Source organism: Tachypleus tridentatus, chromosome 3, assembly GCF_004210375.1.
Source record: "Tachypleus tridentatus isolate NWPU-2018 chromosome 3, ASM421037v1, whole genome shotgun sequence".
NCBI classification, from domain to species: domain Eukaryota; kingdom Metazoa; phylum Arthropoda; class Merostomata; order Xiphosura; family Limulidae; genus Tachypleus; species Tachypleus tridentatus.
The window spans coordinates 18,690,139-19,230,712 of record NC_134827.1 but is presented as its reverse complement, the minus strand read 5'-3'; the positions used below and the strand labels follow the sequence as shown (position 1 = coordinate 19,230,712).

The 540,574-nt window shown below is 34.2% G+C and overlaps 8 protein-coding genes across 37 annotated transcripts; 4 read left to right on the top strand and 4 right to left on the bottom strand.

The window, feature by feature from the left end:
* Positions 1–16,100: 16,100 nt before the first annotated feature.
* On the bottom strand, positions 16,101–38,736 carry LOC143246022 (glutamate receptor ionotropic, delta-2-like). The gene is made up of 8 exons (XM_076492266.1): positions 38,491–38,736; positions 35,680–35,780; positions 33,326–33,416; positions 29,935–30,093; positions 29,125–29,272; positions 25,289–25,506; positions 22,941–23,230; positions 16,101–16,742 (listed from the first exon to the last, which is right to left on the bottom strand). The coding sequence occupies exons 1-8, from the start codon at positions 38,581–38,583 to the stop codon at positions 16,520–16,522; spliced, it is 1,323 nt and encodes a 440-aa protein (XP_076348381.1). The 5' UTR covers positions 38,584–38,736; the 3' UTR covers positions 16,101–16,519.
* Positions 38,737–50,353: 11,617 nt separating this feature from the next.
* Positions 50,354–60,324, top strand: LOC143246021 (uncharacterized). Its single transcript, XM_076492264.1, has 4 exons — positions 50,354–50,808; positions 55,105–55,225; positions 56,929–57,072; positions 59,301–60,324. The coding sequence occupies exons 1-4, from the start codon at positions 50,731–50,733 to the stop codon at positions 59,507–59,509; spliced, it is 552 nt and encodes a 183-aa protein (XP_076348379.1). The 5' UTR covers positions 50,354–50,730; the 3' UTR covers positions 59,510–60,324.
* Positions 60,325–62,112: 1,788 nt separating this feature from the next.
* On the bottom strand, positions 62,113–78,642 carry LOC143246479 (UPF0047 protein YjbQ-like). The gene is made up of 7 exons (XM_076493282.1): positions 78,245–78,642; positions 75,386–75,420; positions 74,740–74,759; positions 68,159–68,198; positions 66,481–66,522; positions 65,527–65,644; positions 62,113–65,122 (listed from the first exon to the last, which is right to left on the bottom strand). The coding sequence occupies exons 1-7, from the start codon at positions 78,408–78,410 to the stop codon at positions 65,076–65,078; spliced, it is 468 nt and encodes a 155-aa protein (XP_076349397.1). The 5' UTR covers positions 78,411–78,642; the 3' UTR covers positions 62,113–65,075.
* Positions 78,643–88,080: 9,438 nt separating this feature from the next.
* Positions 88,081–105,242, top strand: LOC143246478 (ATP synthase subunit beta, mitochondrial-like). Its single transcript, XM_076493281.1, has 9 exons — positions 88,081–88,329; positions 92,492–92,674; positions 93,745–94,041; positions 97,027–97,211; positions 100,091–100,249; positions 100,794–100,916; positions 102,510–102,722; positions 103,249–103,450; positions 104,880–105,242. The coding sequence occupies exons 1-9, from the start codon at positions 88,212–88,214 to the stop codon at positions 104,972–104,974; spliced, it is 1,575 nt and encodes a 524-aa protein (XP_076349396.1). The 5' UTR covers positions 88,081–88,211; the 3' UTR covers positions 104,975–105,242.
* An 8,445-nt stretch (positions 105,243–113,687) lies between these two features.
* Positions 113,688–226,055, top strand: LOC143246476 (uncharacterized). Of its 13 annotated transcripts, none has more exons than XM_076493258.1 (13): positions 113,718–113,839; positions 131,609–131,682; positions 151,202–151,331; positions 210,485–210,593; positions 211,767–212,218; positions 213,353–213,427; positions 213,725–213,884; positions 214,907–215,028; positions 215,722–215,796; positions 216,702–216,845; positions 217,960–218,070; positions 218,540–218,641; positions 221,273–226,055. In XM_076493258.1, the coding sequence occupies exons 2-13, from the start codon at positions 131,672–131,674 to the stop codon at positions 223,184–223,186; spliced, it is 3,405 nt and encodes a 1,134-aa protein (XP_076349373.1). In that variant the 5' UTR covers positions 113,718–113,839; positions 131,609–131,671; the 3' UTR covers positions 223,187–226,055. The 13 variants fall into 13 exon arrangements, with proteins under 13 accessions (XP_076349375.1, XP_076349373.1, XP_076349376.1 ...); XM_076493261.1 differs by lacking the exon at positions 131,609–131,682 and adding an exon at positions 137,751–137,902 and having other exon boundaries at positions 113,721–113,839; XM_076493260.1 differs by lacking the exon at positions 131,609–131,682 and having other exon boundaries at positions 113,688–113,839.
* Positions 226,056–228,800: 2,745 nt separating this feature from the next.
* Positions 228,801–419,739, bottom strand: LOC143246477 (5'-AMP-activated protein kinase subunit gamma-1-like). 11 transcript variants are annotated; one of them, XM_076493273.1, is made up of 19 exons: positions 419,491–419,739; positions 408,006–408,258; positions 299,027–299,590; positions 263,371–263,404; positions 246,975–247,093; positions 245,136–245,181; positions 244,658–244,761; positions 244,183–244,216; positions 242,809–242,856; positions 239,690–239,748; positions 238,763–238,808; positions 237,267–237,318; positions 236,795–236,921; positions 236,039–236,119; positions 235,684–235,806; positions 235,230–235,301; positions 232,722–232,796; positions 232,163–232,256; positions 228,801–231,846 (listed from the first exon to the last, which is right to left on the bottom strand). In XM_076493273.1, the coding sequence occupies exons 3-19, from the start codon at positions 299,537–299,539 to the stop codon at positions 231,698–231,700; spliced, it is 1,776 nt and encodes a 591-aa protein (XP_076349388.1). In that variant the 5' UTR covers positions 299,540–299,590; positions 408,006–408,258; positions 419,491–419,739; the 3' UTR covers positions 228,801–231,697. The 11 variants fall into 11 exon arrangements, with proteins under 11 accessions (XP_076349388.1, XP_076349387.1, XP_076349389.1 ...); XM_076493272.1 differs by lacking the exon at positions 419,491–419,739 and adding an exon at positions 408,410–408,519; XM_076493274.1 differs by lacking the exon at positions 419,491–419,739 and adding an exon at positions 385,231–385,363 and having other exon boundaries at positions 408,006–408,454.
* Positions 419,740–424,175: 4,436 nt separating this feature from the next.
* Rif1 (Rap1 interacting factor 1) lies at positions 424,176–517,115 on the bottom strand. Of its 5 annotated transcripts, none has more exons than XM_076493249.1 (33): positions 516,976–517,115; positions 504,205–504,316; positions 490,143–490,301; positions 489,541–489,578; positions 484,060–484,163; positions 475,680–475,768; positions 474,461–474,650; positions 473,488–473,580; positions 472,233–472,371; positions 469,902–470,053; positions 467,540–467,624; positions 463,926–464,081; positions 463,555–463,662; positions 462,458–462,612; positions 459,973–460,056; positions 458,760–458,833; positions 458,093–458,276; positions 453,008–453,112; positions 451,769–451,918; positions 450,835–450,922; positions 450,380–450,504; positions 449,493–449,699; positions 447,118–447,323; positions 444,479–444,572; positions 441,900–442,076; positions 439,137–439,216; positions 437,897–437,968; positions 437,610–437,706; positions 430,995–436,148; positions 430,262–430,459; positions 429,703–429,875; positions 425,858–426,414; positions 424,176–425,543 (listed from the first exon to the last, which is right to left on the bottom strand). In XM_076493249.1, the coding sequence occupies exons 2-33, from the start codon at positions 504,282–504,284 to the stop codon at positions 425,005–425,007; spliced, it is 9,912 nt and encodes a 3,303-aa protein (XP_076349364.1). In that variant the 5' UTR covers positions 504,285–504,316; positions 516,976–517,115; the 3' UTR covers positions 424,176–425,004. The 5 variants fall into 5 exon arrangements, with proteins under 5 accessions (XP_076349364.1, XP_076349365.1, XP_076349366.1 ...); XM_076493250.1 differs by having other exon boundaries at positions 517,082–517,110; XM_076493251.1 differs by lacking the exon at positions 516,976–517,115 and adding an exon at positions 505,990–506,095.
* A 1,322-nt stretch (positions 517,116–518,437) lies between these two features.
* On the top strand, positions 518,438–538,632 carry LOC143246474 (cobalamin trafficking protein CblD-like). 4 transcript variants are annotated; one of them, XM_076493245.1, is made up of 8 exons: positions 518,438–518,516; positions 522,472–522,607; positions 525,716–525,822; positions 526,742–526,864; positions 527,815–527,914; positions 530,263–530,399; positions 534,284–534,370; positions 537,153–538,632. In XM_076493245.1, the coding sequence occupies exons 2-8, from the start codon at positions 522,472–522,474 to the stop codon at positions 537,369–537,371; spliced, it is 909 nt and encodes a 302-aa protein (XP_076349360.1). In that variant the 5' UTR covers positions 518,438–518,516; the 3' UTR covers positions 537,372–538,632. The 4 variants fall into 4 exon arrangements, with proteins under 4 accessions (XP_076349360.1, XP_076349363.1, XP_076349362.1 ...); XM_076493247.1 differs by lacking the exon at positions 518,438–518,516 and adding an exon at positions 518,562–518,795 and having other exon boundaries at positions 527,842–527,914; XM_076493244.1 differs by lacking the exon at positions 518,438–518,516 and adding an exon at positions 518,562–518,795.
* The last annotated feature ends 1,942 nt before the right edge of the window (positions 538,633–540,574 follow it).

Below are 540,574 nucleotides of genomic sequence, written 5' to 3'. Positions count from 1 at the left end.
CCATCTGGAAAGGGAAAAAAAAATTGTATTATTTCAAAATATCTCGTTCTTTCAAAAATATACAAATACAATTCACAAATCCTAAATGCATTGTTTCTAAAAATTTATACATAATCATTTATGAACAGGCTTTCAAAAGTAACAAGAAATGACCTTAACAAATTTGTAATCACTGATTTATCGTGTGATGAGACTGTCTCAAAAAGTATTTAATCACTGATCCGTCGGGTGGTGGGGCTTGCCTTAACAAGCTTGTAAACACTGATCCATCGGGTGGTAAGGTCTGCCTTAACAAGCTTGTAATCACTGATCCATCGGGTGGTGGGGCTTGCCTTAACAAGCTTGTAAACACTGATCCATCGGGTGGTAAGGTCTGCCTTAACAAGCTTGTAATCACTGAGTGGAGGCCTCTCTTAACACCTGCCTTAACAAGCTTGTAATCACTGATCCATCGGGTGGTGGGGCTTGCCTTAACAAGCTTGTAAACACTGATCCATCGGGTGGTAAGGTCTGCCTTAACAAGCTTGTAATCACTGATCCATCGGGTAGTGGGGCCTGTCTTAACAAGCTTGTAATCACTGATCCATCGGGTGTTGAGGTCTGCCTTAACAAGCTTGTAATCACTGATCCATCGGGAAGTGGGGCCTGCCTTAACAAGCTTGTAATCACTGATCCATCGGGAAGTGGGGCCTGCCTTAACAAGCTTGTAATCACTGATCCATCGGGTAGTGGGGCCTGCCTTAACAAGCTTGTAATCACTGATCCATCGGGTAGTGGGGCCTGCCTTAACAAGCTTGTAATCACTGATCCATCGGGTGGTGAGGTCTGCCTTAACAAGCTTGTAATCACTGATCCATCGAGTAGTAGGGCCTGCCTTAACAAGCTTGTAATCACTGATCCATCGGGTAGTGGGGCCTGCCTTAACAAGCTTGTAATCACTGATCCATCGGGTGGTGAGGTCTGCCTTAACAAGCTTGTAATCACTGATCCATCGGGAAGTGGGGCCTGCCTTAACAAGCTTGTAATCACTGATCCATCGGGAAGTGGGGCCTGCCTTAACAAGCTTGTAATCACTGATCCATCGGGTAGTGGGGCCTGCCTTAACAAGCTTGTAATAACTGATCCATCGGGTAGTGGGGCCTGCCTTAACAAGCTTGTAATCACTGATCCATCGGGTAGTGGGGTCTGTCTTAACAAGCTTGTAATCACTGATCCATCGGGTGGTGAGGTCTGCCTTAACAAGCTTGTAATCACTGATCCATCGAGTAGTAGGGCCTGCCTTAACAAGCTTGTAATCACTGATCCATCGGGTAGTGGGGCCTGCCTTAACAAGCTTGTAATCACTGATCCGTCGGGTAGTGGGGCCTGTCTTAACAAATTAGCCCATTCAGTAAAAACGCACGAGTTGTGATATTATACTTTGTGATTTTTAAATATTTTTCCATTGCTCTGCTTTGGATGAGTCTTCCATTTCTTCATCTACTTGCAGAAGACCGCCGCACATTTTACTGGTACACTTCTTCCACCCCAATTCTCTCCCGTCTCTTTCACGTTACAGGTTAAAATGGGACTCAGGAAGAAAATAACTATTCCCATGAGTAAAATTTATATACTCAGTAAATGTTGCAGAACTTCTGTAATTTCCTAACAGGTTATAAATTTTTGTAACTGAAAATTATACTTAAGAATGGAAAGACGCCAATGTTAATGTTGATATTTGAACTCATTGAAGTCACTTTAAAGGTTTCTATTCGTTCTTAGGTTTGACCTTCAGCCAGAAGAAATCAATCGTTAACGTTTAACAGATAAAAGAAAATAACTTAACCTTTGTAATATGCACGTTTAATAACAAGACACATTTATAATACGTAAAAAACCCTGTAATCGTGATGTCAGGATATACGTGTAACAGATTTACTGTCTAAGTTTTTCTCAGTTTAATATGTATTTTGAAATTCATGTAACTTGTATTGTTAAATTATATTGCGAATGTCCCACCTGTTCTCTAAATATATAGAAGATTCTTGAGTATGGGAATCAATAGTGTACTATGTGTGCATTTCTTAAATACCAGTATTTTTGCCAACTTAACTTTCGAGAACCTCGCTTCAAAGTTTATAAATCGCAAAACTCTGAGAGACAATCTAATATTGTTGGTTTGCTATAGTTGGTATACTGTAAGCCTTGGAAGCTATAATTGTGTTTAACGCTTATTAATCGGAAAACTACAAGATTTTTACCAAGAACGTTTATAGATTTCAAACATTATAAAACTCCTTAGCTTCATTTGTTAACTTCGGACGCTAGTATTTCTACGAAGACGTTATGTGTCTTTGTCTGTGAAAAACTAACGTATAAGAAGCGAGGGAGAGTTTATCCGTTAAGTGCACTGTACCGATATCAACAAAGAATTATCCATTCCTCGAGAAAACATTCGCTTCCAAACCGGATAAAAGGCTCAGTATTGTCTGTAAGTTTGTAAAACTTGTATATAAATCATTATTTGTAATAACAGTTATTATAAATTGAACTGTTGTTTGTAGATCAAAATATATTTGTATTAAGAAAGTTTGTTTGTTTGTTTGTTTGTTTTGAAATTTCGCACAAAGCTACTCGAGGGCTATCTGTGCTAGCCGTCCCTAATTTAGCAGTGTAAGACTAGAGGGAAGGCAGCTAGTCATCACCACCCACCGCCAACTCTTGGGCTACTCTTTTACCAACGAATAGTGGGATTGACCGTAACATTATAACGCCCTCACGGCTGGAAGGGCGAGCATGTTTGGCGCGACTCGGGCGCGAACCCTCGACCCTCAGAATACGAAGCGCACGCCTTAACGCGCTAGGCCATGCCAGGCCCGTATTAAGAAAGAAAATTGTGTGTGTCAATGTTGTGGACAAACGTTATAAATTGGATAAATATGGGAATTCGATTAACTTCTAAATTAAAATGTCCAACTAATTGAAATCGTGATACGCGACATAATAGACCGGAGACTCGTCCGAGATAAACTGTGATACGTAGCATACGAACACTTTGATAAAAAACGTGATATGTTTATTTTTCTCTGTATTTCATCCAAATTTATTTTAGTTTAGGATGAAGTATCCTTTGTTCTATTGGTGGATTTCTAAATGGGACTAACATAGGCAGGAAACAAAGAAAAAATAAACTTTGAGATACTTATGAATGAGAAAATCTTTGTTCTAGTAAAAACTGGCCCGGCATGGCCAGGTGGTTAAGGCTTTTGACTCGTAATCTGAGGGTCGTTGGTTCGAATCCCCTCACACCAAACATGCTCACCCCTTCAGCAGTGAGAGCGTTATAAAATTCGATCAATCTCACTACTCGTTGGTAAAAGAATAGACCAAGATTTTGCGTTGGGTGGTCTTGATTTCCTGTCTTCCCTCTAGTCTTACACTGCTAAATTAAGGACTGCTAGAGCAGATAGCCCTCGTAAAGCATTGCGCAAAATTCAAACCAAATCTGAGAGAAACACCTAAACATTTTAAAAGTTTCAAAGACTTAGTTGGTAATAAGAACTTAAAACTGTCTGCGATAGAAGGATTGTTTGTTTGTTTTGAATTTTCGCGCAAAGATACGCAAGGGGATATCTGCGCTAGCCGTCCCCGTTTAATAGTGTAAGATTAGAGAGAACGCAGCTAGTCATCACCACCGACCGCCAACTCTTGGGATACTCTTTTACAAACGAATAAAGTGACTAACCGTAAGACCATAACTCCCCCACGACTGAAAGGACAGGCATTTTTGGTGAGACGGGAATTCGAAACTGCGACCGTCAGATTAGGAGTCGATTACCCTAACGACCTGGCCATGCCGCGCCATGCGTTATACGGAAGGACTTATATTTATGCAATGACATATATAAGAGAACTTGTATTTGTAGAACATTTATGATAGAGAAGCTCGTGTTTACGTTTTTTTGGTTTGGTTTTTGGAATTTCGCGCAAAGCTACTCGAAGGCTATCTGCGCTAGTGGTCCCTAATTTAGCAGTGTAAGATTAGAGGGAAGGCAGCTAGTCATCACCACCCACCGCCAACTCTTGGGCTACTCTTTTACCAACGAATATTGGGATTGACCGTCACATTATAATGCCCCCCCCGGCTGAAAGGGCGAGCATGTTTGTTGTGACGGGAATTCGAACCCGCGGGCCACGTTTTTTTTTGGGAATTAAGCACAAAGCTACACAATGGGCTATCTATGCTCTGCCCACCACGGGTGTCGAAACCCAGTTTATAGCGATATGATCTCATAAACATACCGCTGTGCCATTAGGGTTTCTTGTTTGCGTATTATCTTCTCTTGGTTTGTGTCTTTTAAAACAAAACCACATCGGGCTATCTGCTCAGCCAAACAAGGGGAATCGAACCTCTGATTTTAAGATTTCTGAACGTATATTTTACTTCTGCCGGTGGGTCTTGGGAAAGTCTAGAGACATACAAAGCTAAATTGTGGGGTTCGAGTCCCAGGTTTGAACAGAGAGCAGATAACCATTGCGCTAAAAATAAAAGTGAACTTTATTTCCTGGACCAAAGTGCAATTACAATATTCGTGGCCGAAAAGGCCATAAATTAATCAATAAAAAATTAAAATTTTAATTTCAAACGTTTATTTCTTGGAGTGGTAAAAACATAATCCTATTACGTCATCACCTCAATATGGATAATTTAACTTACATAAATAAAGCACTGCTGTACAAAAAAAAAAAAAAAACACGTTATCATGATTGCCATGAATATTAAAACACGTTTCAGTTTCTCACGCATGTTATGTAATGAACCATAATGACAGCTTTTCATTTCGACAAGGCGAAAAGTTGTAGTTTAACATTTCTTATTTTGTATCACAAAATACGTTTCCAAGACTTTAAGAGTTGTGCTTGTTTCCAAAAGTTTTATTAATATGTTTCAAGGTAATAACATATTTTTGTCCGCGCAGAAAAAAAATAATTCTGGTTTATATTTACTTCCTAAAGTCAGTATATATATTTTCACTACTGTTATATTGTTTCGCTATATTCAGATAACTCTTTCAACAGCTTCAATAAAGCCTATCAAATCCAGTTCCTGTCGTAGGTAATTTAACAGTTCCGTTACTGTCTATGTTTGTGCAGACTAATAATAAGTTCACAACTTTAGGCGTTTGTTTTTAATATAAAATATTGATTATAAAGTATTTTAAAACCTTTCCTACCCTGTGGTATGAGGACTTACTGCCTTTCAATTCAACCTTCTGTCCCTTAAAGATGTTTAAAAATCAAAGTCTGATACGAAAATCTGTGTTTAACAATACATAAAATAACTCTAAAACCTATTTATGAAACGTTTTTTTAGCCAGTCGAATTAATTAAAATCACCTAGAACAACAGTTTTATGGGTTGAATTGTAACACCTATAAAACTTTAGCACGCACCACATCGATAAATTTAAATTAGACTTTTTAAGAAATAATTTTGTTGAGAGTAAGTTTACTCAACGTTCATGTCTTGAAATCGGAGGTTTGCAGACTCATTATGCTAAAAACAGATAGAAAGCAAACTTAAAGCGTACATTTCTTTCATTAGTTAGAGCGCACTTAGTTAATATCATCGATACGAAGTTTACCTTTTTCATTTATCTTAAGTACGTGATATTTTTAAGTGTCATGAAAATAAATTCAAAATTTTATCACATTAATAGAAAAAAGCTCAATTACTAAAGAGTATGAGAAATATTCTCTCTCTTCCAAAATGGGTTTCCTGTTAGTTAAACAACAAAAACTTTAAACGTGCATCCATAAACAGAAAAGGCTTAATTTCAGAGCAATATTTCAGGCAATTCCCTGTATTAAGTTTAAAACATTTATTTACCAACGTATTTAAATAAAGCCTTAAAATCACGCAAGTCGTGGAAAAAGAAAAGTGAATGTTTACATATTTAGACACAAAATGAAAGTGTGTTGAATTTTCCAAAATACCTAGTGCTTGCTGAGCAATCACATAATTAATTTTTAAACTGTAATAAAAACTTTACTCACTGTTTTTCGACGTCACCAAAAGTTTCAGTTTCAAAACTTCTCTTATACTTCGAGAAGCAGTGTTAATAAAATTATGGTATGCTTAAGAAATATCTCGACATGAGAGTATAAAAACCTTCAGTTCTCGCAATTTATACTTTACGCTGTGCCTATTTACTACCTAAAAACTATCGTTAACGAACAGGTTGCATAAAATATAACAACACATAACGACCGGATAGACAAATAAGCTTTAAAAGATTAAAACTATTCCGCAATAGACAACAGAAATCGGTATAAAAATAAGCATTATTACAATATAATAAAATCTTTGTAAATAGAATGGGATGACTTTTTTTTTCGACACATTACCTGGAGATTTGTGAAAGTGAATAATCTAAGAGTAAAAAACGTTCAAATAACAAACAATGACAACGTATTTGAAGACATTTAGTCACCAGTTTGTTCATTTTCCATCTCATGTAAGGCCCGGCATGGCCAAGCGTGTTAGGGCGTTCGACTCGTAATCTAAGGGTCGCGGGTTCGAATCCCGGTCGCACCAAACATGCTCGCCCTTTCAGCCGTAGGGGCGTTACAATGTTACGGCCAATCCCACTATTCGTGGGTAAAAGAGTAGCCCAAGAGTTGACGGTGGGTGGCGATGACTAGCTGCCTTCCCTCTAGTCTTGCACTGCTAAATTAGGGGCGGCTAGCGCAGATAGCCCTCGAGTAGCTTTGCGCAAAATTCAAAACTAAAACCAAACCATCTCATGTATAATTATTGCTCAGAAAATGGAATAGGATCGTAATAAAGTAAAAGGTAGCATCGTCCAAAGCAGGTCATCCGAAATCCAAACGATATCGTTGTGAGTAGCATACATGGCTAAATGAAATCCTGGAATATCCTTTATCACCGAAAATCACACAGGATTGCCCCTTTCCCTTAAGTACATTATAAGATAGATTATTCTATACTTGGAAACAACGAGACCACTAAATTAAACATCTCTCACAACCTTCTGTTGTTACTTTAATTCTCTAGTCGTAACTTTTATAGTAGCATCATAGCAATACATAGAATAGCTCTGAGTTTTCCAAGTACAAACCTTTTACCTCATAGTTCCGTCATCTCTCGACTAATTTGAAATCTGATAACCGTTTTGGACTCAGTAGGTCGAACTCTTTCAGATAACGTATTTTTGACCACATCCATGGTTTCATAGATTAATTTACTCTAATCTTGCCTAAACGAATTTCAGGTTTAGGGTAGATTGGTAGAGATCCTGATGAGTAATAATATTGAATCGGTACAAATGTGCCCCACATTTGGTATTGCTGGTGCACAAAAACATAGCTAATAAAAAGGAAAAGAACAAAATTTTTATGGATTAGTTTACTCTAACCTGCCTAAAAGAATTTCACGTGCCGCGGCTATTGATAATTCCATTCGTATTTAACTTAACATTTGTCTTTCTAACATATTTAGCATTGCTTCAGAACTGGATCACAGAAACTAATCACTGTTGTGGTAACTATTCTATGGATTCATTTATTCCTTGTTTTCCACACACACTATATGAATTAAGTATTGAAAAACAATATAAGTCTACAAGAGTGTAACACTTTCAGTAAGAAGAAGGCGTCAGAGGAGTACTGAGAACTGCTCCTGAAGAGATAGTGTTATCTTAATATAGCTTTATATTGAATTACTTTTAATTTAGAATAGAAAATTATTTCCACAAGGTTTGTGATAGTGTGTTCAGATGTAAAACGAAGTAATGGATGTTAAAACTTTTAAACTATATTTTTACAACTTTATAAACTATGCTACATTATTAACTGATGCTTTAGTTTTGTTGTTTGTTTGTTTTTGTTAGAAATGTACAATCACCCTTGAGATATATACGTGGGGGTGGGCAAAAAAGTGTCCCCTTGAATGTTGTTAATTTGTTATATCTTTTATTAGATAACAAAAAATATACATATATGTTCAACTATATGTTTGTAGAACCACTTTACAAATTCTGTTCAAATTTATTTTTAACATTGGGTTTCATAAACTCCACAACTTTTCATGATTTTAGTTACATTTTCTCATAAAAAATGTTGTGCACCTGGTGTGGTTTATTAAATTTTCTAATTCTAATTAGTCTATAAAATGATCAAACAAGTTTCTCTGCAACTGTGGAGTCGTTTAAAGATATCTTAGAAATAAGAGAATTGGTGTTATTTGAATGGTCAGGTCAATCACTTGATGTCACTCTGACTGAAAATTTATGGGCTGAGCTTAACCGATTAATGAACGATCACAAGCCATATATTAACTTGTGTTTGTTTGTTTTGAATTTCGCACAAAGCTACTCGAGGGCTATCTGTGCTAGCCTTCCCTAATTTAGCAGTGTGAGACTAGAGGGAAGGCAGCTAGTCATCACCACCCACCGCCAACTCTTGGGCTACTCTTTTACCAACGAATAGTGGGATTGACCGTCGCATTATAACGCCCCCACGGCTGAAAGAGCAAGCATGTTTGGCGCGACGGGCATGCGAACCCGCGATCCTCAGATTATGAGTCGCACGCCTTAACACGCTTGGCCATGCCGGGCCATTATAACTTGTGAAACTGGTTTGTATTATTATGAGTTTCAATGTTATGCTCTATTATTGTAGAGAAACTTGTATGATAATTTTGTGGGCTAACTGGATTAAGAAGATATAAGAACCTACAGCAGATGCACAACACACTTTATGAGAAAATGTAACTAAAATCGTGAAAAGTTCAGGTAGTTATGAAAATCAATGTTAAAGTTATGATTTGAAATAATACTTGAGCAGATCTCGTTGAGTGCGTTCTACGTATTTCAGTGTTATCCAATAAAAGATATAACAAATTAACATTTTCAAGGGGGCCACATTTTCTGCTCACTGCCTGTATATACATTATACAGTATTGTTTGTTTGTTTGTTTTGGAATTTCGCACAAAGCTACTCGAGGGCTATCTGTGCTAGCCGTCCCTAATTTAGCAGTGTAAGACTAGAGGGAAGGCAGCTAGTCATCACCACCCACCGCCAACTCTTGGGCTACTCTTTTACCAACGAAAAGCGGGATTGACCGTCACATTATACGCCCCCACGGTTGGGAGGGCGAGCACGTTTAGCGCGACGCGGGCACGAACCCGTGACCCTCGGATTACGAGTCGCACGCCTTACGCGCTTGGCCATGCCAGGCCCCCATTATACAGTAGCATAATTTGATATAAATTGAAGCAGGGCCATAGTAATTAGCCTGCGTTGCAATTTGCTTTGGAAACAAATTTGTAAAATTTGCTGTGATTGCTTACAAGCAATCTGCCAATCAGGGTTACAATGAGGAGACTCCACCCTCAACCGAGATGATACGCCTTAGAGACCTGTAAAAATGTCATATTCATCGTAGCCAATCAGAGATTTTAATTTAGCTCATTTTTTTTTTACTGGTAAGACATAAATAAACATTTCAAAACTGCATATGGGGTAACCAGGACTTTATTTCATACTATTAGTCATAGAATATATGGTAAGCTAGCTACGCATAAATGAAAAATAAATAAAGTCATGATTGTTAAGAGTTTGTTTAGAGACGAGTGTGTTAAATAAAAAACCCTATTTTACTGAGAACTGTCGTATTTACAATTTCACACTAATGCAGTCATATTTATGACACAATAGCTGGTTAAATAAAAACTCTTTTTCAACAAGGGATATGAAAATGTGCTTTTATTTTTTCTTAATATAATAAACATTAAAAATTGCAATAAAAATAAGCAAATATATCAATACTGAAAAAAAAATGTGTTCTGTTTTCAAGGATTCTATCAATACGGAATTAGATGGGGTAGTCTCACAATATAGCCTGTGCCCCAATAACTTTAATTTGATTGTACAGGCTTACTTAAATCTTATTAAATGAATTATTATTATAGAAAGTAGACGATATAAATTAGAAAACACAAAACTGTGATGAACCACGTTAGTGGTTCCTTATAGAGATCTCAGGAAATCGTACAAAATCCTAGTAGAAAGTTCGAGCAAAAAGCACTTTAAACAGTAAAAATTTAATTCAAACAACACTTTAAAACCTTCACTAATGACTGCCAAGGCTGTACGCTTGTAAAAATGCACAAAAAAGCACGCACGTTAGGCTTACAAAGAAAATAAAATCCGTTCAAAACGGCCTCTTTGTGATTTTTATTCCTGTTATTATTATCTTGCCAACCTCCAACTCAAAAGGTTTGATATATTTTTCCAAACCTTTTGTTGAATGCTAAATAAAGTGCTGCAATGGTCTTAGTGGTATTGAAAAGCTGATTTGTTTCCTCTATAATTTACGTAAGCTGATGTAAAGATGTTATCATTGTTTGGCTTTTGAATTTCGCACAAAGCTACACAAGGGCTATCTGCGCTAGCCGTCCCTTATTTAGCAGTGTCAGACTAGAGGGAAGTTAGCTAGTCATTACCACCCTCCGCCAACTCTTGGGCTACTCTTTTACCAACAAATAGTGAGATTGACCGTCACATTATAACGACCACACGGCTGACAGGGCGATTACCATTGTACCTTTGAAGTTATCTTTCTTACACACGTATAATGCTCTTTTAAATAGCTTAAGCACAGGGTGAAACAGAAATTACCAGCCAATAACAGATGAGAATGAAATGACGGTGACATGAAGACACTCAAGGTTTCCAAATAATTCAAGTTCCGAAAAACCACCCTGTTGAATTTCTCAGCGAAAAATTGACTTTTTGAAGTACTCGTTAAGATATATTTTGCTCATATATATATTAATAATACGCTTAAACTGTCGTTTAAATTTCTAGTGTAGCAATTCAAAATTTTCTGAAACTAACTTTTTCGTCTGTTACCTACCCACTTGATCATGTCAGCGGGGAGAGTCCCTAGACGTCTCTGATTATCACTATAACATTGTTCCAGCTTACTTGACTGTTTTGTGGGTATCTGCTTTTGATATTTCTATAAATATGTACATATTTTTTTATAAATGTTAAAAGTATTATGCATGTACTTAAATATATTTTGAACCCAATTCATTCCAACAAATGACGCCAGGTATTGATTAATATACATGCGACAGTTTTTAAAGGTAAAGTACATAGTACAGGCATAATGTAAAAAGGAAAACAACAGAAGTATTAAAAATATTAATTTTAAAATGAAGTGGGGATTATGTTACAAAAAGTAGTGAAACGGAAATTAAAACCACAATCACAAATTTATAAAATGTAATCCTTTCTTTGGCAAATTTATTCAGTTATCTGTACGCCAAAAGAAGGATTACGTTTATAAATTTGTGATTGTGGTTTTAATTCTTGTAAAAAATACAGCTATCAGGGTTATGGCTATACCGAGCTTATAGATGTTGTATCCATTGCACAGAAATAAAAGCAATAAACAAATAAGTAGGGAAAAAATATAATTTTATCATTAAGTGGGATCGTTGATTGTTCGTGGAATTTCTGTAAGAAATGTCCAAAACAAAATAAATGTTGTAATAAAAAGTACACAAACAAGTAAGTTGATACTAGTTGGATAGATTTTAAAACAATTTTCAATCCAAACTCAGGTTAGCATAATGATATGTTTAACTTAATTTACTTATACATTCCGTTACGTTTTCTTATTTATTACTCATAAGACATGAAGGTTATTTAATTTGAAATTAAATTTAATTTAATTTCTACTGTCGAAATCTTATATACAATTAGTGTGTTTGTTTGTTTGTTTTTTAAATTTCTCGCAAAGCTACACGAGGGCTATCTGCGCTCGCCATCCCTAATTTAGCAGTGTAAAACTTGAGGGAAGGCAGCTAGTCATCACTCCCCACCGCCAACTCTTGGGCTACCAACGAATAGTGGGATTGACCGTTACAATATAACGCCCCCAGGGCTGACAGGGCGAGCATGTTTGGTGCAACCGGGATTCGAACCTGCGACCCTCGGATTACGAATCGAACACCTTAACATACTTAGCCATACCGAGCCCTCACTTAATGGGAGTTGTATCTTTGTCTACCGTTATGCATTATATAGAGAGAATTTGGTTATCCAAAAATTACAATTCTCACTGTATTCTAAGACAATCCATGACAGCTGCAGCTCATATGAAGTCTCATAGGAGGCTTCCCTCTATCGACAAGAATTGAAAACTTTATTGAAAGATGGTCATTAACGGAGACTACGTAACTGCTGAAAAATAGATACTCACCTTTACAGAGCTGTTTTACCGTGTAAGGAAACAAAAAACACTACATTACCTTCCAGTAACCCTAATATTTGTTTCACGCATTATCGCCAATTCCCAGACCGATCCTTTCGAAAAGCTTGACACGAACATTCAATGTAAAAATCGTTATATAATACTCCGTAATAACATCTAATGCGTGATCAATAAAACGGCTCTTAGTGTGACTTTACAGTGACTTAACATGTAAGACAAACTGCTACAAAACATTATACGTATGGCCATAAAGTTGGATATCAGGATTTTACAGCAAAACAAGCCTATGTTTATGATTTTTGTTTGTTACTAAGCACAAAGTTACACAAAAGACTATCTGTGCTCTGCCCACCAATAGTACTGAAACCCGATTTCTAGCAGTGAAAGTCCGCAGACATACGTTGAGCCACTGGGGGCTCTGTACTTATGAAAATAAAAATTATCAAAACTAAATAAATTATAATAAAATAGCTAAATAAATATTAAAACATATTTGCACTATAAATACAATAACTAAGATAAATCTAGTAAAAAATAAGGACAACTTACTAAACATACTATGAGCTTTTTCTAACACAAATATAGGACCGGCTTTGACCATCCAATAGACACTCAGCCAATTTTTGAAAATAACACACAAGTCTGAGCTTTAATATGTTTGTTTGTGAAAATTCCATCAACAGTTCATGGATTTTTATCACAAGCTTTAGGCTCATCAGAAACTAGGGTAGCAAAACTAACGGCATAATACTATAGTTTAAAAGGAGTTGTACATAGTTTGAATTAGTTATTAATTGTTATTTTATTAGAAATAAGTTAATACGTAGCTGTGACAATTTTGAAAAGGTCTTAATATTCTCTAAATGTTTATTAACAAAATCCGCAGAGAGAAAGTTGTTGAAATTGTTAAGTAAAGTTGAATAAATTTGGTGTTCAGAATGAGAAGTTTCCTTTCTGAAAGGCCCGGTATGGCCAAGCGCGTTAAGGCGTGCGACTCGTAATCTGAGGGTCGCGGGTTCGCATCCGCGTCGCGCCAAACATGCTCGCCCTCCCAGCCGTGGGGGCGTTATAATGTCCACCGAGGAATATCGAACCGCTGATTTTTGCGTTGTAAATCCGTAGACTTACCGCAGTGCTAAAAAATGAATTTGCATTTTAGAATTGTATCTCACTCTCATAGGTCTGCATGATAAGGTGGTTAGGGCGCTCGACTCGCAGTCTGAGAGTCGCAGGCTCGAATCTCTGTCCCACCAAATGTTTTCGAAATTTCAGCCGTGGGAGCATTATAACGTGACGATCAACCTCACTATTCGTTGTTAAATGAATGGCTCAAGAGTTGGCTGTGGGTAGTAATGAGTAGCTGCCTTTCACCTAGTCTTACACTGCTAAATTAGGGATAGTTAGCATAGATATCCCTCGTATAGCTTTGCTCAAAATCAGTGGTTCAGCGGTAAGAGGCACATGTTGACCGAATATCTTGTCAAATAAAAACATGTCTTACTAAAATTTGGTTATTTTAAAAATAATTTTTACTTGTAACATTTTTATTCAAATATCGTGATTACTACTGCAAATCACTAATTTACCTTAATTCTTAAAGGATCTTGAAATTAGTGATAAAAAAAACTCGTCAATAAGATTGGTTTGATTTGAATTTCGCGCAAAGCTACTCGAGGGCTATCTGCGCTAGCCGCCCCTAATTTAGCAGTGTAAGACTAGAAGAAAGGCAGCTAGTCATCACCACCCACCGCCAACTCTTTGGCTACTCTTTTACCAAAAATAGTGGAATTGACCGTCACATTATAACTCCCCGACGACTGAAAGGGCGAGCATGTTTGGTGTGACGGGAATTCGACCCCTTGATCCTCAGATTACTAGTAGAGGGCCTTAATCACCTGACTATGCCGGGCCTCATCAATAGGAAAACTGCTGTAAAAATTACTAAAATATTAAAAGTACATCCAAATCTCTAAGTTTTGCTTTACCATCAATGGAATAGCTGATCGTAACGAAGTGATTAACAATGATTCTTACTAACAATGTGTTAAAGAACTTGCTTAAACGTCTTGTAATGTATTTTATGCCTTTACCAACTTATTAATTCTCTAGTCATAGATTTTTAGCAGCATCATGCTGACTCATAGAATGTCTGAGTTTTCAAATACAAACGTTTTAGCTCATATATTCGTCATCTCTTAACTGATTTGAGATCAGATTACGGTTTTGGACTCAGTAGGTCAAACAATTTCGATTGACTTATTTTTGTCCACATTTAAGGTATCATAGATTAATTTACTCTAATCCTGCATGAAATTATTTCAATTTCAGGGTAGATTTGTAGAGGTCCTGATGAGTAGTAAAATTAAATCGGGTATCCGCGCGCCCGACGCTTTATATTGTTGGTGCACAAACATTCAGCTAATAAAAAAGGAAAATAAGGTCTCAAATTAATTTGCTCTTATCCTGCATGAAAGGATTTCAAGTGTCGCGGCTATTGAGGATTCTCCTACTGTTTCTGTTTATTTGTCTTTTTACCATCAACAACAAACCTGTATTTGTATGTGTTTAACATAGTTTCTAAAACCAAAATATTTTAACCCTTAAACAGTGGTAATGCTGATAATGGCCGCCATTTAAGGGTTAATCATTAGAAGACTTTTCAGAATGGGTACCAAGATTTGTTATAGTAGTAATATGTGTTAACGTTTACATACGTCTCGTCACTTGAAGATTCTAGTTGCTTTCTGTAGCGGTTTTTGACGTATAGGAGACATATAAATGATTGTTATAAACGACCTTATAACACCAAAATGTTTTCATTTAATTAAACATTCAATGTTTTAAGTTCTATCGTTTTTCAGAAGCGTTCACTAAAACAGAAATCGAACCTGCAGTAAAAAGCTTTAAATAGTTTGAATAATAAATTTTATTTGAAGTTTGTACTGTCATTTTGGTGTTACAAAGTCGTTTATTTATAATGTTAAACTGAATGTTTAAGGCGGGGGACCCTCTTTTAAAAATAGCTGATAGTTTATATAATGGGTAGTAACTAACCCTTTTACGGAAGAGTCTGATTATAAGGTAACTCTGTGGAGTCAGCAGATAGCCCAATGTGGCTTCGCTATAAGACCCTATAAGGTCAACTAGTCCTACTGTCAATAGATGAAACTATAGAAGGTAAACCTTATCTTCACGTTCATTGTGGCAATTGTTGTTTCATATTTGAGTGATAAGAAGTGGCACGCAACAACTAGTCAACATTATTAAATTTAATGACACTTGTGTAAAGGTTCGACTATATAAAGATAATATTGTTAACCGATAACCCTTGTAAGGAAAATACGAATCTCTAAAACCTCTAGTTTCACAAACTTTTAGGAGATCTCGTAGTAAACTATATCGTCGTTTAATCTTGTTTGTTCTGTATTTACGTTCATGATGTACGGATCCGACGAGCCATTGGTTAATAAAAATACGGGTTAACAACGCTAACGTTGTTTCAATACCTCTGGTACAAATTTTCTGTTGTGTAGCTTTGAGGCAAATAAAGCGATAGAAATAAGTTTAAAATAGTTTTTTTCATCCGTTAATTTTAACGTTTCACGTTTAGCGGGTAAATCGTTGCATTACATGAACTCGGTAGATTGTGTATGAAATCTGGATTAACATAAAATTATTATTCAATATGTTCAAACGTTCGACAGAAATCGCAACATGAAAATAAATGAAAATATTAGTTAAATGTTAACAGTTTAGAATGCAAAATTAAGAATTATTCTAATGTTATGGATTCACATTATGGAGTTTTATTTCGCTATTAACATTGAAACACAGTTTTGACATACACAAATATAATTACCTTACTTTAACATACAAGTGTTATCAGTACGATTTGGGGTTCAGCTGTCAAGTATTTTAAAATTTAGTTTGTAACTATTTAGTTGAGACATAACTAAGCCAAAAAAGTACTTGATTAAAACTGGAAAACATACAATGTTGAATTTATTGTTTACAATGAAGTGCAAATAGCATGCTTGTTAAAACAATTCCAATACAACATTATCGAATATTTATAGTTGTGTTGCTAAGTGACATTATGCAACAAATAATATTAATTTAAATTGTTGCGAAATAGCGTACAGTCACTCATCTATATTTTATCAGAATAACATAATAACATTTTCAGGATTGACTGATAAAGCAGTAATGGACTTCACTAATGTTTAGAAAATTATGGAATATGTCCCTGTCTTTGGCGATAATGTAGTCTCTCACATATGCAGGAAAATGCCGAGACCAAGTAGCCACCAAAGAGGAATAAGATGACTCCTGCGAGATCTTGCAACTTAAGTGGTTTCACGCCGCCATCTTGTGGACTCAAGCAGAACGTGTAATTCCACACCATTTCTTCAATCCACTTTCCCAAAAGACCGTTCTCCACTACTAACGATATTCTGTTAAGAAAGTAAAAGATAACCATACGGGTATTGAAAATTGTAAGGAGTTCCAGAAACATTTGGAGTTTCAATTACTTTCATCAACATTGTATATGGTTACTTTCATCAACATTGTATATGGTTACTCTCACCACCATTAATGATTTCAACACTAATATCACTTTTTTCCTCAATCCACTGTATAAATCTAGAAATAACTTGATACCGAAGACTTTTACAATAATACAGTCAAATGTTTCAAGATCGGACTTAATCCGTGTTTCAAAACGATTCCATAAACCCCGTATTCTACACAATCATTTTGAGTAGACAACAATACGCTGTTACGTAGCAGACGTTTAAAATCATTTTACCATAGGTTTTTAGGCATAAAGTCTCTTTATACAAGGGTGTATGAAAAAAAAAAATTGTTTTTATTTTATCCACTTCTGCTAGGTATTCCATTAATATACATATTACTGTAATTTTTTGTTAGTTCAGAGAAATGGGCTTTAACGCACTTATTTTTAAACATCCTGGTATCCTAATATTTGAATTTTATTTTTAATTTAGAAAATGTAGTTTATTCTAATTAAGATCATGAAAAATATTTTTAGTTAGATGTTTTCCGATATCAAAACAATAAATTTTGGATTTTATTTTTTACCAGGAATACATTCAAGCGCAGCTCGAATCTCAAGATTTATTACCAGTCAAGTACATGTTTGCAAGGCTCTCTGTATACAAACATCCTCATATATACCTGGCATGGAAGAAGCTCTTTTATGACATATGTGCGTTGGTTGAGCTGTTTAAGCAAATAACACCTGTTTGTGTTGCAAGGGTTTCTTAAGTAAACGCTGCCAAAAGAAATCGGTTTATGTTGTGGAAAGACTACAAACAAACACTGTGCGTGTGTTATTATGGTTCTTTTGGAACACGTTTTCAAACAAACTTTACTGGAGTTGGGTAGTTTTCATGAGCACTTACCGTAAAACTCATTCAAAAGAAACCTTTTAGAAACACCTTCTCCACGTGCAGTGTTTCCATTGTCTTGTTTCTAACGTGTACTATCGTGTATATAGTCACAAAACACGAACTGGAGTAGTTTTATTAAAGGTACCTATCCAGTGAGAATAACTTGTAAAAATCGCATATATAAACATGCTGAAAACGTTAAACAGACAGAAGATTAGAAAATTCATTTGTTATTGTCACTAACTCTTGATCAAACTAAGATATCCAAACGGACAATAATAAGTAAGTAACTCTGTGAATTATATGGGTAATTTAACGTACTGATCTAACTATTTGTCCACTACCGTTTTTAACATTGAAATAATATATCAGAGGTGGAATAGCTATTGAATAACTCCTACCCGATTCTTGGGCTACTCCTATATCCTGGATATCCACACGCTGGGCAATCTGGGAAGATTAGGTTCTCAGCAGACCTCTTCTATGAATACTATTAATATTCTGTGAAATGCTACAGATTTTACTCTCGGATCAAGTTTTGCGACTTATTACACTACGTAAACACAGATTTTGCTTCAAATGTTCAGGGCTATGTTCGTGAATGGTATTTTTGTAGTATTTGGTACATGTAATCTCACTATTTTTTATTCCATCTCACACACTCACGAACACCTCACATTAGAGAATTTCAATTCATTTGATTGTATATGTTAGAAAACAGTTCAGTACCAAAACATTGCTTGACTCACATGATACAACTACCAACACGTATTTAACATAAATACCCTTTTAAATACACAGACGGTGCGTGTGCGTATGTTTTCTTATCGCAAAGCCACATCGGTCTATCTGCTGAGCTCACCGAGGGGAATCGAACCTCTAATTTTAGCGTTGTAAGTGCATAGACTTACCGCTATACTAGCCGGGAGAAGCACTACACAGACGGTACATAAATCTAAGTGACAATTTTAAAGTCTAGTATAGGTGGTCTTGTTCGTATAATAGAAATTTACTGGGGAGAGATACTTAACTCTGTCGTCATAGTGTATTATAAAGTGATATATTTCTTTTAATAAATCATTTTTGTGTAAATTTATTTTATAAAATTAGCGGAACGAGCAATCTGTGAGTCTGTCTTTTATGGTTGTAATCTTTGTATATCTGTGCATGATTATACATCACATTATAACACCCCTCCAGCTGAAAGGGCGAGCATGTTTGGTGCGATGGGGATTCGAACCCGCGACCCTCAGAGTAGGAGGTGAGTGCCTTAACCACCTGGCCATGGCGGATCAAAGAAGTGGGTGTATGTATACATCTGAAACACTTCAGCTAATACTGTTAAACTAACTTTTAAAAACAGAATGAAAAAACGATTTGACTTCCAAGATACGTACAAATGAAACTGTGTCCAATTGTGTTAGAAGTCGAGAGTAATAATAAATGAACAACAACTATTGAATAGATTTATGATAACAATTAATGGCCACGTGTTAAAGTAAATGTATATATATATATATATGTCACCAAAATATATTAGTAGGTATAGCTGCGAATATATTCATAAAATTATTCATTATTTTGGTACTTTTCCGTTATGCCCCGGAATTTTAATAACCTTATAAATTGCATATTTATATATATATATAGAGAGAGACAAATATAAACATTAAAAAACATGTAAATGTGCATTTTATTCATATAGTAGATGTCGATAATAAACTGATTAAAATATATTAATAAGCATTGTATTCATACAGTAAAACCTGCCATATGTGGGAGCTTAATGGAAAAGTACTAATAAACTAGACACAGGAATACTCATGAAAAGATAGAATAAATTTGAGAAGTGAAACAGGTACTGAGATAAAATACCTAATTAACACTTAACTTTTCAACAAAACAATCAACTCATATAAAAGTAATTAGACGAAAAATAACAAGAAAATAATTTATGTACTTAGTTTTAAGATGTAAGTATTTATATTAGCTGTAGCCATAATGTGTTTTAATACTCTGATCATAACTATTCCCTTTTCACGTGAGTATGATGACGTTGAATGGTCTTCATTATTAGGTTTTTTTAAAGTTAATAAAGGGACATAACTCACTGTCATTCAACAGAAACTTCTGAAAGCTAAACGATTCTTGCTTTGAGAATGGATTTCAAAGACACTTTCCCGAGCACTGCTGACCGTTAAGTCAATGCTATCCCTTAAACATTGCAAGGAAAAATATGCGTATTAGTGCTTTACAAGCTGTTGTATTTTCTACTGTGAAACAGGTAATAAACTTAAATACTTATGATAAGGTTCTGGCAATTGGATATCAGTCAATGTTGTGCTGTTAGCTTATACGATCACCTTGTTTCTAATTAATATTTCATTATTTTAGTTTCAGTTTCTAACGTGATACCATCCTGAAGCCCTGATAAAAATTGTTTGTGGTGATCAAGACTGGAGATCATCCTGAGTCATATTGTTAGAAAGAATGGTGTCTTATCCATTCCTTCGAAATTTCATTCGTTGGCTTTAGTCGGCTACTTAAATGGTTTCGATAAGACTATTCTGGTCTTGCTTAGTTTTATATTAATTTGACAGTGTGTGTTTTCCTTAAGATGAATTTCGAAGACTTCTTTTATCTCGTTCTTACGATTTGATTTCTTATTATTTTACCTTCATTATATTTTATTGTATGGTCAACTCTACCATGATGATCAATTGCAAAAACTATTATATGTCTATTTTGTTCCTATACAAAGCTATACAAAGGGCTATCTGTGCTTTGCCCACCACGGATATCGAAACACGGTTTCTAGCAGTATAAGTCCACAGACACGCCGCTGTGCCACTGGTAGCCCCTGAATACTGAATTATTTATTTTGTTTTTTTGTTTCTTTTCTCCAGTGTTGGAGTCTACATTCACGAGAGACGTTGTAGCTGGTATTTTTCGATCTCCAATGTGTGTGTAGTTGTGACGAAGTGTGTTGTGTTTTATTAATGCTGTTTAACTTGACCTGTTTACAAATCCTTTGTATGTTTAGATAAAAAGCTCTGGTTTGGGTAATGGAACTGTATGTCTGTAGTTTTTACCCTTCAAATTTTTGGTGTTTGTCTTCCTTATCCAATATTCCAGGAAGCTATTGTTAAAGAAGGTCGTAGTGATAGGTTTTCATTCCATCTTCTAGGATCTCTCAATATGAAAGCCCTTGTTCATTCTGAAAGCTAAATAGCTTATAAAGATTTTTTTTTTTGCACTGATGCTATAATTTGGATTTACCCGTTACCGTGAGTCTCCTGCAAAATTATGTGGCATATGAAATGTGTCTAAATAACTATCTCTTCTTTTATTTCTTTCGTGAAGTTTATCGACACTCGCTGTACGTTCAAGTGGTTCGCGAGTCCTGAAATGTCATATTACGAATGTATCGTAAAATACCTCAGCAAGATTATGGGTCTTAAAGGAGCTGTTCTTATTGAAATGTTCGATATTGGGGCTGGTGAGTACTAGGAATAAGGGTGGTGAAAAATGGTAGTATTTATCATATTATTGGAGATAATTTATGTTCATTATGACATAAATTATCAGCTAAAAAATATGATAAAATTGATAAGCAATTAGTGCCTAGTAATAAAAACATTATAGCTTATTAAAAATTAAACTTGGGTTACATGACAAATGAGGTTATACACTTTTTATATTAAACTGACTTTTAACGTATAAAAACTGTGACAAAGGTCACTTCATGAGGTTAACTTGAAGACTTAGTAAATAACATTTTATTCTGTTCATGTTAATAATAGGTAAGCAAAAAACGATTTATAATAATAAGAACAAATTTTACTGTTGGCAATGCATACCGCTTGTTTCGGTAAAACTGCTTTGTTTGTTTAACTTTCCTTAATTTCGCACAAAGCTACACAAGGGTTATCTGCGCTAGCTGTTCCAAATTTGGCAATGAAAGACTAAAGGAAAGGCAGCTAGTCACCACCTACCGATAACTCTTGGGCTACGCTTTTACCAACTAATAGTGGGATTGACCGTCACATTATAACGCCACCACGGCTGAAAGGGCGAGCATGTTTGGTGTGACAGGGATTTAAACCCGCGATCCTCAGATTGCGAGTCGAGCAGCCTAATCACCTTGCCATATTAAGCTCAGAACACAGGTCTGTATTATTCAGAAGAAAATTTTTATTGAAGCATGTAGCATGTTCCACCGTCAAAATTCTTTTCCTTATGATTACAAATTATTGTTTGCTCTCTATTTTTTATCAATATAATTTACTTGCTTAATTAAGTAAGTTGTTATTAATGGTTATTTTCAGACATTACCTTTCGCAATCTTTTACTTTCGAGTCCAGTTTTTGTTACGGAGAATTATCTGACAAACTTATGGTTTAAATAGGTTTTTCTTTTGTTTTCTATAACTTTATTGTGTTTTTTCTTTTTTATTTGTTTAAGTCACCTAAATGTTTGTGATCGAGTAAACGTTCTCAGAACATTTTTTGTATTATATTCATCACCTATCCATGGAAATACTTTTATACACATGTAAAGAGACAAGAACTGTTTTTATTTTAAAAAGGTTCTAAAAATAGCGAATTTTCCAAAAGTGACGGCGCTAAACATAATCAGATTGCTTAGGGCCCTGAGTAGCTCCAAAGACACCCATGCCACGGGTATATATTTTTTCCTCAGTTTGTTTGTTTGATACTAAGCACAAAGCTACACAAATGGCTATCTGTGCTCTGCCCACCAGGAGTATCGAACCCTGTTTTCTATCCTCTCAAGTTCCCAGACATTTGCAAAAAAGGTGTCTTCAACAAAACGATCTAAAAATACACTTACACTTACTCAGTGACGAAAGTTCGTTTGAAAATTGCAGAAGCAAGATGCTAATTGGTTACTAAGTACAATACACGTACACACAGTGTGCATTATGAGGGGACAGTGTTGTTAATATGTGGTTAGAAATGACTTTGCAACAAGTGAGTTTGAATGTGTGTGGTGTTAGCTTATTTTGGGTTCATGAAAACATTACAATTAGTACTTTTATAGAGTGGTTGAGGCGTCCGAAAATATATCTCTTTATGGACCATTGTTGAAGCGTCAAAAATATGTCTGCTTAGGGCCCCAATTGGCTAGCGTCCCCTGTTTCTCAGAAATTAAACTGATTTGTTCAGTTCATCGAAGCATACGTAATCATTATCACTATAAAATACTTAAAGTAATTACAGTTTGTTGAATTTCTCCACCAGTGTTCTATTTAGCTGTTTTGAAAATGCTACTGAGTAGGCTTGGTTAAAAATCGTCTCGTCAACAACATAGGCACTGCAACTATTTTTTTTAGAGGCTCTTTGTGATAAACCAAAACGAATTGCATCTAGGTTCGTTATAACGGCGTGACTTCCTCTTTCAATTGAGTCAAAGACTGGATCTGAGAGCAGTTGGGAAAATGACTTAAGACCATGACCTTGTTCAGTTCTTGTCAGCAGCCTCTCATTCAAAGTACCCTCGTTGCTTTTCTAGAAAATAAAACAAAAAATGGTGTAATTTGTGTAGTTGTTATTTAGGGGAATACGTGTATGTCAGTTAAATATTTTACACGTAGAATAACAGTCCTTAGATATAAGGACTAAGGAGGACATTATACACTAATCTATTAGCTACAACAGCTACTAAAACATTGGTTCTCTCCAAACAAGTGTCAAATAGTCCCTGTTTGATTCTCGTTAATGTAATTTGTATGCGTTATTAAAGCAAAATGTTCCTGCTTTTTCAACCTTATGTTTCTTCTTAAACTATTATGAGTATTAAACTGAATGATGTAGCGAAGCGTTCGTGTAATTTTAACCTTATGTTTATTCTTAAACTATTAAGAGTTTTGAACTGAATGATGTAACAAAATTTTTATGTAATTTAACTTTATGATTATTCTTAAATTATTAAACTAAATGAAATTTGTTTCTTTATACATCGAGTTATCTGCTATTTCTACCGAGGGGAATCAACTCCTGGTTCTAACGTTGTAAATCCGAAGACGTATCGCTGTCTCATTGGAGGACAACTGAATGATGTAGCCAAATGTTTATGTAATTTCAACTTTATGTTTATTCTTATACTGTTAAGAATATTGGACTGAATGATACAGTTAAAATACTGGGAAAATTCAGACTTTTATCATTAGCGGAAGCCACGAACAACAGTTTCAAATAATTACATTTAAATACGATTTTTAAATAGTTCTAGTGCTGTTCACGACGCTAATTTCTTCACTCGCACTAGTAAACAGTGCTCGAAGTGAGGGTACGTTTGTTTGTTTTTTTAATTTCACACAAAGCTACACAAGGGCTATCTTCGCTAGCCGTCCCTAATTTAGCAGTGTAAGATTAGACGGAATGTAGTTAGTCATCACCACCCCCCGCCAACTCTTGGGCTACTCTTTTACCAACGAAGAGTGCGATTGACCGTCACATTATAACGCCCCCACGGATGAAAGGGCAAGCATGTTTGGTGTGACAGGAATTCGAACCCGCGACCCTCAGATTACGAATCAAGTGCCTTAACCACCGAGCCATGCCAAGTCCTTGAGGGTACATTCACGCATAAAAGGGTGATAGTTTCCCATTGTTTGGAATTGTAATCGAGATGCACAAGAAATGGGATAGAGAAAATGCCAAATTAGAGAAATGGAGGTTAGCGTATCCCCGCGTTACTCTCTAATTCGAGCACTACTAGCAGGGCAAAAACAACTTGTATTAATTCTGTACGGTTTGTAACCTTTTAATAGACTACCTTTGGTAATTCGAAATACAGTATTAAATGTTTGTAATACGAGTGCGGGAATAGCGCACACTTTAAAATTCAATTTGCATTGCGCATGTTTTTCGTGAGTTTCATGTTTTCAATATTGCTTTTTTTTGTTTTCACTTTTAGACAAATACTTTCCTAATTTTGAATTACCTTCTTCTAAGACATAATAACTCTCAAAAAAACAAGTATATATATATAAGTGTGAAAATAACATAGTTCTGTAGTTTTTTTCATAAAAAGATTCATCAAACAAAAAATAGATACTTTTTGGCAGTTTAAGTAACTGTCGTTAACAGAAAACTTATTACAACTGTCCTCATGCCTGGTTTACCTAAATTTGGTTTAATAGGTTGTGGATTCATTTGCAATCACGTCATAAACTATTAGTTTTCTATGATTTGCTAGGCCTTATCTGGTTTAATAACGATAGCTGTCCCTCAATGCTAGGCCTTATCTGCTTTAAAAACGGTAGCTTTCCTTCAATGCTAGGCCTTATCTGCTTTAAAACGATAGCTTTCCCTGAATGCTAGGTCTTATCCGGTTTAATAACGATAGTTTTCCCTTAGTGCTAGGTCTTATCTGATTTAAAAACGATAGCTTTCCCTCAATGCTAGGTCTTATCTGGTTTAATAACGATAGCTTTCCCTCAATGCTAGGTCTTATCTGGTTTAATGGTGACAACAGTAGTTTCCAATCTAAAGTGTGCACAAAATGGAGAGAATAAAACTCAACTCTTGTAATTATTTTCATCCTGCCTTATAACAAAATACCTGTAGAACGTCATGGAAAGATCCTCCGTTCAGAATCAATGGCTGTAGGTCACGGGTCTCCACTAGTTCTTCCAGGTTGTCAATCAAAAGATTGGAGCTCTTAATTAACAACAAAGCCCTCAGTTGCCCTCCGAAAGCTGAAAACACCACCATCACTACCAGCAACCAGACACCGTACAAACACCTGTTCCACGTCTTTCGTGGAGTGGACTCTGGCCCTTAATACAACAACACAGTAAGAATCAACTAACTTTATTGTTAAATGAATTTGTGTTTTAAATGGACAGACATGCTTTGTCCACTGGACACGAAACAGAAAGATGGAGAAAATGGTCTCACGGATTACAATAATTTTGTTAACTCTCTAACAAAGTAGTATTAGAAATATTTCCATATAATTATATAGTCATGTCTGTGAACGTTTGAATTTACCTGATGAAAAGATTTTTTTAAATATTATATCACTAAACCATAGCTTCAGAAACCCAATCGTTAAACCTTTAATAGCGCAAAATAACTGATGTTAATGGATAGAACAGTGTTTGCAGTTTCCATGTTAAATCACATTCAATGTGTTTTTTTCTTTTGTAGATAAAAATGTGATTTTTTTAAATTAATCACAGAACTATTTAGTGGGTTATCTGTTCTAAGCCCACCACTAGAATCTATGCCCGGTTTCTAGAGGTGTAAGTCTAAGACATACTGCTGCGCCCCTTGAGGGGCAACTTGAATTAAAATACACCATGTCAGTATAGTGATAATTATTTGTTGTCCAAAATATAAAGCTGGGCCCGGTATGGCCAGGTGGGTTAAGGCGTTCGGCTCGTAATCTGTGGATCGCAAGTTTGTATCGCGATCGCACCAAACATGCCCGCCCTTTCAGCGGTGGCGGCGTTATAGTGTATCGCTCAATTCCACTATCCGTTGGTAAAAGAGTACCCCAAGAGTTGGCGGTGAGTGGTGATGACTAGCTGCCTTCCCTCTAGTCGTACACTGCTAAATTAGGGACGGCTAGCGCAGATAGCCTTCGTGTAGCTTTGCGCGAAATTCAAAAACAAACAAACAATATAAAGCTGTGTCCAGACAAGATATTTACATATTTGGAGACAAGCAGCTGGAATGCTGGCGATGAGATATAAATAATAATAACAAAAATAAAAATTAACAAACACTCAAAACAATAAAATATGTTAGCACAGATGCCACGTCTACTGCAGGGTCAGCTATCTAGTGCTTAATTCATATACGATGTTCCCCTCCCCCGTGGGACACTAATAAGTCTTAAAATTTGCAATCTTAAAATCAGAGGTTCTGTTATCTTCGGAAGACACAGCAGATAGCCCGAAGTGGCTTTATGCTAAGAAAACACATACACGCTCATATACAATGCCGAAAGCTCCGAATTAAATCCGGAAAGTTCCCAGGACGAAAAAATAAACATTTTGAACTAATGTTACTGTTTTTCAATAGCTTTAATAAACAACAGATAAGCATCAGTAATCTAACATCTCAATAGAAACCAAAAAAACAATCCTTTATTGCAAAACATAGGTAAATGAAAGATATTCAGTGGTATTAATAAATACGTTAAACTTCGTGTTACTTTAACAACTACAGTAGAGTTTCAAGGAAGGAAGTATTATTAATCATACATATAATAGAAAATACAGGACTTCAGTTGAGAACCCTGGCCGTTTTTAGTATCTGTGTTATTTTACGAGCTATTCGTCAACTTATGGATTTTATTTAAACTAAATCCTTGCACTAAGCCAAAAAAAGGAATTAACTTATCCCATTCTATAAACATCTTGAATAGAATAAAATAATTTAAGTTACGTACTTCATCTAGGTCAATTGCTGTAAGGGTTTCGATCAAAATACAAAATACAAATTTGCCATTATACATTTATTTTAATACCTACATTTATTTCAGTATAGTTTTCGTTTTTGCATGTGAAGTATATTTTGACTGTATTTGTGCAACTGCTGCCTGTTCTCGAAATTTGTAGAAGATTCTTGAAAGTAAGGATCAACAATATTTGTTTAACGATAATGCTAAAGCGTTTTCGAACATTGTTCAAACTTCAACAATGTCGCGTGTTTCATATAAAAGCTTAGTAGCTGAGAGAAATAATAATAATATTGGGAAGCAATAGCTGTGATTAACGCCTATTAATCGGATCACTGCAGAACTGAACAAGGAACGTTTGTAGGTTTCGAACATAACTGTCCTTCACTGAATTAATCTCAGACGTTAATTTTCCAACGAGGACATAAGATATCTTCGCCGGAAAAGTCAACTTATGAGGCCAATCAAGTTAGCTTGCTTAAGGAAGATGTGTGACAATCAACTCAGAATTAATTTGCTTCTCGTGGACTTAGATCGTCAATAAAATATTCAGTTCTAGACCGACTATAAGACTCAGTATTGTTTGTAAGTTTGTAAAACTCTTGCATATAAACCATCATTTGTTACAACTGTTGGTAATAACCGTTATTATAAATTTTATTGTTTTTATTTTGTTTGTATATTATAACATATTTATGTTAAAAGAGAAAATTATTTTTAACAGTCCTGTTGGAAAATATTATAAATTTAATACATATTAACATTTAATTAACTTATAAGTCCAAATTCAAGTTTCCGGCTACTTGAAATATTAATACGTAACGTAATAAATCGGAGACTCGTCCGAAATAAATTATAATACGTAACAGTCATCCACAACTTACTAATAAATGGAACATGAATATTTCATTCTTGTATCAATCTGTTTGCAAGCACACATAAAACAACTCAAGAAAGTAGTTATTATACACGTTAAATAAAACGTAAATCCAAATACAACAGCCTGTTCTTACCACAAAGTACATGGTTTGTGTCGCTTTCCCCCCATTGGCACAACGATATGTCTGGAGACTTATAAAGCTAGAAACCAGGTTTCGATACCTATGATGGCAGACCACAGATAGTCCATTATGTAGCTTTGTGTTTAACTACAAACAAACGTTGTGGGTCTAACATCACAAAACACATTACCCAAACACCTAAATGCTTTGCAAGTGGATGTCTTTTGAACACACTCTTGTTAGCAGGTAATATCTTTAACGTTCTGCTATAAACATGTAATTTATAATATTTCATGTTTAGACGTTTGCGCCATATGCATTATCTAATATAAGTTAATACTCTAGCATTCTACTTCCAAGCCTGACAGCGATTTTCGTGGACTGCTAAAATAATTTTAAAAGTTAAAACCTTACACAAAAAATTATTTTTACATTTAATTTATTTGTAGTATTATCAACATATATTCAAATATGTTACACCCCATCTTCCTTTTCGGCTAATATTCGCCTATTTTATTTATTTGAAATGAAAATAAATTTTGAAAATTATTTATTCATAAGTGTCATAAAAATCTGTTTAAAACCAACCGTAAGTTAGTTTGAACAGTGTGTTTGTGTTAAAAGTTAAATATTCCTACACTTCAATCACTTTTCTGCTGTTTATCGCTTTATTTGCCATTATTGCTGTGCATCGTACACAGTAACACATCAAGACCAGTGCAATGAATTTTTCGGAATTCTATTACCACTGTTTAGCATGTACAATGTTGTGTTCACGATTTTAGATTCTGGTGCCATATAATTCATTGGAGGGCAATGTGTCTCAATGGGAAAAAAAAACCCACCTACAAATCCATTTTTACTAGACCAATACATAACTATTTCGTGTTACAATGCATAAATTTCCTGTGTGACGATTTAAATGCAAACTTCCCATCAGAAATAAAATAATTTTGAAAAGTTGTTGTAAGACCGTATTGTCGTACCTTGTTGAAGAAGACATGTTACAAAATTCCATAAGGAATTTGTTAGTTGGGTGTAAAACGAGGACGATTTTGATCGTTTCGTGATGACATTCAAGATGGTATCAGTAACAGCCATTAAAATCAGGGCAACAAAAAGAGCCATCCATACCTGGCGAGATTCAAAATTCAAATAGTTTCATTAGTTATTGATTAATTTTGTATAGCATTTCTGTGTGCTTACAATACAATCCTACGCAGATTTCCACAATGATGATGTCACAATATATTACGATAAGTTTTTTTTCCTTTTGTATTCCATGTAATAACAAACTGTAAATCACTGCTATCACTATTACCAAAATTTATAACTTGTTAATAGCACTAGAAGGTTTGTTGAACAGCATTAAAAAGCATCAACTGTTAGAACTGTTGTTCATTTAATATATCTTAAGATCGCTTAGTTATACATAATCATTCTACAGATTTTAACATACAACAATGTATTTTACAGATTTTAACATAGAACAATGTATTCTACAGATTTTAATACACAACAATGCATTTTCTATTTCAGATACATGGTATACATAACAAACAATTGTTTTATAATAATTACAACTGCTAAAACTTTTAACTTAAAATAACTTGAAATAATTTCCGTTAGAGAAAACACGAGGCCTGATTTTCCTTGCTTGTTTTTTTGTTCTTGTTGTTTTTCTTGTATGTTTTGTAAAAAATGTGCTTTGTAATAATGCAGTTGAATTTTATATAAATACATGCCTAAAACAACTGACAAAAACTATAAACAGCCTATACCTATTTACAACATACCTGCCAATCCAGTGCTAGAAAGTACTGAAAAATGAGATGTCTCTTTTCAAATCTGTTCGTAAGGATAACAACTGAATCCATCAACAAGGGAAAACTGAAGCTAACAATTTCATTCCGCTCATGCGTAACGGTAAAAGGACCGAGTGCTAGATCAACTTCCTAAAAAAGAACTTTAATTAATTGATAAAACAAAAATATTCTCAAAACTCTTAAAACGTTTCGCTGGAGTTTAATCACTTTTCAAACATTTTAATTAATATTTAAAGGTTTCAAAAGGTTTTAAATATTTAGGCGATTGAAAAGTCTTTCAAGACACATCATTGAAATTACTGGTACAAGGATTTATTTTGAATAACGGTCTTTTCAGTTACGCTTTTGGTCAAATATTTAGGTTCTTTTATTAAGAACCTATAAAGTACTTTAAGTACTCGTTACATGTGCAAGGTAAGGCTTAGCATGATTTGATGGTTAGTGCGTTCGACTCACTACCTGCGGGTTGCGACTACTCATTACTCGCCATTTCAGTTGTGATGGTGTTATAAACTTACGATCAGCTCCATTTTTCCTTGGTAAAAGTGTAGTCCAAGAGTTGGCAGTAGGTGGTGTTGACTAACTGCTTTCCTTCTAGTCTATCACTTCTAAATTGGGGACGGCTAGCGCAAGTAGCCTTCGACAAGCTTTGCGCAAAATTTCAAAAACAAAGAAACAAACTATGTGTATTTGGGTTCAAGAACTAACCACAATTAACTTGTCCAGTGAAAGTTCTGGTAGGTAAAAAAGTTTTGCTTTTTCACTCTTTGCCCTTTTCTTTAACTAGCAAGAAGTCACGTCAGTCTTCCCAATTTGGTAGTTTATTCTAAAACGCCTGCGGCGGTCACAAACTCAAACTAAATACAGCTATTAATATTAGGTTGTTTCTCAGCTTAAATGGAGTTTCATTTTGACTAATGTAAAATTTATAGTAAAATACAAGTTAACTATTAATTGAATAAAACTTTTCAAAAATACGTTATTTTTAAGCTCCAATATTGGATATTATTATGGAAACAATAATAAAATGGGACATAAAACCAAATGGGAAACGCAAACACTTTATCGTCTAAAAATGAATTCACCAGATTACAATCACGTGTTGATAATTTACATTGTGATTAATCAAATATCCAATCAGAAAGTGTCACAGCAGCAAAAAGCTTATCAGAATATAAACAGTCATACTATGCTCAGTAGTAGGAGTCCAGTCACAATATTGAAAAGGTTATTAAAATATAGAAAGTCACACTGTGCCTTATAGTAGTGATACAGTCGTGACCTGTGGGACTACCATACAGCAAGAAAGGCATGTGTAAGTCAGACTTTTAGGTGGTCACGTATATTCCATGAAAAATACCGAAGCAACAACTCTGTGTTCCAGCAAGAGTCGCACATGAAACTCTGAAACTGCACGTGAAACTGTTACTGTTACTGTTGACAGAAGTGGCCGATGTAGAAAAACAAAATTCTCCACAAGTGATTTGAAGTATTTCATTGTATTTTCTTTATGAAGCAGTCGAATAAAAATCTGGACAAAATTATTGTCGTAAATACAGGGATTAAAGTCATCTGGATAATAATAAGATATATGTGCTCACAAAGTAACTGTTCGAAAACCGTTACTGAGAAGAAGTAATCAAACTGAAAGGTTGAAATGAACATTGGACCATTCAAATTCAAATTAGCCCATCTGGAGACGTGCAATTTTATTTTTTTACAGATACATCTAAACTTAAGTTGTTCTATAAAAAACAAACAGTATAATAGTCGATCGACATTATCTGCATTGGTCATGGTGGAGGATCAAACTTGGAAATACATCTCAGCCAATAATATCGAATACCTTCACAACAGTGATGGCATAATGTATCACAATCTGCACGTGCTTGGACGCTGTCAGAATACTCGTCAAACTGGAACTCGTTTTCAATAAAAACCACGATTTCAAGCAGATGAAAAAATTGCATAAACGATATATTAGGCTAGTGAGACGATGTCTTTGGTCTGCACAGTATGAAGTTCTGATTAAAACGATTTAAAGTCCACATAAATTATGTAAAAACTTAGAAAGGTCAAAGAGAGACATTTTGCTGTATTGCTTGCAGTCCTGCACATTTGGAATTGTATTCGACGACGATACATCGATAAACTGTGTGGCAGCATGAATATAGTGTATATTATACAAGTACTGGGTGCCTTATCCTCTTGTAATATGTATTTAATAACTACAAAACTTCTGAATATTTCTAAACTCTTTACTTGATCATCCTGATTCTGGATGAGGTATAAATTGTAAGTGTTCGTACGTTGACCGACAGAGAAAGTTATCTACTGTTTCATGGAATAGTTGCATTTTAACCAGCCTAACCGTTGCGGACACTTCCAGTTGTCACGTGCAGCACAGGTATTTGCAGATTATTACTGTGCCCGTTTGATGATTGTCGAGAAATGTCCATTGTCACTGCTCTTTTGGCGATTTCACATCAAATTCGTTCCGACGTTTAAAGAAGACGGTTTGTTTCCTAATTTGGAAACAGTCAAGACTCGCTGTAAAAGACTAGCCAGTCCTTGTGGTGATTGTACATATTTTACTATAATTCATATCATTTTACTTTCAAAAGAACTTTGTCTTAATTTATCTTTCCACCTAGAGACAACAAATTTATTTTACCTTTATCACGATCCGGTATTCACCATTATCATTATCAGTTGTTCTTCCTGTTATTTTTGAATAAAGTATTCTATTTCCGCCAGACAACAGCTTTTATTCAATCAGTACAGCGGATTTTTTTGTTTCGAATGTTAAGTTACTTTAAAAGCCAAAATAACCAATAAACTAACAACAATCGTTATCGATTATTCTTCCCCAATATTTTTTAATAATGCATTCTGTTTCTTTCATACTTCAATGCCATGTCTTATCTGTTTCATTTCTTTTGTACCAAATTGCTACATGTGTATTTCCACATACATGATTCACGAACCACAAAATCAATTGCATTGTACGACTAGTTCACGAACCACAAAATACGTCTAGGTGCCATTAAGCTTTCTGTTATAACTCCTACATTTATATATCACTTTCCATAATTAGTTCCGTCACTGTACAAGCTTCAACCTGATTCTTTCCAAAATTTAAAAAGCTTGACCAGAAAATTACCGATTTTAATCTCCATGTAATTAGTGAAATTAATTACAATATTGAAGGCATGTTTGTTTAAGTATTATATGTGGCTCTTGCTATTACAGACCTTATAATTCACAAAATTATGGATTCAGTAAGAATTCGATATACATAAGCAGTTTAGGAAGAATTGACCCTATTATAGGGACAATACAATTTAATATATAATCTTACCTCACGTTGAAGCATCCCTACCATACCATTCCACGTTCCATTTTCCAAACGTATTCCCCACTTATGATCCGAAGGGATATAGATCGCATATCTGTACGAAATAGTAGAAGAAAAGTATATCCTTAGTGTGTATTCTCTTAAGCTTGTGTTTTAATGATATTACTATTGAAGGAAGCCGAGCGGTGTAATAACATTATTAATATATTAATTAAATATTTATTAACAATGTTTTGCTTTTCTTGTTTGTCTTTGAATGTCGCGCAAAGCCAAACGAGGGCTATCTGCACTAGCCGTCCCTAATTTAGCAGTGAAATACTAGAGGGAAGGCAGTTACTCATCACCACCCACCGCCAACTCTTGGGCTACTCTTACCAACGAATAGTTGAATTAACTGTAACTTTATAACGACCCCATGGCTGAAAGGCCGAGCATCTTTAGCGTGACGGGGATTCGAATCCGCGACCCTCAGATTACGAGTCGAACGCCTTAACCCATCTGGCCATGCTGGGCCTAGTATTAACAACGCATACGAATGGTTCTGGAAAGCTGTGTTCAACTTTGGCATTGTTACATCAGTAATTTTTGTACCGTTAAATGTAATATGTATCTGTAAAAATTAGTATAAATAGGGAAAATGTAAAGCCACTGTAAACCTGATCACAAATATTGATCGATTTGATGATAAAAAGCGCATGTGACAAAGCTACAAAGAGGAAAAAATCGTCTGCTAATTCATTCGTTCATGAACCTAACAGTCTTTTTATTATTAATTCCTTCTAATTAGCCCCTCCCTCCGATGGATCAGAAGTTCACGAACTAACAAGACTAAAATCCGGGATTCGATTTCCCGCGGTGAATACAATGCATATAGGTCAATGTGTATCTTTTCTCTACTCTAAACAGGCAATTTCTTTCGGTTAATTGAATTAACTTTGAATAAATGCTGAGGAAGAAATGTCATAAATCTGACTAGAATGAGGAAGATTCTGCATTTTACTGTGTCACTTCACACTTGAAATATAAAATATGTAAATACAGTATTTAGAATTTAAACCTCTGAATACAGGTAGGTCAAAGTGTGCATGACATGACCGTTTTAAATAGTTACATTAAAAATTTAATTTATTTATAACCAATTGACCGTCATATTATATCGCCCCCACTATTCGTTAGTAAAATAGTAGCCAAAGAGTTCGCGGTGGGTGGTAATAACTAGCTGCCTTCCCTGTAGTCTTACACTGCAAAATTAGGGACGACTAGCGCAGATAGCCCTCGTGTAGCTTTGCGCGAAATTCAGAACAAACCAAACCATACACAAGAGGTTATCTGTGCCTAACTTTAAGATAATAGACTAGAGGTGAAAAAGACAGATAACCAGAACCAGAACCAAATCTTATGTTCACTTTTGTCAACTCGAATAGACGGATTTAAAATACACTCGTAGCTCCTAAAACGTGACCTTTTTGTTGGAATTATTTCAGAACCATAAATCTTAAGCTCGCAGTTTGGACCAGAGGGCATGAGGTTACATCCGCCACTATCCTTGTAAGACCTAAGTATTGAAATTTATAATTTAAAGTAAGGAAGATTTTGAATAATTTGAAGTAAGACTCGTAGTAGTAGTCTGTTGGAGCCTATTGTACTTTGTGGAAGATGTTTCGGTGAGTAGGAATTTGTCTTTAAATGTAGTTCACAAAAACTATGTTAAATATAATTATTTGTTTTGACGAATTTTGGTATAATTATTAGTTTGTATTTTGTTTAGTTGTTGAATTTAACGCACAACTATTCGTCCCCAATTTTAATGATAGACTAGAGAGAATTCAACTTGTCAACATCACCCATCGACAACTCCATGGCTACACTTTAACAAAGAATATGGTATTAACTGTCACATTATAACATCCCTGTAGCATATTTAATTTTATTATCTTTTAGAAGAAAGTCACATTGAACTATCTGCTGTGTTCACCGCGAGGAATCGAGCTCTGAATTTTAGCGTGCAAGCTCGCAAACTTACCGCTGTCCCACCAAGGAACAGTATGTTCGGTGACAGGAGTCAAACTCGCGAGTCAAGTGCTCCTAACCACCAGGTCATGCGAGGTTGATAATTAGTAAATATAAAAACATCACCATAAATGAATATGTAGTGCAGCAATTTTATCATTTATCTTCTAAATAAATTTTCCTGTGTTAACTATTTCTCTAATTACGTTTCTCAGAACCACAATAGTTTTAGTCCAAATAACATGTTAACCTTTTGAACGAAAATAAAATGTCTATGATATATTATAACCTGTATACTCTCTGAGGCTAATAATTACTTAGAACTACGATAATGCGATTAGACGAACCGAAAGGGTACATATGTAGACAGCATTTCCAATAGATTAGCCATTGGTCCACACAGCTGAACGGTGTCCTCACTCTCGCTGACTCGAACATATGGCAAGTACTGTAAAGTAGATTAAAACTTAATCAACTAAAGCGAGTCTGCACAGATATCACTGGCAAAAATAGTACTCCAAAATTAGGTTCGAGAAATTAATTAATTTTTTATAGGTTAATGTATGTTAGCCTTTTAAAACTCAGTATTCATTTGTTTTGAAAGCAAGCCTCTTGAGATATAAGGGGGCCTTGTTGAACGTTAGACCAACAGCGTGCTTAAACTCGTCAAATACGAACTTTTAAATAGAAAGTGTATTGAAATTACAAGCAAAACGACAGAATATCTTCAACATTGTTGTGCTTTATTCTCAACATCTTTGGTCTATGATCCTTTCATTATTTCAATACATCTTAAATATTGTTGTGCTTTATTCTCAACATCTTTGGTCTATGATCCTTCAACAAACAGTTTTAATATTTCAATACATCTTAAATATTGTTGTGCTTTATTCTCAACGTCTTTGGTCTATGTTCCTCTAACAAACAGATATATTATTTCAATATACATCTCAAATACTATTTGCTTTATTCGCAACGTCTTTAGTCCATGATCCTCCAACAATTTCATTATTTCAATACATCTCAAATATTGTCGTGTTCTATTCTCGACGTCTTTGGTCTATGATCCTTCGACAAACAGTTTTAATATTTCAATACATCTTAAATATTGTTGTGCTTTATTCTCAACGTCTTTGGTCTATGTTCCTCTAACAAACAGATATATTATTTCAATATACATCTCAAATACTATTTGCTTTATTCGCAACGTCTTTAGTCCATGATCCTCCAACAATTTTATTATTTCAATAATCTCAAATATTGTCGTGTTGTATTCTCAACGTCTTTGGTCTATGATCCTTCGACAAACAGTTTTATTATTTCAATACATCTTAAATATTGTTGTGCTTTATTCTCAACGTCTTTGGTCTATGATCCTCCCTCCGTTTTATTATTTCAATACATCTTAAATATTGTTGTGCTTTATTCTTAACGTGTTTGGTCTATGATTCTTCAACAAAAAGTTTTATTATTTCAATACATATAAAATATTGTTCTGCTTTATTCTCGACGTCTTTGGTTTTCGATCCTTCAACCAAAAGTTTCATTATTTCAATACATCTTAAACATTGTTGTTCTTTATTCTTAACGTATTTCGTCTATGATCCTTCAAAACAGTTTTATTATTTCAATACATTTTATACAAGGCTTTACTGTTTTGTTTCTTGACACTGATCTGAAGCAAAGCGATACAATGAGTGCGTTATTTGTTCTTTCCCTCTTTATCTTGAAACTCCTGCAGTTCTACAAAAACATATCTACTGATCAGGATCTGTCCACGAGCCAGCAGTTGGAAGACACTAAATTCGAGATCACTTACTAACAGCCATGTTGCGATTATTATTGGTGAATTGCCTTGCGTGACCTCTGAAAATTACTGATTTCGATTGTTTGTTATTCCAATAAGATAGTGAAGCTTAATCCGTTATCTACGAGACACAAATTTTCTTGATTTCACTAAATATATATTACTAATTAACATTTTCATATTTCATATCCATTCCACTAAATATCTATCACTAGTTGATATTTTAAGATTTCATGTCTATTCCACTTAATGCTATTAGTAGTTAATATTTTTAGATTACAGATCATTCCACTAGATACCTTTTAGTGGCTAATATTTTCGCATTTCAGTTCAAAATTTCGAACAAGGTTACATAAGGGCCATCAGTAATACTAAAGGGAAAGCAGCTACCCAGTCAACAACACCCATCGCCAACACTTGTCTGTTACACTCTTACAGCGCAGTCATGGGCCCAATGTTTTTGATGCAACAATTCAAATACCGTTCATTCTTGGGTCTACACTCGGGGTACAATAATCACTAAACTACGTCTTCTTCAAAAATAATAATAACAAACTCAACTGTTTACAAAGAACATGACGACATGAGAAGCTAAGTTAAGTAAACAAAATAACAATAAACTAAAATAAAATGTTCGTTTGTTCTATCTCTCGTGCTATCTCTGCTCTGCCCACCACATGTATCGAGCCTGATATTTAGTGTTATAAGACCACATTTTTAGAGCTGAAGCACCATAGGACCTAAACTTAAGAATATTTAGTGTCATCATTCATGGGCTGAATATGCAGATTCCATAACATAAGTAAGTAAACATGTTACATAATTTTTGTAGTTCATGAAGTGTTTGTATGAAAACTAACTAGTTCAGTATTCCACTGAGTTACTGCTCAGTATGGCCAGATGGTTAAGGCACATGACTCGTAATCCGAGGGTCGCGGGCTCAAATCCCATTCACACAAAACATGGTCGCCCTTTCACCCGTGGGGGCATTATAATGTTATGGTCAATCCCACTATTCGTTAGTAAAAGAGAAGCCCAAGAGTTAGGGATGGGTGGCGATGACTAGCTGCCTACCCTCTAGTCTTGCACTGCTAAATTAGGGACTACCAGCGCAGATAGCCCTCGTGTAGCTTTGCGCGAAATTGAACAAACAAACAAACAGTTCAGTTAACAAACATCTCTGTTTGTTATATATATATATATATTTCATTACACAATGTTAGATCGCTAAAGTTAAATATGATTTAAATGTGCATATGAGAATGTATACATTTAGTCACTGCTTTACAATTTTCCTTACTTTATTTCGCCCGCTCCAGAGAAACATAAAAGCACAGTGTTACAAACCTACCTGTTCGGCGGCTATTTTTAGACCTGCTGGCTCTGGATTCCGAGACGAACGCCCGTTCGGAGCAGTTATGCAGTTATAAAAGTATGTTTGCATCTTTTCAATGATCAAAATATTTTGTTTTTTTTAAAGTTCCGCTCACACAGCTTTCGCTTCGTCATTTAAGATACTGTCAATAAATCGCTCAGTTCTTCATTTTATGCGGGTTCTACTTAAAGAAATCATATTTTTAAGATTAATAATTTCTTGTTTGCCAATACCTTTTGCCTTTTTGTGAAGCTTCCTCCCACGTCTGTAGTTCAAGCTCCGTCCTGATTCGTTAATATGATTTTATTCAGAGTCGTAATAAAATCAATATTTCGTTTGCTTGACTGTCTTCACCAGTTTCCACCAGGTGAGCTTGAAATTATATATTTGTGGTTATCAGGTTATTGTTGCACAAACGAACAATAATATTGTTTTTATACCTGTTTTGTCATCTCTATGCTTTTATATAAAACTTTTCTTGCAGACCTATTGAAATAGAGCTACTGAGGTAGCGCATATTTATTGAGTCTAATCATATATTATATTATTTATCATATACCTACGTATGTTATTTTGGAATATTTTTACCATTTTATGAATACAGAGAGGCCCATTAATAGGTTTGCTAGGCTGTGAAGATGCGGTTTCGTGTTTTGAGTCCAGTTAGCGTCGAAAAATAAACGCATTTTGTTCTTTAGGGACACCTACAGTGTCGGTCAAATCACTATAATAGAGTTGACAGTTGGTGTTGTTGTCTAGCCTCCTTTAGTTTTCACTTCGCTTCGAAATTAATTAAAGACGGCTAGTGCAGTCAGCCCATCGAGCAGTCTTGCTTGAAACCCACCATAGGGAAACACATTATTTTATATACCTTTTACTTTGAAGCTCTTCCATTCTTTCTCTTATGTCCCCCGCTAAGATTCGGGTCTTAATTCGTAGCAAAAGACAGTAAATAGTAGTGGTTTTCTGTTTTTGGTTTGGGTTTTGTTTTTTCTTATAAAACAAAACTTCTCTCTTTTATACAATCCTGATAACGTAAAAAATAATAGAATCATGAAAATAGTACAAAGACACAACGCTAGGCTATCCTGTTCGTTCGATTTAAACATTGGTTGTAACTGATGTGGTTAAACACATTGTGTCTGTTTCTTTTACACACGATGTGATTTTATTTTCAGATCTTGAAATTGTTTAAAACAATTAATGAAACTCCTTTCATTTAAAGACCTTCTCGCAATTTGCTTTTTATGATTTATTTTGAATTTCGCACAAAGCTACACAAGGGCTATCTGCGCTACCCATCCCTTATTTAGCAGTGTCAGACTAGAGGGAAGTTAACTAGTCATTACCACCCTCCGCCAACTCTTGGGCTAGTCTTTTACCAACAAATAGTGAGATTGACCGTCACATTATAACGTCTCTACGGCTGAAAGGGCGAGCATGTTTGATGCGACGAGGATTCGAACCCGTGATCCTCAGATTACGAGTCGAGCGCCGTAACTACCTGGCCATGCCGGGTACCCTCACGCAGTTAATTAAGGTAAAATAACTGAAATTTTCAGACGTGAAAATTTTCGAGGAATCAAAATTGAAAATAAAATTTAGTTTTATCTCTGGCATCAACACTGCTTCGACTACACCTTCTGCATCTATCACCTCAACCGATAAAACGGCTCATTTATGTCCTTTGTGAGAACTTGTTTTATTGTTCTATTTTTATTTTTGTCAAAAAAATAGCTTTCTTCAAGACACTAACACAATTATGTTGTTTCTATCCACATTAATAACAGAATATATATACATCTCTCGGGCCCTGCATGGCCAGGTGGTTAAGGCACTCGACTCGTAATCCGAGGGTCGTTGGTTTGAATCCCTGTCACACAAAAACATGCTCGTCCTTTTAGCCGTGGGGCTTCATGATGTAACGGTCAATCCCACTATTCGTTGGTAAAAGAGTAGCCCAAGAGTTGGCGGTGTGTGGTGATAACTTGTTGTCTCCTCTCTCGTCTTAAACTCCTAAATTAGGGACGGCTAGCGCAGGTAGCCCTCGTGTAGCATGGGGCGAAATTCAAACCAAACGAAACCAGTATACATCTGCCACCGAAATAGTGTTAATAAATTTAACCAATGGCTTCTCAAGCGCATTTCTGGACACATTTTTCTTATGTTATATCTCGGTAGTTTATATGTTATACATTCTGAATAAGATTGTTGATTTCAGTCGTCTAGGAAATTATGTGTTAAGCCTTTAAAAGGCGTAATGCAACAGGCATCAAATTACGTTTTTAGAGCTCTGTCGGTGTAATATCTAATTGATGTAATATATTCATTTACTGAATTAATTAATAATCTTGGCACGTGCTATCACAAAGGTCCAACTGTGACTCGGCAGTAAGTCTAAGGACTTATAATGCTAAAAACAGGGTTTTGACAGTGGATAACTCAATTTTGTTATTATCTTATTGTTATAGTGCTTTTTGTTTTCAGTTGTTTATTGTAATCGCTTACAAAACAACTTTCCTGTGCGTTAAAGTGTATTTTATTAACATGGCCAGTGGTTAGGGCGCTCGACTCGTAACATGAAGGTCGCGTGTTCAAATCTCTGTCATGCAAAACATGCTGGCCCTTTCAGCCATGGGGGCGTTATAACGTAACGGCCAATCCCACTATTCATTGGTAAAAGAATAGTCCAAGAGCTGGCGATGGGTGGTAATAACTATTTGCCTTCCCTGTAGTCTTACACTGCTAAATTAGGGACGTCTAACGCAGATAACCCTTGTGTAACTTTGCGCGAAATTACAAAAACAAACAAAACAAATATTAAATAAAAAATGAAGATACAGTCAAGCGTATTAAAATAGTATTTTCATAAATAAATACAGCTTTAAAACTATGCACTTTATTTAGATAATTCCAAAAGATTATTATGGATAAAGATCAAATAATAAATTGTCTGTAGAAACCTAACAACGCTCTCTGTTGTATGTTCATGTAGCTACTTGTCTATATAAATATAACAGTAGTGTCTGTTGTATGTCCATGTAACTACTTATCTATATAAATATAACAGTAGTGTCTGTTGTATGTCCATGTAACTACTTGTATATATAAATATAACAGTAGTGTCTGTTGTATGCCCATGTAACTACTTATCTATATAAATATAACAGTAGTGTCTGTTGTATGCCCATGTAACTACTTGTATATATAAATATAACAGTAGTGTCTGTTGTATGCCCATGTAACTACTTATCTATATAAATATAACAGTGCTGTCTGTTGTATGTACTTCTCATGGTATGGATATATCTACATCAAAGTTCGTATGGATGCTCATTAGATCCGTGCGGGGACATATAAAAATTTTCATTTTGTCTTTTTCCGTTTTCTAGGCGTTTTTACCACTACCTCACCCCTGTGGATGGAGTTTCACTAAATTTGGCATGAAGGTTTATTGGGTCCACGAAAATATAGCTGCAAATTTGTGATTTTATGGTTGTTTTGTGTTGTTTTCTTTTTGTTTGTTGTTGTTTTTTACAATTATGTATGAGGGAGGAAACTTTTCATATCCTAAGATAATCTTTCGTTAATCATAAATTTACATAGCGTCCTTCCAAGGAACGGGTACTCTAGCTAGTAATATAGAAAGTTTTTAAGAACAAAACATAAGAAAAGGAATGCAACATGACGTATTTAAGTATATTAGAACAATTATTCTGCAATCTTTTAGGCATATTTTGATTTTGAGATGCTGAAATTGAAGAAGATATGGGAACATATCCCACAATTTTTAACCGTAAAGATACGGTAACTGGCTGACTGGTCACGTAATTCTTACCGACCCCTTATTACGAACTTCGTAACGTATAATAACATATTTTCAAATTTATTTATCTTTGGTCTGTCTCGTCAAATTTCAAATAGGCTTTTAGTACAATGACGTTTTTTAACATTAGATTTGAAAATACGTTTGTCTCACTGAATTTAAGGCTACGATCCATGTGTGTGATTCATCCATGCAATCTCCAAATTAAAAACGCCATACAAATTCACTAAAAAAACAGACTGCCGAAAACAGCATAACGTATATAATATTCACTGACATTATTAGTCCTAAGATACAGACGTTTCTTGAAAAGTTACAGATGTGTGCATAATAACAATAATTCCCTCTGTCCTCTACGAAGTTCGTGTAGCACATTATTTAGTTAGCATATTAAAAACAAAAGTATTATCGATTTTTTTCTGAAATTTTGTTTTCTAATAGCAAAGCCACATCGAACTATCTGCTGTGTCCACGGAGGGTAATCGAACCCCTGATTTTAACGTTCTAAATCTGTAGGCTTACCGCTGTCCCAATGGAGGACATAAAAAAAAAAAAAATATATATATATTAAATTTATTCTTTCCGTAATTTAGTAATTATAAACCCAATTTATTCGCCGTATTTGATCATTGACAAATCTGAAATACAACAGTTGTCCAGGGGTAAATATAACAATTGAAATGTTTATTACAATAATCGTGTGGAGATAATGCTTAGACAACACAAGATTAAGGACAGTCATGCAATAATACAATCCCTTTTGTATCTCTGAGCAAAATATCTAAAAACGAACAAGCTAATCTGTTCAGAATTTTAATAAATACTCGTTTCTAATGTAAACTATTGTTAGCATTTTTCATACCTTTTAAACCATCCACAACTGTCAGTTATACAGAACAACTTACAGTAGCTATATAAATGATGTTATAGTGAAAAAATACAGCGAACATGCACGTGAGGTGATAAATAAGGAACGAGGTTTAGTTTTGTGGATACACATCGAACTAACCCTACTCATAATTTATTTACTGACATTAATTTCTAGCGTTGTAATTCTACATACATGCTGCTGTGCCACTGGGAGACTTATAAACAGAAAAAAAATAAGAGGTAACTCGAACAAAGAAGAATATATTACTTTGAACAGCGTATCTTTGTGAAGAAAACATTTCAATACTCTATTGTAATTTGTTTATTTCATATTCAGGTTACTATAAAACAAAAAATATTAGCTATTACTTGAGTTGGAGTATCTTATGTAGTCAGAAAAAATCAACAAAAATAGTGTGTAGAAAACTTATCTTTTATAGTGTAGAATAGGTAGTTCAGTAGAGAGAAAACAAATGTTTACTTTCCACGTGAAATAAAGAAAGTTTTCAACAGTTTACGTGCTCGATAATGTATAACATTATAGCTACGGGGAGGAAGTAATGTCGAGGAGGTATGAATAGAAACTTGCTGACAAGAAATGTTAGTTCTAACATGCAACTACGTTATAATAAACGTGATGAATAATGGGTATTGTAAATGTCGAACGTAACGTTTTCAATGCTTTCACCAGTATTTTCTTAGCAGCAGGAAGTAAGAGTTTTCTGAAAAGTTATAATTGATCAAAAATCTTTTGTAATTTGACAACCATGCAGTAATTATTCTGATGGCATTGTCTGCTGAAAGCACTCGCTACTTGCACAGTTACCAATATAATCCATTGATAAATACGCTAAGTGCTGAAAACGTCTCGAGGTACAAATTAATTTTCAACAGTTTCAACCCTAAAGACATGTGCAATATTCAAGTACGTATTATCATTGGTTATCAACTAGTTTGTACGTTCAAATGCTTTTCATTTTTCTATCTAAGTGCTAAAATCTATTCGTTAGATTGTGCATACAAAATGTTCATAGTTTGTGCTGTAGTAGTCACGCTTTAAAATATCTTTGTTTTGATGAAAATGTTATTTTTTAATCCATATGGTTGTCTCAAAAGGTCTGATGTTCCATTCTGATGGATGAAATGCAAGTTATAGAGACGTTTGTTGTAGCGTTGAAACTGTTTCATCTAAATGTTTTATCTCATTCTCCCTGTCTGGTGATGCTTGTGGAAGTATTAGAGTTTGTTTTCTATCTAAATGTACGAAATCATTTGACTTGTAGTAAGCTAGCGAGAAACGACGTCGATACTCACATAATAATTTTGCTTGACTTATATGTTGGCCTGGCATGGCCTAACGCGTTAAGGCGTGCGCTTCGTAATCTGAAGGTCGCGGGTTCGCGCCCGAGTCGCGCCAAACATGCTCGCCCTCACAGCCGTGGGGGCGTTATAATGTGACGGTCAATCCCACTATTCGTTGGTAAAAGAGTAGCCCAAGAGTTGGCGGTGGGTGGTGATGACTAGCTGCCTTCCCTCTAGTCTTACACTGCTAAATTAGGGACGGCTAGCCCTCGAGTAGCTTTGTGCGAAATTCAGAAAACAAACAGACTTATATGTTTATCTGTTCTAATGGTTGTTATTTAGAATGAGTTAGAAATACGTTTCTCTAGTGTAACTGGCGTATCACTCCGCTACAATTTACGAACAGTTACAAAAGTTTATTAAATAAACTAAATGTGTATTTAATAATGTAATTTACAGAATTTATTATAGATTGAAATTATTGTAAAAGTATTACGTATGCAGTAAAGTTAATGAGCTTACTTAGGTTTTAAGAAAAAACGGTTTATGTAAAAGAGGCGAGTTTGAAATCACTTGTTGCATTTTGGTGCAATGAGGCATAAAAATTTTTGTCAAGTTAATGTTTAATACAAATTTAAATTTTGTAACCGTTTATCCTTTTTAAACTTATGAACAATATGGTAGTTACATATTTGTTTTAACCTTATGAACAATATGGTAGTTACAGATTTGTTTTAACCTTATGTTTTTAGTTGTTTTCATGATGTCATTAAACAAAGATGCACTTTTCACATCCGTTCCTTTTGAGGCTTCAGAGGTGAATATTAAACATAACTTAATTTTCAAAAGTAATTCTTAACGTTCGCTTTACAATCTGTTTAGTATTGTTTGTTAAATCCAAGTAGTATCAGTCTAAATGTTAAAGTTTATATAAGTTTCTATTTCGAAATCTTTTGTAATGATTTGGTAATGAGCTCACTACTTCGATTAATGAAAAGCTCCAACTTTAAATAATTTCTATGATCAACGTATTGGTCAACTGATGATCTACGTTTTAAAGTTTTTTACTTCCAAGTATCATAGTTATTGTTATAACGCGACCATAAAGTTGATAAATGAATGATATGTCTTTACAGCACTGTAAGATACAATAAAAGGTTAAATAATGCTCTTTCAAGAGTAAACGTTACTGCATTTTGATTACTTTAGGACTCTCCATGTTTCAGACCCAAGTAACAATCTTCACTCCCGCGATCTGTTTTTACCGTCGTTAGTCGAAATCAGTTAATGTGTATTTTGATAACAGGTTTTGTGATTATATTCAGTACAATGAGCACAGTATCTTTATTGGTCATAAATAATATACTAACTTCATGGTCGGCAAATACAATGATTATTACTTTTTTCTTACTTTCTATGTACATGTGTGTATTAGTTCACGTTTCACGAGTAATATACATAATATATACGTTTAGAAACGAAACCATTTTTAAACATTGGTTAATAGATCCTTACAGCACGTGTGTTGAATACGAAGATTGTTTGTTCCTATTTGTTTTGTTTTTTAATATCGCGCAGAGCTACACGAGGGCTATCTACGCTAGCCGTCCCTAATTTAGCAATGTAAGTCTAGAGGGGAGGCAACTAGTCATCACCACCCGCCGCCAACTCTTGGGATACTCTTTTACCAACGAACAGTGGGATTGACCGTTACATTACAACGCCCCCACGGCTGAAAGGGCAAGTATGTTTAGTGTGACGGAAGTTCGAACTCGCGACCCTCGGATTGCTAATTACGAAGAAGTGACTATTTTTGTTTTATTAAATTCCTCATGTAAACAAATGGTTGAAATGTTATAATTTTGTCTCATTTTTCCACTGAAATTTTCATTTTGCTTTTAATTGATATATATTACATTAATACATTTTAAAGTGTTTTATATTTTACTGTTGAAATAACAGTACTCTCCCCCCAAAAAAAAATATTCGTTGAGGTTCTGATTGACAATAGATTTTGTGTTATCATTAAATTACTAATTTACGTTAGTGTTCCAGTAACAAGTACAACTACATTACAGTTTTAGAACTATTTTAGTCCACGTTTTCCACTGAAGTAAGTTCCAACAAAACAGCGAACAATAAGATTAATTGCTTGACTGGAAGATCTACAAGGTAATCTATTGATAATTAGGAACGGGTGTAGCCTATTGATTAGAGTGCCCTGACTCTGAGCTCGAGATTTCATGGCTTTCGATTCATTGTTGCAAAATGTGTGCAACTTGGGAACATGAGTGTGTCGTTATAGTGATGGTCAAGCCCTTATATTCTGTCAGATAATAGTATACCAAGATACTGTTGATAAATTACGCTTCCTCTATTCTATCATTTCAAAATTAGGATAGATAGTTCTCGTGTAACATTGTGTTAAATTTTTTAATAGACAAATTTACTATTCTAATATAAATATAAATATATATACATATAAACAACTATTTGCTAATTGAAATAACTATGGCAGTAGCCTCTTGCAAAGGTGATAATCAAAACTATCTAAAACAATAAGCCTAAATTGTTAACTGTTCTTTAACAATGAGCAATTGACTATTTCATAGTCAGCTTACCTAAGCTAAATAATCTGTACATTTTACCAAAAAAATCACAGAACTGACTCTACAACTTGTTATATACAATAAAGTAGACATAATTTAATAATATCATCTTTTATTTTTCTTATGGCAAAATGACTTTCATACATAACTATCTATAATATTTTAACAAACGTTTCAAACACATTTTATTTCTTTTGAAAGAGTTTTTGGATAAAAAAAAATCACAAAGTGATTATCAAAATAATTCCATCTTAAGTATAGTTTAAAATTATTCAAGGAACAGAGAAGGGTTTAATCTGACAGAGAAATCCAATTTACAACCACTTCAAGAAAGACATGTTGGTTTAAGCACCAATTAAGTAAATTTGTAATTTGTGCAGTTGAAACAAAAAGTTAAAAATCAAATATTCGACGGTGGTTCACAATTTCTGGATCTAACTTTTAAACACAATAGGTCATTACGTACCTGTGTAAAAATTGGTGAAAATGCCTAGTTTTCAATTAATCAAAAAGCATTAATAGAAAATTTATTAGAATTTAATATCCTTCATGAACATTAAATCCTTACCCTAAGCCTATGTACAAGATACAACCTTAAGTTTGTAATTATTGGTTATGAGTATCATGTAATGGATTGTATTTGCTGTCTTGCTTGCCTGAAGGCTGCTTCTGAGTCACGAGAACGAACGCGATCGTTAAGCCCTCGAGGTAGCCACGACAACGCGACTTCCTTCCACTCTGACTGCCGTTGTATCACGCAGATAAAGTTAATATTAATTTCATTACGTTAATGCAAGTAATTTAAAATAATTATATAATGAAATTTTAAGTGCGTTTTGAAAATATTTGCTGCTAATAGTAATTGTTAGAAGTACTTACTTTGCTATTCATTTATTGATTAATTTGTAATGGGTGTGATGTTGTAGTTAGAGCTTGAATAAACCATGTGGGAAAATATTACTGGAATCATTCATATTTACCTTTGGTCAGCCATGTTTATACAATTTTTTTCTAAGGCGGTGACGTTTGTTACCCCAAACTTATAACTAATAATTTATATGACTATTAAAAAAAATCCTTCTTTAGAGAAGTCTAACCAACCCTACGACATTAACTCAGATACGTTATTTTAATATGAAGCCAACGTTTTTGTTTACGTGTTTGTTTAATTCAGGATTAAAGTTGCCCAATGGACTTTATTTGTTGTGTCTTCTCTTATGAGCCCTCATGTTTGCCCAGCATGGTTAGGTGGTTTGAGGCTATCGACTCGTAATCTGAAGGTCGCGGGGTCGAACCTCACTGCACCAAACATGTTTGACCTTTCAGCCGTGGAGGCGTTATAATGTCACGATCAATTCCAATGTTCATTAATAAAAATTAACTCAAGAGCTGGCGGTAGGTAGTGATGACTAGATGCCTTCTCTCTGGTTTTACACTGTTAAATTAGGGACGGCCAGCGAAGATAGCCCTCGTGTAGCTTTGTTACGAAATTCAAAACCAAACTTTTACTTTTTTATTGTTTTTACGGCTAAGATTTATAATTTAAATCACATTAAGCCTAACCTATATTCGCTAATATTGCACATCCATACACTAATATGTACTTCTTATTGAACACTTGAAGTGCCCGGCATGGCCGAGCGTGTTAGGCGTGCGACTCGTAATCCGAGGGTCTCGGGTTCGCATCCCAGTCGCGCTAAACATGCTCGCCCTTTCAGCCGTGGGGGCGTTATAATGTAACGATCAATCCCACTATTCGTTGGTAAAAGAGTTGCCCAAGAGTTGGCGGTGGGTTGTGATGACTAGCTGCCTTCCCTCTAGTCTTACACTGCTAAATTAGGGACGAGTCAGGTTTCTCCTCCTGGTTGGGAGTTGTGCAGTAGGCTAACAATTTATTCACTTAAAAAACCAGCCTGTTAGTGAATCCGCAAGCGATTGCGGCCCTATGTTCCTTCATGGAATCGAGAGGCTTAATAATGAATGATGATGATGATTGAACACTTGAATACGGATGTATAATCTAAGCATTTTGTAAGTATGATAATACTATTAGAAACCACAGTGTCTTTTGTGAGTTAAACCATATATACTTTCTGTTGTTATTTTTCGCCTATTAATATCTCTTTTGTCAAAATTCTAATTTATCTGAACTCTTAAGTTATAAATATAAAGTTATAACACACTTAATAAATAATTATTCACATACTTTTTTCTATGATTACGAATATCCACCCCCACAAGACTTATAACGCTAAAAAAAACAGGTTTCGGCATCAGTAGTGAGCACGGCACAAATAGCTCATTGCTTTGTGCTTAACTACAAACAAAACAGAGTATGGATGTTTTAAAATTAGAGCTAAGTATTGTTATTTTAGGCATTAGGTATTTAATGACTTAGCTAAATAGGTGTGTTTCAAAATGCGTTAAGCTTTCATTACACCTACGTTTGAGAGTGTACTTGTCTGAGCAATCGATTCGTCGCAATTAGTGAAATTGAGAAAGTGAGAAAGGTAGTCATTGTTACTTAATCAGCTTTGGCTGAAAATTATTTATTCTGTGATAATGATTTTAGTTACTTTTTAATACACGTTAGAAGCAAACTGTAAAAATACAATAATGCTTCTGTATAGATTTATAAATAAAACAAGGTATAAAAGTTAGCCATTTAACTTCATAGACGTTTCGCATCACTTATAAATACTGGTAGATGTTCAGCTATATAAACAGGAGACATAGATTGTATTTTATGATTGATTGTTTGGGATTAAGACAAAGCTACACAATGGTCTATCGGTGTTCTGCTCACTACGGGCACGGAAACCAGGTTTTTAGCAATGTGAGTCCGGAGACAAACCGCTGTATCACTGAGGGTCATTTTTTTGTCATGTCTGAGCACTTTGGTTTAAGTACTTGTCTCTATTGCGCACGTTATAATTATTGAGTTACAATTTTATTCGAACATATTCAGGGGAGACGTTTCATAATTCTGTTACAACAGACATAATATAAATAATAGGAAAGAAAACCAGTAAAACTTTGGAATAATATTTTTATCGTATTTCAGTTTCTTACACTTTCTAAGCGTTCGTTTATTTCCCCTCATTTAAAATTGCCGTGTTCTATTTCTGCTTCGCTTCCTTGATTTAGTTGCAAACGCAACAGACAATTTTTCACTGGGGACAGTAACTTCTAAAAAAAAAAAACGGGGTGTAACTGCGGATCTCTGTAATATTCAAAGTACATTAAAAACTAGTTCGCTAGATTTGTTTCATTATATTTGCTGCGGAAAGCTCCACGCGTAGCATTTGTCTTTATCCAATAGCCGAAGGGCGAGGCAGAACTGTTTGACCACTTCATCACTGAATATCAGTAGGGTGATCGGGGCGACACGTACATTAGAATACTCCCGCCTTGGACAGGTTCTGGGTAATGGGAATTACTCAGTGCAATGTCTCGTGTAGGCCGTGAAAGTAGGCAGCGGGTGGGGCTACTCCTGGCATATAGCGCCTGCGTTGAGTAGCTCTTTCATCCTGCAAGAGGAACCGACCCATCTGACGGACGACCGTAGTTTAGGAAACGACCTACTTGACTCTGGAACCAAAGACCCGGATGACATCGTGCAGTTTTGTTATATACATGTTCATGTTTTTGTCTTGGGTTGAAGCGCACCCGACATTGAGTCTCATTGTAAGTACAGAAACAAAATCGTTGTGATTTTCATAATGAATTATTTGAGTTTTTATATATATATATATATATGTATATAGAAGCATACAATTGGGAGTGTATCAAGAATAGAGTTAAATAGTCACATAGAAGTTGTAAGTTTTACATTAAAACTCTGAACGTATTAAACCTGGTTGTTGAATTTGTTCAAAATTATCTTTATTTAATTCAACTAAAAACATGTATAGCAAAATGTGCTTTCTTTGTTTGTAAACATATTGGTTAAAAAAATACGAGAAACACATTAAATCTCAGTGATGGCAGATTTCTGTAATTGTTTAATTTGCAACTAACTAACCACAAAATACTAACTTAATATTATAAATTGTATAATGACATCCTATATTCATCAAATTGTATAACGAATTCCCGTAGTCACCTTTGAGCTAATATCTTTTCTTATATTACTAAATAATAGAAATTTCCAACAGTTTATGAATACAAGAGAGCTAAACATCAACGTAATCCGAGGGTAGCGGGTTCGAATCCCGTCGCGCCTAACATGCTTGCTCTTTCAGCCGTGGGAACGTTATAATTTTACGGTCAATCCAACTATTCGTTGCCAGCTATCTGTGCTAGCCGTCTCTAATTTAGCAGTGTAAGACTAGGGGGAAGGCAACTTGTCATCACCACCCACCGCCTACTCTTGGGCTACTCTTTTACTAACGAATAGTGGAATTGACCGTCACATTATAACACCCCCACGGCTGAAAGGGCGAGCATGTTTAGTGCGAACGGGATTCGAACCCGCGACCCTCGGATTACGAGTCAAACGCCTTAACACACTTGGCCATGCCGGGCCATCACAAACAGTCAAAACACTACTAAGTCATATCCGACCTTAAATCACGAAAATAAAGTAGGATATACAAACAAAAAGTTAACGTTTTTTAGAGAACAGACATGAACACGCACTACTTTAATACAATAAATGAATATATTGAACAAAATAAACACATATACACACCAAATTTCCCAGTAAATACAACAAATTCACAAAACGACAGCACCATTGGTTATGTAGTTAAAATAATGCAGACAATAAGAAAAATAAAAGTACTTATATATATATATAAAACAAACCAAAAATAAAGTTTGAGGTGAGGGTGGGATACAACCCAGTATCCGTAAAAAGGGTACTCAGAAATTGTTTTACCATTTAACAGTATTGTTTATCTCTCGACTCCCAGCCTGTTGGAAGCAAAAATATTATGTTTCTAAATAAAAGTAAACTAGTGAATAAGCCAAGTAATTGCCACCAGCAGTACAGAGGTATGTATGCGGAGTCACACTGCTAAAGCCCGGGTTTCGATACACATGGTGAGTAGAGCACAGACAGCCCATTGTGTGGGTTTTTGCTCAATTCTAAACAAAGGAACAAAACAGGAAGCTACCGACCGATTAGTCTGACTAATTGTGTAGGAATATTTTAGAAATAATTATTAGTAATAGAATCTCCAATTTTCTGAACATCACATCAAAATTATTCAAAGCTCAGAATGATTTTAGAACATTTGGGCAAGCAAAATACTGTTTAGTTAGGTTAACTGAAACCATAGTCAGACAGGCGATAGCACTGTTTATGCAGGAATAACAAATGTTATTCATAGAGACAGTCATCAAACTTTTACAGTGCTACACAGTGTTTTTTGTACACCAATATCTGTAAAGACTGAGTCAGGTTTTGATAATGTCTGTAAATATCATAGCAAAACCAATATATCTGTAAAGACTGAGTCAGGTTTTGATAATGTCTGTAAACATCATAGCAAAACCAATATATCTGTAAAGACTGAGTCAAGTTCTGGTAATGTCTGTAAATATTATAGCAAAACCAATATATCTGTAAAGACTGGTCAAGTTCTGGTAATGTCTGTAAACATCATAGCATAACCAACATATCTGTAAAGACTGAGTCAAGTTCTGGTAATGTCTGTAAACATCATAGCATAACCAACATATCTGTAAAGACTGAGTCAAGTTCTGATAATGTCTGTAAATATCATAGCATAACCAATATATCTGTAAAGACTGAGTCAAGTTCTGATAATGTCTGTAAACATCATAGCATAACCAATATATCTGTAAAGACTGAGTCAGGTTTTGATAATGTCTGTAAATATCATAGCAAAACCAATATATCTGTAAAGACTGAGTCAAGTTCTGATAATGTCTGTAAACATCATAGCAAAACCAATATATCTGTAAAGACTGAGTCAAGTTCTGATAATGTCTGTAAATATCATAGCATAACCAATATATCTGTAAAGACTGAGTCAAGTTCTGATAATGTCTGTAAACATCATAGCATAACCAACATATCTGTAAAGACTGAGTCAAGTTCTGATAATGTCTGTAAACATCATAGCATAATCAACATATCTGTAAAGACTGAGTCAAGTTCTGGTAATGTCTGTAAACATCATAGCATAACCAATATATCTGTAAAGACTGAGTCAAGTTCTGATAATGTCTGTAAATATCATAGCATAACCAATATATCTGTAAAGACTGAGTCAAGTTCTGATAATGTCTGTAAACATCATAGCAAAACCAATATATCTGTAAAGACTGAGTCAAGTTCTGATAATGTCTGTAAACATCATAGCATAACCAATACATCTGTAAAGACTGAGTCAAGTTTTGATAATGTCTGTAAATATCATAGCAAAACCAATATATCTGTAAAGACTGAGTCAAGTTCTGGTAATGTCTGTCAACATCATAGCATAACCAACATATCTGTAAAGACTGAGTCAAGTTCTGGTAATGTCTGTAAACATCATAGCATAACCAACATATCTGTAAAGACTGAGTCAAGTTCTGGTAATGTCTGTAAACATCATACAATAAACTTTGAATTCCTTGTTATTCTTTTTCTACTTCTTTCAAATTCATGATCACTAAACAGCCGAAACACATTTGTCATAGTTTCAAACGGAGTATCTGCTTTTATAAGTATTAATTATTAATAACTAGTAGCATATTTTTTAAATCTTTAATTCTTGTGTAAACGATGTTATTATTACCCTTTGAAGTTAGCGTTTGTGCAAAAATATATTTGTTTAAGTGTGAAGCTTATCTACAGGGTGACACAGCAATTACCAACCAGTAATAGTTAAACAATAATTATTAAAGTTGAAACCTAATTGTATGTAGAATGTGATTATACATACAACCTTATGTTTATTGAAACACTACATTAAAAAACAAATAACGAAAAACGTTTTCAAAAAAGGAAGTAAACAAGAATAGGTGATACCAATGCTTGAGAAACAATGCAAGTAAGATAGTATGAATGTCATATGCATAAATATGTACAAATATTTAATCATAATTGGGGTTCATTTATCCTATTTTCTCTGTTAACATTCTACCACGCTGTGTGTCTGTGCTGTTATGTAGGGTTCATACACGTGCCATCTTTACTATCTTGTTTAAATTGTTTTTGAAAGATTTATATTTGCTATCCGTACATTTTGACAGTTTAACAATAACCAAGGAGAGAGAAAGTGGTATGAATTGACCCTCGCCCTCCCAGGTCGCGCACAATGACCAATAAAATATCACCACAGACCAGATGAGAAGAGAGATACACAAACATAAAGTTGAATTAGGGTAACAAAAAGAACGCACACGCACACACACATGTGTATATATATGTTAATGTGGATTGAGTTATACAAGTATAATGTATCATTCTGAGAGATAGTAGTAATAAAACGTCTATATTATAAAAATCTGACGAAATGCTTTTGAACGCTAGAATATTCATTAAGTTTTAGATATCTCACTAAAGGTGGAAACACAAACTCAACATCTCAAAATCGGTTTTAAACATCCTGTCAAATTTTGTTGCTTCTTTCCTCGGGGAAATGCAATATTTTGTTCTAATCTACTAACAACCAAAGCCTAATCAGTTTGTTTCTGGATAAACGGCACTATTTAGATTCATATCATGTCCCTACTGAACGATATTCACATAAACAAATATGGGATAGAATATAGTGTCAGATACTTGGTGGGGATGGTTTTCATATATATGTATACCAGTCATTTAGAATTTGTTATTGTTCTTTTATTCTCAACTTGTAATTATCTCATTGTACAATTTACAGTACATTCATTGGTATTTAAAAATGATATAATTTTCTTAAAATGTCTAACCTGATTCTTCACGTGCTTAATGTAAACCTTACATTAATTCTTTGTTGGTTTGTTGTCTTTATATTTTGGAAGTCTTTCTTCGTTGAACAGGAATGTGACTGTTCGAGTACAGAGCCTTATTCAACTCCTGACTGGTTGGAAACTGATGTTGTCGCAGGGTTTAGAATATGGCAGCTGCTCTTTCTCAGCATTGGAGGGTTTATTGTTCTTGGTGAGTTTCAAAATTATGTATGATGTTAGTAACTACACACTTCAGGTTACATGCAAATACGTTCTTTTTATGGTTATCCGAAGACATATTATATGTATTTCAGTAAATAATAACAATAGGTCACCTCAACCACAATTTCGTGATAACATTATCGTAAAATTAAAGATACGATACTCTTTAATAATCCCATAAAATCAAAGTAACAATAACAGTGAGGTAAAATTAAATAGAAGATGCCATTTAACAGATGTCACTTCAGAGGATAATGATACTTGTAGTTCTGTAAAATCAAAGGACAAATGTCACTTGACTGTTCTGTAAACATCTAATGGATTCCATTACATAACTGTCCAGTGAAAACCAAAAGAACGATGGCAATTCATATTGATACAAAATAAAATGGCCAATGTTTCTTAATAGTCATGTAAAATCAATAGTACAATGATATCTAGCAGAGCTACAAAATTAAATCGACAACTTCACCTAATGTGACTGGAAAATGAAAAGTAAAGCGTTGCTTAAAAGTTCTATAAAACAGAGAGAGATTAATACTTAACAGTGCTTTGAAATAAAGTGACAATTACATCTAACAGAATGATAAAAATAAAACGAAAACTCTACCTAATAGTACTGTAAATAGTATGTCATGAGATAGCTCTTCATTAATCGTGTGTCCCACAGTGGCTCAGCGGTATGTCTACAGACTTACAACGCTAAAAACCAGGTTTCGATACCCGTGATGGGCAGAGCACAAAGAGCCCATTGAGTAGCTTTGTGCTTAATTCAAAACAACAACAACAACATCATTAATCGTGAGTTTACGTCACTTTCGTCCAGGCGATGAGCACTCTAGCTGGTTGAAAATATTTAACCGTCCATTCCATTACAAAATGTATTATTTAAAACTAAATAAATGTGTAGTATTACACATACACATATATATATACACATAGTTTGCTTGTTTGTTTTTGAATTTTGCACAAAGCTACTCGATGGCTATCTGTGCTAGCCGTCCCTAATTTAGTAGCGTAAGACTAGAGGGAAGGCAGCTAGTCATCACCACCCACCGCCAATTCTTGAGCTACACTTTTACCAACGAACAGTGGGATTGACTGTCACGTTATAACGCTCCTACGGCTGAAAGGACGAGCATGTTTGGTGTGACGGGGATTAGAACCCGCGACCCTAAGATTACGAGTCGAGTGTCCAAACCACCTGAGTTGTTAAATTAACCAACATGTTAGATAAGGATAGAATAAACAAACACTTTCAAAGCAATTTGCGATTATTGCGTGAAGAGTTACCAATTTGCAGGTGTTTTAAAAAACACACTACCTCATGAGGGACTGAAAACTAAGCCACGAGTTTTAACTTAAATTTACACTTACAAATCAGTCTCTAGTTTCTTTTCACTTTTAAGTAGCTCTATTTACTTTTCTAAATATTTCTTTTCTATGCCCACCCAATGGCTAAGCGGTATGCCTGAGGGCTCACACCGCTAAAATTTAGGTTTCGATACTTGTGATGGGCACAGAACAGATAGCCCATGCGTAGCTTTGTGCTTAAATGCAACTATATACTCTTCTCTTATTATTCAATGCTACTGGATGTTTAAAGAATACATTTATTGAATTACCTTTTCCTTATATTTTAAATGCCTCTATTTTAATCGTATCGTTATACATCCGTATTTTCTCTTTCAGTCGTACTTTTGTGCTGTGTGGTCAAGATCCGAATACCCCGTACTAAACAGGAAATTGAAATCGACTACCAACGTAAATGGTTAACTCGTAACTTCCGTGCACATCTGGACATGCTATCCATGGGTGAAGTGAATTTTGTTACAGGTTCGTGATAATTATAATGGATTTTCTTTTCCAGTTGTTTTCTATATTAAGTTTTAAACAAGAGTTCCAAGCGTAAGACTAATTAAAATTTACCTTGAAAGGTGAAGAGTAGAATCGTCTGTTAGTGTACCTTGTCCTCTGAGGAATGTATATATCAGTCTGTTCTGTCCTTTCAACCTCGTATAGATATTACATCCACTTATATCAAATCAGTAAAGGGTCATCAAACTTTTTTTTGGCCCTGCATATCCAGGTGGTTAAGGCATTCGACTCGTAATCCGAGGGTGGCCGGTTCGAAAACCCGTCCACACCAAACATGCTCGCCCTTTCAGCAGTGGGGGCGTTATAATGTGACGGTCAATCCCACTATTCTTCAGTAAAAGAGTCACCCAAAAGTTGGTGGAGGGTGGTAATGACTAGCTGCCTTCACTCTAATTTTACACTGCTAAATTAGGGACGGCTAGCACAGATAGCTCTCGTGAAGCTTTGCGCGAAATTCAAAAACAAACCTTTTTCAATGTGAAACATATTTGAAGATTAAACCAGAGCATCTTAGACCCATTAGTAGCAAAACTACAGCTATCAAAGCCCAGCATTTTATATATGCGATGGCTCAGTTCTAAAACTTTGAGTGTAAGTTATTATGTCAGTAGTGGTTTAAACCTACACTTTACATACACTGAGAATGGTGTTTTCAGTTTTAAAAGCTACACTTTGAACTGTGTCAGGGGTCGTTAAGACATTAGATTATTAAATACAACTATAAAACATGATTTAAACAAGAAATGGTGGTAAAGCTGACGTTTATTTGATACAGTTTTAAAACTAAATCTGCCAAGTTCTTGCGCCAAAAGACGGTTTATCCGCAGATGGTGGGTGACATTTTTATTAACCTTGTTGATGACGAGAAACCCACTTGAAATACAAGTGTATCTCAGAACGGATGGTATGGTTATTAACACTTTTATTGATAAGGAGAGAACAACGTTTCGACCTTCCTGGGTCATCTTCAGGTTAAGATGAAGATGGCTTAAAAAGGTCGAAACGTTGTTCTTTTCTTATCAATAAAAGTGTTAATAACCATACCATCCGTTTCGAGATACATTTTTATTAACCATTTCCTGTTAATGTTTATTGGCTACTTTGTGAAATGCTAACAGCAGTGAGAGTTAATTGCCCTTTGTAAGAGAGATGTCCTAGACCCCGTAAAGCAACTTTCTCCCTTTGATATTGTGCTTTATCTATATATAGCCTTGATTAAACACTCTTGCCCGATACTGTAGCTTCTATTTTAACAAGCTTCTGTAAAGAACAAAGACGTTAAACTTAAATTACACGTCTTCATGAACTTTCTACATTTTCCTCTACTGTACACGCACTTCAGCTTCTAAAACCATATTTAAGCAGATCAAAGGCATACGTATTCATTGGAGTTGCATTGAGCAGGGTTAATTTTGCTCCAGCTTCTTTGATTCTATTTCTCTTGAAACCAGCTACGTCTGTAGCTGAAAGATTGTAAACTTTTAACTTCTTAACCTTCATCAACTTGAAATTCATATTTATTATTCTGTTAGCGAAAACAGAAAATATGTCCAATTTCATCACAAAGGTTTGTTGGGTTGAAAGGTTCTCCTTCCAAACCAAATCCTTTTGTTTTGTCATTTAAATATTTAATTCTTGTTTTCCTGCTTATTCTTACAATTAATCTGAATATTTTAGTCACATCATTAACCTAAGTGAATTTTTATTTCTAAACAATAGTGTGAGTTTCTCATAAGTGGATTTTTATTTCTAAACAATAATATGAGTTTCTCATAAGTGGATTTTTATTTCTAAACAATAGTAATTATGATGCCAAGTTTAAGTTATCTTCTTATCATTAAGTGGCATCCGAATTTCTTTAATTGATAATATTAAGGTTCTCGAAAGTTTTTATATGCTCATAAAACAATGAAAACAAAGCTTTGCGTTCAAACAGTTCGTTCTGTTTGCCAGAGCATGAAGAATCCCTTTTGTACATGAGAAAGCCGTGGAATCAAAACTTTTAACAAATATATTTATTTTACAATATTTATTTTAAATAAAATACATTTCTTTAATTCGCGACTCAATTAAATAATTTTTTAAAGAAATTCGCTAAGTAAAGAAAGTTTCCCTTGTTTGTAGTTACTACACGTATAGTGGGAAAGACGTAAATAGCTCATACATAGTATTTATTTCTATTTTAGTATTAGATAAAGTCAAAGAAATATGTAATGAAGACAATATGTGTGAATCAGAATGCAGTGATATTATCAACACTGGTGCGGAACTGCCAGATGAAGAAATCCAAACCGACAAAGTGGCCGATAACACAGAGCTGGAAATCTACGAAAAACCATCCAGAACTATCCAGTTTGTCGAAGACAAGCAGCAGCTCACAGTTCCTTATGTTTGATGTACAGTTCAATTTAATAATAACTTACCTGTTGAAAGTCTCTGCTATTATAAACATTCTTTATGTTCGTTTGTTTGTGATTAAGTATAAAATGACACTGGTTTCTCACTGTGCCCACTGGTGAGTATCGAAACCGTTTTTTAGCGTTATAAGTCTTCAGACTTAACGCTGTGTTAAATAAGTTTGCCCCCAGTGAGAATCAATAACAAAGCGAGAGAAGGCAGGATCTCAACGTCTATTTATAAAAAAATGTCTATTTATGTTACTATGAATTTGTTATGTGTAAAATAGTGTTTGTTTTCTTTGTCGATTGTAGGGAAAATAGGGAATCGAGCCTTAATTTCTAAAATTTGTGAAATGAAGTATGGATATATTCACACAAGAATAATTAACAAATGTTAAAGAGTATTGGAGTAAAAACTCTATACATGTGTGTATATAGTAACGTAATATTTTAAGGTTTTATCACTATTAAAAATGTTCGCCAGACCATTGAAGAAGAACTCTTGATATCCTAAAACAATGTTTTACTTTTATTAATAACTTTATATTTCTTACAATTTAAAATTTTTACAAGGAATATTCAAAACGTATTTTTAATATATTAGGTAAAAACAAAAAACAGCTGACATTTCTCATTCATAGGAAAAGTTAAGCCTAAGGTGAACTATTTAAAACCAGGTTTTGCGTATGAATGAGTAATATGAGAGATAGATCGCAAAGAGAACCAATATTTGTGTTCAGAATTTCGAATATATTATTCAGAAAATAATTCAATTTCTTTAAACTTGATGTTTAACTTTTGAGGCTTATCAAATACTTCTCAATAAACTGCTTAACGGATAAACCTGGAATCTATTTACTGAGATTTCTCGACGTGTCGATTTTACATATTTTGTTTCTAAATTATCCCCCATAAGATAGCTCTCAACTTTAAAAAGTTTTATTAAACACATTGGAGCTCTAGAATAACACTAACTCATGTTTTGTAAGCAGCAGTGTTCAAGTAACTGTAAAATTTTTAATCACACTGAATTATAAAACTCTGTAACGTTAAGTTTTAATTTGTGCTGGTACACTAACTTATCTTTGTTAACAACCGTATTGTGTTCACGTAACCGTAAAATTTTAATCACACTGAATTATAAAACTCTGTAACGTTAATGTACGCTTTAATTTGTATTGCTTAAACCACATAACGAGTGTCGTCTTCTGTGGCAATTCGTAATATGGCTTAAAAATATGTCTCGTAAAAAAACTGCTTTTGTCTTTTTGGCTTCTTAACTAATTTCTCTTCGTACGGTAAGTCACGAACTGGATAAACAGAAATTTTATCAGTTCCTGTTTTAATATTGAAAACTGACAACAGATCTACTCATATACTTTATTTTAAAAGCTAATTTTACTGATATTCGTAATTTTTACTGCATGTGTTTACTTATTTGAACTGACAAACTAAGTTGGAAGGCAGCTAGTTTGGTTTGTTATGAATTTCGCGCAAAGCTACACGAGGACTATCTGCGCTAGCCGTCCCTAATTTAGCAGTGTAAGACTAGAAGGAAGGCAGCTAGTCATCGCCACCCATCGCCAACTCTTGGGCTACTCTTTTACCAACAAATAGTGGGATTGACCGTCCCAGTATAACGCCCCAATGGCTGAAAGGGCGAGCATGTTTGATGTGACGGGGATTCGAACCCGCAACCCTCGGATTACGATTCGAGTGCCTTATGCACCTGGCCATGCCGGGCTAGGCAGCTAGTTAACATCAGTCGCCTCAGAGTGCGGCGGAGCGCGTTTTTTTAGGAAACGGGTAGCAAACCGTGTGTATTCATGTTCATAGTTTGGGCACTCTAAAAATTTGGTTACTCCCGGATATTCTTCAAATGAATAATTCAGATTACTCGTAAGTAGCGCACATTAGCTTATTATGTCAATAAAATTCGTCAGGTTTCTCACAAACCAATATTTGAAACTAATACGACAGGGTGCTTATTTTCACCATGCAGCGTTGATCATGTTAGGATCTCAAAAAATGCAAAAATATGTCCGTATCTCCGTCGTTATCAACAAACATACAAACACGTTTTTGGGGTTGAGTATGTTTTCTTATACCAAAGCCACATCGGGCTATCTGCCGAGTCCATCGAGGGGAATCGAGCCTCTGATTTTAGCGTTGTAAATCCAGCGAGGGACCACGTTTTTGTAAGGACAATGAAGAATAATATCCTACATATGTCCATCAAGTTTTTGACTGAGTTATAGATCAAAAATAATTTGGAAAACCAGTCCCCATGTTAAAAAGTAGGAATTTTTTGGACCTTCTTAACCCTCACCTCCAAAAAATAACTAATATCCCAAATGTAAATCAATTTTCGTTCAAGTCCATTCAGCCGTTTTAAAAAAATATTGCTGACAAACACGCGGTGAAAACAATCTCCACTCACACCTTCGATGGCTGAAGTAATAAAATAACTTCGTTAACTAATTAAACAAATTTTTATGAAACTTGTGAAAGGTCAGTGACTGGTATGTTTTGTTTATTTTACACGTATTCTGTTAAAATATATACCTTTTACAAAAAAAAAAAAAGACAATCAACTCTATTACAAGAAAAGGTATGTTTATTTCGTATTTATCACAATATATGAAAAATCCCTCTCAAGAGATTCAATAACAATCTCTCTTGTTACAAACCAGAAAAAAAACATTTGTTTAAAAATAACTTATTACAAACATACAGAATACCCTAACAAAAACCTCTTGAGCTTTTTGTTTTCTGTTCAGATATGCTTATAAATAACTGTTGGATAAAAATATCCATTTTCTTTACTATTTCTTGCCATCGTTATTGCTTTAATAATGTAACAGTTTTCATAATATTAATAAAAAAAATAAGATGAAATTCTGTAAAGAAAATATTTCAGTATAACATTATTTTAGTAAGAAATATTTAAATAAGTAATTCTAACATTGGATTGCATTAATCACTATACAATTGGTATTTAGGAGTTCAAAACAAATCAGAATTGGCTGAAAAAACTAACAGTGAGAAAACATTCAAAGCTTAAGAGTTATTCCTAGTGGCTAATAAACACAACCGTTAAAAAAACAGTTCAAAACCTGATATAATTGTTGCTCGAGTTACATTTAATATCACTAAAAATGACCGAGGTTCAGGAAGTGATAAAAAATATAATTATTTGTTCACAATCCTTCAAGATCAAAATTATGTGGGAAGTACCCTAACTCCGATATGCAAATCTGAAAGGTGAAGTTATGAGGTGATCCAGTAAAATGTCTAATACTTGTGAACTTACTGAGTATAATTAACACAGAAACATCAGAAAATAAACTGGAACATGTACTTTTATAAATATAATATTGTAGTAAAACAGCAAAATATGGCAAAATGAGTAGATAGTTGTTAAATACAGAAGAATTTCAAATAAATAACAGACAATAACAGCTTGAAATTCCTGTCAACAAAAGAAAAAAAACAAATTTGTAAAATGAAGGTCTTAGAGTCAATTACATTTGAAGTTAAAACACCTACACTGATTGACAAATGCTTTGATATGTCAACACTAAAATAATACTAGCGTAAATCAAGTGACTATCCATTGTTGAAGTAACAGTCCAAAATAAAGCTATAAATTTAAACTACAAAAACAGAAAATTCATAATTATTTCACTTAACAAGGGCATTTGTAAAATGAACACTCAAAACAATAAAAATGCAAAGTAACAATTATTAAAATTATTAAATAATTAGAACTGTCACAGCTAACTATACCCAAGAATGAAAAACAAAAACTAAAACAATTTGTTAATTAAAAGTAATCAACTCGTAACTAATAGCCTGAAAACTACATCAAGTCATTCTGGGTAAGTTATACGAAAAATACTGCAAGACTTATTTAAAAATATATATAATTTCAACTCAAAAGATAGTTTAATAATACTTCAAAATTAATGCAGTTCTACTTTTAAGGAGGTAAAATAATGTCCAGGTCACAAATTTTCTTTCCCAATTACACATCATTCCAATTTATAATTAATTAAAACAGTTCTTTGATACACAATGGCTTAAATCATTATACTTCTTTCAAAACAGTACAAGTAATTTGTTTGTAGAGATCTGAATTTCAGAATTACTAAGACTTGTGCGTGTTTTCACTTAATACCTGGTTTTAATCCTTCGGTTCCGATAACCTTATTCAGAACCTCAGATTCAGAAATTAAATGAAGTTCTTTTAAACATAAGTTGTTAACTTAGCAATGCAAAGCATTTGACTTTAATTGTAGTGCGTAAATTAGTTAAAATAGCAGGCCGCACACACTGTTTACATAGTACTGTGTGTGTGTGTGTGTGTGTGTGTGTGTGTGTGTGTGTGTACATTAAATATGTCTTGAGGTTTCTCATCTCTGTCAATGAAAAATATTTCTATAGCATACTTGAAACATTAAGTTACTTTAACTTCTGAACTTTGTTTTTACACGTGGAATGCAAACACAGTACTTTAGTCACCACAAAAATAACCGATATTTTTAAATACACATAAATAAACAAATCATATTTAATATAGTGTTAATTACTTTCAATTTAACTTTACCACTAACCAGTGGCACATACCATACATATGATGCTATAATATTTAATTCAATTTATTTTACTTACACAATTTTACTCATGTTTTTGTTCATTCTATTAATTGTTTATACTGCAACTCCAATTTTATAAGCTTGATTTAATAACACTTGATATTCTATCAAATATAACAATACTTCTTCATGGTACCATGTAAAAGCTTCTTTTATCTCAAAAATAAGTTAAAATTTATAATAAAATCTTTTTTGTAATAAAGAATACTAAACAATTTTATAAATGTAATATTACTGAACATAACATTCAAGTTCATGTCTATTTTAATTACTGTTTGTATATATTCCTCCAACCTTATAAATATTTTTAATTAATAACACTTGATATTCATTCAATTATATTAATAAACTATTTTAAAGATTGTATACATAGATTTATTTTCATCTCAAAAGTATATATATATATATACATTTATAGTAAAATTACTTCTGTACTATATAGATAAATAGATTTTAGACATGTGAAACTGTAGACTATAACATGAAAAAATATAACAGTCCTAATTTTACAGTTTTTGACAATGAGAAAGTTTATATCCTAATTGCCACATCCATGTTACTAGAATGAAAGCTACAAAGAAACATGTATTTAAACAAGTAATCTTTGACTTAGCCAGATCATGTTCACTAAATCACTCCCTGATAATTGAACATGAACGTTATTTCTCCTGCAATTTCGTCCAACTACAGCTAGTTTTAAGATGACTCAAATGGTAACCCTACTCACTGAGTAAACTACTGTAAGTTTCTCTGGTTAAATCAGAGATTGTGTGTAAAATACAGTAAACTCATGAGAAATTAAAACAAAAAACACAACAACCCTTTTTTTGCAAACTGAAGCACCTTAAAAAAAATAAAATTCCTCCTCAAAACAGATTCAACAGTCACATAGAAACGTGTGTTTTCATTCACTTTCAGCTCCATGAATAGTTACCAAAAGTCTTCTGGAACCTTAAAAAAGTACAAAATATCAAGTGAGGTTAAGAGAAATAATAAAGAATTAGAACAAAACATGACAGGAAACAAGAATTACAACAAAACATCATCTAACTGCAAAAGAACAATAGAAAATCAAATTATACAAGAAAACCTGGCAAAAGTAAAATGAGAATTTACAAAAAACTAACACAAAATTCATGGATTTTATTTTTTATTGTTTTTCAATGTCAAGTTATTATGAAACTGCATGCTCTTCATATTTGATATCATAACTTAAGTTTACAGTTCCTTTTTGATATTATTCTCAGTGGCAACTTTGCCATATTTGTGTTTTTATATTATTTCTTCTTAAAGATTCCTTAAGAGTTTTTAAAATTTTATAACTGTCTTCAAAAGCTTATATATTAATAACTTACCCGCTCTATCTCGATGTTCACAGAGCCATATTCCTTGCCAAGTGCCAATATTCAATGATCCTTTAGTTATAGGAATGGTCAAGCTAGAGCCAATAAAACAGGATTTGATGTGAGCTGGCTAGAAAGTGAAGAAAAAATAAGCAAACTTGTTTCAAGAAATGGATACATTATAAAAATATTAATCAGAATGGATGATTCAATACACCAGATACTCTGAATGAAACTACAACTTCATTAATAATTACCTCTCCTCAATTCATTACACACAATGACCACACTTTCTGAAACATTTGCTTCTGAAGATCAAGTCCTGTATCAGATTCTCCTTGTTTAATAAGAAGAATGCAAAAAAAAGGAATTTTCTTGAATTTAAATGGAATGTGTTAAATCAATTGCTCTTACTAACTTTGCTATACACATTTTAAAATACAATTAAACTAAGAAATTATAAAATAAATTTTGTACCATTACATCCAGACTAATGAAAAATTAATCTCTGTTAACATTTTTGTATAGCTATAAACAAAGTGTAAAAAATTCATACAATTATGATGAAGGAACACCTATCCCACTCATATCCTTAAAGTTTCACAATTTCTTCAGTTGGATCACTATTTATATAGTTCAGATTTAAAAAAATAACTTTCACTTATCAGTCTTGAGTGTACTACTTAAGGTGTTACTATATTACTGAACTTTTATTATCAGTCTTGAATGTACTATTTTAGGTGTTACTGTATTATTTGGTAAAAAAAAAGCTGAAACTTTTTACCTTATGTTTAGCATTAACACATACATATGCACTTACCACTTATTTTAGTAATTAAATTCAATAACATATAATCTGAATTTCATATTATGCATTTTCATTAACTACAAACAATGGACAATTCAATGGCTTTCATTTGTCTTTATTGTTTGGTTCAACTGTCACCTAAAAATACAAATTCTTACCATGTCATCAGGACCTTCACAGGAATGCCTGAAAGGCATGCTCTGAAAAACAAAGAAATAGTAGTAACATGCATATATAAGGATATGCTACTGGAACACTACTGAAGGAACAAGTGTTTAAAACAGTTTCTCAAATTCTTTTAGATTTTGGACCTTTTAGCCAGAGAGTTGGGGAAGAAATTGGAAGCTGTTCTAAATAGAATAGAGGTTATGGATAAATAGAAGTGTTAGCTGTGGGTAATGGCAGCAGTATTTCAAGAAGAGCTTAAGCATTTACATGCAAAATATACGGTGGCTAATAGTGGCTTTCAAGAAGTCAAAATTGGTACTATTAGGGCTAGTGATAGTGAAATTAATTACAACAAGCATGTTCTAATAAGCGACATATTTGAGCCTTTAAAGATTGTGCAGCTGATGAACCTGAAGTAAGAATAACAACAACAATAGAAGGGGTGGAGGATATAACTGACAGAGAAAGTGATATAGTAAAGGATAGTCTTTGGAGAATACACAGCAGCTAATGATGTAGCAAAGAGTAGGTCAAAGGAGCTTACTGTTATACACAAACCATTAAAAAAAAAAGGCCATAACAGCTACGTCTGTCAGGAAAATGCTAAGACTTAAATGTAAGAATGAATTTATAAGTAGATCATTAGATTTGAATCCTTGGCTTAAAGAATAACATGTAAGGAAAAGCAAGTTGAAACCTTACTTAGTTGTTCAAGAGTGCAAATGAAACTGATAGTTTTAATGCACAATTTATTTTGTATTTACTGGTGATAAAGATATGACTAGGAGATGCAAGTATAACGTTTGGCAGGGTACATGTCATCTTCAGTTAAGACAGCTTTATTTTTTTTAACAGACTGGTTGGCCTTTGGAATGGGCTGGCTATAGGTGTTTTAGTGTTTAACTTAATTTAATAGATAGGACAGCCTAGATGGATCAAAAGGTTACTTTTTGTCTTTAACCCTTATATTAATAGTATTTACATACACATTTATATTTCAACTGAAAATATTTAACTTAAAGTTGTTTTGATAGAAATAAATAAGAAAATTATAACATGAGTACTATTGAAAGGTCTACTTATTAAAATTGTTTGGGTTTTCATACATTTCTATCAATACTTCTTGAACCTACGTGTTCTTCTAACATATGATTCCCAATTTGTCCCTGAAGAACAAAGGTCCACCTTTTGAAAATCCTCGGGTTAGAGGGTTTTTATTCTTCTTGAATAACTTAAAAGTTGTTATTGGATTACATTTGCTCATAAATCCTCAGTAAACTAAAGAATTATATTACTGGCAAACTTTTAAAGAAAGCCAAAAAAAGTCCATCCTTCACATGGCAAAATGCAATATATATAAACCTAATTTTGTGTTGATGAACTATATCAAATTATGACATTCAACATTTTTAGGTAATAAAACTACACAATATTTAATCTCAATTACTATAGTGTGATATAGTAAACAAGTACTGTCACTTTGCTCCACAAAATTCTGTTACATTCACCACTCTAAGAGGCATCGAATACATATATTTTACCCTAACAGATAGAAGTTTAAAAACAATATTTTTACAATGACAATTCTACCTTTTCTCTATTACAGCTAATTTTAATGGAAAAATTCATTTCAACTTTGACAATGAAAATTTTGCACATCTATCTTACCTCTGGAACTAACCTGGAAAGAAACATCTCAACATCTTTCCTGCAAATAAAACAAATTATCACATTCTTTGATAGATTGTTCAGGCAGAATATTCATGATGAAACTTTATAGAACGAACAGCAACAGCCTATTGTGGAGACACAAATGTAGAGGATGACGTTTCAAAAGTCTTCCGCCTTTTCGTCTTCAGGTCAGTGTGTGTGTGTGTGTGTGTGTGTGTGTGTGTGTGTGTGTGTGTGTGTGTGTGTGTGTGTGTGTGTCGGTCTTTTATAGTGTCCTGATGGATTGTGGAGTGTGTGTTATGATTGACTGGATTATCACCGTTTCTGATTGAAGGAGAGATTTCCTGTAGATTCAACCAATGGCAGCCACAGGTTACTCACCTCTAATCTGGTTGGTTGGTTGGTTTGGAGTTTTATGGCCCAAAGCAACTAGGCTATCTGCTCCAAACATTCCGTAAAAAGTTAAAAGTAAATTTAGTAAAATTCATAAAAGGAAATTAAGGGTAAAACAAAAAGTTTGAAAAAACAAATAGCATTAGAACCAATTTTTACATCTAGTCTACAGCAGTAAGAGAAAAACTGCAGTAATACAAATTATAAAGAACTTTCTGCAGCATAATTGTAATTATCATAACTTACCAAGAAGACTAACAGGTAAGTTCAAAAACCACTGTTAGTCACCTGAAGTTTGCCTTTCCAGTCCTGGTTGCAAATTATTTGATGTTATGGTCATTTTCTAATTTCAAACTGAACTAGATGAAATTTAATTCTTCAAAGAGAATCACATTAAAAAAGATCTAATGTATAAATAAAAAAATTTAAATAGCATTAAAAAAAATAATAGCCTTTAAAAAACTAAAAATATTTCCAAGGTGGACACCATCACCACAAACACTGTCTAATGTTATGGATAAACCTTGGGACAGAATATATTTAAAATGGTACCATTGTTGAGAGTCATAAGTCAGTAAAATGTGCTTATTGTGACCTGAGTGTCACACAGACAACACATTGTTGCATCAAGGGATTACCAACTGGCACGGAGCCAAGCCTTGAATTCACGACCATTGTCCATGTATGGAACAGGCACAGCAGTGATAGTGCCACAGCAGACACATTTCATTGCAGTGTCAGTGAGCTCATTCCCACAAATATCAATATGGCCCAGTATCCAGAAAAACTAGATAGAAGAAGATGTTAAAGAAAAATGGGCCAGTCAGTTTTGAATATCGGCAAGAACAGGGTGTGAACTAACATGAAGTGATTCCAGAACCAGTAGATAACTAGGTAAGTCAGTATAAATAGTGCAATTTGAGTACTGCTTAGCTTCTATGTGATCCAGGGCAAGAGAAATGGCAAAGTTCAGCAGTAAACACGGAAACTGTAGAGGGGATTCTGTGCACAACCACCGAACCACAACAGACCGTGGAAAAGCCCACACAGTCACCTAATTTTAAACCATTTGTATAAATAGAAATGGAAGGATGGTTCAAAAGATGTTCAGCAAATAGCAGACAGTATTTCCAATTGGGAGTGTGTGCTTTTCTCAGATAACTCAAAGATAGGTCACATTTGGGGACTGTGAGAAACCATGATGGGATGGGTTGACCAGTGGATACAGCAGTGTTATCCAAGGACAAACCCAATTCATCTAACTGCACCTGGATAGAAAGGCCAAAAGGAGCAATGGCAGATCATCTATTCTGAAAAAGTATGGCCCACCGAGAAAGGAAAACACAACCTTGGGTGTGATGCTTTGGTAAGAAACAAAGTTTTGAAGCATACAGTAAAGACAGTTACAAATGGCTGAGGTTCAAAGAAAGTCCATGAGACTCTGTGTATAAGCTTTAACTGGGGAAGTGTGAAAAGCCCCAGTACAAAACCAAAGTCCTTGATAATGAATGGTGTCCAGCATCTTTGAGGTCGAGGTCCTGGCAGAGCCATAGACCAGTGGTCAATAATCGAGTTTTGATCGAATAAGAGCACGATACATCTTTAGCATAGAACATCGATCTGCTCCCCAAGTGGTGGAGGAGAGGACATGGAGGATGTTCAGTGCTCTTGTACATTTGACCTGTAGCTGCTTGATGTGTGGTATAAAAGTCAGCTTACGGTCAAAGATAAGCCCCAAGAACTTTTCCTCGAGAACCACAGGCAGCACAACTTCACCAATGAATCTCCTGTCCATTAACAAATTTTTAATAAAAATGGGCAAATGGCTATGTAACCCGTATGTATGGAGGTCTCACAAAATGTCATACCTCCATGTTGTATCATAAGCCTTCTCAATGTCAAAGAATATTGATACAAGATGTTGGCATTTGAGAAAGGCTTCTCAGACTGACGTTTCAAGTCGAATCAGGTGGTCCATGGTGGAGTGCGGTCTTTAGAACACACACTGGGTGGATGAGACCAGATTGTTTGGTTCCTCGAATCATTAACCATCCTCTCTAAGGTCTAACAGAGTGTGGGATACCTATGAAAAGTATCCCAGGCCTGTTTTTGAAACGTCCATGCCACATGGCAGGAAGGATTCCACCACAGATGACGATATCATAGAAAACATGTCGAGGTTTAAAGAATACATTAAGCAGCTGCCTGTATAATACAGTCAGTTACTGCTGCCACACAGTCATCTATTGATGGCAGGATAAAGTTCTGCGAGGGCAGTGAAAGAGGGCCAGTTTGCTTGATCCAGCTTCAACCGGGGCACATGGGTCAAGTGACACTGACAACAGCCAGTCTCTCTCAAAATTATAGGAAAATTATCACTGCCTCGTGGATTATTGTCAACCCTCCATGAAAAGTGGGAGAATAGTGAAGGGGAGCAAACCGAGAGATTGATAGCAATAAAGGATTGACTAGGTGCATGAAAATAAGTATAAGAACTGCTTTTAAAAAGAGAAAGGTTGTGATCAGAGAGCATATGCTCTACAAAGCGACCCCTCCTATCAATATCAGCACTTTCCCAGAGAGGATGATGCCCATTCATGTCCCCCAGGATTAAAAAGGAAAACGACAACTGTTCAATGAAAGCATCAAGGTCTGATTGATCATACATCTCTCCAGATGACAGGTAGAGAGAACAAACAGTGATGGTATGACCCAAGGAGACACAGATGGCTACGGCCTCCAAGTGTGTGTCGAGTGTCAAAGACAGGGTGAGCACATGCTGATCAACCAACAGTGCCACCCCTCCATGCACTTGTCCATCACACAACCTGTCATTTCTGTACAAAGAAAACTGCTGAAAGGTGATTGTATTGGCAGGTTTCAAAAATGTTTCTTGTAAAGAGAGGCATACAGGATAAGAAGCAATTAGTGCTTTGATGTCATCCAGATTAGAACGTAAACCTTGATAGTTCTATTGTATCAAGGTGGCCATTTTTAATGACGCATAGGCGAAGTGACTGAAGAACCCTTCTGTTTATGACCACGTATTTTTTCTTAACTGTCTTTATTTGAGGGAGGTCCATCAACCTCCATGGATAGTGCCCTGAGTCAGTTAAACAGGTCTTTGCTGTTGGAAGAGGATTCCAGTGAATGAGGATGTGAACGAATAATCGTTTTGCATCTTGAGGTGGGAGAAGAAGATGTAATCCAAGGAAATGCCCATACCTAAAACCAAAGGAAGTGGATAATGGGATTTGCTGGAATGCACGTTAGGGACAGAGATGGGTGCTGAAGTTCATTCATCAACTTTTTTAACCATGGAAGTCAAAAAACTTTTTATTTAGTTTAAGAATGATTCTTTAGAAGGCACACAGAGAACTGTTTGCACTCCCACTGTAATAATGAAATGAAGTGCAGCAGCATATGTCTGAGATGAAGTGAGGAACAGCAACTTTCGAGCCTCAGGGTAGGTAATGTTGTGAATCATTTTCAAATGCTGCACCTCTTTTTCTTCCAACCATTTAGGGAACGAATGAAAGTAGAATGGATGTGAGCCATTGCAATTGATGCAATGAGGGTTTGTTTCCCACTCATATGCATCATGGTCCTTGCCACCACAAAGAGCACACATCGAGGAAACACGGCATTACGTCTTTGAGTGACTGAACCGCCAACACTGGAAACATCTGAGTGGGTTTAGAATGTATGACCATACCCTGCAATTAAGATAACCTGCCTTGATGATGGCAGGTGGACGTGGTGACATAAATGTTAGAATTAGGGCATTGGAATTCCACCTTTATGAGTGGATACACTCCTCACTGCAGAAACTCCTTGGATGGAGAAACCAGCAAGAATCTCTGACTCAGTATTGTTCTTCAAATCTCTCTCAATAATAACTCCTCATGATGAATTCAAAGTAGCATGAGGTGTAACCTCAATAGGTATATCCCCAATTGCCTTTGAATGCAAGAGAAGTTCACTGTGTTGAGATGTGGATATTTCCACCAATGTCACCATATCAAAGCTTCTTTTATGACTTAGGAGAGCCAGCAAGTCCCTCTACTCCCTTCTGAATAAAAAAGGGAGACATCTACCCTAAAAGTTTGTCTGAAAGGGAATGTAGTATTAGAAAATGAGATACAACAGGTGTTACAGATGTTGAAGATTGCTGCTCAGAATCTTCAAGACGTGGTCGTTTACCTATGGACTGTTTTTCACTATTTTAATTGGAGTATCCATAATAAAAAAGGAAATTTTGGTGAAGCCCTTCAAGGGGACACACTATAATGTCAAGCAAGGACACTGCAGCAATGCCAGGGTTTCGTGAGCACTATGCCCAAACATCAGCATCAGATATAATGTCCACAACACCTGTTGAAAACATCCAACACTCATACTTGGTTAATCCCAGCCAAGTAAACTAGCCGAATGACCCAAGGGAGGGGCCACCCCAAGGCTGCCCATCTACAGGAATTCAAGACCAAATTGGTGTGTTAGGGTTGGACCCCTCAACCACCAGGATCCTCTCCTCCCCTTCAGGGGTAACCATGCATGGCAAACATGGGTTAATGTTTAGATCCCAGAGGATATAAAATGAAAGAACAGAACCTTCCCTGGAAGGTCCCCTCACCATGTATAGGAATCCACACCAAGGGGCTCTAATCCGGAATCTCTACTTAGTGAAGGTTTAATAGTGTTAATATAAAATGATTCTTTAATTTTTCTTGTCTTCCAGAATATGTTTGTGTTGATGATTCTAGTTTTCTCCCAGTTTATTCTGTGTGCAGTTCATGTGGCATTCGCTGCAATGGCTAAATTTTGTGTTTTCATGAGTCTTATACAATATTTTATTCTTGTCATGAGTTTTATTCCCATTTCTCCAATGTGTGTATAAAAGAAAATAAATATGGGAAGACAAGATAAATCAAAGAATCATTTTCTATTAATACTATTAAACTTTCACTGAACAGAGATTCCAGATTAAAGGTGAGTAACCTGTGGCTGCCACTGGTTGAGTCTACAGGAAATCTCTCCTCCAATCAGAAACAGATAATACAACCAATCATAACACACTCTCAACAATCCATTAGGACACTATAAAAGACCAACAACGTCTACACACACACTGACCTGACCTGAAGACATAAGGGAGAAAACTTTTGAAAAATCGTTATCTACACTTGTGTCTCCACAACAGGCAACTGCCATCCATTCTACAAAATTTCAAAATTATCACATCTCAAAACATTTGTCTAAAACCTACTAAAACAAAAAAATGATATATATGTTAGTGTTGTGGAAATCTTTAGTTGTTATGGGAGTTTCAAAATAAAAAAATTTATTAAATATTTTTATTCACCCCTTTCATGAGTCAAATTCGTTTTTCTTTTTTTTTTCCTTTGTAGCAAACTGTTAAGTTAGCTGCTGCCATCTGTAGTGTAAAATTACCAAACACAGGAAAAATAATCAGTCAGCAGCATCCAAAACAAACTCTTGGGATCCACTGCAACAAATTACAGGACTGACCATCACGTTATAATGGTTTCAAAACTTAAGATCGAACATTTTCATTACTTTCTTTTGATGTTTCAAGTTGAATGTCCTAACACTAGGCCTACCTAGATACAAAAGGATTATGCTTGTTTCAGAGTTGAATATATTAGACTGCATTTTGAATGTAGGAGCTTTTTAATGTAATTTTGTTTGTCAATCATATATTTATGATGCACAAAAGGATTCATTAATTTGAATAAAAAATAATATGTAAAGATAATTTTTTACATCAAATATATAAATCATAATTTTACATCCACCCACACAAAGTAAATAAGGTACTTTATAATAAATTTGAATTGCAGAAGAGAATTGTTCCATGCAAAAAAACATACTAAAAGGTAATGTAACATTAAACAATATAATTCTAAAACTTTCTTTAAATGGTAAAATCTAAATTTACATAAATAAAAATAAAAAGCAATTAGATTTTGTTAGTAGCAGTAATCACTGCAGTGTCACCCACCACAGTAAGTCTGGACCAAATTGCAAAACAAAAGACCAACAACTCCAAAGATATTAATTACTCAAAAAAAAAAAAAAAAAAAAACTGTAGCTTGCTAAAAATTTTCACTAATATTATAATTTCAAAGAATATAATTACAGAGCTATAATATGGGTTAACATACCTCACATCAGGATCCCAGTTCTGAAAATAAAATACAAATAAATGTTACAATATGTTGAAACTTTTTTGTCTCTCTTAAAAATATTAAGTTATAACTATATCAAACTTATGGATTTTTGCTATGTACTGATTCAGCAGTGGGTTTAGAAGTTTTGGTTTTCAAAGAAAAAATACAGACAGTTTGTACATGTCATATTACTTAAAATTCTTCCAGACCATACAAGAGCAAAATGAACAGAGATTTGGGCAAGACAACAAATTATGATTACCTTCTGTTTAATAAATGACAGCTTTACATCTGCATACTTTTATATTACATTAATAAAATACTTGATTCTTATTGTTGTATTTTTGGAAAAATAATTCATAAATTGAATTTTTTTGCACTTAGTTTCATTATTTCATGTGAGAAATAATACATTTTATAATCTTAAAAGTTAACTCAATCAAAGTTATGATAAAGATAAAATTTTAATAAATACATTTGTAATATATGATCAACTGATCTTAAAATTTTAAATTCCAAATATTACATTATTCACTCATTATGTCCATGTAGCACTACATGTACGTGTATTATATGATTAATTCACTCAGGTAAAGATATTGCAGGAAGAGGTAAGTAGCAGATCAAATCAACAACTAACCTCATTGAGTGCTAGGCTTGCTGAAGTGTGCATAACTGTCAAAAGAACAACACTAATTTCAAGAAACAGATAAACAGCTTATTAATGAAATAAAAAACATACATTCTGCACATACCAATTCAGATTCAAATATCAAAACGAAAATCACAATTTTAGAAAAAGCAAGGGGTCACTTGAAATTACATCTACCTACCAAACATAAAAGTTTCATCTGGACTATTATACTGATAAGTTAACAACATGATACAAACCAAACGACACAGTAGTTGTTCACTGGGAATCTCTCCAGTATCAACACTTCTGAAGTACAATAGATACAACCAGAGTAACTCTTTACTAAGTTTCTGTAAACTTTCAAAATAATCCCTGTCAGTTATTTTGGTTAGGTAAGAATCATATTCAGCTAAGACAGTTTTATTATGTTAACAAGGTGGTTGGCCTCTGACACTGGTTGCTTGCAAAAGTTGTGGAGGCAGTAGATTTGTATGTTTAAGAGAAAGCTTCATAATTACATGAATAATAAAAGCTAGCTTTGTGATTTTTATTTTCTTTTACTGTCCATCTGATATAAATGAGAACCCATTCATTAGCATGATTGGAAAACAGGATCTTAGCACATCAGTGAACAAGTCACTAAAGCCATCATAGTGCACTGATACTAATACCAAATGTATTACAATTGCAGAACATAACCACATATCAGGTCATCCATGAAGTAATGTCCGATTTTAAGTTCAGAAAAAGAGAAAGGATTTCAAATGCTTTTAATGTTATTTAATCAATAATGTATGTTCCATTACTATTAATTACTTCCTGACAAACTTTCACAAGCTTCTGAATGTCACTTCTATAAAATTATTGGAGCTTGGAGGAAAAGAACGTAGAAAAGGTAGTTTTGACATCTTCATGTGTTTCAAGCTCTTTTCCATCAAGATAGTTTTGCAAGCTTCAGAATAGATGATAATCAGATGGGGCGAAGTCTGGAAAATAAGGAGGATGTGGAAGTTTTTCCCAGTCTAGCTCTTCAATCTTTGCAGATGTGATCCATGGTGTATGGGGCCGTGTATTATCCTGGTGTAACACAACACATATACGATTGATCAAAGCAGGCCTCTTTTCTTCCAGTGCAACATTCAAGCACTCTAACTGTTGACAGTAAATGTCTGATGTAATCATTACATCGAGTGACAGCAACTCAAAGTGAATCATACCAACAATATCCCACCAAACACTTAACAAGACTTTCCTAGGGTGGAGGTCCATTCTGGGCTGTGCTTTAGACAGTTTACCTGTCTGCAGCACTTAACATTTTTTATAATATATCCATTTTTAATTTCCAGTCATTAACCTGTCCAAAAAAGGTGAGTTACATTCACAATAGTGTAGAGAAATGTAAATGTCCACTCTTGCTCTAATGTTGGCTTCTGACAAATCATGGGGGATCCATTTTCCAAGTTTTGACACCTTTCCAAGCTGTTGCAGATGACAGTGAACTGTTGAATAGGGTTGAATTAAGCTTCTGTGCTAGTTCTTAAACTATTAAGTCATCGGTAAACTCAACAGGACGACCTGAATGTGGCACATCACTCAAGCTGTAGTCAACTGATCTGAACTTCTGAAACCACCTTCAACATTTTCTTTCATTGAGGCTCTGCACCATAAACATTTTGAACATTTCATTACTTTCTGCTACACTACTGCTTTTTTTAAACTCATAAAGCATTATATGCCTAATGTACTCCTCAGATATATCATTCTTCATAAGGGTTTATTTGATTAATAATCCAAAAAAGTGAAGTTGAGTTAGTTTCTTTTATTTATCTGTACATTTTTATACACATCCAACTACATATTTTATTCATTAAAGCCTTCTAAAAAGACAGAAATGGTGATGCACTTTCTGTATTAAATTTTTGACCTGATACATACTGATTATAAAAATAAAAGTATGTCTACATAAACATGTAAGCATATACAAATTATTAGGCTTCACTTCAATAACCAGACAGGCCAACTCTCCCAGAATTTCCAGGAGTCTTCTTGACCTACAAAACACCCTCTCCTCCCTCAAAAATGACTTAAAGCCTCCAAGAGGTACAAAGCTAAATACACCATCCCTTTAGAACCTTGATATGTTTACAAATATGGTATCAAACAGACTGATTTCAAGTGATGTATACATACACAATAAAATTGTTTTTTACACAACATTGATTGGTTGGTTGGTCAGTTAACAATCAATCAATTATATCAGGTTATGAAGTTAGCAATGGTCTCAAAGGCTTGGTATTATGTCTCAAAAACTGTCTCCCTGAAATAAATCTCATGAACTTGGGCTGTTCAAAATAGATGGAACAGTTTTGGTCTTATGCAAGAAAGATAAGTGAATTATTGAAAGAGTTCAGAGGCATCTAGGATTCTAAGAATGAAAGGATTACTTCAAAGGAATAGATTAATATATCATTATAAATTATAACAATATTCTCATTGGAAAAGGTATAGGTGATTTATTGTAGTTCACAAGATTACGTGAAGGATCAATAAGATAAAGACTCGATTTCTTACTGTATTCTAACAATAACATTACAAGAAGTTGATGACGATGTTTATTTACTATTTAAGATTTGAAAAGGCAGTTTTATTATACAGAGTACCTAACTTATGCAATATCAAAAACCGCATCTTAAAGGAACTAAATAAAAATAACGAGTTACTTTAAAATTCCTCAGGGTACTTAGGTGTGAAATAACAACCTTGAAAATTCAAGAACAAATGGTATCTTATTAGCCGTGTGACTATAAAGACGGTATATGTTATGACTTATGTTGTGGGTCTTACCTGATGTTAAGTAATACTTACTCTGAACATGAAGAAATCCTACAACAAACTGCGAAATTTCTGGTAACTGTTTAATAACTTCTTCTGTTATAAGATGGCAACCTCGCTGCAAAGGTCTCAAATTAATTTTTTTCTGAAACCACGAAGAACCACGTATAATTCCATCACCTTGAAAAGAAAATGCCATATTTATAATGTTCGTCTATTGACAAAACCCTTTGTTTGAGGCACCTGAAATGTGTTGTTATTGGCAAGACGACAGTATTTCAATTCAGAAGAAACATGAGGAGAACCTAATAAGTTAAAAGAGCAAAAAAGAAATAATCTTAAGTTTCATATTTTCTTTCTTCTGATGTTTATTTTACAGGTAACTTAATCATATATTATTTATTAATATCTATTGCTTTTCGCCCACTATTGTTTTGTTTGCTTTTATCGAACGCAAAACACTGGGTTAGTTAAAATATTAGGTGTATACTATGGCTGCATATGATGACTGCTTCAACTGGTTGGTAAAAGAGGGAGGCGCAGAGAACCAACAATCATTGGAAGTTATTGCCTTGGAAATGTGATGTTTTCGTCGTTGTTGTTTCTTAGATGTATAAATATCATAAAAGTTTAAATAGACAAAAAGGAATTTATTAGCATATTAAGAATGTCCCTTCCAGCTCTCAAATATAATCACCCTTTAATACTCATGTATTCGTCCAATTACTTGTTGAATTCAGTTAAATTTTCTGCCTCTACCACTCTTTAAGGCAGCTCATTCCACCAGCTAACCACGATTTTTGAAAAGTAATACTGTTTAAACTGCAGATATATCTTACGCTGTCAAAATTTGAATTTCTGACCTCTTATCCTATTGTTTTTACTGCTAAACATAAAAAAACGTTTGACATATCTATATTATCAATACCCTTAATAATCTTAAACACATCAATCAAATCCCCTCTGATCTTTTTTCCTTCCAAGGAAGACAAGTTTAGAGATTTTAGTCTCTCCTTATAGGAGAATCCCACTGTCCCAGGTCCCATCCTACTGGCTCTCCTCTGAACTTTTTTCTAACAGTTCAGTGTCCTTCGTCAGCCCAAAATCGTACACAGTTCTCTAAATGAGGCCTTAAAAGTGATCTATACAGCAAAACAACAATATCCCTTGTCTTGTATTTAATATTTCTGTAGATACTACACAAAATCTTATAAGTCCTACTGCTAGCTACAGTAGACTATTCGGGTGACTTGAGTGATTTTTTCGATCAGAACGCCGTCTTTTTCTTTAACCAAAGTACTTAATGTATTCCTACTTAAACTGTAACAATAAAGTGAACTTGAAACACCTACATGCACCATCTTATACTTTGGATAGTCAAACATCTGATATAAATCTCCCTGTAAATCTGCAGCATCTTTGACACAGATAGCCACCACAAAAATCATAATGTCATCTGCAAACTTCAAACCTTTGTTAATCCCTCAAGATCAGTATCATTAACATAATTCACAAATAGCAGAAGACTCAGCTCAAAGCCCTGAAACGCACTACTTTTTTACAGTGATCCAGTCAGATCTAACTCCATTTATTACTGTTCTCTGCTTTCTACTTCACAGCCACTTTTCTGTCCAATTTAATAACATTTCCTTCACACCCACATATTTAATTTTTGTAGCAAGCCTTTTGAGAATCATCTTATCAAACTCATTTTGAAAATTAAGATAAACGAAATATATCGTATTTTATTCATCAACTCTTGCATTAACATCCTCAAAGAATATATGTGTAAAAACGGCTGGTTTGGGTTGAGAACATTTTAATTTTTTCAACCCAAACTAGCCGTTTTTACATATATATTTCTCTGCAATAGGTTTTCTCGTCATCACTGATTATCTTCAAAGAATGTCAGAAAGTTTGTTAAACAAGACTTCCTCTAGTAAAACCATGCTGACTCTTTGCCACTGCACCAAACTGCTTTAAATGACTCTGCAATGCATCTTCAATCACATTCTCCAAAATCTTTCCAACTACTGCAGTAAGACTAACTGGATTATAATTGCCTGGACAATTTTATCACCTCCTTTAAATATTGGACTAACATTGCCCAAGTTTCAGTCTCCTAATACTCTTCCACTACTCAATGCCCTGTAAAAATATCAGTTAGCAGTTCAGAATAAAATCTTTAAGTTCCTTGAAAACTCTAAGATAAAAGTTGTTTGGTTCAAGGAATTCACCAATGTTTAGGTTTCTCAATTTTTCTATTACAATTTAAGAACTCAAAATTATGTCTTTTACAACAATATTTTACTCATGCATTAAGTGCTCTGGTTGAGGCATAATACTTGTATCTTCCTTCCTGAAAACTAAAGAGAATATATAATTGAATACGTTTACCATCTCATAATCTTCAGAAATCAGCTCCCCACTATTATTAAGATCCCTCCCGACATGGTTAAGTGGTTAAATCTGATGCTCTCGGGTTTGAAGTCCCATCACACCTTACCACGCTAAAATCAGGGTTCGATTCCCCTCGGTGGGCTGAGCAGATAGCCTTTGTGGCTTTGCTAAAAGAAAAACACACCCAAACATTCTCGCCCTTCCAGCTATGGAAGCGTTATAATGTGACTATCAATCCCACTATTCGTTGGTAAAAGAGTAGCTCAAAAGTTGGCAGTGGGTGGTGATGACCAGCTGCCTTTCATCTAGCCTTACACTGCTGAATTAGGGACAGCTAGAGCAGGTAGCCCTTGTGTAAATTTGAGCGAAATTCAAAAACAAATGAACAATTTAACTTGCTTTAAAAATGCTTGTTGTTAATTTTATCAGCAAGTTATTTCTCAGAAACAATTTATAATTTCTTAATTTTCATTTTAACTAGATTGTTAGTTTCATAAATCTTCCATCCCCTTTTGTTTGACTTAAATCTCTTTAATTTATGATATTCATCCTAGTTTTCTCCTTTAAGGCCTAATTACCATATTAACAATCTAGTTACCTTTGTGGTACTTGGGGAAATACGATATTTTCTTCATCTTTTAGATCAGAAGGACAGCCTATTTATTTTACCGAAATTTTTAAAATACGTCAGCCTAGCGCAAGTTTATCTTATTTATTTTGCTAGTTACATGTGATCAAGACATGTGTACCACTTAGATATTTTTAAACTTTTCTTGTAGATGATGCTTGTGGACATTTATTTTTAGATCTTTATTTATTAATGTCACCGTGCTTAAGTTTAGAAATGTCTGAAGGTTAAACTCTCCCTTCTTTCACTTGGAACAACCAATGGTGTGGGTTAGCACTTGTGCTCTGAAAAGGGTGGTGGTTATTGTTTGTTTTTGTATTTAATATCATATTATCTAAGTCTAGAAGAGATATACGGCCTTTATGTTGCCTATTTGGCCACAGCAAAGCTCTAACTCGTTACAGTGTTTTAATTTGTTCTTCAAAACTCTAACCTTTAAAATTGCTTCTTACCTCAACTATGTTCAGTTCTTTGTTAGATATTATCTAGCTATTTCTGGACAATGTCTTTCATTTTTTACAAAGTCTGTTATGTAATGATTTTTGATAAACTTCTAACGTTGTCTTTGCACAACGTTTTCCTTCGAAACTACTCATTACAGAAAGCTGATGAATATATATTAATACATGTCAAATATTAATTAAAATATTAATATGGTGTAATTATGGATTAATACAAATAATGCTGCGTAATAAGGGGATAAAAAAGACAAAATTGAAAAATATATAATCCTTTTTTAATCAGTTTGTTTCCTTTATTGCTGCTATTGGAAACTGTATTTCCAGGTAGCTGCTTCGAGTATGAAATTATACGATGGAATGAAAAAGTCATGTTACAGGTCTCATACAGTATTGTATAAACTTTGGTTGATTTCATACTTACGTACATATAGGTGATTTTATGTGGTTTCATTTCCTGCCAGTTTTCATCACAAAGTTCTTCCTTAGTGCTAAGAAACCAAGGCTTACAAAGTTTCACAAGGCTTTCCAGACGTATAAGAAATCCTAGAGATTGTATTTTGTTACACCAACTGTAAATGTTGTTGGTATGACATCATATAACAGCTAAATAGCAATAAACTGACCATCCAACAATTTGTTTTATGTATATTCCACTGTCAAATACTATTTGATAGATCAAAAAATAAGATCGCAATATCCTTTCAGCTTGCGAGTGTTTTTAAACCCCAACATCTGTTAACAGTCATGCAAATTTTTGATATTATAGCCCTTAAATCTACTAATATAAACTGTCCTAACTACATAATAACCAAGTATGTATCACATAGCATCCCACATCACTGCTCAATAATTTGTAATAAATAGGAAACCGAGTTTCTCAGCCAGCATCTTCTTCACTAGCATTTCCTCGTGTGAACCATCTCGGTCAGCCAGCATTTACTGATTACATTATTCACGCTCCATGGAAGACCAACTGTATCCAGGACTATTCTCTATCATAAATAACCAGCAATTCTTTGAGAGATTTTTCCGCGTTTCAATTATTATTTTTTCTTTGTGCAGTATACAAAGTACAGTGTTTGCCATGTAATTCAATGTATCGATCCAAATGCAGTCACAAAAATTATATTGCATATTAGTACATGTGCGAGTAACAACTTGATGGCCTCCAGTTCTTTTATAAAGTATGAAGTATCTCCTGACTAAATGATTTGAGAACAAACAACTACATCACACAGTGATAAACAAAGTCTCTATGATTTATATTAATGGTAATTACGTTTCACTATACTATTGATTGGCCCGGAAATGGCCAGGTGGGTTAAGACGTTCGACTCGTAATCTGAGGGTCGCGGGTTCGAATCCCCGTCACACCAAACATGCCGCCCTTTCAGCCGTGGGAGCATTATAAAATGATAGTCAATCCGACTATTCGATGGTAAAAGAGTAGCCCAAGAGTTGGCGGTGGGTGTGATGACTAGCTGTCTTCCCTCTAGTCTTACTCTGCTAAATTAGGGACGGCTAGCACAGATAGCCCTCGTGTAACTTTGCGCGAAATTCAAAACAAACAGACAAATTAAAGAATCAAATAATTTTTATCTTTAGCTCTTCATGTCATTTAAAGGTATCTGTTTTTCAGTTGTTTGTTTGTTTGTAGTTTAAGCACAGAGCTACACAATAAACTGCCTGGGCTTTGCTCATCGTGGGTATCAAAACCCGGTTTCTAGCGTTGTGACATCTGGGGTACTATAGTGATATAAATAAAATATAAATTAGCTAAAGTTAATTTTTCGTAGGTTTCTCCTGATATATGTTACTTTAAAAGCTGAATGGTGGTCATAAAGCCACGAAGTTTGCTACATAAATTATTAAGTTTATTCTTAAGTGCAAAGTTACATAAAAAGCTATCTGCGTTGATTATATTGCAGAGATCGAACCTCTGAGTTTTAGTATTATAATTTCTCAAGTTTCCCGTTGAACTACTGGGGAATGGAAATTAGAAAAAGAACAAAAAATCCAATTTAAATGAACAATTAGAACATCTTTTTAATGTGTGTGTTTTGGTATAAAAAACTATATCAGGTTGTCAACTGTGTCCACCGATTTTCGTGTTGCTAATCCAAAGTTTTACCATTGTCCCACTGGCGAACATATTTTAGGTAACATGTGACAGATAAATATATCTTATTTAATTCTTCAGTTTTTTGTTTGTTTCTTTTTTTGTTTTATCATTTTGATGTATAAAGGAGAGAGAAATATTCCAACAATATTTTTCACAACTTCTACAAAACCCTAGTTTGGATCAAATATTAAACCACATCTAAAGGGCTTTTTTTTATTTTCTTTTTGTAAACGACAGCCAAGCAGAAGATGTAAAAATTAAAACTGTAAATCAGTAGTCCCCAGTATGCGGCCCATAGGCCACATCAATCCTGCACTACGATCAGATATTAACCATTAAAACGTTGAAGAGTAAGTAGTTTTGTTTATATTGAATGATACATTCCCTAACAATCTTAGGTCCAGCCCTTCGCTTTATGGTGATCTGAAGTGTTTGTTTGTTTGTTTTTGGAATTTCGCACAAAGCTACTCGAGGTCTATCTGTGCTAGCCGTCCCTAATTTAGCAGTGTAAGACTAGAGGGAAGGCAGCTAGTCATCACCACCCACCGCCAACTCTTGGGCTACTCTTTTACCAACGAAAAGTGGGATTGACTGTCACATTGTAACGTCCCCAGGGCTGGGAGGGCGAGCATGTTTGGCGCGACCGGGATGCGAACCCGCGACCCTCAGATTACGAGTCGCACGCCTTAACACGCTTGGCCATGCCGGGCCGATCTGAAGTGACCCAGTGTGAAAAACAACTGGAAACTACTGCATAAAATATCCAACACAACTAAAATAACACTATTGATTAGATACCTAAACAAAAGTAACTGTTCTTTTGAATTAAGTACAAAGCTACATAAAGGGTTATCTATGATCTGTCCATCACGGGTATCGAAACCCAGTTTTTAACTGTGTGAGTCCGCAGACATGCCGCTATGCCAGTAGGGGGCTGTTGTTTTGAATAAAAATGAACAAAGAAGAACTTTTAATACATTTGGCTACTACTCAGATTTTATCAATAATCACGATATAAATATCTCCATCTGCTATCTGTTATTTTCTTTTGAACTGGTTTCACAACTTTCTCAGCATGTGTAATATTTTCCCATCTCTCTTAAATTTTATATCAGGTGATTATTTCTCAAACTGGTTATCTAGCTTATTTTTTCCATTGTAATCTGTTATTTGATATTTTCGACATCATGTGTGTAGGTTTATTTTAAATAGTTATTACCTGAGAATTGTCAAAAGCAAATACTTAACCTATAACGATGTGAATTTAACATTACACATTAATCGTTCTTTTTACTTGTAAAAAACCCCACATATCCAAACATACAATATATATACATAAACTATTTTGAATCTTTTTAAAATCTTTTTTAGTAAAGATATAGACATGCTCTGTGTTGGCCGTTTTTATAGTTGTTTGTTGAATTTTGCGCAAAATTGATTAGAGCTACGTGCGCTTGCTGTCCCCTGTTTTAAACTGATAGACTAAAGGAAAGGTACTAAACAATAATACTCACCCCTCACTTTTGGGCTACCCTAAACAACAAGTGTGATTTAACAACTGTCTTTAGAATGTACCAACAGTCACAAAGTGCGGATCGCAATTGTACTACTTTTGTTGTGTGTGACGGGGTAACGGGACGGAAATCATGAATTTTCTAATACACCATGTGCTAACCGATAGACCATACCCGAGCTATATATGATCAGAAACAAAACGTAACAAATATGTATTAATGTTTACACCTTATTGTTATACAGTTTTATATATTTAAAGTGAATTAATTTTGCAACACTTGAAATTTGAATTTTTTCCCCAGTTAACTTTTTATTATAAAACACGGAATTTGTTTTTCAAGTTATTTTATCAAAGACTGAGGAGCGTTATTAAACATTGTAACGAAACAGAAACAAATAGTGAACAAGGAAGGAAAACGCTTATTTTTCTCATTTATTGTATTTTTGTATCTATACCGTATTTTAATGAAATTAGATTTAATATTTTAATTGGTATTACTTTTTTTGTTTACTTTAATACGTATTGATCATTCGACTTCATATAAATGTTTATAGAAACTAGTTTTAACAACAATATCGTTTAGGTAATGACCAGTATCTATTTAAATACCAGGCACTATGTGTATATATATATATATATGTGTGTGTGTGTGTGTGTGTGTGTGTGTGTGTGTAATACTACACATTTATTTAGTTTTAAATAATACATTTTGTAATGGAATGGACGGTTAAATATTTTCAACCAGCTAGAGTGCCCGTCGCCTGGACGAAAGTAACGTAAACTCACGATTAATGATGTTGTTGTTGTTGTTTTGAATTAAGCACAAAGCTACTCAATGGGCTCTTTGTGCTCTGCCCACCACGGGTATCGAAACCCGGTTTTTAGCGTTGTAAGTCTGTAGACATACCGCTGAGCCACTGGGGGGCACACGATTAATGAAGGGCTATCTTATGACATAAAAAGTTGCTTTTCATACACGTAGTTGTAAAAGAAACCCCCATGAAAACTGCGAAACAAAAAATATGAAACCGCAAATTTGCACTTTTCTCAATATAGATCCAACAAATCTCCATATCAAGTTTGGTAAAGATCTATATAAGGGGGACGAAGGAGCGGTCAACAAAAAACCCAAAAACGTCTTACAAACTCTAAAACGCAAAATGCAAAACTAAAAATTTGTATGTATTCCAGCATGGAAATTACGAACTTCCATACCAGTTTTAATGAAGATCTATCTATCCACACCATGCGAAGTTGTTACATTGAGACATAACAAATAGTACTATTATATATATATATATATAAGAATAAATATCCTTTTGAATTGTATTATCTGCTTTTAGTAATCTACAAATTTCTACACATTTTTGTATCCTTTGCCTTGTTTGTATGCCGTTTAGAGCAAAGCTACATTATAGGTTATTTGTGCTATGTCCACCGTGACTATCGATAACCTGATTTTTAGAGAAATAAGTCTTCAGACATACCACTGAGCAACTGAGAGCTGTATCGTTTGGAAACTAGATTAGAATAATAATTTTGCCTCTTAAATTGTACTGTTTTGAAATTATCATTTAATAATTATTTTATTCTCATTGATATGAGTATTATCTTGCATAATATTACACAAAGAAACGCGTGTTTCATTATAGTTTGTTTTTTCAATGTATATTGCATTATAATTACAATGGTTGATGAAGGATATGTGCTGTGTGTTATATTCTCCTGAAATAACATGCACAAAAGGAGGAGACGATGTGTTTTGGTCTTGCCTTAGAGCTATAATTCCTTGCTTCGGCACTGCCAACCACCGCCAACCCTTGGGTTATTATCTTGTCAACGAATTGGGGCAATGACTATTGCATTACAGGTACACCACAGATGAAGGAGCGAGCGTTTTCGGCGACGGGGAGTCGAACCTACGATCACCAGAAGAACAATCGAAAGCCCTGACGACCAGCTTAATAAATGTTTTTACACCACTATAAATAATTTTGAGCTAATTTCCTGCACTGAATATTTACTGAAAATGGAGTGAGATTATTCTGAAATATCTAATTATAAAGTTTGCCCTCTTGTGTGTTCGGTTATAACAGGAAAATCGCTAGATCGATTGCATTTGACTTGTCATATTTCCTGAGGAGCTAAAGTCTCTCAGAAAGAGACAAAGGAAGTCAGCGTTTGGATGTAGCCCCTCATTTCATCTCTGAGAATCCCTATATCACGAATTGACAGAATACATAGGTAAGTAATAGAATAACAAACAAACAGAAAAAATTAAATTTGATGTAAATTGTAGTAAAATGCACAAATCAAATATAGTTAAAATATCTCAAATTTCTTAATTAATAAAACATGATAACTGGAAATTATCGAATAACTTTTAAAGACACAGGCGTTCTCAGCTCGGAATAAGTCCTAAATGAAAATAAAGCTAGAATTTCCAATAACACAAAATAGAAGCTTGCGCCATAACAAAAAAAAACATATATTTTTGTTAAATTAAAAAGAATATTTGCTAAACTTCTAAAAAGAACATATTTTAAATTTAATATTTGATACACGCTGTATTTCCCATTTGTTTCGATTCAGAAACAGTAATGATTTAATGAATGCAATACAAATCAGTTCTTGTTCCAAAGAGAGAACAAATATTATATTTACATCTAATTATTATTTTTATAAATAACGATTAATTTATCACTCTTTAATTAAATATTTGGTATATTCTTATAACAAAAAGAAAATGCTTGAAATATTTGAGAAGGTGTCTACGTTACGCCATCAAGCGCCGGTGTTCCGAAAGAACTAAAGGACACGATCAAATTTGTTTCTGCTACTTGTGTGGTGTGAGTGTTGCAGAAGGTGGAACCATGTTGAACGTATTGGGGAGGACTTGTTCTTGTATTTTAAAGACGGCTAAACCTGCCGTTCCTTTATCAAAAGTACAAGAAACTAGTTTTAAATTCATTCCAACTTTATGTTCCAAACGTAAGTATGAAACGTATTTGTTATAAAATTTTAAAAAGTGTGGATATTTGGTAAGCCTATTTTAACTCGAGTCAAAAATTCAAGTTGCCTGACTCTGCGTAGCATAATAAAATGATAAAAGCTCATATTGACTGGCTCGTAGTATAATTTAATAAAGTATAATTAACGATGCTATAAAAATAATGCAAGTCAAAAATAAGACTGCTTTTTTTACGAGTATTAACATTTTCTGGAACTTCGTAAATTAGATGTAGTAATAGTAATATGAGGTAACTTGCATAAGTATAATGTACAACTTATAACTACTTAGATTAGTGAACTGCTCGTTAATCAGAAAAAATTTGTCATTAAGTTTAAGTCTTATACTGCTAAACATAAAGTTTAGGGACAACAAGAAATGAGTTAGGCCATCCCATCCATGAAACTATTTCAGTCACTGTGGTTCAGGTATATATGAAGTATTTACTTCAATTTGTTACATACGTCATATCAGTGGTAATCTACTCTTAATACATACTGCTATGTTAGAAAAATTAAATTATTTTAATAAAAAATAACTCCTACACTGTCCATACAGATACTTGTGTACCCTAATTCTGTCATTCTCATCTTTTGATTATAAAAAAAGCTGATGCACCAGTGTTCCAGATGTTTTTAGAGTAATAACTTCCAGAATTTTGATAATGGGAGTAATTTTCGATTTTTGTCAAACTGCAGCAGCAGAAGTACTTTGATAATTATAATTTAACTAATAATGAATTATTTTATTACTTCCAAAGGTAAAACTTGGCACAGGATTAATTTAGCAATTTAAATTGCCAGATGTAGTCATAATAAATATATAGACATTTTTTTGCACAAAAATTGGATCATTCATAAGTGCACCAATAGGAACTTCTATTTATTAAGTAATGTTTTTTGCAGCTCTGTTATGTGAATTGTGCAGAATTAAAAAATATATACAAGAGTTCACTAATGAAATATTGTACTACCATTAAAGCAACCATATTCATTTTTCCATGGTAACAAAACAACTTTATCAATATGTTTAAGCCCATAAATGACTGATTTTTGTTTGGGAACTATGCCAGTGCATCACTTATTTGGAGCACTGATGCACTAACACTGTCAGTTCCCTTAACAACAACAGTCTTAAACATCTCAGTTGGAGCTCCTCTAACTCATCTTTTTTCAAGAGAAAACATTTTTATATATTTGTTCTTGTGACAACCTTATAATACCAGGTATCATCCTAGTAGCCCTTCTCTTGCTCCTTTCCAGTGATTTTTAATGCTGTAAACTTTCTTCATTTGAGTTAAAAGAAAGTTTGCTCTGAGATTGTTCAAGTGACATTATTGTATGAAGCAGTACAATACATAATTTTGTTATGCATTATTAATCGATAAGAAAACTACAGCAGCACGCTGTATTACCTGTAGCACACCAAATTACCTGTGTTTCATTATGTGTTATACATAACTTTAACTTCTAGAACAACTTTGACAAAAGTCTCCACCTCATTAGTCACAAAACTAAAATGGTGATCTGTTTTTAATTTACAATTAACTTCATTCTCAATTCTCACTAGTCATTAAATGTAAATTTTATTTTTTTTACATTACCTGCACAAGTTCAGGAGTACATTACTGATGCAGGTTGTTTTAAAATATGATTTTAATGTTTGTTGAGTGAGATCTGGGTGAAATAGTGTAATACTTAATACTAAGAATCAAGCTTCAAACCTCTTGTTTTGTGAAACAAATGTAATCCACAACATTCCAGATTTGTAAACTGTCATTTCCTGTTGTGTAAAGGTGGTTTGCTTTCAGTGAAAGAGAATTATAAAAATAAAATTATGGCCATACAAACTGTAACAAAAACAACTTGTACTGTAACCTCCACAGTCATTATGAACAGTATGTTGAAAATTACCATGTAAATTAAAAATTGAAATGTTACTAAATAAAACAGCAAAGGAAACCACTTTTTATATCTAATCCACTAAGAGAATGAAAGAGTGTGCCATTATTTTCATAAATTTCTCTTGATAGATTTTTATAAATTAACCTTTTGTTAAAATTAAACGTGGGAGGCCACACTCAGATCTGTTTCTTCACACCAGTTGTATAATTACCTCATATACCTCTGTTAAAATTTTTTTGTATTCTTGCTTGCTCATTAAGCTTGTCCTGACCCATTTAAAAGAATATTAATTGAAGTCAGTTAACATTTTACTGCTGAAAATTTAGAAATTCCTCAACCTCAGTAACTTGTTAACATGAATAATGAACAATGAAAGTCCAAATTTCTGGTCAGAGACCCACATAGTCATATTACTACTGTGAAATTAGAAATAAAACTTCATAATCTTCTGATTATTGGAGTTAAGTGTGAAATTGTGCATTAATATACTGAGTTTATATTGTTACTGAGATATAATTTATTGACATCTGTTGGATCAGATATTAGAGAACTAAGTTAAAAGCAATATATTGTATAGGTTAAGGTGTGGAAAAACAGTATTTGATCAATATAAAGGTTCTTGTTGATATATTGTAAGAAAGGACTGACAAATGTAGATTGTGAAATGAAGCAAATCTACATTCTTTTAGTTTAATTTGTCAAATGTACAAAAATTCTAATTTTGTACAATAAGATTAAAATATTGCACAATTTTTAAGTATTTCATTTTCTTTAAAACAATTTTGGGCAGTGAACAGTATAATTTGTTTTAATTTTATAATTTCAACAAGAACTTTAACTATTAAAATTGGTTGCATCTTGTTTGTCTTTTTAAAGATCATTTAACATGTATATTAAAACCTGAAAAATAGTCATTAATCAATTTCCTTCTTTTTTAATATTAATGAAGCAGGGCTCACGCTGTCGCTCACCACATTTGCCAATGGCTATTTTTGTTTTTTGGCGAAGAAAAATTGTAATTGGCAAATATACTGGAGAAACTTTGTTTACAAAATGCTACACTGGTTCACTACATCAACGTTTTTTTAATGCAAGTATGCGGTAAGCAGATAAAGGATCTACAAACGTGTGAAAATTGTTCAATTAACAGCTACCTAACGGCTTGACACGAATAACTCATTTATATGTGGTTGATTAGCGGCACTATATTTAAAGGACGACCACAAAGATTGTGATGGCTTTTACACGTGTAATTACATTATCTAATGGTGCAAGTTTAGTTGGTGATGTTTAAGCGATATATATTTTATTAAGCAGGGCTCTCACTAGAGAGACTTGGGAGAAGTCGTCTCCCAAAACAGACCAAACCTCACCCTTCGTAAGCTCAAGGAAAAGTCATCTTATACAGATTATATTATAGAAGAAAAGAATGCTATTGACTGTAAACTTTTCCATAATTATGTGAAATTAGAGCAAAACTTCTCCCTGGTTTGTAAGTCTAGAGACCCCTGTTTAGCAGCATGTAATAACAGTTGCTTTTAATTTAGTGACTCGTCTTCCCATGTCATTATTGTAATGATTTGTGTGTGAAGAACATTGAACTTTGTAACTGTAGTTTTATAATAAATTTGATAAATGATAAATTCATTGAAATAAAATGTATGATAAGAACTTAATTGTGATTTATTCTTTGACTGTCTTATCGTATGTGACTGCCTGGAGGGTTGGATACGGATCAAACCTATCTGGCTAAAATTGGCTACCAAAAAAATCATTTGGCTAATAGCCTGGATGCAAAAATATTTAGTCCAGGGTAAGCCCTGTGAAGGTGATGTTCATTTTGAGTATCACAAAATTTAAATTCAAGCTACATATTGTAACCTCTTTTCCTATAGTGTTTTGTGATTAGGGCAAAAATGAATTAAATTTAATTTCAGAAGTGCAAGATTGAAGTAATAAGTGGTATAAGTACAACTGATCAGTTAGATTTCTGTGGTGATGTGCATGTTCAAGTTTTTAATTAGTTGGGTTATAATATTGCTTTTCATAAATAAACCAAACAAAAGATAAACTTGTAATTTTAAATGCATTTACATTTGATAATATTTTGCTGCTTAACCCTAAGTTTTTATATTGTCTGATTTTACTTTAATTAATGGGCATGATGTAGTTGCTATTGAGTGATTTATCTATATATAACTGGACAAACACAAGGGTAATTCATTTTATTTTGTTCCAGATCAAAACTATGCAACAGAAGCAGCTACTTCAGCGAAACAAAGCCCAAACTATGGAAAGATAGTAGCAGTAATCGGTGCTGTTGTAGATGTTCAGTTCGAAGATAACTTGCCACCCATTCTTAATGCATTGGAGGTTAAAGGTCGAAAACCTAAATTAATTTTGGAAGTTGCCCAACATTTAGGTAGGTTTTTGAACATAGTTTATTAAAGGATAAAAGGAAATATCGCTTTTTTTTTTTTTTTAATGGGGCCCGGTTTTATCCGTTGAGGTTAACTGATTGAATTAACAAAAATCATGAAATATATATTTAGAAAATATATAGAAATTAATATATAAACCTTTAAACTTGTTGAATGAAACTTTTTGTGATAAATTAAAACTTGCATGCTTATATTTTTGGTATGTAGAACACAGAAATATGTATTTAAAATTACAACAAAGATAAACATATTTAATTTTGTAAAAATTTATTTTGGAAATCTTTTCAGATTTCCAAGGCTGAGAATTCATAGGAATATCAGATATTTTACAGATCCAAATAATCTGTAGAAAGTTTTTGAAGTTACAATACTAAGAAACAAAGAGATGAATATATATGCAAAATCTTCCAAAGATCCTTTTTATTATTATTATTAGTGATAAATTGCCAGAAATGTTCCTGTATATCAATAGCCTTTTGAATGAAAAAAAACATTTATTTATGTGAAGTTGAAAAAGTATCAGTTTATACTTAAAACCCAAGACAAAATGTGAGGAAAAAGAACAGTACAGATTATAAGAGCTAGAAAGTTAGTGTAATCTTGCTGTCATCATGGAATACATGGTATATCCAAATTAAAGGTGAGAAAGTTTATTACAATTACATTTGTTTTTTTTTCTAAGATTTTGAACTTTATTTAAAGTTTCTAGGCATTTAATTAAAATTGTATATTCATATAAGCTGTATTTTTAAATACAATCTTAGGTTGGAAATTCTTTAATACAGTCTTCTAGGTGACAGGGTATCCAAATGATTCTGAGCAAGTGGAGGGTTACATACCTGAGTATAATAGAGAATATATGTGTGTATAGAAATCTTAGTTGTAGGGTAGAGAAGCTTATGTAATTAATGGTACATTTTTGTGCATAAATACCTTTTAAAGAAATGAATTGAAAAGCTTCAAAATTGTGTTTGAAAGAAACTTGTTTTTGTTTTAGGCCTATTATTGTATAAGGCAGAAACCCTTAACAGTTAGCTAATTACTCTCACAGGTGAAAACACTGTTCGCACTATTGCAATGGATGGAACAGAAGGTTTAGTCCGAGGCAACGAAGTTCTTGACACCCAGTCTCCTATTAAGATCCCTGTTGGACCTGAGACTTTGGGTCGTATCATAAATGTCATAGGAGATCCCATTGACGAGCGAGGCCCAGTTAACACTGACAAATATTCTGCTATTCACCAGGAAGCTCCTGAGTTTGTGGAGATGAGTGTAGAACAAGAAATTCTAGTTACAGGGATTAAGGTGGTGGACTTGCTGGCTCCATACTCAAAGGGGGGGAAAATTGGTGAGATAGCATACATGTAAATATGTTGCTGTTAGTAGGTTCTAAAGATAAAAATACTTATTAACTTTTACTAGCTGTTGGACTGTTCTACATTTGGTGAAGTTTTTTATATACTTTGTATGTTTTTATTTTTATAACAGTATACATATTTCCAAAAATTTGTACAAGTTAAATCCTGTTGACAGTAATATAAATGCTCCAGATAATTTTTGTCTTTAAAGAGTATTCACTTCCAGAACGTTTGAGCAGGAGTAAGTTTACAGTTTTTCCAAAGTACAGCACAAACATTGTGATAAAAAGTAATTTTACGATTAATGAATTATTTCAAGAGGTGAAATTCAGCACAGAATTAATTTAGTAAATTAAATCATCAGGTGTAGTCATAATAAGCACAAGTAATGACATTAGTTTGTTTTGCTTTTTTTAACACAAGATTGGATCATTCACAAGTGCACAAATAAACTTCTGGCAGTTAAATGTTTATTTTTGTAACTCTACTATGTGAGCTTTTCAGAGTTGTGGAAAGAGTACATCATGAATTACTCTACTACTGTTAAGTGGCAAAACCTGTATTCATATTTTTCTGTTAGTAAAACAACTTCATAGTTTTTTAAGACCATAAATGTTTGGTTTCTGGTTGGAAATTGTTGGTATGCCCCTGTGTATATTTTTTAAATAATTAGGTAAGCTAATTATAAAACCAAATTGGCTCTTTGAATTACATATGCATACTTCTGCATTGAAATATAGGAAGTACAAACATTTGTATATTTGTCAGGTTTAATATGTTTATCAGTTTATTTTAGACTAAGAAAATCCCTAATGTTATTCTTAATGAATATAAATTTTAATATAGGTTATAGGATCATTCCATGCCAACTCGCCCAGAAAAAAGAACATTTTGCACTTCATGTTATACATTTCTTGAAAACATTCAGGCAAAAACTTCATTTTGATTTATTCAGCCATGCAAAATTCTAAAGCTGTACTCCAAGTAGTTTTAATGAATTTTTAAAGATCATTCTGAAATGAAAATCTGAGCATGTTTTTTATTGCAAATCTGTGCATTTCAAGCTTTTGTAAATCAATGACTGTTACCATCAAATCTATGAACACTGTTCTTTTGTAACGTGTCCCCAGAAATTTGCTCCATGCCTGTATTTCTGCAGGCAGTAGCTTGTAGTGAGTGCCTAAAAATGACTATGAAGCTGATTTTCCTTTGTTTTTCTAAAATTGCACATTAAATTTTGGATTTAACTGTTCACAGAATGCTGGAATCTGAATGTATTGAGCTGAAATTTTTACTGGTTATAAATGAAACCCTATAAATAATAGTTCAATTGCAATAAACTGTTTTATGACAATAAAACCATACAACAAGTTGATTCAATGGAGAGTATGAAATTTCTCATTTTTAAAATTCAACATCTTGGTCATTTTGATTACATATCATAGCTGTATAAAACCTGCAAGTTGTACCTTTCTGCATTTAATATTCAAAGCTGTAGTTCTCTTGATTTAAAATTGCTTCAGAAAAGAAACTTTTGTTTCTGAGGGGTTATTAACACTTAAGTTTCAACAGTGATTTGTGAATTTTTTCAGTTATCTTTCTTTTTATAAGAAACATTTGTTAACCCAAAGGTTCATGTTATACAACTGACAATATATGAATGTAAACCTACATTGAGCTTTTATTTATTTTCACTAAAATTCTTGTGTAAATTTATACTTTTGTATTTGTTTACTGCTATGTAGTAATACTCATTTAAAATTGTAGTATTCTAAATTGGAAATATTTCATTTAGAAATAAATTGCAAGTGTAACAGTAGACAAAAAACAAAATAAGTAAAGCAAATTTGATGAAAAGGAAAAGACTTTTTTTAGAAAAAGGTTGTAGATGGCTTGAACAGGTTATGAAAAAGAAACAAGTGCACAATGTTTGACAAGCTTATGCCATCTCCATTATTGAAAGTTTTACATTTGTGATAGTTTTTAACCACCCTTCCAAGTCATCTCAAACCTCATTTTCTGTAGCTATGTATGGTTTATCTATATGGAAGTTTCATGACGAAAAAATATATCAACTTTGAGAGCACAGTTCAAGACTATTTAAGAACTTAGATGATAATAAAGTTACTCTGTATTGAGTGAGATGAACAACTTATTTTAACATGTAAGTATTCAAATATAAAATGAAAAATATTTGTCTATTGCAAATGCAAATAAATTCTATATGCTTCACTAATTAAATCTTGGCTTAATATTGAGGACAAGTAAATTTGATATGGGTCATAACAATGGGTTTTGTTTCCACATTGAACAGGAAATGGTTAAATTAAGGTGATTATCTGTATTTTAATTGGTTATATTGCAAGTGGATCAGATTGAAACGTGTTTATTGTCAAAATGTTTAAATATATCTTATTAAACTCTATAGTGTTAGGTTATTTTACAGAACAGACACATCTTAACATTGTCACTTATTTTAAGACCTCAAAAACATTGCCGTTTGTGTTTCTAATTTACATATCTTACACCAGTGATACAGTGTGTGAATAATCTTCAAATTGAACTTCTACATTAAAAGCAACAATTGTTCATTTTCAGAAAATTCAAAGCCATTTATCAAACTAAAATCACGAGTTACCTGTTTTAAATCTGGTATAAAGTGATTCAGAGCTGTCAACTTTTCAAGGGGAACAAACTTAACTTTCTTTGAAGTGCACAGTTGAATTAAGTATTATTGTATAGACTCAAACTAAAGTTTTAGAATCCTCACAATTATTTAAGATTGATTCAGAATTTTAAAAAGAACAATTATTTTACTTGTAGTTTATTAACAGTTGGTTTATGCCATTAAATTTAAGTTATGGCATAAGTATTTAGAGCTGTTCTGACACTGTTCCTTTATGTGCAAAATAGTAAACTAGATTATAATTTGTTTAAACAGTGCTATAACCTTGATTATTTATTTCCTTTCCCAGGATTATTTGGTGGTGCTGGTGTAGGAAAAACAGTACTGATCATGGAACTAATCAACAATGTTGCTAAAGCCCATGGTGGCTATTCTGTATTTGCTGGTGTTGGTGAAAGAACACGAGAAGGAAATGACTTGTATCATGAAATGATTGAATCTGGTGTCATTAGTTTAAAAGACAAGACTTCTAAGGTTATTATAGTTGTCTGTTAATATTGATTTATTTTTTAAATCTACATGATAGTAATTTACAATCTATGCCATTTACACTTGCAATGTTTAAAATATGAACTTAGTATTGAAACTAAATGGCATATGCTGAAAAATGTGAAGAATTAGAACATGTTTCAAAATAAGAATTGTCCAAAGTTATAACTGAAAGAAAGTTTGAATAGTGAACCTACTAATTTTTAGAAATGCTTGCATTCATCATCATTAAAAGCTAGGAATAATTTGTGAAAGTTTTAGTTTTCTTGGATATTTGACTGTATTTCATGTTCAGAATTCAGTTTTAAAAGGGCCACTTTGTTACAGGACAAGTGACAGAAATTTTACTTGTTTGACAAATGTTTCAAGCAGTATTACCTTTCAGTGTGATAAAATAGGCTGTTAAAAATCTCAATGTTACTTTTTTTTCATTATGGTTAATTTAGCAAATTTTTTATTCCAGTTTAGCTCAAAATATTCATGTTTGGTACACTGAATATTTGCAATGTTTAGCATGAAATGTTGATTTTTGTTTCTAAAAACTAATATTCACCACTAAAGTCAATCCTTTTTGTGATATTGCTTGGTATTTGTGAAAAGCTTTATAAAATAACACCCTGGACTCAGTTAAAACTGACATTTTATCTCTGCTAACTTTTTATTATCAGAGATTCATACTCTTCCTGCTACTTCTACTAGCTTTTTTAGTTTCTCATCTTGAGTTTTTTTTTAGCCCAAACAATTGTCTGTTGTTGAGGAACCTTTGAATGTTTGTCATTCTCCAAGGTTATGAAAAACATGCTAAAATTTTATAATCAAACCTTTATTCTCAGCAGTAGTTTCTTAATCTTCTCAACTCATCCTGACTAAAAAATATTCAGTAAAAAAATCCAAGCAATTGCCCAATAAATGTATGAGTAGTAAGAACAGTAAAAAGGGGATGTATTGATATTTACTTGTTTGTTTTTAGGGTTGAAAATACATATGAACTGGCTAAAATATTGTACTAATTTGTAGGAACCACAAATGTTTATCATACGAGCTAGTAAAAACCAGACACCCTTTCCATTTTTGTAAATGATTGATTTAGAAAACTGCTATTAGATTCCTAATTTTATCAATGATTGCCTGTATAGTTTCTTAAAGTGTGAACTTTGATATAACACAATGTTACTTTTTAGATTTCCAATGAAGTTCTCTGTAACATTTGTTGCAGTTGTGCAGGTGCTGTTTTGATTTTCTTTCAATTCTTCCTTGCTATTTGGGTTTGTCATTCAACTTAAGATATCTGATGGCATGATAAGAAAAATGTGCCAATAAACCCTTATCCTATCAGAAAGAGTGATATTGCCTGACATCTGTTGTGCAGTGGGTAGTGCACCATTGTCCCAAAATTGTATGTCCAGGCCAAAATGTTCCTACAAAATAGCAAGATAGCTTTCTGCATTCATCATTCTGTCAAATCTGTTTGTTGGGACTAATACTGACAGTTGTAGTTCATTGCAATGTTGTCATAAAGTATTGCTTAATCATTCCACCCTTAATTCATCCATTCACTGCTGTTCCATGGACTATTAACACCTTCAGATGCTGACCTGAATCAATATCTGAGACAGTTGCATCTTGTAAGAATGAAATGATGCTGCTTCATAACCTGAAGAATTTTTTTTTCTAAGCTTATTCTTGGTTCCACTATAATTTTAAGAGTTGATCTCTTTGGGCTCACTGTAGTTTCTAAAAGGTTCTCATTTGTTGCTGTAAAAAGCCTGCAACTGTATTTACTTTATACAATCTTGCAAAGTTTATTACATCCAACTAATTGCTGTAACAAAAGAACAACAGTGAAACACAAATGACTAAAAATCATAGTGGGACTTAGCATTTCATGAATGGACACAACTTCTTCATTAACCCCGTGTACACGTTCAGGCAAAAATTAAAATTGGGCACCTCAAACCTGTTAGTTTTTCTAGCTTACTAATTAACCCCAAACAAAGGTCAAAACTATTTTGTTACTTACCAGAGTTCTTACTGTGGTCTATAACAAGTAATTTTTTATTAAGCAGTACCTTACTGAAATAAATGTGTGTGCTATAATCATGTAGTTCACAAAATGATCTTTGTTGATGATAAATGTGCTGTTGTCAAATAAGCATGATTAAAGAGAATTAGTAACATGAGTTGAAGATCTCTGATGGAGATAACAAAATTTTGGTGTCTTAGAAAATAGGTTTTTATTTTAAATTATAACTTGTCAATATCTGTAGTTTATTTGGTTTTTTTAAACGTAAGAGAGAAAATCAAATGGGGAATTCAGAGCATGGGAGGCTTCATGGAAAAGTGAAAATTGAGAACTTATTCAAATATTTTATTTTTAAATTAAGAAATTAAAACTTGCATGATGAGATTTGAATTGTAAACTGTTTTGATGCCAATTAAATAGATACTTTATATTTTGAAAGTAACACTTTGACCCTCCCCCTACACATTGGACCTGGACTTTTATTTTTAAGTTATAAAACCTAATAACAAGGATAAACCTTTCTTTAACAGGAATCTTGAAGTTAAGATTTTGCTACTCAATATTTATAAATTGTCTGCTTATTTATTTGCAGGAACTTCTCATGTACAAAAATAAAATGATCGAAATCAAAACTTAAAAATACTGTATGCAATATAAGTGGTATTGTTGAAGAATCCTTTTAAAGTTAAAACCTCAATATTGATTAGTGACAAAGTTAGGTTAACTGGGTTTTGTAACTAGTGGTTTAAACTAGCATTTAGATAGTGAAAGAAAAACATTTACAGAAAATTTCAGAAGATGTATTGATTTACAGAGTGCTGGGATTTTGTTTCTCTGTTAGGTGTCTCTGGTGTACGGTCAGATGAATGAACCACCTGGTGCTCGTGCCCGAGTAGCCCTAACTGGTTTGACAGTTGCAGAGTATTTCAGAGATGAAGAAGGCCAGGATGTATTGCTTTTTATTGACAACATTTTTAGGTTCACTCAAGCTGGATCAGAGGTATTCTTATTACCTTAATATAAACAAGTACATACTTATATCTTCTTGGAGTTTTTGTATAAAACTACTGTTTACATAGTGGATTGGAGAAAAAAAAGTCATTCTTTCAGTTTCACGTGGAGCTATATTTAAAAAAATGCTTATTCCATTTTACTACTTGAATGGTGTTAAATAGGAATTTAAAGAACAAGAAATATCTACAAACTGAATATTTTTCCTTATAAAAAATCTTATTTTCATTTGATATTTTTGTTGTGTAAAAGCTAGATTTCTCAACATTTTTCTCTGCTTACCTATAAGTGTTAATACCCATACCAGCTGTTCTGAGATACATTTTTATTTCGAGTGGATTTCCTGTCATCAAGAAGAAAAGCCAGGTTTATTTTGTATGCATGGTTGCAGAATCACATCAGTAATATTTTTACATTTTGAACTAATTCTTTTATGGGCTCGGGTGACTTGGGTGTTTCTGATTGAAGTGAAGAGAAAAGTTCAATACATCATTCAATCTGTAGTTATTCTAATGTTATTTCTACTGTTCCAGGTATCGGCTCTGTTGGGTCGTATTCCTTCTGCCGTGGGTTACCAACCCACTCTAGCAACTGACATGGGTACCATGCAGGAAAGAATTACCACAACCAGAAAAGGATCCATTACATCTGTGCAGGTTAGGTTTGGATAACTTAACACTAGAATATTTTATTTTCAAAGCCGGAAATCAGTTTTCTCCAGTTTTAGTATACAAATTGTTAGAATGAGTTACAATATTTTGACGTTGGTATTTCAGTTTTTAAATAAAATCTGAGATCCTTCTATCATGTCTGAAGTAATAATTTTGAATTAATATTCTCACTTGCATAGTAAAATTTAGCCAAAAGTTGTGAGAAACAGTGACAGATTGACTGCTGTGATATGGTGGGAGGGATGCATTTGATATTTAAGTATGCAAAAGAAGTGTCAAGCAAGTTACACCATTAGATTTTACAAGAATGGATTTCAAATAAGCAAATACCTTCACAGTGTTTGCATTATTCACTCAAAACTCACAACACATTGCACAAATTAGCTCTAATAAAGTATCAGGTTTAGTTTTAGTTGCTATTATAATACTGTATGTTCTAAACTTGAATGAGACTCCAACATCCATATGATTAAAAGCTGTTCTGTTGATAATGTGAGGGTGATATATCACTGTTTAGTTACTAGATAATATAGTTGTTTGAGAAAAAATTGCACAGTTCATTTAACCCTAATTACACCCACGTCTATAATTCCCAGAGCTAATAAAAACTTAGTTCTGTTAAAGGTTTGACTGAATGTTACAGCAATGAAAAGAATTATAATTTCAAAAGTAAAATCATACTTTATGGTATGCTTATAAGCTGCAAGGGGATTTGAAAAATGGTTTTAAAAGATGCAATAAACTAAATAGGAATTGAAAACTAAGTATTGATTTTTAAACTATTTTTAGATAAGAGATACTTCTGAACAGTTAGGTATTTTTTACATTAAGATAAAATTTTAAAGTGCTATTATGTTTGTATGCTTGTTCAGTGATTTTCTAATGTAGTACAGCCATATTCAGTACATAATTTGAAAATTATCTCATTATTTGAGAGATTTAAGTTGACATAGAATTTGTTCTTAGAATGGCAATATGTAAAGAAGTACCACTTGTGGTGACCCTGCTGCAGTGATTCACTGTTAAACTTCATGGTTCAGTACCCATATTTGGCTCAATGCAGATAGTCTACTGTTGTAGTTTTACACTTAAATAACAAACAAACCAGTTGAATTCGTCTTTAATTACAAGCTCAGATAGCAGTACAGGAAGTAAAGACTATTGATTGCTATTACATTGAACTTGCTCTATTGCTAACAAATGATTAAAGATTGTGATTACTTGTTGAATAATGTATTAATATTGTTAATTAAAAAAGACAGCTGTTTTTTGTTTGGTCTGAAGGTCAAAATTAGTTTCTAAAACTAATTTCTACAGTATATAATTTAAAATTTTAAATATATTATGAAATTTTGCTGAAGATTAAGTTGTGGTACATATTGTTAGGTATCTCAAGCAAAACCATTCTTCATTCATAAGTGAGTTTTGTACTTAATTAAATGTAATAAAGTTTTTAGAGGAGGCTTGAAAGGGTAACAAAGAAAACTGTTAGTGATACAGTAGTTTTTCCCATCTTTTAATTTGAAATTTAAAGCTGTTTTCATCAGTGTTTAAAGTACACTTTGTTTTACTTTTCAGGCTATCTATGTGCCGGCTGATGACTTGACTGATCCTGCTCCTGCCACCACTTTTGCTCACTTGGATGCTACCACTGTATTGTCACGTGGTATTGCCGAGCTGGGCATTTATCCTGCTGTTGATCCACTGGACTCCACTTCTCGTATTATGGACCCCAACGTTGTGGGTAGGGAGCATTATGATGTTGCCCGTGGTGTACAGAAAATTTTGCAGGTTAGGTTGACTCTTATTTTAACTTCCATAATATTTGCTTTGCTTTTAGAGCTATTGCTGTTATGCATAGTTTTTACTAGTTTTATTTTTAATAAATCTTTTCACCAAATTTGTATTTTGTAAAAATGTTTGCAATTTAGAACTTTTTATAAAGAAATATAATTTGTGAAAATGCAAACCCGAGATAAATTTACCATAAAATGTTTTGTAATCATTTCCTTAATGTAACCTAATTCAATGATATTTTATAAAGACTACAAAGAGATACTTTGAAAGTTTTTTTTATTTGCAAATCTTAGATATTACACACTTTGCTCGATGTATTGCATTATAGTTAACTGATGCATAGTTAATAGATAAAAGTTGGCTCGCCGTAATGGTGTGTCAGTGCTAAACTAAATAGCTTGTAAGTCTTGTTTATAAATTACACATCTTTAGCATAACACCTGCATCCAAGCAGTATTTTGAAAAATGTTAAATATTGTCTTCAATATTTGAAATAAATCTTTTTACTTTCCTGTTTTAGGATTATAAATCTCTTCAGGATATCATTGCCATCCTTGGTATGGATGAACTGTCAGAGGAAGACAAGTTAACAGTTTCACGTGCCAGAAAAATTCAAAGATTCCTATCACAACCTTTCCAGGTAGCAGAAGTGTTCACAGGCCAAGCTGGAAAATTTGTACCCCTTGCAGATACCATCAAGGGCTTCAAAATGATCTTGGAAGGTTTGTTAATTATTTTAGTATTTACATTAAAAATTTTTCTCTTAAATTTTTTAAATATTCTTAATTCATGCAGAATTCAGCTTCTGGAGTTACAAGTTTTATACAATATATCTGTCTGTGGTTTTGAACATAATGAATTACAAATTGAATGCTGAATTAAATGGCAGTGAACTAAAGAAAACTACATGTGTGTAAATACATCATTTTGCCATTTTACTGACATTTGATATGTTCAGATTGGTGCTTCCTGAATTATGTGAATAACAATTGAATATTACTACAAATCAGTTCAAAACCTGCAACTTTTTGCTATTAATAAGTAGGTAAAATGGCATGTAAAGTGTTAGGTAATATCAGTTTAACCCTCTGTATCACAGAGTGCCTTTTTAGGTGTTTAGTGCACACCTGCATACCAAAATTTGAAATTTAAATAAAAAATAATCATTCTGATTCTGTATTTGTTATTTTTAATAAGACTGTTTTGAAATTTATATTTGAGTCACTGTTTAATAATTGGTTCACACAGAAATCTGGGAAAATTTTCCCATTTCTTTTCTAGCTAACTCCAAAGATCTATGCATGTAAACAACAGTTTTACAAAGTAACTATCTGTCACTCACAAATGTAGATTTATTATTACTAGAAATTTATCTGAGAACACCGCTATCCATATTTTCTCATGAATTTTTTCTTCTCTTTTTAGTAGTTTGAGTTCAATAATCCTTTGTTCTAACCCTTTTAAGATGTCACAGTATATGATCTGAATAGTTACTAATGGAGTGCAGTTTTTAAAATAACTAAAACAGGCTATTAGCTCTTTATGTCAATAAAGAATAAATAGTCATTTAATTGTTAATTTATTTCTTAGGAAAGAAACTAACTTTAGTTACACTTTAGTAAGTTTATACTAAATTTCACAAATATTTCTGCTAAGAGTCAAAAAGTCAAGTGGTATTTGAGTCTTTCAACCTACAAATATCTACTGTTTGTGGATCTGAATTTGTCTCTTGGATGGTTAATCTTGAACTGAGTGATTCTTGATTAATTGATGAAACAAATTAGTTACGATTACTTCATTTTTAACAGTGTGATGTTTTTCAAAGGAACTTGTTTCAGCAATTCAAACATATCCTGAAATACATTGATTAAAAAAATGTTCTAGCTTAAAGGCCTTTTTTGTGTGTTTTTTATATTCTTGGATGACATTGATACTTGTTTAAAAAAAAAATAGTATTGTCATTTTCACACCATGGGAAGTAACTGGACACTTTCTGTAAACCCCATATGCCACTAAAATGGACTAGTCTTGCTTGTAAATTATAACTTTTACCTGTATGGACTAAATCTAAAGATAAAAATCAACATTTCAATAAAATTATATAAAATTTACTTATTGTTAATGTATCTTACACACTTATTTTTGTTTTAGGTGAAATGGACCACCTACCTGAAGTAGCCTTCTACATGGTTGGGCCTATTGGAGAGGTTATGAGCAAAGCTGAGAAGTTAGCAGAAGAAACTTAATTTCAAGTGTTTGTTTAGTGGTGTAGCTTTTGTTCAGTGTCTCAGTCTAAAACTATTAGGTATACAGTGATTAACCTCAATCCTGTGGTTGAGGAATTTAGATTAGCAAGTACAGTTTGATGAAAAAAAAAAAAAAAAATTGAGTAAATTGTGGTTAGTCTTGAATCAACATTTGTTTAAATTGTAACAAACTAGATCACTTTTTCTGAACTGTACAGGTGCTGCACACAGGTAGAAACTGGTAAATAAAAAAACCTTGTACAATTTCTTTTGGAGTGTTGTCTGTGAAGTCATCTGTTCTTATTTTAATTGTGCATTTTGACTTTATTCATGAGTTTATTACAGATTAATTTAATAATTTTCATCTGTTTTCATTACCTGTACAAGATGTATCAGAAGGAAGATTGTAGCTTAGAAAGACGCATAATACTAAATATCTATTCTTTATCCTGAACATTGTAAGTCTAAATTATATTAAACATGTATGTCATTCAACTTTTCACCAGTGCTGAAAGGGAGCACCTTCATACTTGCTTAAATAGACTAATGTAATTAGTAATATTAACAATTAAAAACTTGTAAGTGTAATAATGCTTGTTCTAATTATTAATATTTGATAACATTACAAATTTGTAACAGTATATAAAAATTGTTTAATGGCTGTTTTCATGGTACTTCATGTTCCTTCTACAAATCTCACTATTGAGTTTTTATTGTACTCTTTGTTTGCAGCAAAATTATTCCAAGATTTCATATATACATAAAGTAAATTCCACAAGTTTGTATTGTTTTATTAACAACTGTGTCAGACTGAGTACAAATAAAGAAATACTTAAAGATGTAGAGAATCGTTAAAGAAAATTGGAGTATGTTAAACAGTTTGTGGTTTGCCAATGATATTTCAGCACAACTTTAATGCAACAAACGAATTTGGTTGAAATTAATTAAAACAGCATCAGCAGGGTTAATTGAGAAATGTGCATAATTTTTAAACATCCTAATTATTTACTGTTCCCGACTATAAAGACCTGAGATTTTGGCACATTTTTGCAGATCAGGAAACACTAGTCTTAATTGTACTTGACCATGTAATCTTATGAAATTGGATAAGCTAGATGTTTCTTGTGCTTCATATAACTTGTTTACAATACAGACATTTTATAGTTTTGTGACAGTTGAAACAAGCAAGGATTATCTTCAGTATACAATGTACATGATTTGAATGATTAAAAGTGTGAAATTCTAATTTATCTCTATGGAGTAATAAGTGATATTGAATACAAGTAAATTCATTATGAGAATATGAAGCAAAACACTTAGAGGTATGGGTGCTGAAAGTAATTAAAAATTCTAAGTTAATACTTTAGAAAAAAAAATTAACCAAATGATCAAACAAAACCAGAATATAAAAGTGATATTTAAAATAAGGACAATGTTTTTAATATAAATGAGCTGTTGTGGAATGAACGAGAAAAGACAAACCCAGTTGTAATGCATGTTCTTCAAGGATGTATTTAATTTGAACGAGTGGTCACTAGGTTGTGAATCACCCATTAGTGCTTTGTAGGAGTTGCATTCGAGTCAAAACCCTTGTGGCAGTGAATGCCTTTTGTCTGATCCCAGTAGTTCAACATAAAGGATGGACATACCTGAAACCCAAGGATCTCTGGCCATGTAACAGTTTAGCCCATGTGCGGTACTTCATAATTTTAGGAAGTATATATACTAACCAAACTTGAGGTTCAAAATACAAATTATGTAATTTTACGCTGACGTTTGTTTGTACGTATCTCATCCTCGATCAAACTATAATTCTTGTATGGTAAGAAAGATCTTTGAGAAGTCAGGGTTGCATATTTTATCATTCAATTTAGTCTGATTTCTATAACTTTACGGTAACTTTACATTGCAATAATTTGGTTTTGATTCGTTTCTTACATTGATATAAACACTTTTAGCAATATTTTATTTCTTTAATATTGGTTTTGGTCTGCATTTTAGTAAGATTCTTTGTTTCAACTACATCGTAACAACTTGTCATACACTGAAAGATCTTAACTATTTCGTACTCTATAAATTTCAAATATCCTCAGTGAAACAGCTGTATATCTGCGAACCTCCAATGCTAAAAACCGCTTTTCAATACTCTTGATGGGCAGAATACACAGTCCATTGTGTAACTCTGTGCTTAACTTCAAATAAAACACAGATATCCCTCGAAATTCAAAACGTCCAAACAATTTCAAATAAACACTACGCCATTGTAAACACCATTACGATACGTGTAGTTTTATCAGATAAAGTTATGTCTACGTGAGTTTTTGTCTAACCGCGTCATTTCATTTTTAAATAACCCAGGAAAGTGTAGTATCATAAAATTCAAGCGAAAGACACGAAAACGGCCCAGCATGACCAGGTAGTTTCGGCGTTCGACTCGTATTCTAAGGATCGCTGGTTCGAATCCCTATAACACCAAACATGTCCTTTCAGCCGTGGGAGCGTTATAATGTTACATTCAATCCCACTATTCGTCGGTAAAAGAATAACCCAAGAGTTGGCGGTGGGTGGTGAGGACTAGCTGCTTTCCCTCTACTCTTACACTGTTAAATTAGGGATGGCTAGAGCAGATAGCCCTTGTGTAGTTTTACGCGAAATTCAAAAACAAACAAGACACGAAAACTACCGTAAATGTTTTTGCGTGTCGCGATTGATTTAAGAATTGGTGATTCGTACTGTGAATACAAATCAAATCCTCTTATACAAGTATTGAAACTTGTGATGAATTGGTATTACTTTTTATTAATTCTCTTTATTAAACTATAAAAATTTGTGCGTTGCATCTTAAATGGATAAATTTATTCTGTAAATACTATAGTAAGTACTGAACACACAAAGGTGATTAAATGAATGAATCCATATAATCGTGGCTAGTGAAATGCATTTAGATGGTTGTTTTTCTAAACGTAAGCCACGTATCGAAAAGTGAATGTTTGACGTTTTATGGCTTCCCATGACTATTTCATCTCGGGTGTAAAACATGGTGTAATGTTATGTTTTTAAACAAAAATATACATACGTTTTTAGTTTTAATAGTGCTTTCGACTTAGGTGTACAGTATTCTCCGGCTATTTGGAATTAACTGAGTGCTGAGGTTTGACAATTAGGCGTTGATTTATGAGTTACTGTTGTTACGCATCCGGAATCTTAATATAGCCTTGGACGTAACAGGAAGGCGTGCTTACTTTGGTATGTTTAAAAACGATCCTGCTTTTGTGATTGCCTTCCTAAACAGGAAATTTATCTCTTGTCATAACAGCTTAATGAATAGTTATTTTGTCGTCTAAGGAAAAAATGTGTATGTAGTGGTCTATTGGTAACGTTATTATGGCAACTGAAGCAATTACAATGATTTTAGAAAGTATCACTGGTTAGAAGTGCCAAATGTGCAGCAATATATATAATAAAAGTTTTGCAATTGACAGCAAACAAAACGCCCAGGGTGAGGCAGCTATTAGTTAACATATTTACAGCCATGAAAGCGCAGGATTTGATTCTCTACAGTGAACAGAACGCAGGGAAGCAATTGCGTAGTTTTGAATGAAAAAAGGGTGCTTTTGTGTGTTTTTTGAATTTCGCGCAAAGCTACACGAGGACTATATGCGCCAGCTGTCCCTAATTTAGCAATATAAGATTAGAGAGAAAACAGGTAGACATCACCACCCACCGTCAACTCTTGGGGTACTCTTTTTACCAACGAATAATGGGATTTACCGTCCATCACTTTATAATGATCCATCGGCTAAAAAGGCGGTCATGTTTGGTGCGACGGGTCTGCACTCACGATTCTCAGACCACTAACCACCTGGTCATGCCGGGCCAATAAAAAGAGAACAACATAAAAGGTCTTGTATCGGTTTTTCATCACAACATTTATTTTAAAAAAAAAAACTATGGTTTCGTAAAAGTAAACAATTCATAAGTAATCGAATTCCAATAGAAGACTTTTGGAATCTTTTCTGTTTCATGCAACGCGCTCAAATAGAAAAAAAAATTGAATGTATTTTTTTAAATGCTGACATCAGAAATATAATTAAAATAAATATACTTTATATTTTTTTAAATGCTAGGTTAAATTAAGTTAGACTAATTAGTAAATAACTGAATGTTTATTTAGATAAATAATTTAATTTAAAATATGCTTCTCCTTAAGAAATCAATTCTCCAAGTTATAATCTACAATCCTAGTATCTACAGCTAAATGAAAGAACTTGGATTGGATTGTGGTTAAGAAATGTAACAAGCAACATTGTGGAACCTTTCTCACTAGATACCTTACATTGTTTTGCAACTATTTTAAGTACGAAGCTATATAAGTAATGCTAAAAGTGCTTCGTTTGTTTTGTAAGTTTACAACGCTAAAATTAAGGATTCGATTCCACACGGTGGACTCAGCAGATAGCCTGATGTGGCTTTGCTGTAATAAAACACACACACAGTTTTGTAAGCAAAATAAAAAATGTATAAAAATACTTTTTCAAATTTCTAAAAATTTTAATTTATATCTCTGAAAATAGCATTAAAAAGCTAGATTCCTCATTACTTTTGTTGTTCTAGTTGAACACGGTGAATGAAACAGAAAAAATCGGATTTTTGTTCTATTTTCACAACTTCTCTTGTATTAAAAAAATATTTTTATGAGCTTAATCATTTTTTTTCATGTTGTTCATTATAATTTATGCAGTATCTACCCTTTAAACAATTTAATTTTAGAAAATCATGTATAGTTCACGTATTTTAAAATAGGCCTAAGAAACAAGATTTTCAAAACTGAACGTAAACCACCGGGGATGTAACGTGGGCTGCTAGACAACTACGCTTGTTTACAATAAAGATGTGTTTATGTTTGTAAACTGTATTCAGTTACAACATAGAAGTGTCAACTTAACATTTTTAAAAATTCTGTAATGAAGCAGTAACATTTACATTTATAAGAATGTTTAGGTTAAATTTCTCGTTACAATTATATTTGATAAAATAATGCATTTCCTAATATACCAATGGTTCCCAACCTTTTTTTATGTCCCGCACCCCTAAAATAATTAATGTGTTCTCGTACCCCTCACAGTAATTATTTATTTAAGAATAAAGGTAAGGTGGCCAAAACAAATGTTATCTCGTACCCTTAAGGGGTGCGAGCACTCCTGGTTGGAAACCACTGTATTATACGGTTGCATCATTGTATATGAATCAAGATTTACATGTATCTATACTAAAGTTATACAAAAATGTTTAGAAGTGAGTAGTTTTTCGAGATTTGCGACTGTAATGTAAATCACTTTCAGGTATCAGCCTCCAAATATAGTCTCCCCATCATATTTTCGTTATTTGCTCCAAGGTCACAAAAGCAAAGTTTGAAGAGAAAAATAAGTCTTTTTCATTTACTTTAGGCGTAAGCAACTGGGAAATAACAGTTTCTGCCCAGGGACAATAAAAAGTAAAAATTTTGTTATATAGTGTAATTAATAACAACACTTTTCAACTAATTGTAAATAAAGGTTTTATATTTTCAGATTTCGCCCATGATCGTTGTGTGCTTTCAAAATAAGTCTCTAGAAGTCTCTAAATTAATGTTCAATGCCTTTTTGTCACTATGCTCCATGACGACAAGTCTATAAATAGAGTTTCGATACTTAAAGTTGATAAAATGGAGATAGCCCATTATGACTTGTTTTCAATTTCACGCAAATCTTGGGCTATCTGCGCTAGTCGTCCCTAATTTAGCAGTGTAAGAATAGAAGGTAGGCAGTTTGTCTTCACCACCCACCGCCAACTCTTGGGCTATTCTTTTACTAACGAATAGTGGAATTTACCATCACATTATAATACCCCCACGGCTGGAAAGTCGCGCATGTTTGATGTGACGGAGATTGGAAACCACGATTCTCGAATTAGGAGTCGAGTGCCTTAACCACTTGACCATGCCGGGCCCAGCCTATTAAGAAACTATACGTTTAACAATAAACAAACACAAACACTATATGAAACAGTAAAACACAGTTGATTAATGGAAATTCTTATGGCTGGCAAGAAGTCCTAACTTAAATTTCGTAAAATATTTATGGAACTTCCTATAGCTCTTTGTTCGTCAGTGTCACGCGACCTTGAAAAGCTAAGAGTTGAACTGAGTGTAAAATAGGAAGAATCATTCATATAATTGACAACTAAAGGTTCGGTTCCATACCCGCAGGTTTAGAATTTCTACTAATGATAAATAAACCCGTACTTGCTGTTGAGTACGTATCTCGTTTTGCAAAATTTTACACTTTCAGTGAAATTAATCCATATAGTCCTAGCTAAACCGCTTTGAATCTAGAGATACTAATGTTCTGAGGATGTTAGCTGATTCACTGTACCCTATGGATAAATGTGATTTTGAAAGATATATGTTATAGTACTGTTATTAATTTACAATAGAACAAGTTTATTTTAATATATTACCCCTAGTTTTCAAGTAGTTTATTTTACTAAAATTTGACAAAGTTCTCATTTTTATTGTGTTAACTAATACCATTTTGTCGCATGCACAAATAGTAGGGATTTCTATCTTATTTATTTAATAAAAAAATCAAATTTTCAGGCATAAAAGTGCGTATAATTTTTAACTATAGGATGTTGGTCAAAGTAGTTGCGAAGTTCTTTTCGCTCAACACACTTCGTAAAAGTATATCTTTTTCATTCGCGGGTCAGGTTTACCTTAAGGTTGCATCATCTTTATTTTCGATAGGAATGAGCAATAGTGAATAATGTAGCACACTTACCCGAGAAGAGTAGCGGTATCATTCATCAGAGATCTTTCTGAGGGTTTTCAATTTTTAGTAAAGGTGCCATGCTTTATAAATACAATCATTTTTATTGTCTTGTTGAAAAATAAAGATTGTTTCAATTTGTTTTACACTGCATCTAGTCTTTTTCATTCTCTGCAATGAAAAGTCAGGGAATGGAATTTGATTCTACATAAAATGTTATTCTACATAAGCAAAGATGCTCAAATCTCCCGTTATTATGCAAGTCCCATGTTACGACTCTTAAAAGAAAATCAGTGTACCTGAGAATATTAAATAGATTGATAAAGACTTGGATGCTACTTTTAAATTTTGAAAATTGTGCTTTTCTTACATTTAATCCTAACCCTGACAATTCTTACTTGAACAATGAACAAAGAATTCAACTTATGATTTAATGAAAGATTTACACGATTCAAAAGAATTGGTCAAATTAGACTTAATTATATAATTTTTCCTTTTTTTTAGGTTCTACCTGAAGTACTAGACTATTTGGACAAAAATGGGTTTAAACTAACCCAAGTTTAGTGATTGATTACTCCCGAAAACATTACTTTCAAGTTAATTTGAAAAGAAACTAGTTGTCTTAAAAACGAATATCTAATTAAAAAAGTAGAAAAAAACTAGTTACGGAACTATTTTATTCCCTGAAAAAACAATTTTACTTGATGTTTGAATTTCACACAGAGCTACACGAGGACTATTTACGTTAGCAGTTCCTAATTTAGCAGTGTAGGACTAGCGAGAAGGCAACTAGTCATCACCAACTACCGCCAACCCTTGAGTCACTCTTTTATCTACGAATAGTGGGATTGACTGCCACATAATAACACCCCCATAGCCGGAAGAGCAAACATGTTTGGTGTGACGGAGAGTCGAACCCGCGACCCTCAGATTACGGGTCAAGCGGGCTTAACCGCCTGGACATGCCGGGCCTGTTTTACTTGCTATCAGAAGAACTCTAATAGACGTAACGCCAAGCCTGATGCCGTCACATATTGTTTACTTTATCACGAACAAAAACTAGTCAATCCTGCACGCAAAATAGAATCCTATTTCTCACCTTAGAATGGCCAATCATCTTTTAGCAGATAAGCTTATTTTCGAACACCGGTATTCAGATTAAGAAATCCTTGTTCAAGGAAATAAGTTATTGGAGTATCCATAAAAAATATTGACAATTTTAGATAAAATCTTAACATCATTCAGTACATTTATTTACAATCTTCAGTTAGTTTATATGCAAATAACTTTTTAGTTGTGGGAACAAAATTTTAGGTTATGATTTGGACCTTAAGTTGATTTGTTACTCTGGTAATGAATGACTTGTTTGTTGACTAAGCAAGATTACTTATGTTATAAGAACTGAGTCAAACTTTGAAGCTGCATTGTACACACTAAAGTATACAGAGTTAGAGCTAAATAAGTCCAATTAGTATCAATAAAATGGAGTATAATATTTTATAAACTGAGAATATGTTGTAAAAGTAATTTAAAATGAAATAAATAAAGAAGGTCTCGACTGTATAAGACATAGAACAAAGCTTCTTGTTAAAATATAAATACTAATTTAGAGACATCTAATGAAAGGTTGTTAGTCATATTAATCATGTTACCACGTTCAAATTTCTCTTTCTCCGAAATCCAGAAAGCCTTTATTTCTTTAACATAGACAGATGTATAATTAGTTGTGAAATATATCTCTTATTTTATGAATATAAATTTTGCTTTAAAACAAGAAAACTTCTCTGTCTCTACACATTTTAAAATCTCTTTACGTTAACTGGGATTAAACATTGAGTGTCATGTTTACAGTTCTATTGTTTAACAACAGATGTCGCATTGCACAGACGAGGTCGTTAGCATAAGAAACGCGACTGCAGTAAATGAGTAAGTTAGGTAATCACATGGTGAATAAGTGAGTGTGTGTATGTATGTATGTCTGTGTAAAGTTAGTCGGTATTCTTTTTCTTGGACTGTTGAAATCTTCTTGAGGCGTGGTATTTCTATGAAGAAGGAATATGTAAGCTGTTTTTATTTTATATTAACTAGTTTCTAACTAAAATTCTAAAAAAATTGTTAATCGTTCAACTTTGAACATCAAGCTCCAAGTCATTCACTTCAGAAGTTGAGTCAACTTACGTAGATGGTGACTGAAATAGTACCGTGTTTAAACGTAAAGCGTTGCCATGGCTGATTCCCGCAGATACTTCTTATTGCGATAAGTTAAATTTAGACTTTTAGGCTTAACATATTGCGCTCGTTCTGGTTATCAGTGATCTAATCCAAAATACTTTATTTATTATTATTTACGTTGAACTTGAAATAAATTGTATATACTACAATATTATTAGCTGTAGAAACCCACTTTCCGGATCAATACAAATTAATATTTCGAATATGAAATAACCACGCGACTAAATTGACAGAGAGATAAATATAGAACATGCTTAATACAAACACTGGTAGCACTTTTATTTCCGTTATTATTAATATATCAATACTGGGTTTGTTATATGTTATTTATGTTTAGTTGTTGAGGTTTAAACCTTATTTACTAATTACTAAATTAGTATTTAAAGAACATTTGATTTTGTTAGTCGTTTTTAATTTGTTATTTGTATACTTGTTAATGTTGTTATTGTAGCTTTTAATATTTTCGGTCTGTTGCCTGAGATATTGAGGCATAATAAGGCTTATGGCTAATGTAGCTATAGAAATAATTGTAAATGTCAATCACAAATATGGTATTAACAGTAGAGCTGGTAATTAGTAAACGTTTAAAGTTGGAGATTTTGTAAACTTTATGAATTTGCAGATTGTCTGTTTGCAGGAAAGTATTTCTAGTAGAAGTTCTTAAAATTTGTATAATCTTCATTCATACTTGAAAAACGTAATTCTTATATAATAGTAATAGTTTGATGAAAACATTTGCTATAGGAAGACTCCATATATTATGTCAAAATTTTATAAGAACAGCAATATCAGAAATGAACTTCTTTGTCAAATACGTTTAATAGATGAATGTTCTCTGTTCACTTCAACTGTTTATGAATAGTGTTAGTAAATGTTTTAATGAAGATACAAACGTTCTCATTAAGTTTATGGGAGGCATTTCTGTATTTTAATGAAATAAAAACTAAAGAATGTTGATTACAAACTGTCACAGGCATGTAGAAGTATTAAAATCTTACAGTCACAATGAATTACATGTGAAACCTGCAGAGTAGATGTATAGCTGGGTAAATGTTATTTATCTACAAGAATACAAGGGCTTCAGTGTAGCTTCTAACTTGTGCTAACTTGTAATATGATTTTATTGTATTCAGCAAAATTAGCAAATACTTGTTGGAACTGAAAGTTTTGTAATCTAATAATTTAAGTAATTAATTTCAAAATATTCACAGTGTGGCTTAACAAGGAAATGCAACATCATTAAAGAATATTGTTCTTACTCTTGTATCATGTTTAAAACACAAAATTAAGTTTTGTTGACACTCAAAAATAATTAAGTATAGATTTAAATAATTTCCTTTTTTGGCTTCACTAACATGTATTTTGATATTTGTGTTTAGTATACTGTTTGATTTGTTTTAGCTGTTTTGTTCCTCTCATAGTGGAACTTCAAAAGTTAACTGGTAACTAAAAGACAATTTACATTGGTTTATTTCCTTTTGGTAATGTAACTATTCAGTTTAGTACTAATGTAAGTAGCCCCAAATAATTTGTACTGCATATTCTTGATGACAAAAAACCCACTTAAAATAAAAATGTATCTTAGAATGGCTGGTTTGGATATTAACACTTTTACTAATAAAGCAGAGAACAACGTTTTGACCTTTCCAGGTCATCTTCAGGTTAATAAAGTGTTAATACCCATATCAGCTGTACTGCATATATTTTCTTTACTGGAAATGGACTCAGAAAAGTAGAAATTGGATTTTGAACATGAAATATTTACCCTGATGGTTCTGGCATTATAAAATTTAGCATTACCCCACTGCTTCTCACTAAATCTTTCATGCAAGAAAAGTTTGTTTTACATGGTTTGAACTATATGACTGGGAATTTAATTAATACAATCAAATAACAATGCATTCCAAAAATTTATAACTATCTCAATAGTTTGCTATTATTATGTGACTCTGTCAATATGTTTAGAAGTTTATTGGTTTGATAAAGGAAAAGTGAGACTACAGTTTACCTGATTATGCTCATTATAAAAAAAAAAAAATGTAGTGCTTTGATGTTGATGAATTGTTACAAGGGTGATATAGCCTCTTAAGTACAAAAAAAAGAAAGAAATCTTTTAGCACCACCTGGTGGTTTGTTAAAGGAATAGACAATATAGATTTACTGGTAGCAGTTAACTTCATTTATAACAATTTTGAACCAGCTCTGTCAGCTTAAGATTACAGATTATTTGCTGTTTGATGCCTCTGTTGTTCCCAAGTAACTTAATGCTTATGGTATTCAATGTGCACTTTACATAACCATTTGAAATGCATTGTTAAACCATTTTGATGTAAATTACATAATTTTACTGTCTATACTTAATAATGCCTTAATTCTTGATCAACACATATATTTAGAATATATACTGTGTTTGAAATTTCAACTAAACATTTATCTAGAAAATATTTTTAAAATCTTCCTAAAGTGAAAAAATCCTAGTATTATTTAGTAAAGCTGTTATAGAAGATACATGTTAAAGTCAGATTTTTATAGCTTGTTAGAATTTTATATAGTTTAAATAATGAATTAATATATGTACAGTGTTTCTGTGTTAGCTTTAAACAGATTGTGAAATTTCTTGTAATATCATTTATTGTTTTGGGAATTCATATTTATGAAATATCACTTTGATAAAAAAAACAATTGAACACAAAATGTTTATAAATTAAATGACTTCTAGATTACAAAGATTCTGTTTCCAGCAACCTGACTAAATATTAGGTAGCACAGTTAAAGTACAAAGGAGATTTAAAATGTGTAATAAGAAGGAATACTGTGTATATTTTGGGGACTAGAGAACTTGTGATAAACATGATTATTTCCAGTAGGAGTTCAATGTCACATATACAGCTTAGTGGACTTGTATATTTCTATGTACATATCACCAGATTAATAGCTGATCTTTGTAAGATGATAAAATCCAAGCATATCAAGAGTTTGAGAAAAAAACTATCTACAAATAATACCATATTGTAAGGTAATTTAGTTGGTTACTAGTTGTTTTGTTTTTTTTATTAAAACCAAGATATGGTATGCCAGTACATTAACACTTTAGGGAATTAGAATGCTGTAGCTGTTTTCTCTGAGTTAGTAAACTAGGAAAAAAAAGTTGCATCTGTCTTTCTCCATTAGATATTGAGTCCAGCTATTGTGCATGAATGTGGTTTTTCAGAGAGAAATCCTCAGAATGAGGTTTCAGAGAATTAAATTTAAAAACTTAAGTAAAAAGAGGTCAGCAAATGTACAAAAAACACAGAGTACGGTGAGAAAAATGTTTATAACAGCAAAAGAGAACAAAAATATCTAGATAAGCTTTGTTATTTTGAAGCAGGGGTTCCCAACCGGTGGGTCGCGACCCCCCAAGGGGTCGCAAAGCCTTGGCAGGGGAGTCGCGTAGCCTTGTTAGAAGTAGCTTGGGATAACATTAATTTTATTTCATCAATTACATTTTCATGTCGTGAGTGCCAAAAGGTTGGGAACCCCTGTTTTGAAGTAAAGACAATATTCTGTCTTGTGTAACCTGTATATTTATGTAGGGGGCATACTATTTATAGCAGTTTTATCTTTAGGAGGAGTGTCATTTTACAGTGCAAACATTTGAATATATAGTACTAATGGAAAAAAATCAAAGATTCAACTTTTTTTTTCTTTACCTTTCTGATTTTCTTTCCCTTATGGAATTTTAGAATAAAGTGAATGTACAGGATTATATTTAGCTCTACATTTTCAACCAGTAAGAATCTTAATATTGTCTACTGCCTGTACTTTTAAAGAAACCTAAAACAAAATAAACATATCTAATATTTTCAATACACTCTTTTATAAATAAACCACCTTGATATTTTTGTAGTTTCGGTATCTTATGCTTCTCTACATGTTGTATGTATCTTCTAGAAGTACTTAGTTCTAATCTGCTCTCTAAAAGGGAGATTGAATCTATGTACTTCTGTATCTTTCACATGAAGTATCTTTTGTGCTAACACCATCATTTTCTTTTCTTTGATGTGCAAGGTTAGTCATTGACTTGCTTGTATATCATTCTATATCTTCACAGCTTCGTGTTCATACTTAATAGACTGGCACACTGTTACATATTGCTAGTTACATTGCTAGTTGTTAGATGTACACCATTGCAGAATGAAAATGATTGCATTACAAACTGATGGCTAAAGTACAGTACTGTATGTACATGTTGGTATCTGTGAGTGCAATGCCATCTTCAAAGAATAATTACTTATATACAACATATCAGTTGTTAAAAAACATGCTAAATATTACTTATTTTAGAAATATTACATAAGTGATAGTGACCCAGATACTTTTAGTAAAACTATTGATGGTACTTATGTTATAAATAATAAGTATTTATTACACATAATGTATATCAGTTGTGTTTAGTAGAACTTATAACATTTGTTCTTATTTTTCTCTTTGCAATTAAATAATAGTTTTACACTTTTCTCTTAATAAAACCAAGTATCCTACATCTTTGAATTACCATTCATGATTCTTTGAATGGAAAATTTCATCCCATTAGTACTAATAAAGATACTGTGTGTAAATATCTCATGTATTTATGCCTTCCTCACTTAAGTAAACAAAGCTTAACTGTTAAAAAACTTTAGTTTTATGAAACTGAATAAAAACTACATTTTAATTCAAATGCCAACAGCAAGTTTAAAAAAAGAAAAAAGTTAAAACTGTTCACTATTCAATATAGTTGAATTTTTTTCCAAAAGAGATAATTTGCAGAAAAAAATAAAAGTTTAGAAGTGCTTTTATCTTGTAGGGTCTGTCACAAAAAAACAAAATGTTTTGTATTATTATCTTATCTCATATTTGTTTTACATGTATAGGTAAATATCAGTTTTAAATTAAACTCCAGCAGTAGCTGGGATAAAGCAGAAAAGCACATGAACTAACATGCATTAGTTTTTGAGAAAGAGTCAAAAACTAATACATGGTTGACAACAACACAAATAGATGTAGTAAAAAAATCTTTCAATGGAGCTGATGTTATAGAATAATAAACACACAATGAAAAGTTATTTTAAAATAAAATTATGTTAAATAGGTTAGATTTAATATGAAATATTACTACTTGTTTTTAAACTGAATTTGTGTTATGCTCAATGTTGTTGGAAGGTTGTGACATGTAGTAGAGTCACTAGGCTGTTTGTTTTTTGTTTTATATTACAACATGATAGTAAAACCAATTTGTAAGAATTAGAGGGGACATGATTATTAATTGTTGTATGTGAATGAGCAATTATCTGGTTCTGATAGTATTCAACTTTAATCAGAATAGTATATTTTGTTCTTTAGAGGTAAGTGTTTTTCCCCCATAAACTTGCATTTTATCTACTAGCCTCCCTATAAACCTAGTGTAATAACTCAGTATCTTTTTCTTTAGATAAGGAGACCCAAACTGTGTACAGTATTCTAATTGAGGTGTGGTACCTATTTGAGTATAATTATGTTATATATAAGGTTATCTTCCAATGAATGTTAGAGCTACAAAAATAATGTTAAATGTTAGACAGAATTTCAGCTATAGAATCTTGTTTACTTAGTGTCAATCAGAAGTTGATTTTGTTTATTAGTTTTCTTTCCTTTAATGCATATATGGTAATCTCTTTCAAGTTGTAGTTAAAAACTGCTGTTTATGAGTCATGATGGGTGGCATACATTTTGTGTTTGAAACAACACCTGACTTAAATCACCTGTATATGGTGCACTAGTTAAAACAACCCATATGTATATTTTGTCAATGTGTGAGAAATTTTTAATAGAACTTGTGTAAATTATAGACAGCAAGCTTCATGTTCAGTACAAACAAAGGTAATGTAAAATGCATCTCATTGATTTTAAATGAAACTGCTCTAAAGTATTGTCCTACTGCAGTCTCTAAAGGAAGAGGTGTTTTTCCATCTTCACACACACACCTACACCCACTTATATAGATTAAATATTCCTAAGGCATGCAACTGTAGTTCATTCTGTTGATCAGTAATAAGCTTGATGAAGCGCAGTAGCTCCATGTTTTACAACACATTCTCCCATATCACTAACTATTATTATTGTATCCATGTTTTACAACACATTCTTCCATATCACTAACTATTATTATTGTATACTTTTCCAATTCCAAATTATCAATTAGAAGAAAAATAATCTGAATCTATATGGATGGTATGTAGAGTGCAAAAAATGAAAGTAACTCATCACTTCATTGGATGAAGATTTGACTTCTTAAGTGTTTGTAAAAGTTTGGACAATTTTTGATTGTCCTGTATGTAATGCAATAGAGGACCTTCTAGTACCAATATCAAACTTTTAAAGACCATATCCTGTTCATATTCACTTTTTACAGTTATTTTATATCAAGCTGTGAAACATTGTACTTCAGTACTAAATTTAAAATGTATGTTTTTAAAATCATCCTGCATACTGGTTGAAGTCTTCTTGTCAGTCATCACTGGATTGTGGACTGATGGTTGGGAACCACTGGTATGGATTATATTGTGGAAGTTTTGTCAAAGGAGTTTATAGTAGTTACAGGTTGCAGCTGTATTGGTAAGTTATATACTGAAAAACGTTGAAAAAATTCTAAAAATAAATATTCTATACTGTCAGGCTAATTGAACGCCACTGCATCCATTCTTGTGTGGATTGCATGCTAATAAGATGTGGCTTTGTCAAGACATAGCATCCAGTTACATGTCTAAGTCAACATGCCAGTTCCTACACAAAATAGAAGTGCAAACACATTCCTGCTATACCATTTCTTTGAGTTTTTGAAACTGGTTCTCAGCGTTCATTGTTGCATATAGTTGATAATGGACTTCAGAAAGAAGGGAGCAAACATTGACATCAGTGTACTATGCAGAAACCTATTGTTGTGGAAACTGCTCTACTGAGCCAGGTTTATTATATAGGACACTATCATTGATGTAAGAAGGGTTTTTTTAAGGCCTAGATACTTATCCCCGTAATAGTAACACTGTAGTGTGGGAAAATGTATCTTTATGTTAGCCCTATAGATTCTGAGAAAATTAATATATAATCCGATTTTCAGTTCATGAATCATATAAAACTAAATTTCTGATCAGAATTACATAATTGTTTCCCGTGTAACTTCAACAGAATGTTTGTGAGAAAAACCATGAGAACGTGAAAATATTGTTATAGCAATTAGAAATTTTGAAACTTGGTCTACATACCAAACATTTAACCTTTGAATATGTTAGTCATGTTTGTAAATTAGCATACTTGTGTGGGTCATTTCACTATTTCTTATTTCGAGAAAACTAACGAAATCAAAGGTGCCCTTTGTGTGAGAGGAAAGCTGATCGTATCTAGTTCATATAAGCAGATGACAGCTGTTGAATTTTTTGAAGACATATGTAAACTGTTTCTCCTTAAAGACATCTCATTCTAATTAAATTGTTTTTGTTTCTGCTGCACAATGCGATATTGAATCTCGAAACTGTTTACTAAATTTACTCTTGCACGTACACGTTCGATGGTATTATGGGTATCGAGCGAGCTCGTTAACCTTGGCTTGTGCCTTGCAGTATTATTGTATTACATGATTTTCCAAACGTACGGTGTAAGCAGTTTTTATTACGATATTTTATTTCGGTGTCAGACGTCTACGTTTCACCCCAGCAACTGTACACAATATAGAAGCTAAGAACTCTTGTCATCATGCTTAGCAGCTGTATAGATTTTAAATATTTGTCAGCTATACATGCGATCATCATAAATGTATAGATTGTCGGATTTCTCATCAAGAATTTAAGGTGGATTTAAAAAAAAAAAAAAAATGATGACACTAGCAAGAAAGTTCTGTATTAAAAATTCCTCAAGCAAGCAAAACTCAAGTTTTTATTGGCTAAAGAAAACTTATGATTTTGTACAGATGTACGTTTATGAAATTTGTGTTAAAATTTCACAAGGTAAAAGAAAGTAAAAAACGTAATAAAGTATGTTAAATAAAACACGTTTTAGTAACTTGCATGTATAGATATTTCAGGTTTGACGCCATGCTCCGTTTTCGTTTTGATTTTCACTAACATTGCAAAGCGTAAAAATAAATAAAAATAAAATAAAAAAATTAAAGCATGAATTTAAACAAAATCATGAATCTTTATATATCATATAAATCATTGGAAATGCTATTTTAAAATCGTATATATTAAATGCTTGTGGTAATTTACAATTTTTTAATGAACATGTATAAAACACGCGCCAGAGACCTCCATGATCCGAACTTATGAAATGTGGGTTTGAGGTCTATGGTTTGCAGCTCGTTACCGAAAAACAAATTATGCTGTGAGTGCGTTCATAGATCGACAGCTAAAACCCACTATTCAGTTAGAGTATCTCAAACGTTAGCGGTGGGTGCTGTTGGTTGTTTAGTCTTCTTTCTTGTACTTTATCAGCTCAAAGTTAGGAACAAAAACTCTAAGGTTGCTTTGTGCGAATATACTCGAAAAGAAATCATACACGGTAGTCGAGGACTGAGAAAGCCTTAAGAGATTTTGTGTGATAATAAATAACACAATTTTTGTAGCTGGAAGCAGTTCACCAAGAGGAAATGTCTGTAAAAGATTCAGCGTAAACACTGTACCACATGAGAAAGTCAGACTATAAGATAAAACCGTACCACTGAGGCATACACTGAGACACCAATGTTGTGGATCATGCTTAATTAGAAAGTAGATGAACCTCTGTAGAAACTACAGACTGTCAGTGATGGTAGAATATCCTGATAACAAATTACTTTTTTTAATAATCCATGGATTGTTATCCACTATCTTAAGATACTTGATTCTGTAACATCTGGTTACTGGAATGCTGTATGCATGTGTGTGTGGGGGAGATAATGATAATAATTACAGACTTAAATGTCATATGCCCTACAAATACATTTATTGGATTAAATTGCGATTGCTAAGTTTACATCCGCCATTATAAAAGAAAATGTATATGGAAATAAAACCGAGTCGCAAATGTTTTGATTATGTAGGTTTTTAAACTGGTTCGGTTATCTAAAGAGTTTTAATGCTGGAAAGATTTACTGGTAATGTATTGTTTTTTGTTTTTTGTTGTTTTTCAGCTTCGAAGCCAAAGCTGTTCTTTACTGTCATGTGGTAATCACTTAAAATAGTTACTACGCCGTCTGCAAGAGCGCGTTTTATATAGGCTTCTGTCTAAATACTGTTTGTTTTTTATTACTGCTGCGTTATAGTGCAATTGGTAAGTTAGTCTGTAATGGAACAAAGTATATATTATTGCCGTTGGAATGGGAAGGGAATAATCCCCCATTACTGAAAAAGGAGGGGGGCTTACCCCTGTGAGAAGGTTGGCTCTGTGGTTGAGCTTTGAATTTTAGGTCTGGCGACCCGGATTCGAATCCATCTGATATAATACAATATTAGCCTGCGCGCGCGCACTCACACTTTAATCTGTGGATGCGTTATAAAAGTAACCGTCAATCCGTTAGATTAGATGATGATGATGGTAGGGTGCTGCTGGTGGCTGTTTTTCCACTGATCGTTAGTTCAAAATTAAGAAGGACAGTAGAATGAATTAGTAATATCATCATAAATACATTAGTTACCCTTACGTAAAATATGTCTACGAAACAAGAATATTCTTAACAGTTTTATTTTTTTCGTTACTGAACTATCTTTTTCGATTGTTTTTGTTTTACCACGTATATTAATTCAAGCGTTTAGTGATAATAAAACTACAGAAACTAAGTGATGTCGGATACTAAACAGAACTTACATCAACTCATACAAACGTTCAGTTTTATTTAGTAAAATCTTTTCAACTGAAGACCTTTAGTAGCTTTATTTATTTTAAACGAGTAACGACTCACAGAACAGACAGGTCTAGTCAATTTTGTATTTCTACCCTGTCATAGGATCTTTTTTTCCACAGGATATGGTCCTTTGTACAATCACCAGCAGTGAGTGAAATGTTAATTTCATTTGTAAAAGTGTTAAAACTAAAGGCATTATCCAACCTAGATAATTATGAGCGTTTCTGTCTAAATGTAGTTAGCGCATCTTGTAAAATGGCACATTTCCTTGTTCCTCCTGTCTCTTAAAGCAGTGAACCTTTCTGAGAGATTCGACACGTTAAAGGAAACTGATGACAATGCCAGCGTATTTATTTATTAACATTTCACGACAGCTGTTGTTACAGCAGCAAGCTCGATGGCTTATGACGCTAAAATTTAACACTATCCCACTGGAGGTACAGCACAGCTTTGCACTGAAGTCAGACAAACCCTATTAGACCTAATTTATTAAACAGGAGAACTTACGAGTTTTATGTGTAATACGTCTAGTACACGTCAATTAATTATACATCACCAGTAGCATTACTTGACGTAATACAACATGTATGAAAATAGAACAAGTAATTAGCAGGTAAGAGTTTAGAGGATTGTTTGGTAAACATACATTTAAGTTAAAGAGATGTTCTCTCTGCATACACATACGCATGGTTTGATAACAGTATAGATTTATCCCTGTTAGAATAATAATTTTGTAAAATAATAAACAATATGCCTGATTCAAGGAACAGAAGTCCAGTTTAAACAGCATAAATGTATTTAATTTTGTTATTTTTTGTTGCAAAAAGGTTTTTTTCGGCTTATTTTTTTGTTTTTACGCCCCTTTACAGAACTTACCACATATTCTGTTATCTTTACAACCAAGGGCCTAAAAAATTGTACGCTTGTATCCGTATTAATTGTTATGGTTAAACTAAGCACTTAATGAGTTAAGAATAACACCATTGTTCAAATAAAACTCTCGAAGAAGAAGAAAGATCTATCGATATGGATAAATGTTCTATGAGAATCAATGTGTGTGGGTGTACAGTAGACGTGTTGGGTCTACATTCAGATAGATACCTCTTACACTTGGATACTTCATTCCATGAACATACTGGAGTTTTAAAATACTTTTGATTGTTTGTCCTATGTGTGTGTGTGTGTGTGTGTGACGTTTTTGTTTTATCTGTTGTTATTTATTTAAAATTAAACTTGTAAGTTAAAGTTGTTATTTAAAAATGAACTAAGAGTTACCCATTAACAATGTGCAATAAACATAGTGTCCTTATCTGAACATGTAGTACAAACTAAAGCTATTCTGCTGTCACAACTTATGTTCCTGTTATTAAAAATACGGGTAATGATTTTACTACAGACTCTGACCTGTAGGGGACGTTGATATAACATCCATTAGTTATATGAATATAGGCTGTCAAAACGTTGAGGCATTATGTGAAATTTATGTATACTAGAGCTATAAACATTGGCTATATTGTGTTGCAGTATATATGCACACAAATGCATATGTGTGTTTGTAGGTATATATATAAACGTTCGTACATGCGCAGTGAAAAAGCACGAGCGAGCGAGCATTTATAGAAGAGAAAAGACGTGTATGGAAAGCAGAAATCCACTCTTCAATGAAAGTTATTTAAATTTAAAAGATAGCGATTTCGCAACTTTAAAAGTTTCCTCCGAGTTTTCAAGTAAGAGATTTTATAATTCCAGGAACCAGACCAATAATTTTATTAACTTCTGGCTCAGGATTTGGACAATTAAGCTAAAATAAAAGGTAACAATAATCTCCCGGATAATGAGTAAATTTAAACTTTTAACGTTTTATCACTTGTATCTAAAATATGAGCTGGATTTTATATGAATTTATTATGTTAATTTCATGCTTAAGTAGACGTAAAAGTACTTTTAAAATTATATATATATATATGCTTGAACCAGGTTGTTCATTTGTTTGTCTGTCAATTGCCATCAGTTGTTGTGAAGAGTTGGTTGAACCACTGCCGATGAAATGTGGTAGAGGAACTCTGGTACCTACCACCCTTTCTTAGATATCGAGTTTAAATGGATAATAGTCGGACGATCAGTTTAAGTACATTTTCAATTTTATCGACGTAATCCTGTAAATGGGAGCTCGACCAACACCGTCTATAAAAGTTGCCATGATAGGAACGGTTCGTGCCCCACAGCATAAAACTGTGGAAGGGGGTGTCTCACGCTTCCTTTACAGCATTACATTTTGTACCTGTCATTACAGTGTTACCTTTGCTAGTATATGTGTACGTGCGCTTACGTGTAAAATATTTTTCATAGGTAATTAACTAAATCCTGCATGTGGCAATGAAAAGAATAGGCCAACTTTGCTCCACATTTTGCTTTGTTTGATTGCGCCGTTTTAACATTACATCCGTACACATGTATACATCTTTATATAACGTGGTTGTTTTTGTATATTATGCTTTTATAAGGCTTAGCATTCCGTGTAACATTTTTATCCTAGCGTCTGTTTCTTCACTTACAGTTTCGTTTGGTTAGATATTTTCTATCAGGTGATTTTAACATTTGTTTCTCAAGAACACCTTAAAACAGGCGAAATGCTTTCAAAAGGGTGTGTATGTGTGTAGGACGGTCGTCTCATATCCGTTGAAAACGGGACACGATAGTAGTGGCGTGTAAGCCATCGTAATTCATTATCCGTGTGCACGTGCCTTCACTACCAGCACGTCTTCAAGATTATCTTATTCATTGACAATCTGGACGCTCGTGTTTTCCGCACCTGTAACTCGACAAGCCGGTTAGTCACTCATTTTCTGAGGTTTAATTTTAGCAATGATCAAACTTCATTACACACGATTTACGAGTCAGCGAGTGTAACATCCGGGTTAAAAGTGGTTATCATACAGAAGGCATATAGTTTGTTAATAATTAGATGTTTAAGGAGTTACATAATTTCCCAATTTTTCTTGCCACCTGTTCGAAAGGAACAAACAAAACAGATTTGTTAGTTTTGACCTGTTGCTATTATCACCCAAATAAAGATCATGCCAGCGAATTCTAGGCTACAACTCGCTTATTTATATTTCCATATCCACATCATTTTATACATTCCATTTGCGATAGGACAGATAACTTGCATAATATTAATTTTCAAAATCCTTAGTACACTAGCCGATTGTGTGCATCATGTTTGTCGTTTTATAAGTATTGTGAATTGTGGTTTCTGCGAAAAAAAAAAAAGCGAACTAGGCTATCTGTGCACTGCTCACTGTGGGGAATCGAATCTCACATTTTAGCGTTTTTAAATCCGCAAGCTTATGGGAGATTACATTGTTAGTCAATCTATTTATTTATCACTCTACATTTTATTAATCGGAATTCGTGCTGACCTTGACGATCTAATTGCGTAATTTGAGTTGAATTTCGTAAATGGTGAAAGTATCACGGGTGCTTTCCTTATTGTATGAGACAAATGCATATATAATGGCTTACAAATCATTGTATCTTCACCAGATTATGGATCCTACGGTATATTGTCCTGAATGCGTATTTATCTAACATTTTGGAAACAGCTTTCAGTACACCTGTAGTGGTTATTGTGTCGTATTATGGATTCGAGAGTCCATGATTCGCGTTTCATTACCACAGTAATAATAACAGTAATACAAAGGATCGCACACACTGGGGCCATGGATGTGTTATAAGAGACGTTCAAAGTCAGTTGTTCCGTTAGAGTAACGCAACGATTTGGCAACGCGTGCTGTTGACTTCCCGTTTTCATTGTTTTATTCAAGTTCAAAATTACGGGCTACTACAAAGAACCTTTGTGTAACTCAGTTTCGTTTCTAAGATTTGGGGAGGAGGCACAAAGGGATGAAGAGCTAGTTGAGAGGTTAAAGTGGTGTATTGGGAGGTCAAGTGTTATTAGATACAAAAGAAGGCTTTTTTTTGCCTTTTAAGAAACGTCTATCTATTATTTGTCGTTATAAAAAAACACACGAAATAACCCGTCATTCTCTCTTTACATAGCTTCCTGGCGGTCTGTTCCAAACTATTATCAAGCCCACACTCATAGTTCTTAGCTGATTGAAGATACTTCATTCGGCTCAACTTGTAAGGGCCCGGCATGGCCAAGCGTGTTAAGGCGGGCGACTCGTAATCTGAGGGTCGTTGGTAAAAGAGAAGCCCAAGAGTTGGCGGTGGGTGGTGATGACTAGCTGCCTTCCCTCTAGTCTTACACTGCTAAATTAGGGACGGCTAGCACAGATAACCCTCGAGTAGCTTTGTGCGAAATTCAAAAACAAACAAACAAACAATCAATTTACAAGATGGGATCCTCAACAAAAGCAAACAAACGCGTAATGTCAGCGGGAGTCACAATCTAGGGGGAACGTAAAAATCTTTAGTGGTTAGGAGCTCTCTATCTAATGAGGTCTGACCCTCACACTTTTGGTGTAACTTTGCGAAAATATCCGAAACAAACCACACCAAACTTATACTCTTTGCATGTTTGACTTCGACTTCGAGTAACGAAAGCGTTTTTTCCTATGAGATATTACAATATTTGCTGTTTTTACGTTGAATATAATTAGGAGTCAAACATGTTCAGTACAACACAGTTACTTTCCTTGTTGGCCCACGTGCTTTAGTTGTTATAACTTTATACTTGGACGTTTTGTTAGGCAAATTTCCTCTTAAAATAATGTTGGCGATGTAATTTGGTTGGGACTTGTATGATAACGTGAATAGGTAAAGTGAAATGTGATTGGTTAGTATGCTCTAATAATTCACTCCTCATTTATATCTTAATGTTTTGTTTCCGATACTTTTAGTATTTGTTCATGTTCATTCACGACTAGTATGAAAAAATAATGAGACTCTGGTTTCACGAGAACCATGTTAATTAGTGGTGTAGGAAGAAGTTGCAAAGTGTTTGGGGGTGGGGGAAGATGGCGCTTAGCTAGACCTACTGATTTTACAATGAGAGATTGAAAGTATAAGGAGCTACTAAAAGCAACTTCCGTGCTGCCAAAGGTAGGTAGAGCAGTTTAAGGGGGGGGGGGAGGTTCTGAGGAAGGCCCCCAGAAAATTAATATAATTAATTTACGGTTGCTAAACAAGTCAAATATGTGAAAGTATGGAACTATAGCGCCCCTAGTTCCGACGAATCTGTCGATATAGACGACACATTGTTAACAGCTGACTACTTGGCAGTAGTCACGAGGCACGTGCACAGTGCAACACAGGCAACTAATTGAGAATTATCTGTCGTTTAATGAGTACAAACATAACCATTATTTCGGACACTGCATTTTTACATACTTGTTACAACTGTCTGTTATTACAGTTAAAAATATATTATGTTAACCTTATCCAGCCCATGCATTCATTCAATAAGTGGATAAGAAAACACCGATTTTTAGTAATGTCTCAGGAAGGAAACCGTTCCCAAAATTGTGTCCGTTTACCAGTCCAAAGTTCAAGATTAACCCTTAAGCAGCGGGAATGTTGTAGGCAGCAGCGTCAGTTGATGATGGTCGCCGTTTAATGGTTAAAGCACTTATATTTACGCGTGCGTGTCAAGTTGTGCACGCTTTCTTACCTGTTGTAATTCGATTATAATTGAAGCTAACACCTTATAATTCTGTGATTTTCTCTTTTTCGCGTATCCGCGTGTCGTTTTTCGTGTATCACAACACACTGAAGTGAATCGCAAAGCCGACGCTGAGGTTGTTTTCTTTAGGATGCCACAGTTAGTTGGCTTTGTTTCTTGTCTTCTTCCGTTGCTGTCACTTGACATCAACTCACGAAGGTAAAATACTGTATTATATTGTTCTATAACGTGTATTAACTACTTTCGCGAGATTGAGTACACCTTCTGTTTGGACTTGGCGATATAAGCATCACTGCTGTATGTATTTGTGCTTATTTTGGTCACTTTGTTCCTGTCACTATTTCATCATTCTGCATACATATAAATACTGTGGTGTGGTCGGTATGTGTGTATGACGATAGAGTTGGTCTATCTGGATACAAGTATTCATTTTTGGTTCAGTATTAATGACGTAATTGGTAAAGTTTGTTTCATAATAAAGTCATACCTACACCTGAACACCACTTAGTGTAGAAGATGTGCCTAATAAATCGATTAAAACGAAACGTGTTTTTATTTTTTTTGTAGGAAATGAACGTAATTATCAACTCTTTACACTGTAGAAATATCACTGAGTGTTTGAGATACAGTGTCCTCCATTTTAAACAATTAGTTAATTGTATTTCATGTTCATTTCTGTTTATTAAACAGTAAATATAGAAATTTTATTCGAGGCTGGTAAAAAAAACAACAAAGCCACCTTTTGATTTAATAGTAAACTTAATAGCATATAATTGATAAACGCCCATTCCGTTTTTGTGAAAGTCGTGCTGTTTTATTGACAATTATGTAGGTGTTCTTGATTATATTGAACTGTTGGATGGAATAATGTTACCGTGGCAACTAATGTTATAACGCATAAGTGCCCTAATGGATAATGCTGCTGTTTCACGCATGGCTTTTTCACACAGTAATAGGCACAATGCACGAATAGACGCAGACAGATCGAACTTCGCATGGTTTGATAATGTGGTTGTTTGCAGGTAATCTCTTATTATTATTGATATCTTTAATGAGATGTAAATATATATATATATATATATATATTTTAAATGAATGTCTGGCTTTTGCAGCACCTTGTTTGAACAATGTCCTCACTGACCTTGGGATTATTGACGCTAGTTGGAAGTACAGAAACACGTACATCGATTCTCGTGTATTTAAATTTTTATGTATTTTGTATACACTCGAGAAACATATATCAGTTAAAGGCTGGAATATCTATGAAATTTAGAATCAGAAGTATTATTTTTAAAACTAGCATTTCATGAATTTTTAACGTATGTTCATGCTATCGGGTCGTGAGTAAATGAATTTTGACTCAATTCTTGCATGAAAAAAGAATTTGTTAAAATAGTGTAAAACTGGTTTCTTTCTTCATTTTGAACACTTTTTTTTTTTTTACAGTAGAGCTTTCTTATTTACTGCATAAGAGTAAGTAAACCACGTGTTGAGTCTGCTGACCTTCTAACCTTATTCTAATCTCTCCTGCCAGTATGGATAGTTGTGGCTCTGCGTATTGGACATCCATCTGTAACAGTGGTGTCCAACAGTTTTTTCATAATCGCTAAAATTATGGAGAATGTGTTAACATTTTCACCATATGACAAAAAATAAATTGTATTTTTATAGATGTAGAGGGGCCCAAAATACCTATTATTATTATTTCTTGATGTAATTAATTATATTTAAAAAAATAGTTGATAGAAGCCTTCACGACCCACCGTTTGAGAAACACTGGTCTATAGGTATCTGTATTCATTGGTGACATAATGGAGGGGCGCAAGGGGGAGCAATTACCCTCAACCTTTTCGTGGGATATTGCATTCACGCAACATACGCGATATTTAAGTCAGATTTTTTTATTATGCTCTCCTCCGAAAAAAAAATTTTTGGTCAGAAGTCCCACCCATATGTGTGTGTGTGTGTATACATATGTATATGTTAATGTGAATAAAATGTGAACTTTCCACATGTCGCCTCGGAAGATCGAGGCAGCAATGCTTCTTAAACCTTAAACTGCTGGAATGTTGTAGGTGGCAGCACCAGTTGATGACGGCAAGGGTTAAACAAATGTAACGAAAGAAGCTATAGATCTTATGTCAGCTTGGTAAGTTTCTTTATATTTATTCTTTAAAGTCATGGATTTTAAGTCTACAATATTTTGTGATTAAATCGTTCTTTAACGAAATATGCAAAAAAGTTAAAATTAAGCAGTTCGTTTTAGGAGTATAAGATAACGAATCAGTTTCATTAACAGTTTATCACTACTTAGACTGGCCTTTCTGGTACTTTGTGAGAGTTTCTTGTGCACAAATTACGTGTTATAATATTGAAATAATGCAACTAGCAGGAAATAAGGAAAGAAACTTTCCATCACTGTCATTTGCAGATGAAGTTATTCATGTCATAAACTGAAAAAATGGCTTAATTTGGTTCACACAGAAATATTTAGAAAATGCATTAGATTGTTTGTTTGTTTTGAATTTCGCGCAAAGCTACTCAAGGGCTATCTGCGCTAGCTGTCCTTAATTTAATAGCAGCTAGTCATCATCACCCACCGCCCAGCTCTTTGGCTACTCTTTTATCAACGAGTATTGGGATTAATCGTCACATTATAACGCTCCCACGGCTGAAAGGGCGAGCATGTTTGGTGCGACGGGGATTCGAACCCGCGACTCTCAGATTACCCCACCTGGCCATGCCGGGCCAAATGTATTCGAAAACGAAATACAGAACAAACATCACGAGTGATCTCTTCACAAGGTTAACCTTGTGATTTGCCAACTAACGAAATGAAGTAGTTAGTTACTTTTATTGGAGTCCCAGTGCATTGTACAAACTAACTTGATTGGTAATTTTTGTTAGCATAAATGTTATTACATCTAGCCAAACTTGAAAATGTTAGCAATCGTGTAGTTTCGTTGCTACACCCTCTACTGGTCATTGTTCATCCAGATGTTAGTAACTTCATATCATGTTACCTGGCGCGCACATACTTGAAAAAAAAGAAAAGAAAAAAAGTTTAATCGTATTTCAGCAATAGTTGTAATAATTATCACCATTTGTCAGCATAAAGAGGATGCTGTCATATATAGAAAAGTGTAAACATGTGAGTACAAATTTGGCTACCTGGTATTCGCTGGTTCATTTACATGGAAATGGGTCAGTAGCCTTCAGTTTCAGTAGGTCTTCGTCCTTTATCAGTTTATGATCCTGCTGTTGTAAATATCAATATTCTCGTTGCCAGTGCAGTTTTAATGACTCTTAATTGTCTGGCCTCATTAAGTCTAGGCCAGTAAATATATTGAACTTTTATATGTATATCATTCTCTAGGCATTTTGTGTGATGGGAAGTAGTTTCACAGATACATTGTGCCATATGTGATGCAGTCATTGTTTTTCTCGTTGTCTTTCACGTGGTGCCTTTAAAGAATGAGTAACACAGAGAATTTAGGAGATAATCCCTATGTAGAAAATATTTCTTAAAGAGTTAATTTAAGTTATGCAATTAGTCAACCAAAACTAACGAGTTCAGGTAACATAGTGTAATAAATCCAGGAAGTTACAGTGTGATCTACGAATCACGTAGTTTATAATGATATAATTAGTCATACCAAGAAACTTAAGGGAGTTTACGATTTTGGCCTCGAGGATAGAGGACATGGAAAGAAGCGAGAGCCTAGGGTAGAGTTCGAACTGATATTCTGTTGCTCAGAGTATTTCACAATACCCTGCTGACAAAGTATGTGCTGGTTAAAGTTGTGATAAATGTAGAAAGATCGCTACCGATGAATAAACTGTTGCGAGAAAATAATAAGTGTGCTTTCGGTAGTATTTAAAATTATATATATATATAAAATGGTTTCCTTGCTTTAAAGCCTTGTGCATTCGACATATGTAATTTAAAACAATAACCGTCAAAAGAAAAAAAAAAAAATTATAGTCCTTCTGAGAAACGTGCCGGCCAGTTATGGCAAGGTTGTTTGGGTGCTCGACTCGTAATCTAAGGGTTGCGGGTTCGAATACCCGTCACATCAGACGTGCTCGCCCTTTCAGTAGTGAGAGCGTTGTAGCGTGACAGTCACTCCCACTTTTCGTTGGTAAAAGAGTAGTAGCCCAGTAATTGGCGGTAGGTGGTGACGACTAGCTACCTTCCCTCTAGTCTTACACTTCTAAATTTTGGACGGCTAGAACAGACAGCCCTCGTGTAGCTGTGCGCGAAATTAAAAAACAAACAAAAAAACGTGTTCGTACTGAAAATTATTCAGGTGGAATTCGCTTGTAGGAAGCTTTTTGTACATGTATTTAGTGGTAGTACTGATGCATCGTGTTTTTTAACAGTGAGAAAAGTAGGACTACGGGTCGAAAGTATAAAGGTTGGCATGTTAAGAGTCATTTTCATCTTAGACAGTTTTATTTTTCTAACAGGGTGGTTGACCTTTTGGAATATGTTGCCTTCAGATGTTGTAGGGGTGGTAAATTTAAGTGACTTTAAGAAAAATCTCTAAGTATACGAGTGATAAGGACTGACTGAGTTTTTTTAATGTTTTATTGTAGTTTAGAAGATGGAACAACTGAGAGGGACCAATAGGTCCCATGTTGTTTCAAAAAGTTATGTTATACTTGGATGGCTGCTTTTTAAAATGCCTTTTATACGTTTTGAATACAAAAATGTTTTGCATTTATATTAAAGAACATTATATGGTATGTTAAAATCGTGATACTTGTCATAGTGAATTATACCTGAAACTGTCGGATATTAATATCGTATAAACATCTCTGTGACACTCGAACAGTAATAGTTTTCTGCCTCGGTAATTAGCATCTAAATTGAATTTAATCTTTGTAAGAAATCATATAATAAGTATAATTATGGAAATTATTACACAAATTAGCAAACAAATAGAAAGACTTAAATAAATGAAAATAAACTGCTTTGACTCTTGTACTTATTGGTGTATAAAGGTATATTGTCATGTATTTATGAATTTCGTTTACGTCCTAACATTTGGCAGTTTGACGTATTCGATAAGTTCACTTATTTTAATTTTTTAATTAGACAGTACAAAGTAAAATTTCAAAGTTGCTTAAATTGCGTATCGCAACATGGAACTTGATTTTACTCTCCATTACGATAACATAAAATGAACAGTAATTTGTGGTTAATAATATTAAGGTAAATATACGTAGTGTGCGAAACTTACTTTGTTTGTAGGAAAAACTTAAACCTGAAAAGATATTGTGTATTTTTATAGTTTCTTATTTGCAACTCTCACATGTAGTGTTTAATACTATGGCTATGTCGAGATCCTTGAGCAGAGAATAAACGGTGATACAAACTGAATTAGTCACACATTACCAAAGATAGTTTTCACCTAAGCAGGTTTTGTACTTACGTGCCCAAGAGGCTAAGTTAAAATAACAGAATTGTAATTTATTAGATATATATATATATCCAAGTAATAGAAAGAGAACAAAACTGCTGGCTACTGAAAACTAACCCATTGAAGTTTACTTTTAGGAATTAAAATAGGTTGTCTGAAATATTAAAACCTAACTTAAGTACCTGTTCAGTGCATAGAAATGATTTAAGGAGTCTGATCCGAATGCTGAACTCCTTGTGTTGTTCACCTGGATGGAGCTAAATATTTGTCAGTTATAAGTGCAAATATGCATAAAAACCTTTGTCAAATGATGGTTAATTTAGATACAACTTGCCTTTCAACAGTCTTCCAAAGTACTGCTGAAGGTTAAACAGATGCCAAAATTAACAATAACTCGCTCTGTTTCATGATACTTCTCTCTCTAGAACTGTAAACTGTAAAAGTTTTTGCAATTTCTTTCTAAACTTTTAATAGATTTCTCGATTAAAGAAGTGTTACTTTTGATTTTGAGAAGACTTCTATATGATCAATGTTTTAATGCACAATTAGAAATACGGCTGTGCTTCTACGACAATTTATTAGCACTGGTCAAAATCGGGAAGGACTGATCAACCTCTGCTGTAGCTGAAAAATACGGCTTTTAAATATTTTCATATTCTAAGCTCAAGGTTTATATAAACCTACGCTTCATTAAAACACTCTGTAGGCATTAATAACAGTACAATTAATGTTGGTTTTTATTTTAGAGTTCACACAAACCTTCTGACATGCTGCTGAACAACATTTGCTTCCAATTGACTTTGTGTGTCAGAAGCACGATCTCATGTTGGGGATTAGAACATGTGCTTAAAGTAGCTGTTGAAGGACACGTTTTTTTACAGTTGTTTGACCTTAGCTGTAAACATAACTTGTTAATTGTGGGAAATCATCATCATTAACAAAACTATTCGTGTTCATGGGAAGGCTGTGTCATAGCTTTGATTTTCCTGTGTGAATAGAGATGTACATTCGGGTGATGTGGATGTTCGAGAAGCCATTCGCTAGGAATTAGCATCCAACATTAATTTTTATGTGGAGTTTAATATTTAAAATTCGGTTGAAACAAACACGCAGCATTGCGTGTAGAACAATAGAGATAACATGTGGTATTCACGTAGGGTTTCTCTAGTTTTCGTCTCGCTACACAAAACTGGCTAAACCTGAACCCACACAATATCGATCAGCGGATCTTGTAATGTTAAAGCATACACACACAAACACATTTATTGTACTTTTCGAATATACGTTTGATTTTTAGCTTTAGATTTTGTGTGTGTGTGTGGCTTCGTTACCTCTGTATAACCAATGTAACTAAATCTGTAAAGGTTGTTGTTTATTATTAAGCACAAAGCTACACAAAGGGTACTCTGCCCATTACGGGTATTGAAACCCGCAGATATACCACTGTGCCACTGGGAGACATCTGTTAAGAAGTTTGAAGACAACTAGCTAAGTATTAAATTTAACACTATGAATTATATGATTGTATTGAACCTCGAATATTTCTCATCCATTCTGTTTGTTTATTTTACGTGGAATTTAAATACTAAAGTTGTGTATTCAAACACGAGTGCAAACTTTTTTTTAATTACTTAAACATGCTTTGTATTGTAGATTCTATATGTTATGGATTTGTTGTATTGTTTAATGATAGATAATAGCGTTCTTATAATAGTAACATAAATAACAATTGTTGGATCGCGGAAATTTAACATGTTAAAGCTCTATGACACAGTGTTTGTCCAATTTTTCTTCTTGGTCTAACACTCACAATATTTCTCTCTCTCTGAGCTGTGTATGCGTGTGTGATGTAATACGGCACTTGATAGGAACACTGTTCCAAGTCCTGTGTTGTCCATAGAACTACATCCTTCATTTTTGAACATGAATAGTCTGATCTCTTGGTTACTCAATATTTTCCGACATCGCCATCTGTAATGTAACAAGCTTTTAAAAATTACTGAAAACTTTCCTCATATCCTCCTCTGTAAGTGACCACGTTCAAAGAGACCAAAGACAAAGAAATTCATTAGGACTGATAGGATTCATGTGTTTCAGTTAAGTTTCTTCTATTATATTTTTCTTGAAAAACAACTATTTACTCTCGAGATGAGAGGAGACTTGAGTGAACGATTGTATCTTCTTTCCTTATTATCCAGAGGCCTGGCATGGCCAGGTGGTTCGGGTGCTTGACTCGCAATATGAGGGTCGCGGGTTCGAATCTCCGAAATATGCTCGCCCTTTTAGCCGTAGGAACGTTGTAATGTGACAGACAATGCTACTGTTCGTTGGAAAAAGAGTAGCCCAAGAGTTGGCGATGGGTGGTGATGACTAGCTGCCTTCCTTCTAATCTTACACTGCTAAATTAGGGACGGCTAGCGCAGATAGCCCTCGTGTAGCCTTTCGCGAAGTTCGAAACAAATAAAATCTTATAGACAGTCAAATATAAAACCCTAATGTCTTCATGGGCGAAAAAGAAAACAAAAATTCAAAAAACGAGGCATTTTGAATTTCTTATAATATTCAGTTTTTGTGCTTTGCTATCAAAGAACGTCTCTTCGATAATAGTTTGTTTGGAAATAGTTGTACATATTTTGTTCGATGCCATAATTACTTTCGTTTGTAACTAACATAACTAACATTTAAAACCTCTTGTTTGATTTTTCGATAAAAATAGTTTATTTGTAGTCTCTCAAACTCTTAAATGTTGACAGATGGTAAACTGATAACGTACATTTTAATCTGTCGCCAGATGCCATGACAACTTCGAAACATTGATTGATAAAGTCTGGATTGAACACGCCCATTGTGTGTTAACTCACATTCACGCAGACACAGAACCATCAATCTGTTTTTATCTTTCACCTAGAGGCAGTCATTTTGTTATCTCCGCCCACAAATTAGGTAAGGATATGTTCCACTCAGTTTTATCATTATAAACAAAGTTTAGAAGCTCTTGATGGACATGGTGAAATGTCACTCATCAAGAAGTTTGATGAGAAGTGAAAGTTGAAGGACTCAGTGAAAATTACTTCGGAAATTAATTAAAGTATGACCCTAATATGAGTAAACGGATTCTATTCATGGCCACATCATTACGAAGAATTCCTGATCGAAATTAAGATAACGAGAAGCAGACTTAATAATGTCATAAATGAATACACGAGAGAAAAGTCAGTAAGTATTCTAATGTATTGAATAGTCTTTAGAGTATGATGGTGTAGAAGGTTGTTCTGCAGGAAGAACACTTGTAGCATCCATTCTTCTGGAGTGCTCTCTGCAGTTTCTTTTAATTTGAAGGACTCTTTGTAGCATCAATTTTTCTGGAGTGCTTTCTGTAGTTTCTGTACATTTGGAGGACTCTTTGCAGCGTCAATTATTCTGGAGTGGTCTCTGTAGCTTCTTTTAATTTGGAGGACTCTTTGTAGAGTCCATTCGTCTTGAGTACTCTCTGTAGTTTCTGTACAGTTGGAGGATTCTTTTTAGCATCCATTCTTCTGGAGTGCTCTCTGTAGCTTCTTTTCATTTGGGTCACTCTTTGTGGTTTCTGTAATGTTAGGGTACTTTTTGTAGTTTTCTTTTTGAAAATGTGATGGTGCAGAAGTGTTGTTCCCTGTAGCTTCCATTATGTTTGAGTGCTCTCTATAATTTCATGAGTCCGGCATGGCGAGGTGGTTAGGACACTCGACTTGCAATCTGAGGGTCACGGGCTACAACCTCTCTCCCACCAAACATGCTCGCCTTTTATGCCGTGGGAGCGTAATAATGTGGCGTTTAGTTCCAATATTCTTTGGTTAAAGAGTAGCTCAGGAGTTGGTGGTGATGACTAGCTGCCTTCCCTCTGGTCTTATACAGCTAAACTGAGGAAGGCTAGCGGAATGCAAAACAAACACAACCTTTAGTTTCCATTGTAAAACAATGGAGCTTTGCTCTGATGGAGTGTTTTTTTATAGATTCCATTGTAAATAACATATGTAAGCATTGGTTACTGTGCAAATATTGTAGATAGATGAGTTGGATGGAATACACATTCGTGTTATTTTGCACACTTTTGTACTGTGAATAAACTAGCGACTGTTTTAATGGCACAGATAAGAGTTATGTTGCAGAAAATGTAACTAGATTTAACCCTTATAGATCCAATTAATGAAGAAATTTGAGTAACAACTAGTAGGTTAAAATCACCCCCTCAAATAATCAATAGGTTTCAAATTAGTTGTATTTTCAGTTGAAAGTCTAATTAAATTTTATTGTGATGAAACAGCTCGTTATGTGATTATCTGGTATTATATGATACTTTTCAGAGAAAATAAAAGCAAGAAAACCAAGTGCTCTTTAACTCAACTCCATGTCATTATCTCTCTGAAAAGGGAATGAGGTTTTGTTTTCCTAAAGCCAGTTCGATGATATTTATGTAGGTAATTAAATTACACATGACATCTATATGTATGTACCACGAATTGTGATAAGGGGAAGTATGTATTACAATACGTGATAAAAGTACAGCGTTCAACTTGATTAAAGCCCGTAAGCCAATCAAAAGACAATTATCTGTTTTGAACACGAACTTTTTGTGGATCTAAACTTAGTTTGGCTTATATAACTGCGAGTGACGGTCACCTTCTTTAGGAATCATTCTGTAAACATGTGAAACTATCAAATATCCCAAATTCTCGTGATTTTTGCGAGAACGCACACGAAATATTTCGTGAAGCGAAAGTTTTGACGGGGAGGAGGCACTGATAACAACTAGCCATCAACTTACAATTTTGAGAATACTTGGTACGCTTCATGCATGCATGTGTGTTTTTTGTGACTTGCAGGTTTTCGTGAAAGCTGGACAGCTTATCGCTAGTCATTCAGTGAAAGTTGATATGTAACTAAAGAAAGATGTGCATCTCCATATTGGATTTTATTTTATGACGTATTCAAAGATACAAGTCACGTGAACAGACGTCATGTTTCGTTTTCATTTTCTTTGGTCCTGGCAGGCTGGGAGTATTTGAGAAAGGTAAAGCATGCAACTTCAGTAAAACCCTTAAGCCAATCAAAAGACAGTTGTTAATCTTAAACACGAACGTTAAATCTTAAACTTTATTTAACGACTAAAAGTGAAATATAGCTAAGGTAAACAGAATTATAATTGGAAGATTTTTCTTGGATTTCGGTTGTCGTTATTAAATTTTGGAACAACGGAAAACAATAAATATTTTTTCCGTGTTGGTTTCGTTGAAACGTTGACATTTTAAAACCTTTGTTCTAGTTATATCTATTACACGTACAATGTTTTTATTAAAATACCCATAATAATAAGAAATCGTTCAAAGTGGGAGAGCGGTAAGCTTAAAGCCTTTGAACTTTACCGGTAAAATCCGGGTTTCGATTTCCTGTGCCAGACACAATGGATAGTCCAATATGGGTTTGGTCTGAAACAAACTCCCAATGAAAATATATTTAAATACATCTTGCTATATTAATTCATCATGCATCTTTGTATGGATAGATTTGTGTATGTTCAGCTAATTCCTTCCCATAGGTTTGGAGTTACCAGGAGCAAACATAATAGGCGACCTCAGAGTTGGGAAGCCTTTGAGAGTGTTCTTATCTTTATAGAAAAAACACACAATAGGAAAAACTGCCAGACATGGAAAAAAATAATGAAATAATGGGGAAAATGTGTATTCAAAATAAGAAAAAAAAACACGTCTATGACAAAACCTAACGATTTTGCAACGATTCTGATAAAAGCCTTTCGTCAGGCAGTTTTAAACTGTGTTAGAAAGAAAGAAAAAAAAGAACAGGTTTTCTTGGTCGCCTGACCTCGCACCAGCCTTTGTATTTTTGTTTTTCTACACCTCGATATTTCAATGATGCCATTTTACCCCCGCCACCAAAGGTAGACGAAGGTTATGTTTTCACCCCTGTGCATTTGTTTTTTTTTTCTCAGCAATATTTATAGGAAACTGCTGAATAGATTTGGACGAAAGCTGGTATACGTTTGGATTGTGACCCAACTTAGAAGTGATTAAGTTTTGGAAAGTCAAGGTCCTGAAAATCCGAAAAAAAAAATCCCTACCTGTTAACATTGGGGCCGATTTTTTACACTATATTGGCTACGTAACTCAGTCAAAAATAATCAGATTTGATGAAACTTGAACTTTTTGTGGAATATTTCTCATTGCCCTGACTAAAACGGTCCGTTCCCATTGATAACGATGGACATAAGGACACATCATTGTGTATTTTGAGAGCCGAATATGATCAACGCTGAGTGGTGGAGATATGTACCCTTCCGAGTTCTCCTCTAGTTGAAGTGTGTTCATACCCTCATCCATAAGTTAGTGAGATCTAACTTGGTTCACGTATGGAAGTGTCCTAACAGTTTTGTTTTTTTAGGGGCCAGAGAATACACCATTGGGGTACCTACAGTAATAATCAGAAATAATAGGAAGGGTTTGATCAGTACAGTTAGGTGTCTATGAATTAAGAAGAGGTCTTTTAACCTTGTTATGAGGTGTGTGTGTTTTATAAGTGTTTTTAATTCTTTATTTCAATAAGAAACTAGTTAATATAACACATCTGAGCGCTTATGATTTACGAATTTTTTTACGTAACTTGCGTTGATGCACTTATGTTCTAAGGCACAACATTCAGTTATTTATGGTGTTTGTGGATTAAATATTTTTAAACACACAATAATCGTATAAACGTTTTAACTCCCTAATAGCAAAAGAAAATTGTACAGAAATTAGACATCACATTGTTTGGTTTCGTAAATCTTTTGTAAAATTAGATAAGAATGACAAATATTATAAATAAATAAATAGAAAAGGTTTTAAGTCGATTGATGGAGGCTGTAAAATTAGTTAATAACTCGGTGTCATTTGATAGTTCAGTTGATTAGAGTATACTATTAACTATTGGATTATACATACCATTGGAATCCTGTCCTATCTTGGTATCTAAAGGTTGAGCATGGCTAGCATACCAGACTGTGGATGCGATTTTTTAAGTTTCACGTCCCTTTACCACAAAATAAAAAAAAAAGAAATCCCACACGTTTTGAGCCGTGTGTATGTTATAAGACTGACGGTCAAATCCTGCTATTCGATCCCCGTCTCACCAAACATGCTTGTCCTTTCAACCGTGGGGGCGTTATAATGTGCGGTCAATCCCACTATTCGTCGTTAAAAGAGTAGCCCAAGAGTTGGCGGTGGGTGGTGATGACTAGTTGCCTTTCCTCTAGTCTTACACTGCTAAATTAGGGACGGCTTGCGCAGGTAGCCCTAGTGTAGCTTTGCACGAAATTCAAAACAAAAGCAACACCTGCTTTTCGATTAAAGTAGCCCAAGAGTTATTGGTGGGTGTTGTTGACTGGTTGCTTCGCCTCTAGTCTGTTACCTCAAAATTATATACTGCTGGCGAAGACAGCTCTCGTTTAGTTATGCGCGAAATTGAATAAAAACGAACAATTAGTTAAAAATCAAGGGAAGCTGTTCAGATATCACTTGTGTGTAAAACTGTGCGAATATAATCCAGAACAAGCCTGAGGTAGTTTATGAATATTGTGAGAGCATGTTTTATTCAATGTTTGAGATATGAAAACATCGTCTTAGACTTCTGTATTCTGTACATAAAACGCTGAATCTCACTTAATGTCAAAAGGAAACAACATGCTTTAATGGGAATTGGCGCAATTTACATTTGTTTAGAATTAGTTCTGACACATAAAGTCTTGACATGGTCTGGTGGTAGGGCACTTGACTCGCAATTTGAAGGTAGCACCGAATGTGCTCGCTCTTTCAGCCATGGAGGCGTTATAATGTGACGAAAGTAGCGTAGCCCAATAGTAGGCGGAGGGTATTGTTGACAGCTGCATTCTCTCTACGGCCAGCGAAAATAACCTTCGTGTACCTTCGCGCAACGTTCAAACCAAAGTGGAACATAAATTCTTCAATACGGAATGATTGTAATGAAACTTCTGTGTACCCTTTCATTTTTATGTATGTTTGAGCACATTTATTCTCGGTGGGCGGACGCCCTCCTTTCTTATATGCATGCATTGACGCCTTTGGACGAATTTTTGTTTCTATAGCATTTATCCCAATTATGACAAAAAACAGTATTTCAAGAGACGTAGACATTAAACTGTGTATTTATTTCCAGAAAATGTCATAATTGGTGATAATGCAACCAGGGGCGTAGCCGAGGAAGGGAGGGGGCACCTCCCCCGAAAACTTTCGGCGTTTTGATGTATATTATTTTTCAGCTTTTCTATATAATAAACTCGTTTTGTATCATTTAATAAAAAGAAATAAAATTTCCATAAATACTTTTAGATTTGATTTCTTTTAATGACCATTTTATTAAAAATTAGATTAATTTCATATTTTTAATTTATTGGCCCCCTCTTAAAATTTGCAGTCGCTCTAGTGCAGTGGTTCCCAACATTTTTTATGCTCCACACCCCTAAATAATTTTAATATGTTCTCGCATCCCTCACAGTAATCATTTATTTCAGGATAAAGGTGAAGGTGGCCCAAACAAATGTTATCTCGCACCCCCTGAAACGCTATCTCGCACCTCTGGTTGGGAACCATTGTTCCAGTGGAACACCTGGCTACGCCACTTAAAGCAGAATAACAGTTGTTGTTGTTTTTATCTTATTGCGTCTTATAAGGAAACCTGTGGAAGTGCTTAAACTTTTGAAGTCGTATTTTTAATTTCTAATAATTTTGTACGTATATAAAGACTAATAAGTCGTAGGATTATTAATCGTTAGACGTATGTAATTGTAAACTGGACCAAGACTATAGTAACCTATTTTATGACATGTATCGGTGTAGAATGTCTAAATGCCATCGTTTAAGGTTCTAGGCTCTGTAAAGATTATCTACATGCGACTGATACTGATAACGTTTGAACTAAAACTAATTGGGCCTGATGCAACCTTGTATTAAGCTGAAGGCCTCTGTTTAGCAGTGATATACAAGAGATAAGATACAGCTGAAATGCTATTTCACTTTCTTCTTACTGGAAACCCATAGTGGGCCAGTAAAGAATAGTGTGGCTTATATTATCAGTGTTATTGTGATAAAACATTACTTCTACAGATACTCGTGAATGCTGACGTTCGAGATGTGTTTGTTTAAGTCACAGCACTTAGCACCCTTCTCTGTAATAAACGATTAGCTTGCCCGTACGTTGTGTTTAGAAAATGTATATACGAGATTTTTCTTTAGAACATAGAATGCAGAAGATATATTTATCTGGGATTCTCATAAGGGAAGATTTGTGAATCAATAACTGTTCTTGCAGATTAATTTAGACACTTCTGTATAACTTCATGGAATTTCAGTATATGTACGACACATTTGATATCACACGCTTTAAAAGAAACGTTAGTAATTTTATATGCTACTCCATTCCAGAATAAAATTATTTATCCAAAGTTAAGGGGTCGCCTTTAGATAGGCTAGGTGACTGATGCCTCCTGTATGGCCGTCCCAGTGGGACATAGGTATGCCTCCGGACTTGCAACGCTAGAAACCGGGTTTCGATACCCGTGATGGGCAGATCACATATAGCTCATTCTGTAGCATGTACTTTATCTCAAAACAAACCTCCTGTACATGTATGGTTTGGGGTAAACCTTGTTTTAAATTACTTCTCTGATAACGGCTGTGTGAAAACCTTCAGATTGTGTTGTTTTTTGTTCAAGTCGTCCTTTAACGTCACATGATGACGACGTCAGTGGTATGTGTACAACGCTGAGAACTGCGATTATACAGGTGTCAAAGGTTTTAAACTGTGTGAAATTCTTTCATACATGAAGTACAAAACAAGATTTTAAAGTATTATAGTCGTAATTCTGATTTAATCGTAAACCACAAACCACGTGTGTGAAAGTCCAGGTATTCACGTTGTTCTGTTTCACGTAATGAGCTACTTAAGTACGTAAGGTAACAACTTGCTATGTGTGGTTTCTTCTAGTTGTTTTCCTTACAGGTTGGGAAAACTGAGAATTTTTGAAGCAGCTACAACTTTAGCTGGAATTTTCATACCTCACATTTTTGCTTGTTTATTGTAGTAAACACATTCTGTAAGATTTGCTTTGAACGTGAGCTGGCGTCACATCACGCGTATATGAATTCACTTGAAAAAGACCAGTCCTTCTCATAAGTAAATAGTTTCAAACAAACTTTGATCTGGTGCAGTCGTGTTGTCACCGGATGTTTCAAGAGCAGGAAGTTAACGACGTAGAATTCCTTGGTGAGTAACATTTAGGACAAACTTGCTCCGTTCCAAAAAAAAAAAAAAAACGCGTTCTACAATTTTCAGCCTTGGATGCGTTATAAGAGTGACGGCCAATTCCCATTACTAGATTGGAATAGCCTACCACAAAAGAAAAAAAATTAAATAAACCGCGTTTTACAAGTTTGAGTCTTGGATGCATTATTAGAGAGAGGGTCGGTACCCACTACTAGGTTATTTTAGGCCGAAGTTGCCGGTGGACTGTCATTTTATATTTCGGGTCTGCTAGTACAAACAGCCCTCTTGTAGCTTTGCGGCAAAACGAGTAAACAAATAAAATAAATCTGTTTATTAAGAATAACAAAACGAAAAATTTATGTGACTAAATGATTTAGCATACCTTTAGTCACGAAATAAAACTCAAATATTACTACATCATTACATGATACTTGATGTTGTGTTTTAAAAGGTGTTAGATATTCTGGTATTGAAAACTTCAAGTTTAATATTCAAAAAGAAAATCTTCCAATTTTATAATAATGTAAAAAGACCCAAGGTTACACACAGACGTAGTGCTAAATAATAGGAAGTTATACGATGTAATCATGGAAGCAGTGTTTAATCGGGAAGCAAGTATAGCCAATAAACCAAGATAAAAGGAAGAGGGCGTGTCCTTCTATACGGAGTTTTTGTCTTTGCCCTCTTATTCTGACATGTGCTCGTCCAATAATAATTTGCTTCATCCTGGATGAGTATACACGTAACATAAAGCATAAACGTTGTTCCTTTTTTCCAATATGTGAAGAGCCGATATGAAACTCGCGCTCGACACGTGTGTTGATGCAACCTTCAATGCCAAAGAAAATAAATATTTAGATATATAAATTATATGTGCTTCAATAGAATATCCGAAACTGTTCTCTTTCAAGAGTAAATAAAACCAAAATTTAAAGTAACAAATATTTTTATAACTTGCTTTTGAAATTCGTACGTCGTGCAACGTTGTAGCCTACAAAGTGTGTAATTCTTCTCGTGATTTATTACATGCGCACGTTTTGCTTACGTCACGACAGCAAAAATTACAACGTTGAGCGTCCCTTATATAAACGTCATTTTGGTACCTACTGACTGACTGACAGATAGCACACTACTGTATAGTAATTAAAACGCGTGACCCTTCCAGGTCGCCTTCGACCTCCTTTAGGATAAATAAGGGTTTTGATTTTCGGTTTTAACTGGTAAAACACCCTTGATACAAAAAAAAAAAAAATGAAAATAAGTGTTTTCCAATAAACATCGGAAATAGTTATTCAGTTTTATGTACGTTAATGATACTGTTTTGTTATTGTTAAAACACACCACAGATTGTTACAGATACAACTGGTGCATAAGTTTAGTATCGTTTTTTTAACTGGAACTTAAACATGACATATACTAACTATTTTTTGAGGTATTTCATCGTCTGTTTGTCTCTTCTACCTACAGGCCTAACCATATCGTTGACATATCAATTTTGAACTACACACAAGAAGATCAGTACACTACATTTTCAATTGGTATTCAAGGACTTTTTGTACATAAGTTAAAAAAATAAAACATGAAACTTGATCAGAACTTGGTATAACGAACGAAGCCCAGAACAACGCTTGGCTTTTCTTTAGTATAAAGAGCTTAAAACGATCTTTCTTGCTGTTCCTTGTTGTAGTTTGAATATCAACAGCAATTGGCGTCTTGTCACTGATATATTTTGCAGTTGATTCAATCTCGATTTTAGAAATTGGAATCTTTTTATGACTGATGTGGTACTTGTCTACAAGGTATTCAACAACTGAATTGGTGCTATTCAAGTCAGTGGTGTCGTTAGAAAAATAACGTCTCATATACCTAACATTAGTGGAAAAGCAAATATTGCATTCCAGATGATGTACTAATATATTGTTCTTTTTATATGAGAATACGATTACCCATATTTAGTGTCGCGTCATACCTTGTAATACACCAACGGAAATTATAGCTGGTCATGTGGATGAGACATTACGGGTATTTTTTTTATTATTATTTCTCAGCACGGTACTTTATTTTCATATATTGAAAAAATAAATATTTATTGGTTTATTTAAATTACCTTTGTCCAGATATAACAATGTTCCGATTGTAATGTTTTTATACTACCTGTGTCCAGATATAACAATGTTCCGATTGTAATGTTTTTATACTACCTGTGTCCAGATATAACAATGTTCCGATTGTAATGTTTTTATACTACCTGTGTCCAGATATAACAATGTTCCGATTGTAATGTTTATATACTACCTGTGTCCAGATATATCAATGTTCCGATTGAAATGTTTTTATACTACCTGTGTCCAGATATAACAATGTTCCGATTGTAATGTTTTTATACTACCTGTGTCCAGATATATCAATGTTCCGATTGAAATGTTTTTATACTACCTGTGTCCAGATATATCAATGTTCCGATTGTAATGTTTTTATACTACCTGTGTCCAGATATAACAATGTTCCGATTGTAATGTTTTTATACTACCTGTGTCCAGATATAACAATGTTCCGATTGTAATGTTTTTATACTACCTGTGTCCAGATATAACAATGTTCCGATTGTAATGTTTTTATACTACCTGTGTCCAGATATAACAATGTTCCGATTGTAATGTTTTTATACTACCTGTGTCCAGATATATCAATGTTCCGATTGAAATGTTTTTATACTACCTGTGTCCAGATATATCAATGTTCCGATTGTAATGTTTTTATACTACCTGTGTCCAGATATAACAATGTTCCGATTGTAATGTTTTTATACTACCTGTGTCCAGATATAACAATGTTCCGATTGTAATGTTTTTATACTACCTGTGTCCAGATATATCAATGTTCCGATTGTAATGTTTTTATACTACCTGTGTCCAGATATATCAATGTTCCGATTGAAATGTTTTTATACTACCTGTGTCCAGATATAACAATGTTCCGATTGTAATGTTTTTATACTACCTGTGTCCAGATATAACAATGTTCCGATTGTAATGTTTTTATACTACCTGTGTCCAGATATATCAATGTTCCGATTGTAATGTTTTTATACTACCTGTGTCCAGATATAACAATGTTCCGATTGTAATGTTTTATACTACCTGTGTCCAGATATATCAATGTTCCGATTGTAATGTTTTTATACTACCTGTGTCCAGATATATCAATGTTCCGATTGTAATGTTTTTATACTACCTGTGTCCAGATATATCAATGTTCCGATTGAAATGTTTTTATACTACCTGTGTCCAGATATAACAATGTTCCGATTGAAATGTTTTTATACTACCTGTGTCCAGATATATCAATGTTCCGATTGTAATGTTTTTATACTACCTGTGTCCAGATATATCAATGTTCCGATTGAAATGTTTTTATACTACCTGTGTCCAGATATATCAATGTTCCGATTGTAATGTTTTTATACTACCTGTGTCCAGATATAACAATGTTCCGATTGTAATGTTTTTATACTACCTGTGTCCAGATATAACAATGTTCCGATTGTAATGTTTTTATACTACCTGTGTCCAGATATATCAATGTTCCGATTGTAATGTTTTTATACTACCTGTGTCCAGATATATCAATGTTCCGATTGAAATGTTTTTATACTACCTGTGTCCAGATATAACAATGTTCCGATTGTAATGTTTTTATACTACCTGTGTCCAGATATAACAATGTTCCGATTGTAATGTTTATATACTACCTGTGTCCAGATATATCAATGTTCCGATTGAAATGTTTTTATACTACCTGTGTCCAGATATAACAATGTTCCGATTGTAATGTTTTTATACTACCTGTGTCCAGATATAACAATGTTCCGATTGTAATGTTTTTATACTACCTGTGTCCAGATATATCAATGTTCCGATTGTAATGTTTTTATACTACCTGTGTCCAGATATATCAATGTTCCGATTGTAATGTTTTTATACTACCTGTGTCCAGGTATAACAATGTTCCGATTGTAATGTTTTTATACTACCTGTGTCCAGATATATCAATGTTCCGATTGTAATGTTTTTATACTACCTGTGTCCAGATATATCAATGTTCCGATTGTAATGTTTTTATACTACCTGTGTCCAGATATATCAATGTTCCGATTGAAATGTTTTTATACTACCTGTGTCCAGATATATCAATGTTCCGATTGTAATGTTTTTATACTACCTGTGTCCAGATATATCAATGTTCCGATTGTAATGTTTTTATACTACCTGTGTCCAGATATATCAATGTTCCGATTGTAATGTTTTTATACTACCTGTGTCCAGGTATAACAATGTTCCGATTGTAATGTTTTTATACTACCTGTGTCCAGATATATCAATGTTCCGATTGTAATGTTTTTATACTACCTGTGTCCAGTTTTTATACTATATATCAATGTTCCGATTGTAATGTTTTTATACTACCTGTGTCCAGATATAACAATGTTCCGATTGTAATGTTTTTATACTACCTGTGTCCAGATATAACAATGTTCCGATTGTAATGTTTTTATACTACCTGTGTCCAGATATAACAATGTTCCGATTGTAATGTTTTTATACTACCTGTGTCCAGGTATAACAATGTTCCGATTGTAATGTTTTTATACTACCTGTGTCCAGATATAACAATGTTCCGATTGTAATTTTTTATATTACCTGTGTCCAGATATAACAATGTTCCGATTGATATAACAAATGAAATTTTTATACTACCTGTGTCCAGATATAACAATGTTCCGATTGAAATGTTTTTATACTACCTGTGTCCAGATATATCAATGTTCCGATTGTAATGTTTTTATATTACCTGTGTCTATAACAATGTTCCGATTGTAATGTTTTTATATTACCTTTATCCAGATGTAATGATTTTTGGATTAGGATGTATCTATTTAGATTACTTTCGTCCAGATGTAGTGAAATTTTCGTTGTGATGTGTTTAGATTACCCTTGTTTAAATACAGTGACTTTTTGATTGTATTGTGTTGAATTTTAACATCAGTAATTTTAATCCTGTATTAATCTGTTTTTGTTTTATTCTTTCCGAAGTAAGAACTAGGGTGTTTTTCGGGGACGTCGATTTTTATCTTCACTTTTCAAATACTTATCATATAACATTTGTTAGTACCTTTAAAAGTACGTGAGAAATCCACCATTCGTGGTATCTTTCTTTTAAACATTTCTCATGTACCCATTAGAAACTGGCATAATTCTTGAACTCTCTCTTCGCCCATAAAAGCTATCAGAAAATTGTGTAACAATTAGAAACAGCTTAACTTTGGTAGATGTTTTTGGCAAAGACATTTGTGATAAATGACTCGTACAAAAGCACCTCTTTTGTTTTGTTAAAAGTCAGGTGAACAGTTTTCCACCTGAAGTGAGCTTACAAATATTTAGTTCAATATATTTCAAACGCATAAAATATAGTTTGAAATTTATCCTTAAAATGTAAGTCTTAAAAGATTTGAAAGGCGTTTTTACCATACCTTTTGTTACAGCTTATTTGAAATTCGAAACTTATTCTTGAATGTAATGCGCAAATAAAAGAGAACCTGTAAAGAAAATGTGTCTGACCATTTGAGGTTGAAGAACAAACAGGATGATTATCTGTTTCGTGAGCTTAAAACGATAGATTTAATGTATGTTTAATATTAAATAATTAAGTTAGTGGCGCCCTCTAATGACATGTTTAGCGGATATTGTGAATTTATGTTACAGTTTTGCGTTATCAATAAAACAAAAAGAGGTAAACGTAAAAAAATGAAAGATACTTTTCGTAACTGTTGGAAGTCGTTAAATAAATTTTAGAAAAAAAAGTCACTGACTAAAATATACTACTTAATTGTGGAGCGTAAAAATTAAAGCGCAAATTTTATGTTGATTACAGGTCAACCATGGAGTGTGAAGATAGTAATTATAGCAGTAACAGTGATGCAGAACCGGACAGTGATGATGACGCGAATGACCCCCAGAAACTTTTGGCAGCATGGATGACTGAACTTGATGATATCAGATTGGTAAGTTTACTTGTTCTGTGGGCTAGTAGAAAAGTAGTCTTTTTATTACTATTATTGAAAGAAATACAGTTTTACCTAAAATTTCTGTTCATAATTTTTATCCATATTAAGCAGATAAGTAAGATATTAAGTAAAAATATATTTATACATACTGCCCCACAAAATTTTATTATAATTTTACAGTTTGCAGGGTCGTCACTACTTGCAAATATTTGCATTTGTGTGAAAGATTAAAAAAGTTAATTTTTAAAATGAAAGAATCTTTCAGAAATAAAGTATAAACAACGTCGCTAGATGGCGGCACTTGGTAAACTATACTGTCAGTAATGAATAGGTTTCGTATCATTTTTTTTTATGTGGTACGTGGAATAACAAATTTTTAAATAAGACTTCACATTGTGTATTTCATCGAGATAAAATCAGATTAGAAATGAAATTTTATTTGAAAATCACAATGATTTATTTAAGTAGTTCTACTAGATTGGTAGGAGAAATAGTATTTTGTGTGAGTTTATTTTTAATCTTTGAGATATTTCACATGAAAGAAAGGAGTTTTACAAATGTAACTCTATATACGTATTATACATGCTTTCCTTCCTGAAGCGCTACAACAGTATTAATTACCACAGGAATTTCAGAACGTTTATAGGGGGCTATTTTATAAATTAAAGGATATCAACAACAGAAGGAACAGAATCCTTATTGTTGAAAGAAAAAATACATTGTTATTTATTTTTAAGACTAACAGTTGCTTGATATATTTCATGCGTTTGTTTTAGTGAATAATGAATGGTTTGAGTGGTGGAAATTGTAAGTATTCAGTTCTTTTCTAGGCCTGTAATATGACTTGTAAAAACTAGCCCAAGAGGTTGTCATATATCTTTTAAGTATATTACTGTCATTGTATGGTTGGTACTTTAACGGTGTAAAAGGTTGTGTCCGTACGCTAATATTTATATCCCTTCATGCATTTACCTGAAGTATTGGATATTTAGCATATTTATTAGTTACAGTAGATGGTAGAATGTAAATATTTATTTTCTGTTATCCAGAGATTCTGTTAGATATTTAGCATATTTATTAGTTACAGTAGATGGTAGAATGTAAATATTTATTTTCTGTTATCCAGAGATTCTGTTGGATATTTAGCATATTTATTAGTTACAGTAGATGGTAGAATGTAAATATTTATTCTTTTCTGTTATCCAAAAAACATTAAATGTAAATGGATTAGTTCTCACTAGGTGGAAACAGTTTTTAAAAAAATGAAATAGAATCGCTATAATCCGAGCGCTTTCGAAAATATATGATTGTTTGTTAGATATTACTTTTGTTATTTGTTTTATGTAACGGCTCATGTTCCATTGTCAAAGTTATGTTCATAATAGAAGCTAAAACACCCTAGGAACAATTTTGTCTTATGGACACGTGAAAAATAAAATGCTATATATAAATTCCATGTTCTTGTTTTTTCTTTGTGCGTGTATATGTTTCATTATAAATATATTAACTACATATTCATATTTAGCTAAACAATAACAACCTGGAACCCCTATTGAAAAAAGTTCAACTGACAGATGAAATCATAACTTGATTTTATGGTTCTATTTTTGAAGCATGATTTATTCAGTATTACGCAACAAAGAGCCTTGAGAACTTCCTACAATACGAATGTATAAATAGTGTATGAACTAATCCATTGGATGTTGTAATCCACATGATTTAATGAGCTAAACTTATTGGCTTGTATCACAGGTTTCTTTGAACTTTCACAGAGCTTGTCACGAATAAACTGTTTGAAAGTGTTTTTATGTTTTCCTTTGAATATTTTAAACCAACTTTGTAGTATACGTTAGGTTGCTTGGATAACTTATTTAGTAGTAGCCCTCCGACTGAAGTGTATATTATTTCAGTAGGATACAAATTTTTTCCAAAATCAACAAAGATGAAAAATGAGGTGCAAATAATGAGAACAAATTTTGATTATATTAAAACTGTCTTGATCATCACGAAGACTGAGGCAAAGCGATTGACCACATTGCAGTGTTGCCTCGAGAAGAAACGTTTTAATATCTGATTGAAACATATATTTCGAAGTATTTGGATTTTCATTTGCCCTGTGTTAAATGCTGGTATTTAACTGAGTCAGACTTTGGTCATAATAAACACAGTTTTTAAGAAACGTGTAGAAAACAATTTGCAATTGTTCAAATGCAAACCAAAATCGAAGATGACAGAATTCATCCCAAAAGTAAGTTGGTCAAATCCAAAAGTTTTGTGATTAAGGCACAAATACTGTGTAGGTGATAACAATAGTAATAAAAAACAAACTACATTTTTTAGTAATGCCTTTAAGGATAGAAAGACAACACTTAATCGTTTATATTTCATGATACCATTGAACACGTTTGAGGTTTAGGTTAACGTGTTTTTTATCAGTTGCTACTTGGTGTTTGGAGTACATTTTAATAGTGTCTTCTTGTACGCACTTGTCTTTCCAACTTATGTATGAATTATTTTGACCCTTTATTTCTGGTTCCATTGTCTGTGTTAATTTAAACAAATTAGTCTAATTAAAGGACGTTATCTCTGTTTTTCTCGCGATATTGCAGAGGTATAGCCTCGATGTTTTTAGCTGGTTTTTGATTCCTATTTTTGAATAATAATAAAAAAGAGGTGTGAGCCTTTCATGGTTAAAATGAAAATTCGTCCGGAACCAATTATTGTTCCAAGGGTCGTTCGTTAAAATCTTATCAGGTTTTCGCAAACAATGATAAGAAAAGTTATGCCATGTTAGGCCTTTGGTGACGCCTCATATTTTCAAACTTTTCGTATGGAGGGCGGTTCCTGGTAACAAGGGCGTTGTGTGCGAATTGAGTACATTTCCACACAAACTATGGTTTCTTTTGCGTGTGATGGTGCATATTTCAGTGTTATTCCACTTAATATAAAAATATTAAAAACCTTGGTGTTTGAATGTTAAACTTTTATTGCTAAAATATTGTTGATTGCCATATTAATATAAACAGGTTAGCTGTGTGTCGTGGATTTAACGGAACTTAGTATGTGTGTGTCTTACAGAATTGTTTGTTTTACGTTGTGCTTGATTTCTCAGTTTGATGAAAGTCTGGCGCTTAAAGACAACACCTGGCAAGCGTTTAAATTGCTCATGGAATATACTTCAGGAAATGAATAGTCTACAACAGCGTGCACGTACCCACGTCATTTTGAAGGTTTGGGTCACCTGCTGTTCTATTTCAGCCTCTTTGGTTTGTTAAATACACGCGCAAAAGAGATGAAGGTCCGATAGCTCCTGCTGAGTGCACCTGGCCATTACAGTAATGATAACTATAGTGCAAGCTGGTTGGCCACTGTAGTCACTTTTCCCAGTAGCACTAATGTTGCTGTTAGTAATGATAAAAACGAACGCAGCTTTAACTTTGACACTTTTAGGGAAATAATAACAGTGTGAAGAAACGTTATTTTTTGCGTTCTGTATTATCCGATGATGATCTATGTGGCATAGAATATTTGGATAATATAACAGCAACAAGTGATAAACAGTTTTGAAAAAGTACGTGTACATGGGTTGAAGTGAAAATGTTGAGGCTTCATCAAATTCCCTGGTGTTGGTTTCAGGTACTGTTTATAAATGGTGTTGTTGCTGTCTGTTTTTTTTTTTTAAGTTAATTTTTATTTTTTGTTTTAGCAATCTCACCTGTTCGTTCAAATACACACTTAATGTTGTATTCTGTTTCATGCATCTTACACCTGTCGGGAGACTTCTCAAGCTAGGAATGGCCTGTTTTAAAGGATTTGTACTTCGGAAGTCACCGCAAAACATTAATAAAATCAAATAAAAAATCTAAATGGTATTTAGCGAATGATAGTGAAATAAAACAGCTGTTTACCAGGTCTCACTTATAAGTTAAGATTTTTTATGTTTATTTCCTTTATTTGAGTGCGTGATTGTTGTGCTAAACAATTGTGTATCACTGATTAGTTTTGTGTCTTACACTGTGTGAACATTCGGGTGTCACTGACTGGTTTTGTGTGAACATTCTGTAAAAGATGGGGTGTATTTTAAATCTACTCAGTCTGCTTAATTTCAAATTTTTGACATGTTCATGTTGGACAATGTTTTCTGTCTTTACGTTAACTTGTTTAGTAGATGGGTGTAAACAAAACTACTGAAGATCACATGAAGATTAGTTTGTTTTGTACGTGTGTGGAGAGTATATACTGTAGATAATACCAGCTGTTATTTAATTTATTTAATATCTGCCATCTTGTGCTTGTATGGAGAGTACATACTGTAGGTCAGAAGTGGGAACTCCATGGCCACTAGCTACATGTGGCCAGTGGATAGCATAATTGTGGCCAGCTCTTGTTTAGGAATCAACTTTTTTCATCATTTATTTTTTATCGCAATTTTGGTAATTAGCAACTGCACTGCGTCACGTCATCGCTAAAGTAGCGCGCTTCATCACTGCCACAGACTCCGCCAATTTTGTAACGTCAGTCTGATTTAGTTGTTTGTTATCGAGTGTGCGTTGTTTTGCATGCGCTTGCAAACATATTTTTATTGCCCAATTTTCAAGTGTTTAAATATATTTTGTTTTTAATCTCATAACACGGATAAGTGAGTTATTCGAAAACAAAAGAATCCAGATGATGGTGAACACTAAGATAATTTAATTAATTCTAGCATTACTGACGAAAAGAGAATGGCACATGACTAGAAAAACGTGATCCGAGAATTTAATGAAAGATGGAAGTTGAAACTTGCAGTGATTGAAGCAAATAATAAGCCAGTGTGTCTTTTGTTTAACAAAGTTTTAGGAATAATAAAATATACAACCTCAAGCAACACTTTAACAATTTTCACAACGAATTTGATGTAAAATTTCCAGTTGATAACAAAAATCGTATGAATGAAATTAGCCATCTAAAAGAACAACTTCATGAACAAAAGGGAGGCCTAAAATATTTTTATCATCGATAGAACTAGTTACATTAGCTAACTATAAAGTAGCTGGAATTCTAGCTCAAAAATAAATAATTTTTTGATGCTGAACTAGTAAAAGAAATACTGATGGTGGTCATTGAAACTCTGTTGGAGAATTATGATTCAAAAATAAAAGATGATATTATTCAGAAGGTAAATAATTTGTAATTAAGTCGAAGAACAATTGTCCGCAGAATGCTAGAGTTAGCAAAAGACATAGTAAATTAGTTGCTTGAGGAACTAAAAGACTGTTTGTATTTTTCTTTAGCACTAGACGAGTCAACAAATGTTAGTGACCACACAGTTGATATTTTGTGTTCGATATGTAATTTCATATCTTCAAGTGAGGGAAGAAATGCTTGGCCTTTGTGGATTACAAGATCGAACATGTGGAAACAAAACATTGAAAATTTTCTTGAAATGTCATAAAAAATTAAATCTGAATTTTAAAAACTGGTTTCTGTCACAACAGACGGTGCTCCCACCATGACTGGGGCGAAATTAGGATTTGTTTCTCTTTTGAAGCAGCATCTAATTGAAAATAATATGAAGACCACGCTGCCATCTTTCCATTGCATTTTTCATCAGGAAAATTTATGTTCTCAGATGTCTTAAAGTGATGAATTGAAGAATTTAATGGACATTCTTGTAAAAATTGTGAATTATATTAGAAGTGGAAGCTTTCTCATCCATCGACAGTTTGTTGAGTCTTTGAAGAAAAACAGTGACTGTACTTTTGATGATCTTACTGATTTTGTAAATGTAAAATGGTTAAGTGGAGGAAAAGTCTTGGAACGATTTACTACCTTATTTCCTCAAATAAAAGTATCTTGTTGAAAAAGATAGGATTGAAAATTTTCCTGAAACTGAGACTTTGTCATGGCAGTGTGATTTGTACTTTCTGTGGGACTTGATGGCTCACTTGAATAATGTGAATACAAAGCTTCAAGGAAGAGGTGAAATAGTAAACGAACAATCAGTCTATTGGTGAATTTCAGTTAAAGCTAAACCTCCTTGTGGAACAATTACAAAAGAATGGTTTGACACATTTTGCCAAGTTTAATAGTTGTCTAGAAAATAATAAGGACCTATGTGTTCTCTGATGCTAAAGATGATCTCTATATAAACTACATCAAAAATTATCTTAAAAATTTGAAGTTTATATTTGAACTTTTGCATGATCCATTTCAATTTGATTTTGGAAATTTCAGTAAGGAAATTACATCTTTTTTGTCTTTGGATAAATGTGGATTTGAAGACGAGATGCTTACCCTACAAAGTGTAGAACACATAAAAGGTAAACAAAAATGTTCTATCAGAAAGGTGTGGCTCACTATTCTGATAAATGAGGGTCTTCCAAATTTAAAGATAGCATTTTCAAAATTATTTTCCATGTTTGTATCCAAATGGTTGTGTGAGTCAACATTTCCCACGTTAGATTTTCTCGAAGTCTCAATACAGGTCTCGGCTGACTGACAAATTTAGCAAATTTTCATGAAACTTGTTGATGAAAACCTCCATCAGTTTTCACATTGAAGATTAGTTGAAATGCAATTATATTATTTTGATTAAACTAACTTATTTCTTTTTTTATTTTTATTTTTGTAATAGTGTGGCCAACGCTGTGTTCATTAGTCACAGTTATGGCCACTATGAAAAATAATTTGCCCACCCCTGCTGTAGGTATACCAGTTGTTCTTTAATAGTTGCCATATTGTAAGTGTGTATAGAATAAATACTATATATATATATATATATATATATATATATACCAGTTATTTAATAGCTACCATTTTGTATTTGTATGGAGAGTACGTACCGTAGATATACCATTTGTTATTTAATAGCTGCCAGTTTGAACATATGTGCAGAGTACATACTGTAGGTATACTAGCTGTTATTTAATAGGTACCAGTTTGTACATGTATTGTTCTTGGTCAGAAACACGAGACCGGAACATCAAAACAAAGTTTTAGGTGATTACGGAAGTGAACGTGAGTCTGGGATATAAAAAGAAATTTAATGAACCAGGCCGTTACAGCATACGGTCAACTTCACTATTCGTTGGTAAAAACGTGGCCTAAGAGTTGGCGGTGAGTATTGATAACTAGCTGCTTTTTCTCTTGTCTTACACTACTAAATTTGGGACGGCTAGCGCAGATAGCCCTTGTGTATGTTAACGACAAATTAAATATCAACATAAGAAAACAAGCTGTTGCACATAATACACACACACACACACACACACACAAATTGTATCAACACACTAAGTTCAGTCATTTGCATTCAAATGAAAACATTACAATTACCAAAATGACCATGTTCATATGCACAGAGTTATCGGGGTCTGCTTGTTATATCCATATGCACAGAGTTATTGGGGACTGCTTGTTCCCGTTGTATCAGTCACTACTTACTTGTAACAAGGGTCTTGTATAGATTTATGCAGTTTAGAATCATGTTAAATTTATTTTTATCTCGGGACGGCTGGTATGGATATTAACACTTTTACTAATAAAGCAGAGAACAACGTTTGAACCTTCTTAATTAGTAAAAGTGTTAATGTTTATACCAGTTGTCCCGAGATACATTTTTACTTCAAGCGGGTTTCTCAACATTTTTTAATTGATCATGTTTTGTTCTTGCGTTCCCCCTAATCCCACCTACCGCTAAAATTGTTTTTACTGTCACTGCGTGATGTTTTGGATGTGAAATATTATCAAAAGACGAAACATAAATGATACTAGCTGTGATAAATCACCAAAGAGGGAACATGTGTAAATCGTTTACTGCAAGCAATTGAGATCATCACGCGCTGATCGGATGCATTGTTGGGCCCTGTTGTCGATAACCAAAAGAGTTGTAACATATTGACTCAATCCATTGTAAAGTTTGACTCTGCGTGGAACTTAGTCAGTCAGTATTTTATTATACCCCGTTAGCGAGCGATAAACAAGGGGATAACGCTTCACGTGAATGACAAGTACGTCAAGAGTGGCTTGTTTGGCAACGCGGTACGGCTTTAATAGCTTGCTGTACATGTTATCAGTTGGAAGATTAAAACCGACTGCAGCAAAACGAGTTGATCGATTCTTTCTTACCCACGCCACCTACATGCACGAGATAAATTCAAAAATTTACGCGAACAGAAACAAAATTACACCATCTGTTAGCCAGGCGCGATGAAGCGTGCAGGACTATGAACCCGATGGTTTCGGGTTCACGTCCCGCTACGCAAAATTGCGCTCACTGTTATAAGAGTGTATGTAAAGTTCTGTTATGCGATTAGAGTAACCCAAGAGTTGGCGTCTGATGCTGCTGAGTAGATGCTTTCCCTGTAGCGTATCAGTTCGAAATTAGAGACGGCTTTGTGTAGTTTTGCGTGAATATTCGAAACAAGCAAATATACCTTCCACATACATACACTTAGAGCATTTTTAACACCCTCTTCATTGATACTTGTTTTATTTTTTGTTGTATCTTTTGCTTCTTTCATTAAAAAAAAAAAAAACTCTTTCGGCACATTTTATACCAAGCTATGTAAGAGAAATAAGATGGCGCTAAAGCGTAGTATATTTTCGTTTTTCGTCAACTGGCAATTACTGGGTGCACGAATTACCATTGTGTAAGCAAACTTGACATAATGGATATAACCTTGAGAAAAATAAATATTGAAATCGGTAACAAAATAAAAAAGTAGCATGTTCCAAAAGTGTTCTGTTACAAAAGTTAAAATAAAGCAATATTCAAACTATAACCGGAATTTAGGTTTAATGACGTTGAATGTGTTTGTATTTCACGTACTGGCTATTGAGCAATGATAAAACTTCGTGTGTAAACGTGATTTTTTTAAATATGAAGTATTTCAGTCATTCATAAGTTAGAACTTAAAATACTTGATAATCGACTGCATTTTTTAGTACCAACAGTAATTTACTATATCTTTAAACGACATTACCTCGGAGGGACTTCGCGTTTGTCAATAAACAAGCTCTCTTTTATTAGGAGTCTCTGTTCGTCTTTGCGAAAGCCAAAAACGAACAGAGCCCCCCAAATAAAAATATACTGCGAATTCAACTCAGCCCTGAGATTAATGTAATTAGAACAGCATGCTAACTATTTTTGGTATTATAAGGATAATAATTTTCGAGTGAAAGTACACCATGTCAACTACCTTATAACTGCTATATCCAGTACCGAAGAGGTCTTTCGGTTAATATCATGGTTTAAGGCCGGATGAAAATACGACTTGTTTATCGAGACGGTAAATTGCTTCAACGCAAGTGTTAGAGGGTGAACTAAACTTATAAGTTGGCAGGACGTAATTTACGTATTTTTTTTCTTACAGCAATCATAATTCGGTTATTTTTTCGCTGTAAATATGTATCATATCTTTTTTTTTCTGACAATAAGACCGTGTTCTATGTTATTATTAGAAAAAAAATATGTTACCTCACTCTTACTCCCATTAACCCCCCGGTGATTCAGCGATACCTTTACGGACTTACAACGCTGAGATCGAGGGTTCGATTCCCCGCAATGTTAAGATTGCAAATAGTTTGTGTGGCTTTGCACTAAGAAAGTAATAATAAATTATTACGACCTCACTTCAAAATGTGTAGTTAGGCAGTAACGATATTCACTAAACTTCTGTCCATTTTGGTGTTCTCACACGCGCATTTCTAGTTACTGTGAAGTTAAACTGTTGGATATGAGATCACATCCGGTGATCATGGGACGACGTAGAAACCTGATAAACATGTAATTATCCCGACGTCATCTTCAGGGTATAGAACTTGTTTGTATATTGTAAAACAATAACGTAGCTTTATATATACATAAGCAGTTCGTGTAAGTTCATTGAGAAATATTCTCATGGTTTGAGGAACAAACGGGTGGAAAGTTAGCACACCTTTTTCCGTTTTTATATGGAATGACGTCATTTAGAAAAGCGTCCAAATTTTCATTCAGTTGGTCTTAAACGTTGTATCTCTCTGCGTGAAAGTCTTTATTTCTGATATTCACGCAAAGCTGTGTAAGAACTATTTATGTTGTCTTTGATTGTGAACTGAGAGATTGGAGAGAAGGCAGCTAGTTATGCTCACCCACCGCTAGTTCTTTGTCTACCTTTGTCTAACCGAATAGTAGGGTTTGGTCATCATTCTTATAACGTACATCACGGCACGAAAATACAGGAAACGATTTTTTTTTTTAATTTTACGATAACCATACCCCCTCTGATCCATAGCCCGACACGTTAACAGCGAGACATGTTCTCAGTGGCGGATTTAAGGTTGTGTGGGCCCTACATCCCATGTAATTTTACATAAAATAAAATTATCGATGGGCCCCTGATTATCCACCCATCCCTTGAGAAAAAAAGACTATTGTTGGCCATTTAGCGAATAGTTACGTGATAGGCCAGGTTATCTACTTTCTGTCTACTTCTGGGAATCTAACTCTGGATTTTTAGTATTGTAACTCTGAAAACTTATTGGGCGACAATAAACAATCGCAGTAATAGTTTTTGACCCACGACATGACCCCTGAACAATGAAAAAAAAATGCAACGTAATAGAAATAAAAATAGAGTTGATTAATGTTTGTAAGATACAAAATCAAGTTAACATCTCTTTGTGAGGCATGGCATATTGAGCTACGTTTTACTGTGTTTGAATAAAGTGCCCTCAAGACCTGAACACTCGTTTATAATATAATAAATGCTGCCGTTGTTGTTTTGTTACAAATATTATAAGAAATATATATGTAGAAACTTGGCTTATAGAAATAACACCATGTTCCTTTCACATGACACTTTTATTTTTTAAGTAAGTGTCATTGACTGGCCACTTAACAAACACACTATACTTGGGTATGTCAGAGAGGCTGATCACGTGGTATGTCAAGTGATAACTTGAGTCTTATTAATGTAGAAATTAAATGATATTTCAACTAAACTGCAAGACAGTGTGCAAATAATTGGGATCTGTAAGACTTGAGGGACATGATGGCGGATGTTCGTCTGTTTGGAGAACCGTTGTTAAATACCATTTCTATTAATGCCTGTTCGCAGTCATTGGTTATAGAAATCTATCATGAATGTCAGTGTTCTATTGGGTAAAGTTGTAGCTGTCATCTACTGGTAATAATTGTAGCCCAGTTAACTAATTCTGTCCAAGGTAATCAAAATTCAGCTATACCACGCAAGGAACGTTATAGCAAATGTCATATGACAATTGAAACTCAGTTCGAGTCCCCTACTTCACTAAAAGTGTTAAACAGGAAAACGTGTCTGTTGTTGTGGTTAGAATACAAACTGTAGACGATGATAACTATTGTGGTTTGATTCGGAGAGGGGTAGCTGTAAGGTGAGAACGTTCCTTGTGGCATGGGAGGGTTTTTTCAATTCCGTTAGAAGGGCGAATGACATCCTATCTAGCTGCCTTCCCTCTAGTCTTACACTGCTAAATTAGGGACGGCTAGCGCACACAGCCCTCGTGTAGCTTTGCACGAAATTCAAAACAAACAAACGAACAACCAAACAATCTACAGCGATCGAGTTAGGCCTGGCATGGCCAAGCGCGTAAGGCGTGCGACTCGTAATCCGAGGGTCGCGGGTTCGCGCCCGCGTCGCGCTAAACATGCTCGCCCTCCCAGCCGTGGGGGCGTATAATGTGACGGTCAATCCCAATTCGTTGGTAAAAGAGTAGTTCAAGAGTTGGCGGTGGGTGGTGATGACTAGCTGCCTTCCCTCTAGTCTTACACTGCTAAATTAGGGACGGCTAGCACAGATAGCCCTCGAGTAGCTTTGTGCGAAATTCCAAAAACAAACAAACAAGCGATCGAGTTATCCAACATTATTTCCAAGAACATACTTTATAACTTAACCAGCACAGTCACTGGATCTCAGTCGAGAAATGTTGGAATAATCTCGAATCTCTCTATTGTAATCTGCCCATGTATTGGACTAAACGGAATGCTATCAGATAAGATGCGTCCAATCATCTCCTTTCTTCCACGCTTAGTTCAAGCTGTTACATTAAACTATGTAACACAAATTTTGTTCTTGGATAGTATGTGTTATTTTTTAATTGCTTATGTTGTGAAAGTACAGAAAATGGCCATTATTCCCTTCAAACTTTGCTTTTGTGACCTGGATAATGAAATTTAGAAATTAACCTATTTTACATGTAAAAACGGTCAAATTTACACATTTTCATTTACATAAGGTCTGAATAAAACAACATGTGAATCAAGATTTACATGTATTTATACTAAAGTTATACAAAAATGTTTAGAAGTGAGTAGTTTTTCGAGATTTGTGACTGTTTTGTAAATCACTTTCACGTATCAGCCCCCAAATGTAGTTTCCCACCATGTTTTTGTTATATGCTCCCAGGTCACAAAAGTAAAGTTTGAAGAGAAAAATAGATCTTCTCCGTTTATTTTAGGCATAAGCAATTGGGAAGTAACACTTTCTGCCCAGGAACAAGAAAAGTAAAAATTTTGTTACATAGAGTTATTGCAGTGGGAACCCTAATAAAATGAACAATCTCTGTATATTCGATGTTTTATTTGATATTACATACAGTTTATTATGTATAATAATTTATTTCGGATGAGTATCCGATTTATTATGTTATATTAATGTATTATGATTTTAAATAGCCGGAATTTGTTATTTTAATTTAAAAGTTAATTGAATGTCAATAATATCAAATTTGTGACATTTGTCAACAAGATTGATACACACAATTTTCTGTGTTAACGCAAATATATTTTAATGTGCAAACACCAATAAAATTTATAATAAGTTACTACAAATAACTGTTTACATAAAAGAGCTTTACAAACATTACTGAGTCTTCTATTTTCTCTGGAACTGAATCTTTTATTGACGTTCACGGTGATTGAATTAATTCAATGTAGATGCACAGGTACACTTTTCTTGACAGGAAAGCTAACTGGTTCTATTCTTGGCTGGACTCAAGCGGTTTATAAGCTTATTTTTCACCGAGGAAGATTTCTAATGTCTTCACAATTACAGCTTCCGAGGTTTAACCAACAATATTATACTGTCTCCCCATGTGTTGTATGGCCTTGCATGGCCAGGTGGTTAAGGCACTCGACTCGTAATCTGAGGGTCGCGGGTTCGAATCCCCCGTCACGCCATTTCAGCCGTGGTGGCGTTATAATGTGACGGTTAATCCCATCGCCAACTCTTGAGCTACTCTTTTATCAATGTCTCTAATCTTGCAGTGTAAGACTACAGGGAAGGCAGCTAGTCAGCCCTCGTGTAACATTGCGCGAAATTCAAAACAAACCAACCCCAATGTGTTGCGATGGCTACCTTTTATACTCATTAGGCAAGATTTTCTAGAAATTTCAACTGAGGTAACAACACTGATATTTTACATTCACACATCGTGCATTGCTGATTCTTACGCGCGAGAATCTTCTAGAAATTTGTAGAACAGGCGGAACTTTAACAATATACATTTAACAATATAATATACATGCACTTCTAAGTATATATTAAAGTGAAACAAACATAGATATTAAATTAACAAATAATATTAAATCTGTTACAAGTTGGTTTGATATTTACATTTTCCAGAATATCAAATTCCGGCTACAGCCACGATGCACTCATGGACTAATCTGGAATATTCATATACACACATACATAAATTAAAGCTTTTTAAACCATCGTGTTTTCTATTTTTAAAACTATTGAATATTTACTATAGGCGCTATAATATTGAATAAAGACTTGCTGTAGGTGATATGTTATTAAATAAAGGCCTGATATGGGTGCTATATTTTTGTGAAAATTGACCTTGGTTTTTGTTTTTACGTATGATAAGCGTGTCTCATACTGTTTGAATACTATATTACCGAAGGTTTAATTATATCTTTCTTTACAAAATAGGATGTTTGTATATTCTGAATACTCCTTGTATTCCAGAGTCAGTATTCACTGGTATTTATAATTAGACAGTTGTTATGCTATAACAATGATAGTTTCGTATTTTCCTAAGCACAAATTTCCTTATCGACCGCTATTGACCTTGGTTTATGGAGCCTATCAGAAGCTGTGTTAGGACTTGTTTTGAATGTCATTAAAAGTAAATAACGTTGTCAAGAGGCTCGTGCCTGATCCAGTTCTTAACGAGGTGGGATCCAGGTGTAAGATTGAGAAAGTAATATGTTGTCATTACTTCAAAAGGCAAAAGACCATCTGCCGTTTCCTAGACAAGCGTCTTGTTTTCTTCTTGTTTTTGAACGACCAGGTGATATAGATAAGGCGCGAGTTACACGAGGAAGCCAGGTGTAAAGCTGGAACATCATGTGCACGTGTCTTGCACCTCGTTCTACCTGAGGCTGTAATGGTTGTAGTTCCTTTTATTTTTTCAATATATAAAATCAAATGATACTTAAATCGGCACATTTAGGCGTAACTTAATCTCCGCTAAATGTTGATTGGTCTAATGGGGGGGGGGAAGCAAACATTTTGATATATGCTCAAGTTTACCCGAGGCCTCAAAGTTGATATGCGTCGTTGTTAGTTGAATAGTTCTCACGCACATTGTCAATACGCGAAAAACCGACCTCCAGTATATGTCTGCGGACTAACACTGCCAGAAACCTGGTTTCAATACCCGTGGTTGGCAGAGCACAGATAGCCCATTGTGCAACTTTACGCTTAATTCCAAAAACAAACAAACGCGGAAAATCTAAAGTTTTATGTTAATAAAAAAAATCACAGACCTGTTATGGTTTTATTGTATCGACCTTTATAGAAATCCAACAATAATTATTTTACGCTGAATCCGAAATTGATATCGATGCATGTATATCATATACAGATTTTCCCACAAAACGTCATATGTACTTTTACATAAGTGAATCGTTTTCATTGAAATCGGGCCACATTTTGTTATGCTTAATATGTTGATAGCCACCTGTTCTAGGTTTCTTTAGACCAATTAAGACTCTAGAGTCTTATTTAAAACCCAAACACATTTTAGAAAATGTTCATTGTGGTAAACGAAATAAATATTTCATCTAAGTAAGCCGATTTGTAAAAACTATTTACGTGATAGACAGAAAAGAATATTATTTTCGAAATCTGTGTAGCTTAACTATAGAAAGTTCATTAATAAAACCAAAACAACTTTTATGAAGTTTAGATTTGCAGACCTGTGTAATCTAAGCACGTTATAATCAACAACCAGTTTTACCGGTGACTGATGTATTACACTGATTCATAATATGTGTTGTGGTTGTACTTGTTGGATGTCATGTAATAAAAAATGACTTTGTTTTGTTTCTGTACAGGAGCAATGATCAAATGTGTGATCTAAGAAGAAGGAAGAAACTTGCACAATATATAGAATACTCACGTTTTAACTGTGCACAAAAGTGAGACATAATTTATTGCTGTAGTAAGTAACAGAATTACTTAATATGAAGTAATTGTAGTAATGTTTTCCAGATTTGAACTGCATACAGAAATGAAGTAACTTTGAACTACAGACTTAGAATATTTTGGTAATTCTTCTCAGTTAATCACAGGTGTTGTATGGTTACTTTGTGGTAACTGTTACAGGTGTTGTATGGTTACTTTGTGGTAACTGTTTTGAAAGGATTTCACATCAGCAAACAATTCGTACCCCGCTTGAAACATTTTTGCAATTAATTGAAATATTGCGAACTTTGTTTTTATGTAACTAGTTGTTTGTTCGTTTTCCTGTGTGAATCGAGTTTAGAGTAAACAAATTTACCTTTTCTCTGTGTTGTTGTGTGCACTATTTGAAGATTTATATAAAGAAATGACATGATGATAACTTGGTGAATGCATTCTACCATTCTTGGGTGTGATTCGGAACGCGTCACAATTTATTTGTTATCGCATTATATTCTAAAGAAAATAAAACTTGACAGCTATTTGAAATGAAGCGTCAGTATATTACATATATATATACACACACACACGTGGTGTGTTATTTGTATCTACATAAATAAAACAAACCCAATATTTATATATATGAAAAGATAATCGTATTAAAAATATAACTAAATACCTTTTCTTTTTGTACTTCTCTAAAAAAAAAAAAAAGTATAGTTATAAAAGGAAAATGTCTGCACCAATAGCTCCCAAACTGGTGTTGTTGATTTTATGGCTGTATAATGTATTTCTAACGTCTTCTAAGGTATCTGAATTGTTTATAAAGTTTTATTATCCATTTTTGCATATGGAGTTGGCCCGGCGTGACCAGGTGGTTAAAACACTCGACTCGTAATCTGAGGGTCGCAGGTTCGAATCCCCGTCACACCAAACATGTTCGCCCTTTCAGCCGTGGGGGCGTTATCAAGTTACGATCAATCACACTATTCATTGGTTAAAAAAAAGTAGCCCAAGAGTTGACGGTGGGTAGTGATGATTAGCTGCCTTCCTTCTTTCCTTGCACTGCTGAATATGGAATAGCCAGCGCAAATAACCCTCGAGTAGCTTTGCGCGAAATTCGAAACAAAAAGCAAACCATATGGAGGAGCGCAAATCAGTAAAGAAATATTTATTTTTAGTATTATTATACTTTTAAAACACTTTTTAATGGGGACGAATAAGCATAACAGAAACGTTTGACTTTTTTTTTACGTTTCGAACTGATGCGACGTGACACCCATAACTTTTACGAAACGGTAAACGTTGAGTGGGATTTGATGTGACAGACGACCATATCGGGAGTCTTCAATTTCAGGAAACTCGTTTCCCACCAGTATACTGTGACGATAAGACAGCTTATCAGATGTTTCTACACTGAACGGAATCGAACAAAATGTACGTTAATAATGCTACACTGTGGTAAAATTTATTAAAACCCTTTAACTTTCTATTGCACACTGTAATGTGGAAGTAATAAATCAGTCTTTGTCACTTAATACACACAGAAATGTTTTAGGCCCGTATTTGAATCCTGGTAGTTCTAGGTGACTCTAAATACCATGAAAGTATTTTTGTTGGTTGTTCAATTGAACAGTTTTACTTCTCGGTAATATATTCATTTATAGTTTATTAAAGTATAATTTGGTGCACATTATTTGTTGTGCATTGTGGGCTCGTTTAAGTGAGAAATTCAACGAAAACATTTATTCTCAGTATTTTCATAAGTCGTGCAATAAAAAGTTAATAAATGGGTGTCCATTAAATGATCATTGTGGCAAAACGTACCGAATGTCTTCACAGACGTGCATTAGGAAAAATACTCTAAACAGGTATTGTAATATAGTGTACAGAAGAACCTTAAATTTACGCTCGGGTAACAGACACAACAATACACGGGTATTAGTACACTAGGCAGACGTTAGGATGGTGGAAGAGACGCAGGGTAATCGATACAACAGATCGAACTGGCACCTACATAAACTGAAACCGTTTCGGATTATAGCTAGCCGTCTGTAACAGTTTGGGCTCACTTGTTTCTTTATCTTTTATGTGTAACATAGCCCTTCTAGCTATTCGTGCTGTTTTTCGAAATTCGTTCTACAGGAAAAAAAAATAAAAAAAAAAACATTTTTGGGAAAACTTAATCAGAACAAGAGATACAAAAACTCTTTTCCTTTATTCAATTCAACGCTCCACCCCACCCCCTAGTGGCACTAGTCTGCGGACTTATACTGCTAGAAACCGGGTTTTGATAACTGTGATGGGTAGAACACAGCTAGCCCTTTTTGTAACTTTGTTCTTAATAACAAACAACGACATCAACTTGTAAAATAACGCATTTATCTACTTTTCAATTTTTTTTTCATAAGCTTCCGCTACACAGTAAAGTCCTGACCTTGACAAAATGGTGATGATGACTTAGTGCTATTTAGATTATCAAACTTCTTGGTCTGTTTTGTAGAAATTACGAAAGAACAACAAACACTGAAAAATATTGTACCATAAAGACGCACAAAATTATATACATCCACTTATGATTTATGTACATAATTTAGCTGTTGCAATTACAGTACGTTCCCCTTAGTTTGGATATACAGATTTCTTTTGTTCATCCTCTGGGATTTAAGTGAGCTGCTGATAATCGGGGCCACATGAACCAACACGTGGGAAATGTTTCGTTACAGGAAATTAACAAGGACAAACTAGAATGTGTACAATCTTTGTTTTTCAGCCCAAGTGCTTATGACACTTTTCTCATAATGTATGACAGTCACGATATATGTGGTGCATGTGTATCGCGAGAGGCCTTTTGTGGGAAATGTTTCATAAATGATGATCGTGAAAAATATGTTAGTAGAAACGTAACTAGAAAACAAACTTAATAGGAGTAAATTTATCTACTTTATTAGCTCGTATTTGACGTGACCTTGACCCACTGACCGCCTACAGGCTGTTCGGTGCACATGCTGTTTTTTACATAATATACAAGTATATTTCGTGCTTTATTTGTTAAAATCCACGTCAACCAATATTTTTCAACTTGGAATTAGATGCAGATCACATTTTGGTCGTTTGGAGGTACAAGTGGTTAACGTTTTGTTTGTTTTACATAATATTTTTAATATTTCCATTCTATGAAAAAAACCTATCGAAAATTGAGGGTGTTTCACCGTCTTAACATACATAATTCATATCGATATTTTTCCCACAAAAGCTGTGCAGTTCCTGAATATTAAAAAAAATGCATTTTTAAACTGAATTTTTCATTCCACAATTAGACTTACGTAATAATGAAGACTGGTAATGCACACGTTTAAAAATAAAACTATTTACATAATATGCAACTCTCTCAGAATGCAAACTTTCGTCCGCTAAATAATGATTGTTTCAATTGATGGCTGTATTTTTATTACTTAATAATTTATACACTTAGTTGTCCTACCCTATGTATCTGTTACCACAGCTATCAGTTTATGGAGTTCATAAAAAGCTACGGAAATAGATACCGTTAAGGTTTGGTTTGAATTTCGCGGAAAGCTACACGAGGGCTATCTGCGCTAATCGTCCCTAATTTAGCAGTGTAAGACAAGAGGGAAGGCAACTAGTTATCACCACCCACCGCCAACTATTAGGCTACTTTTTTACCAAAGAATAATGGGATTGACCGTCACATTATAACGCCCGTACGGCTGAAACGGCGAGCATGTTTGGTTAAACGGGGACTCGAACCCGGGACCCTCGGATTACGAGTCGAGCGCCTTAACCACTTGGCCATGCAGGGCCTACCGTTAAGCCGGAAAAATTTATTAAACGTCACTTTCAAGTTAATTCGAGCGTGCACGAGTTTAAGATCATGCTTTTTTAAGGTTGATGGTATATAGATTATTTTTTCTTAATAATGCTGTTGTATCGCTGTTCTTTTGTTGACCGATATTTCAGAAATTATCTGATGCTAATAATACAAAACCAAATTTATGTAAATGATATTAAGTTGGTTAATTATTTTTAACCTTTTTGAAAACTATTTTCACTTGGCGTAAAGTCTTTAAGAATTTTTCATGTGTTCTAGGCTTACCTAATTAATCTTTTAAATCTTAATGTCTTTAGTATGATTAACAGCACAGCTCCCTCTGGTAAACAAACAAATTACAACACTAAAAATATAGCTTATAACACTGCCTCTTCTTAATCGTGAAATCCCTTGTACAAGCATAATATCAAAAATAATAATATACTCCACTAAGTCGAACATTCACCAAGTCTCTTTTTCTTGGGGGGGGGGTGCGTTTCTCCTCCAAAAAGTATGGTATATCGATCGATTCGTGTCAGTAAATCATATAGTCTCTTTGGAGTTTCGCCCCCCGCTAGTACAGCGTATGTCTCCCGATTTACAACGCTAAAATCAGGGGTTCGATTCCCCTCGGTGGGCTCAGCAGATAGCCCGATGTGGCTTTGCTATAAGAAAACACAAACAAACCCTTTGGAGTTTATCATTTCTTGCGGTTAGGTTTTACCACCATATCATTGAAACCTAAATATTATCCAGTTTTATCAGCACTTGTATCATCGTTATCTTTTGTTCTATCGCCAGCTTTTATTACGACGTCTTTTATTCTTCACATTAACAAAAGCTCTTACAACCACCAACTCCTTAGGATATGTTAGAGTATTTGGTTCCATTGTGCCTCCGTCATTACGTGAAGAATAATTACTAACAATTACTGATATGAGTATTTAACTTCTTGGTGGTCCACAGGTCCAGTGACCACCTTACATAGTTGTCACTGAAAGTTTAAAAATTCAATTTCTAATTCCTTTTTCAAATGTTTTATTCTGTCATTAAAGTTATTTTGTACTTTGGTTATTTTCTTGTTGTCATCCTCCGCTAAAATCAGGGTTCGATTCCCCTCGGTGGACAGAGCAGATAGCCCAATGTGGCTTTATTATAAGAAAACACACACACCTTGTTGTTATCTTTCTTTAGTTGTTTTTTTTTACATATTTAATTTTATCATTACAGCCTTTCTGTGATTCTCTGATGCCCTTCCGCATTTCTTCAAAGTTGTTATTGTAGTCCCTCTGTACGTATCTTATAGTTTCACAAGTTTTGTCTTTAGTCACCTTTATTTTGACTGAAATTCTTCCATAAGTAGTGCGACACTTCCTTTTAACTCCTCCATAGAAATTTTCTCATATTTTCTACCATTCTTTCTGGTCTTTTTTTGTTTACGTTTGTGTCTCCTTGTCCTCCCCCCCGTGCCCTTGCGGATCAGCATTACGTCTGAAGACTTGCACCACTAAAAAGTAGATGTTTATACCCATGATGGGCATAACACAGTTAGACCATTGTGTAGCTTTGTATTTACAAATAAACAAAATCTCTCTTGATTTAATTTTAATTTTATGTGTTGTTCTTTCTAGTATTCTCTAAATGCTTTGTCTCTTCTTCTTTCCATTCTTTCATCATGTCTGTTAGATCCCCTGTATCATTCTAAGACCTTGTGAAAATATTGAATGAAAGTTGAAGTTTAACCAAAGTTCTGTTTTATTTAGACAAACTAATCCTACTTCTGACATCAGTGCTGAATCATTGCTCTTTTTTTCTTTGGCGGGTTCTTTTAAATTGTGTGGTGAAAAGTTATGTCCACGTGAACTATAATAAATTACTTTATTTCTTCCTCGACGTTTTAACAAATTGCCTTCATTGTGTACAAGTTTAGCCCACGTTTACAAATGACACTAACTGCATACGCTAATATAAGGGGTGAACTTACTTGTACCGCTTCATGCCTGAAACGGATAAAAAAACCCAAAAAAAAAACCTTTACTGCCAAGAAACAACTCTGTTATCTTGAAACAAGTACCTCGTATTTTTATCTGCTCTTGATTTTACTACAGTACTTGACTCTCAAATCTTTTAGAACCTTCTACATGTTTTAGACTTGTCTTGTTAAACGTTCCGACCTTAATGTGATTTGGGCCTGACATGGTTTGGTGATCAGAATGTTTTGACTGCAGTTTGTGCTTCGCTCTTTCGAATCTCCTTCACCGAACATACTCGTTCATTCAGCCATGAAAGTGTTTTAATATGACAGTTAATTTTACTGTTAGTTGGTCAAAGAACAGCGCAAGAGTTGGCGGTGGGTGGTGTTAACTGAAAATACAATTGGACAGGCGTTACAAAGCGTGCATGGCTCTCACATTTGAGCAATATTAAAGAGTTGTATCATTATTGTCTATTAATGTATTTCGCATTCCAGTTTCCTGTTGAGAACTGGAAGTTAATTTTATGAAGGCCTTGTCACTACTCATCAAATTTGACGGAAACTTTGGAAATTATCTTCTATGGCCCTAAGCAGTTTGACCAGTAAATATAGCATGTGTTCCTTTCGTACCTCTGTTGGCCCGGCATGGCCAAGCGTGTTAAGGCGTGCGACTTGTAATCTGAGGGTCGCGAGTTCGCATCCCCGTCGCGCCAAACATGCTTGCCCTTTCAGCCGTGGGAACGTTATAATGTGGTGGTCAATCCCACCATTCGTTTGTAAAAGAGTAGTCCAAGAGTTGGCGGTGTGTAGTGATGACTAGCTGCCTTCCCTCTAGTCTTACACTACTAAATTAGGGACGGCTAGCGCAAACAGCCCTCGTGTAGCTTTGCGCGAAATTTAAAACAAAGAAACCTGACGTTAATATTTGGTTTTCAAAAGTTTTGTTAGACCTCCTACCGGATTTTAATGGAAGGTTATGCACGTGCTTTATAAGAGAGAGAGGGGAAAAAGGGAGGCAGCAGAGCAGCTGGTTTACGAATGGAGACAGAAGCTTCAAGGTGCATTTGTAAAAAAGGAAAAAAAAACAACTGTATTCTTCTTAATAACAACGGTCACAGCGACGAGTGACTTAAGACATGTTTGTATTCATCTTGCCTCCTGCTGTCCATTGGCAAGAAGCCTGCAATGATGGGATGAAGAAAAAGAAAAGCTAGATGGAGCTTCTGTCGCCAGCTTGTCGTTTATGACTTTAACAACACGTGTGATACGCTCGAAGTAGGGAACAACGGTTCGACAACCCCTCTCCCCCGAACATTGCTGGCCCCGGCTGACACCAGCGCTTGGAGATAGGTCTCCTCTCTAGAAATGGTGGATCACAACTAAAAAGCCAGTGCACATGTGTCGCCGTTGCTGTGTCAGTTTCTTCAGAGTTATTTTATTAAAATGCTCTCTCCCCATTTCATATCCGTTTTACAGAGGTTGTGAAAGGTGGGAATAGAAGACACTTTCTAGTGGTTTGATATGAACGAATACGTGTGCATGAGTGATCGTATGGAACAGTTAATGATGTGCCATATGGAAACTATAAATTCTTTCTTTCTTTTCTTGTTTTTCATTCTTTACATGCTTCACGTGGTTTGACTGCCTAGTATATCTTGCAGCTTCCACGATGGGTAAGAATATCAATATTAACTGGTAGCAGGTTTTATTACGTTAAAGTCTGGACGCTGCTAATTTCGAGTTAACAAAAAAAACTTTACAGTTCCTTAAGGACGTGTCGAGTTTCTTTTCCAATAAAAGTATAATTTTAAGTATGTTATCTTTATGTTTTATTTAACAGTTACAGAGAAGCTTGGTGCGTGTAATTTAATTTCATTATATAAAAAAATGCTATAAAAAGCGTGGGATGTTATCCACAAATCGCTTTGTGCTGTGTATCAGGTGTTATATGCACTATTTTCTGATAAACGGGAGTCTAAATTATCATATCATACATGCGGTTCCCCTCGGTTCGTTTCCTGTCATTTAAAAATTATAAGATCGGTGTTTCGTTGAAAAACATAACACAAGACGTACAAAAATCATACGAAAGTGAAAAGGATATATGTGTGTGTGTGTGTGTTGTACATGCGCATATTCGCTCTTCAAGCAGTTTCCACGTGGTAGTCATTCGTCTGTAGAACACATCGCTACTGGAAGTTCAATGGACCAATCAGCTTTAGCTGCCTCACGTGTACGTATATAGACACACTGCTTGTCATGACTTAGTAGTTCGTCAGTTCACAGTGTAGAGAATTAACTTAAAATATAACATAGTTCGCGTTGAATTTGTTTTTCGTGTTTAAAAATTACAACATTAAAGTGGTAAATCAAGTGTAATTCTAAAGTTGAACTAATTATACTTTTGTTTAGTTCGTGTGTCGTCTAATAAAAAGAAAATAACTTCAGAGAATGTCGTCAAAACGTAAAATGAACTGTTTGATAGCATTAATTTATTTGTAGTAACACAATTTCAGTTTCGTTCTAAAGATTTAAATGTGCAAGAAGAACACCATCGTAATCGAATATTTAACTTTGGAAACTTGAAGGGGAAGCTTATAGTACGTGACTGAATATATCTGTTCACTTTATCCGATGAAAACACCTTGATCAGTGTATAAGGAAGTTCATCAGATTACACTGGTCTGTGTTTGTTAATGAGGCGCTGAAAAAAAAAGTGAGTCGCCTATCAGTGCTGAATTTTGTATCGCTTTGGCGCGTTTCTGATAAGCATAAGCGTCTATCTGGTTATGTTTCTTTTGCTTGATTGAATCACTCGTCTAGAACGTGTTGACCTGTGTCTACTTTGTTGAAGTCAGACATTTTTTGTGTGATTCAGTTTGACCTTGCACCCGATGTAGTCATACACGGTGAGCCAGTCTATAGCAAGCTGAAAATTCAATCTTCCCGGCGTCCAACGTCGTGGCCACTCTACACCAACTTCTTTGTCCGCCAATGAGAGAGAAAGTCAGCTCCACATGAGCTCGCCCTTGGCAGGCGCAGGAATACAAAAGTATTAACGTATAGGGATCCGAACGTGAAGACGAAAAGCCGCAGTCTTGCTAGCCTTGCCATGGCGGCAGTAACTGCGGCTTTTTCCCCGCTTTGTGAACGACGAACAGGTCAGTGGGTAGCCGAACCGTCTGACCTCAGAAACGACACCGATGACGAATTGCTCTCTGACCCCGGGATTGAAGTGGAGGATGACGCAGATACTGACGTAAGTTTTGGGGATTATGCATTCGTAATGTAATAACGTAACGAAATTAACGGTCCTTTACCACTGTGTAAATCTTATAACTGTAACACCAAAAAATCAAATATTGATTTGTTCTGTGAACTAACTTATACGTTACCAAAAAGTACAGATGTATGCGAACATACACATACAGTGATGTATTTACCAAGCTGTGCAAGTATACGCCATAAAACAAATTGTACTTTATAACGGTGCCTCTAATGTGCATCTCAGCGAAGTAATATCTAAATGTTTAACATTTAGATATCTAATAAAATATATTTAAATTCCCGCGTGAGCGACGTTCTAGTTAGACTGATGGTTAGATGCAGTGTTTTGCATAAATCAATTAGTCTTCTATTCAGTTTTTCCCTTGGAATCAGAAACTGGAGCATGAAGTCCCAAACATACCAACCATAAAAGGTTTTTTCCCCCCGTGATTAATATGTTTCGGTATTCCTAAATTACTTAATAACAGCACGAAAACAAATCCCTTTGTACTTACTAATAATTTTAAATCATTGCGGAGACTTCCATACTCTTCAAAACGAGACGTGAAACGTTGTAGCTGTATATCGTCGGTTATATTCGTACGTCAATGAAACTGAGCACCCACAGCCATAGGAGCATGTGCTTAGGATCCCTTCTCTTCCGTCCTCAGCTAACAGCGTGCTCCCGAAATAATTAGTCAGCAAGGCCAACTGAGTCATCACTTAAAAAGAGGTGAATCACCTGACTCCCTTGAACAGAGTTGTGGGGTGAGAGAATGTGTCAGAAAAATAGTAGTCGTGTACTACTTTTAAAGCGTTAGTCCCCCCGTGTCGCTCTGAACTAACCTTCTTATAACAGAACTTATGTTTTTGTGCTGTAGTCATATTTTTCTTAGACGTTTTCCCTGCACATGTAAACATGTTCATTCTATGCATGCGCCCCCCGCTAGTACAGCGGTATGTCTCCGGATTTACAACGCTAAAATCAGGGGTTCGATTCCCCTCGGTGGGCTGAGCAGATAGCCCGATGTGGCTTTGCTATAAGAAAAAAACACACACGCTATACATGCATTTAACAAAAGGCTAGGCCTGCAAAATTTTGGTTGTATTATGTACACTGTAAGAACATGTCTTACCTCTTAAGACATTTGTAATGTTGATTTTGTTATTGATAAGAACTCGTGAGCGAAAGCCATGACAAATTTACAATGATATGTCAACAGCATTATATCTGCTATATCCATTATCAAAGAGGCCAGACCTCTGTATTAGCAAATCACTTGAGAACTGTTACGTGCGTTACTGGTTTAAATTATGTTTATGTCATCACTGTTAAGTCTTATTTTGTCTTAATAGGAATATCTATTATGTTTTGTAGTCTGTTTCTTATTTTCATCAGTTTAGTTTAAGTTCCTAAAATACTTAAATTCACTAAAGTTTAGGAAACTTGTAACAGCTACACAGTGTTACACTTTATCAGAATATTTTTCACTTCTGAATGGAACCGAATTAACAAAGGTGTCGCTTTTTACAGATCTGTAAATATTGTTAAAGCACAGTCTTATCAGTTAATACTAGAATGAAAATTGGGGTATAAATTACCTTTATTCTGAAGTGTTGTGTCCAAGGGTACACAGATTTCTTAGTTTTAAATAAGTAAATTATCTATTAAACCACATAAGTACATATTGTAAAAGCACGAGTCCGTGTAGTTATATGTACAAACGTTTTACTGTAACATTTTCAAAGAAAGTTTAAAACGTTTTAGATGTTTGTTTTTGCTGTTATTATTTGCTTTATCTGAAGTTTCTTGTTTATCAGTCGGTGTTGCTTTTACTAGTTGGTAAACAGAATCAAACATGTGATGAAATAAAACGACCTGAGGTCTTTTTTTGTGTCGTACCATTTTAGTTTCCTAATGTAAAAGATGTTGGTACACTTTCATTCTCCGGGAAAACAAATAAGTTCCTTGTGGTACTCTGCAAAAATCGATTCCTCTGTTTAATAAAAAAAATAATAGCCAGAACCTGACTACCTCATATTAAATGTACGTTGATGAAGAGCATATGAAACATCACTCTGAACATTTTGTAGTTTAAAACTTTAACTCTGAAGTACTTTGTTAATATAAAAATCTCAGATTGCAGACAGAGTTTTTCTTGTAATCTGTGTCTATCTTCTAAGACATAAGTTCACTCTCCCTTTTTCTTGGTTGGAATTTAATCTTGTTATCGGATAAAGCCCTTCATAGCGGTAAATCTGAAGGTCTATAACACTTCACCATGTTTCGATACCATTGGTGGGCATAGTACAGACAGCCCATTGTATTGTTTTGCGCTTAACAACAAAATAAATAAACGTATTGAGTAATACTGTGTTTTCATGTTACTGACCAATGAAGTAGCCAACCAGTTTATGTTGTATTTTAAGCTGTGATTGTAAGATTAGTTTTTTGGCTAAACACGCCTTCACAACACGACAATTTTGAAACGTGTATGTCATAATGTACAATACGTTGTGGATAGCATGAAGGGAATATTTGGAATGTGATTTAGAAATGATGACTTGTGATTATTTCGGTTCCTGAACAATGAATAATTTTATCTCATATTTTTCGTTTTGTCTTTTATTCATTCTTCAAGTTCCAGAAATCAAGCCATCATGCATGCCATATATGTTATCTATAACCATACCTGATTTTGGACAAAACTAAACTTTCCTTGTGTAAAATAACTGAATTTAGCAAAATATAAGCCCGGCATGGCCAGGTGGGTTAAGGCGTGCGACTCGTAATCCGAGGGTTGCGGGTTCGCATCCCCGTCACCAAACCAAACATGCTCACCCTTTCAGCAATGGGGGCGTTATAATATAACGATCAATCCCACTATTCGTTGGTAAAAGAGTAGCCCAAGAGTTGGCGGTGGGTGTTGATGACCAGCTGCCTTCCCTCTGGTCTTACACTGCTAAATTACGGACGGCTAGCGCAGATAGCCCTCGAGTAGCTTTGCGCGAAATTCAAAAAACAAACAGCAAAATATATACGGGTACTTGGATACTAGACAAAGAGCGATTTAATGTATCTTTTAAATGAAACTAGCTTAAATTAGTCAAGAACTAAACATAAAAAAATACTTGAACACAAAAACAAAAGAACTGTCGAGATTTTAATGTAAGAATATCTCTATGAAAGCCTCTTTACTTTCGGAAATTAATTTCTAATTTGATTTTTTGCATATTTTTTCTGGTTTAGGTTTAGTCACTGAGTAAATCGTTACAATAATTCAAAACTGCATTGTTTATTTGTAAATAAAGATTAATGTGCGTAATGTTTTATGTACTGTTAAAACTTGTATATTGTGAAATTAATTTTACAATATCGTGTGACTATAGAAACTTCGAGGACTTACAAATGTATATAAATTTTTAAAAAATGTTTGAAAATCAAATGCTTAAGTTAAAATATCCGTAAAATGTTGTTGAATTATTTTATCTTAAAATATAATTTCATCTTCTCTCAGGAAGTAAACATGTAAAAGAGATTTTACTTTATCTTATGTGCTGGGAGTATTTAAAAACGTGTTGTGAAAATTGGATACGATGATTAAAGACTTTTTTGAGGAAAATAAGGCACTATAAATTTAGACATTTGCAGAACCTAGAGTAAGGCACTTGAAATTGATGCAAGATACTGTAGTACACCCATGGATTAGAATAAGTGATTTATACCTTCAAATAAAACAGATTTTGCGCAAGTTTCCCAGTTTAGTTGTTGAACAGATTTGACTATATGCTAGTGTGTGTTGATGGTTTCCGGTTAGAATAATATTGTTCGTGTTGGATGTTGTACGTGGCATATAAATGAACGACAGCACTTCGTGCAGGTACTTTTAAAGTAAAAACTCATTGATTGCTGACGTGATATTGTGTATGAAGTTGAAGTATAACAACTTGAACTCCAATTACGTACTGATTATTTCTAAAGGAGTTCTCGTCAGTGCCCCCTAGTGGCTGAGCAGTAATCTGGGGACTTTTCGACTATAAAAATCAAGTTTCGATCACAGGTAATCCTTTGTGTAGCTTTGCGCTTAATAACAACCAAACCAAAGCTTTCTTCAATACGCAGCGTTGTTTTTTATTAACAATCTCAAAACTTTTGAAACGCTTTTGTGAAGCATACGCACAACACACGTGTGATTGTATTATTTAGAGGATGAACCCTGACATCTTTCATTTTTAAACAATAGTCATTTATACCCATGTTACATAGAACAACAACAACAGTCATGTTTTTTGGTAGGGTCAATTTATTGATTCTTTATCACTGATTTTTGTTTATCAAATATCTTACATTGTTCTGAGCAAGATTGTTTAATGTTGTGTTTTACAGTGTAATACGGTGACAAACTGTTTTAATCGTTTCCAGAATATTCTGAGTGAAAGGTTCACGAACAAAATTCAGCTTAAAAATTGAGAAAAACATACATTGGTGTATGTGTATGATCTTCTTAAGCGTAATAATAAACTAAAAGTACTAAAAAGGAACACCAGAGTTCGGAATACTCCATTTTATAATATCGTCACACTGCCCTTTAGCCAACCTTAATAAAATACGATACACAATACTTTTTAACAGAACCAAAATGCTGATTCAACAAATACATTCCAATAAAAATATGTGAACTAAAATATACATGAAATAACAAAATATATTAAAAAATACAGTATTTGAAACCTGGTGGACCTTTCAAATGGCCGGCATGGCCAGGTGGTTAAGACACTCGACTCGTAATCTGAGGGTCGCTGGTTCACATCCCCGTTACTCCAAATGTACTCGTACCTTCAGCCGTGGGGTCGTTATAATGTGACGGTCAATTCCACTATTCGTTGGTAAAAGAGTAGCCAAAGAGTTGGCGGTGGTGGTGATGACTAGCTGCCTTCCCTCTAGTCTTACACTGCTAAATTAGGGATGGCAAGCGCAGGTAGCCCTCGTGTAGCTTTCCGCGAAATTCAAAACAAACCAAATCTTTTAATACTTCTGACTTATAAATAAATATGAATATGTATGTAAAACGTTTATATTAAATGTTAACATAATTAGGAAAGACAGTATAACACCATTGATTATCAATAACGCATATCATGATATTGAGTTTCAAGGTTAGTTTTATTTGTGTCGTGTGTATGAGATGTTACCATTGTTTCTAATATATACATGTGTGTGTATACATATAATATACATAACGAAAACTAACTGGGTTTTTCAAAAGTGTTTCTCTCTTTTTAGATGGCCCCCCGCTAGTACAGCGGTATGTTTCGGATTTACAACGCAAAAATCAGGGGTTCGATTCCCCTCGGTGGGCTGAGCAGATAGCCCTTTGTGGCTTTGCTATACGAAAAACACACACACACACACACTCTTTTTAGATATTTGCGCAAAACCACACAACCGTTATCTGTATTGGCCGTCCCTAAATTTGAACTGATGGGTTAGAGGGAAGGCAATTAGTCAACTTTTATAACTTACCTACGGCCTCAACGATTTTTGCGGTAGTAGGATGCGAACCTTATAACCTCAGATTTGTAGTGAGCTAACCTTCGGACAACGCCCGACTCCTTTTTGTTGGAACCGTTTCTATAGGTTGCAGCATTTTTTCTTCCGTGTTCAATTAATAATCACTTCCTGACCCAACTGTACTGTTGATAAAGTGTAAATTGTGTATGTGTGGTCGTTGCTCCTACGCTGAACAGAATACACTTTCGTTGTCTCACTTCTGTGAAGCGTGTAATATAATCCTTATTGTTTATCGTAGGAGTTTAATACGTTGTGTGCCCGCAAAATGCTTTCGCTGTCTTTCAACCGTACGTAATAAATGGCATTTCCTGACCACAATTACGTATTGAAAACAATTACTCCTCCTCTCTCCAGTACATTTAATAAAAGCTTATTTACCCGAGTGAATGACTCCTGTTTGTAACAGTCTCACGACCCCCACAATCGTGTTACAAGTTCTAGTTTCACTGATACTTAGAACTGAATAAATCAAGTAACAGATTTTTCAAGTGTCTTTGAACATGCTTGCTTAGGAAGGCGCGCTTCAGTCTTTGGGAAATTAACCTCGGATGGAAATAGTATATGTCGGTGGCTCCACCTTTTTCTTTACCACAGTTACATTTGGGTCTGTTCATGAGAATACTTTCAATAGATTTACAAAAACATATTTTTCTTTACCATAAACTTGTCTTAAACTAGAAACTAATAAAATGTGTAACGTTATCTTGCAAAAGGAAAGTAGTTTATTTTCATGCGAATGATATATGAGACTGAATATATACGTATTAAGAAACTATGGCATCATGCTATAATGGAACTCTTGCTTAAATGATACTAGAAAAACGTTTTATTTCGCGATGTACAACCCCCAAATTCGCAAAATTTGTATCCTGTGTACATGTAGATTTGCAATAGGGGTCACGATTTTACCGTTGCACTTCCATTTCCTGTTATGGAGAAGTTTATTTTTGTCCATTTTCAGGGTGCAGATATGACGTCAATGAATACATCACACGCAGATCTATGTAAATATAATATTACTGTGTGTTGTATGTCCATGTATGTTCACTAAAATTGGCATGGAGGGCATTAGATCCATGGGGAAATACAAATTTTGGTTTTGCGTTTCTTATAGGCCTTTTCTTTTTAACCGTTACTTCGCCCTTGTTGATGGATTTTCATCAAATTTGGCATGAAGGTTTGTTGGGTCTATGAGGAGATAAATTAGAACTACGGTTTCACATTTTGTGTTTTGCTGTTTTTATGGGTGTTTTGACTTGTGTTTTTTTTTAATTGTATATGAAGGAAACAACTTTTCATGTTCGAAAATAACCTTTCATTAATCATGAATTTACACGCACGCACGCGCACACACATATATAACTTTGTATTCGTAATTATTCAGCCTAGCTTAACTTATAGAATGAAGACATTGTGGTTTCATCTGTGAAGTACTTACTCCATTCCCGTGCACGAATTTATGAGTGTGGTATATTCCTCTAGAGGTCAGCTTATCCGTAACGTCAGATCTGCTGTGACAAAGTAGTCTGTTTATTTTGTATCTAGATACCTGCTAAATGTTTTACATTTTCAACCAATCTCGTCTATCTTTTTTTTTTTGTTGTTGTTGTTATTATTATTTGAGAAAAAAAATCAGTTTCAGTTAGTTTTTCATGGTTTAATCACTGTAATATTGTGAGTTTATTGTGGGTATATATATGTGTGTGTATTAATAAAGATAATTACATTTTAATGAAGTAAAATAAGTAAATCATAAGGAAGGACTGCGTTAAAAACAGCAAATCCAAACCTCTGACTGTTCATATAATTTGTAGTTTTAACTTAAAAAAGAAGCCAAATCAAAAACAAACAAAAAACGTTCCATCAACCGCTATGTGGGTCCTACTTGGAGACTGCGGAGTCACCTCCAAAACCTAGGACACATTTTATAATCTCACACTGTAGCTTGTACTGTGGGATCTTTTCAGCTAATGCAGATTTTTTTTAATTTGTTTTTGTTTCGGCTTGTTTTTCAGTTAAAATAACATTACTACATTTCTGTATATCACTTCCAAATGGATATGCATAACAAACGTAAAATTCGTTCGCATTTATTTTAAAAAGTTTAGATTTGGTGATTTTAATATCACATCAGAATAGCCAAGACTGATTAGAACGACTTTATCGCTTTAGTGTCGATGACCATTGTTTTATATAATACCAGTTGAGTCTCAAGTGAAGAAATAAACCGTAGAAGAAGACCTTCGACCTAAGCAAAAGCCAAGCCTTCACGTGCAACAAGTCTTCACCTTGAAATTATTGTGCGAGAAAAATAATAATGGCATGACCCATTGTGCCTGATTTTCATTGTCGAAAGTTCTCGTGCGTGAACGTGAAAATAAAAAGGCAAACGTAACATGTTATTTTCAACTTCTTTAACGTCAGGGCTATAATTAAGTGGTTGGGACATCGCGTGAAATTATACAACACAGAACAATCACCAACTCCAGTTTCAAAAAGGCCTAATATTTCCCTTCCTAAAAGTCATACAGAAAAAACTGAATTATAAGTAGCATGTTTAGACTATTATTAGAATAAAACTTCTAAGTATCAGTTGTAAAAATTTGTTTTTCTCAATTCTGCCACTAGTCACTTCTATTAATGTTAATTGCATTTCCAATGCTATGTTTCAATTTATTTAAAAAACACGAAAGAACACGAACATTTATGTGAGGAAACGAACAGTGGAAAATCTAGTAGCATTATTTTAATGAATCAGGTACGAAACTACGCGGAAAAACTACTGTTTCTCTCGTAAATGTGAGTGCATAAAGTATGGTAACTTAGAAGACCATTTCAATCTGACTAGTGCTATACGAGTCCTGAATGATTATCGTTTAAGAAAAGGATGGACGATAACCGTGAAGATGAACAGATTACATCAAAGAGTGGAGAGGATTGGCATTGGCCCAGTGCATCAACAGGGCAAGGAACAGAAACCTGTAGAAAGTTATGGTGTCACAAAGAATGGTCTCTAACCCTTAGCTATGAAAGAGGAAGGATATGAGACGAGTGGCATTCATAGTTTCTTCTGTTTCCTGTTCTATTATCTTAACAGTCAGTAGTGTTAGTTTATATTACATTTTGTACATCAAGTATATATATCTCTCAGGCTTGAAGATCAAAATTTCTCTCTATATCATCCGGTGGTTAGGACACTCGTTAGATTGAACCCCGTCACCGAATATGCCCACCATTTCAGCTTTGGGAACGTTATAACTTACAGTCAATCCTACTATGTCTGCTGGTAAATAGTAACCCAAGAATTGGGGCGGTTGGTGTTGACTAGCCGTATTCCCTCTGATGTACCACTTCAAAGTAAGGGACAGCCAGCACAGGCTGTCTTCGAGCAGTTTTGGGCGAAATTTCTCAAAGAAACAAACTTTCATGTAATTTAGCGCGTTTTGAACAGAAGTGATTTTCTGTACGTTTACTTAATTCGTACTGTGTATCTCGGCATTTTCATAGAACTGCAAACTTCACTGGTTAAGTGCATCGATTCTCAACCGGTGGGACGCGAACGTTGGAAAGGAGATGCAATAAATTACAACAATAATTCCGCAAATATTTATTACAAATTAATACTCTATTGATATTATTATTTTAACCGCGCTTTTAAAGTAGAGAACCAATTAGGCTGAATTTGCACATTTGTGGGGACAGAAAAAAAAAGTTCACTGTGGTTTGAACCCTTTACAGATGTGTTATCAGTTATTGAGTGGTATACAACTAGATTACTGACAATATTATCTGGTCTGAAACTTCATCACTTTGTTAACTTCGTAATTCATATAACGACTGGAAATTGTGTATAGTTATGTAACACCGTACTGTATGTTTTATACATTTACTAAATATTAGAATGTTTGTGTCAAATTGCCGGAAGCTAGTTTACGATTTTACTTTGACGTATTTACACAAGGGCCCTTTTGTTGATACTACGCTGTTTTCTGTCAAGATTTTTAACACACACTTCGCCTGTACTGACGAAATCCACAGAAAGTTATAGCATTCCTGTGAGTAGGGGTAGAGAACCGAAGGGGAAAGTTGAGTGACAAGGCCTCCTTTAGACTGGGGTTTACTGACTCATGCCCCCTCCAAATTCGTACTGGTGGCGCCACTTTGTTTTAATAGGAAGGGATTAAAAGCGGGACGCGCACGCGTAGTGTGACATAATACAATTTAATCAGAAAAGTGACGAAAGATGTGGTAGGAGAAACATGCTTCGGCTGGAGTGAATTAATAACATATTTTTTCAAATTAGTTGGACGAATTATTTTGAGGGCAGCTTTGTGGTGCTTTAATTTAGGTGCTCATAAAATATGACTGCACTCGCATTAACTTCAGTTTCTTTTTTTTTGTTTATAACCCTAAACATTGGTTATGATTTTAGAAATTAGGGAACAAAGGAATGTTTTTGCTTTTCTACCTTCAGTAATGTAGGAGGAAGTTGCAAAGTGGGGGTGCTTGTCTAAACATGAAGAATTTACAATGAGAGATTGAAAACATAAGGACCTGCTAAAAGCAGCCCCTGTGCTGCCAAAGGCAGCTTAATCTGGGGGTTTGGGGGTATGCCCTCTGGAAGATTAATATAACATAAACTTGCTATAGAAGTTAAATATGCGATAGCGGGAGTGCTACAACACCCCCAGTTCCGACGCCTCTGAACTCTATTCTTTACTATTAGAAGTAACAATTATTCATAAAGTTGCATTTTTTTGCAAAGTTGGCGCACACTTGCCACGTTTTGATATCAAGGTAAATGTGATAGGGTATTTTTATGTTGTTTGTTGTCGAAATAAATAGCTTTAATTGATAAAAAATACAAATATTTTTACTTGGAAGCTGCATGTACTGTGTACAGTTTTTATGGTAAGATTATTTCATTTGAATATTGTTCCATCAACTTATCTAACGCAAGACTTCACGGTTTCTTCTATTTCAGATTTCATTCATTTATTTACGATATTAAAACCATCATGTAAATCAGCGAAGATTAACGTGGATCATGTAGTACAAAGGGGGACTATTGTTAAGGTATCTTATTTTTAACCCCTGTCAAACCTAAGACTTAGCTTCAGATCTGATGAAAACAAACCCTGTTATGTAGGTCATGCCAGTGTAATGATATGTATTGGAAGCTGTTTAGTGTTAAGAAGTATTTCCATGTCGTGCATCATGCCAGTGTAATGATATGTATTGGAAGCTGTTTAGTGTTGGGGAATGAGAGAAATGCAAGATTTAGAGGTGGTGCTTCGAGCCCAAAAGAAGGGGCCACCAGCGTCGCTGTATTGTACGAAAGCCTCAAGGGGGTCTAAATCTGGACATAGTGTGTCCGTGTTTGTAAGGGGTAGTCGTGTTGGTAGACTTTGAATAGAATAGAACATCTGCAGTGTTAATCATACATATCTCAACACCACAACATACTGAAACAGCTATAAGCTTAGAGGTCAAAGTTTTGTAATTATCAAGTTTACTGTAAAGGACTTGGTTATATGAATATTTATATTGTCAGCTGGTTGGCTGGTGGAAGATATAAAGTACCTTTATGTTTATATGCTCTAAAGTTCCGTTGTGCTCTTAGTTTTTGTGGTGTCGTTAGTGTAATAAATAAGTTAATAATCTTATTATGTGTATTATTGTTTATATACTGTTTTTTATGTATCAGAAAATCAAAAGGACATATAACAAAATTATGATACACCAGTTATAAAAACAAAAACTAGTGAGGGGAATCGAACTCCTGATTTCACCGTTGTAAATCCGCAAATTTACTGTTCTCCCAACGGGAGACACGTACAAACATATAGGATGCTGTCATTTGTTCAGACACTAATTTTAAAATATTGTTAATGGACTTGCCCTTAATGTTATTAAGTTGTATTTAGTACTTAATGTGGTTTTTGTTGGAATTACATATATGTCTCGAACAGTGAACGTAACTACAAAAATACCCCTTCCTCTCATTAAAAGTCATTTGGCCCAAATTTAAAGTAAACCATTGCTACAATAGTGTGTCTTTCCCAACAGGTAACGAATTAACAATAGTGTTTTCCTATTTTTAGTTAAAATACAACGTTTTATTCAATTTTTTTTTTGTAAGAAACTTTCCATAGTTGTTTCACGTTATCTGCTGTTCACCCATCGGAGATACCGTTGAATGGCGTTACCACAACGATGATATTTTACATAAAATCAAAAGTTACAAATTAAAGCTAACGACACACAAGAAATGTAATCAGTCTTATCCGTCTAGCTTATGAAGTGGTCTTGTGATTAGCAGGTCAGGTTGCATATCAAACGGTCCAGTGTTCGAAACGTGATGCCACTGAGCACGCTTCACACCCAGTTATTTAGTTCAGAAATTCATGCAACTCCTTGTGGCGGCAGATTCCACTGAATGGCTATCTTTCTACTGGTCAGTACTTCAAAATCAGGAACAGTTTCACTTGACCTATATATATGTTCTTCATGATAAAAATTCCAGTTTCTCCAGTTAAGGGTTGTAACGCTTTTTGTTTCTAAGCCCCATATTTCTGTAGTTTATTGGCTTAAATCCCGGAATATTGGCTAGGAATCTAGAATTTTTTACCATTATATTTTGTCTTGAAAGTAATCAAACTATCGGAACTTTTTGTCCAATTTAAGTGATTAAAAATAATACGAACAGAAGAGATATGATAAAACTTTAAGCACTTGCATGAATAGATTTGTTGTTAAAGCTGTTATCTAATATTATGAATACTTGAATGGGATCCTTCTTGTATACACGCCACCACCATCTAGTAAACAAGGTAATACAGTAACCAGAAAGTAAACAATTCGCCTTGAGTACACACCGTTTCTGTTAGCTGTTAATGAAGCTTAATAAAGAAATTGCATTGATTAAAATCTATTTAATCCAAACAGATAAGCAAATGTCAAAGAAAGTGATTTTGATAGAGTTTACGTCACGGAAATAACAAAAAATGCATTCAGTGAATTAATTTTTGAACTGTCTAAACGTGAAGGCTTAAACTGTCGTTCAGTGTTTCTACTGTATTTTGCAAGAAAGCATTGAAAAACCACCCAAACAAAAATAAAAATGATAGAAATAATAAATTCCATTATGCAATTTTTAATGTAAAAATTAGATACTATTTAGTAAGTTTGTACAAAGTTTAATGAAATTATTGTATTGTCACTGTGAGAAAAAGGTCATGCTATAACAATGACACGTCTGCGGTCCTGAAAAGGTTCATTATTTAATATAATTCCAAGATGACAACCCTTACCCTTGGTCTGTTTTTTGTTCAATGCAAAGGTTACAAAAAATAATGGAGGTTGAGATGCAAAACCAAATCAGGTACTGTTTAAACTTTTCGTTTTATTATTTGTGGTTTGTTGATTGTTAAACAAATAATTTTGAAATTAACGTTTTGTACTTAACAACAAAAAGTTTATGTTCTCTTGTCAAAGAGTTTAATTGGAGAATGTTCCATTGTTTAAATTGGTTTATGCTGTCTTTCAGGTCCGAGCTATTTAACTCACAGATGTTTATGCAAACTCGTGAGAGAAAGAGATTTTCTTGTATTTAATATCTACATATATATGTGCGTGAACTTGTTGTTACAGATGTTCTTACCTCCGAGTGAATGCAAGAGGTTAACGAACGATCATCGGAAGTAACCATGGTAACCGCATCTGAGTTTGCGTGATCAATGTTACATGACTGCAAGGAGCGTGTTTTATAACTAAAAATGGTGAAGGAAAAACTTGCGTTGCTTAATTTAGCAATTCAGCCTAGTGCTTGTGTCTCTTAGAGTTTTAATTGTATTTGGAAAGCAAATTAAAATTAAAATTGAATTAAAGATGACAAAAAATAGTCAAATAAAAGGGTGGAAAGTATTTTAGGTAATGACGTGTTTCAGGAGTGAAAAGGAAAACGTATGAAATCGCATTGAAATCACGCATACCAGTATATGTGACAGTTGAATATTACTCTACATCAATTGGAAAACAGTTATTCACACGGCTTTTAGTAGAAAGTTTCGTTTTCACCTCAATCGCCTCTGCAGGAACTGGTCTTTTATGGATTACATTAAGGAAGCACCTTCAAACAAGGCCTGGAAAATAACAGTTTTATTTACACTTGTCTCTAATTTCTTTTATGTTAATATAGCATTAGTTAGGTTTAATTTCTAAAGACCTTGTTGTAAGACTGCGCGTCCGTTTCAGCGCGTTTTGCACGTGTCAGTCGTTGTGGAAAGACATTTCTCCCACTTGGTTGATCAGTCATTCTTTTAGTTATCATTTCTGTAAGACTGTGCGACAGTAATGCATTCTCATGGCGAGAGAAAAAAAAATTTAATGACAGAATCACCGGTTTTCGTAATTGCTTACTGTTGAAATCCGAATAGACAAAAAAAACAAAAAAACAGTTCATTTGGGTTGTCCTCGTACGCATAATGGGAAAGCTGTCGACACGCTATTAAATAATCCTTTTCACATTAGAAAGTCGTGACAAGATGATGTAATGATCATTATATCCATAACTTGACTATTAGAAATTTGTTGCTTGTTTTGAATTTCGCGCCAGGCTACACAAAGACTATTTGCACTCGTAGTCCCTAATATAGCAGTGCAAGGCAGCTAGTCAGTCATCACCACCTACCGCCAATTCATGGGTTACTCTTTTACCAACGAGATTGATTGCCACTTTATAACGGTCTCACGGCCAAAAGGGCGAGCCTGTTTGGTGGATCGGAGATTCGAACTCGCGAGCCACGCTCTCTGACCACTTAGCCATGTCAGGCCTTATTAGGAATTACCAATCTATTTTCAATGAATTCATTATGGACCTCATGAAAGCAACAGGAGTGACCGTCAGTGACGATACAGTCATAAAATAACATAGCAGTGTACTGTGTTAAGGCTTTCTTCAGTCTTGAAGTGGCTACACAGCACCACCCGGGTCATTTGTATATTTTGTGTATCATCAAGACATGATATTCTCACACTTGCGGTTCTGAAAATATCGTTCGTCTCTATGTGTGTGTGTGTGTGTGTGTGTGTGTGTGTGTGTGTGTGTGTGTAACTGGGTTAACCATCATACCAATATATAAATATTTTTTTTTATTTATTCACGTCATCCGGCACCCAGTTATTCACCCTTTCGTGGGTGTAATAACATCAATTCTCGACGTCACATTTCCGGAGCAATTATCGGAAGTATGTCCCCCAGACTTAGAGGCTATTAATTATGGGGGGGGGTATATTTCTTTGTAATATTAATTAGTCGAAATTTAATACTTTAAGGGTACTCGTATTCCACGTGGGTTATTCACTGTGGTCACTGAAGAAGCGGTTCTCCCACATTATATTATCCCTTCATCTCTGTGTGCATTGATGTGTACAATAATAATTTGGCTGTAAGGAGCTACCTCGTAAATATGTTGGACTTGTTTAAATCTTAATATGAATAAAAGAATGGATTAAACGTTGAACGTTCACATTTAGATCTCCAACATGTCATCGTCGATAGCTTCGTCATGGAGCATACAACGCCAAATTCCGGAACTCGTTTCCCAGCGATGGACACAGCAAATAGTCCAGTGTTGCTTTGCTTAACAAAACAAACAAACATAATCTAATTATAATCTCGTGTTATGAAGATGGAACACGAGTTCTTCCATACAAACGCACAATTACCGTGGTTACAATTAATGTTACAAATAAAAAATTACTGTTATGGGAACGAATAGCCATTGTTTGTAAAAGGATAACATTGGAGCACAGAAACCAAAAATTTAAAGAAAAATCTGGTGCTTTTTAAGGTCGAAACTGTCTTCCTGCTTTCAAAATTGTATCTTTGTGAATAAAAATCCAATATGGCCGTATCGCCAAGGTTTAACTAACAATTGTTTTAAATTATAAACTGTCATTTATTTTACATTTGTCAGATTTAGAGAAGTGTATATTTCGACTAACCTTGTTTAAGTCTTTCTTCTTTACTGATATTATTAATTTCGTAGGTAGTTAGCAGTAAAGTTTATTGGTTAATTGTCTTGTATTTACTTAACGCCATTCATTCATATAATCCCCATTGAACTTGTATTTACACATAAATAGTACGTAATTTTGTACATTCGTATATACTGTACTGAGTTTATATTTATATATGAATAGTACGCGTTTGTATAACATAGGCCCGGCATCGCCAGGTGGTTAAGGCACTTGACTCGTAATCCGAGGGTCGCGGGTTCGAATCTCCGTGACACCAAACATGCTCACCCTTTTAGCCATAGGGACGTTATACTGGGACGGTCAATCCCACTATTTGTTGGTAAAAGAGTAGCCTGAGAGTTGGCTGTAGGTAGTGATGACTAACTGCCTTCCCTCTAGTTTTACGCTGCTAAATTAGGGTCGGCTAGCGCAGATAGCCCTCGTGTAGCTTTGCGCGAAATTCAAAACAATTATATAACGTTGTATATACTGTACTGCACTTGTATGAACACCTTATAGGACTGTACATGTGAAGTTAGGTTAGAAATGTGGTGGAGGGGAGGCAGATGGTTTGTGTGTAAACTAGTATACAATTTAGTTGGAAGTCAGTGATTGTACAAAATTATATGATATTTTGACGTCAAGGATTTCATTTCAATAAGGATTCGTCGTTTTCTTTGTTGTTGTGTTTCAGTTGTTGATCATTCGTTTTCTCCTTTTATAACCGAACGTTTTCATATTGCTGCAATACCTTGTGTCTATTTTTTTTTTACAGCAATGTACGTCCAAACATGTTATAGTTACACGTTCAAAGGAAGAGAAGAACAAAAAATTAACATTTTGTACAACTACATCCAGAACTGTTGTTGTTTATGTCGCAGGTACAAGTAAATTGTCAATAACATTTAACCCCAGACACCATAATTGAATTCTAGACTCTCCTTTCCTCATTTATTCTTCAGGTAACGTAGTAATTTCACTAGTTTCGAATTCTGACAAATAGGATAAATATTGCGATAAACTGACATGTTTTTATTTTCCTCACCACAGCAGTATAGACCCACTTATAGGCTTAATATATGCTAAGCTGAACCTCTTGCACGGAACGTTGTAATTAGTTTGGCACAGGGGGAGAGAAGGAAAGTTTGGGTCTCTCCATCTGCCTCACCTTAAAAGACGTAAAACTATCACCGCACTGATGAAATATTAGGTATTGCTAAAGTAGCGCGTGCGCCGTTTGTAACGTGAATAAATCAAAGGCTAAGTATGTGTGTGCTTTAGAAGCATTATATAATAGTTCTAGTGTAGTAAATATTGTTAGACTTTTAAAATTCTAAAAGAACACATCTAAATTTACCATTAATTACTTTTTAACTATATAACAAATCAAGTTAGTAGGAGTAAACTATATATATATATATATATATACACTAAAACAGAATCGCACGGGACCAAGTGAAAATTCCGGCTTAGACAGTGAACATGTATTTCCTTAATTATATATAATTTAAATGGAACATTATACTTGCTTGACTCGAGGGAAGTAAGACGTTTGTGAATAAAGTTATTATACTGTTTATGCTATATTTATTAGAAAAAGAACAAAAATAGACATTCAAAATATACAGTACACAAAAACTTAAATTTATTTGAAAAAAGTGTTCAATTTCAACTGTTTCGTTTTTTTTTAATGGGCTTTCTCACGTGGTTAAAAGAGAACGCCAATTCTACGGCCTTCTCATGAAGTTAATTTTCCCCCTTCACATACAATTTGATAGAGTTAATATAACTTAAAACTTGCGGTGTTTTTTTTTTTTTTTGTTTTTTTTTTGTTTGGGAATTTCGCACAAAGCTACTCGAGGGCTATCTGTGCTAGCCGTCCCTAATTTAGCAGTGTAAGACTAGAGGGAAGGCAACTAGTCATCACCAACTCTTGGGCTACTCTTTACCAACGAATAGTGGGATTGACCGTCACATTATACACCCCACGGCTGGAGGGCGAGCATGTTTAGCGCGACGCGGGCGCGAACCCGCGACCCTCGGATTACGAGTCGCACGCCTTACGCGCTAGGCCATGCCGGGCCAACTTGCGATGAAGTAGGAATTTCTATTTCCTCACTGTCTTTTCTATTTTGTTCATCTTCTGTATCTCTCACACTGTTACCACCTTGTGATTCTATTATAGATTTTAAATCAATTTCATCAGTATTTGTTAAAACATTCTTGTCAACGTTCACAAAACTTTCCACGTTCACAGAATCATCTGCATCAATCTTCTCAATCAGAGTTTGAATTTCACTAGAATCGTCATAACAAACAACTTCTCCACAATCTCTGCCATTATCAAGAATAAATCCACAGTTTTGAAAGCTCTTTATTATGCATTCATCTTTTACGCATTTGATTGAATGACTTAAAAATGCAATTGCATCTAACACATCAATTTTCATGGTCATTTCAGATGCTCTCTTACAGTCGTCCATGTTTACAATAATATGCTGAAGCATCAATTTTCTGCATTTCAATTTTATACACTGTATAATTCCATTATCTAGTGGCTGTAGAACTGATGTTGTACATGGAGGTAGAAAAACTAAACGAACGTTTGAAAGTTGTACTTTTGGGTGACAAGTTGTATTATCTAGGAAAAGTAGAATATTCCTATTTTCTTGTTCTATTCTTTTGTTCAATTTGTTCAAAAATTCCTCGAATATAACATTTGTCATCTACGCTTTATTATTCGTTTTTCATTCCACAGGAAGTTGATTCTTCCTTAAATTTTTGAAACAACGCGGATTTTCACTTTTACCTGTTACGATGGTAAATTTTCCCTAAATTTTAAAATTAGGAAAGATAGGAATTTATTTTTTAATTTAATCAAAAGCATTTTTCGCCTTACTCAGCTTCTAATCCTACTTGTTGGTAGGTGAGGTAGGTGAAAGATAGTTTTCCGTCCGCGTTATGCAGATTCCGCCATATAGAGGGCCTTTTATTAGAGAAATCTTAAGATAATGCTACAAAATTTTGATGTTTTCGTCCTATGCAGTTTCCGACTTAGACAGATTTTACTGGTTGTTCTACACTATTATTTCAGACTTCTAAACGTCTTCATTTTCGACTTAAACATAACATCTGTTTATCATTCGTTTATCGTAACTATACAAATATCTTGACGCATCGGAAACTCATTAGTACGATGTTTTATCGTATTTTTGAAGTGTTTGTCAGCTTACTGTTCGCTCCTTATTGGCTCAGCGGTATGTCTGCGGACTTTCAGTGCTAAATATCGAGTTTTGATACTTGTCGTAGGCACAACAAAGATTGCCCATTTTGCAACTTTGTACTTAACTACAAACAGAAAAGCTTACTGTTTGTACGTTTTTAGCATATTTTCATGTCTTGTTTTGCCACAGTGACTGCTCGTCGTATTTACATTACGTTATGTTCTATTAGACACTACTCTTATTTTAGACTCTCCGTTTTTGTCCTGACTTAATAGGTTACTATCCATTTTTCCCTCCTTTTTTTTAGTTGTCAATGTCTTGATTTTGCATTTTTAGGTGTTTTAATAACATTGATTAATTAATGGTATCCATTCATTTTTGTATTGAATATTTTGTGTATGTCTAATTAATAATGGATTATTGTTCATTTTCTATCAGGACTAAACCCAACATTATTGTATGTGTTGTATTTCGTTTCAAGCATTTCCATCCTCGACCTTAGTATTTATTGTACATTGATCATTTCTTTAAAAAGTGTCATAATGGTTTTGTTATTTCATTATATTAAACTCTCAGAGTGAGTTAACGCATACTTGTAACGTGTTACTTTCTTCCCCATGTTAAACACTCAGAGTGAGTGTTAACACTTAATTCTGATGTGTTACTTTCTTCCTGCTTTTCCAAATGCTGTATTCTTGGTAGGTGGCAGGAAAGTCTTACTTCTAGAATTACTTAAATTAAGACCTGCCTCTGACTCAATCCACGATCCCTGGATAATGGAATTACTTCCACACGTTATGGCAAAGTTTGTATTATCCCAGTCAATTTATCTAACATCAACAATAAAAACAAATAGATAAACGTAACGTAGAAAAAAATATATAAAAAGGCCAAGGCTTAGAAATTTCGTGAGGCGCATATTTTTTGCACAGCTCTTTACGTCAGGATCGAAACACGCGATAGCTATTCGCTAGAAATTTAGTCTTGTTAGTTTTTTTAAATCACTCTTTCTTCTCTTCATAAAGGCCTAGATGATTATTATAATTTTCTCTTATTCTGTCCGTTGTTTTCCCAGTTGGCACTAACCGTGTTATTCTTGGGGCTTTCTCTCATACTTCTGAAAGAACGAGTGAAACGTCTTAAGGGATAAATGAAGATGGGCTGAAATTTCTCTTTTTTTTCTGCTTAACATTAAGTAAACGTTACGTTCTTATGTGGATCTTGCTCTGTTCCCATGGTAACTATCATTTAACAGCATTTAGTGGTCAGTTGTTCGTCTCGGTGTAACACGAGCAGTTCAGGTTTCTAAGACTTTGAACTATATTTTTTGTTCTATACTTTAAATCCCTGGGGTTAATAAGGGAGATACTTGAATCAAATAATTAGAATAATAACTCGGTGATTACTGAGCCTCTAGCGAAAAGTTGATTGCGTACGATAAGTGATGTAGCAGAAGTTCATTCTGTTTCCGCTAGGAATCGCTGTTCGTAACGCGGGAAACTTGTGGGTTAGCTAGGAACTAACGGTTGTAATGGAGTTTGAAGGACCTTCGTGTTTAAATCTGCTATGTTTTTAACTTTTGGTTTAATAATTCTTAAAATACTTCACACTGTATTTAGATTTTGTTGTGAATCGACAAATACTTCGAGCATTGATGTGAGGCACATGCGCAGTCAGTTCTTGTGAGACGGGTGATTCTGGTGCGCGCCATGGAGAGAATACAGCCGTTGTTTGTTTCGGCTTTCCCTCTATATACATCTCCCGAAATTTAAAGTAGATAATTTAGGGTTAAGAAGCAGGTAAGTTGATATATGGATACAAAACTGCAATTTTCATGTCTTCACGAACAAATAAGTGTTTATTTAAAGGCCTTATTCAATTTCGTGTTGTTATGTGCTTTTCGTGGACACGGTTTTCAAATTAGCATTGAAAGCTTTTTCCAAGCTCAATAGTTTGACGGTTAAACTGACAGTGTAGTAGTGAAAAGTACTGATAGAAAATATTGATTTTTAGTTGTTTTATGCTGTGGATCAAGTGAGTTATGTATACATTTAATTAATGAATTTTATTATTAATATAATTTGTGAAAATGCTCTCATAATGATATATTGGAATTTACTATATCAGACTTTTTAAGAAATGTTAATTGTAATTGGACATTTTATTGTCACTATTAGGATGTGGTACATCTACATAGTTGTTCTAATTGTCTTTATTTGTAAAATACGTGGCTGTTCTGGAAAAGCAGTGTTGGCTCTTGCAACTTTATGATTGATTGTACCGATATGGGTATCACCTAAGTTACGATTATATTTTTATGTTAGTACGAAACTATGCAGGCATCAATAACTGTATTATTCAACTGATGTCAGGATTGGGTATACACTTGAATATCGGTGTACTGATGTCAGGGCTGAGGATACACGTGATGAATATCGGTGTACTGATGTCAGTCAGGGCTGAGGATACACGTGATGAATATCGGTGTACTGATGTCAGTCAGGGCTGAGGATACACGTGATGAATATCGGTGTACTGATGTCAGTCAGGGCTGAGGATACACGTGATGAATATCGGTGTACTGATGTCAGTCAGGGCTGAGGATACACGTGATGAATATCGGTGTACTGATGTCAGTCAGGACTGAGAATACACGTGATGAAAATCGGTGTACTGATGTCTTAGGTTGAACAGTTGACTAACATCGTAATGACATTAAGCAGAATAATATATATTCTCACACTTATCCCACATCTGTTCAGCTGATGTATTTAATTGTAATAATTATTAAGTTTTAATGTGTGTCATTGCATTGATAACAAAAATGAAAGTTTTTAAGTGTGTGATGTGTTGTTACTTTAGCAAGAACTGATACATTATAGCTGATAATATTGTTCAACTTGTGTCAGTGAATGCTACACTATAATTGATATATGTTGTTAAGTGATGTTTCAGTGTATTGCTACGCCATAATTGTTACATTTATTAAAGTTATATTTCAATATACTAAAGCGTTATAATTGTTTTAGTTTGTTATTAAGCACAAAACTACATAAAGGTCTATCTGTACTCTGCTCATCACGGGTATCGAAACCCGGTTTCTAGCAGTATAATTCTATAGATATACCACTGTGCCACTGGAGAGCTTATAATTGTTATATTTCTAAAGCTATATTTCAATGTATTGCTACACTATAATTTATATATTGCTTTAAATTGGATTTCAGAATCGCTGCGTCAACTAAAGTTAGGACAGTTAATGCAAAATAATATTTAACAATTACGTGTATTATATTTGAAGTGCATTAAACACGTTAGATTTTCCTTTAAAATAATATCGTTATAATGGTTAACGATGCTGTGTTAGCCCTGCATCTCTACACGTTATCAAACATTGTTGAATCTTTGTATATATTGATATTCTAAAACTTGTTTCGGTACGGAAAAGCCTTTTTTCTTGGTCTAATTCGGTTACACAGTATATAGTAGAGAATAACTGAGCCATGTTTACTTTATTGTTTCTAAGTAATTAAGTTAGATAAACGTTTAAAGACCACAGTATTTGTGTATTGAATTACGTTGTTTAATACAGTAGATACGATTTCTAAAAATAAAAAAATGTTATTTGTATCTTTGTTGTTTTTCGTATATAATAACCGTAGGTCAATGTGCGCATGTCACGATATATATATTTACAGAGTTACTTTCTTTTAATCTTTATTTGTTGTCGTTTACTAATATTTAAAGCACAGTTGCACAACGGACTATCTGCACTCTAACAACAGGGTAAATCGAACCTCAGATTTTAGTATTGTAAGTCTGAAACTTGCCACTGACCTATCGGTGGACTCAAAGTTTAATTATAGTACTTACTATCAATGTATACTAAACTTGGCATTAAAATCTAGTTTGTAATACGAAGTTTAATATTATATGGATTTTGATTTCTTAATTTTAAAATAGAATATTTAAATAAAAATCTGTCTTCACTTTATGTATCACGTGACTCTTCTTTGCTCCGAATTGCCTATCTTAGAATCTCTTTTCACCCTTATATTACTTTATAAGTTTCCGAACCCTTACTTTCCAGTTAGATAGCTAAAAGGAAGACGTAAAGCATCTGTTTTTATTTAGAATTAAGCTGAAAAATAAGGTGAATTTTTATGGTTTCACCTCGAATTTTTATTTTTAAAAGTTTTGATCCATTCCAGTGTACTATGATGTTTATTTACGAAAGTTTTATGTAAGTTCTTCATAAAACATTTTTATTGAAAATCATTTAGGCTAGTCTTGTCACATAAATACAGTTAAAACGTGGTGAGGCTAAAAAATCTATTGAAAAAAAAGTTCCTAGTAATTTATTGTAAATTGTTAGGATGAAGAATACTGTAATACGTTTCAACATTTAACAATTTTAATGGCTTGAGTTCTTCCTAGTATGACTACGTTACTTTACAAAATGCTAATGATAATGTATTTATTCTGGAGTATATTGCATCATAAATGTTGGGTAGATAGTTTTAACTATCGTTTTTTTTTTAAGTGGGTTCAGCGAGGTCGGCGAATATTTCCATATCAATAAGGCCTAACAGGTTGTTCTCTTAGTGAGCAGTTAGAATGTAGCGTGAAAGAAATCAAGTGCCACTATTTCTATCACTTTGGCGCCACATAACTTTAGCCACAGTTCGTCTCAGCGCGTTCAACTAAAAGTTTTATGTTTGTCAGATTTTTTTGTTGTTGTTTGTACTGAAGACTATTCTTGTTTTCCGGGTTTTTATCTTCCTTGATTTCAGCGTTTGACTGTTTTCTCTTTATTTTCTGCGATGTTTATTTGTTTTGATTCTAACTCTGTCTAGTTTACCTTAATTTCCGAAATATTTTTGGTATTTTTAAACGGTGAAAACCACTTCTGTTGATTTTTTTTCAATTTTGTTTTTGTTATGAAACGTGTTAATAATTGTAGTTCTTACCAAATCATAAAATGTATGAAATTTCAGTATTATTTAAAAATTATTTGTCTATCAATTTAACTGGATGTATTAGATAAGAAATTAAAGATGCGAATAATATTTTCCGTTCTATTTTTTCCTTCTCCCATAAGTAAGAAACATTTTAGTTACAAGTTTATTTTTTACTTCTCTAAAGCTAAAATATTTTGAATATTAGTCTTCAACAGTGCCGTAGATACGACTCGTTTTAGGGTTTTTGAGGGGCTATAAGGCCTAGTAGCCCTCCCAGCTGTTGTTTTGAATTAAGCATAAAGTTACACAGTGGGCTATCTGTGCTCTGCCCACCACGGGTATCGAAACCCGGTTTTCCCTCTCAGCTATATCTGTTGTTCTGATACCTTTTCTCCTAGCTTGATCAAGCTGTCTTTAAGAGTTACTTGTAGTCCAGTGGATTTCATAATTAGAAGTTTATTCCAAGTTCTGCGTTTCTATAAATGTATTTTCTATCGGTATTTCGTTGCACTACTAGAGACTGAATCATACTCTCGTGCACAGTGATTTACATTTGTATACAGGAAATTAAAATCAAAATAAAGACTACAGTCTTTAGAAATGTATTTTTGTACAACAAATACGTTTTAGATCAAACTTTGATTTACCCTAAGTCTTGAACTTGGCAAACGTAACACTATTTATATACGGCCTGGTATGGCCAAGCGTGTTAAGGCGTGCGACTCGTAATCTGAGGGTCGCGGGTTCGCATCCCCGTCGCGCCAAACGTGCTCGCCCTTTCAGCCGTGGGGCCTTATAATGTGACGGTCAATCCCACTATTCGTTGGTAAAAGAGTTGGCGGTGGGTGGTGATGACTAGTTGCCTTCCCTCTGGTTTTACACTGCTAAATTAGGGACGGCTAGCGCAGATAGCCCTCGAGTAGCTTTGCGCGAAATTCAAAACAAACAAAGAAACACTTTATTTTTTCTTTGTTATTGAACGAGATGTGCCCAACGTTTAGAAAGATTCGTATTAGGATGTGAAACATATTGGCGAAGGATCCAGTTCGTCTCGCAACAAACGATATACTTTTTCTCACGCCTACTCTCGGTTTACACGATGTTTAATGGAAACCGTATGTGCATTCTCGTTAGACATTTTTACCTCTTTGTCTCGGATGTCTCTCGAGAGGACATACGGTTCATGACACTAATTAATCTAAATAAGTATACTACGGTTTTACATGGTCGGTTTCTAAACTAGTAGTGGAAGAAGAAGAAAGTGAGCATGGCAACCAGAAGAGAACAAGTGATTTACTGGTCGCGATTTGTTCAGTTTTATGACGAGTTAAATTAATTCAACTAATCGAAATTTGTTTCAAAAAGTACGTTGGAAAACTCAAAGTCCTTGTACATTCAGCTCTACTGAAAAATTGTTACTTGTTTTTGTAGTTAAGCCCAAAGCTGCAGAAAGGGTTATCTGTGCTCTGTCAACACAGATATCGAAACCTATTTTTTAGCATTATAAGTCTGGAGACGCCACTGGAGGACAAAAGCGTTACTAAACAAGTGGTTAAAACAAAATGACGCTGGGTAGCACATCTTAATTTGTTCCTGTATGTTTGTTTATTTTGAATTTAGCAAAAAGCTACACCAGGGTTATCGTAACCCAGCTTGTAGCGCTGTAAGCCCACAGAGAGTGGAACAGCAACATGAGGAGCGGGATGATGGTTCTTACATGTAAGTTTTTTGTTGATGTTTTTTGCTGTTACATAAAAAATAGATTTTCCAAATTCCGTAATTAGAAAGGAAAGTTTCGTATGTAGAAGAGAAAGTGAATCTCCTTGAACCTTTAAAAGCTAGAACTTCAACTGGGAATATTTGGAGAGACGTCTTATAGTAGATACGACATGGCCAGGTGGTTAAGGCGCTCGACTCGTAATACGAGGGTCGCGGGTTCGAATCCCCGTCACACCAAATAACTGGCCCTTTTAGCCGTGGGAGCGTTATAACGTTTCAGTCAATTCCACTATTCGTTGGTAAAAGAGTCGTTCAAGAATTGGCAGTGGGTGGTGATGACTAGCTGCCTTCCCTCTAGTCTAGTCTAAATTTGGGACGGCTAAAACAGATAGCCCTCGTGTAGCTTTGCACGAAATTTAAAAACAAACAAGTCCTATAATATTTTAGGCTCAAAATCTGTACGTGCGAAATAGATCTTGTGATGCTACGTGTGCAGAAATATTTTGCAAGACTAATTGTTTTCCTCTGAAAAATGTTGATTGAAAATACCATATATATGCACTTAATGGTTGTACCATGTGGAGTCTTGTAATTTCAACAAGGGCAAATTCTGAGTAGAAACCTTTCGCAATATAAACATGAATTCGCCAGAGATCCTCGTTTCAACGGCCCTTACAACGCTGAGAAAGCATTTGACGCTAATTATTTTTTTACCTTCAGATTTGTCCTTAACACAGTTTTACTTCTAATGAACTGGTTATACAAGAAAAAAATTAAGTTAGGCCACGTGCCGTATATGCTTAGAATATTTCTTTAAGTGAAGAGGAATATTTTGTTGAATATTGCCCATTGCCTAAAAGTAATACAGTATCGGGTTTCAGAATTTGTTAAACGTACCGTGAGTTTACAATATGTATACATAATCCATGAAATTAATGTTTTATACGTAAAGGACAACTGTTGTAATTTAAATATTAAAATTACTAAAACATATAGCACTGAGTACGTCTTAGGGTCCAGCCCTCATTTTTTTTATTTTTACAAAGTCAGGTGGGGCTTGGGAAGTTGTGAAGGGGCTAATGGTTTCCTTTATCCATGCGCGTGACAACACGTCTTTCAGCTTATTGGACAGACGCATAAGTCGCAGTATTTTTAAATTAACGGTTGCTTTTTATGTGGTGTAACAGGGAGGATGTTTATCTAATTACCGGATACTGTGACTGTAGAACAGAAATGTGTTTACTGAACATCTGTGATGTGGCTTGTATTTTCATCACACAATGCATGTTTAATGTATGCAAAGGAAACGAATTATCTCGTTAAACCCATCAGGACGCAGCGTTTACAGTACGTGATAAATTAAGTAATGAAGAATTATTTTCTACACATGTTGAGTGCACGTGTGTTTTGTTATTATTAATAATACAACAAATTAGTAAACGCGATAGACGATTGTTTAAAAACGTTTGTTTTTATTTGTTTTTTCATTTGGCACTGAATGAATGAAAATAGTATTTGTTTCGAATGTAAGTGACAGAAGTTGATACATTTGCCATCAGACGTGCCTAGTTTATCATATGCTGCTATTCCAGTGATAAGAGGTGTTAAAATATCCAAAGTTAGAGCCCAGACTGAGGCATTTTTTTATAAAATACGAACCGAACACGAAATAAGTACAAAAGAGAATTTTCGCAGAATTTTACTTGGATTATACGTTTGAAGTGACAGTGCCATTGAATGCCCACTTATAAACGTATTCTACTTATTACATGTACACGGCAGAATCAACACGTGGCCATATAAAGCTATAGATAAGTACAATCCGTGATGACGAGAAAACCCACTTGTAGAGAAAAATATATATGTAAAACGCTGGTATGGGTTGCGAATTTTTTTTTATGCAGAGGAGCAAACGACGTATCGACCTTTTTCAGTCATCGTCAGGTTCACAAAGAAAGAAAGAGGTGACTAACCGATAGCTGACCACATGTTTGAAGGGGGTTATGTAATTGAGTATAAGAATGTAGAGGGCGTGCTTAGATGTTTGATTATATTTATTAATATACACCCTTGTGCAAATTAATTGAAATAAGACAGAAAATTACGATTTTTCATTTTTTTTGCGTTTTATTTCTGAGAATCCAAATATTACTCACAAATTAATACATGATATGACCGCCTTTATTTTTCAGAAGATCATTAATCCGCTTTGGCATCGAGTCCACGAGTTGACTGCAAATTTTACTAATTTTTGGATCGCGGTACCACACCTCAATTATGGCTAATTAGCTTATTTTTCGGAGTACGGTCTTTTCCTGAAGTCTTTCTTTACAAATCGCCCAAAGATTTTCAATAGGATTTAAGACCAGAGAGTTTCCAGGCCAGTCCAGTACCTTTATTCGCGTTGTAGTCATAAAATTCTTCACAAGTTTCGATGTGTGGCATGGAACCAGATCTTGCTGAAAAATGCCAGATCCATCTCGAAATCTCTTTTTCAATTCTGGAACGACTCTTCTCTGCAAAACCTTGATGTAGTCTGGTCCTCGCATCATACCTTTTACGATATGTAAGTCTTCGACGCCATAGTAGTTGAAAAAGCCCCAAAACATCTTCAAGGGATGTTTTACGAACTGATTGATGTGAGTTTCTCGAAGTTTCTCTCCTGGAGATCTGCGAACATGCAGACTTCTTTGACCCTGTACGAAGAAATGTGTCTCGTCACTGAATAACACCTTTCTGCATTGTTATTACGTCCAGTTCTTGTATTTCAGACCCCATTGATACCGTTTTTTCTTCATTGAGTTGGTAAGAAGTTGTTTTTGACTGGTCTCCTTGCCCTTCTAACGCAATTTTGAATGACGTAATATTCCTCAAAATTTCGTCATATATCCCAAAAATAGATCGACCATACTGCAAAACACAGCTAATGACGCCGTCTGTGTGAAAAAATGACTATTAAAGGAAATCAGCGGGTCCAGCGAGCCTACACCGGCCGCCATACTGAAAATATTGTAAAATGACCATTTGTTTCAATTAATTTGCACAAGGGTGTAGGTGTAAATGTGTATCTTTGTATTGGTTTATTTTGGGCTTGAGTTGTTGTATAAGGTTAGTATAGTTTCTAGGAAGTTTAAGATACGTGCCGCCTGAGTATTGTCAGAGCATAGTTGTCACGGTTAAAATTTGTAAAGTTTGCATTATCTAGTAATAGTAGTTTCTTTAAAAAAAAATTATGGTGGAGGGACTAGTGATTATTTTTGTTTTTGTGAATTACGATAATTCTGTTAATTGTAATAATTAAAAAAAATTCACTGGCTTGGTTTGATTGTGCACATACATCATAATTTTAATTCCTTGCTCTGAAAGTTAAATTTTAAATGCAACATTTCCATTGATTAAGTTGTGTTCAAGTTTGTTCGTTATCACTTCTTGCACTATTTGATAATGTATTTGGGAAACAATATTGTAACTGTTTATAATATACAATACACTTTCAGACTTTTTAAGAAGGGGTCATCATATAAAATAGAGAAGTGTTTTATATCCTTTTTTTCCCCAGCCTTTTCTGGTAACAAACAGATAACATTAATCACAGATGTCTCACTGACAGTATGATGGGTCAGTAATAATAAAGCAAGCCTAAAGTTTTATAAACTATTTAAGTTTTAAAGAACATCTGCCTTAAAATTGAACTTGTTTATTGTTAGTGCTGAACTAAAGTCAATGAACTGTTGTTTTTTATCATACTGTGAATTTGTCTTCCAGTTAAAACTAGCTGTGTTTATTTTTAAAACAATTCACAGTGAGACCAGTTTGTGATTCAGTAGTTTTCTTTCATGCAGCTAACCAGTGTCTTCCTGTTAAACTAGCTGTGTTTATTTCTAAAAAACTCACAGTGAGACCAGTTTGTGTTTCAGTAGTTTCATTTCTTGCAGTTAATCAATGTCTTATATCAGTATGCACTGGCTGGAAATTATTTTTAGTATTACATATTTTTACTATCCATTTTAGAAGATATTTTTAATTGTAGTAAGGCTAGGTTAAAATCAATCTAATAAACTAGTGGATTGAATATAACATCTATCTTAGTAATTTTATTATAAATGTACCTAGTTACTTACTAGTTGTGTTAGTTTGTGAATGCCAGTTTTTGATTTCTTTAATATATATTCTAAGTCTGTGATTTTTCTTTCTAGATTTTAGATCTTTTTTATTAAATTTGAGACAACTGTAAATCTGTTATTATATGGAGCTTGAAGTACACCTATATTGAATGATGCATTGTTTGGGTTTGAAATATTAAATTGTGTTCTCAGTCGTTCGTCAATGGTATTGGGAAATCAAAATGAGTAAACCCGTAGGACTACAAACCTATATGACTGTGAATCGTAAATGAGTACAAGTTCCAAGAAATGGATGCTAGTTGAAAGCTATCTTGTTTTACATGGTTCATGCACCCATAATCTCATTACATATTAATTCAATAAACTGAACAAGCAAATGACTGGATGATTGCACAAAATATATTTTTAGTCCTTCTATTTTTAGTAATTTAACTTTCTGTGTTGTGATAGTTGCATCAACCATCCTGAATTATTAGTAACGTTGATACAACCAAAGTGATTTAAATAGGCATTTATTTCATGTCTGTCGTAATGTATTTAGTAAGTGTGTTACTATGTATTCATACAAACATGTTAATCAGCCTAATGTTAAAAGGTATTACTTTCGATGCACAATTAACAAAATAAAGAGTATTCATCCTATTAAACATGTTACATAGTCAAGCTATTACAGTATATTCTGTTGAAGCTGTGATTTACATTTTATATAAATATTTTAACTTTTTCAATCTTTTGTACATTTTAAGTTTTTCTACAAAATTTATGTATTCATGTAAGTCAGGGGTTCCCAGACTTTGCCAACTGGCAAACTCCCTTCAATTCTGTATTGGTGGACCACCTCCCGTTAATATGAGTTTTATTGTGTGTATTATACTACTTTTACAGTTTGATTGTAGTTTTTAGAAAAGAACAATAAAAAAGAGATTTAATTATGGAAAATTGTTTTTAATTTTATGAGTTATTTTAATTTAAAGAATAGTTCTGTTTTGCTGAGACAATCTTGTGAACTTTTGGGTCAATGTCTGTCAGTTTCAAGTGAAGATTCAGATTCACATTTATCTTACTTCTATACTTCAGTTTTGTATGTCAGTCCAACTACAAATCAACTGTCTTGTTTTTTTGTAATTGACAGGTAATGGTGCCAGACACATAATGAATTTAAATAATTGAATTTATGTTCATTTCAATTAGTAATTTGGATTTGATATATAGTACTATATTAGGTTTATAATGTCTTACCATTTTATTGTATTTGTTACTTTTTCAGTAAATAGTAGTTTCATAAATTTGATGTATTACTGTGGACCCTCCTAAGTACCATTGTGAAACTCCAGAAAGTCATGGACCACAGTTTGTCACATTCTGTTGTAAGCCACAAACACCCATTTCAAATATTAAAATGGTTTCAATGTTAAGTGAATAACTCCAGGTTATGACACATTTGTAAAAACATAATACACCTAGTTGGAACTTCTAACAACTGTTAATAAATGCACATTGGTACAAAATGCATTATTATTTGAACTGATGAAACAACACTTCATACTAAATATATCGATAACCACATTCCAGTTCAAAATCAAAGTTTGATGTGGGACATCAAACTTTACAGTCTTTCTCTCCAACTTTACCTTTTATAACCTGTTATTTGAATATTAGCATTTTGTTTTGATTGTAAGTACTTTCTCAGTAAGTAATTACTGAAGGACATAGTGTATATCAAATAAATTGCTGGAAAGTGCTACCAGAATCTGAACTATGGTGAAAAACTAAGTAATAACTTAAATGCTTTCCAAGAAATAGGTTTAAATTAATAATACAGTATTCTTCTATAAACTTATTTTAGTATTTGTGCTCATATGCTAAAGTACAAATTACATATGAACTTAGTTGGACTATTTTAATGCATTTTTCACTTTTACCAGCTAAACTTATTTGTAACCAACAGATCATTTTAGGACAATATTTAGACATAATCCTGTTTGTTTAGTGTAATAAAATTTTCAAAATCACATTACTGTACAAATTATAAAATTTTGTCTACAGAACTTGAATAATAGTTTATTTATTGTAATTTCCAGCATCATAACCATCAAATGAAAAGATGCAGTCAGTGTTAACATTGTACTGCACAGCTATCTTGAGAATGACAGCATTAAGCCTATTTTCACAGGAAATATTGCATCTTAAGCATAAGATTCAATATTGATGATGATATAAAACTAATGGTAGTTGAAAAATCGAATGTTGGCAAAATATAATTAGACATAGGACATGAAAAATTACAAAAATCCTTATTGTAAAACAGGCAGTGAAACTGTTGCCCTTCAAAGAAAATGTTAAAAGTAATAAAAAAGGATAAATAAACATATTTAATGATAGTTAATGCAATTAGTACTGTATGGTAATTAAAATTCCTGTAAAATTTTTGTTTTTATTAATTCCCAGTATAATTAATTGTTCAATTGTATGAAAAACTGAAAAAAATGTGCAATATAGTTTTTTCTTTTTCATGTTGGTATAATACATACCATAGACTGATAATTATTAGGTTTTCTTCACTGATCCTATATGGGTTTCCGATAAGAAGAGTATAGAATAGTTTTTAAACTGCACAGTGACTGCAGTCTATTTTATTACAATGTGAATATAAGCTGTAAAGAATAAAAAGAAATGTCAAATTCTGATGCAGAATGAAGGTGCTGGGAATACAGTTTAAGAGTGAGAGTGTGTGAATTTGTTCTTGTATGCATATTAAATTAAGAACGCAGCTGTTCGTTGCCATGTAACTTCAGGAGTGGGATAAGTGTGATGAATTCTAAGCTTGGAGAACAAAACTAATTTGCTCAGTATGATTTCTCTGAAACCACGTGGGATGGTAATTGCACTTATACATGTTTGAGTCTTTGCAGATCAGTGACTAGCCTGAAGCATTTCCTGCAAATGTATATGGGCAGCTACAAGCATAAATGGAATAAATTATGTAACATTGGACATCCTGATTTTAACTACAGTGTAAAAAACTGGTACTTTAGTGTTATCTTAAATCTTCTTATGTTACATAATTTAGAGGTTTTGTGAAAGAAAATGACACTAACTGAAAATAATATACGAGTTAAGTAAGATCAGAATGTTTCTTGCTTATTTTTGGAGTGTAATATTGCCCGACTTATTCAAAGTTATTTGTGCATTTGTAATTTTGTTTTATCTATAATGCTTGTTTTAACTTAGAAAAGATGTTTTAATTGGTGAAGAATCAATAAAATAATCTCATAATGTTTGAAGCATACCTTTATAACTCGAGTAACATTGTATTAAAGTGTATATATATTTCTTTTCATACTTGAAACTCACTCTGTGGATCTTGTGAGATAGGAGGACTAAATTATTATACAGGTCATCACACACATGACAAATGTTTTCACATTTTGTAATATTTATTTTAAATATTCTTTTAGTGATAAGTAAATTTAGAGATAAAAATACTTACTGGTCTTTCAAGTGTCTATATTTGTAGGAACGGTTGTGGTATTGTTACCACTTCCAACTAAGTAATTGGTGGTAGCAATTTATCAGAGATGAACTTCTTTTTTTATATCTCAATAATGAATTAATGAAATTTCTTTGTTGGATAACAAAGAGTTGAGCTAATTTAGTTAATTCTTTTGTTGACTACTGATTAATTTCTTCCCAGCCTAAAACAAAATCATGCACTTTCTTAAAGCCCCTCTGGAAATGTTTTTTAAAACATTTTTCACAGTCTTAGGGACTAGCAATCACTTAACTTTGATAGTAACAAAAACTTCAGATCTCTCTTGTGTTTCTTAATATTCCTTATTGGGAGATTAACAGAGTTAGGTTGTAATGGCAGTCAAGTGTGTCCAATTATGGGTTAGGTTGAAGGACATCTGATAGGCTGATTGTTGCATGCCTCACTAACTTTCTTCCAACTGTATTAAATAGTAGGCTTCAATGAGAAGTAGTACCATTATACTCTGAAGTATTGCAACTCCTATAAAGCAAGAAAAGCAATGTATATGTTGTCTATTATCTCTGTAATATTGGGAAACCCATAAAATCCAAACTGTCACTTTTTTTCCAAGTCAATGATTCTCCATTCAGGTCAAAGTACAGTTGGCCAAGTGAGTTCTCAATAATATTGAATAAGTATTATAAATTATTTTAAAGTTTTTATTTTAGATTTAAGAAGTAGGATGTGTTTTAATTACTACGAATCATATGAAAAGCAAACCATTTTATGAGTGTTCATGATAGTGATGTTGGCTATAACAAAAATAAAACCATTCTGGATTATTATTGTTATCAATGTTATAGGATGAGATCAGAATCCTATGTATCTCCATATTTCACTACCAGTAGGTAAATCCTGGCGTGTGACACACTTTGCTTCTGCATAGAAATCACGTGTGTCAGTTTTCATACCCAAATTTGTATTCATCCCTACTTTATACATTCCATACTTAATTACAATCACCATGTAGAATTTTAACCTGGGAAATTTAATATACTTGTTATTTTAATCATCCATTGAAAAAGAGTTAACAGGTAGGGAACCTCAGAGCAGCTGCTCTGAAGTCATCAGTGACTCATCTAGTTTATAAGTGATGAGCTCAGAGGTCACTTCATGATTCTTATATGACAGAACTACATATAAAATTACTGATTTTCCAGGACTTTTGTCTACACCATATAAACATCTCATTTTTTATTAAGTTGTGAAGTAGTTCTAATATGAAGTTGCCATAGCTCTTAGTTACAAATTACAGTACTGAAATTTTAGTTTTTATAGTAGTAACAGAGCAGTACTTAGGTTTCTTCCTCATACAATGAAGGAACATGTTTTGTTTATTTTTTCTTCAGTATAAGTAATGTAGTAAGTGTGATTCTGATTCTAATGTAATTTGCTTTTGTTGCAACTTATGAAAGAAATAATGTATTTTTCTTAGTTTAATTTTTTGTTTCTGCAGCTGGACTTTCTTTTATTCAAAGATGTAAAATGTTGTGTTTTTCTGTTTTCAGGGTGTGGATAATGAACCAACTTACAAGACAACAGGTGCTGGCAAACACAATCTCTCTAAACCTTCTCCACGGATGGACAGTTACAGATTGTCCATGGTCAACTTAGAATGTAAGTTGAAACTCATGTAGTGGATGGTCAGTTAAGAATGAAGATGTAAGCATGTGGTTTAATCTAATAATTGACTTTAATTTAAACTTGCTTTGATTAGTATGTACTTGAAAAGGATTCTTCGGGTAATGAATATTTATGGTCACGATAAGGATCATGTAATTTGACAAGAACTAGTAGAATAATAAGGATTACTGACTAATAGATAATATTATTAGTGTCATCAAATATTTAAGAACTAATGCATGTGATAAATACACACAAATACATAAAACTGATTTATAAGTATCCTCATGTTCATTGAATTGATTCATGTGATAGGTAATCCATAGTTAAGAGAAACTGATTCATATAATATGTGTACCTATGTTAATAGGGCTGATATATTTGATTATCTTCAAATCAACTAAACAAATTTGTACATTTATATTGAGAATCTCTCCTATTAACATACAATATGTTTACAAGACCTGGTTCATGTAATATTTATTGGAACACAAAACAAGGACCCTTCATCAAAGTAGTTAAGAACTATGATGGTTTACCACATACACAGTAAGTGTGTAAGCTTGGTTTGTAATACAGTGGAATTTATCAAAAATAATTCATTTAAAGTCAGAACTTGTGTATGGAATCAAAGTTTTGTCCTATGTAAGCTTCTTTCTAGAACCTAAATAGAGCTTCAGATTAAACTAGCTTAAGAGTAATTCTAGATGGGTATGTCATATGAACACTGTAGTATGCCTACTATTTTATTACATGTTTTACAGTCTTTGGAGTTTACTGTTGGTAAACTGATAAAGTACTGTTATGTTAATATATCAATTATTCTAAAATTTTGATGTGTTTTGTATTTTCTAATGCTGTTAAGTTTGTATGTTCTTTGTCTTAAGTACAAGATTTTTTTCTATTTAAAACTTTCATACAAGAATGTGTGGTAAAATGTTTTTACAAACTTTTATTGACGTAACATGTAAAGGATGGTGATAAAATTTAAAAAGGAATAAAAAAACGTGCTTTTAGTTTGTTTAACATCATATACAAACCATCAACAACAATGTTCATAAAGAAAAATTCCCACATTCTTGTATCATCATACTTCAAAGGAGTGAATGTATTCCTCATATTTAGGCACTACTCCTAACTCATTCTTATAAACATTTACTTTTTCAGCCAGCCAAGATGTGGAACTTGATGCAATATTAGGAGAACTTTGTGCCCTGGGGTCCCACTTCGATAGAGAGATGCACAGAGGTCATGCTAGAAGTGTATCTGGTGATAATGAAGGTTTGAGGTTGTCCAATTCTGCTACAGAGTCAAGTCCAGAAACTTGCAGAGCTGCCCAACAGATATCGCAGCAGTCTAGAAACAGCAAAACAAAATTTGAAATTGGAGGATCTCAGGTGTATGTAATGGAAAGAGATGAGGGCAACCGAAGTCAAAAACATGAATTTGGACTTAGAACTGATAGTCCAGATAATGACTCAGCTTTCTCAGATAATGTGTCAATGCTGTCCTCAGAATCATCTGCTTCATCAGGAGTTGGAGCAAATAGAAGTGATGTATCTAGTCAAAATATTTATGGGCAGTCTGGTCATGTACCACAGACTTCACAGTCATCTCAGGTACAAAGACTTTTAACCAAATGAATGGTCAATGAAACATCTTATGATTAGATGTTAATTTACACAATAACTGTTTTCAATTCCATTAGGTCCTTAATTTTCATTATTGTTGATTAATAAAAAACACAACCACATTTTAAAGTTAATGGTTTTGGTCCATACATACTGATAAATCTATTAGTTGCACTGTAGTGACTTTCAGTGCAATGTTTTTGCTTTTCTTATATTGTACTTTGCAAAATCCTAAATCTGTACTGTATGGCTGAATAAATGAAAATGAAGATTTTGCTTAAATTCTTTCAAGGAAATCTATGACATAAACTGGGAAGTCCTAGGTGATTTGGCACAGAATGACCCTATTGTAATAACAATTGTTGTTTAGTGATGATTCAGTAACTCTCTAATTAATATTGTTATGTAATAATTCCATCAGTATTAGTACTATGATATTATGTGCAGTTTTTGTTCTTTTCTTGTATACTAACTAATAATGTACATACATGAATAATTCTCTTATTGGCATAGCAGTAAATCTCAACACTCTTGCATACCTAGTGTGATTTATGTATAAGAATAATATCTGTTAGTAACACAATACAGCCATTCTCCATACATTGCATCCATCTTATTTGTTGCTTTTTTAAATCAATAATTCATGATCTTTTGACACTGGCAATACAGCTGCCACCTCTAAATGTTTTTACGTATCTGTATGTCCCTATTATCAATGGTATATATTAGATAAGTTTCAATGTTGATTGTGTACCTTGAAAAGCTAATTTTGTTAATTCCGTTTGTCTTTGGTTTTCTTTATGTTAGTGAGTTACATAATGAACAAGAATACTGGAAACTTTAGTAAACTGAAGAACTTATTGTTACTATATGTGTGTCTACATATGTACATAGACACCATCATTAATTTAGTTTGTTGTTTTTTTTCAAGAAAACATTAATTACAATGAAATGAAAATTATGGACAAGAAACAATCAAGTAAAGGCCTGAAAAATGTTTTATAATTTGAAATACAGTAATTTTTAATACACTATGTTTAATTTCATATGTCAGTAGTTATAAAGGATTTAATGATAATTTCATGTTAAAAAACATATTAATTAATTGTGAACATCTCCTAGGATAACCAAGCTCGCATAAAATCTGAAAAAATCAAACTTGCCATGGAGAAAATTCAAGAATCAAAGATCAAGAAGGTGAGGTTCTGCAGAAATCTATTAAACTTATTAACCTTGGCTTCTTTGTATCATGTATAATGCAAAGTGTAGGCTTAGTCAAAATTTATATCTCCATAATGAAATGTACACAATTTTAATTCTATTTTAAAAAGCAATAGAGTTATCATGTTAGAAGCTGCCATTCTGTTATTGTTTTAAATTGGACTGACAACTTTTATATGACTATTAACACCGTCTTGATGTTCCAGTTGTCTGTGCCTAGTTATAATGTGACTGTACTTTTTCAAACAACAACAAACCTTATCTATGTTGCAGGTTTTCATCAGAGCCTACACTGATGATGACAGTACAAAAAGCTTATTGGTTGATGAGAGAATGAACATTGCACATGTATGTCGACTTCTGGCTGAAAAAAATCATACTAAAATGGATCTTCATTGGGCTGTTGTAGAACGTGATTATGACTTACATTTAGGTAGTTACCTGCTGTCTTTCACAACTGAAGAGTCTCAGATATTAAGTGATAGTACTAGTGTTAAAAAATATCCAGGTTTTGAATTTATTACCATATTAGTAAAACCTATATCTGTTTCAAAAGTTATGTTTATTGAGGTAATATTCATTCCGAATCATAACCAAAATGAAATGTAAATAATATTAATTAATGTTTTCATAATTTCTGGTAATTTTTGGAACCTATACTTAACTGCTTTTGTGTGAAGTTTAAGCTTTATTCTAGTATAGCTTTTCTGTGGGTGTCTGTTCCAAGTAGGTATTTAGTTTAAGTTGTCAATAAGTGAAACATTTGGCTATATTAGTAGTCAGTGCATTTCTGAGAAATATTGTGCAAGATAACCATATATTTAAATCTTATGATATGACTATACATAAATAAATAAGAATAGATTTTGTTAGTAATTAATGTCAAAGCTACTGAACAACATTAAATGACAAAATACTTAAGTTATAAGTTAAGCAACTTTGGAATGGATTTAAGCAAACTTATGTTTAAGTCTTGCAAGAGGGAGATGTAAAATAACTTATCACAAATTAAGAACGGTTTTAAAAAAACATTTTCTGCTAGTTGGGTACAAGTTACTGGAAGGAACTTATCATGAAACTGAGTCTACATGACCTCAAGTTGAATAAAGTGTAGTACATTAAAGACTACAATAAATTGATAGGACAAGAGTAAAAACATATTAGTGTGACAGTTAGATATACAACATATTATAAAAACATTTTATGCCTTTAGACCCCAGAAAAATAATGTTTTTCACACAACAGCTTCGGAGTTAATTGTAGCTTCACATATTTGTAAGTTGGGTACTTTTCATATGACTTGCAATAAACATTAATACTAGTTTTTAATTTAATGCAGTGCCTGGAGCTCTTAAACTAATAGCACTGTTGGATTTTGCCTTCATTTACTGTGAAGCTAAAGTAATAAACATATTCCCTTTGAGTATTACTCAAATAATGTTTTGTTTTTCCTAGATCGCATGTTTGAAGATCATGAAAACTTGGTGGAAAACATATTACTGTGGACCCAAGATTCGACACATAAATTGTTGTTTCAAAGAAAAGAGGAAAAATATGATGTTTTTGCAAATCCTGAAGTAAGTAGTTTTGGAAAAAGTTTCATGGCTTAAAAATATTCACAATTTGTTTATAAGATTTACTAAAGTAGTATATATGACAAAGCAAGGGTAGCTTCTCAGTTGAAAGTCAACATTTTATAGTGAAGCAAGTTTTTTTCTGCTGCTTGTTTAAAAACTTAAAACTGTTAGGTGAAGTACATGTTAATATGAAGATGTTTTAGTTGTAACATAGTGTTACATGACATTTCCACAATAGTTTGAAGTACATGTTAATATGAAGATGTTTTAGTTGTAACATAGTGTTACATGACATTTCCACAATAGTTTGAAGTGTAATGTTAATATGAACACAGTTTTAATAAATTAAACTAATATTTTGCCTTTATTATGTTATAAGTTATGTAACATGACAGGTGAATAGCTCATATTTGACTTATTATGATATAACCAGTGATTATATTTTATTTTAATATAATTTGGTTTGTTACTTAAACCAATTCAGCTTCCGTGATTATTATGTACAAATAAAACCTAAATACAGACTACATATAATTAAAAACAAGTCTGTTTGAACATTACATGTACAATGAATGTTGTACTATACTTATTTTTTCATGATATAAATTTAAATTGGCCTTAAGATTTTGGCCAGCAATGTGTATATATATATGTTTTGATGCAAAAGAATATTGAGTTTTCTCTTTCTAATAGGACTATCTTCTTGGATGCACATCATCACAGAAAGGTGCTGAAATGGATGATGAAGGCAAAGCTACACTAATTGAAGTAATTGGTTTTAAGTACTTCTAGAACTTTCAAGGGCATAATAATTTATGGAATTCAGTTAAATCACAAACTAGAATATTGATAATATATAAATTAACAAATCTGTTGGTCCTACAACTAATTTTTAAAGTTGCATAATATTATACCAGTATTAAAGAAATAAAATTCAAGTCTTATTGTTATTAATATAAGCACTGCCATATTAGATTCTACGTCTTTTATAAAACAAAGCTTTGTTTAGTAGGGTTAAGAAATTAAAGCCTTGCTCCTCAGTGGCTCAATGGTATGTCTGCGGACTTACAACGCTAAAAACCAGGCTTCTATACCCATGGTGGGCAGAGCACAGATAGCCCATTGAGTAGCTTTGTGCTTAATTCAAAACAACAACAAGAAATTAAAGAGTCTAAACATTGTATTAGGTTATAGTAACATTTGTCATAACTAAATGAACAAATAGATTGCCTAAATTCATGATGACAAGAAAACCCACTTGCAGAGAAAATTATACATTTAGAAACGGCTTGTATGGGTAGAGAAAGCACTAACCTTTTTTGGTCATCGTCAGGTTCATGATGACTGAAGAAGGTTGAAATTTTGTTTGCTCCTCTACTAGTGCTTTCTCTACCCATACCAGCTGTTTATAAATATATAAGATTGTCTAAATGTTGTCACGTAATCCTTTATTTGAAATATACTCTTAAGTGCATATTAAATATTGGTATAATATTTGTTATCACTCTAAAAAGTTGACTTTTTTTAGAAAATAAATTGATTAATATTTGTGAAGTTCATGAAAACAATTACCAGGTCCTTTTACAATATATGTAATAATAAAGTTTAGTACTGTAAATTATATGCAGAGTATACAAACTTTTTATTAACAGGAAGTTATTTTGTTCTTTTAGGAATTTTTCTCAGCAACAAGAATAGCGGTTCCAGAAATGGAAGGCAATTTATACTTAAAACATGATGGAAAAAAGGCTTGGAAAAAGTACTTTTTTGTCCTACGTGCATCAGGCTTGTATTATAATCCAAAAGGAAAGTCAAAGGTAGTCCATTTTTTGAGAGGAGCCTTCATTACAAGTAAAAAGTTCAGATTTAATCATAATTGTTAATGTTTTGAACTTGTATTGCTGAATTTCATATGATACATTCAGAAATATTGAAAAATCTTCTAGTAAGGAAAACATAATGATAATAACTTTTAGCTCTTGGAAAAAGAGAGCACTCAATTGAAAGTTTTGAGTGTCAGTCACTTATCAGGGAATCATATTATGATACTAAGTCCCAATTTGCATAGGCCTTCTAATAATATACACAAAATTAACACTTTGGAGAAGCCAAGGGCTCATCTGTTGCACAATTGAAATTCATGAACCAGATATTTGAGGTCCCTACAAGTGAACAACTAAGCCTCTCCCCCCCCTGTCCCTTACTGTAATATTTTATTCATGCATATTAATGTTGCTTACATAACCTTATTAGGATTGGATTTAGGTGACACTATTCTTGCTCTATAGTCTTCTAAGGCCTGCATCTGTCATTGATGGGTGTAACCAATTGTACTTTGTTTGTCAAATAATGTCAGCTCACGATTTTCAAGTTAATTGTCTCTCTTGTTTGTTTCTTGGAACTTTTCTTGTAAAGGTCACTACAATCAGTATACAAATTTGGGGCCCTTAAGGCATAAACGTTTTCCTAATACTGACCATCTATGTCAAATTGTCACATATAGAGCAAAGTGATTAATCAATTAGATTGATTACCGTCCTGTAAAATAATTGATTGATCAAACTATGATTAAATTACTTAATATCTCAAACATTTTTTGTCAAAATTATCAATATTTTCAATTATTCCAATTATCCAAGTCTGATGTGACAAACTCAATCAGGTAAATGTAATTGCTTAATGAAACTTACGATTCATCAGTTATCATATTCCACTAATTGCAGAGTTCTAATTACAGAATTATTAGTGTTGGTATTCTTTTAAATAAAATAGTACAATATTTGTTTATGTTGCTCTTTGTTCCATTGTGTGTTACACTTGTTTTATGATCAGTCAAAACTAATTTTTGAAATTTAATATATTCAGTTTTTACATTGTACAGAAAATAGCATATTTTAAATTGTTTTAAAAATTTATTGTTAATTTATCTAGCTTTCCAAGGATTTGGTGTGCCTCACTGGGTTTGGTGTAAATAACATATATAAAGGATTTGGCTGGAGGAAAAAGTACAAGGCTCCCACTGATTTTTGCTTTGCCATAAAGGTACAAAAGTTCTCTTTTCCTAAGAATGAAAATAATTTTATGTTTAGTTACAAGAATGAACATGTTCAGACCATGAACTTGTACTTATTAAGATGATGAATCTATTATTTCATAGGTTCAAGGCTACATAAAAATCTTAACAAAACCATTCATTTGAGAGTATAATCAGATTAAAGTGTTAAAAAGATTTTGCAAGCATTTACCATAGGTTGTTTTTTGTTTGAGTGAGAGCTTCAAATTCCCATCAGAATAAGTCTACTTCACAGGTGCTACAAAATGTATGTTGATTTCTACAAAATATCATTTATAAATTGCATTCTAGAGGTTTCAAACATCTAACATGTTCATGGGGAAACAAAAAAATGAATTTTTCACTTAACATTGACAAACACATTAATATAGGTTCAGTGTCTAAAACAATTTGATTTTTCAGTTAATCCTGTGAATTTTCTTCTAATTCACTGCTTAGCATCCAGAAATTCAAGTAAAATGCTGCAGGAGCATTAAATTTTTGTGTGCTGAAGACCTACGCACATTAAAGCTCTGGACAACTGGAATACGCATAGCCAAGGTAGGAAAAAGAACTCCAGATTAATATTTTAGCTATAAGAAAGCAAAATACTTTTTAAAATGTGTTAATCATTAAGCAAAACGTTTGTCTCATGATCCATATTATAATCTACAATATAAATAAGTGGTTATTTAGGTCAGTGCTCATAAATGGATGTTTTGAGAGGTAGTTTTACAGTTTTTGAGAAATTTTCACTTAAATATGGAGTATGGTCACCATGAACTACCAATGGTGTTGTATGTGTAAAATCAGTTTTTATCTTGTACAAGTATGATAAACTGCAGTGTCTGTTTCTGTTTGAAAAGCTGTGCATGCAGACAAAGTTCAACATTCACTTTCTAAGTGATAAGTGATGGGAAAAAAAGCATGATTAATGTTGATACTAACTTATTTTCCAATCAGGATATTCTACAGTAAGTTGTGAGGAATTAATCATACTGTTGTTCATATTTCTAATGTGACATAACTGAAGTAATAAAAATTTAAATTTACTGTATGTTATTGTTGAGCATCTCTTAGTATGACATAAAATGATCAAAAATTTTTTATTTTGAGCAGACTAAATATATGACCTACATGCTTGAATTCTTGGTTTGAAAGAACAAGTTGACTTCTGAACACTTTTAAGTGGTTAAGAAAGCCACTAGGGGACATTGTGAGCTTTGGATTGGTTATTTGTATGTGATATATTGTAGTAAGGGACTGTTTCTGAAAATGGAAAGAGGTGAACAGGGCCATTGTGTTTGATTCATTACATAAGCCATACCATAGCAAATAGAAAAGATGCCAGGTTCTTATTCTATATTCTAGCTTTAAAATAATGGTAACATGAGTTCCTAATTCATATGAAACTACAGACATTGTATTTGGACATCACAAACACACAATTTGAACATACCATGTGTCATACAAAAATTAATACTTAGGTGGGTTCTTTTAATATTTACTTTTAAACTTAGAAATTAACTATTATATAATACTAACATTTAAATTATGGTCCACAATTTGATGCCAAACTTATAGACATTTCATGAAATTTTGAGTCCAAGTCAATAAATGCAAATGGGTTAACTTTAATTTTTCTCATCGCTTGGGCTTGGGTACTTTTGCTTGTAATGTTGTAAGGTACCCTTTACCACCTGTTTAGAGATTTTTGCAGAATGCCTGTGGAGTGATGTGATGGGATCTAAAAAGCAGCTTGTGCCAAATAGATGGTATTGTCGATCAGAGGGTGTGCAAGCTGCTCTATTTCATCAATTCATTTTTCAAATAATGTTTTAATTAGTGTAAAATGGTGAGGACACAAATATCATCCATCGGACAAAGATGGTTTGGCCTGGCATGGCTAAGTGTGTTAAGGTGTTTGACTCGTAATCTGAGGGTCGCAGGTTTGCATCCCAGTCATGCCAAACATGCTCGCCCTTTCAGCAGTGGGGGTGTTATAATGTGACGGTCAATTCCACTATTCGTTGGTAAAAGAGTAGCCCAAGAGTTGGTGGTGGGTGGTGATGACTAGCTGCCTTCCCTCTAGTCTTACACTACTAAATTAGGAATGGCAAGCATAGCTAGCCCTTGAGTAGCTTTGTGCAAAATTCAAAAACAAACAAAGAGATTTAAGTCAATCTTGTATAGCATTACTGGTACCAAAATGCTATTTTTACATTTGTTTGATCTTGAAGCCAAAGGAAACAACAATAGCTGCAGTTTATGCAATTCTTATCACACATATTTGGTGTATAGGTTTTCAATGCTTTTTCCACCTTTCAGCATTTAAACTGTAACTTAGATGCTTTTGATGTCAAACTATGGTTCATGAACAACTTACAGAACTTTTAACTTTTTAAGGAACAATTAAGATTATATTATGTGATATCAAATTGAATGATCAACCACTTGAACCTCTGATGATGTGGTGAATAATCAGATGCCTGATTTACATAAAAATTAACTGAAAAGGTATTTGATATTATTTTATTAATAGTGGATATGCATCATCTTAACTATACCATTACAAATCCATACTATCTTTTAATTATTTTTTTGTTATATAAATATGATTTACTTTAAGTCTTTTAATAAGAGCAGTCTTAATTGGAAAACTGGTTAATTCAAACAACTTTGAGTCTATAAGTGAAAGAGAGCTTGCTGTACAAGTTAGTCAAGTTCAAGGGTTCCTTGTATTTTTAAATAGGAAAATGATTAAATAATAATTTTGATTGTGTTTAATGTAAAATTGGTCTTCACAAGATGTAATAATTATATTTTACTTAGTAGGATTTTCCAAATGAAGCAAATATTTAATATCTCTGATAAGGATAGATCCTGGTTTAACAAGTACTTGATATGAATGCCTTCAGTTAAAAAACACCCAAAAAACTGCCGTGAATGTAATATTTATGAGCATATAAAAAGTATTTGGGTTATGGCTTATAAGCATCATTAATTAGAATTAACAATACAGATTTAACTTTCTAACACCCTGTTTTTCATAATTTAAAAAAGAAAGCACAAGGTTAAAAGCGTTTTAAGCCTGATATATTGTGCTAATCATAATAATAAAAAGTTCATTATTATCCCTTAATATAACATATTATCATCACACTTTATTGATGATTGATTAATTTCTTGTAGTATGGCCACCAACTGAAAGAAAATTATGATAACGTATTAAGAGACATCGATGAAGAAGACTTGGATACATTAGCCAATGCACGTAGCTTTTCTGTCAGTTCCATGGCAAAGACGTTGTCTGTTAATTCTGGTGGAGTGGAAATACTTGACCAACAGGATCATAGAGGCACAGAACAGAAGAGTGTCTCTCGCTCATTGTTAAAAAATCACAGTGAGCTGCGGCATAGTCAAGATTCTGATTTGACAGCAAGTCACTCATCTTTTGATCGCAGCCAGAAACGAAGCTCAATCATTCGGCGAGACTCTACCAAGTCTAGTGCCAGCAGTAGTAGTAGTGGCTGTTCCAGTGTAAGCACTCCTACAAACGACCAAATCGCATTTGAGGCAGATTTTCCTGTTGGGACCATTAAACGCAAACCTAATATGGCACCAAAGATCCCTCTTACTAGTACTACACGTACAATAGCAAAACAGTCTATGTCTGATGACTCCCGTAATAATGTTGTCAGTTTAGATACAGTGAAAGAAAGCAACAAAGACATCAATGCTTCATCAAACAGCAACACTCTGGGTCGAAACTCTGCAACTCGATTAAGTTTGCGACGATCTCATACAGAAGATAAAATTAATGTAAATGGTGTAGCAAAGATTTTTCAGAGAAAACATTCCGTTGACTCAGGAACCTTAACAAGGCAGATAGAAGAACTTCAGGTAATTGCTAATGGCACTTCTAACATTGAAACTGCTTCTACAGACAGTCGGACAGTAACACCAGTTAATAGTGTCGGTGACATTGATGACCTTCCTCTCCCTCCCCCTCCTCCAGAACTTGAAACTAGAGAAGAAATATTCCACAGGGGTGTGCTGCCACCCCCTCCTCCAGAAGCTTTTAGTAGTACCCTTACTTTAGATTCTTTACCACTACCACCTCCATCCCTTCAGTTAGATGATCAATGTAGTTGGCCTAGCACTTGTAGCCTAAACTCCTTGCCCCCTCTACCAAATGAAGTTATGCATAGTCCAACAAAATTAGAGGAAAACAGGTTGTTGCAAGGGAATTCATGTATAACAAATCAGAATGAAATCAAGACACCACAGAATGCACCAGTTGTGCCTCCGAAACCAAAAAAACAAGACAAAGAACGTAGGTCAGCAGAAGCAGATAGTCCATCCAGATTTTCACCCCAACTACTGACAGACAAAAACCAAAGTCAGAGCAATACATCTCCTCGGTCAGCTCAGAAACCACTACAGAAAATGGATTCTTCTTCAGTCAATTGTTATGGAACTTCACCAAGATCAGGAGTTCAACACAAGTCTCCAGCGCATCCGAACAGTCCCAAGCATGGATCTCTAAAGAGAGGTATATCTTTTTCTCAGTCACCAATGGACAATAACCGCAATGTTCACTTTGCAATGGCTTCAAGCCCTAGCCAACCACAATTCTCAACTTCAGATGCTACCACACCTAACATCTATCAAAAACCAAATCCTCCCAAAAGAAACGAGACTACAAAACTCTCACATCAAACCCATGTTTTGCATAGCTCTTCTTCGGGCAGTAGTTGTAGTGGACAAGAACATCAGCAGTCAAATGCTATTCCTCCAGAGTTCTTTCTACGTGACCTTCAACGTGTCATGGAAAAGAAATGGAAGGTTGCACAGCAGCTATCAGTTGATCTCACAGCAACACCACACCAAATAATGGGTTTCAGAGACCCATGTTTCTTACCTCCAGAAGGATCAGTTATTACTCACTCTGCTCTTCATTCTCCCCCAACCTCCTATTCAAAACAAAGGCATCATAATCACTCACAGAAATCATTAGATGGACATTCAAGACAAACAACCCAGGCAAAAAAGAAACCTCCCCACCTCCACCTAAACGAAGTGAAACCACACATCTCACAGTAAATATTACTTAAAACTATTTGAAGCATCCTGATTGTTTTATGTGTTGCAGCATAGTGCTGCTGGAAAGCATAAGATTTGTTTTAAAAGGGGGAACTGTCTGTGAAAGATCGAACTTCTAGATGGTGCTATGACAATTACTACAAGTTGTTTGACAGACTAGTAGTTTCATAAAAAAGTAGAAAAATGTAAGAAATTTTACAGGAAATTTCTGTTGTTATGCAGGTTCCAAGAATTGTAATGAAAAAGGTATTTCAGACAAACTTTGGACAAGTGAGATAAGAATATTCAAAAAGTAGCTATTTCTGATTCTTTTAAATATAATTTCTGTTTAACAGAATTATTCTTTCACTATAACAATATCATGTATGTGTTTTGTTGTATTTTTAATTTAAACAAAGAGAAGTTTTTGGTAACTATAATTTTGAAACATAGAAGTGAATTAAAGAGAGCACTGAGATATACATAACATTATAAACTTGACTTTGTATCTTTAAAGAGAGAGAAATCGAATTGAGTTGGTCACAAATACTTTATGGCAGTCTACATAGCAATGTAACTGTTAATTTATTGGTAAAGAAAGCACCTGTGTATTTTCTGTACTTACTTATCAGGAAGTTGTTCTAGTATCCAAAGAATCATTTAAATATATTATTATTTTCAAAAATTTCAGTTTTGATTGGTTAATTGGTTTGAAAATTATTGTTTATTATCATAATATTTTAATATGCAGCATAAAAATTACGTTTTTTATGTGTTTTGCCACAAGGTACAAGATAAAGTTCTTTTATATATAATTAAATTTAGTTATTTTTCAAATTTGTAGCATATGAAAGATCGAGGTAATTAAAGGGTAATTTTAGTGTTATATACTCAAATTATAATTGTTTTCAGAACATCAGAGTTTCAGTAGTTTATATACAAGTGTTTGTGTTGTACCTTTGCCTTAAGAGTAAATAAGCTCTACAAGTAAATGCACATGTTCCTTGAACACTACCAGTGTTTATCAAAAATTACTTGTGCTACACTACATCTTGATCTCTACAGGTTCAGGTCATGTTTTATTATTCTGTTAATCATGAGGAGAGTTTATTTGTGTTTAAGAATAGCATCACTAAATAATAAGAACAATACATGAGCAGGAGTTTAACATCTTAAATTAAACTTAGTCTTATTGTTCCATTTCTCTGTACTGAAAGAACAATTATAAAAGTTGACTTTCATAAAATCATCTGGTTATTTTCCCTGCAGGAATTGATGAATAAATCCATGTACAAACCATCTGATTAAGCTGGGCATGATGAGTAGTTGATAACTACTCATTCAAAATTATCTAATCCTATATCAACTACTTAAAACTATCTGGCCAGACAGAGCCTTGTGCAGTAGATATTTGTGCGTTTTTTTCTTCTTATGTTATTGTGGAAGTAGTTATACTTGATACAATTAACTACTACGTTTGTAAAATGTTTTCTCCCATGACTCAGTAACAGTGTCGAGTAGCTTAACCCTTTAGTTATAATTGTTTGATACAGTCTGTCTACTTAAATAACGTTATTGTTTTGATTTTTTTTCAATAATGATCATTAATTTCCTAAGTGCCCTATGTAAACATTTCACAGAACCTTCATGGAACTTTTACCTGTTTATTAATTTCATAATTACATTCAGGTTCCTCAGATGCTGAAAGATGTTTTCAAGAGATATTATATTGTAAAAGAAATCAGTTTTTTCAAACTAAAAGCAGTTTTGTAATAAACCTGTAACTCTCAAAAAAGCATAAAATGTATGCTTTAATTAATATATACACCCACATACTCTCCGGGTGTCATACACCAATAAGACACTTTCCTGCTTCATCAAAATTTCACCATTTTTAAACATTTCCATACTAACATCCCTATGCTCAACTCTTCACTCTTATCTTTCTTTGCTAAATCTTGAAATTATTGAACTTACTCTGAATGAAAATGTCAAGTTTCCAATGTGGATCTTTGGGGTTAAGGTAGGCAGTAATAATAATACAGATTTAAATATGACATAACTAACTGTTGCTTGGAACTAACTTTAAAGGGATTCAAGTAATTTTTTTTTGTATTTTAAGTTATGTCAGATCTAATTCCAATGAGAGAAAAAACATTATAGAGTCAAGAAGGAAAGGCTCCCACTTTTTAGAAGGTGTATCACTTTCCTATAGTCAGTTTTGTACTGTTTTATTGTCTTTTTTTTAATCAACATTTTTGTATGAACATTTTATTTTTTAAAAACTGTGGTTGCCTATTGCTATGGTAAAAGATATTTATTCAAAATATGCAAAAGTATGATGACATTCTTTATGATGTGTATACCAGATAATTCCCTCCTTTAAAAATAAAAACTGTTTGTCTGATTGTATTTAGCAAATATTCTACACAACTTAAAGAATTAGGCTTCAAGTTAACTGACACATTATTAGGTACGAAAACCTTAGAAGAGTGAATTTTATGTTACTGGATTATATATAATACACTTAACTGATTTACAGTGGAGAATTTAGAAACTAGCATAAGTACTTTGTAGTTGGGATAGTTTCTTGTAACAAAGTTAAAAAAGTATGTGCAGATTGTATTTTACTTGTAATTCATATGTATAGTATTGTAGATATTATAAATAATTGTTTAGAAAGCTTTCTGTGAAAATAACCATATTCATTAACAAAACCTTTCACGTTATAAATAATATGTTGATGTCTAGAAATCCACTCCAACTTGCGTCCCTTTCTGGTTTAAGACACGCCAGGTTCTAACACAAAAACAGTGGTGTTAATGAAGCAGCTGACTGAATGTATGTTGTCTAAATGTGAAAAATAATAAAAACTCCCAACATTTTATGATTTGTTCTTGATTGTACTGACTCTTCCTGCTTTGTTAGCTTATTGGTCATGCCGAAGACCACAGTTAAGTGTACCAAAGGCTGGGGATGTCTGAAAAGAGTGATGGTCAAACCCTGTAATTAAATTTAACATGAATAACCCATGAGGTAGAAGTGGATGTTGTTTTGTTGACTTTGGATTAAAACATTTTGAGGGCTAGCAGAGATGGCCCAGATCTAACTTTGTTCAAAAATTCAACAAAAAATGTAAAATTAAATAAATTTTGTAAGAAAAAATTAAGAATCTATGGTGTGGAACAGAGTATTTACACTAGAATTTACTATTATTTAGAATGCAGCAGTATACAATTGCTGTTCTGTTGCTGTGAAGATATAAATAATTAAAATAAATGGATTTAACATAGGGTTGATAATGAACCATAATCACAAATTCAATGGCAAGAAGATGTAAATTATATATATTCCATTCATAACTAGACAAGGTATGAGCATGGACACACTTTAAGACTACATAATTACCTGAGTATGCACCAGTCCATTATAAATTTTCGTTGCAAGAGTAAGCTTAGCCTGTGTTTGATGTGATTAACAAAAACCTTAAAGAGATAAAACTTATATTAATATCTGAATAGTTAATACATTAAGAACCAAAAAAGCTTAATTTGTAATATCCTATACATCAAATTTTGTAGAGATTAGAAAATTGAACTATTCAAAGCCTCAGTGAGTATAGGGAGAGATTGAGCTTGGAGAAATACATTTTATTTTTCATATGTAAGATTCTTCCAAATAAGTAAAAAAATTTCTGAATCTGTGAAAATGTTTTAAAATATTCCGTTGTTCCACACAATAACAAAATACAATTTAAATTACTTGCTGTGCACTACAAAATTGTAACCCATACAAATAAGTTTCACACAATAACCACTACACATATACAAATACACTAAAAGTTACAAACAACAATGCTTAGAACTTGCCAAAAGACTGTAGTTTTCTTTTATTTTGGCTGACAAAGTCAATCAAGTGCATAGACAAACTTAAACAAAAAATTGTTGTCAGTGTTTTTTGTGTATGTGTGTGGGGTATTTGATCCCATTTAATTATGGAGGTATACCCCTAGACCCCCCCCCAATTATGAGTCTTGCAAATAAATGTAATGCTCATAATGAAGAATTACATTTCACTTGGTTGTCATGTTGAAATTGTTACTGTAAGTATCTTACTGTTATTGTTTATTTAATAGTTCAAAGTTAAATAGTAATTTTTTTTTATACTGGCATTGCAATTCTGAGACACTAGTTTCCAACAGCCTAGCATTAAGGAAATGTTCTATAAAACAACTTTAACATGTTAATTGCTGTTAATCCTGTTTGGTGGTGAAAAATCCTAAGTTAATAAAGTATTGCAGATTTGTAAAAGCTAACAAAAGTGAGAACATTACGTTTGACTACATATTTGTCCTTAATAGATAGATTTGATAATAATAATATTTTGCATAGTTTTGGCTACAATAAGTTAACCTAAATGATTAGTTCTAGTAGTTATTGAAAGGCCTCTGATAGCAACATGTGGCAGACACAAGTTAGATGTGGTATCTTTTTTTTTGTTTCACCACTACTGAGTACAAGTCTATACAGATGTAAAACACTAACACCTTCAGATAAACTTAATCTGGTTTTATTATTCCAAGTCCCATATTTTTCCACACATTGCTTTAATGCAATAAAATTGTAATTTTTAATTATAATGAAACAATCAGCATACACTTAGGGCAAATGCTGAATTACTTGACTATATTTTCCACAGGTGTCTACATGTAACAATACTTTTCAGAGTGTCAACTGCTACAATGTTAACACATTAGTTTCTAAGTAAATCTTTTAAATAAATTGCATTATCTAACAATACATAAATCTAGTAACTTAATATAGAACAAACCTTTTTTTAAGGCAGTAACTGTGAGTAACATACAACTGATTACATCCAAAACAGAAGGGAGGGATCATGGTACACTAAAGTACTGGCTATATTTGGCTATCCCCTCAAGAGAATTCAGTCATGATGTTACTAGGTTATTCCATCAAGCAAGTCTTTCAGTTTCTTAGTTCAAAAGCAGTTGATTGCAGCTAGTCTAGGAATGATAAGAGAAAATGTAGAGACTGTGGTTACAAAAGAGAACCCTCCGACTCCAGAGATAAACGTTAGCCAAATAACAAAGTATTGTGAAGAAGAAAATAAGCAATGGTTAAAATGAACAAATATTTGCAAATCAAACATTCACAAGCTTCCAACTGTACCTGAAAATTAAAGGTTGCTCTCCTATAATAAATAGTTAAAAAGGCTGGAACCACCTACCTGTCCAATCCCCCTGTTATAGTTACAGTAGACATTTGTGGCTTTGCAACCCAGTGCTGAACTTGTGTATGGTGGAATGTGTAGTCTAAGTTTCATCTTATTGTCTCTTGTAAATATTGTTGTAATGGTTTTGTCACAACAACAATGGAGACAGTAGTTTGTTCTAAAGGTAGATGGAATCTGCAACACTGTTCTTTTTCAATATGGAGTTGCTGTAAGGAGTTGCTCATAACTTTATTATTCTGTAGGATATCAGTAAGAAGTCAACAGATCAAGTTATCTTTTCAAACGTACTTCTACTTCTGGAAATCAAAGCATCAACTGAAGGGAACAATGTAACAACTTTATGTTGCATTATATACACACACAAAATATTCAAGATGCACAATGACTGTCTAGGTTCTTTTTATTTAAATTCTCTGAAAAGTTGATGGATTACAATGATTCAACAAACAAAAACTTGAATAACAAAACTTTACCATACAAGTAAAGGCAACTTTTTTCATTTACCTTCTTATTTTTGAGCAAAATACAGATGATAAATGAAAAACAAATTTCAACAAACAGTTTGCACTAGAAATAATGTTTAGATACTTTTGTACTTCGATTTTTGAACATTGGTACATGTTACAAACATCAACTCTTTTTGCTGGAATGAATAAAGTGTACAAATGCATGCTTGTAGGTTTTTTGTTTTCTTTTTTCTTAAATGAAACCTCAAACCTAAAACATGTTTATTACACTTCAGTTAGAGTATGCCTTGTTAACATGATAAAGTAACATAGAGATCTAAGTACAGTGAAGAATTAATATTTACATTAAAATCGTATAGTCAGTCCTGATCTATCAGTGACCACAAAATTATACCAAATGATATTTAAACAAACATGCTAGTGCCACCAACCAGGAAGAATTTTAAGAAACAAGGTATACAGATTTACTGGTTCTTAGTTTGAATTAAAATTGAGATGTAAATAATAATTTCTGAACAAATAAGTGATGTATAGTAACTCCATGATTTCAAATAAATATTTTCTTATATTTTATATATGCAGGGTAAACATGACTAAGTGCAGAATGTTTTTAGGCTTATGTAGAAATAACTTCTTTTAAAATTTAACAAAATAATTCACTTGCCATTAAAACCTATTTTTAACATTATTTTTAAATAATAAGATAATGAAAAATTAACCATAAAAATTTCATAAAGATAAGATTAGATTTAAACAAAATAATGGCAAATTATATTCGTTATATTTTCTAGTACACACAAGATGTCAGTATGTTACAATGGTTTTTCTTACAACTAAACAGTTTCACAAGGAGAAAGCAAACTTAGTAGTGAAAAGAAGCCATAAAACTTTACTTCATAATGAGATATGGATTTGTTTATTTATTGATAAACACAAAGTTACATAATGGGCTATTTGTGCTCTGTCCAAAGTGACCATCAAAACCAGGTTTTTAGTGTTAAAAGTTCTCTGGCTTCCTGGTGGGCACTATTAAAAATATAACCCATTATACTACACCTTTGTGCCAAACCTAAAACAAATCAATGAAATAGTCACTTACATTTTCTTTAATCAACTACCTAGGGGAATGTTTCCAAAAGGATTAATTACAGCACACAAGTCTGTTGTAGGTGAACTGGCAGAGAGTACCACGAAAAAATATTAAACTCTTCTTAAAATGAAACACATTAATAGAGTAATAAATCTCAACATGATAATCAACTAAAAAAGAAATTGCTGCCTGCTTTTTAAGTATTTATAAAGAAAAAACTTGTGAAACAAAGACATGACATATATAAGCAAAAACAGACTAACTCTGACCAATAATGAAACTATGCAGCATGTAACTGACAGTTCTTATACATACTAAATAATTACAAGTAGAAAAGGGGCCAAGGATAATATACAAAATATTCACTTGATTGATAAATAATTTTTGCAGTTTAATAAACTAACAAGAGTATGACAAGAAACTGACAACTAGAACATCTAGAATGGGAAAATTTGCTTGTCAGTAAATTAACTACAATGTATCAATATATTCATAACAAACTTCAGGAGCTTAGCCAGATATGATGTCAATATGAAGAAACATAATTATTAATGAGTCAAATAGAACCTGCAGGTAAAAATAATATCAAAGCAAAAGATAAGCAAAAAAATTATCTTTTAAACAATTAGATAGTGTTGTCAAACTAATGAGTAAAATTACTTAAGTATGTGTCATTTAGCTGCAGTTTTACATAAGATAAAAACATTTACTTTATCAAAATTATTTTTTTTTCTTAAACAATTTATGTACTAATTTGCTATGTACTTCCTTAGAGTATCATAAGTAAATATACAGTATGTGTGTATAACATTTACAAGTATTTAACATTTTTATTTCATAAAATTATCAATAACAAGACAATATTCAGAGAAAACTCAAACTACCATTTAACTTGAATCCCAATTTAATCATTTTTAACTCCTTCATATAAACAATAAGAAAAGCTCAGGCTACAACCAAAAAGTAAAGAATCTTACATGCACAAAAAGAAGAATAGTTGATCAGCATTGTTCCCTTGATGTCACACATGAAAACCTTACAACATTAAACTAGCCACTATTTTAAAAAAAATCACATTTAATTTTGTAAAGCTTGCCGAGAACACTTAAACTTAGTACTATCAATGTTTTTGTTCCACACTCCGCAATATTACTCATCCTTACTATGGACCAATTTACAAACAAACCTTTTTTTTTTCCTTTTCAAATGGCAATAAGTATATTTACACAACATTTGTACATGACTGAAACTACATAATTTTAGAATATTCTGAATATTTTCAGTTAGATGCTTGAAGTAAACATTTTATGGTACATGAGACAACAATGTCTAGCTATCTTTTTATGGTAATGGAAATGTAAAGAACTATTGTATATTAATTTTCTTAATCTTAAATTGTATTCAAAAACATGTTTGGTTTTCATATTAAACATTTTTATGCTGATCTACCAAATACAATCCATAAATATCTTTCAATACACAGTTTGTGGCAGTGAGAATCTCTGCTTACATATTTCTTGTAACCACTAAATCATGATCCACTGTTAGCCATTTCTCCTTCAGTACTAGACTTGGTGTCAGAGTTATTATAAAGCTCAGATTTATTATTAATAAAAAGCAAGGATCACTATATAGTGTGGTTTAAGATTAGCAAAGCACTTTTAATGACCACAGTGATGACATATCATCTCTACAACTCAACTCTGAAATAGCTTGGACTATTCATTCCCCTTCATTATGAATGTGTTCCTCTTTTATGGTTACTTCTTGTTGTGGGTCTTCATTAAGTGTTACTTCATGTTGTGGGTCTTCATTATGGGTTACTTCTTCTTGTAGGTCCTCTTTATCTGCTACTTTAGGATATTCTTCACCTGTCACCAAAAAGCACCAAAAAATACTTAATAAAACCACATATTAGTTACCTCTTAAATAAAACTGTCCAATCAAATAAATGTAGATTCTTGTCATAAAACTAATTTTTCTTATTTAATGAAAGTTCTCATAGATTAAAGTGAGTTTTGAATTTGTGCCTAAACACAAGAGATAGGTAAAACAAGAAAAAATCTCCAGAGGAAAAAACTACATACAGAGATAATTCAATTTGTAAATATTCAGTTTTATTTAATCGTCATGTTTATCTCATGCTGCATAATAACTGAAGATCATATATCAGTTTCCATGACTTACCTGCTGGCCTTAAGACAAGGAATTTCAAAATGTCAGAAAGAGATACAACTCCAACAACATGGTCATCATCATCCACCATCACTAGTCGATGAACCTTTTAAAATTAATAAAATAAAAAGTTGTCTAAATGAAGTCTGTTTACACATTCACATTTAACTTGTACAACATTAGTAAAATAAAACCTCCAGAATGGTATAGACATTAATCCGGTGGCATTTAACTCACTTGATGGAAATGCAAAATAGTATTGAAGACATAACATGCACTCATAATAAAATTGTAGGGTGATATTCTAGGAAGAATTTAGCTCAAAATTAGTAACAGAACTGTACATTGGATTTTGAACATATGTCATACATAATATAAAACTGTAGGATAATATTATAAACATAAGCTCCCAATACTTAACTAATACACAATAAAAGAATTCCACAGTGTAATTCTAGATGTTTGCAGTTAACTAGAAACTAACATAGAATACCAGTTCTCTAAAAACCGTGGTACAAAGTTATTCATTATAGAACATTATAAGGAATTATTCAAAATAATGTTTCCTCACCTCAGCTTTGACCAGTGTCTCCAATACATAACCCAGTGTATCATCAGCTTTACATTTCAATACTCCTTCAAACCACTGAAAACCATCAGAAGAATAAACTTTCAAAATGTTAACTAAGAAATAAAAAAACACATACAAGGGCTGTTCAAAAAATACGCAGACTGACGTCATAAAACAAAATGTACTTTATTTAGAAGTTACAGGTCTGGGACCCCTTCAAAGTTCTCTCCTCCCCAACGCACACACTTATCCCAACGGTGTTTCCACTTGTTGAAACAGTCCTGGTACGATTCTTTTGTAATGTCCTCCAGCTCCTTCGTCGCATTTGCCTTAATCTCGGGAATCATCTCAAATCTTCTTCCTTTCAAGGGTCTTTTGAGTTTGGGGAACAAGAAAAAATCGCAAGGAGCAAGATCAGGTGAGTAGGGGAGGGGGGGGTGGGGTGGGGTGAGGAAGAACAGTGATCAGTGTTTGACCAAAACTCACGAGTTCTGAGGGCTGAATTTTGCAGCAACGCGGTGCATCTTCAATTTTTCAGTCAAAATCTCATAACAAGATCCAACTGATATCCCACACTCTTCAGCAAGCTCCCTGACAGTCAGAGGTCGATTTGCCTGCACCAGGATGTTGATTTTTTGTGTGGGTCATCAGTTGACGTGGAAGGACGTCCAGGATGCTCATCATCTTCCATGGACTGTCAACCATCTTTAAAACGTTCATGCCACTTGAAACATGCCGTACGCTGTTAAGCATAGCAAACGTTTCAGTCGCAGATTTTCCAAGTTTAACACAAAATTTCACAGCAAGTCGTTGCTCCTTCAGGTCATTCATTCTGAAATCCGCCAAACGAAAAAAATCGCACTTCACTTAAAACCGCGTAGCTAATACACAAATGAAGATATCTGCAATCAGGAAATGGTGTCGTAATCAGCTGGTCTGTGCGAACCTAGCGACACCAAGCGGATTCCCCTGGAACCAACTGGAGCCGCGCAATTCAAACAGTCTGCGTATTTTTTGAACAGACCTCGTATAGCATACAGATGCTACACTTTCAAAACTAAAAATGTATTTATTCACTGATTTGCTTCACTAAAACAAACTACATATACAATTTTATTGGGACTATGAATTCCACAAGTACAAAATGATACAAAATTACCTAAATTAAAACTTAAAATTTTGTTACAATATATATATTTAAATATATGTGATGTGGTCCATGAATATTCTCAGTTGTGAACACTTTTGTACTACTTATAAATGCACATTTTCAAATAAAACAAAGGCAAAATAATAATACTAGGCAGGTCATAACAAATTTGTTTTTTTTCAATTGATAGTTCCATCAGATGGTACTGGTTGTAATATTTAAAATTATTTTTTATAATATTTCTAATTAAACTGCACTCATGAAATTCATTTTTCTTATTACATGTTATGACTATCTGGTGTTTTAATTTATAATGTTAAATGTTTCTATTCATTTTGATATACAGGATTATTTTCACAAAGTTTCATATTACTTTTTTAAAATATTTTAGTTTTGATCTACATGAACTTATAATCAGCAGTTATTAATAGTCATAGAGTGGGGCATGACAGACCAAGTAATATATGCTGAGAAACAAAGGTTGTCAAAGAAAATTTATGCTACTTAATGAGTACCCCCATTGGGTCAGTAGTAAGTTTATGGACATATAACACTAAAATGTGGGGTTCAGTTCCTTGCAGTGAAGAGAATGCAAGTAGCCCACTGTGTTTCTTTTCACTATGAAAACATCCACAACAACTGTTTAAGAAAATATGATGTTAATCTTTCAAAATTTAAAAAAAAAGTGAACTCAAAAATTAATTTCAGAAATATGTGAAAAAGGTAATAAAGTTCTAAAAATATTGGAAGGAATAGCCTACTTGTTCGACCATTCACCTATGTCATTACCAATTCAACACTTTGCATTTCTATTTTATTGTGTAATCTATTTTTTTTTTCTTACATTAAGTATAATTAAATGGTACTGATGTTTATTTCAATACAAAATTATGCTAAGACTTGTGATAAAGTGTTAGTGGTAAAGCCAAAAGCTTTGCCTTTATGTTCTATGTTCTAATACATTAGGTGCCTACTCATGTGGCTTTTCCTTGTGCAACAGTTTTTTACATGCTTTTTTTGTCAATATATTCTTAAGATATTAGTAACATTTAAATTAATGAGAATTGTTTCAACATTTCCATAAATTCTTCTTTGAGTATGCAATTTGAACAGAAACATTTGATACTGTACAAAAAGCCTCCAAGAATGTTACTAAAAATACAAACAGAAATTTATTAAATAATTATATTTTTTAATTTCTAGAGAATTTAAAACACACAATTAAATTGTTTTTTAAATGGGATGAATTGGTTAAAATTGGAGCACACATCCAATGACCTGGATGAATTAACTTTTTAGTAAATGAATAAAAAACTAATTTAAAAAAACATTCCACTATGAGATTTTACCCACTGTACCTGATCTCGGTGTTCTAGTGCTTTCTTTACTGTAATGTCTAGGTTATTGTAGGCTTTCTCAGCTGCAAGATGCTAAAAGAAATAACTAAACTAGAATACACTTGTCCATCAAATGTTACAAACTTAAGTATCCTCAATGACTCTCTTACCACTTACTTTTATTACTTGTGTACTGAATTGATGTGACTAATAATTTAAATGGATAATTTAAATAATTTGATTATCTTTGTAAATATTAAAGTTACTTACATGTTTATATATGAAAAGTTGTTGTAATAAAATTATTATACTATATTCAACAATAATGTAAAATTTTGTTTCATTTTGCAATAAAGCTAACATTTCTTTTAAAAAAATTACCTCAGACTAAACACCTTGAATAAATTATAAGTATTGCAGTTGAAACACAAAAATAAACAAGGCTCCCAAAAATAAAAATATATTGTGCACTTACAATAACATCAAACTTAGCATAGATGTCCACCACTTTGTTCTGTTCATTAATGATTGGTAAAGCTGACACTCTTCTCTCTATGAACTGGTTGAGTACAGTGATCAAAGGAGTATCTTCTTTTGCCTTAAAAAAAAAAAAAAATTTCTATCTCATGTATTAGACAGCGTCAAACCTGAAACTCTTTTGGTCTTAATTAATTAAAAGTCATAATTCATTAAATTGAATAAATCAATATTTTCTTATAAAAACCTTATGTAAAAAAACTGAAACTAACAAGGGTTTAAAAACCTTCATAGAGCAAGAAACAAGAACAAAATCTGATTACAACACCAGTTATAAGTTACAAGAAACTTACTGTCGCTATCTTGTCAAAAGTACCCACTTGAAGTTCTTGCAAAGTTTGGTTGAGGTAACTCGGTTTAGGAAGCTCAGAAAACTGAAATATATATTAAACTTCGTTTACAATATGGTACCTATTAGGACTAACACAATATCAACAAAAAAACTATAATATTCATATTACTACTAGACCTATGGGCTTGACATAATTATTGCATTGCTCTCGTTAGTTCACATCATCCTCACAAAAAGTTTCTCTATTCCCGATATGTTTATAAATAAATATATACATCTTGTACAAAGAAGATTATATTAAGTAATGTCTTTATAAAATTTAAGAATATTCTGTACTCAGGTATTATATTAGAATCATCTTTTATTTTTATGATTTGAAAGACTTGTATTAAAATAATATTTAATTTGAACTATATACTACAGTTAATTGCCATGTTCAAGTTTTGCTTTTAGACTTGTAATCCAATGTGGTATTCTTTTTGATTAAAAAACGTTTATATTCTAACATGTTATATTTCATGACTTACAGGAAATAAACACTATCTGTTTTCACTATTAATAGAATTTAGACAAAGAGTCAGACAAGCAACAGGCAAAGGAAAACTTCAGATAGAACTCAAATGTTTGTTTTCATCATATGCAATTTTTTTTATTGATTACTGTGTGTGTGTTTTTATTTCAAATTACACAATTTTTAAAACTTAACAACTGAATTATTCAGCTTGTAAATGTACAAGTGAATATTGTGTTTACTTACATACAGAAAGAGAAACTTAAGAATCCTTTTGTGAGTCAAAATGAACAATGCATTTCCAGTTTGAGGGTCAATAACTGGGAGTCGATGAATCTTTCCATGAATTAACTGCTTAATAGCTTCATACAAACTGAAAATTTAATAAAATTTTGTTAAACATATTTTGCAATGTAATTATACCTGGTTTATCAGATTATGGCCACATGCTATTTTTCACATGTAGTTTATGTTAATTAGAATTATAATATTTAGATTTCACAGTAAAAGGTATGTTTGACACAACTTAATAATGAATAAAATAAAACCTTTTGATGAAACACTGAATTTTGACTAAAAGGCACACAATTTCTGGGAATATTTTGTTATATATAAATATACAAGCAATGCTGTTAAGTTCCATCAACTGGTTGCTATAATAAAACTATTAAATACAGTGAAAATTTATTTCAACTTGAATGTGTATTCAGTAACAAACCTTGCATCTGGTCCAATACTAACAAATGGCTTTACTTTCTCTTTGAGGACACCTAAGAAAATATAAATCATAAGCTTTTCCAATAACATTCAAACATATAACAACACTCACTCAAATATATATAGATATATTTATATAATATTAGCTATATGTTGTATAGTTTAGTTGAATATATCAAGCTTTCTGGAAATATAATATTACTTAGTTACTGGGCCTCTTGTCTAACAACAGGAAAAATTTAGGTGAATAATTTAAGTCTTACTTCCACTAAGTGCCTCAAAAAAAAACAAAAAAACCAGGGCATACTGACCCACTTCATAATGTCTCTCTCAGTGCTAAGCATTCATTTTGTGGTTGAATTTGTATTTGAAAAAAGTTTTTCATTTATTTATTTTTTCCTTCTTTACAAAATTAAAACTAATTATATTTCATGTGACGATTGGTTACATTGTATAAAATTCACAATATTGTTCCTTTAGACACAATCTGCATTTTATTCAAATATAAAATAAGCACTGAATATAAGCTTAGTAAAGAAATCATTGATAATCCTAGTTGTCACCTTAAAGTCATTATGGATAATGCCTGCAGTACTAGTTCCCAATGCATTTAAACTTATGTTTTAATGATTACTCATTAACTCTATATTTATGCATTTAGTCATTTGAACATGAAGTAATCACTGAAAAGTTTTAAAATTTTATTTATAGAAATGATAAATTCAGTGTTGGATTCTGCTCAGATTTCAATATTTTTACTTGTATACAAAATGGCAGTTTTATTAACAGTTACAGATTTGTAGTTCTTTCTGACCACTACTGGTTTCCTGAAAGACATTCTCAGTCCTGGTCAATAAACAAGTTATGCTTTCAAAAACCCTATCTAGTCAAGTTATTCACTAAATTTTTATATCCAAAAAAGCTTTAAACCTTTAATAGTGTCACAGTTATCATGAAAAATTAAAGAACTAATACTGGTCAACTTAAAACTTCTGACAGGTTTCCACAGAGGAAAACAAATAATAATAATTATTACTTTTATTTCAAAAACAAAACTACTAAAAGTAAAGGTGTTGTCACTTACTTTAGTAAGCAGGCTTTGCTTTTCACACCTTCTCCATTAAGCATAGCATGTTAACAGATTACAGTTTCTGAATATATAAATGAAAACTATCTAGCCCCATGTTGAAAAACATTTTAAATTTTACTTAATTTAACTCGTACTGCACTACCTTTTAATTAAGGAAGTCTACTATTATGCATAAAGATTCCCTTATTTATATATAAAATATGTGGAGATGACAAAACACAGTACCCTAATAAAAACCCTATTTAGCAGAATCTGATAATCAGCATTTAGTTGCTTCATAATATTGTTTATATTTCAGTTCTATTCTCATCATGATGCCGTCACTATAACCTAACACGAATCTGTTACACTAAATATTTTACTCTTTTTTTAATTAAAGTATACACTGAAAACTACACAATACCCACTTCTCCATGTCTCTAGTTTGTGCTCTTCTAATTCCTCTATTCTCACCTATTAAAAATTAAAATTCAAGTTAAAATCTCAAGCCAAACTTTAAATATGACAAAAAAGAAAAGGTATACTGAAACTGATTTAATTTCAAAATAAATTCTTATTATTTCAAAAGCTAAATTAATTACAATTACATTCTCCCATTTCTGTTTATAAAATAATCTTTTTGTTAATCCACAATTTGAAGCTAGTACTTGAAACTTTTTGTTTTCAGTAGATACTTGTGTGGAAATAAGTTATTTTTTTCTTCTGATGCATAATCATTACACATATTATCATACATATATGACATTACATACAAATAGCTTCTACTAACAACAAGTTACAAATTTCCTATTTACATTTTATGCAATTATCATGTTTATGCTTAAACCATAGTGCATGATGTAACTCAATATTCACATGATATTGGATGTAAAAGGTATTTATTGTTGACTTGTTTGTGATGTACAGCAATGTTACTTATTGTAGTCATGTGACATAAACATAGGCTGAGCTGTGTTACATATATATACTTCACTTCACTGCAAAGTTAGTAAAAGAGTTTCTGTTACTACCTCTCATGCAGACAATGTTAGACAGGTGCCAGTCTACCGGTGCCCAATTGGACTTGCTACCCACCATGTAAATATCACTTACTCAATGATTATCAAATGTCTTGGCAAGTTGTCTTTATTTGTTAATAATCAGTCCTCAAGATTACTTCGTATCTTTACTGAGCTATTTGAGGCTATTTTAAGTGACCTGGCTGCAACATTATACAACAAGGTCATCACTCACTTCCAAAATTTTGTTTTCAACACTAAAAGAAAATAACCAACTGGTAACATCTAATCACAGTTACTGTAGACTTAAAATAAAAATATTAACCAAGCACTCACCAAAGGAGACTTATAGTAAGTCCTGAGAATGTGGATAAAGTCTGTGATGGTTAATATACCTAAAAAGCAATAAAAAATTCAATGTAACTCAACAGTACAAATTGAGAAAATGCTACAAAACTGCAAGCTTTATATTCAATGACTTATCAGCTGACAAAGGCATATTATTTATTTTTTTAGTGTTAACCCTTAACTAACACAACACACATGCTTACAATAAATGTAGACAATTCTAATAACAAAGTTGAACCAAAGCTTTAAAGATTAAACCTATCATCCATTCTTAGAAAAATAACTGGTTTGAAGAACATCAAATACAATACCATGAGATTAAAATCTTACACAATTTTCTTAAGATCAATGAATTTGGCAAACTTAAATTAAAGGCTACAATTACTAAATATGATCACAGGTACAAAAAGTTATTCCTCATTTAAAACAAAAAATAAGTAGGTTGAAAGTGTATAGTCTGGGTAAATATGAACTTTAAGTACAAAAAGATACAAAGCTTTTATCTTATTATACATCGACTTCAAAATGGCTTGGATCAAACCCTAATTATAAAAATTACAAAACAACAGAAATAATGCTTTCAAGTTAATTATAAATATAATCAGTTAAGTAAATATATGGGTAAGACACAGCCTGGTCTGCAAATTTAGACAAGATGTTCACTTCCAAAGAAAAGTTAACAAAACTTGTATCCCTGAAGCCTGATGATAAGGTCTCCTAAAAACTGGTATGTTTTATTTTGTGTGTCCAATGGACCTATAAATGTTATTTTGAAAATTTCTTTGAAAAATAACAACAAATATATTTTACAATTTAAGAACTTACATCATTCCATTAACTCTTGGATAAGAAAGTTGCAGACATGCAATAATCCATCATTTCTGGTTTTGTTTGATTTATCTCGTTACGTTGATAGTGCTAGTATTAATATTCAAGTCCCCACCAGTGGTACAGCAATATGTCTGGACTTATACTGCTAGAAATTGGTTTTCAGTACTTGTGGATGGTATAACACAGATAGTTCTTTGTGTAGCTTTGTACTTAATAACAAACAAAACATTCAAAGTAACTGTAAATAATTTATAGTCAACTAAACATGTCAATACAAAACAGTTTTATAATAAATATCACAGTCTTCCGAATGTATTTTGTATTTTTCATTCAAATTTAAATTTAATAGTACCAATAAAGAAATACATATTAAAATACCTAATTCTGAGGCAGTAAATAAATGAATAATAATTCAACACCTAAACATGGCTGCAAAATTTTTTTTTTTTATGATTAATTAAAGGGTATGTACATTAAAACATGTTGTTCCATCTAAACTATTTTTTCACATTTATGTAACCAAAGTTCCCTATTTACACCACAACTCTCCTTGTTTAGAACAATCAGATGGAAAATGATGTTAAGAAAATTGTTTTCAATAAAATTCTGAAATAGAACCTAATTTCCAATAAATCTCCTGTTTTGTTTCATCAAGATTCATTACAATGCTTTTCTCCTATTTGTTTCAGAAACTTTAATATTTTTGTCAAGCACAATAGAAAACTGAAAGAAGCAACAAAACTGCTGGAGTTATTTCTGTTTACATAGTTTGCTTATTACACCTAAACTATAAATACTTGCTGAGCCTTTCCAAAAATAAAAATGACAAAAGTTTTGTTTTATCCTAATGTTATGCATCTCTATAACAGGTCTGCAAAATTTCTTTCATCAACTTTGTCAATACTTGATTATAGAGCAATATGAAGATTTCCAGAAAACGTAAAAATTTTCAGTTCCCCAATATTTCTCCAGCAATAAAAGAAAATAATGGTGTGCAAGTATTCTTTAGTTTGGTGGTTTAGATGAAAAGAGGAAGATTAAGTAAACATAATTTTGTTAAGTTTGATCATCAAAAACATAAAATCTGCTTTAAATCTAATGAGGGAAGCAAGTGTAAACAGTAAACTCTTGCAACTCAAGTACCTAGCAGCCACAGCAGTGTTTCCTTACTTCATCTCTCGTAAAGTTTATTACATATATTAATCCTTGTCAGAACAGTATGAATCAATTACTTCAGTCTACCTCTACTTAGCTTCCACTTCTTTTTCTCATAAATAAATATTTTTTATTGAAAGCATCCCATATCAACAGTGAATAAAAACAAGGAAATTGATTAATAATAAGAATAAAAAAATCAGGTGTCGCTGTTACTTCTAACTCTATCTCGCATCTTTTTCCATCTTACAAATAACATACTTTCCAACCCTGCGTAATATCTTGATAATGTGTGAAATATAAGTGATATCCACATCTGCATATTACTTTCTTATACATGTTGCTTGCCTTTAAAGGTCTAGTTAAGTAATAATTATTACAGAATAAGTGTCTTCAGTTGATGTGACACACAACAATACGTGAAATCCAATTAAATATGTTTAAACAAAATTAAAAGCCAAGGTTGTGCTTCTCAGTGACATCTGACAAACACAGCTACTTAAACAACTTATCATTACTCAATTTAAATTCTGCTTGATCTCTTATCTACCTAAGACTAATCATTGAGTTCAGCCAAACAAAATAAGATGAAGTAAATTATAAGCTATAATTACAGACACTTTTCAAAATCAATAAAAGTAAAATACAGATACCTTTATGTTAGAAACTTTCCATTTTTTAACAGCCCCAAATGTAATTTCCTGTTTACTCTGTTTCAGAATGAAGTACTTACTTACTTACCCCATAATTCTTATAGAAATGTAATAAATCTCTCAACAACTAATTTAAAAAGTTCCATTTCACTGAATTAGATGATACTAGCTAATGTTGATACTCAGAGATCTACATCTTCCCTACTTTTATCTACAGAAAAATCTTGGAAAGTTGACTACAGTTGCTATAGAGGTTTGCTTCAGATTTTTTTGAGGTTAAAAGTTTTCATCTAATAGTCTTGTCCAACTTATAATTAAAAGAAAAAATTCAGTTTAATTCTGTAGCATTTATTCTGTCAAACATTTTGTCAGAATGGTCACTATGTTATTCTCAGGTACACTGATAACATTCAGATAAGGATACAGTTGTCATCTAAATTTTTCATATTGAAAATTGAAGATATTTACCAATATATTCTTGATTAATGCTGTCCCAAAGTGGTGCAGCTCTGACTCCTAGAAATGAAGAAAACACTCAACTTCTATACTCATCATAAATATTTGGTATAACTTACAAATATGAAATAATACCCACTTTAAGTCTCAGTCTATGCTTATATTGTACAGACAATTAATTATGTTTTTGTAAAAGTAATTCTAAATACATCTGAGAACTTCACTGGATTACATTGTTTGTTGAATGAAAATGAAATGATGTTTAAGACATCAATGAGGCCTCAGAATAGAAGTTGAAATGTCACTACCTTTTCTTTTAACATGCAGTGCAATCTGTTAAAATTCTCAAACTTACTGTGCCTAAAAGTTCACTGAAGGAATGACTAAATTTTAAATCATATTACTGTAAGATAACTGTAATATACATTATACATTTTAATACTAAGTATGAGTGTAATCTAAGAGTCAAAATATATTTAGAACTTTATAAGGTATTTTTTATATTTCTCTATTCTAACTGACCTGATACATAGAAAACTTTAAAACTTTTAGATTTATCTCTCACTACTCTAGCAGTTATTCACTGTTCTATACAAAATTCCAGCTAGTATTAAGAAATATAAATGCTTTTTTTCCCCCATCACATTTTCAATAAAAATTCACAACACAAATTTTAAGTTGCTATACCACACTTTTTGTAATGTTAATATTCTGTTCTGACTGTTTATATAAAAGCTTACAAGTAAATTGCCTTTCAAAACTATGCATCTGTGGCAGTTAAAACAGTTTATTTTTGTATTCATCCTAAACCAAAATAATAAAATACAAATATTCACGATCAACTTCCAGCATTTCTAATAAGCTAGAAAATTTACATTTTACACAACTAGTGGCTAAAATTTCAAAATTAGCTCAGCTCTAACACTTTGATTTTATTGGGTATTGTATTAACCTGAATATTTTTAATGCTTCATTGTAATTGGATAATTCCTTGTCTCATATGAAATATGAGAAGTTGAACTGTCGTAATAGTACTTGTCAATTTTCAATTACATTGAAATAATTTATAATACAGATTTTAAAATATTATTCAAACACCCACAGATAAATTTATTATTTTTAAGTCATGAAATTATAGTTTCAGATATATATACATTAGAAATACAAGTAATTAATTATAAAACTTTGTTATATTGTAATTGCATCAGTAGAAGAGAAACCTAAATATTTTAAACAAATATTTTAAATTAACGTTATAAAACTGCAGATAGTGTGAAAAAAACTGTACAATATTCTTTTCATAATCAATGATTTACAACTGACACAAAAATATTAAAAACTACTTTTATAAAATTTTCAATGAATATTTTTATGACTTAAACTTACCATTGTCCACAAGAGCAAAAAAAGCTTTTTTAACCTATAAAAATATAAAAATATTCTATTATTGAAGGACTCAGGTTAGCTACAACATGTGGTTCTAAATTTCTTTATTAGGAATAACAAAATATAAAGATTAGTTATGCATGAAAGTAATATTTGAACAAAATTAAATCAGTGCTCCTGTAAGAGTACTGGCAGACAATTCAAAAAAAATCTTAAAGACTTACAATATACCTCATAGATTGTAAGTCAAATCTCAAGTGCCCTAAAACCAGATCACATCAAGCCTTCAAGAATAATAATGTTCACTCTACATAAACTGTATTAAAATACTCCAAGTCTTTCCAGCACATATACTAAAACAGCCACTTCTCAAGTAACAACTGTTACAGAACACAAGATTAATGCCATTCAGCAAGACATTTGTAAAGTATACAGTCTTAGCAACACAAGATTGAAACATTTGAATAAAACTTACCAGTAACTGAGTGTCGAACACAACCAACTTGGCACTTATAGGAATGATATCATAGCAGCGAAAATGTTGGAAAAACTTCAAATATATCAGATCTTCATTTTCTTCTGTATGCAAAACGAAACAATAAACGATTTCAAATATTTTGTTATATATAACAGTTTAACAGAGCTTTGAACACAATATATTACAGAAGCTAAGATTTGGGCAAGTTCTTTAGACTTAATAGATTTTTTAATTACTCTTTTTACATATATATTTTAGATTATTATGCCCTAAAACCTTTTTCTGTTTTTCATACAAAATAGTTTTCTTCAGCCACATAGTCTCATTTTACTTTAAGTTAATTTGTGAATAAGTTATTTAAATACATATTTTACAAAATGTTATACTATAAACTATTTACTAATGGCTGATGTAACATAAAAAACTAAATAACAAGATATTTAAATAAAAAAATATATACGCTTCAAAAACTTACCCAGGTCTTCTATATCTATTTTGTCACAAAGTGGATCACTTGAAAGCTAAACAAGAGAAAATTTTTAGAAGATACCAAAACATTTAAAATTTCTCAAAATGTAGAACGAACTCAGAGACAAAATCACGTGTATAGATTCTGAACATATAACACTGTATCAAAATACAAATTCTTAAAAATATTCCTTATCGATGAGCTATGTGTCCTCTCCCCAATAACTGAGCAATAAATCTGAGAGCTTGTAATACAAATAAATCAGGTTTTTACACTCACAGATGGCAGAGAACAGTCAATTGTGAAGGTTTACGCTGAACATTAAGCAAACAGACAAAAGCTGTAACTACAAGGTGAGTCAAAAGTCTAGATTATTCCATATTTGTGAAGAAGGTGTAGAATGTCAAATTTCTACTATCATAGAGTATTTAGTCAGAGTAACTTAAGTTGTTATCTGACATAAAGGTAAAATCATGGTCAATGAAATGCTCTATCTAAATCTATCAATCTGAAGTAAAGTGTGTTGTCAATACAAAAGTTGTGATACCACCAACAAAATGTTTTCGTTATGGGCCTTGCACAAATCTGCACAATGTCTTAAGCTGAAAAGATTTAATTTTAATACAAGGTAAGTTATAAGAGTATGCAAAGTTATGCAAACCAACATCCATCAACTACTTTTTATTGTTTCTAGTACATTTTGAACATTTCTCTACACACCGTGGCTATTCTCACATATTGTCCTGCATAAGGTGACATAAAACATTCCTCACAACTGAAGGAAGCAGTTCCACAAAACATGGCACTGTACACTACTGATGAAAGCACTGAATTAAGTCTTACTTTATGGAAAATGTCATTACAATCCTGTAACAGCAACACACAAAATTATCTACAGTCTTTTGCTGTCTTCTCAATTAATAGCATTTATGAAAAAATATGTTTTGTTGTGGAAATTAAACCATCATATATATTGTTATGTTAAACCTATAAAGTATTTCGTGCAATACTGATTTCAATTGGCATAAGTCATAATCAAACTGATGCTGTATTTAAAATTATACTATGACTATATAGCACCACTTTTGTTAAAATAAAATGTAATACAAATAGCAAAGCTTGATTAGTAACAGTAGCCTCTAAACATTCTGTACGTATATAAAACATTCTTATAATACTATACTTTTCACCTAAAGCACAAGAAGGTGTTTTACTACTAACAATTAAAAACCCTCTTTCTAAATGTATTTCATAAAGACAAATTTCCTGTCAACAACAATAAAGTATGTGAACAAAAATGTTTCCTTTAAGTAAGAAGTAGTTTTAGTCAAAGACAAAAAACAAAATTACGTTGGTCAAAATGACCATGTATGTATATGCAGAGTTAATGGAAGGAAGCCCCAACTATCTCCCTTTGTGCATGCCCCTGTGTGAAACTGAAAATTATAATGTGAATGAGATTTTATATGCACATGGCCGAAACGACAAGATTAGGACCCTTTTGGATTCAGGTATGACCATCTCGAACTTTGGATCCTGTAATACGCAGTCCAGCATGCTAGCCACTGAGCAACATCCAATCAAAATTGTTCATATTTTATTAATATTCATTTAGACAACCGAACAGATATTATATAAATAAACATCTTACCCTTCTGCCAAGCCGTACTTTTAATAATAATAAAACGAAAGTTAACACCCAAACAGTTCAACTGAACAGTCAAAACCAAAACATTTTTGGCTAAAATCCAACCTAGTATAAACTGTTTGATAAAAAAAAAAAAATTCGTCTCTCTCCAATAGCTTGTCAAACCATTTAAAAGTAGTCAAGTGTTATTTACTTACTCCACGAGAGTCAGTCCGATGTATCAAAATAGTGTGGTGATCCCAACCATCCAGTGACCTTCGACCCACCGATCCTCTCCTTCTGTCTGGATCAACAGAATGTCGTCTCATAAAGACGCCTGAAAATAAAACACAATATTCAAACGAGTTTAGCATCAATATGAGGACAACCAATTATGTTTATTCTCAAACTGTGAATACCGAACCCAACTTACTGAGCTGATGTATCAAAATACATGCACTAAACAACTCATCTTCGTGCAATTTCACGGGAAACTTTCTATGTATGGGTATTTGGGTATTGATGTTTGTCTACCCAAGATGGTCAGGTTTCTTTATCCTTTTTTCACGGGAACTAAAACTTAAGTTTGTTTGTTTGTTTGAATTTCGCGCAAAGCTACACGAGAGCTATCTGCACTATCCCTAATTTAGCAGAGTAAGACTAGAGGGAAGATAGATAGTCATCCCTACCCAACGCCAACTTTTGGGCTACTCTTTACCAACGAATAGTGAAATTAACAGTAACTTTACAACGCTCCCACGGCTCATAGGGCGAGCATGTTTAGCGTTACAGGAATTCACACTCGCGACCCTCAGATTACGAATCGAAAGACTTAACATCTGGCCAGCTGATGTCAGATCAAACTAATATTAAATATTTGTAACAGGAGAGAACGATTAAAAAACACAAACAACGAGTTTGTTTGTTTTTGGAATTTCGCACAAAGCTACTCGAGGGCCATCAGTGCTAGCCGTCCCTAATTTAGCAGTGTAAGACTAGAGGGAAGGCAACTAGTCATCACCACCCACCGCCAACTCTTGGGCTACTTTTTTACCAACGAATAGTGGGATTGACCGTCACTTTATAACGCCCCCATGGCTGGGAGGGCGAGCATGTTTTGGTGCGACTCGGGCGCGAACCCGCGACCCTCAGATTACGAAGCGCACGCCTTAACGCGCTAGGCCATGCCAGGCCCACAAACAACGACAATGGTAGGCACTTGGTTAATATACATGGAAAACGACCACAAATGTTACTCGTTAATGACCGGAATTTATAGGCAATGTGGAGTTAGAAATCTTTATAATATATGTTTCCTTGGAAACTTCAGAGTTTTTGTTTGCTTGCTTCGGATTTTCGAGAAAACCAAAAAGAGGGATGGCTATAACACACATGCACACAATCAACTGTAATTATGTACTAATGGACTAGAGAGAAGGCAGTTAACCAACTGCACTCACCCATCATCACTAGACGGTTAATTTTTGTTGTTAGTGTAAAGCTACAAAATTGGCTAACTGCGCTCTGATGACCACGGGGAATCGAAATTGGACTTTAGCTTGTAAGTCCGTAAACTTAACACTATAGCACCACGAAATTACCGAGACGAATAAATCGCAAAATAATAACATGATAATCTATGAAAACAAAATATATATATATATATTTTTTTTTTTCTTTACAGAACATGATCCTCTGTTGATTACACATCACGTGATGTGAAGATAAAGTTTTAAGGGCTTACTACAGCGCTTGACGTCAAGTGTTTCAATAATTCTAAATAAGTGTAAAAATTGACATAAACCACAAGTACTCGAAAGAAATCCGTAGAAATTTGTTAGTTTGGTTTGTTTTGAATTTCGCGCAAAGCTACACGAGAGCTATCTGCTCTAGCCGTCCCTAATTTAGCAGTGTAAGACTAGAGGCAGCTAGTCGTCACCACCCACCGCCAACTGTTGGGTTACTCTTTTACCAACAACTAGTGGGATTGACTGCCACGTTATAACGCCCCAACAGCTGAAAGGGCGAGCATGGTTGGTGTAACGGGGATTCGAACCCGTGATCCTCGAATTAAGAGTCGAGTGCCTAAGCCACATGACCAAGAAACTGACTGGAAATACATCCATATAAACTTAAAGTAAATCCATACAGAGACGCTGATATTCTTTGTACCTCCAATAAAATGCAAATTTTAAAACATTCCTAGCATCTCAAACGAAGTCATTATTTGTTTCAAATGGCCATTTACAATTTGTATGCAAATCCGTGAAATCAACAGAGCCCCCCTCCTAAATCGATTGGTCGTCCATTTCAGGATCATGATATTCAAATTTCAAAAAAAAAAAAAATCCTTAGACGTAAACACATGGTTTCATAACTCTTTAGACACTTTTCCCTTCATTTGCAATTCGTGGGGGTTAAGAGCCGATAGATAAATTCAAAGTAATTTTTTTCAAAAATCGTATGAGGAGTTCAGAAATCAAGTGAACATAGGTACAACTGAGAACTATTATATTATTTATATATATATATATGTAAAAACAGCGGTTTTTACGTATATAATTTTCTCTACAAGTGGGTTTTCTTGTCATCACTGAGAACTATTATACAGAGGTTCAAGAAATTTGTGACGAAACATATAAGTGAACTTTCATTAGTACGATTAAACTGAACGGCATTACTCATATAATACTCATGCGCAGTAAAAAAAAAAAAAAAAAGATAATGGCTACCGCAAAAGTTAAAATTCTATCTCGTCATTGTCAATTTCGGTCTGCTGGATAGCTGATATCATAAGCAGTAGACATGAATACGGAATAAACCTGTATATTCACGCTTACGTTAATGATCCAGAATAATTATTAATTGTAAAAGAATTACGTTAACTAAAACAAATCCTGCTATGTTTTAGGTTAATTGTGCCAGTTTAACGTAGTCATCTTACATAACGTTCTCTCTCACCGTTGTACGTGCACAGATTTTTAATCACAGCGTTTGGAAATTCCACACCAGTGTATACCGTCTTTAAAAAGTAACTTAATATCGTAAAATACTTTTAGTGCAAAAAAGTAATGAAGTTATCCGTCACGAACTACATTCCAACTATTCAAGTTGTTTGTACTATTTTTAAAAGATTTAGCTAAGATTTCTAAGGGCTGTTTGATTATTGTTTAGGTGACTCTCGTGTTTTAGTGACAACTTCATTCTGGATCACCGAAAGAAAAAAAAAAAGAAAAAACGCAAGAATTTTAAAACAGTCCTTGAGTTTCAGTAGTTTATAGTAAGGTTAAATGAAAAAAAAACAAAGAATAATTGGAGATGTTTAAAAATATGTGTATTTATTTTGATTCAATCATGAAGATAGGGCGATTCAACAACAACGTTTATTTATTGACGAGTGTTGTTGTTAAGCGCAAAGCTACACAAAGGGCTATTTTCCCACCACGGGTATCGGAGACCGTTTTCTAACGACATAAATCTTCAGACATTCTGCTGTGCCACCGAGAGGGATTTTGACACTTAACACACTCTCAGCTTTTAGGGTAAAGGTACCCATAGTAACCACGATAACGTCTTTAGTGTGTGGAGACTCTTCTAACATATAGCATGCTAACTAAATTATATCAGATCATAAAGTTTTTAACCCAGATCACATATCTTTAAAGAAGATTTGTTTGCTATTAAGCATAGACTTTTAAGGCTGCAGACCATTATTGATAATTTAGTTCACAGCTTTAATATTTCATTTCCAGCCATCATTTTGTTTGTTTGTTTTTGAATTTCGTGCAAAGTTACACGAGGGCTATCTGCATTAGGCGTCCCTAATTTAGTAGTGCAAAACCAGAGGGAACGCAGCTAGTCATCACCACCCACCGCCAACTCTTGGGCTACTCTTTTACCAACGAATAGTGGAATTGACCGTCACATTATATTGCTCTCATGGCTGAAAGAGCAAACATGTTTGGTGTGACAGAGATTCGAATCCGCGACCCTCGGATTATGAATGGAGTGCATTAACCATCTGGCCATGCCAGGCCCCATAATTTTGCATTGTGTTTTATTATTAGAACATGTTATATTTGGTAACTGCGTGACGTTCAATGCAAAGGCGTTAATAGTTGTAAAACTCTAAGGTTCCATTCCACGATTATCTTTCAACCCAAGCATTAGTGAGCGGCTTAGCCAAGTTTACCACTTGGGGAACAATAACTTAAAACAAGGCTGAAATTTATCTCATTATTCAAGAAAATGGCCATTAAAACAAATCAAATGAAATGTAATAGTATTTATTGAAGTTTTATTTTTTATTAAATGATACAAAATTTGTATATATATATACACACATAATATAACAAAGGTTTTGGAGGTGTGCGGAAACAGAACTCACATTACAGTGGGAATACACTGTCTATCAGTTTTAACCCGCGTTCGTCAGTCTCACATGAATAAACTCATAAATAATAATAGTAAGATAATCAAAAGAAATAGAAATAAGAAAAGCAAGACGTGGATGCTCAAGCCCACAATATCCCACATCTATATAACCATTCAGTAGACAGCTGTGACATGGTGACTGCTCTCCAAAGTAAGGAAGAAGAAATACAGAAAAAAGTGTATGTTGTATACATAAACTGAAAAGTAAAGTGATCAATGTCCTGATTTTTCAGGGGACTCTTAACCCCCCTGGTTACGTCTCTGGCATTAGTTAACAACTTTTTACTATGTTTTCCTTTCGTTTCTTAGCATTGAACGATACGCAAATGTATCGTAATCATTTTCATACTAACGTTCATAACAGCGCTTGGCAAAGCGTTTGAATGTTAGAACTTTCTGAAAGTTCTTTTGAACAAAATAACCAGGTTCAAAATATGAATTAATGTAATCTCCAAACATTTACATCAGCTCAACTTATATATATACTATGACACTAGGTGAAAAATGATAACAGTCCATCCAAAACGTAATTTATTTAAAGTCGTTCTTCCAAGTGAGCAGTGACGTAATTATCATTATATGGAATATCCCCTTCCCCAGAACATCAAAATAGTTTGCTATTAAAAAAAAAAAGAGTATAAATTTTGAATATTTTAAATATTGCTATATAAGATAACATTACTAGTTGCTAGTGTTTACTAGTGTATTACCTTCACGATAAAAACACGTAGGTTAAAAATATTCATATAAAACGATAAAAAAAAACCTACAAACTGAACGCTCTTCGTCAAGAGTAAACTGTGAAGAAAGGTCCACCTTTCGAAAACACTCGGGTTATAGGGTTTGTTTTTTTTCTAATCATTGTCTTGCATATTGAACCATTTTAAATGTTACAGGATAAGAAGACACAAACAAAATTATTTTAATATAAAATACTAAGTATCAAAGTTCGACTTTAGCTTCAGTAAAACTAGAGAATCCATTAGCGTTACAAAATTAAGTAAATGACTTGTGATACCTGAAGCTACCACACAGTTATTACATAAAATGTTCAAAGTTAAGTATACTTTGTACTGGTTGCAGTTAAAAGCATCGATCGAAATAGAGGCATTAAATTTTTTTCGCTTTCGTCCACAACAAGATAAGTGAGTTCCTAAAAATGTCATAGTGTTTCCATTAAGGAACATTACTACACCATGAAACATTATAACGTCAGTAATCGCTTCTTGTGGTAAACAAGATAATGTCCCGATGGCTTGACAATCCTCCTCTAGTGTTGAACTGAGAGTGGCCCTCAGTCACGTGAATAACGCGTGGACCTATAGAAAGAGAGAGTGTGTGTGTGTGTGGGTCTCATATATTGCTATGTTCGTTCTCAGATTTTGTTAGAAAGTTATTATTTGAGATAAAGACTTGCTGCTTAATTTGTATATTTTTTATTTCTTGTTTTGAGTTTTAACATTTAGGTTAACTTCAAATTAGAACTGATTAGAGAGATCGAAGGTCTATCTCTTCACTTCTTTACAGCGCATAAAATATTTGCTTGTGTTTAACTAACTTTGTGTTTTGTAAATAAATATTGTTGATTTTTTACATAATCAAACACAGTGGGAGAAACTAACCTTTACTCTGAGGTATAATATACAATCGATTTATTGTTTTGTGGATCCTTCCTCTTTTTATTGAGAGGAATTAATAAATTTGAGGATATACTCACAAAATTTGAATCAATTCAGAAGAAAATTCGACGTTTTATTTCTATTAATTAAAAATGTAATTTTGTCAACTGTTGAATCTTATTGTTATGCCACCTAAAATGATATCTGTTCACTCTTTAGTATCGTCTTTAAATATCACAAAGAAGACGCAATTTAACAACACATACTACATACATAAATACTGGGTGGCCCGTAAGTCCCTGCCCATCCATACGAGATCTGTTCAAAAAATACGCGGACTGACGTCATAAAACAAAATGTACTTTATTTAGAAGTTGCAGGTCTGTGACCCCTTCAAAGTACTCTCCTCCCCAACGCACACACTTATCCCAACGGTGTTTCCACTTGTTGAAACAGTCCTGGTACGTTTCTTTTGTAATGTCCTCCAGCTCCTTCGTCGCATTTGCCTTAATCTCGGGAATCGTCTCAGATCTTCTTCCTTTCAAGGGTCTTTTGAGTTTGGGAAACAAGAAAAAAATCGCAAGGAGCAAGGTCAGGTGAGTAGGGGGGGGGTGAGGAAGAACAGTGATCGAGTGTTTGGCCAAAAACTCACGAGTTCTGAGGGCTGAATTTCGCAGCAACGCGGTGCATCTTCAATTTTTCGGTCAAAAAACTCGTAACAATATCCAACTGATATCCCACACTCTTTAGCAAGCTCCCTGACAGTCAGACGTCGATTAGCCCGCACCAGGGTGTAGATTTTGTCGACGTGTGGGTCGTCAGTTGACGTGGAAGAACGTCCAGAACGCTCATCATCTTCAATGGACTGTCGACCGTCCTTAAAACGTTCATGCCACTTGAAACATGCCGTACGCTTCATAGCAACATCGCCGTAAGCCGTGTTAAGCATAGCAAAAGTTTCAGTCGCATATTTTCCAAGTTTAACACAAAATTTCACAGCAAGTCGTTGCTCCTTCAGGTCATTCATTCTGAAATCCGCCAAACGAAAAAATCGCACTTCACTTAAAACCGCGTAGCTAATACACAAATGAAGATATCTGCAATCGGGAAATGGCGTCATAATCAGCTGATCTGTGCAAACCTAGCGACACCAAGCGGATTCCCCTGGAACCAACTGGAGCCGCGCAATTCAAACAGTCCGCGTATTTTTTGAACAGTCCTCGTATATCTTATGTATCCAGTGCATCTGTGTGCTGTCCCTCATTCTCGCTGCATAACATTATGCGACGCCATGTTCTGTGTGACATTTACAAGTGTAAATGGGCTTAAATCAGCCATATTTATCTGACAAAAAAAATTATAATACATGGGTAATTGAATATAACAGGATAACATATGGGTGGGTAGGGACTTAGGAACCACCCTGTATATACACGCTCCAAGAATACGAAACGACAATCTCCACGACGTTGTACACAAATAGAGATACGCAGAGACAACACATTAGAAATACACGCAAAATAAACGAAGAATCCAGGAATTAACCATATCTTAACGAAGTTATATAGTTCGACTGTGGGGAAGCAATCAAATTCAGCTATAAATTGTCAGGTCACTTGGAATGCCACTTCTCATATAGTGAAGGTGACAGTGTACTCACGCCAGAAAAGAACAACTACACAAAACAACAAAGTTCACATGACCTTTGTGTTTCAAATTAACAAAGTGAACTCTACGACCTGTCAAGAGATGTGTGAAGAATGGTCCAGAATATTATTGGAGGTAAATGCAATGTTGGAGCAGACATAGGAACCATATCTTACTTCAAACAGTATCATACGTTGACAACATTGGGTATCACAGATTCCAATTATATTCCTACCCTTGGGTACAGTGTAAATGATTCTGAAAAGTCCAGATTTGCACAATTGTCGAACACTGGACACACGTGGAGTTGACGGCCATCATCCCAAGAGTTTTTACTGAAATATATGCAAGTCACGACAAAAATAAGGTGGTATTTTTTGTTGTTGCGCCATCTGTGCACCTTAAAAATCACAGCTGGTGGTACGTGAAGGAATGGTTACAGCTGCTGCTTGCATCAAAATATTCAAGCAAGACTTTCAGTCTGTATAAGCCAAAAATTAGCTAACCATAAACCAGGGTCTGTGTACAAAACTGGATTCTCGTTCATTCAGCCCTAACCAGAAAACGATGACTTGAAAACCAGGGTTAGGGCATTACCAATCTCCTGTGTCCAGGCCAATCGCCGAATTCATCGAGCATTTGTGGTCCATTGATCGTTACCTGCAAATGTATCTCAGACAACTTCTAGGAATACCTCATCCAAGTTCTTCAGGATTGGAATACAATTCGACGTGCCCAGATTAAGAGTTTTTAAATAGGTTATGTAACAGTTTATCCATTGAATATTACAAACTAATCAGTACACAAATAGTAATATAGTGTCCCGTTTTTATGATTATTTAATAAAACTACATTTCGACCTAGTGTTAGCAGTTACGTTATCATTTTTAACTGATCATAATAGCGGACTGATGGTGTTACAGAATCTAAATTTGTACAACTTCATATCAGATCATTCCAGGTAAAAGTATTATATTTCTAAATTTTGTTTATTTATTCCATGTTCTTTGCTTTCATTGAAATGCTTTAACCATTACTTTGTTTGTTTTTTGTTTCAATGTGTGGCGTTCTTGTGTATGACCCACTAACACTACCGAAATTTGTGTAAATCTCTCTTCAAACTTTATACTACCAGAGGGCATTTTATACAGCAAGATATATCAAGTTAATATCAAAGAGGTTAAACTGTAATGTACATTTTGCTTACATTTAATTGTTTATGTGTAGAAGTTTTATATAAAGGACTACCTGCGCTAGCAGCCCCTAATTTTGAAGTGATAGACTAAATCCACGGTGTTCAACACGGTCGCCACTTGTCTCATGTGACGAAACGACCTGTGACGAATTAGTGCTTTAGTTTTACCACCTTTTAATATAATTAATTCTATCAGTAAATAATTGAAAACATGATTGTATTTTCTTACCCCTTTATATCTATAATATAAAAATACAGGCTTTTGGTTTTGTTCTTTTAATCATGTAGCGAAAATGTTAACATATTCTCCTCAATTATGAAAAACAAAAACTGTCGGACACGGCTGAACTGAAGGGATGGTAGCTAAACAATCAGCCATCATCAATTCTTGGGCTGTCGGACTCCATGACTGAAACGACGAGATTTTTCAGCAACTGGTTTCGATCCTGCGATTTGCACATTGTGAGTGAGCGTCCTAACCATCAGGCGATGCCAAGCCTTTGCATCCAGTGATTGTGTTCTTAAGTTTACTTTTATTATTGAAAAATAATTTCCTCACGTACGTTTCTGTTCCTTTATAACACTTTATGTAAACTTTCCTACACATCGAATTATTTAGTCATCCTCTCTTATACTGCTTTGTTTGGACGCAGTTGGTTCGGCTTTATGACACTTAGAGAGATAATAAAACCGCTAATTAATACAGGGAAATTGTTTGTTTTTGAATTTCGCGCAAAGTTACACAAGGGCTATCTGCGCTAGCCGTCCCTAATTTAGCAGTGTAAGTTTGTTTGTTTTGTTTGTTACGAGTCGCACGCCTTAACGCGCTTGGCCATGCCGGGCCCAGCAGTGTAAGACTAGAGGGAAGACAGCTAGTCATCACCACCTACCACCAACTCTTTTACCAACTAATAGTGGGATTGACCGTAACATTATAATGCCCCACAGCTGAAAGGGCGAGAATGTTTGGTGTGACGGGGGTCCAAACCCGTGACTATCAGATTACGAGTCAAGTGCCTTTATCCACCTAGCCATGCTGGGCACTCAAGTACGGACATTGTTTATAATGTATAAAATTGAAAAAGCTTGAAACGGAATTGCTTGTTTGCTATTTGCTGTAGCTATGCCTAATTTTGAACCGATATCTATGCTTAATTAAATTAGAAATGAAAAACTACAAGGAAGGCAGTTAGTCAACAGCAATCACCGCCAAATCTTGAACTACTCAAATCCAATACTGGGATTTGACAGTCGCTCTTATAACGCCACAAAATTACGAAGCGTGATCCTACAGCAACATTAAAATTCGACAAAATCGAAAACACTCTACTTGAAAGGGTTTGTTTTTTTGTTGTTGTTGTTGCACAGGGAGAATTCCCTCTGTACACCCCTTGAATTCAACACTGACTGAGCGACGCTTAAGTTTTACAGGGTTATGGTTGTACACATTTATTTTTAGCTTCAATCAGAAAGTCACGAAAACGTTAGAATTCATTTTCTAAAAGCTTACCTTCGTTGTTAATGTCCCCCGTGTACTTTAATCACATTCAGTTTCCCGCTTTTGTTTGTATATATCTATTTCACTCTTGAACATAATGGAGAAAACAAAAAGCCTGCATTAAGAACATAGGCCTAGGATGACACTAACGGTATAAAAAAGATACGAGGTTATCTAACAATGAACGTGTCGCTAAAGTTTAGTTCGTAACTCAAAGATAGGTTAGGTTTTTGGGTAAATAGAAAGGTTGGGGCAGAAGAATAGCCAGACCTTAGAGAAAAACTAGAGGTCCCAAAGTATTTCCTCGCTTTTTCTTTTACTAGACACCAGTTTCAATGACATTCCAGATTAAGGTAAATTTTTTTGTAAACAAGCACGCCATGATATGTAAAACTTTTACTTCCACTGTTTACACAGTTTATTGGCACTATTGTTTTTTTGCATTTGTAATGAGTTACTGCTTCTTCAAGTTACTTTTGTTTATTTTGTAGTTATAGCTACTTAGCTCAGAGTGTTATTGATTTTAGTTAGGCTTAGTATTTTCACGGTTCACTGTCTCCTCTTTACCTATCGGCCAGGTGATTAAGGTGCTCGACTCGTAATCAGAGGGTCATGGGTTCGAATCCCTGTCGCACCAAACATGATCGCCCTTTCAGCCGTGGGGCGTTATAATTGTACGGTCAATCCCACTATTCATTGATAAAAGAATAGCCCACTTGTGAGCAGTGGGTAGTGATGACTAGCTGCCTTCCCTCTAGTCTAACACTGCAAAATTATGGATGGCTAGCGCAGGTAGCCCTCGTGTAGCTTTGCGTGAAATTCCAAAACAAACAAGCAAAACTTTACGTATCCGTCTTAGAATCTCACACTGAAAAATGTAATGCCAAACAACGCGACTGCCGAAAGTGAATATCGATAAAGTACCACATTAGTATGCACCTCCGTATAAACGTCGTTATTTTTTTTCTATTTATTTGCTAGCCTTTTTTTGTGCGTGTATTCAATCAATTTCTGTCGTTGGCTGTACACCACTAAGAATACATGGACGCTTATAAGTGTATTTAGGTTCCTTACATTGATCATACAAAGTTTTTATGTGTTGTGTAAATAATACCATACTCCATTTACCGTTGAAATTAGTTTCATTAATATATCTTCTTTCAATGTTGATCCCCAGTAGCATAGTCTACGAACTTATACCGTTAGAAACATGATTTAGATGCCCCTGTTGGGCAGAGAACAGATGACCCCCATTGTTTTGCTTCGTGCTTAATTACAAACAAAGTTTCAATGTTTAAAATATTATTGTCATTATTACTTTTACAGTCACTAAACTTATTTTCCATTATTAGCTTAACATATACGTTTAAACTAAATCCTCCAAGTTACTCGAGATGCTATTGGGTTTATGGCCGAATATATAAATAACAGTGAGAATATCTAACTCATTATGGTTTCTAATAATCATAGATTTTAGTTTTATTGTGTGTTGACTAACTTGTTACATTATGTACTTCTTGTCACTTTGTTTAATATATATTGCTTTCACAGTTTACAAGTAGAAGAGGTTCACGAGACTCAGTGTACAAACATTGGACTAAAGAAGTGTGGAAGACCCCCGTGCAGAGCCGAAGTCCCTGATGGTGAACAGGGTCCAGCATCTTCAAGGCCGAGGTCCTGCCAGAGCCTAAGACCAGAGACCTATAGTACAGTTTCGATCGAATGAGGGCACGATAGATTTTTAGTATAGGAAATCGAGTCAATCCCCAACAGGTGGAAGAGAGGACACAGAGGATGTTTAGTGCTCTAGTACATTTGACTCGTAGCTGCTTGATAAGTGGAATAAAAATCAGCTTACGGTCAAAGAAAAGCCTCAAGAACTTTGCCTCAGGGACCACAGCAAGCACAACTTCTCCGAGAAAGAGCTCAAAATCAGGATGATTACCCCATTGGCGAAAGAACTGCTTGCAAAAGGTTGTGGAGCGAGAAAAGGTAAACGTCTGCTGTGGTGCACTTTAGTAAATGATTGAGGGCAGTCTGTAGCTACCACTCAATAAACCTCATGCTAGACGACTGGCATAGAGACCATTTGCAACTGTAGAGAGAAGTTGTCTTCTGATGGTATTAATCTTTATATTGGAAAGTGTGACACTTAAGACAGAGCTCTGAGAAACCCAAAGTTCTTTTAAGAAAGAACAGTGAGTGTCGAGCCCACACAGCATTTAGGAATACAATGAACAGCTGCCTGGAATATACAGTCAGTCACTGCTGCCACGCAGTCGTCTATCGATAGCTTACATATGACGCAGAATCAAGTTCCGAGAAAGCAGTGAAAGAGGGCCAGCTGGCCTAGTCCAACTTCCATCGAAGCACGCGGGTCAGATGGCATCGACCACTGCCAGTCCTTCTCAAAATGATAAGAAAATGATCACTGCCCTGTGGGTTACTGTCAACCCTCCAAGAAAAGTAAGAGAAAAGTGAAGTGGAGCAGAGAAAAAGATCAATAGCAGTAAAATACTAACTAGGTGCAGGAAAATAAGTACAAAAATCAGTATTGAAGAAAAGTTGTGATCCGAGAGAATATGCTCTATGGAACGATCCCTCCCTATCACTATTAGCACCACCCCAGAGGGGATTATGTCCATTAAAATCCACCAGGATTAAAAATGGAGAGGATGTTCAACGAGGACATCAAGGTCTACGTGATTATAAGTCTCTTTTGGAGCCAGGTAGAAAGAACAAATAGTGATGGTATAATTCAAGGAAACAGAGATGGCTACATCCTCCAAGGGTGTATCGAGTGGAAAAGACAGTGTGGTCATTTGATGATTGACCAGCATAACCACTCCACCACGCACTCGCCCATCACACAACCTGTCATTTCTGTATAAATAAAGTTGCCGAAGGATGATTGCATGGTCAGGTTTCAGAAACGTTTCCTGTAAGAAAAGACAGAGGATAGTAAGAATCAAGCAAATCTTTAATGTCATCTATATTCGAATGAAAACTCCAACAGTGGATAGTTCCACTGTATCAAAGTGGACCTCTTTACTTATGTGTGGGGAGCTTTTCTGTTTTCGACCACGTTTTTTTCTCTATTGGACGGAGGTTTATCAACCTCCATTGATCCTGCTCTGGGTCGAGTAGGCAGGTCTCTGTTTGTGGGCAAAGGTTCCAGCAACTGAGGGCGTGAACGACTAATCATTTTGCATCTCGAGGCTGCAAAAGGCAGACCCGAGGAAACACTTGAAAATCAAGGAAGTGGAACTGGGTAGTCACTGGAAGGAGTACAAGGGACAAAGATGGAAGTAGACATAAATTCGTCAATTCTTTTAAACATGGAAAATAAAACACTTTTCAGATGTTTTGCGAATAACTCTGTTGAAGCCACGGAGGGATCTGTCTACACTCCCATTGTGGCAGTGGAACGGAGTGCATCACTATATGTCAGAGATAGAGTTGGGGACAATACTTTCCGAGCCTCTGAGTAGGTAATATTATTAACAGTCTTTAAGCGTTGCACCTCTTTCTTTTCTACCCATTTAGAGCAAGAAATAGAGTAAGAGTGGTGTGGACCACTACAGTTAACACAGTATAGTTCCAGTTCACACTGGTAGGCGTTGTGGTCTTTGCCACCACAACGAGCACATGTTAAAGAACCAAATATGATGACTTTGAGTGTAACCAAATCGCTAACACTGGAAACAGCTGAGAGGGTTGGAAATGTATGGCTGTACCTTACAGTGCAGATAACCTGCTTTGACTGTGGCAAAAGGGCATGATGATGTAAACGTCAATATCAGAATATCATAGGGCATCATAATTCCGTCTTCGCGAGTGGAGATTTGGCGCACTGCAGAAACGCCTTGACTGAAGAAACTAGCGAGGATCTCAGACTTTGTAATGTTCTTTAAATTCATCTCAGCTATATTTCATCTGAAGAATTCAAAGTTATATAGGAAGTAGCCTGGATGGGTATATCCCCAATGGTTTTCGATTTCAAGAGGAGTTTCGTATTTTGTTTCCACCAAAATGTATCTAAAGCATAACGTCTTTACTTACTTGGGGTAGCCATTAAGCCCCTCCAATTCCTTTTGAATAAAAAAGGGAGATAACTGCCCAAAGGATTTCTTGGATAAGGAATGCATAATTAGAAATCGATGTACAGAATCTGACTGTGATAGTGACTGTACAACAGAGTCGTCCATGCGTGGTCGTTTTCCAATAATCCGTTGTTTTTATTTTCATTTTTTTCATTTTTATTTATTTTTTCATGAATGGTGTATCCCTAATAAAGGTACTACTACTTTTCAGTGGCCACTGACCTAACCCATCATGGAGCCTTAGAAGGGGACGCACTACAATGCCAAACATTGCAGTAACACCAAAATTTCGTGGCTATACCCAAACATCAGTATCAGACACAATGTCCACAACACTCGTTCAGCGTCTTACACTGGTACTCGGTTGATCCTAGCCCAAATGGGCCAGCCAACTGTCCCTGAGAGGGCCACCCCAAGACCGCCTGCCTACAGGAATTAAAGGCCAAAATGGTGTATTGAAGTTGGACCCGTCAACCAGCAGGATCCTCTCCTCCTCTTCACGGGTCGCCACGCACGGAAAACACTTGAGTGGATGGTATAGATCTCAGAGGAGGTAAATTGAAAGTATAAAGTCTTCTCTGGGAGGTCCCCTCACCATGTACAGGAATCAACCACGAGGGATTAAGCTAATAATGCTCATCAGAAGAGTAAAAATAGGGCAAATTACAAGGCCATTTGGCCTGGACCTCAATCTCAAAGGGAACCTCAAAGTTGGACACTTGTTATTTATTTGTATTTGTTAACTTTGGCTACTTCATTTCATGAGCCTTTCATCAGACCAAAATTTAACACGCACACTCAACTTGGAGTTACAATATATGTATTCAAATTAAACATTAAAATTATGTTTCACTTTTTTCAGGGGAGCTATGATAATTGTTTTCATGTGTCATAATTTTTATCTTTAATAACCAGGGGTCTCGAAAGATGAAAGTGGCCCGGAGTCTTTCTGAAACTCTGAGTGTCTACGTAAAAGTTAGGAACTTTTTAAATACCAGTATTAAAGTACATTTTCCTTTGGTGAATAAAAGACAAATATAATACGCTTGTTTGTTTGTTTGTTTTAGAACAAAGCCACATTGGGCTTTCTATTATTTTCACTCTGGGGAATCGAGTCCCGAATGGCAGCATTGCAAGTCGTTAAGCTTATTTGTTTTTGAATTTCTTGCAAAGCTACACGAGGGCTACGTGTGCTAGCTGTCCCTAATTTAATAGTGTAAGACTAGAGGGAAGGCAGCTAGTCATCACCACCCACCGCCAATTCTTGGGCTACTCTTTTACCAACGAATAGTGGGATAAAACCTGCTTTAGGTAATGCTGCGTACGTAGTACAAATCTGTATGTGTGTTTTCTTATAGCAAAGCCATATTGGGCTATCTGCTGAACCCACCGAGGGGAATCGAACCCCTGATTTTAGCGTTGTAAATCCGTAGACTTACCGCTGCACTAGCGGGGGGCAGTAGTACAAATCTACTACAATATATATTAACATTACGCGAGCTTTTGTAGGAACCACAACACTCAAGTAACCTGAAGGCACGACTTCGTAAAGGAAGAAATAAAAATGTAACAACAAATTAATAACACAGACGGAACGAATAACTCTTGAAATTTGGCATTCACAGCACGATCGAATAACAAACCAAAATATAATAGACACTTTCGGTTAATGGAAAACTGGCAATGAAAGAGAAAAGAAGTGGTAACTAGAATTGTGAAATTCAGAGACAGAGAAAAGTTACATAACTTTCAGCATAGAGCTGATAAACAGAAGAGGAAAATTTAGAGGAGGAATAGGCGATAACTAGAACTGTAACATTCAGAGAAAACACAAAAGGAAACTTCGAATTCACTATAGTAATTCTGAGAAGTAATCATTCGCACGGGAACACGTCTCCCCCGAACATTAACAACATTTATTTGTTTATTCTTTCATTATGTATGTTGATATACACAAACCATTTTTAACGATTTTCTTTATCAAATACTGCGAATTACAAATATATACACTTATATACAACGTTGTAATCCAATTACATTTTTAGCCAGTTATTCTAAGCTTACTTTCTAAATTTATCATTAAAGAAACCGAGTTTCCAATAATAATAAAATAATTACCTGACAGTGATGATCCACTGTTTGAACTGAATTTCTGTAAAAATATTATTTATTGTTATTAATCAGTAACAAAGCCAACAATATATAACAAAATTTTAATAATACTTTTAAATAAATTCCATTACACGATAATAGAAATCGAAAAAAAAAAGCTATTAACGCTTCAAAATCGAACAACATATTGTGACAAAGAGTTTACATTGTTACTGAAACCGTTGCAATACGATGAAAGTTGTTTAAGTTAAAATATCATGAACTGTTTTGTTTAAAGACAAACGGAACTCAGAAAAAAATATTTAATACAGAAGGAACTAATATTAGCTGAAAATAAAAATATTACTAACTGTAATTGATAGTAATTATTTTTATTTAATGAATGGGCGAACATGTTTAATAGAACGAAAATTCGAATACGCGACCCTCACATTACAAGTCAAACTCCATAACTAAGTCGTCAGAATGTTTTCATTATCAAATTTAAAAAGCAATAGTTTAAATTCTATACACTCTGGCCCAGCATGGCCAGGTGGTTAAAATACTCGACTCGTAATCTGAGGGTCGCGGGTTCGAATCCTCGTTACACCAAACGTGCTCGCCCGTTTCAGCTGTAGCGGCGTTATAATGTGACAGTCAATCCCACTATTCGTTGGTAAAAGAGTAGTCCAAGAGTTGGCGGTGAGTGGTGATGACTAGCTGCCTTCGCTCTAGTCTTACATTGCAAAATTAGGGACGGATAGCGCAGATAGCTCTCGTGTAGCTTTGCGCGAAATTCAAAACAATCCAAACTACGCACTCTTCAACACAGAAACAAGTGTTTCTAGGAAAACGCGGCAGTTCTTCAATTTATGTTTAAACAGATCTTCGGTACAATGGCTATTTTGTTCATTTTAAGATAATTATAATTCTTCTTATGCAGTCAAAATGATGGCCAGGTGGTTAGTGCGTTCAACTCGTAATCTGAGAGTCACGAGTTCGAATCCCCGTCGTACCAAACATGCTCGCCCTTTCAGCAGTGGAGACGTTATAATGTTACGGTCAATCCGTTCATAACAGTAGCCCACGATTAAGCGGTGGGAGTTGATTGCCATCTGTTAGCCCTTTAGTCTTACACTACTGAATTATGGACGGCTAACACTAATTGCATTGGTGTAGCTTTGCGGGAAGTTCAAAAACAAGCAAACAGTTCAACTGTCTCCAGATCACTTGTTTGTTTTCTAAAAGCTAAAAAGATAATTAAATCCTTCGTTAGACGACAGTGGTAAATTAATTATGCCAAAATCTTGCGGTAAAAAATAAAACACTGAAACGCATGTGACCGAATTTTAAATCCAGTACTATTTTTCTTCTTCACTGACAGGTCATTTTGACTGGACATCATCGTTGAATGATTAACGAAAATTACAAAGTTGAACTAAAACGAATTTATCTGCACCTCAAATATGCATCCACTCTTCACTTAGTTTTGAAGTAATTCCTTATCCACCTAGTTTTAGTAAACACTACGTAGAAAAACGAAATGTTATTGAGAATAAAACACATGTGCTCTTTGAAAGAGACTTATATAGCACCTTTCACTGTATCATAGGTTAGAAAGTGGAAAACAGTGCGGACATTGACACAAATTGTCAACTCTTTCCAGTGTACACAAAATACGAGATATTTGGTTGTAATAAGCGTTTGTATATTTTAAAACCAAATAGGTAATATACATGTTTAAATACAAAAGAATGTTTATTAACTCGCTGGAGTATCCGTCCACTGGACGGAAGTTATGTAAATTCATGATTCATGAAAGGTTAGCTTAGAACTATAAAAGTTGCTTCCTTTACATAAAAGAAGCCACGAAACGCCCATTAAAAGTGCAAAAAACAAAATGTGAAACCGCGAGTTCGCACGTATCTCCACAAGGACCCAATGAACCTTCTTGCCGGGTTGGATAACGATCCATCCACACCCTGCAAAGTAGTTTCATGAATATATTATAGACAGTACTATTATATTTGTATAGATTAACATTTATTCACAACTTAGAAAACATTTTAAACACTCACTCTATAACGTTAGTAACAGTAGGCCTATTTGTAGTTTTAAACATAAAAGTAACATAAGACTTAACTGAAACACTACTTGGCCAATTTTCTTTTGCTTTTGGTTACAACTCGGGGTCATAAAACTTCTAAATTAAACTATTTTGCAGTAATATCACCGAAGTTATCAAAAATAATAACAAAAAAAACAAACCTAACACATCGATATGAATACTGAACATATTAAGTAGTGGCGAAAAACTTAACAAATTAAAATAACTTTATAAATAAAATCAGAAAATGACATTTCGGGAAACAGCCTTTCATCGGGTTACCAGTTCGTTTAATCTGGCGAGGTTTTCAACACTGTTATATTCTATTTTGGATTTTGTAATTTCCTCGCCTACGCAATTAATTTATCACATGCATATTGAGCATTCAACATAAACATCGTAGTTGGCCCGTGAAAAAAAAAAATCAGATAATAGTTTTGTTGCTAAGCGACGATGTATATTGTTGAGCATTATCAAAAAAGTGTTAAAGTGTTTTCGACAATGTCACAAACTAAAATTAACCAAGTAGTGTTTTAGTTAAAACTTCGTTAGGTTTATGTATTAAACAAGATTAAATAGGACAAATATTACTAACGTCATAGACTCAGTGTTTAAAAAGTTCTAATTGTTGAATCTATATAAATATGATAATACTACCTGTTGTCTTTCCATGTAATTACTCCGCAGGATATGGATACATCTTCACCAAAAGTGGTGTGTAAGTTCACAAGATCCATACGGAAATACATACAAATTTCTAGTTTTGCGGATTATATTTTTATGGGCGTTTTTACTACTACTTCGCCCTCTGTGAATGGATCTTCGTCAAATTTGGTGTGGGAGTTCATTAGGTCGATAAAGAGACATATAAAGTTTCAATTTTGCATTTTGAGCTTTTATTTTTTACTACTATTGACGGGTTGGCTCCTATTCAGATTTCAATACAGGTGATGAAGAGAAGTGAGAATAGTACACATCCATCTTAAACCTGATACTAATTTGAAGGGTTTTGATGTCGCCCGCTTTAGTTCTTACTGTACTCGTATTTAGTATATGTCGACTTTGCGCTTTTATTTTTTACTACTATTGACGGGTTGGCTCCTATTCAGATTTCAATACAGGTGATGAAGAGAAGTGAGAATAGTACACATCCATCTTAAACCTGATACTAATTTGAAGGGTTTTGATGTCGCCCGCTTTAGTTCTTACTGTACTCATATTTAGTGTATATCGACTTTGACATACTCTTATTAGGTGTTCACTTACGTCATCGCTCTGTAATGTTTACCACAGTTTTGATCGATCTAATTTGTCAAATGCCTTTTCTTGGTCGACAATGGCTACTTTCGGGTTTTAGTTGGCACTCTTTTCTGTCACTCGTTTCAAAGTGAAAATGGCGTCTGTGCAGCTTCTGTTTCCCTCTGCTCCCAAGATGCTTGGAAAATCCTTCTAAGCCATCTTCTACCGGATTCACTCGCGGCCGTGATCAGTTCTGAAGTCAAACCTTCTACGACAGCTGCTTTATTATTTGTAGCTGTTTCAAGTGTCCTTTCTAATTTCCATAGCAACGAGTATGGTTCAAGTGTTGCTGCTTTCTCTTATCCTTCGCAATCTGTGCCATTTCACTACCAAGTATGAACTTACCGTCTTTATCATTGATGATTTCAGTTGGGTTATAATCTGCTTCCCAGTTCTCAATTACTTTAACTTTTTTTGCCGTTCCCTCCTCTGTCGCAATGTGTATTCCAAATTGTTTCCATGATTTTTCTTTGGCTTTCTTTATTCTTTCTATTGTTCTCTCTCTCTCCTTGCTAATCTGTAGTTGATGTACATTTCAACAGTTTTATCTTTTAACCTTTTTCTTTGCTCTTACTATTTCCCTTATTCCTTCAATCCACTATGCGAGATCTTTTGTACTGGTTTCCCTTTCACTGTCGCAACGTTTCATATCCCAAAATAGTCTTTCGTGAATCATAATTTTACGTGACTTCCATCCAGGTGAGGATACTCCATCTAGTTAATAAATATTATTTTGGTATTTTAACACATTATTTACTTGGCTTTAAAACATAAAACAAAATAAACATTTATTACAACCATATATCTATTATCTATTGTACAATCGAAAGAGTTGAAAATTTGTATCAGAATGTCCGCACTAGGTTTCCTACTTTCTGCTCCAGAATACAGCAAATATTTTCAAAGTGCAATTTAAATTTCTTAGAGCACACATATTTGTTCCCGATAATTTTTTTTATTTTGCTGCGTAGTTTTTTAATTTCACTTCCTTCTTGTCTTTATAAAGTTAAATATTTGCAGCTGTATGTGATTCATTTCATCCAACTGTTGTAAAACTTTAGTCGAATTTCGACAACTGCTTGTTTCGATTCTTTAGAATTACCTCATTCGTGAAAAGCAGAGGTTCTTCGGTTCGTTAGTTTTGCAGTAACAGTTCTTAACTCATTCTAATGGTAGCCTCTTTACTTTGTTTTCATATATCGTGTTGGAAAAACGTAAGAGTGTCCATTTTGGTTTTCCAAACCTGTCCTTTGTTTTCTGCTTTTCTTTTCTGAAACGGCGAGCATGTTTGGTGTAACGGGGATTCGAACCAGGGATCCTCAGATTACGAGTCGAGTTCCTTAACCGCCTGGCCAAACACGTAAGTGAAAGTTAGAAAGAATGTTGTATAATAAGTTACAACTGTCCTAGCCCGTCTCAACGCGGTCTTTTGCCTATTACTATGTCTGAACAATAAAACAATGAAGGAATGAAAGCGTGAGAATAGAAAATGTGTAAAGGTTTAGTTTGAAACATGTAATAAAAAATCTGCCTGTTTCACACACACGAAAACACATTAACTCTCGTTGGACTGTTTCTAATCACATCCCCTGAAAACCGAGACTACCAGACTACGAGATTCAGTGTTTACGTGATGCGCACAAACATGATGACAATTTCAATCTGCATATCACTGGTCAGATGAAGAACTGAAATTTAAAACTGATGATTCAGAGGACAGTGAGTTTTGTATCACTTCGATTTATAGACGAATAGGTTTGTTTTGTTTGTTAGTCTGCTTGCGTAGAATTAAGCACAAACACACACAATGGGCTATCTGTGCTCTACCCACCAAGGGCGTCAAAACCTGGTTTCTAGCGGTGCGAGTCCGCAGACATACCGCTGTTCCACTGAGGGCGTTTTGTTTGTTTGGGTTGAATTTCGTGCAAAACTACGCGATGGTCACCTTAGCTAGCCGTCCCTAATTTAGCAGTGAAAAACTAGAGGGAAGGTAAGTTAGTCATCAACACCCACCGCCAATTCTTGGGTTACTATTTTACCAACGAATAGTGAGATTGATAGTCACATTATAACGCTTTCACGGCTGAAAGGACGGGCATGCTTAGTGTAACGGGATTCGAACCCGCGACCAGCAAATTGCGAGTCGAGCACTCTAACCACAACGCCCATGCCGGGCCAATATTTGTCTGGTTGGGATACGACAGATATAGTAGTGGTCTAAGCAGTGTACATCATTTTCCGTGAACTGTTATGATATTAATTGAATAAAGAAAGCAGATTTAAGCTGGATTATAACATGTATTAGGTGATGAGAAACATTAAGTCAAGTTGTTATTCTTGTATATGACGGAAACTACGGATTAAAACACTCATAAAACGAATCGAACATCAACACCTGCTATCTAAGTAAATAGCAATTTAACAACAGTCCTTGTTACAATGAAACAAAACCTTGGAAGAAAATAAAAACCTAAAGTAAATATTCTAATACCATCAGTAGATGTGCCTTTGATTACCTATCAGAATAAAGACAAATAATCAACAATATATCCCTGCTTAGTGAAAGACTATTAGCCCTAAGTGCAAGACATACCGTGGTTCAAATCTTGAACCTGCCCGTACGCAATCCAGAAAATTCACCATTAGATCAGTGGTTGTCATGGTTGCGTCGTGGAAAGATCGAAGTCGCACAAGACAAAAAAAATTAATTAAACGTATCGTTCATACAAATTAGTTTCGAGTACGGAACCAAAGCGCATTATGCCCTGTTGTTGGTTCCGAAAGAAACTATTCTCGAAAGGAACCTTGTCAGAATCTGTTCTTTCTTGTTATTGGTGGGAAGTAATCCATATTTCTTATTACTGACGATAAGTTATCCAGTAGTAAATGCTAAACAGAAAATTACTGTCATTTTTTTCTTTTTTTGAAAAACACAATGAAAGACCAGGAGGAGCTGCATGCAACTCTCAACTTCCCTGTTCATATCTCAATACAGACTTCGAGGCCATAAATGTATATTATGACAGAATTGTGCGATTTGTGGCAGAGGTCATATAAGGGTAAATCTAAAATGGGCAATTCAGAGCGAAGAAGAGTCACGCGATACAGAGAAAGGAAGTAAAGCCCTCACTAACATCAATCTGATACTGTGGGGATGATTTTTATATAGACACGTAAGTTAAAAAATGGTATCCGATAATAATGGCGTCGGTGGAAAAAAACAAAACCACGCATACATTTTCCTTTATCACTTGTATTTTTGTTTTACCAGAGACATTCGGGTTCCATAGCAAACAGAAAACAGAAAAAGATCACGCAATACCTTAAAATCTTAAGTATTTTGTAGTACCCAGGTCCTTATCCAAATTTATTATCATTAGTAGTCAAAGCTTCTAAAATTTAAAAGTTTACAAAAGAGGTCGCTGTGAAGTATAATTGTTCTTTAAAAATGTAAAAACACGCCACTTGTTACTTTCGCTACTAAAGTTCAGTTAAGTGCTGAATCAATAAATGTTTCAGCACGTACCATTGGCGTTATATGCATATTTTTTTTCAACAGCTGAGCTGTGCCAACGTCTTCCGAGAAGGTGGGTAGAAAGTACATGTTTCTTATTACACATTCTTATGAAACGTCAGACTCAAATACGAACATATCACGAGGTTTAAAATTACGTACAGCGTAAATATGATCAAAGTTTTGTGTTCAATAACAACATACTCGATAATTATTAATTTGCACTAACGTTTGTTTTTTGTTACAGAGTCAGAATTTTTGAGAATCTGGTAGAAATATTATAGCTGTCTTCAATAATATAAGTTAAAATATTGTAAAAATAAAAGGCTAAAATTATTGGTTGGATTTTCAACTTATTTCTGTGATTCTTTATAAAATTTAACCCACATAATATATATGTTAAATACTTACTTCCATTTTGTTATGTTTGCAAATGGGCAACTCACCTTTTATTTTTATAAACGTATTTATGTTTGCAAAATTTGAACTCGGGTTACACGTGGTACAAACGAGTGAAAAGGTGGAACTAACAGTTCTTCCACAACGAATGGTTATTTCGTTTTACTGAATAAGCCAAAACGCCATAATAATTAGTCAAAGCTTAACCTGTTCAGTGCCGTAGACGAGATAATTCGTCCAAGCCGATCGGTAACACAGTGCCACGGACGAGTTAATTCGTTCTCAATAATACCCAACTTCAACGCTAGATGTCAGCACCATACATGCATTTGACCTACTTACGTATTCTTTCACTTTCGATCCAAAATGGCGTCACGAAAAAGGTACAAAGTGAAGAAGCATTGGAGTTGTATTGTAGCAGCTGAAATACTTGGCAGTCAACAGGTTAAAGTTTTAAAAATATATTTGTCAATAACAATAGGCGTAGACTAACCACGCTTTCTGTTGTTATTGAAAGTTTTCCCTTGAACTACAGTTAAATACACGTACAGTGTAGGAGCCATAAATAATAAGTAAATGCAAGGAAATGGCCAATCTTTCGTAAGTAAATTACATTATTAAAAACAAAAAAGAAAGATAAATAGGTTGTATCAGTGCTCTAGTAATTGCTGTTGGCTCTAAACAGAGTTTCTACTATTTGTTTTTGATCGACCGTAAGTTTATCAATTTATGACTGTCAAATATTGCTCCAAATATTCTATATCCTCCAGTACAGCAAAGCTTGTGGGTTCCTGTTTCACCGTATCAGCCACTCTATAAGCCTTAATGATATTCAATAGCACACTATGCCAGCCAAGCCAAGGTTGATAATGTTCCATAGGCTTTCTTCTTCGTTTAGGTTTGCTGACATACTTGGAAACACAGTCTTACTCGAAGACAAATAAATCCCTGCCAAACAGGTCTCGTTCTTAAGAACAGGGTGTGATTGATAAGAATCCGTTCGCCAGCAGCCAGAATTCTACAAGTTTTAACTAGATCTTCAACGCAACTACTTGGCTGAGGTACACTCCATAGTGGAATTATCCTTCAACACACTTCACTATATACACTGCACGTTGACAGTTTTCCGGTTGACCATTCAACAAACTATTGTGGACTGTTGTCAAACAGTTTGGATTAACCTGTAAACAGGACTCGTCTCAAACCTTGAGCTTGGTTATTTCTCCTAGAGCAGCTTCACATCCATTGAAAATCACTTCATACTTATGTATATTTTACTGTTCTGGAGGTAACGTCACAGTTGTACTTACAGCCGAGTCATTGGTATTATACATTTAAGATACACACAAACACTTAATTGTGAAGTTATTTGGCTCCTAAATTTGAAAATACATTTTAAGGTTATAAGAAACGATAAACATCAAAATATACTACAAACCCGGCGGTTTACACACCCTCTGGTACTACATGATCTTTTGTTGTATTCTTGTAATATTTTTCCCATAATCGCTTCAATTTAAAAAATTATTCACAGAGGACAGAATAAAATATAACTTAGGAAGCACCAACGATTAGGAGAAGTTTTATTTACTAGGTTAACCGTCATCATTGAATGTCAAAGTTGAAAAGTCATGTTCCTGATAAATATACACTAGTCTTTGTTCCAAGGGAGGATAATGTACCCCTAGTACCTCCCCCTCCTCGGTTACGCCGCCTATACTATTCTTATTGTCTTTTAAAAGTTGTAATAACACGGTTCTGCAAGTAGGATTATTTTTGAGCTGAACATCATTTTAATATATAAAACTGTAATTAATGGATCATATCGTTTACAGATAGCCGATTTCTATAATGTAACCACTGCACCCAGAACGCGTTTCTTTGAAAAGCTGTTTTCACGACAGCTTTCGAGCAGTGCTGTGTACTGATAAATAAATATACCTTTAATACAAAAAAGGCTAACGAACAAAATGCGTATCAAAATAGGCTTCACTCTGTATTAATTTTTTTTTCTTACGGGATCTTTTACTTGCATAATGCTTTACAGATATTGTAACAGATTTACTGTTGTACATTTATTTTAGTGTCTATGTTTCTTTCAGTAGCTTTTTTCAAGCATGCGACATATTGTTGGATGTGTATTGTTCTCGAAATTTGTAGAAGGTTCTTGAGAGTACGAATAAACAATATTTGTTTTAGGAAAACGCTGGCTTATTCGAACACTGTTGAACGCTCTAAAAATTCGCCTCAAGCTATATAAATCAATGCGCCAAGAGCCAATTATTAGTCAACTATAGTGAGCGTGCTATAGGCTTCGGAAATTATAATTGTTATTAACGCCTATTAATTGGAAAACTACAGAATCTGACTAGGAAACTTTATCGATTTCGAACATTACAAACCATTTAACTTCAGACGTTATCATGTTTACGAGGACATTAAATATCTTTGTCGGTAAAACTCAGCTTATAAGTGGCATTAAGCTAACCAATGGCTAGCTTAAGCGAGTTGTAATAATATCAACTCAGAATTAATATGCTCGTCGTGGACTTGGATCATTGGTAAACTATTCAGATCTGGACGATATAGAAGTCTTGTATATAAACCAATATTTTAAATAACTATTTGTAATTGCCGTTACTATAAATTTATTGTTTTTGTTTGCATATTAAAACATATTTGTGTTAAGAAAAAAATTGTATGTATTAATCATGTTGGCAAAGATCATAAATTGGATACATATTAACAGTTAATTAGTTTTTAAATTAATATTTGCACCTGTTTGAAATATTAATACGTAGCATACCTAACATGATAAATCGGAGACTTGTCCGAGATGAATTACACTATGTTATACAAATTTTGTTCCTGGATAGTATGTGTTATATCTTAATTGCTTATGTTGTAAAAGTACAGAAAAGGGTCATTATTCCCTTCAAACTTTGCTTTTGTGACCTGGATAATAAAATTTAGAAATTAACCTATTTTACATGTAAAAACTGGCAAATTTGCACATTTTCATTTACATGATGTTTGAATAAAACAACATGTGAATCAAGATTTACATGTATTTGTACTAAAGTTATACAAAAATGAACAAAAATGTTTAGAAGGGAGTAGTTTCTCGAGATTTGTGACTGTAATCACTTTCACGTATTAGCCCCCAAATATAGTCTCCCACCACGATTTCGTTATACGCTCCCAGGTCACAAAAGTAAAGTTTGAAGAGAGAAATAGATCTCCGTTTACTTTAGACATAAGCAATTGGGAAATAACACTTTCTGCCCAGGAACAAGAAAAAGTAAAAATTTTGTTACATAGTGTATTAATACGTAGCAACATTAAAGTGCAATACCTGATATTAACGTACTTTAAAACTGTTGCGCAGACCGTGTCGCCTTTAAAACCACATTATATATTTTACTTATCGTTTGATATGGAGGTCATAACAGAAAAAAGTAAAGAACTCATTTACAATGGACTGTTAACAGAGGCTCAGGTTCGTTCGTTTATTTATATTTGACTTTTGGCAGGAGATCTGGTTCGTGCATTTTATGCGTCAGGCAATTTCGTAAAGTTTTTTAAATAATTCATAGTTTATTCGTTCATTGTGATAAAACAAACTGGTTAAACCTGAATAAATAATATAAAAACTGAATATCACTTGATTAAAAGGAATATTTAAAAATTAATTTCCTTATGCTGAGTAACAGCCAGTGAGAAAAAAAAAAAAAAAACTGGGACTTTGAGCTTAAAATTAGAAAAAAAACTTATCTGTATTTAGTAAACCGTTTAAAAACTTATCTGTATTTAGTAAACCGTTTAAAAAGAATCAACTTTTACCTTTAGCAGCCACTTTTATCTTTTTTCTTTTTGATGCACGGTATAACAGCGGTAAATTTATGGACTTACAGTGCTAAAATCCAAGGTTTGATTCCCCCGTGATAGACAACGTTGACAACCCAATGTGGCTCTTCTCTTAAACAAACAAATTTGATGGAAAAATTCCAGAAAAAATGAAAGAAAAAGCTACTTCAGTTCGTATTTCCTAATATAATATCAGATTAAATGTTATATGAGAAGGAAATGTTATTAACTTGGTTTTAACTTGTCGGAAGAAAAAAAAGCGTGATTTACTTTTAACTTTATTTCTTGTGGAAGTATGCGTTTCTCGACCCATTATAAATGAAGGTAAATTTAAACATCACAAAATATTCACAGTTTTTACAGAAGAGATGTACCAGAATGGAGTTCAAGTATTAACAAATACTAAAAAAATAGGATTTGTTTGCCTTCAAGAAGTATCTGTTTATCCTAGAAATAAGCTAAAGTTTCCAAAGCTATTTTTGCACAGTTTTAGGAAGTTCTGATGATGTACCAGACTACCATTAAGCCTTATTTGATTAGAGATGCGTCTTTCGGCTCAAGTAAAGAAACAAACAAACACGACTAACCTAACTATTCAATAAATTTGGACGCGTTTATGTCAGTTAGAGAAATTAAAAATCTTAAATAATAAATCTTATAATCCAGCTGTGGAACTGGTCAGAGGAAGTTGACAAAGGTTTCCAAATGAGGTATCTATTCCTCCCCTGTTGGACACAACACTGGAAATTAGCTAAGTTGCTAATGTTCTAGCGATTATAACTACTTATGCAAGAAGTAGCAGAGGCAGAACAATGGATAGTAAAAATCTGATGGTAATTAAAATTTATTTGTTCTAGTTTTGAGCGGATTATTTACTTCTTTATAGATGGAGGATTTTGTCCATTTTGCTATATCGGTTGTCCTTGAAATGATAGCATAAATCAATGCAAGAAGTAAAGAAGCGGCAACGTGGTATAAAGTTCCCACTATGTTCCGCTGGTATGACAACAATAGAGACTTTTCAGGTTGTCTGCTAACAAACGCGTTTGAAAGTCTCTGTACTGTGTTATTGCAACCATCTTCGCATCTTCCTACTTGGCTCGTCAACAACGATACCAAAAAAGTAAGGATCTTCTTAGAAAATTGTTAATCTTTAATCTACAAACTGCAATTTCTTGAGTTTTATAATTATGTTAATTTATGCATAATGTTGGCAACAGTAATAACAAGAAAATACGAGATTCTCTTAACAGTTATTGTGCCCATACACGACGACGGGCGTCGCAATGTTTTCTTCTGAAGTCTGCGCGAAAGCCACATGGGAGAATTTGGTAGCGAAAGAACCTAATAAAACAGGATGAAGACCTCTGCCGGAAGAGGCACAAACCAAACTAAGGCACTCTTAGATACAGAATAGTAATTTGGACAGCTTTACTCCACAAATTGGAATGTTTATCTTCAACGGCTACTTATGCGCACAAGGGTCTTTAAGACTTGAGTATAGTCGTCTCTAATTTTGAGGTTCTAACCACAGGGAAGGCAGCTTGCCATAACATTTAATGTTAAACGAAGAATTTGTCCGTTTTTTGTTACTTTGTTCGTGGACATAATAAGAGAATTGACTGTTATTTCTATAATGTGCCCCACAGCAGAAGGTTCAAAGTGTGTTCAGTAACGTCACGTCTCCAGCCCTACAACAGTACTTTTAGTTCTGGGGGCGTTACCACTCTCAGAATGATGTTGACTGATTGCCACACACCCTGGATTTGTTCGAGTCTTAATTACAGTTTTTAACCTAGCTGGTTAGCCCACATGATGCATATCTTTGAAGTCGAGTATACCAAATTGTTCTTCCTCACAAAAATATTATGAGGGCCGCATGTGGACAGGTTTTTATAACTAAATAAAGTACTTTTTTTCATTTTGTATAATAAATTACACAATTAATTAATCCTGGTGTGCAAAACTGACAGCGTCAAGTCATGTAGTTAATAACGGTAACTGTCGCAAGACAGGTCTGTTACGTAATAACGGGAGTTGAAACAAAACAGGTGTGATCCGCTAATAACGGGAGCTATAACAAGATAATTACTAAAGTCATGGAAAATAAATACAGTCAACATAAACGTGTTATCGTAATAAACAATATTTATTTAAAACAAATAATATTAACGACCACAGAGAACACATAGCTTTTACTGGAGAGTTAGAACTACTTCGATAATTTCTAGTTCCAAATGCCTGGCATGGCCAGGCGGTTAAAGCACTGGACTTGTAATCTGAGTATCGTTGGTTTGAATTCCAGTCACACCAAACATGCTCGCTCTTCCAGCCGTGGGGGGCGTTATAAAGTAACAGTCAATTCCACTATTCGTTGGTAAAAGAGTAGCCCAAGAGTTGGCGGTGGGTAGTGATGACTAGCTGCTTTCCCTCTTGCATTACACTGCTAAATTAGGAACGACTAGCGCAGATATCCTCGTGTAGCTTTGCGCAAAATTAAAAGAGAAACAAAACTCTAGTTCCAAATAATATTTCTCACGAGCGTGTTCCAGACTGAATAATTCTCACTTCAGCTACTCCAGAGCAATTAGCGCTTACACGCGTGACTGATCATTCAGCAATAAAAAACAAAGAGGTCATTATCTACAGAGATTACCTTACCATCAGTAGAAAAAACCTAACTTCACATATACCAACTATTTTTCCCACGAGAATACAAAAGGGGTGAATAACGCTGTACAATAGGTAGCTAAAGTGAAAGGAATTTAACATTCTTGACGAAGGTGGTATGAGAACCGCAAAAAACAATAAATTTGGAAAGGTTCAATATTAATACAAGGAGAAAGAACAAAAAGCACGTTCATATACCATATATGTATTTATTTACTAAATAGTAATATTGAAGTAATTTTTTGCGGATGAAGAGATGGAGAATGACAAAACCATAGTATGACGAGTTGAATTAAATGATCCAAGTAAATATAACATTAAATATTATTTATGCATTCTTATCCCTAAAAAAAGTATTAAAAACAGTCTCGAGCGGTTGTTACGATTGGCTAAAATTAATAATTGTACAAACTAGGTTACAAAGATAATGTAAGTCTAGTCACCAGCCAAGAGGCAGGAATTAGGTGCTTCACAAAGACTGCTGTAAAAGTGAACAGCAGCTGATTAATTCGAGGGTGGCAGAAGTTTGAATAGTATTAGATATACATTAAAAAAAAAAAGGCTTAAAAGCACAAAACCGGAATTACCATCTGTTTAAAGTAAGTAAATTACGGGGGTAAAAAGATGGTGTGTCCAACGCAAATAATTCCAACTACTCACTAGAGTGTAAACTAGCCAATAGTACATGTAGTAGTAATTTGGTTTACTGTCACTTTTTATAAAAATGCAGATTGTTCAACGGAAACACATTTCAAATCTTCAGACCCCTCTCGATCCTCAGCACATTACACTAACTGCTGAGCCACTTCTGTCTACGTCAATTGAAGAAAGGATTGCAGAATTCTGTTTACCTCTCGATAAATAAACATTTCTCGTGTTTTTTTTGTTTTTGTTTTGCGTGTTTTTTTGTTGTTGTTCTTTTGTGAAAGAGCTTCGCAATGATACGTATCTGGAAATATTTTCCAAATTCTGAAAACTAGGTTATTGTGGTATGTAAGAGAAAAATACGTATATGTATAAACGGCTGATTTGGGTTGAGAATATTTTTATGTAGAGAAACGAACAAAGCCAAACCAGCCGTTTTCACACGTATATTTTTTCTCAACAAGTGGATTTTCTTGTCATCACTGGTATGTAAGAGAGTTTGACGGATTTTGTTTATTTCAGAATATCTGTGCAAAGCTATACAAGTGTCAGTCACCGCATAGCCGTCCCTAAATTTGAACTAACAGACTAGAAGAAAGACAGCTAGTCAGCAACATCCATCGTTAGCTTTGAGCTTTTCCATATTAGATATTGGTTTTGACCGTCACTTTCATAGCCTGCCCACAGCCCCCAAAAGTATGGAGCGATATATTTGTGGCAATGGATTGAAAACCATGAATTATCTAATACACTTGTCATTAGAGTAAGAAAGGGCTACATATCAATAGACAATCGCAAAAGGGATTCTCAAATAGCGGGGTTGACTGTTATATTTATAAAGCGTTCACAGCTGAAAGCACGCAACATATTTAGCGGCATAGAAGCAGCAGTTGTAATCCTTTTATGCAGTATTAGAGTATATTAATCTATGTTTTAGGTTGTTTTTTTTTAATTTCAAGCACAGCTACACGAGGGCTATCTGCGCTAGCCGTCCTAATTTAGCAGTGTAAGATTAAAGGGAAGGCAGGTAGTCATCACCACCCACCGCCAACTACTGGACTACAATTTTGCCAACGAATAGTGGGATTCACCGTCACATTATAACGCCCCCACGGCTGAAAGGTGGGCCGAACTGTTATTTCACACCATAAACTAAATTTCCCAATCATTGAAATAGAATGATTGAAATCACGTATTAACATTTATCATTTCACGGCCATTTTGTTTCATAGTTTAACCAAACAAGGAACTATTGGCCTGTACTGGATGACATTCGCAACAAATATTGCACAGAATCTTACAAACCTCTAACAAGAGCGTGGAAGAGTTTCCCGTTTTAAATCATTATCCTCGTAATAAACTACGTCAAGGAGCCGACCTCAGAGTCGTATTGTTTATCTGGCTTCTTTGACAGCAATACAACTTATGACGCTACAAATTAATTCTCAGCCACATCTATTAGACCTTCTGTCATCTCCAATAGATCCTTTTCTATTTGACAACACCTGTTGACTGAACTTAATTACTTTAAATATACATATATACGTGTCGTCCAATTTTGTGCTTGAAAACAAAACAAATTCGAAGCCATTAAGTTTTACAGTTTGACATAAACATACCACTGTGGGGACTAGACATAAATCTTTCTAATAACGTCAAATAACTTGTATTAATTACAGAAGTCTCAAAAATATATACGTGACTGAGGCGCACGTGTTAAAACTGATCTATTACGTTATTCATCCAACCACAGAGATCCCAACTATTTCAAATGACTGAGAGTAATGATTGTAGACAGAACTCTTTATCATTTGCGGCTACTAGGCCTGACCAATGTCTCTAAGCTGTTTATTATTATAACTATTATTATTTATTACTGCTATAGATTGCTCATTTATGACTGTGTTTCGTGTATTTAATAAATAATTTCTTTTAAAAATTCTTTTGAAATTATGTCTTTTATTTAGTTCAGAGTAACAAACATACTGGTAAAACAACATTGAACATGCATAAACAGTAAGCAGAAAAAGCCTTTGTGTAAGGACTAGTTTATATTATGTTTATGACACGTTTTGTAATAGTTTTGCAGCTGTTGCAGCCTTTGCTTTCATGAGAATGTCTTTGGATGGTTGGGAGTTATAACAACATTGTCCATTTGACTGCATACACATCTTGTGTGTGATAGTACTGCTCAAAACTGAGGTGTTCAAGTTTGGTCTGAACTTACTTTTGTTTTTAGTCATAAACTAAATATCCTTTTACTGTCAGCATTAGAATGGAAGAATTCCAAGCATAACCCTACAAAGAATGTCATACTTCTGGTTGTCATTTCCATCCTTAACTGTATACAGCTGAACCCAAAACTTGTCAACATTCAACTGAAGGACAGTTTCTGAGAAAGTATCAATTTGATAGTTCAAATATTCCAACTTGTCAATAGTGTCGTGCTCATGTGTATTGACAAGGACAGGATACCTGTCTGTGAAGAAGCGTAGAGAAGAGAAATCTTTGCTGACTTTCAGTTTTGGATCAGCAACCTCTGCATGAATCAGAAGTTCACCATTTAGAGGGAAATGTTTCATCATGTAATTTGTAGCTACAATATAGTATTTCTTGACACTGGTGTAGAAGCTGATCAGGTCCAAGTCCTTTTCATATTTAACAATGTATTCCTTAGCAGCATTTCCAATAGAAACTGCCTCATCAGATTTGTGTAAGGATTCATTGTTGTAGTCAAGTTCAGTGATGTTGCCTTCAAGATATTCTGGCTTGATGTATCTGACAAGTATATTTTTAACTTGTGTAATCAGAGTTCTATGCATAATGTGTATGCAAGGTTCTTCTCTTTGCAATATCAAATTGCTTTGCTCAAATAGAGGAATTGCAGACTGAAAAAACAACAACAAAATAACAAGTTCACTTTGTTGTCCAAGAAAACTGTTAACTTATCTAACTTGCTCTGTGCGTAACTTTTCTTGGTTACTTCCTTGCTAGCTTTCGTTTTCTTCTCTTTTTTTCATTGATTGTCTCTTCTTTAGTTCAAGGTCAGACTGGCTAAACATATATTGAGTTATATCAAATGTTTCTTTGTCTGCTTTTGTAGACAGTTGTCTTGTGTCCCTGTGTGGCTGGGAGGATATCCTGACTGTTAAAGTATTGCTGCCTGACTGAGCTGCACGTTTAGATCCTTTCGAATCTAGTTTTTCCTTTTCACAGTGAAAATACTTCTTCAATGACTTCCACATGTCCAATATTCTGTTGAGGCACACCCCAAGTGATAGTCATCTTGTGTTAACAAGTTGTAGAATTTTTTTTGTTTCTTTGTCATACAATCCTTGAAACTCTTTGAAATGTTGTTTTCTGCTAGCACTTTTGTCCAGAAAATAGTAGATATCTATCAATATATCAGAAACTGTGCAAGGCAGTTCTCTGGAAGCTTTCTGGGCAGCAACATTCATGAGGTGACAGGCACAGCGCATGAAGTAAATGCTGGGTTGTTGTCTTGAGATGTGTCCCATCACACCTTTACCTATACCAGACATAACTGAGGCACTGTCTGAAGAAAAACTAAGACAGATTTCCCATGGAATTTTCCTCTTTATCAGTTCGTAGTCCAAAAGCTTGAAAATATTCTCTCCCGTTGAAGTTTCTTTCCATTCCACCATTGTCAAAAGAGAACAATTTTTCCAAGCAAAGGGTCAAGATATCGTACAACCACTGGATACAGTTTTGAGTCATCCATGTCTGTGGATCCATTTGTGGCTAAACTGTAAACACTGTTAGTAAGTATGCTTGAAATCATTTTGCCATCTTCACAACCCAACATTTGTACAATGGCTGTAGTTTTGGTTCTGGCACAGCCCTATTTTTTTCGCTATATCAGAGTCTGGGAACATTTTACTGAATAGATGTCCTGCATGATCGGCTACAGCTGGGGTAAATTATGAGCAATGACGAATTGCGTGAACATCACTTCTGCATTTATGGTTTCTGAATTCTTACTCATAAATGTTGTTATCTGCATCATTTTTGTCTTCGCCTCAGCCTTTTGTTGGTGAGATGCCGATTTTGTATGTCTGCAACAATCGTTTATCCCGCCATGCGCCACAGAAAAATCGATGTGACAAACTGTATAAAACGCATAACTGTCACTGACTTTTGATGCACTATACTCTTTCATAAATTTTTGATTCACAGTTTTAGTCCTTTTAGATTTGACAGGAACAAGACAATCTGGTGAACGAGGCCTCTTTTTTTCCAACTTGTGAACGATCGTACTGGTGTTTCTACGCCAGTTAGAAAACGAGAAATACCCATCTATGCGAGCGCTGATTGGCTGACTAGCACTGATGACATTACTATGGATTCCCCCACGCACCCAGTATAGAGAAGCACCACACTCAAACTACTGGATGACGTCGGATATACAAATATTTTATTATTTCAAGCACAAACATGATTATTGCAAGTAGCCATTTGGACTATGTCTTTTATTTATTATCAAAATTTATTTGTATCTCACTAGAAATTTTCTTTTCGCCTCTTTCAAGCCCTGGGGGAACAATTTATCACTTTATTGTATAGGCCTATATAATATATAATAATTTGGGAGTTGCAACAAGTCGTAATATTTGTCTGTATGAGCGTAAAGTCGTAATGTATACACCAAACTCGTAATGGAAGATAAATAATTCTTGCAAGTTTAGGGATTTTGTCATTAATTCCATTCGGTGAAATCAACCATTATTTTAATAAGGATGAAACCTGCTGTTTGTACTACATATAATAACAAAATATATATGGAATAATTTTTATCACGGTGTCATTTTTATTTCATATTTGCTTCAGGTACACCTATATACATCAACGCTCTGTTTACATGCTGCTAAGCACAAATCTTGCACAATGACCTATGCTGTGCTATCGTAGAGATCGAACATCTAATTTTAGCGTTGTAAATCTCAAAAGACAACAAAACTACCGAGCCACATGAACCATATATTAATGTACATTCGTCATATACTGAATGTAAGCATCATATAACGTTTAGGAACTACGTAGTAAGACTATCAAAAGAAGTTCGAACATGATAAAAACGTATAAGTTTGTTTGTACAACCGATTCCCGTACAAACCGCAAGTCATAGTGATAACTATGATTCCTTAGGCTCCAAGCCCTTACTCAACTATTTGTCTATATTTTAGATCAGTTTGAAAAATACAGTACGTAACCACTCAGTACTTCCGGTCACTAAACGAATGTCTGATTCGCCAGTTCTTTCGTGGTGAACAAGGCCTTCCCCAGATTTAGTCTTGCTATTAAGAATACAAGTAAGAAATATGTAAGGTAAAAATTTAATCTGTTAATTAATTGTATTTTGAAACGAATCTTTGATACTTTGAATACTCTTCGAAAACGTTTTCTTATAATGAGTTTGAAAAGAAGAGTGACACATCGAACATGTCTTACCGCTTGCTTGTTTGTTTACGTATTTCGCGCAAAGCTACAAGAAGGCTATCTGCGGTAGCAGTCCCTAATTTAGCAGCGTAAGACTAAAGGGAAGGCGGCTAGTCATCACTACCCACCGCCAACTCTTGGAATACTCTTTTACCAACGAATAGTGGGATTTACCGTACAATTGTAACGCTCCCACAGTTGAAAGGACGAGCATGTTCGGTGTGATGGAGATTCGAACCCGCGACCCTCGAGAATTAGGAGTCGAGTGCCTTAACCACCTTTCCATGCCGGGCCCATCATGTCTTACTAATAGAACACATCTTCGAAAACAGATTCTACAACTTTTGCTGATAAAAATCGAACCAAACTGAAAAATCTGGTAACATAACATTGATATGGTGATAGGCATATAAAATAATCACATAGATTAAAATTGTATTTTTCATGACTTAAACCTGAATTGGTATAGCCTTCACGATTATATATACAAGACCAATTTTTACCTTTCGGAACCAAAGTAGCTGACTTCCAAGTCGTTGAGAGTCCAGGGAATTACTTCGGTTTTTAACATCAGTCCTTTTGTTTGACATTATGTTTATTTCACGTTAAGCAAGTCAAAAGATAATAAAATATTTCAAAATCTAATTAGTTTTAGACTCAAGGATATCTCCGACTATGCTGACAAGTAACGTGAAGTATCATGGAGTTTTTCTAAGTTTCGTATACTACTTCTATCTCTGATAATAATAAAAACTTAATTATTCTAAACCAGAAACAATCTCTCCGTTCTCCGGGTCAAACTGAATGGAAAGTAGTATCTATAAAGCTAGGATGCAAATTTAAAGAAAAATATTCCTTACGAACACAGGAACATAATAACGAACGTCCTTTTCCCGAACACTGTTATTTACAGCCACAGGTGAACACATATGCCCTAACCGCTTTGTAATGTCATTCGTTCATAGGCTGCTTCGACTGCCACGTGATTCCCGGTGGTGAAACGTGAAATGCAAAAATACACTTTAGCTTCATTCTAGTCGTTTTAAAACTACACACACACACTGTTAAATCGAATCATCAACCTACATTACACAAACCCTTAAAATTTTTGCTGTTCCATCTATCTACGTATTTATTCGCTGTGCTATAAAATGTTGCGAATCGGAGCACATTAACGTTGTTCTAATATACCCTGACATTTCTGCTAAGTTCTAAGTGCATGTCGCTCCGCTTTAAATATAGCAGCTCGTGTAAACAGAAACAACCAAGCTTTCATCCCCGGTTCGTAAACGTTTGTACGCGGTTACACGCTAGTTGCGTTTCGTTTATCGGCATCGAAGATAATGTGAAATACAACAAACAATACGAATTTTAATCAACAAGATTACAGCAAGGTGGCAATTATTACAAGATCTATTTATAAACAAGTAAAGATACTGTTGTAACGTTTCTATTGATGTTCGGCCCGGCATGGCCACGTGGGTTAAGGCATTCGACTCGTAATCTGAGGGTCGCGGGTTCGAATTCCCGTCGCACCAAACATGCTTACCATTTCAGCCGTGGGGGCATTATAATGTGACTGTCAATCCCACTATTCGTTGGTAAAAAAGTAGTCCAAGAGTTGGCGGTGGGTGGTGATGATCAGCTGCTTTCCCTCTTGTCTTACACTACTAAATTATGGACGGCTAGCGCAGATGGCCCTCGTGTAGCATTGCGCGATATTCAAAAAACAAAACACAATATTGTTCAATTGTTCAGTAAAGAAACATGCAAAGTCCAATTCACTTAACGAAAACGAAAGCGTTTTATTTTTGTTAATACAAGTTTTATGTAAAAAACAATTAGGGTTAACTTCATATGTAAATAGATACTCTATTATCTCGTTAGTTTTCCCGTACGTATAGTACTTTTGGTTGTTCTGGTTCTTCCGTTGAAAATACAAAATCAAAAATGATTCACAATGCAGAACTAGATAACACAATAAACTAATCTACACTATCGCTTAATCCAAATTTCAAATCGTTTCCTAAACTTCCTCTTCGTTAAACCACGTGAAATTAAAACTTACCTTACGCTGAAAACAATGTATAAATCAATACAACAAGAAAGCATTGCCAAAACACCACTAGAAACTGTTTTTTAAATTTATTTTTTATTATAAACGCAAACTGTTAAATTCAGTTCATAGGATTTTGACAAAGCGAGAGAGTTATTTTCACAGATCACTGGTATTAGATTATTATATTTCAAACACTGCATTATATACCTAATCCCTCAGATTTTACAAGAATTAGAAATGAATAATAACTATCTTAGCCACACTATGTTCACTGCATCCATTGCTGACGAGCCGGAGTTCATCAGGCCGGCCGGGACACAATGAACATAATACCTATCGGAATACTATTTACATAAACCATTTATTACATTTATGGAGTGAGCGCCATGCTTGAAAAGGGCGTTCGCACAATAAAAAGTCATTTTTATTTCATTAACCTGACGTGTTTCATTCCAAAAGTAACTAATACTTTTCCAAAACCGGATACTATCAAATTCTCGCATGACATACGTGCGCATTATCAAATTCTCGCATGACATAAGTGCGCATTATCATTTATCACCCAACGATTCAGCGAAGCCATCAGTTAAAGATGAACGCATACGAAAAACACACTTGGCTATTTGTACCCGGAAAATAAAATATGCTAAACTCGGCTGCAAAAGGTTGCCTTTGCTTTGTTTAGGCACAGACTTTAGTGCTTTGTTGTTCGCTCTTCTATGTAAAATATTTTCTCAACCCAAACGAGCCGTTTTTGCATATATAATTCGGTTTACATTAATAAATACAATCCAACACCTAAGCACGCCCTCTACATTCCTACAGTCAATTACACAACCGCCTTCAAACAGGTGGTCAGCTATCGGTCAGTTACCTCTTTTTCTTTGTGAACCTGACTATGACCGAAGAAGGTCGAAACGTTGTTCGCTCCTCAACATAGTGCTTTCTCTCTCCATACCAGCCGTTTTTACATATAAGGACTTAATTTGTCTCATTCAACCGCATAACGTCATTAAATATCAATATTTTTAGCGTATCCACAGCCAAAAGTGTGGGTGATGTTCAATGAGATTAAATTCTAAGGCTAAGTGGCTAAAATTGTGTATACTATTAAACCGATTATTTTTTATATACAGTAGAGTGAAAATGCAACAATTTATATTACAGATACTAGTTTAGGCTTTACTTCTAAAGCCCGTATCTGTTGTACCCTCTGGCGAAATTTTGCCAAAACAGACAACAGCAACCTAAAAATCTTGTTTTCAACAGCGGTCCTGACTCGACAGTTATAAAAGACATGCACATCATACTAATATTCAAGATCTTTTGGTGTCCTCAGGTATTATTTTCACATTGTTTTCTTTTTACGTTCACATCCAGTTGTCATAATTTTAAACATTCTTTTCTTTAACTTTTGCAATAAACAAGAATAATTCAACTGTTGAAAGTCATCTATACATAATGATCAGATACAGTTTCCTTATTTTGAAATACCAACCAGTAAGCCAGCCAATCAAACATCCACAAGGGCTTTACAAGGATCTCTGTACGAAATAACCGGGGCCGACTGTCCTTTCACAACGCGTCTCAACACAGCTGATAAAGTGTAGCGTGTTCGACAGCATCATGTCCCAAATCCTGGACCGTCTGATCCACAATTCGACTTGCTCCAGGAGACAACGATTCCAACGTTTCTTGAAACATTATGCGCCAAAGTTTTTCACTTCCCAGCACCACTGTGGAGTATTTGTTTTTGTTTGTTTGTGATTAAACACAAACCTACCCAAAGGTATTGGAGCCCAGTTTTTGGTGTTATAAGTCTTGAGACGTACCGCTGTGTCACAGGGGGGCTGGGGAACTTGTATAACAAAGTAATGCCATAAAGCATGCATTTGGCTGTACGTACCGCATAATACTATTTAAAGATTGATTACCAACATCAACCATAAGCGACATAAAACAGAACGTAAAGCTACAGGTTCAGTAACGTTAGAAAAAACACATTTTTTTCAAAGTTTAATATTCCGATAATATGAGAAAGCAACCACGTAAAAAGAGTTGAATTGGAAAAGATAATGTTAAATTTCCAAAGATTCAGTTACAGTTTGCCCCCCCTCCCATGGCACAGCTGTATGTCTACGGACTTATACCACAAGAAACCGGGTTTCGATATCCGTGGTAGGCAGAGCACAGGTAGCCCACTGTGCTGCTTTGTGCTTAACTTAAAAACAAACAGTTACAATTTTACTCTGGACTTTTTAGTTTTTTTTTAGTATACAGGTATTAAGTTAACAGAAAATATTTTTGATTAATTCATGTTGCTAGCTGTTTCACACAATAAGGCGGACTATTGATCGAAAATATAAACATTTCATAAGCATATTCTAAAATTGTTATTTTTATTATTTTAAGAATCTTTCTTCACGTGCTAATATTATCAAATGTATCAGTCTAATAACATATTCAAGTCGATCTAAAAACAAAATTCCTTGGAAGTTAGAGAAGACAAAAATGAATACAAAAATCCTGTTACTCTTATTCAAAATTTGAGATAATTCGAAAGAGTAATACAAATTCACGTAAAGACTGCAACCTAAATTAGGTAAATATAAGAATGCACGATTGGGTAATTATCAGTAATAAACCGTAAGATAACAACGTTCCAAAACATGGTTTTAGACTTCATTGAAAGCTTATAAATGCGCTGTATTATTCCTTACATCAGGTTGAACACTTTATCGAATATATGCTATAATCACAATGAGGTGTCTCAGATGTCTTGGCCCTCAAGAGCATTGGATTTTATTTATCCTAAGCACTTAAAGTTCGACAGCTTTAGGAAAAAAAATATGCCGTTTAAGAACGTGCGTAAGAGTTCAATTTGATCCAATTATAGGGCTGAAAGTACATGAATAAGTAAAAATATAACATCATCCGACATTCACAAACGTTTAAATATATCAAACGTATCTGTTAAATTATAAAGATAAAAAAATTCTCTCCCGTAGTGAAAGAGCAAACTTGTATCACGTAAGTACCAAGGATTTTTTACTACGCTAGAAAATAACATGGTTTATATCGTCTTGAAAGGCGTAAAGAATTTTTCATTAGTTTCATACACTGATAGATAAAGCACAATAATTATTTTGCACAAAGGAAAGTTTTTATCTTAGTTGGAACTGCGTTTGTTGCATTCTAGTAATTTTGCCTAAAGGTTGTTTTGACATTTTGCAAATGGCTTTTAATAGATATGGACAAAGTATATTGGCTCTGTTGACAACTTTCTGTTACAGATCACAGTTTAATTTTCCAACAGAACTACGTGCAGTAATGATTTCCAAAAAAATTAATTGGCTGTCGTTATGCCACTCATATATTCGAAGTGGATCGTATTTTCGTTTTCAAACTATTTAAATGAACTTCATTTACTTACTGTTTGTTATAACAGAAGTGCGCTTAAGTCTTAGGTACTCCCTTGCCTAAATATTGGCGACTATACATCACGTGGCAAACTTGTTATTCAGTTTATAAAATGTTGTAAAGCTGTGCGTGTGCGCATTATGAAAAGAGAATCAATCAGTGACAAACTGGAACTAATAAGAGGGAATCCGCAATAACCGCGACACTTGAAATTCATTTTGGCAGAATTAAAATATGATACCTTTTCTTTTACTTAGCTATATTTTTGTGCACCAGTTATACCAAGCGTGTGGCGCGCGTGTACCCGATTCCATTTTATTATTCATCAGGATCTCCACCAGCCTACCCTCAAATTAAAAATTTGAGTAAATTTTTGGGTTTAAAGTAAATTGTTTGTTTGTTTTTTGAATTTCGCGCAAAGCTACACGAGAGCTATCTGTGCTAGCCGTCCCTAATTTAGCAGTATAAGGCTAGAGGGAAGGCAGCTAGTCATCACCACCTAACGCCAACTCTTGGGCTACTCTTTTACCAACGAATAGTGGGATTGACCGTGACATTATAACGCCCACACGGCTGAAAGGGCGAGCATATTTGGTGCGACCGGGATTCCAACACGCGACCCTCGGATTACGAGTCGAACGCCTTAACCCACCTGGCCATGCTGGAGAGTAGTTAAATACATCAATCGAAAGTATTTGACATCTAGAGTCCAAAATTGTAATTAGATTTCAAATCGGTCAAGAGATGGCGAACATATGAGCTAAAAGTTAGTACTTAAAAAAAAAAAAAAGCTTTTGTCTTCTTAGTTTGAACTACTTTTGTTACATTCTAATAATTCTGTTTTAAGGTAGACTTGAATGAATAAAGAAAATGTATGTTTGTAATTTTTCCGGGGAGGAATCAAGTGTCCCTTGCATTTCCTGAAGGTATTGCACCAGAGGCCAATGATCCGTTAATATATACTGCGATATTTTTTTAACACAGTTTAAATCGGGCTTCAACGAAAATTGAGTTCCATATTAACGGGTAATAAACATCGCTTTTGATCATATGCTTTTTTATCACTAACTATAAAAGACTTGCTCCCTTTGTTACTTTCGGAAATGTTTTCACGTTCCTTCTTTGGTAATGCTCAACAATAAACATCCGCGCTTAGCAACAAAACTAATCACCCGATTGTTCTTAGGCCAACTATGGTGTTCACATTCCTTTTTTTGGTAATGCTCAACAATAAACATCCGCACTTAGCAACAAAACTAATCACCCGATTGTTCTTAGGCCAACTATAGTACTTTTACTGCATGTTTAATGTTCATGTAGATTTGTTGGAAATTTTTTACTCTTTACTTTTTTGATAACTTTGGTGATATAACAGCAAAATAGTTTAATTCAGAAGTTTTATAACACTGAGTTGTAGCAAAAGGCGAAATAAAATTTCCCTAGTATTGTTTAAGCTAAGCCTTATGTTACATTTATATATCAAATTAAGACTACAAACAAGCTTGCTATTACTTACGTTAGAGTTAGTGTTTTAAAAAAAATTAAGTGGTCAATAAATATTAACTCATAAATATTTATTTAGGTATTTTAACATTTATTACCTACTTGGTCTTAAAACATAAAACAAAATAAATGCTTAGTACTACCAAATATCCTTTATCCTTTTTATAGTCGAAAGAGATGAAAACATAGTGCGGAAATTCCCGACATAAGACTCAAAAGTGAAATTAACTCTCTTTCAGAGTGCACACGTACTTTTGAACATGATAACATTCCGTTTTTCTTCTTAATGTTCACTGAAACTTTGGTGTTTAATTTAAATAATTATTTCGATACCGATGTTATTGGTGAAGAGTGGGGTCACTTTAGAGGTACAGAGATATTCGTTTGATTTAAATTTTACAATTTTCGTCAAGCATTTAAGGAGGGTTTCCTGCCACTTTCGAAGAGCTTTTATACTAACATACATAATACTTTACTGGGACGGGTAACGAACGTAATACACTGGATTTTAAATTAAAATGTTTCACAATGCATTTATTGGATATGCGAACTAAAAATAATAGTAGCTACACGATAAAAAACAATAAGAGCAGAATTCTCATGAACTGTTTTAAGAATCATCCAGCCTAGCTGGAGATCCGTTTCAAAATCATTTTCCAATTTTTTATTTACTTATTTATTTTTTTTCAAATCTGCAATCTGTTCCTATACGTCAGACACACAAATTCCAGTATGAGCTAAGATTCCAATTGTTGGTTTGGTTTGTTTTGAATTTCGCGCAAAGCTACTCTAGAGCTAACTGCGCTAGCCGTCCCTTATTTAGCAATGTAAGGCTAGAGAAAAAGCAGCTAGTCATCACCACCCACCGCCAACTCTTGGGCTACTCTTTTACCAACGAATAGTGGGACTGACGGTCACATAACTCTTCCATGGTTTATTTTATGCATATTTAAATATGACATACACGTACAGTTTTTTTTTTACCTTACATTCAGGTAAAATAACCTCTCTTTAAATAACCAGCACGCACGTAATATGATATAAACTTAACATCGTAGTTAAACTAAATAATTTTAGTAACTTTTTAATTAAAACTGTGAATTTGTGTTTGGGTTTAAGTCACACACAACACATTCTTTTAGTCTGTTGAATCACACTGCAAAAGTTGATCCCAACACACTTCTTTTGTCGCTGCCCCTTAAAATATTTCTGTGGGCGCCCATGCTTCGTTGGTAATTTATATCTAAATGATAACAAAGTGTTTCCTAACGAAACGTTTTCAAGCATTCATATTTTGGTTTGGTTTGTTTTGAATTTTGCGAAAAGCTACACGATGGCTATCTGCACTAGCCGTCCCTAATTGAGCAGTGTAAAACTAAAGGAAAGGCAGCTAGTCATCATCTCCCACCGCCAACTCTTGGGCTACTCTTTTAACCAACGAATAGTATGATTGACCGTCACATTAATAACGCTCCCACGACTGAAAGGGATAGCGTGTTTGTTGCGACGGGGATGCAAACCCGTGACCTTCGGATTACAAGTCGGGTGCCTTAACCACCTAGCCGGCCCGGCATAGCCAGGTGATTAAGGCATGTGTTTATCTTATAGCAAAGCCACATCGGATTATCTGCTGTTCCCACCGAGGGGAAACGCACTCCTGAGTGATTAAGGCACTCTACTCGTAATCTAAGGGTCATGGGGTCGAATCCCCATCACACCAAACATGCTCGCCCTATCAGCTGTGGGAGCGTTATAATGTGACGGTCAATCCCACTATTCGTTGGTAAAAGAGTAGCCCAAGAGTTGGCGGCAGGTGGTGATGACTAGCCGCCCTCCTTCTAATCTTACACTGCTAAATTAGGGACGGCTAGCGCAGATAGCCCTCGAGTAGCTTTGCGCGAAATTCAAAAACAAACAAACCACCTGGCCATGCCGGGCCTCATGTTTACCGAAAAGAGAAACAAAAACGTGTACGGGATGATTGTCTGTATTTTAAGAGGTCTTGGAGATTGTTATAAATAATTCATGTTTTGCTGACGAACATGATTTTGTTCTTTAAACGTTTCTGTTTTACGTTTTGCAACTAAAGTATCAACAAGTCAAAATATCACAATGGTGAGTTTGGAATTTGTCAACAAGAAGGCACCTTAAATGAACGTGGGCATAATTACCAGGTCAAAGACTATTAGGGTTCAGGTACAACTGATCTTAAATTTGAACTAACTGCTAACCAAAGAGAAACCAGTCATCCAACAATAACTACTACCACAGGTCTTTGCCCGGTTTTGTGAACTGAACAGTGTGACTGACTGTCACTTTCATAACGCGTATACAGCTGAAAGTGCGGAGCAGCAACGTTACACCTCAACCCCCAGACTCATCGATTTAAAGCTCAAAACACAAACTACTAGCCGTAATTTATATATCGTTTATACGTTGTTTTCTTAACGCAAGAGTTTCCCAAACAGAATACCTACTAACAAGTAATATCCGTGTCAACGGCAGAAAATAGATGGTGGTGGTGTATGAGATCCGAAATAGTGAGGCGTGAGGTGCATGGACAGACTCAGGGATCATTTTGTAGTGCCGTTTTCTTTGCTCGGAGTGGTCGTTAAGGTTGTTCTGCCCGTGATCCACTCACACACTATGGTCATGCTACTTCACCATTATTTAGCACTCCTCTTTAATCTTATCCCTGACCGACCCACACACTATGGTCATGCTACTTAACCATTATTTAGCACTCCTCTTTAATCTTATCCGTGACCGACCCACACACTATGGTCATGCTACTTCACCATTATTTAGCACTCCTCTTTACTCTTATCCGTGACAGACCCACACACTATTGTCATGCTACTTCACCATTATTTAGCGCTCCTCTTTAATCTTATCCGTGATCGACCCACACACTATGGTCATGCTACTTCACCATTATTTAGCACTCCTCTCTACTCTAATCCGTAAGCCACCCACACACTATGGTCATGCTACCTCACCATTATTTAGCGCTCCTCTTTACTCTTATCCGTGACTGACCCACACACTATGGTCATGCTACTTCACCATTATTTAGCACTCCTCTCTACTCTAATCCGTAAGCCACCCACACACTATGGTCATGCTACCTCACCATTATTTAGCGCTCCTCTTTACTCTTATCCGTGACTGACCCACACACTATGGTCATGCTACTTCACCATTATTTAGCACTCCTCTCTACTCTAATCCGTGAGCCACCCACACACTATGGTCATGCTACCTCACCATTATTTAGCACTCCTCTCTACTCTAATCCGGGAGCCACCCACACACTATGGTCATGCTACTTCACCATTATTTAGCACTCCTCTCTACTCTAATCCGTGAGCCACCCACACACTATGGTCATGCTACCTCACCATTATTTAGCACTCCTCTTTAATCTTATCCGTGAGCCACCCACACACTATGGTCGTGCTACTTCACCATTATTTAGCACTCCTCTCTACTATAATCCGTGAGCCACCCACACACTATGGTCATGCTACTTTCGGCTAACTTCTCAGTAACCGTTACGGTATCGTGACTGCATTAACACCTGTTACACTTCGGACATTCTGCAGGTTAGCTTTGAATCTAAAGGTGTAGCGATGCAGTAATACTATACAAGTATCGTATCGTGAAGCAGTGGTACGATTGTATCGATTCATACGGTAAGATTTATGTATCTTCACGAAATTTGGCAAGCTTTCAGTAAACATTACAAGTCTTTTGTTTTAAAAAAAAAATCAGAAGTTCTAACAGTGTAATTTTCCTGAAAATTAAAGATTCAATAAAGAAAGATTAGCATTCAGTTCTACACGTTATCTTCATTTATTTTATCAAAAACATCACATACAAAGTACCCTCAGAAATTAACAACCAGAAAATAGTTGTGTAAAATACGTTTGTACTTCTCTTAGTTTTCTTACCAACTGCCATTTAGTTGATGAATCACGAGAATTTGAAAAATGCACTGTAAAGCGTGAAGTTTTAAACAACACAGTGTTAGTGATGTAGATAATAAACTACAGATAAGGCTGTCAAACACTGTAAGAAACCTCTGAACTAGATATGAATCGTATCGACAACTACGATGACATACGCACCCCTATTTGAATGCGACGTCGATTCCACTTCGTATGTTTGTTTATTTGGAGTTTAGAGAAAACAATAGCTACAAAATAGGCGCTTTCAGTACTCTACCCACCACGGGTATCGAAACCCAGTTTCTAGCAGTATAACTCCGCAGACATACAGCTGTGCTACTGAGAAGAGTGTGGCAATTCCACCTCGACAGGAAAAACGCTCGAAGATTCTACTTCGTTGTCTCAGTAGTTCCTCAGTAAGTTAAGAAATTCTGAATATTTCTTAGGTGATGTACTACAGCAATGCCATGAAAAAAAATATTCACCCAACTTTACCGATAAAAGCCTATCATAACTTCGTTAAATATTATCCACCTGTTATTGATCGATGTACTCCCCAGATTCCTCATAAAGTAATACATTTTTCCGGTAGATTTTTTTTAGGAGAAAAGGGAAAAAGGCCTTAATGGCGAATGTAATTCCAACAAAGTGTTCTATTTCTACCGCCATTATGACAGATACCGCTTGTTTATGTAACTAAAGGAACAAGGTTACTTGGGCAATCAACATCACATACAAGAAAGTTCACAGAATAATATGCAATGATATAATGAATTTAAAATGAGTTATATACATGCTTAAGAGAGAATTCGTCGAGTAATTTAAATTGATGAAGCATCTCTGTAGTCGGATGGTGGAACTGTCACACTCGGGGTGTATTGTATCTATGAACTGTTTACTGTCTTTAAACTTGATTACCCAAATTTCAGTGGTTAAATAATGTGACGTTTTCTTGAGTGTTTCTACGTGATTTTAATAATAAGGAACACAAGTTAAGAGTTTCTCTTAGTATAATATAGTAAATAAATTAAACATTTCTACCCAATATACTTGTATTATTTAACGTAGTGCTTTCTGCTTTAGTTCTATATAATTGATGGATATTAAAGCATGCTAGTTAGTGTGTATGTGTGTGGTGGTGGTGATGGAGGATAGGAAATACCCAAACGCTAAATTACGATAAACTTAGAATTTTCGAGCTACAGGGAAAGCAACACAGTGGGATATCTGCATTCTTTCCATTACAGGAATCGAACTTAGAACTTAAGCGATGCAAGTCTGTAAAATTATCACTGACCCACGGGGTGCGGGGGGGGACTGAATTTTCATACGAAGCCCTTAGTAAGTACATCAATTTTTAGTTCATTTCTACTACAACTACATGGATACACAGGTCATTTGGAAAATTACTGACCAACAAAATGGCTGAATTATGGATAATCAAATCGAAGTTTTGGTATCTATTGCTGTATTACTCTGGAGTTTAGCACCAATAGACTTGAATGAAACTATAGTGAGTTTTATTTGTTTTTTTTAAATAATCGGCAACTACCACATAGCTCCTGAGATCACACTCAGAATACTACGATAGCTTCAATAATGTCATCTGATATAATCATACTTACTAGGCGCCATCTACAAGTATGTACAAACGTTACTATTTCCTAAAGATATTCCGTATTTTCCTTAGTTTACTTTTGCAGTTCATAATGGCATAGTATTTCGCACTTTCATATATGCACTTCATAGGGTGTTTTTTTCTCAAAATTCAGTCTAAATATTAGAATTAATATGAAAAAATTATTTCAATACATTGAATGAAGACTTTTCAAAACTGAATTGTAGACGATTCCAATAGCAGTGTTTATGTATAAAAACTCGCATAATAGTCGATAAAGGATTTCCGGTGCACTTATATTTACTATTTTAACCCTACGTAAAAACTGTAGTACCCTATCCATCATTCTAAACATGTTATACATCATTCTTATCAATTTAATTCGTTCAATGACCAGAACACATTCAGTCTAACGTTCGTCAAGACTTGAAACTTTTACTGAAAACAAAACCTTTAGGTTAAAATGAACTTAGATATAAAATGTCTGTATTTAAAATATATATAAATGATATAGTTGCTAATTAACTCATACAAAAGAGAGTAAATATTTTACCAATCATATAAATATCGTAATAATTTTAATTTTATTTTCACCACCAGACAGCGATGTCAGTCAAAAATTAATGTCCACGAATCAGTTAACACCGGGTCTTTCTTTGAAGAACGTTCACTTCCTCTGTTTAATAACCTATAGAATCAAACTGAAAAAACAACTACATAATCAAAGTATATTAGAATGACCAGCACAATTGTGAAACGTTTTAACTTAGTTTGGTTGGCTGTATGTGCTTAACAAATTTAAATGATACACATTGAAAAGCACAAATCATAAGTTGTAACTTCTACGATGGACGGCAACTGCCTGTTTTGGAGACAAGTGTAGAGGACAATGTTTTTATAATTTAGAGCCGAATACTGACTCCCCGGGTGAGAGCGTCTGAAATAAATCACAGGTGTTTTCAATAGTAAAAATAAAAATAATCAAAGTTGTAATTGTAGCCAAAGAAGAGATAGATCTTCTTCAGCTCAGAGTAGTTAATGTTTCGGAAGAGCAAAGGGACGACATCTCTCGTCACTGCAGGTAACTACAGGTTTTATTAATGACATCAATACCGCCAGTTTCCTGCACTGACAGCAGCTGTCTATGTTATTTCCAACGTCGTGTACGAACTTTATTTAAACATCTAAATAAGTTATTTCTTCTCATGGTGAAATCGTAAGTTTTCAAAGACAAAGATCACTGAGCAAAGTTTACGCTCACATCTTATGCTTTCTAACTTATTCCTAAGTCCCTTCAAATATATGAAACCGGGTTCTAATTCATAGATTTCTCCGTAAGATTTAAATTAACACAATCTTAATAACTTCAGTTTAAAAACTGTAATAAATTTGAAATACAAATTGTGTAAGGTCATCGATATAAGGGCCCCAGGTCACAGTTGAATTCTCTGATATGCATTATTACATAAGCTTTAAAAGGTATGTTGTTGTTGGTTTTTACGTTTTTCAGCAAGATTTGTTCAGGTATCTTTTAAAAATAAAGACTAAACACTGTACTTTCATATTTTGACAGATTGAGCAAAACAAACTTTAATAGTTCATCCTGCGCTAATTATTTAATATAACATTTTGAGGCAACAGGGGACCTATTCATCCATCTCGATTGTTCTTCAATCTTTTAAAAAAACAAAATTTAATTCGAGTCCTTATCATTTATATAATTAAAGGTTTTTTAAACTTGTTTAAATTTACTTAATCAACAACACAACATATGAAAGCAACCCATTCCAAAATGGCCAACCACCGTGTCAGAAAAATGAAACTATCTAAGCTGAAGATGACTACTACACGGCAAAAACTTACATTTATCTCCCCTAGTCCTACTGTACTCACTATTAAATATGAAAAAAATATGATGCATCGCTACCGTCAATTCACTTTACAATCTTAAACACCTCAATCAGATCCCCCCTAAATCTTCTTTTTCAAAATAAAACAATTTGAGATATTTCGGTCTCTCCTCATATGACAGCACCCTTCACCCAGGCACCATTCTAGTAACATTTTCCAACAGTTCGATGTCTTTCCTAAGGTAAGGAGGCCAAGACAGAACACAGTACGCCAAATACGACCTCATCAGTGACATGTGCAATGAAATTGTTACCTCTTTAGACTTGTGTCCAATATTTCTATAGATACAACCTAAAATCATATTTGCCTTACCACTAGCAACATCGCACTGCTTGGATGGTTTTAGAGACCGATCGAATATTATACCAAGATCTTTTTGTTTCATGACACTATTAAGGTTATTCATATCCAATTATAGTTATAATTCAAATTATGATAACCCACATACATTATCTTGCACTTATTATAATTAAAACCCATCTGTCATTTACTTGTCCAACTCACTAAATGGTCTAAATTATTTTGTAAATAAGTAGCATCTTTGTCACAGCTAGTAACACCCAAGATCTTAATATCATCTGTGTCATTAATGTAAATCAAAAAAGGCAATGGTCCTGAGACTGAACATTGAGGTACCCTACTTATGACATTAATCCAGTTTGACTCCATTTGTAACAAGCCTCTGCTTTCTTCCATCCAGCCACCCTTCTATCCAATTTGCTAACTTATCCCCACACAATCAGATTTTATTTTACAAACCTTTGTAAAATCTGATAAGTCTTTCTCAAAATTCAGATACATCAAATGCCCACCCTTACCCTCATTAACAGATGTCACCAGTACTCAAATCTTTATTGTACTATAGTAAATAAATATAGCACGAATACTGCAACGCTATGTGTAGCTTTACATTTACCTTTTAAGAGTGTAAATAGATCTATGAGCTAAACAAGTATATGGTAAATCCAAATACGATCCTTCAAGAATAAGACAAAAAATAAAGCACTAACAAGACAAACAAGGGTGTTTAAAAAGGTTTGATCAAAATACTCTTCCTGAAGAATACAAGAAATCAGCTTGTAGTATCAGTTCATATACGATTATTTATAGGAACAAATAAGTGTTAAGTTTTATAAGGATATCCGCATTAGAAAAAATAACAAGTTTAATTATTGATAGGGAGTTGTAAAGACCGAGTAAAATTATCAAAAACAGAACATTTAATGTAACAATAAGAATAATCATATTAAAGTTCATGACTGACCTTAGAAGTGATATCAACGGAAATAGAATGGGATCTGTGCCGAAACATTTCAATTACTTTGGACACGGGTCCACCTTTGCTGTCGGATCCAGATCTTGGTCGACGAAAATCCCCTTGTACGAAAGGGTCTAACTGATTTCCCGTGCTACCTGGACCATATGAAGATGGTAAATGGGATGTAGTCTCTGTTGGTGATTTTGTTGAACTACCGCCCCCTGTTGAGGAGGAGGAGGAGGAAGAAAACGTTTGTTGTACAGAGTTCTTTATTGTCGATATGATCGTTGGTCGTTGACGTTTGCTATCTGATTTAGAGCGAGGACGGGTCGATTCAAATATGGCGGCTTTACGTGCTGGAGTAATAGCTGACAGAACGTCGTCACCAGAGGGTCGCCTCATTCGATTGTGGGTTAGAGCTTCTCTGAGGGAAGCCATCTTGGATGTTCCTCCAGAAAGAGAGCGAGTTCGATCATGGCTTTTGGTTTTACCAGATGATGACTCTTCAGGGGTGTCCATTTTGTCAAAATCTTCTGTGACAATTATGGGCAAAACTAATGTTGGAGTAGCCTACAAATGCAGAGAAAAAAATGAATTAATAAATGGAAAGATAATTCAACAAACACTAACTATTTATTTATCAAATTTACTAAGAATAAACCATAATTCGCACTTAATGATGTAAATAGAAATTTATCATTAAGTGAAACGAATTAATTATTCTTCGAAGTTAGTTGTGTACAAAGTTCGCCATATTCATGTACACAAGTCAATAAAAATGACCTGCTATTAATTGTTACTATTTACAAAAACAAAATCGAAAAGAGCCAATAGGTTTCGACGACGTTCCAAAAAAAGCAAAATCACGATATAATCCACGTGATGTTACTCTACATTACTTTTGAATGCAAACGTAATTTGAACTGTATTCAAAATAGAAACATTTTGTGTTTGTTGTTAAGCACAAAGCCACACAATAGGCTGTCTGTGTTTTGTACATCACGGACATTAACACCCAGTTTTAGCGCTACAAGCCTTTAGAATTCACTGTTTTGTCAATGGGAAAGTTGCAAACAGAAAAATTCTGTTTTAATTTGGATGTTTTCAGTTGTTGTTTAGACTGAAAATAATTGATTAGACATAGAGGTAATTTAGATTTAAAATTAGAACTAAGTAAACAGAACTAAAATAAGGTCATCTTCGTGGATTGATTAATTTTTTATTGGTGTCTGTTGAACCTTTAATAACTTTTTGATCCTCTCATGGATACGAAAAAGGATTTAAGATGGTTAAACAAAGTTTTACTTCCTGCTTGTTCTTAAAGACATAAAAAAAAACTATTAAATGTGTTCGTATAGTGTTAAAAAAATAAAGTTTTAGACTAATGCCATAAGCTTATGAAAAATGCAATGTTATACTCAAAGATATATGTGTTTAAGTATTTTCTTTGCCGATGTCTTTTTTTAAATAAGAATGAATTTTAAGTTCTTTAATACACTTTCTGAGAAAAGTATATTCAAAACAATGGATCAAATCGAAAGCAGTGAATAAACAACCAAACGTTTTATTTGACAGATTGTTTAGGCAGATTATTCATAATGAAACTCTGTAGAATGGACGGCAACTGGCTGTTGTGGAGACACAAGTGTAGAGGACGCCGTTTAGAAAATCTTCCGCCTTTCGTCTTCAGGTCAAATGTTTGTTGTGAATTTCGCGCAAAGCAACACGAGAGCTATCTGCGCTAGCCATTCCTAATCTAACAGTTAGTCATCACCACACACCGTCAACTTTTAGGCTACTCTTTTACCAACGAATAATGGAATTCACCGTCACATTATAACGCCCCCACGGCTGAAAGGGCGAGAATATTTGGTGTGACGGGTATTCGAACCTGTGACCATTAGATTGCAAGTCGAGCGCCCAAACTATCTGTTCATATCGGGCCTACATCAGCAGAAGTGATGAACATTCCACATAGATAGAGGTGCAATGATAATAAGTGGTAAATACACCCTCATTCATGTGATGTTCAACATATAAAACAGTGCAATAAAACACCGGTGCAGGGAGAAGTGGAATATCTAATCCAACCCTTCTAGATCCAGATAAAATATACGCGAGCTAATTAACAGCAGTCATCTACTGTCAACTATTGCAATTACTTTTTGCTGCGGTTCGGCATGGCCAGGAGGGTTAAGGCGTTCGACTCGTAATCTGAGGGTCGCGGGTTCGAGTCCCGGTCGCACCAAACATGCTCGCCCTTTTAGTCGTGAAGGCGTTAATGTGACGGTCAATCCCACTATTCGTTGGTAAAAGAGTAGCCCAAGAGTTGACGGTGGGTGGTGATGACTAGCTGCCTTCCCTCTAGTCTTACACTGCTAAATTAGGGAGGGCTAGCGCAGATAGCCCTCGAGTAGCTTTGCGCGAAATTCAAAAAACAAAACGAACAAATAAACATACTCTTTGCTGACCGGCTGGTGGAGTTTGACTGTCACTCTAGGAGCACACTTACGGTCACAAAATGCGGAACGAGCTTCTAAGATAACAGGGCTCGAAGCACGAATCCAAGGATTCACAGTCTAGACACGCTAACCACTAAGCCATGCTTAGAGACTTTCTTAGTACCAAATTAGCACTGCTGCATTGTGTGTTTAATCTGTTCGTGAAGCATAACTTCCTGTATTTAGGTAGTCTGGCATGGCCTAGTGATCAGGTCACTCGACTCTAAATCTGAGAGTTACCCCAGCATGCTCGCCCTTTCAGCCGTGAGAGCATTATAATGTTACAGCCAATCCCACTATTCATTGGTAATAACGTATACTAAGAGTTGGTGGTGGGTGTTGCAAGTCTTGAGTGAAATTCAAAACAAATCTATATCGAACATACAATTCGTGTAATAAATAACTACAGAGATGCACAGTAAAACAACGTGAAGTAAACAGAAAAATGGGATATTTTTAACGAGTCTCATATAGGAAAGTTGGGTATGTTCCATATCATCGTATTTACTTTTTATTAATAATTAATAATTTCCAAATGCTATGAAATTCATTTTAAAGCGTTACGATTTGAAAATGATAACGTTTACATTCCTTCTTTGGCGTAATATAGAAGTTTTCTATCTAGAAACTTTCACTAATTTAAGAAACTGATTTTCAATGGGAAAATTTTTGTTTTATTCGTAATTCTCTAAATACTCTTCGCAGTGTTTGACTGTAACCCACGAGTATTCGTTACTATGGATCGAACCTTGTATTTTATACCAATAAAACATTTTTTTTCTACTAAAAATCTGGTTCTTCTGTTATTACTCTTTGTAAGAACCTTTCTCAACATTGATTTATTGATTGTTTTTAGGCTTCGAGAAGTTTTGCTCTAAATAAAATTAAAGAAGTTATAATAAAAATAGTTCTCAATCCTATTATCAACAAACTTCCAAAATTCTAGTTGTGTATTTGCGAAAGTAGTTTTGGTACTATCAACCTCAACTGCACCTTACTGGACAAATGGCATAATCAGTCAATCCAGCCAAACCTTAAGGTTTGGAGCTGTTGTTCACAGAAAGGGTAACTAGACTGTAACATATGCCACCTACGCAACTATTCGTAAAGGAATAGCGAGATTGACTGTCACGGTTATAAATGCATCCACACCTAATAGTATATAGCATATTTGGTGAAATATTGCAGCCAGAACCTTGGTCCCTCCGACCCGCAGACCGGCATACGAAACATTACATCACACCTAGAATGAGTTTATTGAAAAGGAATAAAACAAGTTTACTGACCGATCTTTCTATCACTCACTCATTTCTGGGCCGTATTTTAGGTTTACTTGGAATTGATCAGACAGGGTCAGGTGTAAGTTTGACCTCTTCCTCCCTCTATAGGGTAAACTTTGCATAATACGGGCCTGGAACTGATGGAATTAATAAAATACGCTACTTTAAGAAAAGTGATGTTTTACGTTCTAATATAACCTTTCATTAATCACAAATTTATACAATTTCCATCCCACGGACGGGTACTCCAGCTAGTATTAAGTAAAGTACTGCGAAGATAGTAAGAGTATTGAAAAGTCGATTTATTTATTCTATATCCGACATAAGCTATAAAACATAAATTATGGTGTAAATGATGTTATCGTTACTACTTGAAATTAGCTTCTTTAAAGTATCTGGTGTGCTTTTAAAAACCTAAATACAGTAGTGAAATAAAAATTACCATCCAATCATGGACGAACATTAGATGACTATAACATGTAGAAACTCAATACTTTGTACACTATACAATGTGTGTCTTTAGAGAGTCAGCCGCTATATTATATATGAAGTATTAAAAATGAAATCAATATAATATAATATTAAATTTTATTTTAGAAATTCGTATAATAAATACGTTAACATACACGGAGGTTTATTTAAAGCAATGTTTCAGACGCATCTTTCTTCAAAAAGGTTTTTTGTTCTATTGGTAAAATTTTACACGCACTTAGTGGAAGTTGTATCTCACTTTAGGCATATATTTGTCCTTTGTTATGCATAATATATAAACATATTTACACAGAAACTATAAATACTCAAAATCTTCATGATAAATCTTCAGCTCTGACGTAACATTTTACATCTCATATTAATGAGATCAAATAATCAATAGTTACAGTAAATCATCATGAACCATATCAGCCAGCTAGAAGCTATCTTGATTGTCATTACATTGTATAAAATTAGCTACCAATAATCCTTTGCCCATAGTTAAGCATTAAAACAAAACAGCAAACAAAATAAATACAAAGATGGAATGAAAACACTTTCAAACAGCTATCGTAAAAACAGGGCTGACGATATTGTAGACGCTATTTACTTGAAGTACAAATCCCTATTTTGACTACCAAATGCAATTCTAAATAACAACATGGAGCCAAAACAGGGACTTGTAGGGAAATAATTTCCAGTATATCTCCAGCCTTGTTTACTTTCATTTTTACTAACCTTATTTACATATTTCTAAATATCCTATTTGTTTTATTCAAGTTGTAACTTGTGAGCATCCATAGCTTTTTCAGTTAGAAATTTTTGTTGCGCGACGAGGCTATGAGGAAGGCTAAGACACATTTTGAGTAGCTTCAGGCCCAGCAAGCCTCCCTAACCCTAATTCTGCCCTTATCTCTTTGATTGGCACAATTAAAATGTCCGTGTTTTAAATCATTACATCCCTTAAGCACTTTAAATTATTTTAAAGCACTATGGCCTATTTCTTAATTTTGTTCGTATCTTACACAAGTCATCACAAGCAGCGCTGTTTGTCTCCAGTGAACCAGCGGTTAAATTCACGGACTTACAAAATTAAAATTATAGTTTTGATTCCCATGGCGAACTATGTCTATAACCCATTGAGTAGCTTTGCACTGAGAAAATAATCATATCCAGTGCTGTTTAAATAATACCTTACACTAGAGTAAACTATGATGAAAATAAACCTGGATTTATTTTTGATCCAATTTTCTTACTAAACAATTTTTGTTTTAATAGATACATTTTATACAAATAAAGATCACTTTTTCGTTACAGAGTATAGAATCTCTTGATGACGAGAAACCCACTTGAAACACAAATGTATCTCAGAACGTCTGGTATGGGTATTAACACTTTTATTGATAAGGAGAGAACAACGTTTCGACCTTCCTAGGTCATCTTCAGATTAAGAAAGAGGGAGTTTGAATGTGACCGTTGACGGACATACGTCTTAGGGACGAGAGTATAAACGGGTACCTGCTTGTAGGGGGCATTGCAGGTGGATGTTAAGTTATTAATTAGAAACACCTTTATATCTATACTAATTAATAACTTAACATCCACCTGCAACGCCCCCTTGTAAACGACTGAGGGCAGTCTGTAGCTGCCACTCAATATACCTCATGTTCGACGACTGATATGAAATGTGAAAGTCATTGACATAGAGCCCGTTTGCAATAGTAAGAGGGAGTTGTTCAGTGATGGTATTAATCTTTATACTAAAAAGCGTGACACTCAAAACACAGCCCTGAAGAACTCCAAGCTCCTGTAAAAAAGAACGGGAAAATGTTGAACCCACACGAACTTGGAATCTCCTTACATTAAAAAATAAATTAATAAAAATGGGCAAATGGCCACGTAACCCATAAGCATGGAGGTTTCGCAAAGTGCCATACCTTCAAGTTGTATCATAAGCCTTCTCAATATCAAAGAATAGTGATACAAGGTGTCCTTTGAGAAATGCTTCTCTGATAGAGGTTTCAAGTCGAATCAAGTAGTCTATAGTGGAGCGCTGTCGTCGGAACCCACACTGGGTGGGTGAGAGGAGGTTGTTTGATTCGAGGAACCAAATGAGACAAGCATTTACTGTCCTCTCTAAGGTATTACACAAACAGCTCGTCAAAACAATTGGATGGTAGTTTGAAAGAATCTTGCGATCCTTTTCAGACTTAGAAAATGGTAGGACAATAGCCTGGCGCCAGGCATCAGGAAAAACATTCTCCTGCCAGATTCGGTTAAAAACAAGCAGAAGAATAGTAAGAAAAGCAGGTGATAGATGGCGCAGCATTTCATAGCGTACATCATCAGGTTCAACTAATCTACTGCCAGACCAATGAAGGACCAATTTAAGTTCCACCAGTGTAAAGGGACGATTACAGTCATAGAGACAATCAGCTTGAAAGGATAGAGGTATTTGCTATGCCTGAGTCTTGATGGCTAAGAAGGTGGAGGAAGAAGCAGAAGTGCTAGATACCCGGCAAAAGTTTCACCTAGAGGGTCGGCGATGCTCAGGTATCAGCTACTTCCTGGCCATCAGAGAGCAAGATCGAGAGGAGGGCAGATTTATATTGCCCACTGACCTTTCGAATCCTGTCCAATATGACTTTGGAACTGGTGGTAGAAAATATGCTGGTTGTAAGTGTAATCCAAGATTCCTTCTGAATTTGACGTCTCACCCACCGAGCATGTGCATGGGCCTGCTGGAAAGCGATGCAGTGCGAGTGTGAGATTCCTACGAAAAGTATCCCAGGCCCGTTTTGAGCCTTCCGTGCCATGCGGCAGGCAGGATTCCACCACAGACGAATATATCGTGGAAAACGTGTCGAGGTTTTAGGAATACACTGAGCAGCTGCCTGTATAATACAGTCAGTTACCGTTGCCACACAGTCGTCTATTAACGGCTGACACACAATAGCAGAATCAAGTTCTGTGAGAGCAGTGAGAGATGGCCAGTTTGCTTGAACCAGCTTCCACCGGGGCACGCAGGTAGGGTGGCATCGACCACGGCCAGTCTCTCAAAATTATAGGAAAATGATCACTGCCTCGTGATCCATGAAAAATGGGAGAATAATGAAGGGGAGCAAATTGAGAGATCAATAACAGTAAAGGACTGATTAGGTGCATGAAAATAAGTAGAAGAACCAGTATTGAGAAAAGTTGTGATCAGAAAGCATATGCTCTACAGAGTGACCTCTCCTATCAACATTAGCACTTCCCCAGAGGAAATGATGTCCATTAAAGTCCCCCAGGATTAAAAAGGAAGACGACAACTGTTCAATGAGAGTATCAAGGTCTGATTGACCATAGGTCTATCCCCAGGTGACAGGTAGAGAGAACAAATAGTAATGGTACTATCCAAGAAAACACGGATGGCTACGGCCTCCAAGTGTGTGTTGAGTAGCAAAGACAGGGTGGGCACATGCTGATCAACCAACAATGCCACCCATATATGCACTCGTCCATTACATAGCCAGTAATTTCTGTACAAAGAAAACTGCCAAAAGATGACTGTATCGGCCGGTTTCAGAAATGCTTCCTTTAAGGAGAGACAAATAGGATGGTAGGAAGCAATCAGTGTTTTGATGTCATCCAGATTAGAACGTAAAACTCGACAGTTCCATTGTATCAAAGTGGCCATTTTTATTTACGTGTAGGCGAACTGGGTGGAGAACATTTCTGTTTATGACCACGTCTTTTTTCTTTACTGTCTTTATTCGAGGGAAGTCTATCCACCTCCATGGATCCTGTCCTGGGTTGATTGGGCAGGTCTTTGCTGTTGGAAGGGAATTCCAGCGACAGAGGACGTGAACGAATGATTATTTTGCATCTTGGGGTGGGAAAAGAACATGTATCCAAGGAAATGCCTGTACTTGGGATCAAAGGATGTGGATCTTGGGATTTGTTGGGATGTATGCAAGGGAAAGAGATAGATGTTAAAGTTAATACATCAACCTTCTTAACCATGGAGGTAAAAACACTTTTCATTTGTTTTGAAAACGATTCGTTTGGAGGCACAGAGAGATCTGTTTGCACTCTCACTGTAATATTGGAACGTAGTGCAACAGCATACGTCCGAGATAAAGTGGTGGATAGCAACTTTCGAGCTTCAGGATAAGTAATGCTATGAATAGTTTTCAAACGCTGCACCTTTTTCTTCCAATCATTTAGGGCAAGAACGAAAGTAGGACGGGTGAGAGCCACTGCAATTGATGCAATGAGAGTTCGTTTCACACTCGTATGCATCAGCATCCTTGCCACCACAACGAGCACACGTCAAAGAACCACAACATGACATCTTCGAGTGACCGAACCTCTGACACTGGAAACATCGGAAAGGGTTTGGAATGTATGACCATACTCTGCAATTAAGATAACCTGCCTTGATGTTGGCAGGCGGACGTGGCGAAGTAAATGTGAGAATGAGGACATTGGTCGGCATCATAATTCCATCTTCAGAAACTTCTTGGTTGGAAAAATCAGCGAGAATCTCCGACTCTGGGATGTTCTTCTAATCCCTCCCAACAATGACTCCTCATGATGAATTCAAAGGAGCATGAGGTGTAACCTCAATAGGTATATCCCTAATTGCCTTTGAATGCAAGAGGTATTCACTATGTTGAGATGTGGATGTTTTCACCAATATGTCACCAGATCGAAGCTTATTTACTGACTTTGGAGAGCCAGCAAGTCCCTCCAGTCCCTTCCGAATAAAAAAAGGGGGCATTTCCCCTAAAGCATTGTCTGAAAGAGAATGTAGGATAAGAAAATGAGGTTCAATCGGTGGTACAGATGTTGAAGATTGCTGTTCAAAAACTTCAAGGCGTGGTCGTTTACCTATGGACTGTTTTTTTCATTATTTACTTAAATTTTTAATTGGAGTATCCGTAATAAGGAAAGGGGCATTTCGGTGCCCACTGTCCCCACCCACCATGGAGTCCTACGAGAGAACGCATTACAATGTCAAACCAGGACACTGCAGCAACACCCGGGTTTCGTGAGTACTACACCCAAACACCAGCATCAGACCCAATGTCCACAACACCTGTTGAGAACATCCAACACTGGTACTTGGTATACCCTAGCCCAAGTGTACCAGCCGACTGACCCAAGGGGGGCTACCACAAGACCGCCTGTTTACAGGAATTCAAGACCAAAGTGGTGTGTTAGGGTTGGACCCCTCAACCACAAGGATCCTCTCCTTCACGGGTTGCCACGCACGGCAAACGCGTGGGTGGATGTTTAGATCGCAGAGGAGTTGAACTGAAAGAACAGAACCTTCTTTTGGAGGTCCTCTCACCACGTACACGAGGGGTCAGTACAATAAAGTATAGCTCTTGATGACGAGAAACCCACTTAAAATAAACCTGAAGATGACCTAGGAAGGTCGAAACGTTGTTCTCTGCTTTATTAGTAAAAGTGTTAATGCCCATACCACCCGTTCTGAGATATAAAGTATAGCTCTAACTAAACTAAATCAAAAAACGTACACAAGTTGCAGTGTTAATTTATCTCTTCATCGAATATAGGCTGTACTAAATAATGGTTTAACATACTCTTAGGCCTAATACTAGTTAAAGATTTCCGTATCTGCGATTAGAATTATTTCGTATTGTTTTAAAGAAGTACTGTTGCAATAAGGACACTAGTTTGGCCGCGAATCTCTGTTAGTATTAAATATATTATTACAGAAACTAAAATAACTGACAAGGCTATTTTAGTTTTAGAAATCGGCAGTTAGAGGAAAGTTTTGTATAACATATGTTTATTTCAACAAATTTTTGACAGCATTTTTTCCACAAATACAAAGTGGAATATCCTGGTTTGGTTTGTTTTGAATTTCGTGCAAAGCTACACGAGGGCTGTCTCCACTAGCCGTTCCTAATTTAGCAGTGGCAAGAACAGAAAGTAGGCAGCTAGTCACCACCACCTACCGTCAACTCTTGGGCTACTTTTTTACCAACGAATAGTGTGATTGACCGTCACATTATAACACCCCCACGGTTGAAAGGGCAAGCATGTTTAGTGTGACGGGGATTCGAACCCGCGACCCTCAGATTACGACTCTCACATTTCTACTAATCGAAATTTCTGATCAACAACCAACTAGTATGATTGAGGATAATTAGAAATTTCCTTCTTTCTTTGAAAATATTCTTATATATGTAGTTTTATCCATTAAAATAGTCAAAACTAAAACTGTATGGCCAACATCTAGTTTATTTAACGGAATGTATGATAATAGCAATTAACACGACGAATGAGAGGGTATTTCGAAAACGAGTACCACAGTGGCACAGAGGTGTGTCTTCGGGCTTACAACACTAGAAGCTGGGTTTCAATACCTGTGATGGGCAGATTACAGATAGTACAGATATGCTTAATTACAACAAACTTGAAAACTGGCATTAATCTAGATGTTATGTATCATTTAGGGCTCATATCGTGTTCCAACAAAACGGCAGATAGCATAAAGCCACACACACACACACACACACCGGTTAACTTTAGTACAACTTAGGAATACCCATTAAAGAACGAGGGACAAGCGAAATCAAAGAAATGGTTCGAATTTGGAAGCTATTTCAATTACATTTATCACCTTAATACTGCAAATCAGATATCAAATAACCAGCAGTAAACTACATGTAACCGATGCTAAACGGAAGTGACGTTTAATATCGTGCGTATCGTTGCTAACTTTGCATTGGGCATATGGTGTATATTAAACTGGATCAAGCATTGACCCTTTCACGTGAAGCCACCGGAAGTTATAAAGTAACCATCTTTTCGTGCTTTCAGTTGCTGAGATGCAGTGTAGAGTTTAAGTTATGGCTCGTGCCTAATGCAGTAACACTAATGTGTGTGTTGAATGGAATTATAACAATGTAGTAAAAGATTGCTTTATGTTCTTGTTTGAGTGTGTGTGTTTTGCCCAGTTAATACACCAGTACGAATTTGTTTGGCACTGCTAACATATTAATTACATTTGTAGGTGTAGTAACTTAAACCCTAGAGGATTTCTGTAGAGGCAACCAAACTTGAAAAAAAAAAAAAAAAAAGGCTTATAAACATTTGGTGAGACAAGTAACATCCAACTCGTCCGGCATGGCCAAGTAGTTGGTGGCTTAAATCGCAATATGAGAGTCGCGGGTTCGAATTCCTGTCCAATCAAACATGCTTGGCCTCTTTCAGCGGTAGAGCGTTATTATATGGTGGTCAATCCTCAGATTACGAATCGAATGCCTTAGCCACCACCTCTGGCCATGTCGGGCTTATAAAGTGTAATGAAGGTATGTCAGGTAATAGAAAAATTGGTGTGTTTGTCTGTACACCAGCAGATAACCAGATGACAGTTCGACATTGTTTAATTACCCGTTACATAAAAATACGAATGCATCACCTTTCTACACAATCCGAAAAAACTGCAGGTGTGAAAAAAAAATCCAGAAAAAACTTTCTAATTTTATCTACGCATCAGTAGTTTCAAATTATTTAGAATATTTAAAAAGTCTAAAATAATTAAAGTGTACGGAACTCTGCGATACAAACTTTCACATGTGTATAGCACACAACAGTAATAGTCTTACAATTTATGAATTAATAGTAAAATCAAATGTTTCACTTCAACTTAATTCAGCAGTACATATACGTTTTTTATCCTACTTGGTTAAATAAATGGTATTCAAAATAACATTATTGTACTGTACTGATAAACAGTCAACTACAAGGCGTAACACTTTAATGCAGTCTGTTTATACTGTATTTTCTATTTTACCACAGACTTGTTAAGATTGGAACGAAATAGTCACTTTACGATTAATACAATAGATAACAATAAAATACATTTAGACCAACACAATATTGTCAACTCCTGTTCTCTTTATGTTCTTAGTGCCAATTCTATAACAAAATAAATTCAGACCAACACAATATTGTCAACTCCTGTTCCCTTTATGTTTTAGTGCCAATTCTACAAACAAGTTTTTGCAATTTATGCAGCCGTTTTGTGTTACTATAAAAAACTAAAAAAGATATGATTAGATTAAGGTGTTCATAGTGAAGCGACAAGCGATATTGTGGAATTTGTTTATTCAAAATAAAATAGTGAAATAATTACAAAGCATTCAATCATTTCTTTGACACTCTCACGATTACGCAATTACGCTTAACACTCCTACGAAAAGACGTTTCTAGTCCTGATTTCTCCAAGCCCGTTCCCCTGGCTGTGGTTTCGCTAGATAGTAGATAGGGACAGTGGGAATCTCGTTAATCCATTCATTAATGGATTTAAATGGCAATTTCATTTAAATACAAAATTATTAGCCTAATATTAATAACCTTTCAAGTTGCTCTGGGGCCTATTAGGCCCCACTTTTCGTAGGAGTGTTAACAGTTTAGGGACCAACAATACGTCTGCTGCTTGACGTGGTGTCAATACAGTGACACTAGCCAATACGCGATCCAGTGCAATACAGATATCAGTAGTCCTACAGAAAACCAGTGTACCACTAATAGCATTTTTTTCCGAGTACTTCTGCTAGTTCTTATAATATTAAGGTGAGAGTTTAAGAAAAGAAAAACAAAACAATAAACACTAATTGTATCTCTGAAGGGAATTTAGCCTTATTGAGCGAAGCCTAAATATAAAAAGTACAAATTGAGTATGATTGAAATATCCAGTTTCATTTTAATCTGGTTATTGTTCTTAACAAAAAAATATAATGTTTTTGGAAAGTTAGTCATAAATGTTTACAGAGTTTAAAATACAAGATATAAAAAAAAAAATAATTTAGCAAGCGAGCTTAATACACCTAAGAATTTCTCAGAAGCTATCAATACTGTAACAGAGATTTTCTGATATCAGTCGTATAATCCTAGATTAGTCTACCTTTTATTACTTAGTAAAGCTGTAGAGGTAGTCACTGGGAGACTGGTAACTACATATTTCGTTACTCAATGACTTGGAAAGCAAAATATTTCGTCACTCAATAACGTGGTAAGCTAAGGATTTTGTTACTCAATAGATTAATGAGCCAAAGTTTTCGTTGTTCAGCAACTCGGTATTCTAAAATTTTGTCAGTCAGAAACTTGGTAAGCCATAAATGAACTTTTAAGGTGGTTATAGAAGGTTCGGTATTTCACAAACAAGCTCCGACGAATTAAATGAAGTCAAAAACAGTGAAATACTTAACATATTTTTGTATAATCCACGACCACGTAACATCAGCGTCTTTACGCTTCTGCTGAACAACAATTCATTTCAACACAAGTGAAAGGTTACTGTTAGTTTTTGCAGCTCAAATATCTTTATACAAAATTTAGGAAATTGAATTAGTTAATGCACCTATTTTTACTGCTGATTTTAACCCGTTTGGCGACTGACAAAGAATTTTTTTAATCTATTTAATTGCCAAAAGAAAAGCAACGAATAAAACCAACATGTTTTTAAAGCAATCGTGAAACATTAATACTTCAAAACCCCATGCAGCGCATGCTCATTAAATTCATGTAAAATTAACAACAAAGATAGAGAGCAAATAGAATAGAAAATTACAAATTCCTTTGTTACAGCTGACAAATATATATATACAATCAAACTGGGCTAAAGACAACTACCTGTTTTCTTTCATTTATTTTAGCATCGCTACTGAGGATGTTTGAGTTGGAGGATTTGCTTAATTTTCAAGTAGGCTTAATGGATCGACAGCACTTTAACCGATCACTTAGATGGTGAATCAATGTATGTTTAATTCAGATATTAAGGCTTGAAGTTATTACTAAAATTCCTTGTTATTACTTATGCATCAAGATCTCATTCAACTTTCATAATTATATATTTTTTTGTATTCTCACATTTTTTTCGTAAGTGTGCTAAGCAAATAACAACTAGGCTTACCCTTTGTGCAGAACATAAAACAATATAGGTCTTTAACCCAAACTGGTTTTCTGTTGATTGGTCACACTGAGGCTATACCCGTTTTATATTTTCACATTATTTTTCTTCACTAGCTCGTTAACTTTTTAATATTAACGTCAAAAACCACAAAAACACGACATTTCAAATCCACTTTTTGTCTTTCCGTATCAAAACTTGTCAGCTAAGCTACTACTGCGACAACTATATGTGTAACGGAAATACCAGTACGTGTGTATTATACATAAAAAAACATAATAAAGTAGTCTCTAACGTCTAATCTGAAAAAATAGGGATTTTAATAACATGTGTTACGCTAGGTTATGCTTGTCACCTTAGTTTTATTTAAAACGCTGCCTATAAAGAAAACTCAGATGTCATATTACGGGCTAACGAATACTTGATACACACGCGCCATGTTGGTGGATGGAATGTCAGTGGGAAACAAGAGGAGGAAGAGATAAGGCTTTAGCAACCTCGTGTTTCACATGGTTGAACTTGTTCGCAACTTGGAACAAGGCAGTTCAACATCAAGATGAATACGTCAAACGAAAGTAGTGACAAGATTACTGACAGCTTTAAATAGGTAAGAACAAAGTTTATTACGACTTTCAAACGAACGTATTGCTGGACACCTGTTTGAGATCGTCATTATGAAAAATTACTCATTTCACCAGTTTTTTGTAGTAACCATCGAAGAGAAATACGTCTGCTTTTAGTAAAAACCGACCACCATCACCAAAGTAAACTACAAGTAAATAGTTATAGTAAAAAATAAAAAGAAACTCACAGCTTCTTGAACCAAACGAATGTGAGAATCCAGATATTACTGTTCAGAAACCAACAGTATTCGAAAGTTTATTCAGTCACATTTAGAAGAAATTCCTGGAAATGGAAAGACAAGCTACAACACACCTGGTGTCGCTCGCAGAAAATACCGATCCTCATAGGGTACTTCCAGTGACAGCAAATAAGATGTCCTTGACTTGACCTTGCATTAGAGATAGTCCCTAAAGCTAAGTTTCACAAGCATAGGTTTCCTTATTCTTGAAACAAACATTTTAAAATCTTTTCAAATTCACGTTATAAAGTAGAGTTAAGCACTGGTTACAACTTATCATACACGTACTAGTTTAGGATTTATTTCTACAGTCATTTTTTATTTTGCAAAACCGAACAACAAGGTCTAAAAAAAAAAAAACAAGTTTCGCTTTCACCAGCAGGCCTGATTCGTTAGTAACGAAACTGTTATTCCTATGGCATTCGTCATCCTCTGGAGTCCCGAGGCAATGAATTCAGTTTGCTTTATTTTTTTTTTACATTTACTCTAAGTCTTAACTGTGCATAAATTTTAAGTTTAATGTTATTCTGCAACAAGATATAATAAACAGACTTTCTTCTACTGAAGCAACATTTAGTAGCTGGTATACATAAAATTAAATCACGTTTTTATCCTCGTATCTGATTATCTTAGCACAGTAGAGCATAAAACATCGGTCAAAAATATATTTTGTATGTGATAAGGTATAAATATTAATTTGTTTTTTAAGCGACACTGCCAATCTCTGGAAATATAAAAATGTCTTATCGAAAGGCATGTAAAAAAAAAAAGCACGTTCAGAAACCATCGTTAAAGTAATTTATTCAGTTTGTTGACTGTTGTTTTATAACATTTACATAAAGAACAAACAAAACAATGATAGTGGTTTACGAACTAAAACCCCACCTACACAAAGTCCGAATGAAACTACCGGCAGTGGTAGAATGTTTACAAAAAATAAATAAAACTTGTTATAATTTACGTGAGGGACAGCACGTGAAATTTATTATCAGTCTCCCAGTTTCGTACATGACAACTGAAACGCAAGAAACATATATATATTAACAAAAACGAGAAAAGTTGAAGACGTAACTGACGACTCAAAATCAAGAGAAATTAGTCATGTAACTGCTAGCCTTCACGATGTTACTATCTGTTACTGAAATAACCGTGCATATATTTTTTAAAAGTAAGAAGAATTTATCTTACCTAAGCTTATTAATTCTTCATTATAACGCTGAAATCAATGGTTCGAAAAACATTATTAATTGTGATTACCTAGATATCTTTACAAACATTTTTAATACGGATATGCGAGTTTCGTGTTTGTAGTTATGACTATTTACAGTAAAAGATAAATAAATAGAGAGGTCGTGTCTTCCGCGGTGGAGGCGCAAATTGCGTTATCATTTAATTTACACATGAACTGGCGTAATATTGACTCAAGAAAATGTAACATTAATAGAAATATAAGACAAAACCATTAGATCTGCCAGCTGACAAAGTGATAATTCTTGCGAGAAAGCATACTCATCACGTAATTTCAGATAAATAAATATTACAGATCCTGCTTAATATACGGCTGTGGCTGAGAGCAACACATGATAAAAGTTTAAGTTCTATAAACACCATCTAAGAAACTGAAACTCTTGTTAGGTAAGAAAAATTAATCTTCAGGAAAATTTATCTCGACTGCTTTAAAGTTAATTATTACATATTATTTCTGTTTAATATTTTTAAACCATCTAATACCTCGCATGTTACAAAAACTACAGTTCATTTACTTTTTCTTTTCATCTGATTGTCTTAACCAATGTCTAAAGATCTGTGTATTATGTGCGCATTTCATAACGAATACAGATATGGAAATAAATGGTACTTTGTACTTAGGTAAATAAGGAAATAAATTGTTAAAAAATTTGTCATTTATGGTTGGAATCTTGGAATAAACTTTTGGTTTCGATTATTTTATCGTCTTCAAATATAAAAAAAAAAAAGTTCTGCACCTAATTTTCAGCCATACAGTTTAAGAACTATAAAATCATTTAAAGAATAAAAGCCTTAAGTACTGTGCATAAAACACGACACAAATTAAACATTGGTGATGTACAAGTACGATGTGTGGAAAATTTGATTCTCTAAACAGATTCAAGAAAAACTATTTGAGAACTCAATACCCAGTGAAAGATAATTCAGAAAATAATTTCAATTTTTGTTTAAAAGATAGAGGCACAAATACCACAAAATATGCAAAGCAGAAATACTGTTGACATACATAATGCACAAGAACAAACATTCTACTTCCTTTCGAAATATAAGGAAGACAGCTTAAGCTGCGTTCACACAGATGGATTTCTAACGCGCGTCAAAACCACGGCAATCAATGAGTTCAACCGTCTCTACGATTAAGCAGATTCAATGAGTTATTTTGAAATTTTATATTCTAAAACATACATAGTCGTAAGTGTTTACTTCTTCAAAGAGGATCATATCAAAATATATTTTTTTTTACAATTTAACATATTTGTTGTCAAATTATAGACAGAACTTTAGTATTGCATACTTTCTAATAACACACTAAACAAGTCTCATGATGTTTTGTTAGTAAAATGTTTTGAATGTTCGCGCAAAGCTGTCCTTAATTTTGAGCTAACAAACTAGACGGAAGGCGGATAAACAACGCAATGTGTAATTTCCTAAGCTATAATAATAATAATCTCAGATCTGAACATTTAGGCAGATCTAGTGGAACTATATTTATCTACTAATCCAATTAGTCTGTACTCTCGGTCATCGTTTTTCCTTGAAACATCAGCAGGGCAAGTTAATTCATTTCAATGCGATGAAACACAGACGCGCTCACATATTTGAAATTCACCCTCGTTAGCTTCAAAGCTGCGTTGATTCTTTTACACTGTTCGTTTTATATATCCTTATTAAAACTGATATTATTGCACCCTCCAGATTATCTTCCAGTTTCACTCAACCGGCATAGCCAGGTAGTTAAGGCACTCGACTCGTAATCCGAGCGTTGCGGGTTCGAGTCCCCGTCATACCAAACATGCTCGCCATTTCAGCTGTGGGGGCGTTATAATGTTACTGTCAATCCCACTATTCGTCGGTAAAAGAGTAGCCCAAAAGTTGGCGGTAAGTAATGATGACTAGATGCTTTCCCTCTGATCTCACGCTTCTAAATTAGGGACGGCTAGCGCAGATAGCCCTCGTGTAGCTTTGCGCTAAATTCAAAACCAAAGCAAAACAAACCACTCAACAATAAAAATGGGACCAAGGATAATATAAACATAAATCACCTCATAAGTCTGGCACCTGCATGTTCCCAGGAAAGACTGTGGGTCGATTATTAATACAAACATCGAAATCGAATTGCTTCGATTGCTTAATACCTACATTTCGATTCTATTAGTACCGTCTGTGTGTGGTCACTAACAGAGAATGGCTGTAGACACCGTTGGATAATCTTATCTGGAAGGCCAACAAAAAAAACAAACTTTTTTCAATGTTGAGCCGTACATTGTAAATAATAAGTAATAAATACATTACATTTAGGAGCTTTCGTAAAGTATTCTTTTCCAGTTATCTTCATTCCATGCAACATCAGCGGGTTGATTTATTTCACCGTGTAATCTGAGAGTATTTGTATGTTAGCCCACTTTGGGGAACTTGACGATCTGGGAAGCAGGGAAGCAATGCAACCACAGTCAAACATGCTATCCTGTTCCAAATACACCTCCCGAGGATGCATATGAAATGAGTTGGTAAGTGTTTCTTAGTAAGAAAGATACGATAGTTTAACAAACACAGAAGTACATACAAGTTTAGTCGAGAGAAAAAAGACCAACTTGACAGTCAGTAATACACAGCGATTCATAAGTTAATTACATACTGAACAGACACGTTTATATGTAGGTGTACACTCAAACTGTTTCATATTTATAATGCTTTTCGGAGAAGCAGACAAGGCAGAACAGCAAATTAAAAGTTTCCATAATATCACTTCTTGTATGACGTCTCATGTTGTTTAAAAGTTAGTTAACGGGCACCAAATAATCTAGTGTTAACTATTATACCTTGCAAAAAGTCTTGTAATGTTTGTTAAATTAAAGGACACCAAATCATGCATTATAATTAGGATGTTTTCGATGTTTTAAAAATATCTTTCTTTCACATACTTCTTGTTCTGAAAATGACTTAATTAGATCGGGGTTGTTACAAATATCGAATTATATTATGAACTTCATAACACAGGCCATCGACGGGATTTATTAACTTGAAATTTTTACAGCAATTCCTGTATGCCGAATCCCGAAATGATATCCATTTTTCTCCATACCAGATTTTTCACAAACTGTCATATTTACTTCTGTACGAGTGAATCCTCTTCATTGAAATCGGATTACATTTTGTTATGCTTAAAATGTTTACAACCACGGGCTATAGATTTCTCTAGAACAATCTAGACGTGAAAGGGCCCACTAGAAACATACCGCTGGTACATAAGGGGTTAACAAGTCGCATGACGCGTCATTTATGAATAGTATTTGTTTGTTCGTGCACTTTGAAATATTTTTTTTATACTCTCTTTAATACTGTTTATAATTCGCTATGGCAACAAGGGGCTATCTGTAAATGATCCAAACATATTATATTTCTGGTAAATTTGATACAAGGGTGTTTTTTTTCTCCACATTTCTTTAAAAAAATCCTCACGTCTTAGAAAACGTTTTGTTTTGGTATGTGTGTGTGTTTTTTCTACGAAAGGTTGTGGGTTATTAGGTTGGTAGTTAACAAAATTGTTCCCACGAATCATCGTGTATCGTTATCTTGATCGCCAATGGCTGAAGGATGATTAACATTTTGACCGTCCATCTTGAACCAGCTTCCAAAGAGAAGAATTATGCTTTAAAGTCAGTTATTCCTTTGTTATAAGATTTCCTGGAGGAAAAAAATATTTAAATATACAATAAAAGAAACATTGAATAAAACAAACCTCTGTAGAAACTCCTGTAAGCAGAATTAGAAAACCATATCACATTAACTATCGGTACGTTCCTGGAATTAGTACAGCGTACTTTGAACATAATTTAAACCGTCATTGATGGGGAAGCAGCAAACAGCCCAACAGTTTATATAAACAACACATCTTTATTTGACCTTTCCGCTCTTTTAGATTCAAAGGACTCTGTGTTTCAGCTTTATCGTTTTTTTCTGTACAACATCAAAACTGATGGTAAGTCGATCTGCTGACGTGTTCAACCTTTAAACTTGACTCCTGTAGTCACCTTCCATATTTGTTTAAACCAGAGATTCTCGAACTGTGTAGCATACGTTCTACGTGTGATACGAAGAGATGATTTCAGATATCCGCGAACAAAGAAGTACAATAATTACAAAATTTGAAATAAGCCCAAACTGAGATTCCTATGGACACACACACACACTACTTTAAGAACATTTTCATCGAAAGAAGTTCTGTGAAACTGCATTCTCAGCTTTTGCTGGACAAAAATCGCCCCAGTTATTTTCAGTTGCGCCAGGAAAAAGAGAAAAAAGTCATACCCCTCCCATTAGTCGAAAATTTAAATATTAGTTATTTGCTACTAGGTCCCCCCATTTTGTTAAATTATGCGTGGGTAGAAAAAAACACCTTAAGTTTGTTATTATGCACAAAAGCTACACAAAGCGCTATCTGTGCCCTGTCCACCACAGGTATCGAAACCTAGTTTCTAGCTGTACAAGTCCACACACATGCCACTTGGAGGCAGAAAAAAAAAATGGTTTAAGCACAGAATGTCATGCTCTCCTGATATACAGCCGACAGTTGATCATTTCAACCACTGTAGACACAGACTAAAAACAGACATTTTTTTTTGTTGTTCTTTTGTTTTAGAATTTCGCACTAAGCTACACGAGGGCTATCTGCGCTAGCCGTCCCTAATTTAGCAGTGTAAGATTAGAGGGAAGACAGTTAGTCATTATCACGCACCGCCAACTCTTGGGCTACTCTTTTACTGACGAATAGTTGGATTGGCAGTCACATTATAACGCCCACACGACTGTAAGGGCGAACATGTTTGGTGTGACAGAAATTCGAACCCGCGACCCTCGTATTACGAGTCGAACGTCTTAACCCACCAAACAGACAAGTCATACACAAGTAGAGCGAAGATCGTTATTAATGAGAAATCCAATTAAGATAACACAGGAGAGAAAAAGTAAAATTATAATAAAGATAAAAAACACCAGATGGTGTCACATTCATGTAGTATCTTTATTTTACTAGAAATGTTGAGACTTTAAATTAAAATGAACAGCAAAACTAGCGCAAAAAGTTCCTAATGACGTTTCTAGGCCTAAATGATTATTTATGTTCAGTATATGTGCCTGTACTGTGATGGTTACTAAACTTTCTCAGCACAAGCTCCCCGAACATTTAGTAACCTAACTGAGGCCCCCGCCCATCCAACAAAGCTATAGATACAGAATAACTAAAAAATATTGCGTAATTTTAGTGGTTGCTACGGCTACCCTGACACCGTTCCAGTTTCCGTGGCCGTCAACCAGAGGAAACCCTCGTGTACTGTACATAAAGTATATTACTGTAACATTGGGTTACAGATTACAGAACAGATTATTCTGGTTTAGTAATAACTTATTTTCTATATTTCGCTTATAAAAACACTAAGAGGAATCTTTAAGATAAAACTCTTATTTAACACTCACATTTACCGCTGGGATCCACGCAGATCCTTTAAGTTTTTAGAAGAATTGTAAGTTTAAAACCTACTTATACATAAAGTTCCTTATGGATTCGTGTCGTTGATGGCTACATGGTTACTAGTACTACATCTCACATAAAAAAGAAAAAAAAGTCCCCAAGACTGGCGCGGTCATTCTAATCTATCACTGTGGTATCAGTGAGAAAACAAAAGTCACTAACATGAGACAATATTGGAGTGGACAAAAGAAAAAAATGCTGTTTTCTTTGTACGCACTACCCCTTCTTAATTCCACATATTATACACAAGCTTTCATATTCAACAACGCCAACAAATAGGTCAGTTTGAGTGCTTGAAGTGAAAACGCATCCTTATAATGCTATTTGTTGGCCAATTAACCCTATCATTACTGACGAGATCCATATGAACCTCATATGCTTTTTAAACTTTTTTCTCAACTATTTGTGGATCAAGTAGGTTGTGGGTCCACTTTTGTTGCATACATGGTCCCTAATAACATAAAGTTACATAAAAAAATTAAAGCACCATCAATATTACAAATAACTCCATTAGTACACGTTATCTGACAATCTGATAAAACGCACACTGTCTTATTGACACCAGTTATGGTAAATAGGAAATGGAAATAAACAACTGTTGAACTACAGAACTAAAACCAATACTGCTTGTCGGTTCTGTCAACAGTGTGATTTATCTTAAAACAACTTCGGAAGTTTCTACAAATTATTCTATGTACGTGAATTAATGAGATGCTTGTTATGATTAACGTTGCAATATGTGGACCCCAGCGAAAGTGAAAGGTTAATAGTTTGAGGATTAAAACTTCATATAACGAATAAAATTCAAACATCAAATCTACATGCGTCTTTTTACGCTTTGTTTTTTTCTTTTTTGTGATTGCAATTCCCAAGAGAAAATTAACACGTAGGACACTAAAATCCAGGGTTAGCTCTCTCGCGGTGAACATAGCGCCGATAACAACAAAATCAGTCAGAAGCAGTAAAACAGCGAAGCAAAAGTCTATTTACTATTGGAACAAACATATACTGCTCATTACGTTAATAGCCAAAGCTCGTTGGTGAATTGAAAAATATTTATAAAAACAACATCTTTATCCTTTTTTTCTTTTATTTTTTTGGTGGTGGGGGGTCAAACTTTTATAGAGAAGTATCAACTAAGATGCTGAGGAAAAAAGCAAGAGAATCGAATCTTTAGGTTTAATGGTAAACTTGGTAACAAACGTGAGAAACCTTTCACAATTGGTTGACTAAATACACACATATCAAGTTCGTTGGTTTTCGAAGCAAGACAATTTCCACGTTATTTTCCAATCACTAAAGGCGTCCATAAGTCTTAGGTTTTCAAAGACTCACTAAAATCTACACGACAAATGAGTTGCTTTGTTTTGACACGTGGTCTCATATAAGCGTTCTAACTTAAAATATAAACAGTACAAGAATATCGTAAACATGGAGTTTTACTTAAGATATTGAGAAAAAATATATACATATTAAAAGCAAATGCACTTTACCGACAAGTAAAAATAGAAAACCACCGAAAAATCACCCATACTAGACTATACATTCCTTAGGACTCAGTAAATGAAACAAAACTTAACAAACTAAGAAACCAAATAAACACAGTCATACAACTATGTGCACCAGACAAAATTAACGATAAACTAGACAAAATGAAACAATACTTCATCAACATCAATAAGTTTCCTCCACAAACTGTACAAAACATTATTCGCACACACCTAGACAAAAAGCAAAATCAACCAACAAAAGTAAATATACCTCACGAATCAAAAAATCACGAAACCATATACTGCTGCATACCATATATTCCCGACAACAGCAGAAAAATAACCAGCATTTCACAAAAACTAGTAACAAAATATGACATTCCAGTTAATACCAAATTTATTCAAAAACCAGGCACAAAACTGAGGTCTATACTATGTAAAAACTACACTGACAAACATCACACCAACGTTATTTATAAAATACAATGTGATAACTGCCACGACTTCTATATTAAAGAAACGAGTAGAAAAATGAAAACCAGATTCAAAGAACACAAAAATTCAACTTCACACGTTTTCGAACACAATCAAATAAACACAAGATAACCAGAGAAATCACCCAAATACTAAATAAAGAAACAAACAAAGGCAAAATTAAAGAAGCCTTATTTATACAACAACTCAAGCCCAAAATAAACCAATACAAAGAAACACCTTTATACCTATATTAATAAATACAATCCAACACCTAAGCACGCCCTCTACATTCCTACACGCAATTACACAACTGCCTTCAAACATGCGGTCAGCTATTGGTCAGTTACCTCTTTCTTTGTGAACCTGACGATTACCGATAAAGGTCGAAACGTTGTTCGCTCCTCTACATAGAGCTTTCTCTACCCATACCAGCCGTTTTTACATATATAAAAATATATTTTTTGACTAAAAATTAAAACTGACTTTGTATTTTTGTTTCTGTACTCGAATGTGTTGTACTCGTCTTCTGAATTTTGTGGTGTAAATTGCACAGTCATCAAATCTACGCTTTCCAACAGAACTTCACGGATATCTTTATTTAAAGGCCTAGTTAGTTACAAAGAAATATATTCGCTCTGTGGAGCTCTGGTACTTGACGAAAGATCCCGTCGGCAGTGGATTTAGAACGTATAGTGTTTGGCATAGCTATTCTCGACTTCCAGTCATCATCTCTCAAATTCAACCATTCATCCAGTCGAGAAGAAACTAGTGCTTTATCGTACCTGCTTTATATTTGAGTACCATTTTAACAAATGTCCGAAGTTAAATGATAAAATAAATTGTGTGTGGCCTAATAACTAAGGTTTAACGAAAATCGTCAGACCCTGCAAACATCACATGTTGTTTTTCATTGTCAGTTGGCTGTCATTCCGTGAGTATGACTGGAAAAACTATGTACGCATGTCGGACTTTACCGATTCTTGCTAGGTGTAAACAACTGGTCGAGCAATGACTCGTCAGGTCGCACTTGAAGGTGCCCCTCCCACAAGCTGACTCTATCCAGTGAGCATGGTAATTCTACCTACACATTTTTAAACTACTTAGATTACATTTATAGACAATGTTATGAAGCAACCTTCGCTTTAAATAATATCGATTTTCACGGCACTCTCTGAACACACTCTTTTGGTACATTATCGAGCACGTCAGCTCCAAGTACTCTCTCTGGTGGTAAAAGTGCATTAATTTCCTTAATAACGTACACTTAAACACCTTATAATAAAAGCTGGAATATTCCAGCCATTAAGCTGAGTCATGTTATTATGTGAAATATTTCGTCAGCACTGGATATATCAAATATAGGGTGGTTAACTTTCTGTCGTAAGCTTTTGTCGTAAACAAAATAGTTACAAACACCGCAGACGTTTCCAACGATACATCAAATTACTATAGTAAAAGAAAAACACAAATATAATTTTTAAAAATACACCAATAGGTTTAATGTTCAAAAACAAAGAAGCAACTGGTGTACATTTTAAATTTTACAACTGCAGGAAGTCACAACAGCTTTGAAGTGTGTGTCAAGGTCGTGTTCACCTTGAAGTTAAGGGAGAAATACCCTAAGATATAATCTCGCTTACAACGTAACTAGTGAGTGGAAGTAGCACAGCAGTATATCTGCGGTCTCGCACCGCTAAAAACCGGATTTCGATACTCGTGGTGGGCAGAGTGCAGATAACCCATTGTGTAGCTTTATGCTTAATCATAAACAACAAATGTAGCGAATACGTCAACATATGCATGGCAAATACCCTTCAAATACACCTTGCCAGCGCGTCACATGTGTGGCAAATACTCTTTAAACACACCTTGCAACGCGTCAACATAAGGTAAATACTCACAAACGAGTCGAGCGCCCTAATTTCATAGCCAATGCTAAAGGAATAGACGTTTTGATAAATTAAAAAATTACAGTTAGTCAAACAGTTATTACAGTAAACATACACAGTTAATTTTTTTTTCTAGAAGAAAGTTACGTATTGCGTTATCTGCACTTTATTCCCGTGAGGAATCTAACTCCAACATTTCGTTGTTGTAAGTCCGTAAACTTATCGCTGATCCGCAGAGAATAAGATTAAAAAATAATAAAGATAATTCCAGTATATGCACCAAGAGAACGGAGTAAGATATTGATGTACTTATAGAGGTTAAAGAGACAGTAGTCAAAAACGATAGAAAATATACAGTGTTAATGGAGGACTTGAATGCGACGATTAGAGAGCGGGTGAAAGTAGAAGAAATGGTTCTAAACATCGTCACGAAACAACAGAGGGAAAAGTAGTCGATTGAATTTACCGTATAGAACAGTACAAGAAAGTAACTAAGCTATTCCAGAAACAACAACGTACCGGGCATAGGAAAGTCTAGAGGGAAAACTAATATCTAAAGATAGAGTTATTGATTGTAAGGTTACCACGATAAAGACTTATATGATACATATTATTCTGCAAATTAATAAAACCCTGCATTATAGTCCATATTATAGTCCATATAAACATTATAATGTTTACCAGAATTATCTGGTAATTTAAGGTTACCACGATAAAGAGTTATATGATACATATTATTCTGCAAATTAATAAAAACCTGCATGACTGATGATGACCTCAAAGAAGCAGACCATAAAAAACATGGAATAATTAAAAGAAGAACATGAGAAGTTCATATATCTTTGAAATTGGATTTCAGGCCCTAAAGAGTGCAAAAATGTGAAACTGGAAAATAGAACGAGTGACGGACAGAAACTGTAATGGATGTTTTGTTTTGTTTTTAATTTCGCGCAAAGCTACTTAGGGTTATCTACGCTAGCCGTCCCTAATTTAGCAATGTAAGACCAACGAATAGTAGGAATGACCGTCACATTACAACGCCCCCACGGCTGAAAGAGCGAGCATGTGTGGCGTGACGGGGATTCGAACCCGCGATCCTCAGATTACGAGTCGAACGCCTTAACCCACCTGGCCATGCCGGGCCCCGTGGAAAAAGGAACAACTTGAGACAAAAGCTAGAAACCCATCAAAAGAAAATAAAAATGAAGCAAAGAACTGAGAACAATGAAAAACAAAGAACCAACAAGTGAAATAAAACACACAGAGAAGATGAAAACAAACACATATGTAAAGAAATAAATTACATGTGCGTGTGTTTATATATATTAGCAAGCCCAAAGTTATACCCCAAAACTGAAAGAATCATACTCGCTAAATAGGCCAAAGGATACAATAGGTTAAAAGTAACAGAATACACACCTTTATCAACATTTATCGCAGACAGTAACAGTTCACTAAAGAATACGTCATAAAGAACAGAGAAAAGTAACGAAGAAACAACTCACATTCTACCTCTAAAACAGAAATTCATTTAAGGAAAATAAAAAAAACAACGCCCCATAACTGGGTGAAATCACTTTATTAACTAGATTATCAATACAAACACAGATTGGTGGTGAGTGACAGGAACTGTGATGATAGGAACTAAATCAATGGAACTGATTGAGAGTAAAATATAATAAGTAATATATTGAACATAAATAAAACTTTACCTCAAAGCAAAGTATTCGAGACAAGAAAATAATGTCATGCGTACAACAATGTTGACGATACCAACACAGTAAAGTTTGGGCTCGGCATGGCCAGGTGGTTATGGTGCTATTCGTATTCCGAGGGTCACAGGTTCGAATCCCCATCATACCAAAACTACACGAGGGCTATCTGCACTAGCCATCATGAATTTTGCAGTGTAAGACTAGAGGGAAGACACCACCCTCCGTCATCTCTTGGGCTATTCTTCTACCAACGAACAGCGAGACTGACCGTAACATTATAACGGCCCAAGGTTGAAAGGGCGAGCATGTTTGGCGTGACGGGGACTCGCTGTTCGTTGGTAAAAGAGTAGCCCAAGAATTGGCGGTGGGTAGTGATGAGTGGCTGCATTTCTTTTAGTTTTTCACTGCTAAATTAGGGAAGGCTAGCGCAGATAAACCTCTTGTAGCTTTGCGCGAAATTATAAGCAAACCATTAAACTTCAACAGCGTGTCTTCATTCTTCCAGAGGCGAAACATGTTTCCCCAAAAAACATCAAACCTTGCTTTGACAATTCACATGACGAAATTGTATGGATCTGGCGGTATTTTTCAGCCGTTACTTGGCCACGTGCAAGGATATATTTGCCGTAAAGAAATGCCAATTTCAAACGAATCACGTTACACCTAGATCAAACCACACGCTTCACTTGAACAGAATTTATCAGGTTCTGAGCTAGAACTCCGATAAATATTTAAAAAAGGTATCTGCATACTATTAAATCATCTTCGGTATCAAAAAAAAAAAAAAAAAAAAGTGTGACGTTAACCAAAACCTAATCGCACCTAATATATTTAATGTGCATTATGTTCGAAAGCGACGTGTCCAAATGAAACCTATTTATTCAATGTCCATATAGCTAAAGAAGTAACACGTGTATGCGCGCGTCAAAAACTCTTTTGAGCTTCATTAAACACTCCAAAATGAAATGTGAAGTAGAAAAGTAAGGTCGACGTCTCCAGACACAAGGAATAGGGTAGGTGTAGATAATATTATGCATTGCATGTCTCAGATTCCAATATCACACACAGCAGTGTCCACATGCGTCAGATGTTTTACGTGTGAATTTTGTTTTCTGTTTACAGACACTGAGTATCAGTGCCGTTACCCTAATGAGTTTTAATACTTGTTTCCAATAACTTAGAAACACCAGATCTAGCGATATGATCAAAACCTAACAAGATAATTTGATCAGTTTGTTCTCTTTTGATTAGACCGTTAGGTTTAATGACTCGTTTGTATTAGAGATGTTTAGTAAATATTGCATGCTGTGAAATAGATACAACCTCGCGTCCACATGAACGTCCGACAGGCCACCAGATTGGCTCTGGACTCTCTGGACACCTCATACGCGAGTTACTTAACCGTTTTAAATCACATTAAACACAGAGCGCTGCCTATATATTTTACAAACCTTGTGAAAATTCAAATAAAAAATGCCAAAAATAAAACTAAGTTTCGTAGGCGAAACACGAGTTTCAGTAACAATCAAAAACCGCGTCTGGTTTGGATCAATTCTCTTTAGCCTAAAAAGTTGCATTCTGGTAATGAATAGAGAAACTATTGAATGAAAAAAAAAATACCCAGCTCGGTGAAGTGATCTTGTTTTTAAAAAAGAAAAAAATACATGTAAACACATAAGAGGAACAAATAACTCCAGTACCAGTAACATATTAACAAAATAAGTTCTAACACATCAGTGCCAGTGATTACCGGCATAATTTCACCCCTGTCTATAAATAATTATATCTTTAACATAACTTTAAAGAGTTGTATTTCGCGTTACCAAGTTTACTGTATTACTATTTGTAAATAAAATCGTGTCTACTTAACAAAATAAACTGTTTACATTTGTTTTTTTGAGATACACTTTGCTCCATAATATTGAGTGGTAGACACAAACATTACATAAAGGCAAAATGATGAATGTCGACTCATATGATTTGTTATATTGATCATTACCCGTGCCATTTTCGTTATCATAAGAAATGTAATATTTGCTTCAACTCGGGCAATCAATAATTAAATATAACCATTACAAGACATGCGCAACATCAATTCTTCATGAACACGTTGCAGATGGGATATCTATCAGACAATAAATGATTCAGGACAATTTGTATGACATTATATAGTTCAAACATTTCTTCGTCGCTTATTTTTCTAACTGGTTTAGAGACGGCTGATGAGACAGGATCGATAAACATTGTTAATAAATGACGTATACGTCCAGTATTTTACTCACAGCAACTTACAATAATTTAATAAGTTGGATTAGCATAGCTTGTTTGTGAAATATTGTGGCTGTGTTTGTTAGTCTTTTACTGGATGTATATACCGTTGTATGATGAAACTACAACTATACTGTCTGATGCAGTCAACGAACTTAAATCTTATATGTAAGATAAAGCCCGTCAGAGATCTCGAATTAAACCAATCAACTTGAGAAGCTTATCCTATTACACTGAGAAAATATAATTGTTTGCCTTTTAGGTTTCTCGAACAAACACACAACGCTGGGCTGAATATAATCGTGTCTATCTTTGAACTGATAGACGAGATAGAAGGCAACTAGACAATAGCTCCCACAGCCAGTTCTTGGGCTACTCTTTCACCAACAAATAGTGGGATTTACTGTCACATTATAACACTCCCAGGGCTAGGCGAGATAGAAGACAGTTAACAGCACCTATAACCAAATCCTGAGCTCCTCTTACCGACAAATAGTGGAATTGACCGTACCATTATAAATCCCCCCACGACTAGACGAGATAGAAGACAGCTAGTCAACAACACTCATAACAAACTCCTGGACTATCCTTGCCTAGCCATATAGTGGGACTTACATGCCACGATCCCAAAGCCTCTGCAGCAACGAGATGTCAACAATAATTCTACGAACGCTGCCCATTAGGCGACAACCATCCCAAAGAAATGTAGAGCGAGCACTGTACAATAATGATCGTGTCAACATTACAAACCCAGATTAATTAATAAGTCTAGAAATCCTATCAACCCTTCTAATAATGACACTTTGTATGGTATAGCGGAAAGTCCTGCAGGTAATGACATATGGCACCACGAGATAACGAAATTTGAGCATGTCATACACCTGCTAATAACAAAGAAAAAATTTCACGTCAATAGCAGTTGCTGCTCACGTAATTTTTTACCATACGTAGAGTCTAGCCAACAATTATGTCTTTCGTATCCCTGCCAGCATGACGAGTCTTGGTTATGTACGAAAAGCCTCGTCGGCACTGAATGTGGCAGATAGATTACGGTTGACATACAATTATACATTATTTTCACCTTCGCTCTTTATTTATTTATAAACTAGGCAAGGAGGTTGCATAGCTCATCTGTTCCCTCGTTTGTTTTGCTCACCCAAAATTGCTTACCAATCGTAGAAAGGCTACAGTTATTTAAAAAAAAAGAGCTATTAAAAATAAAAATTGAGCAAAAATGAATGTACTTCAAAGCATGCGTAAAGTGTCAAAGCACGTGCAAGCTCATTGATCCCCTAAGCTTCTTGGGAGACGTACTTTCTCAGCTCGGCACGATACTTCAGGCATCTGTTTATCTTATTCAACTGAACAAACAACCAGTAGTTGCAGTGACAGATTAATGCATGAGTTGATGGGGATACAGCCTCTGAGATACAAATGTTTGGGGAGCCTCAACGACCCTGAAGTTTTTAAAAGGTACAATTTAGCCCTTGAGTCCCCAGTAGGCTTAATTCAGCGCTCATTACAGCCGCGTTTTAAAAAAATAACAACAAAAACAACCTTATTCTATTAGAAACACAAAATCACTTTTCCCCATCTTTATGTAAAACTTTGGTTCATGTAAACCATCATGGTCAATGTCTGTGTAGTGATATATGACTTATAAAATTAACGTAATAATACTTTATTATTCTCTACGTTCTTCTGTTTACGTAAACAACTACAAACTACCACTCTTGTAATGATGTCAAAAATGGAACGTTTTTACTTTAGAGGTGTGTAACTGCCTGACGTAGTTTGGAAATATCTGGCAATATGTTATCTGTTTACATCCAGTAAGTTTCGGTGTATAATAATCGATTGTACCTCAACTACTCAACAGAATATACGAACTAGTGTATTTTTGATAGAAATATGAAAAACTTTCACCAAAAAATAAAGCGTAATTGATGAAACTAATAAATTTAAATGTCTCTAAATAGTTAATTGGTTATTTGAGAAACCATTATTATTATTACTATTATTATACATTTATCAGGCCACATTTTGTCTTCATCTCCCTCTGTGGTAAATTCAAGGAAAATGAAGCTAGTAGTCATTTGATCAATGCAATAATGAACAGGAGGCTTGTGGACGTAATACGCATGCGTAGCAAGTTAAAGGTAAACTGGAAGATAGGCACGATGATGAAGTCAAAACCAAAATAAAAGATTTCACTTTAGGACTGCCGAAAATAGGATTATAATTTAATCCTATTAAAGTTATTAATTATGATACGACTGTTACACTGCCTGGTATAGTTTGAATTTAAACAGAATTAAATAAACTGTATTGAAAACAAACCGGATATGAGTGGCATACTGAATATCATGGTACGACAAATATTAAATACTGAATATCATAGTATGACAAAAATTAAATATTGAATATCATGGTACGACAAAAATTAAATATTGAATATCATGGTACGACAAATATTAAATATTGAATATCATGGTACGACAAATATTAAAAAAGGGGGGCTTCTAAAAGCTAACCTTGGCTTCTTCAGGATAGAGAATAAGTTTACTCTCCTGACAGCCCCCCGCCCCCCAGTGGTAAAGCGGAAAGCTTGCGGACTTTTAACACTAGAAACGGGGTTTCGATACTCGTCACGGGCACGGTACAGATACAACAAAGCTACACAGTTGGCTAACTAGAAAAACAAACAAACTCTCCTTTAAAATCGAAATTTATTTATTTTGGAAACACTGAAACATCACTCAAAATACACTCTCTCTGATCATTACGTTTGCAAGCTTGTTAGCCAGTCAATTCAATATTGTTAATATTAAAATTGTGTTTCGGCGAATAAACAAGTATACAATGGAAAGTAAAAAGTAAGTGAAATTGTTCTATTAGCGTCAACTGCGAAATTCGACGTATCAACAATCGTTCGTTAAGCTAATTTGTAAGCTGGTAGTCGAATAAATAAAATATATTTGCTATCATTAATTAAGTAGACCAGATTTTTTTAACCTTTTAGTTTAATGAATAACTCAGAAGAAGTAATCGAACAAAAGAAACTACAGGAGTGGGATTACTTCGGTAAAAATTAACCCCCAGACTGAACTTGAGACGCATGCTCAGAAGTTTCCTGTGAATTATGAAACAGTGGAAATATCAGGAAGGAAAGGCAGAAATTAAAAAACAACCAGGAAGAAATGTTTCATTTAATTGTGTTTGCTGTTAAACACAAAATTATTCAGTAGTCTGTCTCTGATCTGCCTACTGCGGATACTGAAACCAAAGTTTTAACGTTATTAGCCTTAATATTTACCGCTGAGCTATCAGTAAGTGGAGAGATGTATTAAAGTTCTAATGTATTGTGTTTGGAAACAAAGAGTTTTCAAACTTATCTACTTACATGTTGAAAAACAATCGACATTTAAAACAATATTTTGACATCTACACATAAAATTACAAATGAAAACATTATTGTATTGAAATTGTCGAGGATTATACGTGTTCCCTCCCCCAAAGAGACCGAAGGCCGCCTAAAGAGGTCACCTGTTCTAACCACTCGCACCATAATACAGTAGTGTGTTGTCTCACATGACGTCATATAAGAGATGTTTAACGTTGAAACTTGTACTGTCGTGATCTCAGTGAAACGTGCACGTGCCATGAATTACAAGACGAATTTACACTCTCTGAGCTATGACACATCATAGAATATGAACTCCAAAAGCAGTAAATAAAATTATTTGTTACCCTTAATTCTGGTTTCATTTACTCTTGAAATAGAACACTTTTGAGGACCTTGCGCAAATACATCTGGTATAAAAACAATGTTTCAGATATCGAGCTGCCGTTAGAACTACTTCTTCCATTGTTTATTGGGTTCAGTCAGATAGGTCTAGCTGCCCACCGCTGTTGCCCAGCACGAAAACTTTCATTGCTGAAAGCTTCTGCGAATAATGGAGAGATAAAACTTATACCCACATATTTTAACAAGCATTCTACAGACCCCTTACTACGTGTGTATACTGGTTTGCAGAATCAAGTTTAAAGAGAACAAACGTACAAATGACTAGCGAAATTGCATCGGCAGACAAGCTGTGTATGTAAGTGGTCAAATAAAATTGTTGCGATTCCAGTTTTTCCCGTCAACTTAATGAGAAAACAGCCGTTGACTCCGGAGTAAGCTGGAAGTTAACGAGTTGTATTTGGTGAACCTACGTCGAGTTAAAAACATTATTACGCACACTGTTAAATATTACAAGATATACGTGGGTTTGTCGTAATGGCATGAAAGAATTATCCTTTGTAAGCAAGATCTTTGCTTCGCGAATGAGAAGGTTACGCTGGATTAGATTCTCTTGTGAATTCGAAGCTCGTAGCTTCACTTGACCTGCATTTTTCTAGTGCTAAGGAAGAAAGATTCCTTTTGAAAGAGCGTCTCCTTTCGCTCTGTGCAATATAAAGACTCACTATACTAATATTCTTTGTCGCAAAGGGCCGTGACATAACACGTAAAGCATACATTTATTTTATGCGCACTGTCGGAAGTCCTCAATGAACTAAATACACCGCTCGTGTATGGTACCATCTGCATCGACACAACATTGTATTAGCATACTTATGCTAATTTGCCTCCTAGTGGCACAGCGGTAAATATGTAGGTTTATAACAATAAAAACCAGGTTTCGATACCCGAGGTAGGTACAGCACAAAGAGCCCACTGTGTAGCTTTGTGTTTAAAGAAAATCAGGCAAAGATTTGCTCATCGTTCTTATAAGGTATTAAGTCGCATTAACTGTGATTCAGAATACACGCCCCCCTACGGAAATGAGATTTGAATTGCACTAAATGGAATCAGTGTAGTAAGAACGTTATTTTAATGATCGTTAAGTTCGTGTGTCCTTAACCGGCTTATTTGCTGTTGTTTAAATACGGATTTCACAACACAATGAAGTGAAACTCAAACATTTTGATAATCCATGGCCATTTAAAGAATGATCTTTAAGGCTGTTCGTTTTTCTTATTTCCTCTCGTGCTTGTTCTAACCGTCGATTGAATCAAATCATGAAAAATAAAGTTCCGAAGGTTCTTGACATAAAACATTTCTGATATGTGAACTTTGACCCTTCTCTTGATATAATGGTCTCGATTTTGATTAAAGGTCACCTTAAAGTATGTACAGTATACAAGAGAAACAAAAAATCAAATTAAACTTCCACACATTGAATAAGTTTAGGTTATACTCACAGTTGTGTATTGTTATTCTCAGGTGATTTCTTGAGATCGTATTCCTCAAATAACACAATTAACCCCTTCGATATTACTATAGAACAATATTTATTGTAAACTAGACACATAAGTATAAACACGCACACTATTGGTATTTTGCCTTTGTATACTCAGGTTACCTATACCTGCGTATACATATGACCCATGCACCTAATACATGTCTACACCATACTAATGCCATGTTTTCTTCAGCTGGGCTGGCTTAGGAAAAAACTTGGAAGTACTAAAAGCATGTTTGTAGAGAGAAGTCATGAAGAACACGTTAGAACCCTACATATATCCAATAGATGCACTGATTGATTCAATCAAAACGTTACTGGCATAATGGATAAGTAACTATATAAAAAAACAAACGAGCATACAAAGACAACTACACAAACAATAATTATCCATAAGTTGAAACAAACTCAATTATTTTTATACAGATAACTGGACATTTCTATTTTAAATAATTCGTAACTGTGAGTTGACCATAATTCTATTGAGAATACTCGGAGCCGAATAAGAAAAGAATACAGTGAGCTCAAAATGAAATTATTTCGTGGACATATGTAGAGTTTTTTGGGTTGTCGCCCGAAAGGAATACAAACATTCTTTAGAAAAAATTAACACGTTTAGAGCAGAATTAAACATCGTAATATCTTTTGCAACACAAATGGATCGATAAACACAAGATGGATAAATTGTTAAAACTCCATATTCTTTAATTTTGCTGGGCACAGATGCTCTATATGGGAGACCAATCATTAGCCGTGTGACACTTTCGTAATAACCAGATTGGTCTTGATGTATGAAAATTTGTACGTCATACACTTACATAATAAGCCATTTGATTATAAAAAATAGCATAATAAATTTGATAGACTGCTCGCAGTGGAAACACTTTCTTAAACCATGTACTCTAGTAATTATTACAAACGTATTTCAACTACTGTTAAAACAGAGATTCGAACTCCAAAAAAATAGCATTGCTTTTTACACATTTGCACACATCTCTAACTAAACATACTATATATGATACACACTAACTTTCAAATTAATTTCCTACCCTAATATCGTGTTACATTTCTATACTAGAAAAGCTTAAACAAAGAAATAAAGTCGTGATAATCGATAACGTAAGATTAACATTTGAATAACCACATTATACACGACGATTCAAGCACTTCGCAAAGTACACATTTTAGAATTTCTGTTAGAAACACTATTATTGTTTTAGGAAGGAAAAGCAGTCTTCAATACTGGTAAGTTTATTCATAGAAAGCTTTGTTTTGTTTTTGTTTTCGTATAGCAAAGTTACAAAGGACTATCTGCTCAGCCCACCAAGGGGAATCGAACCCCTGATCTTAGCATTCATAGAAAGCTACGGTTACATTCCATACCACGTTATTTATCTAGAGCCGCAGTTCTCAAGATTGAGTAACTTAATCCAGCATGTTTTAACGGACTACCAAATTTATCGATGTTTTTTTGTTTCAAAAAGAAAATACAAAACTTCGTGTCCATGATGATCTTTATTTCAAAATTAAATGTTTTTTTTTTATAAAATTAAATTTATATGAATATAAAAGTTTGTTTTTTTTTTTATGAATTGTAGGTTTTAAATATGTTTACGTCATATCAGATATGACTCGCCGATTCCCGTTTAAGAAACTCTTTTTAGAACTTCAAAAACAAATATATCGCAAAGTCAAATTAGGGACGGTTAGCGCAGATAGCCCTCGTGTAGCTTTGCGCGGAAATCAAATACAAAAAGTGTGCAGCAGTCGGGAAAATGTTATTCCATATGCATGTTCGACTTCTCTTTATGCTATAACATTAACAAGGTTTCTCACTCAGTATCGGCCCGGCATGGCCAGGTGGTTAAGGCACTCGACTCGTAATATGAGGGTCACAGGTTGAAATCCCCGTCACACCAAACATGTTTGCTCTTTCAGCCGTGGGGGCAATATAATGTAGCCCAAGAGTTGGCGATGGTTGGTGATAACTAGCTGCCTTCCCTCTAGTCTTACACTGCTAAATTAGGGACGGCTAGCGCAGATGGTAGCCCTCGTGTAGCTTTGTGCGAAATTTAAAACAAACCAAACCCACTCAGTACCACCGGCACATGACCCAAACTGAGTGTCTAAGTGCAAATACATATGCATTTTGTTAGCCAGTTAACCCTATAAATAATACACAAGTTTCATAAGAACTCTCATCAGTTTTTTTAACACATTTTTCTTCAGAACTATTTGTACACCAGATTTGCTTGTGGGTCCATTTTTAATGCCTACAAAGTCTCTAAAAACAAAATCGAAATAAAAAGCTAAAATATCTTCAATATTATAAGTAACCCCCTCTAACGCATCTTTGAATTTTGGAAGCGAAATGTTCATAACGTCCGATCAGAGAAAACACACATTTTTTATCGACACCAGTATAGTAAATGGGAAATTAAAAAAACTAACTGCAAAACTGAAAACTAGCATTTTAAATCGGTTCTGTCAACAGCGTTGTATATATGAAATGGAAATAAACAGTTGTCAACAACTACAGAACTGAAAACCAGCATTGTTTATCGGCTGCGTAAACAGTGTGGTTTATCTACAAACAACTTCAAAATGTCTGGGAAAGTTCCGAAAAACTTTATGTACGTGAGCTGATGGTTTATTTATTATGGTAACGATGTGGATTAAGTAGGACAACATTCAAGTAAACACACAAGGCTAAGTAAGGCTTAATATAAGTTGTTCACGATGTTGCAGTTTGTTACTATGCGCTCTTAACACATTTCGGAGCCCATTCCCTATCTATGCAAATAGAAAAATACTGTCTGTGTTGTGTCCATGGAACTAACTATCTGTCTATGCAAAAAGAAAAGTACTGTCTGTTGTATGTCCATGGAACTATTTCACACAATGTGAATGGATCGTTATCAAAATTGATAAGGGTTAAGTCCACGGGGAGTACAGCTGTCCCAACGAATAACCACTCACACGAAAACATAACTTGTGTACTTAAATCACCAGCCGGAAGGACCTATTCAGAAAACATCACTTGCGTACTTAAATCACCAGCCGGAAGAACCTATTCAGAAAACATCACTTGCGTACTTAAATCACCAGCCGGAAGAACCTATTCAGAAAACATCACTTGCGTACTTAAATCACCAGCCGGAAGAACCTATTCAGAAAACATCACTTGCGTACTTAAATCACCAGCCGGAAGAACCTATTCAGAAAACATCACTTGCGTACTTACATCACAAGTCAGAAGAACCTATTCAGAAAACATCACTTGCGTACTTACATCACCAGCCGGAAGAACCTATTCAGAAAACATCACTTGCGTACTTACATCACCAGCCGGAAGAACCTATTCAGAAAACATCACTTGCGTACTTACATCACCAGCCGGAAGAACCTATTCAGAAAACATCACTTGCGTACTTAAATCACCAGCCGGAAGAACCTATTCAGAAAACATCACTTGCGTGCTTAAATCACAAACCGGGAAAATATCTCTTAACAAAACACTTTCTTTATGTTCTGAAACCAAATTAAAATATCCACGGGAAAACAATATTTTGTGCATTAATTCCAGTTGGTTGATCTTAACATGAGTTAAAAATACGTGTACGTAACGTTTTGAACACAAAGCAGAAATTTCTCTGTAAAACTAAGTCTTGCTTGTATATATTACACATCAAGGAAATATAAAATAGAAATTAAAACTGAAACAAAGTGTCTAAAGTAATACAATTTCTATTTTCCCATGTTTGAAAATTGTAGACACAAAACACTATCTTTAACCATAAAATGTAGATTATGACAAAGAAACTGTTATTGTATTTTACACAAATTGTAGTCCTATAACAAAAACAAAATCATTGCAGCTTCCAGAAACTGTGGATCTCCAAAGGAACACTTTACATATAAGCATGTTAAGGATCTATATAAATATCAGATTTATACCTTTCCACCAAAATCTATATTTATCTAGAAAATGAACAACAAGTAAAAAAGTCTAATTGTGAACATGATATTTATCCACGGAGACCCGTCAGTATTTTATCCCCAATAATCGTTTTGTTTTCAAATGTTATGCTACAGCGACATTTTCGGATGTCACTATATATTACGTAAGCAGCTAAAAGTAATTTTCACACTTAATAACTTGTTTGTTTTTTTTTACTTTAGAAAAGTACTGAGCTTACACTACATTATACACACAGACAGTTCAAGTGTAACCCGTTCCATTTTTGGAACAAAATGAACAATCCACTCAGACAGAGCAAACAAGGCGTGTCTGCTTTAAGGGTTTCTTATCATGCAGAAAGCTAATCTAGGAACAAAACAGATCGAAATAGGACTCACCTTAGATACCAGCGACATTTTGATGAATGCTCTCTACAGTTTCGTTTCACAAGAAACGTCGTTCAATAGCTTCTACTGAACCGTATGTACTATAAATGTTTAGAAGACACTTGAAGTGCTAACCACCGAGACAGAAGACTCAAGAAATCCTTATTTCTAATGAACAGAAAGTTTCAGAGTAACAAAAAGTCATTCATTCGTTTTCAACCGCCTTAAATGAATCGAAGTTTAACCAACTGATCACCAACTTTGTTATACACACCACTAGTGTTAAAACACTTTTCGAAACGGTAAAACTTATTTCCCTACCGTACGCTTAACCACACCAACACTACAGGAAGCACGAGTAGTAAAGCCACGAGATACTACTTTAACACGTGCGGAGCAAATGGAACGTATGAAGCCTTAGCAACGATCGAGCGAGTCTTTAGTCTCTCTCGCTCAAATCTATCATACATGACGTCACTCGGAGAGATAAACAAGAAGGTAAAAGAAGTTCTCAGGGATCACATAGAGAAGAACGAAATCCGCCTCTCTTAATAATTTATAAGGATGCTAACGGGGTTATCTGATGACATGTGTTGATGCTAAACGTGTGTTACTTAATCATTTGACAAGCTGTTCCAAATGTTATAAAATTATTCAAAAGTTCACACACATTTTAACGTAAAATGAAATCTCTCACATTTTACTATTCACGATGTCAGCAACGGCTTATCCCGAATTAATATTTTCAGGAACCTACTCCCGTTTTTAATGTTTCTCCGCTAGTAATAGCGGAGACATCACATCAGTGATGTGACGTGACGAAACGCACACTCGTCCATTGCAGATGACACCGGTAACACATACACACATCTAGATACGGTTCGATTAGTTTTGAGTTTCGCGCAAAGCAACTCTTGTGGTTCCTGCTCTTATCGTCCGTAATTTAGCAGTGATAGACTGTAGAAAAAAGCAGCTAGTCAACATCACCCACCGCCAACTAGTGGGCTATTCTTTTACCAACGAATAGGGAGATTGGCCGTCGCGTTATAACGCCCCCACGGTTGAAAGGACGAGCATTCAAACCCATGACCCACATATTATGAACTAACCACCAGGCCATATCTAGGAATGGAGCCACACATAGACACACACAATCTTTTCCCGAACAACAGCTTCAACTTGGCCCCCTACTCTTACCCCATCTCCCGCACCCCAAACAAAAAGCACAGAAGAAACAAAAATAGCCACGAATCGGCAGTAACATACATAACAACACTATCTCACACTCAACTCTTCTTTATATCACCAAGAAAAAAACCTCTCAACATAATAAACAAGTTGGTTAAGGAGTAAGATACAAGACCAAAGTGCAAGTCTAACTAATATATCTTCCTTTTTTCTTTTATTCTTAATGCAAGCTACTTAGACACAGGCAGATAATACGGAAAACAGAATATTGCATTGACGTTATAATTATGGCATAAAATACACCTTAGAATAATCAATTTTTTTAAATGGAAGAATTTTTATTAGCCACTGGAAAAAAAATCCACAAATGATTTATTTTTACAACTATCTTGGTTCTAGTAGCCTTTATGACAATTTTTAAAAAGGACGTTTACTGTAAATTTTATTCCATTTTGTATCCAATGCCATCTAAGTTTGACGAACCCACTGTGACGATACAAAGAAGTTTAGTTCCACGAACAAAACGCCTATGTGCTGCTTACAGCGGTTTATTGCCGCGGATGCGACCGGGCGTCACAGACGACCGTAACATGTACATATTTGGCTCGAGATGAGCCTTAAACCACTGAACAGTGCAGTGCGTCACCAGTACACTTATAACTAGAAGAGCATACATAAAAACGAACCCCTAAGAAGAATATTTATACTGCAAGGGTATTAATCGATCAAAAAAACAGAAGGACGGGGTTTATAAGGTTCATTAAAAGCGCGAAAAAAAACTAACGGTGGGGTTTTCAGAACAGAAACGAGCTCCATATAATCTCAGCCTGGAGAGTTACGCCCTCGTCCACAAAAAGGAAGGTTTGTCTACGAATACTCACAGCCTGGGAGTTACGCCCTCTTCTACAAAAAGGAAGGTATGGCTACGCATTATCACAGTATGAGAAGTGAAACACATCGAAAGCCAATATAGTGAAGCTTGGTATATCTCTTGTTACGATTAAGAATAGAATAGCCATAGGTTTGAAGCTGTTAAGGGCTTACAGCCTTTCAAACCACCTCAACGCCAATAGGTTGCTGTCATGTGAAATATTGTTGAAGAAACTGGATTTACAGCAAACATACTGAAACACGTACATGCCAAATTCCTCAATTCAACTCCATCGAATTTCTTTGTCTTTGTTCAGTTAAAATGTGGTTTAGGAAGCCGAAGTTACGATGAGCGATCTAAGATTGACCTTACTGTCCTTCGTTGAACCTTCCACGGAAGTAACAGAATAGAGCAGCAGCATATAATCAAGATTATGTACGACCAACGATGGAAAAAGTAGTTCCAAGGTCAGCATGAGACACGGAATATAATTTTTACCAAGTCCGATTAACCCTTAAAAGTCACTTGATTATTTGTATATTCTTTATCGTAACAAATTTAATGTTGTACATTTATTTTAGTGTCTACGTTTGTTTCAGTGTAATTTTCTTTTTTGCCTATGACGTGCATTGTTGGCTGTGTATTGCACAAGTCCCACCTGTTATCGAACTTTGTAGAAGATTCTTGAATAAAAATCAACAATACTCGTTTTACGAAAACGCGCTAGAACATAGTTGAATTTTTTTTTACAAACTCTCGTGATTCGTACAAAAAGCAGTCAGTTATTATTGGTCAATTACAGTCAGTGTTATATAAGCCTAGGAAACTATAATTGTGATTAACGCTTATTAATTGGTAAACTATAGAATTTGAACAGGAACATTTGTAGATTGCAATCACTACCAACCGTTCAACTTCAGTGAATTACTTTACATATTAGAATTTCTATGAAGACATTAAATATCTTCGTTGATAAGACGATGCGAGGCCAGCCAAGTAAGACGACATTAGCTTATGCGAGGTGCAATAATATCAACTCATAATTAATTTACTCATCATGGACTTGGATAGTCAATAAAATATTTAGTTCTGGACCGAATATAAGGCTCAGTATTGTCTGCAAGTTTGTAAGACTCTCGTATATAAGCAATCATTTGTAATAACTATTAGTAATAACCGTTATTATAAACTTTATTGTTTTTGGTTTGTGTATTAAAGTATATTTGTATTAAAAAAGAAAATTGTGTGTATCAATCTTGCTGGCAATACCGTAAAGTTGATACATATTAACATTTAATTAACTTATGAATTCAAATTTCCGGTTATATGAAATAGTAATACGTAGCATACATATATAATCAAAGATTCGTGCAAAATAAAAGTATAATACGTAGCATAATAAAGTGGGTTTCGTCTGGGATCTGAATCAGACACAAAATTCGACACAAATTAAAATAATGATTTGTATTTATCAGTGTCGACAATATTTGATCATGTCTGATTATTAAGGTTTTCTTGAACCACCTTCACTTGAACAACTAGAGAAATAATGAATCGTTTTAAGTTGCCAACATTGTAGAACTAGAAGTTTAAAAAATCAATGAGAAAAAAATGAGCTAAAAAGAGTTGTCGAAATATTTGATGATGATTTGTTGTCTGAAGAAGCATTGGAGGAAGACTGTGGTATCTCCACTAGCCAATCAGAGTTGGGTAATAAAAATATGTTAGGAATCCAATTAAAACTCAAACAAACTGAGCTTCAACAAGCCTGCATTTAAGCCGAGAAAGAGGAAGCCCATATCTAAGCAGAAAGATAAAGTAAACGTCTCGAAGCCGAGTAAGCCCGCATCAAAGCCGAGAAAGAGAAAACCCGTACGGAAACGGTAAAATAAACTAAACGTCCCGATGCCGAACAAGCTCGTATTGAACCCGAAAAGGAAATTAGACTGAATGAAATGGAAATCACATTCAACTTCGATCAACAAAGACAAAATAACAACTTTGAATCCAATCGATATATTAAGGTACCACTATTTAATAAGTTCATATTTCCAACATTATGAGAAAGGTGCCCAAACCACGAAATTGCCCACCCAAAAACGGTCACTGTTATTACAGTGTGTTTTGATTGGTAAAGCCCAAGAAGCTTATAATACTATCTCTCCAGAAGATTGTTCAGATTACAATAAGATTATAGCAGGTATTCTCAAAGCATAGGAGTTTGTACCAGAGGCTAATAGCCAAAAGTTTCGAGGGCAAGACAGTTAAACCCATGTGAAATTCGCCGACGAAAAATGGGTTTATTTCGATCGATAGTGTAATTCTATGCTTGTTGGCAATAGTTTGAACAAATTAAGATAATTATGTGTAATTGAGGAATATAAACGCTGTACACGTGACGACAACAAAACTGATTTGGATGAAAAGAAAGTTGAAACAGTACAGGAATCAGCTGTCCTTTCCAATTATTACATTTTTAACTCATATAAAGAAATTTTTGCCATCTCATCAAAAACCAGAATCCGTCCAATCAACTCAAGTTGAGGATTCTTCTAAAAAAACCTAACTGTTAAGGTTCGAAATATTCAAACAGTCATAATAAAACTTTATCAAAACCATCAAAGCTTGTCTGTTATTTTTGTAAAATGCTTGGAGTTTGAAAAGGAAACAATGAAAAGGAGGCAACACCCAGTATATTTACGTCCACATGTGGACGTAGTTTCACCAGATTACCTGATTTGGCCACTGATAAAAAGGCTGATGTTGTTGATTTAAACCTTTTGTGTCTATTGGTTCTGTGTCTTTTGACAATTGATATTGCTAATTCCATGCCCATATGTGTTTTATGTGATGCTGAGGCGACTCCATCATGGTTATTAAAGATATTTTGCCTTAAGATCCCAGTTCTGCCACTGGTAAGGCTGTTATTGTTCAGGGTATTAAGGGTGGCTTTGTTAATATTCCTTTTTATAACAATTGTTTAGCTTCAAACTTACTCTCGGAACCAGTCGTAGTTGGATTGAGACCTACTCTGCCAATTAAGGGTGTATCATTATTATTGGGAAACGATTTAGCTGGAGAAAAGTTGTTGCCGAATCTATGGTGGTTAGTGAACTAAGTACAAAGCTACTCGAAGTGCTATATGTGTGCTCTGCTCACCACGGGTATCGAAACCCGGTTTCTAGTGATTACAAGTCCGCAAACATACACTCTGCCACTTGGGGGGGGGCAAACTATTCAAAGAGCTATCTGTACTCTGCCAACAGTAGGTATCAAAAACCGGTTTCTAGCGTTGTAAGTCCGCAAATACACCACTATGTTACTGGGGATATTTGAGGTTCGATGGATCAAGTGAAACAAATATTTATGCTACTGAATTAATAGGGTAGCGTATAACAAAGTTAGAGTGTAGTTAAATAAAGTACTCTCACGTTAACAGGTGAAATGATACATGTTAACGTGTTAAGTAAACGTCTATAATTCCAGGACTGTTTGTTGAACAAGTAAAAAAAATACATAAAATTACTAACTTTTAAGATAGGAATTGAATCAGACACCTTTACTGTAACTGCTACCTAATCGGTTTCATTGCTGGTTTACCATCAAGAAGAATCCAATATGAACACCTGTACATCTAGTTTATATATCACAAACTTCTAACAACTACATTAACAACAAAGCCTTTGGTTTTTTGTTTTTTTACTTCGAATATTGGCGAAAAACTAAACAAGGGATACCTGCGCTAATCGTCTCTAAATTTGAACTGATAAACTAGAGGAAAGGTGGCTAATTAACAACACACAACATCCTCAACCTTAAGGTCACTCTAATCCAAGAGCAAGACTTTACAGTTAATCCTATATGATAAAAAAGGGCAAACAAATATTACTATACTGTTAGGTTACACTTTGTTCCTATACACATACGTATGTAGAGAAATACGTGCGGAAATGCACAAGTGACACATTCAGAAATCACAAACAATGAATAATTGTACCTAACTGTTCAACTTATTTGCACGAGGACGTATTATAACAAAATACAACAGAGAAGTTGTACAATACCCTCGCATTCTATATTTACTTCAATCGGAGCAGTACACGTTCATTTTGCTTGTTTATTGTTAAACATAAAGCTATACGATGGACTATCTCTGCTTTGTCTACTGCAAGTGTCAAACCTGATTTTTTTTATAAAACGTATGATTGTAAAAATATCGTTCCACATCTTATAAGTTTTCATACAAGCCCATACAGCCTACAAAATATACTAAAGGGGGGCTTTGGGCAAGCTAAAACATGGCTACTGGTGTTCCACCGACCTTTTTCCCCCTCTCAGATATCGTTTTACCACATTTAGTGCCTGGTTGAATCACGTGCTGGAAGCTAAATCTCTGTCCATCAGATTTTGTTCCTCAGCAAACAACAGGATGGTTAACTTGTTGTTGTCGTTTTGAATTAAGCACAAAGCTACACAATGGGCTATCTGTGCTCTGTCCACCACGGGTATTGAAACCAGGTTTTTAGCGTTGTAAGTCCGCAGACATACCGCTGAGCTACTGGGGGGGGCTTTTATAAAAAATGTTTTCTTGTTATTGTACCTTTCAATTAGTCTTTGTAAAAGTATGTGTTGTTGTTGTTTTGAATTAAGCACAAAACTATACAATGGGCTATCTGTGCTCTGCCCACCATGGGTATCGAAACCCGGTTTTTTAGCGGGTTTGTAAGTCCGCAGACATACCGCTGAGCTGCTGAGGGTCAGAATGGTTAAGTTTATATAACAGTCAGCAATCGGGATTCCATGAAGTTCATGTAGATCTCCATCACAACCGGATGAGATGCAATCCATACTTAGCTGAAGACAGATGACGACCATGATACTGTTTTTATCTTTGTCATTGGACAAACTATATTTAATTATTGCCAAACAACAAGATTATAATTAGTTTACTGACGGATTTGAAACGTTTCGGGCAACAACCCTTAAGAAGGTTAGTTTGAGAGTAACGAGGACTTCACTTTTATAAGTAAAATATCCATGTTACACCGATTTACTGTATTACACCACTAGCAAGGTAAACTATCAACACGTGGTTAAGAAGGTTAGTTTGAGAGTAACGAGTACTTCACTTTTATAAGTAAAATATCCATGTTACACCGATTTACTGTATTACACCACTAGCAAGGTAAACTATCAACACGTGGTTAAGAAGGTTAGTTTGAGAGTAACTAGAGGACTTCACTTTTATAAGTAAAATATCCATGTTACACCGATTTACTGTATTACACCACTAGCAAGGTAAACTATCAACACGTGGTTAAGAAGGTTAGTTTGAGAGTAACGAGGACTTCACTTTTATAAGTAAAATATCCATGTTACACCGATTTACTGTATTACACCACTAGCAAGGTAAACTATCAACACGTGGTTACAGCCTGAACCAGTTTGTTTGTGTTGTCGTTAAACACAAAACTACACGATAAGCTATCCGTACTCTTACAACCGCAGTTATCGAAACTCGACTTTTAGCGTTAAAAGCTCTCAAGACTTACCACTATGGCACAGGGATGGATACTCTTACATAGTTCATTTTGATACAGTGTAGGGAGGACAGTCTCGTAATATTCGTCTCCCAGTGGCACAGCAGCGTGTCTGAGAACGTGCGCCGCTAAAACAGGGTTTCGATACCCGTGATGGGCAGAGTACAGATAGCCCATCGTGTAGCTTTGTGTTTAATCCTAAACACTGTTTACTGACTGTTATCATAGTTACCCCTTTGAGAAGTTAAAACATATATAAATCTATGGCATAATAATATGTAATTTTATTGGATAAAATAAATGTATCATTTATCTGTTATTTACTTTAGTATCAATAACCGAATTCGAATCTCTAGTTAATATTAACTATGAACGCTTGTGAAGGAATTGCAAACTTTCTAGCCTGCTTTCATAAACATTATTTTTTAACAATAACACCATATCATAGTTTGAACACCTATGCAGACGTTTACAATCCACGAGAAGTTTTACATATCAGTTTTCGACCTGCAAATGGTAACCACCATCAGGGCTCTTACTGTATCAAAGGCCTTATTACCAATTATGCTGTAACATACGGATATCAATCGGACTTCGTTGTTGCCAGGTTACGAATAGTTTGTTGTTTTTGATTTACAAGCACACCTTGGTGTTTCCTAGTGGCAACAATGCCATAGTGTGTACGGTGTATTCGGTGTTTGTTTCATCGTAAACTTGTAAGTAATAATTATGGGTCTTTCTATAAACCATAAAACAAACAATAAGAAGCTTAGCGCTTCAAAATACGAAAGATGAATAAAGACGACTGTTAGTTTAAGTACCAAAATGCCCGACATGGCCAGGTGGTTGAGGCACTCGACTCGTAATTCGAGGGTCGCGAGTTCGAATCCCCGTCACACCAAACATGCTCGCCCTTTCAGCCGTGGGGGCGTTATAACATGACAGCCAATCCTACTATTCGTTGGTAAAAGAGTAGCCTCAAGAGTTGGCTGCAGGTGGTGATGACTAACTGCCTTCCTTCTAGTCTTACATTGCTAAATTAGGAGCGGCTTGCAAAGATAGCCCTCGTGTAGCTTTGCGCGAAATTTAAAAACAAGAAAACAAGTATCAAAATTACATTCTTTAATTTATCAAAACTGAACATCCAACAAACTTGAAAATTCAACTGTTCGAAATTTGATCGAAACAGACAAATCAACATTGCTCATTGTTGATTCAGTTTGCACTAATAGAAGGCAAGTTAAAGACCAAACATCTACAATCGATAACAATAAGGATAATGGAAGAGAGAGAGAGAAATTTTGCGGCTGGAGCCACTAACCAGGATTTAAACAGTGGACTGTTGACGTTGAAGACAATCACGACTTATATCCGATCTTGTAACTTGGGTGAACTTTAAAACAAACGCTACTGATTGTATAATTAATAATTATACGTAGCAGAACGTTAATGAACTTGGAGTTTTTGAAATGTATGTAGTAAGGTCTATGAAATCCAAATTAGATATGCTTTAAAAATTATCTCACTCGAAACTGGTATATGGAAAGCTCAAGGATAGAGAGGAAGAATGTTTGGTTACTGTGTCCACTGCGAATTGTGTTTATTGTTTGGCAAGCTATCTAGCGGTGGTTTATTGGACAATCCGTTCTCTGGACCCAGATTCAATGACTGAAAGAACGCCTTGTCTCTGATCACGAAAGCAATGTAGAACATCTTGAAATCACGAAGAATCTTATCTTACGTTTGAATTTCCTTTTCCGGAGTAAAAAAATCGATGCAGAGCTTTTCGAACTGCACTTAGCAGAACGGCACTGTAGTGTAATGTATCAAAACGGGTTGTAGCAGTTATAACGTTTCTAACAGGATGTGGCTTAGCGTTCCGTGGATCAATTTAATTATATGATCGATTACGAAAGGAAATTACCTGGGTCTTTTAGAAGTTACTGCTGAGTTAGGCCAATCTTTCACAGATCATACCGAAATAGAGGTAATCCATGCAATAGAAAATATTTATTAAATACTATTTGTGTTGAATTCATAGAACATATAGCTAAAACAACTGATTCAAATAAAAAATAAGGTACAGGAAAAATGTTATTCTATTAGTATCGTGGTCTCAATCACTAGATAACACCCACTCTGGTCAGTTTACATTTGTTTTGCGGCAGATACTTTATTGGATTAAAAACACGCACATCTGTCCATATGTATGGCTATTTTAAAAGGCCATGAAGTTGCTAATGTAGGAAATTTTATTTATTTTGTTTCAAAGTTCACACAAAGCTACACAAGGGCTATCTGCATTAGCTTTCCCTAAGTTAGTATTGCGAGACTACAGGAAAGGCAGCTAGTCATCACCACCCACCGCCAACTCTTGGGCTACTCTTCTACTAACGAATAATGGGATTGACCGTAACATTATAACGCCCTCACGGCTAATATGGCTATCATGTTTGGTGTGACGGGGATTCAAACCCGCGACCCTAAGATTACGAGTTGAACACCCTAACCACCTGGCCAAGCTGGACTTCCTTTCATATTATACTGTACATTTGTTAAGTTTAGTAGGACTGTAGTGTTGCAGAGTCCATGAAACTTGTAACACAAAGGAAGGAACTGTTAAAGACAACACTACAGTAAAACGATGACAAACCTATAAAACGTCTACTGGATCACCAGTACTAGCGCCGATGCATGTAAATCAAAACGCACTGGATGTGACGTTTCGGACAGCATTAGAAAAAATGAGGTTAAGGCTGAAATCACGACAACGAAGAACACAGTTTGCTTAAAAATATAAGCAGATTGGAAAAAAAAGGTACTGACCGTTGTCTGAGGGCCAGGTGGTTAAGGCACTCGACTCGTAATCTGAGGGTCGCGAGTTCGAATCCCCGTCACACCAAACGTGCTCGCCCATTCAGCTCTGGGGACGTTATAATGTGATGGTCAATCCCACTATTCGTTAGCAAAAGAGTAGCTTAAACGTTGGCAGTGGGTTGTGATGACTCCCTGCCTTCCCTCTAGTCTTACATCGTTAAATTAGGGACAGCTAGCGCAGATAGCCCTTGTGTAGCTGTACGCAAAATTCAAAACTAACAAACAAACATATTCCTGGAGTTAAACATGTCGCTCCGTTATGCTGAAGTTAATTGATATGGAATACGTTAACACTTTTGGCAAATACGAAGAAACGGGTAAGAGACTGTCAAATTACAGAATCTATAAATAAGACAAGATAAGTAAAGTATATATTCCTAAAAAACGTTGGAGTCAAAGAAAAGCAAACCTTCAGTCGACTTTTATGGCAACACTTCAACACCATTTATCCAGTCACTGACAAGGATAAAGGATGCAGTTTAATAGAACGAATATCTGTGTACTCTGAGATAGAAAGGAAATTTGGGTTTCTTAGCCGATTACAAACAATACATGTACACGATACAGTAAAAACCTTCATTGCAGTAATTGTATGCAGTGTATTTAGACGTAGAGTTCCTCACGAATATACACATCTTAAAAGCCTGTTGTCGACATGAGGTCTGATACCTGACGCGACAAAGAAAGACACCTAATTTTAACAGTCAGAGTCTTGCTGGAGTTAATCAGAAATCTAAATACAAATGAATCCCTGTTGCTCAGTTTATACAGGCATTGTGGATATTTCTACAACAAACTGTAGAGAAGAATACGAAATAATACACAAGAAGCTTATCAGCGTTAGCAATACATGAATAATACACAGTAATTTACACTTCTGTCTCTTATGTTCGTCTCCTGTATAAATATGGTGGATTTGGTTCTGTTAAGCAAAAAGTTACATGATTGGCTATCTCTGCTGTACGCATCATAGGTTTCAAAAGTTACATGATTGGCTATCTCTGCTGTACGCATCACAGGTTTCAAAAAGTTACATGATTGGCTATCTCTGCTGTACGCATCATAGGTTTCAAAAAGTTACATGATTGGCTATCTCTGCTGTACGTATCATAGGTTTCAAAACACAGTTTTTAGCGTTAAAAATCTATAGATTTACCACTGAACTACTAGGATACGATGGGGAAAAGACAACGTTACGGTAGTTGCCAAAATGTTTGCAGGAGAGGGGACAACTAATTTGGCTCTGATTGAACCTCAAGATAATAAATAGCACAGATTTATAATTGGTTATATATTGTCATTGTGACACAATTTAATGTTAGTACTTAGTCCTTACGCAATTTTATTTTCGATTACAAATTACTCAAGCGTAGTTTTACTGCCCCAGAATGATCTATATCTAAGAACCTAACACAGGTTCAAGGCAATAACTCGGAATGAGTTGCTAAAACGTTATATTCATGAAGCGTCATCTAGTGGTAACGAATCACGAACTTCTGTAGCACCAACTAACGCCAGAATCAAGAGAGAAAATAAGAGGTAATTAAGTGTAATTAAGTATTTGCTCTCTTTTACAATAATAAAAAAACGACAACGCAAATTTAACTAGACGAGCACTCGCGTAGCGCATATTTCCGCTACGCAGAGTTGATCGTACTCGGCTCTCGAAAAAAATACGAAAATATGTCCGTTGTTATCAACAAACACGGACCATTTATGGCAGGATAATGAGGAATAATATTATACACATGTCCACAAAGTTGCATCGAAATTTGATAATTTTTATTGAGTTATAGAGCAAAAAGTGTGAAAAATTGGGGCTCGTGTTAACATATAGGGATTTTTTCGTAACTTTGCTGTAACCTTGACCTTTCAAAACGAATCACTTCTAAGTTGGGTGGCAAGTGTATGCGAACTTTCAAAATTCATCCCGTGTCATAGTCGAGCAAATAATTTTGTATAGATAAACATGGGTCTTCAACACACAAACAGCCAATAGATTGGCAAAGACAATCTAGATTTGCACCAACTATGGAGGTTATACACGTGCGTTAACAATATCTTGGGCTCCAAATAAAACACAGGCATTTCAAAACTTTATTGTCTTAACAAAAGTACTGTAGAAAATGACAAATTTATATTACAAGACTATCCCCAAAGCGTCTGATGAGAATGCAAGCAAAGACGTTTAAATACTTCTGTGCTTAAATATATGACGTACACACGAACCAACTTTGAAGAGCGCTAACTAATGTAGTTCTACTTAAAATTACAATTTCCGGCTTTTTAAAATCGTAATACGTTAGCATACCTAACATAATAAATCGGAAACTCGTCCGAGATAAATTATAATACGTAAAAAAACTACCGATTTTAAAACCACAAACCCAGATCCGTGGTGGCTAACCACGGGAAAACTCCCATATGGATAAATATTAAATGTCCTTAATCACGTGACATTCAGATAATGCCTTTAATGCATCAAACTTTCCGCTAATCATATTGATGAAAAGCAATAAAATGTATCAGCACTAGTAGTAAAACAATAAGTGTGAGAGAGATTAGGCATGATTCAGCACATTATGATGGCCCGTAAGTCCCTACCCATCCATATATCTTATGTATCCAGTGTATCTGTATGCTGTCCCTCATTCTCGCTGCATTATATTACGCGACGCCATGTTCTGCGAGACATTTTCAAGCATAAATGGGCCTAAATCAGCCATATTTTTCTGAAAAAAAAAGAAAAATTTATAATACATGCGTAATTGAATATAACGTGATAACATATGGATGGGTAGGGACTTACGGGCCACCCTGTACCTTGTAACTAAAGGGCAATGAATACAGAACATCACAGGCCAACTAACTGATATGGTCAAAGTTGCATTGAAATAGTGCAAAAAAAAAGAAGCAGTTACACTATTAAAAAAATAGCTTTTTCTTGTGGTGGAAGCATTATCCAGTTAAACAGAAACATAAAATGAAAAACTTCCTTTTCCCACAGTTCGGTATGACTATCAGACACAGAGCCACCTGTCGTCAGTTTATTCGCTTTCAAGATGTGAAAAAAGTATACGGTATATCAAACACTGCCAACGTCCCAGAGACTAAAAAAGACAGATGCGTGTACTGCAGTGAGGAATGAAACAGTCTTGTAACGTTACGTCACGAAACAGGACCATCTATCAAACTGTCATTACATACCACACTAAACATTCGTTCACTGCACTTAGCACCACCAATATTCCCTTTCTCAGACTCTCCATACTTAAGTTTCTAACAACAAACGTTCCAGAATCCAAATTACTGTAGACATTTAAAAAAATCGTTCGTTTTGTGCGAGACATCTTTGTATTCAGTGTCTCTAAGTAGACACGATATCATATCATCTGTAAAATTCTTCAACCTTGTTACCAATGAGCAATGTAGTGAAGTCCAAAATCCAGAAAATGACGCCAAAACTAATCAATAATGATTCTCCATATAGATAACGTTCAAATTACAGACTTATTTCGTTCACCACTCGCTTATCGCTGATCCGCTTGGGGGTGAGGGTCACCGACAGGTAAGAAATCATGCATATACACCTTACTTAGAAACTACCTGTCTCAAGGGTAATCTTTCTCTTCTCTTTCACACTCATCCATGTCCCAGTCGATGAAACTGACACTATCTTATCACAGGAAGATCCAGCTGGCATAAAACGAGTTTTAAAATCAGCTCATCTTCAGTTCTCAGTTAAGGCTGGATTCACATATGGAAGATTACTACTATCAAAGCAGTACACTGTAGCTCTGGTTTATTAACACTCCTACGAAAAGTGGGGCCTAATAGGCCCTAGAGCAACTTGAAAGGTTATTAATATTAGGCTAATAATTTTGTATTTAAATGAAATTGCCATTTAATATTAGCCTAATATTAATAACCTTTCAAGTTGCTCTGGAGCCTATTAGGCCCCACTTTTCGTAGGAGTGTTAATAACTAGAACAGGTAATCAATGTTTACTCTGCCTGTTGGAAAATAATAACCATCTTTTTACGACAATTATTTTACACTGCTGGCTTAAGACTGACTGAAATCGGTTAAGCTAGTTGGAACTCCTGGCATATCGTTGTAATTACGGCTGTATCATAGCTAAACCGAAGCACCCACCATGTGATTAATTAGTTCAGATTTATATAGCTTCCTTGCTTTTGTTCGTATGTTGTTAATAATATACAAAACAGCTCTGGAAAAGGCGGGTAAGCAAAATAAGATTTAATTAAAATCACGGAATTATCTAAAAAAAACAGTTTTAACTTTTAACTCAACAACGGTCACCTTCCTCTTGTTGAAAATATATTCCATTGTCTAACGTTACGGGCTGAGATACAAACTCTTCAAAAAATATATATTCCATAGTCTAACGTTACGGGCTGAGATACAAACACTTTTAAAAAAAAAAAACTATATTCTATAGTCTAACATTACGGGCTGAGATACAAACTCTTTAAAAAATATATATTCCATAGTCTAACGTTACGGGCTGAGATACAAACTCTTTAAAAAATATATATTCCATAGTCTAACGTTACGGGCTGAGATACAAACTCTTTAAAAAAAATATATTCCATGTAATATAACAATTTACTATTTTCAAACTTCCTTCACAACCAATCTGTGAGAATCGAAGCTAGTAATATATTACTTCTGTTCCTTTTATGTCCTCTGCAGGAGGTCAAGACACCACTGTAAGGTCTCCCCGCTTACAATTATCAACGTGAAACGACATACTAGTCAGCTATGTACCATATGACATAACGAACTGGAACACTTCAGGTCCCATTTTGGATGCAAAATCTCAAAAATAGCCTTTCAAACAGAACATTAAATGATATATTAAACATAATCAAAATAAAACTTACCCAGTTAGATTCAGGTAAAAACTCACGAGAAAATCCAAATATTTCAGGTGTATTAAATTTTACGCTCTCTAGCTGGCACCGCACTGAACAGGCCACTCTTTCCCTGGCACCACACCCAAAAAGTCATTTCCTACCTGACACTATGCTTAAGAAGCCATTCATCATAAAATTCACGGGCCTGACTCTTGACACTAATATCTGTTGGAAACAGCTTACAATAATATCCCTCAGCTCTAAGCTTCGTCCGAGCGACACGTACATTACTGAGCAGTTCATTTATTTTGTTACTCGTATAAAACACACATATCAGACTTGTCGAATATCGTTGTCCTCTGTGTATAGGTAGTCAAAGTCTAACCAGAACTCAAAATCAGTTAAGCGCATATTTCAATCTCCGACGTTTTCTAGAACACTTACATAGACTCCTTACCATGCAAGGAATCTCATCTCGAGTAAAAAATGGCTAAATAAACTGATTAAAAAATAATTTAATATTGCATCAAACTGACCAAGCCTATAATAACTTATACAGGAAGCAAGCCTGCACTCTATCTGTATTTAAATTGATTAAAACGTAGTTTTTTTTTTCATCTGTTTATTTTACTTACGAACGTCTCTGCCAGATAACTGTATCTTGGTTCTTTGTAACTAAATTACTATACTTGCTAATTACTCTCTCCAATACCAGCGTAACAACAACTTGTTCTTGTAGTTGTTTATTCTCACGAGGGTTATTGTTAACCACTACGTTCCCTAGTTATATGGATATTAATCCTTCGCCAGCGCCAAAGTACTTCGATCTGAAGCAAGCCTCTTACCCCACCCCTGCCTCTCCACCCTCCCTCTTCCTTCCTGTTTCCCTGCTCGTATGAGTCATGCACGAGCCTTCCCGCGACGAAAAGTTTAGCCAGATGAACCTCCTGTCTTGTTTTACGTTTTATCATCATTGGGATAGGAGTAGAGGAATAAGCGTTTCTTTACCTCTTCCAACAGTGGCGATTTTATCATCAGTCATCGTTTACAGTTTTGAAATAGAGGTTCAAACGAAGAAAACACCACCTCCCCACCCACCCCAGTACATCCTGAAAACGTTCTGATAAAACAATGAATACCATCGCTTTATTTTCTTTGTTAGTGTAATCTCGATGAACAAACACTGATCAGAAGTTTATTTAATATTCTAAAGAGAAAGATAACTCTAAGCGAGAGTTATAAGAAAGTTTTGATCGAATAGTGGGGCTTGCCTGTTATTATTACAACGCATTCAAGATCAGAAAAACTTGGATCTCAAATTTGTGATAACGAGACTGAAACCATAGATTCTCAGATCAACAGCCCAACACGATAACCAGTAGACCATGCTCAGCTCAAGTTAAGCTTATTTTAACATGGCATTAAACCAAAGTCTTACTTTGTTTAGTTTTTTAAGCGCATAACAACACAATGGGCTATCCGTGCTGTGCCTATACCATATATCGAAACTCGGTTTTAGAGTTAATCCTTCAGACTTACTGTTGTGCTACTGTGGAACTTACCGAATTAATAACAAAGGAAACTGCAGAACAAAACTCTGAATAATTACTCTTATTATGAGGCTATTCTTGACCAATTAAAATGTGTTGTTGTTAATCCAAATAATTTTAAAAGTGTTATCGTTCATTTACGTAATTAAGAACTGTTATTGTTCATTTAGATAATTAAAACTGTGTTATTGTGTATTTAAATGAATAAAACACGTTCAAAGTTTAAGACGTGTCTAAAAAGAGAGAGAAGGCAGAAGCGGTCTGTTCGTAGAAATATTCAAACGAGTTTGATAGATAACGGCTATTCTACTCTCTACTGGCTATAAAACACATTCCTAAATTATTCACAAAACTATTTGTTTTGTTTTGAATTTCAAATAAGGCACTCGACTCCTAATCTGAGGGTCACAGGTTCGAATCCCCGTCACACCAAACATGCTCGCCCTTTCAGCCGTGGGGGCATTATAATGTTACGATCAATCCCATTATTCGTTGGCAAAAGAGTAGCCCAAGAGTTAGCGGTGGATGGTGATGACTAGCTGCCTTCCCTCTGGCTTTAAACTGCAAAATTAGGGACGACTAGCGCAGATAGCCCTCGTGTAGCTTTGCGTGACATTCAAAACAAACAATACTAATATGGAATATTGGCCCAACAACATTAATCTCTCCGAGTTAGAATTGTATAAAATGAAACCAGACAACTTCCATTAAATTTGTTATCCACGTCTTCAACGAGAGTTAACGACTCTACGTGTACTGTAGACATTCGAGGACTCCATGTAACTTAATTTCAAGCAAAGGTTACAGCCCATAAAAGTCACCGATCACAATCTTGAATACAAGTTATCTGTTGCGATAGTGCCTTAAACATCGATACTGGAGAACAGAACATCGAACAGTCCTTTTTATAGTAACGAATCCCACTACTTATATACTCCGAATAGACTGGTCTGATTTGATGACAACTTAGATAATCTTTGGATATAATCCAGTATTCTTAGCCGTCAAACAGTGGTTACTAAGATCCCAGTATTCTTAGCCGTCAAACAGTGGTTACTAAGATCCCAGTATTCTTAGCCGTCAAACAGTGGTTACTAAGATCCCAGTATTCTTAGCCGTCAAACAGTGGTTACTAAGATCCCAGTATTCTTAGCCGTCAAACAGTAGTTACTAAGATCCCAGTATTCTTAGCCGTCAAACAGTAGTTACTAAGATCCCAGTATTCTTAGCCGTCAAACAGTAGTTACTAAGATCCCAGTATTCTTAGCCGTCAAACAGTGGTTACTAAGATCCCAGTATTCTTAGCCGTCAAACAGTAGTTACTAAGATCCCAGTATTCTTAGCCGTCAAACAGTAGTTACTAAGATCCCAGTATTCTTAGCCGTCAAACAGTAGTTACTAAGATCCCAGTATTCTTAGCCGTCAAACAGTAGTTACTAAGATCCCAGTATTCTTAGCCGTCAAACAGTAGTTACTAAGATCCCAGTATTCTTAGCCGTCAAACAGTGGTTACTAAGATCCCAGTATTCTTAGCGGTCAAACAGTAGTTACTAAGATCCCAGTATTCTTAGCCGTCAAACAGTAGTTACTAAGATCCCAGTATTCTTAGCCGTCAAACAGTGGTTACTAAGATCCCAGTATTCTTAGCCGTCAAACAGTAGTTACTAAGATCCCAGTATTCTTAGCCGTCAAACAGTGGTTACTAAGATCCCATTATATACTAACCTGTCCGGATATTTTTGGCGTAACTTTCATTCTCCTCTTTTATGTTTTCGGTTTCTCTTTGAAAGCGTGAATTTTAATGTGAACGCTAAGGATCTCTCTCAGCTGGATAATTTTAAATAGGAAGCATTTTAAAGAACGCGAAACCCGCGCCAACTTTCACATTTCAAGCTGTATAAATATTTCTCAAAAAACTGACACTGTTTTTCTAAGAATATACCAGTATCCGGATTTTTATTAAACATCTAGAAGAAAACAAGTTTTGGTAAAGTGTATACCTGTGTGTTTAGAAAATAATATGGAAAGAAAACTACTCAACCGAGTTTAGATTAGTTGAAAAAAAACAAGGAAAGAAAACTACTCAACCGAGTTTAAATTAGTTGAAAAAAAACAAGGAAAGAAAACTACTCAACCGAATTTAAATTAGTTGAAAAAAAACAAGGAAAGAAAACTACTCAACCGAATTTAAATTAGTTGAAAAAAAACAAGGAAAGAAAACTACTCAACCGAGTTTAAATTAGTTGAAAAAAACAAGAAAAGAAAACTACTCAACCGAGTTTAAATTAGTTGAAAAAAACAAGGAAAGAAAACTGCTCAACCGAGGTTAGGTTAATTGAAAAAAACAAACAAGGAAAGAAAACTACTCAACCGAGTTTAGGTTAATTGAAAAAAAAAAAGGAAGGAAAACTACTCAACCGAGTTTAGGTTAATTGAAAAAAAAAAACAAGGAAGGAAAACTACTCAACCGAGTTTAGGTTAATTGAAAAAAAAACAAGGAAAGAAAACTACTCAACCGAGTTTAAATTAGTTGAAAAAAAACAAGAAAAGAAAACTACTCAACCGAGTTTAAATTAGTTGAAAAAAACAAGAAAAGAAAACTACTCAACCGAGTTTAAATTAGTTGAAAAAAACAAACAAGAAAACTACTCAACCGAGTTTAGGTTAATTGAAAAAAAACAAGGAAAGAAAACTACTCAACCGAGTTTAGGTTAATTGAAAAAAAACTACTCAACCGAGTTTAGGTTAATTGAAAAAAAAAACAAGGAAGGAAAACTACTCAACCGAGTTTAGGTTAATTGAAAAAAAAACAAGGAAAGAAAACTACTCAACCGAGTTTAAATTGAAAAAAAAACAAGAAAAAAAACTACTCAACCGAGTTTAAATTAGGAAAACTACTCAACCGAGTTTAAATTAGTTGAAAAAAACAAACAAGAAAACTACTCAACCGAGTTTAGGTTAATTGAAAAAAAAAAACAAGGAAGGAAAACTACTCAACCGAGTTTAAATTAGTTGAAAAAAAACAAGAAAAGAAAACTACTCAACCGAGTTTAGGTTAATTGAAAAAGAAAAAAAAACAAGGAGAGTAAACTACTCAACCGAGTTTAGGTTAATTGAAAAAAACAAGGAAAGAAAACTACTCAACCGAGAGTAGGTTAATTGAAAAAGAAAAAGAAAAACAAGGAAAGAAAACTACTCAACCGAGTTTAGGTTAATTGAAAAAAAAAAACAAGGAAAGAAAACTACTCAACCGAGTTTAGGTTAATTGAAAAAAAAAAAAACAAGGAAAGAAAACTACTCAAACGAGTCTAGTGAAGTGAAAAAATAAAGTACCAATAGGTTTTCTTTCCAAAGTTTAAATCGTTTAAATTGCACCTGCAGTTTCAATCATGTCCGAAGCTTCTCACAGAACATCGTTCGCTCGTGCAGTTTGGAAATTTTAGATATTTTACGTACTTAGTTTCTTCACTTTGTGTACAACTTTGGCGAAACCTTTGGATCGGTATCAGTAAAAACACTATACACCTATATGTTCATCACGAGTAAAATAAAACAAACTATATGCTAATATGTTCGTCTTTTATTTTTCATGAAACATAATAAAACAGACTGGAATAAGTTCCAGTTTTGCAAAACGAGTTTAACTATGATTCGTACAATTCTAAAAATAACTTCTAGCAGAGCGAATACTAAAAAGGAAGAAGATTTTATTTTCGTTCTCTGCAAGCGATTTAATCCGCTTATTTATAGCAAAAGCCTCTCACTTCAGGAATCCGATTGATGTTTGATAAATTGTTAAAGAATGGTTTAATCTAGAATCAAAAGTAAGAAATCGCATTTTCTCGACATATTACTGTATATAGTTTCAGCTCTTCTAGTTTGTTTTCGTCAACACTGGCTGTCCGTGTAGTTTATTTATCATGTCTGATGAAAAACACTGGGACTGGAATTATTTCGGAGATTATTATAATTTTGCACGTGAGAAGTGATAATTTATGAGTTGAAAGACATACGTGCGAATGAAAACCGATTGGACAGAAAACGATCACACCGTGTCAACACGAATACCATATACTGAAACATTTATTATCCCAATACTATGATATTTGCGATACTTACTAACTTAATAACAGCTTGGAAATCCCCAGGTATGCACACCACTGGAAGAAAGATGTTGGGCTTTTATAGCTTTTCAGAAAGATAACATTATTTTATTATTATTCATCAATTTCATTTTTAATTGATTTTTAGAGGGGTAACATAATGTACAATATTTTTATTAACTGTGTATTTAAAATACATTGATATTTATACAAATATGAAATGTGTTCATACTTCTCGCTTTAATACCATAGACGTAAGCCTACACTTATTGAGATTGTTACATTAATGTACTAATATGCATACCTATATCTTACGTGTTCCGTTGCATCTCGGTACATAGCCACCACCACCCGCGCGCGCACGCACGTGCGTGCATGTGTAAAATGTGCGATCCAGTGTCTGGCATGCTAACCACTGAGCCATGTTCGATCCTCTAAAACCATTCTCTGTATTTTGTAGCCTTTACACCTGAAACCAATCGTTAAAAACCATGCTTGTACGAACAGTTTTTAGTTGTGGCATAACGGCTCACATAATGGTTCCGAGTAGTCGTTTGTTTGTTTTTACAAGTACAAAACAAATGTTTAGCTCATAGCTCCATCTCTTGACCGATTTTAGATAAAATTTAAGTCGCAGCTATTGAGAATTCCATGTTTTTAAACCTCTCGTAATCGTTTGTACAAAGCCTCCAACTGGAATTTACGGGTGGGGAGACCACAGAATTAATTAATACGAAATAAACGATAAAATAGTGAATGTATACAACAATTCTAATTTAAAATGTCTTATTTTTTTATACAAGTTCTCAAAACCTACAAATAAAAACAAGTTATTTAAACTCGGTATAATTAAATAAAAATATTCGAAAAGTTTACATTCTTCTCCTTTCTTCACCATATTACACACACACACACACACACACACAGAAAAACACTAACATAACAGCCTAAATCACTAACACGTTCTTAAATTCATTGATACACACCTCTGAATTCCAATTCACCGACACAGTTTCGATTCACGTGCTCATATAATTTACACGTTATCAGACTAGTGCTTTCAGAAATTTTCACCAATAATTTAAATCAAACTTGTGATATCATTCCAGATCAGTTAACAGTAACGTCTTTAGTCAAACAAGATTAAAAATAAACAACAAACAGCCAGCTTACAAAATAATACAATATCTTTTAAAATCTATACAAAGATAACTTACAAAACAAAATGGCGTATTACAGCTACCACACATAAATATAACGAATGGAAAAACTGATATAATGTATTTACAATATTGTCTGTTTTTGTCTTTCACATCAATCTATGTAATTATATTTTTATTGTTAATTATTAGCTAATTTGTAAGAACGTATTAGAACTACATAGATCATTGCACCACAAATTATGCGTATCATCACTTATATAAACCACATGCTATATATACAGGGTGGCCCGTAAGTCCCTACCCATCCATATGTTATTATAAACAACGTTATAATACTAATGATGAGTTGAAGGCAGTTGTTATTGCGGCATTTGGAACAATAACCCCTGCTCTGTTGAGGAAAATGTCTCACAGAACATAGCGTCGCATAATATTATGCAGCGAGAATGAGGGACAGCACACAGAAACACTGGATACATAGGATATATGGATGGGTCAAGACTTACGGGCCACCCTGTACATATACTAACAAGTGATAGCTTTTTAATATGTGTTATAATATTATAGACCTCGTAAACCTTGAGTGCCAGGACGGAATTACGAGAACTTAATAAAATCAGAACCAGTTCTAAAGAACACCGTAGCTTCATTGTCAAATATTTTGTTTTACAGGCAATTCTTACTTTGCTTTTATGTGAAGTTACCAAACTAGCGTCGCTTGTTACACTCTGAACATTTGTTAAATCGGTTTATAATTTCCTTTCAGATAATTCCAAAATTCACCCACTGGTTTACGTTTTACTAGATGCTGACAAATACAGGCTTGTTTACAAACTTGGACTGCAACAAAAGTCAGATCACGTTACAATCTAAGATATCTTCACTTCTAGCAAAGAATATTTAATAATAATGCAGCATAATACAATCATAACATCCACACATAAATAATGTACTTATGTAATTGTGTGATTCTATTAACTTTTCAAATGTGTAATTACGTTTACTTATTACGTCACATTATTTTTTATGTATTTGATTATAGATCACTGATGACAGAATTAGTTTCTTCTTCGAGTTTATGTATTTGATTATAGATCACTGATGATAGAATTAGTTTCTTCTTCGATTTTTATGTATTTGATTATAGATCACTGATGACAGAATTAGTTTCTTCTTCGATTTTAATGTATTTGATTATAGATCACTGATGATAGAATTAGTTTCTTCTTCGATTTTAATGTATTTGATTATAGATCACTGATGATAGAATTAGTTTCTTCTTCGATTTTAATGTATTTGATTATAGGTCACTGATGATAGAATTAGTTTCTTCTTCGATTTTAATGTATTTGATTATAGGTCACTGATGATAGAATTAGTTTCTTCTTCGATTTTAATGTATTTGATTATAGATCACTGATGACAGAATTAGTTTCTTCTTCGAGATTTGTCGCTGTTCTCGTCTTTTTCATAAACACTCTGTTTAAATTTAATGAGATCCGGCAGCTGTGATTCTTGGTTATTTAGTGTAACTGTTCTGTTTACTAGGGTGAGTAATTATATATCTTGTATCTTAGTTTTTGTTACCTGTATCATAATACTGGTACCGATATTCAGCTGAGGCAGTTCACAAATACAAGTTAAATCACATAACTTCATGCCATTTTTTACGATTGAAAAAGTAATAGGTAAGTGTACTATACAATCATTATAACTAACATATATCAAAAGATACTATCACTAAAGATGTGACGAAAAATAATTTTATATTCTAAAAAACGTGATTGCCAGCTTAATCATAAAATATATTACAAATAGAAATCAACTTTTTAGAATAATTATATAAAAAATTATTCCCCTAATGGAAAGCCTAAAGGCTTATAACAATAACAACTGAATTTCGATACCCAACATGGGCACAGTATAGATAACACATTGCGTAGCTTTGCGTTTAACGACAAAAAACAAAAGGAGGTATTGCCATACGGCCAATCCTGTACAAACTAAAATTAGGTTTAGCAACTAAAAGTTCCATTGTTTATATGAGAGCGAGCTTTCGTTGCTGCTTCGTTGTTATGCGTCCTATATTCAGATATTTATAGAAGTTGTTTTGTTTTTCCTACCAACCACGTGGCTTTGCCGTTTTATAAAAGATGGTAAAAGACAGGACAAGTCCGTCCACTCGACCCAGCAATAGAAAACGAGTCTATATGATCCAATCCCTTAAAAACGAAGACAAGCTGGTAATATAATTAACATGCGAGATTCATCATCACATCTAAGTTGAGTAGAAAGGTTTAAGATATCTGTATAACATTATACATATACGCATAGTTAAGAGATATTACAATAATAACATTCCATATGGTGAACTGTAACCAGATGCATGTAACTAGTATACTAAGCACGTGAAATAAAACTACAATTTGGATAATAAACAACAATATACAAAGCACAAAAGTTTCATATTAAACAATGACGACAGAAGTGAAAAGACCTGGACTGACGCTAAGGGAAAAGAAACTGAATATTCAACAATGGCCACAGAAACAGATGCGGTGCAACAAACTAACTGTTAGCCATTATTAACTGTGAATGCACAGAAACTGGATTAGAAAATACAAATACAAAAACTATTTCGTACACTAAAGTAACAGTGTTATATTTAAATGTAGAAATGGGTGAGAAAAACACAGACCGCGATTATCCCTCCACATTTCAGGCTTAATACAATTAAAAGTTTATTCGACTTTACAGTAATTTGTTAATTAATAATATAATGACGTAAGAAAAAATTATCCTTGAAATAGGAATACGCAGTCCGAGATCCCGAGAAACCAGTTTCACCAGCAAAAATACTTGTGTTCAAATAGAAAATTGTTTTTCTATGCATTTCTTCCAAACACGTGTGAAAATGTACATAAAACTTGCAAATTGTCTATGGAAGTTTTTTTTCGACCTCTCTTGTAAGCTCTGTATATGTATTAACATAGCGGGTTATTTAAAAAGACAAAGACGTGAAGTTCATAGATACGAATTAATATATACCGCCTATCAACGTTGTGAAATATATTCAACATTATTTCTTGTAGATTCCATAAGTGTTAGAAATATATAAAAGAAATAATTTAAAGGTTCTTTGAACAGTCTTATATGACTTAACTGTGAGACAACTTTAACCCTAGTTATTACGTTCTTCTATAAAGGAACCTACAAGTTTTTCATAAAGACTAAGATATAATAAAAAGTTACATCAAAGTCTAAATAGAGCTTTAATCTAAATCACTAGCAGGAGACAAGTCTTCTGTTCGTACCAGTTGTTTAATATACCGCCGCTAAATGAAGATAAGAAGACGTAACTTATTTTCCAACGGAAGGATTGAATCACGAAGTTAAACCGTGTTTATTGAAATCCTCATTACATAATAATGGTTGTCAAAGGTTACAAGTTATGAAAATGTGATAAATTACATACTTTACATATAATAGGCAGAGATTATATAGCTACAATACGAGCACGAAAACGCATGCAGTTTTTATGAGCGTTTTTTATGTTCTCTCACGAAATACATGCTAAGCTAATTTTGATTATATTTCAAAATCTGTGTGTTTTGTTTTAATTTGAGTAAAGCTGCACGAGGACTACGTGCGCTAGCCGTCCCTAATTTAGCAGTGTACGACTAAAGGCAAGGCAGACTATATATCACATTCACCGCAAACTCTTGGGCTACTGGATTTACCAACGAATAGTGGGATTGACCGCACGTTATAAAACATTCCCATAGCTGAAAAGGCAGTCATGCATTGACTAATGACGAAATATAGAGTTGTTAAGACTAACGTATTAAATCGAGAGATGCAAAGTCGTAACAAGGCATAATAAATAGAAAGAAATAATTTAAACAACAGTACGAAAGTCACGGAACTTTAAAAAACTGTAGGATAACTAAAAACGACGAACCAAAACAGTATTATGGTAAGTCAAAGCATTATTTAGTTGACTGTTAATAAAGAATGGATGAAAGGTCAATACAACATTATGCATTTGTATTTAAACATGTTAATATTTTGAATCGAAATAAGAAGACAATAAAATGCATACTTATGTTTCCCTAATGCATTGTCCATTAGCATGTGAAACCAACAAATCGTGCAAGTTTGTTTTTGATTTGTTTTGTTTTGAATTTCGCGCAAAGCTACTCGAGAGCTATCTGCGCTAGCCGTCCTAAATTTAGCAGTGAAAGACTAGTGGGAAAAAAAGCTAGTCATCACCACTCACTGCCAACTCTTGGGTTACGCTTTAGCCAAAAAATAGCGGAATTGACTGTCACATTATAATGGCCTCAGGATTGAAAGGGCGAATATGTTTGGTGGGACGGAGATTTGAACTCAAGACCTTCAAATTACGAGTCGAGTGCCCTAACCACCAGCTTATGTCGGGTCAATCGTGAAATTAACAGCCCGTTAAGGGCTATACAAGATTGCGTTTGTTTACCTGAGTTTAAGAGTACTAGAGAATGATGGTATACAGGGGACATACTTTTTACTACGAAAGATCGTCCATTATTCCAAAGTTATCTTAAAAGTTCACTACTTCTACCTTTATTTACTTAATCAAAATGTCTTCGTCTAAGATCATCTTTGAACCAATAACAACCGACCACTATTCCGATTCTAATGAAATTGTAACCCTTTAAATAAAAGTCCAGAGATACAGCTTTTGAATGTATTGGTTATTTATATAACAACGTTTCGACCACTCATGTGATCATCACCAGTGTATCTTCTTATAGCAAAGCACATAAAACTATCTACTGAGTCCACCAAGGAGAATCGAACCCCTGATTTTGACGGTGTAAATCCGTAGACTTACCACTGTACCAGTGGGGGACGGCCATCACCAATTAACTACCATCTGTTTTGTGAAATACTGCGCGGGCACTTTGTTCCAAATTAGAAAGTTTATGCAAACGTGATACATTAACTTGAGATAATACCCGATCTGCCCATTAAAAATTCAATTATTCGAGTTCATGTGTAGTTTTCACATAATGTGGTCCAGAAACCCATTAGAGCTGCTTTCCTTCTAACTACCATTGTTCTTTGTCATTCTCTTAACATAATATTTGACTTGCCCACAGAATTTATAACTGTAAAACTGCATCTTGTGCATAACTGTAAACAGAAATGTCCTCCAATGGTAGATCAGGTGACAACTTGGCGGTTAAAACCCTCCCTTAATTTTAAATTGGTAATGCTAATCGTTCTAAGTACGTTCATGTTAGCGAATTATCAGAGTGATGTTAAATTTAATCAGCCTGGTAGAAGTTATCGTCGAGTGCAGTTTAGAAAGATCAAGTAGTTAGTTTGTTGGTTGATTTAATATTTTATGGCACAAAGCAACCAGGCTTTCTGCGCCAAACATCCGGTAAAACGGTAAAATTAAAGTAAACGTAATAAACTTCATAAAAGGAAATGAAGGTAAAACAAAACAGAGTTTAAAAAACATAAAAAGCATAAAACCAATGTTTACATCAAGTCTACAATGTTAAGAGAAAAATTACAGTAAGAGAAGTCGTAAAGGACTTTCTGTAGCATAATGGTAATTATCATAACCCGCCAAGAAGACTAACAGGTGAGTACAAGAACCACCGTCAGTTACCTGAAGTTGGCCTTTCCAGTCCTGGTTTCAAGTTATGGGACATTATGGCCATTTTCAAAATGTAAAGTAATAAAAGTTTTAAAAGACGTGCAGCAACATTTTAATAATAACTCTTCAGGATAACTAACGGGTAGTTCAAACAGCAGCGTTAGTCACCTGTAGTTGGCCTTTCCAGTTCTGGTGTCGAATTATTTAATGTTACGGCCATTTTCTGCTTTTCAAATCGAACCAGAGATTTTGTGATTCTTAAATGGGAACCACATTAAAAAAGATTTAATGTATAAATTAAAACACTTAAATAACAATAAAAAGATTAATTGCCTTTACAAAACTAAAAACATTACCAAGGTGAACAGTGTCACCGTCACCAATAACACTGTCTAACGTTATGGACACACCTTAAAATAGAACATGTGTAAAATGGTGCCGTCATTGAGAGTCGTAACGACGACAAGACAGTAAAATGTGGCTTATTGTGGCCCGAGTGGATACAGACAACACACTGATGCATCAGTCCCAGATAAAAGAAAATGACGAGTTAAAAAACTATGAACAATGCGTAGTCTAGGTAGAACAACTTCCTCTTTCCGATCCTTACGATAACAAGACGGCCAAAGTCCAATATAGTGTTTTATTTAGAAAAGCTTGTTTTCGCATTGCTCATTCCAAGTCGACTGCCAGCTGGCATGGACTCGAGCCTTGAATAGAGGACCATAGTCCATGTATGGAATAGGCACAGCGGTGATAGTGCCGGAGCAGATAGATTTAGCTGCCGTGTCTGCGAGCTCGTTCCCACGAATACCACCGTGGTCTGGTATTCAGAGAAACTAGATAGAAGTAGATGTTAAAGAGAAAGGGGCCAGTCGGTTTTGAGCGATTTCAGGGCCAGTAGAGAACTAAGCGAGTCAGTATAAATAGTGCAGTTTGAGTACTGTTCAGCTTCAATGTGATCCAGGGTAAAAGAAATGGCGTACAGTTCAGCAGTGAACACAGAAGCTGTAGAGGGGATTCTGCGTGCAACCACTGTACCACAATAAACCACAGCTGAGCCGAAACAGTCATCTGATTTTAAACCATCTGTATAAATAGGAGTGGAAGGAACCCACACTGGAAGAGTAAAAAGAGGTTGTTTGATTCGAGAAACCAAACAAAATGAGCATTAACCATTCTAAGGTCTTACAGAGACAGCTCGTCAAAGCAATTGGACGATAGTTTGAAGGAATCTTGTGATCCTTCTCAGGCTTAGAGAAAGGTAGGACAATATCCTGGCGCCAGGCATCAGGAAAAACATTCTCCTGCTAGATACATTTAAAAACAATTAAACTAATAGCAAGAGAAGCAGGAGATAGATGGCGCAGCATCTCAGAGTGTATATCATCAGGTCCAACCGATGTACTGCCAGACCGATGAAGGGCCAGTTTCGGTTACACCAGTGTAAAGGGACGATGATAGTCATGGAGACAGTCACCTCGAAAGGAAAGAGATGATCGCCCTGCCCGAGTCTTGATAGCTAAAAAGTTGGAGGAAGAAGCAGAAGTGCTAGATACCTGGCAAAAGCTTTCACCCGCAGTATTGGCGATGCTTCAGATATCAGCTACTTCCTGGCCATCAGAGAGTAAGATCGAGAGGGAGACAGATTTGTATCGCCCACTAACCTTTCGAATCTTGTCGCATATGAATTTGGAACTGGTGGTAAAAAATATGCTGGTTGTAAGTGTAATTCAAGATTCCTTCTGGCTTTGACGTCTTACCCACCAAGCATGTGCATGGGCCCACTGGAAAGCGATGCAGTTTGAGAATGTGGGATATCTATGGAAAGTATCTCAGGCCAATTTTTGAGTCTTCCGTGCCATGTGGCAGGCATGATTCCGCCACGGAAATCGTGTCGAGGTTTTAGGAATACACTGAGCAGCTGCCAAGCAGTCGTCTATTAACGGCTGACACACAATAGCAGGATCAAATTCTGAGAGAGCAGTGAAAGAGGGCCAGTTTGCTTGAACCAGCTTCCGCGGATTCCAGTGACTGAGGGAGGACGCAAACGAATGATTGTTTTGCAACTTAGGGTGGAAGAAGAAGATGTACCCAAGGAAATACCTGTACCTGGAAACAAAGGATGTGGATCTTGGGTTTGTTGGAATGTATGGAAGGGACAGAGATGGATGTTGAAATTGATTCATCAACTTTTTTAACTGTGAAGGTCAAAAGGATTTTCATTTGTTTTGTAAACGATTCTTTTGAAGGCATAGAGAGATCTGTCTGCACTCCCACTGTAGTTGTGGAACGAAGTGTAGCAGCACATGTCCGAAATGAAGCAGTGGACAGCAATTTTCGAGCCTCAGGATAAGTAATGTTATGAATCGTGAGAGCCATTGCAATTGACATAATGAGGGTCCATTTCACACTCGTATGCATCAGCATCCTTGCCACCACAACGAGCACACGTCAAGGAACCACGACATGACGTCTTTGAGCGACCGAACTTCTGACACTGAAAACATCGGAGAGGGTTTGGAATGTATGGCCATACTCTGCAATTAAGATAACATGCCTTGATGTTGGCAGGCGGACGTTGTGACGTAAATGTGAGAATGATGACATTGGTCGGCATTATAATTCCATCTTTGCGAGTGCAAATACACCTCACTGCAGACTCTCCTTGGGTGGAAAAATCAGCAAGAATCTCCAACACTGTTCTTCAAATCCCTTTCAACAATAACTCCTCGTGATGAATTCAAAAGAGCATGAGGTGTAACCTGAATAGGTATATCCCCAATTGCTTTTGAATGCAAGAGGTGTTCACTATGTTGAGATGTGGATGTTTGAACCAATATGTCACCAGATCGAAGCTTATTTACTGACTTTGGAGAGCTAGTAAATCCCTCCAGTCTCTTCTGAATAAAAAATGGGAACATTTGCCCTAAAGGGTTGTCTGAAAGAGAATGTAGGATAAGAAAATGAGGTACAACAGGTGGTATAGATGTTGAATACTGCTGCTTAAAAACTTCAAGACGTGGCCGTTTACCTATGGACTGTTTTTTCATTATTTACTTAAATTTTTAATTGGAGTATCCATGATAAAAAAAGAAATTGCGTGCCCACTGACCCCACCAACCATGGAGCCCTACGAGGGCAAGCAAGGACATTGTAGCAATGCCAGGGCCTCGTAAGCACTATACCCAAACACCAGCATTAGAGACAATGTCCATAACACCTGTTGAGAACATCCACCACTGGTACTTGGTTGACCCTAGCCCAAGTGGACCATGTACAGGAATTCAAGACTAAAGTGGTGTGTTAGGGTTGGACCCCTCAACCACCAGGATCCTCTCCTCTCCTTCACGGGTCGCCACGCACGGCAAACACGTGGGTGGATGTTTAGATCCCAGAGGAGGTAAACTGAAAGAACAGAAGCTTCCCTGGGAGGTCCCCTCATCACGTTCAGAAATCCACACCGAGGGGGAGATTAAGTGAAAGATTGTTTTTTGTTTTGTTTTTGAATTTCGCGCAAAGCTACTCAAGAGCTATCTGCACTAGCTGTCCCTAATATAGCAGTGTAAGACCAGAGGGAAGACAGCTAGTCATCACCATCCACTGCCAACTCTTGGGCCACTCTTGAGTGAAAGTGACTGTACATCATGCAAAGCAAGTAAATACACAGCGTTTTGTTTTTAAATAAAAACTGTTCACTGCGTCATATATTATAATCACTCTGTTTATTTCCTTAGCACGAATTCATTGATTCCAATAACTCAGAACTAATCTGTATTAAATATTCTCATCAAAAAGCCAATTATTCTGCTGACCTATGTTTTCACTCGTGAAGGAAATAAATGCCATCAGAAAATACCACAATAATTCATACTCCATATTGAATAATCTTGCAGCTAAATAAGGACAACGTAAGGCATTAAACAACATTAAATGCAAAGTTGTTTTTTTTCGCGGGGTAACTTATTAAAATGAGAGTTAAAATTATTCGTTATTATTGTATATCAAAGTGTAAACATTTGACATCTTAAAACTTTGAAAGTGTCATTTTTTCATGCTTGGTTTAAAAAGGGGTTGGGTGAGGAGGTTGCAAAGAGTAAAGAAACGAGTTTTCTAATAGGAAAACCTCAAATACAAAGTAATTACAGAAAAAAAGCTTCGGAGTTCTACGATTCATACCTCACAGTATGACACAGAAAGATGAAATTGTACTAACTGTTATTATGCAGAATCCACTCGATTACTATAAGAAATTTTAAATCCACTCTAGAGTACCACAATTTATAAGAGGGAGAAAGAGAGAAGACACTTATTCTCAACACTGAGAGACATAACTCATAACCTGCTAGGACAAAACACCAATGCAATGCGATTTTCACTAAAATGAAAATTATCATATTTGTTAAATACATTAAAAATATCTTTGACGCAGTGTTATCATTTTGAAAATATTTATAATAAAATTTGAATATTCAGCGATTTTATTATGACATAATTGCCTGTTTATCGGATAATGTGCTATGAATTATAATGGACACCAGTATTAAAGCAATACGCGGCCCGGCACGGCCAAGCGTGTTGAGGCGTGCGACTCGTAATCTGAGGGTCGCGTGTTCGCATCCTCGTCGCGCCAAACATGCTCGCCCTTTCAGCCGTAGGGGCGTTATAATGTGACAATCAATCCCACTATTCGTTGGTAAAAGAGTAGCCCAAGAGCTGGCGGTGGGTGGTGATAACTTGCTGCCTTCCCTCTAGTCTTACACTGCTAAATTAGGGATGGCTAGAACAGATAGTCCTCGAGTAGCTTTGTGCAAAATTCCAAAACAAACAATTAAAGCAATACAAAAGGCATCTGGATTTTCTTCCCAAAAAGTAATCTGAAACTAAATATAAAGAGCTAGTTGGCATAGTCGCTACATCTCCAGTGTATATGCCGCTTTTCAGCTATCCAGAGCGTTCCTAAATCTAAAACTGGCGAATAACCAAATCGCGATTTTTTATTTTTCGTTCGTCATTTCTCTTGAACAGGCCCAGTATCCATTTAGTTTTAACAAACTATAATTTTATCATTTGATAAAGCAAAACAGTCTTCACGATATTTGACTACATATTTTATTATTAGTCTGTGCAAAATTTTAAAAGACTTAGAACGTAACCCACGTACGCCATCTTATTAAAAAAAAAAAAAAACCAAGCAAACTAGTACTGGGAACACATCAGTCCGGAAGACAGAAGACGACATATTAGGCATTTCTTTTATACAGTTGTTAAAGTAAAGCTTCAAATAGTGCAAGAAAATAAAAATTAGCTTCATTAAAAGTAGTTGACATGTAACTAAATATTTTAACTAAAATATTATAATTGAACAACTTATTTGAAACTAATTAAGAAATGTTCGAGATAATGTCATCCCCATGAATGAGAAAACAATTAATAATTATTATATTATAATAATAATTATTTCCTGTCCCTGAAGACAGGGTAATTTTTGAAAATATTTAGATCTAAGCAGAAAACAGTTATGTTGTTCAAAGTGCTTCATCGCGTTTTGAAGTCGGTTTAGTGCTTTGTTTGTTTCGGGTTAAAAATAAACAATATAATATTACAGAAAGTTTGCCTCTTTTATGGTCTTTACGTTTAATTATCTCATCCAAGATATTTCAGTTTCACCTCTTTACATGTTTTTGGTAGAATGGACACATATGAGTTGACGTTGAATTAAAAAAAAAATTGAATATGGACTATTACATTGTATGCAATATTTTAACTATAAAATGCATTTATTATTTTAAATTACTGGTTTATGCTATATACAAGTTTTTTTAAGGATTTAAGATATAATATCTGTTAGGTTTAACATACAGTCTATTCAAGAATGATATAAAGTACTTCCTTCGAAATCAGAAATAGTAAGTATGAGAAAACAGACCAACAATAGTTTGAGAACAAGTCTACGAGGTCTGGTTGGTTGGCTCCAGTTGATTCCAGGGAAATCCGCTTGGTGTCGCTAGGTTTGCACAGATCAGCTGATTACGACGCCATTTCCCGATTGCAGATATCTTCATTTGTGTATTAGCTACGCGATTTTAAGTGAAGTGCGATTTTTTCGTTTGGGGGATTTCAAAATGAATGACCTGAAGGAGCAACGACTTGCTGTGAAATTTTGTGTTAAACTTGGAAAATCTGCGACTGAAATTTTGCTATGCTTAACACGGCTTACGGTAATGTTGCTATGAATCGTACGGCATGTTTCAAGTGGCATGAACGTTTTAAGGATGGTCGACAGTCCATTGAAGATGATGAGCGTCCTGGACGTCCTTCCACGTCAACTGGCGACCCACACGTCGACAAAATTAACACCCTGGTGCGGGCAAATCGACGTCTGACTGTCAGGGAGCTTGCTGAAGAGTGTGGGATATCAGTTGGATCTTGTTACGAGATTTTGACCGAAAAATTGAAGATGCACCGCGTTTCTGCGAAATTCAGCCCTCAGAACTCGTGAGTTTTTGGCCAAACACTCGATCACTGTTCTTTCCACCCCCCACCCCCCTACTCACCTGACCTTGCTCCTTGCGATTTTTTCTTGTTCCCCAAACTCAAAAGACCCTTGAAAGGAAAAAGATTTGAGACGATTCCCGAGATTAAGGCAAATGCGACGAAGGAGCTGGATGACATTACAAAAGAAGCGTACCAGGACTGTTTCAACAAGTGGAAACACCGTTGGGATAAGTGTGTGCGTTGGGGAGGAGAGTACTTTGAAGGGGTCCCAGACCTGTAACTTCTAAATAAAGTACATTTTGTTTTATGACGTCAGTCCGCGTATTTTTTGAACAGCCCTCGTATTACCTTTTGAGTTAGAGTGAGAAAAGCATAACTAATAAACAGCATATTGAGTTTTCGATAAAAATCTTAAAACGTAACATCCCATTTTATTAGCGATCGTTCACTGGTCTGAAAGCAAATGAAATTGATTTCGAATGACGGGAAAGGTAGACTACCATTTTAGCTTATGTATGGTTTGTGCATATTAAGAAAATTAATTTACCGTCAACATAAATTATAAAACAAATACTCAAGAAATTGATACGAATTTACCGTTATACGTTTATTTTAGTTAGATGCATGTGAAGTATATTGTGGGATGTGTATTACGCATGTTCTCTAAATCTGTAAAAGATTCTCGAGAGCAAAAAATCAACAATATAAATTTTGTGAAAACACTAGCGTGTCTTTGAATACTGTTGAATATTCGAGAATTTCGCCTAATGAATTTATAACCGATGCGCCATGAAACAGAAGAGATTATTCTCGATCAGCTGTAATCAGTATATTACAAGTCTCGGGAGCTACAACTACGAGTAACTCTTCTTAACCGGAAACTATAGAATTTGAACAAGAACGTTTATAGATTTCGAATAATAGTAATCGTTCAACTTCAATGAATTAAGTTCGGACATTAGTAGTTCCACGAGGGCATTAAATAATTTTCGTCGGCAAAAAGTCAGCTTATAAGCAGCGTGTAGCCACTCAAGCTAGTGAGTTGTAACACTATCAACTCAGAATTAATTCGCCCGTCGTGGACCTTGACAATCGATAAAATATTCAGTCTATCAGATAGAAGACTCAGTATAACTAGTAAAACTCTTCATATAAACCAATATTTGTAATAACCGTCATTATAAATAGTATTGCCCCCCGCTAGTGCAGCGGTATGTCTCCGGATTTACAACGCTAAAATCGGGGGTTCGATTCCCCTCGGTGAGCTGAGCAGATAGCCCTTTGTGGCTTTGCTATAAGAAAAACACACATAAATAGTATTGTTGTTTGTAGATTAAAATATATTTTTGTTAAGAATTAAAATTATGTGCATCAGTCTTGTTGGCAAATATCATAATTTTATATATATCGACACTTAATTAACTTCAAATTCAAATTTTCGGTTATTTAAAATCTTAATATGTAACATAATAAATCGGAAACTTGTCCGAGATAATTATAATACCTAACATAAAAAGTTACCAGCTAGTGTGACGTACAAAGTACTAGCAGAGAATCTACCTTATTTACTTGGGCTTTTTCTGGGTAACATAAAAAAAGGAAAAAGATTAGCTGCTTTTCGCAAACAGAGCCAATAAAAACATCCGCGATCAAACGTTTTAGAGAAAAACCTAAATCGCTGTTCACAACAACTAAGTATTCCTATAGTGACGTATACTTTAGGCTTACAATTTTCAACCACAGCTTTATCCAGCTTAGAATGTAGACCAAGCCAACGCTATAACAACGATAATATAGCACCAGACAATCTACGATCAACAGACAACTCATACTAAAAAGTTTAACACGTGTAATCTTACTTAGGAATTGTGGAAATTTCAACATTTTTTTTATTTTTTGTTAGAAAATACGTTTCGAGTAACCACCGACACATAATTTTTGTTTGATATTTTGACTCGAAGCCACGTCGATTAGAAATCCAACATGGCCTATACTACTAGGGCCAAAAAATCCTTAATACACGTAATGATTTGAAATGGCATTCACGTCTGTCTTTAAAACGAATCACTTGGAGCAATAACTTCTTTATAACTAAAGTAAAAAAATAATAATAATAAATTCATAAGAGACAAATTGATGCAATTAACCATGAACTTGACGTTTCTGTAGTTCCAAATCCTCCCATCAATAATTAATCTTAGGTTTGACAACATGTAGTAGGTTTGATTACTGCTAAACACAAAGCTGACAGTACGCCGTGTGATGATTTCATTATTCTATATTTAATATCGACGTTTCTTTCAGTTTAATATATATTTAGATGTGCATGTAACTTGTACTGTTAAAGCGGTATTGCGAAATTCCCGCCTATTCGCAAAATTTCTGGAAGATTCTCGAGGGTAAGAATCAACAACGTACAATGTGTGCATGTAAATACTAGTGATTGCCAGTAATGTTGCTTTAATTGAAATTTTTGGAACATCGTCTGTTATAAAAGGTAGCGATCGCACCATGCAGAGAGACTATACATTTGTCGGTTTGCTACAGTTGGTATACTGTAAACTTCGGAAGCTATAACTGTGATTAACGTAAATCAATAGGAAAACTACAGATATTTGACGAGAAACGTTTGTAGATTTAAAACATTACAAACCGTTTAACTTCTGCGGATTAATTTAGAAGGTCAATATTTCTACGAAGACGCTGTGAAAAACTTGTGTATAATCAGTGAAAACCTAGATAGTTCCTCGTTAAGTGAATTGTACCTATATCAACTCAGAATTAATTATCTCATCGTAAACCCTCGCTAGGATATCAAGAAAGTTCCGGATCAGATAAAAACTGGATATTTGTTTGTAAGCTTGCAACACGTTTCTATAAAAAACACTGTTTTGTGATAAATATTCGTCATAACCGTTATTATAAATCGTATTATTGCTTATATGTTAAAATATGTTTGTATTAAGGAAGAAAATTGTGCGTGTATCTATATTGTTGCAAACATAAAAAATTGGATACATCTCTAATTAATTAACTTATAAATTTAAATTACAACTTAACTCGGTTTTACACCATCTGAAATCGTAAACGTAACATAATAAATCGGGCACTCGTCCGAGATAAGTTATAATGCGTAACAGCTGCCTGTGCTGGACAGGTCAGGATTATCGAAACCTGGTTTTGGGTGTCATAAGCCTTCGCACTTGCCGCCGAGCCACTGGGAACGTACATAATAATAAAAAAACATTTGTACTTCTTTTTCTTAAAAAGTTTCAAGGCAGAATCTAATATCTCGAGAACTTTCCTTTACATCTTCAATTTTGCTTAAGTTTTTTGTTTTGAATTAATCACAAAGCTAATCAATGGGCTATCTGTGCTCTGCCCACCACGGGTATCGAAACCCGGTTTTTAGCGTTGTTAGTCCGCATACATACCGCTGAGTCACAGGGGGCTCAATTTTGATAAAGGAAGATTTTAGATTAATTACTGCTCACCAAAAAGATACTGAATTTGTTAGAGCAAATTAGCGTCTTGTGATTGGCCTTTTGTACTGTCAGTATGGGATGCCTAATAAACTTGTAACTACAGACGATCAATGAAAACCGTATTTTGTTTGTTTTTTTCTTTTAATTCGAACAGTATTTCTACCTGGGGAATACTAAGAAAAATAAGAATAAACAAGAATCAACTAGTTTTTGATTCGACAATTCACTAATGTAAGACCAAACAATGATACGTTTCTGTTGCAGAGCTTGAGTGGTGATATAATCCTTTTATATAGATATAGTCCTGACATCCTTCCTGAACTCGTTTAGCACAGTAACAAGTTGAACAGTTTATTCGTTTTCAAATACAGGCTACTTAATATTATCTACTTCCGAGTTACGAATAAAAATATAAACCAATATTGGTAATTTTTATTGTTCAAATTTTGTCAACTCATATGCGCATGCTCTTAGTTCGAGATAATAGATCTAGTTTACTTTTGTTTTTGTAGGCTTCCCCAGGTGGCTCAGTGACAAGTCTTGAGACTTACAACGCTAAAAATCGAGTTTCGATACCCAAGATGAACGAACATATCACAGGTAAATCATTGTGTATGTTTGATCTTTATACATTAGATTAGGGTGCGTGTCTGTAGGCTTCAATTTTCCCAAAATAACATCATTAATAATACCCACGTCATTTATGTAATCAAACTATTTATTTCAGCACTTATAAATTTGGTCAAAATATTGTTATGGTTTTAAACAAATTTATTTCCTTCACAATTTTATATATAATGTAGATATGATATAATTTGTTTTGTTTGTTTGTTTCGAATTTCGCGCAGAGCTACTCGAGGGCTATCTGCGCTAGCCGTCCCTAATTTAGCAGTGTAAGACCAGAGGGAAGGCAGCTAGTCATCACCACCCACCGCCAACTCTTGGGCTACTCTTTTACCAACGAATAGTGAGATTGATCGTCACATTATAACGCCCCAACGGCTGAAAGGGCGAGCATGTTTGGTGCGACCGTGATTCGAACCCGCGACCCTCGGATTACGAGTTGAACGCTTGAGCACGCTTGGCCATGCCGGGCGGATATGATACAATGTTTTTCATAAAGTAGCTGTAATTTACTGGGGTAATGCATTTAGATATGGATTACTATGAATACCGAATTTAATATATAACAATTACAGATCAAATTGGTAAAAAGTTGCCATAAGTATCAAACTAACATCCACTCAGGAATATGAAAGTCCTCCATAAGTGAGATGTTATTATAACACCTAAAACGTTGTATACTGTTACTCCAATAAGGTTCACGTGAAAAGTCTGATATAGGTAGTTCACTTCAAAATTCAATAATTTATTATATGTAACACCATTTAATTAAAGAAATGTAACGCTCTGAAGCAGTTAAAAATGGTAGAGTCTGATATTAGATTACAGAATACTTAGCAATATTTGGATAACTATGCGTGTTACATGGGATAATCCGCCATAAAATCTCACACTTTTTTAATATTCCCGACGAAACAATGATGTCAAAATCGAAACTGGTAGAATTTTAGATTCGCTAAAATTCTCAGACACCTATCTCGTCAAATAAGAGTTATTATAATACATTTTATTTTCACAAAATAGTATTTTAAGTAAAGACAATGTTTTCCAATACCATATACGTTTGTAAAAAGTATTTTACCACACATACAATTCCACAACTTGACAAGTGATGTACAGTGGTACCTCGGTTCTCGAACGACTCCCTTCTCAAACAATACGGTTTTCGAACATATTGTTTGAGAAAAAAATGTCTCGGTTCCCGAACTAAGCTATCGTGGCCCGAACCCCCGAAATAACCCGACTGATGACTCGAACGACCCTTCGACCATTTTCGGCCCACGCCAAGCTTGCCCAAAACATTTTACCTGCACCTGTCGCTCAGTCCACACCCCCGCTAAAATCTGCTGTGAACGTTCTCGTTTTTCTTTTTGTTGTTGTTGTTGTTTTTCTAAATATTCTGATTAAATAAGCCACCATGGGGTCAGAGAAGGATAATGAAAGCAGAAAACCAAAAAGAAAAGTTGTTAGAGCCACAATAGAGGTGAAAAAAGATCTCATAGCGAAGTATAAAGTGGTGTTCGTGTGTCTGACCTTGCTACACAGTTTGGTTTGGCGAAGTCTACAGTCTGCACAATACTAAAAAATAAAGAGGTCATCAAAGGAGCTGATGTTGCCAAAGGAGTGAAAGTGCTTACGAAACAAAGATCACAAACAATGGAATAGGTAGAAAAACTGTTGTTAATTTGGGAAAACAAAAAACAGTTAGCTGGTGATAGCATTTCTGAGACCATCATTTGTGAGAAAGCAAAGCAGTTGCATGCTAACCTCCTGAAAAACACCCTTGGAATGAGTACTGCTACAAGTGATGCCTTTAAGGCTAGTAGGGGGTAGTTTGAAAAATTTAGGAAGAGAAGTGGCATACATAGTGTGGTGAGACGTGGGGAGGGTCCCAGTTCTAACAAAGACGCTGCTGATAAATTTGTTTATCATTTAAGGATTATGTAGAAGCTGAGGGTTTTATTCCCCAACAAATGTTCAACTGTGATGAGACAGGCCTCCTTTGGAAGAAAATGCCAAAGAGGACATACATCACTAAAGAGGAGAAGTCACTGCTAGGACACAAGCCAATGAAGAACAGGCTAACTCTATTGTTATGTAGTAATGCAAGTGGGGACTTAAAACTTAAGCCTTTGCTTGTGTACCATTCTGAAAACCCGAGGGTTTTTAAGAAAAATAATGTCCTGAAAAGTAAACCAAATGTCATGTGGAGGTATAATAGTAAAGCATGGGTAACCAGGCAATTTTTTATGCAGTTGGTCCATGAAGTGTTTTCCCCAAGTGTAAAGAATTACCTCACGGAAAAACAGTTGCCACTCAAGGTCCTTCTTGTGATGGACAATGCACCTACTCACCCACCAGGCTTGGAGGACGGGTTGGTGGAGGAGTACAGTTTCATTACGGTGAAGCTCTTGCCCCCTAACACGACTCCTCTCATTCAGCTCATGGACCAGCAGGTCATATCAAACATTAAGAAACTCTACACCAAAGCACTGTTTCAAAGGTGCTTTGAAGTGACCTCTGACACAGAGTTAACCCTCAAAGAGTTCTGGAAAAATCACTTTAATATCCTCCATTGCTTGAGGATTATAGACAAAGCCTGGAGGGAAGTGTCTTTGAGGACCATGAACTCAGCCTGGAAGAAATTGTGGCTAGACTCAGTAGCAGATAGAGACTTTGAAAGCTTTGAAGCTGAGCCTGTTGTCGAGGATATTGTCTCACTGGACAAGTGTATGGGTTTGAATGTGAGTGGTGATGATGTGGAGAAGTTGGTGGAAGACCACAACACTGAGTTCACCATGGAAGAACTCCAGGAGCAGCAACAGTAGGCAACTGAAGAAGTGTCTTTAGATGAGAAGGAGAGAAGGGAGGATGTTTCTAGTTCCCTAATCAAGGAAATGTGTGGAAAATGGGGAGAGTTACAAAGTTTTGTAGAAACATTTCACCCTGACAAAGCTGTAGCAAACCGCAGCATAAACCTTCAGAAAGATTTTAAAATGCAGACAGAAACAAACCTCATTAGACAAGTTTTTAGTGAGAAATAAGGTCCAGTGGGTCTCAAGTAGGTTGTAGCAGTGCAAAGAGACAGAAAAGAGAAAGAGTCCCAGAAGGAGAGTTACCTGACGTTTTTATGGAAGGTGACTCCCCTTCCTAACAATAATAACCCTCCTACTCTCCACGTTCATCACCCCCTTTCACTTACGCCATCAACCCTCCTCAGCACAGGTATAGTGCAGTTAAATTTTCATTTATTGTTTTTTCATTGTGTTTATAGTTTTATACCTGTATAATAATACTTACATGCATAAATAAGCATTATTTTCCTTAAAATGCTTCATAATGCGTAATTTTTGGAGGTCTGTAACGGAGTAATTTAATTTACAGTATTTCTTATGAGAAAAACTGATTCGGATTTCAAACAGCCTTCTGGAACGGATTAAGTTCGAGAACCAAGGTACCACTGTACTTCAAAATATTTTAAAAGAAAATATTTTAATCACTACAGATTCCTCATTGCACACGTTAGTTCACTTTACCTCCGTTTCACAGTCAAAACGTTGTTCTGTACTTTATTTTAATTAAAGTGCTAATACCCTTACCAACCGTCTTGAGAATACATTTTTACTTCAACTGGGTTTCTCATCATCACGAAACACGTTAATTGTGGTAGACGTATTCTTCGCAAGCTAACAGAACAGTAAATTATATTTGTTTCACAGCTGAATGAGATGAAACTCGTCTATTTCGCATATGACAAGAAAACGTGTTTATTTCGAACATTTTGTTTGTTTTATCTTGACTGTGTGCTGTTAACTGTAACAGTAAAACCTGTCTAAAGCGGAATCGCAGGGGACCAAGTAAATTTTCCGGCTTAAACAGGTTTTCTGGATTAGACAGTGAACATGCATTTCCTTAATTTTTTATAATTTTTTAGCGGAACGTTAAAGAAGACGTTTGTGAATAAAGGTATTATACTGTTTATGCTATATTTATTAGGATAAGAACAAAAATAGACATTCAAAATAAACATAAGTACACAAAACCTTAAATTTATTTGAAAAAAGTGTCCAATTTCACCTGTTTCGTTTTTTAATGGGTTTTCTCATGCGGCTAAAAGAGAATGCCAATTCTACGGTCTTTTCATAAAGTTCATTTTCCCCCTTCAATTTTGCTTACAATTTGATAGCGTTAATATAACTTAACACTTGCGATGAAGTTGGAATTTCTATTTCCTCACTATCTTTTCTATTTTGTTCATCTTCTGTATCTCTCACACTGTTACCATCTTGTGATCCTATTACACATTTTAAATCAATTTCATCAGTTCCTGGTAAAACATTGTCAACTTTCACAAAACTTTCCACGTTCACAGAATCATCTGCATCAATTTTCAATCAGAGAAGCGTCAAACAACATTTTAAAAATGAGGGTATTTAGTAGCTTTTTTTAAAATGAGGGTATTAAGTAAATTTTCTCTAAATATTAAAATTAGGGAAGATAAGAATATATTTTTTTCGTGAGAATTATTTAAAGAGTAGAATTTTGCATTTAAAAGACAAATATATTTCTACAAATCATGAATCTAATTTAACTACAAAAATAATGATTTTCACTTTTACCTATTACCCATAATTTCTATAGTTTTCCCATCAGCAAATGGCCCAGCATGGCCAAGTGGTTAAGGCATTCGACTCGTAATTCGAGGGTCGTGGATTCGAATCCCTGTAACATCAAACATGCTCACCATTTCAGCCGTGGGGACGTTATAAAGTAACGATCAATCTCACTATTCGTTGGAGAAAGAGTTAGTCCAAGAGTTGGCGGTGGGTGGTGATAACTAGCTGCCTTTCCTCTAGTATAACACTGCTAAATTAGAGACGACTAGCGCAGATAGCTCTCGTGTAGCTTTGCGTGAAATTCAAAAACAAACCATCAGCAAATGCGACCAGAAGTACAGTCAATCGTTCTTTCGAATAATGACGGCAGAAAACAGAACAGAATATATTTAACCAATACTTACTCTAACAAAATGTACGAGGATTTATTAATATTTAAAAAAATTATTAATGAAATGAGAAATTAATATTTAATCAAAAACATTTTTTCCGCCTTACTCAGCTTCTAATCCTACTTGTTGATAGTTTAGGTAGGTGAAAGATAGTTTTCCGTCCGCGTTACGCAGGTTCCGCCATATAGAGGGCCTTTTATTAGAGACATCTTAAAATAATGCTGCAACATTTTGATATTTCCGGCTTAAACAGGTTTTACTGTAATATATTTTAATACAATTCATATGCGTCTACTAAAGTGCATATAGCTTCACTAGATACGATTAGAAACATGACTTTTAAACTAAAATCAGTGCGGAGAACTTGGAACTTGTACTACAAAGAGAATTTCGCTTCTCTGGCAAAACCGTAAATAATGTGTAGCGTTGATTTTTAAACCTCAAGAGTTGTTTCTTTTTTACATATTTAACGCTGAAGACACACAAGGAAAACGACCCACATCGTAAACGTACGAACACATTTTATGTCCATTGTTACCATCCTGACAGACATACAACTGATCACACATTGTGTAAGCGCTATTTATTTTCTTTGAACGTTTGTAATGTGAACAAGTATAATGCAGTAATGATCCAAAAGCACTTCTGTAAAATGTGTGCAAAGTGGCTCCCTCTATCGTCAGTAGAATAAGTAACTAAGAAGCAAAAATTTTGATTTTCAACTGTATATAGTAATTATAGCTACCTACTATTTTAAAGTTTATTCACTAAGCAAACAGGATTTTTTTTCGTATTCGCTTAACAGGGTTTTAATTATTATTAAATTTATTTTTTATATTAGTCTTAGTATTTTATTAAGACCAAACAGCAATATTTCCTTTAACCCACATAAATCACACAAATGTATGTTGCCAAATCATCATTCAACCTATAATGTATATGTTCCGCAATGGGATAGCAGTAAGTCTTCGAATTTACAATGTTAAAATCACGGGTTTGATTCCCTTCGGTAAACACAGCAAATAGCCCGATGTGGTTTTGTTATATGTAAACACACGCACGCACGCATACATATTTTATACTGTATCGCCGTCTATAATATAAAACTATCACCCAAATAATGTATTTTTGGATCAAGTGCTTTTGTTCTTACATGTTAAATAATATAATTATCCTAGTTCAGGCGTTATATACCTTACAACTAATTTCACTGTTATCTACTCTGAAATAGTTACTTGTGACAATGAAAAATAAATTATTACTACGAGATCTGTTAAAAAAATACGCGGACTGACGTCATAAAACAAAATGTACTTTATTTAGAAGTTATAGGTCTGGGACCCCTTCAAAGTACTCTCCTCCCCAATGCACACACCCTTATCCCAACGGTGTTTCCACTTGTTGAAACAGTCCTGGTACGCTTCTTTTGTAATGTCATCCAGCTCCTTCGTCGCATTTGCCTTAATCTCGGGAATCGTCTCAAATCTTCTTCCTTTCAAGGGTCTTTTGAGTTTGGGGAACAAGAAAAAATCGCAAGGAGCAAGGTCAGGTGAGTAGGGGGGTGGGGGGTGGAAAGAACAGTGATCGAGTGTTTGGCCAAAAACTCACGAGTTCTGAGGGCTGAATTTCGCAGCAACGCGGTGCATCTTCAATTTTTCGGTCAAAATCTCGTAACAAGATCCAACTGATATCCCACACTCTTCAGCAAGCTCCCTGACAGTCAGACGTCGATTTGCCCGCACCAGGGTGTTGATTTTGTCGACGCGTGGGTTGTCAGTTGACATGGAAGGACGTCCAGGACGCTCATCATCTTCCATGGACTGTCGACCATCCTTAAAACGTTCATGCCACTTGAAACATGCCGTACGCTTCATAGCAACATCACCGTAAGCAGTGTTAAGCATAGCAAAAGTTTCAGTCGCAGATTTTCCAAGTTTAACACAAAATTTCACAGCAAGTCGTTGCTCCTTCAGGTCATTCATTCTGAAATCCGCCAAACGAAAAAAATCGCACTTCACTTAAAACCGCGTAGTTAATACACAAATGAAGATATCTGCAATCGGGAAATGGCGTCGTAATCAGCTGATCTGTGCAAACCTAGCGACACCAAGCGGATTCCCCTGGAACCAACTGGAGCCGCGCAATTCAAACAGTCCGCGTATTTTTTGAACAGCCCTCGTATTTTGCATGGTATATTTAAAATAAATACTGGAAATAGAGTATTTGTTTAGATATTTTTTAAGAGTTTTTGTAGGTAAAAATGTAACAGTGGCGTCATTTCATGTCAACTCACTCAGAGAAAAATAACTTTTTCCAGTTCATGTCATACATTTTCTTAAAAAAATTCAAGCAAAAACTTCATTTTGATTTATTCGGCCACGAAAAATCCTAAATCTGTACTGCATGGCTGTAAATAATATAATTATTATTTTACGCAATTATTTTTAAACGAAACTACTCGGGATAATTTAATTACTCCGTCATTTCCTTGATACTTCTACGCAATTAATTTTGGAACGAAACTACTCGGGATAATTTAATTACTCCGTCATTTTCTTGATACTTTAACGCAATTATTTTTGAAACCAAGAAAAAAAGTGTATTTGCTTTTTGTAACACCGTCACCGTAGGAGAAGAATAAAATATAATTCTCTGTAATAAAACTGACAGAAAATCACAGTGGAATGAACACATTTACGCCGAATTTAATAACAAGAAAGCATGGTTGGAAAACGAACTTTATAATACACTATTATCAGTGTTTTATCAAACAAAGGGCACCTGTTTGTGTTGACAAGCTTGGGGCCCTTTACTAGCTCCATCAGGGAATCCTCAATTCTCTCAAGACGTTGCTAGGTTACACCCCTGAATCGATTTCTGTAATCTGATAAAAGGTGGAGCTAGTGGAAGAACAGAGAGAGCTAGAAGAAACCACTATCGGATAACTAGTGAACGTAAGACCTAACATTGATAATTTCTTTGAAAGTTTGTTTGGGAATTTCGCACAAAGCTACTCGAGGGCTATCTGTGCACTTTTAAAGTAGTGAACAAATACTTTTAGTCGTAATGGTCTATTTTAATTGGTTTAAATATATTATAATTTTTCATAAAGCACAATAATATTCAGAAAGTATTGTTTACAAACGTACATGTGTGTGTTGTTTAATATAAATGTGAAGTACTTCTATTTATTTAGTTCAGTTGGAATTTTTTAACATTTTTCCCCTTTAATAGCACCTAAGTCGTTAAGTCTGAAATCCTGAAACACTTAAAACCGGATTTCGATACCCGTGGTGGGCATAGCCTAATATGTAACTTTGTGCTTAATAACAAAAACATTCTGTAACAATTCTGATCATATATTTTTTTTACTTAGACATCTGTTTATTATATTGTTGTGTTTTATTGTTTGTTTACTGTGAAGCGAAAAGTTACGCAATGGGTTATCTGTACTTTTATACAAATGCGACTTTTACCTTTACGAGTCCTCAGTCTTACTACTGAGTCACAGGGAGAATGTTCCTTCTTTTTTTTCCTTTTTTTTACACAGAAAATAAGTCCATAAAGTGTTGTCTAGCTTCCGTCTGTTATTGTCTTTTAACGATCGTTCTAAAACAACAAATGGGAAAAATAATGAACATGCTCAAAATTGTTAAAAACAAAATAAAAACATGTCTACAACAGAAACTTTATTATTACTTGCATCGTTTCGAGCAGAAGCCCTTCGTCAGGCAGTTCAAACCGTGTTTCACAGAAAGAAGGTTTAGAACAGGTCTCGGGTTTGTTTTATCGTTTGTTTCTTTGTTAGGTCAACCCCAGTACTTGAAAAATCAAACTTATGTTTTTGTTGATATCTTATCAGACTGACGTCAAAGAAACAGTAAAAAAGTACTTGCTAGCAAATGGCGTAAAATATATAATATACCTTCAATCACAGCAACTGTGGGCGCTAATATGTAACGTCTCCTGACCATGCACGATAGCATGTGAGAAATAAAACTACTTTGACCTTTCTGTGACCTGGAACTCCGGCCTTCGATCGTCAGCTAAAACTTACGGCTTGAAAGTTGTCTGAATATTCTAACAAACAAACATGAAATTAGAACGAACTCCACACGACCTTACGACAAAGCAAATATAATGAAAAGCGATATAAAATGACAGTAATTTTTGTGACGCCTATATCGCTATGTATAAAATGTTTACATATGTACATACTAGTCGATCATTTGGCTCGACAACTCTAAATTTTAGCCGATCAGTAAGGCCAAAGAGAGAGAGCCCTGTTGAGCCTAAAAAATATATTTTTGAACAAGTGTTTTATGGTAGGATAATATTATCCTGAAAAGCTAAGGTACCTTGACCTCATTTAGGGGCAGAGATAACACTAATTAAACATAACATAGACGGCGTTCTTTCACTGGCACTGGTCCACCAGATTTTCTGCTTTAAAAAAGAAAAAGGTCTTGACTTATCAGTAGACTAAGTTATTCAAGTTTCAACAAATAATTATATAATGAACTAAGTCTTGAATAGCATAACGACTCAGTTGATGTAGCGTGACGATAATTAGCATTACATGCGACTTAAATTATTACCAGTCTCATTGTGACTTTATACCACATGAGTGCAGTTTACGACTAAGTCATAAAAAAAAAAAAGTTGTTGGTATGACTAGCTTCAGCCAGTACTGTATGCTGGAGCCCCCTTCCTATCTGATATTGACGGCAACGGGGCACTAGAGACAGGGTATAAGGAAAATATTATTTGTTCTTCTATAATGTTTTTGTTTTTAATTTCGCGCAAAGCTAATTTTGCAGTGTAAGACTAGAAGGAAGGCAGCTAGTCATAACCATCCATCACCAACTGTTTGGCTACTTTTCTTTATCAACTAATAGTGGGACGGACCGTAACATTATAACTCTCCCACGGCTGAAAGAGCAAATATGTTTGGTGCAATGGAGAATCGAACGCCTTAACCCACCTGGTCATGCCGGGCCTCTTCCTTAATGAACCAGCAAAGAAATTTAAATTGTACTGCTTAAAAACAATTAAAGAAACAAGTGCGTTTTTTTGTATAATTTATCTCAGTGTTCCAAATGTGATGCCAGTTTTATTTTTTAGGTAATTTGACTCATTTCAGTTCCATCTGTATCCATTTTTTAATGTGTGATGAACGATAAAACATGGGAGAATTTTTAAAATTGATGTCCCATATGAAACAATTCACGTACGTTTATATAAGAAATGTTTGAAACACTCAATATCTAGTGTGACCTCCACGGGCTGTGACACACTCCCGACACCGATTTGGCACACTTCGAATCAATCTATCGATGTTATCTTGAGGTATGGCAGCTCATTTGTCTCCCAATGTTTGTCAGAATTCCTGTACATTCTGAGGAGAGTACTGTCGTTCACTAACACGCCTCTACAGCATATCCCAACAATGTTCAATCGGATTTAAATCTGGAGATCTGGCGGGCCACTCAAAAGTCTCTATTCCTTCTTCGTCAAGGAAGGTCATACACAGTCAAGCCCACATGGGCTCGCGCGATATCCTTCCTGCATGAGAATGAACCCATCGCCGACAGCTTTAGCAAAAATCATCACAATGGGTTCCAGAATTTCGTCTCTATATCGTCGTGCGTTCAGAGCACCCCTGTCGAGTATAAGTATGATTACAGAACCTCCTCCATAAGCGTCGACTTGCACAATGTTACATGCGGATAATCGTTATCCTCAGAGTCTCCACACTCTCACACGACCATCATTATGAAACACAGTGAACCTGCTCTCGTCTGTCCACAGCATGGTAGTCTATTGATGAAGTTCCCAACACAGGTGCTGACGATCAAACTCCAACCTGGCTGCACGGTGTCGCGCTGTCAGAATAATTCTTCTTGCAGGCCGTCTGACCCTAAGGCGCCCTTCGTGCAGACGATTGCGAACAGTTTGGGTCGACAAACGGGTTCCAGTGGAATGCTGAAGGTCATTTCAGAGCGACCGAGCCGTAGCTAACCTCTCACGATGTAACGGTCCTCTCTCGCTGTTGTGCAGCGATAACGGCCTTGACCTGATCTCCTGAAAGCGTCGCCAAAGTCGATTGATGACGCTTAGTGACACACCGACGCGCTGTGCCACTCTCCTTTGGGTCTGGCCATCCTCCAGCGTTTGGACCGACCTGGTCACCTCGTTCTCCGTCAGATGGCGCCTGACTGCTTGGGAACATAAGATGGAGGTACACACTGACAAAACAAGCCGCAAAAGATCGATGTTGGTGTTTGTTTCGAAAATTAATGAGAAATGCATAGTTTCAGGTAGCAGCCTTATATAGGATACCTTGAGTTGTGTTCTCTGAGTGAAGCGAGTTTCGTTTGAGTTGCTTCAAACTTCACTCTCATGCTTAAAAATACACTTGTAGATGAACGGATATGTTTTTCATACATAATGCTAGTTATGGCAAAAATATACTCAAAAAAATATGTACTGTTCCTTTAATATATTTTTAGCAGTATATTATGAACGTTACTGGAACATTTCGTTACATACATGTTAATACTTTGTCTTATGAGCTAACTTTTATTTACTCAGATCGTACGCTTTAAGCCCGAAAGTGACTTAACGGTTAACATGCTCGGACGCCAAACTTGAGGATTCATAGTACCTATGGGTCACTGTAAAAGAATGACAAAATCCCACTATTTAGTCAGTCAAGAGTAGTTGGTGGTAGATTCTGTTAAGTAGTTGCTTTCCCTCTAGCATATTAGTTTAAAATTTGAGACGGTTTGTAACATGTAATTAAGCACAAACTGACAGAATGGGCTATCTTTGCTCTGCCAACCACGGGTATCAAGATCCGGTTTTTAGCGTTACAAGTCCACTTGCGGGGGAGCATTTCAGACGGCAATACGTATGTTGGCCGTGCATAGTTTTGCGCAAAATTTAAAAACTATGAGACTAAAACTTCGCTAACATTCACAGCAAACAAGCACAGCAACAGTTTGACATTGTGTATGTCTGGTCTTTATATAAAACTTAGACCCAAAGCACTCACATATTACCACCTTTAGATGTTACCATGAAATTATTCAGGGATGGGGAGAAAGCAATGTGAAATTGTAATTTTTTTTAATTATATACAGAAAGGATTATGGTCCTCATTTTCCAGGGCACGCACCCACACTGCGAACGTCCATGTGCGTTATTGCTCCCAACACGTTAAACTGCATAACTAAAACCTTTATAATAACTAGCAGTCATCATATCTTTCTTCAGGTATGTTCGCATACTATAGGCGTGACATTTCTAGTATGCAGAAAGGTGCGCACGAAATATGACCCCTCCCTCACGTTTTTAACGGCAGGGAAATGTCCATCTCTCATTGCAACGATACTAAAACATATTTCTGAATAATTTACCTGTATAAGCAACCAATATAGGAATCGCGACATTTTATTTTAAATAGAATAACCCTCGTGTTTTCTTTCCTCCTAGTTTTAAAAACAAATTGCTAAAATGTAAACTTTGGGGTAACCGACGATCATGATTGATTAGACAAAATGTTCACGTATCGTCTCGGAAAATTATGAGAACTCACGTGAACTAATCAATACCGTTTTAGGCATATTTGCATTAACTTGCAATCTCGGAATAATCACTGTGGAGTCTAAGGAAATACGTTGAAAATTTCAGAAGATCTTTATAAGTCACGCTTCTTCGGGAAAATGCTATGTTTCGAAGAGATTAGCGTGAACAAACTGTGAAAGATAAACAGTATTTCACAAACAGTCCCTTAACTGTAAAAAGCACCATTTTCAGAGAGAGGAAAACTTGACTGATAAGGGATCATTCTTTGTAGAGTTATTCAACCTTATTTTTCATAGACCTCAAAAATATCCCATTAATCCGTTAAGAATTATACAATACGTCTGTTTAGTTTTTGTTCAGAAGATATTTCAACTCAGATTTCAACCAGAAATATGTCACAAATTAAAAGTTTAATCCCCTTAGAACCTGCTAGTAAGTCACTTTTTTTTTTTTAATAGCTACTACAGTTGCACAATGTGCAATACCTTGTCATTTAGGAAGAAAACAGATTCAGTGTAACAAAAACTGACAATATGAAAGCGACTTAAAAACAATAAAACAATAAAAGGAACCGAAACGGAGACATATGTACAAACATAGCGTGGTATATTTGTTTAAACAAATGCAGAAATGAATCTAAGGGAACAATGCTATATACAGATAAAACTTATAAATACATGTATATGTAATTTATACGAACAATAATATGAAAAAATTAAAAATTGGCAAACATAATCGATAGTATTAAAGTAATATTATTATGTATGAAGTATTTAGTATATAATGCTTCAGCTAGAAGTCTGGCGAACTGCACGTGGCCTAAGCCCTAGAGGTTAGAGTGCCGAAGTCTGCAACTGTCAGTCTCAACATCCGGATGGAGTAATCATATATTAGATTCCGGGTTTAGTTACTGGCTGTACTCTTTTTGGTCAGCGGTTATGAGTTCAGGATGTCTATATATGAAACGTGGAATTTCTGTTATTTTAAGAAGTTGCACAAGGTTCCATTCAGTTGGAATATAGCGAGATAATATTTACCTTTTCCCTGCTTCTGGATCGAGCAATAAGACCTTTTGTACACAAGGCTAGCGCTTATCAACTGAGCTAGAGGGTTAACCCACCAGTAGGTGCTAGTGAGACAAACATTCAAACTACCACACTGTCTCTCTCACAAACAACCCCCGTCACTTATCAACCGAGGTAGAGGGTTCACCCACCAGTAGGTGCTAGTGAGACAAACATTCAAACTTCCACACTGTCTCTCTCACAAACAACACCCGTCACTTATCAACCGAGGTAGAGGGTTAATCCACTAGCAGGCGCTTGTAAGACAAACATTCAAACTACCACACTGTCTCTCTCACAAACAACACCCGCCACTTATCAACTAAGCTAGAGGGTTAACCCACCAGCAAGTGCAAGCGAGGCACCTTTCTCAAATATTCAAACTAACATAATCTCCGTCTCTCTTATAAACAACACCCCTCTTTGGGCATTACCTCAAGCTTGTGGAATGACCATTAGTTTGGTCTCAGTTTTTCTTCTCTCAGTCAGTTTGGATTTTTGAGACTTGTATGTATACAATTTCGATCCGAGATCAATCACAATTCAAGCGAGTAGTTCAATAAGTGAGACATAAGATTAACCACCTAGCAATTACTAGCAAGTAATTTCTTAAACAAATTACCACAATGCCAAAAATGTCAATATGGTCAAAAAGCGTCCATACTTTACTCTTAATTAGTACTCTAGAAAAACATGGTTTTGAAATGTTAGTATCTAAAGAGGTTATAATAGATGCTTCGTATCATATAGAGTTTACTGAGAACAATACTGTACAATTTCACATATTTACAGATATATCAGACTGGTTGAGGATCACCGTTATAGATGGAGAAAATGGATACGTGTCCGAAGGTTTCACGATTTTAAATACCCCCAATTTTGTTTTTGTGGGGGGATGTGCCCGAATGTTTCGTAATTTTAGGTACCTACAATTTTATATTTATATAAACGTACAAGAAACCAACAATGAACATATATTCAAGAAAAAATACCAAAACAATTTTTTTACGTACAAAATGTTTTGAACGTAGCAGTTTAAGCACTAAGTCTCGCTGTTTATGCAAAAAGAAGAAGAAAAAAAACGTTAAAAATTTATATTTTAAATAATTTGGAATCATATATTTTTCGAAGACACCATCTCACTAGCAACATCAATGTTCCTGTGTCACGAGTAATCAATATGCACGTGTCCAAATACTTCAAAAAGAAAACGTGCTTAACATGTGTTTCAATAAGAAAAGAAATTCCAAGCATACCTGTTTTCTGTTCCTATTCAATACAGCGCTAAAAGCTCAAACGTGTTTACTCTGATGAAGTGGCGTGGTCAGTTAGTTATCAAGACGCACGAGGATTTAACATATCACATCACGCTAAGAGCTCAAACCAATATTTTAATTAAAATCACATCAACTTTTATAGAACCTAAACAACTGATTTTAAAGTAAATTATATCGGATTCCAATCCAACATACTTCCAATGCCGGAATTTCACGAAAACCTCGATAGGGGGTGGGTGGTTCTAAGCTAAAAACTAAATATACGGGAGTGTAGGTTTCAGTAATAGTTATGTTTACTTTAACCATATTCCAGGAATTAGTAGTTTTGCTGCAAATTGATGTTTGTACGTTAAGGAAATGTAGAAACATCAAACGGTCTACATCTGCAGACAGCGACTTAATTTAGAATCGAGCTTTGTTTATTTGGAAAGGAAACTGTTTTAAACGTCAACTTAGCTCAGTGAAAACTACTAATAAATTGTTCCTATCAACAGCTAACTACCCGATATTTCCCTTACATTGTCCACACTTCTCCCACCTTTGTCTCAAACTCAATATATTTTGCATAAGGTTTATTTTTAAATTCATATTTATTATTTCCTAACGTTCTATATATATATTGTATAGCATAATACCAGGACCAATCAGAACTCCTAGAATAAGGCAGACATAGCAGCGACTGAAGCTCTATTTATATTATCAAACTGTATGAACAATAATTGTCAAGGTGTGAACTCAACTGAATTTATAAAGTGTCATTTTGGCCAATTTTATATATGACCCACACATCATATCAAAATTCATGAGCCAGGAATGGCTACGCGATTAGGGCGCTCGACTTGTTATCTGAGGGTCGCAGGTTCGAATTTCCGTCACACCAAACATGCTCGCGCTTTCAGCTGTAGGGCATTATAATGTTACGATCAATCTCACTATTCATTGATAAAAGAATAGCCCAATTGATTGATTGATTGATTTAGTGTTTTATGGCACAAAGCAGCGAGGCTATCTGCGCCAGACATTCGGTAAAAATGTAAAAAATAAATAAAAAAATAAATAAATGTAGTAATAGACATAAATGGAAATCAAGGTAAAACAAAAAAGTATAAAACTAATGTTGACACCTAGTCTACAATGTTAAGATAGAAGGCAGAGTATAAGAAGTTGTAAGGTATTTACTCTAGCAAAAAGGTAATGATCATAACCCGCCAGGAAGATTAACAGGTAAGTTCAAGAACCATCGTCAATCACCTGAAGTTGGCCTTTCCAGTCCTGGTTTCGGGTTATGTGTCATAGCAGCTATTATCAAAATGTAAAAGAATAAAAGTTTTAAAAGACACTCCGCAAAATCGTAATAATGAGTAGCCAAATGTCCAGTAAAAAGATAAAGTCAAGAAAATGGAGTAAAATTTGTAAAAGTAAATGAAGGTAAAAACAAAACAGCAATTAAAACAGAAAATGGTGTAAAAACCAATGGTGACATCCAGTCTTAAAAGTTGTAAAATATTTACTCTAATAACCCGCTAGGAAGACTATCAGGTAAGTTCAAGAACCACCGTCAGTCACCTGAAGTTGGCCTTTCCAGTCCTGGTTCCGGGTTATGTGTCATAGCAGCTATTATCAAAATGTAAAAGAATAAAAGTTTTAAAAGACACTCCGCAAAATCATAATAATGAGTAGCCAAATGTCCAGTAAAAAGATAAAAGTCAAGTAAATGGAGTAAAATTTGTAAAAGTAATTGAAGATAAAAGCAAAACGGCAATTAAAACAGAAAATGGTGTAAAAACCAATGTTGACATCCAGTCAGCAAAGTTGTAAAGAACTACCTGTAGCAGAATGGTAATGATCGTAACCCGCCAGGAAGACTAACAGGTAAGTATAAAAACCACCGTCAGTCACCTGAAGTTGGTCTTTCCAGTCCTGGTTCCGGGTTATGAGTCAATATGGCCAGTACTAAAAAAGTAAAGTAGTAAAAGTGTGAAATGATATGCAACAAAAGTATAATAACAACTCGCCAGGATGACTAACGAGTAGTTCAAACGGGAGCGTTAGTCACCTGAAGTTGGCCTTTCCAGTCCTGGTGTCGAGTTATTTAATGTTCTGGCCATTGTCCAATGTCAAATTGAAGGAGAGAGATTAAAACTGTAAAAAAGGAACCACAATTAAAAAGGTGTAATGAATAAATATGCAACACTTAAATGAGATTAAAAAGGTTAATGGCCATTAAAAAATTAAAAACATTATCAAGGTGGACAGAGTCACCATCACCAATAACTCTGTCCAATGTTACAGACTGACCCTGGGAAAAAATCTGTTTAAAATATTGCCGTCGTTGAGAATTGTAACGATGGCAAGAAAGTAAAACGTGGCTGATAGTGATTTGAGTGTTACACAAACTACACATTGGTGCATCAGTTCCAGATAAAAGAAAATGATGAGTTAAAAAACTGTGATCAATGCGTAGCCTAGCGAGAACAACTTCCTCCTTCCGAACTTTACGGAAGCTAGATGGCAAAGTCCAATTTTGGGTTTGATTTGAAAAAAGTTTGTTGTCACGTTGCTCATTCCAAGTGGACTGCCAGCTGGCACGGAGCCGAGCCTTGAAGACAACACCATAGTCCATGTACGGAATAGGCATAGGAGTGATGGTGCTGAAGCAGACATATTTAGCTGCCATGTCTGCAAGCTCGTTCCCTCGAATACCAACATGGCCTGGTATACAGAAAAAACTGGATTGAAGTAGCTGCTAATGAGAAATGGGCCAGTCGGTTTCGAATATCAGCGAGAATAGGATGTGAGCTAACGTGTAGCGATTCCAAGGCAAGTATAGAACTAAGCGAATCAGTATAAATAGTGCAGTTGGAGTACTGCTCAGCTGCAATATGATCCAGGGCAAGAGAAATGGCATACAGTTCAGCAGTGAACACAGAAGCTGTAGAAGGGATTCTGCGCGCAACTACTGACTCATAGCAAACCATAGCAGAGCCCACTGAATTACCTGATTTGGAACCATCTGTATAAATGGGAACTGAATGATTGTTTGAAAGATATTCATTGAATAAAAGACGGTACTTCCAATCTGGAGTATCTGTCTTTTTTAGGTGACTGAAAGAAAAGTCACATTTGGGGGCTGTAATAAGCCATGGTGGGATAGGCCGACCTGTGGAATCTGCAATGTTATCCAAGGACAGACCCAATTCATCCAATTACTCCCGGATGCGAAGGCCAAACGGAGCAATGACAGATCGTCTGTTCTGAAAAAGTACTGCCCACCGAGGAAGGAAAACACATTTCCAGGTGGGATGCTTTGGTAAGGAATGAAGTTTCGAAGTATATTGTAAAGATAGTTGCAAATGGCGAAGGTGTAGAGAAGGTTCATGAGATTCAATGTATATACTTTGAACTGGAGAGGTACGGAAAGCCCCAGTGCAGAGTCGAAGTCCTTGGTGATGAACGGGGTCCAGCATCTTTAAGGCCGAGGGTCTGGCAGAGCCATAGACCATTGATCCATAATCGAGTTTCGATCTAATAAGAGCACGATATACCTTTAACATTGAACAGCGATCAGCCCCCCAACTGGTAGAAGAGAGAACACGGAGGATGTTCAGTGCTCTTGTGCATTTGACCCGAAGCTGCTTTAAGTGTGGTATAAAGGTCAGTTTACGATCAAAGATAAGCCCCAAGAACTTGGTCTCCGGGACCACTGGCAGCAAAACTTCACCGATATGAAGTTCAGGATCAGGGTGAATACCCCGTCGACGGCAAAAGTGCATGCATACAGTTTTGGAGAGAGAAAAATTAAAGCCGTTCGCCAGAGTCCACTTCCACACAATTGAGGGCGGTTTGTAGTTGCCGCTCAATATATCTCATGTATGACGACTGACATGAGATGTGAAAGTCGTCGACATACAGCCCATTCACAACAGTGAGAGGGAGTTGTTCAGTGATGGCATTTATCTTTATACTGAAGAGTTGAAGAGTGTAACACTCAATACACAACCTTGAGGGACTCCAAGTTCCTGTACAAAAGAACGGGAAAGTGTCGAACCCACACGAACCTGGAATCTCCTGTCCATTAAAAATTTTTAATAAACATGGGTAGATGGCCACGTAACCCATATGTATGGAGGTCTCGCAAAACGCCATACCTCCATGTTGTGTCGTAAGCCTTCTCTATGTCAAAGAATATCGATACAAGATGTTGGGGGGTTGAGAAAGGCTTCTCTGATAGATGTTTCAAGACGTATTAGGTGGTCTGTGGTGGAGTGCTGTCGACGGAACCCACACTGGGTGGGCGAGAGGAGGTTGTTTGATTCAAGGAACCAAACAAGACGAGCATTAACCATCCTTTCTAATGTCTTACAGAGACAGCTCGTCAAAGCAATTGAACGGTAGTTTGAAGGAATCTTGGGATCTTTCCCTGGCTTAGAGAAAGGTAAAATAATAGCCTGGCGCCAGGCATCAGAAAAACATTCTCCTGCCAGATCCGGTTGAAAACAATCAGAAGGACATCAAGAGAAGCAGGAGATAGATGCTGCAGCATGTCATAATGAATATCATCAGGTCCAACAGACGTACTGGCAGACCGATGAAGGGCCATTTTTAGTTCCACCAGGGTAAAGTGACAATTATAGTCAAAGAAACAGTCAGTTCGAAAGGAAAGAGGTGATTGCTCTGCCCGAGTCTTGATGGCCAGGAAGGTGGAAAAACAAGCAGAAGTGCTAGATACCCGGCAAAAGCTTTCACCTGGAGTGTTAGCGATGTTCTGAACATCAGTCACCTCCTGACCATCAGAGAGTAAGATCGAGAGGGGAGATAGAATTGTAGTGTCCATTAACCTTTCGAATCCTGTCCCATATGATCTTGGAACTGGTGGTAGAAGATATACTGGTTGTGAACTTAATCCAAGGTTCCTTCTGGCTGTGACGTCTTACCCACCTAGCATGTGCACGGGCCCGTTGGAAAGCAACCCGGTTTGAAAGTGTGGGATATCTACGAAAAGTATCCCAGGCCCGCTTTTGAGCCTTCCGTGCTAAGTGGCAAGCAGGATTCCACCACGGACGAGGATATCGTGGAAAACGTGTCGAGGTTTTAGGAATACACTGAGCAGCTGCATGTGTAATACAGTCAGTTACCGCTGCTACACAGTCGTCTATTGATGGCTGATTTACGATGGCAGGATCAAGTTCTGCGAGAGCAGTGAAAGTGGACCAGTCTGCCTGATCCAGCTTCCACCGGGGCACGCGGATAGGGTGGCATCGACCACGGCCAGTCTCTCTCAAAAGGATCGGAAAATGATCACTGCCTAGTGGATTACTGTCAACCCTCCATGAAAAATGGGAGAATAATGAAGGGGAGCAAACTGAGAGATCAATAGCGGTAAAGGACTGACTAGGTGCGTGAAAATAAGTGGAAGAATCAGTATTGAAAAGAGAAAGATTGTGATCAGAGAGCATCCGCTCTACAGATCGCCCCCTCCCATCAATAATAGCACTTCCCCAGAGGGGATGATGTCCATTAAAATCCCCCTAGGATTAGAAATGGAGATGGTAATTGTTCAACGAGAGCATCAAGATCTGATTGATCATATGTCTTTCCAGGGGACAGGTACAGAGAACAAACAGTGATGGTATGACCCAAGGAAACACGGATGGCTACAGCCTCCAAGGGTGTGTTGAGTGACAAAGACAGGGTGGGCACGTGTTGATCAACCAACAGTGCCACCCCTCCATGTACTCGACCATCACACAACCTGTCATTTCTGTGCAGAGAAAACTGCCGAATGGAGACAGTATCAGCAGTTTTGAGAAATGTTTCTTGTAAAGAAAGACAAACAGGATGGTAGGAAGCAATCAGCGTTTTGATATCATCCAGATTAGAACGTAAACCTCGACAGTTCCATTGTATCAAGGTGGCCATTTTTAAGAATGGGTAGGTGAAGTGGCTGGAGAACCCTTCGGTTTACGACCACGTCTTTTTTCTTTACTGTCTTTAGTCGGAGGAGGTCTATCAACCTCCATGGATCCTGCTCTGTGTCGGGTGGGCAGGTTTTTGTTATTGGAAGGGAATCCAGTGACTGAGGACGCGAACGAATAATTGTTTTGTCTCTTGTGGTGGGAGAAAAAGACGTATCAGAAGAAATGCCTGTATTTGAAACTGAAGGACGTGGATCTTGAGGTTTGTTGGAAGGTATGGGAGGAACAGAGATAGGTGTGGAAGTCGATTCATCAACCTTTTAACCACGGAGGTCAAAAGGCTTTTCATTTGTTTTAAAACGATTCTCTTGGAGGCACAGAGATCTGTCTGCATTCCCACTGTAGTTGTGGAATGAAGTGCAGCAGCATATGTCCGAGATGGAGTTGTGGACAGCAATTTCCGAGCCTCAGGATAACTAATGTTATGTGTCGTTTTCAAACGCTGCACCTCTTTTTCCTCCAACCATTTTGGGCAAGAATGAAAGTAAGAGGGGTGAGAACCATTGCAGTTTACGCAATGTGGGTTCATGTCACAGTCATAGGCATCGTGGTCCTTGCCTGCACAACGAGCACATGTCAGGGAACCACGACAGGATGTCTTTGAGTGGTCGAATCTCTGACATTGGAAACATCGAAGAGGGTTTGGTATGTATGGCCGAACCCTGCAAATGAGATAACCTGCCTTGATGGTGGCAGGTGCACGTGGTGAAGTAAATGTTAAAACGAGGGTATTTGTTGGCAGTGTAATTCCATCTTTGCGAGTGGAGATGCGCCTCACTGCAGAAACTCCTTGAGTGGAGAGACCAGCGATAATCTCTGACTCGGGAACGTTCTTCAAATCCCTTTCAACAATAACTCCTCGTGAAGAATTCAAGGTAGCATGGGGTGTAACCTCAATAGGTATATCCCCAATTGCCTTTGAATTCAAGAGGAGTTCACTGTGTTGGGATGTAGATGTTTCAACCAATATGTCACCAGAACGAAGTTTCTTTACTGATTTTGGAGAGCCAGCAAGTCCCTCTAGTCCCTTTTGAATAAAAAAAGGGGACATTTGCCCTAAAGGTTTTTCCAAAAGAGAATGTAATATAAGAAAATGAGGTACGTGTGTTACTGATGTTGAAGATTGCTGTTCTGAGTATTCAAGATGTGGTCGCTTACCCATTGACTTTTTTTTACAATTTTATTTAAATTTTTTTAGAGGATCCATACGAAAAAGAAAAAATTTCGGTACCCACTGACCCCACCCACCATGGAGCCCTACAAGGGGACGCACTACAAAGTCACGCAAGGACAATGCAGCAACGCCAGGGTTTCGTGAGCACTATACCCAAACACCAGCATCAGGCACAATGTCCACAACACCCGTTGAGAACTTCCAACACTGGTACTTGGTTGACTCTAGCCCAAGTGGACCAGCCGATTGACCCAAGGGGGGCCACCCAAAGGCCGCCCGTCTACAGGAATTCGAGGCCAAAGTGATGTGTTAGGGTTGGACCCCTCAACCATCAGGATCCTCTCCTCCCCTTCACGGGTCGCCACGCACGGCAAACACGTGGGTGGATGTTTAGATCCCAGAGAAGGTAACCAGATAGAACAGAACCTTCCCTGGGAGGTCCCCTCACCACGTACAGGAATCCACACCGAGGGGAATAGCCCAAGAGTTAGCGGTCGGTGGTAATGACTAGCTGCCTTCCCCTAGTCCTACATTACTAAACTAGGAACGGCTAATGCAGATAGTCCTCGTGCAGATTTGCGCGAGAGTTAAAAAACAAATTGATCAAATTGATGACGGTATCAATAACACTTCCGCTTTGGCATTACGCGACACTACCGTTCTATTACTGAAGTTTACCAAGAGAAATAAAGGGAAATAATAATATCTATTTATGTATACCGTACAAACAAGATAGAGGAATATATATTTTAACCTTTTATAAACTTAAGTCTAACTCTTGTTCACTAAATACCTGTGAAGATTTCTCAAGAATCTAATGTATTTTCAGTTTGTAAAAAAGGTTTTGTTTTTTCACATGGTAACTGAATTTACTACCGACTGGCTATCTTTAAATAAAAAACAAAATAAAACAATGAAACTGACTAACAAGGCAAAAAACTTTGTTAAAATAATTAGAAAATAACCAGTTTGACGTCAATAAGTCCAAAATATTTTTTGTGAAACTTGTTTTTCAAATCTTCTTTAAATTATTGTCACTTTTATTCTTCGGTTTGTTTAATCAGTTATTTGACGTTAAGTAAAAAGCTACACCATGGGCTATCAGTACTCTGCCCACTATGGGTATCAAAACCCGGTTTCTGGTACTGTAAGTCCGCAGACATACTTCTGTACCACTGGGGCCGTTTTTCCTCGTTAAACATCATAAAATATATTATTTGACTAGCCAGAGCTGACTATTGAAGCAGCGTATTTTTGCGTTGGTAAATATCTATTAGTTGAGGGCCCTGCGTGGCCAGGTGGTTAAGGTACTCGATTCGTAATCCGAGGGTCGCAGGTTTGAATCCCCGTCACACCAAACATGCTCACCCCTTCAGCCGTGAGGACGTTATAATGTGACGGTCAATCCCACAATTCGTTGGTAAAAGTGTAGCCAAAGAATTGGCGGTGGGTGGTGACAACTAGCTGTCTTCCCTCTAGTCTTACAATGCTAAATTAGAAGCGGCTAGCGCAGATAGCCCTAGTGTAGCTTTGAGTGAAATTCAAAACAAAACCTATTTGTTGATTGCATTTTATTATTTTAAATATAAATTGCAAGTTGAGTAAATATTCTGAAGAAAGGTAACTAAAGCAGTGCTGAATTTTGTTGAAAAAAAAACAAACTTTCACATTACTTGAAATAGCACCAACTTCAAGAACATTCCCTTATACAATGAGTAATATTCAAAATAATTGTGAGAAGGCGGTGAAAAACACGAGTGTGTTTGATAACGTTCGATTTTGAACGCTTGTATTGAGGATTTTACAGAAGGACTGGGAAAAAGAAATTACTTAAAATAACCCTCGTAAGTTGGCAGATAAAAATTAAGGAAGAAAAACAACAGTTTAAAACTTTAGAAAAATAGCCTTGTTGAGATTAACTACCATTTCTAAACAGTCGAGCAAGTCGACAGGCGTGGGAGCTGTACCTTATGGTACTTTCAAATGCATGCGTTCTATTTATAGTAACACACTGCCATGTGTAACTGCTTTATGCATGTTCGAAAACTAAGATCAAACGAGTTTTAAAACTGTACTCCTTTGAAGTTGTCAAATTCAATAACTGCATAGTATATGATGAAACTGTAAAATTCTTGGGATATAAATAAAACAGAAAAAACCAGAAGCAGTGACGTAGACATAGCTGAACAGTTCATTGAACCAGGTTCTTGTGTACTAATAAGGTTTCCGGAATGAAAGGCTATGAATCATCCTTTCTGTGTTTTTTTAGGCGTCACTACTTTCTTTCGCGGCAGGATCATACATATTTGTTCTACTGACATCAATATAACAGCTACGTTAATATTTTATGCGTTAAAAATGCTCTACATTTCGCATTTATTAATATTTCACAATTGTTTTTTTTCTTTTTTGAAAAAGCGTCCGAATACAACGTAGCTTAGCACATTATAAACATATATACTAACGCTAACGTAATTTTGATTATTATTCTAGTAAAATTAGATTTATATACGTTGTTCAACATTTTAATAAAAGAAAATACGACTTTATACTTTACGTAGCATTTGGAAAAAAATAATTTACAACAAATGTTCTTCTTTATAAGTAACAGTTTTCGTGTCATAATTTCTTTACGTATTTATAGCATAAAACGTGATATATGATAGTCTTTACATGTCTTCTGAAACTAGGTTTCATCTGACCTAGCTACATCACTGTACTAAACTAATTTGGCTCGATTTTTTCAAGGCATATTCTATTATATTTTATACCCTACTATCCAAAGAATCTGACTTTCCTCGGATTATTCAATTTCTATTTTACTGGTCAACTGTGTGTGTATATTGAACCTATTTTAGATGCAAGATACAACAAAAAATATTTCCAAATATTTTGTTTTATCAGAATCCTATAGAAGTCAAATTTATTTTATAATAAAAAAATATTTGCTATGTAACGGATTTACCGTTGTACAATTATTTTAGCGCCTGTGCTTGTTTCTGTATAGTTTTCTTTTCTGCGTATGAAGTATATTGTTGACTACTTATTGCACAAGTCCTGCCTGTTCACGAAATTTGTAAAACGTTCTTAACTGTAAAAATCAACAATATTTGTTTACAAAGATGCACGAGATCATTTCTGAAAATTCTAGAAACTCACATAAAAACCGACGCGCCTAGAAATGGAGAGAATATTGCTGGACAGCTTCTTCAGTAGGCTATAGGCTTAGGAAGCTACAATTGTGATTAATCGGAAAAGTACAGAATTTGACAATAACATTAGAGGTTTCGAACATTACATACCGTTCAACTTTAGTAAATTACTTCAGATGTTATTGTTTCTACGAGAATATTAAATATCTTCTTCGGTAACAAGTGAACTTCTAACCAATGTAAAGCTAGCCAAAAAAGACGTCGTTAGCTCAAGCGAGGTGCAACAATATCAATTTAGAATTAACTTGCTCATCGTAGACTTGGATTGTCGATAAAATATTCAGTTCTAGACCAGACAGAAGACTCAGTGTAGTTTGTAAAACTTATATCAACCATCATTTGTAATAATTATTAGTAATAACCGTTATAAATTACATTGTTTTTATATTTGTATATTAAAATGTGTGTTAAAAAGGGTAATTGTGTGTATCAATGTTGTTGGCAAATAACAAATTTGATACATACTAACAATTAATTTACCACTAAGCTCAACTTCAAATTTCAGGGTATTTGAGATAGTAATAAGTAACGTACATAACGTAACAAATCGGAGTCTCGTCCGAAATAAATAATAATACGTAACACTTGTTAGTTACGCCCGGCATGGCCAGGTGGGTTAATGCGTTCGCCTCGTAATCCGAGGGTCGCGGGTTCGAATCCCCGTCCCACCAGACATGTTCGCCCTTTTATCCATGGGTCGTTGGTAAAAGAGTTGGCAGTGGGTGGTGATGACTAGCTGCCTTCTCACTAGTCTTACACTACTAAATTAGGAACGGCTAGCGCAGATAGCCCTCGTGTAGCTTTGCGCGAAATTTAAAAAACAAAACATAAACAAACAGTTCTAAGTTAAGAATTATTTATTTACACCTTAATACTTTATCATTGCATTAAGAATTTCACACTATATATTTCTGTCACATTTTATCACAGAGTTTTGCACTTTCTTTTTTATCCTTGCAGTGCGCCTCAGGGTAGACAATGTTAGTAATTTGCCCATCTGGTGCCAAAGATGAAAAGGTTCTTGCCATCACCAACCCTGGAGCAACCAACATAAAATCAGCTATGAGAAAAGTATGAGCTTTGCAAGTTGAGACCAACAATCTTGGACATTTGCATCTGTCTTGTTGATACCCATGCCGAAACTGACTGGAACTGGAACTGCCTGAATTGATATGACAAGTCACGTGGGATAACTGGAAAGAAGGAATCTTGTTCTGCACCACTCATGATCGCATCAGCTTCTTAATATCCAAATGTGTTCCACTGTACAATTTTGGCGAGTCCAGATACCCAAAACGGGTTTATGGGTGCACCAATCTAGAGTTCCAGAGAATTGCGGAATGCTGTTGGGTAACTGACAGCGACATCGGAAGAATGTCAACTGACTTGTACTTATGCACTTGGCCAGGTAATTTAGAGTGAAGTTCAATGTTTATGGTATTGACTGAATCATTTTTGGGCGTAAGGATGGTTTGCTTGTTTTAAATTCCGATCAAAGCTACACGAGGTCTATCTGCGCTAGCCGTTCCTAATTTAGTAGTGTAAAACTGGAAGGAAGGCAGCTAGTCATAACCACCCAACGCAATCTCTTGGACTACTATTTTACCAACGACTATACAGTGGGATTGATCGTAACCTTATTACACCCCCCCCCATGGTTGAAAGGGCAGCATATTTGGTGTGACAGGGATTCGAACCCGCTACCCTCAGATTGCGATTCGAGCGCCCTAACCACCTTGCCATGCCACGCCACGATGGCTCTTCAACACAGCCAGTTACGAGTTAAATCAACTAAATAATAACCACGAATCTCAAGGAGCCTTCCTCTTGGAGCTATTGTGATCACACACCGAGACAAGCTCTTTTATTATTATAGATTAGCCATAAGTTCTATGTTGTTAACGTTTAATTAACAAGGTACTGATTTTTCAAGGCATATTCTATTGTGTTTTATTGACTTCAAGCTACAAGTTATTAACGCTTTCCCCCCACAGCAAAATTTTTGGGTATACCTATACCCAGGCCCTGAAAAGAGGTACGTCGTCCTATCCCGAACTTCTCCTGTATCTTTCTACACCCCTCCACTTTTTGTACCGCCCCTCCCTTTCTCCCCTGACTTCGTTTGTCTCCTGCACTACCATATCTAACAGGCTCTAGAAATTACCCAATAATCCAGGTTCCTCATCGAGAGGTCTTGAACCCTCAATCATGCGTGGGGTTGAAGAGAAACAAAAGTTTCTGAGCGCCCCTGGTTTGCCTTAGGGCCTCCCTAAGGTCTTTAAAACCAAAACTACTGTCAAGTCTAAAATAAAAAAAAAAAGTTATTAACGCTTTGATTCATAAAGACCCGGCAACTGTTTTGTTATTTGGAATGAATATTTAAACTGACTAAGTTTTTAAATTATCTAGATCCATATATTAAATTCGCCGATGAACAGGTTCACTAAAACAGAACATTTCTTGGACATATCTGACAGTGACTCTTGAGAAACCGTTATTTTAATAGACCGACCAATTCTTAAACATACCTAACCATCCCAAACGCATCAACATCTTATACGTTGACAGAGAAAAGTGTATACGTCGTGAGTAATAAAAAAACAGTATTAAATTAAATGATTTACAAATGTTTTCATTATATATAAATTATCGAGATGGTCTTATTGGTAGTCGTAGATTTATCGCTAAATTATATAGACCAAAAGTTCAAAATCTTGCAACATACAAAATTTGAGAAAAGCGTTATGTACTGTCATTGTTATTGTAGTTCATAGACAACATAATAACCTGAACCATTGAATTTTGTTATGAACAAAATAGCGAAAATAGACCAAGGGGTAATACACAGTGCGAGAGTTTATGATGTGAACTTTGTATTCTAGTTTATGTTATAAATAATGTAACAATTAATAGAAATAAACTAAACTTTCTCTCGAAGTTCTTAACACTATATTCATATGTTAAAGTGTATAATATATACACTTTAGTAAGAGCCCATTAAAACGTTTAGAATATTTTTGTGCCTAATCTTAAGCACCTACGGCTTATAACAACTTTTTTGTTTTGCCATTCCGATTTTGTAACTCTATATATTATTTTAGGAGAGCTGCAAAAAATACGTAAATATTTTTAATTTGTTTTAAATGACATGTTGATGTTTAAATGTCTTTAAATTACGTTTTATTATTCATATGTTTATAGATTTTATACATGATCATTATTACTGATTTATTTTTCTTTTTAATCAAATCTGTATGCCATTTTGCGTGTGTGCGTGTACATTTCGCCTTTATTTAAGATTGTCTTCATGTATTATTTTTAATTACGTAGGCTGTAAAACAGTCTTAAACTTGCGAAAGCGTTACTAACCAACCCAAAACCAGAATAAAAAACAAAGAATGGTTCAGCCCTGGTATTGCTTTGAAATACATTTGAACTAAAAATGTCGCTTCTGGTTTCTGAACTCTTTCACCCCCCTTAGTATGCATTCTTGTAATTCACGTAAAAATAAATAATAGATAATTGGTGTTAAAGCAAATAATACTATTATTAAATTTAACTCCTAATTTTGATTTGTAGATGGCCCATATGAAATTGTTGATAATCACACCATAAAATTTATTGTTATTCATTGTTTCATAATATAAACGTGTCTTAACCACCATTTTGACCATCGTGACCCGACCAGCCTGATAAGACTTCTTAATAGTAATGTTAAAAAGTCTCTTTAGTACTGAATATGACAGATATGATCGACTTATTAGTACAAATTCCACCTCCTCTCTTTTTTTTTTTTTTTGCTTTCACTCAAGTTCTGATAATTCTTATTTACATTTAGTCACTTTTTCTAAAGTAAATTTTACATAAAAACACACGCTTGATGTTTATATACGTTCTACATACCAGCCTAACATTTACATCAAATTTACTCACTGACATTAATTATCCATTCACGTATCTAAAAGACCATTCTTGGTTTACGTCAAATATAAATATCGAATATTTATATCACCCACATAAGTTACATCTTACAAACAATGGTTAGATTTATATCTTTAATTTTATTAGAAGAAATACTCGCTCTCACTGGCAAGTTAACTGCTAGTTCTTGCGGAAGTCTACTGGGGGCTGCGGTCTTTTCTAGAATTTTCTGACAGTTCAACAATAACGTATTTATACTTGACATTAAATAATGTTCATCATCCATGAGAAAAAAAAATACACGGAAATTTTAGTTTTAAAAAATGACCTATCATCATAACATTACATCATAGAGTAAGTTTTATTTAAGTATTTTTTACACAAACAGTTATCAATGAAAGTGTTTTGCTTTTCTGTTGCAATACTCAGGGAGATTTTCACTAAAGAAATAATTTTTTAAATTTTATTTTATATTTGAAAATTACTCATTTTCTGTAATTTTTATTGGTTAAATCTAAAACTTACTTCTGTTTGTAATTTTTAGTTAAAACTGAAAAATATAAATTTTGTAAAAATTTCAATTGTTTGATTTATTACTCGGCTTAAAAATATTACCTAGTTCTGATTGGTGCGGTAGTTTCCGAGATTCGAGTTTTGGATGTACACATTGCAAGCTGTATTATAATAAGGTAACAAAACAGCACAGAAAATCTTTGCACATGATTGTTGTTACACATCAATGACATATTGATACGAAGATCAGGAGAAACTGTTGTCGCTAGAACGTAATACGTTATTTGCAGAAATTGTATTAATATCGGGATCTTACATGTTATTTCTGAATTAGTGTTTCTCATATAACTTTACCTTTGTAAAAAAACAAAAAAAATAAAACTTACTTCTTCCATAATTGTGACTAAAAATAACCTATATTCCTCACCCATACGCTCAACTAATAAATATACTGTCTGACTAACAAATAATCGTTTACCTCTACCATGTCTGACTAAGAAACACAAACCATTTTTCTCTATACATACACTGTATTAGTTTTATTAGTAAATATCATTTTCACTTTATATATAAATCTTATTAACAAACTTTAATTTCTATCATAACTCCTGCTAATAAATATTGGATTTTACTATTTTACATAACTCCTACTAACAAATACTATTTTTTTTTTTTATTGAAACGCTCACTAATGAAAACAAAGTTTTACTGTAATTATAAGAAAAAAGGAAAAATGTTCTATAGACACGTTAACTTTCACTGGCTTCTGCTGCTTAACAAAACAGTTATTTTCGTAATCTTATGACCCTGATTATAAACTCAAAACCACGTTCCCTTCTTATTCCTCTCAATAAAATTTATTAAAAGGCACTACTTTACACTCAAACTGAAAATAGTTATACGTGTTGTCAAAAAGGAACAAATAACCACGTTCCACTCAAAGCCTGTACTCAGTACGCACTAATCGCATACCTAAACAATCAAAGCACTATTCTAAATTCTCGAAACGAATTACGTAACGCTACCCCTCCTAATACTAGCATATTTTTAATGCATACCCCCTATCATTAAGCGTAACAGTTTAACTGTTCCTCAAATATTCGTTAATAAAATTATTCCTAATAATATTTAAAACTATAAACAGATAAGGCTCCTAGCACTAACCTAAATCTTTAAAGTTCCATAATTTCTGCATAACCTCGCCGTTATCTCTATAATAATAACACATCTACCCCGTCACTACCAAATCGCTTTCCACTTGTCATTAAGTGCATTCGAGTTCTTTGTGATATAATCGTTACGGGCAACTAAGTTTGAAGACGATTGATCGTACCGAATTTCTAGGGACATTCTCATGACTTAAGCGAGTTTGAAGCCTACAACTACAGTGAAGCTGAATGGAATTCAACGTGTATATAGAATTCCTGATACGAAAATTCAGGGCTAAATTTTCTTACGGCATGCACAGAATATATATCTTACAACAGTTGTATTTATGTAATCAAACAGAAAACTGGCACAATACCTGTTAAAACCACAATGGTGAAAGAAAGATGGTAATCACTAGAAGAGATTGTAGATTTTTAGAATAAATTGCCCCAGAAGTATTATGAGCTTCGTCCTGATACAAAAAAAAAGAAAAGAAGACTTGTTGAAGTTCACTCGTTACTTCACTGTTTTTGTTGTTTGTTTGTTTTCCAACGTAGAATCTTCCAAAGTATTTGACAAATTCGGCTATGTTGTACTCTGCATTCACGTCCTCTAGTGTACATTAACCTCTATCAACAAAAAAACAACACTTCACATAAAGTATCTATCGAGTAAATAGATTCCAAAGACTATTTTGTACAATGTTTGCAATGCTTTACGTTTTTACAACACAAATAAACCCAGATATGTTTATCAAAACATGCATTACATCGCACGTACATCTTACGCTTCGATTCTCCGCGTGGTATAACACCACATGCGTGGAGTAAGCAGTCGCGTACACATGCGCATAGAAGTAATCTCGAACACTACACTTTCACTGCAGATGCAACTAGGCCGTATATAACAATCATACAAATCATTAGTGTACGATCACGTGAGACATAAGTCGTTCAACCATTTTTCACGAACCTGAGAAAAAAGTTAAGAGTCGTGGACTACTTTTCAAACAGTACTGCGCAAGCCATTGTTACGTGAGAGCGTGCGTTGAGCTTGGCTTTTGTAAGATGCATCTTTCTTTCAAAAAATTAGCGATAATTTAAGTGTAGAATCTGATATTGTCTAATATTACTGTGAAGACTGTAACAATGTTCTGGGTGTCCAGTCTTCCTTAGTTTAAAGCGAGGGTTCTCATTATTTCTTTATAAAATCGATACTGCTTGAGGCATTTTTTGTGTATGCAGGTGTGACCTTGGTTTTTGTTTTTATACGTGTACATCTGTGGTTCACAAAGTACTTCGGTCTCTCTCTTACTTTTACTATCATTGACATCCACAGAAATTATTCCGTGTGTGTGTGTGTGTGGGGAGTATGAAATTGTGAAATAAATTAAAACGTTCAGATGTATATGCTAAATGAATAAACAAAGAACTGTTTCTCATTTCCAGGGGACTAGCCCCCTGCAGACGTCCATGTTCATCGCTATTTGTTATTAAAAAGTAAATATATATATACATATTAAGCGTAAACAAAGTCATATAATCATATTTATTGCAATAAATAAAATTGTCTGTGAGAATATTGTTTTAACGAGTGTCAGGGAAGTTTCAAAGAGTATTTTGACATGCTGAGGTAATTCTAAGAGCATGTCAACAACCTTAGTTTTAGAACCTATATTACAGAGATTATTTGGGTAAAATGGTTCAATACAGACCATTATTGGTGATTGGTTTATGTATATTTGCTCAACTGATTGTCGATATGCTTTCCAGAACGCTGTGACATTCGGTTGCCTTTTAGGTACCTTGCAGATCTTGCAATTCAAATACAGCGTATGTGTCTTTAATGTTGTACTTACACAGAGGATTAATCCGTTTTACAAGAACCATTTACAGATAGATACGAAGATACAGCGGTGTTTTGCAATGTATGCACCTAATAACGACCTTAGTTAGCGACGACGTCACCTCTTGTTTGGACAGGCCTCACGTGGTTAAGTTTTTTTGTTTTTTTTTGTCACCGTGAGTGATAAATGAGTAAACGTTCAAAAACCAGATTTTCCAAGTTTCCTGAATATGATAAAAACGAATACCCTAGAAAAGTGCAGTTAAAAGACAGAAGGGAGACAACAATTTTTGGCAAACACTACGTGTTAACTATGATTGTGTAACATAAAGCACATCAGTCACGATTGAAATGTTTAAGATTGGCAGCAAGCTTTTCCTTTTTGAAGTTGAATGGAGATAGAATAAACGTTTCCAAATCATACCCATGTAGAACCCATGTAAACGTTGAGCTTCAATCTTAATGTAGGAAATTATTCATTAAGTTTTTGTAACTACGAAATAAAAGCCATGGGGCGTGAATCCGAAATGTTCATCTTGTTAAGTCTGATAGTGTTTATTCACTGCTAAGAAGCTATGTACCAATACATAAAATCATAATGAGCTGTGTGTACATGCTGTGACAAATGTCCAAGCATCGCCTAATGGTTAAAGCAATTTGATTGGTAAACTGAGGGTTGCGGGTTCGAATCCCTGTCACACCCGAATATACTTGCCCTTTCAATCCTGGTTATCCTACTATTCGTTGGTAAAAGAGTCTTCCATGAGTGGGTGGTGGGTGATGTTGACTAACTGCATTCCGTCTAGCCTATCACTGCTAAATTAGGGACGGTTAGTGGACATAGTGAAGTTCAAACTGAAACCAGTAACAAACTTTCCGCGTTCTTCTTCTTTCATTTTTTGTCTAAAAATAGCGCCACCTTTCATTCAACACGTAAACACTAGATCACACTAAAAGAATAACAAGAAAAAGTTATACAAGTATCGAACAAAATCTATACGCGTCAGGTAATGTTGAGAATGATTGTTTCTTGTTTGTTTGTTTGTTTTTTAATTACGCGCAAAGCTTCACGCGGGCCGTCTGCTCTAACCGTTCCTAGTTTAGCACTGAAAGACTAGAGGGAAGGCAGCTAGTCATCACCACCCACCGCCAACTCTTGGGCTAGCTACTCTTTTACCAACGAATAGTGAGATTGACTGTCACATTATAACGCCCCCACGACTGAAAGGGCGACCATGTTTGGTGCGACAAGGATTCGAACCTGCGTCCCTCAGATTATGAGTCGAGAGCTCTAAACATCTGGCCATGCCGGGCCGCTGTTGAGAATGAATCCATCTTCCTCTGTTTATTTCTCTAAAGCTTCTTTCCCGAAATATTTATGTCTACTTCTTCACGCAGTCTGGGTAAAAACAAATAGCCATCTGTGGAATTCTCCTTACTGTTCCCCAAAAAGTTGTTATTTGGAACCCACTAACAGAAGACTCATATTCTACCAAGTTACCGTCATTTACGGTAAAAATTATGCGTTTGTATATCTCTACACTTTGAACACTCATTGGGAAATAAAAAAATCAAAACACAGAAGGTGCACATCAAACTTTATTAACACACGAACACAATCATAGTTCAGTAACTGAAACGAAACGGGAGTAAACTGGTCTGCTGTTAGGTGTTTGACTGACAAAAAAAACACATTAAAAAACAGGAAACTTTTGTGAGCTTCCTTTCGCCAGTTTAGCGTGAGCCCATTGTGCAAGCTACACTACAACGCTAAAATATTTAAATGTGTTCGCTTGTCTATTTGTCGTAAGCCCAAAACTACACAATGAGCTATTGTGCTGTGCCAATCGTGAATATCACAACCTAATTTTTAGCATCATAAACCTTCATACTTACCATGGAGCCACATATGGCAAATATCTATACAAAGCCTATGTAAAAAAAAAAAAAAGTTAAAATTTTGGCTAAAATCAAACATCAGCAAAACAACCTGATTAGTTATTTGTTAGATTTTGAATATTCGCGCTAAGCTACACAAGGTCTGTCTGTGCTAGCCGTCTCCAATTTAGCAGTGTAAAACTAGAGGTAAAGCAGCTAATCATCACCACTCACCGCCAACTTTTGGGCTACTCTTTTACCGACGAATAGTGGGATTGATCGTAATATTATAATGCCCCCATTGCTGAAAGGCCGAGCATGTTTATTGTGACTGGGATTCGAACCCGCGACTCTCGGATTATGAATCAAGCGCCCTACTTACATGGCGCATGATAGGTCCCGGTATCGTTCAAAATTCGAATTAAACGCCATTGTTGATGCTACTTGTAAAAAATGCATTGTAAAAGTTACGTTAATATTGTAATGTGATTCATTGAAGGTGTTTGTAACAAAATTGATATTGATAGTTACAGCGACATCTGTGCTTTACCATATGTTACATCTTTATAATGTTGTCATATGGTTTAAATCGCTTCCGTCCAGGCCAGAAAATACTGACTGTAGGTGGCTACCATTTATGCTAAATGGATTAAACATAAGACACTTTATGATAGCCTCAGTTTTAGAGCCTTTAGCCTGACCTTCAGAAGTTTCACTTAAAACCAGTCATCGCTCACCAGTAAAGACATATTGTAAAAGAGCTGAACAATAATTTCTTCACATATGACTTCATTAAATTTATCGACAAGAAACGAGGGACTGCTGCACCTGTAATTGCTGTTTCTGTGATTTTTATTTTTTTGGCGTAAGGGGGCAAAGTTTAGTCTGGCAGACAAAAACATTGAGACTTTAATGTTAGCGGGAACAACAGATGTCAATAATTTAAATTTTTAAAAGACGATATCTCGGATGGGAATGCAAAGTTCTCCAGTTGAGATCTACTACCACTCCAGTGAACACGCCCCTAGTGTCTACTAATCATATTATGCTATATATAAACTTCCAACGTTAAAAATGACTTTTAGTTTTCCTTTATTTATATATATAATCTCTGATCTAATTAACAGAATAAGTTCATTAACCTTGAGGATAATGTCAGTTGGACTGTAGTTCTCATATTGATAAACCTGTGACACTATTTTCTTTATACGGTTTTTTAGTTTGTTGGCAAAAATTATTTAAATAAAGCACGCTCCAGTCCTATCTCATGTTATCCCTTAAATCCAAGGTTTTCAATTACTGGTACTTTTTCGTTGTTACGTTGTAGTAAGATTTCCAGGTTGACCTTCTGGTGTCCTCTTTTGATAGTATTGAGTTACCTTTTCCTTGTTTGCAGTAACAGTTGTAATATTACTCCAAATATTTAATCATGATCATTTTCCAATGTTTCTTTCACGTTCTGCATACGTTTTTCAACTTTCTTCTCTTGGTCTCTCAATACTCAAAATAATTTCTGTTGTTTTTCTTTTCAAATATTCTTGAAACTTATCCAAAACCTCTTCGACTTGTGTGTAATTTTAGACATGTAGCAATCTTGAAATTCCCACTCTTATTTCTAACAACTTTGTTATATGGTGCTCTTTAAACTGAATATCTGTTTTCCTATATTTTGTTTTACAATAACGTTTGCTACATCGAACATCGGGAATTTAGTATTGAACTCACATTTTATCCAAAATTCAAAGTCTTATCTGGAATAAAATATAACGCTTTCATCGTGCATTTTAACAACACTTTATTCAATAATTAAGAAAAAAAATGAAATAATAAATATGCTATGCAAATACTATATACCTTGTCTTCCTAAAGTATATATACACTGCTGACCAAAATCTTAAGGCCAATGAACATAAAAAATATGCATTTTGCGTTGTTAGACTCAACCACTTATTTGAGCAAAGCTCCGAAAGATAAAAATACGAAATGGGATAATAAATATAAACTTCTTTAAAATTTAATAGCCTCCCGCTAGTACAGCGGCATGTCTCCGGATTTACAACGCTAAAATCAGCGGTTCGATTCCCCTCGGTGGGCTGAGCAGATAGCCCGATGTGGCTTTGCTATAAGAAAAACACACAAACACAGAATTTAATAGGGAAAATGTAAACTTATGAAATTAGTCTAGATATCTTTATAATGAAATCTGACTAATTGTTTCTTATGTAATTAACTTAAGATTCTATGACAAATTCAGAGTTAATAATGAGCAGAAACACAATCGTACTATAAGAACAGTTCACATAATACAAAAAATGTTTGTAGCTTTGTAATGTATTAGACAATCATGTTACTACCAATGTAAAGTATGTTGTTTATTAAGTCACAATACATGTTTTATAAATGTCAAACTAATAAGGAAATAACTCACCAGAACTTTTTCTAGTCAAAATATTTCAAAAATTAAATATATATACACTGCTGGCCAAAATCTTAAGGCCAATGAACAAAAAGCAAAAATATGTATTTTGCGTTGTTAGACTCAACCACTTATTTGAGTAGAGTTTCGAATGATGAAAATAAGAAAAGGGAAAATAAAAAAAAACCTTTTAGCATGTAATAGGGAAAATGTGAACACTATGAAATTAGCCTAACTACTAGCTGGTCAAATGTTTAAGACCGTACTGAAATGAAGCATTAATCGGTAAATACGTAATGAAATTTAGTCATTTGTGTTCAAGCATTAGCGTTGTCATCATCTTCCACTAACATCTCCTGCGTCAGATTAAGTAAAAACATGGCAAAGGCTAAAAAACTGACAGAGTTTGAACGTGGTAGAATTGTCCAGCTGCAAAAGCAAGGTCTTTCTCAACGTGCCATCGCTGGTGAGATTAGGCGAAGTAAAACTGCTGTTGCAAATTTCTTAAAAGACCCTGAGGGATACGGAACGAGAATTTTAAGTGGTTGGCCCAAGAAAATTTCGCCGGCGTTGAGCAGGAGAATTCGACGGGTTGTCCGGCAAGACACCAGCCGATCGTCGAACCAAATCGAGGCCCTTACGGACGAAAAATGCAGCTCAAGAACAAGAAGACGGCATCTACGAGAGAAAGGCTTTAAAAACCGTAAACGTCTTCAAAGACCACACCACGAAAGAGCTCGGTTAAACTTTGCTGAGAAGCACCAAACATGGGACGTAGAAAAGTGGAAGAAGCTTTTGTTCTCGATGAGAAAACATTTAACCTGGATGATCCATATGGCTTCCAACGTTACTTGCACGTAAAGGATATCCCACCGGAGACATTTTCTACAGGACACAGCAGAGGAGGTTCCATCATGATCAGGGGTGCTTTCTCCTTCCATGGAATAATGGAGCTTCAGGTTAAACAGGGGCGTCAAACAGCAAGTGGATACATTGGCATGTTGGAAAGAGTATCCTTATTGATTGAAGGCTCTCGCTTGTGTGAAAATGACTGGATCTTTCAGCAGGACAACACGGCAATCAACAATACCCGCAGGACAACGGATTTTTTTCATGGCGAATAACGTGATTCTTTTGGACCATCCAGCGTGTTCGCCCAAACTGAACCCCATTGAAAATGTTTGGAGGTGGATGACAAGGGAAAACTATAGAAATGGACGTCAATGCCAAACCGTGCATGATCTTCGTAAAGCCATCTTCACCACTTGGAATAACATTCAAGCCCGCCTTCTGCAAACGCTTATATCGATCATTCCAACGCAAAATACATATTTTTTCTTTATGTTCATCGGCCTTAAGATTTTGGCCAGCAGTGTATATAAGGCATGGCATGACCAAATGGTTAGGGCGCTTGACTCACAAAGCGCGAGTTAGAATCTCAATCCCACTAAATATGCTCGTCTTTTCATCCATGGGGAGTTATAACGTGATGGTCAATCCCACTATTCGTGAACAAAAGAGTAGCCCAAAAGTTGGCAGTGGGTGATGATAATGACTATCTCTGCTCTAGTTTTACACTCTTTGCGCGTCATTCAAAATAAACTTGTCAATGATTTTTAACATTCTATACCTCATTATTTTTGGTTTGCAATTTTTTATCTTCAAGTTTTATTTTGTATACAATATCAAGAGTTTTAGTTGTTACTTTACTTTAAAGGTTGTTCAATTTCTATTTTATATTCTTATTGTATCAGGTCATCTCTTAAGTAATGTCCGATTTTAGCTTGAGAAAAAGAGAAAGGATTTCAAACGCTTTTAATGTTATTTAGTCAATAATGTATGTTTTATTATTATTAATTACCTCCTTACAACGATTCACAAGCTTCTGAATGCCACTTCTATAATGTTCTTGGAATTTGGAAGAAAATAATGTAGAGAGGGTAGTTTTTTACATCTTCATGTGTTCCAAGCTCTTTTCCATCAAGATAGTTCTGCAAACTTTGGAATAGATGATAATCAGATGGGGCAAGGTCTGGAAAATAAGGAGGATGTGGAAGTTTTCCCAGTCTAACTCTTCAATCTTTGCAGATGTGATCCTTGCTGTATGGGGCCGTACATTATCCTTTACGATTGATCAAAGCAGGCCTCTTTTCTTTCAGTGCAACATTCAAGTGTTCTAACTGTTGACAATAGAAATCTGATGTAATCGTTACATTGGGTGGCAGCAACTCATAGTGGATCACACCAATAATATCCCACCAAACACTTAACAAGACTTTCCTAGGGGGAAGGTCCATTTTGAGCTGTGCTTTAACCACTTTACCTACACTGAACCATCGTCTGCGACCTTTAACATTTTTATAAAATATCAATTTTTCATTTCCAATCACTTATCTGTCCAAATAAGGTGAGTTACGTTCACAAAAGTGCAAATGTTCACTCTTGCTCTGAAGTTGGGTTCTGTCAAATCATGGAGAACCCATTTTCCAAGTTTTGACACCTTTTCAAGCTGTTGCATATGACAGTGAACTGTTGAATGCGTTGAATTAAGCTTTCGTGCTAGTTCAACTGTTACAGCACAATCTTCATCAAGTGCAGCCAGCAGCAGGTCGTCATTAAACTCAACAGTACAACCTGAACGTGGCACATCACTTAAGCTGTAGTCACCTCATCTGAACTTCTGAAACCACCTTCGACATTTTCTTTCATTGAAAGACTGCACCATAAACACCTTGAATGTTTCATGTAGTTTCTGCTGCACTATTGCCTTTTTTAAACTCGTAATGCATTATATGCCTAATGTACTCCTCAGACACATCCATCTTAAGTTTATTTGACTAATGATCTGAAAAAGTGGTTTGGTTAGTTTCTTTTACGTGTCTGAACATTTTAATACACGTCCTACTACTTATTTTAGTCATTAAAGCCTTCTACAAAGACACAAATGGTGATGCACTTTCTGTATTAAACTTTCGGACATGACTTATGGGATGGCCCGATACACTTTAGTTTCTTCTATTGTATTTTCGTGAGGTTATCTATCTTTAAGAAAGATTTTACTTATGTAATAATTTTCTTAGTGTAAAGAAATTACACTACGATATGTATCGTTTCAAAAGGTTCCATTCAACATTTGCAATCATGTCCTACGTTTTTTTTGTATATATCCAAAAGGTTGAATACATTATATTATAACGTTTTGAGTACGCAAGTCACCATGCCTTGTGACAACCACAACCAATATAAAGCGTTGGTGGAATGGCACGTTTCTTAGGTAGTGTGATGTCATCGAAAACTGATTACTTTGTTTTAGAAGTGTAAGTACCAGTTCTTTTCGACACAAAATATTCATATAACGAGATCTTACAAATGTGTTTAATTGGAGGATTTAAAACTTGTAAGGTGAAAATAATCTCTTGTAATTAATGGCATTTGAAAAAAACAAAATATGGATCAACTTGGGGTGTTAGAACTATCGAGTAAAAGACTTGCAACAAGTTACACCCCAGTCGTGGAGTGCTGTACGAGAATCCACAAACTCAAAGCTGCTTCCACAACATACCCATTAAATTACTACATATCTCAATCGGCTGGAGAATAAAATGTTATCCATGCTATTCCTTATGAAGACAACCTGCCAAGCTACTGGATTTGGACTTCTGTGTAATTGGCCTATTAAAATGGTTGCTTAGAAACCATTATCTTCACACAGTAGATGCATTATGGCAACCAGAAAAGTTGTGTGCTTTAAACCGTCATAAGTTTAACATATATGCGACAATGGAACCTATTCTGCAGAGCTATTGCCAATTTGCACACTCGTCAGATAACGTAGCGAGACTATAAACTCATCTTGATGTAACGTACATAATCTTTATGTTTGTACGTAAAGAAAAAGGATAAATTATATTTGTAAATTCACCATTCTTATTTTACTTAATGCCGTAATACCGTAGACTCGTTTATGTTTACTGTAGCTTGATTTTACTTAATTTAGTAAATTCCTTGTTGTATATTTCTATTGCATGATCAAGCAATTAAGTATTCCTCCTCTTTTAAACGTTATCTTTCATACCTTTTATATCCTTTCTCATTACGTATATATTATTGTTTGTTAAAAAGCCATTTTGTGTTTCATGTGGCGAATATATTTGATGTGGTACTACTTTTCTTTGTAGATGTTTGAGTTTCGCGCAAAGCTACACGAGGACTATCTGCACTAGTCGTCCCCAATTTAGCAATGCAAAACTAGAGCGAAGGTAGCTAGTCATCACCACCCACCTCTAACTCTTTTACCAACGAATAATGGATTGACCGTACTATTTTAATGCCCCCCCCCGACTAAAAGGGCTAGCATTCTTGGTATTAGAGGAATTCGAATGCGTGACCCTCAGAATACGAGTCGATCACTCTAGCCACATGACCATTCTTTATTCTTAATGGACTAATTTCCGCACAAAATGTATTATTTTAAAATTTTCATTTCCCTTTATAAATCTGCATTTCATTTAATGCACATTAAAATAGTTGTTTTATTATAACTTCGAAGTGTTTTGCGCTTTTTCTCAGACGTTCTTATTTTAGTTAGAATATGTATCAGTTGAGGACGTTCATCACGTGAGCTAGTCTTGCCTAAAGTGGATTGTTTGGCGTGATGTTATACATTCCGTATTATTTGCCTCCAGTCTATCCGACGATTATGTTTTTCTACGGACTGTATTATAACTTTCGAACTGAACACTGTCGGTTTTATTGTCGTCTTGAGAAAAACTAAGATAAATTAAGAGTTGTAGTATGCAAATACCACATAAATATCTAAGTAGGAAATGAAGGTAAGTTTTATTTTGAAACATCTTAAATCTGGGTAAGGTCACCTGTTAACCTCGATATGTTTCTTTCCAGCCTAACCAATCTATATACCGTTTCAAGAGAATGGTGTTCTACCTAAACACTTTTGCACGGGATATCTTATGACTCATATGATACAGATAGTTCCAAATTCTGATTAGTCATTTACAGGGATAGAATGTGTATTGTCAAAGCAGTTTAAGTCCAGCTTCGTTTTGATTTTTCGGGGTAAGGAGCTAATTTCTCAGAAAGAAGCTCTAATTTTATGTCACTGTATTTCTCCCTACTGGTCACGTGTGCTTCTTTATTATATTCTCCCCACTTTCATTCTCTCTCTAAATTTCGTTACATATAAGTTCTAACATTTGCAATTGTTACATGACTATCCAATGATCGATAACCACAGATTTTATTGTAGTTTTATTTCAGTTTTGACCTAAACACCATCAGATGTTTCACTTCACTTACAACAGATTGCTATAGCTGTTCTTCTGCGTATTAGAATAACTATGAATGAAAGTGAACTCGGTTGACACTTGAATTACCACACAGATGTGAATTAACATTACGTGACCTACTACTATTAATATTCTTGTTGCTATTTTCTGAATCCTGAAAAAAAAACTACTACTACTGCTAATAATTAATTACTCTAATAAAACATTCACACGAATATTCAATACTAACTTATTAAATAGCGAAGAGTGATTACACACAGACATATCTTCTAATTGAAGATTCTCTAGGAATAAAATTATGCAACTTGGGGTTACTCGTTTTTCAAATTGTGCATTACCAATATAAAATAAAATTAGTACTTTACGGTCATTCACGAAAAGCAAAGTAAACTATTAAAATAGTGAATACCACTTACCTTGTCAATGTAATCCTGCGCCTTTACTGAAATGATAAATTCACACACAGTACAATCAACATTGAGTCTGTTATGGCCAACACATACTGAAATGTAAATGAAACTGCTTTATGGGTCTGTAGGAATACACAACAATGGGTAGTACAGATGATGCTTTTGTGATATAATTCGAGAAGGTTACCGAAGCAATTGTTTCGTTAGCCATGCAGTTTTGAGTTATTACTGTGATGACGTGTAATGGTGATCCAAGTATGTGTACTAAACTGGTATCTGTAATAAAATCATAGAGGTGAGGTATTGTACGCATTCACCGATTCTAACAGCCTAGATTATCTTCTGATAACTTGTAACTTCGACCCCACTGCCTTTTGATTGGACTATTAACTTAACAACGAGGCATTTAGTAAAGGAAATGTGATTGGGGTCGAAGTGAAAAGCTGTGTTAGTAGTTGTCATGTGAATGATAACAATGGCATCACAACTAGAATCGATCGGAGACCCATTGAAGTTTGGTTTATGAAAAGTTTGCAGATGTATCATATACAGACGACATATGAAATAAAATATAAAATTTGACACACATGGCAAATCCCAAGATCTCTGGTCTAGTGTTTGACACAGTGGGTGAATATGTATTAATAATTAATAAAGGAACTTCATTGCATTGGTTACTGGATTAGCCCAGAGTTCTACCATGTACCAGCCATTCGTTGCCTAAACTAGCCTGGATATACTGGCACCAGCAACTGAAAAGCCAAGGGGTACAATACCACCGACAGAACCAACCTTGCAGATGGCCAAGCCCAAGGATGCCAGTCCAAACTTCAATGAAAGAATCAAGGTGATCTTCATTAAAAGGGGGGAACCAGCCAAGTTCTATTAGTAGGTACTTAACAATCAGACATGCACATAGCTTCAGTAAAACACATTTTGAAACTGTAAAATAACCCTAGAGCTGAAATCCTATACAAGATCAACTAGGATCTGGCATGGAGTTTCAGAGCCAAAAAAAAAAAAAAAAAGAACTGACCCACAACCACAGAAACCCTGCTGAATAAAAATACTATCACCATCATTACCAGGTACAACTGCTAAATGATTTTCATGGATTTTTACCAAATAATTTTCTAAAATGTACCGAAAATTATTGGATTTTACCGAGTTAAATAAAAAAAAACATAACTAACCTTATTTTATTAAAAACTTGTTTTTTCTTCATTGGTATACAATTTAGTTTCCTTCATTTTTTGCACAATTTTTCAGACGGTCGCCATTCTTTACATGTCGTATTTTCTAAAAGATTTTTGCCATATAATAAGGCATTCAGTGTTTCCGTACTTAGCCGGGAACGATTTTTTACCTTTATATTGTTTACCAAAGAAAACAGCCTTTCTGCTGCAGCTGAAAAATGATACAATGATAATAAGTTTATCATTAATTTGGAAATAATTGGGAAACGAAATTTATCTCCACATTTTTCTTGAGAAATATAATACCAGTATTTCTCTGGTTCTAAATTTTCATTCTCTTATAAAGTTAACTGTTGACATTCTCTATTGATATCTTCATACTCTTTTTACTCAATAATATTGGGAAATTTCATGGCCATATGGGATAATTGAATGTGGCTGTCTTTGAGACACATCTTCTGGATCTAAGGCTTCAAATAATTGTGAATACGTTAACATACCAGATGAGACAAACCGTTTGAACATTTCCTTGCTTAGTTTGACATAAAAATTCAATGTCTTAAGCTGAAATTCTTCGAGTTCTTTGGTTTGGATTTTGGAAGAATATTCTAGAAAGGTACTTTCAGTTCTTGTTCCACAATATATTTCACGTAAGGGAAGGTAAATTGAAGGATCATTGACGTTAAACTTTGATATATCTGCATCTTTTAGTACTTCTCTTTTAATAAAATTACCAAGGATACCTTTCATACTACTGTTGATAGAGGCAGGTAGCCTATGAATTCTGAAGCTCTCAGCTTGAAACAATAAATTCATTTTATTTACATATGGCAGAATAAAACTTAGAAATGCAAAGTACATTTTTACAGTTGGATTCTGTAAACGTTCTAGTATTGTAGATGCTGAAAACCATCCCATCTTCTAATGCTACTGAAGTAAAAAATAAGACAAGTGCTGGCCATTGATTCAGTAGTCTTTCTACCACATGCTGAGGTGACAATCATTGAGTACAGCTACGATGTAAAATCTTTTTAAAATCAGTTTGGGTAAATTCTTGAAATTCTGCATATTCAGACAATCTCTTTGGGCTGTTTGACAAATATCAATAAATATTTCTTGTCAGCTCCTCTAAGGAAGTTGGAAGTTCAGAACATGCATAGGATGCACATAAATGTATTGAATGGCATACACAACCTTGTACAAAGAGATATGGTACTTTCTGCTTTAGAAGACTTTGAACACCACTTTTTGAACCCATCATTACACTTGCATAGCCTATCAGATTTTTAAATGAGATTCCATGTTTTTCAAAACAATTTACTCTAAAATTGTAACACTCCTATGAAAAGTGGGGCCTAATAGGCCCCAGAGCAACTTGAAAGGTTATTAATATTAGGCTAATAATTTTGTATTTAAATGAAATTGCCATTTAAATCCATTAATGAATGGATTAACGAGATTCCCACTGTCCCTATCTACTATCTAGCGAAACCACAGCCAGGGAAACGGGCTTGGAGAAATCAGGACTAGAAACGTCTTTTCGTAGGAGTGGTAAATGCCTTGGGCAGTACAGTAATTGATTTCCAAAATAATTAAAAACTTGTCAACTGTTTTGTTTTTTTTAAATACGGCTATCATAAAATCTAGCCTTTGTTTTTTGTACTTTCATCAATAAGTATTGACAATTTAATATTCTTTAATTGTGCTACAGGAATCTCCAAGTATTCCTCACCAATGACAAAAAATAGCTGTTATTGTTCTTACACGTTTAATTCCCTTAGCAATTTTAGAATCAGGGCATGCATTAGATATAAAAAGTCTGTAAAATGATCTAGTTTTGAAATGAGGAGATTGTGTTCTGCCACAAATGCTCACATTTTCAGTGCAGCAGAAGCCACTTGAGACATGCTATACAAAGAAGTAGAAGGTCATAAGAAATCAGTTACTTTAGATGCCTGGGCACTTGCTTTAATATTTTTCAAATATTTTTCACTGCCAAGACGTTTCTCATATTTGGTAACATTCCCAGAGAAGTCACAACTCCATATTTTACAAAATGACTTAAGTTTTTTGGACTTTGACCAAAACAACTAAACTTAGGATCATTAAGCCATTTTTGTGGCAACTGACGTTTCTGTTTATAACTAAGCTTCTGCAGGCTTACTTTCTTGCATGGACTTTCTGCTAAATCACTGTCCTCAGCCATTATGACCTGTGGGTTAGGTTAAATATAAATTAAATAAAATCAAGCAAAAAAAATTTAAAATTACACTGTAAATGAATACTGATGCTTACCAGTCACAACTTGCTAAATCATAACAATAAATACAGTAGATGAAAATAAAATTAGAAGAGCCACTGCACTGATGGATTATCAGTCTTAAATTATGGTGCACCTGCACAATGAGCCCTTATATAAAGCATATTCAAACATTTAGACATAAAACTCACCCTTATGTAGCACTATCACAAGGTCAAATTTCACGTAAAGGTGGCAATAAATTTGAAAATCTTTTATTGACCATGTAACATGTAAATTAGCAAAATTTATAATATTTAATGAAAATTTTACCAAATTTGGCCACCTTGCTGCCAAACCCTGTGGCCATAAAACTTGAGGTTAGTGAATGGGCCTCCAATTTCAATGGCAACAATATATTGTTCCACAAGAGTTTCTGCAATGGCAGCAGAGGACCAACTTACCAACATCACCATACAAGTAATTTTATAATCCCAGAGCTGAAACAGCATTCTTAGAAAGTAAAGTGCACTAAGACCTGGGTTTTGTATAACTGAGAGGGAACCAGGTCATATCAATAGGGCAATCCACCCTCTCCCAACTAGAAGTTCACCAGCTGGTAGAAATGACAAAAGCATTTGCAAAGGCTTAAGACATCATCCATACTATTTTAAAGAGTGATTGGAAGGTATTGCAAATATATATATGCATTCTATTCTCATTATTAATTGTATCTCTTAAAGGTAGAGATTTTATATGTATTTTTCTTATTTTGCTTGTAGGATATCATAACAAAATATGTTTAATTAAAAGTTCATGAAATTCTAATTTTCAATATTTTATACTGTTGATTACAAATGTGAAAGAAGACAAAGGTCCAAATCAAGATCAATTGGTTAATTATCATAAAAACATTCATTTACAAAACAAATAACTTAAACTGTTATATTTTCTATCAAACAAGGAGAGCTTGCAACTAATGTGATAAAACTGATTTATAATTCAGGGAAGAACCACTGAATGCCATACAAACCTTTACAGAGATGACTTGGTGAATGTGGTGACAAATGTTTATATACATAATAATGTTATGGAAGTACCTATTTGAATTCAGTGAAATACAAATATTTAAAGCTGCATTGAACAGAAGGCAATGTGACAAACTGCCCACTAGCATTTAACTTTCACATTAAAAAGTATCATGCAGAGAAAACTCTATTTCACATATGTAAACGAATAAAAGATAAATGCAGTGCTGTATGTTGGGTATATATAATTTTATTTAAAAATATACAAACTTAGTTAAAAAAAAAAAGCTAAACATTGAATCAACATCTTGGTTCTACAAAGGATACACTAACATTTTCACCATTACAAAAATTTTGAGTTTGACCGATAAATTTGTGGTTGAGCTAAAGTCAAACAGTTTCATGCTTCAAAACTGAAACACTTAGAATGGTGTAAAAGGTTGTTTTAGTCAAGTGCTCATAGGAAATGATAATACTTAAAATGGGTATAATTCTTCACAGAAGCTGTTTATTAAAAAAAAAAAACACTTAACATCAACATCAGTTTAAAAAGGGCCAACTTTCTGTATATCGTGCTTGGTAATTTCAGATTATTTTCACACTTTAGAAAACCTTTGCACTTTGTATATTTTACTAAGTCTAACATTCTCTTTAAAAAGATTTAAACAACTCAGATATCAAAATTTTAACAATTCACAGCCACTCGTATAAAAAATGTACGAAACAATGCTTTATGTGTTATACAAAGTCCTCAAAAAGTCACATAAAAAACATTGCGCATTTTGTTAAAACATTCTTCATTTAATTGAATCAATTAAAACATGTATATTGTGTTGTAAACTTTTTACCTTGCAAGCACCAAACAGGCTATTCAATTTCCGTTTTCAGATTCTGAGTAAAGTCTAAAGCTTAAGTAACTTCAAGATATTACATGAACCTTTAATGGTTCAATCGAAAAATGTTATGTTTAAAGCAGAAAATGTTAAAAGAACTGAAGTTGAAATGTTTGTATTTTCTTCTAACACGATCTTTCCAAACATTTCCATTTTGACATGAGTTATGAGGACATATTTTCTGTGTTCCTAGCTAGTGCTACTTTAGATAGCATGTTGATCATCTTAATTATTTCAACAGTAGTGAGATTTTCAATAACCTGTGGAGTGAATAAAGTCCATAACTTATCAACATTCTCCAATTTTTTTTGAGGACTTTTTACAGCTTCTTCACAGATACTTGCAGCAGATGAAGAAGGTATGGCATCACACCTAATTTCTTTTGATTGTAGTGCACCATTCTCTTGTTGTCTTTCTTTTCCATTTTCAATATTACTAGTTATACCTGTATACAAAGGAGAAGAGGCAATAGATACACCATTAACTGGTGATGAAACCTTGTTGTCAGTTATTTCTGATGCATCTAACAAGAGAATTTTACCACTGGCACTCACTAAATCCATTTCTTCACTATCCTTAGGATTTTCCCTCGACATGGATAAAACAAATTTTGACAAAAGACTCGACTTGTCAGAATAACTTTCATTAGGGTTTGTTTTCTCATCTGTCACACTCAAATTTATATATTTGCCATTTTCTTTATCTGTGAAATACAAATGTCTGTTTCACTCAGTGTTTATAGACATAATAGTTTTGATATAAAAACTGAGTATTCCATATTGAAAGTAAATAAAACTGATCAAAGTATTTTTTAGCAGTTCAAAACTACCTTATAATATTTTTTCACAACAATTTGATTAACACAAACAAATATTATAAGAATAATAAATTAGACTTTACTTGTTTATATTTCTTTGTACAAAATCCCTTCATGTTTGAAGGCCAGGATGAAATGTTTATCAAGATATCAAGACTAAAAAAATAAAATAAAATAACGTAACCCTTACACACACTCACCTGTTTCTTTTTCATCAGGAAACATCTCGGCAAGCATATCCTCCACACTAAGCAGATCAGGTTGAGGAATTGTATCCTTACTAGCAAATGAAATATCTTTGGTTTTTTGGTTTTCCAAGTTTCCTTCAATCCCCAATACACATCCACTGTTTGAAACAATCCTATGACTAGAAGCACTTGTAGAACTCATGGCCTCTGTATTATCTAATCCTGACTGCTTCCCCTCACTATAAAGATTTTCACTTTCATCTATGGAGTTTACCAAGTTTACATTTGGATCAACTGAAAATGGTTCTGTTGATGGTAAAACAGGACAAGCTGGTTTGGAATCTTCAGTTATTGGTTCTGATTGTACACCTGATTCCGTTTTCAGAGTATCTTCCCTATTCTGATTTTTTTTTTGCCACTGTAGCAAATAATTATTTAATACATTTCTAGTAGTCTCAACTTTTGGTGATATTATTGGAAGTTTCTGAATGTCAGGAGCAGTCAAGGCACTAAACTCTCCAATGGTCTTGATGTTTTGAGCTTGAATGAGTTGCAATAAACCTCGAGCCCTATAAAAACTCTTGCATGTTAAAATAACGACGCAAAATGTTTACATAAAATAAAAAGGTTCTTATGTGCAACTCTAGACTTACAATACCTTTCATTTATCATATAACAATCTACTTTAGAGATAAACATGATATTTGTTCACTCACGTTTTCAAGTTAGATGCTTACTAAACTTCTACAAGACAACAGGTACTTGTGAACATATTGCTACAAGTGTGGTACTTATTAACAATGCATCCACTGTCTAGTTTAAATGTCCAACAATTAAATTAATAAAACTAGAAAAACAGTTTATCTGTATTTTGACACTAATCAGCCAAATAGTTGATAATGCAATTATCAAGTTACAACATACAGCACTAAGATACAATAACCAATAATCCGTATGATCACCAAATAAATCTCACTCTCACTTTAGCAATAAATATAATGAAAAGTCAAGAGATGATACCCTTACATCAATACTACATTGAATTTTTTGAAAAACAACAACCAATCTTTAAAACAATCTATGTTACCAACTAAACATTTATAAATACTTAACAGTACTTTACAGCTATATAGGTTATTTTCTATTTGCAAAATTTAATTTAAATATACTTTATGAATCACCAAATTATGTATAAACTGTGAAATACAATGCCAGGAATTTATACTTTGGGTAGTAGCAAAATACATATATTTTATACAGGTGTTGTTTTTGGGCTAAGGATTCTTCTACAGTAGGTGTCTGAAACTTCTTGACAATAAATTCAACAATAAATTAACAGCATTCACTTCACTTGTTTTCATAATAATATATATACAGAGGGTGGACAAAAAGACGTCCCTCTTGAAAATGTTGTTAATGTGTTACATCTTTCATTATATATCAAAAAATATGAACATTTAATATTATATACATGAAACTAGTTTAACATACATACAACAAATTCTTTACACTATAAATAATCACAGGCATATCAAATACCTTACAATGATACTTCTTTTCTTCTCAAAAATCCACTTATGCCTACTCAATTACTTCAATTTCAGTTGACAAGCCAAACTATTTTTCTCTATTAATATCACCAATCTATCTAACCATAGTTCACTTACATCTCATTGAGTTATTGCAGTTATATCCTATAATACTGAAACCATCTGCTCCTTTTTCATATTTAGGTCTACTTACAATAAACTTGTACTTTTTTAGAAAGTCCACACAGACAGGTTCAACAGCTTTAGAACTCTGATAAAATAAACTATTCTTATCTCTTTTAACACCATTAGTCTCATTCTACTACATATCAACCACTAGGCCTATATTAATCATTAGGCTTTCTTTCTTTGTCCAAACGTCTCTTTTAAGTGAGTTTACTTTGTTTTGTGTGTACTCTTTGTCTGTCTGCAGTTTCCTACACTTTTCATACTATTTATATGTTTATCACTAAATTGCCTGCCCACTATATGTATTTGACATCAATAAATTTCAGATGGCATTTTGTAATCTCAAAATCAATTATTTGTCTTTTATAAACAATGTATGACACTTACTGAATTACATAATTACAGTCATGTGAAAAAGTTAGGACACCCTATGAAAGCCTGTGTATTTTTGTAACATTTTTGGATATATAGATATTTAATCTCAATTTTAACAATATTGAGAGATTATAAGAATATAAGTAAACAATTAAAACTAAAGAAAAGACTTTTCAAATCTTCTGTAAATGTAATTCTACAAAAATGCATATTCTAACTGAGGAAATAGTTAGGACACCCACACATTTATTACCACTTAAAATGGCTCAATTCACAAACAGGTGTATCACACCAGGTGCACATGATTAGAATATCATTACTCAGCATTTTGAATGGGGTTAGCTCTATTTAAACCTCAGACATTTAGTCTCGTGTGCTCCTGACTGTTAAAGTGAGAGAGAGCATCATGGTGAGAGCAAAAGAGCTGTCTGAGGCCTTCAGAAAGAAAATTGTAGCAGCTTATGAGTCTGGTAAGGGATTTAAAAAGATCCCAAAGGATTTTGAAATCAGCAATTCCACTGTCCAGAAAACACCTCAACATGTCATCACGGGACCTACAGCAGGCTCTGGCTACTGTTGATGTGAAAGTGCATGCCTCTAAATCAGAAAAAGACTGCAAAGTTTAACTTGCATGGGAGATGTGCAAGGAGGAAACTTTTGCTCTCTAAGAGAAACATCAAGGCCAGACTGAAGTTTGCCAGAGAGAATGTAGACAAAGACCAGGACTTCTGGATTAATGTTCTTTGGACAGATGAGTCCAAAATTGAATTATTTGGACACCAGAACAGGACATGTTTGGTGTAAACCAAATACAGCATTCCAGGAAAAGAACCTCATACCAGCTATGAAGCATGGAGGTGGAAGTGTCATGGTTTGGGGCTGCTTTGGTGCAGCAGGACCTGGACAGCTCACTATCATAGAATCCACCATGCATTCTACTGTGTATCAGAGGGTGCTTGAGGAACATGCAAGTCCATCTGTAAGAAAATTAAAGCTGAAGCAGAACTGGACCCTGCAACACGACAATAACCCAAAACATACCAGTAAATCCACCAAGGACCGGCTGAAAACAAAGAAATGGAGAGTCCTGGAATGGCTGAGTCAAAGTGCAGATCTTAATCCCATTGAGATGTTATGGAGCGACTTGAAACGGGCTGTACATGCAAGAAACCCCTCAAACATCTCACAGCTGACAGAATTCTACATTGAGGAGTGGGGCAAACTTTCTTCAAACTAATGTCAGAGACTGGTAGATGGCTACAAGAAGCATCTCACTGCAGTTATTTCAGCCAAAGGGGGTAATACTAGCTATTAAGGGGTAGGGTGTCCTAACTATTTCCTCAGTTAGAATATGCATTTTTGTTGAATTACATTTTCAGAAAATCTTGAAAAGTCCTTTGTTCAGTTTTAATTGTTTAGTTATATTCCTATAATCTCTCAGTATTGTTAAAATTGAGATTAAATATCTGTATATCCAGAAATGTTACAAAAATACACAGGCTTTCATAGGGTATCCTAGCTTTTTCACATGACTGTAAACTTTTCATACATTTACTTTTAATTCTCTTGTTATGAATAAAACTGAATAAAAATATTTCCTCAAAAAATACATATATTAATATCTACACTAAAAAGTCCTTTATATCATGAAATACAGCTCAGCTGGACAACTCAGTAATACTTGAGAAACACAAAACATTCAGAACTTACATATCAGACAATGTAGAAGCAGAAACTTAATCAGTTCAATTCAGTGCTACATACCAAATAGTAGATGTAAGCTGATGTAAAATCAGTTCAACATGATCAGGGCAATCCAGAAGGTCTGAACAGATAGGTTCCTGGCTATTTATCTGAAGAGATGGTGAGCTTTGATAGCCTTCAGAAGAGTGTTGCAGACTTTGTGAAGATGTGGCTGGTGATTGAGATATGTCATCCTGATGCCAAAAATACATGTGGAACAGTTTTACTCATTTAAAGGCTTTTGAGCTAAACTGTAGTCTACTTATAGCAAGTTTAGCATACATAATATTTTCTCATAGCACACTTTGTACACATACACATTTGACTTATGCAAAATACAGTACCATGTATAAACCAAGCAAATTACCTTATAGCTGTCTTATCCACAAGTTTATTATAAAATAAACTCTGAGAAGAGAGAAGTAATACAGAAGTAATATTTTAATAGTTTTCACTCTGAGCTTGGTGTTAAAATGTAAGTTCAACAGTTCTGAAATAAACTAATTCATACTGATTACACAACAGGAGGAAATGTCTGCAGGCTATTTAGATGAAACAAAATTGTGGTAAAAGTAAAAACCTTGTCTGTAAATTCCATGTTCATTTTCTTTGGTGAACTGAACATTTTACCATCTGAGGGAGAAGATTTTGATTTGTTCTTCCCATGAGTTAATTCCAGACATCTACTGACACGGCCCGTGATTCGGCCTTTTTTCGGTGATACTTCAAACTCTACTTCGGACTGAACTGGAGGAACAGCAAAAGAAACTTTCCGTTGCTAAAGAAAAGGAAGAAGCAGTGTCTTTTAACTTAAGCCTTTGTCATAATTTTTAATTATTACACAATATTTATATCAGCTATAAAGAAAGTGTCATAAATGTAAATTGAATGTATTTCACAACTGAAAACTTTACATACTGGCCACAGTATTTACACAGAAACTAATTATAAACTGTATGACTGAACTTATCTTTAAAAAATAAAGAACAAAAACAATAAAAAACATTTATGAATCTAATAATACTATATAGTATAGTATAGCAGAGAGGATAAAATATTGACTTAAATCACAAGTACTTCATGGTCATGAAGTTATAAACACAATATTACAAACAAAATCTCAGCTTTTCTAAAACACTTGGAAGGTACACAAAACATACTGCTCAGATTAAGCTTTTGTACCTAGTTACAGCAGCTACCTTTTCAAAGAATTCAGTAACTTAGCTTGCTTACCTGGCATGTAATGTTTTGAAGCATTTAAAGTTAATTAATAAAAAAAATAAAACAATATATGATGAAACTTTTTTTTTAACCTTGGAAGGGGAAGAGGGAGATCCACTTTTCAAGACTCTCTTCTTGAGGATTCCAGCACTAGGTGATGCTGTAGGAGAATAAACATGTTTCAACCATTTTGGAGGTGAACTGGCAGGTGATGAACAGTATGCAGAATCTAGGATATGCTGCTTAGAAATTTCAGAAGGTGAAACTGAAGAGTTAGACTGCACTTTGTCTCGAAGCTTTTCATTGTTATTTTGTGGGGACCCTGATATATTTTTTATAGCTGCTTGGAGTATTTTTTGGCTTCGAGACAGCGGAGAAACAGAGAAACCAGTCCCTGGATCTTTCTTACTGAAAGATGCTGAAGTTGAACTGTTGTCTTTACTAGAAGGGAGGTTCAGATTTTGGCCACATAATTTGGTTAAACTAGATTGTTCTGAGGCAGTCACATGAGAAATTGAACATGTAGACAAATTGTTCTCCACAGTTTGTACTGCAACAGGACTAATTTCATTTGTTTGTGAAACTTCCTTTTGGTCAACTAAAACAGAAGTTTTACATTTTTCATGGCACAGAATAGCCTTGAAAGTTTTTTCTTTACTTGGTGAGACCTCTTTTGGTAAATGTGGCTCAAGTTGTAATGACAAGCTTGATTCTTCCAAGTGCTTAAAACTATCTAAGGATGCATTCGATTTATCCACTTCCTTCCATACCTGACTGAACGTATCTGTATTGGCACAAGGCATGTTGAGATGCTGCTTGTCATTATCATTACCTTTAGAAGAATTATTTTTATCAATGTTTCCTGAAGACTCTTCCTGAGCATCTGAATTGTTCAGTTTTGTGTTGTTTTTGTTTTGCTTCCTGCACGATCTCCTTTGCCTACCAACTTGAGTAGTATTATCAGATGAACATGATTTTCTCACACTGTTTTTTCTATCAGAGTCTGGGCAGTTTGAAATTTCCTTATTGCGAAGAATAAGCCGATAAACAACTGGAGAAGTTGTTGCACCACTGCTCATTTTGCGTTTCTTAGCTCCGATAACAGCTTTTTTCTTTGATTCACCATTTTGTAGTAGCTGAGGCGATGGTGTAACATTTTCAGAAAGCCCATCTGTGTTTGTCTTCAAAATATCATCCATCTCTTCAACTACAGCAGTAGTATCCTTTTCTTCTGCTACTCCAATATTGGATATGTACTGACACAATGGCATAAACTGTTCAAGAGAACCATTAATCTGCACATTTTCTGATGGTAGATCTTTCTCTTTGGATGATGGCATTTTGTTCATGTCTGATGTTTGAGAAAACAACTCTTTACTTTTCAGTCTTCCTGATCTATCACCTTTTGTTAATTTTTGAAGTTTGGAACTTGTCAAGGGACTGATATCTACTACCTTTTTGGTTTCTGGTGTTTGTTCTTGTTCACTCTGAAAAAATTCGTAACTTCCCAAACACCTGTCTACTAACACGCTATCTTGTTTTTCACCTCTTATGGAATCACACTTTTTCTCTTCCAATTCTGTAACAAGTTCATTACAATCTTTAGTTATATTTGTATTTTCAGAATGATTTTTCTCACAGAAATTTTCATCAGATTTTTTAACATCATCTTGAACAGAGCTTTGTGAAAAATCCTGTTCATGTGAATACTCAATGTCTTTGGCTTTGGAATTTTCATTTGGATCTTGATATTTTACAGCTGTAGGTATAACAACTGCAGAATTCCTTACATCTGTGGATAACCTTTTACATGGACCACTGATCAAATTAGTTGCAGAAGAAATGTCACTTAAGTTGTGAGCCACTGTACCTGTAGAAAGAATTTCAACTGGAGTTTTCACTGCTAGAAACAACTCCTCACCTGAATCATGGTAGGCTACATCTGTAGTGCAAGTTTGATCCAAAGAAGTTTTACCTCCAACAGGCAAGCTTTGTTCATTATTTATGCCAGTACAGACATCCATCTCTTCAGGAAATTCAGCAAGATCTTTGGATTGTGAATCTTCTGCAGACTTATTACTCACTTTGTATAACTTGTTAGTGTCATTACTTGTGTTTACACATATCTGTTCATTCTTACTTTTATTGGAAAGAAAACTCTTATCTGCCATTAGTGTAACTACCAATGGAGATGATCTTCGGTGATGAGACATTTTTATTTCTTTCACAGATTTGCGTTTAGTTGAAATCTTAGTAATGTTCTCAATTTTATTACCACTGCTACCTATAATTAACTGACTTTTACTTTTATCCAAAGTATCTTTCCATGTTGATGCAATTAAACCCAGAGCTGTTACTTTTGATGCTCGAAAACTATTACTATCATAATTAGAATAGTTTTTTGTTTCTATATTCACACTAAGAACTTCACTGTCTAAATCCAGCTTTCCAGCACATGATTTTTGATGAACTCTTTCACTCCTCCTCCTCTCAGTCTGTTGTTTTTTTTCCTCCATCACATTTTGTCTCTTCTCCCCACCAAACATATTTGATGACAAAAGTATATTACTTTCACTTTTTCTACGAGTTAAATTGGATGCAACCCCAGCTCCCAAATGAATGCTAGATGTTTCATCAGTAACAGCTTCCAAAATACTTCTCTGACTTTCTGTAGTTTGGTTGAAATTATCCTGAGAGTTACCACTACTACTCACACTCACAGTAATTTCAAGAGGTTGATAGAGATTTTCATGTTTTTCCTCGAGAATCTGCCCATTATGACAAGTTCCATTACCACACTGTTCTTCGCTACTGAAGTGGAGAGAAGAGGATAACATCTTGCCACTTTTTTCATCCTCTCCATTATTCAAAACTGCCTGAATCTGTTTAAGTGGTTGACAATTAATGTCAACAGTACTGGCTACTTCACCTGCAGTGTTGTTGCTCAAGTTCTTTTTTGGACGGCCTCTCCTCCTTTTAGGGACCTCAACCTCATTACTTGTGTCAGAAGAAACTAATAAACTGTTCTCTTCCCAGGTTTGTTGATTATTTTGAGAGTTATGCAAATCATTGTTTTTCTCTTTGTTTTCTTTCACATCCTTCAGTGCAGATTCTTCAGCTGTGTCAAAACCACACTCAACTGGTTCTTCTTGCCCTATGACTGCTTGGTTAGCAAGATTGCAAGTTGGTGTATTATCAGAAGTTATCTGTTCTTTTGGTGAACAAGATCCTTTCAGAATATCTCCAAGAAGCTTCTGAGATGAGATACTTTCATCTTCATGCAAGTACTTCTCTGAAACAGTTACATCTGTACAATGAACAATTTTGGTACTCTCTGTTGAGCTCTGTGAACTTGGAATTACATCTTCACTTTCCTGAATGTCTTTTATCTCATCATTGCCAGCATTACTGAATTTTAGGAAAACAAGTGATGACTTTTTTTTCTTTGATGATCTACATCGACTATTTTTCTCCTTACTAGTTACTTGTAGTAATGATTTACACCAGTGATCATCAAAAACATCTGTACCATCTTCACTTAAGTTAGAAACTTGTACACTTTCTTCAGATAAATCTATTTCAGTTTTGTTTGAATTGTCTATACGTGATTTTTTTCTGCCTTTTTTTCCAGTTGATTTTTTGTGTTTTACTTTTTTTTTCTGAGACATTCCAACTTCTATCAAAACCCCATCATCATCAGTATTGCACGACAACACATTACAGTTATTAGTCAATCGTGTTTGTACTAGTGACTGTTTGCTTTTCTGAAAGTCTAAATGTTTCATTTTTGAATGTCTTTTACCTTTATTCGTACAAGCCCCAACACTGTGGTCTGTAACATCTAAGGAACCAATATTCTGTGAAACTTTAAAATTTTCTTGTGTTTCATCAACAACAGTTACATTATTCTCCAAATCAGACTGTGTGATTGAACTTCTACTTGGTAAATTCTCTTTATTTTGGGAAGATGAGCAATTTAAGCTTAAAGATTCATTCTGACTGAGCTGTGCATTTGAAGAAATATTTTCTTCTGAATTAATATCAATGTTTTTAGATACTTTCTTTTTCCTAGAAGATTTACCTTTTGTTATCTTAGATTTTCTATTATGCTTTTTAGAATTTTTGCCACATAATTTACAAGATGTTTTAATTACTTTGGGTTTTTTACTGCTGGGCTTGTTTATTTTCATTGTATCTTTATTTTCTGATGAATCTCCATGATGCTTCTTTGATATCTTGGATTCTAACACAGGTAATTGCTGTGGCTCAGATGAATCTAGAGTTCCATTAACTTGTTTTTTGTTGTCTATTTCATTTTCACATTTCTCAGAAAGATTTTTGCCCTTATCAAAGTTAGAGAAAGAATGTACTTTTGTACTCTTCTTTTTTCTTTTACAAGGAAATGGCTTTTGCAATTTCTTAAGAGCTTTTTCACATGCAATAAAATCTGAAGACTCATTGTAACTGCTTTCAAGATCTGTATTTTTTCCTTGGAGATTCAATTCAGAATCTCCATTACATAATACAGTATGGGTTTCTAGTGCATCTTCTGCATCTAGCTGTATACATTGGTCTTCACTGTTCTCATGCTGTTTAAATTCTTTATCATTTTTAGCTTCCACTGAATGACTCGCTATATCTAACTCAGTTTTAGATAATTTCCTCACACCTAGTATAGCTCCACCCAAAATTTTATGATCATGCTTTGCTAAACGTGGAACAATCACTTCCTCAGAATTCTGACCCATTGTAATAATAAGACGTGACGTGTCAGGTGAGGTACCATGTTTCTTGTTAAGTTTGACCTCTGCAACGGAATTTCTCTGTGACATCATAGGTAAGCTTTCATCTGGTATTTTACAAATTTCTAGATCAATAATTTGGGGTCCTGTTGTCTTTTCACTCATCCTTTCTAACGCTGTTTTTGTTGCAGTATTCTCCATTTTCTTCAATTCCTGCAAGTTTGTTGAGAGGTTGGATGAAGAAGGACAGCCCTGTTTCATCTCAAAATCACTTGAAACTACAGGTACTTGTTCAGAGTCCAGTGAGTCCAGCTCCACTTCCTGAATTGAACAATTATTCTTTGGTGATGTATTCTGCTGTAGTACCACACCAGTAGGTTCTTTAGGGGTTTCTTTAACCACTTCAGTGTCAGGGTTGTCTAGAGAATAAGAAAATCTCACTTTCTTCTTTCTCAAATTTATATTTTTGACTTCAGGATGTATGCTATCAGTGGATGGAGGAATCTGTCAATAAATTTATAATTTTAATGAAATAAAATTTTATTTCATGTAAGTTGAGACACTAAGTTGTTTAACCATATCATGAGGGATTCAGTTTCTTCAAAAACCATATCACATTTGTTGACTAGCATTCAAAATTAAATTGAAAATTGACAAGTTAGAATATAAATCAAGAACTCCTGTCTTTTCTATATGCTGAGATGAATGTTAAATATCACAATTTTGAAACTTAGTTTTGTGTATTATGTTTAACGAAATAATTTAAATTTCTACTGTGAAAAAAACAAACAAACTTAATGTTGATCACTGGATAATTATAATAAAACTAGCATACAGACCATCAAAAATGACAGGTAGGTATTACCACTATCATCCCATAATCTACCCTAATCTCATATTTTATAGATAGATGAAATAAATTTTGTGAAATCAAACTTGATAAGCAAATGGGTAGAAAATTATTAAACCATTCTATCTGGCACTTTGGTTTTTATAATTCTTCCTATTTTGAAAAATAAAGTGGCATCACACCATAACACACACACACACACTCTGGTTTTTATATAAGTAACTAAATAATTTCAATATCTTTTTGAAGACACTTGTTTTTTTCATACAACATACTTCAACTCATTTGGGGGTAAAAAATACATTTACAAATTACAATACTTTTATTAATGAACAAATATACCATGTGACCTCAGAAATGTGAATTTTGTCTAATAAAATTTCTATAAACCGTGATGACGAGAAAAATATACATGTAAAAATGACTAATATGGGTTGAAAAAATTTTTATGTAGAGGAGCAAACAACATTTAGACCTTCTTCGATCATCTTCAGGTTCACAAAGAAAGAAAGAGATAACTGACCGATAGCTGACCACATGTTTGAAGGTGGTTGTGTAATTGAGTGTAAGAATGTAGAGGGTGTGCTTAGATATTTGATTATATTTATTAATATAGGTATAAAGGTGTTCCTTTGTATTGGTTTATTTTGGACTTGGAGTTGTTGGATAAGTAAGGCTTCTTTATATTTTGCATTTGTTTGTTTTTTTCATTTAGTATTTGGGTGTTTTCTATGGTTATGTTGTGTTTATTTGATTTGCAGTGTTCAAAAACGTGAGAAGGTGACTTTTTATGTTCTTTGAATCTGGTTTCCATTTTTCTACTAGTTTCTCCAATATAGAAATTGTGGCAGTCATCACGTTGTATTTTATAAATATTGTTGGTGTGGTGTTTGTCAGTGTAGTTTTTACATAGTATAGACTTTAGTTTTGTGCCTTGTATTTGAATAAATTTGGTCTTAACTGGAATGTCATATTTTGTTACTAGTTTTTGTCAAATGTTAGTTAATTTTCTGCTGATGTCGGGAACATGGTATACAGCAGTATATGGTTTCATGATTTTTTAATCCTATAAATGTATTATGATATGAAATTAGGCATATTAATAAACAACAAACCTGGTTTTCAGAATAAGGTCTTGTATGAGTTGAAACAACTACTGGGTCCAAGGAAGGTTTATAATTATCCAGCTCAATAGGTGGAGTGCTGCAAGAGCTTTAAAGGGAACAACAAAAATTATCTTTCGTATGTTCTATATCATATTTTCTTCATATTCAAAACACATAACTAGTATTCACATGTGAAATTTATCTACATTTACACAAATAATTTCATCAGTTTACTCTTCAAATTATAATTTGAGTTTATTTACAAAAAGAGAAATAAACATAAGAAATCAACTCACTCTTCAATTGATGATTCAAATGGAACTTGTAATTTATCCTGTGATAGATCATTATACAGAGCTGGAACGTAACTATAAGACATATAAAGCTTAATGTCTCAAAATTCACTGCAGAACCGATCATAAAGACTACATTATGCTGCAGATTTTGAGTTCTAATCTAATGTATATTTATGTTTTCTATTCAAATAAATATGTTAAATAACTTTTTGCTGCAAGCTACATACTTTATTGTACAACTTTTCTGAATATATAGCAAGACAAAATTAAAAACCTTCATGCACTTTAGAAAAACATTAGTGTTTAGACCTTAATTAATATTAATTGTCAACTAACTGCTCTTTTAAACACTGAGAAAAATTTTAAGTTAAAATGATAATGTCCAACCAGTCAAATCAATTCTTTAAAAATATGCATTACTACACAACTACCTTGAAAATACCCAGACTTAGTAATTATAAGAAACACTAATACAAGGAATAGGAAAACAAGAATCTACTGAAACAGCTCAAAGATTTAACTCTCTGGATAAAGCATACCAGTTCAGAATGACTTCAGTCATGAGAAGAAAGAAATTACTGCTAACATTTTTACTCTGTTGGTAAAATTCATGGAACAGATAATTGTAAGTGTAAAAATATTAGTGTGTGTTTGTTAATAGACTCGTTAAATAAAGAACATGAAATTTAAATTTTTAAGTTGGTAAGTCATTTTGTTAAGTTTCAACTAACAACAATCATCATCACTATGTAATTATTTGAAACACTCTCCTCAAAAGTAAGAAAAAATAAGTTTAGCAAATGAATGAAAACAAACAAATGCTGTAAAATTTGTTTTTAAAATTTTTAAATTTGTTAAAAAGTGATAACTTAAAAAGGATGATAGGGATAAAATATAAATAAAATAGCTTAAAGTAAAAATCACAAAAAAGTAAACAAACAAGCTTAGAGTTTGAGATACAAGATAAATAAAGAAGTGGAAATTTAAAAACCTGAACATAGGGATAGTAACAAAGGAAGCACACAAGACCAAAAATATAGTAGATATTATTTACTAAAGGTACAATTTGCTATTTTGGTTCCATGCTATTAGCTAGAATTAAAAAAAATAATAATTAAAGTCTCATTTTAGTTTTTACTATTAGTTTTATAAAACTTCATTTTATTACTTCAAGCGATCTAACAAAGCTAAAAATCTAAGTATAATAAATTGCAAAGAAACAAAGAAAAACCTGTGTTACCTTTTTTTCCTTAAAGTTTCTTTCTGATGCTGAGTTAAAATCCTTCTTTTTTTTGGTGGAGAATCAATTCTAACGAATTCCTGCACAAAAAAAAACGTGTTACTTTAGTAACTTGTACATAAATTGTTTGAAGGTTGTAGAATAATATAAACATGTTTTCAATTAGTGTGTTACTTTATTAAATTATGCACAATGCAAAAATCACCTGAAAGTTAAATATGTTGTCCTTTTTTTGTCCATTAGGACACACAAAATTAAAAAAATTCTAACAATCATAAGTTGTTTGTTTTTTTAAATTAACTCTTTCGCTACAGGCTCAGTATAATGCACACAAGTCTGTCTATACATTTACACCGTTAAGCATTTGCACTACAAGTTTTAATACAGCAAAATTTGTTACACTTTATTAAATATTACAAGTTTTTTGTACACAAAAAAATTAATTTTTTTTAATTGTAGGGCCTTTTACTTGACCAACCTTGTAACTATCACAAAAAAAATACTTTTTTCATACTAGAAGGACTATATGTTATGACACAAAAATACAAATGTTTATTCTAAAATAGCTCAAGTCTTATAACGCTATATAACACATATATATTAAACAAAACATGCTGAACTAATTAAAATGATCCAAAGTACCAGCTGCAGTGTGGGATATAAAATGTACCCTAGATTTTTGAGATGACTCCAGAAGTAGGATCCACATTGTGGTGGGGATACACCATCTATCAGTCTGAACCTCTATTTGCCAGTCTCACATAAAGTAATAAAATAAAGGAGTAACAATAGATATAACAATCAAAGTTATGAGAGCAAGATGTGGGTGCTCAAGTTCTCACTGTCCCATATCTATATCACCCTTCACTGCCTGCAGACAGTTGTGGGAAGGTGACTGCTTTCCAAAATAAAGAACAAATTAATTAAAAAATAAGAAAAATAAAAATAAGGCACTATCATTTGGGGGTATATATTATTTTTATTATACTGACCTTCTATTCATGCCTAATTAACATTATATAACTTGCATTGATATGGTGCACATGCACTCAAGTTACCTAGTCATCAATTTACAAGTGACCTTTAGTCTTTCCTGTCTTGGCTGTGTTTTAGTGAACTAGTATTTTGTAATATACAGTCACATTTCAATTCTATTGGACAATAAATCTAGAAGAAAAGCAAACAATTATCTCTTCTCACTATGACCTTTGAAATCAGTTGTGCTGGACATATGTTGCTAAGCTAATGAGATGAAACATTTGTTTTTAGAATATATATCAGTTAAGAAACCAAAGAGCCATAAATGACTACACTGATAACATAGAATTTTACTGTAATTTATTAAGCTTAGTAACTAAAATGCATTTACATTTACAAAAATATGAAACTTTGAGCAGACTAAAGAATAACCTACCAAAGAAAACCACAAAGAGGACATTCTAAGCTGTCAATTGGTTATTCACATGTGATATATTATAGTAAGAGTATATAAATGGCAGTTTTAAAAAATGGAGAATTGAATGGAGCAACCATGTTTGATTTACTACATAAGCCATATCTCAGTAAAATAAAAAAACAAAGTTCTTATTTTATATTCTAGCTGTCAATATTAGTAATTTGAGTTCCTATTTTGTACAAAACTAGACTTAGTATTTTGAAATCATATGTAATTTTAAACAGTGCTGCATTTAACATACCATGCAACTCACTACAATCTTTGTTTCTTTTATTTACTTTTAAGTTAAGAAATTAACTCGTATATATAAAATATTAAAGTATGAATTATAGTCTATAATTTGATTCAAAACTTATTAACAAAAATTCATTAAACAGTAGTTTAATAAAATTTTGAATGCAAGTCAAGAAATATCATGATATAGCTTTTGACCCACAACCCATCGCAAAAGGGTTTAATAAGATATTTTAATTTTTGAAGTTTTACAGTTCCAAGAAAAAAGTATTAACAATGGCTGAACTTTGTTTTTAACACTACAAAATGAAAATCAATTAATAAATTATTTGAGCCATAAATACACAAGAAAAAGAAAAGTATAGAATTATTTGATTATAAATTTTATACTGACAACTTCAAGTTGCAATTGATGTAGTATTCAAAAATTCAGGAATCAGATTACAGTATACATGATTACAACTGGACAATGAATTCCAGAGAAATCTGTACACATGTAAATACTCAAATTAAATATTTGCAAATGGATACAGGTACGCGATATATAAACATGGAGTTCACACACCCTGGTACCAGTAAATATCCACAGATTTTCTTGAAAAGTTTACCAAGACATTGAAAATTTTATTTAACTGGAATACTGAAATATTAGCTTTCATACATAATTTTACTTCCTCTTGTTGTAACAGCAGTAGTAACATGTTATTTAACTACAAAGTCTCCATGAATATTAAATCTGTTCTGATATTACAACATTACTCAGTGTGTGTGTGTGTGTGTGTGTGTGTGTATTTTAGTTTTCAGACAATCATTAGTATCCTCACCGAGAGATAAAAGTTCAATGTATACATTGATAAATTTTCATAACTACAAATACAAATTAACATATTTTTTATATGCATAATTTGCAAGACAATATTATTCCGTGACTTATAAAATACAGGGGGTGGTTTTTTTCGAAAACTTTCATTATTTTCCACAGCCACATCAAGTTCTTTAAAACTAATATCAGATTCCAATAATTACTAACAATTTATTATATAAATACAAAAACTACAAATTTACTGCCTTACTTCGTCTTTCATCTCATCAATCTTCCACTTTTTAGACGTTTTCTTTTTAGTAGCAGGTGATTTTCTTGGTGAAATGATACGCTCCAATTCTTCTGCAGATTTTTTCAAGAAACTTCCAACTTTCTTTGGAGACTGAAAACCATTAAACTGTGTAATTTCTAACGTAGATGTTGGAGACTGAAAAAGGAATTTACATTAATCAATAAATAACCAAGATTAAATTACCTTAAAAATATTTTGACTTCACAGATTATTTGTCAATATTATAATGACAGCAGCTTAAAATATAGTTGAGTTTTTTAAAACATTTTAACTCTAATGTTAGGAGTGAACTGTAGAGAAATTAGTGGCTGTTTTCCCACTAAACTTAGAGATTAGAAAGAAAGGTTACCAAAAATTATCAGAATAGAAAAGAGGACAAGAAAATGGTGAAGTAGAAGGAATAGTAAGAATAAGATACTTTGTTGTTTTTTATTCAAAGTACTTTCACTGTCTTAGATTATTCAGTGACTGACATTTCAACCAATGAAATAGCAGGAAAACTAAAGAACATTTACTGTTATTTCTACAAGTGTGCACCATGTTTTAGATGCCACAAACAAGGTGAAAGCTATTTTGTTACAGTGCAAAATAAAATCAAAATAAAATGGTCATTAGCTAAATTATTATTGTTTTGGAAAAATATTTCTCAAAAACACCAAAACATTTTGAAATTTTCAAAGCTGCAGACTGAATCATACACTTGTACAGAGTAAATGAGAAACTGGTTTAGTAAATTTTCTCGAGTAAAATTACTACCCAAAAAGGAAATTTCTATAAGATTGACTCACAATTTTAGGGTTAAATAAAGTAACTTAAATAAAATTTGTCTTGGTGAGCTTTTTATAAAATGATGTACAAAAAAGACAATGCCAGTAACAATTAAAATCTTTTCAAATCTCTTATGATATTAACTACTATTACATGATATCATTAAAATACACAATATCTGCAGTACTAGTTCCCCACACAAAAATGTTATTGTGGTTATGTGTTCAGTGGTTTCAATCGAATTAAGCAAGTTTTGAATGAAATGAAAAAATTAAGAATCCTGTGACTGCTAATTAAAAAATATAAAATTTTGATGAAATGGGCTGTAAATTGATTTCAAACATGTGAACTGTAATTTTGAGCTCTATCAGTTTTCATTAGTCCAACACCTCAGTGATAAGTAACACTAATATAAATGTATGAAAAAAATTATGAATACAAATTTTATGTGGAAATCCAGACAGCATCAAACACTCTTTCAACACGCAAAATGAAAATGTAAAAAAAAACAGTATGTGCACATGTGTATATGTACAATAAAAACAGCTCTAATATTATAAACCTGTTGCTAAAAGAAGTTATGTAAAGAATAATCCATTTTTACCAATGCATGCACAACAATGAGCAAGGGGGTAAAAGGTTAGGGGTCTGCAAATTACAACAATGCCCTGGATTTTCAATTCATTACAGGAAAAATTAATGCCTTGAAAATTAAAAACAAAAACTTGACTATATTTTTAATATCCAATGTTCCACAGATTTTATATTTTAGTCCACAGAAAATGTATCTTATACCTTGTTTCTATTTATAATTTTTCTCATAATTTTTATTTTGTTACTTCCAATACATGCTTTCCTACCTCTACTGAAACGATACAAACATCTGCCATATTCATAAAAATACAAGCAGGTGGATATCATCACATGATACAGCTAATCAAATTCAATTATAGTGATGCTTAAATATCTTGTTTGTCATTGACTGACTATTCTGACATTTGTCCAGTCATAAACATGGTAAGCCAAAAAGATAAAAATAACAACACAATCCAGATTTGCATTTTACTTTTCAATCAGCAGATCAACCACACCACTTAACTAAATTTAACGTGAATCACGAGACGTCCACAGTACGTTCTACAAGAACCAGCACTAAATTCTCATGTATGATAAAGCTATGATTGCTCATTCTTTACTAACATAATGATTATTTTGTTTTTGTTGGGGATTTAGTTATTGAAAATTACAAAAAAACTGTTCTTAACAATAAAATTTCAATGGAAATAGTGTTTTTAGGTAAACTTTTTCTGAACATGCCAACACGTCTCGGCATCACAAATTAAGTTTGGTTTGGGAGAAAGAGACTTGTAATGAAATTACACTTGGAAATTCACACACAAATACATATTAAGGTTGCTTGAAAAGAACACAAATATCCACTTACACACCAAATGAAGAGTAGCCATATATAGTAATATTGAATCTTAAGTTTTGACAACATTACTACTTGGATGATTTCTATCAGCCAATAAAAAAGTATGTAGGATTGAAAGGAAAGAGAAAGGGGGGAGTTGTACAATAGCTAAAAAAAACAAGTTAAGTATGAAGCTGCTCAATGTGCTATCTAGGCTGTGCCCACCATGGTTTTAAAAGCAATTTTTTTTTACTTATGTGGAATACAAAGACATAAAAAGTAACTGCTTTTGAAATGTTAAATTATTCATACCTTTAAATATTGGGTTTAAAAAAAACCAAAAAACAACACATACCTGAGAGGCTGGACTTTGTGAAACATCTATTTCACTGGTTGGGCTTATCTCAAAACCAGGAACTAGTGATGGTTTAATTTTTTTCAGCACACTTCTGGAAAATTCAAATCATCATGTGAAGCCTTGTAAAAAAACAGACCATACCAACACTCACCAGTGAAACTCCTATCTATATCACATTGCATTTCAAACAAGCTCACTTATCTCCTCCAAAACAGTAGGCTGGCACACACCAGATCCAAGATGTCAATTAAAATTATCTCTCACAACGTTATCCAAAGCAATCGGTCAGCCTTTTGACCCAAAATTACAACAGAGATGACGTAAGGAATCAGTGATACTGTCAATCACTTGTTCAAAACATCAATCTGTATGAACCAAAATCATCAGAACAACTCCCAACAAAATGAGTAAGTCATACTTTTAAATAACAAAAAAATATTAATCAGTTCCTTTTATCAACCAAAACAATCTATCACCAACAATCTGTGCAAATTTAATTTTAAAAAATGTTAGAATTATGATATACTTTAATAGTCTTAACATTAAAATATTAACAATGCCGTTTAACTGCAATACACTTGATTGTTTGTAGAGACAATTTAAGATACACAATATAAATGCTATTATAGTGTCTTTGTCTACTGAGCAATTTTAGTGTATTGTCACATTACCCATTCTGCTAAAGACCATACAAAAAATATTTACCAATTTTCATAAGTATGTACTGTTCGCAAAATATAGACTACCTCTGTAACAACATATAGATTTCAAATTCTGTCAATATTCTTCAGGTGGAGAGAAATAATATTATGATAACATGATATAAAACTCAGCAGAGGCCACTTTCATAATACTTCCTTACAAACTCTTTCTACTACCTATTGAAAATTTTAATACTCTTCTTGAAATTCTATATGTTAAGTCCACATATTCAGCGACGTTGGGAAAACCCACTTGTAGAAAAAAATTTATATGTAAAAACGGTTCATTTGGGTTGAACAACTTTTTATGTAGAGGAGTGAACAACGTTTTGACCTTCTTCAAAACTGATACACAATTTCAAACAGAAATCCACCGCAAAATCACCCATACTGGACTACATATTCCTTGGGACTCAGCACATGAAACAAATCAAAAACTCAACATACTAAAAAACCAAATAAACACAGCCATAAAACTATGCTCACCAGATAATATTAACGATGGATTAGATAAAATAAAACAATACTTCATCAACATCAATAAGTTTCCTCCACAAACCGTAGAAAACATTATACGCACACACCTCGAGAGAAAGCAAAATCAACCAATAAAAGTAAATATATCTCGTGAATCAATAAATCATGAAACCATATACTGCTGCATACCATATATTCCTGACATCAGTAGAAAAATAACCAACATTTGGCAAAAACTAGCAACAAAATATGACATTCCAGTCAATACCAAATTTATTACAAAACTAGGCACAAAACTAAGGTCTATACTATGTAAAAACTACACTGACAAACACCACACCAACATTATTTATAAAATACAATGTGATAACTGTCATGACTTCTATATTGGACAAACAAGTAGAAAAATGGAAACCAGATTTAAAGAACATAAAAAGTCACCTTCACACGTTTTTGAACACCGCAAGTCAAATAAACACAACATAATCATAGAAAACACACAAATACTAAATAAAGAAACAAACAAATGCAAAATTAAAGAAGCCTTACTTATACAACTCAAGCCCAAAATAAACCAATACAAAGGAACACCTTTATACCTATATTAAAAATAATATAATAAATAATAATAATAAAATAAATAATATAAAATTATATATTCAAACATCTAAGCATGCTCTCTACATTCCGACACTCAGTTACACAACCCCTTTCAAACATGTGGTCAGCTTCTGGTCAGTTACCTCCTCCTTTCTTTGTGAACCTGACAATGATCGAAGCAGGTCGAAATATTGTTCGCTCCTCTACGTAAAAAATTTTCTCAACCCAAACGAGCCAATTTTACACACAAGTCCACTTATTGTTCATAATAACAAGTTTCTTGCTCTAAAAGACTGCTTAACATACAAAACAACAAAACAGACTTGTTTGGTGGTTATTTTGATGCATTATATGCTCACAGTGCAAGTTCTATGAACTAGTTTTATTCTTTCAAATTTCATAACATATCAATATAGATTCACCTTTCCAATTTGGTATTCATATTCATGCAAAGCTAAAGAAAGGCTTTTCGTGCTAGCCATTCCTAATTTTGAAGTGATAAACTTGAGAGAAAGTAGATAGTAAACAGCACCTACTGCCAATTCTTGGGATACTATAATCAAAACCACAACCATGGCCCCGGAGTACAGGAAGCAAGTGTTTTTCTTTCTTTATAGCAATAGGATGTGAATCAAGGACCCTTAGATCCACAGTGTGGCATGGCAACCACTAAGTAACAGCCAGACTCAAATACACTTCAAATACAAAGTTAAAATTTGTTTTCACCCAACAACATAATAAAAGTAGCTTCCCACAGACAAACCTGACTGTACTGGTATATGGTTATTTTACAAAGAATATTATACAAGTCTGCCAATAACAGAGTTTAAAACAATAATAAAAATTGTGTCTTCTTACTTGAAAGAATTGGGATAAACCAGCTCCGAGGTATTATTTCCAAAGGTTGTGTACCACAGCTGCCTTGCCTTTTCTCGAATGGATTGTTGAGGGTGAAGAAGAGTTGCTTCTAGAAGTGGACTTAATGTGGTAAGAAATTCAGAATCCCAAGGACCATGATAATGATTCTGAAGAGAGCAGCATAGAGACTCCCACAGATTCTCCAACTGAACATGCCAAAGTCAAATATTTATTATAACTGCAAAGTTTTTGTCTTCCCAAAATGTGATATTGAGAGTACTATAGTGAAAAAATTATTTAATTTAATGAAATACTGAGGTGGTGCAGCATTAATTTTATAGACAAATTAGTTTCTACATACATATATACAAGTGGAAAAAAATTAAAAAATCACAACATTTATACACTTACAAATAACTTTTTTTTAAATAACAGTAAATTTCAGTCACTAGTTCAAAGTATGATCTGCTACCATGTGTGAATATGATATTAAAAATTAATTGCACCATATAAATTTATTATCTCAATTTAATGAAACTTAAAAATATGTAAAATGAATATCTCATCCTTTCACATCCAGGTCACTATTCACCACTTTGTTACAATCCACGCCCACTCATCCTTTAACATCCAGGTCACTCTTCACCAGTGTGTTACAATCCACGCCCACTCATCCTTTAACATCCAGATAACTCTTCACCAGTGTGTTACAATCCACGCCCACTCATCCTTTAACATCCAGATCACTCTTCACCAGTGTGTTACAATCCATGCCCACTCATCCTTTAACATCCAGATCACTCTTCACCACTGTGTTACAATCCACGCCCACTTATCCTTTAACATCCAGATCACTCTTGTTACAATCCACACCCACTCAGGTTCTATCTGATGGCCATGCATTTTGTCAGCAGCTCTACAAAAGGTTTTGAGGCTGCTAAGTCCACAAATAACTGTTGTTCTCTACACCATTTTAATAATAGTTTTAACAGTCCTATTACAAAGAAATCCAAAAGTGAGTGGTACACATGCTTATGGTATACAATGCTGGATTGGAGGTATGACTAGAAGCCACATCTAGGTTAGCTCATGCTCTGTTGGCATGATCTCTATATTGAAATAATTTCTTCATTATTTTGTATACTATTACAAAGAGCAGTGGATGGTTTTGGTCATTGGTCCTTGCATGATGGATTCTCCCACAAGGAGATGATGTACCTTGCTTACCACGGTTGGTCCTAGTGTTCAAATTGATCTATATTCTGTTGTTTTCCAATGCTATTAAATAGGGATATCATAATTTAAGATATTTTAAATTCTCAATCTGAGCAAACATTTATGACCAGAGAGTATGAATATTTTGTGTTGGGAATAGCTGTTACATCCCTTTCCAAAAGCAATAAAGTTTTGGTAGCAACATACAACCTACGAAATACCAAACGCTGTCAAAATGTAATTTCGAAAAACACCACTCCAATGTGACTTTATACCGGTTGTAGCTGTTGTCTGACTTGATTAATCACCATGTTCACAACTGTTTTAATAAAATGTACTAAACCTCATATTTAGACTATACAACATATTTCAGCCAAACAAATTCATGCAACCATTTTTCAAAAAAAAAAAGTATACCGAAATAAAATTTAAAATAAAAACTACGCCAAAATAGCCAAAGTTTAAAGTATGCTGTGATAAATAATAAAACATTCGTAGCTTGAGAAATCTGAAAGACTTTCCAAATTGTTAAATTTAAACTTTAGGTATGATATTAAAGACTAATGTAAAAGTTAAAATCATATAATTTTGAAGTTTTTACTAACCACACAAAAACAATAAACTGATTAAAAATGTACTAAGGGTATGAAACAATGTATTTAAAGTTCACCATTTGTAAAACATGTACCTAATTCACACTCCACACATTCTACATGTCACTTTACTTATAACTTCAAGTAGTGAAGCAATGTTATCACAGACAAAACAACACACTATTTACATGTTTTACAATGGCAAAATGATTTTTTACTATAGCTAAATGCATTGTTTTAATATGTACTGTTTTAATTACTAAACACATCATACAAAGATCTTTGTTCTGAAATGTGATGGCTCTGACATTTTTATTTTCAGATTTTTTTATCAATCTGTCACAAATGGAAGCCATAATTTTTTTTAAATAATTTTTTCTTACTTGGTTTCTAACTGTCTCACAATTTTTAAAAACAGTATGCTGTTTCTTTTGCATTTTGTTTAGAAATTTCACTATCTTACAACTGTCTACGACATTCTAGCATCATACGTTTCCTGCTGAGCTACCAAAAGACAACTAAATATACTTTGAAATAGTTATAAAGAAAATATTAGGGAAAAAATACCTTAGGTAAAAATGATGAAACATAAACTTTACTTCTACAGTTTTTGTTTCTGCTGGCTATATAAAATGGTGCTATAGCTGGTACTAGTTTACTATACAAAGGACCAATCACAGATGATGAGGTAACACCTTCAAACAACATCTTCAATACTTTTACTAAATCAGTAGCAATCACTGGAAGAATGGTATAGAGTTCTTCAGACTGTTGCTAAACAAAGCAAGAAACGTGAAGAATCAAGTTTTATCACAAACTTTAGTTTGTTATATGCATATAAATTTCAAGTACATTAAACGTTCTAATTCAATTTTTACCGTTTTATCTTGAGGCTTAAATTTTGATTTTTAAAAAAATGTTAACATATTTCATTTGCAATGACTATTTTATTTAAAATAAGGAAAGATGTACAACTAATACTGTAATTATGTGAATATTAAATTCTTACTTAAAAAGTCTGTTAAAATAATTTTAACTTAAATTTTATATTTATAATTGCTCAATGACATTACATTTTATTTAAAAATAAAATTCACCTACTTAATAATCAACTATCTTTCTAGATTTATTTTGTTCAAATCAAAAGTATGATTTTTAAAAATATAATCCTATTTATTATTCATTGAAAATTAAAATTAGAAACAGAAAAATTTTCCTTTTAACAAATACAATTTCACACAATCATATTTTGTAATACAGACATAATTAAAAAAAAAACTATGCTTCTTTTACACTGTTTACATTATGTCCAACACCTTTCAGCTAGGAATAAATATATTAAGATGATTATTTAACTGCAAAATATTTATAAACCTTCTGGGAAAAGCACATTAATGTATCTTCAAGTACATGTAAAACTAAAATAATCAATTTTAAAAACTTTACTAACTAACCTTTCCTTTATCTTCCTCTAGGCTATGAAACTGATTTGTAACCTTTATTAACAGTTTAACTAAAGAAGACAGGTTTCCAAGAGGTTTCTGCTTTTTCTTGATCCATTTACTAGGACTTGTTGGAACTAAAAAATCATACACAGGAAGTCTGATTGAGCAATATCTTTCCCATTTCAAAATGGAATACTTGACATAGAATTCTAAGTGCTATTCTCAAAAGCCCAAATTTTTAGTGCAGATAAAATAAAATAAAAAAGGACAACTTAACCGCATCCATTCTGATACAAACATAGTTTTCAGTTTTTGCTTACTGTACAGAAATAGGAAAGTTTTCTACCATTGACAAGTTTTCACAAAAAGATTAATAAATTGCTACAAATCTTTTTCCTTTATTTGTTGGAATTTAATTTTGTAAGTAATTCTTAACAATAAAACTTCCACCTAAAAATACTCACCTGATGCTACCTTCCCGATGCTGGAAAAGTCAAGACAGCTTAGAATTACAAAAATTATCCCACAGCTCCATTGTAGCAAAGTAGGGTTCTAAAATAAATGTATCAACTGTAGAATACACTTAATTAAGTGAATTAAAAACATTTATATGCAAAAACGGCTCGTTTGGGTTGAGTAAATATTTTACATAGAAGAGCGAACAACGTTTCGACCTTCTTCGGTCATCGTCAAATTCACAAGAAGAAGGTCGAAACGTTGTTCGCTCTTCTATGTAAAATATTTTCTCAACCCAAACGAGCCGATTTTGCATATAAATTTCTCAACAAGTGGGTTTCTCGACATCACTGAATTAAAAACAAGTTATATTGCTAAAAAAACAATTATTTTCAGAATTATGCATAAAGCAATATACTTTTATTTAGTCTTATGATAAATTTTACATTTAATAAAGGTAAACTAAGATTTACAATAAATAATATTTGTCACAACAATATCAAGAAAATTAGGTAGAGTTAAAAATACATTAAGCCTAATACTATTGTAGATAAGTATAAATAACACGCTAAACTAAATTTTCTGAATCACGTTTATCAACAGTTAACAATCAAAAACCTAAACTTCTCCAAGTTAAAAGATTACTAGAACAATATCAATGAAGTCAGTGAAACAGTTCACTATAAAAGGTTACAGGGTTTCATACACATTTTGTGAAATATTTAAGGGTTTTTAAAGCGAATAGTCCAAATTCAAGAAAATCTTACTGTTTAAAACTGAAAATATATGATTATATATGCAAGTCAGCTTCAACACAATTTACACCTTCCACAAAATTTGTTAGTAATCTGTACATGAAGTGTCAATCAACAATTTTTTCACAAAAGTGGAAAAAAAAGCACATTTAAGATGTAAGAATAATAAAGAAAGAAAATAGCTCACTTGAAGTACATCAGGTGTCAGCAAATTTTCAATATTTTGACAGGTTTCTTCACAATCGACATTGTAATCTGCTGTAGGGACTAGTGCTGCACAACGAGAAAAGATACAATACAAAGAGCTCCACACATTCAGAACGTGATCCATTTTTATCTGTAAAATAAAATAAAAAACTTCAAAATAACATTCAAGAGGTAGTTTTTCTATTTGGTAAAAATATATTTTAAAAGTTTACTGAATAGTTCAATAGTTTTTTTCTTTCTTTTGCAAATATAATACTTTAGTTTTGTATATTTAAGTTGTGACTGCTTATATAACCACACACTTAACCTTTTATTGTTAACGTTTCTTATTCATTTTTTAAAAATTTCAGCAGGCATCACAGAACTTAGTTTTTCTCATAAAACTAATTAAGTCTCAACCAACAAAATTCATTTTCTATTTTACAACTTCCAAACTTCTGAAACTAAACAAACAATAAACATATCACTGGAAAGCTAGATATTTTCTTCTTTGCAATCCATTTCCCATAAAACTCCCTTGTTTATTATATATATATATATGAATTGTAAATCTCCAAACTCTGAAAAAGTTATTACATCAGAAATACCTCACAATATAGGTGATAAATTAATTTTATTGGGTCCTTGTTTTTCTTTTGTTTAAACAACTACTTTTGCTTTACAAAAACACCTACTTGTAAAACTAACATATTTTTAAAACAGCTATACATAACTTTTAACACATTTTCTGAAAGATTTAGAGTTAAACATTTTCCAATTAAATACACTGACCTAAATAATACAGTTTCTATGTGTTCTGTTTTTAAAATCAACCTTTCATACACTGAATACTTAACATAATTTTCCATCGCTACTCAATAAATACTTCACTGATTCTCACACTTATCATCTTAAAAAACTATTTATAGCTTAAGACAGTATATTATACCACTGGACTTAATAGGATTAAAATAATATAATAATTAATTATTATTAATATGGTAGATTAAATAAAGTATACACATTTTTGATGTAACTTTTAAAATGTTTTACATCAGTGTAAATCACGACTTTTTAAAAGTTACTTTGGTAAATGACAAGAGAGAAGAAACAAAATTTTCCTGTAAAATAAGCCATGTCACAGAAGCAGTTTTCTTCAACAGTAAATAAACACTTTATCCCTACACTTCTTATTTAAAGTCAATAAATTTCAATATCTGAATCATATAAATGATCTCACCTGTTCAGACTGTGTGTTTAGGATGCAATGAAAAGGAAATACCAGAACGTTAAGCACGCACGAGAAATCACAATCAAGTTTGTCACCTTGGTTTACATCTTGTGTCTACAAGAAAAACATGCAACATATCAAAGGTTGTAATATTGAAATATATAATTAAACAAACAGCAGTTAAACAGAAACTTTAGAATGGTGTAACATCTTCATGAACTAGATATACTACAATCCAATTCACAAGAATTTCAAATCAATCAATATATCATTTTCTGAACTGTTCTACACAAGTTCTGTATTATAGAGAACTGAAACCAACAAACAACTGTTTCTCCTATAAGGTTTATGTGATGACATAAACATGTTTTATGCATCAGTTTTTCTAATAACAAAAGGTATCATTTAGGCTACGTGCACTTAGAGACTAGCTTGCAGATTGAAAAGTCAACAGTTCAAGTCATGGTGTGACAATAAACATACCCCATACTTCAAACAGTACAGTAATAAATGTAGCAGCTATTCCTACTGTTTGATGCTCTTGATTGACCCTCTACTTTCCAATTTGTAATTCTAATTGAAAGATAGCTGTGCCTGAAACACAGGGACTCTGATGTGTGCTTCTTTTCAGCCCATGTGTAGTATATAAACACCACTCAATTTGAAAATACCAAATATCAAAATTTCGTTAAGATGAAGATGACAGAATCATATACCTTGTGATATAATCATGTAGTCACAAGGTATAGATAGAATAGATAATATAAACATTTGAATTACCATGAGTTTTGTGTGTCTGCATGGCACACACACACACAGTTACAGTAAAGTGTGTGTATTCCAGGACTATTTGAGCAGTAAACTATAAACAAGTTTTCCAGAAATCAATAATGGTTAATAATAATAATAATAATAAAAAGAGAGAAAGAACTGTGCATATGAACAGCTTTTATTAATTTAATGACTTGTAAAATTCACTGTTGAAACTGTTTAATTAGAATATTTTTTTAAATTCATATCCATTTATCTGGAATAAACCAGATAAAATACAAATGAAGTTGTAAATAGTTAAACTGTATAGGCTTAAGTCTGGTTAACTGTACCTCAAAATTTTTTTGTCAGATGTCATTTTAGACATTGTATTGTTTAATACACAACAGCATATTTTTACACACTAGGACTATTATTGTTTTTATCTCTAATTTGTTTAGTATTGTGTTAATACTAGCATAACCTAAGGTTGCATAAAATGATCAGGGTAAACTTGGATAAAATTGATTTCAAATGATCAATATCTGCTGTATTTATTTCATGATCATTTTATTCCATTAGCCATGATGGTTAACAAAAAGTACATTACTTTCACTAAGTCATTTATCACAAAAGGAGTATTTAACCCTTTCCAGATCAGAGGATGATCACTGATATCCATCAAACCTTTCTCCTTTTCAGTGTTGAAGTACTTAACTAAATTAACAGAACAAAAGTGCTAAGTATTGTCTAATTTTTTATTTTAAAAAATTCATACAATGTTTTTGTTTTTTGTTATAAAAAAAAGTTGTAAACTCGCTAAACAGAGCTAATATGTAGCTCAAAATGGTCAGAAGCACTTTTACGACAAGAAAACCAAGACAGACATTTCAAGGTTGGACAGAAAGCCTTAGTTCTGCTATCCACAGACCACATAAAAAACAACAACTTACCTTACAATGGAGGAGAGGACCTTCTAAAGTATAGGAAGAACGCAATAGATTGGATTACAAGGTGAAAGTGAAGACACCAACTTACCATGCCAATCTGTTGAAAAAGTATTTAGGGAGAAAAGAAGACTTAATGGGTATAACTATTGATGTACAAATAGACATGGCAGGTGTAGCTGTCAAAGAAGCAGAATCAAAAGACAGCAACTTCATTATAGATGATAAGAACCTATTAAGCCTAAGAGCACTTAAAGGAGATGAGGTATACAAAGACATCAATATAAGTGTCAAACTGACTGAAAAGAAGGAAAAGAAGCAAGATCTACTGTATCAGTATATAGGTAGATAAAAAAATATGGATCTCAGGCAACAAAAGGTCAAGATGAGAGCAAGGAGGAGCTCTACTGAAACTCTACCCCAGAAGAGACAGGTGAAGAAAGTGTTAGTGTGGACTATATGAAAAGAATTGGTATGTAAACTAAGAACAGTCTTTTTATCCACTGAAAAAAAAGGGAAACAATTATCTTGAATAGCAGGTTATGTCATGACATAAAAAATGCTTTGTGTCAATGTTATTAATTAATTTAGTTTGTGAGTACATATTTTACAATTGCTTAGTTTTGTCGATAACAAGTGTTAGAAGCAATTATTTTAAACTAAAAGTTATGACAGGTTTAGTTACGTAACTCCCTAAGAGTTACATAGTGTGTTTACAATTCATTGATGCCAAGATTATAGAACATCACATGAAATTTATTGATGTCTAGGATGTAATGATCAGATGATTACATAATAAACATAAATAATGCGAAATGAAAGGGAAAAGAAAAAAACACGGTAAAATCATGTAAAAGAGATGACAAAGAAGGAATGCCTCATCATTAATAAACTTAATGGTTGATAAAGTGAGACTATCATTTTAGAAAGAAATAAGAAAAATAGTTTATTTTGTCAAAGTGAGTTCTAAAGTAATTGAACATACAAATGTGGACTTTGAACAAAAGTAAAAGATTATTGGAAGTAGGCCTGAATATAAGAAAACAGCAGACGATTTTAGAAGTACATGATACAACCATGGTTGCTCAACAAAATGTAAGTGAATGATGCTTGGATAGTCCAGTGACAATAACAGAGAAATTTTGGCTTGTCAACTGAAATTCTAAAGGAATTGAATAGGCCTAAGTGGACTTTTGACAAGAGAAAGAAAACTATACAGTGTTTATAATACATACATTTAACTATCAGGTATTCCCATAAGTAATGCCTGAAAATTTAATAAAGAAAGTGCATCATTCCTCTCTTTGAAGAAGGGTTTAATGACTAAAATATGTAGTAGGACGTGTATAAAAATGTTCAGACAAGTGAAAGAAGCTAATCAAATTCCACTTCTTTCAAATCATTAATCAAATAAACCCTTATGAAGATAGATGTGTCTTAGGAACACATTAGACATGTAACGCTTTACGAGTTTAAAAACGATAACAGTGCAGCGTCTCTCAATGAAAAAAAATGTCAAAGGTGGTTTCAGAAGTTCAGATAAGGCAACTACACCTTAAGTGATGTGCCACGTTCAGGTTGCCCTGTTGAATTTAATGATGACTTGCTGATGGCTGCACTTGATGAAGATCGTGCTTCAACAATTGAAGAACTAGTACAGAAGCTTAATTCAACCCATTAAACAGTTCACTGTCATACAGAACAGCTTGAAAAGGTGTCAAAACTTAGAAAATGGGTTCTCCATGATTTGACAGAAGCTAAACTCAGAGCAAGAGTGGACATTTGCACTTTTGTGAATGTAACTCACCTTATGTGGACAGATTAGTGATTGGAAATGAAAAATAGATATCTTATAAAAATGTTAAAGGTTGCAGACGATGGTTCAGTGTAGGTAAAGTGGTTAAAGCAGAGCTCAAAATGGACCTCCATTCTAGGAAAGTCTTGTTAAGTGTTTGGTGGGATATTATTGGTGTGATCCACTTTGAGTTGCTGCCACCCAATGTAACGATTACATCAGATTTCTATTGTCAACAGTTAGAACACTTGAATGTTGCACTGAAAGAAAAGAGGCCTGCTTTGATCATTCATAAAGGTGTTGTGTTACACCAGAAGAGTGCACAGCCCATACAGCGAAAATCACATTAAGATGTCAAAACTACCCTCTCTATATTCATTTCCTCCAAACCTCAAGAATTTTATAGAAGTGGCATTCAGAAGCTTGTGAATCGTTGACAGGAAGTAATTAATATTAATGGAACATATACACTATTGGTTAAATAACATTAAAAGCATTTGAAACCCTTTCTCTTTTTTTGAACCTAAAATAAAAATATTATTTTGATAACAAGTGAAGTAAGTATTGTTCATTTATTTTTGTTGAATTTACTGCCAACAAGTCATAGACACCTATTCCACAAGAAACCTAAGCCAAACAGCACACTATACTCTTATACTATTAAAATGTATAAATAAAAGCCTTTATCTGACAATTAGTGAATAAAACTTAACATCTGACATGAGGTTATAAAATGGTGAGAACTTAGAGACTGTATTAATAAAAATCAGAGATAGAGAAGGAAAATGAAATAAGTGACAAAATACTGACAAGTAAGATGCATAGAAATAAAAATGTTTTTTTTTCATTTTTTATTTGAGAATTATAAAATATAAACTATTTAAAAGTACTTTCACACCTGCTTCGTGACCTTTAATACTTCACTTCTAACTGTTTTAATATCACAACATAAGCTTTGTGTCAAATTCTAACATCCAAACACCTACCAAATTTATTAGGCTGGTCTGGACTTTGTAATTATCACTTTAAGACAATTCTCACTGCAATTACTGTACTTTAAACAAGCTGCTAATTTCTCTATCACTGTGTTCTTGGAGTTGGGATTATGATAAGCTCTGTGGGAAAGTTAATGACGCTACACAAAACATGTTGAAAGTTACAGTGTGGAAATTGATGGTCACTTCAAGGTCATGTGGTCAATGTAAACCACCATGTCAGTAGAGTAAGAGTTAACAAATCTATTTTGCTAGTTGAAGTAGCCACCACTTCTGGACATAATTTGTACAAACAACACATAAATAAAGATTAATAAGGGCCACAAACATTTAATGATACTGTAAAAGTTTTAAACATTTTTAATGTATTCTAATACAATGTCTCAAAAGTTGAAATTCACACATTCAAACCAATACTTATCTGTAACAAATAGTATAGGTTAGCCAAAAAAACTTGAAACCCTAAGAAACCATACTTCAGGAAACCTGTTGACATTTCATCCATCAAAAATTTTCAACTAACATACAGTATGGCAGGGAAATAACCATTATTGACACTTTATATCTCAAACTGTGCAGTATTATCAGTATGCTGTCTTGTACTCACAACTTGGATCACTTCTGACAGAGTACTGGCAATGGAAATCCACAATTCAATGATAATCTTCACATGGACCTCTGATAGAACATGCTTCTCACTCAGAAATTCAATTGCAGAATTAACAAAAGACAATGGTGATAGTGTTCCTCTTGCACCAGTGTTGATTAAGTGACTAAATGTGCTTAAAACACTGAAAAAAATTAAACATATACAACTAAGCAAAGTGTCTACAGTACTTTAATTATTTTTTTTTTAACATTCAGGTTCAAAACAGACTATTTCCCATTTAAGGAATTTCTTGAATATTTCAGTATCCATTTGTCACTTTTTTCTGTTATTAAGTATCACTTTCATTATTAAAAATAAATTCACTTAGCCATAAATACAAGAATAACATATCATTTACAATATTTCAGTTTTACTATTGGGACACATTTTTAATTTTCACCACATGACTAGAATGGAGGAGATTAATTTATTGCACATATGAATTATAATCTAATTTTAATGGATACAAATACTATTTAAAGAGGCCAACTTACTGACATTTTCATGTTTCAAATAATATAAGCTCTACCCTCACAAACACCACTGGATCAATTAACATGATAAACTGAAAATAAATTTACCCTGAATGTTACTCATGATGGCATTTGAGAAATTACAAGCATACCTTTCATTTTTATCAGCCATAGACAGTATACCTGGAGTGCACAGGAGATGTAGTATGTTCAGTGCTGGTGTACCCTGCAGGATAAATGAATACATGAATTTAGTGTTTTACTGCAATCTTTTAGGGGAAATGTAATTAATGGTTATTCTGGTTATTTACAAATGTTAATGTTTAACATTAATTTTATAAATTGGTGAATCTTGACGTGTAAATGAAGGGGAAAACTAGTTTTAGACAACAAAACCAACTGTGCAAGTAAACCTTTTTTCCCCTTTTCAATAATTCTATGCATCTACCTAACCATTTTAGGTTCATACAATTTGTTCTTTGGAAGTGTTTACGAAGTTTATGATTTTTAATTAAGTTTGAAAATAAACTACATGTTTTATGATAGAAAATACAAATGAAAGTTCAATTCAAATAAAGTTTGAAAACTAATTTCAAATATTTTTGGGAAAGTTAGTAAAACATTTTACCCATATGTTTAATGACACCAAGCTACATTGCGAACTTCTTCATTAGGTTATTGGCTACACTTCTGTCATTTACGTTCAGGTGTTGTGAATAACACTTAAAATATAAGGGAACTAACAAAAATAAAATTCATTACATAATTTCTCTTTATTCTTACAGCTACTTCTACTAACTGTGCATTATTAACCTGTTTAATAATTCATTTGCAGTTCACTGTCAAACAATACCCACAATTCTAGTAGTAGTTTGGTACATTGTGTATGGCAATAATTTGTCAAATTTGCTGGCAATTAACTTAACACATGTAATTTTGTTGTTAAGATTTTATAACTATCCATGTATTTAAATGTACTATCATTTCAACATATTTTAAACTTTGCTGATAATTATTTTTAAAAAAATTGTAATGTAATCACTACTGCTTTAATATTCTTTTTACTACAGAAAATGAGCACTTTTTCTTTCTTCTATCCAAAATCTCAATTTTTCGTCAAATCAACTTTAAACCTCCGATTTGAAATAAGTTACTTAATAATCCCCAAATAAGTTACTTAAACCTAGAGTATTCCAAAAGAGAGTACTTAACTGTCTGTCTCCAATCCAAACCAATGTCAGAAACCTGATGAAAGTATAAACTGTGACTGAAAACTTACATACTCAAAGAGATAACCTACCAAAGTTCCTTTCAACATTATCTCACTTTAAACATGATATCCACACTTCACTATTTAAAACTCACATGCATTACTTGTAGCTGTCCACTATAGAAACAGTGTGAATTCAGAATTTTCTTGGGAAATTGACTAACGCATTCCAACAATTTCTGAAAATATGAAACATATAATATTTTGTATTATCTTTTGAGTAATACCCATAATACAGAAAATTTTAAAAAATAAAATCATGCAGTTTTTTTAACACTCTTCTTTGTAATAGCATGTAATAATTATTTCTTCTGTTTATGACAAAAAAAATTTTAAACTTTGGAAAAACTGGAATATATACAAGTCTTCCCTGGTTGTTTTTGTACCAACCAATTCCAACCTTTCCTGTAGAAACAACTGAAACAGAGAGTATCACTCATTTTGGTTAATGATGTAATTATTGTTATTTTTTCGAGCACTTAAAAACCTGTTATATTTTAAATTTTCTCAATCAATACTAAAATGTCCCTAAACCATTCCAAAAGTTTTATTAAATTTTTTTGTTCCTAAACTGACTAGTTAGCAATCTTAATGATAGGGTAGAATAATGTGAGGAAAGTGATATATTGCCATGTTCCAACTAATAGTGCAGATTGAAAAAAATCACTAAGAATTTAATAATAGTGCAAGGAAAGGCAGAACAATTCAGACTTCAAATTTAATAATTGTACAGGTTGAAATCACTGTATATTATTTTTCCTTAAAGTGATTGAAACAAATAATCGTGCATACCCAAATAAGCAGTGGAAAATTTCTCCCAAATTAATAATCATACAGGTATGATTTGGTACATGAGAGCAGTCTCACTAGATGCTTTCAACTATACATAATTCTAAATTTCAATATCAAAAATTACAAAATAAAAGAGTATTCTATATAGAAATTTATTCTTATATTGAGAATTATTTAACAAAGAGCTCACTATGCTTAATTCCAAGTTTCTGTACCAAAACTTATCCTCAAGATAACACTATGTAGTGTTACATAATCCTTACCTCAATCCAATGTGTTGTGACAAATAAAATTGAAGAAAAAATTATAATTGACCAATTTAATCTAGTCCATACCAAAACAGTTTTCGTGCAGTAATACTGTAATATATATAGTTTCTAACCAATAATATTTCTGTCCTATCCCTGCTACCCTAAATAGCACTGGTAGAGAGGTGGAAAAGCCACATCAGCACTTGATATAGCAGATATGATGTGGTTGGCATATTAATACACACCCTCATTTACTTTCAGTTAGAAGTTTTTATTAATTATTTATTTGTAATTCAAAATTTAGGAAATCATACATTATCTAACAAAGATATAATTTAATCCAAAACTGTTTTTAAGATTGTTTTTGTTTTTCTTCTTGCAACTACATGACACATACAAATGAACAGAAAGTAATAAGAACTTGCTACCTACTATTACTTGCAACACAGTCAAATTACAAGAAAATACAACAATATTTTAAAACAACTGCTAAACTTTAGTAGTTCAGTTACATCATTAATCTAAATACTATTAAGTTTCCATGGATAAAAACCAAAAGCCACAAAGAATATTTGTTTGTTCAGCGTGAATAGCGCCTCATACAATACATGAGCTAAATGTCCTGGTAAGAAACCAGAAATGTCAGGCATAGCCATCTCTAATTTAGAATAAAGACAAAAGAATAAAACAGTCAATCAGCATGGCCTAGAGAATACAATACTTCTCTTAACTAAACTGTGAGATTGGCTATTATAGTGCTCATACAAATGAAAGTGCAGAGCATATTCAGTGATAAATTAGTTTCATCTGTGAACCTTCTGGTGTAACACTTTTAACCAAATATTCTAGAGATGTATCTACTACATGTAATTTAAAATTGTATGCAAGTTCAGAAAAATAAATATGCAGTATAGGTTGTTTTTCAGTTAATACTTAAATCATAGAAACACAAAACTTTACAGATTTCTTTCACTCAAACTGCCAGAGACATAATGATAATAATCTTAGTCCTAGGATCTTACAACCTGTAAATTATACCAAAAGCAACTCTATATTAAACCACTAGATATTATATTCTACACATGCATCGAAAACTTCCCATTACAGCAACAGTAGTCTTATAATAAGTATTTTATAATATTTCAACACAAATTAATTCTTATGGCACGAGTGCCTTTTCCGAAATGGCAAAGCACAATTAATTATATTTTTCATAAAACCGTTATTTTACCTAGTATAATTTATAGCATTCTTTTACCTAGTGTCTTAGAGGTTTTCATTAATTAGATGAGTATATAATAATAATATCCAAACCACACTACATTCATCACTTCTGATGATGAAACTTTTCACACAATCAAGATGACAATTGTTATGGCTTGCAAGTCTTTTCCGATTCATGAAACATAATTATAAGTTATACTAGATAAAAAATGCATTAAAATGATATATTAGGCCAAATAAAATTGTCTTATAAAGAGTATAGTTAACATCTGAATTTTACCAACAGTGAGTGAGCCTGACAAGCAGTACTTACCAGCAGAGCAGAATTCTGGCACAATTTATTCTTTGTTATGTGTGTTACAAATTCCAAGAAATCATTAATAGCATTGTTATTCTCCGTTTTTTTCTCTTCTGTTAAGGAAAGAACTCGCATCACCAACAAGTGTAATAACTGGTAAGATAAAGCAGCTAAAAATAAAAACAGAAAATACACTATAATTTTCATTAAAACATTTTCTGAAAGGATATGTTTTATTTTTTTGCCTGGAATTAATTGGAATATACATATTATATATTACACAATTACATCAGTTCAAATAAGATAAACATTTAGTTAATATCAAAGTTATTATCAAATTGGAAAGTTTACACTTGGATTCTTTTTAAACTATTTCCATATTTTACTTTTATAATATACACAACATAAGTTAGTCATGTACCCAAACTGTGTACTTAATTTCTCAATACTAATTTAACTATTCTAAAACTGCATACATTTTTTTTTTGCAGTAAAATGCTAGATTTAGAAGACATTGTTGTTTATATGCTACTGGTGAAAAAGTGTTGAGCCTTAGGCAAGGCAGTTAAGATTTATTTAATTCAAAATTTAATTACATGTATAACACTTGTAATTATTAAATAAAGAAAAAGTATTAATGCTGGATGAGAAAGCCATCTTATTTTAGTAACAAACATATCATATAATAAAGTTGTTTGAAAATTAAATGAGTGAAAGTGAACTAATAATGGTGATCTACCATAATGTATCACAGCTGTTGTGCACAAATTCAAATTTTTTTTACAACACACAACTCCTTACCACCTGCTTTATCATTACTACTTAGTTTAACAAAAGTGGCCTGTAGCAAACCAACCATATTACAATATAAACTGTTCCTTACCATCTGCTCTATTGTTACTTCAGTTAGAATAACAAAACTGGGGTATATAAATTATATTATATTTAGAACATGCACCACCTGACTTGTCTTTACTCAAGATGGAATACCAGAATTGGATTGTAGCAATGAAGACCATATTTTCACTCTGTACTACCTACTCTGTCATCAATCAGTTTAGAGAACTGACACATGAAAAACTGACCATATTACAACAGAAGCAGTTCCTTACCATATGCTCCATCAATATTTAGGTTTAATAACCCTTCTCTGATCCCTTCTAACAAAATGGCAGAGTGCTTCACAAATGTAGAATCAGGAAGACAATGTTTAAGAGATGCTGAACATAAAAAGAGAGAAAAAATTCAATAGCTACAAATGCACTGTTTTAAATTAAATAAAAAAAGACAAACTTATCAGCACATACATACATATCTAAATAATAATTCATCCATAGAATATCACATAAATTTAACAAATATTCAACTGCAATAATTTGAAAAGTTCAAAAAAACAATAACAAAGTTACGAGACTGAGTCCTTTTTAAAAACATATAACCAACTAAATTTAATTAAAAATATATAAGAAAATGATTAACTTACGAATTATCATATGATGCTGTTTCTTTGTGGTCCAAACAAATATAGGTGATGAAAATCGGGGTTTTTCTAATAGTCTCACCAAGATTTCACATCCAAGTCTTGAAACTTGTAGGAACTTTGGACCTTGAATTACTGAGCCGTGGAATTGTAAACCTTCTGAAAAAAACAGATTTCACATTTCGTTGTTTCTTTTTGACAAAGCCAACTTTCTCTAAACCATTCTTAACTTTCAACTAATAGACTAATAGGAAGGTGGCTAGTCAATAACACATACTTCAAACTTTGTGAGTTATTCAAATCAAATGGTGGGATTGACTGTCACTCTCATATTACACCAAAGATTGCAGCATAGGAACACAAACCATGTAACTTTTGATTTACAGTACAGCAAACTAATCTTTCAGCCATGTCCAGCTCATAAATTGTAAAGCCATTTATTAAAAACAACACAAGCATTCTAAAATAGATTGTTTTGTTTTATGTTATTAAATACATAGCTGCACAATGGGGTATTTGTCCTGTGTATCAAAACCTGATTTTTTTTTTAAAGGTAATAAATTCTCTAACTTTTAAAACAGAGGTATGAAATAGATATTTAAAAAACAAAAGTATGAAATATGTAATTAAAAACAAAAGTTTACTTTACATTAAACTAGTTTTTACACTTTAGTGAAGCTGTAAAATGTTTTCTAATTGGAAAGGAACAGAATTACACATACAGTTGTTTGCAAAATGAAGACTAAAGAAATATGTTAGCTGTATTTTTCACAGCAACACAGGATACACACAATTCATACTGAATTTTTATTTTTTTAAAGAACTCTGTCGTACAAAAACAAAACCTATATTCATTAAAGTATAAACTATTTATAAATTAAACAAATAGAGTATTCAAGGTTAAAAAAATTGACAAATTGAAAAACTATGAATATAAATAAATAATTTCATGCAAAATTGAGAAAATATTGTATTAATGTTTCTCCATTACTCATCAAGCCTTAGAAATGAAACAAAAACAACCAAACTCTAACTAAACAGTTACTTCAAGCAAATTCTATGCAACTGTGTTGGATTATCTGAATCCTGATAGAGCTACAGATATAAATATGTGATCAAGTTTAAGACAAATCATGAATTTTATTTTACAAAGAAAGAACTTAACTCTTTGAAAGGGACAAAAAATCTGAAATGTTTTCTAAAAAGCAGCACAATACCTAACCTTTACAACTCCATATTGTTTATTGCTTGTTTCTCTATCATATAGTAATTTTGGAAATTTACAAAAACTATAAAATTCAAACATAAACTGCTCCTTTTATCTTATAAAAATATCCCACCTTTCACTTCTCTGAAATGTATATTTCATACTTAATATTTTTTTATTCTAATTTAAAGCCTGATAAATCATGTTAAGGTCATATGCCATGATCAGCTCTGAGTGTTTGTTTTGATTTAAAAAAACTATTTAGTGTAAAGAGTATTAACTAAGTTATTTTGTGAGTGAATATTTTATGACTGTTTGGTATTGTCATAACAAGTGTTAAAATAAATTATTTTAACACTCCTACGAATAGTGGGGCCTAATAGGCCCCAGAGCAACTTGAAAGGTTATTAATATTAGGCTAACAATTTTGTATTTAAATGAAATTGCCATTTAAATCCATTAATGAATGGATTAACGAGATTCCCACTGTCCCTATCTACTATATAGCGAAACCACAGCCAGGGGAATGAGCTTGGAGAAATCAGGACTAGAAACATCTTTTCGTAGGAGTGTTAAACTAAATGTTATCACAAATTTAGTCAGACATTGATGTTGACTTTACAGAATGTCACATGAAATTTATTGATGTCTAGCATATAAAAACCAGATGATTAAGTAATAAATATATGTAAATAGTGTAAGATAAGCAGGAAAGTATGCACATAAAGACAAAGCAGTTGAGAAAGAAAATCATGTAAGAGACATTTGGAAGAGAAGGAAAGCCTAACGATTAATACAGGCCTAGTGGTTGACATATAGTAGAATGACACTAATGGTGTTAAAAGAGATACTAACAGTATATTTAAGAGTTATAAAAGTAAACGAACCCTACTGTGTAGGCTCCTTTAAAAAGAAGTTTATTGTAAGTAGTATTATATACTAAAAAGGAGCAGTTGATTTAGATGTATAGGACACAACTGTGGTAACTCAACAAAACGTAAGTGAACTATGCTCAGATAGTTTGGCAATAATAAGAGATAAAAATAGTTTGGCTTGTTAACTGAAATTCTAAAGGAATTGAATAGGCCTAAGTGGATTTTTGACAAGTAAAAATTATATAGTGTTCATGATGTGTCTATGATTATAGTGTAAAAAATTTGTACATGTTTAACTAATTTTGAATATAGTATTTTGAAAACAAATGAACTGCATGTTGTTTTCTTGTGTTTTTTAAATTTACCACCACCAAGTGAGACATCTACTGTAGAAGAATCTTTAGTCTAACAACAACGCAGCATATATATGTTTATAATATTATGAAATATAAATAAAAGCCTTTAACTGATAATTGGCAAGCATAACATCTGCCAATGTCACTTTCTGTAGAGAGGAACAATCATACAAACTACTTAGCATTACATGTAACAGCTGAATTGTATCCCTCATATACCTCATGTACAGAGGACTGCTTCACGTCAGTCAATTGAAGCAGACGCTTTCAAATCTTCATGATTCAATTTTTTTGATTGGTTGACTATGGAGAGTGGGTAAACTGTGAAGACAGATCTTAGATTACTAAATGATTTTTGTCAGGTCTTGAGAAAGTTAGGACCCACTTTAGATGTCTCATCTTCATTTGCTTTATCTTTAAATCTGCTAACTCAGTACACGTTTTTCTTATCAGAATGTCGTTAACAGTAGTCACCAATTTACTTCTAAGCATACTTATTTTATTTTCATTTTCTTCAATTTAAATCCAGCTTACCTATGTTTACACTTTTAACTTTTGGAAACATCAAAGGAAAGGTTTTCCATCTGTATAGATGGTTATTCTTCAGTTTTTCTCTAAATAAAATATTTTTGCTTCAGCATCACAATGAATCCTATTTCTTTCAAACTGTAACAAAACAGTACAGCAACTTCTTTCATTGATGACACACTAATCAACTTACCTCAATCTGCAACACCCTTGCTGCCACATTAAATTGTTATATATATAGTATATTCTTAATTTAGCAATACCCTTGCAACACCCCTGGTAACTTGCTAGAAAGTAACAGTTGGTAAACCACTGTTCTGGAATCCTCAAATAATTTTCGTGGCAATCAAGATTATCCTTTAATAACCATATTTTTTCAATTTATAAACTTAAAAGGTTATGACTGTTTTTTCTTCCTCCTTATAGAGATGTAAATTTGAAAACTTTAAGTTCTTGTGTTTTCAAAGTAATCCAACTATATCCTGTCTTAGCAAGTTGAGCAAGTAGCACATAATAATTATTCCTGTGGCCATATTATTATCAATATCGATATACAGGAATATACAGCTGAAATTTGAGAGTTAAAAAATTTTATATAGCCGAAACACTTTAGAGGATTAAGTGTTGATGCTACAGAATAATCTAACCTACCAGATCGAGTGGAAACAACAAGATGTGATTCCTTAGTTTTTTGAAGTTGTGATGAAAAGCAAAACTGCAGAAGTGGCAAACATACCTATAGAAATAAATAATATATATGAAAGATTCTATTTCTCAATAACAAGTCTATTACTAACATTTCCAACTTAATCATGTTGATGTTTCAAATGTTTATATAGTACGAGTTTATACATGAAATGGCTTCATATTACAGTCCCACTTATGATGTAATTAGCATTTTGTGAGGTTAATCATTATGTATTGTATAATTGATAAAATGTAACAATTAAGCTAACCTTATTTCCATTATTGCAAACTCTTGTATCAAGTAATATTTAAATACTTTAAAACAAATATAGATAACTATTTGAAGATTGCTGAGATTTCTAATTATTCCCAGGTTTTTAACAACAAAATTTTTATTAGTTACAGTTATCTGAATCACTATAGTTATGTTATTACACTCTTTATAAATTGGGGGCAGTTCAATTTTTTTAAAATGAAGAACAGAAAATCCAATCCACCTCTTGTTCCTTAACAATACAACTGATATGCTTTTTCAGCAAAGCTAGATACTGAGATGGATATATTCTTACCAATTCTAAATATAAAAAAAGTGCTATTTCTCTACTATTTTTTCACAAATTGGCTTATAAGAGTAGCTTTAGGTAATTACCCAAACTAAAATATTTGCAGACAAACTAGTTAGATCACAATATTATTTTGTGAAACTCATGAATAGATTTAATTTTACAACAAGTTATGTATCAATGTTCTATTTCCTGAATTGCAATAGTAGCTTTTGTATTTTGTGTGATTTGTTCATCCATGAAAGTTTTGACACATCTAATTTTATCCTTTGCTTCTGGAGGTCTAACAGACAAATACACAAAGAATGAATACATTAATTCATCTTCCATGAAGTAACAGATCTGTTTGTTCTCACCTTCAAAATATATAATGAATGCCAGTCTTGTCTGATACATGTTTGCACTTTTTTTTTTATATATTTATTATTATTATTATTATAAGCAATCCCTGATTTAACCAGAGAAAATTAATGTAGTTTTCTAAATGAGTAGAATCTCCATCTAATCTGAAAAAGAATAAGTAATTTACAAAGGTGGGTATGGCATGATCTGTCATGCAATTTGCTAGAAAGGTTAAAGGCTATACAAGTTAAGAGTTACATAATGCAAATTAAGCACCTTTGGTGATAGTTATCAGTCATATGGCAGACAGAACTCACACCCCAAACAGTGATTTTCTTTCTTTTTTCTTCTCTACTTTGATCTTTTGTGAAAGTCACTGTATCCTGTTCAGTCTTTCTTCCTACTTACTATGTTGTTTACTTTCAATTCTTGATGTTTCATTACCTTGATGTTTATGTTATGCCATCTTTCATTGGTATATGGATACTGCTTTTCACTTCAGGCATTTATTTGCACTGTTTCCTTTGGTATGGATAGGCCTTTTTTGACCTCTTTTATGGTTTACATTTTCAGTAAACTATGACTCTCTTAAGGTTGCCAAATGCCTCGTCATCTAATTAGTGACGCGCATGAATGGATTAACGAGATTCCCACTGTCCCTATCTACTATCTAGCAAAACCACAGCCAAGGGAACGGGCTTTGAGAAATCAGAAATCAGTGTGCATACTACCACACCTGCTGCATTTGTAAGTAACACTGACAATTTTATATCTTGCATGGGTGAGCTTTAAAATAATAAATTTTATAGAGTTTAGAATGACTAACATAAGTAGTTTTGAAGAACAATTTTTTCTCAGCCAGAAGTTAATTTACAGCAAAAAAAAAAAAAGTTCAAACCAACCCTACAAAAGTCAACATATTTTTGTAAGCACTTCCCTCTTTCAGAATTGCTGTTCCCATCTTTGATTCATCATAAAATTGCAGGAAGTACAACAAATTCTAAGATATTCAGTAGCATAAGTAGTTTAGCAACTACAATCTGGTTAAGTCAGAGATCACTTAATAAACACAAGTTCTGGCAAGCCTCACTCTTCTAAATCTTTCTACTATAATTAAATAATCTAACAGTTTCCCACAGAAGACTAAACTTAAATGATTTTCAAAATTTGTAATGCTGCCAACAAACTTCTTTCTTTGATATTGCACTATGAAAAATTATGTCAAATACAGCAAAAAATCAAAATATTTTTACTTTTAAGCTAGATATTTCAACAATAGTATATGATTTTCTAACATTTCTACACACAATTCCCATTACTGTTTTAAAATCCCATTTTTTTCCCATTAAAATCAGTCAAAAATACCGAAAATGTCTATAGCAGTAGAATCTCAACTACAAAAAACAAACTTGTGAACATACCATATCAAAATTATCTGTCAATTTTTCATCAAGACACCAAACTAAGTGCCACCATGTCTTTAATCTAACCACAGCAACAGACTCTGTCTTGCTGGTATTGGCCTTCAATGCTTGCAGGAGGAGTTTTAGTCTTTTGCCATTATTAAGTACTTCTATATTGGGAACAAAGATAAATTCATTAACTACATATAATCTAGCAAGGTTTCTTCTGAAGATGTCATACCAAGAGTGTCCGTTTTTTTTTTTTTTTTTTTTTACTATTACAAACATTTGCTAAAAAAGAATTATTTCATTTTATTAATACTATCATATCTGAGCATACTTACCAAATTTATCTAACATTTCATTCTTGGGATTTCATGTGATAGTATAAGAAAGTTTAATTGTATTCTTACAACATTTTCTAAACTATTCAAAATTTCATAAAATTAATTAAAGCAAGTTTTTGTTTCAGTGATATAAAGCTATAATTGTGTATTTAAAAATCTATACTGTTTTGGTGATACCGTCATACTTCTGAACAAATCTGTTCTGCTTGCATGACACTATTGTATTTGCACATCTAAACAGTATGGATCTGTTCAATTAATTCCTATAAAATATACCACAAAAAATGTTTTCTTGTAAAAAAGTAATTATATTTATGCGAAGCTTCAAAGCTGTTTTTTTCCCTTACTAACATAATGCTTTACCATTATATTCACCATATATTACACAGACTTACCTGATAAATCATTTTTCTCAGTTTCTGATTCTTGCAATAATCATTTGCAGTAGAATAATGATTTATTAAAGTAGAAAATTAGTGAAATACAGTGTTAAAATTTTCACTGAAGCTTTACACAAATAGAGAATTTAAAAAAAATACATTGTGTTGTGTACATTCTACAGCTTTTAAGTGGGAACAATGAATTATAAACTTGTATAAACCCTCTAGCCACAGGTGTTCTTTACTGCACATGACAGTTTTAGTTCTTACATTCAAAACTTTCTTAAACTACTTTTTCTTATGTTATACAAATTAGTATAGCATAAAATCTAAGCTATTAATCCATATTTTAAAAGTATACAAGTTTTAGGTTCTTAATTATACAAGGCAATATCAAACAAAATCCTCAATTTTCTCTAGCATGTTCTCCATTTTGTCCACCACCCCTCCAAAAAAGTACAAAATTAAACAAATTATCAACTACAAACTTTCCTTTGCTCATACAAACCATAATTTTGTAGCCTTCAATTCTGTTTGGTTATAGAGATACTAAATAAAAAATCAAATCCACACCCACCTGTCACATTCTCCCTTTCTGGATTTACTAAGTTACATTTAATTATATATTACCTGTAATCAATAGAAAGTAAAGGTTTTCATCCATCAAATAATGTATTACATAATTTTGTGATATGAACAGAAGATGATCAGTGTCACTTAAGAGTACAGCCTTAATTTCAGTTGAAAGGTTAATAAGTAGTTTGGATGCATTTATTATCAACTGTTTTCATACAGTTAGAAAGCCAGAAAAATGTTGAAAGTTACAGGAAATTACTTTCATTTTGCATGTTATTAGTCTAAGATTTTTGGCATATTATCCAATTAAATAAAAATTATTTATTGCATTACTTCCATCAATATAAAAAAGTAGGGTTGATTGTTGAGGACACTCAACTTACAAGAAATAAAGTACTTTTTGGTTTTCACATTTATTCTTTATTATTATTATTATCAAAGTAACTAAATTGTAAAAATAAGGAACATTTTAGTTCACTTCAGGTTATATTAGATAAAATAAATAATATAACAATGTTTCACGAGCCACACATGCAAGCAATTCATAATATAAAGTGAGCTGCACATTCCCCAAATGATTTATAACTTATAATTGAGTAGATAGCAGTAGATACAGTTCAAAGAACAATAAAACAATAACATTTAATTATAAATAGATGTATACTGTTGCAAGCTTAAAATGTATTTAGAAGGTTTTAGGGATTACACAAAAGAAATTTGAGTTTTTTGAGATGAGGAAAGATTTTTAATCTTAAGATGAAAATTACTTTTCATGTAAGTTATTCAAAATAAATATTTAATATATTAATGAATACATTTTTATTTTAGTTTATTGAAAATACTTCATAAAAAATTATTTTTGCATGTGAAAGACTTGTAATGTTAACTGATAGACTGACAAATTTTGTGAAAATATACACCCTATATTGAAAGTTAAAAGTGTCAAATCTATAGACGTTTTTAAACTACAAGGATGTCATGTGGCTGACAAAATTGAACAAGCCCATGTTGAGAGTTAAAGAACAAACTGCAATAATCCAACTCACCAGCATTTAGAGCAAAATTATCAATCAGTTCCTTCCATGCAGTTAAAGCAGAAATCTTAACTTCCACAATATTTGATTTGAATCCTCTTTCAATGACTTCAAGAAGAGCATTCATTAGTGACTTTCCCTTATGAAGATTCTGTGTAACAGAAAATAAATACTTAAGTGACATCAAAAAAATAACATTTTGAACCTCTAATTTAAAAATAAGTCTCATTGCTAATAGTAATTAACTATCCCAATATACTAACCAGTACAAACAAAAGAACAAGTAATTTATGTATGTTTGTATAAATACATACTTGTGTGTGTGTGTGTGTGTGTGTGTGTGTGTGTGTGTGTGTGCATACATGTAAAGAGTTTAGTTTTAGAAAAAAATTCATAGATTTATGATTAAACTATTTTAAAACTATGTGTATGCAACATTTACATAGGTAAATTTAATAATCCTCAAGATATATTTCTACACTGTCATGTTGTTAAGCAAAATGCTAGAAATTTGGCTACCTGTTTTGTGCCTACTACAAATATCTAAAATCATTTTTAGTGTTAAAAGCCTTCAGACTTTTGTGGGGAGATGCAACATTGAAACAAACATTTTGTTTAAATATTATTTTTTGTTATAACTGTCTCATAGTTCACTTATGACATTTAAGTACTTTCCTCCAAGTTGAATTTATTTCTGTTCTAATCATTTTATGTAAATCACCTAATGCTAGTTCAACACCGACATAAAACAACTTTTGTAAATCCATAATAGTATTGAAAAGTATTTATAACACAGCTCTTTCTAATTTTAATTTTTTTTTATCCTTCATAAGCATATTAATATCATTATACATAATCTGTTTTCTATTTTGTATCACTGTATTTTCCCTATTATAAAATAAGTTTTCCAGGGTTTCTTTCATGATTAGTTTTATTAACAACATGTACAGACACAAGTTTTCAAAAGTAAAAGTTTTTTTTGAGTCACTGCAAGTTACTTATTTTTGAAACATAAAATTAAAGTGATTTTTTTCTTTATGTTTTATATGCAAACTGTATTAATATTAATGTGACAATCACAGAAGCAAAATATGTTTATACTGTGTTACCCAACTCACCTGGGAGACTGCGTGTGTATATATATCTAGCATGTACACAAACATATACTGAGTAATAACTGCACTTCACCATTTCCCAAGTTCTTTAATTTTCTGTATCTAATGATTCCACACCTCCAAATTTATAATAAAAACAAAATTACACTTACTATTCCCATCACTCTAACAACATATCCCCAGATCTTTAAAACATGTTGCTCTTGTTTATTCTTGAATAACTCCAACATGTCTTTAAGCAAATGCTGAAACAAGAATTTTGTTTTTACTACACTTAGTACACGAGTTCAAAAGAAACAAGCAGAAAAGAATTATTTCTACATAACTAAAATATAACAGCTTTTTCTAGCAATCTATTTGTGGTTAAATAATGCTTCATCAATGCATAAAACTTCTCGACAAAGACTAAAGTGTCTACACAATTATATTATAATGTAACAAACATATGTAAATGAAATATTAAAAGGACCTACTGTTGCTTCACTATGTTATCAATGCATAAAACTGTTACGTCCAACAAATGAAACTGAAATTCTTGATGACGAGAAACCCACTTAATATAAAAACGTATCTCAGAATGATTTAACATGAAGCTGACCCAGGAAGGTCGAAACATTTTTCTCTGCTTATCAACAAATCTTAATACCCATACCAAACTGTTCTCAGATACAATGAAATTGAAACTGTCATAAACTTAATGTTTTAATACCATTCATAAACCAAACGTTGTGTTAATTTTTTTTTTACATTCAATCATTGTGCATAGACCTCACTATTATATTAATAACACCCATAATTATGAATACAGCTGGTTTATCAGAATAGACAAATAATCTATTGAAAGTACCAAACTGCACTAAATCTGCTATGTTTAAGTCTATGTAATCAAACACATCTATGATCCTACTCAATATGTTACAATTTCTTTCAAAACTACCTTATACTTCCACCAAATGTTACTGTTCAAATTTAAATTTCACTTAAACTATGTTATATCTTTGTGTTAATACCCAGAACATCTACTGTTTCAAGAATATTTTAACTTATTCTCTCATAGCAGTAACACTGAATTTATGAATCATACTAAACACTTCAATAGTTTATTTCAAAAATTTGATAACTTACACTGGTGAGAAGAGTTGTAAGAGCTGGCCCAACAACTTCTGAATTAGAGGCTATAGTTGTAATTGTGTTTTCCAAGATGGTAGAGGCAAGTCCTTGGATTTTTATTGCAGGATGACACAATGGAATAAACACCAAGTGTCCCCATTTAGCAATATGGGATGCAAGTTCAGTGTAATAGTCATTTACAAGTCTGCAAAAACCAAAACTTTTTTATGATCCCCACACTTTTGTACACTGATAATATTATATCAATAACCTCCTTGCAAGAAGCACTAGAAATACAATCTGCACCAACAATTTAAAAATATAAGATGCACACTGTAATGAATTTACCATTATGCATTTGTTTTAGTTTGATGCATGCAACATATATTGTTCAATATGTATAGCACAGGTCCTGCCTGTTTTCCAAATTTGTAGGAGACTCTTCAGAGTAAGATTCAACAATACTTGTTTCACTAAAATACCAGCATATTTGTGAACATTGTTAAGTGTTCGAGAACTTCATGTGACTGGTAGATAAAAACTGACAGACCAAGAGACAGAATATTATTGGTCAGGTAGAGTCAGTATACTATAAGCCTCAGAAGCTACAAGTATGATTAATGCTTATTAATCAGAAAACGACAAAATTTGACCAGAAACATTACAGATTTTGAATGCTACAAAATGTTCAACTTCAGTGAATTAACTTCAGATGTTTGCATTTCTAAGAAGGCATTAAATATCTTCGATGGTAAAAAGTAAGCTTGTAAACAAATAGGAGACCAGCCAAGAAAAGACAACTAAGCTAGCTCAAGCAAGGTGTAACAATATCAACTCAGAATTATTTTGCTCATCATGGACCGTCAATAAAATATTCAGTTCCAGAATAGATTGAAGACTCAGTATAGTTTGTAAAACTCTCATATATGAACCAATATTTGTGTTAAGACAGAAAATTGTGTGTATGAATCTAAGTGGCAAATATCATAAATTTAATACTTAACAACATTTAATTAACTTCTAAGTTAAAATTAATAACAAAATTTATATGTAACAAAGCTTATATATAAACATTTACTATAAAACTAACATTCAACATCAAAATTAATAATTCTATTCACACATTTCTACCTCGACTTCTAAGTTTAAACAACACGTACATGTGAGCGTGTAAAACAAAACTAAAAAAATAATTAGCAAAAATAAGTATTTTAATTTTCAAAGGCTTATATACCTCATTAGCAACTCACAAGCACCATACAAAACAGTTGCAGAATCTCGATGACTGATGCCATGATCCACACAAGAAAGAAGATTTTCTATCTGTGATAATTAGAAAAATTTCACAAATGGAAAGAAACAAAAAGTCACAAAAGAATAATGACATGGAAAATCCAGAACAAGAATTTGAAAGATGGTAAATGTCATTGAAAAATGAAAATAGGTTTTAAAAAAAATCAGACTAAGGTCATAATTTCTTTATCATTTTCTATCACAGAAAAAACAAAATATACAATTTTTGTATCTAGTATTTATAAACTATAATTCACACTTTAAATGTACCGACAGGTTAATTTTTAATTTAAAAGTAATTATTAAAAGAACACACCTAAATACATATTTCAGTGTTCAATGCAGCATTGTTTAAAATGAGATGTTTGTGATATCAAAATATCATGTCAATAGTTTCCTACAAATCTGGATAACTAATATTGACAAGCTAGATTATAAAGAACCTTGTAACTTTTTATTTTGCTGAGATACAGTTCATGTACTAAATCAAACATGGTGGCCTCCCGTTTAACTTCTCCCATTTTTTTTTAAATGAAATGGTCCTTTATATACTCTTACTACAATATATCAAATGTGAATAACCAAATGACAGCTCAGAATGTCTCTGTGTTTTTTCAACCATTTAAATCTGTGAAAAGGGTACCACATTCTTTAGAATCGAGATTCCATGAAGTTGTCTTTAGTCTGTTTGAAAATTCATATATTTTTTAAAATCTAAATACATCTTAGTTACTAACCTTAATAAATTATAGTAGAATTATATGGTATCAGTAGTTATTTATGGTTTTTGATTATTTGACTGTATATTTAAAACATAAATCAATAGTTGTTTGATATCTTCCACATGTGAAAGTTAACAAGACGAAGCAACCTGTATCCATCAGCAACTGAGTTCAAAGGTCGTAGCAAGAAGAGATAACTGATTGCTCTACTTCTTGACTTATTTTTCAATATTTTGATAATTTATTTCTGAGCAATAATAATCTATATGCACATATAATGTATAATAGGTGAAACATGACTATATATTACAAAATACTAGTCCATTAAAACACAGCCAAGAATGGGAAGACTTAAGGTCAGTTTTAAAATACTGGCTACATAACACAAGTACACATACAATGCACCAATGCAAGTTGTGCAATGTCAGATAGACATGACTGAAAGGTCAATATATATAAATACATAGCATTATGAGACTTTGACTGAATATTTGTATTTTGATGTTATAACATGTAGTCATTGCAACATGAAAAAAAGCATAGTCTATATTTCCCTATTTTTTTGTATTGGTTTTGAGGTTGGTCAAATAAAAGACCCTATGTAATGAAGGTATAGAAAATAATATAAGATATGAAGTCTTACTGAAAACAAACATTTGAGATTTTTGGGATGAAGAATAGTTTTCTTAATCGTAACATGAAATCACTTTGTACTCATATTAGTAATGAAATGGACTATTTTCACAAATTTTTAACAAAACATGTCACTAAAAATCTATTTTTTTTGTGTATAAAAAGCTTGTTATCTGTACTACAAATATCCTAAATTTTGTGAAGATGCACATACTGTAATAAAAGTTATGGAAGGAATACTTAATGTGAGCAAATATGTAGATGAACTTTTGTATATTATGCAGAGCCCATAGCAAAAGTGTTAACTTAAAAGCTATTTGCTACACAAATATATATATATATATATACACCAAACAATTTACTCAAACACTAATCCACTTATAATACCAGCTAATTTAAATATTCTCTATATCATAAAATAGCTAAATTAACAGAAAAGTCACACAGATTAAAAGGAGTAGACAATTATAAAACAGAATATCACTTATTCTAAGCATGACTTGGACAATGACTGTTTACTTACTCAATGAATGATAAAATATGTAAAATTATTTCACTTGTTATAATTAATTTATGTTTAATTGTTTGGTATTCAATTTTATAGGGGCATAAAAAATGCCATGTAAAAAAATTTAACTTAAAGTAGTTGGTTGGTTGAGTTGGTGTTTTATGGCACAAAGCAGCTAGGCTATCTGTGTCAAACACCCAGTAAAAAGTTAAAATTAAATGAAATTTAATAAAATTCATAAAAGGAAATTAAGGTAAAACAAAATAAAGTTTTAAAAAACAACATAAACAGGATAAAACCAATGTTTACATCTATTTTACAGTGTTAAGAGAAAAACTACAGTAATACAATTTGTAAAGGACTTTCTGTAGAGTGACTGTAATAATCATAACTCACCAGGAAGACTAACAGGTAAGTACAGAAACCACCATCAGTCACCTGAAGTTGACCTTTCCAGTCCTGGTTTCGAGTTACTAATGTTACAGCCAGTTTCTAATTTCAATCTGAATTAAATGAACTGTGATTTTTAAAAAGGAGCCACATTAAAAATGTGTAAAGTAAATATTAAACATTTAAATGGCATTAAAAAGATTAATGGCCTTTAAAAAACTAAAAACATTACTAAGTTGGACAGTGTCATCATCACCAATAACACTGTCTAAAGTTATGCACAAATCTTGGGACAGAACATGCTTAAAATGGTGTCATTGTTGTGAATCACAACGATGACATGAAAGTAAAATGTGGCTTATTGTGATCTGAGTGTGACACAAACTACATACTGGTGCATCAGCTCCAGATAAAAGAAAACAATGAGTTAAAAACTGTGACCAATGCATAGTCTAGGTAGAACAACTTCCTCTTTCCAATCCTTACGATAACAAGACGGCCAAAGTCCAATATAGTTTTATTTGGAAAAGCTTGTTTTCGTGTTGCTCACTCCAAGTTGACTGCCAGCTGGTATGGACCCGAGCCTTGAATACAGGACCATAGTCCATGTATGGGACAGGAACAGTGATGATAGTGCCAGAACAGACAAACTTAGATGCAGTGTCGGTGAGCTCGTTCCTGTGAAACCAACGTGGCCTGGTATCCAGAAAAACTGGATAGAAGTAGATGTTAAAGAGAAATGGGCCAATCGGTTTTGAATATAGGCGAGAACAGGGTATGAACCAACGTGAAGCGATTCATGGGCCAGTAGAGAACTAAGTGAGTCAGTATAAATCATACAGTTCGAATACTGCTTAGCTTCTATGTGATCCAGGGAAAGTGAAATGGCATATAGTTCAGCAGTGAACACAGAAGCTGTAGAGGGGATTCAGCATGCAACCACTGAACCACAACAAACCATTGCAGAACCCACACAGTCACCTCATTTCGAACCATCTATATAAACAGGAATGGAAGGATGGTTCAAAAGATGTTCAGCAAATAGCAGACAGTATTTCCAATCAGGAGTGTATACTTTTCTCAGATGACTTAAAGATAGGTCACAATTGGGAACTGTAAGAAGCCATGGTGGAATGGGCTGACCAGGGATTCAGCAATGTTATCCAAGGACAGACCCAATTCATCCAACTGCGCCTGGATACGAAAGCTAAAAGGAGCAATGGCAGACTGTCTGGTCTGAAAAAGCATGGCCCATCGAGGAAGGAAAACAAATGCCCAGGTGGGATGCTTTGGTAAGGAACGAAGTTTTGATACATATAGTAAAGACAATTGCAAACGGCGAAGGTGCAATGAAGGTTCATGAGACTAGGTATAAGCTATGAACTGGGGAAGTGCAGAAAGCCCCAGTGAAAAGCCAAAGTCCTTGATGATGAATAGGGTCTAGCATCTTTAAGGCCGATTGTCTGGCAGAGCCATAGACCAATGATCCATAGTCTAGTTTCAATAGAATAAAAGCACGATATATTTTTAGCATAGAACATCGATCCTCTCCACAAGTGGTGGTAGAGAGGACATGGAGAATGTTCAGTGCTCTTGTACATTTGACCTGCAGCTGCTTGATGTGTGGTATAAAGGTTACCTTACAGTCAAAGATAAGCCCCAAGAACTTTGTCTCAGAGACTACAGGCAGCACAACTTTACCAATACGAAGTTCAGGATCAAGGTGAATACCCCGTTGGCAGCAAAAGTGCATGAAAAATGGTTTTAGAGAGAGAGAGGTAAAGCCATTTGCTGTGATCCACTTCAGTAAACAATTGATGGCACTCTGTAGCTGCCGCTCAATGTACCTCATATTCAACGACTGACATGAGATGTGAAAGTTGTCGACATACAGCCCATTCACAACAGTGAGAGGGAGTTGTTCAGTGATGGCATTTATCTTTATACTAAAGAGTGTAACACACAATACACAGCCTTGAGGGACTCCAAGTTCCTGTACAAAAAAATGGGAAAGTGTCGAACCCACACGAACTTGGAATATCCTGTCCATTAAAATTTTTTTAATAAACATGGGTAGATGGCCACGTAACCCATATGTATGGAGGTCTCACGAAACGCCTCACCTCCATGTTGTGTCATAAGCCTTCTCAATGTCAAAGAATATTGATACAAAATGTTGTCGTTTGAGAAAGGTTTCTCTGATTGATGTGTCAAGTCGAATCGGGTAGTCCATGGTGGAGCGCTGCTGTCGGAACCCACACTGGGTGGGCGAGATGAGCTTGTTTGATTCGAGGAACCAAACAAGACAAGCATGAACCATCCTCTAAGATTTTAGAGACAGCTCATCAAAGCAATTGGATGGTAGTTTGAAGGAATCTTGGGATCCTTCCCAGGCTTTGAGAAAGGCAGGACAATAGCCTGGTGCCAGACATCAGGAAAAACATTCTCCTGCCAGATCAATTTAAAAACAATTAGAATAATAGCAAGAGAAGCAGGAGATAGATGGCACGGCATCTCATAGCATATATCACCAGGTCCAACTGATGTACTGTCAGACTGATGAAGGGCCAGTTTGAGTTTCACCAATGTAAAAGGAAAATTATAGTCATAGAGACAATCAGCTCGAAAGGAAAGAGGCGATTGCTCTGCTTGAGTCTTGATAGCTAAGAAGGTGGAAGAAGAGGCAGAAGTGCTAGATACCTGGCAAAAGATTTCACCTAGAGTATCGGCAATGCTCTGGGTATCAGGCACTTCCTGGCCATCAGACAGCAAGATCGAGAGGAGGACAGAGTGATATTGCCCACTGACCTTTCGAATGTTGCACCAAATTACTTTGGAACTGGTGGTAGAGAATATGCTGGTTGTGTACTTAATCCAAGATTCCTTCTGGCTTTGACATCTTACCCAATGAGCATGTGCAGGGCCCACTGGAAAGCAATGCGGTTTGAGAGTGTGGGATATCTACAGAAAGTATCCCAGGCTCATTTTTAAGCCTTCTATGCCATGTGGTAGGCAGGATTCAACCATGGACAGGGATATAGTGGAAAATGAGTCAAGGATTTAGGAATACACTGAGCAGCTGCTGCATGTGCAGGGCTCGCTGGAAAGCAATGCGGTTCAAGAGTGTGGGATATCTATGGAAAGTATCCCAGGCTCGTTTTGAGCCTTCTGTGCCATGTGGTAGGTAGGATTCCACCATGGATGAGGATATAGTGGAAACAAGTCGAGGTTTTAGGAATACACTGAGCGGCTGCTTGTATAATACAGTTACTGATGCCACACAATAATTTATTGATGGCTCACAGACAATGGCAGGATTAAGTTCTGCAAGAGCAGTGAGAAGACCAGTTTGCATGATCCAGCTTCCACCATGGCATGTGGGTCAAGTAGCATCGACCATAGCCAGTATTTCTCAAAATTATAGGAACATGATTACTGCCTTGTAGATTATTGTAAACCCTCCAAGAAAAATGGGAGAATAGTGAAGAGGAACAAACTGAGAGATCAATAGCAGTAAAAAATTGACTAGGTGCATGATGGTAAGTAGAAGAACCAGTATTGAAAAGAGAAAGGTTGTGATCAGAGAACATATGCACTATAGAGCGAACCCTCCTATCAATTTCTGCACTACCCCAGAGGGAATAATGTTTATTAAAGTCCCCCAGGATGAAAAAGGGAGATGGCAACTGCTCAATGAAAGCATCAAGATCTGATTGATATGTCTCTCCAGGTGACAGATAGAGAAAACAAACAGTGATGGTATGACCCAAGGAAACACGGATGGCTGCGGCTTCCAAGGGTGTGTCGAGTGGCAAAGACAGGGTGGGCACATGCTGATCAACCAACATTGCCACCCCTCCATGCACTCGTCCATCACACAGCTTGTTATTTCTGTACAAAGAAAATCGCTGAAAGATGACTGTATCAGCAGGTTTCAGAAATGTTTCCTGAAAGGAAAGACATACACGATGGTAGGAAGCAATCAGTGTTTTAATGTCATTCAGATTAGAACATAAAACTCAACAGTTCCATTGTATCAAAGTGGCCATTTTTATTTACATGTAGGCGAACTGGGTGGAGAACCCTTCTGTTTATGACCAAATCTTTTTTCTTTACTGTCTTTATTCGAAGGAGGTCTATCTTCATACATGGATCCTGCCCTGGGTCGACTGGGCAGGTCTTTGCTGTTGGAAGAGGATTCCAGTGAATGAGGACATGAACGAATGATTGTTTCGCATCTTGGGATGGGAGAAGATGTATCCGGGTAAATGCCTGTACCTGTAACCAAAGGATGTGGATCTTCAGATTTGCTGGAATGTATGTAAGAAACAGAGATGGGTGCTGAAATTGATTCAAATTTTTTTAACTATGGAGGTCAAAAGACTTTTCATTTGTTTTGAAAACGATTCTTTTGAAAGCACAGAGTGATCCATCTACACTCCCACTGTAGTAGTGAAACGAAGTGCAGCAGCATACGTCTGAAATGAAGCAATGGACGGCAATGTTCAAGGCTCATGATAGATAATGTTATGAATCATTTTAAAATGCTGCATCTCTTTTCCTTCCAACCATTTAGGGCAAAAATGAAAGTAGGATGGGTGACAGCCATTGCAACTGATGTAACGAGGGTCCGTTTCACACTCACAGGCATCATGGTCCTTGCCACTGCAACAAGCATACATCAAGGAACCACATCATGATGTCTTTCAGCGACCAAACCACTGACACTGGAAACATCGGAGAGGGTTTGGAATGTATGGCCGTACCCTGCAATTAAGATAATCTGCCTTGATGGTGGCAGGTGGATGTGGTGATGGAAGTGTCAGAATGAGGATACTGGTCAGCATGTAATTCTACCTTTGCGAGTGGAGATATGCCTCACTGCAGAACGTTCTCGAGTGGAGAAAACAATGAGAATCTCTGACTCAGGGATGTTCTTCAAATCCCTCTTAACGATAACTCCTTGAGATGAATTCAAAGTAGCACGAGGTGTAACCTCAATAGGTTTTTCCCCAATTGCCTTTGAATGCAAGAGGAGTTCACTATGTTGGGATGTGGATGTTTCAACCAATATGTCACCAGATCAAAGCTTCTTTCCTGACTTTGGAGAGCTGGCAAGTCCCTCTATCTCCTTTTGAATGAAAAAGGGAGACATTTGCCCTAAAGGTTTGTCTGAAAGTGAATGTAGAATGAGAAAATGAGGTACAATAGGTGTTACAGATGTTGAAGATTGCTGCTCAGAATCTTCAAGATGAGGTCGTTTACCTATAGACTGTTTTTCACTATTTTATTTGGAGGATCCATAATAAAAAAAGGAATATTTCAATGCCCACTCACCATGGAGCCCCACAAGGGGATGCACTACAATGTTAAACAAGGACACTGCAGCAATGCCAGGGTTTCGTGAGCACTATTCCCAGACACCAGCATCAGATACAATGTCCACAACACCTGTTGAGAACATCCAACACTGGTACTTGGTTAACGCTAGTCCAAATGAACCAACCAACTGACCCAAGAGGGGCCACCCGTTTACAGGAATTCAAGGCCAAAGTGGTGTGTTAGGGTTGGACCCCTCCTCTCCTCCCCTTCACAGGTCACCATGCACAGCAAACATGTTGGTGGATGATGTTTAGATCCCAGAGGAGGTAAATTGAAAGAATAGAACCTTCTCTAGGAGGTCCCCTCACAACGTACAGGAATCCACACTGAGGGACTTAAAATAGAAAAACAAAATACCAATTATGCATAAGAGCATACTTTGAAATATTAAGTCACTTGGTGTTTCACTTTAACATAGAAAACCTCATGTATTACTATTCAGTTATAACTTTTGATGTCACAAAAGTACTGGTATAATAAGTTACTATTTTTAGTTGTTGAATCTAGATACACTATTAAAATAGAAACAATTTTAATAATTACACAAATATTATAGCTATAATTTATAATCTGAATAAGAAAACTAATAAGCTAAAGGAAAAAGAATTACAGAATTTGAACTAGCTGCTGTTGATCTCTGAGCAGCTTAGTTGTTCCTATTTTTTTCATGGAATATAAATTCTCACCTTTTCTTTGTATACCTCAGAGGAAAGCTGAATTTTGGAGAGACACCATAAAATTGTACTGCAAATGACTTTATCTTCAGTTTGAACACTCAGTTTACACAGAGCTGGAAAAAATTAATTATCACATAATAAAAACTACTACTATTAGTTTTCTAAACTTTATTTTTACCTCTGTGCCCTTATAAAAGTCTACCTAAATGTGTAATGTTGACAGAAAAACAAAATCAGTACTTCTAACCTCAAAGATAATTTTACAAAGCAAGTTTAAAGAAATAAATTGCTGTTAATGTTTTAATTAACTTCTGATCAAAGTTACTCCCTACATAGAACAAAACTAAAAATACACCCAGCAATGGGTATAGTTAATAATTATACTGTTCGTAAATTCTTTCTCATAATAATTATGATGCTTTGTTTCATGATTTGAGCAAACTAACTGTTAACAATATTTTTGGTTGTAATCCCAATAATGTGTTATGAGGTTTGGCAATTTTAGAAGATTTATGTTAGTCCTATATTTTTCCAATAAGCTAACAATGCAAAAATAATATTTATTATAAAAACACACAATAAAAACTGTACATACAGAACACTGTAACCCATATTGTTAACTACAGCAACATTAAAAAAAGAACATACTGTAACTTATGGTTTGAACACTAGTTTCAAATTTAGCTTACAAAATATAGTTTGTTCCTTCCAATAATTTGTTCTATTCTAGTAAAACAGCCATATCTATAACTGTTGAATATTGTTAATATTATGTTCTGTGCACAGTAACTGTATGTAGAAGAAAAACACCTGGTAATTATAACATCTCATTTAAAGAAAAACATTAAAACACTAAAAAACATAACATTATGTAAAGTTTAGGATAGTTTGATGTCTTCTGTTGAAAGAAGAAACTTATGCACTTTTAATAATTTATTCAGGGGGTAACATATTATTACAAAAATAGCTCCTTGTAATTTTTTTTAATCTTATTTCTCAAAAAGTAAAATATATCTACACCACCCTCATCTTTCATGATTGAAAAGGTACCACTGATAGCTATTATTATGAATATGAAAAAATTGTCAGCTCTAGTGCTTCTGAATGACAATAATTAAATTTTCCATTTTCAATCGTTATATTTTTTTTTAGACTCTCACTCTTGACAGAAAGTAATCGGATGATCTCTTAATGGAAACCCAGGCTCCCCCCCCCCTTTTTTATGGTCAGTTTCTTTGAACCTGAACTTGTTTTGGTTTTAAATATTTGTTGTTTAAATGTTTTTATTTTTGAATTATATTGAAAATTTGTCAAAGCAAATTTTTGTTTGTTTTAGTATATCCCTCCCTCAATAAAACACAATACTGTTTTAACACACACATTAACAAACGTTGACTGTTATTTCAACAGATTTCATTGTATGACATTTATTACTTTTTTACTGATACCTGAAAATCAGAATGTACCAAAACAAAAGGTGCACAAGAATTACACTTGGAATATGACCAGATTTCAGTTTCAGTTTCCTTTCTCATGTTGTCCTTTTTTCTGTATGTTACATGATTTTAATTAGTTACATTTTAATTTAAATTTAGCTGTTTCATGATCAATGTTTGTCAATCAAATCAGAATTAAACTTCACACTATAGTTCAAAGTTTTATATTATCTAAGTTTTAATTCCTTTACTTCAAAAGAAACTTTAAAGGAAACATTCTCAAAGTTTTGTTTCATTCTCTTATGACCTGCTAGTTCACAAAATGTTAAATTTGTCTTTGTAGTGTGAACAGTTCATGGCTCATGCTAGTCTTTCCCATATAGAAAAGAACAAACCAGGCTAATTGGTCTGTTCGCATGTTCTTTATTAAGTTCTATAGGACACATTTAAAGAAAGAAAAACAAATTTGTCTAAACTCTTAACAAATGCCACACTCACTTTCTGCCAGTGAGTTATAATGTCTCAGTTACTAATCAATTATTCACCTAATGTTCACACCAATGGAAAGGGCTCTATCTGAAGTACATTCTCTGAATTCTTCTTTTGAAATTGCTGCAAAGAATTATATATAGAGAACTAGATCAATTGCTCTTAGCATTGTTACTGAATTGTTCCCATCACCTTGCATTATTTCTCACCTGGAAATACATTAGATAGTTGTATTGTATTTAGGTTTCAGTTTTATATTTTACTTGGTCATATGTTACTTATGTTTTAATATATATATATATATTAATATTTATATTATATATAATATTTATATTAATATTTATTAATATATTTCAAATATATATATATTTGAAAGGATTAATACTTTTTCTATATATAAAGCCAATGCCTCCTTGGTTCACAAGAGATGGTGTAATACCAAAGTGCCACCACAATCTGCTGAGGACTAAAAGTTCTCTACCCTGAAAATATAAGCTAGGGATGTCCATTGACACGTGTTGTGATAAATAACTGAGGTAAAGGACAGGAAAGGATGGTAGATTATCAAATAAAATTATATGTGAAAATGTAAAAACATGTAAAGAAAAGATGTTTTAAGGTTATTTCAGCAAATATTAAAAGGTAAGTTTATTTTTCTTATGGTTTAATTTGAAGCACTGCATTATAATGTATCACATGCAGTACATGTTGATGATAATAGCTACAGTTAATAATATTATATGTGTAAAAACGGCTCGTTTGGGTTGAGAAAATTTTTTACGTAGAGGAGCAAACATTTCGACCTTCTTCGATCATCGTCAGGTTCACAAAGAAAGAAAGAGGTAACTGACTGGAAGCTGACCACATGTTTGAAAGGGGTTGTGTAAGTGAGTGTCAGAATGTAAAAGGTGGTATTAGATGTTTGAATATATAATTTTATATTATTTATTTTATTATTTATCATATCATTTTTTAATATAGGTATAAAGGTGTTCCTTTGTATTGGTTTATTTTGGGCTTGAGTTGTTGTATAAGTACGGTTTCTTTAATTTTGCATTTGTTTATGTTTGTTTCTTTATTTAGTATTTAAATGTTTTCTATGGTTATGTTGTGTTTATTTGACTTGCAGTGTTTGAAAACGTGTGAAGGTGACTTTTTATGTTCTTTGAATCTGGTTTCCCTTTTTCTACTTGTTTCTCCAATACAGAAGTTGTGGCAGTTATCACATTGTATTTTATAAATAATGTTGGTGTGGTGTTTGTCAGTGTAGTTTTTACATAGTATAGACCTTAGTTTTGTGTGTGGTTTTTGAATAAATTTGGTATTGACTGGAATGTCATATTTTGTTACTAGTTTTTGCCAAATGTTTGTTATTTTTCTGCTGATGTCGGGAATATATGGTATGCAGCAGTATATGGTTTCGTGATTTATTGATTCACGAGATATATTTACTTTTGTTGGTTGATTTTTCTTTTTGTTTAGGTGTGTGCATATAATGTTTTCTAGTGTTTGTGGAGGAAACTTATTGATGTTGATGAAGTATTGTTTTATTTTGTCTAATTCATTGTTAATTTTATCTGGTGAGCACAATTTTATGGCTGTGTTTATGTGGTTTCTTAGTATGTTGAGTTTGTTTTTTTTGTTTCATGTGCTGAGTCCCAAGGAATGCAGTCACATATGGGTGATTTTTTGGTAGATTTCTGTTTTAAATTGTGTATCGGTTCTTGTAATTTTGAGGTTAAGAAATGATATTTGATTGTGCTCTTCCTGTTCACATGTGAAGTTAATTTTGGGATGTATAGAGTTAATTTGATTGAAAAAAATTAAGTGTGTGTTCTGTAGATCTGAATCCCGCAATCGTGTCGTCTACATATTTGTACCAGTATAGTGGTGGATGTAATGCTGTGTTAATTGCTTGTGTTTCAACTTGTGTCATAAAAATATTGGCCAAAACTGGTGACTGGGTTGCTCATGCTTAGGCCATTTGTTTGTATATAGTTGTGGTTGTTGAACATGAAGTTTCTCTTCATCGTGGTGAATTCTATGAGGGTTGCTAATTAGTTGCTGGGAATGTCTATAGATGAGTTAGGGTCTCTTTCTCGACATCACTGATAGTTAATAATATTGTAGACAAGGTGAAAAAAAATCTATAAATATTTAAATCAAAAAGAATGTTTGATATTCACTTTGGATGTTCTATCCAAATGAAATCTGAAACCTAAGTTTTGGAAAGGTATTTTGTTTTGATACAGATGGTGTTGAGTTGGTGATGAGAGGCAACTTGAATATGTTCCTGTAAACTTAGTGTTAAATAAACAAAGTATTGAAAAATATTTTTATTTAAAATACTATTATCATTATCTTTACCCCAAGATTAAATGACAGGTTACTTTTAAATTGATGCTTTCTATAAGTTAACTAGTTTATTGAAACATGGACTTTTGTTTTTAGGGATTTCAGAAGCCTATGTAACTTTTCTAGAAAGATGTGCTATCAACAGTTCATCACCTGGCATTTTTAAATAAATTCCAAGAATTCATGGGTGAAAGCAAATGATAATTACACTATATCTGCTTCATCCAACACAACCAAGAGTCTTTAACACAATACAAGGGCTCATCGAAACAGAGGAAATACAGTACAAACAGTGATGGTTTGGGTACTATTAATATCATCAAATTAAGTGAGTGAATTGTAATTATTATCAATTTTATTTAGCAATTTATAAATCAGATTTGTAAGTAATTAATAATACAACTTTTTAAAAACTTATTTTGACATTGTTTATTTGTCTTATTTATTATGAACCACTACCATGGTTCATTATAGGAATCACACATTTGTTGTTCTTTATTATTATTCCTTGTTGTCCAATACCCTACAGCAAAATTAGCTGTGAGCACTGCAATAAAATCTGGTTGGTATTGCTAAATATGTCATTGCACATCGTGTAGGGTAGTTTTAGATGTATTTGACAAACTAGTAAATAACAGCAGCCATATAATCATTCACATTAAATCATTTTAATATAGCCTGTCATTTATGATCAGTTTCAGGCATTGGATAAGCAATCACAGGGATGGCTGCATCTCTTAAATATCACAGCTTTTGGACATGGAGACAAATAGTGATTTTTAGCTTGAAGGAATAATGTCAACACTGTCTCAAACCTCAACCTTGTTTATTATTTTCACAACTGCATTTTCACTTTAAATTATCTGTCTTATTACTATAATTTTTTAAAACCCCTATTCCCAACTTTTTAAATGAACATTTTTTTATAATATTGTACATTACTCGAATAAACTAACATGATTTACAAGAACTAGCAAAGTAGCAAGAATGTTTCATATTAAGTAAGTTTTTCATTTTAATTCTTCATGACAAGAAACAGAACTAAATCTGGTCATGCCCATCAAAACAGTAGTAATCTTTAGTACTACAATAAAGATTTTATTTTATTTATAAAATTGTTTAAATAAAATATTTTGATATAGACTTGACAATCACATGTATTATACTATGTGTACACATTGTTCCAAAAACACATAAACCTGTCACTCACCTTCAATTATCTTTGTTTGGACCACTTTGTTTAGTTTCCTGATGAAAAAAACAAACATTGTAAACAATCTACTGATGCTTAAAATATCAATATACAACAAACAGAAGGCAACTTTCAAAGTATGCTACACAAAATAACAGTGTAAACAAGCTACTGGTGCTTAAAATAACACAACAAACAGAAGTTAGCTGTAAAAATAGATACATAAATAGCGCTATAAATGAGACATTGATGTTTAACATTTCAGCACACAACAAGCAGAAGGTAACTGCCAAAGCATGTTGAGGTAAGAATTACTGGGAGAGTTAAGAACATAAGAGATTTATAAAAACATTTAATTTCAATGAAAAGAAAATATCATTCACAAAATTTCATTTTAATTTCAAAATTGTTGTAAGTCCTTTTACACTGTTAGCTACAAATGTTTTCAAAGTACAACATGTATGTCTACAACTGAGCTGCACATCTACCAAATTTGTTTAAAAGTTGTTGATGTTTCATTTAAGTCTCATGCATACTAACAGTAATGTTAAAAGCAATTTTAAAGAGCATGCCATTTTTACCTTATTATTAATCCATAAAAAATATTAAGTCATGCTTACTCTGAAAGAGTCTTGTGTATTAGGACAAGGCCAAGCACTTTAATAGCTTCTTGTTGCAAAGATTCATTACCAACAGAAATATCTCTCAACAGACAGTGGCTAAGCACTATTACATGAGGTTCAAATTTTTCTAGGCAGTTGCTGTCTTCTTTCAAAATGCTATAAGATTACAAGAAGATTAATAACTGTAGTGAAAAACAAGTTAATACATTACAAACAACAAGTATGCAATATCCAAATCATAAAATACAGCTACATGACAAAAAAATTAAATTTTCACATTAAAAAATAACACAATTTTACAATACATTGTAAAAACAAAAGAACAGTTCATTGCCTAGATAATCTTCCACTCAACAAAACCCACCAATCACCCGTCTACAAATTTTTCACAATTATCAAGAAAGAAAATAAACTTTAAAAAGTTGTGGATTCTGGTTGATTTATTCCAGTTGGAATAACAAAACAGAACCCATTAATACAGTTTAAATTCAAATCATTCAGATCACTGTGAAATTCATGTGTCACAGAGGTAAGGCTCATTCATTAAAACTACCCATATAAAATGAGAAGGGAAAAACAATAAAAAACAACAGAAGGTAAGACTGTGGTTGTTGATATAATGTGATTATTAGCATGCATTATTTGCTGTGAAAGTAAATAAATATATATTTTCCAGTACAAACAGTAATGAAGTTAGGTTAACCAAACATAGCTTCTGAATTTTTGGGCTGGCCTCTAAATATGAAAATATTGCTCAAGACCTGGATAAAATGTCCCATAAAAAGATTGATTGATTTAGTGTTTAATGGCACAAAGCAGCGAGGCTATCTGCGCCAGACATTCGGTAAAAACGTAAAAAAATATATAAAAAATAAATGTAGTAATAGACATAAATGGAAATGAAGGTAAAACAAAAAAGTATAAAACCAATGTTGACACCTAGTCTACAATGTTAAGATAAAAGGCAGAGTATAAGAAGTTGTAAGGTATTTACTCTAGCAAAAAGGTAATGATCATAACCCGCCAGGAAGACTAACAGGTAAGTTCAAGAACCACCGTCAGTCACCTGAAGTTGGTCTTTCCAGTCCTGGTTCCGGGTTATGTGTCATAGCAGCCAGTATCAAAATGTAAAACAATAAAAGTTTTAAAAGACACTCCGCAAAATCGTAACAATGAGTAGCCAAATGTCCAGTAAAAAGATAAAGTCAAGAAAATGGAATAAAATTTGTAAAAGTAAATGAAGGTAAAAACAAAAAAGCAATTAAAACAGAAAATGGTGTAAAAACCAATGGTGACATCCAGTCTTCAAAGTTGTAAAATATTTATTCTAGCAAAATGGTAATGATCATAACCCGCCAGGAAGACTAACAGGTAAGTTCAAGAACCACCGTCAATCACCTGAAATTGGCCTTTCCAGTCCTGGTTCCGGGTTATGTGTCATAGCAGTTATTATCAAAATGTAAAAGAATAAAAGTTTTAAAAGACACTCTGCAAAATCATAATAATGAGTAGCCAAATGTCCAGTAAAAAGATAAAAGTCAAGTAAATGGAGTAAAATTTGTAAAAGTAATTGAAGATAAAAGCAAAACGGCAATTAAAACAGAAAATGGCGTAAAAACCAATGTTGACATCCAGTCAACAAAGTTGTAAAGAACTACCTGTAGCAGAATGGTAATGATCATAACCCGCCAGGAAGACGAACAGGTAAGTATAAAAACCACCGTCAGTCACCTGAAGTTGGTCTTTCCAGTCCTGGTTCGGGTTATGAGTCAATATGGCCAGTACTAAAAAGTTAAGTAGTAAAAGTGTGAAATGATATGCAGCAAAAGTATAATAACAACTCGCCAGGACGACTAATGAGTAGTTCAAACGGATAGTTCAAACAGTAGCGTTAGTCACCTGAAGTTGGCCTTTCCAGTCCTGAAGTCGAGTTATTTAATGTTCTGGCCATTGTCCAATGTCAAATTGAAGGAGAAAGATTAAAACTGTAAAAAAGGAACCACAATTAAAAAGGTGTAACGAATAAATATGCAACACTTAAATGAGATTAAAAAGATGAATGGCCATTAAAAAATTAAAAACGTTATCAAGGTGGAGAGAGTCACCATCACCAATAACACTGTCCAATGTTACAGATTGACCCTGGGAAAAAATATGTTTAAAATATTGCCGTCGTTGAGAATTGTAACGATGGTAAGAAAGTAAAACATGGCTGATAGTGATTTGAGTGTTACACAAACTACACATTGGTGCATCAGTTCCAGATAAAATAAAATGATGAGTTAAAAAACTGTGACCAATGCGTAGCCTAGTGAGAACAACTTCCTCCTTCCGAACTTTACGGAAGCTAGATTGCCAAAGTCCAATTTTGGGTTTGATTTGAAAAAGTTTGTTGTCGCGTTGCTCACTCCAAGTGGACTGCCAGCTGGCACGGAGCCAAGCCTTGAAGACAACACCATAGTCCATGTACGGAATAGGCATAGGAGTGATGGTGCTGAAGCAGACATATTTAGCTGCCATGTCTGCAAGCTCGTTCCCGCGAATACCAACATGGCCTGGTATCCAGAAAAACTGGATTGAAGTAGCTGCTAATGAGAAATGGGCCAGTCGGTTTCGAATATCAGCGAGAATAGGATGTGAGCTAACGTGTAGCGATTCCAAGGCAAGTATTGAACTAAGCGAATCAGTATAAATAGTGCAGTTAGAGTACTGCTCAGCTGCAATATGATCCAGGGCAAGAGATATGGCATACAGTTCAGCAGTGAACACAGAAGCTGTAGAAGGAATTCTGCACGCAACTACTGACCCATAGCAAACCATAGCAGACCCCACTGAATTACCTGATTTGGAACCATCTGTATAAATAGGAACTGAATGATTGTTTGAAAGATATTCATTGAATAAAAGACGGTACTTCCAATCTGGAGTAACTGCCTTTTTTAGGTGACTGAAAGAAAGGTCACATTTGGGGGCTGTAATAAGCCATGGTGGGATGGGCCGACCTGTGGAATCTGCAATGTTATCCAAGGACAGACCCAATTCATCCAATTGCGCCCGGATGCGAAGGCCAAACGGAGCAATGACAAATTGTCTGTTCTGAAAAAGTACTGCCCACCGAGGAAAGAAAACACATTTCCAAGTGGGATTCTTTGTAAAGGAATGAAGTTTCGAAGTATATTGTAGAGATAGTTGCAAACAGCGAAGGTGTAAAGAAGGTTCATGAGATTCAATATATATACTTTGAACTGGAGAGGTATGGAAAGCCCCAGTGCAGAGTCGAAGTCCTTGGTGATGAATGGGGTCCAGCATCTTTAAGGCCGAGGGTCTGTCAGAGCCATAGACCATTGATCCATAATCGAGATTCGATCTAATAAGAGCATGATATACCTTTAACATTGAACAGCGATCTGCCCCCCAACTGGTAGAAGAGAGAACACGGAAGATGTTCAGTGCTCTTGTGCATTTGACCCGAAGCTGCTTTAAGTGTGGTATAAAGGTCAGTTTACGATCAAAGATAAGCCCCAAGAACTTGGTCTCCGGGACCACTGGCAGCAAAACTTCACTGATATGAAGTTCAGGATCAGGGTGAATGCCCCCGTCAACGGCAAAAGTGCATGCATACAGTTTTGGAGAGAGAGAAATTAAAGCCGTTCGCAAGAGTCCACTTCCGTACACAATTGAGGGCGGTTTGTAGTTGCCGCTTAATATATCTTATGTTTGACGACTGACATGAGATGTGAAAGTCGTCGACATGCAGTCCATTCACAACAGTGAGAGGGAGTTGTTCAGTGATGGCATTTATCTTTATACTAAAGAGTGTAACACTCAATACACAGCCTTGAGGGACTCCAAGTTCCTGTACAAAAAAATGGGAAAGTGTCGAACCCACACGAACTTGGAATCTCCTGTCCATTAAAATTTTTTTAATAAACATGGGTAGATGGCCAAGTAACCCATATGTATGGAGGTCTCGCAAAACGCCATACCTCCATGTTGTGTCGTAAGCCTTCTCTATGTCAAAGAATATCGATACAAGATGTTGGCGGTTGAGAAAGGCTTCTCTGATAGATGTTTCAAGACGAATTAGGTGGTCTGTGGTGGAGTGCTGTCGATGGAACCCACACTGGGTGGGCGAGAGAAGGTTGTTTGATTCAAGGAACCAAACAAGACGAGCATTAACCATCCTTTCTAATGTCTTACAGAGACAGCTCGTCAAAGCAATTGGACGGTAGTTTGAAGGAATCTTGGGATCTTTCCCTGGCTTAGAGAAAGGTAAAATAATAGCCTGGCACCAGGCATCAGGAAAAACATTCTCCTGCAAGATCCGGTTGAAAACTATCAGAAGGACATCAAGAGAAGCAGGAGATAGATGGTGCAGCATGTCATAATGAATATCATCAGGTCCAACAGACATACTGGCAGACCGATGAAGGGCCATTTTAAGTTCCACCAGGGTAAAGGGACAATTATAGTCAAAGAAACAGTCAGTTCGAAAGTAAAGAGGTGATCGCTCTGCCCGAGTCTTGATGGCCAGGAAGGTGGAGGAACAAGCAGAAGTGCTAGATACCCGGCAAAAGCTTTCACCTAGAGTGTTAGCGATGTTCCTAACATCAGTCACCTCCTGGCCATCAGAGAGTAAGATCGAGAGGGGGATAGAATTGTAGTGACCATTAACCTTTTGAATCCTGTCCCATATGATCTTGGAACTGGTGGTAGAAGATATGCTGGTTCTGAACTTAATCCAAGATTCCTTCTGGCTTTGACGTCTTACCCACCTAGCATGTGCACGGGCCCATTAGAAAGCAACTCGGTTTGAAAGTGTGGGATATCTACGAAAAGTATCCCAGGCCCGCTTTTGAGCCTTTCGTGCTAAGTGGCACGCAGGATTCCACCACGGACGAGGATATCGTGGAAAACGTGTCGAGGTTTTAGGAATACACTGAGCAGCTGCATGTGTAATACAGTCAGTTACCGCTGCTACACAGTCGTCTATTGATGGCTGATTTACGATGGCAGGATCAAGTTCTGCGAGAGCAGTGAAAGTGGACCAGTCTGCCTGATCCAGCTTCCACCGGGGCACGCGGGTAGGGTGGCATCGACCACGGCCAGTCTCTCTCAAAATGATCACTGCCTAGTGGATTACTGTCAACCCTCCATGAAAAATGGGAGAATAATGAAGGGGAGCAAACTGAGAGATCAATAGCGGTAAAGGTCTGACTAGGAGCATGAAAGTAAGTGGAAGAACCAGTATTGAAAAGAGAAAGATTGTGATCAGAGAGCATCCGCTCTACAGATCGGCCCCTCCCATCAATAATAGCACTTCCCCAGAGGGGATGATGTCCATTAAAATCCCCTAGGATTAGAATGGGGGTTGGCAATTGTTCAACGAGAGCATCAAGATCTGATTGATCATATGTCTCTCCAGGGGACAGGTACGGAGAACAAACAGTGATGGTATGACCCAAGGAAACACGGATGGCTACAGCCTCCAAGGGTGTGTTGAGTGACAAAGACAGGGTGGGCATGTGTTGATCAACCAACAGTGCCACCCCTCCATGTACTCCACCATCACGCAACCTGTCATTTCTGTACAGAGAAAACTGCCGAATGGAGACAGTATCAGCAGTTTTGAGAAATGTTTCTTGTAAAGAAAGACAAACAGGATGGTAGGAAGCAATCAGCATTTTGATATCATCCAGATTAGAACGTAAACCTCGACAGTTCCATTGTATCAAGGTGGCCATTTTTAAGAACGGGTAGGTGAAGTGGCTGGAGAACCCTTCGGTTTACGACCACGACTTTTTTCTTTACTGTCTTTAGTCGGAGGAGGTCTATCACCTCCATGGATCCTGCTCTGGGTCGGGTGGGCAGGTTTTTGTTATTGGAAGGGGAATCCAGTGACTGAGGATGCGAACGAATAATTGTTTTGTCTCTTGTGGTGGAGAAAAAGATTATCAGAAGAAATGCCTGTATTTGAAACTGAAGGACGTGGATCTTGAGGTTTGTTGGAAGGTATGGGAGGAACAGAGATGGGTGTGGAAGTCAATTCATCAACCTTTTTAACCACGGAGGTCAAAAGGCTTTTCATTTGTTTTGAAAACAATTCTCTTGGAGGCACAGAGAGATCTGTCTGCACTCCCACTGTAGTTGTGGAATGAAGTGCAGCAGCATATGTCGAGATGGAGTTGTGGACAGCAATTTCGAGCCTCAGGATAACTAATGTTATGTGTCGTTTTCAAACGCTGCACCTCTTTTTCCTCCAACCATTTTGGGCAAGAATGAAAGTAAGAGGGCTGAGAGCCATTGCAGTTTACGCAATGTGGGTTCATGTCACAGTCATAGGCATCGTAGTCCTTGACTCCACAACGAGCACATGTCAGGGAACCACGACAAGATGTCTTTGAGTGGCGAATCTCTGACATTGGAAACATCGAAGAGGGTTTGGTATGTATGGCGAACCCTGCAAATGAGATAACCTGCCTTGATGGTGGCAGGTGCACGTGGTGAAGTAAATGTTAAAAGCGAGGGTATTTGTTGGCAGTGTAACTCCATCTTTGCAGTGGAGATGCGCCTCACTGCAGAAACTCCTTGAGTGGAGTGACCAGCGAGAATCTCTGACTTGGGAATGTTTTTCAAATCCCTTTCAACAATAACTCCTCGTAAAGAATTCAAGGTAGCATGGGGTGTAACCTCAATAGGTATATCCCCAATTGCCTTTGAATTCAAGAGGAGTTCACTGTGTTGGGATGTGGATGTTTCAACCAATATGTCACCAGATCGAAGTTTCTTTACTGATTTTGGAGAGCCAGCAAGTCCCTCTAGTCCCTTTTGAATAAAAAAGGGGACATTTGCCCTAAAGGTTTTCGAAAGAGAATGTAATATAAGAAAATGAGGTGCGTGTGTTACTGATGTTGAAGATTGCTGTTCTGAGTATTCAAGACATGGTCGCTACCCATTGATGGTTTTACAATTTTATTTAAATTTTTAGAGGATCCATAGGAAAAAGAAAAAATTTCGGTACCCACTGACCCCATCCACCGTGGAGCCCTACAAGGGGACGCACTACAAAGTCACGCAAGGACAATGCAGCAACGTCAGGGTTTCGTGAGCACTATACCCAAACACCAGCATCAGGCACAATGTCCACAACACCCGTTGAAAAATTCCAACACTGGTACTTGGTTGACTCTAGCCCAAGTGGACCAGCCGATTGACCCAAGGGGGGCCACCCAAAGGCCACCCGTCTACAGGAATTCGAGGCCAAAGTGGTGTGTTAGGTTTGGACCCCTCAATCACCAGGATCCTCTCCTCCCCTTCACGGGTCGCCACGCAAGGCAAACACGTGGGTGGATGTTTAGATCCCAGAGAAGGTAACCAGATAGAACAGAACCTTCCCTGGGAGGTCCCCTCACCACGTACAGGAATCCACACAGAGGGGTCCATAAAAAGTGAACAAAAGAAATACCAAACAATTAATCCTGTTAGTATGAATCAAGAAGTGATTTGGGGCTATGCTGCATAGAGTGAGCTATGCTAGAAGTTATATCAGACTCCTATTGGTGGAAAGTTTTTTGCAAGATAATTTGTATGCTATCATACAGCTGCCTCAAGAGAAAGCACTTAAGGGCAGGTATAGATGTCAAGGTTAGTAATGAGTAAAACTCTGCACATACAGAAGGCAGTACAAGTTGGGAGAAGTTATTTTGTGAAAAATAGCAGGCAAGGTATATTGGAATACAGAATTTTTAAGTTGACTGTGAAGAAAAATATATTTTTTTAAATGTTTTCTCCTTAATTTCTTTGGCAAACGACCAATTACCCAATCTGAACTATACACTATTGTTTTTCAAAGAATATTCACACAATTTAGTCTTTTATCAGATTTTGTTTACTGACAGTTGGTTTAAAGTTAACATTTTCCTAAACTGAAAATGTATATTTCCTCTCACACTTAGCGCTACACTTAACTGCCCATAGCAATAACCATCTTCTAATAATTTTCACTTACGTTAATGTGCCCCTTACCCTTGTACTGTATGTAAGAATATCATTCAGGTAATTTTATTACTTTCTTGAGAATGCCACCAACACTCTCTAACATGATTCTTGGTCAGTGGAGATAAGTACTATTGAGAATACATTATGGATTTAAGAAAATATTAACTTCCAAAACATACAATACCTCCACGCACATTTACAGCTTGACTCACATACTGAGAAAGTGTGATTGTATCTGCACAGACCATGAGTGTGTCAACAGAAAATTAGCATTCTAGTGTGGGAGAATACACTAGATCCAGAACAAATATGCTCTTCACTTGGAACTTAATTCATTTACTGTGGGTAGAATTTTACATAATTTGTTATCACTACTGGCCAGGCCCAAAACAGTTAATCGCAGATTCCACTATTATGGGTTGGAATTATCTGATTATGTTACCTGTATCTCACATTTGTGGCTAAAGTAATTAGACCACAATCTACATAATTGGATCCTGGCCTGTAATCAGAGTGATGCACTCTGAACCACCGGATTTACAATGACAATGCAAGCAACACCAAATTGGCCAAACCTTTTCTTAACCTGAAGACTGAAAGGCAACACCCAAGCTGAAGATAACAGAATTGTGTGTCTAACTCAATCTGAGAAAACAGAGCTAATTCAGTCTGGGATTATGATTACTCATTCTCATTCCTCAATTGTGTGGGCAATGTAAATTCCACTTGCTCCTGGAATTATAGGTAGGACATGGAGCAAATCATATATAACCAAAGATCCAAATGAAACTACTCTGCAATCAGAATTACAAGGTGATAATGGACCCTCTTCTATGAACAATGTACTAAACTAATATAAAAAACAAAGGCCATGCTCAACCCAACAGGACAGCAAAGTATCAAATCTGAATTGATATTACAAGTAGGCTTCCAAATTATTCATCTTCTCCATGAGTGAACAAATTCATTTTAATACTCTGGCAGAAGAGCCTCTTATTACCACTTTAGAAACTGGAAATCAGGTGTGATGGCTTCCTAACTCCATTAGTAAAATCTGTGGGATAATGTACATTGGGAAGATCTGATCTAAATGCCTGAAAGCAAACCAACCCCAATTTATTCAATCGTATAATTTGCAGAATACCCTTATGCTTTACTTATGATAATTCATGAATGGCAATCCAGCATAATACAGTAATGTCAGTTGGTCAGCTTGTGGGTGATCTCATGGAACAACTCATTTCTACACGAGCCTGATGCAATCTATATAAAGTATACTGAATTAGTGGTTGCTAGTACAGAATTGGTTTGATAAAAGCACAGCTGCCACTGAGTGTGATCATATAAAAACCAGGTAAGGAACCCTGAAAGGTAGATATGAAAATACTCACCCCTCAGTATAACCTAACAGAAGTGTTTAAGATAGCTACAAGAGGCCGGGAAAAACCCTCAGATGACAATACTGCCAGAACATGCAACATAAAAGTATTGGGGAAGTCCACATAGTAATCCACACAATTTCCTCCTGAAGGCAATTAAACCGAATCCCTATGGACACAGAAATGTGACATATCCAATTACTTATGACTCAATGAGGACCCAGAATAAAAAGTTGTCTAGCATCTCTAAAGGTATTAGTGGTGGCAACAAACCTTCAAGATCCTCACTGAACATAAACAAATAATATGATTTGACAAAGAAATGACAATAGTGATCAGATGAATCAATTAAAAAGATCTCCTTCCATGCCTGACAGTGTTTTGGTTAAGAAGAATTAGTCTGAAGACACAGATAGAATGAGAGAGCAGCCTTTAGATATACAGCACAAACCACTCTAACTGGCAATGCCTGTAGGCCATGAGCAACAAAATTAAACTTTCGAGTAAAGATAATAGTTGGCACGTGAGTATCAAGGTGTGGCAAACAGGCATGTAAAGTAATTTTAACATGCCAGTTAGGCAACTGAAATTGTCATTTGAGACCAAGGACCCAAAGCAACTTGAGGAATCCAGAGAATATTGGGGACGAAAATAATGTTTTGTGCAAATTGGACAGTAGTTGATAAGGCTACCTTATACAGGGTAATTATGGAAGATTAAAAACCCTTGCCAAAGAATCAGATAAAGATGAGTTATGGTTGACAGTTATGATCGAAGTGGGTTAATTTCCTCTCAATACACCATTACCAATATGTGCATAATTTTTGTTCATAAATGTTCATTACAAAACTAAGCAAAGACCAAGACAGATACATGGCAATCTTCTTTATAAATGGATGCATCATGTCAGGTCATTGTTACCTCCACTGAAATGGCTCAAGAAGAAGTGAAAGAGGCAGACACTCCACTCTGGTGCTATCAACAGGACCCAATAACAGGTTGCAAAAAATCACATTTAGTATCTTAAGTAACATAAGAATTGCAGGAATGGCTTAGAGTTGTAATCCTATCCTATTCTGACAGAAGGCATCCATTGCCCAAGCTCAAAGATTAAAGTACTGGAGATTAAATCACCAGTAGTTGGATGTTCCAGTGAGAGATCAATCAGTGTTGCAAAATAAAAACCAATCCAACAGCACTTTGTGATGCAGCATCTCTTCTATTGTAAGAATTCATTCGGGTGGAGACAACTGATTTTCTACTGTAGTCATCATTCGTGGAACATGACAAGGTAAGAGGGTGATATAATAGGGGTGGTAATGAGAAAGGGGTCCAAGATTTGAAAACAAGGAGCCCTGGACCAAATGCCTCCTCAATGAGAAACACAAGACATGGTCATGGAATTGTCAGAGTGAAACCTAATGATTTTCCCCTTAAGCTCAGAACATGAAGCATTGCCTTTTGAAGAGCAAAAAGGATTAAAATATTGTTTAGGGAAGCATCACTGTCCACACACAGACTGTGAAATCCTGACTGTTCCTATATGCACTCCATCACTAAAGCAGGTCATTCATGAAGAGGTAGAATTCTGGACGAGGTGGCAGTAGAGGAACTCATACCTGAGTAGTAGAAAAATCTAGACTAAGGAAACTTGAGAACACAGTGAAATTATGTTTGTGATTTCTTAATCATATAAATACCATTAAAAGGATCTCTTGTCTCAGAGGCAAAAGAAATTTGAATAATGCCCACATTCTTAGAAGGAGAAGGATAGGTAATTAATAGTTTGGCTTCCTGATCCATAGATAAAAAGTAAAAAAATACCCAGACTGATGACGTATTGAATTGGAGCAAGAATAGATGTTTCAGTCCTAAAAGTGAAGCTTGCCTTGGTTGTTTCTGAAAGTAGAATCAAGATGTGATGTGATGTTCTGACAATCAGTGTGATGATGCCCAGTGCAATGGAATGAGGATGACATGAAAAAATCTGATGCTTCAGCCAAACCTCCACAAAACTGATGTTAGTCCAAAACATAAAAATCCAGAACTGCAGCACCTAACCCTCATGCACAAAAGATGCAGACAGAGGCCAACTACAACAAACTTGGACATCTATAATCACATTAAAAACTGTCAACTCAGACTGAAGAATTAGTGACTTGTGAAACTTGGAGAATCTAGACATTAAGATAGATGAGAAAGATTAATGAATCTCACTATCCTCAGAACAACTAACCAAATTCTGAGAGCCAGAGAACTAAGTTTCAAATCCTGAGGATCTGTGAGAGATGGAAACCTTATAGGTGGGGTGGATAATAGTGGTGAACGTATGAACAAAATGATTAATCTTAAATCAAAACCTGTAATGCTCCTGGATTCTTGACTTAAGTTACCAAAAAATCACAGAGCCATGTCCCCACAGACCCTGAAATCATACAATAATCACTGACATCACTTGCAGCAATCCTGGCCAAGCAGAATAACCTTTAGATATAATCTATTCTGGGTATCACTGTGCCAAGGGGCTGATATCAGGGGTTGGAACATATAAATAGGAGAGGAACTATAACCTCTCACAGAAGTCAATGAAATTCGAAATGCCAACAATGGTTCAAGCTCAGTGAAGTTGATAATCCTGAGTCTTCCAACAAAGTAAGGTGGAGGGAAAAACAAAACACTGGATTTTAGAGCTTCAGGTCCATATACAGGGTGTTTGGAAAGTCACTCTGCAGTTTTGAAATCTGCAATAACAGCATTCATACAGCCTATTTCAGGCCAGCAACTGATAGCAGTGTTTAGAAATAAAATAAGAAGGATCCAAGCCTGTATTGATGCCAACTGGGGTCACTTTCAACATTGTTTATAATTGTCATTCATATTTAGCTCCTGTATTCTATATTGAAACACATCTGTTAACAAATATATAAGTGTACAGTGACTTTCTGAACACCCTCTATTTACCTGTCCAATCAGATTATAGTGATCTATTCAGATAAACTGCAAACTCTACCCCAGAATCTCAAAATACAAGGAGCAGATATATGATTTAAGTCAGAAAATGCTTCCAACTGGATGTGGTAGGCTACATCATTAAGTTCCAACAATTGTGTTGGATAAGGCATTAGCATTCCTTCACAAAACTGAAAAGCAAACTTCCCTACATGAGCCACAATGACCATTGTTGGAGGGAAAACTAAACATTCACTCCCAGATCCATCAGCCATCAAGTAAAGTGCAGACTTAAAAGTAATTGGGAAAAGGTCCAAAACACCACCCTCTTGATGAACAAATTCTTGTTCCTCTTGATTCCAGCACTGCAAGTCCATAAACCCACCATTACCCTGCAAGAGGACTAAAAAGCCAAAAAGATTAAATGAAGGTGCAGAAAAATGTAAATTATCTGCAGAATGTCAAAACTGCCCTCAAATGCAGCCTCAGAGCCCTCTCCCATGCTGCTTTAAGAACTTAATTTTTTTTTCCAAATCCTTTTTCATCAGGATATTTTCATTTTACGATAATCATGCTTAATCACCTGTGTTAATAATAGTGTTATCCTTACTTTATCTTCCCTCAACAAATAACTAACCACTAAATTCATCCTCGATTCCCCAAAAATTCAACATTTCTCTTAAACTATTTTCATATTGCACAATTATAACTAGCAAGCCTTCATTCCACATATTTACCAACCTAACAAGGGTTGAGTTCCCTTAATTTTGAATTCACTATCCCTTGTTTTCATCCCTAAATTCAACATGAAAAAACTGAGGTTTCATTCTTATCATTTCCTTCAATAATTTTTAATATTTTAATTATATCACTCTTGACTCATTTTTTTTCAACATGAAACAAGTGATCTCAACTTATTCTCATATGACAATCCACTCAATTTTGGCATCATGCTAGTAGCTCATTTTGAACCCTCTGCAATAATTCTATATCCCTAAAAAAGATAAAGTGACCAAGACTATACAGAATATTTCAATTGAAGCTTTACTAGTAACAATTTTTTTTGCAAATTACGTGAAACTTATGTTACAAAAAAAAAACAAAAAAAACAATGTATATTGACTTACACTCTAAATTAAACATCTTCTGCTATATCTCTCCAACTAACTACACAAACTAGGTTTCTCCATAAAATCATATATTCTCATTACAGTCAGCCAGACATAATATTTTTTGTATAACCAGAACTTCATACCTTTTCCCATCCAGCAAATGCTCAATCCATGTAACTAACTTAACTGCTACCCTGAATGATATATTTTCAACCAATTTTTCATTCAGCACTTTATCAAACTATTATCTAATGCCAAGTAAACCAAATTCGTTCCTTCATTCTTATATCTAGACACAAGATTCTCCAAAATATTGAAAAGTTAGCAAACACTGGCTGTATGACAAACTATTGAATCATTTAAAATTATTTTACAAAACATCTTTTCTTCAGCTTTCCTGGCAATTCTAAATTAAACTTAAAATAATTTTATATACAATTATCATAAACAATTTAACACAAAAAAAACATCATATGAGTTTTTATCACTTTTACTTGTTTAAAAATACTATAACTTCCCAAAAAAGTGGTTAAATATAAATTTAGAAAAAAGTGAACAAAAATTCCAGTTTAAAAAAAAAAACACGGAAAAATAACGATTTTCAGTTTAACACTTAAGTACCTGAACAAGTTTTTATACAAATGCAAAAAGTCTCGATCTTCCTCACTCTGGAGCTGTTGTATCAAAAGGTTTGGATCCATAGCTCAACAGAAGACAGTCAGTAACTCATCCTCTGCAAAAAACAACAACAAAAAAACTGATGACTAAAAGTACCAAATAAACAAGATAATAAATTATTATGAAATGTTTTAAAAGTTAACATTTTCCTCATATGAAAAGGTATTTCCAATACACACCTCTTCACATTAAAAACTATCTTCCCCAGGTATATATACGCCTTAGATATTTGCATACCATCAGCCTTTAGGCAACTCCCACCTAAAACCATGTGATTACTCAAGATTTGTACCACTGCACAATACATACAGCAAAAGCCATTCACTAACAGGAGGGTGACACAGCCTCCTTGCACACTAGCTCCCTCTATGTTTTTGCACTCATGATCTTCATTCTGTTATGTAGCAAGAAAAACTAAGTTGCACAGGAAGTGAAGTAAAAGAGTGTGAAGTATATGAAGATATAAGAATTTATTGGAAGTATACTTTTAGGTAAGGAAGATATTAACTTCTGACACAGTGCATACCTATGCAATGAGAAAGCTAGTATCCCATGAAAATAAGTTGGAGAGACTCGTGTGCAATAGTTACCTAGAAGAACTTTCTTCGGAAACTCCCGAAAAGAAAAGCATTAACGTGTGATATCCACTCAATGGAAGAAGAGTCATAGAGGCACATTCATGCGAGACCAGATCTCATCTCTTCCAGGGCACATTCTTTGTCCAGAGTGGAAGATGAAGACAAGCCTTGTGTTGCAAATATGGGCAGAATAAGAAAATGGCCATCCAAGTATTTGCACACAAGAAGTCAAAGAACCAGGAAAACATTTTTGGGGTGCAATGAGACTGTAGCTCATGTTTACCTCAACTCTACCATCAGACTCATTGAATCAACACCAGGTATGACAGGAAAACACAGGATACCTGCCACAGATTATATGATGCAAGTATGCAAAACGATTCAACAGAACAGTCATCCACTGCAGGAGGTGGGCATGATGCATTAAAAAGTGTTCACCTTAATTAAACAGAAGATGATTGCAGATAACCTGTTTTAACTCCAGTCCAAACCCATAGAGCACAGGATGTCTCCAAGCTTATGATCCCAACCATCTTCAACTCATGACCAAAAAGGAGAAAAGTAACTTTTGTTCTGACAACCCAGGCTATTAAGCCCTAATTCATGCAACTTTTCCCATGGTCTACCATCCCAATGGTTAGGAACTGGTAAGTGTTAAGTATCTCTCTTGTTCCACTTGAAAAAAAGAGGGAGAAATTCACTGTGGGAATACCTAGAGAAATGTGACTTCATAAACCTATTTTGAAAATCCAACAAGAAGCAGGCAGACCATCCCTGTTATTGGCTTTATCAATGATTGTTTATGGAAGAGTTATGGTTTGGAGAGGGCAACAGAGAGATGTCAGAATATACCATGAAGATTGGTTGGTTGATTTAGTGTTTTATGGCACAAAGGAGCTAGGCTATCTGTGCCAAACGTCCAGTAAAAAGGTAAAAGTAAATGTAGTAAAATTCATAAAAGGAAATGAAGGTAAAACAAAATAGCATTGAAAAACTGAAAAAGCATAAAACCAAAGTTGACACCTAGTGTACAATGTTAAGATAGAAAGCAAAGTAATAGAACTTGTAAAGGACTTTCTCTAGCATAACGGTAATGATCATAACCTGCCAGGAAGACTAACAGGTAAGTACAAGAAGCACCATCAGTTACCTGAAGTTGGCCTTTCCAGTCCTGGTGTCGATTTATTTAATGTTACAGCCATTTTCCAATTACAAATTAAACTAGAGAGATTGAGACTCTTAAAAGGGAACCACAATTAAAAAGGTGAAATGAATAAATATCAAACACCTAAATGACATTAAAAAGATTAATGGCCATTACAAAACTAAAAACTTTATCAAGATGAACAGTCTCACCATCACCAATAACACTGTCTAATGTTACGGGACAGAACATGCTTAAAATGGTGTCATTGTTGTGAATCACAAAAATGACATGAAAGTAAAATGTGGCTTATTGTGATCTAAGTGCTACACAAACTACACACTGGTGCATCAGTTCCAGATAAAAGAAAACAACGAGTTAAAAAACTGTGACAAATGCGTAGTCTTGTTAGAACAACTTTCTCCTAGATGGCCAAAGTCCAATGCAGGGTTTTATTTGAAAAAGTTTGTTGCTCACTCTAAGTTGATTGCCAGCTGGCACGGAGCCAAGCCTTGAACACAGGACCATAGTCCATGTACGGAATAGGCACAGTAGTGATAGCAGACAGATTTAGTTGCCGTGTCTGTAAGCTCGTTCCCACGATTACCAACATGGCTTGGTATCCAGAAAAACTGGATAGAAGTAGATGTTAATGAAAAATGGGCCAGTCGGTTTTGAATATCAGTGAGAACAGGGTGTAAGCCAACATGAAGTGATTCCAGGGACAGTAGAGAACTAAGCGAGTCAGTATAAATAGTGCAGTTGGAGTACTGCTTAGCTTCAATATAATCCAGGGCAAGAGACATGGCATACAGTTCAGCAGTGAACACAAAAGCTGTAGAGGGGATTCTGCGCACAACCACCAAACTGCAACAAAACATGGCAGAGCCAACAGAGTTACCTGATTTAGAACCATCCGTATAAATTGGAATGGAAAGATAGTTCGAAAGATGTTCAGTAAATAAAAGATGATACTTCCAATCAGGAGTATCTGCCTTTCACAGATGACTAAAAGAAAGATCACATTTGGGGACTGTAATAAGCCATGGTGGGATGGGCTGACTAGTAGATTCTGCAATGTTATCCAAGGACAGACCCAATTTATCCAATTGTGCCTGGATGCGAAGGCCAAAAGGAGCAATGGCAGATAGTCTGTCCTGAAAAGGTATAGCCCACTGAGAAAGGAAAACAAATGCCCAGGTGGGATGCTTTGGTAAAGAACGAAGTTTCGAAGAATACAGTAAAGACAGTTGCAAACGGCAACGATGCAGAGAAGGTTCATGAGTTGATTGATTTTGTGTTTTATGGCACAAAGCAGCGAGGCTATCTGCGCCAGACATTCGGTAAAATATTAAAAAAATAAATAAAAAATAAATGTAGTAATAGACATAAATGGAAATGAAGGTAAAACAAAAAAGTATAAAACCAATGTTGACACCTAGTCTACAATGTTAAGATAGAAGGCAGAGTATAAGAAGTTGTAAGGTATTTACTCTAGCAAAAAGGTAATGATCATAACCTGCCAGGGAGACTAACAGGTAAGTTCAATAACCACCGTCAGTCACCTGAAGTTGGTCTTTCCAGTCCTGGTTCCGGGTTATGTGTCATAGCAACCAGTATCAAAATGTAAAAGAATAGAAGTTTTAAAAGATACATAGCAAAATTGTAACAATGAGTAGCCAAATGTCCAGTAAAAAGATAAAGTCAAGTAAATGGAGTAAAATTTGTAAAAGTAAATTAAGGTAAAAACAAAACAGCAATTAAAACAGAAAATGGTGTAAAAACCAATGGTGACATCCAGTCTTCCAAGTTGTAAAATATTTATTCTAGCAAAATGGTAATGATCATAACCCGCCAGGAAGACTAACAGGTAAGTTCAAGAACCACCGTCAATCACCTGAAATTGGCCTTTCCAGTCCTGGTTCCGGGTTATGTGTCATAGCAGCTATTATCAAAATGTAAAAAAATAAAAGTTTTAAAAGATACTCTGCAAAATCGTAATAATGAGTAGCCAAATGTTCAGTAAAAAGATAAAAGTCAAGAAAATGGAGTAAAATTTGTAAAAGTAATTGAAGATAAAAGCAAAACGGCAATTAAAACAGAAAATGGCATAAAAACCAATGTTGACATCCAGTCAACAAAGTTGTAAAGGACTACCTCTAGCAGAATGGTAATGATCATTACCCGCCAGGAAGACTAACAGGTAAGTTCAAGAACCACCGTCAGTCACCTGAAGTTGGTCTTTCCAGTCCTGGTTCCGGGTTATGAGTCAATATGGCCAGTACTAAAAAGTAAAGTAGTAAACGTGTGAAATGATATGCAGCAAAAGTATAATAACAACTCGCCAGGATGACTAACAAGTAGTTCAAACGGATAGTTCAAACAGTAGCGTTAGTCACCTGAAGTTAGCCTTTCCAGTCCTGGTGTCAAGTTATTTAATGTTCTGGCCATTGACCAATGTCAAATTGAAGGAGAGAGATTAAAACTGTAAAAAAGGAACCACAATTAAAAAGGTGTAATGAATAAATATGCAACACTTAAATGAGATTAAAAAGATTAATGGCCATTAAAAAATTAAAAACATTATCAAGATGGACAGAGTCACCATCACCAATAACTCTGTCCAATGTTACAGACTGACCCTGGGAAAAAATATGTTTAAAATATTGCCGTCGTTGAGAATTGTAACAATGGCAAGAAAGTAAAACATGGCTGATAGTGATTTGAGTGTTACACAAACTACACATTGGTGCATCAGTTCCAGATAAAAGAAAATGATGAGTTAAAAAACTGTGACCAATGCGTAGCCTAGTGAGAACAACTTCCTCCTCGAACTTTACGGAAGCTAGATGGCCAAAGTCCAATTTTGGGTTTGATTTGAAAAAGTTTGTTGTCGCGTTGCTCACTCCAAGTGGACTGCCAGCTGGCACGGAGCCAAGCCTTGAAGACAACACCATAGTCCATGTACGGAATAGGCATAGGAGTGATGGTGCTGAAGCAGACATATTTAGCTGCCATGTCTGCAAGCTCGTTCCCGCTAATACCAACATGGCATGGTATCCAGAAAAACTGGATTGAAGTAGCTGCAAATGAGAAATGGGCCAGTCGGTTTCGAATATCAGCGAGAAGAGGATGTGAGCTAACGCGTAGCGATTCCAAGGCAAGTATAGAACTAAGCGAATCAGTATAAATAGTGCAGTTGGAGTACTGCTCAGCTGCAATATGATTCAGGGCAAGAGATATGGCATACAGTTCAGCAGTGAACACAGAAGCTGTAGAAGGGATTCTGCGCGCAACTACTGACCCATAGCAGAGCCCACTGAATTATCTGATTTGGAACCATCTGTATAAATGGGAACTGAATGATTGTTTGAAAGATATTTATTGAATAAAAGACGGTACTTCCAATCTGGAGTATCTGCCTTTTAGGTGACTGAAAGAAAGGTCACATTTGGGGGCTGTAATAAGCCATGGTGGGATGGGCCGACCTGTGGAATCTGCAATGTTATCCAAGGACAGACCCAATTCATCCAATTGCCCGGATGCGAAGGCCAAGCGGAGCAATGACAGATCGTCTGTTCTGAAAAGTACTGCCCACCGAGGAAGGAAAACACATTTCCAGGTGGGATGCTTTGGTAAGGAATGAAATTTCGAAGTATATTGTAAAGATAGTTGCAAACGGCGAAGGTGTAGAGAAGGTTCATGAGATTCAATGTATATACTTTGAACTGGAGAGGTACGGAAAGCCCCAGTGCAGAGTCGAAGTCCTTGGTGATGAATGGGGTCCAGCATCTTTAAGGTCGGGGTCTGGCAGAGCCATAGACCATTGATCCATAATCGAGTTTTGATCTAATAAGAGCACGATATACCTTTAACATTGAACAGTGATCTGCCCCCCAACTGGTAGAAGAGAGAACACAGAGGATGTTCAGTGCTCTTGTGCATTTGACCCGAAGCTGCTTTAAGTGTGGTATAAAGGTCAGTTTACGATCAAAGATAAGCCCCGAGAACTTGGTCTCCGGGACCACTGGGAGCAAAACTTCACCAATATGAAGTTCAGGATCAGGGTGAATGCCCCGTCAACGGCAAAAGTGCATGCATACAGTTTTGGAGAGAGAGAAATTAAAGCCGTTCGCCAGAGTCCACTTCCACTCAATTGAGGGCGGTTTGTAGTTGCCGCTTAATATATCTTATGTTTGACGACTGACATGAGATGTGAAAGTCGTCGACATCCAGCCCATTCACAACAGTGAGAGGGAGTTGTTCAGTGATGGCATTTATCTTTATACTGAAGAGTGTAACACTCAATACACAGCCTTGAGGGACTTCAAGTTCCTGTACATAAAAACGGGAAAGTGTCGAACCCACACGAACCTGGAATCTCCTGTCCATTAAAATTTTTTTAATAAACATGGGTAGATGGCCACGTAACCCATATGTATGGAGGTCTCGCAAAACGCCATACCTCCATGTTGTGTCGTAAGCCTTCTCTATGTCAAAGAATATTGATACAAGATGTTGGCAGTTGAGAAAGGCTTCTCTGATAGATGTGTCAAGACGAATTAGGTGGTCTGTGGTGGAGTGCTGTCGACGGAACCCACACTGGGTGGGCGAGAGGAGGTTGTTTGATTCAAGGAACCAAACCAGGCGAGCATTAACCATCCTTTCTAATGTCTTACAGAGACAGCTCGTCAAAGCAATTGAACGGTAGTTTGAAGGAATCTTGGGATCTTTCCCTGGCTTAGAGAAAAGTAAAATAATAGCCTGGCGCCAGGCATCAGGAAAAACATTCTCCTGCCAGATCTGGTTGAAAACAATCAGAAGGACATCAAGAGAAGCAGGAGACAGATGGTGCAGCATGTCATAATGAATATCATCAGGTCCAACAGACGTACTGGCAGACCGATGAAGGGCCATTTTTTAGTTCCACCAGGGTAAAGGGACAATTATAGTCAAAGAAACAGTCAGTTCGAAAGGAAAGAGGTGATCGCTCTGCCTGAGTCTTGATGGCCAGGAAGGTGGAGGAACAAGCAGAAGTGCTAGATACCCGGCAAAAGCTTTCACCTACAGTGTTAGCGATGTTCCGAACATCAGTCACCTCCTGACCATCAGAGAGTAAGATCGAGAGGGGGATAGAATTGTAGTGACCATTAACCTTTTGAATCCTGTCCCATATGATCTTGGAACTGGTGGTAGAAGATATGCTGGTTATGAACTTAATCCAAGATTCCTTCTGGCTTTGACATCTTACCCACCTAGCATGTGCACGAGCCTGTTGGAAAGCAACCTGGTTTGAAAGTGTGGGATATCAACAAAAAGTATCCCAGGCCCGCTTTTGAGCCTTTCGTGCTAAGTGGCAAGCAGGATTCCACCACGGACGAGGATATCGTGGAAAACGTTTCGAGGTTTTAGGAATACACTGAGTAATACAGTCAGTTACTGCTGCTACACAGTCTATTGATGGCTGATTTACGATGGCAGGATCAAGTTCTGCGAGAGCAGTGAAAGTGTACCAGTCCGCCTGATCCAGCTTCCACCGGGGCACGCGGGTAGGGTGGCATCAACCACGGCCAGTCTCTCTCAAAAGGATCGGAAAATGATCACTGCCTAGTGGATTACTGTCAACCCTCCATGAAAAATGGGAGAATAATGAAGGGGAGCAAACTGAGAGATCAATAGCGGTAAAGGACTGACTAGGTGCATGAAAGTAAGTGGAAGAACCAGTATTGAAAAGAGAAAGATTGCTCTACAGATCGGCCCCTCCCATCAATAATAGCACTTCCCCAGAGGGGATGATGTCCATTAAAATCCCCTAGGATTAGAAATGGAGATGGCAATTGTTCAACGAGAGCATCAAGATCTGATTGATTATATGTCTCTCCAGGGGACAGGTACAGATAACAAACAGTGATGGTATGACCCAAGGAAACACGGATGGCTACAGCCTCCAAGGGTGTGTTGAGTGACAAAGACAAGGTGGGCACGTGTTGATCAACCAACAGTGACACCCCTCCATGTACTCGACCATCACACAACCTGTCATTTCTGTACAGAGAAAACTGCCGAATGGAGACAGTATCAGCAGTTTTGAGAAATGTTTCTTGTAAAGGATGGTAGGAAGCAATCAGCGTTTTGATATCATCCAGATTAGAACGTAAACCTCGACAGTTCCATTGTATCAAGGTGGCCATTTTTAAGAACGGGTAGGTGAAGTGGCTGGAGAACCCTTCGGTTTACGACCACGACTTTTTTCTTTACTGTCTTTAGTCGGAGGAGGTCTATCAACCTCCATGGATCCTGCTCTGGTCGGGTGGGCAGGTTTTTGTTATTGGAAGGGGAATCCAGTGACTGAGGACGCAAACGAATAATTGTTTTGTCTCTTGTGGTGGGAGAAAAAGATGTATCAGAAGAAATGCCTGTATTTGAAACTGAAGGACGTGGATCCTGAGGTTTGATGGAAGGTATGGGAGGAACTGAGATGGGTGTGGAAGTCGATTCATCAACCTTTTTAACCACGGAGGTCAAAAGGCTTTTCATTTGTTTTGAAATCGATTCTCTTGGAGACACAGAGAGATCTGTCTGCACTCCCACTGTAGTTGTGGAATGAAGTGCAGCAGCATATGTCCGAGACGGAGTTGTGGACAGCAATTTCCGAGCTTCAGGATAACTAATGTTATGTGTCGTTTTCAAACGCTGCACCTCTTTTTCCTCCAACCATTTTGGGCAAGAATGAAAGTAAGAGAGGTGAGAGCCATTGCAGTTTACGCAATGTGAGTTCATGTCACAGTCATAGGCATCGTGGTCCTTGACTCCACAACGAGCACATGTCAGGGAACCACGACAAGATGTCTTTGAGTGGCGAATCTCTGACATTGGAAACATCAAGAGGGTTTGGTATGTATGGCGAACCCTGCAAATGAGATAACCTGCCTTGATGGTGACAGGTGCACGTGGTGAAATAAATGTTAAAACGAGGGTATTTGTTGGCAGTGTAACTCCATCTTTGCGAGTGGAGATGCGCCTCACTGCAGAAACTCCTTGAGTGGAGTGACCAGCGAGAATCTCTGACTTGGGAATGTTTTTCAAATCCCTTTCAACAATAACTCCTCGTGAAGAATTCAAGGTACCATGGGGTGTAACCTCAATAGGTATATCCCCAATTGCCTTTGAATTCAAGAGGAGTTCACTGTGTTGGGATGTGGATGTTTCAACCAATATGTCACTAGATCGAAGTTTCTTTACTGACTTTGGAGAGCCAGCAAGTCCCTCTAGTCCCTTTTGAATAAAAAAAGGGGACATTTGCCCTAAAGGTTTTTCTGAAAGAGAATGTAATATAAGAAAATGAGGTACGTGTGTTACTGATGTTGAAGATTGCTGTTCTGAGTATTCAAGACATGGTCGCTTACTCATTGACTGTTTTTTCACTATTTTATTTAAATTTTTATTATGAGGATCCATAGGAAAAAAAGAAAGTTTCGGTGCTCACTGACCCCACCCACCGTGGAGCCCTACCAGGGGACGCACTACAATGTCAAGCAAAGACACTGCAGCAACACCAGGGTTTCGTGAGCACTATACCCAAACACCACCATCACACACAATCTCCACAACACCTGTTGAGAACTTTCAACACTTGTACTTGATTGACTCTAACCCAAGTGGACCAGCCAACTGACCCAAGGGGGCCGCGCAAAGGCCATCCGTCTACGGGAATTCCAGGCCAAAGTGGTATGTTAGGGTTGGACCCCTCAACCACCAGGATCCTCTCCTCTCCTTCATTATTCGCCACATAAGGCAAACACGTGGGTGGATGTTTAGTTCCCAGAGGAGGTAATGTGAAAGCACAGAACATTCCCTGGATGGTCCCCTCACCACGAATAGGAATCCACACCCAGGGGACCATGAAGGTATCACAAGTGGTTTTACAATGATTGAACACAACACTTTAAATATGGCCTAATGACTAAAACAATATAATAACTACTTCTTTAGGTTTGTATTTGGTATTCTCTTTGGTTTGCTACTAGTAGTAATAACAGTACACAGTTTGGATGGTTAAAGAGAAAGATCAACCACAATACCAAGATCCTTTGTCATCCATTACACTTAAAATTATTCCCACCAAAATTATACTTATAAATCAAATAATAATTACAAAGATGCATTACATTGCATTTAAAAGCCATCTGCTATTTATTTATCAGACTTGCCAAACAATTCAAGTCCCTTTTGTAAAATATTCTCTTCCTTCTCAAAGCTAACAACTCAAAAACCTTAATATCATCAGCAAATCTGTATAATTTATTGACCATTCATTTTTCTATATCCTGAACATTAAAAATAGAAAGGTGAAGATATTTGCATGGCTATAATATTCCACTTATAACAACCATAAATCATCAGTACCCTCCTTCCCAAAAACCTCCTGAATTATCAAAAGATTAGTAAGGTAACACTTTCCACTACTGAAACCATAATGACTACCCAAACAAATTTAATATTTTTTTGAATGACTTTGGAAAGCATCTTTTATCAGACCTTAAAAAACTTTTTCTACTATTTATGTAAAATTAACACTTATAATCTCAGGATTAATTTTTATCATGTCTTGAAAAAGAGGAATAACATCACCTAATTTCCAGCTTTATAGCAGTTGCTCACTATTTAAGGACATAAAATCTTTAACCTCCCTCAAAATCTCTTGAAAAAATACGTTATCTTCTCATTGAGTTGAATAATTACTTGGAATTTAATTTTTTCCTTCACAATTTCATAATTAATGGTCATCTTTCAATGATCCAACATTAATTCTGCTCTACATTCATTCAGAGCAATTTCAGACAGACCTAAAATTACCCAGCTTATTTATTTGTAAGTTTTATCTCAAGTCATCCATAAACCCACAGTGTTTTACTTTTAAAATCTAAACATCTTAATCATGGCTTTCTCTTATCAAAATACATTTTATAATAGAAGATATGAGCTTTAAATGAACTCCATAAATAACCCTGAATTTCAGAGATATTCAGTCCAACTAAAGACTAAAATGTAGTGAGAATATCTCAAAAAGTACAGATAAACAATAGTTGTTTTAGCAAATATTACACCATGTGGCCCTTTAAAAGTATGTATTACTGTTGCTATTCTCCTCAAATATCTTAAAACTGGCACTTTATAATTGATTTTTTTCTGCTAGATCAGTTGTAAACTGCAGGCAAGCTAAAGGTAGCACACAAGTTTGACCAATTCCAGCAGAGGATCAGTCTAATCACACCACAGAAAGACCCTGGCAATATGTTTTTATATTCTTGTACAGTTTGTGTGAGCTGTACATCAAGAAGTAAAGTCTGGTTTCTGATTTTAAATTTGAACCTCTAGATTTTGAGTTTTAAAAGTTTCAGTCAGATAACCATTTTCTCATGGTTTAGGTAGGCTATTTCAACTAAGATGCAATTAAAGAAAAATTACATAGGCATTAATTCAGCCACCATGCAAAAGATTATTCACTGTATGTACATCTACTGTGCAAAACTATAACCCAATCATTTCCATTTCTAGTTTCTACTTTGCATTATGTAAAAACAATACTCTGGATTTCCTTCAGCTTTTCATTTTTTTTTTTTTTCCCCAAATGATTCTTTTTGCCACTTGCAATTTATTGAACCACAAATTTTAAATCAATTTCATATGTTGCCAAATTCTAAAATCTAATTAAAAATACTAATTTTAACTCTAATTCAACAATTTTTAACTCAAAAATATTTTAGGATCAATATTTTATGTTATAGTATTTAGTTAGTATAAATTTGTGGAAAAAATAAAAAATGTTCTACATTGAGTTTTGTACAGGTCCAAAATATATTTGGTACATTGCCCGTAAAAATGCACTTATAGGTGCCTGTAGGAAGGGGCAAGAGGGAACATATACTTCCTCCCCTACATTTCACAATAAATTGCATGAATTATGGTGTAAACTTAAAATCACAGTTAAAATAAATATTTTTAGTAATTTGCATTAAAACTATAAATTTATGTTTGCTTTTAAGCACACATTATTTTAGTCTATTAACTTGTATTGTAGAAGCTGATACTCTACATATATATTTTTCTGTTGACACTAACCCGTACATTGTCTCTTAATTTGTCTGTTCATCATCCCACCTATAGTTTTTACTTTACATTATGTAAAAAACAATACTCTGAGTTTGCTTTGGCTTTTCACAATTTTTTCTTGCTACTTGCAATTTACTGAACCACAAATTTTAAGTTAATTTCAAAAATTGCTTCATCCCTTATCTTGCACAGATTCAGTTTTATATTCATAGTGTACAGCAGGAAACAGTATCATGAAAAAGTCCTGTTAGTAATGACTTCGAAGAAAGTTTAAAACTTTAAATTAATCTAATCTTAATTTTGCACATAGATGTGAGAATAAAAGAAAAGCTAGCTTAAACAAGATTTCCTAAATTTAATAATGTTATTGTTTGTCTTAACATTACTGAAAAACAAAAGAATGGCGTAAATTTTAATGAATGTGCACGAAGTGATTCAACCATAAATATTTCCTCATCATCAATGTTAAGCCTTAAGGTAAAATTAATAGCTAAATAACTTTTAACTTAAATTTTTAAATGAATATTAATACCATGATGAATAAGCACATTTTAATCCCTACATATGCAGAGCAGAGCAACAATAATAATTACACTGTCGTTGTAACAATTAATAATCGAAGTCGGAGCAACGTAAATTGAACAGAAATTAAAGCTAAGAACTATCATACAGTTACGTTTTAGTAAATTTGTCAAGAACAAAGTTACTAGATAATCCTAATTATTATAATACTAACACTATAAGAAGTAACTAATGAATAGCGTATATTAATATGTTTATTTCAACTAAGTTATGCACAATATATATACATAATACATACATAGTAATATATACTAAGTTAGTAAGCATACCTGTAGACAGGTAAAAGAAAAACCTTACCTAATGTTACGAATTCTACAACAAACACCTCTGTTTACATAAGTTACATACTCTCAATTTTCTAAATAAAAATCATAACAAACAAATACAACCAGCAACCTCTTACTTGGCGCGAAATCTGATTATAATGAGTCCTTACTCTCATTACCATTGTTAGACTGCTGGTTTAGAGGGATAGAGGTCGCGTCAGTTACCTTAATAAATTGTATTGTCCCTTGTTGTTAATGTTAATTTAAAAAGTAAATAAATAAATAAACTAACAAATGAGTGATGTAAGCTGCATATTTTAATTTTAGCGGCCATACCAAATTGTATTACCTAAAGTGTACTTCTTAAAGTTCAATTATGTTGTAAATAGATATTATATCAAAGAAATGCTGGAGATCATATGCTTTAGCTTTAGTTTTGCATGGCAATATATTGTTATGAACTATAGTTTCACTATCTTAAGTCTTATGTAAGCTAGAGGTCGTATGACATTAATGTTAAGTAATTTTGTGAGAGTTGGAGTCTCAGAATGTTCTTTATGACATAACGAAAACTTATAAACTTAGTAGTCAATCATTCAGTGAGGTATTTAGTTTCAGGAAAGTACTTGGATTGTGTTAGTTATAGTTTATATTCGGTTACCCGATATATTTCTTGTTAAATTGTTATTTAAGCTTATTTTTAAGTTATGATAAACAAAAAAAACGATATTTACACACTTTATATATATATGTATAATTTTAATCAATGTTTCGCATTTGCGGCTTTCCCAAGATTAATATACACAACTGTTTGGTATTCAAATAATCGGTATGTTTAAAATTGTTTCTAATGTTCTATTTCTCAAGTCTACCGCATTATAGCATAATTATAACACCAAATGTACAGCTATACTAACATGATGTTTGTGAAGATTTGTAAAGCATTTAAATAATCTCAACTGACAATCAACATAACGCAAAACCAGGTAGAACACTGAAAGAGCTATTAGTTTATTTTTCAATCTTACAGTCATGATAGCCCTTTAGTGGCGCACTGGTATATCTGCAGACTTATAGTAGCAGAAACCTTGTTTCGATACCAGAGGTGGGCAGAGCACAGACAGCTCTTTGCATAGCTTTGTGCTATTTTTTTCATCTTTACATTTACTATAACGTATATTGTTTTCACCAAATAATTGAAAATAGTCCGACCAACGAAAAAAATAATGTTACAGCAACAACAACATTCTTTTTTTTTAATCGTAATATCTCAAGGGCTTTTGATGTTTGGTTTTTTTCAGGCGTTTCAGCGGAAAAGGAAGCGGCAGCACAGGATATAGAAATAATTGTTATCCTGCGAGATTTAAAAAAAAAAAAATCAGGTAGTCCGTAAACAAAAATATATGAAGGCATTATGGATGAAAATTATTTATATATACATATATATATAAGGCCAGTAATAACCTTTTCTTCTCTGAAATTCACAAATAAACAAAACCCCAACAGATAGCGCTAATAAATATTAATTATCATTTTTATTGTATATTTAACAAAATTGTAGTTCTGCGAACGGTAGGTTAGAGTTTGCTGTTTTATTGATATATTAAGAATATAACTTGTTAAGATGGTTATATGTTTGCTATTTTCAAACCGACTTTATTTTTATTTTTTAGTATCACATGTTTGGAAACGTGTTAGTTAAATACTGTTTCATTAGTTGTCGATGTAGTGCTAATAGTTCCAACATACGAATTACGATATATCACCAGATAATAGTAATACTAAAATTATTGTCTTTGAATACGAAGTATTAATGTTGTGTCTTTAGTTTAATGCCCTTGAACAGTTGAAGTAAGTATAACAACATTTATATTTTTTCTGCGAATCTATATCACTTGTACTACTACTATTAGTAGTACAGTCTGTGATTACGAATTATGTCTTTGTCAGAGATGGTCTCTTGGCAACTATTCATCCATTACATATTATTGTAAATAAGTTACGTAACATTAACATACTGCACTAATAATAATAACAATAAATACTGAAAACCCTGGCATCAAGACACCATAGTACTAGCGTTAGATAATTCAGTTCGTACATTAGTCTTCGAAGTTAACACACGTTCTTTTTTTCTATGGATGTGAATATACTGACCATTTTTGTCAATACTGGTGATCATTCAAACAGTCTTACTAGCATAGCGATATTTAAAATATGTGGTTTGAATACATTTATTCCTTTTATATATATTAAATACAAATCATTAAAAAAAAGTAATTGTACTCTAATCATTAAAATAATTACTTATCTCATTTCTGAAGCTCAAACAAAACCAATAAAAATTTATTCAACCAATCAGAATAGTAATGTTACACCAATAAAAATTCTTATGCTAAAACACCCAAAGGAAGTGTTAAACTGTCCAACTTTCAAAAGCCAAATTGAGTTTTTCAAGTGAGGGCCAAAACATTCAGTTTCTGAGTTCTGTACCAATAACAGTAACAACTTACTATATATATCATGTGCAGTCTTTCCTCTCAAAGCTTATATGACTCTTACAAGATAAACATGTAAGTCATAAGAATCAATCATGTCACATTGAGCTAAATTCTATATAATGGATAGAGTATTTGTAAATGATTTATTTTTGAAGAAATTTATGAAATCTTAAACATGCAACATCTACATGTGCTGAGCTACAACACGTATAAATAATTATCAGAGTTATATAGAAAGCAGTGAAAGTAACTGTGTAAGTGTTAACAGGATATATCATATAAATTACAGGTACTTACTTTTAATGATAATTATAATAATGTGTAATTTAATTATTATTCATCCAGCCTTCATAAAATTTGTCTTGCATAAATTTTGAGTAAACAGTATCCAAAGAGTGTATGTGCACATTTGAGGTTCCCATCTAATTGTAATGTTTTTTTAATTGTGATTTAAATGACAATACATCATCAGAAGTTTGTAAGAATATTGATCACACTTATTACTCTACTTCAATGAAGTTTTATATATTTTTAAGGTGTTATATTATTTATAGAAACATTTGATGTAGTACTTTATTATGCTTTTTACATAAGCTAGTTATGTTTCAGAAATGTGTAACAATTATGAAAAAGGGCAATTTTAAATGAAAACATGGGCCAAGAGTTTTTACAATTTAATGTTAAAAAGGATGGGAAATGCAGATCTGACAAATGGTGTTTTCTGCTTTTTTTGGGGTGTGTGGGAGGCTGGTCATTCTAGTCTGAAATTTTTTAACCTGATTTATATTGAAACTTTTTTTTGATACTTGGAAAACAATGTTAAATCTTAAAAACAGGCAAAATCACAAGTATATTCGATAATTAAGGTAAAACATCATTTATAAACAAATATTTTAATTTTTATGGTATATTAAATGGAACTTTTCATTTTTGTATATCTGCCCAACAAAATTTAAAATAATTTAAACTAATAGCACTAATATCATCAGTCAAACCACTCCGTAAGTTCATAACTAATCAAAAATATTTGTTCTAACACAAGTCTAAGTCTAGTTGCCAGAACTCAAGTCTATTACAGTATTCTAGTTTTTTTTACATCATTTTGATAACACAAGTTGGAGAGTCCAAATAAATAATGTTTAGACTTCCAACGGTTTTGACAATCTAATTGCATGCTGTAGAAAAGCAAACTTAAAATACTTAGAATATTTCTTATAATGTAAACTACTTAAACTGGTTATGTTTTCAGTAGTCAGTAGTAATTTTTCCAACATGTTTATCTCTCCAGTTATGAGGAAACTAAAACATAAATTGGCATACAATGTTCTTTAAATGAAGCACCTCTATAGTCTTATACAATGTTATAGTAACTTTATTAGTGATTAATTTAAAATTATTTTAAATTCAACAATTTACAAACATGAGGGTTTTATCAAGACATTATAATGATCTGTAACATGGTGACTGTTTATACAATTATCTCAGTACAAACACTAGTGAAATACCCGGTGCCAAAGTGATTAACTTGATTAATCAATAACCAGTGAGGATTGACTACACTGATTAGTATCACATATAATATTTTAATTGTATTTACGGTTCAGTTGCTAATGTAATGGAAATAGTTAACAGGCATATCTGATTACTGCTATTTTGATTATGGTAATAATTCAGTAGTTGGAATTACAGTTACGTTGACTAATGTTGTGAAAATAATCAACTAATCAAATTTAATGTTTTTGGTCTTCACTGTTTATGATTATGCCAACCATCTAGGAATTGAAATTATGATTAAATTGTTTAATATTACAAAAATAAAGATGTGAAATTGATGTTTCAAATTATTCTGTTTTTGATTATTCCAACTATATAGTAATCAAATTTACAATTAACTTTTCCCATATGAGTCTGCCACAACTTGGTTAGTTTCACTCACCATGTAACCATGAAACTAAACATACAACTATGAATGCACTAAATGTATCTTTATCACATTTTATAAATTTCTGGTAGAAAATTGATTTTTTAGTTAAGCACTGTAATTGAAGGTTTGTCTTGAAGCCTTTATTGAGTCAGTATCACTGAAAGGTGATTTTTTCTATCTCAGAATAAAAACCTTATTCCATTGTGCTGTTTTTATATTTCATTTGCATAGTCTATTGATTATTTAAAAAAAAACTTTTGTGGTACAATTTTAAGTCTAGTTTCTCTACTGTAACATTGCTAGTTAATCAGATCATCAGTACAGTAAAATAAAAAGTGGAAAATCATGAAATAAAATGAATAACCTTTTTTATGTTTGAATTCAGGACTTTTATTTATATCTACAAATAATGATATTTGAAGCATTAACTCATAACCTTTTCAAGTCTATTTTCCCTTACTTTTGTGTGATTCTAATTATTTTATTCATTCGTGGAAAGTAACACCTCACAGCAAGAAGACATTAACAGGTTCTTGAACACCAACATACTATGTGAGGTCAACTGTGAATAATTTGCATTGAAAAGCATAACTCCTAGGTCTTTCTTTTTCTCTAAGTTTGTTGTGCAAACAAAAATTTGTATATCTTGTAAATGTGCATGTTAAAACACAAAAATATATCCGTAATTTGTCAAATTGACTGTGAAGCCTATGAGAAAGAATTTAATTAAATTAGTGCTATGAAAATAAAAATCTAATTGAAATTAGTATTTCTAGTTATGACTGTTTCTGATTCTACCATATAGTAATTGAAATATTGCTATTTTGATTATTTTTCATTATTATTTTTAAGTAATTCGAGTTTGTTCAGTTTAATGGATTAGCATCACAGTTAACAAAAATTTCTAATTAAAAGTTTATTATTTCTAACCTCTGAAGGTGTTTAGTGTGTTTTGTTCAGAAGTTACTGATAGTTTAAACATGTATCTACCATTCTGTCTTATGAACTGCTTGCCAACTAAGTCAAAATTGTTTAGTTGATAAACCTTGTTATTTAAAACATTGTGTTATTTTAGAAATACCTCTTCTTTTCATTTCTGTAGATGTTGAAAATTTCTCAAGTTGTATTTTATGGTAACAGCTTAAAGTGCTTTTGTCAAAATGCGAGGCTTTTCTCCTCCAAAATATCAAGAAAGTTGTCATCTTTTCCATCACTGGCTGATGAAAAATCATGCACAGGTGAGTCGGCTTGAAAAGTTGGTGAAAATTGTAAATTCTGCTGGTATTCATCAGTACCAAGAACCAGAGGACTTAGCATGGCCAGCTGGTTAGGGAGTTTAATTCATAATCTGAGGGTCGTGGGTTCAAATTCTCACCACACCAAACATGCTCACCCTTTCAGCCTTGGCAGCATTATAATATGAAGGTCAATCCCACTTTACACTGATAAAAGAGTAGCTCAAGAGTTTGTGGTAGGTGGTGATGACTAGCTGCCTTCTTCCTAGTTTTACATTGCCAAATTAGGGGCAGCTAGTAGTGATAGCTTCCATGAAGCTTTGTGCAAAATTCATAAAACAAATAAGCTAAGTTCCAAAACTTATTTTTTAAGGCAGTACTAGTGTCGGGACTTATGTGAGTTGTTTTGTAATTTTTTGTAATATTTTTCAAAAGTAGTTCTTTTTACCTAACAGAGTGCATCTGTTGTTGTTTTTTGATAATTTCACTCTTGTATAAACTCGTATATCACACAATTAAAAAGATGTAGCTTTGTGTATTTATAATTTTCAATGAAGAACTTATATCAAACATTGATTATATTACACTACTTTTATTATTTGTTAATATATAAAAATAATTTATTCAATATTCTTTGATATAACAGTGTTACACAAAACCTAGGATAAATGGAATTTATGATATGTTTGCTATGGCACCCAAAAATAATTATTATGTAAATCTTTATTCAATTTAGGTAATTTTTGTGAATGGTGTTTTTATTTGGGTTTGCTTACCACAGTGAATCTGCATCAAGATTTGAAGAACATATAGCACTGGTGCTACTAAGTAGTTTTTCTGAAAAATACAGTGTACATGTTACTTATATTAATCAGTGATGTTGAGAAAACCCACTTGTAGAGAAATATGTATGCAAAAATGGCTCATTTGGGTTGAAAAAATATTTTACGTAGAAGAGTGAACAACGTTTCGACCTTCTTTGGTCATCATCAGGTTCACAAAGAAAGAAAGAGGTAACTGACCAGAAGCTGACCACATGTTTGGAAGGGGTTGTGTAACTGAGTGTCAGAATGTAGAGGGCAGTGTTAGATGTTTGAAACGAGCCATTTTTGCATACATGTTACTTATATTATAGTTGAAAAATAAATATTAAACCCAGTCTGTTAATCGATTCACCACTTTTCATGACTTTCTATTCAGGTCACTCTTCTATATATAATTATTCCATTGTTTGCTTCAGTATACAGTTACTTTGCACAAGGGCGAATTGGCCTTAAGTTCCATCCATAAAGTCGGTGTTCGTGATATATTGGGACATTTTGAACGACTTGTATGAAATAACTGTTTTCAGAGTATCTGGCATCAGCTTTTCAGAAGCCATCTGTCTTCTAAGAGCAGCATTACACACATGCTTAATGGGATTAGTCTTGTAAAATCTCTCTTCTCCAAAGAATGTGTTAACCAGTTTGTCACAGTGCAGGTGGATGTTGATTATCTGTTAAGCTGAATGCAGGGCTGATTGCATTAAGACAATCTTAATGTCTGAGGTTAATGATATTGTTGTGTAGATTAGGTATTGCTTTCTTTATATTAAGATATATTAGTGAAATGCCTGTGTCTGACATGCTTTATACCTACTGTTTAGTTGACCATACAAACAACACAAAAATACATCAAATTGATTATTTTCGACAGTGCATTATGGAAAAGCTGCTAATATTTTTTTGTAAATTCCAAAATGTGCACATGGTGAACAGTCAATCTGTGAAAAAAAATGGTTATGAACAGAAACATTTTTTTTGTGGTGAGGGAATTTTACAAAAACAGAACCTTACACTGTTGATTGATTGAAAGAAATATTTCAAAGATAGGAGTATGAACAGAAAAACAAATCATTAGGAAAGAAATGTGCTTATGTGTGTGTACACACACACACACACACATATTATTTGGTTAATTTTTGTTTTCATGATATTAAATAGATACATGATACATGATTTTATTGTACCATGTCAAGTAATTTCAATTCAATATCCCACATTTAACACTTCTTATAGAAATTACAATTGTTAAAAAGTGCTCATTTTGTTAGTGGTCTCTTTTGTCTGTGCTGAGTAAACTGAGAAGGAATGACGACATCCATTTAGAAAAAATCCTCATGGCTACTTTGTAAACTTTAGTGCTCTCTTGCGCTGAATTCACTCACTGCATCAAAAACCAAACATTTTTGCCAATAGTGAATTGTATTCAGTCTTTGATTAAAAACAAATGCATGTAATTTTCTTTAATGAAATATAAAATTGGAATGAGGAAAGATGGTTGTAAACAGCTCATCTTAACCAAGTGGCATATATTGCTGTGATCCAAGAAATTGAGTTGACTGAACATTTTTTATTTATTGGAAAATTACCATTGCATTCTTATCATGAGGCACCTGCTGGAATTTTATGAAAATGATTTAAGGATATACTATACTAAAATACTTTTATTTTTAGAATCTGAAATTTATTTAGGTATTAAACTTTGATAGGCTTAGCAAGGCATAATTCAGTTTTAAACCACAAATATTACTATTTCTTTTAATTATAAAGATAAGTTAGTTAACTAAAAGTATTTTTGACTGTTATAATAAACTAAATTTATAGTATTCACATATAATGTTTCATTTTTTGCTTTTTTACTAAATTTTAATGGCTGTTTTTTGTTTTTATCAACTAGAGACATTATTTGTGAATAATATGGCTCTAAGTAACATTAAAACATTATTATGTCATCCATGGAAGATTTTCTAAAATCTTAATTACTTTTTCTTGAATGATCAACATTGCACATCATACCATAAATCCAACATATTGTCACAGAAAAAGAGAACTGATCTCTAGAAAATAAACAACTATGGCTGCTTTGATTATTAAACTGTAATAGATGTCATGAACAATTTATAATACTTATTTTCAACATCTTCTAGCAATTTTTATGGATGAAAATATTAGGTAAAATATTTTAGTAGCATTAGAAAATATTGTAAACTAAAAATAAAATGTTTATAATCTTTATGGTATATGTCACTTATACTAAAATTGTTATTTATACATTGTTTTGTATTAACAGAAAAACAAATTCCTGACCGGGAAATTAGTTTAGTGGAGCCTAAAGACTTCCGTACACCTCTTCCTGGTGATGTAGGTGTAGCACCACCTAACTTCCCTGGTAGAGCTGTAAGCATATTTTAGTTTTTGTGTTTAATTATTTTACCTAAAACAAGTTTTTACATTCATAAATTTATAAAATTTTGAAGGGACAAAAGGAGCTTATTAGTGAATCAAGGATGTCCCTTCCAGTTATAAAAATCCCTTATAACTCAGGTATTCATCCAGTTCTTTCTTGAAGTCAGTTAAATATTCTGCCTCTACCACCCCTGAAGGCAGTTTGTTCCAAAAGCCAGCCAACCTGTTTGAAAAGTAATACTGTCTAAATTGCAGACAATTCTCTCACTGCCAAAGAAAAATTTAAATTTATGAGTCCTTATCCTATTGTTTTCACTGGATCTATATTGTCAATACCCTTAATAATTTTAAACACCTCAATGAAATCCCCTCTGACCTTTCTTCTGTCCAGAGTAATGTTATTCACATCTCACATAAACTACTCTTCCCATATTTTTAATATTCCACCTATAGTATTCTTGTACGTGAAATCCTTAAAACTACACAGTTTAATGAAACTATTGTTGACAGTTTATGGTAAAACTATCATTGAGTAGTTTAGTGTATGAAGTATTATGCTTGAATTGATAATTTAACTCATAGAAATGGTCATGAAGTAAATTGTAAAATTCTGAATGATGTTAAGATAAATTTTATTTATGAACATACATAATAATTCTAATTTTGTTTATATTAAATGTTGACTGAATAGACTCTGAACTCAGTTTGCTTCATTATTATTTTTGTTTTTAGAATTTTTGTTGTGTGTGTGTTAGAAGAGATTACTGCATTCTGATGCTTTCGTTTTCAGGTTTGTCTGCCAGTATTGTATTTTCTTTCTACCAGTACTATGCTATCTTTAAGCAATTTCAGTCATGATACAATCTTTGAACTATCTATATTTAAATATGAATTTTACTTTTTAACTCAGTGTGAGACTCGACCAGCAGCGAAAACTGAGCCATTTAAAATTTGTGATGTATTTACAAGAGAACTGGCTGAAGAACGCCATCACAATATTATGTTTCAATTTCTTAATCTTCAAGCTGATGAGGTTAGCGAATTATTGAGTATTTTATAAATAGCTTTTGAGTATGTGTATGCAAAATATCAGCATATACAAAATTTGGTCAGCATGTGTGTAATTTAAAGTAGTCGTATTCAATAAAAAATAAATAAACTGCACAGCAGGTAGTGTATGTTACTTTCTTTATTCAATATTCTGTTCTTTCAGATTTGAAGAGAGAAGTTTTGTAAGGTTTTCCAAGTTTTTATAGGAACTATAGTATTCATTTTTTAGTATTTTTTAAATTGTTTGTTAAATAATATATGAAAAACTAAAGCAGATGTTGCTGCTAGAAGGAAGTACTTTAAAATCTTTTACAGTAAGAAATTGAAATTGCTAAATTAAGCTTAATAGTCAGTTTGCAGTCTGTATGGAGACATTTTTAACATCCTACTAAAAATTCCATAAAATATTCATAGAACAGTTTACTTGTATCTCACAATAAAGTATTATAATTAAACTAGGAAATAAAAAATTATACCATTTTTGTGTTAATGCTTCATTTTGCAGTTTCAGTTTCTTCCATTCATATTGAAATCTAAAATCATATTTAGAAAATCTGTGTGAATGGAAATAATCATCACATATGACTGTCATATTTATTTGTTTCCGATTCAGTATAAAACCGAATATGAGAGCTTTTATTCACATTTTATTCAAATGCAAGTTAAAACATTTACTGATAATAGAAAATTTTCAAAAATAGAAATTTAGATATGATTTTAAAATGTGTATTTTGGATTTATTATCTCCAGCTTTTTTTGTGGAAATAAATTGTTAGTCTAAAAAAAACTGATGTGTGTAGAAAAGTGCAACACATTTAGTGTATTTTCTTTCTGAACTTGCATACTTCTAATACTTCCCAGTTTGTTTATTAGACTAAATATCCTGTATTTTATAAAAAGTGTGTTATATTGATGCATGTGTAAATCTGATAGCAAGATCTGTTCCTGATTTCCTCGCAGCATGCAAACAAATTTGCAGCAGAAGAAGTTCTAGAATGCATAGCTTATGACTGCCCTGCTCTTCTGAGAAAAGGTATGGGGGCTCAAAGAAATGAGGAGTCTTTCATAGTTTAGTCACATTTAATACAATTATAGAAAATCTGTTTACTTTGAACAGCTTGCAATAATTAAGATATACGGATACACACTTTAACCTTATGTGCATGGTTAGGGTTAAAGTGTACGTATAATAAACTTTTATAGAGTTACATTCAAAATTTAATCAAACAACTCTATTATTCTATTCCTTATTAGAACATTTGCTAATTATTACCTACATAACAAGTAACATTGTCTTATTTTGTTACTAGAGCAGTCCAATGTCACCAACTACTTTTACAGGTGTAGTATTCATTATCATTGTTTTTGAAATGGAGTGTTAAAATATTGTTGGACTACTTTACCAGCTGTAGTGTTCACCAATTACTGTTCTGCCAAGGTGTGTTTTTGAAGTAATGTTGCCATATTCTATTATTAGAGTGTCAGTGTCTGACCAGTTTTCTGGACAGAGTGTGATACATCACTCACTGATTAAAATTACAGAGGATGGAAACATATGTTCTTGCACTATTGTCTAAACATTTTGTTTTTTTCTGCTGCAGAAAAGCCTTGTTTCTATCCTTCCAACATGGCTCCAAAGTGGTCACCAGCAATAGTAAAGTGATCCTTGACAAAAAACCTAGTAAAACAATTATATTTGGCACTAAACCGTTCAGTTTTTTAATATTTTTGCATGTATGTTTTTTATAATACACTGTAGTTAGAAAAGCCATGTTACACTTGTAAAAAAGTTATTCAACAGTGGACCAACATTTTTCAGGAAAACATTCCCCATAATACATGTAAAGATTGTGTTGTTTAACAATGTTTCAGACTGCATCCCACTTTCCAGGAAAGCATCACAAAGTGTAATGGGAACCAAATGTATTTTACCTTCCATTCTTTACATATTTGTATCATGTGACATTTATTAATTCTGAATCATTAATTTTACAAATATTTCTATCCTATATGAAGTTCTAAGTTTCCAAAAAAATTCACAATTGCACTATAGATATTTCTGAGCTCAAATGTTAACTCATAGCCTCCAATCTTTTTGCTTTAGTGAGATATATGAATTAGAATGAAACCCACCACCAGGTTCTTTTTGGCACATTCTGTTTTCAAAAAATGGTAGTAATTCTCACAGATATTGTTTATTGAAGTATTTGTTACTAATAGGGAGAGAATACTTTTAGTTTTCTGGTTTCCATGCAAGGCTTTCTTTTTCTGATGACAGTGTTTGAAAATTATTCAGTGTACAGGCTTATTACTTCTATTACCAAGAAAATATTAACCAAGTAAAGAAATTATTTTAGCTGGCTTTCAGCTTAATTAGTATACTAGTTAAATTGAAAGAGTTATAGGGCATTGTGTTATTTGTACTTCTTATTATTGTGTGTTCTTAACTACATATTTGAAATAAATAATTAAGTGAAACATTAATAAGTATCCTATTAAAAACAAGTGTTAATGTTTATCATATTTTTTACACTTTGATGTAAACACTGCATTGCTTTTATTTTTCTTGTTTTAAAAGTATATACAGGAGCTGCTCATACATGATGTTTATTGTAATTTGAACTGTATCTTGCTGGGTGATTCTTGTTTATTATACTGGGGCTGATGAGGATAAATGATGCTAATTGTCTGTTATAATCTTAAATGTTTCAAAAAAGAAATTGTCTTATGTTTTAACTTTTGTTACAGGTAGTTAGAGAAAAAATAATATTTAGTATAAAGTACTACCAAAAAACTTGACATTCACTTAGGAGGTCTTAGTGGTTATGTAAGTGAAATATTAAAACTGGAAGATAAGAAGAGTAATTCTATTTTTAACATTAAAATCAGCTTGCACTTGGAGTCAGACTGACTTCATAAATTTACAGACAAATCTTTTGAAAAAATACTTTAATAATATTGAAAAAAAACCACCTACTTTTATGTGTATGATAGACATTTTATGTTTCTTAAAAGCTTGTCCAAATCATGAAGATTTTTAGTAAATTCTGAATTGTACTAAACTTTAATTTGATGATATGGAGTTGGTCTAGTGAACCAACCTTGTGCATGTGGGATTAATTTTCACGTTAAGTTTTTCAGCAAATTTATTCTCTTTCAGATTACTAACAAAGCAAATAAAATTCCATATAAGGCTGAAATATACCTTATCTCAGCAGATGTTTATTACAATAACGTGAATGATATTCTATACTTGTTCACTTATATTTTGCTCGTTTTAAAAAATTTTGTGAGAAAGTGTAACATCATTGTTACCATAGCGATTTCCCATTACATATTACACTCTGTCAGTTTATGCTTGTAATACAAAATAAATTTCAGACTTTCAAGACCTGTTTCCAGGGCATGAGTTTCCTCACGATAATCTTACTGTCTTAACAATATGTCAACGAACGAAGAATGGCATGAGTATTTGGAGCGAAGTTGTAGGGATGGAACTAGAGGAACTTATAGAATATGTAAAGTCATTATTACTTTATCTTTTCAACCTTTTAACCTTTTTAATATTTTGTAGTAAATATTGATGCCTAAATTTTTCTATTTTTTAAGTAGTGAAATTCTATGTTGGTTTGAAAAGAAATGATATTTTTGGCAAATAAAGAAAGTTATTTTGTTATAAGATGTATTGTCTCTGTCAGGAACAATTTTTAGGCTTTCTTTCACTAATTCTAACATATCAAGCCTTACTCTCAAAACTTAGTTGTAATCTTGTAATTCACCTAGTACTGTCTGTTCTTTCTTTTGCCTTTATCTCTGTCAGTACTTTCGTAGTCTGTATTTTAGGCTGTTAATATAAAATTGCATGCTTTAAAATGTATACAGTGATTTTTACACTAAAATGTGTGTTCTGATTATCAGAAACAAGTACAGAGGTGTACATTAGTATTAAACGAGGAAATTAAATACCATGATGAAATATTCCAAGAATTTTTATCAGTAGCTGGGATCTATATTGCAAGTAAAACTTCCTGTAGATGTTGCTCAAGTTAGTATTAAAATATTAACAATTGTCAGTTATCCAACTTACTTTTGGAGTTACTTAATGTTATATTTATAACATGTTAAAACATTTGGATTAATACAAATTTTATAACATGGAACATTGGTGCTGGAAACTAACCATACACATGTCTGTTTTATCCAGTGAATGCATTAGTATCTATGTAATTTATGAATAATAATAATCTAACTTTTAAGTTTTACAAGTATTAACCCTCTCAAGATGGATTTTTGTATGTTTTGAAGATACATCCCAGGGAATGTTCTATGTTTCAAGTTACCTCCTCTGGGATCTAAACATTCACCCATATGTTTGCAGTGATGTAGAGAAGATCCTGATGATTGAATGGTTTGAGGGACACTGCAACAAGCCACAATGGCTTTGAATTTCTGTAGACAGGTGGTCCTGGGGATAATCTCTCTAAGGGTCAATCAGATGGTGAGACAGGGTCAACTGAGTACCAGTGTTAGGCATTTGAAAATGGGTGTTGTGGACATTGTGTCTGATGCTGGTATTTTGGTATAGTACTCACAAAGCCCTGGTATTGTTGCAGTTTCCTGATTTGGCATTGTAGTGTCTCCATTTGTAGAACCCTGTGGCAGGAAGAGCTAGTGAGCTTTGAATCATTCTCCTATTATTATGGATCCCTCAAATCCTCAGAAAACAAAATAGTAAAAAAAACATCTCATAAGGAAGTGACTGTGCATATATGACTCTGTTACACAGTTACCACCAAAATCTTGCTGGCTGTCCCAAGTCATTCAGGGAGTTGCATTCTGGAAACATCTGTACCTACACATAGCAAACTTGTCTGAGGTGAAAGGCTATTGGAGATATACCCATTGAGGTTGCTTCCCTTACACCATTGAATTCTTCCCAAGGAGTGATTTCAAAAACATCTCAAAGTTTGAGATCCTTGTGAACCTTGCTGGTTTCTCCAGTTGTGAAGTTTCTGCTGTGAAATGTATCTCCACTCTAAGAGATGTGAATATACTGCTAACTGATGTTTACATTGCTACATTCACCTGAATTTGTAACAGCAGGTTATCTTGACTTTATGGTACAGCCATATACTCCTTATCCTCTCAGATGTTTTCAGTGTCAATGGTTTGGACTTTCAAAGGCATTTTGTCACGGTTCTTTGGCATGTGCTCATTGTGGTGGAAAGACTGTGATGCCTATGAATGTCAACTGGACCTTCACTGCATTAGTTTTGATGGGTCACATTCCTTTTATTTTCTATCTTGCTCTCAGGGGATGGAGCAGAAAGAGGTAACATTTACATAGTGTGCACAATATTTCTTATCTAAAGGCTTGGAAGTTAAACCTAATTTTCTGCACACTGTTCTTCCTGTAAGCTATGTACCTGATGAATGTAAACACAGTGATGACATACTTCACTTTTTAATGAAGACTGCTGAATTAGCCTGGAAAAGGTGTTTCCTGTATTATTTCTGTATTAAAATAACAAAGAATATTAGTAAGTGAAAAATAGATAAAAAAAGATTCACAGATTAAAATACCATAATCACTCATACTGATACATTTATGTTGTATCAGTCAACTATCTGATTGAAATAACATACTGACATTTGCATAACTGTACTTACCTGTTACCATTATGTCTGAACTAACATACTGACATTGTCTTAATTTGTTCTCTCACAAAACATAAAAGCAAGCTACAAAAAACTTATCAATGAAAATATTTATAATTTAAGAATTTTAAGTAACTGAATTTTATTTTATAACTAAACCATTCTTCTTGGTGCCTCTGATTCTCTAAATGGAGTTACAAGTTTTGATTTTGTGTCATGTCATTTACTCCATCTTAGAAGTATGCTACTGCAACCAAAATGTCAGTATTTGTTACAAGAAATAAGAGACTTCCAGTATAATATAGTATATTTTATTAATCAATGTTGATCATATAGTCTTAAAGTAAAGTAATTTGTGTAAAATAATGTTAACTTATTCTGTAGATGATTAACTCAGGTTATAATCTGACTGAGTTAATCTTTTAATTTTAAAACTTGAATCTTTTTATATTATTGTGATAAATATTCAGATAAGAATAGTTAATAAAATAATTTTAAATTTTGAAAATTAAAATTAACTAATTATATTTAGAGAAAAAAATTATGACACTGGCGAATGGAATACCTGTTTTCAATTTATTCGTTAATTTATTTATTATACAATCATACAACTTCCTTTTTTCACTTTTTTAAAACATCTTTCTTGGAAGAATTATAACTTCTAAACAATGAAAAAGTGATTCTGTAGAAAAAAAAAGTACATAATCAGAGCTGAAGTCATCCTAAACAGTATTAACATTGTTAAAATAAACCTCTGAAGTATATACATAGTGTTGATTGTCTGGAAAATGCAAGGCATGAAAGTATTAAATTAATATTTCATAATGTTCTATGAACTAAGAAATAATCAGTTATTGGGCAAGGCTGTACTTAAATTGCTATATGTTCTAGCTAAGTTTAGAAATGCGTGAAGTATCTAACGGTATTTAATACAAAAATCCAATAAAAACACTGTTAACTTATGTTATACAATTACTGTATTACTGAATAATTTAATGAAACAAAAGTATGTCTTATTTTACTGCTTTATTGTACAAATGATTAAGCACTATTACCTAACCCTAATTTCTATCATAATAAACTTCTGCAAAAGATAAAATGCTCACTAACATGTTATTACAAGTTCATATAATAGCTTACCTCATTTTTATGAGGTTAAATGTTTTGAACTTCAGTTTCAGTGCCCATGAATTTATTAGTATCGGTCACTCATCTAGTTGCAAATCTGCACGCTTAATTATGTGTTTCGAGTTAAAACCTGGTTTAACAGTTTTTGCATTACTTTTTAAATACTAAAGTCAGTAGATGTGTTTAATTTAAGCATACCTCCATGTAATGTACTATAAATTACTTTGCAGTGTGGGTAAACCTGATGGTTGCCATACAGTTAGTTTTAAGTGTTTAATTTGCATGGTTGATGCCAAAATATTAATGGTTGTAGTAAAATTCATGGTACTACACTAAAAAACTGAGAGGCACATCTTTATTTTATGCATTTTCAAAATAATGTAACATTATGTGTTTAAAATACTATGTAAAAATAAATTTACCTATATTGTATTTCCAGTGTTTACCATATTATTGGTTTGTGAGGGTTTTGTTAAATGATATATAATATTTTTAGACTTTTGTACAGTTTACATAATAAGTACTGCCTGTTTTAATTTACTAGTCTTTTGTAACATTGTTTAAGATTTTGACATGACATTCAAATTTCTTTAATATCAAGTTTTCTTTCCTTCAGTTTATGAAAGTAGCACATGATATTTGTAAAGTTCTAAGACAGGCAGGATATTGGGCTGACATCATAGATCCATCAGCTGGAAAATTTGTAAGCTTTCTTTTTCTGTTGTGCTGTTTATTATGTTTCTGTATTTTTGCAGAAAGAATTTCTTCATGGAAAACCATTTTAATAATTTGCAATTTGCATAACTGGTGGTGATATTGTAATAAACATTAGAGACTTTTGGTGCAGGTTGTGAAAATAGTTAGCAGTTATGAAGAGTCAGTTTTATTGAAAGAATTAAATTGGTGTGTGTGTGTGCACTTTTATTAAACTTTTATTTAATTTAGGTTTGTCCTAATGATGACAAGAAACAAGAATTCTTGAAACTTTACTACTTGTTTGTCTTTTTTCTGTATTTTAAATTGATCTTTATTCATATTATGTTATGTGGTTTTATTTGGAGTTTCTATGTGCAAGCACAACGGATACTTGCATTTCAAGAGAACACTGACATCTGTAGTGACACACTGAAGTAACAAATATTCAGTTTAGTTTATATAATTATGCCTGATACCAAACAACACTGAAATTTTCCAGTTTATCATATTTGAATTAATTCTACAGAATATTTACAACCAACCCTCTGGCTCTAATCTATAAGTTAGAAAAACTACTTAATATTTGTTGAGGGTAGTGATTGTACACTGACTGTCAAAATTTTTTCAGATAGTGTACATAATAAAAATAGTTAATTTAATAATAGGTCTGTTAGGCTTCGGTAAAAATTTTAATATTTGTTTATATCATTGATACTATTACATACAATATTTTACATATATATATGTAATATATGGTACTTACATATAATTTAGAATATTAAATGTATAACAAAGCACTAGAATTATTAAAGGACAGAAATTTAAACTTTGTATTTTATTGCTACAAGAGGAGATTGTTGGATGAAGGAAAGTGTATAATATTAGTATTTAATCTTGTTGTTTACATTGATAATAACATAAAGTAATAATTTTACACTGGTGAGCATTTTCCTTTATTGGAGGAAGAGAAGTCTTTGTTTGGCCAGTTTCAGGCTTCTCTTCTATATGTATCACAAGTAAGTTAGAATTTCATTTTTTGTAATGGTCTAAATTGTTGCAAGTTATTTTCCATCCCTGTTAATAAGTATCACATAAATAGACATAGATTTAATTAATTTTTACCAAACACCAAGTTATAACTATAAGTACACAAGTTTAGTTTATGTACATTGCACATTTACTATTTATTTAGGTTTAGTACATATTATCTTGCTTTATTTGCAGTATGGATCAGTTTTTTGTTACCTCTTTGTAAGGTTAGGAAAGTGTTGCTGTGTGTTGTTACTGCTGTAGCATATACAGCAGGCTTGGAACCTTCCTATTTTGTTCCTAAACACTGCTATCAGTTGCTGGGTTGAAATAGACTGAATGGATGCTGATTACAAAACTGCACAGTGACTTTCCGAACACCCTGTATTTTATTGAATTTCTGTTAGTTGTTGTAAACAGTAGTACAGAACTATTACTGGTATTAGAGTTAGCTTAGTTCAGTTTTAGGATAGGCTTGTGTTCAGTCTGCTGATATTAGTCCCTGCATTAATCCCATGGAATCTACATATGTATGTAAACAAAGACTGCATAAAAGACTGTCTGTGCATTATACGAGATTAGCTTCCAAAGTAACAATATAAAATAAGATAAACTGTGCAACAAGGTCAATCTCATAAGTACTTTGTTTTGGTAGTCTTACATCATTACAATTGGCACAGTAACCAAAAATCTGAAATTTTAAGTAATTTATATGATTGTACTTAGGATATTAACCATAAAACAATATTAAACTTGAATCTCCAAGTACATATGTTGCTTAAGACCTGATTGACATTAAGACACCTGTAGTGATGTGATCACTTGTGTTTACTCGTATTAATATGCAAGATATAAATGCCATTTCAATCTATATAGACCCATGTTACTGTGATAACTAGCATTAGCTGAGGTCATTTGGGTGTCATCTACTTGTAATCTGAGGGTCACAAATTGAAATTCTCATTGCCAACATGTTCACCCTATACAGTTGCTGACTAGGCCATTCACCTAAGCATAAAAATTATTTGCTAACTGAAATACCAGATGACCCAAAATAAGTTGGGAATAAGGTCATAACAGGAGGAAGAAAATCGACTAAAAACAAGTTTTCAACATGATGCTGTTCCATACATTGCAGTAGATTTCTGTGCATGTCCAGTGTGGATTCAAATCCTGATCAGGCAACATTTTGCATTTTAGTAGGAATCAGCTGTATGATGTACAAGTTAATATACATCCAAATAAACCACTGCATTTACAATGGTTTGGAGAATCATCAATTTATGTTACAAAAATACAAAATTACAACTTAAATTCTAAGTTCACACCACATTTTACTGGCCAGAAATAACAGTATTGATTGTAGCTAGTATGAGATAGTCACCTAGTTTTAATTTCACACTCTTGCTTTTGGATATTAGACGTAATTCAAAATTTTGTTTTTTTATTATATCATGTTGGTCCTTATGCTATTACCACTTATTGAAGTGAAATAATATTTTTCTGTATTTGTTTTTCACTGTGTCAGCTCTTATGGTTAGACTCCTTATTCAATATAAACATGTTACTTCAGGAATTTTTCTGTTGACTGACACAACGTGAGGAAGTGGAACATGGTACAAGGGGATGTGTATTTTCAATGCTGTAGCTCTCATCTTTTTTCTGCTGTTCAGTGAATTAGACATAGAAGTTTAAGATTTTATTTGTAATGTGTATGCAAATACCCATAATAATTGACGTTTTTGTCTGTTTTGTTTTAGTATCGTAGTCCTTGCACCAGTGCTACTCTTTTTGAAACAGATGAACGTTATCGTCACTTTGGCTTTACAGTTGAAGACTTGGGCTGTTGTAAGATGATCTCTCACCATGTATGGGGTACACATGCTTTTGTAGGTTGCCTCTTCACAAATGCTCCAATTAATAGTCCTGAAATTGAGGATATACTGCAGAAACAAGAGAAATTAAATAGCAATAACTAGTTTGAAAATGTCTTTTGTTTTTTGTAAGTGGTAGTTCATCTACACCTCAGCAGTATATGTTTTTTTTTTTGCTAATTTGCTATCTTTTCAATTGTAAATTGTTCAGAGTTAAGTATCAGTTCATTTATATAATGAATGTTAAGTTTTAGTAATAAACAACTTTCAAAAACCTTTTATTAGCCTGTAAGCATGTTATGGCATGCTATATGCTTAGAAATAGCTGCATAGCAGTAATATAGTATTTATCATTGAACTTAAATTATGTTTATCTAAGTTATTACTCTTTTATTAGAAACTGTGCTGGAAATTTGTCCTCTTTAGAAATCCTTGTTAAGCTGGTATAAAAACTACAGTGTTTCAAGTTTCTGTTCTTGTTAAACATTTCTTTTTGTAACACTAACAGTTTTTACTTGTGATCAGGAGCAAGATGTATATATTTTTTTCACAGTTAAACTTGCTTAAACATAGTTAAAGTAAACATGTATGATACTATTGTTACTATGGTAACTATTTATTTAATTTAATTTATAGTTACAGACAATGTTTCCATGTGTAGTATAAGCATATGTGTTTTTAACAAATTTTTAAAAGAACATTGTTTGTAACATGCTTGTAGACTTAAGAAACTTAATTTATCCAAAACTGATGAAACTGCACATCAGTTGGTGACTATTAAAGATAATTTAATAAATCCTTAAATAATAAACTATTTTGTTCTTTAATCTCTGGTTACCATTGAATGAAACAAATAAACTTCTTTGAAAATATTTGATTGTTACAACCACAAATTTTTAAAAGAACATTGTTTGTAACATGCTTGTAGACTTAAGAAACTTAATTTATCCAAAACTGATGAAACTGCACATCAGTGTGATATAATGTGGTAACATAACATCTAGCATCATGTGATCCATTAAGTAAGAATAAATTAATCTCTTCTAATTTAAGGTTATTCATGAAAACGAAGAGGCTTTTAAAAACTAACTCATATTTAAAGAACATAATTTTCGTATAATGTAAATAGCCAAGAATAAATAACAATGTACTTTAAAAACAGAATGAAATTACTAAAAATGTATCTTTTTGTAAGTATAAAACTAAGTACAATAAAATATTGTTCTTGCATAAAATGTATGATTCCAAAGTATAGAACCAAGGCTTTATGTATTTATTCAACATCAAACTGTTGTTCATATAGTGACTGTGTAAACACTGTCAGACTTTACTACTATCTTATAAATAAAGCATTCCATTAAGACCTTATCCTGTCTCTGACCTTGTTGTGATGAAAATAACTTGTATTGCTTGAAATTCCAGTCTGCAAATAGTTATGCTTTTGTAAGCATTAAGTGTTTTGTATTGCTGTATTAAAAATGTAGTGATTTTTAAATATTTGAAAACCTATTATTTTCATAATGAGATATGTTATGAGGAGCATGTAAGCAAACTAAATTTTACAGAATGCACCTTATCATCCATTTGTAAGCCTTTTAGTACTATCAAATTTCTTTGTAAACTGAGAATACAAGTTTTGAAAAAATAATTTGGATTAATTTATCACATTACAAAGTGGTTTAAGTTTCCATATTGTTTTCTGTATTGGCTGCAAATGAAATGTTCAGCAGTGTAATACTAATTTACATATTTGTTTATCATGTCTTTTGAGGATTCTACTGTTCTAGTCAATTAGCATTAAAGCTGGATAGTTAGTGGAATTTTTATTTGATTAACCATTGAGTTCATTAATTGATCATGTTAAACTAATTAATTATTGTCACAGAAAACTTGGATAGTTAGAATAATCAAAAATAGTGATAACCAGAGACACCTCAGTTAGTCAGTTATTTTTGTATTTCATGATTCAGTTAGTATGTAAATCTACCCAAAAATCCTGTTAGCTTTACTCTCAGCACCACAGCACTCTCTCAACAGATTGAATGGATAATCTACCACAATGTCAAGGACCTTTTCATCAATAATGTTAATGAAAGGTTCCTATCTATATTAAATGCATAATCCAAATTCATTACTTTGAAGTTATTGTAATATAAGGTCATTTGCCAAACTTTTATACAACGTATCATTTAGAGTTACCAAACAATCATAGTCTTTTTGTAATACTTAAATATCCTCAGCAAACCTTACTAATTATGTTCCTATCAATGCCGTCTTTCTAAATAAAAGCAAAAGATCTTGTATTGATCTCTGAGGCGTTTCACGACAAACAATGATCCACTTTGACTAGACTCCATTAATAACAGTTTTTTGTTTGCCTACAATTCTACCAACCAATTCAATAGTCTTTCAAAATTTCTACCAATATGTTTCACTTGACCAAATTTTTGAAAACCTACAAACTAGAGTGGAGCAATTAATGAATATGTTAAATGATTAATTGTCAGGCTTTTTTATCAATTAAATTTAACCAATTAATTATTCCTATATGAGACTTGTATAGTTAAGATAATTAATGTGTTAATAATTGGAAACTATTTTCAATTAGTTGTTAATTTTCCTGAGTTGTGAAACTAATCGATTAATCTCAGCAACCTCAACTTAATTGACAATAATAAAAGAATGTAATGACAATTTTTGCAGCTACTTGGATAGTTGAAATAATTTAAAACTTATTTTGATTATTTTACTACATTAAAATATGATTAATTGAGTCAAAGCACAATGTTGTAAGTTTTGTTTAATGAGGAATTTTAGTGAAAACTAATTTTGACCTAATTGATTATTTTCCTGGCTTTAATCAATCCGATTTTGATTGATTGATTATTTTATATCATACTGATTGATGATTTTATGTAATCAATTAATTGCTCAGTTCTAATCAACATTGTTATGGTTTTTCTCTAATTTGAAATTTTAATGAATATTAACTTATAGCAAATAAATTTAATTTTGGTTCTTTAAAGATGGGAAATTCTTGATAATTTTACATAAAAAAGAAGGTAACTTGAAATTAATGCAATGGCTAAAGCGTGCAGATGAAGGAGTTCCTAACTTAGCTATGGTCAAAATATATTGTTAAAAATATAAATAATTTATTAAATTTTAATTAATTTTTATTTTTATAAGAAGTACTACTATTTAATTTCTTATATTTTCAATTGAATATATTATTGATGTTGTCATACACCTGATGTTCCTTTTTAATCTGTAATATTCATATTCAAGTAAATTGTACCCATGTTTCC

Coding starts and splice junctions, on each gene's coding strand:
- LOC143246474 (XM_076493245.1), top strand. CDS start 522,472: ATGTTGAAAATTTCTCAAGTTGTATTTTATGGTAACAGCTTAAAGTGC. Junction 526,865..527,814: donor TTAATCTTCAAGCTGATGAG/GTTAGCGAATTA, acceptor TAAATCTGATAG/CAAGATCTGTTCCTGATTTC. Junction 530,400..534,283: donor TAGAGGAACTTATAGAATAT/GTAAAGTCATTA, acceptor TCTTTCCTTCAG/TTTATGAAAGTAGCACATGA.
- LOC143246022 (XM_076492266.1), bottom strand. CDS start 38,583: ATGCAAACATACTTTTATAACTGCATAACTGCTCCGAACGGGCGTTCG. Junction 35,781..38,490: donor TAAAAATAGCCGCCGAACAG/GTAGGTTTGTAA, acceptor TCTACTTTACAG/TACTTGCCATATGTTCGAGT. Junction 33,417..35,679: donor TCTACATATGTACCCTTTCG/GTTCGTCTAATC, acceptor TATTTCGTACAG/ATATGCGATCTATATCCCTT.
- LOC143246479 (XM_076493282.1), bottom strand. CDS start 78,410: ATGGCATTTTCTTTTCAAGGTGATGGAATTATACGTGGTTCTTCGTGG. Junction 68,199..74,739: donor AACTGGGATCCTGATGTGAG/GTATGTTAACCC, acceptor TTTTATTTGCAG/GAAAGATGTTGAGATGTTTC. Junction 65,123..65,526: donor TGAACATCGAGATAGAGCGG/GTAAGTTATTAA, acceptor TACTTTTTTAAG/GTTCCAGAAGACTTTTGGTA.
- LOC143246021 (XM_076492264.1), top strand. CDS start 50,731: ATGACATCGTGCAGTTTTGTTATATACATGTTCATGTTTTTGTCTTGG. Junction 55,226..56,928: donor TGGAGGGTTTATTGTTCTTG/GTGAGTTTCAAA, acceptor TTTCTCTTTCAG/TCGTACTTTTGTGCTGTGTG. Junction 57,073..59,300: donor TGAAGTGAATTTTGTTACAG/GTTCGTGATAAT, acceptor TTTCTATTTTAG/TATTAGATAAAGTCAAAGAA.
- LOC143246476 (XM_076493254.1), top strand. CDS start 130,443: ATGGATAATGCTGCTGTTTCACGCATGGCTTTTTCACACAGTAATAGG. Junction 210,594..211,766: donor GTCCATGGTCAACTTAGAAT/GTAAGTTGAAAC, acceptor TTACTTTTTCAG/CCAGCCAAGATGTGGAACTT. Junction 218,642..221,272: donor CTGGAATACGCATAGCCAAG/GTAGGAAAAAGA, acceptor AATTTCTTGTAG/TATGGCCACCAACTGAAAGA.
- LOC143246478 (XM_076493281.1), top strand. CDS start 88,212: ATGTTGAACGTATTGGGGAGGACTTGTTCTTGTATTTTAAAGACGGCT. Junction 94,042..97,026: donor CTCAAAGGGGGGGAAAATTG/GTGAGATAGCAT, acceptor TTCCTTTCCCAG/GATTATTTGGTGGTGCTGGT. Junction 97,212..100,090: donor TAAAAGACAAGACTTCTAAG/GTTATTATAGTT, acceptor TTTCTCTGTTAG/GTGTCTCTGGTGTACGGTCA.
- LOC143246477 (XM_076493269.1), bottom strand. CDS start 317,421: ATGTTTGTATTAATAATCGACCCACAGTCTTTCCTGGGAACATGCAGG. Junction 235,807..236,038: donor CTTTTGACAAGATAGCGACA/GTAAGTTTCTTG, acceptor TTTTTTTTTAAG/GCAAAAGAAGATACTCCTTT. Junction 232,797..235,229: donor CACTAGAACACCGAGATCAG/GTACAGTGGGTA, acceptor GATGGTTTTCAG/TGGTTTGAAGGAGTATTGAA.
- Rif1 (XM_076493249.1), bottom strand. CDS start 504,284: ATGGATCCAAACCTTTTGATACAACAGCTCCAGAGTGAGGAAGATCGA. Junction 450,505..450,834: donor CATCGGGAAGGTAGCATCAG/GTGAGTATTTTT, acceptor ATGATTTTTTAG/TTCCAACAAGTCCTAGTAAA. Junction 426,415..429,702: donor CAGCTTACATCTACTATTTG/GTATGTAGCACT, acceptor GAGTTTTTATAG/GGCTCGAGGTTTATTGCAAC.